At 38.9% G+C, this 576,716-nt stretch overlaps 1 protein-coding gene, 1 long non-coding RNA gene and 1 pseudogene across 3 annotated transcripts; all 3 read left to right on the plus strand.

The window, feature by feature from the left end:
• The first annotated feature begins 68,215 nt into the window (after positions 1–68,215).
• Positions 68,216–331,734, plus strand: LOC149138033 (plant cysteine oxidase 3-like). Its single transcript, XM_089448154.1, has 5 exons — positions 68,216–68,622; positions 213,730–213,896; positions 330,478–330,634; positions 330,787–330,990; positions 331,133–331,734. Exons 1-5 carry the CDS (start codon positions 68,409–68,411, stop codon positions 331,246–331,248), a joined length of 858 nt encoding a protein of 285 aa, XP_089304280.1. The 5' UTR covers positions 68,216–68,408; the 3' UTR covers positions 331,249–331,734.
• Positions 331,735–494,038: 162,304 nt separating this feature from the next.
• Positions 494,039–497,663, plus strand: LOC149138034 (naringenin-chalcone synthase-like; annotated as a pseudogene). The gene is made up of 3 exons (XR_016265251.1): positions 494,039–494,438; positions 495,899–496,526; positions 497,225–497,663. The product of XR_016265251.1 is annotated as a naringenin-chalcone synthase-like (transcript).
• A 9,553-nt stretch (positions 497,664–507,216) lies between these two features.
• Positions 507,217–507,710, plus strand: LOC149138035 (uncharacterized). Its single transcript, XR_016264133.1, has 3 exons — positions 507,217–507,382; positions 507,531–507,597; positions 507,662–507,710. It is a non-coding gene; the product is annotated as an uncharacterized LOC149138035 (long non-coding RNA).
• Positions 507,711–576,716: the final 69,006 nt, after the last annotated feature.

Consider the following 576,716-nt stretch of genomic DNA (forward strand, 5'->3'; position numbering starts at 1 on the left):
AGGCCCGATCCCCTCCACATCTTGGCTGAGGCTTCTTTGAAGGAGCATGGTGTTAAATAACTCACTTCCAGCACAAAATTCTAAAAATTTTGAGCATTTTTGGTCATTTGTGTTTTTTTTTTTGGCAAAAAACAGGTTTTCTCCAGTGGCGCGCGACCTTTTCGTTGGGAAACTCCTTTTTGGGAAAACTCAGCATTTTTAGATTTGTCATGCGAAGATACACTTGCTCAGCCATTGCCAAGAAATTTCACCAAGTTTTGGGCCTCCAGAAAGTCAAAAAACAAGCAAAAAATGACTTTCTGCCACCTTTTTGACACACAGGAAGCAGTCTTGGGAGATTGCAATTTTGGAGGGGCAAATGACCACCAAATTCAGAAATTCCACCTGGGTTGGAAAGTAGACATCTAGACCTTTCCAACAAGCCCACTTTTGCCTCATTTGGACACCTGGAAGTACCTCAAAATCAGCTCCAAAGTAGCGCGACCCGTTCAGGAAGAGGGCGCGACCTGTTGGGCAGTTTTCACAGGAATTCATCTACAGCTCAGGAATTCGCCCAGCTTTGACCATTTTTGACTTGTGATGGGATTTTTCACCCTCTTTGATGTAATTAATGTATTTTCATGTTGACATGACACTTATTTACCTATTCTAGAAGATTCATTCATGAAATAGCAAACATTTAATGAATGAATTGGTTTCCTAGCTTATAGAGGCAAGTTGTTTTGACTGCCTAGATTTTAGTGCTCAGTTTAGAATTGGTTGAAACAGCTCCTAGGATAGTGAGCTCGACCCCTAGAGGCAAGGAAAGATGTTAGATTGCCTATATTATGTACTTTCTTGGTCATTTTCATGGTTGGACTCTTGAGGGAGAAGCTACTATTGTATTATTCATTGTATCTCTGCAGTTTTGGCAAAGGAAGAAAGACCAGGGTTTTGCAGTCTTTTTTGGGATTCCTGTGGTTACATGTATTGATGGTGTGTATCTCTTTGCACTTGTAAATTTGTTATGTGATTCATCATCTCACTTTTCCTTCTGCAAATTAGGCGAATGAAGTGTTAAAGTAGAATTCATGATTGTCATGCTCTGCTTTTAAGTTTGCTTAATATTTATGTTTTCATCTGTCTAAAGAGAACTCTTGAAGGTTTCTTGCTCTCTTTAGCTCCTCACCGGTCATTTCTATCCATCCATTTAATTTAAAGGCATCAATACAGTCTCCTACCTTGCCCCAAAGAACCCCCTGCGAAAACTGTGTCCAATCCCCGCACCCAAAATTGCCTTTCCCCGATTTTCCACCAAAATCTTAAAACTTCCCAATTCAAACCTTTTATCAGTTTACTAGCCTAAAATCAGTGTTTCCTTATTGGTTATCTCGCCCGTTGAAGATCTTTATCGAGATAGACCGGAGAGAGCCCTCTCCTGCCCCGTAGGGCTAGCTACGAGGCTAAGTGGTTTGATGTTGCCTTGGAGTTTGCCTTTCTCAGCCTGAGGCGAAATTTCAAGCGCTAACAGGGGCCAAAGTGAAATTTTGAAATTTTGGCTAAGTATGGCGAAACCATGTGATAAGGAGGAAAAAGGGAATATCATGTGCAACAAATGATAGTGGACACTGCACATAGAATAGAAGTGGATATGCATATCATGAAGATGTGCTCCAATAGAAATGAAGACCATGACATAACAAAATGATGCATATGTCAACATCATACTCTCCAACAATATAAGTCAGTTAGTTATGGTTAAACGATGGTTGTGATTCGACATATTATGGGCAACCAATTGGTTGTGATTTAGCATGAGAGTAGAAAACTCATTAGGGTGAATTGGATAGGCGAGCTAGATGAAGATTCTAAGGAGTGTGATGTTGGAGATTGAGTTATATAAAGAGCCATTATTACTTCTAGACAGTATTGTTGTCAGAGTAATGATGGTTCTCTATGTACGTTTTTTTTTGGCTTGATCATGTTTCTTTGAATGCTTATGCTCCTTGATACCTTCTTGAATACTCATTCTGCTAATTGTACTAAGGTTTGGTTGGATAATATAGCATGAACCATGATGACCTGATTTATTCCATTTGAGAATATGATACCCCCTTGTAGTTTATATCACTAGCCTTTGTTGTTAATATGAAGTATTCATAGGTTCTGTGCCAATTTTTCATAGTTATGTAGTATATGAATTTTGTGTAAATAATTGGATGAATGAATGAATTACAAAGCTTTTCGTGAATGTCTTGTGTTGATAATTTGAAGTCGAGGCATAATATTAATATTGATGTTGGTGTATGAATGAAGCTATGTTCCCTTGTTTTGTGTTAGAATAGTTTTTGTGCTTGTATATTTATCTCATGTTGAATGGTTACGTCGTTGATGGTGTAATGTTTTACACTTGACCAACGTGCATCGTAGTTTATTGGGAATGTTTCGACTCACACTATAAAGGTTTTTTATTGTAATTATTTTCAAATAGATATATCTACAATGTATGGTGAATACCATAGTTTGAGTTGAGATGTTTGGAACCAAAGTCATCTATGTTTCCCCTTTTACATTGCACAACCTTCAAATATTCTTGCGAACCCATCAACATACATGTGGTGAGACCTCACGTACTCGAATGTGTTGAAAAGTGTCGATGTCTGGGGGGGTTTTGTTAACTTAACTCTGAACCCTGGGTCACCCCCATGCGCCTACAATGTATATTACAAAGAGATGTATTAATGAATTGTAGCTTTTATATTGATATGGATAAGAATTTACGTATTGCATCATAGGAAGTTCTAATATTTTATTACTCGAGTAGAATTTAGAATATTTCTAATCATATGATTGAATATCTTCCTTGTGTTTATAGTACTTAATAAACCTATAAAAGGCCAAATACTTTGAAACATGGAATAAAGAAATGCCACATATTTGTATATGTTTTTGCTTTTACTATTTAATAATTTAGTCGTTACTTATTCGATAATTCCCACTCACTCTTATATAGCTAAATTTTCCTTTAGTGCACTAACACTAAAAATATTTTGTCTTAATTGAAATAAAACTACTCAATAAAATTATAAAACATAGATTTTAAATGTTAATATCATATAGATATTAGATATGTTATTGAATTGGGATTATCTCAAGTGGTTGGGGGGAATGATTATTATCCTTCCCATTGAGATTCAAATCCCCACTAGTAAGTAACATGATGGGTTTTGCTACCTTAATGATTATTGTTATAATGGATTCAAGTCTAGGAAAAACACTCTTAAGTGAGTGTAATTGTCAGGTTGTGTGGTACTAGCAATCTCACTCTTCCTTTCAGGTGAGAGGGAGATATTAAATATATTCAATTTTTATTATTAATATTTAAAATTAAAAAAAAAAACACCATATAAATCATTAAATCTATATTAACATTTTTAATTAGTTTATTTTTATACAATACACTAATCAAAATATAACCAATAAAATTTAAAATCCACTTATTTTATTATTTTTATAAATTTATTATTTTAAAATTATACCTAATATTTAAATATTAAAAATGATTAACATTTTCTTAAATTTATTAAATCTACAAAATTCTAAAATATAAATTTCATTTTGCCCAACATTTTTTCATATTTATTAAATCTATAAAAATTATAATCATTAAATTTCATTTTGCTTACATACAAGTTGAGATAAGTATCTTGTGAAAAGCAACCAACTCTTAATTCCCACGAAAGAAACACCCCTTTATGATGAACCACTCATTCTCACAATAACAAACATCCAATTTATCATTACTCTTATAACTAGACATAAATAGGAGCATTGACAAAATATGATAAAGCATCTCCAAAAATGGATGAATGTAATTATCACTTTCACCTTTGGTTTGTTATACTGCGTAATATATTATATTTACGCCAAAGGTATTTATTATGAGGTCTTCCATCGTGCTACTGTAACAAATTCGTAGTCCTTCCTCGTGGACATACTCATCTCTTATTTTATTTTGGATATTTACGCCACCACCGATTGTGGAGATTGACATGTCCTCTACCATGATGCACTGAACCTTAAATTTGGATTTACAACTGCAACCTGGAAAAACTTCAACTCTATCAGGATTTAGAGCTCTACAGGGAGAATAACCAAACAATCCCACCTACAAGAAGCAACTATGGCAAGCTTCTCCTCTTTAGTAACCTCAACTAAAAACTCTCCTCAGACGCTTTCACATTTGAATTCATGCTAACCTCTTCATCAACTCTATGCACTTTTTTCTTCCAGATATGGGATTTTTTCTCTGCTCATGCACTTTTTTCTTCCAGATATGGGATTTTTTCCCTTAGACAATCGAAGTTTTTCACTTCCCCATCCATTTGGTTTTACAATTGGAAAAAGAAACACTAATGGGTGCTCTAGAGAATGAATATCTAATTGTTTGAGTGAAAATTGAGCTTGCCCAATTGACAATAATTTATATTAATCACATATTAAACATTTTCTAGAAAACTATATTAAGTTTCAAAGGCACATAAGCCATTAAGAATTGTAACTCTCTAAACTCGGTACAAAAATTTGCCAAATCTCAGCATGCCTGATCACTGTTTGAGACTTTTAACACAAATAAGAGAGTTTCTTATGTTCAAAAGATCTTCCCATATCTCTGATTTTAATGGACCTGCCACAACCAATTGTGTAGTTTGAGATGTCCTATACCATGCACTGAACCTTAAATTTGGATTTCTCACCACAAAATTTCTATTGAATGTGAAATAGGATGTGAATGTGTCCATAGTTGAAAAAGTTGGTAGTTGGGAAGAATATTTTACATCCAAGTGCCCAAAACAAGTCACACATCCTCCATATTTCATTGCCACATCCATAGATGACAAAGCTTGGCAAAGATTTGTCATTCAAAAGTTTCCTATGGGATTTCTACACAGTAATATGCTCACTACAATAGCAACACCCTACTATAGCACAAACGCTAGCTCGTGAAATTTTTAGAAACATAAATTGTTTGCACAATCCATTTTGATACATTTGTAATGCAGATGACGACCACGTCGCCCGATGGGAAATAATTTAAAGACGTTTGACACACTCCTTTCCAGCACGTCTTTAATGCAGATGGCATGTGGCCTGATGGGAAATACTTTAAAGAACCATGAAATTGGTCCCAAAATCCATGGCGTAACTCGGATATGGATGTTGGTTATATTGGTTAAATTTTCAAGTTCATCATTGTCATGGATTGTTGGTCAAATTTTCAGGTCATGGATTCTCAGCCCTTTTGGGAAACATTTTGAGAGTCTTTGAATTGAATTAGAGTTTTTAAATGTTGGTCACACCGACTCCTGAAATTTGAACTTCTAAAGAGATTTTTTTTTAACATATTAGACGGTAAATGATGTTTTTAAAACATATTTGACCGTAAATGAAAATTTATGCAAACCTTAAGAGTGGGCTCTATTTGTGGCCATACAATCTTTCCAAATATTTTATTCCTTCGGTGTATCTTTGCACCTTTAGGCGCAATTGCTACTTTAGATCTTTGAGTTATTCCACGGAAGGTGTTTTATAAGGGGAAGGTTGCCCTCACCCTTTCGTCGTCTGTCCATACCCAATTAAAAGAAGGGCACTTATTGAGTTTTTTTTTCACTCCATCGCTTTTGTTTATGTCAACTATGTATGTATCTGCCATGACACACATTGAACGTAGAAAATTCTTTCAATAGAAATCACATAAGAGATTTTTTTTTGGTGGATGTGTTTCGAACCAACAAGTGTGGTTCATCATCTGGTCCTGATGATGAACCACACTTGTTGGTTCAAAACTTGCTGGCCAAAAAAAAAAAAAAAATTCTCTTATGTGATTTTTACTGAAAGACTTTTCTTAATTCATTATCGATCACAAAAGCCAGAATTCAGAAAACACATTGAATGTGTTGAAATAGTTTGGAATGCGCCTTCAACCTCTACCAACAATCTGTAGTGAATGGGTTTGTCAATTATGGTAATCACGTGATTTTTATGGAGTCGTTAGGGCAGAAACGAACACATCCTCTTCCTTCCCCAAGCCCATTGTTTGTTGTCTGTGTTGAGGATTTTGTCGCCATCACAATAGCTTGAGATGAATGGAATGGATCCCTGCGGAGAACCATCTAACCTGGTTGGGAAAAGAGAATCCTGCTCATGGATATATGGTGTATTTAAACCCTTGCATATCGATACCTTTAATCCATAGCCTAGAAGTGTTGTTCAAATGTGTTTTGTTTCCCAATCATTGTTGTTGGGATATAACTCACCTCCATGAAAGCTCATGATTGATACAGTCTAGTAATAACATATTACATCCCATTCATAAATTCGTGATAAAAGAATTGAGCAGCAATACGAAGCAATACTAGTGCAAACAACAATAAATCCAACCAGAGCCCTTGCACATTCTACTCAAACACTTCTCACCTCTCATTTATATGTTGCTTGTGGAAATAATAAATGTTAATGATCCCATTATTCCCAACATATGAATCAACATGCCCACACCCATTATAGACCCTGTGTTGGCAGACACAGTTGGCCCCTCTTGGGTAAACAAAGAAATACCCATTATAGATCCTGTGTTGGCAGACGCAGATGGCCCCTCTTAGGTAAACAAAGAAATCGCTCCACCAGTAATCATAGTTGTAGTGGGATGAAGAGTTGCTGAAGTGGTGGGTGACTTAGCTGTGAGTGTGGGATTACTTACCACCATAGTTGGAGACGAAGGGGACATTGTAGGAGGACTCGAAACTAAACCACAAAAAAAAGGAAAAAAAAAAATTAAACTTTCAATTAATACTCCTTTAAAGAAAGAAAGAAAGAAAATTATTTTAATGTCCATGAGGCTAAAGATAGCCTGTGGGACATATTTCTTCTTCATCTGCTTGATGTATTCGGCCCTTTTTCTATGAAGCCTCACAATAAATGCTCTCAGCTTCTTGACAAACCCCTCGCTAAATAGATTATCCTAAGAGCTAGCTGCCAACATATCTGCATAAATCTTATTGTCTTTGAAGGACTCACATTCTAAAATGAAATGATTTTTTGTTTCCACTTTTTCGGAAGAACAAAAGATGCATACTCTTTCCTACCACACTTCTTTTGGCCTTTTCCAGAGCCCTGTTTCACAACGGAGTTGATGAGAATTAGTACTTAACTAATCAATAAGGATTTTGGCTCTCCAAGAGATATTGGCCTCTATGTATGCTCTTGGTTGATTACTATGAGTGGGATTAAACACTTCAATATAGTACTTTTTCTTTCTTCCTAGCTCCTTATCCCAAGTATGCTTGTGGAACTTATCCATAACAAAAGATTTTATCTCTTTGTTGTTTATGGGACATGTGCTCAAGCAAATACCCCATTTACTAAACCATTTGTTATTTTGCTGCATCCAAGTCTTTTTTCTTTTGCACAATATGTCATTAAAGATAACCTTATGCCATCTACCCTCTTCCATTTGCTCATTTTTTTTAAATAACTTATGACTCGCACCATAGAAATTACTTCAATAGTAGCAATCCTTGTTTCACTTAACAATATAGCATAAGGAACTGCACTTTTAATCTTGAATTTGTCTGTAATCAAACGCTTCTGAATTTTCTCAATTTGTTTCCACTGCATGTCGGATGTACTGCTGGCCCATAGTTCATAACCATAGAGAATCACTGGAATCATTAGAATCCCAAAATGAGTTTGAGTGGTTTTCCAATCCCATAACTCCGCCTCTCTACACCTATTTTGAAAAGCATAAAATGCTTTCCAACCCCCCAAAGTTCTTTTCTTTCTACAACTATCCCAACTTAGATTTTTGTTGAAGTCAATTCTAAGGTATTTGTAATCTGCAACTTCTTCCATAATGTTGTCTTCAAAGTAGAACTTACGTTGGTTATGTTTTCTTTTTTTAGAGAAAACCACTACTTTCATTTTGTTGATATTGACTTGCATCCTCACACTTCTACAAAAATGCTCAAGGGATAGTAAGCGATCTTGCAAACCAAGAACCAATTTATCAATCAGAATAAGGTCATCTGCATACAAAAGAAGCCTCATAACAAACTTGCCCAAATAGATACCGTCACCCCCTTGCAAATTTAACCACTCCTCAAGCTTGTCGATATATAAACCAAAAAGGGTAGGAGATAGTAGGCAACCTTGCTTGACCCTGATATCGCTTCTAAAACTTTCAAAAATGCCTGCTGAAGTTCTAATTTTGACTTTCACCTCTTCATACATCCTATGCACAACTGCTCTCAAATGTTAAGGAACCCCAAGTTCCTTCATTCTGTGCCAAAGCTTATTCATAGGAACAGTTTCAAACACTTTTATGAAATCAACAAAGCAACAAAAGACTTCTTCCTTTTTCTCCCAAAATTTTTCAATGATTTGCCTTAAAGTTATACAATGATCAATTGTGGAATGTTTAGGTCTAAAACCTGCTTTCCCTTTAACACACTTCTCTCTTTCTTCTTCCTTCTTGCTAATTTTATTTTCTAGCATGCTTCCAAATAGCTTTGCAAATAAAGGGTTTATCATTATGGTCCTATAATTGGAGGGATTATTGACGTCACCGCTCTTGAGAAGAGGTAGTTCCAGACTAGTTGTCCAATCTATGGGGAGCCCCTGTTGTATGATGTTGTTAAAAAATTTTGTAATGTGAGGTGCAAGAATCTTTGAGCCCCACTTTATATATTCTTCTTGAATTTCATCTAAGTCTTTTAGTTTTCCAACACCCAGATTCTTGATACCCATCTCTACCTCTTGCACCGTGAAGAGTTCAATATCAGTGTCGACCAAGGAGGGTCAACCTTGGGATCCTGCTCATAGAGTTGTCTTGCATAGTCAAACCATTTAGAAGCTGTAATACTATTTCCAATTTGTATCTTTCTCAGTTGGAGGTCCTTCCAAAATAATTTGGGATTATTTTTTGCAAGGAAGTTTAGTTCTTCCCTCCTTGAAACCATGAAATCGGCCTTTTTCTTGCTTAATAACAGCTTGTAAGCTTTGAGCTTTATGCTATCCTTGTTTGACTCTTTCCACATTCTCCTTGCCTTTTTGCATTCCTCGTCAAACCAAGCATTAACCAAAAAGCATTTTGTTTAAGACTTTTTAATTTTGCTCTTTTGCACTCTGCAAGTGCGCATTGAATCAAATGTGTTAATTCATGACTACGAAGGCTATGAATTATGATTTTCTCCTTCTCAAAGAGCCTCTCTAGCGTTATTTTGAAGGTATTACAATTTTCTGGAGTCAAAATAATTCTGCTCTTTGGGAGATTTTGTTGGACATGCTGAATTTTTTACTCTAATTGTTTCTTTCCAGTCCAAGAGAAACTTAAATAAATTGGCTTGTGATCTGATTTTAATTCCCAAATTTGATCTCCAATCATAACTTCCTCCATTTTCTCACACAAACCATGCGAGAAAATTACATAATCTACTACACTTGTGCCATTGTAAGTATTTCAAGTGAAATTATTAGACTTTGCCCATCTAGTCAAGCCACTACAAATGACTAAATCAAAGGCCCCACATAGAGTAAGAAATTGATTACCAAAGAGATTGTTGCCCTTGTCCTATGAAATTCTTTCCCACTGATGATTACTCTCTTCTGTAAGCCAAATAGGGCCACAGTGTTCTTTACAACAAAGAATGCTAGCTTGCTCACTTGCAATCCTAAAATTGAAAACACCCACTATAAGGACTTCACCTAGCTGAGAATATGTTGCAATATCTGATTTTAAGGTTGTAAAGGGATATTTATGGTCAAGCCGTCTACCTTTGTAGATTTTTGAAACTTGCAGTGCAAAATAACATGTTGCAATTCTGATGTGGTTTCCATTTTTTGATATCTTAAACCAAATGAATTTTTTATTTGAGTCTTATTTTTCTAACTGAATGAGATGACCTTCTTTCTCCCTCACTAAAACCATGATACCCCCGTGCACTTTGCCATTCCCTATTGTCTTGTTCCACACTACCATCTTCCAGTATCCTTCAAACAGAGGTGTCTTGCACCCTTCATGCTCATGTGTTTCTATGACGCAAATTATGTCTCTATCTTTCGCAATAGGCCCTAACCCAGGTGCTCGTCTCCATGGGTAACCTTTGCAGTTCCAACAAACTAAGCTTAAGGAAGCCTGGGTATGACTTGATTGCTATTTATTTTGACATGCAAGACTGACATATAGTCTTTGTCCCTGCTTTCCCATACTGACCTTGCTTCTTGATTTCCTGTTGAAGAGCTTGTTGCCTCTTCTTTAGTACCATCTTGCTGCTCTGTTTTGGAAGGATGTCCAAATCGTGCTATCACAACTTTACCTTTATAAATCCATGCTCTCTTGCCTTCATCTCTTGCTGCCCTAACCTTTAACATTTCCTCCCTCCTCTCCTCCTGTTTTCTTACAGTTAAATATTCTTCTAGAAAAAAACAAGAACCCCTCAAGAGATGCTTTTGCTTAGAATGATATATTTATCATGCAAGCTAGGCATGATGACTTTTATGTGCCTAGATCTCTCACTGTTAAACTTACACACCCTCCATGTTTGGCATATTTGTCCTTGCCATAGAAACTTGTCTTTCAAGAAGTCTCTTGCAAGGTCAAGAGTACATTCATTTTTCCCATAGTCTTTCACCTCTTTAAGAATTATATTTGTTGTTCTATTTTGTCTTTCCTTGCCTTCTCTATCTTGCATGTTGTCAACCCGAATGTTTGTTTATCCTTCCTTATTAGTAGAATCGCTAATAACTTGAGCCCAAGTTTTGGAAACTTCAGTGGAATCTCCTTTCCTTTGTTCTCTTTCTTTCTCTTCATGGTTGTCTATTTGCGTAATCATTTTCCCTTTATCTTGGGATGATTTCGTATTCACTGCCTCTGTACTTTCAACTACATATTTCTTTATGTTTTGCACATCCGCCTTCATGTGTTACCCTTTTGTCTTCCTTGTCAGGAGAGCTTTCTGTAGCAATGCCACTTGTTCTTTCAAAACTTTATTGCTTTCTTCTAAATCCTTGTTCTCAACTGTTATTATATGAATTTTATGATCTCTTTCTTGCTCTTTAGCTTCTAAAACCTCCAACCTTTGTTTTGCATTTAACAATTATTTCACATAAAGATCAGATGACTAGGAAAAAAGAAACAAAGAAAGTTAAACAAACAACAATTACAATATCTAGCAACTTAATACCACTATCATGATTCAATCTAGTGCTATTGTAAGTAAACATTTCGATGATGATAAGGTAACCAATAATTTATATCTAGTCGAAGTAATCAAAGAAACTATTTTAAAATTTGCATGCCCTTCAAAATTATTCTTTAATTTTCCACTCAAAATGATTGAATGCAAAAACAAATATTACATTTAACATAATTTGGTTGTTTATTTTAGACAATTTTATAATTTTAAGATTAGGATTAAAAATCCTTAGCCTTCTAGCACGCCATTAATGAAGTTATTCGAACACAATATTACTTACCTTTAACATCGCAATAACTTGACCTAATCTCTTTGACAATTTAAACTAAAGTAACAGTGAGACATCACCATTTGTAAAAAGGGTCTGTTTGGTAGGAATTTTTTAAAAGGAAGTACAAGAATAAGAGCTAAGAAAGAGTATTGAATATGTCTAGGATAGTTTCAAAAATGCATGTAGATTTCAAGGATCTAAATAGCCATTTCATCACCTGAAATAGTTGTGTATAAGAAAAATGATATTAAAGAAGCCATCAAGAGCATTTTCATGGGCTATTAAGTTCATCCATTTAAGGTGAACAAATTATGAAAATAATGCATAACATACTTGTTATCACTACGACAACGACTCTCCAATTTTTTTGCCTCATTCAATTTTGGAGCCTACTTATGTTGTTATAAGCTATTGCTCTAAGCTATTGTGTGTCGTCTTGTCATATGTTCATGTTTTCCTAGTGTCGACTATCCTTTCAACATCTCTAAGGGTTGCATTCTCTTCTAGGTCAAAATTTCCTAAGTGTTGCTTTCTTATCTTTGGAAGTTTTCATGTCACCTTTCTAAAGATAAAAAAAACACCAACTTTCTTTGACTTACCCAAAGTTAATCACTTAACCTTCACACCACACAAAATCAAGAAAGTGCACCTTTCTTCCTTAGTGAGAGTGCACTTTCTAAAGTTAGTGGTTACACATGCACTATTGGAGAAAATTGCGCCCTCTTGAACCATAACACACTTCTTTCTCACAAATTAGTGCACTTGTTGTCCACAGTGAGTGCACACTCCCTATCAACAACAAGTGTTAACTCCTTGTCCTTCGAAATTGTGCACTCCTTGTCATCAGCAGGTGCACATTTCCTGTCTCACATACATGCGCACTTTCTTGATTGCATGCAGAGCACACTACTAAAATAGGGATCCTCTCCCACTTCACTCATCTAACTCACTGATTAAGCGAAAAGTGGTGACAATGCATTGAAACCCTAATCTTAAATTGCATGACTTTTCCCTTTATAAGAAGCCCAGTTCATTGTTCATCCTCACAATCACTCTTCACTTTGAGCTGAGCACATTATCTCATCGTAAGAAATTTTTTCTCACTCTTGGTCACAAGTGCACTGATTCTTGGTAAGTTTTGCAAAGTGTTGCTTTTGTCATTTTTAGTGGCGCCTTTGTTTCCTTAGTGGTATTTTGATCTAATTTTTGCATATTAAGTGCCATTTTTATCCATTCTTTCTTTTACAAGTGTCGTCTTATTGTCGCAAGTGAGGTTTCTATTAACTCTTTTCATTCCATGACCTTCTACCTTCCAACGATGATTGTGATAGGATATATGAACACTTACAAACTTGTTCCTCTCACTCTTATTGTGTTATTGACTTGTTACTAATCGTCACTTAACATTTTTTCACTTCTCTCTTTGTGAATAACGTACTTGCAAGCAACATGCATCCATTGTAAATCCAAATTTGCCCCCAGTTGAGAAAGGCTTCTCTTCTAGAGCGCATAGTGCACATCTAGGCTAAAAGTGAGGCATCTCTGCACACTATAACTATGACCTGTGCCCTTGCTGAGCCTCCCTAGCACATTACGTACTTCTAGTCAGTAGTGTGCCTCACCCTCACTCACTGCAATTGAAACCTATTCCTAGAGAAGCTCCCCCCCCGCCAACCCCCCTTCACAAGTGTGCATGATGTAGTTCTAAGCTACAGTCTTGCTTTCCTAGTGCACTCTAATCCCAAAGTGTGCCTTCTCTTCCTTGCCTTGTCACAATGTGCACTTCCAGTGGCTAGTAAATCCACTTGCTTCATCTTTACAAGCATGTACTCCCCACTTTCCCAATCCTTCTTAGTCATTGTCTTTTGCATATTTTTGCATGCAATAGTTAGAGGATTTATAGGAACTAATATTTTTTTGCCATGAGTGATCTTCCACTTGCAGGAGCTACAGATAAAGAATATATTAGTCATTCATATTCTGCAGAGACAATGCCTCCCACCACTCGACAATCTACATCAAAAGAAGCTTCGAAAAATAGCACTAAGGAGGTAGTGGAATGTTCCAAGCCATCTGTTCCAATCTTATTAGATAAATAATGCTTCATTGATAAATCTATCAATGTCTCATGGAAGGATATAAAATATGCCTTCATGAAAAATGAGTTCGTGAAGAATTTAGAAGACAAAGAAGTATACATAAACATCAAGAGGTATAAAATAGTAGCATGCATATTTCTAGTTCTACCCTGTGTAGAAGTTATTGAGTGGATCTTGCTACATATGGATAACAAGAATCTGGTTTTCAACAATGAAACAGGAAAGGAGATTTCCATCTATTGTCAACATTATTTACATTCCTATTATAAGATGGTAACTCATAGGAAATATTTGAATACACAATTCTACGCAACATAGGTGAACTTGAATACCAAGGAGATTCTCAAGTCATGGTGGCAAGAGCTTGCAAAGTTTTGCCAAAAGCCAAGTGTCATTTATAGAACTAAATCCTTCAGAAAATTATATCAGTATCTTATGGCGATGTGTTTCACATTGCATGGGTGGAAATATGCAAAATATTTTGAAGAGAGATGGATTTATTTGCTCAACCTGTTTGTTTCTAGAGGAAATATATTTAAATGAGATAACATCCTTTCTCATGAACTGCAAATCAATATACAATAGGCTAAGGCAACTTTACAAGACAAACAATCACCAAAATTCTATATGTTTGCTTATCTACTAGAAGGAATTTGTGCTCGCTATGAGTTCACATGAATAAAATGGAATTGGACCCCTCAAGAGAAGTTGTCTGTCTATTTTCATTATAGGCTATTGTCAAAATTCAATTTAAGAGGAGTATATATGAGACTGGTCGAGCACTTCTTTGAATTTTTATATCAGATGATCTTTGAGACAGAACCAAATTGCATGACATATTAGGTGAAGGAGGTACTCTATGATATTTCAGATTGGTTCACTTCACCACAAGGCACATACATTAGATTTATTGGGTGCCAGACTTCCCCTCATATCATGCCAATATATGTGACCAATAAGGTGGTCTTGCAGGAGGTTTCCTATGAGTTGAACAATGGATTGTTTGCACAACTCCAAAGAAAGAAGAAGTTTCCTTAGAGCTCTTTTCCTTTATGAATTGGATTATGTGAGTTTAAGAGCATTAAGGTGGTTGAGATGAGATTGAAGAACTCAGGCACCTTCATTTTGGAGTAATGATCTTTCATAGATATGATTCCGTAAACGTTTGTAGACAACATTATGACAAGATACGTTACACCTGGTTGTATGTACCTATGATAGTTTCCGAAGATGAGAAGATCAAGAATTGGTACAATGCATTGAGGAAGAATCGACTAGGAGATGAGGCAAGTCCCTCCCATGTTTCACAGGTACCAGATACAAATATGAAGGAGATCTAGCAAGAAGTGACTTCCCAAGTTGACATTGCAATATCAAAGAAGAAGCAAAATGTAACATACCTCCTTGAGGTGTAACATGCCTTCTTGGAAATTTTTCATTTTTTGTTCTATTTTTTTTTTTGGTATATATATCCATCCATATATATTGACACTGCATTATCAAAGAAGAGGCAAAATGTAACATACCTCCTTGAGGTGTAACATGCCTCGGAAAATTTTCATTTTTTTTTTTGGGTATATATATCCATCCACACACACACATACATACATACATACATATATATATATATATATATATATATATATATATATATATATATATATATCTATATATATATATTGAGTGTATTAAATGGCTTAATTCCCTCCTTTGGGCAAGTCCCCTTCTATACCTAGGGTGCTCATTTGGTACCACCATTCCTTGAGGGACTAGGTACGTTACCAATTCTAGGTCTGTGGAGACCGAGCTAATGGGTAAATTTCATGGTACTAACAAACCATGTTGGTAAGAGGAGATTATTTTGATATGAGAAGGTTCTAGTCATTATCCCTGCAATTAATTTGATAAGATCTCATTGAGACTGCCACCATTTTGTGGTGATGGCTCTAAGAGCAGAATCCTTTTTGTGATAGTCTAGCTTTAGAAGCTCGATTAGGGTGGTAGTGGAGTTAGTTTGTTTGTAAGTTTCTAACATCCACATTGTGGCTTGACTAATGATCAATCCACTTCCTTTATCGGAAGAGAGTATGCCTCAGATTTTACTTTAAATACATTACTGATATAAGCTTTGCATTGATGTAGACCTTGTTAGCCAATTGCCTTATGTCATTCTTAGGAACTGCATACACAATATTAGTGCACCATATTTTGGACTTCACGAGATTTTTCTGGTCTTTATACTATTTAATGTAATAGCCAGTCGTCACCTTTGGGCTCCAGTGCACCCCGTGCAAATTCCTCCCGTCATAATTAAATTGTTGGGCTACTTCTACCTTTAACCGTATCCAAAATCTAGAATCCCATGCACCCAAGGGGTTGCAGATAACTCACACATATATCAAATTCATTTCGAGGTGTAGTTACAACCTTCATAATTGGATTAGGATAGTAACAAGGTTTGAAATTCATATAACCAAACAAGTGTTGCAGGCAGATCATATGTACTTCAGATTCACTCATTATCATTGTGTAAACATAATGCATCCCATGGATAAGAAAATATAAACATTTAGATGTAATTGAGGGCACAAATAAGTAGAGATTAACTGGAGGATAGGATCGGTGGTGCAATACATGTTACATTATTTTATTTCTACTCAATTAGGCCTCTCATATGTCCATTTCAGACATACAATTCAGAATATTCAGATACCACTATTAAGCTTAATGTGCTTATATTAGCGTTTCAAAGACCCATGAGCATTAATCATAACTTGTAATGACCAATTCCTCGTGTACTCATTGTATCAGGGAAAGTGTCTCTCGATCCATTCCCCACGAAAGTTAGCCATAATAATAAATTTTTCGCTCATTTCAACAAGGGAATTGTCTCGAATATAAAGCTATTAAATGTGACTCATATCCCATGGGCATTGGTCACAATGACCAATTTCTTATGTGCTCGTTGCATGAGGTGAGAGGTGAAGAAGTGGCATTGAATATAGTGAAATAAAATCACATGGTATCAATTGTCACCTATGAGACTTATACCTAGTAACTGGGATTTAACAGCAGGGTCATGCCACCCTTCTAAAGCTTCTTGGCCCAAGGCACACTTAACCATGTAATAATTTTTTTTGTCAACTGAACTCAAGCCTACTTGGTATTTTGTCCCAATCCCACTTGCAAAAATGGTAGCAAGTGTTGTGCATTAGGAATATTCATTCAGAGCTCTGTCCTCTTTATTTAAGTTAATATTTATTTATTGCTCAACATCGGTGGGTGGAAATAACAACAATATCCAGTAGTTATTGGCAAGTGTATTCAGTTTGAAAGTCATTCCATCAATTAGTTATGCATTGAATGGTATTGTGTACATGCTAAGAGTGGTGGAAAGATGGTCCTTATCTAAAATAGAAGGGTTGGTTCTTAAAGGTCTTACACAATCTATGTAACAACAATTCAACCCCCATATGACATCATACCCAACCAACCTTAAACATTGTTTCCTGTCCAATGCTAAAGTAACTATAATGCCCAAGTCATGTGATGTCAACATATGGAGTAGTATACTATTAGTCTGCAGCAATATTCCATGACAAACAACTTGCCCCAAATATAATAGAGGGACAACATCTGTTAGAATTTTGGGCCATCATACCTAGTACAGGGCCATGCAATTTGATAATTATAGGAATTGTGTAATGTCTTTGTTATCCTTGTAAGAAGGTTAAGTATATTTACCATCCACCCCTACTCGAAACTAACTTCTTTATTCAATTGTAGACCCACAAATGACAGTTGCACAAGGGAGGCTTGGTAATGCAAGGAACCTCTAGGAACACATTTCTGCTAAGCTGCAGACGTATCATAAGACGACATAGCTAATACAGGGAAATACCAGAAACTGGGCTATAACATACCACAATTATTGGTGTATATCAATTTGTGCATAAAACAAGCAGTGTAGCTTTAGATGGTTTGGAAGCAATAAGTTATGTCAGGAGCAACTAGGGAAGCTTCACCCTAACATTGTGAAGTCTTTAAAAGTGATAGACACATAGAGATCTAGTCTCAAGGAGGTTTGCATGTTATTTGTTAAGGCATGTGCACCATCCAACATTTGTAACATACCACATCTAGTTTGATCAGACATTCTTGATTAACAGGAGTGCCTATACAACAATGTAATCTTGTGTCCTAGAACAATTAGGTATATTGGGAACAACACGAGAGCACATGGGGCAACCCAATTAATAAAAAAACTCACCAAGGTGTGACTTGGACTGGGCGTTGGGATTAGGTTCATGATTTTCCTTCCAAACGTTGGTCGGTTGCTAATAATGCGGCTGCCACCCCCTAGCGATATGTGAAACTTGTCCCCATGTCCAGACCTCCAGGGGTATAATAGGTCTAATTCGATCTCCCCCCTTCTGGAAAAACGTACTCCATTGCAAGTTGGTCCATGGAATCGAGAGGCAGCCACCTCCACCCACCAACCAGTGAGGGGTTTCAGAGGTGAGAATCTCCACCCTCATTCAGTTCAGGGACTCCAAAAGTAATCCACCTCCACCCAACAACCAGTGAGGGGATCGAGAGGTGAGAACCTCCCCCCTCACTTAGTTCAGGGACTCCAAAAGTAATCCACCTCCACCCAACGGCTAGTAAGGGAATCCAGAGTTGAGAACCTCCACCCTCACTCAGTTATGGGATTCCAGAGGCTTACCTCCACATTGTATTTGCTGCTTAAGTAGCTCCACCCATTGTAGGGAATCTAGAGTCTAATGCAGTTTGAGTACCTATCGAGGAGACTAGTCCAGGGTACCTAAAGGTCTACAATCTCCACCCACTATTCATTAAGGGATATCAAAGGCAAGAGTGTCCACCCACTTCTACAACAATGACCAAAACTACTTTCTAATGCTCTTACTATGATGCATCTACACATATTGTGATCAAAGACCAACTATTCCATGAGGTTTAAGTCTCATGCTTGGTTTGAACTCTCTTGCAACTTTAACAATCGTTTCCAGGATAATGTTAAAGTCTCAGGCATTTTATATGCGTGTAGTAAGTCAAGATATTACACAAGTTCGGAAGTACACAAAGCATCGTATAAATTAGGGCATAAGCATTGCAAATGGTTATAATAAATCCGGTATTAACAAGTTTAGTAATTTTAGCTCAACCAATTATCAATTCAATGAAATCCTTATCTTGTTAGCTGTAGGAATTGAAAATTCCACAAGAATCATGAAACACAATAAGCTAAGAGAAACAAATCACACCCTTTTCATAACGAAAACATTTCAATAAGAGGATAAAGGAATAGCGTGATGAAGCTAGGCGACCATAATCTAGGAATCGAGAGCATATCGTGGTTACAGTAAGGATGGAGTGACATCTAGAGTACAAACTATGGCCGCAACTATTGGGCAGAAGGGTGAGATGATTGCATAATTAAGTAGCCTGTGCATTTAAACTTTTGTTGTAAACTACACATTCCATCACATGCCTTCTATTGTAGCATGTTTTACCTTTTGTTATGAACCCCTTCCCTTCTTCTATATGACCTTCTACCTCTCTCACTGCCCACCTTTACTTATGGTTCTTCATGCCTCCTTCTCACGATTCCCTTAGTGCTGTACAAGCCAGAGGTGTCCCCCTATCCTCACTTAGCGCTGTCACTATTGATGAGTTTGCAGGCCGGTAAATTTTTTGCTATTTTTCATTGCTCCCTTCCCTTGCTTGCCATTTTCCATTTTCTCCAGGCTCATTCTTGGCTTGGTAATATGTGAAGGAAAATATCCTCCACCAATTGCTAATAATCTTGTAATATCTATCGGTGGTTGGAGAATCCTTAACTGCAGAGTGAACCTCATGCTTGAGAGTGTATCAAAGTTTATTTGGTCTCTCTTGTTGAATTAATGAACTATATTTGGTTGGTGTTGAATCATACGTGTTGTATCCAGTCCAAACAATAAAATTAGGCTTATAACCTTAATGTGTAGCTCATACTAAGAATTGTTTATTAATAAAAAACGTCACACTCTATCGTTGTTCCTTTTCCCTAACCGGTGTCTTGAATTGGGTTAGTTTAGTTGTTATGAATATTTTCAGGGTCATGTATACCAAAATAACTAATAAGGTGTTCATAATAGCCATACGAATGTAACCTTCCATGTGTATACTAGAATAATAAATCTATTTATAATATCCATATAAATACAAGGTGACCAAGACCTCATTCACACTATATACATGCATGAACCAAAACCAAGATCATTAGCACAATGTCTATCTACTTGGCGAGATAATCTGGGTCAATGCACAAAATCATGATTCAGTGGTAGAGGGCAACAAAAATTCCAAGGCTGGTCCACTTTGTAAAGGTTCAATAGAGGTGGAATAACAAAAGAAGCAAAGGGAGGAGGATAAGAAAAGGTTAGGAGAAGAGAAGCAACAAGAAGAATAGCACAAAAGGGAGGAGGAGCACAGGAAAAAGGAGGAACAAGAGAAGAAGAAGCAAGATGACTTGCTGAAGAAGAAAGAAAAGATGAATAAGAGAAAATCAGAGGAGCTACATAAGAAACAACAAGAGGAAACATTGAAGAAGCAAAAAGCAAACGAAGAAGAACAACAAAAGTGGCTACAGGAAGAGGAGATGAGGAATAAACAACAACAAGAAGCTACACAGGAAAAGGAGGAAGAATTAATGGCCCGTGACATAGAAGCAGAGCTAGAAGAGGAGGAAGACATTGAGCCAATCATAGATGAGCCAAGTATTAAGTTAGGACCTCCTCTCACTAGTGGCAATCTTCCATTCACCAAGATGGGAATTGTTCCTCCACTTGACGACAGGGTTAGGGATTCATCCCAAATCATAATCATGATATGTTTTCCTAATTCTTTATATCTTTCAATCCCCGTGGAATTTTTACTTAACTTGTCACATTTAAAGTTTGATGGAAAGGGTCAAATAATCTCCTTGATTATGTGGTTGAATTTGTTCAATTTTGTTCTTCAACTAGAGTTTATTCTGAGGATATCCTTGCTAGTTTGTTCACTCTTACATTGGAAATTCGTGCCAAGTAGTTGTGTTATTCTTTACCTACTACTTCTATCCATTATTTTCTACAACTCATTAATTAGTTTCATCAAGTTTTTCATAGGTATGAATATCAAGATGTTTATAATCAATAATCATATTAATCATCTTAGGATGAAATCAAATGTATAGAAGGGTTTTCCGGTATATTTCTTCATATTTGTTATGAATTTCCAGATGAAGATGTGGATTAGGAATCTTTGGATGAGAAATTTAGATTTTTGGTTAGGATTTCAAGAAAGTATTTTCAATCAGATCTTCTGAATGGTCTTTCCAAGAAGGAATCTCAATATTTCAAGGAGGAATCTATTGTTCCCTTTGTTCCTTGTCCTTCTCCTTTCCTGGTACCTTCTTGGGTTCCCCCTGCTAAAACTATTGAAGTCAAAAAATCTAAAAACCAAATCCACGAATCTGATACAACAGTTGACCCCTCAATCAGTCTGAGTAATAAGATTGTTCCTAATGTTAATTTAGAACCTAATTTAAATGAAAGGATTGTGTGTACCAGAGATACCATTAAATTTCCACCTTTTGTTGACCCCATGTGTCTTGAATCATACACTCATTTTGGTGATAAAAAAAATGGGGCCATGTTTTTTAAGTTGAAGAGTTCATTAATGAAGAATTTTTTTTTTTGTTTTCTCTTTCTCAAGATGATGACGCTTCTCATTCCATTAATCATTTTTATTGTAATCTTTGTAACCAACATGTCAATCTCGAATGCTTTAATCATGTTGTATCCTTAGACGAACATTACCATGATCATCCTATTTCTACGGAATTTAATGATGATGATTGTCCAAGTTTTATGGATGGTCCTTTGTTTTCACATGAATACTTAGATTTGATTAACTTTCAATTGGATTCTCATATGATCATTGAAGAGTTTATTACAGGAATATTTATCCCCACCCGCCATGCCTTCTATCAGGATATGTGTAGTGAATCGACTAGTTCTTCAGAATTAGATCTCAAATTGACACAAGGAGATAGGTTTCCAAGATGATGACATGCTAATCATTGAAATTTTTTGTGATAATCTTGAAAGTTTTCCTAATAATGGTCAAGCATTTCATGAATCTTTTAATTCGAACAAATTTTATTCAGTTCATAATGATTTTACTAACACAAATAATGGAATTTGTCCTTATCTAGGTACATAACTGACCATACTTTCTAAACCTAAGTGTTCATCATTCGGAAGTTTGAAATCTTTTAGGAATTCAAGGCACTTAAGTCTACACTGATGGTTATGTCAGGGCCTCGTTACCCCAATGAGACTTTTGAACTTGGTCAAATCATGTTTTTCTTACAAATTTATATTATCATCATTGTCTCGTGGGATGCTCACTCACTCTTGAAGGATTATTGATATCTTCACTTTAATTTCTCTGATCCTCAAGATATAATTTTTTATCATGCACTTAAATCCCCATTGAGAATTTTTTCTTCATGCAAACCTTTGGTCCCAAATCTTGAAATGAAGGATGAGTGGAATGATTGCTTGATCACCCTTCACTCTTACTCATCATCAGGCTTGATCTGCACACCACCCTTGATAAATTTTAATCTATATGTGATTCATTGTCTGATCAAGATCCATTTGCAATGTCAACGCTTGATCTTTTACATGATACTGATGTATTCCTAGTCAATTTATCTTTGCAAAGTGTCCAAGTTGGTTGTTTTTATGATCCCATTGTAGATTGATAGAACTTGACGATTTCAATGAATTGCAAAAAGAATTTTCAGAGTTGAGCCAAACTATGTATTGATGCGAGTCTGAGAGGTGTTCCCGAGGTGTTTCCTTTTACCATCCATCTTACCATCAGATAGAGCAAACATCTACCTCGCATCGTTATGCTTGTACTATGCACCTTCATATTCATGTGCAGATGTTTGTGTTGCTTATCTCTCTTACTGCACATTATGTTACTTTGTTCTTACTCATTGTTATCTTTCATCTTAAGGATTAGGAAAACTTTTGTGTTTGCATTGGAAGTTTCATTTCACTTAGCCTTGATTTTTTGGATTTTATTTTAGGATAGGTCTAATCGCATTGTTTTCTTTTCATTTTCTTTGTTCATGTTGTTTCTTTTCCATTGTTTCAACATGATGTCTTTCATTTTTAATAAGAATATGCATGAAAGTTGATTTTTTCAGCTCTGAGATAATGTTGCTAAATTGTGAAAAGGAAAATTGTAGTAATGTGACACTCTTCGCTAGCATGATACTTTTCTTCTTCGTTTCGGCTTATACATCTTTTAAGGTCGATGACATATGAATGGAAAATATGATCCAACCAACTAGAAATCCATATGCAAAACCATGATGCCCGCATCTATTTTAGGATCTTCATTCCTAGACTCGGTTTGGTAATTAAATTGTGTTTTTATTGCTGGCCCAATCATGTAGAGAAATGAAAGGGGAAAACCAAAAGCGAGCCAAACATTTTCAGAGGTATATAACTATGTCTGAAGTAACAACCCCTCATGCTCGCAATAAGTTAGGATCCCTCTTTCACCTCTATAAAATAATAAGTGACTAAACACATTTGAACTTATAAAGAAAAATAGAGGGTGAATGAAGAGAAAGGATTCTTGCGCAAATGAGTGGAGCAAGCAACTTCGTCAGAGTATTGAACAAGATCATTAGCAGCGAAGCGATGCTTGTGTTCATGTAGTGACTTTGTGGGAGTACTGAACATGCCTGTTGGAAGTGAAGCAACACCAAAGATGAAAACTAAGACTATGATTATCTTAAACCCTCGACTACATATCACCCTTCTCCTGGATCGAAACAATTATGACCTTACAGTCTTTGTGAGTGTGTTTAACTAAGTAAGGGGATAGAGGAGAGTATATATATAATTGGTTTAAATGAGGAAGCCAAGGTAAACCATTTGGTGAATCATGACTTTATGAAGGACCAAGACTTCATGAATAAAATAATACCTAAACAGAGAACTTGGAGTTCTTCTAGTGTGTCGCCAAGTGTTTTTGCTGCGACAACGAACCTTCAAAAAAATTTCCTCGTTCAATTTTAGAACATAATTATTTTTTCATGAGTTTTTGCTCTAAGTTATCTTGTGTCAACTTTTCATTTGTTCATGTTTTCCTAGTGTCAACTTTTTTATATGTGATTTACGCCGAAGCTCTTCTTATATCTAAGTGTTGCTTTCTCTTCTAGGTCAAATTTTCCTAAGTGTCGCTTTCTTATCTTTGGTCTTTGGAAGTTGTTGTGTCGACTTTTCAAAGATAAAAAAAAAAACACTAGCTTTCTTTGACTTAGTTAAACTTCATCACTTAACATGCACACCACACAAAATCAAGAAAGCATAGCTTTCTTCCTTAGTGAGAGTGCATTTTCCAAAGTTAGTGGTTACACATGCAATATTGGAGAAAATTGTGCCCCCCTTGAGCCACAACACACTAAGTTGTCACAGTTGAGCACACTTCTTATCCCCAATGAGTGCGCACTCCTTGTCAACAACAAGTGCACACTCCTTGTCCTTAGCAACTGCACACTCCTTGTCATCAACAGGTGCACACTTCCTGTCTCACACACATGTGCACTTCCTTGAATGCATGGAGAGGGCACTCCTAAAAAATAGGGATCCTCTTCCTTTTCACTCACCTAACTTAGTGATTAAGCAACAAGTGGTGAGCATGCATTGAAACCCTAATCTTAACTTGCATTAAGTTTTCCTTTATAAGAAGCCCAATTCATTGTTCATACTCAAAATCACTCTTCACTTTTAGCTGAGCACATTCTCTCATTGCGTTAATTTTTTTCTCACTCTTGGTCACAGGTGCGCCGATTCTTGGTAAGTTTTGCAAAGTATCACTTGTGCCTAATTTTGTCGATTTTACTGGCACTTTTGTTTCCTTAGTCGCATTTTGGTCTACTTTTTGCATATTAACTATTGTTTTTATCCATTCTTGCTACTAAAAGTGTCATCTTGCTATCACAACTGGCGTTTCTATTAACTCTTCGCATTCTGACCTTTTAACTTCCATTCATGATTACGACAGGATATATGAACATTTTCAAACCTATTTCTCTCACTTTTATTGTGCTATTGACTTGTTATTGATCATCACTTAACATTTATTCACTTCTCTCTTTGAGCATAGCGCGTTTGAAGGCAACAAGCATCCACTACAAATTCAAACTGTGCCAAGTTGAGAAAGTCTTCCCTTCTAGAGTGCATAGCTCACTTCTAAGCCACAGTGAGGCATCTCTGCCCACTGCAAATGTGACATGTGCCCTTATTAAGCTTCCCTAGTGCACTTCCCAGAGAATCCCCTCTCTCTCAAAAGTATGCACAATGAATTTCTAAGCTCCAGACTTGCTTTCTTAGTGCACTATTATCCTAACTTGCACCCTCTCTTCCTTGCCTTGGCACAGTGTGCACTTCCAATGGCTAGTAAATCCACATTGTCTCATCTTTACAAGCTTGTGCTCTCAACTTGCCCAATACTTCTCAGTCATTGACTATTGCATAGTTTTGCATGCAACAGATATAGGATTTCCAGGAACTAATATTTGTTCGCCATGAGTGATATTCCAATTGCAAGTGCTACATATAAGTAATAAATTAGTCTTTCATCTCCTGTAGAGACAATGCCTCCTACCACTTGACAGGCTACATCAAAAGAAGCTTTAGAAAATAGCACTGAGGATGTAGTGGAATGTTTCAAGCCAATTGTTCCAATCTTCTCAAACACAAAATGCTTCATTAATAAATCTATCAAAGTCTCATGGAAGGATATAAAAGATTCTTTCATGCAAAAGGAGTTCAGAGAGAATCTGGAAGATAGGGAATTATACATAAAAATTAATAGGTCCATAATACATAGAGTAGCATGTAGATTTCCAATGCTGCCCCGTGCAAAATCTATTAAGTAGATCTTATGTTATGCAACCAACTCACAAATAGATAGATCAACGACTTAAAAATTATCCTCTTCAAGGGGGAAACCTCCTTTACATTACATAAATGAATAATTATTGGATTATCCAAATGACAAAACCTCCTTTCTATATATAGGAGTCTAATGGGTCACAATATAATCATAGACGACATAACAATAATAATGTAAGGGCACAACAATAACAATAGTGGTCTTCTATGAGGCACAATAATAACAATATGGTGACTACATGGGCACAACAATAACAATAAGGGGGCTGCATTGACAATAACAATGAGGGAATACACTAGTATTATATGGACCTAACATGCCCCTCTCATTCAAAAAATTGTTGTCCTCAATGCTTGAGTAGTTATCGATGCTTCTATATAAAATTCTCATCCTCCAATGTGGAATCTTTAGCGGGTAAGTTCTTCCACTTTATGAGATATTTTGAAATTGATCGATTTCGTAGTTGTCGAGTTCTTGTTTCCGTGACTGCTTCAGGTTCCAATATGATTTTTCCTTCCTCGTCAAGTTCTAGCAATATTGTTTGAACTAGGATCTTGTTACCTATAACCTTCATTAAGCATGAAACATGGAAAATTGGATGCACTCGAGAAGATGCAGGAGGCTCCAATGTGTATGCCATAGTACCAATATTTTGCAACACCTTGTAAGGACCATAATACTTTGGTCATAATTTATTATCCTTCTTAGCTTGCTTGAGGGACAATTGTTTGTATGGTTGTAACTGTAAAAATACCCATTCTCTTACATCAAAATTTCTTTCGCTACGATGTTCATTTTATTCTGCGCCAAAGTGAGGTTATCCTTTAAGAGTTGGAGAACTTGTTGTTGATGTTCAATGTGATCTTCCACTGCTTGAACCTTAGATTTTTCTCTTAAAGATGATGTGATGGACGGTGGATGATATCCATAAAGTGCCATAAATGGGGTCATTTTTACTATAGTATGGAAAAAAATAATTTCATCCAAAAATTTCCATTGAAAATTGGTTCTTTGTCGCTTACAATAATCTTTGGGTTTCCATGTAGCTTTTGAATTGTTTCCATAAATGAAGTAGCAATTGTGCTGTCTTTAAATGGATGAGATAATGCACAAAAGTGTGCATACTTGGTAAGTCTATCAACTACCACTATGATGACACTCTTTCCTTTAGAATTGGGTAAACTTGTGATAAAATCCATTGAAACGTCCTCCCAACATTGACTTCAAATGGATAAAGGTTGTAACAGACCTGAGGTCTTAATTGTCTCAACTTTATTTTGTTGGCAAACCAAACATTCCACCACAAATTTTTGAATATTAGATTTAAGGTCATCCCAAAAAAAATCCTTCTTAACCCTGTGGTAAGTTTTTAAAATTCCTTAGTGCCTTCCTGAGGGAGAGGTGTGCAATTCCATAAGAATCTTTTGTTTGAGTTGGGAATTATTACAAAGTTATAAGTGATCTTTGTACCATAATGAATCATTTTTCTAGCTAAATGTATCAGATGTACTGGGATCTTGCTGCAACTTTTGAATGAGTGCCCACACTTCTTCGTCATTCTTCCATTCATCCATGGGTTCGGTTATCCAATCTAGTTGGATAATAGAAATGGCACAAAGTAATGCTTCCACATCCTCGTCCTTTCTTGAGGGTGCATCTGCAACAACATTTTGCTTCCCTTTTTTGTAGATGATTTCAAAGTCATAACCCAACATATTTGTGACCCATTTTTGTTGCTCTTCTAAAGATAATATTTGTTCTAAAAAGTATTTAAGACTATCATGATCCGCTTTTACCTTGAAGTATCTTCCCATTAAGTAAGGTCCCCATTTATTAAATGCATGTCGTATTGCCAACATTTCCTTCTCATAAATAGCTTTGTGTAAATACTTCCTTTGATTGGACGACTTTCAAAAGAAATGGATCTTCCTTCTTGCATTAAAACAACACTAATTCCATTTCCTGAGGCATCACATTCCACAATAAATGTTTTTGTGAAGTCTGGCGTAGCTGAGACCGATGCTTGGCACATTGCCTCTTTAAGATGTTCAAAGGCCTTAATTGCTTCTAGAGTCCAAAAAAATGCATCTTTCTTCAATAATGTTGTTAGAGGTGCTGCTATTATCCAATAATTCCTAACAAACTTGCGATAATATCTAGTCAACCCGAGAAATCCTCTCAGATGCTTTATGGATGTGGGTATTTTCCATTCCTTAATGGATTTATTTTTGTTAGGGTCTACCTTAACACCCTCATGACATATAATATGACCCAGATATTCCACCTCCTGTACTCCAAAGAAACATTTGGAGGTTTTTGCATATAATTGTCTCTCCTCCAATAGTTCGAGCAACCTGTCAACATGATCAACATGATCCTTCCAAGACTTGTTGTAGATTAGTATATCATCAAAAAATACTAACACAAATTTTCTAAGGAAGGGTTTGAAAATGGAATTCATCAAACCTTGAAATGTAGAAGGTGCATTAGAAAGGCCAAATGACATGACAAAAAATTCATAATGACCCTCATGAGTTCAAAATGTTGTTTTCAGAATGTCTTCATTATTCATTCTTATTTGATGATATCCTAAACGAAGATCCAAATTGGTGAAGTAAATTTCTCCATGTAGTTCATGTAGAGCTGTAACTAGGGTCTCTTACACCGCTAATTATTCCACATTAATAAGTCAATTCGGGAACGTTTTGTTATTGCAAGAAGTAGCTCAATCCGAGGCTATTTGTCCGAGTAATGCTTAGTAGTACAGTGGGTTGAGAAGATCAAAGGAAAACAGATGTTAAGCTGTAACGAAACCAAAAGATAGAATCACACAAAACAGTTGATCAGTCAAGGGTACGGAATCGATAACCCTTCCCTCTAGAAACTGATTAAAGAAGAGGAATTAGAGCATGGACTTATAGGTCTGGGAGCTAAGCAGCGTCTTGCTGAGGCTCACTACAGCCGTAGGCCTTCTCTCACACCAAAACAACAAAGGCAGGTAAATAAGTCAGCGGAAAGTAACATGGAACAGCAAAATGGAAATGGGACAGCAATAAATGGAACAGCAGTAAAATGGAACAGCAATAATCAAATGGAACAGCAATCCGTAAGGATTTATGAAACAACAACCATCACCTGTATGTACATGTTCTACATTAATATAGCAATCTGAGAGTATTGAATGATACGACTATGTTTCTAAACAGAATGACGCTACTCTCAAATCCCACAAATATTGTTTAACATAAATCCAATGACAGTAACATTCCTACCAGTACTCTGTTACAGAAATGGCTGAATAAAGATACAATTCGACCCTGTGTAAATCCAATTATACAGTGCAGAGTCTTTATATAGAGAAATCATTCATTCATTAAACGTAACAGAGCATAGCGCATCATATAAAGAATTCATCAGACTGCTAAGTAATAAAGATAAACAAACCACACACAAATCACCGTATAATGATACAAAAGCAAGTGTCCTTCGGAGCCGGGCCCTTAGCTGCCAATGGTACACTGCCTTAGATTACTCCAGACGCAGAGACAGAATAAACACCAAGTATTTTATATTAATCGCATTCACAAGAGTATAACAAAATCAGGTCTCAGTGAGACGCAATGATTAAAGTTCGTTCTGGAACTGTAAAATTACAAAACAGTCGTCCCTTGCTTAATGATGTTGTGCCATTATATAAAAGAAATGACGGAGATATCTAGATAATCAGAGATAAGTAAAGCAGCGATCCCTCAGGATGGGATTCGCTAATCGTTCAACCCTTCTTGCGTTCGTTGAGCCGGTATCCCGCATTCTTTTCCTGGACTATTCAATTCCGATTTTGCTTGATCGTGTCCGCATCCGGTTCCCTACTGGACGAACAGCAGTTATTTTTCCTCTGCTTCTCGCTTTTGGGCGGGAACTCCTTACTCGCATGTCTTTCTGCATAGAAAACGTCAATTATTAGCACTTGAGCTTCCTTCGTCTATTTTTGCACATTTTATCAAAATCCTTTATCTTCTTTGAATTCCTAATGCAGAAAAGGTTACAATTGTTATTGAAAAACCACTAGATTGCTTGTCAAAAGCATACCTTCCAGGTGCTCCACACACCCCCCTGCTTACCCTGTTTCATGGCCTCATGAAAACATTGTAGTTGACATGCAAGGCGGTGAGAGAATAGGCCGGAGAAGGGATCTCGTGAGGAGGCCGACAACCGTGATGAGCAACTAGATTATCAAAGAATTGATCTATTTGATCTGCAGGCATCTCATACAAGGCCTGATATCCGGGTGCAGGGTGCCAAATAATTGGACTGCGAAATCGATACCCTAACCAGGATGGCCCTGCTTGCAGAATCCGTTCCCCATAAAGGTTCAATCGGCTGGCAGCCAGCTCAAAATTCTCATATTTGAATGGTTCCCTGAGCTGGATGCTTGGACTAGAGGTCCGGTATCGAAATTTTGCAGCATCGAGGGCAAGATCTTTAATAGTCAGGAAATATTCCAGACCATTTCGGATCAAGTCTTCGTGCATGGGTCCTATTATCTCAATGACACCTGGGATCCTCATAAGACTCCTATGCTCTCTCCATAGCGTCACTGGGTCTCTAGGTTCAGCTCGTATCCACAAGTCTAGGCTATTTTCTTGTCTCTGAAAGGTGTTATAAGCTCTGAGCCATTTCATCTGATTAACCCCAAATGAGATGAAGGCTTGGAATTGTATATCGCCAACAAAAGGGCCAGGATTTAAATCAGTTTCCTGGTCTAGCACAAGGTTGTGCAAGTAAAACTCGCACAATAACCTTTGAACCTTAACCCCATAATGCTTGCAACAGTCTATAAAGTCATTAACAGTGTTGATGTGGATAGGTGCTCCTGCCCTAACGGCTTTTATTTTCAATCTCAAATATCTTTCAAGCAAAAATAAAGCATAATTTTTAGCAGGGGCCCTACAAGTCAAAACGTCATTATATAAGGAACACACAGTGTCCATCTGCTTAACAACACTATCTAATCGACGAGTTACCTTAGCAACCTTTTCTTGTTCCTTCTGCCACCCCTCAAAGGCTTGGCTTTCGGATTAACTAATACTCCGAAGTTGCTGTTGTAATTCTTCATATTTCTCCCGGGGGATTGCTTGTTCTCTGAGTTGTTCAGCTTCTTGTTGGGCTTGCTTCATCATCCTGTGCAAGTTTCTTGTTTTTGGATCCTTGTTCCATTGAGCCGTAGAGGCCGGGAATTTTGCCTGCAACTTTTTATTGCGTTGTTTAGAGTTCAGAACCCGAATAACCCCTGAGGGTGGTGCCTCTGTTTGGGTCTCCTTATTCTCTTTCTCCTTCTTGACACGAATGAAAGGCTGCTGAGGTTCCCCTGCCATTGGAACATCTTGCTGCTCTTCTCCCTTAATTGGAATGTCAGTTTGTTCTCCAGGGTCAGATGGAACAACAGTCTATTCCTCTATGTTATTTGGAACAACACCCTGTTCCTCATCAACATTTGGAACAGCAGACTGTTCCTCGGCAGTAGGTCTCCTGATGGGGTTTCGACCAACAAAACGGGTTCTTGTCCTCGGGGTTTTTGCTGTAGTGGCCCTCCTCCTTTTCCTTGAGGTCCTTTGTATTCTCAAATCGGCTTTCAGAATTCGAATTTGCTGCCGGAGCCTGGCTATAGTGCCCAACAACCTCTGCTGTTTCTTTCTTAATTTCTTAATCTCCTTTGCCTCGGCAGAGGGTTTGACCCTTAAGCCCGCTCCTTCTTCATCTGGGATATCTTCCGGCGTCCTGGGGACAGACTGTCCCTGATTGTTGTCTTCAATTTCATTATCATAACCAGGCGGGTTTTCTTCTCCTGCCTTTTCTGCATGTGCTTCCTCGGGTAGTTCTTCTTCTGCGGGACTGTCAGGGACGCCTGCTGTGCTGGAGGGCTGGCCATATTCCCCCATATTGGCCAGAACTGCTGCCAATTCCTCCTCACCTACAGGGTCCTGCAACGGGCTACCCCCTGGCTGTGCTATTTCTTCTTCTTGATTGCCCTGCTCGGTAACCCCTTCTTCCTCAGAGTGCTCATTTTCTTGATTGTTCTGTTCGGTGGCCCTTTCTTCCTCAGAGTGCTCATCTTCTTGGTTGCTCTGTTCGATACCCATTTCTTCCCCTTCTGGCTGGCCAGTCCTAGGCCCTGATTGCTCCACATTTCCTTCGGAAGGTCCTCCTTCTAGTTCTGGAGGTTCGTCCGCAATTTCAATTGGCTGGGCCGTTGTTTCCTGAATTCTTTCCAACCTTCCTCGTATCCGGGCCAGCCGAGCTGACTTCCTTGGTCTCTCAGGTAGGTCGGGTGTGCCAGCAGGTTCTCTGGGTTCCTCTGGTCGTTCTGGCGTATCGGAAGGTTGTTTCCGTTTTGAAGCGGCATGTCTTTCTGTTGCTAACTTCTTGCGTTTCTCTAATCGTTCCGGCGTACTAGAGGACTGTTCAGGTTTTGGGGGTGGTGCAGCCGATCCTCCTTCGACTATTGCGATTAGTTCCTCCCAAGTGCTTTGCTGTTGAGTGAGACTGTGGCTCACTATCAACCGAATCAGCCCATGGTGGCTAACGACTGCATCTATGTGTTGGGCCTTCTTCAGGCTTTGGGCCGCGTCATGTAGTAGCGAATTTAAAAGTGCAGGGAGATTTACAGAACATTTTCCTTTTAAAACAGCTAAAAGTTTCAGGTGACGAGGTCTTACCACGTCTTTTCTCCCTTCGCAGGTGATATAACTTTGTACTATCTTCGCTAGCTCGGTCCAGGGTTCCCCTAATGTTGCCGGCAGAACTCCTTTCCCTTTGACTGTCAGGCTTTGGCCTTCGTCCTGAAAAATTTCCATAGCTTTTTGTAATCTTTCCTTCTTCGGCGTCCATATGGGTCCAACAGCTGGTAATCCTGAAACTTCTGCGATGATATCCTCTGTAACCGCTATCCGCTTTCCTCCTACTATGGAGTAATTTTCCTGCAAATTCTGCAGGAATTCCAACGCCACGGCTTCATTTGATTCTTGCAGGCGGCTGAAGTAATTCAACCATCCTTGGTTTTCCAGGATTTCGCGAGCAGCAGCGGAAACTGTCAGCTTGTGAGGTTCGCTTTGGACCGTCTTTCCGCCCATGATTCTACTCAGAAATGGAACAGCAACTGCTTGCGGTGTTTGCGACGCAGAGAGGGTGATCACCGAGCATGGAACTAAAAAAAAAAAAAAAAAAAATCGTGGATGGCAATTTCCGTAGAATGGAAGCATCATACCGTTAAACCATGTCATTCCTTCGTACATTGTCTCGCTCGAATGGTGTGCAGCCACGTAATCATGGAGTAATGAGATTACCTTCCCCCCCCCGCGATCTGATAGGCTGTCCCCAGCCGTCAAAGAGAGGAGCAGCAGCCAATTCGGAGGTCCAATCATAGAGTACAGCATATGAAATTATGCCATGTTTTAGAAAAACAACGAAATGCCGAAACCGAGGCAAAAAGGTAGATCGCGTTTTGCATAAGAGCTTGCGTGATATATTGAGGAGCTAGGGGATGGGACGTCTGTCAAGCATACGAAGTCTTCAGTGGTCACCGTCAGTTCCGTTGCCATGATTGGTGGTAATAAATATTCATGCGATATATACATTAGGTGTGACATATGATCTTTGCAAAGGATAAGAGACAGAAAAATTTAATATCATACCTGTTGGTGTAATTATTACGACTTCTATGCCATTAACAGAGCTCTGCTGCCAACAGGTGTTCATAACCTTGGCAGAGTTGTTTATTTCACCCTCCGGAACCATAATCCTTTGTGTATATTCTGAAGAGTGCTTTGTCAAAATGCAGGCCATTATGCTGGCTTGGTAACCAGATAGCCATAATGCCATTCACAAGGTAGGCGCGAAACGTGGTTAGGCCGGCTCGCGATGAGACCCCCTGTTCCAAGGTTTGCTTGTTAATTTACCTTCGGACCATATCCCTGGTGTGGTGGCCGTTATGGGAATGCCACTTCGCTTCCGTCCTTATGATCATGGTAGGCCGGCTCTTAATGAGACCTCCTATCCTGCATTTGACAATTTTCATATTTTGTTTTTGTTTTCTTTTGCAGAGCACCTTCTCTTGTTTATTTTCACATAAGGGTGGTTCCGCACTCCTTAAGAGCGAGGAATGGAGGAAAAAGTCTTACGATCCCAACAGATAGATATAAATCGTTCGTTCTTATTCCTAAGTAATGATCAAGAAAGATTTTTAGGGGAATCGTCATGATAAAGATCACCAACCAGGGTACCGGTAAATGACAATGACAGCGAAGATGAAAAGTTCACGTTCCTCCTCTTGTCCTGTTATACATACTGGCTTCATAGTGATAGCGATTTATGATGTGCTGATTTCGGTATATCATGGTTTTATGTTCACCGCATAAGTTCATTGCTGTATCTACAAGATTGAAGAGAATATGGAGGCAAAGCATCTTCCATAAGGGTGAAAACATGTCGATGGCATTCCTGAGAGAAGAATTCATTCGTAGGATACCATCTCTTTGAGGGGAACAACGGAAAATCGCAAATGCTGTCCCCTTTTGAGAAAGGAACAGCGAAGATACTCAAATGCTGTTTCTTTTGAAAAGGAACAACAGACACACTCAAGTGCTGTTCCTTTTCGCAAAGGAACAGCAAAGACACACAAGGGCTGTTCCTTCTGAAAAGGAACAACAAAATCACACAAGTGCTGTTCCTTTTTGCAAAGGAACAGCAAAAGACACAAGTGCTGTTCCTTTTCGCAAAGGAACAGCGAAAACATGCAAGTGTTGTTCCTTTTCGCAAAGGAACAGCAAAAACACACAAGTGCTGTTCCTTTTCGCAAAGGAACAACAAAAACACACAAGTGTTGTTCCTTTTCACAAAGGAACAACAAAAAACACGCAAGTGTTGTTCCTTTTCGCAAAGGAACAGCAAAAAACACGCAAGTGCTGTTCCTTTTCGCAAAGGAACAGCAAAAACACACAAGTGTTGTTCCTTTTCGCAAAGGAACAGCAAAAACACAAGTGCTGTTCCTTTTCGCAAAGGAACAGCAAAAACACACAAGTGCTGTTCCTTTTCGCAAAGGAACAGCAAAAACACAAGTGTTGTTCCTTTTTGCAAAGGAACAGTAAAAACACAAGTGCTGTTCCTTTTCGCAAAGGAACAGCAAAAACACACAAGTGCTGTTCCTTTTCGCAAAGGAACAGCAAAAAACACAAGTGCTGTTCCTTTTTGCAAAGGAACAGCAAAAACACAAGTGCTGTTCCTTTTCAAAGGAACAGCAAAAACACTTGGAATACAAGCAAAAAAATCAAGAAACATATATACAAGATATTATGTACAAGTTATAAAAATGAATTTCTTAAATTATAGGTGAGGAAGATTTCGCTTCCTCTCCTAAGATTTCCATATCAGTATCTTGTCGTAGCTGCTGACAGAAGGATTCCCGAGTGAGTGGCTTTCGATAAAGGCGAACTCGATGGCCATTTACTTTGAATGCATATCCAGAACCGTCAATTGTGATCAGGGTAAGGGTCCCATTGTCATGTACCTTCTGGATTTCGTATGGTCCTAACCATCGAGTCTGTAGTTTCCCCGGGAAGTCCTGAAACCGAGAGTCGTATAACAGAGCCCAGTCTCCTTCATGAAAGACTTTATTCTTGATAAGTGCATCATGCCATTTAGCTCGCTGTTGTTGAATTAATGCTGTATTCTGTAATGCAGAGAGCCTGATTTCGTCCAATTCATTAATCTGCTGTAATCGATTGATTTGTGCCTCACTCAAATCTAGGCCGACTTCCTGTGCCGTTCGTAGCGTTCAGATTTCGAATTCTATGGGGAAAATTGGCTGCTTTCCAAACACTAATTGATAAGGTGAATAGCCTGTAGTACTTCTCCATGTGGTTCTGTAGGCCCACAGTGCCTCAGGTAGTCGAGTGGCCCAATCACGCCTATGCGATGCAATGGTCTTTGTTAAAATTGATTCTATTACCTTATTACTACTCTCTACTTGCCCATTTGCCTGCGGATGGTATGGGGTAGTGATCTTATGTTGGACATGGTAATTGTTAAGTGTTGCAGCTAATTTATTTCCAACAAATTGTGGTCCACCATCGGTGATTAGTTCCCTCGGAAGTCCATAACGTACAAACAAATGGAACAAGAATTGTATCACAGAGTCTTCTGTAGCCCTAGGTAATGATTCGGCCTCGACCCATTTAGTAACATAGTCTGTCGCCACCAGAATGTATGTCCTCTGATTTGATGATGGATTGATGGGCCCAACAAAGTCCAGAGCCCATCGTTCAAATGGCTCAATGACCAATTGTGGTCTCAGAGGCATTTCATCGGCTTGGCCAGGTTTTCCTGCTCGTTGGCAGCTGTCACAGGCTTGTGCAATTTTTTTCGCATCCTTGAAAATTGTAGGCCAATAGTATCCCGTCTGCAATACTTTATGTGCTGTTCTTTTTTCAGCGAAATGTCCCCCGCATGGCCCGTCGTGGCAAGCTTTTAGAATGTCGAAGATTTCGTCTTCTCGAATACACCTTCTGATTTGCATGTCTGCCCCTGTATGGAACAAATGGCCTCCAATCCATGAAAACCGAGTGCTCTTCTGAACAATCTGCTTGCGTTCCTGAGGGGTTAAGTGTTTTGGTAGCTTACCGACTGCAAGGTAATTGGCGACATCAGCATACCAGGGTGTTCGAACAGCAACAGCAAACAGGTGCTCGTCAGGAAATTGATCTTCCACTGTTGTTGTTTCAATTGCTTTCGGTATTCGTGAGAGGAAATCAGCTACAGGGTTCTCCTTGCCAAGTCGATCCTTAATTGTAATGTCGAACTCCTGCAATAAGATCAACCATCTCATTATTCTAGCTTTCGTAACAGGTTTATTTGCCAAATATTTGATAGCGGAATGATCTGTATATAACACAACGGGATAGCCTGTGATATAATGTCTAAATTTGTTAACAGCATGTATTACAGCCACGAATTCCTTTTCAGTAATAGTATAATTGAGTTCGGCAGAGGATAAATTTTTGCTGATATAGTAGATAGCGTATGGTCTCTTATCCTCTTCTTGCCCTAGGACTGCACCAATTGCTGTGTCCGAGGCATCAGATGAGATTTGAAATGGCAAATTCCAGTTGGGTCCTCGAAGGACTGGGGCTGTTGATAGAAGCTTCTTCAATTCCTTAAAAGCCTGGTCGCATTTTTCTGTCCACAAGAAATCAACATTGCCAGTTAAAGCATATAGAGGTGCAGCAATACGTGAGTAATGTTCTATAAATCGTCTGTAATACCCAGAAAAGCCAAGAAAACTGCGTACCTCCGTTTGAGTAGTGGGGGTAGGAATAAGCAAAAGAATCTGGATTTTAGCCGGGTCTACCTGGATGCCGGCTGCTGAGATATAGTGCCCTAGAATGAGCCCTTCTGTCATCATCATGTAACACTTTTCGTGACTCAGACAAAGTCTGGTAGCGATACAACGTTGTAGGACTTTTTCCAGGGTATCTAGAGCTGGGTCAAAATCATCTCCATATGGTGTAAATTCGTCCATATACACTTCAAGTCCGTCGTTTATAAGATCTGCGAAGATACTAAGGACAGCCCGTTGGAATCTAGCAGGGGCATTACATAGGCCGAAGGGCAAGACTCGATAGGCAAACGTTCCCCAAGGGCAAGTAAAGGTAGTTTTATCCTGGTCTTCAGGGGCGATTTGGATTTGGTTATATCCGCTGAAGCCGTCCAGGAAAGAAAAGAATTTCTTTCCTGCCAAAGTGTCCAATACTTGATCTATAAATGGGAGAGGGAAGTGATCCTTCTGCGTGGCCTTATTTAACTCCCTGTAATCTACGCAAATCCTCCATTTTCCATTTTTCTTGGGTACCACCACCAGGGGAGAGACCCACTTACTGTCGGAGATGGGATAAATAAAATTAACATCTAGAAGTTTCTGAAGTTCGGCTTTTACTACCTCTTTTAGATGGGGGTTCAGTCTTCTTTGCGGCTGACGAACAGGTTTTGCATCTTTTTCTATGTAGATGTGGTGGGTGCATAATTGGGGATCGATCCTTTTCATGTCAGGGTAATCCCACGCAAATGCTCCTTGATATTTTCGTAACAGATTTACAAGTTTTGCTTCTTGGTCTGGTGTAAGGTTGGCGTTGATATTTAGGGCCTTACCAGGTTCAATTTCCACTACTTTACTATTGGCAACAACAGTCACTGGTATTGTTTGGTCATGTGCGTCTTTCAAAGGGTCTTCCTCTAGCTCACTATCAAATGCTGCCTCTATCATAAAACACTGTGTGTGAGATCTAGATTCAGTTTGACTAATGAAGTTATTGATGGCATCATCTTCTATTTGATCTTTAAAATCTAAAGCCTTCTGTACAGTCAATGGGGATCTGATATTGTTAGTAAGGTATGACACAGGATACTGATTGGTTTTGATCATTGACAGGCTTGGCTGTGCTGGAGGATATAGAACTAGATTTTTAACATCTGGTCCTTTAGTTATAGTCATGTTTCCCTGCCGGCAACCAATGTAGGCATCAGCAGTAGCAAGCCAAGGTCTTCCTAATATTAGCGGATGTCCATCCAGTCGGGTTTTTGGGTTAATTATCAGGAAATCAGTTGGATATTCCCAGGAGTCTACAGAAACCATGACATCGTATAGAGTGCCTTCTGGTCGAACTACAGATCGATCTGCCAATTCCAACAAAGTAGAAGTAGGTTCTACTGATGTGATGCCAAGTTTTTGGCAGGTAGAGGTTGTCAAAATATTGATTGCAGCTCCTAGATCAACTAAAGCGTTAGTCAGGGTTTGGCCATAGATTTGGACAGTCACAATTGGATTTCCGGGATCTTCGTATTTGATAGGTGCCTCTTTTCCCGATAATAAATCAGATAAAGTGCCGACTACTTGGACTCTTGGGTTAGTGGTTGTATTCCTCCTTGATTTTTTTATGCACAGTTCTTTTATAGTTTTTGCGTATATGGGAATATCTTGAATGGCTTGGAGGAATGGAATTTTTATGTACAGGTTTTGTAACTCTCCCAGAATGTCAAAGTCTGGTTGTTGTACTGGTCGTGGTATGACTAATCGTTCCGGGAAAGGAGGAGAGGATGTATTTGTTTGTTGATGGGTCTGTTCTTTATTTACACCCTCTTGTTGTGGTGGTTGTTCAATTGGTAATTGATCTTCAATGTGAACTGTTTTGTCTCCCTCTGTTTCTATGATACGTCCAGATCGTAACTGAAGGTCATTGCACTCCCTTAGGTCAAGTCCAGTTTCTGATGTTTCTATAATTTGGAGGGATTGGACTGGTCTATTATTAGGATTGGGATTGGGTTGGGCTGGGAGTTGCGGCCTTAGATTAGACTGGGGGTTCTGTTGTAAGGCTGACAGAGTCGGTTGAGGGAGTGGAATAGTTCCTGTTGACTGATATGTCGATCTTGGCCAATTTGTCTGCCAGGGCGAACTTTGTGAAGTAGGGGGAATCCATTGCGGAGGGTATGAGTTATTCTGCCAATATGGTGGGGTGTAAGGAAAATTTGGCCATCCGAATTGGCTTGTCTGATTCATCCATGGGTTTGGAGAAGGAAACGGCTGTGACGACCAATTCGGGACTGGGGGTGTAGATTGGTTTTGCCACATACCATATTGCTGAGCATTATACTGCGGAGGCTGAAAAGAAGAGGTCGGGTCAGAAAACATACCAGATTGCCTAGGTTGCCATTGGCGACGTTGGTTAACAAAGTATGCTGGTTTTGATTCTTCTTCTGCTTCCTTGTATACTGCCTTCAATCCAGGAAGTGAGGGGCAGCTCTCAGTAAGGTGGTCTTTCGTACAGATAGCACATGTTTGAACTGTATCTAGCGGACATTCCTTGTGGCTGTGTTTTCTTCTGCATCGGGGGCAGAAAATTGCCAGATTTTGCTCCGCCTCCATTTGCTTTTGTTTAGCCTGCACAATATCAAGCTGAGTAGTTAATGTCCCCAGAATATCAGTTTTAAAATTTTCTAATAAATTCCCTAGTTCTACACGTGTTACCCCTTCTGTTGATATTTTGTTGTCTTTAACAAACCTATCATATTCTGTTGATTTTATCCTTGTGCTGCCTCTTGAACTCCTGATGCATAAATTAATGATATCAGCAAAATTCTCTTGGTAAATATCCCCTTTTCCCATGATATTCAATGTTTCAATCCACTGCTCTTTCATTCCCCTAATCAATGCAGTTTTCAACACATTATCGGGCAGAGGTAGTGATGCATAGGGGGATCTCTGTAAATTATACTGGAAACGTTCTACGTATTCTTCCAAAGTTTCATTTGGTCTGGCCGTCATTTGGAAAATTTCATCTTTTAGCTCTCTCGACCTACAATAATCCTGATATTTTTTAAGAAAGGATTCTTTCATTTGCTCCCAGTTGTTTATGACTCCACCACCTAAACCCATGAACCATCTCAGAGCTGCTCCTTTTAAAGTGGAGGGGAACAGCTTTAATTTCTGGGGATCAGTGGTGTAATCGTACCCTCTACATAGCACATCGAATTCAAATAAAAATGCATCGGGGTCTTCTGATGTAAGTCCATGAAACGTCGGGATGTGTTGAAGAGGTATTGCTTTCATGGGTGCATTTGCAGCAGAATCTACTATAGGATATTGCAATGTAGAAGTTTGAGCATTTGGCTGATTCTGTGCCATTGGATCAAATATGTGCCAATATCCTTCCAGAATTTCTAGGAGGGTATTCCTAGGTTGAGAAGGGACGGCCTTGGCAGGAACTGTTTTAATGACACTTCCCTTATCTAGGATTTCTGTCTGAGGGAATGGGGTGCCTTCAAGGTTAACTTTGGCCGCGCTCCCCCTGTCTGGGCTGTTTAACAATTGGATTATCCTAGAAGGAGACCTTGGTTCCTCTATTTCCCCTGTTTCCCCTTCTCCTTCACAAAGATTGCTTAAATTCCCTTCTTGCAGCCGTTCTGACACAGAATTTTCAATTTCTTGGAAGTCCTGTTCATCAGTCCGACTGTGCACCTCAGCGTAGGCTCCAGATGGTGATTCTGTAGCCTGAAGGGAGCTAGTAGGCTGCTTAGAATGAGTCTTTCTGAGGCCTACTGACGGCTGAGATTCAGTTTTCTTATAGATTTCGTCTATGAAGGTTGTTCGGCCAAGGGTCACCGGTCCTTTGGCTTTTTCAGGTTTGACTGGAGATTTGATATTTTTTTCTAGCTTTTTCTGCTTAGTCATGCACTCTAAAAACTACTAAATCCTATTCAACCAGCAATTCTGCTAAGAGAGCGGACGGTGGAGCAGGGCTTTTACATGCTCCGTACGCAGGTTCTTACCTTCCGTTTTTAAAATCCAACTCCCCCCTAGCAGCTTTTGTGCACTACTCTGTAAAGGGCAAATGGCTATACTCCTTCCCCGGCAACGGCGCCAAAATGTAGAGCTGTAACTAGGGTCTCTCACACCGCTAATTATTCCACATTAATAAGTCAATCCGGGAACGTTTTGTTATTGCAAGAAGTAGCTCAATCCGAGGCTATTTGTCCGAGTAATGCTTAGTAGTACAGTGGGTTGAGAAGATCAAAGGAAAACAGATGCTAAGCTGTAACGAAACCAAAAGATAGAATCACACAAAACAGTTGATCAGTCAAGGGTACGGAATCGATAACCCTTCCCTCTAGAAACTGATTAAAGAAGAGGAATTAGAGCATGGACTTATAGGTCTGGGAGCTAAGCAGCGTCTTGCTGAGGCTCACTACAGCCGTAGGCCTTCTCTCACACCAAAACAACAAAGGCAGGTAAATAAGTCAGCGGAAAGTAACACGGAACAGCAAAATGGAAATGGGACAACAATAAATGGAACAGCAGTAAAATGGAACAACAATAATCAAATGGAACAGCAATCCGTAAGGATTTATGAAACAACAACCATCACCTGTATGTACATGTTCTACATTAATATAGCAATCTGAGAGTATTGAATGATACGACTATGTTTCTAAACAGAATGACGCTACTCTCAAATCCCACAAATATTGTTTAACATAAATCCAATGACAGCAACATTCCTACCAGTACTCTGTTACAGAAATGGCTGAATAAAGATACAATTCGACCCTGTGTAAATCCAATTATACAGTGCAGAGTCTTTATATAGAGAAATCATTCATTCATTAAACATAACAGAGCATAGCGCATCATATAAAGAATTCATCAGACTGCTAAGTAATAAAGATAAACAAACCACACACAAATCACCATATAATGATACAAAAGCAAGTGTCCTTCGGAGCCGGGCCCTTAGCTGCCAATGGTACACTGCCTTAGATTACTCCAGACGCAGAGACGGAATAAACACCAAGTCTTTTATATTAATCGCATTCACAAGAGTATAACAAAATCAGGTCTCAGTGAGACGCAATGATTAAAGTTTGTTCTGGAACTGTAAAATTACAAAACAGTCATCCTTTGCTTAATGATGCTGTGCCATTATATAAAAGAAATGACGGAGATATCTAGATAATCAGAGATAAGTAAAGCAGCGATCCCTCAGGATCGAAGATCCTGAGGGATTCGCTAATCGTTCAACCCTTCTTGCGTTCGCTGAGCCGGTATCCCGCATTCTTTTCCTGGACTATTCAATTCCGATTTTGCTTGATCGTGTCCACATCCGGTTCCCTACTGGAGGAACAACAGTTATTTTTCCTCTGCTTCTCGCTTTTGGGCGGGAACTCCTTACTCGCATGTCTTTCTGCATAGAAAACGTCAATTATTAGCACTTGAGCTTCCTTCGTCTATTTTTGCACATTTTATCAAAATCCTTTATCTTCTTTGAATTCCTAATGCAGAAAAGGTTACAATTGTTATTGAAAAACCACTAGATTGCTTGTCAAAAGCATACCTTCCAGGTGCTCCACAGTTCATCCAATAATTCATCGATGACAGGAATGGGAAATTTATCTTTAATAGTGAGCTTGTTGAGCACCCTATAATCTGGACACATGCACCATGATCCATCCTTCTTGTACACCAATATTACTGGAGCTGAGAAGGAACTTTGACTAGGTTGAATTATACCAGCCTCTAGCAATTTTGCAACCATACGTTCAATTTCACTCTTTTGGACATAAGGATATCTGTAAGGCCCGATGTTTGGAGGAACACTTCCTGGAATCAAATGAATAGCATTATCATGATCACAGATAGGTGGGAGGCCTTTGAGAGTCTTAAATATCTTAGAATGATTGTCCAAGACTTTTTGGAGATCCGAAAAAATATATGATTTTTATGTTTGAACCTTTATTGAACATAATTGTGCAATTACGCCCTGTTGTTATTTCTTTAGAAGCTTTGTCATGCCATTAGAGCTGATTATATTTCATGGTTTCCCTATGATACACCTTAATTCAACTTCCTTTCCTTCCCAAAAAGAATGCAAGAAAAGTATTTGAAAATTAAAAGCTATCGTACCCAAAGATTGTAACCATTAGACTCCTAGTACAACATGTGCACCACCCATTGGAATGGAAAGCATTCGACTATTCAATGCATATTCTCCCATGGATAGCTTGATATTATGGCACTTTCCAGAGCAATTTATTGTTCCTCCATTTGCAACCACCACGTGACACCCTGGTGCTGGATATAGGAATCAACTCAATTCCTTAGATATCTTACAATGAATAAAATTATGGGTACTACCCAAATCAATCAACACTATTACCTTTTTCTTCTTGATATGTCATTCTATATTGAGAGTTTGAGGAGTGGTAATTCATGTCAATGCATTACAAGATATGGTCGGATTCATTTATTCTTTCTTTGGGGTTGGTTCGTGGTGTATATCCTTGTATTTTGACATTTCTTATTCCTCTTCTTCCTCCTCTTCACAATCTATGTAAAATAATTTATTCTCAACACACTTATGACCTTTAGTGTATTTGCTATCAAAATTATAATAAAGCCCTTTGCTCTTTTTTCTTCCAATTGTTGTGGTGTCAACCTTGTAGGTTGTGGAAGACTAAGAGCAAAAACACTTCCATATTTATAGTTGTGAGTGGTAGACTTCCTTGTTGCCATAATTTTTCTTTCAGCTTTTCTTGCCATCCTGAATGCCTTCTCCAATGAATCAAGTTCCCAAAAGCGAACCTCATGTTGGATGTTTTTTTTTAAGTCCCCATGAATACATTAATCCCATGATCCTCTGGAATATCGGTTACCCTAATATTCAACTTTTGTAAGTCTTCAATGTGCTTCGCCATTGAACCCTTTTGTTTGAGATTTATCAATTGGCTAAAGAAGGTATTTATCTTTGTATCTTCATAATATGCTATCATTTTCTCTGTAAAAATTAACTAGGTGACAAGTGGTTTATGAGAACAATTCCATCTATACCATACAAACCGATTGGGTTCTAAATGAGTTCTAAATATAAAGATGCAATATGTACCTTTTGTGAGGGTTGCACATCTTGTAGATCAAAATATTTTTCCATCTGTAGTATCCAAGTTACTAGATCCTTTCCATAAAACTTCCTCATGTCTATCTTCGAAATGTGGTGGTTCTTAAACCCCACATTGGAGTCTCTCAAATCATAATTCATATTCTTTTTTTTCTTCATCATGATTTTCATGGATTGCCTTGTCACCATTGGGAAGCCTTTCTTCTATTAACTTTGCCAAACCTTCCTTCAACCCCTCTATATTGACATTCATAATTGCTTCCATGTCTAATTTTAACCCATCATTCAAAACTCCCATGTCCATTTTCATACCATCTATATTAACTCTCGTGTCCCTTTTTATACCATATATCTTAAAATTCATCACGACTTCTGATTCATTTTTTGTTACTTTTTGCGAGAGAAAAATTTGTTGCACTTGGTCTCGTAAATTTGCTATATAATGCTGCATTTCTTCCTCTTCTTCATGCGTCATAGAAGATATTTCTAGTTTCCTACTAGGTGTGTCCATTGTTTTGTTTCGAGGAATTTTGGAATCAAATAATGGTATCTATGCTTCAATATGCCCCTTGAATCACTTCAAACTTATTTTTCAAACAAAAGTTATGCAAAAAATACACACCTTTTTCTTGCGTTTTGGGAGCTCGATACTGAAGATGTCGTATCTTTGTAATTGTGAATCTCCAAGACCTAAAATTTCTTCCTGTGGTATATCTTTGAGTCCTCTTTCCAACCCCACAATTATGATCGAGATTGGACTCTTCAAGAAAGAGTTATGCCAAATATCCCACGATGGCCTGATTATGGAGTGGTTCAGTACAAAGATGTTGTACGAGATGTGTGTCAATTTTTCAACCTTAGGCCCTGAAATTGCTACACAAAAAACTACAGCCTGTTCACTTTCAACTACTTCTTACAAAATTCAAATCTGATGACTGAAACAAAAGTTATGATGATTTTCCCTAGTAGCCTGTTTGAGATAGAATTCTGGAGCCCGCAAAAACCCTAATTTCCTCAGAACATATCTCTGAAAATATAGCGAACCAAGGCTAAATTTTTTACACGAAGTTCTTTGAGATTCTAGCTCCATGTGGTAGAAATTTCATCTTTTGAAGCCTTGTAGAAAAAAAATATAGCGAAAATTCCAAGATGACCTATTTGAAGAAGCAAAACCCTAGAATCCAAAGCTCTGATACCAAAGGTTATGCAATCAACTCACAAATAGATAGATCAATGACTTAAAAATTATCCTCTTTGATGGGGAAACCTCCTTTAAATTACATAAATGAACAATTCTTAGATGATTCAAATGACAAAATCTCCTTTCTATATAGGAGTCTAAGGGGTCACAATATAATCAGACCAACATAACAATAATAATGTAAGGGCACAACAATAACAATATTGGGATTCTATGGGGCACAATAATAACAATATGGGGATTACATGGGAACAAAAACAACAATAAGGGGGCTACACTGACAATAACAATGAGGGAATACACTAGTATTAGAGGGACCTAACATCTTGCTACATATGGATAACAAGAATATGGTTCTCGACAGCGAAAGTGGAAAGAATATTACCACTTATCATCCACATGATTTACATTCCTATTATAAGATGGTAACTCCCAGGAAATATTTGAATACACAGTTATACGTAACTTGGGCCAACTTGAATACTAGGGAGATTCTCAAGTCATGGTGGCAAGAACCTGCAGATTTTCACCAAAATCTAAGTGCGGTTTATAGATTGCATGGGCGGAAGAACGCAAAATATTTTGAAGAGAGATGGATTTTTTTCCGAACTCGGTTGTTTGTAGAGGCAAGATATTTAACTGGGCTGGAATCCTCTCTCATGAAGTGTAAATCAATATACAGCAGGCCAAGACAACCTTACAAGCCAAACAGTCATCGGAATTTTATATTTTCGCTTATCTGTTGGATGGAATCTATGCTTACTATGAGTTCACATGAATGAAATGGAATTGGACCCCTCAAGAGAAGTTGCCTGCCTATTTTCATTATAGACTACTTTTTAGAAGTCAGTTTCAGAGGAGTATATATGAGATTGGTTGAGCACTTAGTTGTAGTTTTATATTAGATGATCTTTGGGACAGAACCCTCGTGCATGACAAATTAGGTGAAGGAGGTACTCTATGAGATTGCAGATTGGTTCGCTTCACCACAGGGCACATACATCAAATTTTTTGGGTGTCATATTTCACCTCATCTCATGCCAAGATATGTGACCAATAATCTGGTCTTCCAAGAGGCTGCCTATCATTTGAAAAAAGGTTTGTCTGCACAACTCCAAAGGAAGAAGAAGTTTCCTTGGCCCTCTTTTCCTTTATGGATTGGATCATATGAGCTTAAGAGCCTTAAGGTGGTTGAAGCTAAGATTGAAGAACTCAGGCACCTTCATTTTGGAGTAATGAGTCGTATGTACCTATGACAGTTCCCAAAGATGAGAAGATCAAGAACTAGTACAATGCATTGAGGAAGAATCAACTAGGATATGAGGCAGGGCCCTCCCATGTTTGATAAGTACCAGATATACAGATGAAGGAGATCCAACAGGAAGTGACTTCCTAAGCTGACATTGCATTATCAATAAAGAGGCAAAAGCACGATCCAGTAACAGAGGGTAGCAGAAAGTTCATGTTTGGTCCACTTTGCAAAGGTGCAATAGAGGTGGAACAACAAAAGAAGAAAAGGGAGGAGGAGAAGAAAAGGCCAGGAGAAGAGAAGCAACAAGAAGAAGAGAGAAAAAGGGAGGAGGAGAGCAAGAAAAAGAGGAATAAGAGAAGAAGAAGCAAGATGACTAGCTAAAAAAGAAAGAAGAGATGAAGAAGATAAAAAACATAGGAGTTACATAAGAAATAAGAAGAGGAAATCTTAAAGAATCAAAATGCAGAGGAAGAAAGGAAGAACAACAACAAAAGCGGCTACAAGAAGAGGAGGGGAGGAATAAACACGAAGAAGAAACTTCATAGGAAATCAAGAAGAACTGATAGCCCATGACATAGAAGCATAGCTAGAAGAGGAGGAAGACATTGATAGAATCACAGATGAGCCAAGTATTCAATCAAGACCTCCACTCTTTGGTATCCATCTCCCATTCAACGAGATGGGAATTATTCATCCACATGACGTCAGGGTTATGGATATATCCAACTTTGCCTTAAATCAATTGAAAAAGAGGATTATATAGGAGAGGCGAAGGTACTACCCTGATGAACATGTTCATCTTGTTCCCATAGACACATAAAGGGTCATAACATCCAACACTAGGAGGAATCCTCAAGAAGTCATCGCAAAAATGTGGCTTTTGCGTCAACAACATAGGATAATAGAAAGTATCTTCTGAGTGAGAATGAACAACTGCGAAAGGAGTTGACTGTCGTAAAACAGCAGTCTGATCATCTTGTCACAAAAAATAAAAGGTTGACTTCTACCAATACCAACACAGTAGCGTTGCGGTGAAATATAATTGAATAATTAAAGTTATGTAAGACACTATGATGTAACTCTATAATGAGATGAACTTCTTACATGATGTGATGGCATCCCTAGTTTATATATATATATATAAAAACTCAAGAAATCCTGAAGGTTTTGAAGGTTGCAGGCACAAATGTTGATCTCATGCAGGACTGGGGCACCAAGTATTTGAATATTCCTGAATGGTTAGTCAAGAAGGACAGATTAACAATTGAGGTGGATAGATCAGATTTGAGGCAACATACTCGAAACTACAGCCATCTTGGTGAACATGTGGCCAACACTATAGTTGCTTATGCCCGACTGCACAACAATTTAGAGTCCCTGGCATGAAACCATAAGATACCTTCTCTGGGCCCACTTGGAGAAATAAAGGGTCAGGATGTCTTCATGCAGGAGTTGAAAGAGTTTGTTGAACAAATCAGGCAAGCAACAAATCAAGAAAGCTTGGGGGTAACCAAATGTACCATTCTACAATATGCAATTGGACTAGCCAAAGTTCATATAAAGTTATTCATGTTGTGGAGCAATATATAATAAAACTCCAAATGTATTATTTCAGATTCCTTGGAGGTAAATATGCAGTACAATGCAGATCTACCAGCAAGAGTCAAAGTTATTGTTGCAGAGTTCAAAGCATGGCACTCCTACATTACTAGTGAGCTCCACTCTCAAGCAATTGATTTGTATTTTTCTCCTACATGAGGAATTTTGTCTTATTGTAATTTTTTCCTATATAGCCACCATTTTTAATGTAATTTGTCTTTTATGAGAATAAGAAATTCAATGTAAAAGAAGTCCAAGAGACACATGTGGAATATGAAGAGCCACATAGAAGTCCATAGGTTGTAGAAGTCAAAGAGACATGAGGAAACACAAAAGTCAATTTCATTTATTATAAATAAGCCCTCATAACTCAAGAAAAGGGCTTGGATTTTGAGAGAATTGGCATTGGCTTCTCTAGTGATGCATAGGAGTGAAGATAATTCTTCCAAGAAGCAAGTGGTAGCTCCATGTTCTACTATTGGGGCTAGTGTTTCATCAATGTAACAATGTACTTGGTTCTTTCATTTAATTATCAAAATATCCTTGAGCCAACATCATTTCATGCATGTATCGTTAATGTTGTATGACTATTCTTTAAATGTTTGTGGTATATGTTTATTTTATGAATACTAAAGAGAATGAACTATTTCGTTAACTTTAGATATGAATCTTGTTGAATGGGTGTTGTCATGTGTTTCACTATCGTTGTTTTCTTGTCAACTATTTTGCAGGTTAATTAATGATTCTTTTCAATTGCTCTCATGTCTCTCTCTTAGCATAATACTACTACTTTTCTATTAGAGGCTCGTCTCTTATCTCCCTTTCATGAAAGCTCCCTTTACACTTTACAGTCGATGTCTCATAAAGCTTACATACTTGCTACTCCCAAGTTGCGTATGATCTCTTATGTGTGTTTGGCAGCCAAGGAATACCTCTAAGATCTCTACAAATGGTGGCTAAACCTAATATCTAGATGGGGATCCTACTCCAAATGGTGTGAGGTCTAATTGGAACTTAACATTGAAGAGACCCCCTGTATGTTGGCAGTATCCAGCACCGTCAACATTCTAGCACTAGAAGGAGGGTCAGAGGACAAGTTGTTCTTGTAAAGTCTGTTTGAACCTCTAATATTAAATGGATTCATCCCAAATCATAATCCTGATATGTTTTCCTAATTCTTTATATCTTTCAATCCACGTGGAATTTTTACATAACTTGTCACATTTAAAGTTTGATGGAAAGGGTCAAACAATCTCCTTGATTATGTGGTCGAATTTGTTCAATTTTGTTTTTCAACCAAAGTTTATGCTGAGGATATCATTGCTAGTTTGTTCACTCTTACATTGGAAATTCGTGCCAGGTAGTTGTGTTAAAGTAAGAATTTATATTTAATTATATAAAAAAAATTTATATAAACGTTTTTATATTTTAATATAATACTAAGGTTTTGTTAAGGGTATTAGGTGTGGGTTTTTTTTAGTTTTTAAGGATAAATAGAAATGGAATAATTATGGAGTCTAGACATAGTTTTTAACAATTAAGTTTAATGGTGAGTTTCATTCCAAAACATCTCACTAATTCTATCTTTTCCAATTTAATTTCTAATTATAATAGATTACTCTAATAATTCTATATGTCATCTTACTTTAGGAACATTTCTTTTAAGATAATCAAAATGAGTTTCATGATAGAGATATATCCTTTGATCTCACTTGCAACAAGCTATTTATCTATCTTTAATAAAAGCATAGTACTAAGAAATGGTTAATGCACTTCGAGAGGACTTATGGCTTTAATAGATCTTTTCAAAGTTTGTATTCCAAAAGCAACATCAAACCATGCTCTAGTGAAACAATTAGAACACTATCAAACATTCCAAATACCTAATTCAACATCATCTCAACAAACACATTAAGCTCTAAATGTGCTTCATTAGAAATCTCAATCATGATGTCCTTAAAGTGCTCTTTTTCCTAACAAATGATCAAGTTTCAAACAATTTACCCATTGACCGCTATTAATTTAGCATTGACCAAGCTTGAAGGTCTTATTGTAGCCTTTACACAATATAATGCCATGTGGATAACTCCCTAACATGTTTTATCCCATAATTTCTGGATATTGTTGTGATATTGATGCATGATTTAAGCTTTGCAAGAAAAACGTCCAAAATTAAATTTTCTAAAAATTGTTCATACTTAGGTAAATAACATATTTGCCATCAATTACTTCTCACAAAAAAATGATAAGAATAAGATGTAAATCAATATACTTACCAAGATTTACTTCACAATTATTTATGTAGGAGTAATATTGTAAATGCGTAGACATCTCAATTTATTAATGCATGTTAAAGTAAGACTATAGGATTCAATTTGCCTATTAACCACTATTAATTTAGCATTGACCAATGCAAGTTATTATGTTCTATTCAAATTTTTCTAGATCATAATTTCAAAAAGCTTCTCTACAACATTTGTTTTAAATGAATTGTTAATTTTTCATTTAATATATTTACATATAATCAAAATTTAATGTGTTTCTCTTCAGTGTTCCAATGAACTATTAATTTTGCATTCAATACATTTACATATAATCAAAATTTAATGTGTTCTTTTTTGGGTGTTCCCTTCCCATGCTTTGGCAGTATGCTAGTTTAAATTTATATAATGTTAGAGACACTTGTTTTGAATTGGAAAGACTTTGGAGTTTTGATATTGTGACATTCAAAGACTTTCTTTTTACCAGGGAGAGGATATCTCCAATTCGTTTCTCGATCCCATAGGCAATATGAGGCGGAGGTCAAGAGGTAAAGACAATTCTATATAATTGTTAAGTGTTTTATAAGAATAATTTCAAATGAATGGCTTGTGAGGGTTGAAAATGTTCTTATTGATTTGGAATATGGTTCAATTTAAAAAAAAAAATGTAAAAAAATTGGGATGTTTATTTTTGAAATTATGGAAGGTGATCTTTAAGAGATTATGAATATAGAATATAACGTTTTAGAAATTGTAATTATATTATTATAGTTTTATTTTAAGTATGGGTTTAATATGTGTTTAGAGGGATCAAATCTTTTTAGGTGCAAATCTTTTTTAGAGGGTAAAGTTTGGAAAACAAATTGCATCCCTCTCATTCCTTGATAGATTCCAAGGAATTTGTAGTGGTTGTCTCTCTATATATACAATGCTTAATTTTTCATTGTTTAAATTGTACTTTTGAATGTTATATAGAGTATATAACTTAAATTTACAAGTCCAAAAAATATTTGTTGGATTTTGGAAAATTTGACAAAAAAACCCTAAAAGGGGATCAAAATGTACAATCGTGAAACTAATTCAAACTTTTTAACCATAAAAACTTAAGTTTCCAATTACTTTATATGATATATACATAAAAAAAAATTAAACAATTATATATATGTGACATTAGAATATTTTACATAACATGTGCATTGAAGCATTTTATCTATAGACTAGATTGTGCACATTAAAATGGTTTTTTTGTTATCACTATATTTTTAAGTATATGACTACTTAATTTGACATATTAGTTTTATATTAATAATTGAATGAATTACATATCTTCCTTTTATTATTCTTATTGAGAAGTACTTGATATTATTCTAACTTATAGACAAATAGATTTTTTCACCGAAATCTAGTAAAACAATTTCAAGAAAGAATGTGATTTTTTGTTGTTTAAAATGCATTTTTGAATGCATAGAGGCACTTGAATTCTACATATTAAACAACTTAAACTGAAGCTTTTAAAATTCTCTGTCGGATTTTGATTAAAATTAACCAGAAAATTTGTTGTGAAAAAAGGTCATTCTGTCTATAAGTTACTTTTTAATGTTTAATTACTTCTTCTTCTTTTTTTAACTTTGAATATCTTATTATATACAACATTAAAATATTTTCTTTTAAGATTTTATTTCTATATAAAGATGTTTATTAAGTGGATATCGACATAAGTTAGTTAACATAGATCTTCAAATAATGTATTTAAATCTTAAGTTGAAATATTTTTTAAAAAATATTAAGTTTAAACATCTTACTTGTACCATTTTTTTACGTCTAATTACTTTATCTTTTTTTTTCTTTTTCTTTTTCTTTTTTAAAGTTGATTGAAATTATGTTACATCATGTAGATATCCAAATATTTTATTTAAACAAATAGAGCGACCATAGTGAGATTGAGATTATTGATGTTTTATAATGCTTTTAGTTAAAACTGACTAAACATGCATATTCATTTTTTATTTTTTATTATAGTGGATAAAATATTCAAATTATCGAAAATTGTATTGAATACAAGTAAAGCCATGAAAATTAATATATTATTAAATTTGTTATTTTTTAAAAATACTAAAAATATTTTTTTATAATATAACATTTTTTTTTAATATTTTAAAAAATTATTGTTGTGAGAGGTGTTTCCACCCTAGATGTTGTAGTGTAATGTATTGTAAATATTTTGGGTAGTTAAGGTAAACTTTACTTGATCAAGCTTCATGTGGTTTTTGAGATCTCATGCTATAGACCCATGGAATTCATATGGAATATAACATATTTAAAGGGGGGAATTAAACTAGCCTAGTTCCATTTTACTTTTGGATCTACCAAACGCCCATAGGGATATCTCTTTAGGATCAAATCTCTTTTCACTCGGTTTGATCCCTCTCAACCTTTGGTAAATTTAGAGTTAAGATGGATCTAGGCTAATTATAGTGTTGTTAAGATAAAAAATGTATTTGTAAATATTTTGTTATATAAATAGTTTAATATAAATTTGAGCGAGGCAAACCAAGAATTTTGATATTTTGTTGGCTTATAAAGGGTGAAGCCTTAGGCTAATCTTATTTCGACTGTAGAGACTTGTTTTCTATATTTGTAAAAGGAGAGCATTGCATTGCGACCAACTCGGTCCAACCTCTCATTGATGTAAAATATTTTCTGTAATATAAAGAAGCATTTACATGATATATTTTGGCACGTTCTTGTTGGTTTTTTGTTGTAAGGCACTGTTGCATGAAGTTTAAGTTTATGTTGCTTTTAACTTGTTGCACATAACGCTTAAGTTAATAAGAAGTTGTATACTTGTGTAAGAAAGAAATAAATAAATTTTAACGTCCACGAGACTAGATATAGTCTATGGGACCACTAGCTTCCCTGCTTTTTGCATTTTGCAATTCAATCCTCTTATTATTCAAATTAATGATGAGCTGACCCAACCTTCTAACAGTCCTCTCACTGAAAAGACAATCCATGGAAGCGATGTTAACATACTGATGTAACTATCTTTGATATATTTGAAAGCATCACATTCCAAAATGAAATGTTTTTCAGATTCCACTACTCCAAAAGTGAAAAAAGTACACACCCGCTCTTCCCAAGCTTCTTTAGTACTTTTCCACTGACCTGTTTCGCACCGTAGTTGATGCGAGTGAGTTCTTAATTGAGTAGTAAGAATCTTTGCTCTCCATGGAATGCTAGCTCCAATGTACTTTTTTTGTTGGAGATCACACATGGGGTTGAATTCTTGAACATAGTACTTCTTCTTTCTACCCAACTCTTTTCCCCATATATGTTTACGAGACTTCTCCATAACATAGCTCTTTAAATCCTTGTTATTTGTGGGACATGCATTGAGGTAAATATTCCAATTTTGCATCCATTTGTTGTTTTGTCTAATCCATGATTTCTTGCTTTCACTCATTCTTTCATTGAAGATAACTTTAGGCCATCTACCTTCTCCCATTTGCACAATTCTATGAAGATACCTTATGAGACGCACCATAGCAGTTGCTTCGATGGAAGTTGCTCATGTTTCACTCAGCATTATCTCATAAGAAATCAAACTTTTTATTTTAAACTTGCTCATGATCACACGTTTTTGAATTTTCTCAATTTGCTTCCATTTTGAGATAGGGATGTTGCTAGCCCACAATTCACACCCATGTAATATCACTGGACAAACTAGGAGCCCAAAAAACACTTTAATTATTTTCCAATCCCATAAATTTGCCTCTCTGCATCTATTTTGAAGAGCATATAATGCTTTCCACCCTCCTAAAATTCTCTTCTTTTTGCATTGCTCCCAACTAAGCTTGTTCTTGAAATCAATCCTGAGGTACTTGTATTCATTTACTTCTTCAAAAATGTTGCCTTCAAAGAAGAACATATGATGGCTCTGCTTCTTTTTATTGGAGCAAATCATTATTTTGGTCTTGCTGACACTGACTTGCATCCCCACTGCTTTACAAAAACGCTCAAGGGCATGAAGGTGCATCTGCAATCCCTGGGTTGCTTTAGCAACAATACAAGGTCATCAGCATATAAAAGAAGTTTTATCACAAACTCCCCCAACCGAACACCATCCCCATTTTGCAGATTTAGCCACTCTTCCAATTTATCAATATATAAACCAAAAAGAGTAGGGAATAAAGGGCAGCCTTGAATGACTCCGATGTCACTTCTAAAGCTTTCTGAAATGCTTGCTAAAGCTCTAATTTTGACTTTCACCTCTTCATAAAGTCTACGGACAACAATTCTATAATGCAAAGGAATTTCAAGTTCATCCATTCTACTCCACAACTTATCTCTAGGGACCATGTCAAATGCCTTTTTAAAGTCAACAAAGTAGCAAAATACTTCTTCTTTGCCCTCCCAAACCTTTTCAAGAATGTGTCTCAACGTGACACCATGATCTACTACAGAATGCTTCGACCTAAAACTTGCTTGCCCTTTTGCCCTCTTTTCTTTGACTTCCACCCACTTACTGATTCTATTCTGATTTTGTAAGTAAATGAAACAATTTCTTCCGCAAGGCTAAGTAGCTACCACACATTAAGACTTGTACAAGCTTGTAGGCGTAATCCGAGATTACATAGTTGTAAGTAGGTCTCACCTTTACAATGAAACTCGTCAGTGGCACAAGTCTTGGTGACTCGACGGGCTTAAACTCGTGTGTCGGTCATGGGAGATTGAATTACATGTAATGTTTTATTGGCACTATAGAAAGTTTTTTATGTTGTTATTGATATTGGAGTGGTAAAAATATACTAAAAGAGGAGGATAAATTATAATATATGAGAAAGTTTTTTAGAATGTAGTGATATAGAAGGTTTTTAGGTAATATAAGTAAAAAATATATATATAACAAGGACTACATAGTAGCTAGTACTTGTCACTTAGTTTAAATATATCTTAATTAAAGTAAAAAAATAATAAAAACAAAAATTTCATCACAAAAATAAAATAACTAATAAAGTATTGTATTGTTGAATTCCATCACCAAAAATTAAGAAATATGATTAACTAATATTGTTTATATTGACATATATTTATTTTACATATGTGTGTGTTTGTGTTTTATTTTTTATTAGTATATATAATTTTTTATAATTAAATTTGTTAAAATATGTTTTTAATATAATAATAAGTCATTTTAAACTGAAAATATAGACAAAAAAAAATTTAATGGAAATAATAATAATAATAATAATAAGAAATAAAAAGGAAATAAAACTAAAAACTAGTAACAGATAGAAATGGAAGTTACTAAACAACCCATAGTAAAACCTCAACCAACCATCTTACAAATAAATAAATTTAAATAATAATAATAACTAACAAAATTTTGGTCAATTTCCTTTCCTTAATATAATTTATAATATAATATTTTATTATTTATGACAATTATTCTCCATTTTTAATCTATAAAATTCCCCCAATTTTAATTTCACCTCTTATATATTGGCCATTAAATTTATATTATGTATTTACAATTATAGTTATATTTTATTATTAAATGTTGAACTAATCTCTCCCTTAACTTTCTTATATTCTTTAACCTGGACCTAATTAACTCTAATTATTTATATTCAACTAAAATCTCCCTTAATGTTCTTTTGTTAATTAAAATAATTTTTTTTTTAACAAATAGTTCTGGAACTGGATGCATCTCGGCTATTTATTCTTATGGACAGAGCGATTTTTTCACCTTGGTTCTTATGATGAACCAATGAATATCCATGATGTGATTATTAAAGCCAACTCCAAAAAAACCAAATAGATTACAAATGTTTGAGATCTAAAAAAAATGAATTTCCAATATTAAACTATGGATAAGTGGCAAAAAATTCTAGTCAAAGACAAACTAATATGCAATCAAAGCAAAATTAAATATGTAATATTGAATGTGTAATACCATATCTACCACAAGTATAATAAAATTAATGGGTTATAATAAATGAAAAAATTTAATGAAACAAAATAAATTATTATTTAAAAAAAATTGCCTATTTCAATTTTTTTTTTTATTTCAATTATTTTTTCATATTTTATATTAATGTAATTTTTTTTAATTAATTGATATATTTAATTTTATTAAATAACACAATTTAATTATTAAATATTTTGGATTTTATCTTTTAGCAATTTAAATATATCTATCAAAATAACTTTTAACAAATTTAAGTATCATCTTCTTAAAAAAGAAGATAAGGAATTATAGTGCATTGTTTCACCTTGTATTAATTGTTTATATAATGCTTTACGATTGCACTTGACGTTATAGGGGTAATTATAGATATAGTCCTTGATGCTCTCAAAGCTATAGGGATTATGTGTCATATACCTATGGGGTGTATTGTCTTGCATGTGGATTAGGGTATATGTAGATGTGACATATTGATGGAAGCAACATTATCATGTTCAACATAAACTTTGATGTCAATTATAATTTCATTTTGGCATTATAGTGTTCGTATACATGTGCCCCTAATGCATAAATCCCCTAAATATTCAACATATGTAGGTTTATATTTATTTAGCTTAACCCCTAAATATTCAACATATGTAGGTTTATATTTATTTAGCTTAACATTTATAGTATCCCATATTCCATGAAACACAACCCTCGAATATTGTATACTTACCCATATGCATGCTTGTTTTTACATTCCCAAGTATATATGGTTAAAAAAAATAAAAATACAATGCAGGTATTATGCTAGTGACTTTTTCTTTTCTTTTCTTTGAGATATGACAATTCTATGGGATAGATACATTCACGATTTGTAATAAGTTAGAGTCAATCTAAATTAAGATGAAGATATCTTACTTTGGAATGGATGCACAGAGGAGGGTAGGATCACTGCTAAAGATGCATATAGACGTATTGCTATGACATTGACTAGTTCTACATTTGTGTGGTGGCATGTGAAACTCTCGAAGTGGAAGTTTTCGCTGAAATTGAAGGTGTTTGGGTGGCTATGTATGAGAAACAAAATACTTACATGGGATAACCTTTGTAAAAGAGGCTTTAGTGGCCCAAGTAGATGTGCATTATGCAAGAGGAAGGAGGAGAACATATCACATCTTTTTCTACAGTGCCCATTTGCTTTGGCTATTTAGCAAGTTGTTTTGAAGGACTCAAAACATTCTTCCTCTTGGAATGGGGAGAGTTTGGAGATGTGTAACGTTCCGTGTAAAGAATATATAGGGTTCTGATAAAGAATAACCAAAAAATGCCATAGCAAAAAACACACAAATTACATAATGCATCATGAAACCCATGGAGTTCTTGTTGAAGATAGTTGACCCTTCAGAGCTATTATTGTCAATCAAAAAAGCTATCATATCTCACAGCCGAAAATTTTAGCGACCATCTTAAAGACAAGAAGGCTTGAAAAAATGTGTCCTGTTAGAGAACCAGGCTTGAAAGAAATGGTCGTTGGGGCAAACCATCCACAAGACACGAAGGGTTTTATTATTCATTGAAGAGGAGGCCTGCTGTGTAGAGTTAGAGTGTTGAGGCATGTGTCTTTTTCCATCATGAGATGCGTTGCTCTTCTATGTAAGAGTTGGACATGTTGCTCTTTTGTGTAACAACTAGATACATTGCTCTATCAGGTGACATTTGGATGAATGTTATGGTTATGTAGGGTCAAGGAAATTACGATCAGATATAGGGTTACAAGAGTGTAAAGTAACCGCAAAACATTTTGGCTTATTAAAAAAAAATATAATATTTTTCTTTTGCATAATTATTAACTTCTTTTGCATATTTCAATGATATTTTTTTCCTTACGAGGAATGCCAGTGGATGTCATTTATGAAGTTCCATGTATAAAACTCAACGTTGCAAATCTTCTGAGCATGCAAATTGATATGGTCTTACGATAACCAATCCAATATTGTGGGGTTTAATGATAACATAATGGTTTAGTTTTGACATTATGTTAAATGGCAAAACTTAGTCCATAAATTATACCTTATTTCTTCATTGTCACATGGGGTATTAGAACCAATGATAACTAACACTCAAATCTATACACACAATTTTGTAGTTTCGAAGGAATGATTCTTCCATAATGGGATACATTTACAACACCAGCGCGCATACCTCATAAAGAAATGTACTTTGTTATCATTATTAACTAGATAGATAAATATTTCAGCTTTAATGATTTATTGATGTTTTAATCTGGAGTAATTGTATATTAAATCTAAAGACAAACTATTTTTTTCAATAATCACCGTACAATAATTTAATTACATACTTCAAAAACTTTACCAAAAAATAATGCTATGAAAAGTCTGATCACAAACGTTGGGTCTATAATACTTAGTTCCTAAGTAGACCTAAAAATTTAACTCTCCCATATAAATGCTTTTAATGAGATGAATAATGTTGATCATGAAGTAAGACCAAGAAAATAGAAAACTCCTTCCCAAATCCTTTTAATTAAAATAAAGTGTAATGTCAAAATATATTATATATTTTTTTAATCATTCCTTAAAGATTTCAAAATTTTAAACTAAACTACTATAATTATAAAATAATTTTGATATTATAAAAACAATTTAAAAAAAATCAAATTATTACCTAATTAAATAATAAAGAAAATAAACATTTTTTATTTAATCACCTCTACCAATTCATTAATATGTATTTTTTCTTTAAATTTAAATAAAAAACTATATCAACTTTTTAGCTTATATTACTTACATGATTACATTCATTTCAAAATTAATAAATTAATCACTTACATAATAAACATTGATATATCAAAAAAAAAAAATAAACAATGCATCTTACCTAAACATGAATACAACTGATCACCTTTTTTTTTTGACATAAATTACACATCAAAAAACAATGCCTTAACCTTTCCTTATATCGCCTACATGATTATATTCATATCAAAATCAATAAATAATTCTCGTATGCTGATAACATAATGGTATGAATAATTAATTAAAATAAACAATCCCCTCGATCTCAATAACTGTAAAATTGAAAACACTCATTATTTGATTAGTGGGAGTTGAAACTCAAGAATCATTGAAATGAAATGATATTTTAAAATCTACGAGACTAAAAATAGTTTATATAAACATTAGTTTCATGTCTTTCGTTTTTTATAATTCAATTTTTTCTTATTCAAATTAATAACGAACTAATCCAACCTTCCAACAATCCCTAACCAAACAAAAATGTATATCTTTATTCACTATGCTTTTTTCCTTTCCTTCCTATCTATGTTTTTTTTTTTTTTTAAATCAAATACCCACGTAAATCCTCATCCTCCATAGGGGTGGTTAAGTTTCTTTCACTTTTCACTTTACTTTTACTTTTGAAATATTATTATTCCGAGTTATACATGGCTTCCACCCACTACTTATTCTATACTTCACCTCGATTTTGTTCGAATTTATATTTATTTGGATTTTACCTCTCAAACACCTACACCTCCCGTTCTTTAGGACTTTATAACTTCCCATGACCCACGGCATTTCAATTTCAATTAAAATGGATATATGAAATGAATTTTAATGTGCATTAGATTAGATATTAGATAGAAAGGTGATGCTCAGAAATCTCAATCAAAATGAAAAAATGAAATGAAATTTTAACATTCATCAAATTAGATATAGTTTATGGGACCAAATTTGCATGTTGTTGCTATTCATGTTTTGGAAATTGAGCGAATTGTCCTTTTCAATTTTTGAATAATGATTATATTGAAAATATTTGATGCTTGTTTGAGAGATAAGAAATCAATAAAATTTATTAAAAAAAACCACATGTTAATAGAACATAATACTTTATAACTCACTATCCAAAAAAACACTCTACTTTCCTTTTACAAAATATATATTTTTAAATTCTATATAACATTAATGTAATTTAATATATATTTTTATTTTATTTTTAATTAAATTATAGTTTTTGTTTTTAAACTAATAATTAAACGTAATTTTAAATGTTTAAATATTGATTTTTTTATATTAATTAATTTTAATTATTACTTATAGATTTTTAATACTTTTGATAAATCATATTTAACTTAATATTAATTAATGATATAATGGTTATTAGTTATAGGTTAATTAAATATTTATTTATTAATACAAGGTTAATTCCAGTGATGTTGTTGGCAATTTGGAAGTCGTCTGAATTCGACTTCCTTTGTTGGAAATGCCACTTTTTTTTGTTACTTGAATTTTGAAACAATTAGACATTAGCTGGTGTAAAAAATAGAAAGGCTAATAATCACTGCCATCTTCGAAGACTATGTATTCACTAATGCAATGAGATACTCGAGTTGTTAGGTGTGGAACATCCAATGTTTTTTGGACTGGTTCGTGGGATTAGTGACATTGGATTGGTTCATGGGAGTAGTGGAGCATACTAAATTCATGATTAAGTTGATCCACTTTTAAATATACACCATCTGAAGAAAATCCATGGCATGGGTAGAAATGAAAGTCGTCATCCTCACTAAATTTGTTGTCGCTACACGTTTATGGCACTTGGTTGATTCTTTAGTTTCCACTTTGCAATAAGGCTAGCATTATTTGTTAAAGCTGAATTCATTAAATCCACTTTATCTCAATGCAATACATGCTACACCAAGTTTGGAGTCGTACATTTTATAGATCCTTTTTTTTTTATCAGATAATCTTTATATAATAATTATTCTATTAGAAATCTAAGTATTTATGTTTTAGTGATTTAGGTTTTCAACACTATTTTTCCAAATCCTCTATTCCTTCTGCATGTCTTTGCACGCTACTCATTATGGATTATTAGAGGGTTCCTAATGGTGTAGTTTTAATAAATAATAAAAAATGAATTTGTAATGAGTAAAGGTTATCTACACTATTAATTTAAATTTAACAATTGAAGAATTTTTTTATTAAGTAAAAACAAATAAACAATGATTTTAGAGATGAATATTTTATGTATAAATAAATAAGAATTTTAGATTAAGCATGATGTCTCAGTCTGTCTTTTAGTTTTTTTTTTGTAAGCTTGGCAGGATTACATCTTCAACATGTCTAATATGTCACCCCGATTGAGGCGCATATGCTTGGATGTTGTGCTTATTAAATTTATTATTTAGAGTCATATTAGATCTGTTATTTAACGTTTTTATTATTATTTTAATGATTTGTATATTAAAGATTTTGTAATTATATTTTTAATTTTAATTTTACATTAAATTTACATAGAGACATAAAATAATTAAAAGAGGATATCTAATTTCGTGTAAAAATAATATTATCTCGCTAGGGAGTACGTTTGGAGGTGGGCAGCTTATTATCAAGAATGAGCCTAAAGAGGGCACACATGCATGCATTATCATTTGAAGATTTTTGTTGGGCGATATTGGGACCTAATGTTAGGCCCTGTCCAAGAAGATACTACGCGAGCTCAAGGAGAAGCTTCTATGCATAGAACTCCTCTCTCAAATACAAAGGTACTGGTAGAATGGGTGATTGAATCCCAAACACAAGGCAAACCAAGGGTTGTTTCAACTAATACATTCAAACTATCGACCTTCATTGGCAGATGGAATTCTTATTGGGACCCACGATAGTGGCTCGGCAACAACACCCAGAGGGTGTCCTTTATTTAGAGCACCTTCATCACCTTTTGAGACACTTGGATTGCAGATTTGACATAATAGAGCAACACCTTGGCATGCTCCCTGTCATGCCCCCAAGTTGGGTAGACATGCGACTAGGTTGTAACGGGCGCCCGTGTTGACCAACTCGAGTGGAGAACACGACTTGGAGGTGAATTTCGGTTTTATGCGACTGAGTGTACGATGGGCGGTGTAATGAGATTTTGCGATGAGGAAGTACGACAATGAGCGCGTTGATTAAAGGCGTTGGGTGGGCATGCACCCATAGCAAGTGGGCGACATGAGTGGGATTGGGGAAGTTGGAGGAGTCGTGTGACAATCAGTGGGCGACACAGGCGAGTTGGGCGACCGACTCGGGCGACCCTAGCAACCTGTGACAGTGAAGTGCAACGTGTTGGCCAAACTACACGACGAGTAGGCTGACTTTATATGGAGATGAACTTGAGTTATATGTTGATGGGTCGACGTTATGGAGGTGAAGGAATCGACATGACATTGGAGGGTCGACCCCTTGAAAGGTCGTGTCCCTTGGCGGTTGGTGTTATGATAAAACACATATATATTGTGGATGAGTTGTGATGTGAAGGCATCAAGCAACGAGCTTGGTGAGATCGCAGAAGCATAGTGAGAAGGGAGCCGAGCGAGTGACTTGGCGAAGAGAATCGACAGAGAGTTGAGTTTGGGTTGCAGGTGGGTCTGCTACAGGCTGTGCAGGTTAGGCGCCCACACGACGGGCATGTGAGTGGGGACTAAGCTGCAGACGTTGCGAAGGGTTCGTGCAGAGGCTGTATTGCAGACAAGGACCCGTGACTCAAGTTGTGCGGAGGACTGCCAGGTGGGCAGACTGCAGACCCATGACACACGACAATGTGACAGAACTATGCGACGAGAGCAGGTTGGGTTGTGTTGAATTACCGGGCGTGCAGACATGAACCCGTGTGGAGTTGCGATGGAAGGTTTGGGCACGAAAGGGCGTGACATTGTGTGCGACTGGGCAGCCAAACAACAGAAGTGTTAGTGCAACAGTCAAACTGCATAATTGTATTGTGATAAGGAAACTTGGGGTTTCCTCATAATTCGTGTGGGCAAGAGGCAACCGGGTAGCTACAAGATTGTGACACGAAACTTGGTATATTTGCGTAGGCTAAGGAAGTTGGTAGCACATGGTTGTCATAAACTTGTAATTATAAGATATTGTACATTACAGTTGTATATTATATTGGGCAGACTTTACGAGAGTTGCCCCTCCCATGTATAAGTGTGTTATACTTGTATGGTTGATGATTTCGGCTGCATAATAATGATGAAGAATTGTAATTGAAATAAATGTTATTCAGTTGCATTGTTAACACTTTAAGAATTGGAAATTTGGTTAAGTGTTGGAGTTAGGCATAGTCCATACACTCTAGTATTGGTGAAAATAAGAAGTGTAATGATGCCGCACTCGCTATATGTTGGTTGAAAGAATACCACAGGTATAGGGCTGTGACAGATGGTATCAAAGCCCTCTTTCTGCAGGGCTTTGTTAATTGAAGTAGAGATATGACGACAGGTTTGCAATTGGTATTGAAGCTTGAGCACTTAGGTGTGACATAGTTCAACAGGGGTGAAGCATTGTGCTTACGCTAAGTTGAACGAAAAGACATGGCGAGTTGGGAAGAATGCCATGGGAGGCTCTTGCTGACCTTATACAGGTTGAGGCGTATGAAACAAGAGAACCCATGGATTAAAGAAGAACTTGAAGTCTTGGAAGAGAACATTGAGAGGGAGCTTTTTCGACTTGGTTGGACAGTGGAGCAGGATGTAGCTGCAGATTGCGATGAAGAAGAAGAAGTCGTGATATATAAGGAAGATGATGTTACAGAGGTGTCAGTGATGGAGGAAGAAATTCGTGTAATGACACTTGACCGGTGGACCAGGATTGTACATATTGCAGACATTGATGGAAGAAGACACTCACATGGAGGAGCCTTATGATGAAGTAAGTATTGCTATTACTTGTGTTTCATTGGAGCATTTGGAGGATGGGCCATATGTAGGGAAGGGAAAAGACAGTTTGTCGATGTAATGGACAACCTTACCATGGATGACTACGATGAGACCTTGTGCATTGGAGAAGCAAGGAACATTGATTGTTGCAGGACTTGTTGGGGCAATTTGTGACCTTATGGCAGAAGGTGAAAATGCCCGTGATAAGGGAGGAACATGATGATAATCACGGAGGATGAGTCATGCTTAGCCATATGGAGAATTGGCTAAGTGCCCGACATGACTCATGGACAGATTGGAAGGAGGGCACATTAGAGTTATGATGATATGATACTTGGGTGGACTTCTTCATGGATGAGACCAAAAGGCAGTCTTGGTGGTCCTTTAGGAGGGATGCAACGATGATGGAAGGAACTTGTGATGTGATATGATATGATATGATATGTGGTTTGAGTGATCGAGGGCACTAAACCTGGTTGAGGACAAGGATGTGATGACCAATGTTGTGATGAGTCTACTTAGATAGACAATATGGGTAGCTAGAGTCATGGACATCGAGTTGGATAGATGGAGCATGGCAGACTTCGTGCAGGGACATTATGCAGGAGCACTTATAGAGATGTCACTTATGGGCATCCAAGGAGAAGTGCCAAGGTAGGGATGTTGTGCGGATGGACTTGTTGATGCGACATGGAGACATTTTACAGATGAGTTGATGGAGATGTTGTGCACTTTTGTACAACAAGGTCATGGACTAATGGTTTTGTGGGCAACCTATGAGAGTATTCATACCACATAGAGGGCAGAGGCATCTTGCAGTGACAATAGAGACCAAGACATGTATGCTTGCCGAAATGTTGGATGGAGATGGTTCATGGGAGCTCATGATGACTTGAGAGAGTTGCAGCTGATGGAGACTTCATGTTATGGTGGTCTTGGAGTATCTGATTCGTTGAGGAGTTGATGTCATAGGAGTACCTGATTGAGATGCAGTATGGGATGCATACTTATGGCCACATTTATGGGGCGTGTTAATGGGGAGTGACTTGATGGATGCGATAGAGACAGGACACTTTGGAGTTGATGGAGTTGCAGCGATGGGGAATGCCTTGGTGGTAGCACTTGGGCATGGGTTGAATTGATACTTAACCACTTTAATGGTGGCTGATTGGTCTATGACCATAGGTAGAACATAGATGACGAGGCAGGTGTATACTTGCCCCTTTGACAGGTTTGAGGGATGGCATATTACAGATGAGATGGAGTTTGCTTCATGGACTTGGATATGGCACATTAAGAGTTGGATTGATGGGAGGAGCTCTTAACCAATTTGAGGAGAGGAGCCTCTCACATATGGATGATGATGCTTGGATAGATGCGATTGATTGATATACAACACATCGACACCAACATCATGGACAACATGTTGCAGATGAGATGGAGGCTACTTCATGGACCTGGGCATGGATTACTTGCATTTTGATAGAGATGGGATGGATTATTTATCGAGTTGATGTTGTGACAAGATGCTGAAGGAAACAACCGATGATGGCATGAGGAGGTGCATTCTCATGGTTTGAGTGTGATAGTTGGATTAGCTACCCAACTAGTTCGAGTCATGGGGTTTGAAAGTGTACTGAGATGTGTTCGATTTGTGTTGGAGTATCATGGCAGCCGTTCACATGATGACGACACATGATGAATTGACACGATATATGTTGCAGTGATAGCATGTAGCTTGAGTTGGAGGGGCCAACCTTCCACAACAGGGCATCACGTGGAGTTTGCGACATACATGGTTGATGATCATGGATTGAGGAGACTTTCTCGTTCATGGAGTCATGAGCCTTGATGGTTTGTGCGATGATGGAGCAGAGGTGGGAAACATGGACATTTTGGAGATGTTGGAGCTAGCGACACTTTGCGATGATATGATGGAGTTGTCGAGGACGATAACCTTATTTAGAGTGGGGGAGGATGTCAGGTCCCCGCGTCATGTAGACATGCGACTGGTTATAACAGGCACTTCCATGAGCGATAGGTGCCCGTGTTGATCAACTAAGGTGGAAAACGTGACTTGGAGGTGACTTTCGGTTTTATGCAACCGAGTGTATGATTAACGGTGGGATGAGATTGTGCGATGAGGACGTGCGATGGTGAGTGCACCAGTTAAAAGTGTCGGGCAAGTTGGAGGAGTCATGCGACGACTGGTGGGCGACAGGGCGACCCGCGACAGTGAAGTGTGACGTGTTGGCCGAACTATGCGACGAGTAAGCCGACTTGAGTTATATGTTGATGGGTCGACGTTATGGAGGTGAAGGAATCGATGCAACATTGGAGGGCTAACCCTTGAAAAGCCATGTCCCTTGGAAGTTGGCGTTATGATAGAACACACACATGCGTGCGCACACACACACACACATATTGCAGACGAGTTGTGATGAGAAGGCATCAAGCAACGAGCTTAGTGTGATCGCAGAAGCATAGCAAGAATGGAGCCGAGCGAGTGACTTGACAAAGAGAACCAACAAACAGTTGAGTTTGGGTTGCAGGTGGGTCTGGTGCAGGCCATGCACCCACACGACAGGAAAGTGCTTGAGGACTAAGATGTAGGCGCTGTATTGTGTACACGAACCCGTGACTCGGGTTGTGCAAAGGATTGTCGGGCGGGCAAACTGCAGACCGGTGACACATGACAGTGTGACAAAACTCTGTGACAGGAGCGGGTTGGGTTGTGTTGAACCGTTGGGCGTGCCGACACGAACCTGTGTGGAGTTGCGATGTGCAGACGATGTGACGAAAGGTTTGGGCACGTCAGGGTGCGACAATGCGTGCGACCGGGTAGTCAAACGACAAAAGTGCTGGTGAGACAGTTGAACTGCATAATTGTATTGTGACAAGGAGACTTGGGTTTCCTCATAATTCGTGTGGGCAAGAGGCAGCGGGGTAGCTACAAGATTGTGACACGACACTTGGTATATTTGTGCAGGCCAAAGAAGTTGGTAGCACATGGCTGTTGTAAACTTGTAATTATAATATATTGTACATTACAGTTCTATATTATATTTGGAAGACTTTACGGGAGTTGCCCCTCCCAAGTATAAGTGTGTTATACTTGTATGGTTTATGATTTCCGCTGCATAATAATGACGATAAATTGTAATTGAAGTAAATATTATTCCGCTGCATTGTTAACACTTGAAGAATTGGAAAATTGGCTAAGTGTTGGAGTTAGGCGTAGTCCATACACTCTAGTATTGTTGAAAAGCAAGAGTGTAGTGGTGCCAAACCCACTATATGTTGGTTGAAAGATTACCACAAGTATAGGGCCGTGACACCCCCTATGGTAGGAATACCTCCTGAAGGCTCAAAGGAACACATACAAATTGTAGTCCCAGATTCAAATCCCTTAGCGTAAACTCATGTTGATGTTCTAAGCATCTTATAATAAAAATACTTCTAGGCAACGTGTCTTAGACCAAAATTACATTTGTATTTCCAATTTTGTAATCTATTGTAATCTCATTGCTTTGTACCTTGTGCATACAAGGATCACAATTGTTCTGGACCATTTATGTTAGTGTATCTTTTTTCTTAAATTTAACCTCTTGCTACATTCCTTAAAAGATATATAAAAACACAAATTTTTATTGTATTTCATTGTCCATATATGTTGCTTCAATCAAGGAAAATTTTAAGGATGAAAGCTTATTTTAAAGTTTAGAAACCTCAACGAATCTTACTAGTCTCTAATATGCATATTGTAAAATGTTTGGTGATATTTTTGTAGAAATATTTATATTTCCAATAATTTTAATTAGTCTATATAAAATTTTAATGATGGTTAATGTAAAATAATTTTGTATTGTAAAATTTTGACAAATCATTTTTAGAAAAAAATAAAAATTAGCAATTTTAAAAAAAAAAACATGAAAAATTAACGAACCAACAAAATATTAACCTCTAAAATTTTCCTTCACCTCAATATTGCCTTCCGCCCCTCATCCTATCCTTCTCACCGAGTAGTCATACTTGTTGCTTGGAATCGATTAAAACGCTATGGATTGGAGCTTACCACAGTTAACTAAAACTCGATCTAACACAGTTCTACGTCACTGCCATTGAAATGCTCGAGAGCGACTTACGTAGGAACTCACGAAACTGGGCGGTTTCCATTAAAAAGTTGGAAATTAAAGAAAATTTATTTGCCGTAATATATTTGTGTGGCCGGCATGTGGAGAGCATAGAGCAATCAATTTCTAAATGAGGGAAGCCTGTACTCTCTCGAATGGGCTTCCAAGTGTCCTGCTTTTCTTCCAGGCAGCTGAGTTCGTTTTTTGATTTTTCACATATTTGTAGTGAAAATATAGAAGGAACGCGAAGTGCAGAGGGGATGACAACAAACGCAGTGCAGACGCTCTTCGAGCTTTGCAGGAAGACCTTCTCGCCTGCTGGACCTTCTCCTTCACCGCAGGCCATACAAAAACTGCGCTCTCTTCTAGGTTTCACAACCTGTGCTTCATTATTTCCTTTTTGCTTCCAATGTTATGTTTCGCAAGCGAATATTAGGAATTTCGTCAAACAAAACCCAAATGGTAGTTTATCTTTAATTCTCTGAAAAAAAGCTCAATTGGTCGGACACCTTTTGAGTTTGAATGCTGTTACAGAAATAATGTCCAGCCCAATAACAAATGCTTAATACAGAGTATATTGGATTGTATGACCTTGTTCTCCGTGTACTTGTGTGTGCAGTGAGGGGCTGCACTGCAAAGAGCAGATATCTTTTTGCTTACGTGTTAGGTTTGAGGAGTAGCTATCCTGCCGAAATCAACTGGAACTTTTACCTCGCCCTGTCTCTTTAAAACTGATTTTATGTAGGCTGGGTAAAACTGCATTTAGAGTGGAATCCGGTGGACAGCTTAACGCTACAACCACCTTACCTGACCCATGAACTTCGTTGGTTTCTGATCATATTTTAAAAAGTCTCGAGAATGGTTCCTTCAGACTTTAATGTGTCAAGTACCCACCATCTGCACAGGGACACGCGTCGCACTTAATGGTGTGTGACTGGCCAACCCAGTGGCCATGATGGCTTTCACTATTTGAATGGTTCCCTTGCAGAGATGCGCTGGCTCACGCGGGGTAAAGTTGTCTCCCGACTAATCGAACCTAAGTGGACGCAATAAAAATGAAAATGTCCTGCTTTCATCGACCCAGCAAGCCCTGGTCGACAGAAATTACATTTTTACAAATGCAGGCAATAAGGATTATAGATAAGATAATAAAATTTTATTAATGCCCCATAAGAGATCACAAAAATAGGTCAATCAGACTAAGAAAAATACATCTAAGATAATTTTATTAATGTGCAACAAATAACCATAAATGTAGATAAATGGGACTCAAACAAGTACATCGGTGGAAGTGCGGAAGCAACTCTTAGATCAATGCTGAAAGCTAAAAAAAACAAAGATCAAGTGTCTAGCTAAAAGAAGAAATGTTTAGCTAATGAAGAATAGAGTGCAGAGTGCCTATGCAACAAATTTTTTATAAAAATTGAGGAACTCCCCATGTTGGTCCTAAGAGAGGATGTCAAGGCCCACTAGAGCTAGTTGTCAAGAACGAGTGAGATTGAACCGCAGGTTCGTCATTGCAGTCATTGATAACTATGTGTGACTACCTAGGTTCTTACTGTATGAAAAAATCCTAATCATAAATGTGAAACCCCAAGGGCAACTCGGAAGGGCTACCTGTTGTCACCATAGTGGTTCTTTCCAGTATTTTATGTTGGTTCTTTTCCAATACAAGTGGAGAATCCCTAAGGCAATCCAAGTCCACACAAATGGTATTAAATGAAGTTGCATGAGGGCTTATGGTAAATCTGGTTCTAATGAAATTATAATAATTAATTTCCAGATTTACACAATACAATTTTAAGTCTAGTTCAAGATTATGATTTAGGGCTAATTCACAGTTGACAATATGAAATAAAGCATTTTGTTGTTGTTAATTTTCAGATTGCAAACCATAAATGAAAGGTTCATTTTCATGATTTTTTAAGTGATTGAAAGGGGAGGACAAGTGTCTAATTCCCATATTAGGCAAATGGACATTTTAGAGAACTGTTTTAACAAAGTTTTGGGGTCTAGGTGAGCTTCAAATTTCATGCTACAGCAGCCTTAAATTGGCTGGAAATTACTACATAAATTTTAAAGGAAGGGGTGTCTAAGAGATCCACCTTCCAAAAGAGGTTTCAAGGATGTTCTTTCATTAGGAACCAACTAATGCAACAACTCAAATGATATTAGATGCAAATATATTCATTTCCATAACAAAATAATAAAGAAACTAGGGAAAAGGAACTACTACTCCTAGTTCACATCCAGTGTTGCAAATATGCTCTTCCTTGCCCTTTTGAACTTTCTTTGCCAAATAAAAATCAGCAACGATGATCCAACAATAACACACCAATATAGTCAACTCACATTAGCAAGATTGAACCATTTATTCCACAAAACTCTTCATGAAAATCTAGAGCAAAATAACCTCTGAGATTTACAAGCACTTTCAAAGTTTCAACAACCATTACAAATGGAGGAGCCTCTACTATATAAATTTTAGTGTCAACAACCTCCTCAATAGAATACTAATATCATGTCAAAAGACAGAAACCCTAGATGTAACTTAGGAATGCATAAACTAACATTATCCACCAATTAACAAGGAGTGGACAAGTCAAACAACAATAAAATAATGGTGGCCATGCTGTGATGTCCTCTTCAAATTAATTGCCTAAGGAATGACGTAGTAGCCTATCTAACCCCATAGGCTATAGTCATTTCAAAAGGGGGAATTATTATTTGATGTTACTTAGGTAACATTAGATAATAAAAATTAATTTGGGGAAAATGGAGGGAAACTTGGAAGTCACTCAAATTTGAATTTAGGAGGTAAAAGCTGCAAAGAGAAACTATATAAGGAAGTGAGGAGAATCATTATGACCATGATGGATTGCCGTTCTTCTTGATTTTGAGCTGAGTGCTCTTGGAGGGTTCTATGACCCTTGTCTCTGATTGGTTTCGGTGGTGAAAGATTCCACCCTAGCCAATCCCTGCATCTTTTCTTGCTACAGGTGATCGAATTCTGGCTGGAACCTAATTTTCTGAGGCAACAAGGGCTAGTAAAGAGCAGCGGATTGGGTTCTCTGAGGTAGCACAGGACATCATACTGTTTGAGGTTGGTTTCTAGTCTACAACGAACTAACATAAGGCGAACTTGAGGGTAGCAAATGGCCTAAGAGGCGGGGCCTAAGTAGCAGACAAAAGGGATTGTAGCAGTAAATTGAGCAACAATGGTTAATCTAAAGTTAGGGCAATTTGTGTTTCAAGCTATTGATGGATAGAGCAGGGATGGCTACCATTTTGTAAGCCTAGAAACTACGTTTTTGTTGATATCCCTACTGGGAAACTGTGGATTTTTGTAAGTTTGCTATTTGCTTGTTGAATTGGCCCTATTTTATAGTGGTTGCTTATGGAATCAATTTTTCTTTTTAATACTACTTATGCATTCAATAAAAGATCATCATTGTTTTATAGATTGATGAAGTATTGCAACACTGTTATAAAATACAATTTTGTCATGTGTTTATTGAAACCCTAACTCATAATTTTATCCAAAGGTAATCTCTCTAAGAGGGATATTACACATGCCATATGTACAAATCTCAATAAAATGATCTCTAAGATGTTGAGAAATCAAAGATCTTGTAGATTAGGGTTGATTTAACTATCAAGATAATTACTTGTGAATTTGTTGGCTTCTTTATTAGATTTTTATGTTTTTTTCTTTCATCAAGGAATTACCAAAAGTACAAAAACATGAAGATCACAAGAGACAAGACCACAAAGATATAGGCTCCAAGCCAGGGCAAAAACACCATAAGGGGGAAAACCCAAGAAAATTCTCTTCTTATAGAATTAGATCAAAGTGAGATATCCAAAACCCGAATACCAAGACAAAGATTGCCACACAGACCCAGGTCAACCCTCCTTCAATGCCTCTCCACCAAGTCAAAGTCAACAAAGTCAATTTTGGTCAAACATATGAAATTTGGCCATCTCTTGAAATTTCAGCTCCTGCTTTTTCGGTCCCTGAAATCTTGGCCCTTGAAATTTTGGGCCTACAATACCTCAGAAAAATTCACAAAACTAGGGCAAAAAATTCTTCATCTTCTCTCGTTTGAATTTGCTGGTTTATTCTTCTTTTCTTGGCACAAAGGTCTATGTACATGATGAGTTAATGAATGGTCTTCAAAGTGGTCGAGTTGCCCTCTATATGTACACATCTAGGAGGTCGATTAGGTGGCTCTTGGAGCTTAGGCCAACTTGTTCTTGGAGGGCGGACTTGGTCTTGTGGTGACACTTTTGACTCTTTTGCTTCAAAAATAAATATTTTTCTTTTTCATACAATAAGTCCAAATGGGACTTTTGTTGTAAAATGTAACTAGGTTCGGTCTTCATAATGACATCTAATTATGATCTTTTTAAATGATGAAAATAAGTAAATAAAATTATTTTTGTAATGCCTTGCTTCATGGGTTTTATGAGCAAGAGGTTTATTTTAGATGGCTCCCATTGAGAGCCTTAGGATTTGTCAGAGTCAATGTCATGTATAAAGATATGTCAAATATATCCTAGTAAAATAGCCCTCCAAATACAAGCACAATCCTCCTTTTCCTATGTCGGCCTGAAGATAAATGAAGGAACTCATGTTGGCTCACATTATGGAGACACACCGGTTCATAAACTCATGTCAGCTTAATATATGGGACAAACCACTATAAATAGGTGGGCATGGTCTCCGCATTATGGAGGCACAAAAGTTCGGATTCCTCTGAAGTTTTCAGTGATGAACTACAGTGAACAGTTAAAATATTTTCAGATGAAGAGAGTAGTGATGAGTTTGGTCACCAAGCAGTTTGGATCTTTGTTTTGGGTGGATTGAAACAATGATAAATTCAGACTTCTATTACATTCAACAAGTAAGTTCGGATCTCTGTTTCAGATGGATAGATACAACAAAGAAAGTTCAAATGTCTCTCTCTGTATTTCAGATGGACAGTAACATATGGAATGACAGTTTGGGATGACAAAGCGTTGAAGGGAAATCAGATCCCTCTAAAGTTCGGATCACAGTGACAGTGGATATAATTTAAGTTAAGAAGTTCGGATGTATGAAATGGATATAATCACAATATAGATGTTACCTTGCAGTACCTCTGTCCCGGTGTTACATCAAATGCAGTAAGGTAACATTAATGATATAACAGTTCGTTGTTGGTAATACTATTATGATAAGGTATTATCTTTGTGATAAGAGCTCGTAAAGGAAACAATGTTGTCAAGGCAGTGATGAAGATCTTGGTATCAAAGGCAATGATGAAGATCTCAGTGGAAGAGGAATCAAGAAGAGGCTTGACAAGAGAATGCGTGTCTTGGTCTTGGAGTGGTTAATAGGTCAAGGGTCTTGGTTTTGGTATTCGTGAATTGGAATCTCTATAAGAAGAATTGGTGCGGGTTTTCCTCTCAAAGAGTGAGAGGTTTTGGCCCTGGCTCATAGCCTACATTCTGTGTCTCTTGTCTATTTATGTTTATGCATTGGTAGCTGTTTGATGAAGAAGAACACTAACAACTTAAACAAAGAGAAGATCCTAATCTAATGAAGTATAAATATTCACAAACATAACTAATAACTAATGGAAGAGAAATCACCTAACTAATAACGCTCTAGATTTCTCAACATGGTATCAAAGCTAAGGTGTCAAAGTCAAGAAAAAGGGCAGGCAATCAAAGAGACACTTAAGGATTGAGTTTGAAGAATATCAAAGTAAAGTCGAGATCTACTTTGGAGAATCAAACCCTAGATCATAAAAGAAGCTTTACTTCAGAAGAAGTCTTGGGATTATCAATCAAAGCCAAAGCCTTATTCCTACTCAATGCAAATAGATCTACACATCAAAGAAGTCTACACCAACAAAAGTGTTGGATCCTATAGTCATCATCAAAAGACCACAAAGACCCTCGTCAAGTTATCTACAAAGCAAGGTAGGTTGAAGTACTCTAAAGACGAAGATCACATCATCTTGAAGAAAGTCTACACTCTAGAAGCATTTCTGATTTGCACTCATTCACTACCAAAGGAGTCGAAGTATGTTGAAGGCGAGGAGGCATTATTATCATCTTCAAAAGCAAGAAGGCAAGCTCCCTATCATTGCAGCAAGGAGCCCCTCCTTATCCTTGAAGAAGATCATCTGAGGAAGCATCAAAACATTCTCATCAATTACCATCAACAAAGGAAGCTAAGTCTAAAGGTGTTGACATCATAAAAGGAGCAATCTTCTTTATTGAAGAAGGGATTTTCCTTTGGAAAAAGATCATCCAAAAGAAGCATTACTACATCCTCTTCAACAATCATCAAAGTGATCAAATTGAAGATTTCATCTTCACTTGTTAAATAAGTATCTTTCATTCAATAATCAAATTTGGTAAAATGACTTTGTTTTGCAAGGAGATCTATAAGCTAGTTGGGTCATTGAAATTCCTTGCATGGAAAAAGGAGGATAGACATAGTCCTCGAAGAAAGTGAAGTCATTAAACATATCAATGGAAAGGTTTCCTCTAAATACATGGAAAGGGATCAAAGGGCTCAAGAGATTTTTATGAAATCAGTCAAAGATCCCTCATCCCTATATAGCAGGATTGGAGATATCTAAGAAATATATGATAAACTGGTAGAACTATTCTTTGAAGATGCGATAAAGAAGGTCACATCACTTAGATCTGATCTACACAAATTGAAGGTATTAAAGGATAAAGGGTTATCTTCGTAAGATCTTAATTGCAAGATCTGGGAGAGATAATCATCATTCTAAATGCACTAACTGATGAAGAAGGAAGGAAAAGTCTGGAAATTTTGGTCCTCATAACTAAGATGCAATGCTGCAGGCATTATAGGAAAGATTGTCCTAAGCTCAAGTAGGGCAATAATAACAAAGATAGAGAAGAAGTCCATTTCATCGAAGAAGTGGAGGAAGTTGAAAGAATGAAGTCCAAGGAAGAGGAAAAGCATTAGAAGTAAGAGCTTGTGACATCACTATAGGAAACATGAAGGATGTCTGATAGTCAACTATGAAGGATATAGCTCTTGGTGACCTCATTGAAAGATCAAAGGCAGAAGTCATTTGGGACAAGTCTCATCATACATCAGTCAAAAGGAAACACTTGTTGGATAAAGAAATGGGAGATCCTCAAGATTCTCTGATGAAACCCTCATCGGAGGGTTCACCGATCTAGAAAGGAAGTAAGCGTTTCATTAGGAACACCAACTTGTGGAATTCATGGGATGATGGTATGATGACATATGAAGCAGATCAAGGGATTGAAGCTCTTTAGGCAAGCTGCTAAAAGAAACCTAGATGGCCTAAAGGTAAATGAGGTATGTATGCTTGTATTCAATACTATAAAGTCATGTTGTATGGTTGCAGGTAACATGGATCACTACTCGATTTGAGGAGCATGATCAAAGGAAAGGAATCTCCTCCTATGAAAGGTTGCCAGAAGGCACGAGTCACAGTAGATGAAATCAACATAATATGTCCTCATATGAAGTATGAGGTAGTTGACTACAACTGAGAAACTCTGAATGGAAGCTCCTGGGAATGAAATGTATGAAGAAAGGAAGGAAGAGATGATGAGATATGCAACCATGGTAAAGACAATCAACATTCGAAAGACCAAGAAGATTTGACTAGGAAAATTCCCGGAAAGATACGAAGACTTTGATGGAAGTCTGAAAAATATGAGGACCCTTGGCAATGTATATCTTTGGGAGATATGTCAACATGTATGTAGGATGCTGATGCACATTGGAAGATGTCATGATGAAAGCCCAACACAAAGGTAATTTTGATTTAAGTGTTCATTTCTTATTTTTGAAAAAATATCTGGATGGGTTTATGCAGCTCAGCCAAGGGAAGCAGCATGACATGAAGCAAGTCCAGATGAAGACTAATGGATCAATTTCTGATGAAAGGAATAATGACATGACTGATCCATGGATGAAGGTGATGGATGGTCTATGCCCTATGTAGAGGCTACAAAAGACAAAGACTCCTTGACAAAGAAATTCATGACATCGAAGGAAGGATCTCTTCAAGCCGTTGGTTGAGGAGTTGCTGTAGGTCCCTAATTAAGAGGGAGTCTGAAATTCCTGAGCCAAGATGGAGCTTAGGTACATTCATTTTGTAGAAATGAGTACATTCCTTTATTAGAATTGATATGTCCTCCCTAATTGAGAGGGAGAGATAGACACATCATTCTGGTCTTCACCTTGGAAGACAGAATGGAGGATTAGGTAATCATCTGGCATTCGATGCTCTTTGAGGATGAGGTAGGGCATCCGAGATAAGAGTAGTCGTAGTGGACTGATATTCTTTGAGGACTAGCTACCCAAGATAAGAATACTCCAAAGAAGGTCATACTTTGTGAACACCCATGTGGAGTATGTACCTTGAGAGACAATGATTATGGTTATTCATTGATCTCGCCAACATTGTGCTCTGATCATGTGGACAGAGCTGTTAGTCAAGGCCTTGCTATGTGACAGTGTTGGTTGATATGATGCTAGACATACAGGTTACCAATCCAAATCTTCTTATGAGAAATTCTTCAGATTGAGAATGACCAAGTACCATTATGAATACCTCCCTAGTTAAGAGGGAGTGTTGTAAAATGTAACTAGGTTCGGTCTTCATAATGACATGTAATTATGATCTTTGTAAATGATGAAAAGAAGTAAATAAAATTATTTTTGTAATGCCTTGCTTCATGGGTTTCATGAGCAAGAGGTTTATTTTAGATGGCTCCCATTGAGAGCCTTAGGATTTGTCAAAGAGTCAATGTCATGTATAAAGATATGTCAAATGTATCCTAGTAAAATAGCCCTCCAAAGACAAGCACAATCCTCCTCTTCCTATGTCGGCCTCAAGATAAATGAAGGAACTCATGTCGGCTCACATTATGGAGACACACCGGTTCATAAACTCATGTCGGCTTAATATATGGGACAAACCACTATAAATAGGTGGGCAGGGTCTCCGCATTATGGAGGCACAAAAGTTCGGATTCCTCTGAAGTTTTCAGTGATGAACTACAATCAACAGTTCAGATATTTTCGGATGAAGAGAGCAGTGATGAGTTCGTCACCAAGCAATTCGGATCTCTGTTTTGGGTGGATTGCAATAATGATAAATTCAGACTTCTATTATAGTCAACAAGTAAGTTTGGATCTCTGTTTCGGATGGATAGATGCAACAAAGAAAGTTTGGATGTCTCTCTCTATATTTCGGATGGACAGTAACATATGGAATGACAGTTTGGGATGACAAAGTGTTGAAGGGAAATCAGATCCCTCTAAAGCTCGGATCATAGTGATAGTGGATATAATCTAAGTTAAGAAGTTCAGATGTATGAAGTGGATATAATCACAGTATAGATGCTACCTTGCAGTACCTCTGTCTCGGTGTTACATCAAGTGCAGTAAGGTATCATTAATGACATAACAGTTCGTTGTTGGTAATACTATTATGATAAGGTATTATCTCTGTGATAAGGGCTCGTAAAGGAAACAGTGTTGTCAAGGCAGTGATGAAGATCTTAGTATCAAAGGCAATGATGAAGATCTCGGTGGAAGAGGAGTCAAGAAGAGGATTGACAAGAGAATGTGTGTCTTGGTCTTGGAGTGGCTAATAGGTCAAGCGTCTTGGTATTCGTCAATTGGAATCTTTATATGAAGAATTGGTGCGGGTTTTCCTCTCAAAGAGTGAGAGGTTTTGGCCCTGGATCATAGCGTACATTCTATGTCTCTTGTCTATTTATGTTTATGCATTGGTAGTTGTTTGATGAAGAAAACACCAACAACTTAAGCAAAGAGGAGATCCTAATCTAATGAAGTAAAAATACTCACAAGCAGTTACTAATGGAAGAGAAATCACCTAACTAATAATGCCCTAGATTTCTCAACAACTTTGACTCATGACAAATTTCTTTTGACTCAATAAACCCTAGAAGCATGAAGAACATGCTTGACTAATGAAATAATAATAATAATTTATTTTTCTTTTGCTTTTACAAGAAATATATATTGACACAAGTACAATGATAATTATGAATGCCGAACCTAGTTACATTTTCCAATACTCTCTCTTAACTAGGGAGGTATTCATAATTACACAACAGGATACAAGGATACTCTCAAATTGAAATATTCTCATAAGAAGAGTTCAGATTGATAAGCATCATCATCATAACCAACATTGTCAATTACAAAATAGCAAGGCCTTGACTGACAAGCTCTAACTCTCCACTAGATTAGAGCACAATGTTGGGAGGCATACATTTGGACACCACCATCACCGCCTCTCAAGGCACATACCCCATCCGGATGTTCACCAGGTATGTCCTTACAGGACTATTCTTATCTTGGATTCCCAATCCTTAAAGAATATTGGTCCTCCTTAGGACTACTCTTTATCTTGGATACTTTGCACTATACTCAAAGAGTATCGATCCTTGGGACTACTCCTATCTTGGATTCCCAATCCTCAAGAAGTATATGTCCCAAATGCTTATCTTATCCTCCATTCTCCCTACAAGTGCCTGGTACCACTCAATCTATTAGGGGTCCTAGGAGGGGTTCCAAAGGGGCAACTACTAGACAAAGTGGAAACAATGGGACAAGGACCCACTGTCACCTCAGTTAATGTTCCCTTCTCTTTATAGACTTTCACTGATGGGAGGAGTCCCGGTATGGAAGAAATCACTTGAATGATAGGATCAATGGCAAGGTATAACGTGATTTCCTAGGCCCATTCAAAGGAGAGGCTCAATTAATGGTTCAAATACCTAAAGAAAAGCTGAAAGGCACCCTAAGAAAGACCTATGAAGGATGACCTCAAGCCTAGGAATATTAAAAAATGATGAATGCCTCAAATCGAAACTTCCAAAATCCCTCACTTGTGATTGATGTGTTTATACAAGGGTTCAAAGTGAGGCAAGGATGGCTCATTCACTGGAAAGATTCCATTAAAGTGCGAGCTTCGAGGGAAGCTAGGGTGACTTTCCATGAAAAACCCCTTGAGAGAAATACTATAAGAGACCAAGGGTTGAGAGATATATTGTGGTAAAGGCTCATCCAATGATCACCTATAGTTAAGAGAAAAGGTTTTGAATGACGAACTACAAAGTGCAATCCTTCAAGAAATCCCAAAGTCAAAACAACTTCAAGGGTTCCCTCTTGGTGTGATAGCTAGGGCATCAATTTATTTGAAATTCCACAACCATAATTCGTTCAAAACTAGAGGATGCCGAGAGGAGACATAAATGAAGAAACTTGTTGGGACGGAATCCTAAAATTCATCCTCCCTAAAATTTTGCACCAAGTCCTAGAAAATCTCCTTACCCTTAGGGGATGAAAAAAGAGAGGTAAAAGAATGATATTTCGTTAAGTTAATGCGATCACCAATGATCTAGGACCAGTGCCTGGCTATTGGGAAGATTGGAGTAAAAATGATCAAGATTTAGGAACTTCGCTCTTCAAGGAGGCCTAGAGAAGCAACTATGCTCTTTGTGGATGCAATTTCACAACAACTTTAGACTTTTATACTTCGATATGAAATATTTGATGTAGTTTCAAGGTAAAAGTTGCAAATCTACCCCTAGGAAAATTTGTTCTTCTTGCCAAGATGAATAACATATGCAACGAGGCAAGATTACAAGTGTTTTATAAATTCGCATTAATTTTTAGGGCACAAGTAAAATCATGACATAACATTCCATAAATTAGACATGAAACATTATGAATTTTGCATGAAAAGAGCACTTACATGACAAAAAGAGTATATCCACCATAAAATTGTCAAATAGAAGCTCCAAGAGAGATAGCGAAAATATTCCACACATCAAAATGCACTTAATCATCCAAATCATTACACAAATTGCACGTCCGAAATCTTTAGAAAGATATATCCCAAATCCAAGTGACGATGGGAGCTCAAATGACCTATCTCAAATTCATATGATCCTCCAAGGGATTCAAATGGCTAAATTAGGCCTAATAAAGCCCTCACGATAAAAATAATTTGCAAAATAACATCCTTTTGGTGACAAGCCCACCAAATAGCTCCATAATATGAAAAATAAGTCTCTTAAGAGGGCCGAAATGATAGACAAGTAGCTAGGAGGGTCGTTGGGAGGCCAAATGGAGTCCAACATGTGCCAAAATGAATAGAAGGGCTCCAAAAATAGCGATGAAGGGGGTGACCTCCTTGATCTCCATGCAAATGACCTGTGGTTCCCCTAATTGGCTATGGGGGGCACAAAATCATCCTCACGGGTCTCCAACTGAATCGAACAAACATGTATCGCATCTATAAGGGCTGGAACAATGATGCAAACCCTCCCTTTGTCTTCCATGGTGAGGGACAACCCCGTCTGTGCCCTGGATCAACTACCAAGTGTGTGTTGCAAAAGTGTAGCCAGGTGGGCAAGGTGGTCCAGGTGCATCATCATCATCAAATAAGTGGCACATGAGCGAACAATGAATGGTGTTGAGGGATCCTATGGCATGGCTATTTTCTCTTTTGTTATAGTGGAGGCCCATGACTCTCAACGCACACCCTATAAATGCCAATATGACCCTCTGGAGGGCTTGGACCCCGTATAGGGAGACCAAACCCCTAGATGAAGACCCACTTGTAATCCCGCATAAGCTACAATGCGTCTCCTCACCTTCCATTACAACAAATCATTAGTGTAATTGAGCAAATGAGCTTTACAAGTCATGCAACCAAATGGGCACTTCATAGTGGCATGCCCTTCCATTACGGGCACTTCATAGTGGCATGCCCTTCCATAATGGGCTTTAGAGTGTACAGGTGTCTCCAAGTTCAAGAAGGAGGTTAATCAAGGACCCTATTAAGCTGTTTCAACCTCTAATACAGGAGGGAGCAATCGTGGTACATGAGTTACCCGACCTTTGTTTTTCCACCCTTCTTCATATGCCTTTTGCCTTTTATTGTTTTTTCTTTTATAACTGCTTGGGGCTCTAGGGAATGAGATAATGACGTGTAATATATAGTAGTGATTACCCCCTAAAGGTTGGGTAGTTCTTTGCCTACCAGGGGTTGGGACAATCATGGTTTCCTTAATGATGCAGGGGTGCAATATGACAAGCCCTAGGAACCAGGGTGATGACCATGTTGATAGGGGTAGAGCTCATGTTGGCTTTTGTCCATGTGCTAAATTTGTATGTACTGACCATCTTTTGTATTTTATGGTACATTTCTTGTTGAGAGTGGCCAAATTATGCTTTTTACTTTCTTTTTAGTTGCGTTAGCATTTGAGGCATAGTTCCAGGCCCGACCCAAAGTATGGACAAGGGGAGGGGGAGGGTAACTCCTTGTGGACCCAATGGACAAATGTGGACCCAGATGGGAAATATGTGAAAAGGGGTTATAATGAGTGGAGAGGAGTGACGTATGTGGTGTCAGGAAGCGGGACCACGCAACCAAAATCGGGTTTCCCATGTAGTTCCACTTCTAAAGCTAGTAGCCAATAACGATGATCCCACGGGATTAGGATACAAGGTTAACCGCAAAATTGGACAAGGGGACAATAGTACAAACCAAGCCCATTCTTTCCGCCGAATCTCCCGCACTAATCCATGCCCAAAAGTGTCCATGATAAGTAAGCAAAAAAAACCAAACTCCATAATGAAAGCCATACCTTTGGGGTTGGAAGGCCCACCTTCATACATACGATCATGACAGATGGTTTAGGGTGCATAATGGCTGGCTTAGGTGGCGGAGATGGTGGCACATCGAGCTATCTAGGGGCTGCAAGGGGATGTTGGCTGCCAGCTGAAGACAATCTAGGAGAAAAATTTCTCCAATGGGTGTCACCCACAGGTGGTGGGTAACATTTGGCTCCAACTGGGACACGATCTCTAGGTAGAGTGCACGAATGTATTTGAACGAGGAGGTCATGAGAACACCAACAATCTCTTGGGATTGTAGACCTGTTACCTGCACATCAATGACCAAGCACACATGACAACATGTTTTTGTGGTTATGATCGTCCATGCTTGTATTAGGCCTAATCTAAATGCACTTAATCTAGCATGATAAAAGGATATGATGTTAGTTCTAATGCAAAAATCAATATGCAATGCATCCTACCCTAACATGCATATTATCTCAGACAAAGATTGAGTGTAATCATAGAGCCAGTGCAACCAACATATCATTAGATCAATATAAACTTGCTTGCTTATATGATTACTTAGGCAATAGATCCAAAAGCCAACATAGGAACAATCACATGGAGGATGATGCGGGTGGGAGGCAGGAAAATACAATGTCCATACATGGAGTATCACAGGGGAAGAAAGAAAAAAGGGATGTAATCTACTCCACGAGATTCTTTCTTCCAACCAAAAGATAGAGATGTCAACAACCAAGCTCATAAACCTTCGATGGATGGTAACCTTAGGCATATCATCTCCATCATGGTCCTTATCATTTGTATCGTGCTTTATGGCCACCATAGGGTCATGATTGGACGGAAAGGGAGGCTGATGACATGGGGAGACACAACAAGCGAGTTGCTTATGATGATCATATTCAAGCGAGAAAAAGTATTCTTTATTACTAGAGGGGTTGCGGAAAGGGTCCAGATGCAACTCAACTACAACCCAGGATTGTGAAGAGAGACAAGGGTCATATTAATATCCTGATCATCAGTGTCATAGATAGGGACATTGTCGAAACAATTCCCATGAACCTCCCATTTCCCTTCTTCAATATGCCAATAATCACTGATATCAATGTTTGGAGCGGTAACAGGATCACCTTCTCCAAGGTCTTTAAAGAGTGGATTATCAAAAATAGTATCCTCAGAAAAGGTAGGGTTAACCTCAACTTCACTTTCCATAGACTCATCCTCCCTATCACACGTGTTTTGAAAATTATCTTTATCCTCTTTTTTGTCATGTGGACCCAGGGAGGACCCTCCTTCTTGCTCATCATCTAGATTCCCAAGGTCATCATGATGCTCAATGAAGGCTTCCTCTTGAATGTTTAGTGAAGGGCATACTTGAAAATATCTAAGAAAGCCATCAAAAAATTCCTCAATAGATGAGATGCTCCTAGGTTCGTGATTATGCAACCATGGAGGGATCTCATGAACAACAGTATAAGGACATCTTGGTGGACCACTTTCATCTTTGAAGTATGCGCAATAAATCTTTCTACATGATCAATTGCAGAGAGTGAATTGCGATCAAACATGGGCACCCCTCGTACCATCCTCCCTGTGACATGATTAGGGTGGCCAAGGATGCTAGTGATGTCCAAAGTGGGAAAATCATCAAAGAAAGACATCCTATAGAGATACACATGTAAATTATGTAGGAGTTTCCAGGTTGAATTTAGTGATGCTCAGAGAAATGCTTGCTCCACCTTACAAACATTTTGACCTTAAAGTTCAATGAAGAATTAGGGCTTCGTTCTTCCATTGGAGTCGCCGAGAGTGATATATCAATGATGTCGTAAGGGAAACAAGGCACACGTCTCTTGTCCACGATAACGATGCCAAATTTTTTACCGCTCAATCTAGAAGGGGTCCCAAAAGGGCAACTACTAGACCAAGTGGCAACAATGGGATAAGGACCCACTGTCACCTTAGTCAATGTCCCTTGCTCTTTATGGACTTTTACTGATGGGAGGGGTTCCAGTATGGCGGAAATCACTTGAATGATAGGATCAATAGCAAGATATAACGTGATTTCCTAGGCCCATTCAAGGGAGAGGCTCAATTAATGGTTCAAATACCTAAAGAAAAACTGAAAGGCTCCCTAAGAAAGATGTATGAAGGATGACCTTGGGCTTGGGAATATTAAAAATGATGAATGCCTCAGATTAAAACTTCCAAAATCCCTCACTTGTGATTGATGTGTTAATACTAGGGTTCAAAGTGAGGCAAGGATGGCTCATTCAATGGAAAAATTCAATTAAAGTGTGAGCTTTGGGAGAAGCTAGGATGACTTTCCACGAAAAATCCCTTGAGAGAAATACTATAAGAGACCAAGGGTTGAGAGATATATTGTGGTAAAGGCTCATCCAATTATCACATATAGTTAAGAGAAAATGTTTTGAATGATGAACTGCAATTATCAAGAAATCCCCAAGTCAAAGCAACGTCAAGGGTTCCCTCGTGGTGTGATAGCTAGGGCATCAATTTATTTGAAATTCCACTGCTGGAATTCGTTCAAAACTGGAGGATGCCTAGAGGAGACATAAGTAAAGAAACTTGTTTAGACGGAATCCTAAAATTCTTCCTCCCTAAAATTTCGCACAAAGTCCTAGAAAATCTCCTTATCCTTGGGAGACGAAAAAAAGAGGTGAAAGAATGGTATTTCGTTAAGTTAATGTGATCATCAAGGATCTAGGACTAGTGCCTGGCTATTGGGAAGATTGGAGTCAAAATGATCAAGATTTAGGAACTTCGCTCTTCAAGGAGGCCTAAAGAAGCAGCTACGTTTTTTGTGGATGCAACTTCACAACAACTTTAGACTTTTATACTTCGATATGCAATATTTGATGGAGTTTCAAGGTAAAAGTTGCACAACCTACCCCCAGGAAAATTCGTTCTTCTTGCCAAGATGAATAAAATATGCAATAAGCCATAAATTCGTTCTTCGGTCTTCTGTTCTCACGCGTCTTCTGTATCACATAATTACTGCGTCTTCTGTTCTCACGTGTCTTTTGTATCACCGCCCACGACAGCCAAATTACTGCGAGGAATCTGCTGAACAATCAGGAAGCAAAGAATCCAGAAATAGTATTGACATCCTCGAATGTCAGATCTCTGCACAACGAGTAATCGTGGGTGCTTCTATCTAGGAAATGCATGTCGTGCTCTGAACCTCTGGTGCTGCTGAAATCGTGCTATAATAAAAGTTCTGGCTTTGTCAGATCGTGAGGTTACAATTTACTTGGTGCTATAATAAAAGTTCGACCTTATTTCTTTGCGGCTGGGTTCTAGATCTAATCTTCTACGGCTAGATCTAGATCTAATCTTCTGCCTTATTTCTCTGCGGCTAGGCTCTAGATCTAATCTTCTGCGGCTAGATCTAGATCTAATCTTCTGCCTTATTTCTCTGCGGCTGGGTTCTACGGGCAAGTAAAATATGGCTCCCAGCTTCGCGAAAATAGCTGCTAGCTCAGTTCTGTTCGCTTCTGGAGGGCAAGCTCCTGCCCATATTGTCAGTGAAGCCCCAGCTCCCACTGTCTAGGTGGTCCAGGCCTCACTCAATGAGGCTTTGAAGTTTTCTGAAAGTGCCCTAATCTGCCAGTTCATTGGTTTTTGGCCACGGCTGATAGCTCTCCACAATTGGATCTCAGAGGTATGGAAGGCTGTCATTTCTGATGAAAGTAATATCTACCCCTGTGCTAGGGGTTTCTTTATAGTAAATTTTGAAAATCCTAAAAGAAGACAATGTATTTTAGATTCCGGCCCTTGGTTTTGGGAAAACTCAGGCCTATTCATGAAGCCATGGAACCCATCATTCGATCCCTCAACAGCAGTCATAACCTCAACACCAGTTTGGGTGAGATTGCCAAGCCTACCCTTGCATCTCTAGAATCTCTCCTCGCTAAAAGCCATTGGAAATGCAATTGGGAAATTTTACTGCAGGTGCCCAGAAACAGAGGAATATGCTAGAACCACCTATGCATGCATCTGTGTGGAAATGGACTTCAGTGCCGGATTCCCAGCTGAAATAAACCTAACAAGTAAAGACTGTGTGGAACCAGAAACTCGATTATGAAAGTGTCCTCTTCCGATGTCGATCCTGCTTTGAGACAGGCCATCTAGCCAAAAATTGCCCAAAAGCCTCCCAGAAAAATTCTGCTAGAAAAAACCACCACAGATCTACATGGTGGGAAGGAGCACAAAAAGAACACTACATTGTCATCAAAGAAGAATACTCTAGAGAAAACTCTGAATCACAAGAAATCGGGCAAGAAAGAAACAACTCTCAAGACAAGCAAGGAGAAAGCCCCGCCCAACAACAAAAAAGTGAACTCGACAACCCTTCAAGCATCAACAGATATGAGGATTCGAATACCGCACAAAATAAATCTTCATTTAACAACAAAGCAGATCTCCTAGACCAAACTTCTTCTCCGACTATCTTCAAAAGGACGAACACAATAGATTGCGAAGCTAAGACACCAATGTCCAAAGAACCAGAAGAGCTGAAGGAGATGCAAGATAAAGGAAGTTGGAAGACCGTAGAGAAAACAAAGAAAGCTACAACACCAATCTCGCCAAGAAAGACGAGGAGCCAGACAATTAAAAACTAAGAAAATTATAGGTCCGATAGACCAATTTGGTCTCAGTGGACGTTAACCACTATCATCATCACCACAAGTGTTTCATAAATTCACATTAATTTTTAGGGCACAAGTGAAATCATGACATAAAATTCCATACATTAGACATAAAACATTATGAAATTTGCATGAAAAGAGCACTTGCATGATAAAAAGAGTATATCCATCCATAAACTTGCCAAATAGAAGCTCCAAGAGAGATATTGAAAATATTCCACACATCAAAATGCATTTAATCATCCAAATCATTCCACAAATTGCAAGTCCGAAATCTTTAGAAAGATATATCCAAAATCCAAGTGATGATGAGAGTTCAAATGAACTTCTCTCATATTTATATGATCCTCTAAGGGATTCAAATGGGTAAATTAGGCCTAATAATGCCCCTACAATAAAAATAATGTGCAAAAGAACATTCTTTTGGTGACAAGTCTACCAAATAGCTCCATAATATGAAAAATAAGCCTCTTAAGAGGGCCAAGATGATAGACAAGTAACTAGGAGGGTTGTCGGGAGGTCAAATGGAGTCCAACATTTGCTAAAATGAATAAAAGGGCTCCAAAAACAGTGATGAAGGGGGTGGCTCCCTTCATCTCCAAGCAAATGCCCTGTGGCGCCCCTAATTGGCTATGGGAGGCGCAAAATCATCTTCATGGGTTTCCAATTGAATTGAACAAACATGTATCCCATTTGCAAGGGCTGGAACAATGATGCAAGCCCTCCCTTTGTCTCCCATGGTGAGACACAACCCCATCTGGGCCCTGGATCAACTACCAAGTGTGTGGTGCAAGAGTGTAGCTGGCTGGGCAAGGTGGTCCAGGTGCATCATCATCATCAAATAAGTGGGACACGAGCGAGCAATGAATGGTGTTGAGGGATCCCATGGCATGGCTATCTGCTCTTTGCTATAGTGGAGGCCAGTGGCTCTCAATGCATACCCTATAAATGCCAATATGACCCTTTGGAGGGCTTGGACCCCGTATAGGGAGACCAAACCCCAAGATGAGGACCCACTTGCAATCATGCATAAGATCCAATTTGTTTCCTCACATTCCAGTACAACAAATCATTAGTGTAATTGAACAAATGAGCTTACAAGTCACGGAACCAAGTGGGCACTTCATAGTGTCTTGCCCTTCCATAATGGCATTTAGAGTGTACAAATGTCTCCAAGTTCAAGAAGGAGGTTAATCAAGGACCCTATTAAGTGGTTTCAACCTTGGTACGCTTAAACATTTATGCAAGCATGAATCATATGTGTAGACGTGTATTTGTAGTGAGTAGTAATTGTATTATCTATATAAATATGAATGGTGCTTACAAATCTTTGCGGCTGTATGCCTATATAGGCATTGACTGGCCATGAAGATAGAATGACACAACTTTTGACCCATGTCTCTTCACAACTAATGAGACATTAACTAATTAAATTAATTAATTATTATTAATATTTTCTATTTTAATATTTATTATTTAATTGATATTGTGAATATTTTTATTCATCACATTGCCAACCCCTTTAGAGATGCTTTGTCCTCAAAGCACAACTAAAAAGGTTTTCTCTAGTTGAACATTGTTGCGATGGAATGAAATCCTTTTGTTGATTGGTGCATTCTTCACAAGTGCTTGTACCTTCCTTGGAGCTGGGACTGTTAACACCATTTAATTTATAATGTTGTCCTTGCCAGTTAAACTCCATGAATTGTTCTTCAAGGTTTGTAGTATAGCTCCCTAGTTGTATTAACCATTCTGCACCTAGAACTACATCCATTTCTTTGAGTGGTAGGGAAAATAGATCTGTTTGTAGCTTCAGTTCTTGTATTTGGATTGAAACTTTTTGACATTCTCCTATTTCCTTGATTTTCTTTCCAGTAGTGACAAACATGGTCAGGTCCTTGATTGGGCATATACAAAGACCAAGTTGTTTAGCAAGATCAATGTTTATACAATTGTGAGTACTACTAGAATCTATAAGTATATTGACATTTTTGTCTTTTATGAGTCCTTTGAGCCTTAGGGTTTTAGGACATAGACTCTTCCTCATGTTTGTTGATGGAGTAGTAAGTTTAATGTTCCTTTTTGGGAATTGGCTCTTCTTTCGAAGATGTGGTGGAACGTATTTTGTAGTTGCTTGTTGTTCTTGATCTCCGAAAGAGTTACTATTTTCATCAAGGTTTTTCCAGTCACATGAAATTGCAGCTAATGACAGTCCCTTAGAATCTGAATCTTCACTGTGTGTGACAACGATTCCTTCATCATGTTCTTGTACTTCAATTTGCTTCCCATCTACTATTTTATAGTAGCGTAGGGATGCGTCTTCACATTTATGGCCTGGCATCCAATTTTCTCCACATTTGCGACAACTATTTTTATTTTTTATTTTCTTTTTCTGGCTCATTACTTGAAGTGTCTGATTCTTTCTCGACTTCATAAGTATACAGTTTCTTGTTAAGGCACCTGTGTCTTGATGTCCATTTATCTCCACAATACCTACATTTGTTAGTTTCTTTTTTTCCTGAGTGTTGTTGTTGGTCTTCGTTTTCCCTGAATGATGACATTCTGAGCTTATATTTTCTCTCAATAATTATTGCTGCATGTCTAGCATCTTCAATGGTTTGGGGTTTATATAATTTTAATTCTTCTCGAATATAATCCTTAAGGCCACAACAATACATTTTTAACAACTCTTCGTCTGAGAATCCCCTTTGCCTTATAACTAATACTTCCCATTCGTGAGTGTATTTGCTTATTGATCCTTGTTTGAGGTGAATGAATCTTTCGTAAACATCATTCTCTTCTTCGTCATGAAACCTTTTTAGTAGGGTGTTTATAAAATTTTGTCAATTGAACGAGCAAGTTGCACATTTGTTAGACCACCATAGGAACCAATCATACGCTTCTGCTTCGAGGTAGTTGGATGCGGTCATGACCTTCTCTTGCTCACCTATTGGCGGGTTTGCTCCGAAAATGGTGTCCATTTTATTTACCCATACAATGGTGCCTTTATGGTTCTTACCATCGTACTTAGGTAATTCCCTTTTAATTTTAAGGTAGTCTTTGTCAGGAAACTTTGTATGGTACTGACTTCCTTCGAACTGTATTTGCGGTACTCATGGCTTTTCGTGCATTGATGGAAATTCATGACTTGGAAAAGTTCCGCCTTCCGGAGTCTTGGGACTTTGCGTAGTCGAGGGGTTAAAAGGTGGATTGGCTCCTCCCATAAATTGGCTCATCATGCTCTTTATTGCTATGATATCCTCTGCCATTTGGTCTTGATTCTTCCCGAAATCATCTTGCTTCCTCTCGATATCGTCAAGGCGCTTGCGCATTCTGTCGAGTTCTTCTTGATTTTTTTTTTGATTTGTCGTCATTTTTACTGCTTCCCATTTTGTTCTTCTTCTTCCTTGTAGACCCATTTTTTTTAATATATATATATATATATATATATATATATTTATTTTAAGTAACTTTAATTAATTAAATAATTTTAATTAATTAAATTAATTTGTAATATAGTTATAATGTTAATAAACTATAGTTATAGTCGTGCTCTAGTTAACATTTATTCCGACCACATGAAATGTGAATACAACCACACCTTTTCACAATCCTCGAGCCACGATGTTCAACAAACGTCAACTCTTTTGTTGACCTCAACTCTAAAGGAGTGACAGGTCCATGGTACATGTGATATAATGATGGAACAGAGTGGGGCATCAGGGGAAGGCTCCAATCCACATGCCATGGTACAAGGGTGTAGCTATGATGAGGGAGGCCCACACTTGGGTGTATAGATGTAGGTGTTGTATCTCTGAGATGATAATGGTCAGCTATCATGCCAGGGCCTCTATGATGTTTGTTTTAATTTGGAGGACAAATGTATGAAACATATTTAAAAACAGTGATGCCTGACCTTTTGAATAGTATTAATATTTAAATAGTGGGCTGCTATTAAAATTCACACAGTGATATAGCTTGCATGGTGGTGAGCAAAAATAGAGAGATGGTATGACTATCACAGTCTTCAAATTGAAAATTAAATAATCATAAGAAAGAAAACCTTTAAACTATGTTCAGAAGGTTTAACAAAATATGCTTAAGCTTACAAAAGATGCTGATGATTTTATGATTTAGAGGGAATTAATAAAACAAACAGTTTATATAATTCATTCTCTTTATAGATGATCACTTCAGAAGCTTATAGGAATAATTGAAACACAATTACTCCTACCTGGTTATCTTTGTAAAACATAAGAATATGAAGAAAACACTGTGAAATAAAACTGGAAAAACTTACAGTAAAAACGAAACTGTATGAATCAGAATTCAGAATCCATTTGCTTTTGTATTAATGATTCAGAAAAGTCAAGTACATTCAATGTTTAGAAATGCTTCTTCAAGGGTGCAACCCTTAATAACTCGTGAAAGAGAGTTATTTATACAATCTTAGAACTGAGAAAATATCTTAAACTATTTTACAAAAATAGATAAATACAAAATCAGGAATATAAACTGATAGTCGATCTGTCACTATTTTGGTGCTGAGCTGTTGATGACTGTTGCTTGAAAAACTGAGAACTGTTGAGCTAGTGATGATTGTTCCTGAAAATACTAAATACTGTTTAATCACCCTTTAGTCAAGTAAATGAGTTAATTCTTCCCAGCGTTTCTTATCTGGGATAGATAACTTAGTTACCCTTCTATAAACTTCATCCATCTCTGTATATTTAGTAAAAGTGGGTTTTACTGGAAATATATGCCTGATTTCATTAGAATGAAAAAGGAATCTCTAAGTGCATTCAGCACAACCTTTGGTGTTGTTGCACCTCTTATGTTTGAAACTGAAGTTGCATTGGTACCCACCTCTGTAAGCTTTCGAACATAATATTCAATGGGCATTAATTTGTCATTTATCACAAGCATAGAGAGCAAACCCTTGTTGGTTAAGGGTTCTAACCTACTGAAAAATCTTTGAACTATAGTATTCACACTGCTGCACTTTTCCTCTAACTGAAGGATGAGGTTTTTCTTGGTAATGATCTTCTTTACTTCTAGTATAGTTGCTGTCCTGTCATTTATACCCAATTCTTCAAGCTCATAGTTGTCTTTAGAATTTAGGAACTTGATTATTTCAGAAGCAATTTCTGGCATGTCGTCAAGCTCTTTAGAAATAATTTCAACAGCTTCCTGAGCTTTCTCCAACAGGTCTTTTTGATAAAAGATTACCTTGATATAGGGCCAGATATCCTTGATTGATTCAGTAATTTCTTCCCATAGAATTTCCTTTGCCAAACTTAGTTTGTTTCAAAGGTAGGACTCTTTGATTTCCTTCTGCAAAACTTCAATTTGACTTCTTGTCCTCTGCAACTCAGCTGCATGTGAACTGTCTGCAATTGCCTTCATATGTTTTAATTCCTTCAGTTCATCCTGCAACTTCTTCATTTCAACTGTCTGAATGGACAGATTTTGAACAACTTCTACAAGTTGTTCAGCTCCTTCTGCTGTACCTGTAGTTGATGTTGTGCCTAAAGTAGAAACTTTGGTTATTGAGACTGCTGAAAGAGGAACAACATCCATTGGAATTTGAGCCTTTTTGACAACTTCTTCTTTCTCTTTAACCAATTTTTCCATTTGCTCTTCCATCTATTTTATTTGCAAATTCTGTTCCATGATGAGCTTCATCATGTTAGATTTTTGAGTCTCGGTTTCTTCAATCTCCTTGGTCATTGGATCCTCAGAAGTTGGAAGTTTGAGCTACTTCTTTAACGCTGAGAGCTCAACATTTTTCTTCTTAATAAGTTCTTCTGCAGCATTTATATTTGAGGGATCATATCCCATCTTATGCACCAGATCTTCCAAGGATTTGATCTTGGTTTCCTTTGCCAGTGAGGAAACTTTTTCCAACTTGAGCTGTGACTATGTATTGGCCAAGATGACCTGCAACTTTGATAAACTCATGGCAGTATGAGTTAAAGTGGAAGAAATCATCTGACCAGTTTGTTTGTGCATCTCAATTTGATCAATTGGATGCACATCTTTTACATTAAACTCAAATGAGGATTGCTTCTGATAATGTGCATGAGTCTTGGGCTGTGGAATTTGAGCTTGCAGGAAAGCCATCTGCATTTTTCCCTTCTCAGAGTCAAAGACTGAAAGAAGTCTGGCTTGAGAGCTGGAGGAATGTTTCCAGAATTGGGTATAGGTGTTCAACTTCAATTCTTCATTCTTCTTTTTAATCTCACTGAAAACATGAAAGATGTCCTCCTCCTTGTCCTTCTGAATGCTTCCACTGGTCTGAATTACCTGCTGTTCATGAGAAGTAGTGGAATGAGTTGGGGACTGGGTAGACTATCCACCAGACTGTGTATAGAGCACAATCTCTCCAAGTCCATCAAATGTTGTTCATAGAGATCCTAAGTCTTTTCTTTCTATGCACAATCCTAAAGCCCTGGCTTGATGCTTCAGTTGTAGGGGATGACTGTTCTTCCCTTCCTCTTTTAGCTGTCTTTTCCTGTGCAAGTGGAGTTTGCACATTTGAAGTAGAAATTGCCTGCTCTTCAGCTTCTTGAAGGGTGTTCTCTTTCCATTCCAACTGATTTTTATACTGCTCTATTTCAGGTTTGGTTGTGTGGTGATATGCAATAAACTTATTTTCAACCCTGAGTTTAGAAATCACTCCCATTGGGTCATAAGACCAAGTGAAACTGAGACCAAACTTCATTTCCTTTAATAACCTATCTGCTTCTTCTCTTGCTGCTCTAGTGTTGTAGATGAATGGACCAACCTGAGCTTTTAGCTTGAATTGTGATTTCTTCTTTGCTGCCACAAAGTGTACTTCATCTGCATTTAACCTCTGCCTAATATATTCCAGTGCAAAGATTCTGATGGGGAGGTACTTGGGAAGTTTGTAGGGTGGAAGCTCACAACCATAAACCCTGATTTCTATATAGTTTTGGTAAAGATACCAATCTCCTTGTTGTGGCTTGATCAACTAGTTGCAACACTTTCACAATTTCATCACTGATTCTTGGCACTGGAGTGCTGCTCATAAGACTAATAGCTGGATGAATAAACAATTCTATGAACTGTTTATATGTAAATTCTTCTTTCTCCTTCATTCCCATTGAAGTCCAAAAGATCACTGATTGCTGGTTGCCTTCCTCATCTAGCTTCTGTAAGGTGAATGGAAACTTGTCTCCCTGAAAATATATAAAAAGGTATACAAGTACTGAAGCATACTTGAATACTTCTTCAGTGTTAAACTGGACAAATTGCTCATGTATGGTTTCAACTAGGAATTGGCTAAAGTTTTAGAGAACAGTGGGTTTGGAATTAGCAGAAAAGATTGACAAGAAATCTAGGATGGCTTCATTAACATATTGATCAGAATTGTAACCAAGCAGATAGGACAAAATAGTGGTGATTTGCTTGGTTCTATTAGGGAACATGGATGAATCATAGGGAGGGTTTCTTTTAGGTAGAGGACTATCTATAGCTAGGAAAAGTTCAAGAGTCTGGGATCTTTTAGTAAAATCTAGCTTTTGATAAGCTTCTATTAGGCTTTCATGAGAAAAATGATGGGCTGGTGTAATAGTTGGGGCTTGCAACATCTTTTCAATGGACTCAGCATTGATGAAACAGAGGATTTCTCCTGTGGGTGAAATGATTTCTCTTTGAGTGGGATCATAGGACTCATGGCATTTCCTGACAAATTCAGGTGCTCTGTGTATCTGAGGGAAAATGTAGTGGGGAAGGTGGGAGTCCCACAATCCTATTTCATTTGTCTGATCAATTAATTGATCCTCCATCCAGCAGTAAATTTCATATAAATCAAATTGAGAGGAAGACTCAATGATTTTACAATCTCTGTCGACCAGGGGAGTATGATGGAAGTCAATTTGCAGATGAATAAGAGGATTTGGGATCTCTGCAATTTCTTTTCCCTTAGGAGGCATATCAAATGAATTGCAGACTGAAAGTGAAGGAAATGGAAAAAATCAGTCTGAAACTGAGTGATAACAGTAAAAGCAGTATGACTGAAAAGAGACAAGTGGACCTGGATGCCGGCTTTCTTCTAAACAGGACAAAGTAACTGCTTAAGTGTTGAATCGTCGTTGAGCTGTAAGGAGGAAATCTTCAGTGATCAATTTAGTTACAAAAATGCACTGTGTAACAGTTTTCATGAAGGAAAAGGGCTTGTAATGGAAAAAATGGAGCGGGACTGTTTAATGGGCGGCTAAATCTTCATTAATTATCCAACGGGATTAATAAACGGGTCTATTGGGCATAAATTCGCGAAAGTGCGAATTAAATGAATAACGGATAGGCGGTAGCTAATTGGATGGAGGAAGTGACATGGAGCGGACGTGGACAATGATGTTGGAGCGGCGGTAAATGTTTTGAAACTAGCTCATAAACCGTGTTCAGGAGTAACTTCCGGTGGTAAGTTGTTTTGGGATTTTAAGTCTCGAAAGACTAGGACGGGGAAAAGCAGTTTCAGAGGGCGGTTTCAGAAACTGGCCACTTCGGACCCCCCCCCGCCGATAAAGTTCAGACGGCAAATGAGGGCTGAGGAGCGATGTGGGCCATCGGATCTTGGTGGAGTGTGCGGGATGTAAGGTAAGATGAAAGGATTTAACATCGTAAAGCAAAAAGTGATGGTGGGGTTAAGCTCTATGGCAGATGTGACAATTTGGTGTTGTGGGTGAATGAATGAATGAAGTTAGGATATTCGAAGATTACATTGGTACCTAGGATTATGGTTGATTAAAGCCCATACCACATGCACATCTTTGCAATTCTAACTTAGGATACAATCCTTTCATGCTCAAATTGTATTCCATTTGTCTACCTACCCTTATCTTTCCTAACATTTTCTCACTTAGTTCTCCGAGTGCATTTAGATTAGCAACTCAATATTTTCCTTTTAATGACTAATCTACTTCTATCCCTTATTTCCTCCATTGGCTCAAATTAAACTGTTGAGCCAATTTTATTTGCTACCTATTGACAAACAATTTAAATCAAATCCAATTATGATTAAATTGTACAATTGGATTGTATGAAGTAGTGTGGCATTTAAACAATCTGCACACAACCTTTATTTGCAAAAATAAAATTGACTAAGAGTAGTGGCATTTGGATTTGCAACACTTTCAGAGTTTTTTATTTTTGCCTTCATTTTTAGGGCATCCATTCTAACATTTTATTTGATATGGACTTATTCATCAAATATCCCTAACATTTTTTATTTAATATTCTTTTTGTCCATATCCTAACTTAACATTTTTTTTGAAATATATTTTCATTTTTTGACTAATGATACTAACTTACCAAAACCAAAAATTGCTACAACATCAGCTCCAACTGGGGACTGCTTTCTCATGTAGAATGTAGAGAATTTGCAGATCCATGTGCCTTCTCCTCGGGCTATGGAGTCTTTGCTGTAAAAATCACACTGACAGCTTGAAAAGTAAAATAAACCGGAGTTTTTACAATGATATCTACTTCAACTTCTCAGTACTGAATGTAATGCTTGAGAAACCTTCCATTAACAGGATAAGTGGAATATAGTCCCTCAATATTTTGTAGCACAAAAGTGTTGTTTCCCTTTACTTCAGCAATAGCTAAAGGTCCAAACCACAGGTTATCAAACTTGCCAGTTTTCCCGTATCTTCTCTTATGGAATCCCATTTTAGAACTAGATCACCCTCCTTGAAGTCCCTTTCCTTGGCTCTTCTGTCAAACAGGCTCTTCATCTTATTTGATACGTTTTCAATTTATATTGAACTTCATCTTTGTTTTCATTTAGTTCAATAATCTAATTTATTCTCCTTGAAAAATCATTAGGTTCATCAGTTGAATCCTGCAGGAATTTTAAAATAGGGAAGGCCAATTTGGTAGGGAAGATTGCATCTTTTCCATAGACTAACTGAAAAGGAGATTTTCCAGTAAATCTTTTTGGAGTAATCCTGTTTGCCCACACTGCATAAATTAGATGAGAGTCCCAACTCTTTTTATGATCTGCTAAAGTCTTTTTGATCACCTTTATGAGGCTTTTATTTGAGGATTCTACAAGACCATTACCTTGAGGGTAATCTGGAGTTGAATGATGTAACAAAATCTGATATTTCTGGCAAAACTCAATCATTTTAACATTGGAAAATGCCACTGCATTATCAATAACAATTTGTGTTGGGCAACCAAACTTAGATAATATGTTTTCTTCAATGAATTTGATTACTACTGAATCAGTAGCATTTCTTACTGGAATTGCTTCCACCCATTTAGTGAAGTAGTTTGTTGCAGTGAGGATCCATCTATGCTGATTACTTGAAGTAGGATGAATCTCTCCAATAAAATCTAGTCCCCGTTGGAGAAAAGGTGTTGAGACTATTGTTGGGATCAGTGGAAGAGCTGCTAGTTTTTGCTTATCAACAAACATCTGACAGGGGACACAACTTCTGACCTTTGCTCCTACTTGTAAGAACAATGTGGGCCAATAAAATCATGCCCTTAATATCTTATATGCTGTTGCTCTCCAAGCATAATGTCCTCCACAAAATCCTGTGTGAAACTGATCAATGATTCCTTCAGTCTCTGCTTTTGTTAAACATAATAACAAAATATTTAGTGGGTCTTTCCAGTATAGATTTGCATTTATGATACAGTATTTGACTGCCTTCAATTTGAGAGCTTTACATTGACTTTTGGAGAATGATGCTGGACACTCAAAATGGATCAAGAAATTTACAATATCCTGATACCAATTTGATAAGAGAAATTTGTCATCAATGTGTAAAGGGATGATCTGATCTGAAGGTAAAGGTTCTTGTGGATTCTTTTCTTCAGGATGAAGGGAAGGTTCTTGTGGATTCTCCTCATTCAAATTTTGGGAAGGTTCTTGTGGATTCTCCCCTTCTGCAAGAACAAAAGGTTCTTGTGGATTCTTCTCTTGTATTTCCAAAACAGAATTGATGCCAAACACTTTACAGTTGGATTCAGCTAGAAGCTTAGCTAATCCTTGACCCTTGACTAGCTTTGTGGTTTTGATATTTAGATCAAACTCGAGTATTTGAGTGATCCATCTACCTCTCTTCCCATCTGTGTCTGGTTGTGTTAAAACAATTTTTACAGCACTGTTAGGAACATAAGCAGTAATAGGTGAATGTAGGACATACATCTTGAATGATTTTAGAGCTTGTATAAGGGCATAGGCTTGCTTCTCAATTATGTCATACTTAAGCTCGACATCTCTCATAACCTTACTGAAAAAGGCTATAGGTTGGTCATGGGAATCTTCATTCTTTTGTAATAAAACAACAACAAGGGTTGTTTCAGAGGCAAAGGAAAATATATTGAATGGCTTGGTATAATCAGGACTAGCCAAGGTTGGGGCTTCAAAGATAGCTTTCTTGATTTGGTCAAATGCATACCTGGAAGAGACAGTCCATTTAACTTCATGATCCTTTCGGAGCATATCAGTTATGTCTTTCACAATTTCAGCATAATTTGGGATGAACCTCCTTAAAAAATTAATCTTGCCTAGAAAAGCTTGGATCTCCTTCTTATTTCTAGGTAATGACAATGTTTTTATTGCAGAAACACGTTTGGGATCAATCACCACTTTTTTTGAGATTATATGGTCTAGCAGTTTTCCTTCTTTGATAGCAAACAAAGACTTTTTAGGATTTAGGGATATTCCAAATTTTTTACACCTGTCAAAAACCTTCATCAAGTGCTTTAGATGTTTCTGACCAGAATTAGAAAAAACAGTTATGTCATCAAGATAAATGACTACAAATTTGTTTACCTATCCCACAAAAGCTATGTCCATAGCTCTTTGAAAAGTTGCTCCAGCATTGGACAAGCCAAAGGGCATTCTAGAGTACATAAATGTACCCCAGGGTGTAGTAAAAGTTGTCTTCTCTCTGTCTGTTGGATCAACATTTATCTGATTGTAACCTGAAAAACCATCAAGCATGGAAAGTCTTTGTGCTCCTGAAACCATCTGAAGTAACTGATCCATTTTGGGTAAAGGGTAATTATCCTTTAATGATGCTTTATTCAAATTCCTAAAGTCCACACAAAGTCTGATTTCCCCATTCTTCTTTCTGACAGGAACTAAATTAGCAACCCAATTAGAGTATCTAAGAGGGAGAATAATTTGGGCATCTAGCATTTTCTTAATTTCCTTTTCTACAGTTGGTAGAAGTGCTGGATTAATCCTCCTAAGTTTTTGTTGACAAGGTTTTGTTTCTGGTTTTAAAGGAATCTTATGCTGTATCATAAGTTTTTAGATCAGCATAGGTCCATGCAAAAACATCCTTGTATTTTTCAAATAACTTAAGCTATTGAGCTTTAATTCCGGGATCTAAGGATGCACAGATTTTGAGGCTCCTAATGTCATCATTTGTTCCAATGTTTACCTCCTCTATGTCATCTTGTGGAGAGATTGACTGCGGGTTTATAAGGACATCATTTTGATCAAATAATTTCTCTAAAGGAATGAGACCTTTGGGAATAAAATTGTTAGACAACTGAATGATATCATGATTAGCAATTTTTGAGTTGAAATCTGAATTATCATTTTCATTTGAATTCTCAATTGTTTTTGTTCTATTTTCATCAATTTGTAGAACTGAAAATTCATCTATAACCTGCAGAAAAGATTTTAACTGTTCATCATCTTCAAATATCTGCCAATATTTTAGGTTATTCGGGATGGATGGCCTGTATTTGATAGAGCACATTAGTTTGATCAGGGATTTTAAATGAACTAGCAGAAACAACTAGGGAATCCCTTGGGATATAAGTCAAATTAAAAGCATTGAAGAAATTTTCAACTGAATCCCAAACCTCATTTCGATAAAGATCTAAGCCTAGGATGTTTTGTTTGGCAAAGATTTCTAACTTGTTTAACAATGAGTTCTGAGTCAGTAAAAACACTCAGGTTTGTACTTTTAAGCTCTTGGCTAACTGCAGTCCTAAAAGGAAAGCCTCATATTCAGCTACATTATTTGTAACTTCAAAATCAAGTTTGTATGATTGTGTAATGTTTTATTTTTCCAGTGAGATTAATACTACCCCATCTCCTGCTCCATCCTTTGTACAAGAACCATCAAAGAATAGCTTCCAGACATCAGTCTGATTTGGTACACAACTTTCGATTACATTTTCAATTTTTGCTTGAGTTTCATGTGTTTGGTTTGAAGAAAGTTGGAAACAACCAAAGTCTTGATCAATTGCATAAATGGGATGGTTTCTTGGTTGATCTGTTTGCAAACAGTGTGAACAAATCTTACCTCTCTGTACAACCTAAGTTTCTCTCCACCATAAACTGGTATAGTGGCATAAGACATGTCCATCTGAAGAGTTCCCCCTAATTTGGCACAACAAGACCTTGAAAGGAGCATTCCAAATTTGGGAGGGATATCTGTGACAACTATATCTAACACTACACTTTTTACTGGGATTTGGGCGAGAGTGACTACTAAATCCTTAATCAATCCTAGACAAGGCACCCTTTTGGAATCAAAGGTGTACAAATCATGATAGGATCTAGTTATGTCAAGATTTAAATGATCCATGATAGTTTTTGGCATAAGATTATGTGATGCTCCAGAATCAAGCATACAATTGTATAACATAGAATCATTTGTTTTAAGAGTCACATAGAAAGGGGGTACTATTTCATCTACCATATCTGAGCTAGGACCAAAGACAACTGCTGGTTTTTCATCTTGAAGACTAATGATATCACTTTCAGCATCAACCGAGGTGTTTTGTATCCATTTGGAGACTTGATTTTTATATCCAGGGTTTTTGGAAAGTTCTGAAAGTGGTATAGGGATTTTAACTCTTTCTAACTCCTTTTCAACATTAAATGCAGTTAAAACAGTTTTTTCAATTTGAGTAGTATCAGTTGACTGATTTAATGGTCGAATAATAGTTGTTTGAGTTTCAATAGCTTTGGTACGAGGTTCAATTGTTGGAGGTTCCTTAGAGGTCTTCCAGGACCAGGTCTAGGCCTAAGATCATATCTTTTGTTTAGTTTTGCAATTAGGAATTCAGAGAAGGCATGGTATTTGGAAGCCTATGAGGAGTCTTGATCTTGTTGAACCTGCTTTTGTTGTGAGAGAGGAATAATAGCAGTCTGACCAAAAGAGGTATCCATATTATTAATATCTTTAGTGATAGTCATAGTATTGTCATCAGGCTATTGATCATCTATCAATAAAGGAGTTGGAACCTGTTGATCATTACTAGGCCTTTGAAGAATTTGTAATGGTGGATTTCTTTTGTATTGACCTTGATTTTGATTTTGGGGTCGAGTGACTGTTTGTTGAACTGTTCTAGGTTGAGTCTCAATCTTGGAAATTCTATTAGATAGATTTCTAAGAAGTGAAGTTATCTCATCTATTTTAGAGTCTTCAGTTTTAGTCTTAGAGGAAGTAGAGGCCTCTTGACTTGATTTAAGTTTTCTTTGGGCTTTTTCCTCTTTAGCTTTTAAAGTGGCTGAGGCAGACCTATTTGCTTCCACCTCTATAGCATTAGTTTGCATGTCTTCAAGAGTCCTTGAAGTTCTTTCTCTTAACATCACAGCAAAGTCATCTTCAAAAGCTTTTGAAAACCTAGATTTAGCTGCTGCTACAGGTGGTTTGCAATCAGGGGGCATCTTATGATAAAGTTTGTTGAACCTTTTGATAAAATCAGAGACAGGTTCACCAAAGTTTCTTTTAAGTTCTTCAAACTTAGTCAAAAAGTAAAGAGCATCTTTCTTCACTCCCCATTTATTTTTGAATATATTTGTTAGTTCTTCCCAGTTTCTAATGGAATTTGCAGGTAACTGCCTAAACCAAGTTCTCACATTTCCCTCAAGAGACTGAACAAACAACCTCATGTAAACATTTTCTTGTTCTATGTTCATATTATCTGCAAAGTCTAGAAATGCTTGAAGATGATCCTCAGCTGAGGGACCAGTTTCTCCATTATATCTAGGAAGGTGCTTTAAATATCCATTAGGGAAAGCATCAAGGACTGGAGGTAAAACTAAAGCTGCATATCTTGCCTATACAATGGGTTGAAATGCCATAGTAGAAGATGATGAATGAGATGTTTGTGAAGATGATGATAAGGAAGAGGGAGATGGTGAAAGAGGGGGAGAATTACTATGTGGGGGTGAAGAAGGAGGAGATAAAGAAGGTGGAGACTTCCTGAATGATTTTAAAGGAGTTTTAATAACCAACTTGTGGACCTGAGAATGAATATCCTCTTCAGTTTCAAAGAGTGGATTTGAATATATAGCAAAGGTCCCTTCACTTCAGAGGTGGAATGAAATGAATAAGTTATGGGGGATATAAAGTTTGTAGGTTTGTATTCAGGTAGATGAACACCCAGGTCAGACTCAGATTTAGGTGATCCCAGTGGAAGTGGGGGTTTTGGATGAGATTCAAGTGAATGAATAAGGAAAGCTGATTTGAAATCAACTCCCCTATCTAGGAGTTCAACAACCCTAGGTGATAGGTGAGTGTACTCTAGATTGGATGGAATGTTACTATAGGGATCAAATTGTAATATATCTTCAGATTGCAAGGCTGAAGTAGAAGAAGATGGTTGATGTCTTCTTCTAGAACTGGCCTTTCTCACAAGTCTTTCTGGATCTGACAGAGGACTAACTGTGTCAGATTCAAAATGGGATCTAGTGTGCTTAAAAGGTGCCATTTTGGTATAGTGGAGTCGCCAGATGAAGGATTTTGACCTATCTAGACCTTTAATTACCTTAAAGGAATAGGAATAATATTGTTGACCCAAGAAAACTTAATGAAATTCGAATCCGACAATGACACCAGATTGATGTTGTATCTCTGAGACGATAATGGTCAGCTATCATGCCAGGGCATCTAAGATGTTTGTTTTAATTTGGAGGACCAATGTATGAAACAGATTTAAAACAGTGATGCCTAACCTTTTGAGTAGTATTAATATTTAGACAGATGGCTGCTATTAAAATTCACACAGTGATATAGCTTGCATGGTGGTGAGCAGAAATAGAGAGATGGTATGACTATCACAGTCTTCAAATTGAAAATTAAAGAATCATGAGAAAGAAAACCTTTAAACTATGTTCAGAAGGTTTAACAAAATATGCTTAAGTTTACAAAAGATGCTGATGATTTTATGATTTAGAGGGAATTAATAAAACAAACAGTTTATATAATTCATTCTCTTTATAGATGATCACTTCAGAAGCTTATAGGAATAATTGAAACACAATTACTCCTACCTGGTTATCTTTGTAAAACATAAGAATATGAAGAAAACACTGTGAAATAAAACTGGAAAAACTTACAGTAAAAACGAAACTGTATGAATCAGAATTCAGAATCCATTTGCTTTTGTATTAATGATTCGGAAAAGTCAAGTACATCCAATGTTTAGAAATGATTCTTCAAGGGTGCAACCCTTAATAACTCGTGAAAGAGAGTTATTTATACAATCTTAGAACTGAGAAAATATCTTAAACTATTTTACAAAAATAGATAAATAAAAAATCAGGAATATAAACTGATAGTCGATCTGTCACTATTTTGGTGCTGAGCTGTTGATGACTGTTGCTTGAAAAACTGAGAACTGTTGAGCTGGTGATGACTGTTCTTGAAAATACTAAACACTGTTTGATCACCCTTTAGTCAAGTAAATCAGTTAATTCTTCCCAGTGTTTCTTATCTGGGATAGATAACTTAGTTACCCTTCTATAAACTTCATCCATCTCTGTATATTTAGTAAAAGTGGGTTTTACTGGAAATATATGTCTGATTTCATTCAGAATGAAAAAGGAATCTCTAAGTGCATTCAGCACAACCCTTGGTGTTGCTGCACCTCTTATGTTTGAAACTGAAGCTGCATTGGTACCCACCTCTGTAAGCTTTTGAACATAATCTTCAATGGGCATTAATTTGTCATTTATCACAAGCATAGAGGGCAAACCCTTGCTGGTCAAGGGTTCTAACCTACTGAAAAATCTTTGAACTATAGTATTCACACTGCTGCACTTTTCCTCCAACTGAAGGATGAGGTTTTTCTTGGTAATGATCTTCTTTACTTCCAGTATAGTTGTTGTCCTGTCATTTATACCCAATTCTTCAAGCTCATAACTGTCTTTAGAATTCAGGAACTTGATTATTTCAGAAGCAATTTCTGGCATGTCCTCAAGCTCTTTAGAAATAATTTCAACAACTTCCTGAGCTTTCTCCAACAGGTCTTTTTGATCAAAGATTATCTTGATATAGGGCCAGATATCCTTGATTGATTCAGTAATTTCTTCCCATAGAATTTCCTTTGCCAAACCTAGTTTGTTTCCAAGGTAGGACTCTTTGATTTCCTTCTGCAAAACTTCAATTTGACTTTTTGTCCTCTGCAACTCAGCTGCATGTGAACTGTTTGCAACTGCCTTCATATGTTTTAATTCCTTCAGTTCATCCCGTGACTTCTTCATTTCAACTGTTTGAATGGACAGATTTTGAACAACTTCTGCAAGTTGTTCAACTCCTTCTGCTGTACATGTAGTTGATGTTGTGCTTGAAGTAGAAACTCTGGTTATTGAGACCGCTGAAAGAGGAACTACATCCATTGGAATTTGAGCCTTCTTGACAGCTTCTTCTTTCTCTTTAACCAATTTTTCCATTTGCTCCTCTATCTGTTTTATTTGCAGATTTTGTTCCATGATGAGCTTCATCATGTCAGATTTTTGAGTCTCGGTTTCTTCAATCTCCTTGGTCATTGGATCCTCAAAAGCTGGCAGTTTGAGCTGCTTCCTTAATGCTGAGAGCTCAACATTTTTCTTCTTAATAAGTTCTTTTGCAACATTTATGTTTGAGGGATCATATCCCATCTTCAACACCAGATCTTCCAAGGATTTGATCTTGGTGTCCTTTGCCAGTGAGGAAACTTTTTCCAACTTGAGCTGTGACTGTGTGTTGGCCAAGGGGATTTGCAACTTTGACAAACTCATGGCAGTATGAGTTAAAGTGGAAGAAATCATCTGACCAGTTTGTTTGTGCATCTCACTTTGATCAATTGGATGCACATCTTTTACATTAAACTCAAATGAGGATTTTTTTTGATAATGTGCATGAGCCCTGGGATGTGGAATTTGAGCTTGTAGGAAAGCTATCTGCATTTTTCCCTTCTCAGAGTCAAATACTGAAAGAAGTCTGGCTTGAGAGCTGGAGGAATGTTTCTAGAATTGGGTATAGGTGTTCAACTTCAATTCTTCATTCTTCTTTTTAATCTCACTAAAAACATGAAAGATGTCCTCCTCCTTGTCCTTCTGAATGCTTCCACTATTCTGAATTACCCGCTGTTCACGAGAAGTAGTGGAATGAGTTGGGGACTGGGTAGATTGTCCACTGGATTGTGTATAGAGCACAATCTCTCCAAGTCCATCAAATGTTGTTCATAGAGATCCTAGGTCTCTTCTTTCTATGCACAATCCTAAAGCCCTGGCTTGATGCTTCAGTTGTAGGGGATGACTGTTCTTCCCTTCCTCTTTTAGCTGTCTTTTCCTGTGCAAGTGGAGTTTGCACATTTGAAGTAGAAACTGCCTGCTCTTCAGCTTCTTGAAGGGTGTTCTCTTTCCATTCCAACTAATTTTTATATTGCTCTATTTCAGGTCTGGTTGTGTGGTGATATGCAGTAAACTTATTTTCAACCCTGAGTTTAGAAATCACTCCCATTTGGTCATAAGACCAAGTGAAACTGAGACCAAACTTCATTTCCTTTAATAACATGTCTGCTTCTTCTCCTGCTGCTCTAGTGTTGTAGATGAATGGACCGACCTGAGCTTTTAGCTTGAATTGTGATTTCTTCTTTTGCTGCCACAAAGTGTACTTCATCTGCATTTAACTTTTGCCTAATATATTTCAGTGCAAAGATTCTGATGGGGAGGTACTTGGGAAGTTTGTAGGGTGGAAGCTCACAACCATAAACCCTGATGTCTGTATAGTTTTGGTAAAGATCCCAATCCCTTGTTGTGGCTTGATCAACTAGCTGCAACAATTTCACAATTTCACCACTGATTCTTGGCATTGGAGTGCTGCTCATAAGACTAATAGCTAGATAAATAAACAATTCTATGAACTGTTTATATGTAAATTCTTCTTTCTCCTTCATTCCCATTGAAGTCCAAAAGATCATTGATTGCTGGTTGCCTTCCTCATCTAGCTTCTGTAAGGTGAATGGAAACTTGTCTCCCTGAAAATATATAAAAAGGTATACAAGTACTGAAGCATACTTGAATACTTCTTCAGTGTTAAACTGGACAAATTGCTCATGTATGGTTTCAGCTAGGAATTGGCTAAAGTTATAGAGAACAGTGGGTTTGGAATCAGCATAAAAGATTGACAAGAAACCTAGGATGGCTTCATTAACATATTGATTAGAATTGTAACCAAGCAGATAGGACAAAATAGTGGTGATTTGCTTGGTTCTGTCAGGGAACATGGATGAATCATAGGGAGGGTTTCTTTTAGGCAGAGGACTATCTATAGCTAGGAAAAGTTCAAGAGTCTGGGATCTTTTAGTAAAATCTAGCTTTTGATAAGCTTCTATCAGGCTTTCATGAGAAAAAGGATGGGTTGGTGTAATAGTTGGGGCTTGCAACATCTTTTCAATGGACTCAGCATTGATGAAACAGAGGATTTCTCCTGTGGGTGAAATGATTGCTCTTTGAGTGGGATCATAGGACTCATGGCATTTCCTGACAAATTCAGGTGCTCTGTGTATTTGAGGGAAAATGTAGTGGGGAAGGTGGGAGTCCCACAGTCCTATTTCATCTGTCTGATCAATTAATTGATCCTCCATCCAGCAGTAAATTTCATATAAATCAAATTGAGAGGAAGACTCAATGATTTTACAATCTCTGTCGACCAGGGGAGTATGATGGAAGTCAACTTGTGTATGAATAAAAGGATTTGGGATTTCTGCAATTTCTTTTCCCTTAGGAGGCATCTTATCAAATGAATTGTAGACTGAAAGTGATGGAAATGGAAAAAATCGTTTGAAACTGAGTGATAATAGTAAAAACAGTATGATTGAAAAGAGACAAGTGGACCTGGATGTCGGCTTTCTTCTAAATAAGACAAAGTAACTACTTAAGTGTTGAACCGTTGTTGAGCTGTAAGGAGGAAATCTTCAGTGATCAATTTAGTTACAGAAATGCACTGTGTAACAGTTTTCATGAAGGAAAAGGGCTTATAATGGAAAAAATGGAGCGGGACTGTTTAATGAATGGCTAAATCTTCATTAATTATCCTACGGGATTAATAAACGGGTCTATGGGGCATAAATTCACGGGAGTGCGAATTAGATGAATAACGGATAGGCGACAACTGATTGGACGGAGGAAGTGACATGGAGCGGACATGGATAGTGACGTTGGAGCGGCGGTAAATGTTATGAAATCAGCTCATAAACCGCGTTCGGGAGCAACTTCAGGGGGTAAGTTGTTTCAGGATTTTAAGTCCTGAAAGTCTAGGACAGGGAAAAACAGTTTTGGAGGGCGGTTTCAGAAACTGGCCACTTCGGACCCCCCCTGCCGATAAAGTTCAGACGAAAAATGAGGGCCGAGGAGTGATGTGGGCGATAGGATCCGGGGGAGTGTGCAGGATGTAAGGTAAGATGAAAAGGATTTAACATCGTAAAACGGAAAGTGATGGTGGGGTCAAGATCTATGGCAGATGTAACAATTTGGTGTTGTGGGCGAATGAATGAAGGAAGTTAGGATATTCGAAGATTACATTGGTACTTAGGATTATGGTTAATTAAAGCCCATAGCACATGCACATCTTTGCAATGTTATAACTTAGGATACAATCCTTTCATGCTCAAATTGTATTCCATTTGTCTACCTACCCTTATCTTTCCTAACATTTTCTCACTTAGTTCTCGAGTGCATTTAGATTAGCAACTCAATATTTTCCTTTTAATGACTAATCTACTTCTATCCCTTATTTCCTCCATTGGCTCAGATTAAACTGTTGAGCCAATTTTATTTGCTACCTATTGACAAACAATTTAAATCAAATCCAATCATGATTAAATTGTACAATTGGATTGTATGAACTAGTGTGGCATTTAAACAATCTGCACACAACCTTTATTTGCAAAAATAAAATTGACTAAGAGTAGTGGCATTTGGATTTGCAACACTTTCAGAGTTTATTATTTTTGCTTTTCTTTCTAGCCTAACATTTTATTTTTGCCTTCATTTTTTAGGGCATCTATTCTAACATTTTATTTGATATGGACTTATTCATCAAATATCCCTAACATTTTTTATTTAATATTCTTTTTGTCCATATCCTAACTTAACATTTTTTTTGAAATATATTTTCATTTTTTGACTAATTGATACTAACTTACCAAAACCAAAAAATGCTACAACAGTAAGAGGGAGCAATCATGGTATATGAGTTACCCCGACCTTTGTTTTTCCACCCTTCTTCATTGGCCTTTTTCCTTTTATTGTTTTTTCTTTTATAACTGCTTGGGGCTCTAGGGAATGAGAGCATGATGTGTAAGATATAACAGTGATTACCCCCTTAAGGTTGGGCAGTTCATAGCCCACCAGGGGTTGGGACAATCATGGGTTTCTTAATGATGTAGGGGGCCAATATGATAGGTCCTAGGAACCAGGGTGATGGCCATGATGATAGGGGTAGAGCCCATGTTGGCTTTTGCCCACGTGCTAAATTTGTATGTCCGATCATCTTTTCTATTTTATGGGACATTTCTTATTGAGAGTGGCCAGATTATGCTTTTTATCTTCTTTTTAGTTGCATCAACCTCCGGGGCATAGTTCCAGGCTTGACCCAAAGTGTGGACAAGGGGAGGGGGAGGGTAACCCAATGTGGACCCAAATGGGAAATATGTGAAAAGGGGTTATAATGAGAGCAGGGGAGTGATGTATGTGGTGTTGTGAAGCGGGCGGGAGTCAGGACCATTCAACCAAAATCAAGATTTCCCATGTAGTGCCACTCCTAAAGCTAGTAGCCAATAAAGGTGTTCTCGTGGGACTAAGATACAAGGTTAACCACCAAATTGGACAAGGGGACAAGAGGACAAACCAAGCCCAGTCTTTCCGCCGAATCTCCTTGCACTAATTCATGTCCATAAGTGTCCATGATCAATAAGCAAAAATACCCAACTTCATAATGAAAACCATACCTTCGGGGTTGAAAGACCCAGCTTCAAACATACGATCATGACAGATGGTCGAGGGTGCATAATGGCTAGCTCAGGTGGCGGACATGGTGGCACATCGAGCTATCTGGGGGTTGCAAGAGGCTGCTGGTTACCGACTGAAGACAATCTAGGAGAAACAATTCTCCTATGGTTGTTACCCACAGGTGGGGGGTAACAATGCTTTCACTAGACTTACAATTGTTAGTCCTGGCCTAGTGCATGACAAATGAAGAATACAGTGTCCACCATCACTGCCTCTCAACCAGGGAGGAGATCCTTACTACCTCTCACCTGGTAGACATAACCAAAAGCTTCTGCTTGTCTCATTCATCAACTACTTATTCTTCCGTGGAGATCTTAGTAGTAGTTTGCAGGGCTTCTCGGCTCCTAACAACATCGCATCATATCGAACATTGACCTTCCTGAATCTTGACAATCTTCTTGCAACTTTGTCATCAAATGGTTCATCTATCCTCTGCAAGGAGCCACACTTCATCACAGGAGCACATGCCTTCATCCTTACATAACAAAATTCTGCCCTCATGCTCTTCCAAGCCATCATCAGTGCTGTCCACTCAATCCATGTCCTCTTAAATAAAATCAAACAACTGCTATTACAATATCATCAAACAAGTTATCTCAACTGCTATCTTTCTAGCCTCTTCACATAATTCTGCAATATGTCCTTTCAGGAAGCCAAACCATATCCCATCATTATCAGAGTTGCCAAATCACAATAGCCTCTAGTCAAGGTGTGGGATTCTTCATGTCAATTTCTTGCTGCTTGCTTCCTCTGAAGTCGACGTTACTTTCTTCTCATTGCCTAGCTTTTCATTCTTCTAGCAGTATTACTACCTGATAATCAAACCAATCAGATTTCCCTCTTTCTAGCTGAGGTGGGTGGACTTCTTGCCACCTAATTGACTTTTCCTTCTTCCTTCTTCCTTCTTCCTTCTTAATCTTCATGCTTTGTCACGTTCTCTCAACTCTTCCATCTGCTGATTAAGCTTAGATAGATCTTGACTTGATCTGCAACCTTTATTAGAAAAATATGAAAGAACAAAAAGACAAAGTACAAAGATAAAATAGCAATAGTAGTAATCAAAGGAATGTAGGGTACTTATCTTTTGAAAAGGTTTAGCTCCCTCTAAATCTTGGACCTGTTCACCAACCTTGTCTCCATATCACCATGATGTCATTCCTGTCAAACTAAGTTTCCCTTTTTACAACGGAAACAATCAGTTAGGGTTTCTATTCCTAGGGTTTTCTAATTCAGACTTTTTCTAGGGTTTACAAACCTAGATTCTCCATAGTCATCAAGACCTGCCATTCAAGAACTGCAACACTCTACAGGCATGCTGTTAGCTTCAAAATCCTAATAATACTATTAACATGCCTTTTATCCATCTAGTCTTCACATGCATGTCAGCAACCTTTTGTATGTCACGGTCTTTAATATTTATGCAGACCCTTTTATTATCTATCAAATAATCATTGCCATGACCTAGACTTCGTATGCATATCAACAATTTTTTATATGTCCATTTTTCTAACACATTTATATCTATGTTAGCCTACTCATGATCTCAAAGAATCAACATTATATATGCTATAGTTGGCATAGGTCATTGCAAAGATTATATGTACCTCTAATACCTGTCCATCCTTGTAGTCTTTCGAGTATGGTACTATATTGAATCTTCTTTAGACTGTTTGCAAAATTGGTCTTCTCATCTAATTTACTTCTGCAACCAGGTCTTCATATTGATCTCAGTCCTTGAATATGAACTAAACAGATGTCCTTGGGCTGCTTGCAATGTCCTTCATCTTCCAAGCTTTAATGTAGGTCGGCTTCTTGGTGTATTTCATTCTTCTATTATGTATAGGAAAGGAGATTGTGACTGCTTCATATACATGTACCACAAAGATGGGCTTCATGTATTTCAGAATTTCTTGTCACTGTCCTTGCTTGCACTGTATCATGCTTCCACAGGGATATTGCTTTAAATTTTGTTATCTTATTCTTCATTGTTGTAGGCTTGATGCTTGATTGGCCTTCAATACTTGGATATTATAGTCCCACAAAGAATTTTTGTATACCATAGTGATGAAACTTTAACTCGGATGTTACTTCAGAGAAGCACTGTACCTTAGAGATATACCACGTCTTTTCCTTCAAACTTCATACTCAGTCATATATTCTAATTAACCTTTCGAGTAGCCTTTTTTGTGTGTTGATGTACCTCAATTTGAAAGATGGTTTTTCTCCATAAGTGAATGGATGCACTTTCATGTGGTTCCAAAAAAAAAATTTGGATGCCTACTTTTGATTTGTCCCAGAGATCTTGGATTTGTTGCTTTCCATATTCAGATTAGTCCCTTTTTCCTTTAAATCGAATGTTAGAGATAAAGCTTGTCATGCTTGGGCGAGGACTATTAGACATTAAGTACAACTTCTGTTTTTCGTCTTTTAGGTTTATGCTTATAAACTTGCATATAATCATAGTGCCACAGAACCTTTTGTATTAAGAAGTGCCTGAATATTAAGAGTTTGGATGCTATTTTTTTTGTATGGTGATAATGTCTCAGAATATCGTAAGTCTTGGTCTCAAGGAACTTGTATTTATGCCACAGAGAAATGTTGCCATTATCAGTTCGGATATAGGTATACCTTCCAATCTTTGTCATGCTATTTCCATGCTTCGTATTACTATTGCATGCCATAGAAACCTTTGTCACGGAAATATATATATTGCCACAGAGATTTGCATCACATGTCCACAGGAACTTCTTGCATTTGTATGGATTCGTATCACTTGGCCTTGAGTCTTTAGATGATATACACTTTAGATAGAATTCGGATGTTATCACAGAAAATTTGGATCAGTGGAGTTGCTACTGAAATTCATATGCCACAGAGCTCTGACATTCAGACTATCTTTTAGGTCTCTTGAAGGTATACGAACCATGTCTAGAATTTTGTCTTATTACCCTCCTTGTAGTTTTATTTCAATCCTTAGTGATTTGGTCTTCCACAATGCTTGGATAAAGAGCATACTACAAATCTTCACAATCCTTTTTCTTGAGCTTGGATTCCAAACAGAGAATGGATGATGAGCCACAAATATATGTTTCGGACCTGGATCTTCCTGAGGTAGTCTTAGCACAAATATGTAGCTTGAATGGATTGACCCTTTTTGACGAACAGAGATCACTGCTTCAAGAGTGTCTTCAAACAAAGTGCCAACAATTTGTGATCTTCAGACTGTCCCTCCTTCACCTTAGCTCTGTGTTGACGGTGCTGGACCCGCCAACATGTCAAGGGGATCTCCCTGGTAAGAAGTCCCAATTAGACCTCAGACCGTTTGGTGTAGGAGTCCCAGCAGTGGGTCGTAAGGTAATGCCTTGATTGCGATGTCGCACAGAGGCAAGTAAGATAACTCTGTCAGTAGCAAGGGTGTGACTGATGCAGTGAGTCAAGGAATGAGTATGAGAGGTTCCAACACTTCAAAGGGAGAGGAAGGTGAAGGTGAGTTCCAGGTTGAAAGGGATCAATCCCAACTTGGCTAGGAACACACAACACAAAGGACATGCACAACTTCCGGCAGAGCAATCGACACAGATGTGGCAGTCACAACATACAAGGTAAGATAACACGAACAACACTCACGGATCAGTCCGAGACGAGTGTGATGGTTGATATAACAAGGTTCAGAGAAAGGTCTGTCTGATGTCTGACAGAGCAGTCGACACAAACGGTGACAACATTAACAACATATGCAACACATTAACAACAAGATTCATATAATTGCATACAAATCAGTTCATATACAAGTACGTAAGTTAAACAACATATATCATTAAGGCAACTGGAACAGTCCAACTACAATAACAACATATGCATGAAAATGTGCTGGCTCTTATTATTAAATAAGTGTAAGTCACAATCATACAATACACCATGTAAACTTGCTAGCCCCATCAGTGGAACGTTACAGCCACATCCGCCTGCTCCTCCAAAGAGATGTACTAGCTCCGTGCAGTGGAGAAGCCAAGGCGCATTACAATACTGTCCAAGCCTTCTTCAAGATAATCTTAGTAGAAGCTTTACTAACCAAAAGCCCATACAATGAGTTATGAGGGACTATTTATAGCAAAGGGTAGGGTGACCCTTGACATTCCCCTTTGTGACAGTTTAGCTACCCTCATGACTCTTCACCTACTCTATAACTGTTACATCCAACTGTTGACACTTGACTTACACTTGACATGACTCAAAATTACAGTGCACATGTACTCATGTGAGACAACATGGCTTGAGCAAGCCTTGCAAGACATCACTGACATTCGTTCCGCTGTGATGAGACCAACTCTTTGACATGCTTGTGATGGTAAAGGTGGTGAGCCGATGCTAAGCTTGGTCGTCTGTGATGATTTGCGTGCACCTCATGGTGACATCTTGCTGAAGCCAACTCTTGCCTCTGTTGCAACCAGTGCATTGGTTTAGCCCCTTCATCCAACTTGTCTGCTAACATGCACATGGTCTTCTTGGGTATGGTTGAACCGACAACACACTGATGCAAAGTGTCCGTGCTGATCTCCAATTGTGTGTTGGTGGTCATGTGCATCAACTTGCCGAAGTACATGTTTAGCCCCAGTTGGACTTGCTTCTTGTCTTCGCCTTGGTGAGTGTGTTGAATGGTTGGATTGCATGCGTGCGCTCAATGACATGCATGCTGCTGGATCCCTTGCATGCTATCGACAACATTGCTCACCATGTTTGCTTTGTGTCAACTATTGGGATAGATCCTTAATTCGTACTGGCGCAGTTTCATCCGCGAGTGCATGTTGCGCCCATTGCTGTTCCTGTTCCTGCTGCAACTCATTGGACTGTCTGTGTAGCTTTGTGTTATAACTGAGTTGCTGCTTCAACACATGCAACTCCTTCTTTGTTCCATCTTTTGCCTTCGCGCGATCTTCATGCCGCGCCGTTACTTCATAGCCCGAGTCTCCAAAGTTGCTTTCATTATCAGTGGATCTGCTTGATATTGCAACTTTGCTCTGCCTCTATGTTGTCAACAACCTTCCTCTTGCATTTGCTGCGTTCGCTGTATTCGCTGCATTCGGTATGCTGCCTTCAGTTGCTGTTCATGATGCTGCTCACTGTGATGCTGCTGCTTGATGTCCTTGTCCATGAACAACTTGATGTCTTTGTGAGTAGGTAAGCCCATGGACACTTGATTGACTGCATCCCCAAGTGTGCTCTTAATGGTGTCTTCGTTTTTGCTCTCCTGGAAACCATTGTACCTGTACCGCTGAGAGGCAGATGAACACCTGCCATACCTGGAGACATGGCAACACTCATAGCAAGCAATCTGTTAGTCGAAAACCAAAATGAACATGAGAACTGACTTGCAACATACCTGGGTGAATGATCATGAAGGTTGCGCAATTTCGGTCGGGAGGTCGGGAGACCGACTGCCAAGACTGCACAAGGCACAGTTCGGGCTGCTGAGAGACTTACTAATTGACTGATTGTTGGAACTGCACAATGCACAGTTCCAGTTGGGCAGTTCGCTGCTAGGATTGCGCAATGCGCGATTCTAGCTGGGAAAGACTGCTGGCCCAGGGACAAATTTATGCAAATTTTTGGGCCAAGCAGCCACTGACTTCCAGAAATGTGCAATTCAGTCCAGGAGGCCAGTGCTGGGCAAGAATGCACAAATCTGGAGAGGAAGGTGAGCTTCCCTTTCCAGATTGCGCAATGCAGCCTTGGTGAAGGCAGAGACCGGGCCAAGGTTGGCCTGACTTGCCGACGGGCAACTGAAAGCAAGTAAGTCAATGAAATGCATGGCGACACTAAGTGATAGCAGAAGTGATAAACAGTGCATGCAAAACATGAATGGAAGATTCAACAAACAGATCAACATGCATGTGGGTGAGGCCATTCGCCGGTTGGGCGAATGTACGGGCAAAACAGTTCCATGCATGTGACAATAGTGAGATAGCAACGAAAATTTAAACAGAGCTAAGACAAGCTAGAAGACATGTAAACGACAACAAACGCTCAAAGAAATCAAGCAAACAATACTCATACAAGCGAAAACTCAAAAAGCGACAGAAATGCAACATAAGGCATGGGAAGCAAGCTTACCCTAAAACAACTGAGCTGAATGTGCCGACTGCTCCTAGATGTGATGTGGGATGTCAGAGCTACAAGGTTGATGCGAGGAATGAGCTCTGCAGCGTCCGGTTGATGAGTTTTGATAACATCGAGGTTGTGACGCGCATGCCACAAATCTAGGGGAAGCGACACTTGGAGGGAGGTTTTTGAATTGTTCCTTGCGTGTAACTTCCAACTGCTAAACATAGATCCTTGAAACAAGGGATGCCTTTGCATGCTGCCTTGGGAGAAGCAACCTATGCATGCAAGTCTGTTTTGCTCGGTCCTGGAGGGAACTGGTCAACTCAGCTGCACATGCAAGCGACTGCTCGACTGCTAGAGAAAAATGCGCATTTTTGACTGTAAGCTAGGCTGACTGCCCAAGGGGATTGCGTAATTTCTAGGCAGAGTAGCTGACTGCTGCCCAGATTTGCGCAAATCCTGGGCTGAACAGCCTGTTGATGGAAAAAATTGCACAAATCTTGCTGGGAGGGTTGGTTGGCAGGATTGCGCAATCCTAGAGCCCAGCAGGCTGTCAGAGAGAATTGCGCAATTCCTGGAGGGAAGGCTAGTTGCCCTCCAGAAATGCGCAAATTTCACTAGGAAGCTGCTCAGCCTACAGTTGGACCAAGTCTGGGTGAGAAGCCTATGAAGGGAAAAGATCAAACTGTGATCGATAGGCTGCCTTTGAGCAAGAAAGACACTGAAGCTTGAGGACTTGACGAAGCAAGGCAAGCTGCTGTGAAGGTTAGTAGGGAAGCTCCAAAACAGGTTAAGGCAAAATTTTGGAGGGTGGTTGTAGCCGCTACAACACTCTGATATCATGTTGAGAAATCAAAGATCTTGTAGATTAGGGTTGATTTCTTTGTCATGATAATTAATTGTGAATTTGTTGGCTTCTTTATTATATTTTTATGTTTTTCTTCTTTCATCAAGCAATTACCAAAAGTACAAAAACATGAAGATCACAAGAGACAAGAACACAAAGATATAGGCTCCAAGCCAGGGCAAAAACCCCACAGGGGAAAACCCAAGAAAATTCTCTTCTTATATGTAGAAAATCCATGAAATTCTGCAACTGCTAATATGAACAATCTGAAAACTAGCTTTTTTTCATATAGACACAGAATTTCTCTACTTATTTTGCAGCGGAATAGGAACAAAAATAAATACACAATCACACAATTCAACAACGCAATTTTTCTGGGAACCCAACGTGGAAAATCCTTTGCTTTCTTAAGAGTTTTATTTATAGAAGAATGAGCAATAGATCTCTTACAAAACACGCTTGCTTCAATAGAGAATACAATTATCTCCGTGCTTGAACTAAGCTTGAAAAGATCCTTGCAAGACCCCTGATCTACTCCTCGATTTCCTTCTAATTCCTTGCAGATAGGCTGTTCCTAATTCTTGCACAATTCCCAAGTAAATTTGATCTGAATTTGAAACTACTTGAAGATGCTTAGCAAGGTATTCAATTCAGTAATTATACTTGTGCAAATGATGTACATGTCTTGCAGTTAAAAACAAATGAGTTTTGATGTTGTTTATAACCCTTTTATGTGTAGTAGAATTAATTCATTTCTTTGTTTAACATACTAAAACAGATTTGTTCTGAAAGAAAACTCAACCACAGATGCAATAGCATATGATGAAGCAGTTCACCCCTCCTGGGCTACATCTGCTGGGTCCAAGGCTCCCAAATGGGCATGTCCTTGATTTGATTAAAAGCTCAAAATGATTGTACAATTGAATACAAGCCTTAACAGGCGAAATGGACTGTAAAAATGGATTCAGAACGCTCAAATCAGTCAGGAATGACTACTGGTTCTCATCCAATGGGTACCTGCAACCCAATACAGCTCTCACAATGCTGGGCCCTGGTGGCTCCTAGAACTTCCACGGAGCAAAAACACCTGCAAACGACCTCTGATTGCTCTCTAACCTGTCCCAATGGCTCTGGAATCATCTGATAAGTCAAAAAAAAAAAAAAAATTTCGCCTCAAAAGGCCTTTCCTAGCCAAAGTTATGGCACATTTACTCAGATTGCCAGTTTCCCCTGATTTAACTGCAGTTAACTTTAGTTGTCTTGCAGTTAGGGCCTCCAAAAATCCCGCTATCTCCGCCTTGACTGCCGATTAACTGCTAGTGAAACCTGCTGCATGTGACCGGTTCTGGAGGGCGTGGTTGGTGGCATCGGATTTCGTGCCTAACCGTTGGGTTGAATAGTTTGGTTGGGCGGTTCCATAACCACCGCCGCATATGTGACCGATGCCATTACTGTTAACAGTAACCGCCAACTGTCGGGGTCTTCACCACGGTTCTGAGCCCTGGGTTCCATGGAGAGGGGGTTGGCCCCCCTTTTAGGCTTGCCCTTAAACATATTCAACCTTTATAATAATGTTGGCCCGTAAACCAAACAAGTTCTGCCCGCCTGGCGTAGTGGTAAACCGTTGCGCTCGTGGCCGGTAGGTCAGGGGTTCAATCCATCGATCCGCCACCCAAACTTTTATATGCCCAACATCGTCCATCTTGGGGCCACATGGTGGCCTCCGGGCTTGCCATGTGGCACCTCTCATTGGTTGCCCAGATGGAATATTCCAAGAATATTTTGGGAATATTCTAAAGAATATTCCCTTGAAATATCTTAAGGAATATTCTATTTAAAATTTTTTCCAAAAAATTCAAAATTAAGGGTTATTGGGCGATTTTCAAATTGACATAACTTTTGCATACGGAGACCATTTTTTGAACCGTTTGCGGCGCCGGAATCAGGAGGAGAGACCTATCCGGTCGTTTAGGTTCGAACCAGTTCTGAGGACTTCCATTTTTGAGCATTTTTCGACACTTGGGACATGAGCCCCTAATCAAAATTCCTCTCTCCAATAATGCGCACAAGCTTCTTGCACCTTTCTCTCACAAGCTCCGCACATAAACATGTACAACCTTCTCACAAACCCGTGAGCTCTATTGTCTTGTCTCACCAACTCATGCTCACAAGACAATGAATCAAATTGTGCATTCATTCGTCCTTTTAAAGCAATTCGTATGGATAAGTTTAGAGAGTTTCTAATTAAGGAGTTTGCTTTTGTGATTGATTGAGTTAGCATGAGTTAACTACTCATGCAACTCGTCCTATCTCAAATCAAGTACTTGAGACTCAAACACATGTTATTTTCATTAATTAATTCAAAGTAGAAGACTGATAACTTGACTGTCTACTTTAACGCATCAATTAACTGCTTCTAAACTTGTCCCGATTTTTAGGAACGATTCCTAAATTTTAGGAATTTGTTCTAAATTATAGGAAACTCGAGCATGCCAAGGCGAAACTCGTTGTGGTTCCTTTGATTACGGCATAAATCAAGGAACCCTTTCTCGCTATTATTTTCAACACTCCCTCTTAGCGAGGAAGGTGTTCCTAGAAGAACCTTGCCCACCTAGATATGTCTCTAGCACTACCAAGTTTTTCGTTGCTGAGTTGCTCCCTCTGCACTAAAAGACTTCCCTGCTTTCTTTCTTCTGTGAAACCTGCTTTGAAGACCTATTCTTTTCCACCATGCTCTGCGATTCTACCACTTTAGTCATAAGTGCCATGTACCCTGTGTACCTCTGTGTCTGCTTCTTGATGCTGGGAGACTCAACTCTCTTATGATCTCCCCTAACCAAATCCTCTGCCCATTTGGCTCGAACTCTCCCTATATTGGAAGTCTCTGACTGAGTGGCTGCCTTCACTTGCCCTGGGCCATGCCCCTCATCATCCATCTGGTCAACCCCACTGCCAACTAGCTTACGCTGAAATCGAGATACTAGCTGAGGCTCCATCTTGAGAGCTCTATCTTGCTCTCGCTCAACCACCACTTCTCTACTGTGAGTTCTTCCTGCCTTGCTGCTCAAGGCTGCATCTGTCTCTACCTGCAACTTGTAGAGATTCTTCACCCTCACACCTATTTTCTTCTTACATCTAGAAGCTAAGTGCTGGAGGTACGCCTTACCTCTGCTAAAGATGATATCATATCCCTTGTCCTCAAGGGTAGCTACCGAAATAAGATTCTGCCTCAATCTTGGAACATAGTGAACATCTCTGAGATGAAGAGGATTCCTCACTCCCTTTGAAAGTTGTCAATACTAACTCCTCTAGCTACATACTGACCATCATCTCGTAGCCCAATCTGAAACTACATGTCCTTCTCCTTCAGGTGGCTAAAACTCTTCTTGTTCCTAGTCATGTGGAAGGATGCTCTTGAATCAATGTACCATATACTGCTATTTGTTGAGCTTTACATGCAAGCAATCAATGAGGAATCTTTCTCAAACTGGGCAAAAAATGCATCTACCTCTGCTGATGTAGCTAGATGATCCTTTCTAGACTCCTTCCAATTGGAACACTTAGAAGCATAGTGCCTAAATTCATGGCAATGGAAGCACTTGATCTCGCTTAGATCCTTCTTCTTGCCCTTCTGACTAGACTCGTCCTCTCCTTGGCCCTTCTTGCCCTTGGCCTTGCTTGCTAGGGCAAGGTTCTCCTCGTCCACTGTCATCACTGATCTCCCTTCTATGGTTCCTCGTTGGATCTCTTCCTGTAGTTAGTCAGTGCAAAACCTTTCCCGATTTGGAAAATTTTCTTTCCCACTAACAACATCCTAGAACCCTTTCCAAGACTTGTGAAGTCCATGTAAGGCAAAACTCACAAGGTCATGATCAGATACAACCACGCCCACACTACCTAGTTCATCTCATACCTGAGTGAACCTTGACAAATATGTGACGATGGGGCTCATCCTTGCTCATCTGGATACTCCTCAACTTCTCCTTAATAGCAAGATTCCTAGTATCACTGGTACTCTGATATAGCTTCAAGATGGTATCGTACATCTCAAAATGTTAAGTTTAGGCAACAATGGTATGTCCTATGCTTTAGAGAAATTTTACTTCAATTTCTTTAGTAGCCCAATATCAATATCCTCATTAGCAATCACATCAACATGATAGTAAAATGCAGATAGAACATAAACATAAACAGTAGAAGACAAGCCAAGACAAGAGGACAAAAGATGTGGCACCAACCAGGGACAAACCCCAATGTGGGGAAACCCTTGATCAATTCTTCTTTTAGTCTTCAATAGTTCAGCAGAGAGAGATAGTACAATTTACAAATTTGAAATTTAGTAACAACAGTGAAAGTGCCCTAACCAGAAAAGTCAACGCTGGTCAACGGGGCAGATTTCTTCCTCAATTCAGCTTGGTCAAACCCAGTGAATTTCAGCCTTCAACAACAAGTCTAATAAGCCCAAAATAGTTTGTAAAAGTCTAGTCAAAATTGGTCAACAAAAGTCAACCTGTGGCCAGCCCTAGTGCAGTGAACGCAGTGGTCAAACAACCTCGGTTTTCGTACCTAGAATTGCGGCCTGCCCAAACATAAATTCCTTAGCCAAATCTACAGTCAAGGAAGGTCAATGTTGGTGAACGCAGCCCAAGAAAACAACCTCTGAAATTCGGTCAAACTGGTCAACGCCTAAAACAAAAAATCGTCCTGCTTTCCTTCACACGTGTGAGAGAGAAGGCTGCCTAGAAAATGTGTAACCAATCAGATGAGGAGAGAGAGAGATGTGTGAGGATGAGTGTGTCCAAATGAGGCTAAGGCATCATGTATTTATAGCAAACGTTGAGCATGAATAGACGTGACTGTTGGGCTTCTCAGCCTACATAAGTTTGTTGCCCGACCTTGACAATTTGTCCATAATCAAAATAAATTCGTAACTTCATTTGTACATGTCGGAATCGGATGATCTTTAGATCAATCCTACACCTCTCGAAGAGAGGAATCCAAGAAAAATATCAGCGGTCATAAATAAGATGACCCATGTGGAGTTTGGCCCTAGTTTCCAGTTTTAACACAAACGCTGTCTTCTTCTCATGGATACGAGGCACTATATGATCTCTAACCCCTTCTAGAATAATCCTTCTTGCCTTGATATCATTCTTATTATGTTGGGCCAATTGTTGGGGGTCTTGAGGTGGTGCTATCGCCTTCTTGATGAATTCTCCCACCCCATTATCTTCTAGCACTATTGTGATCCTCCCTTTCCATGGAACGAAGTTCGATGCTCCCTCTAAACAGTGATTTGCTCTCAACCCTTGGTACGCCATCCTGCTTACCCTAGAGAGCTCTCCAACACCTGCCCACTAACAACCTTGTAGTCCTTCACAAGAGGCTGTACTTAGGGCTTGGAGGTTGCCCACTTCACTGCTCCTTTAGTCCTTCAAAGTCTGCAAATTCTTGGGCTTCAATATATCTGCCACTGCTAGCACTCTTGTTGTCCTTCACAAGACCTGCTCTTTGGCCACAATTAGGCACCTACTAACAACCCTCCACCTGTACTTAAGATGCCACCAAGACTGTCCCAAATCTGGACTCAAACACTTAGCAAAAACATCAACCTTGGAAGAATACAAACATACCTTTGGTTTGGACGATTACTTCTGTCCCCAAATCAACTCGGCCTGTGCATCTAAGTTTGAAGCTTTGACCCTCTGGTTAGGGCTAGTGACTATCCACGTTAACTCTTTTAAACTATGCCCAAAACTCCCTTAGGAACCTACGGTTATCCTCCTTCTACAAGCCTTCTATATGCATTGGACTATAGGATTGTTCTGTCACCTATTCAGGGCTTTTGACCCCTCAAAAACATAGGCTATGGGGCTCGACCCACCTTCTAGAGTACATAGGAAAATCTCGGCCTGTGTAGCTGAGAAATCCACAAAAAAACGCACAAATATGCCCTCCTCTACTTGACTTGCTCTTCTACCAAACTCGGCTCCTAGACAGTCACAAGAACAAACCAACCAGGACTTGTTCTCACCTTCACTAGGCTCCAAAGGTCTGCAACCTAATCAGATATATTCCTCCTCGGTGGGGAGTTGCTCTTGGATGTGCTATCTTTATTATGATCCATGCTCTGATACCATGTAAAAAATCCAGGAAATTCTGATTTGCTAATATGAACAATCAGGAATATGGGTTCTTTTCATATAAACACTTAATTTCTCTACTAAACTTTGCAGTGGAATAGGAATAGAAATAAATCGCAGTCACATAGTAGCAAAACACAATAATTTTTCTAGGGAACTCAACTTGGAAAACCCTCTACTTGCTTGATAATTTTATTGATAGAAGAATGAGCAATAATTCTCTTAAAAAACACTCTTGCTTCAATAGAGAATACAATGATCTCCCTGCTTGAACTAAGCTTGAAACAATCCTTGCAAGACCCCTAATCTGCTCCTCGTTTCCTTCTAATTCCTTGCAGATACGCTGCTCCTACATTCTTGTGCAATTCCCAAGGAAATTCTTCTCTCCAAAAATGCGCACAAGCTTATCTTGGTGCACCTTTCTCTCACAATCTTCACACATAAACCTGTGCAACCTTCTCACAAACCCATGAGTTCTATTGTCTTGTCTCACCAACTCGTGCTCACAAGACAATGAATCAATTTGTGCCTTCATTCGTCCTTTTAAAGCAATTCGAATGGCTAAATTTAGTGAGTTTCTAATTAAGAAGTTTGATTTTGTGATTTATTGAGTTAGCATGAGTTAACTACTCATGCAACTCGTCCTATCTCAAATCAAGGACTTGAGACTCAAACACACGTTCTTTTCCTTACTTAACTCGCACTATAAGACTAATAACTCAGCCTTTCACTTTAACACATCAGTTAACTACTTCTAAATTCGTCTTGATTTTTAGGAATGATTCCTAAATTTTAGGAAATCGTCCTAGATTATAGGAAACTTGAGCATGCCAAGGAGAAACTCGTTGTGGTTCCTTTGATTAAGGTGCAAATCAAGAAACCCTTTCTCGCTATTATTTTCAACATTATAGAATCAAATCAAAGTAAAAATTTCCAAGACTCAAAAACCAAGACAAACACTACCACACAGACCCAAATCAGCGCTCCTTCAAAGCTTCTCCACAAAGTCGAAGTCAACAAAGTCAATTTTGGTAAAAAATCACATATTTTCCTTAGCCAAGAAAGATTTCGCTGGGTTTCTGCCAAACTTCAAGTCCCAGGTAATAGTGCATTAATCCAAGATCCTTCATGTCGAATTCCGCTGCTAGTTCCTTCTTGCATTGACGAATAAGATGCTCCACACCTATTATTAATAGGTCATCCACATATAGCAATATGATCACTGGTTCATTCTTTACTACCTTGATGTAGAGATTTAGATCTGCAGTACTTTTGATGAAACCAAGCCTTATTAAATAGGCATCCATATGAGCATACCATGCTCTAGGGGCTTGTTTTAAGCCATATAGAGCTTTCTGTAATTTGCACATATGGGATTCTTTCCCATGGCCTTCAAATACTTGCTATTGTTCAATGTAAAGTTCTTCATCAATTGTGCCCATTGAGAAAAGCGGTCTTCATGTCCATTTGATGTATGTTCCATCCTATAAAAGTTGCAATAGAGATAAGAGTTCTAATTGTTGTGTATCTGGCTGTAGGAGCAAAAGTTTCATCATAGTCAACTCCCTCTTGTTGAGAGAATCCTCTAGCCACAAATCTTGCCTTATATTTGTCGATGCTCCCATCAGCTACATGCTTAATCTTATAAACCCACTTGGAAGTTACAACAAATTTATTCTTTGGTCTAGGAACGATTTCCCAAACATCATTCTTCATTATTGATTGATATTCTTCCATCATTGCATTCTTCCATACTTGTTGTTCAACAACCTTTTCATAAGTAGAAGGTTTTGATTCAATGAGTTTGGTCATAAATGCTGCATAGCTAGAGTACCTTTTGGGTCTCTTGCTTTCTCTGAATGTTCCTTTTGGGGTTGCATGTCCTTCAGCTTCTTGTAAGGTTGTTCTAAGCCAAACAGGTCTCTTTTTGGTTTCTGGAATGATGATTGGTTCTACAAGGTCACATGGTCCTTTAGTTCTTCATGAAGATGACCTAAGGGTTCTGGAGAATTGATTTGTCTTGGACTATCTTCATTAGGAAAGACAAGTCCTTCTTCTTCATCAGAGTCAATGGGGATATCTTTGGACTTCTTGTATGCAATGCTTTCATCAAATGTGACATCTCTGCTTACTTCAATACGACATTGTTCTTTGATGTAGATTTTGTATGCTTTAGATGAGTTGCTATAGCCAACAAAAATTCCTTTCATGCCTGCAGGATCCAACTTCTTTCTCTTGTCCTTGGGAATATGAATGTAGACTGGACATCCAAAGATTTTGAGGTGATCAACATTAGGCTTCTTTCCAGTAAAAGCTTCTTCTGGAGTTATGTCACCAAGAATTCTGTGAGGGATTCTATTTTTAATGTCTACTGCTGTCATGGAGGTTTCTCCCCGTAGGAATTGGGAAGATTTTGATCATGTATCATGGCTCTTACACATTCTTCGATAGATCGATTCTTCCTTTCATCTACTCTATTTTGTTGAGGATTATGAGGAAGTATCAACTCCCTCTTAATGCCAACTTCTTTGCAAAAGGCTATAAGTACTTTAGATGTATTATCACCTCCATTATAAGATCTCAATGTCTTGATCCTCTTTTCTGTCATATTCTCAACTTCGGCTTTGAATTCTTGGAACTTGTCGAACACTTCATCTTTAGACTTCAAGAAATATATCCAAGTATTTCTGTAATAGTCATCAATAAATGTTACATAGTATAGATGACCACCAAATGATTTTTCAGACATTGGGCCACACACATCAGAGTGGATTGTGAAAATTTGGATGCCCAAATTCCTACTGTAGCAACTGATTACGTTTCTCCTATATGTTAATTACTGAACAAAATTATTTATTGTTCCTAGAGTAAACACTTAAATGAATACACTGCAGCCTTCACCATTTAAATCCTTGACATGGGATTCCTTCCCATGGACTTCAAATCCTTGCGGTTGTTCAATGTAAACTTCTTCATCAATTGTGCCTGTTGTCGCACAAAGTGTCTAGGCACCACAATAACGCTCAAAGTAAGCGCTGTCACTCTAATTGTTACTCACTCCGTTTAGACTCTGTCCTAGACAAGTCAAGGGGGGTGGTCCCTAAGGTGAATGAATGAGAAAAGCCTGTGGAACACAGGCTCTAGGAGACTTAAAGATGGACAACTTGACGAATGTAAATGAATCTTGATTAACTCAGATGAATAGATTAAACGCTAAGACACGACCACAAGATAGAAATGATTATAGACCAGTGCCTTTATGTTCAATTAACCGTAGATTAAGTAAAAACAAGTTATCCAGAACAATTTTCCAATATGTGACGAATATGAATAATCAATGTAAATGCCCAAAACTGCAATATGCAAAAGATTCTAGATTTAAAACAATTTTCATTAATGACCTAGATCTAGAATTAATTAACTTCCTCCTATCGCCAATATAACTTTTGAAACATTAATCACACTTGACAATAGAAAAATATTACCACATAATAACACCAAGGAAATTTATGTAATCAATTCAATTGTTCCTTAGGAAATTAATTTGATGTGGTAAATGAAGAAATTAAATTTTTAATATGACGAAGTAAATCAAAAGGATCAATAAGATGAAATTTTAATGGGCCATATGCCACATTAAAATTTTTAATGTGAAAGCGCAAATCCTCCTTTAATTTAATTCCTTAGTTACCGAATTTAAAATTTATTTAAATTTTTTAAATGTTTTAGATTTAAAAAAAAAAATGTAGATTTTTTATTTTTTAGAAATGTTTAGATTTTTTTAAATGTTTTAATTTTTTAATGTTTTTAATGGAAATAAAAAAAGAAAATTAAAATCACGAATTAAAATAAAAAGTGAAAACATAAAATCAAATCATAAAAAAAAGAATCCAAAAACTTTAAATAAAACTTGAAACTTTAAAAAGAAAAATATATACACTAACCCTAACTCCTAACGAAAATACAAATGAAATTAAAAAAAGAACTAACTAAACGAACCTAACGCATACATAAGAATAAAAAAAAGTCGAATGTTTTTGTTGTGTTATGCAGGTTGGAATGGCGGCTAGCAGCTCAAAGCTTCGATCGCAATGTTGGAGAGGGAAGGAGATGTGTAGGTCGAAGGGAAAGGTTGGATACGATTGGGAGGAGGATAAGGCAGGAGCTGGGCAGGTTGGAGCAATGAGGGGAGTGTGATGCAGGTTGCAGGGGCCGCAAAACATCGATGAGGGGAAGATGCGGCCAGAAGAGGAGATAAAATATGCAGCAACGAGGGATCACATAGGAAAAAATCGATGGCTCGAGGGTTTGATGCAGCGGGAATGGAGGACGCTTTTCGAGCAAGGAGGGATGGATTTGCAAATGGAGAAGAGAATAGGAGGACGCAATAAAGAGAGACAACGGACAGGGGTTTGAGGGCTGAGAGGGTAGGATTGCGTGGAAGGGAGATTAAGGATGAGGGTTTTGAGGGCTGCGGATTTGCAGGCAGAGAAATGAAAATCGTAGGTGAGGAATTGCCGCAGAGATAAGGTAACACTTGGAGCTGCAAAACGCAGATACATGGCGGCAAGAGGAAGAGCAATGAGCAGGGAGAATGCAGCAAAGAAACCCAAAATTTTCCAGAAACCTCAAAACATAAAAAAAAATTGAAATTTTGCAGGGACCCAAAAACCAGGCAGCAAACCAATCAGCAAAAATGATAACCCAGAAACTCTTTGAGAAATTTCCAGAAATCTTAATTAAAATGTTGAATCCACTTGCTTCAGATGTAACCCTGAAACCCTCAAGAAAATTTCCAGATCTAAAACTCTTGGACTGCAAAACGCTGAATAATATCCTGCAAAATCATGTTGATGAACCTAGAGATCCAGATCTTACGCTCTAGGGCCTAGATCTGGACTCTACACAGATTTCTTCCTTAGATCTGTAGCTGCAAGACAACAAGAAACACCCAAACGATATATACAATGATAAAACTAAAACCCAGAAAACCCAAGTCAGAAAACCAAAAATAATTTATAGATCTATGTACAAGAATGGTAGATCTATCAGATCTGAGGAGTATGAGTCCAACTCCGCTCCTAGATCTGATAGTCTAAGGCTCTCAACAACCAGATTTATCAATTTCCCACATAAAAATTAAATTTTTTAAATTTTAAAGGAGGTGCTTAGCTCAAAACCCTTCGTGCATCACCAATAAAAAATCTTATGATAAGCTCGAAGCTAATTGGGCTGGGCTGCTCAGAGAACACAGATCAGGAGTTGGCTTGTCCAACTGAAAACTCCCGCTAATGCCCAAGGATCTAAAAATCAAGATTTTCCCGCAAAACTCAATCCAACCATCAAAATAGAGCGAGAAAATGATAATAAAATTTATATAAATAGAGATACCTGCTATTACATTCAAAATTTAAATTATCATTTAAACCCCAGCGACTGAGCAAGATACATGTACTCAAATCACTCTTCAGAAGCTATCGTCAATGGCTAAAAAAAAATTTATGCATGAAAACAACACATCTTACAGTGTTTCCATGAAGAGTAACACCAACGAAATTTAACCTCAAAGTCTTTCTTTATTATCCGAAAAAATTACATGAGCTTTTCTCTTAACACACGACTCAAAGGTTGGATGAATTGACTGACAAATGACTTCCTATCTAAAGATAAATCCTCTAATGGCTTGTTTGAGTGATCCTCGTCAAAGCAATCTCGACCATTGATGAAGTTTAAAATTTCTTTTAAGCTCATCCGTCGAAATATTTAAATATTTGGGGAAATTCGGGGAAATTCGAATTTTTCAATTAAATGCATTTTAATTAACTCAAAAATTAAATTTTTGAGTTAATTTCTCCAAAATTTTGACTTTGACTTAACCCTAGGGATCAAAGGTTTAAAATTTATCAAAATAATTAATTTACATTAGTCCCGGCATTTCTTATAATTTAATTTTTAAGGACAAACGAATCTTGCCTTTGGATAATTTAAATTTACCTAGGACCTAGAATTAATTAAATTTCTAGCTTAGGTTTTAATTAATTTTTGGTTAGAAAATTTAATTAAATAACCTATGAGGGGATAAATTATTTTTCCAATCCTCGAGATTTTACATCATGATTTTCACATTTTTTACATCTCAAGGGGGAAACCCCATTTGTAAAAGACTCTCACAAACTACCCATTTCTGCGACACAAATAAAATCCAGCGGACCAAAGCAATTTGTAATAAAATAACCACCAAATAGTTAGGATTATTCCCAAATCACTTTTACATAGACTCGATCTAGAACACTAGGACTTGCCTAAGATCCTAGTGACAAAATCCATTTCGGCTTTGGGTAAGACTGAAGGAAAATTTGCTGATCATTCGAGAATGGATTGGTGAGACAAAATACTAGTGTTGTGAACATCGCGATCGAGATTAAATCGACGAGGGGAAAAAATTGGAAAAAATTTTAAAAATTGGGAAAAAATCAGCAAAACATCGGCAACATTAAAAAATTATTAAAAAATCAAATTTTTTCAATTTTTAAAGTATTTAAAGCATCCATGATTTTTTGACGATTTTTATGATTTTTTGGGGATTTTTACGATTTTTATTGCGATTTTTTCATTTTGGAAAAAATCTTGGCGATTTTTTCAAAATGAAAAAATTGCTAATTAAATCGGACGATTAAATCGCCATGCCGAAAAAATCACAATTTAATCGCGATTTTCGCAACACTGCAAAAAACCTCCCAGAATGTAGATCGTCATTAGAAAAGTAGGTTTACCTAGGTCGTTACATACACGACACAGATCTGCTGAGATTATTTACATCACATACATGTAGAATGGGTTTACATTATCACATCTTGGTCAGGCTGTTGATGACGATTGGACAACACAGACATATCGATCAGGCACTACCCCTTTTGCGAAAAAAGGGTGTGTACTGCTATGGGTCGTTGACACGTAGTGGTCAACATCTGGCTCTACTTGGGGACACGCTGCTGCACCGGAGGAATGTGAGAATCCAGAATCTGCATCCATGCAACACACAATATAACATAAGTAGTGTCTATCCAAAGCCATCATATAACATTAAGCACAAGAAAGATATAAGATCTTCATTTATTAACTAGTCTAACAACATAAAAAACATAAATCTACCTACAAAATGAAATACTGAAATAACAGGGTATAAGGCTAGAAATACAATACAAAGATGCCCCATGGCATCAAATGTGTTCAATATAGTGCATACTGAGCATTTGCCTACTTTCAGGCAAATCTGTTGGCTGTTTCTTAGATGTGACATGTCCAATCTTGCATATGGTAGGACTTTTTCGTATCTGAAAATCAAGCTGCTTGCGACCATTAGATGGATCAAACCGCTTTCTCATTCTCTTTCTCTTGCGCTTTTTCTTTGTGGCATGTTGTGATGTTGATGATGATGTGGTCGGTGCACAACTTTCTTCTTGATCCGAAAAACACTCACATGGAGAATTTGGAATGTTCAAGACTTTTGTGACCTGCGCTTCTTTATGAACCTGATCTGTTATGACTAGTGGATCAACCATGTAAGCATCAACCTGATTCTTATCAGTTCCCATTTTATCCGAGTCACCTTCAATTAGCCGCTTTTCAATGGAACAAATGACCTCCTCATAACAAGATGGAGCTTGCTGCAGCAAATAGGAGGCTTATGATCTGTTGACGTTATCTTGTTTCTTTCATCCTTTGACCGATGTTGAAATTTTTGTGCCTGTATTGTTACGTCATCCATCTGGTTAGAGTGTTCAACCTTCATAGCACTAACCTCCTTGGCATGGTTTTCCTCTATGGTCAATATCCTATTCTGAAGACATATCTGACTAGCGTCCATATCTTTTATTACTTTGTCATTATCTGCTTTTATGGTCATCAAGCTATTTTGCATAGAGCTCATTTATTTGTCATGATTAGCTTTCATGGTTTCCATTTCCTTAGCATGTTTTTCTCTCATGATGGGTAAATAGTTTTGCATGGAAGTCCTTTCTTTGTCATGACCTTCTTCCATGGCCTCCATCATTGTGTTATGATTTACTTGAATAGTACTCATTTCTTTCTCATGATAACTCTGCATGTCGGTCCTCATAGCCTTCATATTCTGAGCACACTTTTCTACTACGGTGGCTACGTGATAGGAGTGTTTAATTTTCATGATTTCCATCTCCTTATCACGTTTTTTCAGTTGAGTGTACAAAGTTCTCATATCCTTGGCATAATAAGCTATCAATTTTTCTTGATTAAGCTCCATATTTTTTACCAGCTGCGTTTGACTGAACTGCATATCTTTAACCAATTGCTTTAGTTCTTCTATAAGATGCTTATCATTTTCCCTTTCATTGTCAACATTGATTTGACAACTTGTTCTTGTTTTTCCACTATCATGGATTTATCTTGCAATGGTACAAGGGGATGGCACATTTTGATATGGAGAATTGTCTTGAAATATTTCATTAACAGTTGGATCCTTTACAAGATTATTTCCATCCTGTTGCATAGTACCAAGGGCACAAGGCGAGCCACCTTGATCTCCATGTCTATCTTTAAAAGCATTGATGATGTCTTGTAAAGAAGCGAAAGAATCTTCAGGACAATAATGAAACCAATTCAAAGCATCACCCTCTAAAGAAAAGGGCAAATAGACGCATCTTGACATCTTCATGTTTATATTGGGAAGAACGACAATATCTTATTATTATTTGAGTAACCCTGGCTGAATCACCACCCGAGAACAAAGGTAATTTATGAATGGCCTCTTCCGACATATCATGGAGAAAGCTAGTAAAATGACACGGGGCAAACAAGTCATCCTTGATGACTTGCTTAAAGGGATAAGGATGGACCAAATAGATGCGAGAGAGAGACCCTTGCTCAAGAAAATCAAGAGATCCACAAGAAGTGAGCTTCTAGTAGAAATTCTTGTAAGAAATGAAAGAAGTGGAGTCACCACTTGAACATGAATCTAGCTCTAGGATCCAAAAGACAAAAACAATTGGATATAAGGGAGGTCTTCTTGTCTGAGAAATAATGGATGAATAAGTTGAATCGCAACCCAAACAAGAAATGAACTGAAATGTCCAGGTGCTAAATGTGTAGATGAAACAATTAATGAGATGACGAAAGATAAGGCAATGAAAAGATCAAATGACGCCAAGAAACGTTGTGTTGATGGGATAAGAAATGATGAAAGATTAGATGATTAGAAAAATGTCGTGAGGACCAAGGACAGAAAAACTCTATCCCTGGCAACGGCGCCAAAAAATATTGGTGTTGTCGGCTAAAATGAATGATAGAAATATGAAAGATGAATGTCGTAAAGCCAAGGCCCAATAAATTGGTCCCTGGAAACGGCGCCAAAAATGTTGAGCCGCTTAACGGGTTAATGAATGGCGGAAAATACGAGATGATTAAAACGATATCGAGGAAACCAATGACAGAAAAACTCTATCCCCGGCAACGGTGCCAAAAAATATTGGCGTTGTTGGCTAAAAGGAATGATAGAAAGATGAAAGATGAATGTCGTAAAGCCAAGGCCCAATAAATTGGTCCCTGGCAATGGCGCCAAAAAATGTTGTCGCACAAAGTGTCTAGGCACCGCGACAACGCTTAGAGTAAGGGATGTCACTCTAATCGTTACTCACTCCGTTTAGACTCTCTCCTAGACAAGTCAAGGTGGGTGGTCCCTAAGGCGAATGAATGAGAAAAGCTTGTGGAACACAGGGTCTAGGAGACTTAAAGATGGACAACTTGACGAATGCAAATGAATCTTGATTAACTCCGATGAATAGATTGAACGCTAAGGCACGACCACAAGATAGAAATGATTATAGACTAGTGCCTTTATGTTCAATTAACCGTAGATTAAGTAAAAACAAGTTATCCAGGACAATTTTCCAATATGTGACGAATATGAATAATCAATGTAAACACCCAAAACTGCAATATGCAAGAGATTCTAGATTTAAAACAATTTTCGTTAATGACCTAGATCTAGAATTAATTAACTTCCTCCTATCGCCAAAATAACTTTTGAAACATTAATCGCACTTGACAATAGAAAAATATTACCACAGAATAACACCAAGGAAATTTATGTAATCAATTCAATTATTCCATAGGAAAATAATTTGATATGGTAAATGAAGAAATTGAATTTGTAATATGACAAAGTAAATCAAAAGGATCAATAAGATGAAATTTTAATGGGCCATAGGCCACATTAAAATTTTTAATGTGAAAGCGCAAATCCTCTTTTAATTTAATTCCTTAGTTACCGAATTTAAAATTTATTTAGATTTTTTAAATGTTTTAGATTTTAAAAAAAATTTAGATCTTTTAATTTTTAGAATTTTTTTTAAATGTTTTAGATTTTTTAATGGAAATAAAAATAAAAAAATTAAAATCACAAGTTAAAATAAAAAGTGAAAAAATAAAATAAAATCATAAAAAAAAGAATCCAAAAACTTTAAATGAAACTTGAAAACTTTAAAAGGAAAAATATATACGCTAACCCTAACTCTTAATGAAAATACAAATGAAATAAAAAAAAAAAACTAAACTAACCTAACGCATACATAAGAATAAAAAAAAATCGAATGTTTTTGTTGTGTTATGCAGGTTGGAATGGCGGCTAGTAGCTCGAAGCTTCGATTGCAGTGTTGGAGAGGGAAGGAGATGCGCAGGTCGAAGGGAAGGCTGGATACGACTGCGAGGAGGATAAGGCAGGAGCTGGGCAGGTTGGAGCAACGAGGGGAGTGTGATGCAGGTTGCAGGGGCCGCAAAACATCGATGAGGGAAAGATGCGGCCAGAAGAGGAGATAAAATACGCAGCAGCGAGGGATCACGTAGGAAAAAAATGCTGGATCGAGGGTTTGATGCAGTGGGAATGGAGGACGCTTTTCGAGCAAGGAGGGACGAATTTGCGGATGGAGAAGAGAATAGGAGGACACAACAAAGAGAGACAACGGACAGGGGTTTGAGGGCTGAGAGGGTAGGACTGCATGGAAGGGAGATTAAGGATGAGGGTTTTGAGGGCTATTGATTTGCAGGCAGAGAAATGAAAATCGTAGGTGAGGAACTGCCCCAGAGATAAGGTAACACTTGGAGCTACAAAACGCAGATATATGGCAGTAAGAGGAAGAGCGATGAGCAAGGAGAATGCAGCAAAGAAACCCAAAATTTTCTAGAAACCTCAAAACATAAAAAACATAATTTGAAATTTTGCAGGGACCCAAAAAACTAGGCAGCAAACCAATCAACAAAAATGATAACACAAAATCTTTGAGAAATTTCCGGAAATCTTAATTAAAATGTTGAATCCACTTGCTTTAGATGTAACCCTGAAACCCTTAAGAAAATTTCCAGATCTAAAACTCTTGGAGTGCAAAAGGCTGAATAATATCTTGCAAAATGATATTTATGAACCTAGAGATCCAGATCTTACCCTCCAGGGCCTAGATCTGGACTCTACACAGATTTTTTCCTCAAATCTGTTGCTCAAGACAACAAGAAACACGCAAACGATATATACAATGATAAAACTAAAACCCAGAAAACCCAAGTCAGAAAACCAAAAATAATTTATAGATCTATGTACAAGAATGGTAGTCTATCAGATCTGAGGAGTATGAGTCCAACTCCGCTCTCAGATCTGATAGTCCAAGGCTCTCAACAGCTAGATTTATCAATTTCCCACATAAAAATTAAATTTTTTAAATTTTAAAGGAGGTGCTTAGCTCAAAACCCTTCGTGCATCACCAATTTTTTTTTTTTATGACAAGCTCGGAGCGAATTTGGCTGGGCTCCTCAGAAAACAAAGATTAGGAGTTGGCTGGTCCAACTGAAAACTTCTCCTAACGCCCGAGAATCTAAAAATCAAGATTTTCCAGCAAAACTCAATACAGCCATCAAAATAGAGCGAGAAATGATAATGAAATTTAGATAAATAGAGATACTTGCTATTACATTTAAAATCTAAATTATCATTTAAACCCCAGCGACTGAGCAAGATACCTGTACTCAAATCACTATTCAGAAGCTATCATCAATGGCTAAAAAAAATTATGCATGAAAACAACATATCTTACAGTATTTCCATGAAGAGTAACACCAGCGAAATTTAACCCCAAAGTCTTTCTTTATTATTTGAAAAAAATTACACGACCTTTTCGCTTAACACACGACTCAAAGGTTGGATGAATTGATTGACGAATGACTTCCTATTTAAAGATAAATCCTCTAACGATTAGTTCGTGTCATCCTCGTCAAAGCAATCTCGACTGTTGATGAAGATTAAAATTTCTTTTAATCTCATCTGTCGAAATATTTAATATTTGGGAAATTTGGGAAATTCGAATTTTTCAGTTAAATGCATTTTAAAGGAGTCGTCTATTGAGGTGGAGGAAATGCCTGGATGACCAAAAGTGGCCGGAATTCGGGCAAAAAAATTTCAAAAAATCTTGTAGAGGCAGTGTTTGAATCGTGTTTTTGATGGTGGAAATGGATTCAGCCCGGACGGCTAAAAGTGGCCAGAATCCGGGCAAAAAAATTTCAAAAAATCTTGTAGAGGCATTGTTTGAATCGTGTTTTTGATGGTGGAAATGGATTCGACACCATCAAAAACGTTTAGGACATCTAAAATTTTGAAGTTTAAACAACTATAACTTGGATTTACAAAAATCTTTGCCGGAATTTCTCTAAATATGACTGGAATTTCCATAACTTTCCGGGCAATTCCTCCGGCTAGTTAGACTACGATCATTTTAATTAGCTCAAAAATTAAATTTTTGAGTTAATTTCCCCAAAATTTTGACTTTGACTTAACCTTAGGGATCAAAGGTTTAAAATTGATCAAAATAATCAATTTGCCTTAGTCCCGAGACCTCTTAAAATTTAATTTTTAAGGACCGATGAATTTTGTCTTTCGAGAATTTAAATTGACCTAAATCTTAGAAATAATTAAATTTCTGGTGTAGGATTTTAATTAATTTTTGGCCATAAAATATAATTAATTAACCTATGAGGGGATAAATTATTATTCCAAACCTCATGACATTTTACATCATTATTTTCACATTTTTTACATCTCAAGGGGGAAAACCCATTTGTAAAAGACTCTCACAAACTACCCATTTCTGTGATACAAATATAATCAAGTGGACCAAACAATTTGTAATAAAATAACTTAACCAAATAGTTAGGATTATTCCCAAATCACTTTTACACAGACTCGATATAGAACACTAGGACTCGCCTAAGAGCTTGTTGTGGCCAACAACAACCCCCCTTCTTATTTAGTTTTATTACTAATACTAAATAAGTGGGGACCCTTATCTAAAAAATAAAAAATAAATTAGAACTTGTATTCCCTTTTTGAATAAATCTTACTATCATAAACTTAGGAGGACACCCGCAAAAAATCCAAAAGGACTTAAGTTTTATGATAAGTTCAAACAAAATCGTTCTCTCAATAATAAAGCGTCGCATCGCAAAAAGGTAATGGATGACACCATATAAGCAAACTCCTAAGATTGTGAAATCGTGATGCGAGATCGCACACCGAAGAAGCTCATGCGCATTGCAGTTTTCATATGCCTCAAGCATCACTTAAGGAAAAATACCTCAACCCGGCGATATGCGATATCGCATCTCGCAGAAACATGTGGTGATAAATGATTGTTAAACACAACGAATTAGCGATATTGCGAAGCAAATCGCAAAATCGCTTTATTGCAGATCTGCAGGGCTCATCGTTCAAAAAGTTTTTCGTAATCCGATGCCAAGTTATGCGCATTAATGTTAATTTAATGAGTTAGTTGATGATCATTAATGAAATAAGGTTTAGATTTGATCGAAAGGTCATTTCACGTAGGGTGGTATATTTTATATGATTTCAGCATTTAAAGCTTTTTCGTCACCTTATTTCTTATCATTACCCTTTCCTTGTTTGTAAATTGCAGAAAGGTATACGTAGCAGTGTTCAGAGTATAATGGGAAAAAAGGGAAAAGCTCCGATTTCTGAAGACAAAGAAATGACGCCCTTATACACAAACACCACCTGTAACAGAGACGCCGACATCGCTACTTGGGAAGGCATGTACAGTCTACTCGAGGAAGAAATCTCAGAGTAATGGAGGTAATAGCAACTGCAGACTCACGCGGGTCGTCTGAGGCGTCAATTACAGAACTTGCATGTTTGTTCTTGCACCGGATAGCGGTGAGACCCAAGATTCTTCCATACACAGACATGATCAAATGGGTATTGGATAGTGCTGAAATAACAGACAAACAATTTAAGACTCAGAGCCAAGAACTCATTGGGTCATTCACTTTACAAAATTTAAGGTTTATATATCATCTAACAAAAACGCGCAATAGGCGAAAACTGGCACCAGGGAAGCCTAGATCGAGAAACGAAGGCAGTTTCCGATGCGTGATAAACCCTTGAGAAGGAAAGCCTCTGAGCACTCAGTCGCCTGAAAGCCCGAAAAATTATAGGAAAAAGTGCTAAAGGCTAAAAGCAAAACCCGAGCTCTAAAAACCAGTGGTATTTATCAGGAATATCCTTAAGTGGTATGTAAATTGCTGATCATTTGATTTAGCATCTACGCACCAGCTGAAGACAAAGGCTTAAGAAAGAGCAGAGTCTATCAAGAAGTTAACCAAGTTGAATTGAGATTCTTACTGGCAGTACTTGGTTAAACCACACAGTCAATGCATGACTCTTAAATGCCCCACTAACTCTACCGAAAAGATAGCGCCAGCACTTGCCGATTCTGTTTTCGCAGGGCAACTAAAATCAGAGGTCGGCCAACCAACTCTCCTCAAACTGATGCTGAATGCTTGCGACCACAGAGAACAGATACATAGATAGTTAATTTCTAGATTCAGTTTTAGTTTTAGTTTTGATTTATTTTTGCCTTAAATGAGGACGGTCATTTAAACCTCCTCCTATATTTTTGTAATAGACTATTTTTAGATTTAGCTAGTAGTATTTCAACCCTTCTCATGCATTTAGAGAAGGGTCCTGAAATTTGTCAAAAACGTTTCCTCAGAACATGCACTTCTGCACCCTCGGAGGAGGTTTTGATGAATGAATGGAACAAGATTTATTGATATCTATGTTTAATATCTGCTACTGAAATGCACTTTTGTACTCTTAGTAGATGTTGAATTAAGAAGAGATAAATCATTATTGCTGAAGCTCATGAGTAGAACTTGTTATCAATGGTACTTTTATCTCTTAACGATTTTTGCTTATGTGTTAAAGTGATATTTATGTTCAATTATTTATATGTGAATGCTTGAATGTTTGAGTTATCATTTGACACTTTTGTACGGTGATGGCTATTCTATTTATGCTTAATATATGAATGACTTATTATGCAATATGCTTATCACAATTGTTTCGGCTAACTTTTTATATGAAACGATTCATTTTTATTGAATCATTTTCTCATAGCAATTGAATGATCTTTATTACCAATTGCTGTTAGAAATTATTTTAGATCGCATAATTGAAAGATTAAATCCCGGGTTAGTTTTAGAATTAGATATTTCTATTCATTAGAATATAATTGCATGTTGTTAAATTAGATTTAGAATAAAAGCATTTTACTTAGGAATTATTATAAATGAAATATCAATTCTCAACACACACACAAATTGGGAAATTGGTCCCATTATCCCTAGTCGGACCGACCATCTCAAACGGAAAAGGAGCTGCTTTCAAGGTCCGGACCGGGTGGGTATCCCCCTTGTTGTAGACCCGATTTTCGGGGCTTCAACATATTTGGCGCTAGAAGGAGGGCCCGAACTGTGAATGGCTAGTAAATCTAAATCTAAATACCATTCTGAGAGTAAATCGCCCTCAACATCTCCCCCGACTTCTCCATCGCATTTAGAATCTTTAAATCTTGAGCGAGAAGTTGATAGAATAACAACCACTGCCACAAACCCGAACATTTCAGAGAAATCTACTATTGAACCTCCTGAAGTTGAATCTTTGATCCATAAACTTCAAAGATTTTCTATATCACCCCAAAAATCTGAAATATCTCAAGGTAATGTGACTTCGCAATATAACCCTTCTCATCCTCTCACCAGATTGCAGAGTGAAAAGTTTGGTATTGAACCCACTGAATTACCTCTACCTAAAAGGAAAAGAGCAAGGAAGTCACCTAAAGGGTCTGATAGTGAGACTTTTCGTCATCACCATCCATCTCGACCTCTCCACTGCGAAGTCAACCATCCACCCCCCACTTCAAATTGTTGTCCACCAGACTACTGGAACTTCAACATTTGCTTCACAATCATCTGGAACTGTAATATCCTCATCTTCCCAACCGCAAGGAACATCTTCTGCGCTTTCCTCTGTTAGTAGTTCAACGATGGCCCAAAACCCATGGAATAACCCAGGGGCAGTCTTAATGCCTGCACCCTTGAGTCAATTACCGGCCCATCCTGAAAAATGGTTGCCTAAGTTTAATCCTGAAACAGGCATGCTAGCAAAAGAACACATAAACAACTTTATGTTATCTATAAATCTCAATGGAGTTACTAATGAAGATGCTGTTGTCCGGCTCTTTCCTTACACTTTGCAAGGAGCAGCCGGATCTTGGTATTTTTCATTACCATTAGGATCCATCACTAGTTGGGATATTTTTCAAGAGCAATTCTTGACTAAGTTCGGTGATGATAGGTCTACTGCGACATTGATCAATGATTTGTCGAATCTTAAAACTGAATCAAGGGAACCTATCAAAGATTTTAACTCGCGTTTCAATAAACTTTTGAATAAAATTCCTACCGCTTCCAAGCCTAGCGAAGAAGTTCGAAGTGAATGGTACATATCTGCTCTACCATCAAACATAGCGATCTTTGTTGATAGGACTGCCAAAACAACTTTGGCTGATAATATGAAGGAAGCAATAGCGGTAGAAAAACGTATCATAGCCTTAGAAAAGAAAAACGCTGTCGATGAACGAAAATCTAAGAAGGTCACTTTTAAAGAAGATCCAAAGAAAAAACAATCAAAAGACCCATTTGATTTAGAAGGATTGCAGAAAGTTTTGAAAACCATGTCTAACGAAATGGTTGACATTAAGAAACAAGTAGCAGAGACTTATTCTAAAAATCCTTACAAGCCTTATAGAAAAAATCCTTCAACCAATTCAAAGCCTCCCAATGCTATTACAAATGCAGAATCAGGAGAAGAAGAAGAGGAAGTTTCTAACGAAGAACCTACTGATGAAGAAGAAGTTGTAGAAGTACAAGGAATGTGGGACTTCATTCTCCCAGACGAAGAGGATCAAGAGGCATCACCAGTCAGTACCAGAAGTAGAAATCAACTCGATCCTCCACAACCAACTCCTAAACAGAAGAGCGCAAGCTCGATATCTAAAGATAAAGTCGCAGGTAAGAAATCATCACCCAAAGTGACTCAAACAAGCCCAATCCAATCCGATTCACCAACTCCATCTAAAACATTGATTCTTTCTGATAAGATGGAGTATAATATCATATAAGACATGAAGAAGACTAGGGCTAACATTACTTTTCATGAACTGAGCAAATTAAAACATCAACAAAAGCTGCTTTTGAAAGAGTTACACGCAATACCTATTGCACCTCCGCCTGCCGCTGTAATTTTGCAAGCTTCTCATGAGATGGGAAGACCTCCAACTAATGTGACTAATAAAGTTGATCCAAACGATATCGCTTTAATTGGAGGAAGGTCAAGATCTCACACTCCCCCATTTCTTCTTACTTATGAAGTTTTCAACAAAAACTTGCATAATTGTTTGGTAGATACATGAGCTTCATCTAATATCTTACTTATGTGCAAAGTTGAACGTTCAACCTAAAAAATCTGCAGTACGCATAGTTCAGCTGGACCGGTCGCAGGTTGAAGTGATCGGTGAACTAAATCAAGTTACCATAAGGCTGTCATCTAATCCAAAGGTATGTCAAGTTATTGATATTTTAGTCGCAGACATTTCAGAATTTTATGGCTTAATTCTTAGTAGGGATTGGTCTGAAAAGCTTTACGGATACTTTGCAACCTATTGGTCACATATGTGGCTCCTTTACAATGGTAAACCAAATCAGATAAAGGTTGAGCGAGAAAGACATCAAAAATACATAGTGACGGAATTGGAAGGAGAAAATGAACCTGTAGCATACAACAAAAATATAATTGGCAACTATTCTGTTGACTCTTTCTTAGGAAATTTTAATGCTCATACTTTGCCTTACTTAAAACATTCTGTTTTGTCTCAAGTAGAAAACTTTTCTCAAACAGATAGTTCTAAATGTATTAATTTTATAGATAGTCCTGTAAATAAATCTTTATTTTGGAAGTTTTTTTTTGATGGTTCTAAGTCTAACGATGGAGTAGGAGCAGGATGTGTATTAGTTAGTCTAGAGGGAAACAAAACTATGCTAACTTGTAGACTTGAGTTCGATTGCACCAATAACACTGCAGAATACGAGGCTTTAATCCAAGGATTATGCAAGGTAATCGGATTAGATATCAAGTATCTACAAGTCTTCGGAGATTCTGAAATTGTTATTAGACAGGTACAAAATACTATACATTGTCTATCAGGTCATTTAAAGCATTATCAATCTTTAGTGCAAGGTCTGACTGAACATTTTATAGCATTCAATGTTCACCAATTCCCAGACTCCAAAATGCTAGTGCTGACCTCTTGGCAAACGTAGCTTCCAAGCTCATTCCCTCAAAAGACTATACCCCAGACAGATTCTCAATCTAATTGATCTTTAGACCCTCGATTCCTGACGATGTTACATACTGGAGAATTTTCAACGATGATCCTGTTATTGTAAGCTTCCTCACATCAGAGGGATCTTACACTAATCAGATAATTGATGAGGACCAACATGACAAATAGTTGCAACAAGAAAGCACTAATAATGCTATGCCAAAATCAGTAGTCAAGTTGGAAGACCTATATGATTTGAAAGACCGATTCAAGAGATCTACCAATTCAAAACTTCAGAGTTCAACTCTGAACTATGAATTAGTAAATCTAGGAACTGATACCAAGCCGCAGAATATCAACCTAGGTCTTGGCCTAGCCCCTGAAGAAAGATTAGTTTATGTTCGTCTCTTGAAACAATACAAAAGTGTCTTTGCCTGGAACTACGATGACCTTAAGACTTACGACACTTCTATCATTCAGCATACTATCCCAATGATAACCAATGAAAAACCTGTCCAACAAAAGTTGAGGAAGATCCATCCTAATCTGGAAAGCCAGATTAAGTCTGAGCTCAATAAATTATTGAAAGCCAAAATTATTTTTCCCGTTCGACATTCTAGATGGGTTTCCAACTTGGTTCCCGTCAGAAAGAAAAATGGAGACATTAGAATTTGTATTGACTTTCGAAACCTTAACAAAGCCTGCCAAAAGGATAATTTTCCCCTGCCTCCTATGGAGCAAATATTGCAAGCAGTTGTAGGATCAGAATTAATGTCCTTTTTAGATGGTTTCTCCGGCTACAACCAAATTTTGGTCCATCCTGATGATCAACTAAAGACCACATTTAGAACCAAATGGGGTACTTACGCATATCAAAAGATGCCTTTTGGTCTGATCAACGCTGGCGCCACATTTCAAAGGGCCATGGACATCACATTTAAGGGATTAGTAAACAAATCAGTAGTAATCTACTTGGATGATATAACTGTATATTCTAAAAAACGTGGTAATCATCTCAGAGACTTAAAGCAGATCTTCCAACGTTGCCAAATGTATGGGATTTCACTTAATCCAAAAAAGTCCTTTTTTGCGTTAAGTGAAGGAAAACTTCTTGGATTTATAGTGTCAAAATCTGGAATCCATATTGATCCCGATAGAATTAAGGAGATTTTTGAGATACCCTTGCCTCACAACAAGAAAGCCATGCAATCCTTCCTTGGCCAAATTAATTTTGTTAAGAGATTTGTTCCTGACTTCTCAAGGATTGTATCTCCCTTACAAGCAATGATTAAAAAGAATTCAATCTTCAAATGAGGCCAAGAGGAATATGAAGCATTCAATTTGATTAAGCAAGCGATTGTAAACGCCCCATCCTTAGCAACTCCAAATTTTCCGATCCTTTCATTTTGTATACATTTGCCTCTGATAGATCATATGCTGCGATACTCACTCCAGCAAATGAAGACAAGGCAGAAGCCCCAATTGCCTTTTTCAGTTCAAATCTACAAAGGGCTAAATTAAATTATTCTGACGTCGAGAAACAAGCTTATGCTGTTTTCAAAGCGATCAAGCACTTCAGACCCTTCCTGCTTAAAACCCATACAAAACTCATAGTACCGTTCCCAGTGGTAAGAAATCTTTGAGTACAGAAAGACGTGGGTGAGAAAAGAGCAAATTGGGTTACTGCCTTACAAGAATACGACACTGAAATTAAACCAGCAAATATTGTAAAAGGTCAAGGCTTTTGCAAAATGTTGGCTGGAGCATCGCTTATTTCTGAAATACCATCTTCAGAAGTACAAATGTATGAGGTAAGCCTAAACGATATTGAATCATTATATGCTGATATCATATTTTATCTAAAGAACGAATATGCTCCTTCAAACCTGGATTATACAAAGAAAAGAGCCCTAAGATTGAAGGCTAAGCAATATCAACTCGCAAACGATGCACTTTTTAGGATGAATTATGAATCTGATGTCTTGAGAAATTGAAGCTGAAAAAGTGTTGCAGGAACTCCATGATGTATCGGCAGGTGGACATTATGCTGGAGACGCTACAGCACATAAGATCTTGCATGCAGGGTACTATTGGCCTACACTATTTAAAGATGCACATAACTATGTAAGGAAATGTCAAGTTTGTCAAACTGCTGCTGGAAGACAAAAGAAACCGTCATTGCCTTTGCAACCAGTCAATATCGATCAACCCTTTGATCAATGGGGATTGGATATAATAGGTGAGATCGTTTCTCACTCTTCTAAACAACATAGGTATATCCTTACAGCTACAGATTATTTTACTAAATGGGTAGAAGCAGTTCCTTTCAAGACAGCTAATGCTGAACACATCATTGATTTCATAGATCAATTCATAATCACCAGGTTTGGTTTACTCTCTACTTTAATGTTTGATAATGCATCATATTTTTCTAGCAATGCTATGACTGAATTTGCACTCAAAAGAGGTTTTAAGCTTAAATACTCTGCCAATTATTACCCACAGGGGAATGGGTTAGCCGAATCAACGAATAAAAACTTGATCAGAATCATTAAGCGAACTATCGATCAAAATCATAAGAATTGGCATAAATCTTTGATGTATGCTCTATGGGCAGATCGAATAACGCAGAAAGCCTCCATTGGCACTTCTCCCTTTAATTTAGTTTATGGGAAAGAAGTGGTTCTCCCTACTCACCTAGCAATTCCTTCTTTGGCCTTAGTTCAATTTATTGACGAAACACCAACTTCATCCTTACAGCTAAGACAATTGCAAATTCTTAAGCTAGAAGAGCAACGAGAATAGGCTAAAATAACTCAAGTTCATCATCAAGCATTAGTAAAGGCTTCTTTTGATTCAAACATGGTATCCAGAAAGGACTTTCAAATTGGAGATTTAGTTTTAAAATGGCATAAGGCTCACAAAGAAAAAGGCAAACATACAAAATTCCAATGAATGTGGCTTTGCCCATTTCAAATTGCGGAAATCATAGGTCCATCCACTTTTATGTTGTAGGATTTAGCAAGAAAAAAAGAATCTTTACCTGTTAACGGGCAGATCCTCAAAAAATACTTTCCATAGAAGATCACTTCTTCTATTTTTTGTAAATTAGTTTTTCCTTTTATTTTGATAATAAAACCAATTGTAAATGGTTACACTTGGAATTCACGAAAAAGACTAATATTTTTTTTAGATTTTGTTTTTTCACTTGTATAAATAGAACTGATTTGGAAAATTGGTCATTATTATTGAAAGCTACAATCAAAGGCTATAAGCTTGGAATTGATACTAGTTTCAACCTTGTGAATTTTGATAAAAAGCAACCTTTAGTGGGAATTTTTTTATATCAGTCAATGAAAAGCATCAATAACAAAAAAACAAAGATTCTCTGTAGAAAAGCTCTTTCCAAAAACTCTACCATTGTTGTTCAGAGCTATTCTTAAGGAACCAATGACTTCCTCCCCACCTAGAGAATTACGAGCTTCAAGGAATAATCGAGTGATACACTTTAAACTTGAAGACTAAGAGGTCTCATCACGAGCCAACTTATCATGATCATAGATATTATAGCTTCCTGACTTTGCCAAAACTGCATACCACAACAGGGCAATGACTCAAGATTGTTGCAATCAAAAGACAAGGGGTCTCATCACAAGCCAACTTGTTCAACAAAGTTATAAATCAAGTGAGTGGTACTGTCATAATTTTGCTACCAAACCAAGACATTGTTCTTTAAGAATTAAAAGAAAATAAAAGCAATAAGTGTGGATATGGATTTCCCTTTGAAATTTCTCCAAGTAGGATACAAGATCATTGCTGGGTAACAGGTAACCCTGTTGAGGGTATAAACGCCTGCTGGCAGCAGAGGCTCTACCTACGACAAATGAGCATATTTAAAATTGATTTACAAAGGAGACTTTGTTTTTATCTTTACAAACCAAGTAGTGGCTGATGTAAATGCGATGACTAGCTTTAGGAAGTAAATAATCAAAGTTAACATAGAAGAAACAAACTAGCATTAACAACTGAAAGCATGATGTACTTTATCTTTCTATAATAAAGTTTGATTTTCCAAAAATCTTCTGTTTTGGAAGTTTATAAAATTCAAAAGAAAATCAGAGATAACTGGTTCTTCCAAGTGGATCGCCAATTGTTGTGGCCAGCAACAACCCCCCTTCTTATTTAGTTTTATTACTAATACTAAATAAGTGGGGACCCTTATCTAAAAAATAAAAAATAAATTAGAACTTGTATTCCCTTTTTGAATAAATCTTACTATCATAAACTTAGGAGAACACCCGCAAAAAATTCAAAAGGACTTAAGTTTTATGATAAGTTCAAACAAAATCGTTCTCTCAATAATAAAGCGTCGCATCGCAAAAAGGTAATGGATGACACCATATAAGCAAACTCCTAAGATTGCGAAATCGTGCACCGAAGAAGCTCATCGCGCGTCACAGTTTTCATATGCCTCAAGCATCACTTAAGGAAAAATACCTCAACCCGGCAATATGCGATATCGCATCTCGCAGAAACATGTGGTGATAAATGATTGTTAAACACAACGGATTAGCGATATTGCGAAGCAAATCGCAAAATCGCTTTATCGCAGATCTGCAGGGCTCATCGTTCAAAAAGTTTTTCGTAATCCGATGCCAAGTTATGCGCATTAATGTTAATTTAATGAGTTAGTTGATGATCATTAATGAGATAAGGTTTAGATCTGATCGAAAGGTCATTTCACGTAGGGTGGTATATTTTATATGATTTTAGCATTTAAAGCTTTCCCATCACCTTATTTCTTATCATTACCCTTTCCTTGTTTGTAAATTGTAGGAGTGGAAAGCAGAAAGGTATATGTAGCAGTGTTCAGAGTATAATGGGAAAGAAGGGAAAAGCTCTGATTTCTGAAGACAAAGAAATGATGCCCTTATACATAGACACCACCTGTAACAGAGACGCCGACATCACTACTTGGGAAGGCATGTACAGTCTACTCGAGGAAGAAAATCCCAGAGTAATGGAGGTTACAGCAACTGCAGACTCACGCGGGTCGTCTGAGGCGTCAATTACAAAACTTGCATGTTCGTTCTTGCACTGGATAGCGGCGAGACCCAAGATTCTTCCATACACAGACATGATCAAATGGGTACTGGATAGTGCTGATATAATAGACAGACAATTTAAGACTCAGAGCCAAGAACTCATTGGGTCATTCACTTTACAAAATTTAAGGTTTATATATCATCTAACAAAAACGCGCAAGAGGCGAAAACTGGCACCAGGGAAGCCCGGATCGAGAAACGGAGGCAGTTTCCGATGCGTGATTAGCGTAATCGCACATCACTAAGCAAAACCCCTTGAGAAGGAAAGCCTCTGAGCACTCAGTCGCCTGAAAGCTCGGAAAATTATAGGAAAAAGTGCTAAAGGCTAAAAGCAAAACCCGAGCTCTAAAAACCAGTGGTTTTTATCAGGAATATCCTTAAGTGGTATGTAAATTGCTGATCATTTGATTTAGTATCTACACACCAACTGGAGACAAAAGGCTGAAGAAAGAGCAGAGTCTATCAAGAAGTTAACCAAGTTGAATTGGTATTCTTACTGGCAGTACTTGGTTAAACCACACAGTCAATGCATGACTCTCAAATGCTTCACTAACTTTGCCGAAAAGATAGCGCCAACACTTGCCGATTCTGTTTTCGCAGGGCAACTAAAATCGGAGGTCGGCCAACCAACTCTCCTCAAACCGATGCTGAATGCTTGCGACCACAGAGAACAGATACATAGATAGTTAATTTCCAGATTCAGTTTTAGTTTTATTTTTGATTTATTTTTGCCTTAAATGAGGACGGTCATTTAAACCTCCTATATTTTTGTAATAGACTATTTTTAGATTTAGCTAGTAGTATTTCAACCCTTCTCATGCATTTAGAGAAGGGTCCTGAAATTTGTCAAAAGCATTTCCTCAGAACATGCACTTCTGCACCCTCGAAGGAGGTTTTGATGAATGAATGGAACAAGATTTATTGATATCTGTGTTTAATATCTGCTACTGAAATGCACTTTTGTACTCTTAGTAGATGTTGAATTAAGAAGAGATAAATCATTATTGCTGAAGCTCATGAGTAGAACTTGTTATCAATGGTACTTTTATCTCTTAACAATTTCTGCTTATGTGTTAAAGTGATATTTATGTTCAGTTATTTATATGTGAATGCTTGAATGTTTGAGTTATCATTTGGCACTTTTGTACGGTGATGGCTATTCTATTTATGCTTAATATATGAATGACTTATTATGCGATATGCTTCTCACAATTGTTTCGGCTAACTTTTTATACGAAACGGTTCATTTTTATTGAATCATTTTCTCATAGCAATTGAATGATCTTTATTACCAATTGCTGTTAGAAATTATTTTAGATCGCATAATTGAAAGATTAAATCTCGGGTTAGTTTTAGAATTAGATATTTCTATTCATTAGAATATAATTGCATGTTGTTAAATTAGATTTAGAATAAAAGCATTTTACTTAGGAATTATAATAAAGGAAATATCAATTCTCAACACACACAAATTGGGAAACTGGTCCCATTATCCCTAGTCAGACCCACCATCCCAAACGGAAAAGGAGCTGCTTTCGAGGTCTGGACCGGGTGGGTATCCCCCTTGTTGTAGACCCGATTTTCGGGGCTTCAACAGAGCCCAGTGACAAATCCATTCCAGCTTTGGGGTAGGACTGCAGGAAAACTTTGTTGATCATTCGAGAATGGATCGGTGAGACAAAAAACCTTCCAGAATGCAGATCGTCACCAGAAAAGTAGGTTTACGTAGGTCGTTACATACATGACACGGATGTACTGAGATTATTTACATCACATACATGTAGTAACATCTTGGTCAGGCTGATGATGATCGCTGGACGGCACAGACACATCGATCAGACGCTATCCCTTTTGCCAAAAAAGGGGGTGTACTGCTATAGGTCGACACGTAGTTGTCAACAGTGCCCATTGAGAAAAGCTGTCTTCATGTCCATTTGATGTATGTTCCATCCTATAAAAGTTGCAATAGAGATAAGAGTTCTAATTGTTGTGTTTCTGGCTGTAGGAGCAACAGTGTCATCATAGTTAACTCCCTCTTGTTGAGAGAATCCTCTAGCCACAATTCTGGCCTTATATTTGTTGATGCATCCATAAGCTACGTGCTTAATCTTATAAACCCACTTGGAAGTTACAACTAATTTATTCTTTGGTCTAGGAACTATTTCCCAAACATCATTCTTCATTATTGATTGATATTCTTCCATCATTGCATTCTTCCATACTTGTTGTTCAACAACCTTTTCATAAGTAGAAGGTTATGATTCAATGAGTTTGGTTATAAGTGCTGCATAGCCAGAGTACCTTTTGAGTCTCTTGCTTTCTCTGAATGTTCCTTTTGGGGCTGCATGTCCTTCATCTTCTTGTAGGTTGTTCTAGGCCAAACAAGTCTCTTTTTGGTTTATGGAATGATGATTGGTTCTACAGGTTCGCATGGTCCTTCTAGTTCTTCATGAAGATCACCTGAGGGTTCTGGAGAATTGATTTGTCTTGGATTATCTTCATTAGGAAAGACATGTCCTTGTTCTTCATCAGAGTCAATGGGGATATGTTTGGACTTCTTTTATGCAATGCTTTCATCAAATATGACATCCCTGCTTATTTCAATACGACATTGTTTTTTGATGTAGATTCTGTATACTTTAGATGAGTTGCTATAACCAACAAAAATTCCTTTCATGCCTGCAGGATCCAACTTTTTTTCTCTTGTCCTTGGGAAAATGAATGTATACTAGACATCCAAAAATTTTGAGGTGATCAACATTGGGCTTCTTTCCAGTAAAAGCTTCTTCTGGAGTTATGTCACCAAGAATTCTGTGAGGGATTCTATTTTGAATGTCTATTGCTGCTATGGAGGTTTCTCCCCATAGAAATTGGGATTGATCATGTATCATGGCTCTTACAAATTCTTTGATAGATCAATTCTTCCTTTCAGCTACTCCATTCCGTTGAGGATTATGGGGAACTATCAACTCCCTCTTAATCCCAGCTTCTTTGCAAAATGCTATAAGTACTTTAGATGTTTTATCACATCCATTATAAGATCTCAAGGTCTTGATCTTCTTTTCTGTCATATTCTCAACTTCGGCTTTGAACTCTTGGAACTTGTCGAACACTTCATCTTTAGACTTCAAGAAATATTTCCAAGTCTTTTTGGAATAGTCATCAATAAATGTTACATAATATAGATGACCACCAAGTGATTTTTTAGACATTGGGCCACACACATCAGAGTGGATTGTGAAAATTTGGATGCCGAAATTCCTATTGCAACAACTGATTACGTTTCTCCTTTTTGTTAATTACAAAACAAAATTATTTATTGTTTCCTAGAGTAAACACTGAAACGAATACATTGCAGCCTTCACTATTTAATAAAATACGGAATCAGAAACTGAACAAGAAAGAGATACAAAACACCCACACAGTTATTTTTGGACAAATATCCCCGGAAAAACCCAATGCGGGAAAACCGGTGCAGCAGCTCTGAGGGTTTTATTATTTTGCAGTAGTAATTTCTGAATACAATCTCTGGATGCCTTCCCGACAATCCAGTTAGAGAGAATATCACCAACAGGGAGATAAGTGAGATTATCTCACACTATCACTGGAAATCCTGGTTGATCCAGCCACTAAATGAACTGCCCCTGGCTGCCTCTGTGCAGTCACTACGTCAGCCCAACATCACACCCTCTGGGGATAGCATCACCCCTTCAGCTGATCGATTTGCTGCCCAGGAACTTCGATTTGCACCTCCCGGTCTCACACCCCGGCTTCCGGCTTCTGCAATTGATTCCTTCAACAAATTTTCGGATTCCCTCTTGGCTTCTGCGTTGCCTCTGCGTGGCCCTGCGTCAGCCTCTCTGGCTCTGTGCTGCCTCTGCTGGATCTCTCTCTCTCTTCTCTGTTGAGTATTCTCTGACCGGGAAAGATTTCCCTTCGGATACTATCCCTGCCCCTCACTACAAAAGATCACTATCGAAAATCTCTTCGGCAGCTGCTCTGCTTCAGAAAATCGAACTTCTGATCTCCCCTCTGTGTGTTCTCCAAGTGCCCCTCAAGCCTCTTCTTATATCTTCCGTTGGACAACCAACAACCCAGATTAACTTCTAATCAATGGCTTAGATAATTTTGGCTTGATCTTCGCCTTCTTCTGGAAGTTACACCCACAATTTAGATTAATACCCATTAATTAATTTAATTTCCTAAGTTTAGACTTAGGGTCCCATTAAAAATAATTAATTATTTTAATAAAATTGTCTTCGGGTGGAATTTCCCAAAATGATTTTGGGGTATTGGAGAATGCATGTGTCTAAGCCTCCCTGCAAATTTTGAGACTTAGAGCACATCCGATGCTACCAGAAATCAATGTTCCCTCTTAGCAAGGAATGTGCTCTAGCAATGCTCACTATTGAAGCATCGCTCTGTTCTGTAATATCTCCTTCTGCACTGCTGATGTCTGACATCCTATCCACCAACTCCTGCGCAAATACTGCATCTATACTACTGTCGACCCTGCCATTGTCAACATCGCATCCGTACTGTTGCTGACCCTGCCACTGTCAACATTGCATTGGTACTGCAAATCCCTCTCAATTCTGCATCCGTGCTACTGTTGGCACTGCCACTACCAACTGCGTTTGCACTATAACCTGCTCCAACTACTGCTGCTACTACATCAACAACGGAAAAGCATCCCAAATTACTGAACAAGTGTTCAGTATGATGCATTTCGATGCTGGAGTTTTGAATGTTGCTAGTCTCTACGCTGACCCTCTGAAGCCTCTGCGCTGCTGTTGACCTCTGCTTTGTGCCAACTGCACTGCAGCCAACTCTGCTCTGCGCTGCTCAGTCTCTGGCACTTCTAGCCATTGCAACTATATCTCGGACACTCCTCTGCACTAACTGACACTGATCTGTCCTGCTACTACTGATCTGGGCTCCCGTAGCAAGGAATTGATTTGGGAGGTGGGCTCCTCAAGGATCCTCCTCCTCAAGGAACTACATCTCTAAATCACCCCACCTCCCTCCTGGAGATGCCTAGGCTGTCATGGCGAACTCCTCTTCCTTGATCTTCGTAGAAGCAACCTTCGGATCATGCTTCTCATTTTTGTCCTTCTTTCTGAGAGGACACTGTGTTGCGTAGTGACCGAATTCACCACCCCTGAAGCATTTGATCTTCGAAACATCTTTCTTCTTCTTCCGTTGCTCCTGTTGCTCGTTGGATGCAAAAGTTGCATTCTCTTCCTCCTCCTTAGGCTTCGACCCACTGTTGTTGCTTTTGTCAAGTTTACTCTTGACCAAGTCTCTTCTCAGCTCCTCTTGCTTAAGAGCTACCCACATTTCATCTCAGTTTGGCGAAGTCCCCCTGCCTAGGATGCTCTGGACCAAAGAATTGCCACTCTTCAGATATTGAATTTAGGGCTAGTCTTACCATCTCGGAACCTTGAGGTGTTGACCCCACATCTGCCAGCTCATCTCGGGTTTCCTAAAGCTTAGTGAGGAATGGATCAATGCGTTCCCCCTTCTGCATTTGTAGAGATCTCATCGTCTACTCTAAGTACATCTTCCGGTGCTCGGAAGATCCTTGATATAGCCTCGACAATGCATCCCACATCTCCTTGGCAGTGTCTTTGCCAGCAATGTGATAGACTATATGATCCTTCACTTCATCGAGGATCATTCTTTTGGTCTTCGCCATTTCTCCCTTGTACTTCTTGAGCGGATCTGGATCCGTGGGTTCAACCACCACGCTGTCGATGTAGACTTTGAGAAAATGCTCACCCAGAAGGCATGACATCCTTACCTTCCAGATCACATAGTTGGATGCACCATCCAACCGATCCTAATCTCTCAATCCACTGGCTGCCATCTCTACCAATCGAAATGTTGAATGACCTTCTCCCTGCTGCTGCTACTTAGCAAATGAGAATTTGAATTCCCTGGTTAGGAATTCTCTGAGGAAGAAATTCCCTCAATTGTCTCTCTTCTTCCTTTTGATGTCTTTCTGCCCAACCATTGCTTGCAGAAAGCTGCGTCACACTAGAAACCCCTCTTCGTTGAAGCTTTTGCTGCACTGCTCCCTCTGCTGCTGACAGATCTCGATTTGGAAATCCTACCTCTCTGTCGACTCACTTAGAGAGATTTACCACGAAAATCTTTGCCCTCCTGGCCTGATTGCACAAACCCTCTGGGGATTCGAATTTCTGCCTCTACAGGAATTTCGAACTCCTTCCTTCTTCAACATTGGGCTCTTCTGGCAACGCTCTCTTGTTTCACCTGCAACTTTGGTACCATGTGAAAATTTGGATGCCCAAATTCCTACTGTAGCAACAGGTTACGTTTTTTCTATTTGTTAATTACTGAACAAAATTATTTACTGTTTTCTACAGTAAACACTGAAACGAATACATTGCAGCCTTCACCATTTAAATAAAATACGGAAACAAGAAACTAAACAAGAAAGAAATACAACACATCTACACAGTTATTTTTGGACAAATGTCCCTGGAAAAACCCAATGCGGGAAAACCGATGCAACAACTCTGAGGGTTTTATTATTATGCAGTGGTAATTTCTGAATACAATCTCTGGATGCCTTCCCGGCAATCCAGTTACTGAGAATATCATTGATAGAGAGATAAGTGAGATTACCTCATACTATCACTGGAAATCCTGGTTGATCTAGCCACTGAATGAACTGCCCTTGGCTGCCTCTGTGCAGTCACTGCGTTAGCCCAACGTCACACCCTCTGGGGACAGCGTCACCCCTTCAGCTGATCGATTTGCTGCCTAGGAACTTCGATTTGCACCTCTTTGTCTCACACCCCGACTTTGGCTTCTGCAATCGATTCCTTAAGCAAATTTTCGGATTCCCTCTTGGTTTCTGCGTTGCCTTTGTGTGGCCCTGCGTGGCTCTGCGTCAGCCTCTCTGGCTTTACGTTGCCTCTGCTAGATCTCTCTCTCTCTCTTCTCTATTGAGTATTCTCCGACCGGGAAAGATTTCCCTTCGAATACTATCCCTGCCCCTCACTGCAAAAGATCACTATCGAAAATCTCTCCGGCAACTGCTCTGCTTCAAAAAATCAAACTTTTGATCTCGCCTCTATGTGTTCTCCAAGTGCCCCTCAAGCCTCTTCTTATATCTTTTGTTAGACAACCAACGACCCATATTAACTTCTAATCAATTGCTTAGATCATTTTGGCTTGATCCTCGTCTTCTCCTAGAAGTTACACCCACAATTTAGATTAATACCCATTAATTAATTTAATTTCCTAAGTTTAGACTTAGGGTCCCATTAAAAATAATTAATTATTTTATTAAAACTGTTTCCGGGTGGAATTTCCCAAAACAATTTTTGGGTATTGTTGAATGCATGTGTCTAAGCCTCCCTGCAAATTTTGAGACTTAGAGCATGTCCGATGCTACCAGAACTCAACATGGATTAGGTCCAATATTTCCTTGGATCTTGAGTCACTGCTAGGAAATGGCTTTTTTCACATTTTTTCTAAGAGCACACCCTTTACAAACTCCTTCATGTTCTTCTTTTAATTGGGGCATACCTGTAACCATTTGACTCAAGGATGGCAATATCTTGTAATGGAGATGGCCATATCTTCTATGCCACAATTCACATGGATTGATGTCAATGTGTACTAAAGCTTGAGGAGGAGGAGTTAGAAGTCTATACAACCTCCCCTCATGAATCCCAATAATTCTAGCACTATCTATACTAGATCCCTTAGCCCAAACAACCACCTTGCCATCAATAAATGCTATTATGTCTCCTTATCTTCTAAACAAGAAATAGAAAGTAAATTCTTTTTCAAACCTGGAACATAGAGGATGTTGTTGAGATGAATGTTCCCACCAGATTCCTGCTTGATGGAGGTAGATCCAATCAATGTTGCGAAAATCGCGATCGGGATTAAATCGACGAGGGGAAAAATTCGGAAAAAATCGTAAAAATCGAGAAAAGATCGGAAAATACAAAAATATTCATTTTTTTTAATATCTAAAGCATCTACAACATAAAATAAATACATTGACACATAAATATGATAAAAGAACTAATATATAAGATGTGTAATATCATTTCTAGTGCTACATCACACATAACAGTGAATCATGTCCTGAATAGTAAGTCCTGACTCCTGACTCCCAACTCAGCGTCAAAATATCAATAAAAAATATAATAATGTATCTCATATCATGAGTCATAATGTCATATACAATGAAATTAACCAAATAACTAATACTACTGATTTCCTCTGCCTCTCTTGCGAGAAAATGCAACATCTTTCCCTTTCCCTCTAGATGTAGATGCCGGTGGAGTTGGCAGTGGACTCTGTTGTGCTCTAGAAGCTGAAGAACTAGGAGCTACAAGAGGTAGGCCACATCCTCTACTGGTGGCAGGGGTAGCCTGGGTAGGTGGTGTCACCTCCTCCCTGTTGCTCCTCCTGCACCTCCTCCTCCTCCACGCCTTCCACTATCTCTTGCTCTAACCAATCTATTTCCTGCTCTAACCAATCATCAACAGACTCCATGAGAGGCCTCTCGGTCTCAATCCTCTATGCAGCAGTGGTGTCAATCCCATCCAATGAAATGGCCTCCATATTAGGTATCCTCTCAAGTTGTCTCACCCACAATCGAAGATTGTAGTAGACGTAGACCATGTCATTAAGTCGTTGGGACTCCAACCTGTACAAAGATCATAAAATAATAATTGTAAAAAAATATTATTTAATGAATTCAAAAAATTATTTGGAAATTTGGAATATTTTAAGTTTTAAGTTTAACTTGTTGTGCTTCTTGTTGTGTATTTTTTCAAATACACTCTAATTGCGCTCGCATCTTGAGGAGCTACATGTTGGCTGAGGATTCGAATGGCAAGCTTTTGCAAATGGGGTACTCTGGCACCATAATGAGTCCACCATGCATGTACAACAAAATTACAAATAAGATAAACATAAGAAAAAAAATAAAATTTGAAAGTTGAAGCAAATTATGAAGTTATGAACTTGAAGAGACAATGAATTTTGAAACAAATTAAAAAATACCTGGCATTTTAGTCTTCCTATCAACCACAACCATCTCAAAGCTAAATGTGCCACTTGCCATCCTGGATATCTCCATTTCTTTGGAGATTTTTGCACATTCTGCTGGAGATCGCACCATCCTTTGAACACAGGGTAAGAATCCATCCATGATCTCAGCATCAAATAAGAATTCACATGAGTAAAAAAATGCGGGGTTCAGGTAGATTCCTGCAGCATCAATGGGACGATGGAGTGTGTTGTTCCATCGTTCATCAATCACTTCCCATAGGAGGAGTTGTTTTTGAAACCCCTCATCTCCCTTATCATCATAGTAGGCCTGAATGGATTGTTTGGCCCTGTCTATGGTCTCATACAAATAGCCCATTGCGGGTTTGTCACCATCAACTAATTGAAGAACCTTTACCAAAGGTTCAATAAAGCTGCACACCTCCTGCACTCCCGCCTAGAAGTCTTTCTGGTATGAAACTAATCTGCATATGGCCTCTCCCTCTGGTTTGCGGCGAAATGTCAAAGCACGTCACTCATCTTAAAGAAACATTCTCTTCGCATCCCGCATAGAATTCAAGAGGGATTGAAGAGATATGAAACTGGAGGCAAACTGTGTAATGGCGGGGCGCACCAAATCCTTATTGTTGGTGAATTTTCTCATCAAGCTAAGCACAGATGCATGATTATATATAAATTTTGTAATGCTTTTTGATAGAGTCAACAATATCTTTGACAAAAGAAATTTTTCCTATGTCCTCCAACATCAAATCAATAAAATTTGCAGCACAAGGTGTCCAAAATAAAGTAGGATGCCTCTCCATAAGCATCTTGCTAGCAACAACATAATTTACAGCTTTGTCTGTTATGACTTGTGTCAGGCCAGGAGGTAACTCCTCAAATGAGATTATATTATTCATTTACGCTGTTCATAGTTATATACATGAGGGAGTGATTGTTGAGTTTCATCTCCTAATGACTCTCAATTTTCTCTTATTATTTATTTACACTATTTACAGTTTTTCACCCAATCCGTATGATTAGGTTTCAACATTTCCCCCCTTAATCTGAAGGGTTGTTGCTGAGTCCAAGCATCATTCTGAATCTTTTAAGCTTAGAGAAAGATTCTTCGGCGAAAATCACATGGAATCTCATTTGTCGACGCGTTTCGAACCAACTAGTGTGGTTCATCGTCAGGACAAGTTGGTTCGAAACGCGTCGACAAATGAGATTCCATGTGATTTTCGCCGAAGAATCTTTCTCTAACTTGATATGGATCACAGAAGCCTAAACTCTATTATCTTTTAAGCTTTTCTCTTCCAAGCGCTTTGGTGAAGATGTCTGCAATTTGCTCATTAGTGGAACAATGGTGAAGATGGATTGTTTTGGCCTCAACATGATGTCGAATCAGATGATATTTTGTATTGATGTGCTTCGTTCGATGATGGAACTTTGGGTTCTTGGCCAACTTTATTGCCGAGTATTGTCAATCATGAGTGGAGTCAAATGTACTTGTTTTACCTGCAAATCTCCCAGAATTTTTCTAAGCCACACAATTTTTTTTGTTGTTTCAGCTGCTGCCACATATTCTACCTATATTGTGGAATCTGCTGGAACTAATTGTTTGTGTGATCTCCAGGAGACAGCTCCTGATCCAAGACTCATAGCATAACCAGAAGTAGATACCCCAGTTTCTTTGTCTCCATCGAAGTCTGAATCGGAGTATCCAATCAAGTTAAAGTCGCCTGCCTGTGTATACTTGAGTCCAAAGTCTTGAGTTCCCTTCAAGTACTTTAGAACCCTTTTTGTAGCAGACCAATGTCCCTCACAAGGCTTTTGCATAAACTTGGAGAGGATTCTAACAACAAACGAAATGTTTGGTCTGGTAGTAGTCAGGTAGTTGAGACTTCCTACAAGCTATCTATACTTTGTTGCATCTTCAAATTCTTTTCCTTCAATGGACGTGAGCTTTAATTTTGTTTCATTGGAGTAGTCAGAGGATTGCATTCAGCCATGCCAAACCTGTTCAATAGATCTCTAATGTACTTCTTTTGAGAAAGGAATATGGACTTCGGATGTTGAGTTACTTCAATACCAAGATAGTAATGAACATAGCCCAAACCAGTCATTTCAAAACCTTTCTTCAATTCCTTCTTTATGGATGCAATTTACCTCTCATTGTTCTTTGTCATCAAAAGATCATTTACATATACCACAAGATATACAACTGTTTTGCCAACTTTCTTGACAAACAAAGTTGCATCATCAAGATCATAATGTTTGAAATTGAGTTTTAGAAGATGCTTAGTTAGTTTTTCATACCAAGCTCGCGGTGCTTGTTTGAGGCCATACAAGGATTTCACAAGTTTGCATACTTTATGTTCATGTCCTTTCACAGCAAATCCTTAAGGTTGGGACATAAAAACATTCTCTTTTAGATCTTCATTCAAGAAAGCAATTTTTACATCCATTTGATGGACTTTCCAACAGAATCCAACCGTTTTGAGCTGCTAGGGCAAAGAGTGTCCGGATGGTAGCCCATTTCGCCGTGGGGGCAAAAGTCTCCTCATAATAGACCCCTTCCTTCTGTGCAAAACCTTTTGCCACAAGCTTGGCTTTGTGCTTGTCAAGTGAGCCATCAGCTTTATACTTGTTCTTGTAGACCCACTGGCAGCGAATTGGTTTGGTTCCCAATGGAGGATCAACCAGCTTCCAAGTGCCATTCTTTATCAAGGCATCATACTCCTTTTGCATTGCTTCTTTCCATTTATCATGAGAAGCAACTTATTTGAAGGAAGTTGGTTCAAAAGCTGTAGACAAATTCAATTCACAATCGTAAGAAACATCCATATCAACAGGTGAATCAGAGTCATCTACATCACCTCCATTTTGCCGGGTTGAATTTCTAGTTACTGTCTTTCCAACCTCATTAGGATGAACACTTTCAAGTGTCTTTGTCAGCCACTTTGGGGACCTTTTTGAGATGGTCCAGGCTTCTCAGTTGATTGAATTGGGACTGAATCAAGATTGAGTTTCCCATTTCTGTCAATCACATCACTCAAAGTATCATCTGTTGTTGGAGTTTCATGCGGGGGAGAGAGTGCTTCAGAAGAAGATTCCACAGGTTGATCTAGTATAGGAATCCCCCCTTCAAGATGTGGAATCTGATTATCAAATTCTTGAAATGATTTTGCATTTGCGAATCTATCCAAGCAATCAAGTTGCCGCTCAACAACATTGTCAGCTTTGGATGATTCAAGAAAGATTACATCTCTAGATACAACAAACTTTTTATTGACTTCATCATAAAGACAGTATGCTTTGGAGGTGTTTGAATACCCCAAGAAGATACACTTACGACTCCTTGCACCAAGTTTGTTTCTATGTACCTTTGGTATCAAGGCATAACATGTGGAACCAAAGACCCTGAGATGCTTTACCGAAGGAATGTTCCCATACCACATTTCATAAGGAGTCTTGTTTCTAATAGCATTAGATGGACATCTATTCTTTACATATACAACTCATAGACCTGCATCAGCAGAAAACATCAATTTTACATTCTTGAAAAACATCATGGAGCTGCACCATATTTAATATTCTCCTATTCATTCTTTCAGCTACTCCGTTCTGTTGGGGATTATAAGGCACAATTGTTTGATGTTTGATCCCATGTTGGCGAAGATAGTTTTCAAATTCATTTGAAAAGCATCAAATTTGTTCTTCAATAAATAAACCCAACACATTCTGGTGTAGTCATCAATAAATGTAATCATATATTTATTTCCATTTGCAGAAGGAACAGGGATTGGACCACATAAATATGAATGAATGAGTTCAAGTTTTCTATGTGCTCTGGAATGTGAATTATGAAAAGACTGTTTGCTATGCTTTCCTAGAATGCAAGCATCACATTGCTTAAGTTTCCTAGGAATTGTAGCAAACCAGTAACACCATTTTTCTTCAACAAGCGGACACTGTCATAGTTTAAGTGTCCAAATCTAGCATGCCATACTAAACTTGATGGAAATGTACTTTCTTTATAATGAGAATTGTATGAGAAATTTTGTGCACGAGCAAAGGTACCCTGCAGTTTGAGAAGCCTTTCTTCTTCTATCCCTGTCATGACAAGTGAGTGGTCTGATGGTTTTCTCACCTCAACCTTGCCATCAAACATGTGAATGGAGTGTCCTTGCTGGCGGATATGGACCAAGAACAACAAGTTTCTCCTCAGCTGTGGGAGATATAAAACATGATGCAGAAGAAAGTTGGAAGACCAGGCAATTTAAGGTTGATTGTGCCAAGTCCTGATGGCTTGCGTTTTGATTTGTCTGCAAAGTATACTGCTCCATCAACATTTCCAGTAAATTCTTCAAAAAATCCTCTTCTAAAGGTCATGTGGCAAGTTGCTCTTGAATCAAACAACCAATCATTTTTCCAAGAAGCAAGTGAAGCATTAAATAAATCTTCATTTACTCCAATATTACAACGTGCCACAACAGTGAGTGGATTCAGGTGCTTTACCTTTCTCTTTGTCATTAGTTTTACCTTTGGGTTGGTTTCTTTCCTGCTCAATTCTGTCCCAAGGCAACTTGCATGTGGATGCATCACGTGATCCATCTCTTTTGCAACGTATGCAATGCAAATCGGACTTTTCTCCTTGAGAGTGTCTGCCCCCTTGCCTCTGAAATTTCTTCCTCCTCTTCCTCTTCGACCACCTCTTACTCTGGAAGAATTTTGAGCAAGATTCTTCTCTCTATGTGCAAGACACACAGTCTCTTCAGAAGACTGAGGAGTTGTCTTCTTCCCAAAAGCTTTCTCTCTTTCAACAAATTTTTTCACAAGGGAGTCAAAGGTGATTTCTTTGAGGTTTCCATTTGCTTGCAATGACTCAAGATAATTTGAGTAAGTGGGATAAAGTGCCTTGACAAAAGCTATTAGAGGAATGTCCACTTCAACATTAGTGATTTTGATATCATGCATAATAGATTTTACTTCTGATACAAGAGAAAGAGGATCATCATTTTGTAATTCAACACTGAACAATTTAATCATGAGTTGAACAACTTCAAGTGCAGAGTGTGAGTCATAGAGTTCCTTCAGTTTTTGTAAGGCTTCGAGAGCATTTGAAAATGGCGAAATATGGCAACTCACCTCTTCATTTATTGATGCTGCAATCAAGGCATAAGCCTTCTTGTTTTTATTTTCCCAAATGGCAAATTCCTTGTCTGAGGAGGGCTGTTCTGGTTTTTTGTCTCCGTCTCCAACACACACTCCTTTCCACAGTTCATTAAAAATGAGAGTGTGTTTGATTTTCCGTGACCATTCTGGATAGTTCTCCTTGCCGATGAGAACCACTCCCACAATAGATATCAATGAATGCATTTTAAAAAGTCTGTGTGCTATAAAAAAAATATAGTTCTGCTGCCAATATGTTGTAAGAAATAGCAATTCCAGTGGTAGTTTTGTAAAAAAATACAATTATGATATTGTTAAATTGGCAACTAGGGCCAAACTTCATGTGGGTCAGCTTATTTATGGCAGCTGATATTTTTATTGGATCCCTCTCGTCGAGAGGTGTAGGATTGATCCAAAGATCATCCGATTCCGATAAGTATTTATGGAGATATGAATTTATTTTGATTATGGATTTATTATCTAGCCGACCAGCATCTTATGTAGGCTTAGAAGCCCAACTGACATGTCTATTCAACCTCTATGCTTTTAGTATAAATAAGAGAGGATTTGGAGTCATTAGGGACACACATTCTTCATGTGATCTCCTCTCCACGTCTTGGGTTTTTGGAGAAGGAGAGACACTAATGAAGGATGCCCTAATTCAATGCTAGAAATAGAGACACTTAGCCGCAGATCAAGGAAGACATTATTACGTTGTTCATGGAGATCTCTACACCGTTAATAATGAGGCACTGCAAGCTGTTCATGCTGGAGACTATTACGCTGTTAATAGCACATATGCAAACAATGAGGATATATATACACACAACTTTCATGATGCCCTGGCAGATATGGAGCAACTACGTACAACAATCTCTAATCCGTTGGCAATGGAGACCTAGACGCACAGCAAATACTCTATACGCTGTCATGCACATACGTAAGATCAGGAAGACTTACACGCTGGAGACTTACACACTGTTAAGGTAAACATAGTCATGATTCCATATACATTGGGCATTATATATACGCTGTTCAATACACTGTGTATGAGTTCATATATACGGTGGCAATGAATATGTATATGAAGCAAATAGCAATACAGTCATACACATAGCATTTGAACGTGGCAAACAACAATATAGTGATACGCATAGCATCTGAATGGAGCAAATGACAATATAGTCATACGCTGTCAAGTCATTGCAGTCACTGGAACTCATACACGTATACGCAGTCATATAAGAACTCGTTCTTATACACTCGCAGTCCAGTTCACGCTAAAGATACACACAGTGCAGTTCACGCAAGGATTCTTGTTATACGCTGGTCATAGAAACTCCAATACGCTGGTATGAGGGACGCTTATACGCAGAACGCAGTCCATGTTTAAGATTGCCCTTATATATGAGGGTAAATACGCAACAAGTCAAAGAGATCTGGCCGCAGTTAGAAGGGAGGCCTGTAGCTGCCAAAAGGAATATCTTACGCAGTATGAAGGTGTCACTGTTACACAAGGTGGCATACCTGTAGCAGCACAATGAACAGCATGATAGATCTATTCTCTCGGCTCAATGAAGACTATGTTAGAAGTCTCAAGTCCTGGCATAACTCTGATAATGAAATAGATTTCAATGATGGTCAGAGATCCTTGGCATACGACAGTCTCATCATGTTTCAAAGAACAGTGACAAGGATCACGTTAATCATATATATGTATAGCAGCATGATGATGGATAGGATCATGAGCATGGGCAGCATGATCATGGACAGCTTGATGTTGAGAACAACTTAGTAATACTTGGATGTAGCACTACATAATGAATAGGCAGCATCAAGAAGCAACACAACACATGGGCAGCATGATGTATGAGGTCATGGACAACATGATGTGTGGGCAGCACAATGATCATGAGCAGCATGATGATACCGCATGATGGTGCTACACAGTCAGGTGCAGCAAATGGACGAGATGTAGAACGATGATAGGTGAAGGAGTCACCTTGGAGAATCAGTTGAAGCAGAATGTCTTCAACTGATCTCATCGTTATAAGAAATGATCTATGCTAGATCTAGATAAGTCAAAGTGTTGACTTCTGTTGTAAATGTACTATCTCTCTCTCTCTCTCTTTCTTTGCTAAACTTTGAAGAACATAAAAGAAGAATTGATAAAGGGTTTCCCCACACATTGTGGGGTTTGTCCATGGCTCGTGCCACATTCTGTGTCCTCTTGTCTTGGCTTGTATTTTGCGATTTATATTCATGTTCTATCTGCAGTCTACTTTATGCTGATGTGATTGCTAATATTGAAGAAGAAATTAAATAAATTGCTCTAGCATAGAACATACCTAAATTTAACATGGTATCAGAGCTGAGGTGAAGACAATGCCCAAGCAAGAATGAAAGAGCAACCACCAAAGACAGTTGGGACTAGACAAAAAGATCAATGGGTTCTTCACAATCCACTTAGGGTGAAGTCGAAGCAGAGCATATTATTAGAATGGCGTAGCAGAACTTCTGATGGCATACCTAAAGATCACTTCATTGGGAAGTTCGGATCTAAGGGTGGATGGAAAGGTAGATGTCTTGGTTATGAGTTCGGCCCTTATGCGAAGGAGTGTCTGAATGACAAAGATGCAGGGCATCAAAGACACGGCCGACTCTTCAAGGAAGTAAGGAACCCTGGTAAGAAGAATCAAATATTGTTTCTGATAAAGAAGTGTTATCTTGTATTGGCCCTCTCCTTCAGATTCTTTGGGAATCTGGCATATTGATTGTAGTGCTTCAAGGCACTTCATCGAATAGAAGGGTGCACTCTCTAATTTGGTAGAGATGGAAACAATCGTGGGATTACACTTGGAGCCGATGCCACCTATCCTGAAAAGAGAATGGAAGTCAAAGGTCTTATGGTGGCATTCATCAATGGAAAGGTACGTGTTTGAAAATTGAATTTTCGAAGATGTTTTTAAGTTCAAGGTTGTATCAAGTTGCAAGAAGTCCACTGGGGGCCATGTCCATTGACTCAGCGTCGGAGGTCTGTGAGTCAAATGATGACAGAGATGCTTGAATTCAAAGAGCATGAAGGTACATGTTTGAGTTGTACCGAAGGAAAATCTTACAAGGGGACCTTTCCCCCTCATGTAGCAGGTCCACAGGTTTGGAACAACCTGTGGAGTTTGAGATTGATGAACTGGAATCTCACATATGCTGGTGGAAGAAAGCCCTCTATGGCTTGAAGCAAGACACCCCGAGCATGTCTAATGAAGCTGAGATTCACTAGGAGTGAAATCTATCCAAACCATCCGAAGGTTGTGGATGACAGACCTCTCATATCGACACCTATGTCTGATAGGTGCAGACCCTCTCATTTGTAGAAGACAGAGGGAGTTGGATTCCGAATGTGGAAAGATAAACTGCTAGCCTGTGACTACCTCGAAGATCTTAACTTTCAGAGGTTATATGGTAGTGATGTCGGACTTGATTTGGGAATGCCTCTGAGTTTCATAAACTCATTCGCATTGATGTTCTTGGTGAACCTCCGTCCGAACATATGTTTTGTAGTTAGCATGGTGAGCTCATATTTGGTTGAGCCTCACTGGATTGGTGCCAAGAATCCTCTGAGATATCTTCAGGGCACAATCTCTCATGGATTGAGATACACTGCCGGAAAGATGAAATTGCATTATTATTCGAATGCTGAATGGGCAGGCAGTGTGGAGGATCACTAGAGCACTTTTCAGTGCTGGTTCTCTTTGGATTCTGCTTCGATGCAGGAAGCAGAAGTCGGTCGCTATAAGCACCGCCAAGACCGAATACATGGCTACGAGTATGATCTCGTATGAAGCTGCATGGTTGCGGAAGCTCTTAAGTGAGCTGTTTTTCTCTGTGACAACTAGAGGTGGGATTCAATTATTGAGGAATCCCGTATTCGACAATTGCTCCAGCAGACAGACATCAGATACTGCCTTATCTGGGATATGGAAAGTCGATGAGCAAGGAGGCTCCATCGCATTGAGATGATGTACAGGTCGCTAAAGGCCCGGGGGAAAGATCAAATTGTGATTTTCCCCAAACGACTTGGAGTCGTCAAGAGACCTTTGTAAAAGGGTCCTGCATGTTGCATACATTGAGCTCTGGGAGCTCTGGGAGGCTTGCGGTTCTTACTGGAGCAACATACGACCACAGGGTGACTCAGCCTCCCCTGGTGGTGCGCATTGGAACAAGATGATTCGCTCTCTTGTGGGACAAGATGATTCGCTCTCTTGTGGAACAAGATGATTCACTCTCCTGTGTAGCAGGATTGATGTGTTCTCCTGTGAGGCCTGGATTGATGTGTTCTCCATGGCGATTGTAGCAGAATTGATGTGTTCTCCATGGTGGCTTGGATTGATGTGTTCTCCATGGCGATTGTAGTAGGATTGATGTGCTCTCCTGTGAGGACAGGATTGATTAGTTCTCCTGTTGAGGCATCATACCGATGCAGTCTGGGACTCATGGGAAGTACCTCTCATCTGATCAATGAGCAGGGAAATGAAGTTAGGGACCATAGTAGTACCGATGGACGCATCATTGTATCTACTGTACTCCCTACGCTAGGATGACCTCCATTGATCTGGGATCAATGATACTGGTCTGGGACCAGTGGTAGGAGTTGTACCATACTATGACACTGACTTTTGGTCAGTTGAGACTGGTCTGGGACCAGTGGTTTATACTTTGAGACTGACTTCGTGTCAGTGCAGCACTGGTCTGGGACCAGTGAGAGTGGTACATACTATGACGCTGACTTCGGGTCGGTTGAGACTGGTCTGGGACCAATGGTACACTCTCTGAGACTGCGATACTGGTCTGGGACTAGTGAGAGTGGTACATACTATGACGTTGACTTCGGGTCGGTTGAGACTGGTCTAGGACTAGTGGTACACTCTCTGAGACTGCGATATTGGTCTGGGACCAGTGGTAAGAGTTGTACCATACTATGACACTGACTTCGGGTCGGTTGAGACTGGTCTGGGACCAGTGGTACATACTCTGAGACTGACTTCGTGTCAGTGCAGTATTGGTCTGGGACCAGTGAGAGTGGTACATACTATGACGTTGACTTCGGGTCGGTTGAGACTGGTCTGGGACCAGTGGTACACTCTCTGAGACTGCGATACTGGTCTGGGACTAGTGAGAGTGGTACATACTATGACGCTGACTTCGGGTCGGTTGAGATTGGTTTGGGACTAGTGGTACACTCTCTAAGACTGCGATACTGGTCTGGGGCCAGTGGTAGGAGTTGTACCATACTATGACACTGACTTCGGGTCGGTTGAGGCTGGTCTGGGACCAATGGTACATACTCTGAGACTGACTTCGTGTCAGTGCAGTACTGGTCTGGGACCAGTGAGAGTGGTACATACTATGACGCTGACTTCGGGTCGGTTGAGACTGGTCTGGGACCAGTGGTACACTCTCTGAGACTGCGATACTGGTCTGGGACTAGTGGTAGGAGTGGTACTTACTATGAAGCTGACTTCGGGTCGGTTGAGACTGGTCTAGGACCAGTGGTACGCACTCTGAGACTGACTTCGGGTCAGTAGAGAATGGTATGAGACATTCTCGATCAATTCTTCTTCTTCATAGTTCAGCAGAGCAGAGTCAGTAGAGCTGAGCAGAGCCAGCAGAACTGAGCAGAGCAAAGCAGAGCCAACAGAGTTGAGCAGAGCCAGCAGAGCTGAGCAGAGCAAGCAGAGCTGAGCAGAGCTGGGCAGAGCAGTGCAGGGCACTGATGGCAGAGATAGTACAGTCGGACTTATGGATCAACGGATGGAGTTCTCCCTAGTTGAGAGGGAGTGTTAAATTGGAAACTAGGGCCAAACTCCATGTGGGTCAGCTTATTTATGGTAGCTGATATTTTTATTGGATCCCTCTCGTCGAGAGGTGTAGGATTGATCCAAAGATCATTCGATTCCGATAAGTATTTATGGAGATATGAATTTATTTTGATTATGGATTTATTATCTAGCTGACCAGCATATTATGTAGGCTTAGAAGCCCAACTGACGTGTCTATTCAACCTCTACGCTTTTAGTATAAATAAGAGAGGATTTGGAGTCATTAGGGACACACATTCTTCATGTGATCTCCTCTCCACGTCTTGGGTTTTTGGAGAAGGAGAGACACTAATGAAGGATGCCCTAATTCAATGTTGGAAATAGAGACACTTAGCCGCAGATCAAGGAAGACATTATTACGCTGTTCATGGAGATCTCTACACCGTTAATAATGAGGCACTGCAAGTTGTTCATGCTAGAGACTATTACGCTGTTAATAGCACATATGCAAACAATGAGGATATGTATACGCACAACTTTCATGATGCCCTAGCTCTCACACAGATATGGAGCAACTACATACAACAATCTCTAATCAGTTGGCAACGGAGACCTAGACGCACAGCAAATACTCTATACGCTGTCATGCACATACGTAAGATCAGGAAGACTTACACGCTGTTAAGGTAAACGTAGTCATGATTCCATATACGTTGGGCATTATATATATGCTGTTCAATACACTGTGTATGAGTTCATATATACGCTGGCAATGAATATGTATATGAAGCAAATAGCAATACAGTCATACGCATAGCATCTGAACGGAGCAAATGACAATACAATCATACGCTGTCATGTCATCGCGGTCACTGGAACTCATACACGTATACGCAGTCATATAAGAACTTGTTCTTATACACTCGCAGTCCTATTCATGCTAAAGATACACGCAGTCCAGTTCACGCAAGGATACTTGTTATATGTTGGTCATAGAAACTCCAATACGCTGGTATGAGGGACGCTTATACGCAAAACGTAGTCCATGTTTAAGATTGCCCTTATATATGAGGGTAAATACGCAACAAGTCAAAGAGATCTAGCTGCAATTAGAAGGGAGGCCTGTAGCTGCCAAAAGGAATATCTTACGCAGTATGAAGGTGTCACTGTTACACAAGGTGGCATACCTGTAGCAGCACAATGAACAACATGATAGATCTATTCTCTCAGCTCAATGAATACTATGTTAGAAGTCTCAAGTCCTGGCATAACTCTGATAATGAAATAGATTTCAATGATGGTCAGAGATCCTTGGCATACGACAGTCTCATCATGTTTCAAAGAACAGTGACAAGGATCACGTTAATCATATATATGTATAGCAGCATGATGATGGATAGGATCATGAGCATGGGCAGCATGATCATGGACAGCTTGATGTTGAGAACAGCTCAGTAATACTTGGATGCAACACTACATAATGAATAGGCAGCATCAAGAAGCAGCACAACACATGGGCAACATGATGTATGAGGTCATGGACAACATGATGTGTGGGCAGCACAATGATCATGAGCAGCATGATGATACAACATGATGGTGCTACACGGTCAGGTGCAGCAAATGGACGAGATGCAAAACGATGATAGGTGAAGGAGTCACCTTGGAGAATCAGTTGAAGCAGAATGTCTTCAACTGATCTCATCGTTATAAGAAATGATCTATGCTAGATCTAGATAAGTCAAAGTGTTGACTTCTGTTGTAAATGTACTATCTCTCTCTCTCTTTCTCTGCTGAACTTTGAAGAACATAAAAGAAGAATTGATAAAGGGTTTCCCCACACATTGTGGGGTTTGTCCTTGGCTCACGCCACATCCTGTGTCCTCTTGTCTTGGCTTGTCTTCTGCGATTTATATTCATGTTCTATCTGCAGTTTACTTTACGCTGATGTGATTGCTAATATTGAAAAAGAAATTAAATAAATTGCTCTAGCATAGAACATACCTAAATTTAACAGATATAAATATGTATCGGAGGGAGTATACTCAAGAATTTATCCCAAGATGTGATCACTGCGTAGACTACCCTAACACCAGCTTTTTTTTTTCTTTTACTACGCACAAGTTTCGATTATTCTCACACCAAAAGATCTTACCCTCACCTCGGTGCACTTCAAGTGGACCCAAAATATTAGGTTTGAGGCTTCCAGTCCTAATTTCGGCCACAATGTCTGCCAATTTGAAGTTGCTGTGCTCTGTACTGAAGGAATTCCCTATCCTATCCTGCGTGAACCTCAGAAGCTCAACAACGATGCGAAATGGCTTTACTGTGGGGAGATATTAGTGAGAGGGCTATGAAAACCACAGTGGGATAGCGTTTAAAAATAGCGCAGTGTTCCAAACAAAACAGTATGGTGGTATGGAAAAACTGAATGGCATTATATAATGAAACCGATATTAAAAAAGAAACACAATTATATATTAAAACTGGTATATAGTAAACCTGTGGGTATCAAAGTCACAATAGTAAACTAGGTATGGGGAGGAGGCATGGTAATACAACGTATGCAGCGTTTTGATATGGAGGAGGGTCATTATATGGAGGCAGTGTACTACAACGTATGCAAAGTATACTAGAACGGAAAGCGTTGTATAACATTTCAGTGGTTTGTGGTCAATGAAATAGAAACCATCGAAGACAACCTCTATTAAAACAGTCCCAGTAACACAGTAATGTAGTAATAATACCATCCATCGCAATAATCATAAAGAATTCGGCATACCATTCCAGCACCTCCAAGAAGCATCTCTAAGTAGCAACCGCAGCATACTTCCGCACCTTCAGCAACACAATCATTCAATGCATATAAAATAATTCGTACCAGTAGTCTCCAAATATTGATATAATGGAGGGTCGTTTGGTCTTCTACCAAACTCAGAGCGTACTCAGTCCAGCACCACGCTCCAGGGAATAATAGACTGCAAATTCAACGCAGGGATATGTCAGTCTGCAAAAAATGTAGAAAAGAGGCAGAATGAGTTACAATAGCAGGAAGCCAAAAATAGCGTTGGCTCTGATACCATGTCAGGCCAGGAGGTAACTCCTCAAATGAGATTATATTATTCATTTAGGCTGTTCATAGTTATATACATGAGGGAGTGACTGTTGAGTTTCATCTCCCGATGACTCTCCATTTTCTCTTATTATTTATTTACACTATTTACAGTTGTTCACTCAATCCCTATGATTAGGTGTCAACAACTTGGACAACATGTTCTGCACCCACCTCCAAAATAAACACATCCAGCAAATCACATAATAATTTTGCATCTTTGATATGTGAAGATGCATCAACAGATTTCATAAACATTGTCCCCTTGGGACAATTAACCAAGAAGTTTATAAGGGTTCTCCCCTTTTGGTCGGTCCAACCATATGACATCACAGTGCATCTTGTTTGTGACCATGATGCCCTAAACTCCTCCAATATTTTGGTGCAGTCAACCTTTTCATCTTGAAGAATGCGGCCTCTAAAGTCATCATAAGAAGGGATTTTGTACCCTGGGCCAACAATTGCAATAGCATCAACAACAGGCTGGAAAAATGGATTATTCCTTGCAACGCTGAAAGGAATATCACTCCAAAGGAGAAACTTGCCCAACAACTTGTCAGCGTGTTCTTTCTCCTTTTTTTTAAGTATTGAAGTGATAGATGGTTGTGAACCAAGCATGGTTCTAGGAACAAAAAACGATGAGGTAGCTATAGGGTTGGTTGTAGATATTGATGCTGAAGTAGAACCAGTGCCACTTTCATATTCACCTCCTAACACTATTCCTGCGAGTTGCTTCCTCAGATCTGACTTGGACAGTTTGGCTTGCTCTAATTCTTCCAATGATCTAAGGGCTCTTCGGATGATTTCCGCATTTGTATTGGAGCAAGGCCCTACCTCATGTCCAGGGATTTGTGCAAGGTGATATTTCAATCTATAAACCCCCCCGTCATATGATGCCCACACAACTTGCAAGACAAGTTTGATCTATCAAACCCTCCATCAGGTTCACCAAATTCCTACAAAGGGTCCAATTTCCTTAGCATGTTTGTAACTTGGTTGAACTCTTGACTTTTAATGTAAGATGAAGTTTGAAGTTGAACCTATGGCACAATAAGAATTGCAAGTTAAAAAAAGAAAATTACATACATGACACAACACATTGAATTTTTGACAAAAAAAAAAACCTCAACTCAATCCAACAATAATAGAAAAAATGCACATTCAAACCCAATAAAATTGATGAAAAAAATAGAGCACAAGAAAAGATTAAACTAATAAATTTAATAATCGAGTTTTTGCATTTTTGACCAAAATGAACCCTCTCCACTCTATGCAACAAAAATGAAAAAAAACACCATCAAATCCACTCAAAAATCATTGATAATCAATGTGTTATAGAAACCCAAGCAAAAACAAGAAAAAAACCAAAAACAAAATGGCCAAATTTGGTGCCCATGCCTGGAAACCACGGTTTGTCGAAGAAATTTGGTCCAAACACGAAGTTCTCTTGTTTGGAATGCTAAAATCTCCCGTTTTTCTCCTCCTCTACCCTAGTAGACGCCTTCCTCTCCTCCTCAGCTCTCAAACAAGTCCGCTGTCTGCTAAAAATGAGAAATAAAACTCATCAAATCGCTTATAAAACGCGCTGTCCCGGAGGCCCACGATTTATTCCACTCGAATCACGATTCTTTGGTAAAAATCATGATTTTTTTCGAAAAAAGCTTTATAAAAATCGGGCGATTATATCGGCTGACTAAAAAAATCGCGATTAAATCACGATGTTCGCAACACTGGATCCAATGCCTTGAACTGGATAGTTATTTTGTCTCCAAGTTCGACCTTTGAGACGAGTTTCCTTTTGATAGAGTGTTGAGATGTCCACGTTCACCTGTCATATTCTTTGAAGCTCTACTATCAATTACCCATGTGTTGTCATCTTCAATTGAACCTTTGAGAGTAGAGTAGACTTCCATCCTTGACTTCCTTGGATAGTTTTGAAACAAAAGTGGTGATATATCTTTTGATGGATTCAAAGAGAATCTATTATGAATTAAATATTCATATATATATAGGGTTAAATTAAATAATTAAAGTATTAAAATATTAATAAATTAATATCTTAGACATAGATTTACACTAAGCTACTTAATTAAGTTTGAAGAGGCATTAGTCAAAAGACATGCCTCTCTGCATTGGCATGGCGAATCAACTCCTATATAAGGAGAATTGCCATGGCCATGTAAAGACATTCATTCATTTTTTTTAATAAAAATATTTAATATACATAAATCATATTATGTTTCAAGTTAATTGAAATCTAAGAATGGAGCGTACAAAAATCCTTGTAGTAGTGGTATTAAAGCCGCAATCCTCTGGTGGCAACCAAGCTCCCTACGGGGTGACGTCCCTGCCGACCCTTCACCTTCATTTTCTTCTCCCCGACGTTCGACACCACGTCCTCTCTAATCGTTGCTCCGCTGCTCCCCACGCTGCTCACCTCTGCGGTAGTCGCTGGTCTTCCGCTCCTCGTCACGTTGCATCCACCATGCAACCATCCTCCGCGTCCGCCATGCAGCAATCCCAACACCATTCCAGATCTGTTCGCCATTCTTCTTGCCGTCGTTGACAATGCTGCTCGTTGTCCATCCGCGATAATCAACTCACCGGTGTAATCCCTGCCGACCCACACGATGACAACTTTCTGCTGTCCGTCAAGCGCTGTGGCACCGCTCCGTTCTCCACTCACGGTTCTTCATCACTCGGTTAACGCAGAAGGTCAACGGCTACGTCACTGCACCGTGACGGTTCATTCCCGCATCTATTACTCATAGCCGATAATACGACTAGTTGGGGTAATAAAATAATTAAATTAATTTTATAAATTAAATTAATTTGATTATATATTAATTTTTTTTTTGGTTCTACAAGGAAGAAAAAGAACAAAATGGGAAGTAATAGTAATGATGATAGTTCAAAAAAAAGTTCAAGAAGAACTCGAAACTCAAAACGACATGGCACAGAATATCCGAGCCATAAAAGACATGGTGAGCCAATCTAATAAATGAGCTAATCCACCCTCGACCATGCAAAGTCCCCGGACCCCAAAAGAAGAAAATTCTCCAAACCTTGGATTTTTGAGGCACGAGTAGCCGAGAATACCGCAACTACACTTCAAAGGAAGCCAATATTATATTGAGTCTTTTGAAAGGAACCATCTTAAAATAAAAAACGAATTACCTAAGTATGATGGTAAGGACCATAAAGGCGCTATAGTATGGGTAAATAAGATGGACGCCATTTTTTTAGCAAACCCACCACTCAGTGAGCAAGAAAGGGTCATGACTGCATCCAACTACCTAGAAGCAGAAGCGTATGATTGGTTTCTGTGGTGGTCTTCTAAATGTATAGGTTGCTCGTTCAATTGGCAAAACTTTAAAAATGCCTCGCTGAAAAGATTTCATGACGAGGAAGAGGATGATGTATACGAGAGATTCGTTCACCTCAAATAGAGATGAATGACAAGTGAATACACTCACGAATGGGAAGTGTTGGCGGTAAGGCAAAGAGGATTTTCAGATGAAGAACTATTAAAAATGTATCGTTATGGCTATAAAGATTATATTCACGAAGAATAAAAATTACGTAATGTTGATTTGGGGTAGCATTGGATGTGTTCTAAGCTTCACATTTTGCAGGGAGGCTTGTACACAGGTATTCCAAAGAACCCAGAAAGCGTTTTGAGAAATTCCACCTAGAAGTGATTTTATTAAAATAATTAATATTTTTAATGGGGTTCCTAAGTCTAAACTTGGGAAAATTAAAATATTAATGGGTATTAATCTAATTGGGGGTGAAACTTCTAGAAAAATCCATGGATCAAGTCAAAACGATCTGAGCCTTTGATTATGTTTTAATCTAGGCCGTTGGTTGTCCAATAGGAAGATATAAGGGGCTTGAGGGTCATTTGGAAAACACACAGAGAGATAGAGAAAATCGATTTTCTAAAGTGAAGTTCTCAGGAGGAAAAATCGATTGAGGAGATCTCTAGCAGTAGAGGGGCAGGGATAGTTGGGGTGGAGGATCTTCTTTAGAACCTCGAACACTCAGCAGAGAGGCAGAGATACACCAGTGGAGGTAGCGCAGACCCAGGGAGGACTGACGCTGGGCTAGGAGGTCCCACCTAGTGCTTGACGTAGTGCGAGAAGAGCCAGCGCAGAGGAAGCATTGTCCTCCTGCAGAAATCTGAAACTTTCCGGGAGTAGCCGGATCAGCTGGGAAGGTTGACGTCAGAGCCTCCAGGAGGCAGTGAGACCCAATGCAAAGCTGACACAGATCCTCAAAGAGCTTCGCGCAGGCCCACGCAGTTACTGCGAAGGGGTAACACAATTGTAGCCGGGGATAGTCAGTTTAGTTGTCGAATCAGAGGGATTTGCCGGGTGAAGTGAGGTAATCTCACTAAGTTTTCTGCAATGTCTTTTTCTTTGTAATTGGATTGCCAGAAGGGCATCCAGAGTTGTATTCAGAACTACTGCTTAATAATAATAAACCCTCAGAGTTGCTGCACCGGTTTTCCCGCATTGGGTTTTTCCGGGACTATTTGTTTGAAAATAACTGTGTCCTATGTGTTGCATTGTTCTTCCTTGCTCGGTATTTTGTTTCCGCATATATATAAATTAAGTGACGGCTGCAGATGTATTTACTTCAAAATTTATAGTAGAAGACAGTAAATAACTTGCATGATTTAATCAAGTAGGAGAAGTAACATCAATTTGCTGCAGTAGGGATTCCAGCTTAGGAATTTTCACACATAAACCCAAAACCATTGAAGACGCCAAACACGCAGCTATAATTATCGAACAAAAATATAAACTCCATAAGGCACCATGTGCCAGTATTGAGAAATCAAACAGCTATTCCAAAGGGAAATCTAGGAAACCTTCGTCAGAAAACTCTGGAAAGTACGTCCCACCACCAATGCGCAATGGAGGAAGACAAAAATCTAATGTTGAAAGGAAAAAGGATGGCAAGTGCTGGACATGCAGAGACAAGTATTACTCAGGACACAAATGCGTAATGCAAAACTTTACAATTGCGAATCAGAACAAGAAGAAGAATCTTTAGAAGACAACTCTAACGAAGAAAACAACGAAGAAAGTGCAAATCCTAATCCAAAATCAGAAGAGGATATGCAATGAATTTCTCTGGCAGCCATCACAGGGATAGCTCAGCCACAGACACTAAAGCTTAAAGGTCACATCAAGAAGCAAAACGTTATCGTTCTAATAGACGCAGGGAGTACACACAAATTCGTAGATGTCAATGTTGCAAAAAGACTAAACATTTTTACCTACCCTGTAGCAGATTTAAAAGTTATGGTAGCAGATGGGAAACGAATAGATGGACTAGGCAAGTGCCATAAAGTTAAATTGCAACTAAGTGAATACGAAATGGAGGCCACTTTTTATACAACGCCCCTAGGGGGAGTAGATGTCGTTTAAGGGATACAAAGGTTACAAACACTAGGCACATGTTCAGCTAATCACCAAAAGCAGTGCATTAAATTCAAATGGGATGGAAGGAATTATAAGCTGTTTGGGTTCCAAGCTCCATCCACTCAAGCCATCTCTGCTCAATAGATGAAAAAACTTATTCACAAGGGAGCCCCAATATTTGTTGCACAATGTCAGCAGTTGGAGTTATTATCGATAGAAGGGACTCACTAGCCCTAAAAAAATTTCATCATTGATCTAGAAATACGAGAAAGTTTTTCAAGATTTGCAATGAAATTACCCCTGAAAGACAAATTGAACACATCATTGAAGTCAAACCAGACTCTACACCAGTAAATGTTAAACCATATTGTTATCCCCATCATCACAAAACAAAAATAGAACAATTGATACAAGACCTGTTGAAGCATGGGATCATTACAAAAAGTAGAAGTCCATACGCTGCACTTGTAATATTGGTCAAAAAGAAAGATGGGTCCTTTCGATTATGTATAGATTACAGAGGGTTAAACAAAATTGCTATCAAACATAAGTTTCCGATTCCGTTCATTGATGAAATGCTAGATGAACTACATGGTGCAGAATATTTCTCAAAATTAGATCTAAGATCAGGGTACTACCAAATACGGGTAAGACTAGAAGACGTCGAAAAGACAACATTCAGAACTCACGAAGGGCACTATGAGTTCAAGGTTATGCCTTTTGGATTAACAAATGCGCCAGCCACTTTCCAAGCTACCATGAATGAACTCTTCCACCCATACTTGCGGAAGTTCATGTTAGTCTTTTTTGACGATATCCTCGTTTATAGTAAGACATGGAAGGAACACCTCAAGCATTTAGAAGCAGTACTATTTGTATTAGAGAAGAATCAATTCTATGCCAAGTTATCGAAATGTACCTTTGGGCAAAAAGAAGTTGAATACCTAGGACACGTTATATCCAGAGAGGGAGTCAAAGTGGACCCCAACAAAGTTAAAGCAATCAGAGAATGGCCCAAACCCAAGAACGTATCCAAGCTAAGAGGATTTCTAGGACTAACCGGGTATTACAAAAGATTTATAAAAAACCACGCACATTTGACAGCGCCCCTGACCAATTTGTTAAAGAAGAATGCTTTTCAGTGGAATGACCAAGCAGACAAGTGTTTCGAGAACCTAAAGGAAGTAATGTCAACCACACCAGTGCTAGCGACTCTTGACTTCTCCAAACCATTTGTAGTCGAATGTGATGCTTTGGGATTTGGAATTGGAGCTGTATTAATGCAGGACAACCACCCTATAGCATTCGAGAGCACGAAACTTAATAAACGAGAAGGCTTGAAATCAACATACCAAAAAGAGATGCTTGCCATCATACATGCTTTAACAAAATGGTGCCAATACTTGCTTGGAAGTAAATTTTCAATCTGAACCGACCACAATAGTCTACAATTCTTACTTCAACAAAAGACATTGTCAACAAAACAGCAAAAGTGGATGGAGAAGTTATCAGCCTTCGACCTAGAGATATTACACAAGAAAGGGAAGGAAAATGGGATAGCTGATGCACTCTCCCGTAAGGATGAAGACAACACAACATGCGCCGCCATGGTGGTCATTCCTGAATGGCTAGACGAAATAAGAGCTGAATATGCCAAAGATGAAGATTGTAATTCTATGATTGAAAATATCCATCAATATACCAACTTTGAGTGGAAGAATGACATAATATGGTACAAAGGAAGAATTTACCTAACACCAACATCCAAATTTAAGACGAAAGTTCTAAAGGAATCGCAAAGTTCTCCTATCGCCGGACATGTCGGTTTTTTCAAAACTTACTACAACATACAACAATCATTCTATTAGAAGGGTATGAGAAAGGAAATCCAAAAATATGTTGCGTAATGTGATGTTTGTCAAAGGAATAAGAGTGAGAATATCCTAACCCCTGGGTTACTACACCCACTACACATCCCAAATAAAAAATGGGAGGAGATTTCGATGGACTTCATAGAAGGACTACTTACATCTGACGGTAAGGACAAGATATTTGTTGTAGTCGGTAGACTCACTAAATATGGCCATTTTATGGCCATCAAAAAAACTGACACAACTAAGCAAATTGCGGATATGTTTTGTAAAAGCATCTACAAACTTCATGGGTTTCCCAAAGTCATAGTAAGTGATAGAGATGCAAGGTTCAAAGGTAATTTTTGGAAGGAATTCTGCCACCAGGCAGGAATATCCCTCAACATGAGTTCAACTTATCACCCCCAGATAGATGGTCAAACTGAGGTCGTAAATAAATGCTTAGAAACATATCTTCGTTGCTTCGTCGTTGACAAACAAAATAAATGGACTTAGTGGCTACACCTGGCAGAATGGTGGTATAACACCACCTACCATACATCGGCTAAAATGACACCTTTCCAAGCTCTCTATGGTTATGAGCCACCGAGATGGAAAGACTTTGCACTACTTAACTCAAGGGTTCCAGCAGTCAGAAACCACGTAGAAGAAAACCAAAGTATCATTAATCTATTAAAAGAAAATCTAACCTTGGCACGTAACAGAATGAAACAACAAGTTGACCAACATCGCATTGAAAGAGAGTTTGAAGAAGGAGATTGGGTCTTTGTTAGACTTCAACCCTATAAGCAATTGTCATTAAAACAACAAGGAAAGAATAAGCTATCACCTAAATATTATGGTCCATATCAAATAATCTAAAAAATAAGTAGCGTGGCTTATGGACTGAAGTTACCCGACAACTGTCGAATCCATAACACCTTTCATGTATCAAGTCTCAAGAGAGTACTAGGGCAAAACCAAATAGCTCAAACAGAAATACCAAAGACTGATGAAGAAGGAAGAATCGTCCAAGAACCTGAAGGTATACTCGCTACCTGAGAGAAGGTATTAGGGTCCAAGACGATTGAGGAGTACCTTGTTAAATGGAAGAAATTACCAAAAGAAGACTTATCTTGGGAGTTAGAACGTTTTCTTCAGGAACACCTAAACCTTCCTATGCTTTGAGGACAAAGCAATTTTAAGGGAGAGGCAATGTTATGAATTATGTATAGGGTTAAATTAAATAATTAAAGTATTAAAATATTAATAAATTAATATCTTAGACATAGATTAACACTAAGCTACTTAATTAAGTTTGAAGAGGCATTAGTCAAAAGACATGCCTCTCTACGTTGGCATGGCCAATCAACTCCTATATAAGGAGAACCGCCATGGCCATGTAAAGGCATTCATTCATTCATTCATTTTTTTTAATAAAAATATTTAATATACACATAAATCATATTATGTTTCAAGTTAATTGAAATCTAAGAACAAAGCGTACAAAAATCCTTGCAGCGGAATCCTTAGAGCCTTGAGACCTTATTTCATGTACTTGGCCATTGGAAGAGAGAGAGAGCTGCTACAAAGATGTCTTCAATCAAGAGTGCCAACAATTTGTGATCTTCAAGCTTCCTTCCTTCACCTTAGCTCTGATACCATGTTGAGAAACCAAGTGTAGTGTAGTTTAATGCTTGATTCCTCTTCTTGATAATTACTTGTGAATATTAAATGTCTTCTTATTACTTATGTTTTCTTCATCAAGCAATTATACAAATGTTCAAAACATAAAGATCACAATGAGACAAAGGACACCAGAAATTAGGCCAAAGGCTAGGGCAAAACCCACAAGGGGAAAACCCAACAATCCTTCTCTTATAGAATCAGATCAAAATGAGAGATATCCAAGACCAAGACCAAGACCAAACTGCCACAAAGATACCGAGATCAAGAATGATCTCCTATCTATCGGTGAAGTCACTGGTGATCGGGAACTCTCTCTTATTGCACTTGGGGACCTTACAAGAGATTGGGATGTGTTCAACACTACCATTCTCAACAATGACAGGATTCCGGGATTTGATGAACTATTGGCCAGATGCACTCAAGAAGAAATAAGGATGATGGAAAGAGACAAGCCCTCAAATGGAAACCATCCTACCACCTTCTCCTCTCCTTCTAAGAGAAGGAACAATGCTGGTCCAAGGAATCAAGGACAAGGGTTCAAGCCGAGATTCAAAGAAGGAAGGAAAGGAAGGTGCTTCAATTGTAACAGGTTTGGCCACTTCGCTAGAGAGTGTCCTCACAAGAAGGATACTCCAAGATATGATGACAACAATAACAACAACAACTTCAAGGGCAATGGAAATCAAAGGAACAACATGTTCAATAACAAAGGAAAGAGGAATGCTCCTGCTACTTGAAATGGAGGTGGTCATCCTCCCAAGAAGTCGAGAAATTCTAGGTATGATGAAGTTAATGTTGTAAAGCAAAAATAATTTTATCCTATTTCTGCACTCTCCACTGCCTCTCCTCCAGATACATTGGACCTTGGTTGATTGATAGTAGTGCTTCAAGGCACTTCATTGGGTACAAATAGGTTCTCTCTAACATGGTTGAAAAGAAGACAAATATGGAGATTATACTTGGGGATAATGCCACTTATCTCGTGAAAGGAATTGGGATCGTTACTCTTCACTTAAATCAAGGTCAAACCCTTCACCTACAAGAAGTGCTATATGTACCTGACTTGAAAAAGAACTTGGTTTCTATTTCTGCGATGGAAGACAAAGGTTTTAAGGTGTCATTCATTGATGAGAAGGTTCATCTTTGGCAAAGGAATCTAAGAGATGCATTCACTCTAGGATTCAGGGTTGAAAGTCTTTATCAGGTTTGAGGAAGTCTGTTGGGAGCAATGATTTGTGACACCTCTCTTCAATCCGAATTATGGCACCAAAGATTTGCTCACCTTCATTTCAAAGCCTTACCCAATGTAAGGAAGATGGTCACAGGGATGCCTGAGTTCAACTTAAACCATGGTGGTGTTTGTAAGGGATGTGAAGCTGGAAAACATACAAGGGGACCATTCCCCTCAAGTGAGACTCAAACCACTGATATTCTTCAATTGGTCCATTATGATCTATTAGGTATGTTGCCTGTGACATCTTTGGGTGGATATTTGTATTGTGCTATTTTTGTGGACGACTTCTCTCGCAAGACATGGATTTATTTCTTAAAGAAGAATGAAGTATTCAAATGGTTCCTCTCCTTCAAAGCCTTGGTTGAGAATCAAACAGGGAAGAAGATCAAAATTCTGAGGACCGATAATGGGACCGAATATGAGTCTAATGAATTCAAAGACTATTGTAGAGAAGCTGGCATTAAGAGGGAGACTACAACCACTTATACTCCTGAACAAAATGGTGTTGCCGAAAGGAAGAATCGTACTATCATTGAAGCTACCCGGGCTATGCTTCATGATCAAGGTCTTCCGAAGTTCTTATGGGGAGAAGTTGCCAACACCGCTGTGTATGTCCAAAACCGATGCCCACATCAAGCTTTGGACTTCAAGACACCCAAAGAAGTATTCATCGGTAAGAAACCTGATGTTTTTCACTTAAGAATTTTTGGTTGTCCCGTGTACTTTCATGTGTTGAAAGAGAAAAGGAACAAACTAGATGCATCTAAGAAGAAAGGAACATTTGTGGGCTACAATGAAACTTCGAAGGCATATAAAATCTATGTGCCTGGTCAAAGGGAAGTGGAATTAAGTCATGATGTCACTTTCCATGAAGATTTTGCTCTTAGAAATATTCGAGATCTTCCTATTCCAAGGAAGGACAATGATGATGCTGATGCAGAAAAGTAGGATGAACCTTTGTCCGATGAACCGATGCCTGATGTTGAAGGTCCGATGGATCCCATTGATCCACCTCCTAGTGAGCCCTCTACTACAAGGAAGAGGCCTTTGTGGCTCAAAGATACTCTTGAAGATGTCGAGAAACACATTGCATCGAGGGGGACATTTCGTGAAAGCAAGAAGCCGAATAGGTACCAAGGGTACTTAGTTGCCATGAGTACCATTGTACAATCTGAGCCTTGTACATTCGAAGAAGCTATGAAGCAACAGGTTTGGAAGGATGCGATGAACGAAGAGTATGAGTTGATCATGAAGAATGATGTCTGGGATGTGGTTCCTAAACCCAAGGATAAGTCTGTGGTCACTTCGAAATGGCTCTACAAGATCAAACATGGAGTTGATGGGAGTGCTGAGAAATTCAAAGCCAAATTTGTAGCCCAAGGCATCTCTCAAAAGGAAGGAGTAGACTACGATGAGATATTTGCACCAGTTGCCCGATATACCACCATCCGTTCAATCATAGCCCTTGCTGCCTCGCAAGGATGGAACCTTCATTAGATGGATGTCAAAATTGCCTTCTTGCATGGTTTGCTTAAGGAGGAAGTATATGTGGAACAACTCGAGGGGTTTGAGGTTCAAGATCGTGAGACACATATATGCAGGTTGAAGAAAGCTCTCTATGGGTTGAAGCAAGCCCCTAGGGCTTGGTATGAGAGGATCGATAGCGATCTTATCAAGCTGGGATTTACAAGAAGCAATGATGACCTGAACCTATACGTTAAGGTTGAAAAGGATAGACCTCTCATTCTGGTCCTTTATGTGGACGATCTCTTTTTGACAGGTGATGACCCTCTCATTCATCAATGCAAGAGGGAGTTGGCTTTCGAGTTCAAGATGAAGGACCTAGGACTGATGCATTATTTCCTAGGGTTGGAGGTCTGGCAAAATGCAGGTGAGATTTTTCTTTCTCAAGGAAAATATATTGTGAAGCTACTTGGGAGATGTGGGATGGTGGATTGTAAGTCTGTTACTACTCCGATGGAACTTGTTGATTTGAGGTAGCATCGGATGTGCTCTAGCCATGAAAATTGGTGGAGAGGTTAAAGCACATGAGATCTCCAAGACCCAGAAATTGTTTGGGGAAATTTCACCCTGTTAGAGAGATATTAAAATAATTAATATTTTTAATGGGTTCCTAAGTCTAAACTTAGGAAAATAAAAATATTAATGGGTATCAATATAACACTGGGTGAGAAGGTTCTAAATGACATGGATCAAGCCAAATCTAATTTTAGCCGTTGATTAGGGACTTAATTTCGGCCGTTGAAGACTCAACAGAAAAAGTATAAGAGGAGGCTTGAGGGTTAGTTGGAGACACACCAAGATTGATCAGTCAGTTCGATTTTCTGGAGCGGGGTTTGCTGAGAGAAATTGAACAAGTGATCTGAGTTGCAGCGAGGGGCAGTGAGTGCATAACAGAGAGGTAGAGATAGTGCCGAAGGACCAGCGCAGAGGTAGAGGAGGCTACGCAGAGCCAACAGGAGCCACGCAGAGGGCCAGAGGGATTGCGCAGAGGCTACCAGGACCTGCGTGAGTGACGCAAAGGGCCAGAGAGCCTGCGCAGAGCATTAGAAGGTTGACGCAGAGGGTTCCAAGCTGACGCAGAGGCCAGGAGGGCTGGCGCAGAGCCTCAAAGAGGCGTTGGAGAGTTTTTTGTGGAGCAGACTTGCCGAATATCTACTTCCGAAGAGAGGTATTACTGCTAGATTGATTTCTCTGTCAGGAGAGCCAGTTTGGCACCCAGTTGTACTCAAGAAAGTTGCTTAATAATAAAACCCTCAGAACTGTTGCACTGGTTTTCCCAAGTTGGGTTTTTCCGGCAACAATTGTCCAAAAATAACGGTGTCCCTTGTGTGTTTGTCTATTTTTTCCAGTTGATGATTTGTAGATGGTTGAGACTGCATTTGTGTTTATTTGAGTATTTATATTGTTAAATAACTTGTTCAGTAATTAAATAAGTAGGTGAAATAAACCAGATAGTGCAGGAAAATTTCTAACGGGTTTAGAATTTCAACATGGTATTAGAGTGTTGCAGATCACAAGAGGGTGAAGGCACCAGCTAAATCAGAAAATTTGCAGCAGAAATCGCTGTCCCGAGAGACAGAAGCTGTTCCTAAGTAGAAAGCAGCAAAGAAGGAGTGACACAGAGGGCCTGCATCATTAGTTCGAGCCAGAGAGAGGGCCAGCGCAGAAGCAGTGAGAGGCAGAAGAGGCTCACGAAGAGCCACGTCATCTTGCTTAGCGAGGTAGGAGTGACATAGTTGGCCAGAGGAGCAATTCAGCCTTGTCGGGATTGTGTAGAGTTAAGTGGCTCAGTTTCTTTAGCTGCTAGGGCCTAGGAGTTGTGTGCAGATTGTGGATTGTGAAGCTGGTGTGGTGCTGTTGCTGTCGAAGCAGAATAGTACCTAACGGGACAGAACCAAGGCAGAGGGAGTCGCTACCTAGGCGGATTTCTAGCCAAGGAATCTAGATCAGTGTTGCAGGGGATTAGAGAGGAGCGGTTTGATAGTTGGCAGGAGGATTTCTAGAGGGAAATCAAGACTCAGAAGGAGTTGAGAAGAGGGTTTCCAGGAGGGAAATCGAGACGTAGAGGGAGTCTAAGAGAGAACTTCCAGGGAGAAAGTAGAGACTCAGAGGGAGTCGAAGAGAAGAGCAAAGATGGCAATGAACGGCTTGAGGGATCATGACAGGTTGGACGAAGCATACAACTTTGTCATTCTGTTCTAGATAGACATCGCATCAAGGCCTTCGCCTTGAGAATCGTGGCTATCCCAGTCGACCCAGCTGATAACAAAAGGTATGAGGATGCAATGGCCAAGGCAAAATGCATAATCCTTGATGGGGTCAAGAAGCATATTGTCGAGAAGAATATGGCAAAGGAGATGTAGGATACCTTGATGACATTGTATTAGGGCACTTCCATGCAGAGGAGGATGCTACTGGAGAATCAGTTGCGGTCGTATCAAATGCAGAAGGGGGAGGAGATAGATCTATTGTTTAGCAGGTTGCAGGAGATTCAGGACCAACTTACTTCCATAGGGGCCACGCCGGATTAGGAGTTCATGGTGAGGACTGCCCTGAACGCAGTCTCCAAGGAGTGGGAGACATTCGTCCAAAGCATTTTGGGTAGAGCGAATCTTCCAGGTTGGGAAGAGATATGGGCAACTCTTTGCCAAGAAGAGATTAGACGGCTGACCAAGATGGGAAGTAGCAACAAAGGAGGTCGAATCAAGAAAGAGGAGGAAGAGGATGAGGTTCTGGCATCTGCGGGATGGCAAGGGAAGAGGAAGAAGAAGGACATCTCCAAGATTAAGTGTTTCCATTGTGGGGAGCTGGGTCATTATGCAACTCAGTGTCCTAGGAAGAATACTAAGGGAGAGGCTTCTAACTCCAAGGCAGCTCCGGCTAAGGTAGAGAAAGAAGTCGAGACAGATGACCACTGTGCCATGAGTGCTCATGCACCTCTAGAGAAGAGGTGGGGAGACATCGAGCTGTAGTCAGGAGGACTACAGAAGATGTGGGGCAGGATCCTTGAGGTACCCAAACTCTTAGATCATATCTGGCTACGGGAGCCCCGAGAGACAGTAACAGGATGACGGATATTGGTAGAAGCAAGATGCAGATGGCGCGGCATAACAGTGCTAGAGTGCAGGTATCTGTAGCAGCACAATGAGGGTTGCAGCAGTGTGAGAGGCACAAAGGAGGTTGCAACAGTGCAGAAAGGCACAAAGGTGTTTGCAGCAGTGCGAGAGGCACAGAGTTGTTGCAACAGTGCAGAGGCAGCAGAGGGAGCACAGGATAGCAGCAGAGGGAGCTTCAGCATCAGGAGGGATTCTAGCCTAACAAGGATGTCAGTAGTTGGGTAGATCAATTACTTACTTCTCAGTAATTGAGTTGCAATGCTACAGTAGCAGTGGTAGTGCTATGGGCAGCAAGATGAGAGAGAGCTGCGGTGCAGATGCAGTGTTGGGAGGAAGGACTAGTAGTAGCATAGATGCAGAGGGAGCTGCAGTACAGATGTAGTAGTGGTAGTGGCAGAGCCATGGGAAGCAATACAGGAGGCAACAGTGCAGAGGATGTTGGGCAGCAGGCCAAGCATTAGCACAGGTACTGGTGCTTGATGATCAGGGTGATGTTCAGTGGTGGAGCATTAGTAGAGCACATTCCTCGCTAAGGGGGAGTGTTGATTTTGGGTAGCAGTGGATGTGCTCTAGCCATGAAAATTGGTGGAGAGGCTAAAGCAGATGAGATCTCCAAGACCCAGAAATGGTTTGGGGAAATTCCACCTGGTTAGAGATATTAAAATAATTAATATTTTTAATGGGTTCCTAAGTCTAAACCTAGGAAAATAAAAATATTAATGGGTATTAATATAAAATTGGGTGAGAAGATTCCAAATGACATGGATCAAGCCAAATCTAATCTTAGCCGTTGATTAGGGACTTAATCTCGGCTGTTGAAGACTCAACAAAAAAAGGTATAAGAGGAGGCTTGAGGGTTAGTTGGAGACACATTAAGATTGATCAGTGAGTTTGATTTTCTGGAGCGGGGTTTGCTGAGAGAAATCAAACAAGTGATCTGAGTTGCAGCGAGGGGCAGTGTGTGCATAACAGAGAGGCAGAGATAGTGCCAAAGGATCAATGCAGAGGCAGAGGAGGCTACTCAGAGTTAGCAGGAGCCACGCAGAGGGCCAGAGTGATTGCGCAGAGGCTACCAGGGCCTGCGTGCATGACGCAGAGGGCCATAGAGCCTGCGCAAAGCATCAGAAGGCTGAAGTAGAGGGTTCAGGGCTGACGTAGAGCCTCAGAGAGGCGTTGGAGAGTTTTGCGTGTAGCAGACTTGCCGAATATCTGCTTTTGAAGAGAGGTATTATTGCCAGATTGATTTCTCTGTCGGGTGAGCTAGTTTGGCACCTAGTTGTACTCAAGAAAGTTGCTTAATAATAAAACCCTTAGAAATGCTGCATCGGTTTTCCCAAGTTGGGTTTTTCTGGGGACAATTGTTCAAAAATAACGGTGTGCCTTGTGTGTTTGTCTATTTCTTCTAGTTGATGATCTGTAGACGGTTGAGACTGCTTTTGTGTTTATTTCAGTATTTATATGATGGTTAAATAACTTGTTTAATAATTAAACAAGTAGGTGAAATAAACCAGATAGTGCAGGAAAATTTCTAACGGGTTAGAAATTTCAACAGAACTCAACTTTAAGAAGCTATGTGAACGTGCTACTGGGCCCGAATTGGCAAACCCTACCGAGTATCGTGAACTTGTTGGAGCACTGATGTTCTTGGTCAAGTCCCGTCCTGACATATGCTTCGTTGTGAACATGTTGAGTCAATATATGGTCGAGCCTCATCACATTCATTAGATTGCTGCCAAGAATCTCTTGAGATATCTCTGAGGCACAATCCACTATGGATAGAGATATATTGCCGGGGATTTGGGACTTCATGGATAAACAGAGGTAACTGGGCTAATAGTGTGGTGGATCATAAGAGTATGTCTGGGTGTTGCTTCTCTTTGGGGTTTGATTCTATATCTTCGATTAGTAGGAATCAGAAATCGGTTGGACTAATCACCATCGAGGCTGAATACATTGTTGCGAGTATGGCTTGTTTTGAAGCAGTTTGGTTGAGGGAGCTCTTCAGTGAGCTATTTGAGCATGTGCTACATACCACCGTGATCGTCTGCGACAACCAGAATGGGATTCGTCTATCAGAGAATCCATGTTCCATGACTGCTCCAAGCACATTGATATCAGGTACCAATTTATCTGGGATATGGTACAACGGGGAGCAGTTAGGCTCCAACACATCATGATAGATGAGTAGGTTGTTGACGAAGCCTCTCGGGAAGGTCAAATTTCGAGAGAGACTTGGAGTCGTGGAACAACCCTCTTATGAGGGTCCTGTTTGAGTTGAACACAGAGTTGTGGGAGCTGCTGGGGGCATGGGGTATTTCTTGGAGCTAGCTATGAGCGACCATAGGGTGAGTGGTTCACCTTCCCGTAGTGGGCTGGATACAAGGTGAGTGGTTCACCTTCCCCTGTGATTGGCATATGCATAGGGTGAGTGGTTCACCTTCTCCTATGGCATATGAGCAGGATGAGTGGTTCACCTTCTCCTACTAATGCCTCGACACACATCCTACCCATAGAGTCCGAGACTCATGGGAAGTACCTCTCATTTAGCCAATGAGTTGGGAAAAGTTGGTCCGGGACCATAGCACTAGCGATGGACGCATCATGTACTGCCCTACTCCCCATGACTAGGATGCTTGGTGTTCAACAACTGGATCTGGGATCAAGGACTGAATTTAGTCAGTGGAGAGTGGTATGATACACTCTCGATCACTTCTTCTTTATTATTTCTTCACGGTTCAGCAGAGAAAAGCGGTGATGGCATGATGATTCAGGATGACAGGTTGGCATGATGATGGATTGACAGGTGGAATTCTCCCTAGTTAAGAGGGAGTGTTAAAATTGGCAACTAGGGCCAACATTCACCTTAGGACAACTCATATGTTGGAGATGATTATTGCATTGGATTCCTCTTTTGGAGAGGTACAATTTTGATATAAAGATCATTTCATTTTGACAAGCAGCAATGGAATTATGAATTTATTCTTCTTATGGACAAATTTGTCAAGGTCGGCCTCCGTCAAATGTAGGCTCATGAAGACCAATAGATGGTCTCCTCACCGTCAACGAATTTGTATAAATAGGAGTGACCCTTCCCTCATTTGGACATTCACTCATCACACATCACATCATCTCTCTCTTCTCTTATTTGGTTCATACAGCTATTGGAGGCAGCTTCTCTTCTCTGCTATGTTTCTGACAAGGATTGAGGTCCTCTTTGTCCAGTGTAAGAGGAAGCTTGAAAGTATGGCACAAGCCTAGTGAATCTCCGCTGAGGTTGTGGCATAATGGACTGTGAGTCCATGGATATTTGTTTGAAGAAAAAAATTGAAGAAGCTGTGAGAATTTGTTGATTTGGAGAATCCCTTTGATTGGCTCATTGAACCATGCGATGCTTGAAATCGCTGACTCTATTTGAACTTGATATATTCTTGGTGCTGTATTGGTCTGAATGACATGGATGGTCCTGCTGCATGTAGCACGATTGAAGCTGGAAATATAGCTGAGTTGTGAAGTTGGTTAAGAAGCCACTTATTTTCTGTTGGTTGTTGATGTTTGCTTCTATGAGAAGCCTCTTATTCTCTGATGGATTCGACTATGGCACACTTTTTTGCCGATAAGCAGGGTGTTGATACTTGCTTTTGTAAGAAGCCACTTGTTATCTGTTGGATTGTCTGCTTTTGTGAGAAACCCCTAGCTGAAGATGAATGAATGGTTGGATGTTGTTGGAATGTTTGATAAAGTGCTGAAGTCTGCCATGGCTACCTTTTCGGTTATTGAGCTGATTGCTGGTGATCATGTGATTAGGCTGAGAGTGTTACACATTTGGGTGTTGCTTTAGCTTTTGATCTGCCATGATTTCCTAAATGAGAAAATGCAGAGATCTGTCGCTCTTAGTACAACTGAGGCAGAGTATATTGCAACTAGTATGGCTAGCTATGAGGTAGTGTGGTTGCGAAAGCTCCTTGTAGAGTTGTTTGATCATGTGCTATATTTGATCTTCATACACCATGACTATCAAAGCAGGATTGATTTTCAGAGAATCCAGTGTTCCATGACAGGTTGAGACACATTGAGATTAGGTACCACTACATCAGTGATATGGTACAAAGAGTAGTGAGGCTCCAACACATCTTGATAGATAAGCAAGTTGCAAAGATTCTCACCAAGCCTTTGCCGTAAGTGAAGTTCTAATTCTTCGGAGAGCAACTTCGACCGTAGGAGAATGTATCCCTCCTTGAGAGGGAACACTGTTGATCGAGAACACTGAACATATGCTCTCCCCTAGTCTTTTGACTAGCGATGGACTTGGTGAGGGGGGATGAGCAGTGAGGCTCATGGGTGTGAGGGTACTCCTTAGAGCCATGGACTTCGCTGAGTACATGCCCCAATATGCATCCTACTTGCAAGTAACCTTCGTGTCTTTATTGACCAAGGGCCATGGACTTGGTTAAGCTTGTTGGGATTGCCACCCCTGTGGCCAGTGTGTGAGGAGACATAGGTGCGTGTGATCTTTACCAGAGTCGGATGTGACTGCCATGGACTTGGTTAAGGTAAATTGATCTTTCTAAGTATTGGATGTAGGTGTTCTACCACTTGGTCGTTGAGGATCAAGTTTGGTGAGGGTCAGTCAGTGGACATAGGTTGCATGTGATCTTCACCAAGATCATTTATGACTGCCATGAACTTGGTTGTGGTAAATTGATCTCCCTTATTGCCATTGTGGATCATTCTTCCTAGATGAGATGAGATGAGATGATGATGCAACTATCAACTGTCCTTATATGATGAGACATGTACATCTGAGATGAGATCTATGATATACTCTTTTAGGTCATGGAGCTTGAGTTGGAGATTAATAGGGTGTGTGTGATCTTTACCAAGGCCGAATGTGATTTCCATGGACTTGGTTGTGGTAAATTGATCTCCCCTATCATTTGTTGAGGATCGAGAGGTCATTGTTCAATTGAGATGAGATCTATGGAGTAGCCAGAAGTATACCTCCCTAGAAGAAAGGGAGCATTGAAATCAGATTGTGATGCTATGTGCTTTCCTTATGATGGAAAAGAATGAAAATACCTCCTTGGCTAAGAGGGAGTGTTGAAAATTGTAGCCATGGTTAACATTTCCATTAATGAAAATAAAAGAAAGAAAATGAAAAAGAAATTTAAAAATGTAAATTTAAATTTATGTGTTCCCTCCTAAATCTATAAGTCGGCCTCAAATTGTCTTAGGTTGGTTGGGCCCTAAAAGGCACCCATTTGACCCCACAAAAGTCTATATAAAGGAGCCTTTCCTCCTCAATTTTGATCATCGAATTTGTTTTGTGCATATCCGATCCAATGAATTTCAGGAAGGGATAAGGAGGTCGAAAATATGAGGAAGGACTATGGGACTTGGCTTGGCATATCTATTGTTCTTGGGTATTGGTTTGGCTATTGTATTGATGCTACTTCAGATGTACCATGAACTCTCTCTCTTTCTCTCTCATAAGGAAGAATTTTTTGCGTTTTCCCCTTGTTGGTTTTTCCTTGGCCTCGGGCCTAATTTTGGGGCCTCTTGTCTCAGGGTTTCTTGGTTATTTCTTTTGTTATTTACTATTGCTCTTTCATGCTTATGAATCAATTTTCTTATAGCTGATTAATGATGCAAAATGACTATGCTAATAATGATTGTTTGAAGTTGTGATTTGTGAGTTAATTGCTCTAATAATTCCCTAGTAAAATTCAATAAAAACAATTTTCCTTGATGAAGAAGAAAAATACTCTTCCATCTCTGTGACTCTGGATGGCTTTGACTCGCTGTGTCTCTGTTTGTTGGCTATCAAAGTCCATGCGAACTACCACCGATTCTCTCTGCCGCCTGCTACATTCACTGCTCGCTGCATGATCCATCTTGCTTCTCGGTTGAGTGCTACACTGAGCGACTCTTTTTACTTATTGTCACCATGCCCACGAGTCCCTCCTTTGTGTCTGTGATCTGACCCGATTGCTTTGCTGGCCACCACATTTCTCTTCTCATCTCACTCACCTCATCAGTAGTTGCGGTTCAATGCTCTTGCTCTACTGACAATGATACCTATTGATATCGCAACCTTGCCTCTACACCCAACCACGGTCCATTCCTTGCTACACCAACTTGTGCGTAGCTAGATCTACTGTTGCTAGCCAGTCTTCTTGGATATCAACGATTGGGGCCTCAAAGTTTGCCCACTCTATTGCACTTCTGCTTCCTGGGACTGGCTGCAAGATCCGCTAGTGGCTTGTCAGCCACAACTTGCAGCAATTGGGCTTGCTCACGAGTTGCCATCCATGTGTTGACTCGCCATCCGCTTGCCTTCGTTGAAGCCATCTCCTTGTCCTTTGCCATGCTCGTTGACGTGCTCTGGCTGACAGCTCAGCTCCAAGCTTCCCACACTACTCTTCTACCAACTGACTTCTTCATGTGCTGTGACAACCTGGTCCTCAGCACATTCAACATGGCTCTCTCGCATTCTTGTAGGCTCGTGACTTCTCCATACAATGACTACTAGAATTCGATTCGTTGGCGGCTATAGCCTGCAAACCACTCACGTTTTTACTGTGACCGTGCTTTGACATCATGGATCTATTGTGAATAAGTCTAGTCGTTTCCCCCCACATGCGCAACCGAACAACGATTCTAATGCCCTTGCCTTTCACCTATTGGCTTGTTGTGGTTCTCTGCCAGTTCTGACGCTCCATTGGTGTTAAAATTGGCAACTAGGGCCAAACTCCATGGGGGTCATCTTATTAATGGTAGCTGATATTTTTCTTGGATCCCTCTCATCGAGAGGTGTAGGATTGATCTAAAGATCATCCGATTCCGATAAGTATTCATGGAGATATGAATTTATTTGTGTTATGGGACAATTCGTCAAGGTCGGCCAGCAACCAAATGAACCCCACTTGTGCTCAACGTTTTAGTATAAATAGAGGTGGCGTTCAAGTCATTTCTACACACTCACTTGGGATCTCTTCCTCTCTACTTGTCTTTGGGTTTTAGTAGGAGGAGAGATCCTAAGGGATAATGTTGCCCTAATGGAGCAAGGCTCTATGCTGCCCTAATGAAGAAGCCCTAACACAGTTAATCAAAGAAAGCTCTACGCAGTCATAGGAGGAGTCACCTCTACGCAGTCAAGAAGGGTTCTACCTTGTCTTAATAGAGATGAGATGCCCTAGCTGCTGTAGGTGCCTATGTGTACATGATGCAATACATGGACAACAGTACATGAAACAATAGATGGGACAGCTAGTACATGGAGCAGCAAGGTACAACATGTCTAGATGGGACAACTAGTACATAGAGCAACAAGGTACAACATGTCTAAATGGGACAGCTAGTACATGGTGCAGCAAAGTGCAGTATGGTACATGGGACAGCAGTGGCAGCATAAGGTGCAACATGATGATGTGTACAGCATGGTCATGAGGTCCAACAATGTGGTGATGGGTGCAGCATGGTGCAGCACGGTGAGGTGCAGCATGATGACGAGACGCTGCACAATGATAGGTGAAGGAGTCACCTTGGAGAATCAGTTGAAGCAGCATGTCTTCAACTGATCTCATGTACAGATGATCTATTCTCTTATCTAGAAACTCTAAGTGTTGACTTCTGTTGTAAATGTACTATCTCTCTCTCTCTCTTCGCTGAACTATTGAAGAACATATAAGAGGAATTGATCAAGGGTTTCCCTACATTGGGGTTTGTCCCTGGCTAGCGCCACATCTTGTGTCCTCTTGTCTTGGCTTGTCTTCTGCGATTTACGTTTATGTTCTATTTGTAGTTTACTTTAATGCTGATGTGATTGCTAATCTGGAAAATATATTGAGCTAACTGTGAAAATTGAAATAAATTGTTCTAAGCATAAAACATACCTAAACTTAACAATTGGTCTACTCCTACAATAGAGTTTGTTGACCACACTTAGGCTTGTCTTGCGGTTGGATGCATTGTTGACAAATTTGTTAGCCACTCATGGCCTAATTTATTTATTTATTTTAGTTTTAATCTTTATCCATCGATTTACTTGGGCAACTTATAGTTTGATCTGTATGAACCTTAAAAAAATTGCCTCATATGATTGTGACCAAACTTGCCCTCGACAATCTTGTATGACCCTGACACCTTTAGATTGGTTTTCAGAGTTTACAACTCTGATACCATGTTAGTTTATAAACCCAACACCTGAAATTTAATTCCTAGCATAAAACTCACTGAATAAACACACAACTAGGTTCCTAACAAATTTAGTGAAAGCAAGTATAATGATCTCAATCACAATGATACAAACATTTTTTTGCCAACAAGTTTTTCATCATCAAATCCAAAATTACGTGGGCTCCTGTTGTGGGATAATGGCCCACCTGAGAAAATATAGAATATAATCTGATCCAACATATCTGCCCTAGATTGGTTCTTGATATCTCTTGTAGATCTAGATCTCCAACCTCTTTGCACTCCCTCAGACCCAACACATCGCTGACTAAGATTTCACTCTCCATATTGTGCTACTGTTGTGTGTTTCTACCTCTCCCTAGCCTTGCTTTTATAAGTTTACATTGAGCCAAAACCCTAACCCTAACCCTAATCTTAAAGTGATTGACGACCGAGATTAGATATCGCCTCACTTAAGATCAACGATTAAAACTTCTCACTAAATACTTTACTTTTGCTAAGTTTCTATTAGTTGAATAAGCCAACATATTAATATGTGCATTTTCCTATGTTGCTAGGAAACGTGGGTTCGGGGACGGGGACGCCATTTTTTGAAATAGGGTCCGTGGGTTCGTCAGGGGTATATTATAATTTATATATATATAATATTTATATATTATATTTTATAAATTATAATATATATGAATTTGTATATTTTTCAACTTTAAACAAGAAAACTAAAATATTTATGATTTAAACTTTAAAGATTTAAACATGCATATCATTGAACATTCAACATTCACAATGAAATTTCAAAATTTATAGTTTGATATCAAGTGCAGATTGGTGTATACATATTAATAAGAATCATGATATATGTCCATTTTCATACTACATTCAAAATTTTCCTTAATGCATCTCCAAACAAGAACTAGGAAACTTTAAAATACTAAAATAAAAATAGCTAATAGTGAACAATGGCTTCCTCAAGCCATGTCATCAACATCACTCAGATCTTTAGTTAGCATGCTATCCAGGTAGGAATCACTCTCATCTTGAGGCTCCTGCTCATCCATAGCAACTGGAGGTAGCTCAATAAGGCCATTTGGTTGTATCTTCTCATCCACATACATAGCATCATCTGTGTATTGGTCCCATCTCTTGAAAGGACCCTCCTTATACCCAGGTTCTTTTTGAGATTAGAGACGAAGTGTGCTATGAATGTACACTAAGTTCTTTGCCTTCTTTGAGCCCAACTTAGTTCTCTTTACTGAATGGATAAAGGCATAAGTACTCTAATTTCTCTCGCAAGGTGAAGAATTAAGTACTTGGAATATTAGGGAAGCCCATTAAATTAATTAAAATTAAAAAATAAAAACTAAAATGAACCCCAAAGAACCCGATTTTGGGTTTCCAAGTACCCATCATCAGGGTTCTCTGTACCCGTCAAGACAAATGAATTCAATTTTTTAAATGGACAACCTGGTTCTTATGGGTTCTTCTCAGAAGCACCTGTACTCGAATTCGTTACTTGGGGGCGAGAACCCGGGACAGGTTCGAGAAGCCCACCCCTGGTTCGCGAACTCGTGCAACATAGGCTTTTTCCTAAGTTAGACCTAGGCTAAGTCACATCAGCAACTTGCTCACACTAGAGCAAGTGTTCTAAGGATAATGTGGGTGAGTTTTGCAAGCCTAGACATAAGGTTTGTGCAGAAGTACCTGCTCGAGCTACAAAAATCAACACGTCCTCAACACAAGCACCATGTAGAAGATATCAATGCCAAATAAGATAGCCACCTCATCAATCTATGTGCCACATCTAGCACCAAGTTCGAGGTCAAGCAACCACCTAGCTTTTCAAATGTAATAAACCAAAAGGTCTAGGATACATCTAAGAGGCTGTGGTTTCACCATGTGCCCCACATCACATGAAGGCACCCCTAGCATGGTGTAAGCACTTTCAGAGCAACCCAAAATTAACAAAAACTAAGTGGTTCATGATATATCAAGTTACTTAAATGCTCAAAGCAATTATGCATCTTAAAAGCCATCCTAGATCATGAAAGAGGGTCAGGACTCATAAGACCTTCCAAGAATTAGTTAAGCACACACACACACTCATACACCTTGCATCTTGATTGAGCCTAGGAATGTTTTCAGAAGTATTCATCCTTTCATATTATTCTTGGAGATATGTAAGTATGGTCATTCTCTAGCAATGGCTTTACCCTACTTAAATATTATTCATCATCCTGTTGAAAATGGAAACAAGAAAATCCTGATTTAATTTTCCCTTGAATTAAATTAGGAGAAAATTGTAATTCCACATCATGAGGCAGCAAGAATGAGTTAACTAAGTTAATTTCACTTAGTTAGCTCAGTTAATTCGAGTTGGGGGCCTAACTTGAGTCATATAGAGTGGTTCCTAAATTTTAGGAGCCTATGTTGAGTTTAATTTGAGTTGTAATAGTTAGAGAGTGGTTCCTAAATTTTAGGAGCCTATGTTGAGTTTAATTTGAGTTGTAATAGTTTAATTTAGTTAAACTGAGTTAATTTCAGTTAAACTAGTTCCAACCGTTGGAGGAACTAGTAGGAGGTCTAGCAGTGGGGTGCAACTTCATGTGTTCAACTAGTTAACTGATAAATCAACCATAATTAGCTCATGCATGGATGAAATTCAAGTTACCCAGTTGAGATTGGAGTTCAAGGGCAATTTACTATCAGTTGTATAATTTTCCGAGTTGTATAGGTGGCGCATGTAGTCAGAGAAAAGCCTATAGAGATTGCGCAATTCAGGATGAGGATTTCCCTAATTAATAGGGGGCTAATTCCTTGAGAAATAACGCAAGGAAATAGGAGCTTGGCAAGAAACAAAATTGGCTAAGTATTGGCCAAAGTCAGCTTGTGAGGCAGAGAGAGTGTGAAAATTCGAGAATCCCACCCGAATCTACTACTGCAGCAACTGATTAAACTTCTCCTATTTGTTAATTACTAAAACAAATTATTTACTGCTTCCTACAACAAATATCGAAGCTAATACAACTACAACCTTCACTTAATTAATTAATTTGCCCAAAACAAGAACAAAACAATAGAGAAAGATACACACAAGTGACACAGTGTTTTTTGGACAAATGTCCCCGGAAAAACCCAATGCGGGAAAACCGGTGCAACAGATTTGAGGGTTTTTATTATTATGTAAAAGTATTCTGAATACAACTCTGGATGCCCTCCCGACAATCCAGTTATAGAGAAAATCACTTGGCAAGAAAGACTAGTGAGATTACCTCACACAACACTGCTGATCCCGACTGATCCGGCACCTGAAATACGAGTTCCCCGACTACTTCTGCGCTGCCCCTGCGTGGACCCTATGTCAGCCTCTAAGTCACTGCGTCAGCCTCTAAGTCATTGCGTCAGCCCAACTGAGAATCGATCTGCCTTCAGGAGCCTTTTCCAGCCATCCTGGCTTAGAAACGTCAGCGCCTTCAGCGAATTTGGACCTCTGCACTGGAGGCTGTTGTGCTTCTCTGCAAGGGGCCTGCGTGAGCCCTTCCTGGCTCTTCGTCACACTCTCTTCCCTCTGTGCTGCCTCCTTTGTGTGTCTTTCTGCCTCTCTGCTAAGTATTCTTGGTTCCGGAGAAGATCCTCCAACCAAAACTCTCTGCCCCTGTCTGCAACAACTCACTATCGAAATTCACCCGACAGTTGCTCTACTTCAGAAAATCGAACTTTTGAACTCTCTGTCTTTCCAAATGACCCTAAAGCCTCCTTAAATAATCTCCTCATTGACAATCAATAGCCCATATTAAAAGCTAATCAATGGCTTAAGATCATTTCTGCTTGATCCTTGTCTTCTTCTAGAAGTTACACCCACAATTTATATTAATACCCTTTAATTATTTTATTTTTCGAAGTTTAGACTTAGGGTCCCATTAAAAATAATTAATTACTTTAATAACACTATTTTTGAGTGGAATTTCCCAAAACGCTTTTTGGGTTCTTTGGAATACATGTGCCCAAGCCTCCTGCAAAATTTGAGACTTAGAGCACATCCGATGTTACCAGAAATCAATAGAGAGATTATACTTGTGCAAAGATTGTTTAGGCTTGAACAAGTATTGTATTTCTTCTCTATTTTATGATCTAATGCAATACAGATAGGAAGGGGTTTTAAGCAGCAAGATTTCCCCTTAGATAAATCTATGAGCATATGTGATTGAACCTTGTCTCATGTTTATGTTGTGATTTCTCGATCGATTAATTGTTTCCGCTGATAGGTAGAGTAGATTCAAGTCTTTTGTTTTAGAATATTACATAAGCAGTTTGAATTTACAAGGAATTTCTACATGGTATTAGAGCTAGAATCACAGTAGACAAGAGAATTCAAAGTTTGTGTAGGAGGTTCGAATTACAAGATCAATGTTGTAGGCCTTCTCTAAGACTGAGAAGATGACTTCCACCGAACTCAGGCTCAAATATGCTTTGGAAGGAACCACAAATTCTGTGGCATGGAAGATCCGTATGGAGGTGGTATTAGATGATAATGGGCTACTAGATTAAATCAAGACAAATGTAGTTAAACCCCCAGCAATTGATGCCTAAGATCTCGCTCATTGGAAGAAGGATGTAGATAAAGCGAGGAGGATCATATTGGAGGGAGTTTGAGATCATATTGTCTCGAATCTCCATGGGAAAGAAACTCCATTTTCTATGTGGAAAACACTGGCCGACTTGTTTGAGAATAATAATGCCCAGATGAAGCTGGCATTGAAGGACAAGCTTTGCAGCATTCAGATGCAAAAGAATGACACAATTCCGTAGTACCTGAGCAAGTTTACATAGTGTCGTGATGAACTTGGTGGGATCAATGTGATTGTCCTTGAAGAAGATTTGGTAGCTCTAGCTCTATTGGGTCTTCCCAAGAGCTGGTACAGTTATCAGGATTCCGTGAATGGTAGAGACAAATTACCAAGTTGGGAGTGGTTATGGTCCGATCTATTGTAGGAAGAAATAAGGCGAGACAACCTAGATGAGACCTCATCCAAAGAAGAGGAAGAGGACCTTGCATTAGTCAACAAAGGAAAAAAACCAAGGGAAAGAAGTCCCAAGGCGAGAAGGGCAAGAAGAAAGACTTGTCCAACATCAAGTTCTTTCACTGTCATGAATTCAGGGACTATGCTACAAAATTGTTGAATTTTCTAAGTCTATCCATTAGAAAATTAATTTGTATTTTGCTGGTTTATTTCTTCCACTTGTAAATTCTAAACAAGTTATTTAAAACATTTAAATACCAAAATAAACACAATACAGTCACAACATCTACAGATCATTAGCTGAAAAAAAACAAACACACAAGTGACACCGTTATTTTTGGACAAATGTCCCTGGAAAAACCCAATGCGAGAAAACCGGTGCATCTATTTTGAGGGTTTATTATTATGCGGTATTTCCTTGAGTACAACTGGGTGCCTAACCGGCTCACCCGACAGAGAAAAATACACGGTAGCAATACCTCTCTATTCGGAAACAGGTATTTAGAAAACCTGTCCCAGAAAACCCTCTCCGGCGACTCTAAAACTCAGCGCTGGCCCTTCTGGCCTCTGCGTCAGCCTCTTGATGCACTATGTTAGCCCCAGGAGCCTCTACGTCAGGCATCTGAGGCACTGCGCAGCCTTTGGGACCCTCTGCGTCACTCCCTCTGCGTTCTGCGTGGATGACTGTTGACACCTAATCCTTGTGATTGGGTGAATATATGTAAATAGATAAATAAGAAATATGAACAGTTATCGGGAGATGAACTGAATAGTCTCTCCCTCATGTATATAATGAAGACCTACCTGATGGAATAATACACGAATCATTTTTGCCTTATGGAGTTACTGCCTGGCCTGACATGGTATCAGAGCCAGCTCCTTTTTTTAGCTTTTATGCCCTTTGTAACTCCCTATTTTGCTCCTCTACTCCTCTGCTCTCCATTCAAAATAGCCTTCCATACAAAGCGCTGTCTCTCCATTCAAGAACGCTGCTGCCACAGTCACCTGAATGCTGCTGCCACAGTCACCAGAACGCTGCTCCACGCAGGTTATCAGGTTCCTCTACTGAATATTCCAAAACCAATTTTAGTTCCAATGCTGAGACGGTTTCGATTTCTCTGTCATTTTTCTCTGTCACGGCATCTTCCACCTTTTTCCATTGATGTCCGATGAACCTTCTCCTGTAAACTCTGGAAACTCTGTGTTAATTCTTTGAAAGAAAATTTCTGAAATGTATGAAGACGATTGTTGCCCTGAGTAATGAGTTGAAGCTGCCATAACAATCGTGCATAGTCGTGGGGGTGAAGATCATTTTATTTTATTGAATGAATGCTGGTCGAAACTCCTGCTTTGGTTCGTATGTGCTGAAGAGAGCAGCGTATGATGGAATGCTTCTTCTTTGAAATGGAACGGTTCGTTCAAATCACTGTGTGAATCCTGCGTTAATGTTATGTTGGGAAATTTTAAATGATATGCTGCATGAATCCTTGAAAGCCATATGATAGCTGCAATCCTTTTATACATGGTCGTCGTGTGCTGGTGTTCCTTTCTTTCTTGAAGGTCGTTCTGTGAGTGAAGTGGGTATGTTGTATGGTATTCGATATATATTGCAGCCAAACATATTCGATATATATTGTGCATTGAATATTTTTAAAAGGGTCCATATGGTAGCTGCAATCTTCCACCTTTTTCTGTTGCCTTTTCATGTAAAACAATTCAAGAACGTTGCAGAAAAATGATGAGGATGAAATTTGAAAATTTTCTGAGAATGCATAGCTGATCTATGTTTTATATTTTCATGAAAGACAAAGACTGTACATGGAGAAAATGCCCTTTTGAAATGTAAAAAAAAAATTACCACCAGAAGTACAATTTTACTGTATATTGGCAGAAGTATTTTTTCTATCAGAAGAAGTTTTTTTTACAGAATGCATTCAATCATATCCATGGTGGGAATAGTTCTCACTAGCAAGGAGAACTATCTTGAATGGTCCCGGATGATAAAACACACCCTCATTTTCAATGAGTTGTGGAAAGGAGTGTGTGTCGGAGACGAAGACAATGAACCAGTACAACCTACCTTAGACAAAGAACTCGTCATTTGGGAAAACAAGAACAACAAAGCTTATGCATTAATCGCAACATCTGTAAATGAAGAGGTGAGTCGCCATATTTCGTCATATTCAATTGCCTTTGAAGCCTTACAAAAGCTGAAAGAACTCTATGACTCACATTCTGCACTTGAAGTTGTTCAACTCATGATTAAACTCTTCACTCTTGAACTGCAAAATAATGATCCTCTTGCTCTTGCATCTGAAGTAAAGTCTATAATGCATGATATCAAATCCACTAAGGTTGAATTGGATATTCCTCTTATTGCTTTTCTCAAGGCACTTTATCTTACTTACTCCGATTATCTTGAGTCATTGCAAGCAAATGGAAATCTCAAAGATATAACCTTTGACTCTCTTGTGAAAAAGTTTGCTGAAAGAGAGAAAGCTTTTGGAAAGAAGACAACCCCTGAATCTTCTGAAGAGGCTGTGTGCCTTGCTCATAAAGAAAAGCATCCTGCTCAAGATTCTACAAGAGGAAGAGGTGGTCGAAGAGGAAGAGGAAGATATTTCAGAGGCGGGGGGGCAGACATTCTCAAGGAGAAAAGGCAGATTTGCACTGCATACGCTGCAAAAGAAATGGATCACATGATGCCTCTACATGCAAGCTACCATGGGACAAAATTGAGTAGAAAAGGAACCAACAGAGAGGTAAAACTGATGATACAGACAAAGGTAAAGCACCTGAATCCGCTCACTATGTTGTGGCACAATGTAACATTGGAGTAAATGAAGATTTATTTAATGCTTCACTTGCTTCTTGGAAAAATGATTGGTTGCTTGATTCAGGAGCAACCTGCCACATGACTCATAGAAAAGATTTTTTTGAAGATTTCATTGATAATGTTGATGGAGCAGTATACTTTGCAGAACAATAAAAAATCAAGCCATCAGGGCTTGGCACAATCAGGTTTAAACTGCCTGGTCTTCCAGACTTTCTTCTGCATCATGTTTTATATCTCCCACAGCTCAAGAGAAACTTGCTGTCCTTGGTCCACATCCGCCAGCAAGGTCACTCCATTCATATGTTTGATGGCAAGCTTGAGGTAAGAAAAGCATCTGACCACTCACTTGTCATGAGGGAATAGAAGAAGAAAGGCTTCTCAAGCTGCAAGGGACCTCTGCTCATACACAACATTTCTCATACAATTCTCATCATGAAGAAGGTACACTTCCATCAAGTTTATTATGGCATGCTAGATTTGGACATTTGAACTATGACAGTTTCCGCTTATTGAAGAAAAATGGTGTTGCTGGTTTGCCTACAATTTCTAGGAAACTTAAGCAATGTGATGCTTGCATTCTAGGAAAGCATAGCAAACAGTGTTTTCATGATTCACATTCAAGAGCACATAGAAAACTTGAACTCATTCATTCAGATTTATGTGGTCCAATGCCTGTTCCTTCTGCAAATGGAAATAAATGTATCATGACATTTATTGATGACTACACCAGAATGTGTTGGTTTATTTATTGAAGAACAAATCTGATGCTTTTCAAACATTCAAGAATTTTCATAAATGGATAGAAAATGATGCACAATCTCATATTGGGTCTATTCGCACTGATAATGGAAAAGAATACACATCAAATGAATTTGAAAACTATCTTCGCCAACATGGGATCAAACATCAAACAACTGTGCCTTATAATCCCCAACAGAATGGTGTAGCTGAAAGAATGAATAGGACAATCTTAAATATGGTACGATCCATGCTCTTCTTCAAAAATGTAAAGATAATGTTTTGGGCTAATGCTGTTCTATGTGCTGCATATATAAAGAATAGATGTCCATCTAATGCTATAAGAAACAAGACTCCATATGAAATGTGGTATGGACATGTTCCTTCGGTAAAGCATCTCAGGGTCTTTGGTTCCACCTGTTATGCCTTGATACCAAAGGTTCATAGAAACAAACTTGGTGCTAGAAGTCGTAAGTGTATCTTTTTGGGGTATTCAAATACCTCCAAAGCATACCGCCTCTATGATGAAGTAAAGAAGAAGTTTGTTGTATTTAGAGATGTAATTTTTCTTGAATCATCCAAAACTGACAATGTTGTTGAGCGGCAACTTGATCGCTTGGATAGATTCGCAAAAGCAAAATCATTTCAAGAATTTGATAATTAGATTCCACATCTTGAAGGGGGGATTCCTATACTAGATCAACATGTGGAATCTTCTTCTGAAGAACACTCTCCCCCGCATGAAACTCCAATAATGGATGATGCTTTAAGTGATGTGATTGATAGAATTGGGAGACTCAATCTTGATTCAGTCCCAACTCAATCAACGGAGCAGCCTGGACCATCTGAAAAAGGTCCCCCAAAGTGGCTGACAAAGACACTTGAAAGTGTTCATCCTGATGAGGTTGGAAAGACAGGAACTAGAAATTCAAACCGGCAAAATGGAGGTGATGTGGATGATTCTAATTCATATGTTGATATGGATGTTTCTTATGATTGTGAATTGAACTTGTCTACAGATTTTGAACCAACTTCCTTCAAAGAAGCTGCTTCTCATGATGAATGGAAAGAAGCAATGCAAAAGGAGTATGATGCCCTCATAAAGAACGACACTTGGAAGCTGGTTGATCCTCCATTAGGAACCAAACCAATTGGCTGCAAGTGGGTCTACAAGAACAAGTATAAAGCTGATGGCTCACTTGAAAAGCACAAAGCTAGGCTTGTGGCAAAAGGTTTTGCACAGAAGGAAGGGGTCGATTATGAGGAGACTTTTGCCCCCACAGCAAAATGGGCTACCATCCAGACACTCTTTGCACTAGCAGCTCAGAACGGTTGGAAAGTCCACCAAATGGATGTAAAAACTGCTTTCTTAAATGGAGATCTAAAAGAGAATGTTTTTATGTCCCAGCCTGAAGGATTTGCTGTGAAAGGACATGAACATAAAGTATGCAAACTGGTGAAGTCCTTGTATGGCCTCAAACAAGCACCGCGAGCCTGGTATGAAAAACTAACTGAGCATCTTCTGAAACTCAATTTCAAACATTATGATCTTGATGATGCAACTTTATTTGTCAAGAAAGTTGGCAAAACAGTTGTATATCTTGTGGTATATGTAGATGATCTTTTGATGACAGGGAACAATGAAAGCTACATTGCATCCATAAAGAAGGAATTGGGGAAAAGTTTTGAAATGACTGATTTGGGCTATATTCATTACTATCTTGGCATTGAAGTAACCCAACATCCGAAGTCCATATTTCTTTCTCAAAAGAAATACATTGGAGATCTGTTGAACAGGTTTGGCATGACAGAATGCAATCCTCTTATTACTCCAATGGAACAAAACTTAAAGCTCACATCTATTGAAGGAAAAGAATTTGAGGATGCAACAAAGTATAGACAGTTTGTAGGAAGTCTCAACTACCTAACTACTACCAGACCAAACATTTTGTTTGCTGTTGGAATCCTCTCCAGGTTTATGCAAAAGCCTTGTGAGGGACATTGGTCTGCTGCAAAAAGAGTTCTAAGGTACTTGAAGGGAACTCAAGACTTTGGAATCAAGTATACACAGATGGATGACTTCAGCTTGATTGGATACTCTGATTCAGACTTCGATGGAGACAAAGAAACTGGGGTATCTACTTCAGGATATGCTATGATTCTTGGATGAGGAGCTGTCTCCTGGAGATCATGCAAACAATCAGTTCTAGCAGCTTCCACAACAAAAGCAGAATACGTGGCAGCAGCTGAAGCAACAAAAGAAATTGTGTGGCTTAGAAAATTCTTGAAGATTTGCAGGTAAAACAAGTACAATCAATTCCACTCATGATTGACAATACCTCTGGAATAAAGTTGGCCAAGAACCCAAAGTTCCATGATCGAACGAAGCACATCAATACTAAATATCATCTGATTCGACATCATGTTGAGGCCAAAACAATCCATCTCCGTCATTGTTCCACAAATGAGAAAATTGTAGACATCTTCACCAAAGCGCTTGGAAGAGAAAAGCTTGAACGATTCAGAATGATGCTTGGATTCACCAACATCCCTTTAGATTAAGGGGGGGAATGTTGACACCTAATCCTTGTGATTGGGTGAGTATATGTAAATAGATAAATAAGAAATATGAACAGTCATCGGGAGATGAACTGAACGGCCTCTCCCTCATGTATATAATGAAGACCTACTTGATGGAATAATACACAAATCATTTTTGCCTTATGGAGTTACTGCCTGGCCTGACATGACGCAGTCCCTCTAGGCTTTGCACTATCTGTATTGGGCTCTGCATGGCTTGCTTTGACTGCTGCTCTCGCTCTCTGCTTCTGCACTAGTCTCTTGGCTTTGTCTCTGCCTCTCTGCCCAATACTCACTGTCCCTCGCTGCTGATCACTATTCACTTTTGCTTAGCAACCTCGCTCTAGCAAAATGAATGACTGATCTCTCTGGTGTATTCTCCAACTGACCCTCAAGCCTCTTCTTATACTTTTCTCGTTGGTCCTTCAACAACTGAGATTAAATCTCTAATCAACGACTAAGATTAGATTTGGCTTGATCCATGACTTTTGGAACCTTCTAACCCAGTTTTATATTAACACCCATTAATATTTTATTTTTCGTAAGTTTAGACTTAGGAACTTGATTAAAAATATTAATTATTTTAATATCTCCCAAACCAGGTACAATTTGTCCAAACCATTTCTGGGTCTTGGAGATCTCATGTGCTTTAGCCTCTCCACCAATTTTCATGGCTAGAGCACATCCGATGCTACCCCAAATCAACACTCCCTCTTAGCGAGGATTGTGCTCTAGTAATACTCCTCACTGAGCATCACTCTGATTATCCGGCATTGGTACCTGTGCTGATGCTAGGCCTCCCCGCCCAACATCCTCTGCACTGCTGCATCCTGTACTGCTGCCCATGGCCCTGCCATTGCCACTGCTGCATTCGTACGACAGCTCCCTTTGCATCTGTGCTGCTGCTGGTCCATCCTCCCAACACTACATCTGCACTGCATCCCCCTCTCATCATGCTGCATCATGCTACTGTAAACTGCTATTGCACTGCAACTCAGTTACTGAGAAGTAAGTAACTGGTCCACCCAACTTCTGACATCCCTGTGAGGCTAGAAACACTCTCGACGTTGAAGCTTTGTCTACTGCTAACAAGTGCTCCCTCTAGTGACCTCTGCGTTGCTGCAACAACTCCCTGCATCTTGCACCGTTGCACACCTCTCTGTGCCATCTTGCATTGGTGCAACACTCTCGTGCCTCTCGCACTGTTGCAACCTGCTAGCCTCACGCTGCCCGAGGACTCCTGCATTGTAGCACTCTCTGCCGCTCCATCCGCATCCGTTTCTACCCACATCCGCCAGTCCTGCTACTCTCTCCTCGGGGCTCCTGTAGCAAGGTATAATCCAAGAGGTTGGGTACCTCAAGGATCTTGCCCCTCATCGCCTATAGTCCTCTTGACTACAGCTCGATGTCTCCCCACTTCTTCTCTAGTGGCACATGAGCACTCATGGCACAATTGTCATCCTCCTCGAATTCTTTCTCCGCCTTCGCTAGCGCTGCCTTAGAGTCAGAAGCCTCTCCCTTACTCTTCTTCCTCAGACACTGGTTTGCATAGTGACCCAGTTCCCCACAATGGAAGCACTTGACTTTGGAGAGGTCCCTCTTCTTCCTCTTCTCCTGCTTTCCCGTAGATGTCAGAGCTGCATCCTGTTCCTCTTCCTTCTTGATCCAGACTCCTTTGCTGTTACTTCCCATCTTGGTCAACCGTCTGATCTCCTCTTGGCGAAGAGCCGCCCACAATTCTTCCCAATTTGGAAGACTCACCCTGCCCAGTATGCTCTCGACAAATGTCTCCCACTCCTCGGGGACTGCATTTAGTGCAGTCCTCACCATCAACTCTTGATCCAGTGTAGCCCCTATGGAAGTCAGTTGGTCTTGGATCTCCTACAATCGACCGAGGAAGAGATCTATCTGCTCTCCCTTCTGCATCTTGTATGACCTTAGCTGATTCTCCAGTAACATCTTCCTCTGCACGGAAGTATGCTGGTACGACGTCTTCAAGGTGTCCCACATCTCCTTTGTCGTTTCCTTCTCGGCAATATGTTGGACCACATGATCTTTGAACCCATCAAGGAAGATGCATTTTGCCTTGGCCATTGTCTCCTCATACCTTTCATTAGCTACCGGGTCAACTGGGATAGCCATTGCTCTCAAGACGAAGCCCTTGATGCGATGCCTGTTTAGAATGGAAGGATCGTGGCCTTCCAGACCACAAAGTTGGATGCTCCGTCTAGCCTATCCTGATCCCTCAACCCATTCACGGCCATCTCTCTGCTCTTCTCTATCGACTCCTCCGAGTCTCTCTACTTCCTGTCTGGAAGTTCTCGGTTCGACTCCTGCTGAGTCTCTCTACTTCCCGTCTGGAAGTTCTCTTTTGGACTCCCTCTGAGTCCCGATTTCCCTCCTGGAAATCCTTCTGCCAACCGTCAAGTTGCCCCTCTCCAATCGTCTGTGCAACTGCAACACTGATCTGGATTCCTTGGCTAGAAATCCGCCTCGACAACAACTCCCTCTACCTTGTTTTGCCCTGTTAGGTACTGTTCTGACCACAATACCCCACTAGCTTCACTCTCGCAAACTGCCCACAGCTTCCTATGCCCCAACAACTGAAGGACTGAGCCTCTAGGCTCTGCGCAATCCCGACACTGGCAAAAATAGCTCCCTCAGCCACTGCGTCAACCCTCTTGGTCTTTGCGTGAGCCTCTTTCTGCCCTCCTTAGCCTCTGCGGCTGGCCTCTCTCTGGCTCGGACTGATGACGCAGTCCCTCTGCGTCAACCCTTCCTCTGTCGCTTTCTGCAAGGATCAGCTTTGTCACTCGGGACAGTTGAATCTGCTGCAAATGCTCTGCTCAGCTGATGCCTTCAGCTTTCTTGTGATCTGCAACCACGCTCTGATACCATGTTGAATTTTCTAAGTCTATTTGTTAGAAAATTAATCTGTATTTTGCTGGTTTATTTCTTCTACTTGTAAATTCTGAACAAGTTATTTAAAACATGTAAATACTGAAATAAACACAATATAGTCTCAACATCTACATATCATCAACTGAAAGAAAACAAACACACAAGTGACACTGTTATTTTTGGACAAATGTCCCCGAAAAAACCCAATGTAGGAAAACCGGTGCAACTATTCTGAGGGTTTATTATTATGCAGTATTTCCTTGAGTACAACTAGGTGCCTAACCAACTCACCCGACAGAGAAAAATACACAGTAGTAATACCTCTCTATTCGGAAACAAGTATTCAGAAAACCTGTCCCATGAAACCCTCTCCGGCGACTTTCAAGCTTAGTGCTGGCCCTTATGGCCTCTGCGTCAGCCTCCTGCTGCATTGCGTCAGGCCTCTGAGGCATTGCGTAGCCTCTGGGACCCTCTGCGTCACTCCCTCTGCCTTCTGCGTGGATGACGTAGTCCCTCTGGGCTTTGCGCTATCTCAGTTGGGCTCTGCGTGCCCTGCTCTGGCTGTTGCTCTTGCTCTCTGCTTCTGCGCTGGTCTCTTGGCACTATCTTTGCCTCTGCCTCACTGCTCCTCGCTGCTGATCATCGATTCACTTTTGCTTAGCAACCTCGCTCTAGCAAAATGAATCACTGATCACTTTGGTGTATTCTCCAACTGACCCTCAAGCTTCTTCTTATACTTTTCTCGTTGGTCCTTCAACGACCAAGATTAAATCTCTAATCAACGACTAAGATTAGATTTGGCTTGATCCATGACTTTTGGAGCCTTTTAACCCAGTTTTATATTAATACCCATTAATCTTTTATTTTTCCTAAGTTTAGATTTAGGAACTCCATTAAAAATATTAATTATTTTAATATCTCCCAAACCGGGTACAATCTATCCAAACCATTTCTGGGTCTTGGAGATCTCATGTGCTTTAGCCTCTCCACAAATTTTCATGGCTAGAGCACATCTGATGCTACTACAAATCAACATAAATGTCCATAGAAGAAGGCAAGCAAGAAGGAGCCTGCAGTAGCTGCTGCAGGTGAAGCTCTAGCTTCATAATTCAAGTTTGTTTTTACTCTCATTGCATGCATGGCAAGCATAGTAATGGGAAGCATGTGGTATCTCGACAACGGTGCCTCGTTCCATATGACGGGGAATAGAGATCTCTTCAGTGACTTGGAGGAGAAAGACCTCAAGTAGAACATTGAGTTTGGAGACGACGGGAGGTATACGCGACCAATATTGGTACAGTTACTTTTTAGAGGGAGTCTGGCTCCCCTCTTAGACTCAAGGATGTGATGTTTGTTCCGGGTCTAAAGAAGAATCTTGTTTTCGTCGTGGTATTGGAAGACTGTGGCTACACTGTGATATTTAGCAAAGGAAAGGTTTTCCTTAGACACATTGCCACAGGATAGGTGAAGCAGATCAGTGTGTGAGTCAAGAACTTGTATGCACTTGAGGTCAAAGATGCATGCAAAGCCTTGAGGAGCAAGGCAAAGGTTAGAGACTTGGTGGTTGAGAGGGAACATGATTTACCTCTCAAAATGGAGCCTCAGAAGCAGCCTCAACAAGTTGTGGAGCAGCCACAATTGGAGAAGCAGAGAGGAGACAGAGTGGAAACATCCACTCAAGCAGAGACCTCCAATAGGGGGAAATTTCGAGCCAAGTGGGTAGAAGGATCTCATGCAACCTTACTTCTAGGTGTGAGGTGGGGCGATATGAAACTTTAGTCCAAGAGTTTCAGAAATTTGGGCTGGGTCCATTAAGTTGTTTTTGTCTCATGGATCATTACCTTGATACGGGGGCCGACAATATTCGGTAGCAGGTGGATCAATGTAAGTCAGACATTGAGGAGTGCAGAGCAGAGTTGACAACAGAGCAGGAGGCTCAGTAGCAGAGTTACCATCAACACATATTTCCCAGTAGGCAGTTGCAGATTGATTCAGTGATTATTTTTTATTTATTTGTTATTCTCAGTTGCAGATGTTGCAGTAACAGCAACAATAGTGGCAAGTGTTGCATGCAATACATTCCAAAGGTGTTGGATCGGGGTAGATGTGAATCCCTTTTTTGTTGAGAAGGAGTGTTGAAAATGGCAACAAGAAAATCCTGATTTAATTTTCCCTTGAATTAAATTAGGAGAAAATTGTAATTCCACATCACAAGACAACAAGAATGAGTTAACTAAGTTAATTTCACTTAGTTGGCTCAGTTAATTCGAGTTGAGGGCCTAACTTGAGTCATGTAGAGTGGTTCTTAAATTTTAGGAGCCTAGGTTGAGTTTAATTTGAGTTCCTAAATTTTAGGAGCCTAGGTTGAGTTTAATTTGAGTTGTAATAGTTTAATTCAGTTAAAACTGAGTTAATGTTTGTTAAATTAGTTTCAACTGTTGGAGGAACGAGTAGGAGGTCTAGCAGTGGGGTGCAATTGTTGGAAATACTGAGAGGGGTAGTGAATCATTATTCCTTAGCAGTTAGCACTTTTAAATCTTTTCAGAGCATTAGTTAATCTTCAATTATTATTAATGTTTATGCAGTAATCACAGTAAATAAAAGAACACAGTAGGCACAAGAATTTTAGGTGGAAAACCCCCTCCAGGTCAAAAAACATTGAACACTTTTCTAGTAAATTCTTTAATCTTCAACCCCAACTGAAATGAAAGCAACAACTTCCTAGAATTCTAGAAAAACATTATTCTCCAGCTCCCATTGGAAGGATGCCCCAACGCCCTGGTTTCTTCAGTAATCAACTGAATGGATGCCCTAACACCCTAGCGAGCCACAACTCGCCCTAGCACCACCCTACCACCCTAAAGTGTTCACAGGCCCCAACCTGTAGGCGACTTCATACACCTACCTAGAACCTCCCTGCCACCCTATAATGACTGAAATAAGACAAGACTGTGGATTCCCAAACCAGGGACAACAATCCACGATACAATAAGATGTACAATGATTTTTGTGTACTTGACCAAATACCCAATCACTCTATGACCTACAACCCAACCATGACATCATCTCAACAGTGACTCCTATACTTGCCAACACTGCCTCTTCGACTCTAGGCAGAATGACTCTTTTACAATTTCACAATGATGACTCTTTTACAATGATGACTCTTTTATAATTGACTCTTCTACAACTTTACAATAATGACTCTTGGCCTGAACAATAGTCTTCAAGGATGTCCCGCTGCAATGCTTCCTTTGATTTGATACTTCTGCTCTTGAATTCTTGCTTGATGTTGTACTTGAATATTCCTCTACTTGCATGCAAAATTTGCCCAACGAAACCAATCCCAAAACAAAACAAAATACCCTTCAACTTATCTCTGCCTGCAAAACACATGTAAGTGCATAATAATGAATAAATACAAATTAAAAATTACAATGTGTACCTGAAGTGTTCTTGTCACTTTTGTTGTTGACTTGCTGCAGCAGTAGACAAAGACTCCCACTCTTGATATAGCCCTGGACTCTATGCAAGACTATATCCAAAACTGACTTAAAGATAGATACAATAGAAATTGATGACAGACCCTAGACTTGTGATGGACCAAGTTCTAAGTACAACAACAGAGACCATTCTATCAACTAAGTAACATGAACTTACAACATCATATAGATTTAGCAAACTTGGTGTAGCATCAAGAATATGTAGCATCAAATGTATAGTATCAAGAATAGGACATTCGAAATGTGGTATCAAAACTAACTGTGACATATAGAGACATAGAGTTATAGCCAAGACCTTGCATATACTTACGCTGTCCTGTAAAAACATATGTCAGAGATGATACTCATATTTCAAATGTAAACACTAATCATACATACCTTGCTGTAGGAGACTTACCCTTGACTGTTGATGTGTGGTGCTTACTACAGTGATCCTTGAATGCATGCTTTTTCTTGCCTTCTAGGAGCTCGATATTGAATCTGTTGTATCTATGTAATTTCGGATCTCCAGGGTCTGAAATTTCGTCTTGTGGTAGCCCTCTGAGGCCTCTTTCCAATCCCACAGGTCTGATGAAGTTTGGATTCTTCAAGAAAGAGTTATGCCCAATCTCCCACGATGACATGATTACAGACTGGTTCAGTAGAGCGAACTTGTACTAAGTGCCACGTGTCACTGTTGCGACCTTGGGCCCTGAAAATGCTAATCAACAAACTACAATGCGTCCTCTTTCTGTGACTATTTACGAAATTTGAATCCAATGCTCAGAGAGAAAGTTATGACGATTTTTCCAACGTCACCTGTTTGACATGGAATTTGGGAGCCTACAAAATCCCTAACTTCCTCAGATCATATCTCCAAAAATATAGCGAACCAAGCTCTGAAATTTGGTCACGAGGTTCATCACGATTTCGGCTCAATTGGGTTTTAATTTCAGCTTCTGAATCTTTGTAGAAAAAAAGTTATAGCTAAAATGCCACGATGACCTGTTTGAAGCCACAAAATCCCTACTAGAGGAGGATATGAGGGTCACTATTTATATGAATGTCTTGAGTTGAGAGGATCCTCAACAAGTGAAAGTTGAAGGGATTTTAGGAGAAAAAAATAATTATTAATTATTGACTATTTAATGACCACAACCAATTATGAGTGTCATGCCACAACCCCATGGGGTTTAGCCCACTAACTGGGGTTACTAACTTCAAACATGAATATCTCTTAAACTGCGAAGAATTACATAGCGTGCCATATATCAACGGAAACATATCGACGAGTAGAATCCATATAGAAGATCCTTGACTTAGAATAGAGTATTTTGTCAAGTCAAAATGCCCATGCAAGATCAGAATAACCCCTGGTGCTGCTTGGGTTGACATCAATGACAACCACTGATCAACAACAACTTCATGTGTTCAACCAGTTAACTGATAAATCAACCATAATTAACTCATGCATGCATGAAATTCGAGTTACCCAGTTGAGATTGGAGTTCAAGGGAAGTGTACTATCAATTGTATAATTTTCTGAGTTGTACAGGTGGTGCATGTAGTTAGAGAAGGGCCTATAGAGATTGCGCAATTCAAGATGGGGATTTCCCTAATTAATAGGGGCTAATTCCTTGAGAAACAACGCAAGGAAATAGGAGCTTGGCAAGCAACAAAATTGGCTAAGTATTGGCCTTAGTTAGCTTGTAAGGCAGAGAGATAAATTATACTTGTGTAGAGATTGTTTGGGCTTGAACAAACATTGTATTTCTTCTCTATTTTCTGATCTAATGCAATACAAATAGGAAGGGGTTTTGAGCAACAAGCTTTCCCCTTAGATAAATCTTTGAGCATATGTGATTAAATCTTGTCTCATGTTTATGTTGTGATTTCTTGATCGATTAATTGTTTCCACTGATGAGTAGAGTAGGTTCAAGTCTTTTGTTTTAGAATATTACATAAGCAGTTTGAATCTACAAGGAATTTCTACACATCCCTTGGTATTTCTAGTCTTTATATTTAGGAAGAAAAATTCTCTGGATTGTTGATTTGGGGTAGCATCGGATGTGCTCTAGCCACGAAATTTGGTGTAGAGGCTAAGGCACATGAGATCTCCAATACCCATAAAGGGTTTGGGCAAATTCTAAACAGTTTGGGAGATATTAAAATAATTAATATTTTTAATGGAGTCTATAACTCTAAACTTAGGGAAATTAAAATATTAATGTGAATTAATATAAAACTATGTTAGAATTGTCCAAAAGTCACGGATCAAGCCAGATCTAATCTTAGCCATTGATTAGGGACTTAATCTCGGCCGTTGATTTGTCAACGAGAAAAATATAAGAGGCTTGAGGGTCACTTGGAGAATACACCAAGAGATCAAGATTTCGACTTTCTGGGGCTGGGTTTGCTGAGAAAGTTGAGAGAGTGATCTAGAGTTGCAACTAAGGGGCAGTGAATGCAGAAGCAAAGATAGTGCCGGGAGGATTAGCGCAGCAGCTGGGAAAGTTGACGCAGAGGGCAAAAGCCGAAATTGTCGGGAACAGCCAGAACTGCTGGAAACTGCTGGAATTGCCGGGAAAGCTGACGCAGAGGGTAGAAGCCGGAACTGCCGGAACAGTCGGGAAAGCTGACGTAGAGGGCAGAAGCCGAAACTGTCGAGAATAGCCGGAACTATCGGGAACTGCCAGAATTGCTAGGAAAGCTGACGCAGAGGGCAAAAGTCGGAACTACCGGGAACGCTGACGCAGAGGGTAGAAGAGGCTGACGGTGGGGTTTTTCGTGGGGCAGATTGGAGCTAAGGAGCTGCCGGAGTGTTTATCCAGGGTTTCAGCAGGAGCATTTGTCTTCGTAGGAGAGGTACTATTACCGAGATTTTTTCTCTGTTGAGTGAGCCGGATTTGGCACCCAGATTGTATTTTGAAACTGCTTAATAAATCAAACCCTCAGATAGCTGCACCGGTTTTCCCGCATTGGGTTTTTTCCGGGGACATTAGTCCAAAAATAACGGTGTCATTTGTGTGCTTGTTTCTGTTTCCTTCAGTTGATGATCTGTAATGTGTTGATCATGTACTTATGTTTATTTTCAGTATTTACATGGTAAATAACTTGTTAATTAATCAGAACAAGTAGGAAGGAATAAATCAGAAAGTACATGGAGGGTTTCTAACTATTAGACTTAGAAACTTCAACATGGATGTGTAACCATCTTTCATACACCGTATCCTACTTTCTGATTATTACAATTGCTATCATCAAATACCTTTATGCTTTTTCTGCTGTCTTACTTCTGTGATGAGCTGTTTGCTTTCTATAATCTATCAGAAGAGTGTTTTTTCACATTAACATGCAATCCATTATATTTTCTCTCTGATTTTGGAAATAGATTCAACTTAATTTAGGCTCTACTTTTGACAGGTTTTGACATGCACTTGATCTTGATTTGGATTTGTAAAAGATTGACTTTTTAATTTTTTTACTAAATAGTAATTACCACTTTCAGTATGATCAGCGGATATGAAATCGTAGTCATGTTTTGATTGGGACCCCTTTTTTCTTTCTATTTTCAAGGATATCATCTCCTGCTGTGATGGTCATAATGATCTATGAAATAATTTTCTCTATCCACGTTGTCTATTCCAGTATACCATATTTCTTCTCTGTATGTTTTAGTTACATTGCAGGTCTGTGCCTCCAGTTTTTGTTTTGTTCTTAGCCATGCATTTGTTTCTTCTTTCAAACATAATTACTTGGCATGTTTGTAATTGACCTAGATCGCTACCCTGTTAAAAGGAGGGAGTTCCAACAATAATGTGACTAGATGACTGTGATTTTGTTATTTCCTATTATGCTTATTGTGATGCATTGGTATTTAACTAAAATTTTCTGGCTAAATTTTCTTTTGGCATTTTAATCAATACTTTGTGATACTTAATAGTTTATCAGATCTGATTAAGTTATATGGATGCTCTTTTGGTATAATTACAGAAGATGAATCCTTTATTGGTGTTTTACATGGTTATGATTTACATTTTTTCCATCTCAATTGGTGGAAGCAATGCCAATTATCTGGCATCATGAATTATGGTTGAAATGTAATTATTTTTTGCAGATACTTTTAGGCCTACTGATGTGGGGCTTAATGAGGATACATTGGAACAAGATCGTGGGTATGGTTTTTTTGGACAAAATATGCAAAGAATTCGACACTCAGCTATGGTGGCTCGTTGGTCACAACCTGTTACATACTTGCACATTTATGAATGTGATAGCTTTACTGTGAGTGGCAAAACTTATTTCCATGCTTCTATAACTAGGCAGCTTATTAAGCCTTATTTAGATAGCAAAAATAATTCATAATTATTATAAAATCTATTTTTATACTTGCATAGAAAAGAAAACTAAATTGTCACGTTCAAAATAAAGTGCTTTACATGAACATTTCTCGAAATTCCATATTTTCAACTTTCCCTACCATAGCACATGCTGTGTCTTTCCAACGAGTTTTATTGGAAAAGTACAATGGGTGTCTGGTGAATATCTCTGAAATAATTAGTAGTTTTGGATATTGTTGGTTATCTTTCCAGGACATCAGGGCAATGCAAGATAAAGGGTCCTTAGGTTTCGTTAATGTGCACAGAAATGGAATCAAGTAATTTGAAAGACAACAATATGTTGCTTTATTAATGGTGTCATTAACAAGGTTATAGAATTGCCGCAACTTGAAGGCTTGAAATACTTTGAGCAAAGACATGATTTGGACTCGGGAATGACTTGACAAATCCAAAATGAAGTGTGATCTTGGTGACTCAACAAATATCCACAAAAAACTCAAGATTAACTTGACAAAATTGAAAAGTACACTGGAAGTAAGAACAGAATGGGGACTTTCCATTCTATCAAATATCAAATATCCGTTCTATCAAAGCAGTATAAATAGAAGGAGAATTTGACCTATTTGGCATCCATCCATCAACAAGTTCGATCTGCAGTGAAGGAAGAGAAAAAGAAGTGCGAAGTCAAGGACAAGAAGGTCAAATCAAAGGAAGAACAAAAAAGTTTTAGGGCATCTTCTCTCTCACACATGCGAGATTTCTAGGGTTTTTGGGCAAGTGTTGGGGGCCGAAATTTCTGCAGTGACTGCAGGTCCGAAATTCTGAGTTGCAGGGGGTCGAAATTTCAGATTGAAGTAGTTTTGAAGGAGTTGACTCTTGTTGACTTTGGCAGAGTTTGTCTACTTGGAAGGAGGGCTGACTTGGTGATTGGAGGAGGTCTTTGTCTTGGTCAAAAGGTCTTGGATTGTCTCACTTTGACTTGGTTTTATTATAGAAGAAGAGTTTGACTGGGTTTTCCCCTAGGAGAGGGGTTTTTCCCTGGCTAAGTGCCTACATCTTATGTCTCTTGTTCTTGTGATCTTCATGCATTTTTGATTTGGTAATTGCTTGATGAAAGATAACATAATAAAGAAGTAAAGAAGCCAACACAAATCACAAGTAATTATCAAGAAAAGAGGAATCAAAACCCAAATAACTACATGCATTGATTTCTCAACACATGTTGCCTCAAAATCTAGTAGGCCTCTTGAGACTCCTCACAAGGAAAGGGCTAGACCCTTGATGCAACAATGAGGTGGACTGCCACTGTCACCTCAACAGTCTGCCTCCTATCCTTTAGTGGAATTTCACCAAATGGGAGGCTTCCTTGTCCTCACCTAAAGGATATTCTAAGTTAATTGGCTCAAGGTGATATGTATGAAATGCTAAGTAAGGTACTTCTTGAATGGACAAAGGCACGGTTCTTTATGTATAGGAACTAAGTATCATAAACAAAACCTTTCCAAAGATACTTGATACATAGGGCTTCAAAGCCTAGTCCAACAAAGGAGTATCTAGGCATGCAAGCATGCAAAAAAGGTTTCCTTAATGATGAACTCAATAAGAGATGGCAAACCTTCAAAATAAGTCCCAAGTTGAGGCCTAAATTAATATTAGGGTTTTGTAGGGCACAAATTTCCTAGGCTTGATGATTTCAGCCCTATTAGGGCAAATTTCACCATGGAAAGAGCTAGATTTTGAGTTTAGAGGGTCAATCAAGGTGAGACCTTGCTACTAAAGCATCAACATCCTCCTTCAAGAGGCCCTAGTTGAATTCGACCCTATGCCCTAGCTCTAGCAGCTTGCCTTCAGGCATAAAGGGCTTACGAAAATAAAAAGGAAGAAAAGATAAAAGATTTTATGAATTTTGACCAACACAAGGATTCTCAGTGCCTTTCCCTACTCAGGTGATGGAGTCTTTAGGACTAAATTTAAGGGATATCAAGACTATGCTTGGAGTGATAGAAAAAGCCCTAGTTTTCAGTTGCAAACCCTAGCTATCTTCTTATGAGGGGAGAAGTTAAGTAGAAGAAAGCTCTCTAGGAGGTTTTTTATGGTATTCAAGGAAAATAAATTTTAACATGCAATGATCAAGCAATATTTTCGAATAAAAATATGTATTTAGACATGGTACAATAGAAAAACCCTAGCAAGCATTCATCACACGAAAAATCATTAAAAAGTTGCAATTATACTCATAATTTTCGCAAGAAATTTACCTTCTTTCAATCCCAGAAAGACATCTCCAATACATAAACTAGTCTCCAACAGAAATAGTTCCAAAAAGACCACTTCTCCACAAGTAGCGAGGAGCAAAAAGGCTAAGTTGAGCTCTCTAAGGAGGCTGAAATCCACAAGTGATGATGACAAATGGAATGGAGTGATCCTCCTTTTATATGAGATCTCTGTCTATCACATCCATTAATCCAACTAAAAGCTCTAAAAGAAGTTTGATTTTGAGTAAAAGTGAAGTGGGTTACAAGACAACCCAGTAGCTCAATAAAACAAATTAGCCACTAATTTCCCACACCTTTGAGTTGAAATCCCTCTCTAAGCTTGACGTAGTTCCCTATTACGGCTAATGAGGATTGCAAAATATGGACTAGATGCATCTCTAGTCCTCATGACCAACTATCAACTGAGGAAGAATCCTCAAATCAAGCCTCAAAACATTTCATGTGTCCAAAAGCCAGCTCTACTGCGTCATCTCCATGGGTGCCATCAAGACAATGTGGTGCAATCTCTCTCCAGCATTGGGGCTCCATGAGGTAGTACAAGCCCTCCCTAATTGTTGAAAAGTGTAACTAGGTTCGGTCTTCATAATGACATATGTAATTATGATTTTATGTAATTGATGTAAAGAAGAAAAATAAAATTATTTTTGTAATACTTGAATCATGGGTTTCATGATCAAGGAATTTTATTTTTAGTTAAAGCTCCCATTGTGAGCTATTAGGTTTGGTCATCAAGTCATAAAATTCATAGAGTCAATGTCAAAGTTTGAAGACCCATTTTGGGCATGTAATCCATTGTAAAAGAATTATTATTAGCCCTCCAAGACCTTGTCACAAGCTCTTCTTCATGTCGGCCTAAGGATGCTTCCAGAATGACAAGTCAGCTTACCTATATCACAAGTCGGCTTATATTGATGGATGAAACACTATATATAGGCAGCTCGACCTCCATTTGAGGACAAGAAATCTGGTCAAGCAATTCTGAAGAAGAAGTGTGAAGACATCAAGAAAGAAGCCTCATCATCAAGCGAAGAAGAAAGGAAGTCAACTGAGTTAATTTCTGATCTATTTTAGGGCTCATCTCTTCCACATGTGCGAGACTAAAGTATGTTTACTGCAGAAAAATGCCGAGGTATTACAGTCATATTGAGAGGACATTTTTGGGAGAAAACAAGGAAAATCCCAAACAGAATTGCCAAGGAAGAGGTCTCCTTCTAGAGTGAGGAAAATCAAGAGTCAAGATTGGTCAATTTCATGTGCTAAGGTTTCTGAATTAGGGCTGAAAGTTGCAGATCTGTTCCAAGGGACCAGAATTCTAAAGGATAATCGAGAATGAGGAAGAAGCAAGGAGTTTGACTATCGTTGATTCAAGGAAGAAGAAACTCATCAAGGAAACCTTGTGACTTGGTCTTGGAGAGGTTAAATAGGTCAAAGGTTTTGGTCTTGGTATTCGTCAGTTGAAGTCTCTATAAGAAGAAGAATTCGTTTGGGTTTTCCTCTCAAGTTGGAGAGGTTTTGGCCCTGGCTGTTCGCTTACTTTCTGGGTCTCTTGTCTCTTTATTGTTTATGCATTGGTAGCTGTTCGATGAAGAACACAATAATAATCTACGTAAAGAGAAGATCCTAATCGAAAGACATGAAAAGCATTCACAAGCAATTATCATTAGAAGAGAAATATCATAATACCATTGCCCTAGATTTCTCAACATGGTATCAGAGCTAAGGTGACAAAGTCAAGGAAGGGCATCTTATCAAGGGACACTCAAGGATCAAATCTTGAGAAAGACATCAAAGCAAATCTAAGAAGATCATCTTGGAGTCAAGATCTACAAAGAAGTATCAAAACCCTAGATTGAAGAAGAAGTCTACACCAACAGAAGTCTTGGGATCCCCAAGTCATCAAAAGGACCACAAAGACCCTACTCAAGATAAAGGGACTTATAAATCAAGTTTCTTACTAGAGAAGCAAGATCAAGGACGTTGTCATCATCTTCAGAAGTTCTAAGGCAATCTCCTCTCGTTGAAGCAAGGACCTTACCATTGTAGAAGATCATCCAAGAAGCATCAAGAATTCATCATTGATCATCATCAACAAGGACATCACCATCAAAGGATATAAAGTGATCTCCCTCTTTGTAGGGTCAAGGATCATTCTTGAAGATAACTATCATCGTCAAGGATAAGCTCTTTATTAACTATACCATCATCAAATTTCAAGGAGGTAACAAGTGGAAGAAACATCTTCACAAGTAAGTATAATTGTGTCTGAATCTGTCAAAATGTCTTTTTGCAAGGAAAGCAACAAATTGGTTGCGGCTTCAAATTATCTTGCATGGAAGAAGATGACATATCTGAATCTCATTGAAAATGAGGTGATGGATCATGTCAAAGACTCTATCACTAAACCATCGAAGGAAGATGCTCAAGCACTTGCAAAGTTTATGAAAGGAGAAGTGAGGGCTCAAAGGATTCTCATAGAATCCATTAAGGATCCCCTCATTCCATATGTATCTAAACTCGACCCCTCAAAAGAAATATATGACAAATTGGTAGAGTTTTTTTCTCTAAGCATTACAGGAGAAGTTATCTCTCTAAGGCAAGAACTCTACAAGCTAAGGATATCAAAAGAAGAAGGGATAGCCTCATAGTTTGTGAGGATATCTGAAATAAGGGATCAACTTCAAGGTCTGGGAGAAATAATGTCTGACAAGGAGATGACCATTGTAGTACTAAATGCACTACCAGAGGGATGGGGTAACTTTACTTCAAGTATTTATGAGAAGAAAGAAGATACTCCATTCCAGGATCTATGGTCTCTATGCAAAAATGAAGAAACCAGATTGAAGGCAAAAACTGATGTAGGATCCAGTGAGCAAAATCAAGCATATGCTGCTATGGCAAAGAGAAGAGGAAAGTATGGGAAATTTGGTCCTCAGAAAAAGAAGAAGAACCTGGCTAAGGTTCAATGCTATTGATGTCAAGAATATGGGCATTACAAAAGAGATTGTCCTAAGCTCAAGAAGGACAATAACAAAAGAGGTAGAGAAGAAGCCCATATTCGAAGTGTTGATTTTGGGTAGCATAGAATGTGCTCTAGCTCCGAAATTTTGTAGAGGGGCTAGAATACATAAGATCTCCAAGACCCAGAAATCATTAGGAGAAATTCCACCCGGATTGTGAGTTATTAAAATAATTAATATTTTTAATGGGTTCCTAAGTCTAAACTTATGAAAATAAAAATATTAATGGGTATTAATAAAAATATGGGTGAGAAGTTTCTAAGAGACGAGGATCAAGTCTGTTTTAATCTTAGCCATTGAGTAGGGACTTAATCTTGGCCGTTGATTCATTAACAGGAAAAGTATAAGAGGAGGCTTGAGGTTCAGTTGGAGATACACCAAGTGATCAGTCAGTTCGATTTTTTTGGGGCGAGGTTTGCCGAGAAAATCAAATAGGTGATCTAAGTTGCAGTGAGAGGGGAAGAAGTAGAGATTTGGATCAGAAAGAGTTTCGAGCCAAAGAGTACTAGGCAAAGAGGCAGCAGTAGCATCAAAGAGGCAGCGCAGAGGTCTACGCAGCCCATGAAGGGGCTCATGCAGGCCAAGAGGGTCTCTTGCAGTGGCAGTGCAGGATATTCGTTAGAAGTTCGAGATTTTGATGGAGAAGCGAGGTTCTAAGCCGAGAGGGCTGAACAACAGTCTTCCTCGAGCAAATCGATCCAGCAGAAGGGGTGAGATAGTCTCCTAGAGGCAAATACGTTGGCCCAAGCAGTGATTGCCCTAGGATTTCACAGTGTTTTCCGTGTTGATTTAGGGTAGCGTCGGATGTGCTCTAGCCATGAAAATTGGTGGAGAGGCTAAAGCACATGAGATCTCCAATACCCAGAAATGGTTTGGGTAGATTCTTCCCGGTTTAGGAGATATTAAAATAATTAATATTTTTAATGGAGTTCCTAGGTCTAAACTTAGGAAAAATAAAATATTAATGGGTATTAATATGAAACTGGGTTAGAAGGTCCCAAATGACATGGATCAAGCCAAATCTAATCTTAGCCGTTGATTAGAGATGTAATCTCTGCTGTTGAAGGACCAACAGGAAAATTATAAGAGGAGGCTTGATGGTCAGTTGGAGAACACACCAGAGTGATCAGTATTTCGATTTTCTAGAGCGGGGTTTGCTAAGAAAAGTCGAATCAGTGATCAATTTGTAGTGAGGGGTAGTGAGTACTGGACAAAGAGGCAGAGATAGTGTCGAGAGACTAGCGCAGAAGAATAGAGAGGCAGACGCAGAGCCAGAGGGAGCCACGTAGAGCTAGAAGAGACTGTGCAGAGGCCAGAAGGGCCTGCATCATCCACGCAGAGGGTAGCAGGAGTGATGCAGAGGGCCGTAGAGGCTGCGCAGTGCCTCAGAGGGCTGACGTAGAGGGTTCTGGGCTGACGCTGAGGCCAGGTGGGTTGACGCTGAGCTTCAGAGGTTGCTGGAGAGTGTTTTGTGGGGCAAATTTTTTGAATATTTGCTTTCAAATAGAGAGGTATTACTGCCGTATTATTTTCTGTCGGGTGAGCTGGTTTGGCACCCAATTGTACTCAGATAGACTGCATAATAAAATAACCCTCAGAATTGCTGCACTGGTTTTCCCAAGTTGGGTTTTTCCGGGGACGAGTTGTCCAAAAATAACAGTGTCACTTATGTGTTTTCTATTTCTTTCAGTTGTTGATCTGTAGATGGTTGTGACTGTATTGTGTTTATTTCGATATTTATATGATTAAATAACTTGTTCGTAATTAACAAGTAGGAGAAATAAACCAGAGAATACAGATAAAATTTCTAACGAGTAATACTTAGGAATTTCAACATGCCGGAGTCAGGCCACTTAGTGGATCAATTATGACTTAGAGAACGAGGTAAACCCTCGTATGTATTTCTTGCTGCCGATATTTCTCTGAAAGGTTAGCAGGTGTGAGAGGCAACCTGTTGTACTTAGATTCTGCTTGCTTAATAATACAAACCCTCTATTTGCTGCACCAATTTTCCCGCATTGGGTTTTTTGCGGGGACGTGTTGTCCAAAAATAATGGTGTCCCTTGTGTGTTTGTCTCATATATTTTTAGTTTATGATTTGTATGTCAGTGTAGTCTGCAATAGTGTTTTTCATCATTATTTATAAATTAAATAACTTGTTGAATGTGATAGCAAGTAGGAGATGATAAACCAATGATTGCAGTAGGATTTTTGATGTGTAGATTCATAAATTTTCACATGGTACCAGAGCATTGCAGATCATTGGACATTGAAGCCATCAACCGGGAGATCTAACGAAACTGCTGCAAAGAAGTAGCTGTCCCGAGTGACAGCGTTGTTTCAGAGCCAGAGGAGTAGCTGAAGGAGTGACGCAGAGGCTCACGCAGTGCCTGCGTCAGCATTCTGAGCCAGTGGAGGGTGACGCAGTACCCAAGAGGAGCTCATGCAGTGACTGCGTCAACTCTCTGGGCCAGCGCAAAGCCTGAGAGGCTCAGGTCAGTCAGTTGCCGGGGTAGGAGAAGCAGTGCAGATTCGATCTGTGGTGCTGGTGGGACGTTGTTGCTGTTGGTGTAGAACAATGTCTGAGGAGACAAAGCCGAGGTAGAGGGAGTCACTACCTTAGCAGATTTCTTGCCAAAGAAATCTAGATCCGGGTTGCTGAGCAGCAACAAAGGAGGATTGGAGAGGAGTGATTCAACATTTGGCAGGAAGATTTCCGTGAAGGAAATCAGGACTCAGAGGGAGTTTGGAAAGAACTTGTTCCTTTTGGGTGCAGGAATTACACTTAAGTAAACTCCTCAACACTTAAATTGTCAACCCGGGGGATCCGTAAACTTAGAGACGAAGCACAGGCAATGCCAAAGATGGTATGAATGTCTCCAATATCAATCCCTACTTTCTTTAAAGGAAAGGTTGCAGAATCAAACTATAGAGGAAAAGTCAACTTGAATCGCCAGAAATAATCTAAGACTGGAACAAAAGAAAATGCATTTGCAAAAGAGATTTAGAAGAAAAGGGAAATCACTCTAGCTGATTATTGACTAACTACTGAGTGTGTGTTTCTTTCAGCAAAGACACTTTAGCAGTCTTCAATAGATGGGCCCTTCAAACTTGCTTGTATAAATATTTCCTTCTCGCAAGAATCTATCTTCCACTAGTGCAGGAACAGTAATTTATGTCGAGGGTGTAATGATGTCTGTACTAAAAGTGCTTTTTCTTTCGTGTAAGGTCTAGACTTTCTCAAGTCCAGAGAACTCAGTCTAAGCAACAAGAAACTAGTTCTTGTGCTAGACCAAAGCTTCTTACACTTAAACTTTTCATCCTTGAAATCAATGCTTAACTACTGCAAGTGTTAGAAAGCCAAATTGCATAAAAGGGTGACTGTTTCTAAGTTTATCAAATTGCAGAAAGAAAGAAACAATCCTTGTAATCTATCTTGTTATGAAATATCAGTGAAAGCAAGAAAGCTGTTAGAAGTAACTTAAAAAGAATTACTGCATCACACAATCTTGCACTGGTGCAGGAATGGTCCTTCTGCTTTAAACCAGGCAGAAAACTAAATCAAACAGATTTGCAGAAAGTGAATAGCACACCAACGTGCACTGGTGCAGGTAATTTCTCCTGCTCAGACCAGGCGGGGAAAACTAGTTGAAATCAGATGCAAGAAAAGGAAATTTAATTACTTCATGTGGTAGATTTGCTCTCACTCAAACAAGAATTTAAAGGCTATAAAGTAAATCACACTTACAGTTTAAAACATAAATTAAAAGGAACAGAAAAGAGGGAGAATGTGCTGGGTTGGCTGGGCCCTAGCCAACCAGCGCGTTTCCCTTTTAATTAAAAACGCTGCTCAGCACTTGCTCAATATATCAGCATTCGAAACATGAAAGATACAATGTAGAATAGTAAGGCGGAGCTCTCTCTCTTCTTATTAAGTCATAAAGCAAATACATACATGATTACAATCCAGCCCAGATTGGGCGATAACAAAAGACAGGCCTATTACCGCCTTCCTAGTTCTATCTCTGTTCTATACACTTACTTAATCATTCCTTTTTCTAACTTGTCCTATCTACATTGCTTCTTATATAGATCCTCGGTCGAAGGCCAAGAGGATCATTCATCTCGTTACATGCTGTTTGCAGAATTTCGTTACAACAGATTGCATAATTGTTTACAAAATAAGCTTGTGGCCTTCAAAATTAGGCGTTTTAACAAAACAGGCCGTGGCTATCTTCAGCTATCCGTTTCTCCCAAATCCGACCTCAGCTACTCTAGATTGCCTTGCTGTCATAGCTGGGACTCGGCTGCCTTCAGATGTGTTCGGCGGTCATGGCTAAGGCGGTGCAAAAATAGGCAGCAATCAAGGGGGGTCTAGATTTGCTGCCAAGATTCACGTCGCGGGCACTGGTGCGAGATCTGATAATCGTGGTGCTGGCACTAGTGCGAGATCCATTCTGCACTAAAATCAGCGGTCAAGGTAAGCATTAACTATTAAGTAACATAGGAGATATCGATGAGTTACAAAAGTAATTACAAGTGAGAAATCACATAATAATAATTAATAAATGCTAAGTTTGAATTAAAAATGTAAAATATAAAGTAAATGTGAAATGTGTCATCGTTCTTGCACTAGTGCAAGATGAGGGCGTAAATGATAGGTAAAACAGGGGTAAATGGTTATGGTTTTAGGATGGAAAGATGGTCAAAAAGGGTACAATTTAGGGGACTAACATTCCTTAGAGGATTTCTAACGCCAAAGAAATCTAGATTCGAGTCTTGCTGGGGCAACAGTAAGAGAGGGAGAAGAGAACCTGTTCTACACTTGCTTGAGCAGAGATAGCAGTCAATGGACTGAGGGATTAGGACAAATTGGATGGAGAATCCAACTTTGTCATCTAGAAGGCCAGGATCTTGGCAGTCTTGGACAAGAATTGCCTCAAGGATTATGCCTTGAAAATGGTGGCTGTACCGTTCGATGCTGATCCTCTCAAGAAATATGAGGAGGCTCAAGCGAAGGCAAAGTGCATGAGCCTGGACGGTGTCAAGGATCATGTGATCCCACATATTGCTAAAAAGGAAACAACAAGGGAAATGTGGGAGGCCTTGACCACCTTGTATGAGGGAACTTCCGTCCAACGAAATATGTTGCTTGAGAACCAGCTGAGACAGTATTAGATGAAGAAGGGAGAAGAAATCAATCCCTTCCTTCTCAAGTTGCAAGGGATTCGAGACCAGCTGACTTCCGTGGGGTCTACACTAGATCCTAAGTTCATGGTCAGGACTGCCTTGAATGTAGTCATTGAAGACTGGGAGACCTTAGTTCAGAGCATCTTGGGTAGGGATTCTCTCCCCAGTTGGGAGGAGATGTGGGTAGCGCTTCGATAGGAAGAGATGAGGTGGTTAACCAAGGCAGGAGGTAGCGGTAAAGGAGTCAGAGTCAAGAAGGAGGAAGAGGAGGATGCAACTCTCGCATCAGCGGGACAACCAGGGAAGCAAAAGAGGAAAAAGAAAGACATAACCAAAGTCAGATGCTTCAGGTGTGGGGAATTGGGACATTTCGCCACTCAGTGCCCTCGGAAGAAGGGCAAGGAAGAGAAGTCTGACTCGAAGGCTGCTCCAGTGAAAGCTGACAAGGAGGATGATGACGAGGATTGTGCCATGAGTGCTCATGCACCTCTGGAGAAGAGGTGGGGCGACATCAAGTTGTAGTCGGGAGGACTACACGAAGGGCATGATCCTGAGGTGGCTAAACTCTTGGATCACATACGGCTATGAGAGACCTTAATGACTGTAGCAGATTGATGGGAGTCAATTGGTGCGAGGGATGATGGAGCAACAGTGGCAGAGCTAGAGTGCTAGAGTCTGAAGCAGCGCAGTGGAGGTTGCAGCAGTGCGGGAGGCACATAACAGATTGCAGTAGCACAATAGCAACAGAGGGTTCACACAGATTAGCAGTAGAGGTAGCTTCAGCATCACGGGGTATCTAGACTAACTAGCATATCAGCTTTTGGGTGACTTATTTCAGTGGCTTACTTCTCAGCAACTGAGTTGCAGTGTAGCAGTTAGCAGTGGTAGTGCTATGGGCAACATGATGCAACATATTGAGAGGGAGCTGTAGTACAAATATAGCAGTGATAGTGGCAGCAACACAGGATGCAACAGTGCAGTGGCTGAAGGGAAACAGGACAAGCATCAGCAGCACAGAGGACCGATGCTGTGGATCAGTATGATGCTTCTATTGAGAAGTATTGCTAGAGCACATTCCTCGCTAAGAGGGAGTGTTAATTTTGGGTAGCATTGAATGTGCTCTAGCTTCGAAATTTTGTGGAGGGGCTAGAATACATAAGATCTCCAAGACCCAGAAATCATTTGGAGAAATTCCACTTGAATTGTGAGTTATTAAAATAATTAATATTTTTAATGGGTTCCTAAGTCTAAACTTAGGAAAATAAAAATATTAATGGGTATTAATAAAAATATGGGTGAGAAGCTTTTAAGAGGCGAGGATCAAGTCTGTTTTAATCTTAGCCGTTGATTAGGGACTTAATATTGGTCGTTGATTCATCAATAGGAAAAGTATAAGAGGAGGCTTGAGGGTCAGTTGGAGATACACCAAGTGATCAGTCAGTTCGATTTTTCTGGGGCGAGGTTTGCTGAGAAAATCGAATAGGTGATCTAAGTTGTAATGAGAGGGGAAAAAAGTAGAGATTTGGATCGGAAAGGAGTTTTGAACCAAAGAGTACCAGATAGAGAGGTAGCGCAAAGGTTTACGTAGCCCAGGAAGGGGCTCACGTAGTGCTGACACAGGCCAAGAGGGTCTCTTGCAGTGGCAGTGCAGGATATTCGTCAGAAGGTCGAGATTTTGTCGGAGAAGCGAGGTTTTAAGCTGGGAGTGCTAAACAACAGTCTTCCTCCAGCAAATCGATCCAGCAGAAGGGGTGACGCAGTCATCTAGAGGCAAGACGCTAGCCCAAGCAGTGATTGCGTTGGGATTTCACAGTGATTGCCGGAGTCAGGCCACTTAGTGGATCAGTTGTGACTTGGAGAACAAAGTAAAACCTCGTATGTATTTCTTGCTACCAATATTTCTCTGAAAGGTTAGCCAGTGTGAGAGGCAACCTGTTGTACTTAGATTCTACTTGCCTAATAATACAAACCCTTTATCTGCTGCACCTATTTCCCGCATTGGGTTTTTCCGGGGACGCGTTGTCCAAAAATAACGGTGTCCCATTTGTGTTTGTCTCTTATATTTTCAATTTATGATCTGTATGTCAGTGTAGTCTGCAGTAATGTTTTTCATCACTGTTTGTAAATTAAATAAATTGTTGTATGTAATAACAAGTAGGAGATGATAAACCAATTTTTGCAGTAGGATTTCTGATGTGTAGGTTCAGAAATTTTCACAAGTGGAGAAAGCTGAAAAGAAGAAGTCCAAGAAAGAGGAAGTAAGAGATCTCTACTATGATTGAGATAGTCTTCCTCACCTAGTTCTTTTCAAGTTCTTGTTTTCAAGTTTTATGTTGTAAGATATGGTTATCATGAATCACTAAGGAAAATGATAGGATGCATCATGGCATCATAGAAGCATTAAAAGCAAGAGCTCGTGAAATCATCATAGAGAAGCATGAAAGTTTGCTGAAGTCTATGGCAGTCACCTATGGAAGGATATAGCTCTTGGTAACCTCATTAAAAGCATAAGTAACACTTATGGGAAAAGAAGAAAAAGGTCATCTAGCACAAAGCTCATCATACATCAGTCAAAAGGGAACATTTGCTAGATGAGGATACTCAAGATCCTCTATTGGAATCTTCATTGGAAGGTTCACCAATCAAAAGGAAGCAAGGGTTTCATCAAGAATTCCATCTTGTGGGAATTCATGGGATGATGGTATGATGACAAAAGAGGTGAAGTAGATCAAGGAAGCTGCTGGAAGGAAGTCTAAGATGACCTAAAGGAAAATGAGGTATGTATGCTTGTATTCAATATTGTAGAGTCATGTCATATGGTTGCAGGTAACATGGACAAATGCTCTATCTCGAGAACATGATCAAAAGAAAGGATCTCCTCTTTTGAAACGATGCAGGAAGGCATGAGTCACACATTGTTTAGATGAAATCAACATAATATGTTCTCATATGAAATATGATATGGTTGACAAAACTGGAGGAACTGTGACTGAAAGTTCCTAGAAGGAAATGTGTGAAGAAAGAAAGGAAGAGATCATGAAATATGCAACTATGGAAAAGGCAATCAACATCTAAGGGCTGAGAGATTTGACTAGGATATCTCCATGAAAGATATTAAGACTTTAATGAACTTTAAAAAAGAAAGAGGCCCTTGGCAGTATATATCTTTTAGAGATGTGTCAATGTGTATGCAGGATGCTGATGCGAACTAGAAGATGTCATGATAAAAGACCATCATGAAGGTAACTTTGATTGAATGTTCATTCCTTATTTTTGAATGATATCTGGATAGGCTTATGTAGAGATATCAAGGGAAGAGCTATAGATATCTTCCACCACTGATGTCCACTTAGTAGGATGAAAGATCCTTAAGGAAACATGGCATGCAAAAGGCAACATGGCTTGAAGGATAGCCAGATATGAACTGATGGATCACTTTCCGATGAAAGGAATAATGCCATGACTGACTCATGGATGAAAGTGATGGATGGTCTGTGCCTTATGAAGAAGTCCCAAAACATGAAGATTCCTAAATAAAGAAAAATAAGTTCATGACATCGTGAGGAGGAGTTCTTCAAGCAGCTGGTTGTCCCATCATCTCCACCTAAAGAGGTGCTGTAGGTCCCTAATTAAGAGGGAGCCCGAAAGGAAGTTTCTAACTTGGTAGAAACTTGGAAGCAAATTCCTAAGCCAAGAGGGAGCTTAGGTACATTCCTTCACTGGAATAGGTATATTGTCCCTAATTAAGAGTGAGAGATAGACACATCATTCTTGTTTTCACTTGGGAAGACAAAATGGAGGATTGGGTAAACATCTAGCATCCGATGCTCTTTGAGGATGCGTTAGGGCATCCAAGATAAGAGTAGTCATAGAGGATCGATATTCTTTGAGGACTAGGAATCTAAGATAAGAATAGTCCTGGTGGAACATACTCTAAAAGAACTCGGGTGGGGTATGTTCCGATTGAGACAATGATGGTGTTTATACATCATTGGTCTCTCCAGCATTGAGCTCTGACCTTGTGGAGAGATAGAGCTATTAGTCAAGGCCTTGCTATGTGACAATGCTGGTTGATATGATTCTATACAGATGGGTTACCAATCTGACTCTTCTTATGAGAATTCTTCAGATTGAGAATGTCCAAGTACCTTGTATGGATTATGAATACCTCCCTAGTTAAGAGGGAGTGTTGAAAAGTGTAACTAGGTTCGGTCTTCATAATGACATATGTAATTATGATTTTATGTAATTGATGTAAAGAAAAATGAAATTATTTTTGTAATACTTGAATCATGGGTTTCATGATCAAGGAATTTTATTTTTAGTTAAAGCTGCTATTGTGAGATATTAGGTTTGGTCATAAAGTCATAAAATTCATAGAGTCAATGTCAAAGTTTTAAGACCCATTTTAGGCATGTAATCTATTGTAAAAGAATTATTATTAGCCCTCCAAAACCTTGTCACAAGCTCTTCTTCATGTTGGCCTAAAAATGCTTCCAGAATGACAAGTCAGCTTATATTGATGTGGATGAAACACTATATATGGGCAGCTCGACCTTTATTTGAGGACAAGAAATTCGATCAAGCAATTCTGATGAAGTGCGAAGACATCAAGAAAGAAGCCTCATCATCAAGCGAAGGAGAAAGGAAGTCAACCAAGTTAATTTTTGATCTGTTTTAGGGATCATCTCTTCCACACGTGCGAGACTACAATGTTGTTTACTGCAGAAAAGGCCAAGGTATTACAATCATATTGAGAGGGTAGTTTTGGGAGAAAACAAGGAAGATCCTAAGTTGAATTGCCAAGGAAGAAGTCTCCTTCTAGAGCGAGGAAAATCAAGAGTCAAGATTGGTCAATCTCATGTGCTAGGGTTTCTGAATTAGGGCCAAAAGTTGCAGATCTGTTCCAAGGGACCGAAATTCTGAAGGATAGCCGAGAAGGAGGAAGAAGCAAGGAGTTTGACTATCGTTGACTCAAGGAAGAAGAAACTCATCAAGGAAACCTTGTGACTTGGTCTTGGAGAGGTTAAATAGGTCAAGGGTCTTGGTCTTGGTATTTGTCAATTGAAGTCTCTATAAGAAGAAGAATTCGTTTGGGTTTTCCTCTCAAGTTGGAGAGGTTTTGGCCCTGGCTGATTGCCTACATTCTGTGTTTCTTGTCTCTTATTGTTTATGCATTGGTAGATGTCAATGGAGAAGAACACAATAATAATCTAAGTAAAGAGAAGATTCTAATCAAAAGACATAAAAATCATTCACAAGCAGTTATCATTAGAAGAGAAATATCATAATACCATTGTGCTAGATTTATCAACACTAATCACCCTAGGGGATGATCATCATCATTTGGTCTTCGGATCAGGGCATGCCCATCAAACAATGTTAAGGGCATCCTGGGGGCATGTTGGGTCCACTGGTTATATCATCAAGAATCTCCAATGTTAAGAGAGTTCATTTTTTTTTGCGTCTGAGGGTGCTCTAGGGTGGCAATCAATTGTCAAGGTCATCAAAATGGCCAACGCTTTACTGTGGAAGGGCAATGCTGCATCTACAAGATCATCATGCTCTTCGAAAATGTAGTATGAATTGGGCGTCATGTGGAGTAGGCATGGAATGAGTGTGCCATCAGGGCCTCTGCTGCTCAGTGTAGAACCACTTGGCATAACCATCTCAAACTTAAGTGAAAGCAACAACTCATTAAAGACAATGACCGTATATGCATCATAGTGGATCATATTTAATTGTTATGGGCATGGCATGACTTCAAATTGAGATCACCTTCAAATATCTAACTAGACCAAGTCCCATAAAAGTGTTCCCTACCTTTTTAGAGATGGCTAGGTAATCAACCCTATTAGGTGCGGGAGGTAACATTTCCAAGGTCAACCCTTCAATTTGTAGGTGTTAGTGACAATAGATGGCAACTAAGGGGAAATACTTCATGGTTAAATGCCATGGCCATGGAACCAACTAGTGTAGGTCCACATTTTGAGTGTATAGATGTAATGGAAGGAGCAGTCATGGAGGCATGAGTTATCCTTTTCCTCGCATGCTTTTTCCACCCCTCTGGTGCACCTTTTACTTCTTTTTGATAATGCTTTGATATGGAGCGTAGCTTAGGTGTCCAAGCTTACTTTGTATGATATAGCATTTATTTACCCCTTAAGGATGAGTTGGTTTCTCACTCATCAGGGTTGGGACATGTGAGGGTTCCTTATGATGAGATGGAGCATCTAGTGCTTAGGAATCGGGTACTAACGCGGGGAGTAGAGCTCATGCTAGGATTTTGCCCATGTGCTAATCATGTCTCGGCCATCTTTTGCATTTTAACCTTTCATTTCTTTCTATTGTCAACCTTTAGGGAAAAGTTTTTTTCAGCCCTACTCAAGGATTTGGATAAATGGGTGCCAAATCCCAATGAACCAAAGGCAGTTAACCCAAATGATGGATGTGATATCATGGTAACGATGAAAAGTGGTAACTATGGAAAGGTTATGGACACAATAATTCAATCCAAGTTTCCCAAGTAGTGGCCCTCCTATAAACCTAAGGCCTTAGACGAGGTCCCATTGGATTAAGGCTAACGACTAACCCCCTTTGTAAGGGGAGAGAACAAGTTTACAATCAAGATCAGTCAAATATCTAGATGACCTCTTTGTCCATCTTAAAATGCCCAAAACGTTAAGTGAAAACACTTGATTGAGAAATGGTGAAAGTACTTGCCAAGTGGTCGCCCATCATCATTCAAGACGAATTCTGGATGGTGAGAGTTGTATGACCCAAGCAAATGGTGAAGGGATGTGACATATCATCATAACTAAGCAATTTGTAGGGCTGCTGGTTGGCGGGATGCCAAGATAGGAGAAAAAATTTCTTCTATAGGGTTACCCAGTAACAGTCCTCATCTCTAAAAGGCAACTTCTTTGCCTCAACAATCCAATCTGAAGTTGGATCCACCTTGTCTAGTTGTATGGTTTTGGCATTCCTAGTAATAAATTCCTTTGAATTATTTGTTATGGAGACAAAAATTGTAGTGCAGAAACACTAACTCATTCTTTTTTGCCAACCAAGAGCACTTTTGTTAAGATTAGGTATGTTCTATGCTAGAGCAATTTATTTAAATTTTCACAGTTAGCAATCACATTAGCATTACGATAAACTGCAGATAGAACATAAATATAAAACGCAGAAGACAAGCCAAGACAAGAGGACACAGGATGTGGCGCAAGCTAGGGACAAACCCCACAGTGTGTGGGGAAACCCTTTGATCAAATCTTCTTTTATCTTCAAAGTTCAGCAGAGAAAGAGAGAGAGAGAGAGAGATAGTACAATTACGACAGAAGTCAACACTTTGACTTGTCTAGATCTAAGCATAGATCATTTCGTATAATGACGAGATCATTTGAAGACATTCTGCTTCAACTGATTCTCAAGGTGACTCCTTCACCTATCATTGTGCTGCATTTGATCCTCTAGCTGCACCACTGCACCATGCTGCACTAATCATCATCATACTGCCCATGATCATGATCTCATGTTGCCCTTTATGTCCATGATCTCATACATCATCAAGCTGCCCATGCTTCATGCATCATGTCGCCCATATATCATGCTGCCCATGATCTACATCATGCTTCATTATGTTACTCATGCTAATGATCTCATCTCTGCTCTGATGAGTGATTACACACCATGATTGTTCCTAGAGGCTGAGATGATCTTTGAACCTTGAGATCATAACTGCATCTTACTGTACTGTAAGATTATGATCCTTGTCTCTTACCTTCTTCAGAGGTGATCACTACAGCATATAGAAACATCATCTAATACTTCAGGCTGTTGTATGAGATCTTCTTTATCCAACTAAAATTGAGATCATTGTTCAACGTTTATGGCTGTTGCGATCTTAGCCCATCAAGACTAGATGTGCCCAGATCACATACATCCAGCTTTTTTGCTTTCTTCATACTAAGAATATCACCTTCAGATATTATATATGCTGAGACTTATTGTGGTGACATCATACAGGGTTTCATTTGTTGCTTCATGTATCGAGATTGTGACTGCACTTAAAACAACCAGGTGCAGTCAAACCTTACTGCAGCTTGCCCTAACATGGGAAGATCTTCAGAGGTATTGTCCCTTCTTGTTAGCAGATCTTTGCACCCATATTCTCATGAAATTTCAGAGATGAAACCCGAGTTCTGTTCCTCTCTTTGTAGCCCATACATGAGTCCAAAATATGCGAAGTTCTGTGTCTCCTTTTGACAGCGAGAACAGGTCTCCTCGCTGTGCTATGAAGTCTGCGTTGTAGGAGTTTCCATTGGCCAGCGTATATGTCTCCTTGTTCTGTGTATATGTCTCCTCATGCTGACTGCGTATTGTCTCCTTATGCTGCGTATATGTCTCCTTGTTCTGTGTATATGTCTCCTCATGCTGATTGTGTATTGTCTCCTTATGCTGCGTATATGTCTCCTCATGCTGACAACGTTGAGACTTCTTCCATTGGCTGCGGTTATGTGACTCCATGATCTGTGTGATAGGTCTTCATGACTGCGTGGATATAGTCACCATCTGCTGTGTGGATAGATGTCCCTTCTTGTTAGCGTATTAGAGTCTCAACAATTGCATCGAATATGTATATATATCATTTACAGCGTATCTATACTTCTCATATGCGTTGTGGCTTCATGAACTGCGTATTAGGCTATAGATCAACCCTTTTGACTGCGTGTTTATCATTAAGATCATAGCTAGGTCCTGCGGCTAGGTCTCAATGAACAACGTATATATTGAACAATGTATTGATTGTGTGGTTCCATATGCTTTAACTGCGTTCTAGGTCTATCCCATTGTCTGCGTGAACAGGACTGCCTTTAGGCTGCTACAGGCAGCGTATGAAGGCTTCTTGGATAGCGTATCAATGTCACCCTTGACCGCATTTAGGGATGCTCCATTACTGCGGCCAGATCTCCTCTAACTGTGGCTCCATGCCTTGACTGCGTTTCCCTTTTATGACAGCGTATAACTGCATCTAGGCCATCACTTAACTGTTTCCATTGTTGTGCGTATAATTTCTCCATTAACGGATTAGGGCATCGTACTGTAGCTAGGGCATCATCTTGCAGCTGGGGCTCCTTTTAGGCCAGCGTATTCTTTTGGTTCTCTCCTTCTCCAAAAACCCAGACGTGGAGAGGAGATCACCTCAAGAATACGTGTGTGCAAATGATATCAAATCCTCATCTATTTATACCAAAATGAGGATAATGAATAGACACGTCGGTTGGGCTTCTAGAGCCTACATAAGAGCTGGTCGGCTTGACTATAATTACATAAACAAAATAAATTCATATCTCCATAAATACTTATCGGAATCGGATGATATTTGGATCAATCCTACACCTCTCGACGAGAGGGATCCAATAAAAATATCAGCTACTAGAAATAAGCTAACCCACATGGAGTTTGGCCCTAGTTGCCAATTTAACACTCCCTCTCAACTAGGGAGAACTCCATCCGCTGATCCATATGTACGACTGTACTATCTCTACCATCAGTGCCCTGCATTGTTCTGCCCAACTCTGCTCAGCTCTGCTGGCTCTGCTCTATTCTACTCAGCTCTGCTGGCTCTCCTAGCTCTGCTTTGCTCAGCGCTGCTGGCTCTGCTAGCTCTGCTCTGCTCAGCGTTGCTGGCTCTGCTAGCTCTGCTTTGCTCAACGCTGCTGGCTCTGCTAGCTCTGCTCTGCTCAACTCTGCTGAACTATGAAGAAGAAGAATTGATCGAGAATGAGTCATATCATTCTCCACTAACTCGAAGTTAGTCTCAGAGTGCGTACCACTGGTCCCAGACCAGTCTCAACCGACCCGAAGTCAGCGTCATAGTATGTACGACTCTCACTGGTCCCAGACCAGTACTGCACTGACACGAAGTCAGTGTCGGAGTATGTACCACTGGTCCCAGACCAGTCTCAGCCGACCCGAAGTCAGCGTCATAGTATGTACAACTCCTACCACTGGTCCCAGACCAGTATCATTGATCCCAGATCAATGGAGGACATCCTAGCGTAGGGAGTACGGTAGATACAACGATGCGTCCATCGGTACTACTATGGTCCCTAACTTCATTTCCCTGCTCATTGATCAGATGAGAGGTACTTCCCATGAGTCCCAGACTGCATGGGTAGGATGCCTCGACAGGAGAACTTAATCAATCCTGTCCTCACAGGAGAACACATCAATCCTGCTACAATCGCCATGGAGAACACATCAATCCAGGCCGCCATGGAGAACACATCAATCCAGGCCTCACAGGAGAACTAATCATCCTGCTACACAGGAGAACGAATCATCCTGTTCCACAAGAGAGCGAATCATCTTGTTCCAGTGCGCACCACTAGGGGAGGGTGAGTCACCCTGTGGTCGTATGTTGCTCTAGTAGAACTGCAAGCCCCCCAGAGCTCCCAGAGCTCAATGTATGCAACATCCAAGACCCTTTTACAAAGGTCTCTCGACGACTCCAAGTCGTTCGGGAAAATCACAAATTTGATCTTTCCTCAGGGCTCTGTCCTGTACATCATCTCAGTGCGATGGAGCCTCCTTGATCATCGACTTACCATATCCCAGATAAGGCAGAATTTGATGTCTATCTGCTGGAGCAATTGACGAATACGGGATTCCTCAATAATCGAATCCCATCTCTGGTTGTCACATAATATCATAGTGGTATTCATCATGTGTACAAACAACTCACTGAAGAGCTTTAACAACCAGACTGCCTCACAGAAGGTCATACTACCAGCAATGTATTGGTGGTGCTCAGATTCACCGACTTCTGCTTCCTGCTTATCCAGGATATCGAGGCAGATTCCAAAGAGAAACAGCAGTGAGAAGTGCTCTAGTGATCCTCCATACTGCCTGCCTACTCATAATTCGAATAATCATGTGGTTTCATATTTCCGGCAGTGTATCTCAATTCATGAGAGATTGTGCCCTGAAGATATCTTAGAAGATTCTTGGCACCAATCTAGTGAGGCTCAACCAAATATGAGCTCACCATGCTAACTGCAACACAGATGTCCGGACGGAGGTTCTCCAAGAACATCAACGCGAATGAGTTTATGAAACTCAGAGGCATTTCCCAAATCTGGTCCGACATCATTACCATATAACTTCTGAAAGTTAAGATCCTCGAGGCAGTCACAAGCTTGCAGCTTATCTTCTCACATTCAGAATCCAACTCCCTCTGTCTTCTATAAATGAGAGGGTCTGCACCTGTCAGACATAGGTGCCGGTACGAGAGGTTTATCATCCACAACCTTCGAGTAATGGTTTGGATCGGTTTCACTCCTAGTGAATCTCAGCTGCATTAGACAGCTATCAATCCTCTCATACTATGCCCGAGGTGTTTTCCTTCAAGCCATAGAGGGCTTTCTTCCACCTGTATACATGAGATTCCTTGATCATGATTCTCAAACTCCTCGGGTTGTTCCAAACCTGTGAACCTGCTGCATGAGGGGAATGGTCCCCTTATAATATTTTCCTTCGGTACTTTTCAGATATGTACCTTCATGCTTCTTTTTGAATTCAGGCATCCTAGTCACCATCTGACTCACAGACCTCCGGTGCTGAGTCAATGGACATGGTCCCCAGTGGACTTCCTGCAACTTGATACAACCCTGAACTCGAAAACATCTTTAAAAGATCTATGTTCAAACACGTACCTTTCCATCGATAAGTGCCACCCTGTAACCTTTGACTCCCATTTCCGAGATGGACATCAAGTTCGATCAGGTACATAAAAGAGATTTTGGGGTTCCTTGCTTTCGTGGAAGAGTCAACCATTTCCTTGATGACCTGTATTACCAGTCATTCTTTTGATCATTGAAGATGTCCCAGGAATGATTGTTATCTTCATCAAGAGATGTGTCTCTGCCATTCGAACACTCCTTTTCATAATGGCCGAACTTATTTCAACAAGGCATCCGCCTTTCCTTCCACCCTTAGATCCGAACTTCCCAATGAAGTGATCTTAAGATGAACCATCAGAATCTTCTGCTGCGCCATTCTGATAACATTCCCTGCTTTGACTTCACCCTAGGTGAATTATGAGGAACCCATTGATCCTTCTGTCTTGTCCCAACTGTCTTCGGTGATTGCTCTTTCACTCCTGCTTGGGCATTGTCTTCACCTCAGCGCTGATACCATGTTAAGATTAGGTATGTTCTATGCTAGAGCAATTTATTTAAATTTTCACAGTTAGCAATCACATCAGCATTACGATAAACTGTAGATAGAACATAAATATAAAACGCAGAAGACAAGCCAAGACAAGAGGACACAGGATGTGGCGCAAGCCAGGGACAAACCCCACAGTGTGTGGGGAAACCCTTTGATCAAATCTTCTTTTATCTTCAAAGTTCAGCAGAGAAAGAGAGAGAGAGAGAGAGAGATAGTACAATTACGACAGAAGTCAACACTTTGACTTGTCTAGATCTAAGCATAGATCATTTCGTATAATGACGAGATCAGTTGAAGACATTCTGCTTCAACTGATTCTCAAGGTGACTCCTTCACCTATCATTGTGCTGCATTTGATCCTCTAGCTGCACCACTGCACCATGCTGCACTAATCATCATCATACTGCCCATGATCATGATCTCATGTTGCCCTTTATGTCCATGATCTCATACATCATCAAGCTGCCCATGCTTCATGCATCATGTCGCCCATATATCATGCTGCCCATGATGCTTCATTATGTTACTCATGCTAATGATCTCATCTCTGCTTTGATGAGTGATTACACACCATGATTGTTCCTAGAGGCTGAGATGATCTTTGAACCTTGAGATCATAACTGCATCTTACTGTACTGTAAGATTATGATCCTTGTTTCTTACCTTCTTCAGAGGTGATCACTACAGCGTATAGAAACATCATCTAATACTTCAGGCTGCTGTATGAGATCTTCTTTATCCAACTAAAACTGAGATCATTGTTCAACGTTTATGGCTGTTGCGATCTTAGCCCATCAAGACTAGATGTGCCCAGATCACATACATCCAGCTTTTCTGCTTTCTTCATACTAAGAATATCACCTTCAGATATTATATATGTTGAGACTTATTGTGGTGACATCATACAGGGTTTCATTTGTTGCTTCATGTATCGAGATTGTGACTGCACTTAAAACAACCAGGTGCAGTCAAACCTTACTGCGGCTTGCCCTAACATGGGAAGATCTTTAGAGGTATTGTCCCTTCTTGTTAGCAGATCTTTGCAACCATATTCTCATGAAATTTTAGAGATGAAACCCGAGTTCTGTTCCTCTCTTTGTAGCCCATACATGAGTCCAAAATATGCGAAGTTCTGTGTCTCCTTTTGACAGCGAGAACAGGTCTCCTCGCTGTGCTATGAAGTCTGCGTTGTAGGAGTTTCCATTGGCCAGCGTATATGTCTCCTTGTTCTGTGTATATGTCTCCTCATGCTGACTGCGTATTGTCTCCTTATGCTGCGTATATGTCTCCTTGTTCTGTGTATATGTCTCCTCATGCTGACTGCGTATTGTCTCCTTATGCTGCGTATATGTCTCCTCATGCTGACAGCGTTGAGACTTCTTCCATTGGCTGCGGTTATGTGACTCCATGATCTGTGTGATAGGTCTTCATGACTGCGTGGATATAGTCACCATCTGCTGTGTGGATAGATGTCCCTTCTTGTTAGCGTATTAGAGTCTCAACAGCTGCATCGAATATGTATATATATCATTTACAGCGTATCTATACTTCTCATATGCGTTGCGGCTTCATGAACTGCGTATTAGGCTATAGATCAACCCTTTTGACTGCGTGTTTATCATTAAGATCATAGCTAGGTCCTGCGGCTAGGTCTCAATGAACAACGTATATATTGAACAGCGTATTGATCGTGTGGTTCCATATGCTTTAACTGCGGTCTAGGTCTATCCCATTGTCTGCGTGAACAGGACTGCCTTTAGGCTGCTACAGGCAGCGTATGAAGGCTTCTTGGATAGCGTATCAATGTCACCCTTGACCGCATTTAGGGATGCTCCATTACTGCGGCCAGATCTCCTCTAACTGTGGCTCCATGCCTTGACTGCGTTTCCCTTTTATGACAGCGTATAACTGCATCTAGGCCATCACTTAACTGTTTCCATTGTTGTGCGTATAATTTCTCCATTAACGGATTAGGGCATCGTACTGTAGCTAGGGCATCATCTTGTAGCTGGGGCTCCTTTTAGGCCAGCGTATTCTTTTGGTTCTCTCCTTCTCCAAAAACCCAGACGTGGAGAGGAGATCACCTCAAGAATACGTGTGTGCAAATGATATCAAATCCTCATCTATTTATACCAAAATGAGGATGATGAATAGACACGTCGGTTGGGCTTCTAGAGCCTACATAAGAGCTGGTCGGCTTGACTATAATTACATAAACAAAATAAATTCATATCTCCATAAATACTTATCGGAATCGGATGATCTTTGGATCAATCCTACACCTCTCGACGAGAGGGATCCAATAAAAATATCAGCTGCCAGAAATAAGCTAACCCACATGGAGTTTGGCCCTAGTTTCCAATTTAACAACTTTTTAGAGTGCATGTGCTGAAACATGTTTTAATTTTATTTGCATCTAGAAGCATTGCAAGTTTGCCTTATCACTTTGATATCAAGTTTTCGGAGCTTGGATGCATGGCTGCCAATGTCCTCCCACCATATACCTAATATATGCTATGTGGCAGTGTTAAATTGCAAATACTCAATAGCGGAAATATGCAGAGAGAGAAAAGAGATTCAATATATTATTTGGTGGAAAACACATTATATAATCATGGATCTCATGTGTGGGAGAGATGCATTATGTAACCTCCTTGACTCAACCATAAATGATATGTGACTTGATTAACATTCAAATCACCTACTTTGTGAACTCTGCATAACATAAAGTTCCTATACACAACTTAAAGTCCTAAGTTATGTAATATTACATGAGTATGACCATTATAAAATATGCGTTAATCCTATCCCTAAATGGTTATGTTAAATGCAATTATTTGTCCCAAATCATAACACACTTCCCTGGGCCAAGTATTTGTTAGATGTCCATAACGTGCCTCTGAGTAGTGCCATGAATCAACAACTGAGTATGGTTCACAACTCCATATCCTGATATATTCTCTATGCATTGTGCAGTGTTTTAAGATTCGGCCTGCTCAGAACCGATTTGGCCGAGTTGGTCCAAGTCAAGGCCTCACCAGGTCGACTCGGCCAGTGAACCGGTTCGGCCGATCGGGTTATTACTGAGCCGACTTGGTAATAACCCGGCCGGCTTGGTCGGGTTGGATGACAGCGGCTTGTGAATTAAAAAACAATGATGACAACGGCACTTTGGGACTTTCTTGGAGTGTTCCCGGCTGGGTTGGATGACAACGGCTCGTGAATTAAAAAACAACGATGACAACGACACTTTGGGACTTTCTTGGAGTGAGGAACACTCTTGTACCCTTGTATTAGTTCCTTGATGACTTACAATCTATTTTGGAGGATAACGCCATTTCTAGCCTCCTTGGTTATGTGTTTTTGTTTTGATCTCTACATCATCATCATGTATGTATTGGACAGTGCACTAGGTGCCATTTTGATATAATGGATATATTCATGAGCCTACTTTGATCATATGTTGTCTTCTATCTATATTCTAGTGCTGTGTGTTTGGAAACATGAATGAAAATCTTTAAAATTATGTTTTTTTATAAAAAAATAAATATTTAATGTATTTTTTTCAACGACCGAGTCATTGAAATCGAGCTGACCGAGTCGATATCGAGTTGGAGTCGACCCTCGGTCGAGTCGGAGTCGACCCTCGGTCGAGTCGGAGTCGGAGTCGGAGTTTTAAAACATTGGCGCTGTGTACCTCTCTCAACTGTACAACAAAACCAGATTTTGATGTTGCGACGGCCCTCGAACATGAGAGATAATGCTGACTGCAAGACATGTATGAAGCATGGCTGATCTTGAGCACGCTAAGACACCAACCATTTGATTATCCCTGGAATCAGTAGTGGAATTGGAGTCAGTGTTGGCTGAAAGTTTCAGCCTACCTACCATCAATGCAGAATCTGATATTGCATCCAAGGAATGCATGTTTTCTATACCTTTGTTAACACTATATACTAATGCTGAAAACACAAGTCTTCAGGGCTTTTGATGATCTGTAAAGAGTCTGACTCAAACTTGCCCCGTGCACCTCTTGTAGCTCATTATGCTAATCCACCAACCAAACAGAATGGTTGCCTTCGATATGCCTCATTTCACTAGAGGACCACTTTTGCCTTTACTCTTCCTTAGTGCTTTCTTCCATTCATCCTCTTCATCAAGCTGGTGTTCTAAAGAATCCACCAAACAACAAATAAGGAAAAATAAACCTGCTATATAGTCTGCTTACCTCGTCTTTTCAGTTTCCTGCATGGCGGTTCTTATTTGGGTTGAGGAAGATCATCTTCTTTTACATCCTACAAAGTAGAATTGTACTGCTTTGGTACCTGCTTTCCTGTCTTGTCCTCCAAATTAAAACTGTTTTGGAGCAATTTTGCTATCCTCATCAACATATTGACCCCCGATGATTGTGCTTCACCAAGCAACTATTCGTCTTGTAATTTGGTTGTTTTTAACTTTTAAGCCTCAAATAACTGGCCTATATTGGATTTTCAGATCTGATTTAGGCTGAAAAATACCAATTTTCTAATAAACAATGACATCTCTGTTGATGGCCACCTTGTTAATAGCAATATCTAACAATATACATGCCTTAGATTGTTCATAGTATCAAATAAACGTCAATTTACTGCAATTTCCATCTAAATTTGACCTCATCTCATTTGGATTAAACCATATGCTACAGAACCAAAAACAAAAACTTTCAAGTGACCAACTTGTGGCTTTCTTCCAGATCATTCTTTGTCTGTTGCAACATCGAGCGCCACTTTTATAGGAATCCTATTAAGCAGGTGTGTTGCAGTGTGTATTGCTTCCACCCAATAAACTCTTTGGAACTACACCACATTGCAACAGAATCTAGCTGTCTCAAGTTTCAACTACCCTTGAGTGTTCACATGATTCTGGTCATTGAAACATGCGAAAGAAGATCATTTTTCTTGATCTTACCACCTGATGTAATCTGCACATTATCTTGAACTTCAAGAACCAAAAGTACTATCTATGACCTGGACTCGCCCTTCACAAACTCAAGAAACCAGCCACTTTTGTTAATCATATATTTTAACTTTTGATGCTCTAGTTTCAAAATAAAAATCAACTTTTGACTTCCCTCCTTTATGCAAGGTAAAGAATGCATAAAGTGTGAGGTACTATTTTACACAATACACATATATGATAGTTGCTGTTACCAGAATATGACATCTATCCTAACAATTATGCCAGAATCCATGATTTACCTTAAATTTATCATTAACCAGACATTCAATTTGCAGAGGAATACCTGGAAATTAGCTTGAAGACAATTCCAATTTGCTCCCGCTCCCGTTACCAAAAAACCAAAACCACCCAGCCAAGCTTAACACAACCTCTGTACTCAGCTCCAAAATACCTCCCAATTGGAGTATTTCGGTCCCCCATGCCCAAAAGCTTCAAGAATAATGAAAAAAACCAGCTCTGATTCAAATCTCTAACTATCATTCCCTGTGCTTCTCTTCCAGCCAAAATAATCCTCCCCAGTAGCTCTGCGTACTTGGGATAAATACCCTTCCTGGGCAGTCACCGCCCCCTTCCACTGCCCTTCAACAGATTTTTATTGACATTCATAGCTTTACGTGTAATCAGGAGGTGAGGTTACGTATGTTATATGGCTGTCTGTCATGTTTAAATTTAATAACTTTAATTTTAATAAAATTTAATTATAATATTAATAAATGAAATAATTATGCAGATATATATATATATATATATATATATATATATATATATATATAGGTTTGTTGTATGAATTTAGAAATTTTAACTTATATATATATGCATACAACAAACCTATATATATATATACACATATATTAACAATAATTATTTTACAACTTTAATTCTATAGTGATCAATATTTACAATTTTACATTAGAACGATTGGAATTGTAAATTTTATTTAACAACCTTCTAAGTACGAAATATTTATATGTACATTTTGAGTGTCGGATTTTTAGGTAATATCTCTCTTTTCAATAATTTAGGTATTGATCCCCTTTTATTCATTTAAACATTTTTCCTAATTATTTACTAAGTATACTAGTGCAAGGCATGCAATGTGTACATATGTAGCTATTATATGCATACATCATATGCATGCTAATACTCTTTTGCTTATAGATTGAAATGGGTCATTACATAAAACTCTTCATCTTCATGTTCTGCTATGTACCCCTGTATTTTTGCCATGTCGCCCTTTGTTGTGTTTAATGTCCTACAACTTTTCCCTACATTTTTTTTAGATGGCCAACCTCACCATAGCGATAGCATGTTGAGCTTTTAAATTCATATTTATCTACATTTGCACCTATACTTGTATAAGCTTTTCCTCTACCTTTTTTCCTCCTCCTCGCTACTTCTTGCCTTTGCCTTTGAACTTTGCTATAAAAGCGCTTTTGGTTGTATTTCCATTGCTTCTGAATTTTTTTTTCCACCTATTCTTTTGTGATAGTTAACTTGCCAACTTCTTAAAAGTAGCATTAGTAGATTTAGAAGTTACCTCTGTTGATAGTAGCATTGGACAGATACTTCCACACATGTCAAAGTGTCTAGATGTGTGGAAGTCATTCAAAGGACTTTTGTTGATTTGGGCTAGCATCGGATGTGTTCTAGCCATGAAAATTGGTGGAGAGGCTAAAGCACATGAGATCTCCAAGACCCAGAAATGGTTTGGGTAGATTCTAACCGGTTTGGGAGATATTAAAATAATTAATATTTTTAATGCAGTTGCTAAGTCTAAACTTAGGAAAAATAAAATATTAACGGGTATTAATATAAAACTGGGTTAGAAGGATTCAAAAGTCATGGGTCAATCCAAATCTAATCTTAGCCATTGATTAGAGATTTAATCTCAACCGTTGATGGACCAACGATAAAAGTATAAGAGGAGGCTTGAGGGTCAGTTGGAGAACACACCAGAGTGATCAATCATTTTATTCTCTAGAGCAGGGTTTGCTAAGAGAGATAGAATTAGTGATCAGCAGCGAGGGGCAGTGAATACATAGCAGAGAGGCAGAGTTGGTACCAGAGAGACAGTGCAGAGCCTGGAGAGGTTGACGCGGAGGCAGCTGGGTGCTACACAAAGGCAACTGGGTGCTACGTAGAGGCAGCTAGGAGCTGCGCAGAGCCAAGAGAGGCCAGCATGTGATACACAGAGCGTCTAGGGGCTGACGCAGAAGCTCCAAAAGCTGACGCAGAGGCTAGCAGAGCTGACACAAGGCCAAGAGGCAGCGCTGGAAAGATTTCGTGGGATAGACTGGGTGCTGGTGAGGCAGGTAGGGTGACATAGTCCCTATCAGAGTGACGCAGAGCAATGGGAGCTGCAATTGTTGCTGTGGGATTGTTCATCCGATGATTAATCAACCAGAATATCTGTCTCCGAGGAGAGGTACTACTGCCGAGGGCATTCTCTGTTGGGTGAGCCATTTCTGGCACCTTAGTTGTATTTTGAAAACTGCATAATAATAAAACCCTCTGAATAGCTGCACTGATTTTCCCGCATTGGGTTTTTCCGGGGACATTGGTCCAAAAATAACGGTGTCACTTGTGTGCTTGTTTTCTTTCAGTTGATGATCTGTAGATGTTGATACTGTACTTGTGTTTATTTTCAGTATTTACATGGTAAATAACTTGTTAAGTAATTAAACAAGTAGGAAGAAATAAACCAGATAGTACAGGAATAATTTCTAATGGGTTAGACTTAGAAATTCCAACATGGTATAAGAGCGTGATTGCAGATTGTAGGATAATTGAAGGCATCAGCTAGCAGAGCAGTAGCAGCAGATTCAATTGTCCCGAGTGACAGAACTGATCCGTGCAGAAGGCGACAGATGAGGGAGTGACGCAGAGAGATTGCGTCATCATTCTGGGCCAGAGAAAGGCAGCACAGAGGCTAAGGGAGGCAGAATTAGGCTCACGCAAAGCCACAAAGAGGCTAGGAGGGTTGATGCATTTGGCTAGGGGAGCTGATTTGCCGGTGCTAGGATTGCGCAGAGCCAAGTGGCTCAATCCTTCAGTTGCTGGGTTATAGGAGGCTGCAGGTAATTTGCGGAGCAAAGCTGGTGGGGTACTATGGTCAGAACAATACCTAACAAGGCAAGACCAAGGAGGAGGGAGTTGTTGCCGAGGCAGATTTCTAGCCAAGGAATCCGGATCAGTGGTGCAGTTGCACAAACAGTTGGAGTGGGGCAACTTGACGTTGGCATAGGGATTTCTAGAAGGGAAATCGAGACTTAGAGGGAGTCGAACCGAGAACTTCTAGACGGAAGTTGAGAGACTCAGCAGGAGTCGAACAAAGGACTTCCAGGAGGGAAGTAGAGAGACTCGAAGGAGTTGAAAGAAGAGCAACATAATGGCCATGAATGGACTGAGAGATCAGGGTAGATTGGATGGAGCATCCAACTTTGTGGTCTGGAAGGCCAGGATCTTGTCCATTCTAGACAAATATCACATCAAGGACTTCGCCTTGAAAACAATAGTGACCTAGTTGACCCAGCTGAAAATGAAAAGTACGAGGAGGCAATGGCCAGGGCGAAGTGCATCATCCTTGATGGGGTCAAGGATCATGTGGTGCCGCATATTGTCGAAAAGGATATGGCAAATGAGATGTGGGAGGCCTTGAAGAAATTGTACTAGCATACTTCCGTGCAAAGGAAGATGTTACTTGAAAATCAACTGCAGTCATACCAGATGCAGAAGGGAGAGCAGATAGATGTCTTCCTTGGATGATTGAAGGAGATCCGTGACTAGTTAACTTCCATAAGTCCCACGCCAGATCAGGGATTGATGGTAAGGACTGCAATGAACATAGTCTCAGAGGATTAGGAGGTATTTGTCCAGAGCATACTGGGTAGGACGAGCCTTCCGGATTGGGAGGAATTGTGGGCGGCTCTTCGTCAAGAAGAGATCAGACAGGTGACCAAGGCAGGGAATAGCGGCAAAGGGGTCAGAATCAAGAAGGAGGAAGAAGAGGATGCGACTCTAGCATCTGTGGGAAAGCAGGAGAAGAGAAAGAAGAAGGACCTCTCCAAGGTCAAGTGCTTCCATTGTGGGGAACTGGGTCATTTTGCGAACTAGTGTCCTAGGAAGAAGAGCAAGGGAGAGGCTTCTGAGACCAAGGCAGCACCAGGGAGGGTAGAGAAGGAAGTCGAGGAGGATGACGATTGTGCCATGAGTGCTCATGTGCCACTTGAGAAGAAGTGGGGAGACATCGAGTTGTAGTCAGACGGATTGCAGGCGATGAGGGGCAGGATCCTTGAGGTACCCAACCTCTTGGATTATACCTTGCTACGGGAGCCCCGAAGAGGAGTAGTAGGATTGGCGGATGTTGGTAGAGACAGATGCAGATGGAGCGACAGTGAGTGCTACGGTGCAGGAGTCTCGAGACAACGCGAGGCTAGCAGGATGCAACAGTGCGAGAGGCACGGGTGTGTTGCACCAGTGCAGTATGGCACAGAGAGGTGCAACGGTGCAAGATGCAGGGAGTTGTTACAGCAGCGCAGAGATCAGTAGAGGGAGCACTTATTAGCGGCAGAGGGAGCTTCAGCCTTGGGAGTGTCTCTAGCCTGACAGAGATGTCAGAGTTGGGAGATCAGTTACTTACTTCTTAGTAACTGAGTTGCAGTGCAGTAGTTAGCAGTGGCGGTGCTATGGGCAGAACGATGCAACATGATGAGAGGGGATGCAGTGCAAATGCAGTGCTGGGAGAATGGACCAACAACAACACAGATGCAGAGGGAGCTGCCGTACAGATGCAGCAGTGGCAGGGCCATGGGCAGCAGTATAAGATGCAATAGTGTAGAGGATGTTGGGTGGGGAGGCTTAGCATCAAGCATAGAGACCGATGCTGGATAATCAGGGTGATGCTCAGTGTGGAGTATTACTAGAGCACAGTCCTCGCTAAGAGGGAGTGTTGATTTGGGGTAGCATTGGATGTGCTCTAGCCATGAAGATTGGTAGAGAGGCTAAAGCACATGAGATCTCCAAGACCCAGAAATGGTTTGGGCAGATTCTAACAGGTTTGGGAGATATTAAAATAATTAATCTTTTTAATGGAGTTATTAAGTCTAAACTTAGGAAATATAAAATATTAATGGGTATTAATATAAAACTGGGTTAGAAGGTTCCAAAAGTCATGGATCAAGCCAAATCTAATCTTAGCCGTTGATTAGAGATTTAATCTCGGCCGTTGATGGACCAACGAGTAAAGTATAAGAGGAGGCTTGAGGGTCAGTTGGAGAACACACTAGAGTAATCAGTCATTCTATTCCCTAGAGCAGGGTTTGCAGAGATAGAATCAGTGATCAACAGTGAAGGGCAGTGAATACATAGCAGAGAGGTAGAGTTGGTACCAAAGAGATAGCGCAAAGCCAAGAGAGGTTGACGCAGAGGCAGTTGGGTGCTACGTAGAGGCAGTTGGGTGCTACATAGAGGCAGCTAGGAGCTGCACAGAGCCAGGAGAGGCTAGCGTGTGAGACGCAGAGCGTCTAGGGGCTGACACAAAAGCTCCAAAAGTTGACGCAGGGCCAAGAGGCAGCGCTGGAAGGATTTCGTGGGACAGATTGGGTGTTGGTGAGCCGAGTAGGGTGATGTAGTCCGTATTAGAGTGATGCATTGCAGTGGGAGTTGCAATTGTTGATATGGGATTGTTCATTTGGTGATTAATCAGCTAGAATATCTGTCTCCGAGGAGAGGTACCACTGCCGAGGGCATTCTCTGTTGGGTGAGCCATTTCTGGCTCCTTAGTTGTATTCTAGAAACTGCATAATAATAAAACCCTCTAAATAGCTGCACTGATTTTCCCGCATTGGATTTTTCCGCGGACATTGGTCCAAAAGTAACGGTGTCACTTGTGTGTTTGTTTTCTTTTAGTTGATGATCTGTAGATGTTGATACTGTGCTTATGTTTATTTTCAGTATTTACATGGTAAATAACTTGTTAAGTAATTAAACAAGTAGGAAGAAATAAACCAGATAGTACAGGAAGAATTTCTAACAGGTTAGACTTAGAAATTTCAACAACTTTTAACTTTTGCAAATTACTTTAATTAAAGGAATTATTAAAGTAATTGACTTTTATAAGAAAATCAAGTTAATTTAATGGAATGGAAAGATTATTTGCATTAGTGAAATAGAATTGGTCTCAAGTGAAGTTGAGATCTAATCTCCCTCGTCAATCACTTTGGAGATTATGGTTGTGTCTTTAGTCAATACTCAAACTTATAAAAGGAAGGATGGGCTAAGGGAGAAGTCAAATCTTTTGAGCACAAGACATAGTGAGATAGTGGAATCTCAGTGATTGGGTGGAGAAGGACTTAATTCAAGTATGTAAGGTCCAAGGAAGAGAGCAAGAGCCAATAAGGGAGAGGGATCCAGAGTCTAGATCAACCATTAAGGTCGAAGGATGGATTTCTCTGGTTGGATCAGCTGGATAATTTCCAGGTTTTTGTTGTTTGTATTCTTTCCTCAGAGGGCCATTTTCTCTATATCGGAGCTCTTGCATGTTGAAGATAATTTATTAATGAAACACCATATTTTAAGGGAAGAAATTTATGTTTCCATGTGTATGAGACTGGTGTTGTGATTTTGCTTCTGCTGGTGAATTTTATTTACTAGTTAAAATCCCGATAATGCATTTTATTTTGTAATCTGCGATTTCATTTAATTAATTGCAAGGAAATTATTAGAAAATAATTTGTCAGCTGTTGGGGTTAAGTAAAATTAACATCTGTAGGTAGTCCTTTTAGTGTGATAGCCATCAAGTCCTTCTCACCTACCTCTCTACCCATGGCCAACAATTGAGTGTAGATTGAAAGACCAAGAAAGATATGTAGAAACATATAATTGAGATCTAGCAAGGAAATTACTAGAAAATAATTTGTCAGCTGTTGGGGTTAAGTAAAATTAACATCTGTAGGTAGTCCTTTTAGTGTGATAGCCATCAAGTCCTTCTCACCTACCTCTCTACCCATGGCCAACAATTGAGTGTAGATTGAAAGACCAGGAAAGATATGTAGAAACATATAACTGAGATCTAGCCTATTTAAACTCCTATGAGCAACATCAAACCGGTTAAAGTAGATATATGAAAATAAGAGACAAGACAAGAGAACTCACATGGTAAAACCCAAAGGTGGGGAAACATCCATGGAAGCGAGACCTTCTATTCTTAGACAACTCTCTTAATTACAACAAGTATAGCACACTCATTTATGGATTCAAATGGAATCCATACAACTCTCCAACATACCCTATTGAGCCTCCTTTATCTCTATTATATAGGTTAGAGGGATAGAAGAACATATCCCATGATATGTGTGGGATAAATTTACTTTATAAATTAGTGAGTTAATAAAGAATAATATTTCCAATACTCTAATAGTGCCTCATTGTATATGTTGTTACCCATCAAAATGGGTAACCCTATAGGAGAAAACTTTTCTCCTACATTTGACAACCAACTGGACAACTAGCCAGCTAGCAACCCTTGACAACCACTATTTGACGATGATATGCCATGTGCCTCCACCATTTGCATCAACCATATACCTCTCCCCATCTGGCATTACCATTTGGATGAAGGTGGGCTGCTATTCAAAAGGTACTTTGATCAGTTTGCAATCGAGTGCTTATGCTAGTTTCTTTTGGGCATTTAGTATGGATAAAGAGGTGATTTGGAAGATTGACAAATCTTGACTATAAATCTATTCTCTCACCTTACCAGGGGGGTTAATCTTTAGCCCTTGTCTAGTGGCACCTCCTTTAAGGCCTTATGGTTATAGGAGGGGAACTACTTGGAAAATTTGGATTGAGATAGTGTGTTCATTATCCCCTACACCATACTTGACACTTTCCATCACACATTACAAGCCCCATATCTCACATCCATTCTATGAGTCTAACTTGTCATTGGTTCTTTGGGATTTGGCACTCATATGTTCACACTCCTTGTGTAGGGTTGGAAAACTAATGCCCTAGAGGTTGATGCAACTAAAAGAATGGAAAAGCATATCATGGCCACAATAAACGAAAAAGAAGAAAATCAAAACTCAAAAGATGGATAGGGAGATAAGTTAGCGTGTGGGAAGAAAACCTAACATGAGTTCTACCCTCTTCATTAGCCATCACCTAGTTCATGAGCACATGATGCTCCTTCAAATCAAAAGGAACTCTTGTGTGTCCCAACCATGATGAGTGATGAACTGACTCATCTTAAGGGACAATAAAAATGCTACATCACATAGAGCAAGCTCTAACCCTTGAGCTATATGCGGTAATACAAAGCATTATCAAGAAGTAAAAGGTGCGAGAGAGAGGTGGAAAAAGTAGGTCGACCAGGGTAACTCATGCCTCCATGATTACTCCCTCTACATTCATACTCAGGATGTGGACACCCTATCAGCTGGTCCCTTTGACGATGGCACTTGCTCATGAAGCGTTTTCCCCTTCATTATCACACATTTACACTAACACCTATTTGATTGAGGGGTTGAATTTGGAAATGTCACTTCCCCTTGAGGGTTGGAAGCACCTAATAGTGTCGACCATTAGCCACCTCTATCAAGGTAGGGAACACATTTACGAGACTTGGCTTAGTTAGATATCAGAAGGTGATCATTTTTGAAGTATTAATATGCCCTTAACATTCAAGTTTGGTCCACTTAGAGGCATACATTATCTTAGTCTTTGATGGATGGTTGCTTTCACTTGAGTTCATGTTGCTTTTGTTAGGTGGTCCAAAGGTGCCCAAGCCTTTTCAGAGAGATATATGGCTTAGTAGATGCAACGTTGAGAGAGTTGAGCTTCCTAATAGCATGAGCAGATGTTACATGTCCCGAAGCACCTTCAAGACCCAGGATGTTGGCCTACTTTGACCTAGCATGAAGGATGCTTCATGATGACACCACTAGACCTAGAGTGCTTGTTGCCGCAAAATCAAGCAGGAGTTGTAGAGGGGTACCCTACAAGGCAAACACTAGACCAAGTGACAACAATAAGGTAGTATCCCACTGTCACCACAGCTACTACCCCTTGCTCTTTATGGATTTTCACCAATGGGAGGAGTCCCAGTATATAGGTCACTTAAGAGATGTTCTATGCTTAAAGGTATAAGGTGACTAAAAGGCTTCTAAGGGAGACTCAACTTAAGGACGAGGTTCAAGCGATGAAGAAGAGGCAATGCACTTCCCTCAAATAAGCCAAACTAAAACACGATAAACCTAGGGTTTTGAGTAATAGCATGGAAAAAGGAATGTCCCAAGGTCAAGGTGTAAAGAAAAGGTTTCCAACAATGAGTATTAGCACAACAAAGGGACATGAAACCTTCAACAAGTCTTAAAGTTGAAGCTTAACCAAAATAGGGTTTTATCCTAGGGAAAACAACTAGGGCAAGATAAATTATGGATGGAAATGGAGAGAATGGCCACCAAGAGGAGTGATTTTGAGGCAACCACTTCCACCCTTGTTGAATCCCTCCAAGTCCAAATTTTTTCCTTCTAAGTAAATTCGCACAAAGCCCTAATTGGGTCACTTAGCCTTAAGAGGGTCGAATTAGAGAAAAGAGAGAAATTTAATTCATGGATAAAGTTGACTTGATCACCAACAAGACATGGCCAATGCCTAGTGCTAGGGTTAATGGAGTCTATGGCTTCTTAAGAATGGCTAAAACTTGCAAAGGACTAAGGATGTCTTGATGCCATAACAACAAAACCCTAACTATTACCTTTGTGAGGGATTAAATTTCACTTGGGAGAGCTAATGTATGATTCACCAACGGGATTGTCACTCAAATTTCACATATCATACAATGAGTAATGCATGCGATAATGAGAGCTAGCTTCCATACAATTGATATTCAATAAATTAAGGCACAATAGAAAAACCCTAGATCATTAATTTATTCCATACATTAGACATAAAATCAGAAATTTTCAACAATAAAGCACTTACAAGACAACAATATACATGTGCATTCCAATCATTGATCCAAGGCAACTTCTCTGATAATAGGAATATATCTGCAACACAAAAAAAGCTCCATAATCACATCTCTCCAAAGGTACAAGAAGAACGAAATTCTCCAAGAGAGGTCATTATCACAAGTGATGATGATCAATAACAATGATCCTTTTCTCTATTTATATGAGGAGGATGAGTTCTAATTATTAGCCTAAAAGCCCTTAATGACAAGTAAAATCATAGAATTCCTTGGGTTACAAGCCAAACCACCAGCTTTTAACGTAAATGTTAAGAAAATCCCACATGTATAAGTCGTGAGGCTTCTAAAGCTGACGTCATTCATGAAAGAGGCTCCAAATGCCATGTGTTAGTGCTACAAAGTGCCAAGTGTGATGTAGTAGCATCTAAAAGTTATGATTTGAAGGTTAGCCCTCAAATTTCCATCAATGGCTCTAAATGGTCCCCAAAATCGAGCTGGGGCACCACAAAGGGGTCTGTATGGGTCTCCAACTACTGAGAGTGTCCATCTCTGCTCGAACATTGAGAGCTTTCCAGGTGCTACTAGCCTTCTCAACTCTCCAAAAGTGAGACCATCCTCATTTGGGCCCTAAATCAGTTGCCATCCCTCATATGGTGCTAAGGTCGACCTGGGAGCATGCTGGGTCTAGGTGTATCATCCTGAAGAATCATCAAATGTAGTGCAAAGTGGCAAAACATCTTGGGTGTTGGAGGTGCCCAAGGTCATATGTGATGTGCCTTTGCTGCTTGGAGGCCCAAGGTTCTCAATGCCTAACCTATGAGTGCCAAAATACTTCTCTAATGGCCTGGGTACCTGTGGGTAACGTGCCTAGGACATGGGTTGCTGAACTGCCTGCCAGTCACAACATAAAGTCTAGTGAAAGCAACTATTCATTAGGGACTATAATTGTTATTGCTTCTAAGTGAACCAAGCTTGAATGTAATGGGCTATTTAACACTTCAAATAAGGGTTCCCTTCCAAAAATTAAAAGCAGGGCTTTGAGTTCGCAATGGTGTTTCCTCCCTAGGTAGGAGTGGCTAAAGGACAACCCTATTAGGTGTTTGTAGCCGTCAAGGGGAAGTAACATTTCCTTAGTCCACCCTTCAAGTGATAGGTGTTAGTGAATAATAATGATGGTGCAGAGGGGAGAAGGCTTCACGGCCAAGTGCCATGGTCAAAGGGAGAAACGTGATAGGAATCCACATTCTGAGTGTATAGATGTGAGGAGGGAGACATCGCGGATGCTTGAGATACCAACTCGACCTTTGTTTTTACACCTTTCTTATGCGCTTTTTGCTTTTGTTGGATTTTCTTTGTATTACTATTTGTAGCTCAAAGGGTTATAACTTGCTTTGAATGACATTGCAGTTGTATTACCGCTTAAGGATGAGTCATTTCATTGCTTATCGGGGTTGGGACATGCAAGGGTTCCTTTTTTGGATGTAATGGGGCAACATATGCTCGGTAACTGGGTGATGGCCATAATGAGTGAGGTAAAGCTCATGTTAGGCTTTTTCCCACGTGCTAATGTGTACGTTCTGGTCATCTTTTGCATTTTGATATTCTTTCTTTTTATTTTATTTTTTTGGCCATGATATGCTCTTTTCTTTTACTTTTAGTTGCATCAACCTCCCAGGGAAACATTTCAGGCCCTACCTAGGTATTTGGATGTATGGGTGCCAAATCCCAGAGAACCAATGGTTAATTGAACCTAAAGAATGGATGTGAGATAAGGGCTTGTAATATATATGTAAAATGGTTTGTATGGAATAGGGATATATGGAACTATGCTACCTCAATCATGGTTTCCCGAATTGTGCCACTCCTTTATCCATTGGGCCATTAGGGGAGATCCCATTGGACTAGGATCGAAGATTAACCCCCCGTTTAAGGTGAGGGAACAAGATCATGGTCAAAACCATTCCTTCTTCCATGTCACCCCATAATCCATATCAAATGCCCAAAGACAAACAAGCATAAGCCCATGATTGCAAAATGAGTAAAGTACCTTTTGATCGGAAGCCCACCTTCGTCGATCTTCTCTTGCAGATGGATGAGAAGTATATGGCTTATGCAAGTGGTGGAGATATAATGGCATGTCATCAGCGAGTGGTGGCTGTTAGGGGCTACATGGCTTGTCGATTGAATGTGAAGAACAGGAGAAAAGTATTGTCCTATAGGGTTAACCATTTTCGAGGGTAACATTTGGCGCCAACTCGGAGACATGAGCTCACCATAGAGCGCATGATTCATATGCTCGAATGGGGAGTTCATGAGAACTTAAGCAATCCCTGGGTTCGTAGACTTGTAACCTGCACATTGCAATAAATTTGTTTGGGAGCATGTGTGTCAGGCCAAGAGGTAACTCCTCAAATGAGAATATGTCTATTCATTTGTGCTGTTCATAGTTATATACATGAGGGAGTGACTCTTGAGTTTCATCTCCTGATGACTCTTTATTTTCCCTTATTTATTATCTACACTATTTACAATTATTCACCCAATCCCTATGATTAGGTGTCAATATTCCCCCCCTTAATCTGAAGGGATGTTGGTGAATCCAAGCATCGTTCTGAATCTCTCAAGCTTTTCTCTTCCAAGCACTTTGGTGAAGATGTCTGCAATCTGCTCATTAATGGAACAATGGCGAAGATGGATTGTTTTGGCCTCAACATGATGTCGAATCAGATGATATTTTGTATTGATGTGCTTCGTTCGATCATGGAACTTTGGGTTCTTGGCCAACTTTATTGCAGAGGTGTTGTCAATCATGAGTGGAGTCGAATGTACTTATTTTACTTGTAAATCTTCCAGAATTTTCCTGAGCCACACAATTTCTTTTGTTGCCTCAGCTGTTGCCACATATTCTGCCTCTGTTGTGGAATCTGTTGGAACTGATTGTTTGCGTGATCTCCAGGAGACAACTCCTGATCCAAGACTCATAGCATAAGCAGAAGTAGATACCCCAATTTTTTTTCTCCATCGAAGTCTGAATCAGAGTATCCAATCAAGCTGAAGTCGCCCACCTGTGTATACTTGAGTCCAAAGTCTTGAGTTCCCTTAAAGTACTTTAGAACTCTTTTTGCAGCAGACCAATGTCCCTCACAAGGCTTTTGCATAAACCTGGAGAGGATTCCAACAGCAAATGAAATGTCTGTTCTGGTAGTAGTCAGGTAGTTGAGACTTCCTACAAGCTGTCTATACCTTGTTACATCCTCAAATTCTTTTCTTTCAATGGATGTGAGCTTTAAGTTTTGTTCCTTTGGAGTAGTTAGAGGATTGTATTCAGTCATGCCAAACCTGTTCAACTGATCTCCATTGTACTTCTTTTGAGAAAGGAATTAGACTTCGGACATTGAGTTACTTCAATACCAAGATAGTAATGAACATAGCCCAAATCAGTGATTTCAAAACCTTTCCTCAATTCCTTCTTTATGGATGCAATGTAGCTCTCATTGTTCCCTGTCATCAAAAGATCATCTACATATACCACAAGATATACAACCGTTTTGCCAACTTTCTTGACAAACAAAGTTGCATCATCAAGATCATAATGTTTGAAATTGAGTTTCAGAAGATGCTCAGTTAATTTTTCATACCAGGATCTTGCTTGAGGCCATACAAGGATTTCACAACTTTGCATACTTTATGTTCATGTCCTTTCACAACAAATCCTTCAGGCTGGGACATAAAAACATTCTCTTTTAGATCTCCATTCAAGAAAGCAATTTTTACATCCATTTGATGAACTTTCCAACCGTTCTGAGCTGCTAGGGCAAAGAGTGTCTGGATGGTAGCCCATTTTGCTGTGGGGGCAAAAGTCTCCTCATAATCGACCCCTTCCTTCTGTGCAAAACCTTTTGCCACAAGCCTGGCTTTGTACTTGTCAAGTGAGCCATCAACTTTATACTTGTTCTTGTAGACCCACTTGCAGCCAATTGGTTTGGTTCCCAATGGAGGATCAACTAGCTTCCAAGTGCCATTCTTTATTAAGGCATCATACTCCTTTTGCATCGCTTCTTTCCATTCATCATGAGAAATGGCTTCTTTGAAGGAAGTTGGTTCAAAATCTGTAGACAAATTCAATTCACAATCATAAGAAACATCCATATCAACAGGTGAATCAGAGTCATCTACATCACCTCCATTTTGCCGGGTTGAATTTCTTGTTCCTGTCTTTCCAACCTCATCAGGATGAACACTTTCAAGTGTCTTTGTCAACCACTTTGGGGGACCTTTCTGAGATGGTCCAGGCTGCTCGGTTGATTGAGTTGGGACTGAATCAAGATTGAGTCTCCCAATTGTATCAATCACATCACTCAGAGTATCGACAGTGGTTGGAGTTTCATGCGGGGGAGAGAGTGTTCCAGAAGAAGATTCCACAGGTTGATCCAGTATAGGAATCCCCCCTTCAAGATGTGGAATTTGGTTATCAAATTCTTGAAATGATTTTGCATTTGCGAATCTATCCAAGCGATCAAGTTGTTGCTCAACAACATTGTCAGCTTTGGATGATTCAAGAAAGATTACATCTCTAGATACAACAAACTTTTTATTGACTTCATCATAGAGATGGTATGCTTTGGAGGTGTTTGAATACCCCAAGAAGATACACTTACGACTCCTTGCACCAAGTTTGTTTCTATTTACCTTTGGTATCAAGGCATAACAGGTGGAACCAAAGACCCTGAGATGCTTTACCGAAGGAATGTGCCCATACCACATGTCATAAAGAGTCTTCTTTCTAATAGAATTAGATGGACATCTTTTCTTTACATATACAACACATAGAACTGCATCAGCCTAAAACATCAATTTTACATTCTTGAAAAACATCATGGAGCACACCATATTTAAGATTGCCCTATTCATTCTTTCAGCTACTTCATTCTATTGGGGATTATATGGGACGATTGTTTGATGTTTGATCCCATGTTGGTGAAGATAGTTTTCAAATTCATTTGAAGTGTATTCTTTTCCATTATCAGTGCGAATAGAGCCAATATGAGATTGTGCATCATTTTCAATCCATGTATGAAAGTTCTTGATTGTTTGAAAAGCATCATATTTGTTCTTCAATAAATAAACCCAACACATTCTGGTGTATTCATCAATAAATGTCATCATATATTTATTTCCATTTGCAGAAGGAACAGGCATTGGACCACATAAATCTGAATGAATGAGTTTAAGTTTTCTATGTGCTCTGGAATGTGAATCATGAAAAAACTGTTTGCTATGCTTTCCTAGAATGCAAGCATCACATTGCTTAAGTTTCCTAGGAATTGTAGGCAAACCAGTAACACAATTTTTCTTCAACAAGCGGACGCTGTCATAGTTCAAGTGTCCAAATCTAGCATGCCATAATAAACTTGATGGAGATGTAACTTCCATCATAATGAGAATTGTATGAGAAATTTTGTACATGAGCAGAGGTACCTTGCAGCTTGAGAAGCCTTTCTTCTTCTATCCCCGTCATGACAAGTGAGTGATCTGATGCTTTTCTCACCTCAACCTTGCCATCAAACATATGAATCGAGTGTCCTTGCTGGCGGATGTGGACCAAGGACATCAAGTTTCTCCTCAGCTGTGGGAGATATAAAACATCATGCAGAAGAAAGTTTGGAAGACCAGGCAATTTGAGCCTGATTGTGCCTAGCCCTGATGGCTTGAGTTTTGATTTGTTTGCAAAGCATACTGCTCCATCAACATTGTCAGTGAATTCTTCAAAAAAGTCTCTTCTGAAAGTCATGTGGCAAGTTGCTCCTCAATCAAGCAACCAATCATTTTTCCAAGAAGCAAGTGAAGCATTAAATAAGTTTTCATTTAGTCCAATATTAAAATGTGCCACAACATAGTGAGCAGATTCAGGTGTTTTACCTTTCTCTTTGTCATTAGTTTTACCTTTAGGTTGATTTCTTTCCTGCTCAATTCTGTCCCAAGGAAACTTGCATGAGGATGCATCATGTGATCCATCTCTATTGCAACATATGCAATGCAAATCTGACTTTCCTACTTGAGATTGTCTGCCCCCCCTGCCTCTGAAATTTCTTCTTCCTCTTCCTCTTTGACCACCTCTTCCTTTGGAAGAATCTTGAGCAAGATTCTTCTCTCTATGTGCAAGACACACAACCTCTTTAGAAGAGTGAGGCGTTGTCTTCTTCCCAAAAGCTTTCTCTCTCTTAGCAAATTTATTCACAAGGGAATCAAAGGTAATTTCTTTGAGGTTTCCATTTGCTTGCAATGACTCAAGATAATTTGAGTAAGTGGGATAAAGTGACTTGACAAAAGCTATCAGAGGAATGTCCAGTTCAACATTAGTGATTTTGATATCATGCATAATAGATTTTACTTATGATGTAAGGGCAAGAGGATCATCATTTTGTAATTCAAGGCTGAACATTTTAATCATGAGTTGAACAACTTCAAGTGCAGAGTGTGAGTCATATAGTTATTTCAGTTTTTGTAAGGCTTCGAAAGCATTTGAAAATGGCGAAGTATGGCGACTCACCTCTTCATTTACAGATGCTGCAATCAAGGCATAGGCCTTGCTGTTCTTATTTTCCCAAATGGAAAATTCCTTGTCTGAGGTAGGCTGTTGTGGTTCTTTGTCACCTTCTCCAACACACACTCCTTTCGACAGCTCATTAAAAATGAGAATGTGTTTGATTTTCCACGACCATTCAGGATAATTCTCATTCCCATTGAAAACCACTCCCACAATAGATATCAATGAATGCATTTTAAAATCTGTGTATAGTAAAAAATACTTCTGCTGCCAATGTATAAACTTTGCACTTTTGGTGGTAAAAAATGCATTTCTGGTGTAAAAATTACAATTTCATATGTATAGAGTAGAGGTATTATTGGGGAAGGGTATATTTGGGAGAGGGAGTATATGGGGGAGGGAGTATATGGGGGAGGGTGTTTATGGGAAGGTGTATATGGAGGAGGGTCAACGTATATGGAGCAATTCAGTGAACCATGTATTAAAAAGGCCAACACATGTATTAAAAGGCGGTGTATTAAAAACACATCGATGTATTAAAATGGGAGTGGGAGTGGTGTATTAAAAAACACAACAGTGTATTAAAAAATGCAGCAGTTTATTAACACGGAAACAGTGGGAGGAGGAGTATTACCAGGTCAAGAATGTGGAGAAGCAGAGGCATACCACACGTGGTCTTCACTTCGCCGGAGTAAAGAACTAGCACCACAACCTCGATTTGCAGCTCATTGTTCTCAGGTATATCCCCATTCTTGTCGAAATTTATCTGTCTCGCCTTGTCTTGGACACCCACCCCAGTCGGGAGCCCCTCACCAGGAGAAAGGTATCAGGAGAAAGGTATCATATAGCCTGTGACAGAGGGAGTTCCGAGGGAGTGACTGGACCGAGGAAGACACAACAATTTGGGAGCTGACTGTATGCAGTGCGTATGCCAAGGGTGGAGGCATAATGATTTGGGAGCTGACTGTGTATGGACGAGCAACGCTATATGGCAGCATTCAAAATCGGGAAGGGAGGAGGCGTACAGTGTGGTATGCGGATTATGAACCAGGATTCTGATTGAGGCTAGCAGAATGGTATGGGAAGGGTTGCGTATTAAACCGGAGGAGTGGCTGTCGCATGATATGAGCCAATAGTGCTGTGGGAATTCGCACCATGAGCCAACAGTGGACTGTGCATTTGCTGCGTAGTGGTTGCAATGTACAATGTAAAAAAACCGGAACTATATGGACCTGGAGTAAAATAATGTAACCACTGAGATATACCAGACAACGCCTCCAGCTTCAATGCACCAGCATTCAATCCTTCACAATATTTCACGCAGAAATTTGGTACACGGGGGTTATGGATGGTAGGAAAATGTAGGACAAATTTCTGAAGGTAGAAGGGAGTTACAAGGGCAGACTGGAATGCCAAAAATGGAGCTGGCTCTGATACCATGTCAGGCCAGGAGGTAACTCCTCAAATGAGAATATGTCTATTCATTTGGGCTGTTCATAGTTATATACATGAGAGAGTGACTCTTGAGTTTCATGTCTCGACGACTCTTTATTTTCCCTTATTTATTATTTACACTATTTACAATTATTCACCCAATCCCTATGATTAGGTGTCAACAATGTGCACTGGGCATAGGGTATCACCCATGTTTTATATGAATAAATTTGTATAGAAAAATAAAATATATTCTAAATGCAATCTAATCTACATGAAACATGATATGAGAATGCTCACAAAATATGCAATGCTAGCATTCAATGCATGACCTAAGTATAGTCATATAAACAATGCAACCAACATATCATTAGATCAACATAATACCCCTTGCCCTTAGGATGAAGCATGAGATAGAACAAGAAAACATCATAATCATTCATATGGCATTGACATGCTAAATCACAAGGGTGGGAGGTGGGAAAATATGATGACCATGTATCATAAAAATGAGCTACAAATGAAGAGGGAAAAGAAGAATCAGGCCTGCACTATTTGATCCTTTCTCGTAACCTGAAAATAGAGAAATCAATGATCAATCTCAAGAATTTTCACTCAAGAGCTATCTCAGACATACAATTGTCACTGATGACCCTAGGGGTATGCTGCAAATGGCCGGAGGAGAGATATGGTTGTGGGACAAGATTTTGACACCTAGGCTGCTCGTCACAACAATCAAATTTAAGAGGGTCAACTAGTGTTGGTTTATCATGTTCAAAATTTATGTGCCTTGAATATGATCGAGGAACAACCACAGGAAGATCTAAGGAAGGCTCAAATACATTAATAATCACATCTTTCTGATTATAAGCAGTGTAAGACAAAATGAGGTCATTGTCAACATCGTCATCAGTATCATAAATCGAACCCTTACCTAAATGATGACCATTGATATCCCACTTCCCTTCTTCTATATGCAAGAAATCACGAATGTTCACCTCTAGGGAATTAATGGTATCACGCTTTTGAAGGTCTTGAGGAAGTAGATCATCAAAATAACATCCATGACAAGGGTGGGGCTTGCCTCGACTTCTCTTGCCAAAGAACATTTTTCATCATGATCCTCACTATGCTCCCTTTCAAAGCCATCTTCAAGATCACTTTCAATGTGTTCATCTCGATGCTCTAGAAAGGAGTCTTCACTTTGCTCATGGTGTTCTTCTTCATCACAACCCTACTTTATTTTATTAACAAAAGGATCAAGGTGATCAGGGTGATATGTTCTTCAACATGGTAATGGTCTTCTTCAATTTCCTCAACATAATTGAGGAGGTGCTCTTTTTGGAGAACTACGGTCAAATCTTGAAGAACAACTTCAAAATGACACATTGGTCCCCAGTACTTAAGAAATTCTTCAATGAATACCTCAATGGAAGGGTTACTTGTTGGAAAATGGCCGCTCAATGACGAATTTCCTTAAATAAAAACTCATTTCGACAATTCTAGAGTGACTTTCCAAAATTAGAAAGTCATGTCTAGCATCTCAAGTATGACTTTCGAAAAATAGTAAATCAACTTGCATAAATAGGTAATCAACTGTAGTTGATGGATAATTACTTCTTATCAGTAAACAATCCTAATAGTTCAATCTCAACTTAATCATCGATATTTTTATTATTATTATTATAAATTTTATTATCCTTTATGTTACTATGATATTATTATTAAAAGGAATTACAAGTCACCTTACCTTCATGTCTCAATCACTTAGCACCTCTCTCTCCTTGATGACTCTCATGGCTCTACGTTATTCTCTCTATCTTAATGGATATGGTACACTCTCTCTTATACTCTCATTAAAGACATGGCATATTATTCTTACACTCATTAAAGGCATGTCATAAAAGATTCCTCTTATGTTGTCTTTAATGCGCATATGTTACACTCTCTCCTTTATGTCATGTGTTCAGCTCCTTATTGGCATAAGTTACTATGGCATGCTTCATCTCGTTAATGATAAAGTTACCAAGGCGTGCGTTGCCTCTTGCCTAAATGGTATACGTTACTCGTCCTCAAGGCATGCATGTTACTCCTTTATGACAAGAATACATTGCTCGTCCTATATATGTATTCATATCATCTCTTCTCCTCATTACTCGTGCATTGTGAAAGAAGAATCTGAACTTGAGAAAGAGTTGGAGAGACTTGAAGAAGATTGTGAGAGAGAGACTTGGAGAGTAAGAGTAGAACTTGGTGAGTCAAGGATCAATTCAGTATTTCAGTGTTGATTCAGTTGAAGGAAAGGTTGATTTAGTGTTTGCATCTGTTGCTTCTACCAATGATCCTTATGCCGTAGTTTGTTCAGACTTGGGTGTACTTACTCATTCTCTTGATCTCTCATTGTACTTTGTATCTCTATTGAACAATTGATATCTAATAGGAGACGAATCTGGTTGGGTTTTTCCCTTGTGCGTTTTGCCCTGGTCATTTGACCTAAATTCTCTGTGTCTCTTTTTTTTCTTGGCTGTCTTATATTGTGCATTTGGTTTGTTCTATGTACAATTGCTTAACTAATATTGCAGCATAAAGAAGTTTTGGAATAAGTGATTTTTACAATATAGAACATCGTAGTTTCAACAATGCTTTTAGGTCTACAAGAATGCCTAGGCTAGTTTCTTTGATTATCCCCAAAGGAATTGATGAAGAACCTCATCAGAGCATCCTCATGAACCATGTTCATCTTTGAAGTATGCTTGATAAATTTGACAACATGATCCACAACTGAAGAAGGATCACCATCGTATTTAGGACATTTGTCATTGAAATAACATCCCATTGATTTGGATATCTTGGAATTTCCTTGATATCCTAACATGCCTTGAGTATTGCATGATAATCAAATGGGAGTCACCAAGGCGAATTGAAAATGCCTTGAAAGATGCTTGCTTCACCCCGTTGGAAATACTGAGAGGGGGGTGAATCAATATTTAAACAATTACTAGTTAATTTTTAATCTTCAAAGCATTAAATTCACACTAGCATTAGATCAAACATAAATCAGTTTCAGATCACATGAACAATTAAAAACACCATTCAACAATGCATGACATCAAGATCATACACACGAGATTTTTGGGTGGAAACCCTTTTGGGAGAAAAACCACTAAACATTTCTTAATATAGGCCTTTAAAGATTACATCAATAGGAAGCTCCAACTTCCATTATTTTCCAGCTACAACTAAAAGGAGTCTCCAATCCCCTAATTTATTAGCTCCAACTGAAAGGACGCTCCAACACCCTGGTTTACCAACTCCAATTGGAAGCATGCTCCAACACCCTGGTTTATCAACTCCAACTGGAAGGATGCTCCAATGCCCTGGTTTACCAACACCAACTAGAAGGATGCTCCAACGCCTTGGTTTTATCAACTCCGACTAAAAGGATGCTCCAACACCCTGCACAGGCTCCAACTTGTCTTAGCACCACCCTGCCACCCTGAAGTGTTCTTAGGCTCCAACCTAAAGGAGACTCTAATCTCTGCGTTGCACCACCCTGTCACCCTGCTCAACAAACTACTACTTGTCCTGAAGGCTCCGACCTTCAATTCACCATAGTGGACCACGATTTCATCTCATTTTCAAATAGGATCCACCTATGCTCAAAATCAACAACACATCAAAAACAATCTGTTGACTCTGTCAATCTGCCACACTGGCACATGGTCATCAACAACAATACCAACTCTCTCTACTGCTCAATATGTATATCCAATGGAAAACCCTAACACATAGAGATGGATCCACAACAAGTCTTTGATGTGAAATCACTATATTGCAAAGTCACTGCTTTGATCAGATGTCACTAAACTGCCTCTGCTTCTGTCCAATAGTTAATTCTTGTTATCACAAGACTTGTCACAATACTGTTGCCAATGCCAATGCTAATGATATCACTGCTAACTCTTGCAAACTTGCATAATCCAATGTGCCACAAGTCTGCCCTGTGCCCAACCTCAAGCTGTGTCAATTTTTGCCTTAGGAAACACAAAACCATAAAAGCCAAGCCAATTCCTTCCCTACAATCTAAGCTTCAGCTCAAGAATTTTCCTAATGGCATCAACATATATGAAAACCCTAGGAGCTGCTTCAAAAACAACAATCAACCTTTTCTGACAATGATGACATCTGTAGTAAAACGAGGTGTTAAACCTGGTACATGTATCTACATTGTCAATTTAGATCAATGGTCAACATCATTCAAAGGATCCTCATACACACAAATTTGGTTGAAGGCACAACAATCCTTAGCCTTGCCCAACACAATCTTATGTCTTTGTCAAACCCTAGCAGTAAATCAATTAAATTGATAAACCCTGGTACCGACATACATGCATACATCAGATAATCTTTGGCATCTATGAACCCATCTGTAAATTACAAGCTTAGCCAATAGAATGCTCATAACAAGACATGGCAATACATAAGGGCTACAACATAATACAAAACTCTGTCCTGTTAGCTATTCATGGCATAACCTAACTCGATGAAACAATACTAGCACCAGTAATGACTTCTCAAGGGCACAACAACACTATCTATCATTTGCTTAGCTGTTAAATTTAGTTAACAATGGTATGTTCTATGCTTAGCACAATTACTTCAATGTTCCTTAGGCAGTCCAATAGCAATTTCCAATTTAGATTTCCAGTAGCAATCACATTAATCATTAATCACATTAACAGTAAAAGTAGATAGAACATAAAATAATATGCAGAAGACAAGCCAAGACAAGAGGACACCAGGGAAAAACCCCAAGATGGGGAAAACCCTTTGATCGATTCTTCTTATTATTATATCAAAATGTTCAGCAGAGAGAGAGAGTACAAACGTCAAATTGACTTGCCCAATTCAAAGTCAAAACAACCTTGTCAATTTCTGCAGTCAACTGCAGTCAAACTTTAGCCCTAACTAGAAAGTCAATACTGGTCAAAGCAACAATAGAATGTCCTCAAAACAACTCAGTCTTCCCCAGTCAAACTCGGCCTGATCAAGAGGTCAAAGTCAGCCCAAAACAGTGACAAAGTCAACAGTCAAACTCGGTCAAACTGCTGTCCTGAAATCTATGGTCAACCTGCAATTTGGTCTGCAGTCAAAGTGCTAAGAAAACCTCGATTTCTGTGCCAAAAGCTGTGGCCTGTTGAGACAGAAATATCCCCAAAATATCAAAGTCAAATGATGCCTAGAAGGTGTTGGTCAACGCTGGTCAAACTACAGTCAACTTTGTAATTTCGACCCTGTAATTCAGCTTTTGAAATTTGTCCTTCTTGATCCACACATGTCAGAGAGAAGATTGCCCAATGTAGTAAAAACCAATGCGAGAAGGAGAGAGAATGTGAGTGAAGAAGATGCTAAATGAGGTGAAAGGTCACTTGTATTTGTACAAGTCGTTGAGGGTGAAGTGACACATCCATTGGGCTTTCTGAGCCTACATGATGATGTGGCCGACCTTGACAATTTGCACATGTGTGGGCATAAATTCAAAATCACGCTTCTGCTTTTCCAAATGAGATGATATCAATTTTGGTCCTCTCGAAAAGAGGAATTTAATGCAATCATCATCTCCACCAAATGAGCTTTCCTAAGGTGGAATTTGGCCCTGGTTGTCAAATTTAACATTAACCTTATAGAAGCAGCATATACGAGTGTCAGCAAGCAAACCTTGGCAATACAAAGATGGGTTCAGTGGCAATAAGTCAATTTATTGATGAATGGTTTGCAATAGTGCCCTAGGGATGCTTCATCATGAGTAATCAACTCTGCTATAAAATGATCATACTGCTGTCTTTGTTCATAGAAGGTTACTGCTATAGTTTTAACCCTTCAGCTTGTGAACAACACCAACCCTTAAATTTTAATTCAAAGATGCTTTACACAGTGCTTAACATTCCCTCTTTTTGCTGCCAACCTTGGCTCTAGATCAGCCCTTTAAACAATCCTTAAACAACTTCAAATACTTGGGCTTAATGTGGCCTCACTGTAAAACTTAGAGCAGACTCCAACCACATCTTAACAAACCAAAAATCATCAAACTATACTTTAAGAACTGACCTCAGAATTAACGTATGCAGGCTTGTAATGCTTCTCTAGGTACACCTCCAACAATGGTCAAACGAGTCGTGAAAGTGTCATAAGAGGGCTGAAATTATGTCACAGGTAGGCTTGGTTCCTGACTCGACAATTTGTCTTAGGCAGACTAATAGATAGCCCGTGTAACGACCTTAAGGATGGAGATAGAATCCCATAGGTTAGATGAGATTGGCCACAAATATTGTCTTGAACTTGTCTTCAATCAGTGAAATATACCTTTGAAAAGGGGGTCGGGATTTGTGAAAATTCCTAGATCTAACAATCTCAGGAATCCTACTGCAACCAACTAAATCTACTTCACCTAGATTGTAAATTACGTTACAAGCTTATTTCAGATTTCTTCATGAAACATTGAAGTAAATTACTGAAGCAGCCTACACCAATTTAAATATGATTCTGAAACATAGAAATTGAGCAAGGAAAATAGAAACACATAGGACACAATTATTTTTGGACAATAGTCCCCGGAAAAACCCAATGTGGGAAAACCGATGCAGCAGCTCTGAGGGTTTATTATTATTAAGCAATAGCAAATTCTGAATACATCATTGAATACCTCACAAGGTTATTTAGTTATGAAGAGAAATATTGGCAGAAGCTTTGTGAGTTTACCTCACACAATCACTGAGAAAAAGTCTCGGCTGTTCCCGCTGCTAGATGAGGTACCCTAGCAGGCTCTGCGTTGCCTCTACATTGTCCCAGCGTCAACCCTCTGAGGCACAGCGTCACCCAACTGGGGAATCGATTAGTAGCCTAGAGTCACTGCTCTCAGCCTCCTGGTCTGACACCCCGACTTTCGGTCGCTGAAACTAACCCTCTGCTTTGACTTTCAACTTTCTCTCTCTCCCTCTGCATTGCTTCTGCGTGGCCCTTCTGGCCCTCCGTCAGCCTCTGTGTGAAGGCTACTGGATCACTCACTGCCTCTCTCTGATGACGACTCTGGCTTAGAATATCACTTTCTCTTCGGAAGCTATCCCTGCCCTTCAACTACAAGAGATCTCCTCAATCGATTTTTCCTCCCGAGAACTTCTCACTCCAGAAAATCGATTTTCTCAATCTCTTTGTGTGTTTTCCAAATGACCCTTAAACCCCTTCTTATATCTTCATGTTGGACAACCAACGACCTAGATTAAATCATAATCAAAGGCTCAGATCGTTTTGGCTTGATCCGTGTCTTTTTCTAGAAGTTTCACCCCTGATTAGATTAATATGCATTAATATTTTAAATTTCCTAAGTTTAGACTTAGGAACCCCATTAAAAATATTAATTATTTTAATAAAATCACTTCTGGATGGAATTTCCCAAAACGTTTTCTGGGTTCTTTGGAATACATGTGCCCAAGCCTCCCTGCAAAATTTGAGGCTTAGAGCACATTCGATGCTACCCCAAATCAATAGGATTGTCGTAAAAAATACTGCCACAGAGGTCCAAAATTAGGCCTTAGTGAAGGTGCTTTAGATAGCTCAGATTAGGGCTCAGGTAGCAATGAATTTAATGCCACGAATATGCCTTAGAAATGTCAACAAAAAAAGGTTATTCGAGCTGCTAACAAACTTGCAAATATGCTTCTCAAAATTCAGTGTGACTTCACTTCCTCAGGGCCGAATTGAGGGTTATATGCCTTTGCTTTAATGTTTAGTAGATTCGACTTAAAACCATAATAAGGAGCCTCAAAACTACTAGTTTTCTTCATAAGTGGATGCTTGCAAGAGTCTCAAAGGAGGGCTAAGAAGACTATCCAGTATGTTGCCACAGGGGTCCACAAATTAGCCATTAGATTCCCGAAATGCCTTAGACGTCCTTCCAAAACTTCCTCAGAAGAACAATGAAAAACCACTGAAATTTCATCTGTTTAGGACCGAAATAAAGGTTCAAAACTTGCGCCAGATGTAGCTTCAGATGGGTGCGAATGGACTCAAAGAATCCACCTAGATCAGTCTCAGGAAGAGGGCCGAATGGCCTCAGAGATGCTCAAAACCCCAACGAAAACCATAATCTGAAAGGCAAAATTATTAAGCTTAAAACCATTAAGAACTTCGACCTTTTGCTTCATATTTGCTTGACTACTCAAGGCCGTAGACCACTTCAGAGATGTATCAATTTGTTCTTGCAAGATGGATTGAATGAGGGCCATACGAGTTGTATTTATACTTGTTGAAGATGTTTCTAGAGGGGGCCAACTGACTTGACAAAGGAGGGAGCCGACCATAATTTAAAATTTCAAATTTGGAGCCAAAAATAATCCTTCTTGGAGGCCGACTTGACTTGGAGGTTGAATTTAACTTAGGAGACCCAAAATAATTTCAATTAAATTGATCTTGACCATTTAGTATGCAAAATGATTAGGATAGGTCCATCGATGATTTTTTAATTAAATTTAAAACAAGGATGCCACAATCAAACCAATCTAAATGTTGCATGCCACATCATCTTTGGGGCATCTTGACCACAAGAAGGGGATCCAACTTTGATCTAGCATATCTCCTCAACCACGAGGAGTTATGGGGCGTGCCACATATTGTTGGAATCACCATGACGAGAAGAATCAAATGCTGATGGTCTTGCCTGCAAAATTGTTGATTCTCATAACAAAATTCCTCATCAAATGCGAGGCATCATGGCTTCTTAGGGCTTCTTGTCATTTGGAGTTTCCAATCAATGAAAACTGGACGAATATTAAGAGCGTTCAAAGACAGACGTTGGCATCAATGATAACACCATTCAACACACCCTACAAGCATTGAAGCTTTGAAGCTCAATGAAAAACTGGGGCTTCGTTCTTCCAATGGAGTTGCCAAAAGAGGATCTATCTTATTGTTAGAGATTTTTCCCCTACAAAGAAATGAAGCTTAATCTTCAGATTATAGGGAGATAGACTTACTTCCTCCTTAACAATGATGCCTAAAATGTCGCTGCAAAATCTAGTAGGCCTTGCAGAGGGGGACCCTACAATGAAAGCACTAAACCAAGTGACAACAATAAGGTAGTAGCCCACTGTCACCACAACTACTACCCCTTGCTTTTTATGGATTTTCACCAATGGGAGGAGTCCTGATATATAGGTCACTTAAGAAATGTTTTGTGCTTAAAGGTATAAGGTGACTAAAAGGCTTTTAAGGGTGGAGTCAACTTTAGGATGAGGCTCAAATGATGAAGAAGAGGCAATACTATTCCCTTAGATAAGCCAGACTAGGGCACGATAGATCTAGGGTTTTGAGTAATAACGTGGAAAAAGGAATGTCCCAAGGTCAACGTGTAAAGAAAAGGTTTGCAACAATGAGTATTAGCACAACAAAGGCACATGAAACCTTCAACAAGCTCTCAAGTTGAAACTTAACCAAACTAGGGTTTTATCCTTGGGAAAACAACTAGGGCAAGATAAATTATGGATGGAAATGGACAGTGGCCACAAAGAGGAGTGATTTTGAGGCAACCAATTCCACCCTCCTTGTTGAATCCCTTCAAGTCCAAAAGTTTTCCTTCCAAGCAAATTTTCACTAAGCCCTAATTAGGTCGCTTAGTCTTAAGAGGGTCGAATTAGAGAAAAGAGAGAGAAATTCAATTTGTGGATAATGTTGATTTGGTCACCAACAAGACATGGCTAATGCCTAGTCCTAGGGTTGATGAATTCTGTGGATTCTTAAGAAGGGCTAAAACTTGCGAAGGAGTAAGGATCTCTTGATGCCCTAGAACAAAACCCTAATTATTACCTTTATGAAGATCAAACTTCACTTTGGAGAACAAATGTAAGATTCACCAAGGGGATTGTCATTCACATATCTTACAATGGGTAATGCATGAAATAATGAGAGCTAGCTTCCATTCAATTGATATTCAATAAATTAGGGCATAATAGAAAACCCCTAGATCATTGATTTATTCCATATATTAGATATAAAATCAGAAATTTTCAACAATAAAGCACTTACAAGACAATATGCATGTATAATCCAATCACTGGTCCAAGTCAACTTCTCTAAAGACAAGAATATAGCTCCAATACAAAAAATGCTCCATAGATCACATCTCTCCAAAGGGAGAAGAAGGCCATAATTCTCCATGAGAGGCCGAATTGTCATAAGTGGTGATGATCAATAACAATGATCCTCTCCTCTATTTGTATGAGGAGGATGAGTTCTAATTATTAGCCTACGATCCCCTAGTTACAAGTAAAATCACAAAAATGCATTGGGTTAAGCCAACCCACCATCTTTTGACATAAATGCTAAGAAAAGCCCACATGTGTGAGCCATGAGGCTTCTAAAGTTGAAGTCATCCATGAAAGAGGCTCCAAATGCCATGCCTTGGTGCTACAAGGTGCTAAGTGTGATGTAGTAGTATCTAAAAATCATTAGGGTTGGCTCTAAAATTTCCATCAATGGCTCTAAGTAGTCTCCAAAATCAAGCTAGGGCAACACAAAGTGGTCTCCATGGGTCTCCAACTAGTTATAGTGTCCATCTCTGCTCCAACATTGAGGGATTTTTATGTGCTACTAGCCCTCCCAAGTCTCTAAAGGTGAGGTTGTCCTCATCTGGGCCCTAAATCAACTGCCATCCCTCATATGGTGCTAAGGCCGGCTTGGTGGCTTGCTGGGTCCAGGTGTATCATGATTCATCCTAATGAATCATCAAATGTAGTGCAAAGGGGCAAATCGTCTTGGGTGCAGGAGGTGCTCGAGGTCATATGTGATGTGCTACTATTGGTTGGATGCCCAAGGCTCTCAACACCTAACTTGTGAGTGCCAAAATACTACTCTAATGGCTTAGGTACTTGTGGGTAAGGTGCCTAGGACATGGGCTGCTGAACCACCTGGCAATCACAACATAATGTTTAGTGAAAGCAACCAGTCATCAGGGACAATAATCATTATTACATCTAAGTGCTTAGTGAACCAAGTTTGAATGTAATGAGCTATTTAACACTTCAAATAAGGATTCCCTTCCAAAATCAAGGACCTTGAGCTTGCAATCATGTTTCCTGCCCACATAGGAGTGGTTAAAGGACAACCCTTTTAGGTGTTTCTATCCCCTAAGGGGAAGTAACATTTCCTCAGTCCACCCTTCAAGTGGTAGGTGTTAGTGAATAATAATGATGGTGCGGAGGGGAGAAGACTTCAAGGCCAAGCGCCATGGTCAAAGGGACTAGCGTGGTAGGAATCCACATCCTGAGTGTATAGATGTGAGGAGGGAGCAATCGTGTATGCATGAGCCACCAATTCGGCCTTTGTTTTTACACACCTATTGTGTGCCTTTTATTTTTGCTTGATTTTTCTTTGTATTACTGTTCATAGCTCAAAGGGTTAGAACTTGCTTTGAATGATATTGCAATTGTATTACCCCTTAAGCATGAGTCATTTCATTTCTCATTGGGGTTGGGACATGCAAGGTTACATTTTTATGATGTAATGGAGCAACATGTGCTTAGGAACTAAGTGATGGCCATAATGAGTGAGGTAGAGCTCATGCTAGGCTTTTGCCCACGTGCTAATTTGTATGTTCTGGCCATTTTTTGCATTTTGATCTTCTTTCTTTTTATTTTATTTTTTGGCCATGATATGCTCTTTTATTTTACTTATAGCTGCATCAACCTCCTAGGGCAAAGTTTCTGGCATTACCCAGGTATGTGGATGTATGGGTGCCAAATCCTAGTGAACCAATGGTCAGTGGAACCTGAAGAATGGATGTGAGATAAGGGCTTGTAATGTATGATGGAAAGTGGTAAGTATGGAATAAGGATAGATAGAACTAGGCTACCTCAATCAAGGTTTCCTGAGTAGTGCCCCTCCTTTACCCATTGGGCCATTAGGGGAGGTTCCACTAGATTAAGATCGAAGATTAACCATCCATTTAAGGTGAGGGAACAAGATCACAGTGAAAACCACTGCTTCCATGTCATCCCATAATCCATATCAAATGCGCAAATACAAACAAGCATAAGCACCCGTTTGCAAAATGAATAAAGTGCCTTTTAATCGGAAGCCCACCTTTGTCCATTTGCTTTTGCAGATGGGTGAGAAGTATATGGCTAATGCAGGTGGCTGAGATATAATGGCATGTCATCAACTAGTGGTCGCTGTCAAGGGATGCATGGCTGGCTGACTGGATGTGAAGAATGGGAGAAAAGTATTGTCCTATAGGGTTAACCATTTTGGGGGGTAACATTTGACTCCAACTCATAGACATAAGCTCGCTATAGAGTGCATGAGCGATATGCTCGAATGGGTATTTCATGAGAACTTCAACAATCCGTGGGCTCGAAGACCTGTGACCTGCACATTGTAATAAACTTGTTTGCTAGCATGTGTAGTAGACATAGGGTATCGCCCATGTTTTATATGAAAGTATAAATTCATACAGAAGAATAAAATCTATTCTAAATGCAATCTTATCTACATGAAACATGATATGAATGATTTTAGAATGTTCACACAATATGCAATGCAACTACATTGATATGCAATGCTAGCATTCAATGCATGACCTAAGTATAGTCATATAAACAATGCAACTGACATATCATTCGATCAACATAATACCCCTTGCCCTTATGATGAAGCATGAGATAGAACAAGAAAGCATCACAATCATTCATATCACATTCACATGTTAAATCACAAGGGTGGGAGGTGGGAAAATAAAATGACCATGTATCATAAAAATGAGCTACAAATGAAGAGGGAAAAGAGGAATCGGGCTTGCACCATTTGATCCTTTCTCGCAGCCTTAAAATAGAGAAATCAATGATCAAGCTCAAGAATTTTCGCTCAAGAGCTATCTCAGGCATACAATTGTCACTAATGACCCTAGGGGCATGTTGCGAATGGCAGGAGGAGAGAGATGGTTGTGGGACAAGATTTCGACACCTAGTCTGCTTGTCACAACAATCAAATTCAAGAGGGTCAACCAATGTTGGTTTATCATGTTCAAAATTTATGCACCTTGAATATGTTTGGGGAACAACCACAAGAAGATCCAAGGATGGCTGAAATACATTAATAATCACGTCTTCCTGATTATAAGCAGAGTAAGGCAAGACAAGGTCATTTTCAATATCGTCATTAGTGTCATAAATTAGATCCTTACCAAAATGATGGCCATTGATATCCCACTCCCCTTCTTCTATATGCAAGAAATCATGAATTTTCACCTCTAGGGAATTAATGGGATCACCCTTTTCAAGGTCTTGAGGAAGTAGATCATCACAAATAACATCTGTGAAAATGGTGGGGTTGGCCTCAACTTGTCTCGCCAAAGAAGAATCTTCATCATGATCCTCACTATTCTCCCTTTCGAAACCATCTTCAAGATCACTTTCAATATGTTCACCTCGATGATCCAAAAATGACTCTTCACTTTGCTCATGGTATTCTTCTTCATCACAACCTTGCTTTTTTTGATTAACAGAAGGATCAAGGTGATCAGGAGTGACATGTTCTTTGGGATGACAATGGGCTTCTTCAACTTCTTCGACATAATTTAGGAGGTGCTCTTTTTGGAGAGCTATGGCCAAATCTTGAAGAACAACTTCAAAATGACGCATCGGTCCCCAATACTTAAGGAATACTTGGATAAGCACTTTGGCCGAATTATGTCCCAAAATGACCTTTTGTGATGAACACTTTATAGAGGCGAGGGACATACTCGTTATCCAACTCTCATACACCTATCCTCATTGGGTGCACTCTATTTATATCGCTTTAGGCCAATTTTGAGTGAGGCTTACATAGACTTGGAGTTGAGATGGGCCAGTTGACTATACGGAAAGAGAGGATTTTCGCGCTGTTCCATCTTCATGAAGTTGAGACAAAGGAGCACTTCATATTTTGTTGCCCCATCTACTATGGGATTTGTCAATAGAGGAAATTTCAGCCTAAAAGTGGCATCCTAAGGAAAAATAATAAAATAATAGTTAAAATAATAAAATAAGAATTTTGAATTTTGGAGGGAAAAGAAGAAAATTACTTTTTTTAATTGTATTTTTGGCTTATCTCCTTATAGGTTTACTCAAATTTCAAGTGTAGACACTCGTTGGATGCGGAATTAAATTCCACATCTAACAAGTACTCATTATGCATACTTTTGAGAAGACCCACATTGATAAAAATTGAAGATACATTTTTTTAATGTATCTTCATTTTTTATCAATGTGGGTCTTCTCAAATATATGCATAATGGGTACTCGTTGGATGTGGATTTTAATTCTGCATCCAAGAACACGTTTTTTTTTTAATGTATCTTCAATTTTTATCAATGTGGGTCTTCTCAAAAGTACGCATAATGGGTACTCGTTGGATGTGAAATTTAATTCTGCATCCAACAAGTGTTTACACTTGAAATTTGAGTAAACTTGTAAGGAGATAAGCCAAAAATACAATTAAAAAAGTAGTTTTTCTTCTTCTCCCTCCAAAATATTTACATGTACCTCTTTTTAAATTTATAGAATTTTGATTGGTTTACATATTATGGCATGGTAATTACATGAAAATTTCATGGTCACTTTTACGCTGCAATTTCCTCTAATGGGGAGATTCGATTGTTTGTTTACGAGGATCCAAACCTTGTCCATTTTCTTTTTGTACTTATACCAGAAATATCTAGCCCTTTACATGTAGGAGGCCCTCAAATTTTGTGCCCTTATTCTCCATCCTCTTCTTAAATTTGGATCACACTTAAGATATTATTTCCTTCTTTAAATTGGTGCTTCCATCAACTAGGAGCACCAAGCAACAAATTGATAATAGTATTACTTTTGAATCTAGATTGGTGCAAACACAAGGGACCATTCCCACTCCTAGAGATATCAGATATATTTCCAAGTTAGATCTCATACCAGTAGATAAACGAGATCACCTAGACATCAACAATGGGATACTTCTAAATAGCAACATAGTAGAAGGTCTAGGTCCTACCCAGATCTCCCTCGGGGCATTATTATATCTTGAGTTGTCTTCATTTGACTTTGAATGTTAGGAGAGAGATAGATCCAGGGTTACATGATTGAGCTCTTGGATCCTTTCTCTTTGTACATCTCCCTCGCTTTTCAACCGTTCACACTTGGAGTCGGGGGTTTTCCATGTTTTAGCATAGACCTCATGATTCACTTCTTGTTCTTTATATATGAGACATTTTGGTACTCTTGATTTGTATCGACATCATTTTACTCAACAATGCCATTGACCTACCTCTTTATTGGAGGCCTATTAGGCTTTAGTTGAGAGAGTACAAACCCCTCTTTTGACACATTATTAGATGCAAATGGATTGCTCCCTAACACATCATCCTTGTAGAGTTTGGTGCTTCCACTTCTAGGTTGAGACTTTTTTCCGCCTAGTTTCACTTTTGCACCACATTTAGAGTTTCGTTGATACAATGACGAGTTGATATTGGTATCCATACGTTGCTTATTGCTCATCAAAATCCATTTCCTTATCTCACCCTCATGGTCGCACCAAGTGTTGGTTTGCTAGGGCGTCAACCTCCTAGAGTTCATTGGTATTTTGAAGGATTGGGTTCTTCCTTTTAGAATACTCCATGGATGCACTTGACCACTTTCTACCTACTAGATAGGAGTTGAGAAGGATCCTTTGGGATGACATACAAAAAAATTGTTTAGGTCACTTGGATAAACCCTTAGAGCAGTTTATGTTCGAAAATGGCCTTCTATGCTAAACACTTTATAGAGGTGAGAAGCGGTCTCATTATCAAACCCCCATACACCTCTTGTTATTGGGCACACTCTATTCGTCCTCCTAGGCATACTCTCTTTATATCCCCTTAGGCTGCTTTTGAGTGTGCTCACAAACTTCAAGTTGAGATGGACCACTTGACTGTATGGGTAGAGAGGATTTTCCAGTTGTGTCATCTTCGTGAGGTTGAGAAGAGGAGCACTTCATATTCTGGTGCCACATCTATTCAAATTTGTGGGAGATTCCATTGTTTGTTTAGGGGTATCCAAACACTATCTAGTTTCTTTCGGTACTAAGAGCAAAGATGTCTATCCCTTTACATGTAGGAGGCCCTCAGACTTCGTGCCTACATTTTTGAGCCTCCTCCTAGACCATATTCCACTTAGCAAGTTACTTTCTTCTTCCAATGCTTCTATTAGCTAGGTGTTGAAATTCTATAGCATGTGCATTAGAATACAATTCTCTGATTTGATAATTACTTCCTAATGATTTTCAAACTGTATTTCTCATGCCACTAATATCATTCAATAGTTACACAAAAAATCTCAACTGTAAATGCAATGGAAACAATAAAGATCATAGAAAGACAATAATGCACAGTAGACAATATTTTTACCTTGGGAAACCCAACCCTGGGAGAAAACCCAACAACCTTTTCTCGAGGAGAATTGTCTTTTGAACAAGGTTTACGAATCAAAAATTTGTGTAGAAATCTATGCCAATATTACAAGTCAAAATACCGGTCAAACCTGGTCAAGCAGCTGCTAAATCAATCAAAATTCAACTTGGTCAACGTTGGTCAAACTTCAGATTGCGGTCAAATTTGCATGTGTGGCCTGTGGTCAACCTGCATGTGTGGCCCAATGATCAATGATCTATGGTCAAATTTGGTCAAACCTCTTATGGTCAAACTTAGTCAACTATCATCAGCACAGGTCAAAACCCTCATATGTGCGACTGTGTGGACTGGTCAAACTCAGTCAACTCCTGACACGTGTGGCCTCTAAGAGAGAGAAAATGATAGATAACATATTTCTCCTTAGCTGAACTTCTCCTCGACTAGAAAAGATGTAATGAACTTCTTATGTTGATGATTTGTTTCCTCACAAGCTTGTCTATTTATATAGAGCTCTAATGTTGAGTGGAGACCCATAAAGAGGCACCTCATCACAAGAAACCCCTTCACTTATGGAGCCTACATTACAACTCAACATTAGACTAGAATTGTTTATTCCACTAATGGGTAAAAATCCCATTAGATAAACAAATCAAACCTGCTCTATAAAAAATAGATCACTCCATCTTGGAGAAAGCAAAGTGAGTACCGTGGGCCATTCTCCTTAGCAAAATCAACATGTCACCATGGGAGAAAGATTGCCCTTGAGCCATTCACCCCTAGCTAAATTAGCATGGCCCCATGGGTGAATGTATCATTCCCCCCTAGTTAAATCAGCATGACCCCATGGGAGAATGTCTTCCCGATGCTGCAAAAACATCAACACTAGGGGTACCAAGTGACAAAGTGATAATAGCATTACTTCTATCTCTAAATTAGTGTAGACATGAGGGACCAACCCCCCTCCCAAGAGACCTAAGTGACATTGTTGGGTAGGAGATCAACTAGACATTAGTGATAGGCTACTTTTGTTGAAGAATGTAACTAGTGTCGGCCTTCATAATTGTATTTGAGTCATAATGTTTTATATTTATCAAAAGAAAGAAAAAGAAATTTTATTATTAAATAAATTGACTTATTAAAGCACGCATTTCATGCTTGGGTCAATTGTTTTTAGGTCATAGCCTCCATTGCAGGATTCTAGGGTTTATGTCAAGTGTCCTTGTCCATGTCATATTGTAAAGATCCCTGCTTGGGATTTATTTGTCAAAGAAGAAATTTATTTTATTGTATTTTAGGTCTTCTAGGCCTCCTCTACCAAGTTGGCCTCAACAAGGAAATTCGACCTCACAAGAAGCCTATATATTGGAGCAACTTGACCTCATTTGTCACTCATCTCACATGTTCAAATTGCAATAGCTGGGAGCAGAAAAAGTGCAAAGTTCGAGATGGAAGCTGGAATCGAAGTTTTTGGGTCTCTCTTTCATGTGCAACAAAATTATGAAGCTACATCGAAGTTGGGAAACTACATCGAAGCTGTGAAGTTGCATCGAAGTTGTGAAACTGCATCGAAGCTATGAAGTTGCATCAAGGTCGAAGTTGTGAAGCTGCGTTGAATTTGTGAAGTTGCATCAAGGTCGAAGGTGTTGAAGAAAGTGTAACTAGGTTTGGTCTTCATAATGACATGATCTTTGTATTTGATGTAATTAATTATTTTTGTAATCTTGCTACATGGGTTTCATGAGCAAGAACTGTCACTAGGTGAAAGACTTCTTCTTGATTTCTTTAGGATTTATTGTTATGTCAAAGAGTCATGTCATGAATGGAGAAGCTCTTTAAGAGCCTATGTAAAATGTATTGGTGTCAAGTTAGCCTTCCAAGACCAAGAAGAATCCTCCAAGAGCAAGCTCACTGAAATCTGCGAGCAAAACAACAAAGGAATATAATGTTGGCTCCAAAATGAATCAAATAAATAAATATAAGTCACGTCGACTCCAAAATGAATCAAATAAATAAATATAAGTCATGTCGGCTTAGAAAAATAGACATTTCGGTTCATAAACATATGTCGGCTCACTACTATAAATACCCACGAAGGGTCAGCGAAAAAGAGATAAGAGAAATTTCGGATGCCTCTGAAATTTCGCTCAAAGGAGCCGTAGTCAAGGAGAAAGAAGCCGCAGTCAGAGAAGAAGATCCACATTAAGGTAAGGTAGGTCTAAGGGTTTAGTTGCCTCCTCGGATGGGTATAAGGAGTAGTAGAACCCAGTCCTTTATCTTCTTGGCATACCTGTGACTGGAAGGAGAAGCCCTCGGATGTGTAAGATTGTGGATAGAGACACAACACCATCATGAGATCTGGGCTAGATATACTTTTGTGATTACAACCTCGACATCTTTATACAGATCTCTGTAGATATATCTCAACAACAGAACTAATGCTCTCGGCATACCTGTGATGTCCTCAGATGGATAAGAGCAGATCAAGCAACGTGTGAACTGGGCATTCAAGTGAAGTAATGATTCTCAGCATGAGGACGCAGTCACTATGTCCCTTGGCCTTTTCACATACTGTGATATACCTGTTCCAGCCTGTTGTCGCATAGATTGTCTAGGCAGCGTGACATCGCTCAGATCGGGCGCTGTCACCTTGATCCCCGATCTCTCTGTTTAAGCCATCTCCCTAAGCTAAGGGGGGTAGACCTTATGGGATAAAGGAAGACCAACTGGGAACCAGCTGGGTTGGGAGACACAGCGAAGCAAACAAGCACTTGATTGATTTCAAAACTTGATTAGATCTTTAAATGCTTAGTACCAGTGCCTTATGGAGTCAATGATCAAGTAATTAATTATCAACCGCTGCTTTAAGAAATGATTAATGATTGCTTGAAAAATTTGTAAAATATCTGATATGTAATGAACATAATATAATTCAAGCAATAACGAAAGATTTTCTATAGAAGCACAATATCTTAGCAATTAAATTTTCAAAAATATAGAATACTTTGAATGACCACAAAATGCTAACCAGTTCATAAAATGAATCACCACTTTCAGATAGCTAATCTTCAGATAAAATCTAAGCACATTTAGCTATGTCAAATACCACGAAAAAAAAATTTCTTTCAATTTTTTTTTTTTTTTTTTTTTTTTTAATTTTTTAATTTTTTATAAAAAATCTAAACAAAAATAAATCAAAACCCTAAGATTAACTTTTATGCCTTTTTTAGGATTTTTATATATTTTTAATTATTATTTTTATGTTTTTTTGGACCAAAAAATAAAATAAAATTAAACTTAAAATATATCTAATGTTAAAACTAAAGCCTAACTTAAGAAAAATCAAACAAAACAAATAAGATAAATCTAATCAAAGAAAAATCGAAAATATCTAAACTAAGACAAAAATTTGATTCTAAAATCTAAATATACTAACCCTAAGCTAAACCACTTATGATCTCATTATATCGAAGTGCAACAATGATATCAATATAGTGAGAGATGCATTAGCAAATGATTTCAGTGATCCTGTTATGAAGGCATTCAATGGTGCAACAATGAGGATGATCTCAGCAGCGACATAAAGGAGGACTGGTATCTTGGTCTTGGAGAGGCAGAGTGTGTCAAGGGTCATGGTCTTGGTATTCGTCAATGGAATCTCTATAAGAAGAATTTACGCATGGGTTTTCCTCTCCAAGTGGGAGAGGTTTTGGCCCTGGCAGAAAGCCAAACATTTGTGTTCTTGTCTCTTTTGTTCTTTTGGTAGTAGTTTGATGAAGTAAACACATACACTAATAATGAATGAAATATCAAGCTAAGATAAATTGTTTAAATACTTCACTTATTGTTATCTTGTAACGAAGAATCAACCTAATTATGCATGCCCTAGATTCTTCAATAGAAGGTGTGAAGCTGCTAGGTTGGAGCTACTGAAGTTGCTAGATTGAAACTACAGTCCTAAAGCTGGGTTGAAGCTCTGAAGCTGGGGGTCAAAATTCTAGGTTGAAGTTGCATATGAGAAGCTGACACTTGGTAAGTTTGGAAGATATCATCTATTAGAAAGAAGAGCTTCCTTGGTGGAGGAGGAAGGTCTTTTGGTCTAGGGTCTTGGTCTATCTCATTTTGAATTACTGAAGGAAGAGTTCTTGATGTTGATTTGTGGTAGCATCGGATGTGCTCTAGCCACGAAATTTGGTGGAAAGGTTGGGGCACATGAGATCTCCAATACTTAGAAAGAGTTTGGGCAGATTCTAAATAGTTAGGGACATATTAAAATAATTAATATTTTTAATGGAGTAGACTTAGGGAAATTAAAATATTAATGTGGATTAATATAAAACCGTGTTAGAATGGTCCAAAAGACATGGATCAAGCCAACTCTAATCTTAACCGTTGATTAGGGACTTAATCTCGACCATTGATATGTCAACAAGAAAAGTATAAGAGGAGGCTTGAGGGTCACTTGGAGAGTACATTAGATGATCAGTGATTCTATTCTCTAGACCGGGGTTTGCTAAGAGAGATAGAATCAGTGATCGGAGTTGCAGCTGAGGGGCATTGAGTACAGAGAGACAGAGAGGCATAGATAGTGTCGGGAGATCAGCGTAATAGCCAGAGAGAGTGACGCAATAGCAGCCAGGGCCACGTAGAGGCAGCCAGGAGCTGCACAGTGGTTCAGAGAGGCCAGCGTTGTTGACGCAGAGGGCCAGAAGGCTGACACATGCCCATTCAAGGTGATGTAGGGTCAGCGCTGGGCAGAGAGAGGCTGACGCAGTCCAAAAAGGCAAACACTGGGGTTTCTGGGGCAGATTGGAGCTGAGGAGCTGCTGGAAGGTTAATCTGGGGTTTCAGCAGGGACATTTGTCTTAGACTGAGAGGTACTACTGCCAAGGAAATTTTCTATTGGGTAAGTTGGATTTGGCACCCAGATTGTACCCTGAAATTGCTTAATAAGAAAACCCTCAGATCGCTGCACCAATTTTCCCGCATTGGGTTTTTCCAGGGATATTGGTCCAAAAATAACAGTGTCATTTTGTGTGCTTGTTTTTGTTTCCTTCAGTTGATGATCTGTAATATGTTGAGAATGCAATAGTGTTTATTTTCAATATTTACATTGTAAATAACTTGTTAAGTAACAGAGCAAGTAGATAGGAATAAATCAGTAAAGTGCATGGAGGGTTTCTAACTGGTAGACTTAGAAACTTTAACATGGTATCAGAGCGTGGTTGCAGATCACAGGAGAACTAAGGACATTAGCCGAGCGGAGCAATAACAGCAGAAAATAGCTACCCAAGTGACAAAAGTAGTTTTTAGCAGAGCAACAACAAGGGAAGGGTGACGCAGTGCCTGCGTCATCAAGGGTGAGCTAGGAAGAGGTAGCGCAGAGGCTAAGGGAGGCAAAGGGAGACTCACGTAGAGCCATGCAGAAGCTAGGAGGGTTGACACAGTTGGCTGAGGAGGCCGGGTTGCTGGTGCCGGGATTGCGCAGACCCTATGAGCTCTCACCTTCAGGTTGCTAGGGTTTAGGAGGCTGTGGGAAAGTTGCAGAGTGGAGTTGGTGAGGTACTGTAGTCAGAACAGTACCTGATAGGGCAAGGCCAAGAGGAGGAGTTGCTACCGAGGGTTTCTAGTCGAGAAATCCGGATCAGTGGTGCAGTTGCACAGACGATCAGAGTAGGGGGCATCTTGACATCGGTAGAAGGATTTCTAGGAGGGAAATCAAGACTCAGAGGGAGTCACATCGAGAACTTCCAGGAGGGAAGTAGAAGAGCATCATGGCATTACACGGAGTAAGAGACTAGGATAGGATGGACGGAGCATCAAGCTTCGCAGTCTGGAAGGCTAGAATCTTATCCGTACTTGACAGAAATCATGTCAAGCACTTCGCCTTGAAGACGATAGCTATCCCAGTTGACCCAGCTGAGAACGACAAGTACGAGGAGGCAATGGCAAGGGCCAAGAGCATCATCCTTGATGGGGTCAAGGACCATGTAGTACCACACATTGCCGAGAAGGAAACGACAAATGAGATGTGGGAGGCCCTAAAGAAATTGTACCAGCATACTTTTGTGCAGAGAAGAATGTTACTAGAAAATCAGTTGAGGTCATATTAGATGAAGAAGGGAGAACTGATTGACACCTTCCTCGAAGGACTGAATGAGATCTGAGATCAGTTGACTGCCATAGAAGCCACACCAGATCAGGAATTGATGGTGAGGACAACCTTGAATGCAGTCTCAGAAGACTGGGAGGTATTTGTCCAGAGTATACTGGGCAGAGGGACACTTCCACCTTGGGATGAGATGTGGGCGGCTCTTCGCCAAGAAGAGATCAGACGACAGTCAAAGGTGGGAAGCAGCAGTAAGGGGATCAGAGTCAAAAAGGAAGAGGAGGAAGATGTTGCCCTAGCATCTGAGGGAAAGCAAGAAAAGTGGAAGAAGAAGGATCTCTCCAAGATCAAGTGCTTCCACTGTGGGGAGCTGGGTCATTATGTGACCCAGTGTCCAAGGAAGAAGAGTAAGGGAGAGTCTTCCGAGACTAAGGTAGCGCCAGCAAGGGCAGAGAAGGAAGTGGAGACAGACGATGACTGTGCCATGAGTGCACACGCACCACTTGAGCGGAAGTGGGGAGACATCGAGTTGTAGTCAGGCGGACTACAGGCAATGAGGGGCAGGATCCTCGAGGTACCTGTTATGTTCCTATAGCAATAGGTGTTATAATTTATGATTGACTTAGTTTATCTCTGTAATATGTACATACCTCTGCTTTCTGCAAATGTTTTCCATATTAAAAAAATAAAAATCAAAAGAATTAAAAATTTAAAGAGGGTATATCCTAAAAGAAAATAAAAGGATAAAAGAATAAAAATAAAAGGTCAAAAAAGATGAAAAATGAACCCCAAGAAAAAGAAAAAGACCATGAAAGTGTGCAAGTCCAAATGCCACTACTATTTACTTTGGTGAAAAATAAAAGATTGTGTGCAGCTTGTCACTTATGCCACAATCCATGAATGGTCAAATAGTGTAAACTTGGCTATTTCATGTTTTCAATTTCTATGTCTATAGATAGAGAATAAAATCTGACCAAACAGTGTAATCTTGGCAGATAATTAGATTAGGTAGAGTGAATAAAAGGAGCTCAACTGTTTAATCTGAGCCCTTGGATGTAATAAGGTTAGATTTAGATAGATTTCCATTGTAAAAGAAAAGAAAAGTTTGATAAGGGTTTGCTAGTTTAAGTGCACCCTAATAAAGAGTAGAAAAAATGGTAGGATGTGTAGATGGGTAAGTAGAGGAATGGTTGCAGAATTGTGCATGATGAATAGTTAAAACTCATATCATTTACTTTCATCATCATGTTGCTTTAAAAGTATGGGTAACAAAGAAACATTTACACAAAGTCAAGTGTTTAATTTCCTCATTCATTTTACCCCTATTTCACTAATTTCCCACAAGTAACAGTCAAAGTGCCCAAAGCCTTAAAGTTAAAGGGGCTCAGAGCATTTCTCTGACTTTTGGAGGGACCGGACCCTCGGCCCAATGACTTATAAGGTCTAAAGTGCTAAAACCCCATCATCAACATTAACCCCCTTCATCATTCACTCATTTCCCCTAAAAACCCCTTTTCCTAGAGTAAAATCACTATTTGCTTAGGAAAAACAATTATCCTCATACAAAACTCCTCACAAAAAACCCACAAAATGCACCTAAGCCTAAGTTATAATGTTTAAATGCGAAAATGTGAATATATTTCGATACATTTTACTTAGTGCATTCTTATCTCCATTTCCATTTCATATTAACATTAATTTATTATAGTTAACTCCCGGAAAATACACCCTGTCCCCGTATATATTATTAAAATCCCTTATGTTAATATCCCGCCCCGGTTTGAAATATAAACCTTAATAATGAAATAATTAGATAGATTAATTAATCGATAGATTAATTAATCTATCTGCGATCAATTAAGACCTATAACCCTCCGCTGCATTAAAAAGGAATTAATTAATCAATCTGTGATTAATTAAGAGCCTTCCTCCAATCACATCACCCCTGACGTCATTAATCTCCCTAATCCGCATTTATTATCCCATCGGGCCCCTCCATTAATTCTCGATCAAATCCCTTCCCCGACCACCGTACGATCTGACCCCTTCAGATCTAATGGCTGACGCTCATATCGGGCAGCCTCTGATGCCGAACTTTACCCGCCCGATGTGAGCGGTTTTACTGTTCACCCTGCCGCTATGTGTCACCCGATGAATGGCATCAGGCGGACCTCTCCCAATACTGCCATACCCTCATAAGCGGTGCGATAGATTCCGCTTACCGCCTCCGCTTACCACCTTCGCTAAACGACAAAACATCACTTCCGTCAATTAGCGCCAACTGTCACTTTCTAGCGCCAACTGTCACTTTTCCATTATACGCGCCAAAAGCATTGACTTTGCCAATAAACCCAAAAATACTCATTATTTTTGTTTTACCAAGAAAAGAACCTTTTGTTCTCCATGCACACTCAGAGTACGTTCGAGCCGTCACCCTGCTTCCAACCGTCAACCTCCAGAAGCCGCTGAACTCCAGATTGCCATTGCAGACCATGCGCTCCATGCAAATAGTGCACTAGAGCCATTTTTCCCTCCATGCAACCATAACCAGGTATTTACCCCGTTTCAACTGAGAAACCTTGTTTTCCATACTGAACCTGAACTAAATTGCTGTAAAAATTAAGTAATTTAGTGAAATTAAGTTGTTTGACAGTCTTGACACTCTCTGAGACGACCCATTTTTCCATAATTCCCTAAAAATTCTCTACCCTCGTCCTTGAATCCACAAGAACCAAGGATGGACGTCCTAGTCGCCTTAAATGTCATGCCAGTTACCACTCCCCACAGAGATTTAGACCATCTTCCCCTGGCCGACAAAGATTTCTAGATAAAAGACCTCACCTTTGACGAAACCCCTCTGAAATTGCATTGCAAATACCGAGATATCTACTTGAACCATGTAGATAAGATAGGCCTCTGGGAATCAAACCTGCCTAAGTATCAATTCCCCAGTGTTCATGTCTTCCCAGAAATTGTTCACTACTGCCATGCAAACTATGACCCTAACATGAGAGCTGTGATGTCCCCAGACCAGAAAGTCCTATTCACTATCACTCCTGAATCCATAAATGAAATGTTACAGTTACAACCTGGTCAAGACCTCACCCCCCTGTCCATTGCTGATTTGCTTGAAAGATTCTCCAAGCTGTCTAGTTCCAGAAGTACCCAAATCCTCCAAACTTTCATTTTTGAAGAAAAACACATGCCAAAGGACCCCCCTCCTTACATATCATGCTTCTTTTTTGACCTAGGTAGAGATATCATAACAATGCTATCATGCATTTTAGGTTCTACCACTAATGAATATGTAGATGAGACTATTTTTGCTGGCATGTCTATTTTCACCCCCGGTCAACCTCCTGCAGTCAAGTTTGATTATGCTAAATTCATCGCAGATAAAATGCATGATCAGTTTATGAGACTTGAAAATGAAAGGGTATTCAAGTATTCATCAGTCCTGTATCATTTGTTTCTCTACTACCAAACTGATAAGTTTCCGTTCCCTGTCCAAAAGCTTGATACTAAAGGGAATCCTAGATCTGTCATCTTCTGGGCTACTCTATTCCACAAGTCTTGTTATTCTCACCATCCATACACAGATTTTATTGACCTATTTGTACATCTAGTGACTACAATGTTGTTAGGAAGTCCCCTTCCCAGAATTAGTGCAGACATTAAGAGGGTTCTCCAGCTATCCAAACAATACAAAGTAGGGGATTGGTACTAGTACGAAAACCATACTGAAATCAGAATTTATGGGTGTGAGCTTCCTCCTTACAAGGTACCTAGATATCTCCCCATGCGATTATTTGCTCTGGAGTACTACAGGCAAATGATCAATTCTAATGAGATTCACTTTGTCAAAACCAAGAAGAAGGCCCAACTAAGAATAAAGGATCATTTAGGCCCATTTATTTGCAATAACAGAGAAGCAGGAAAGGAGGCAGATAAAATCCTCCAAAGATTGAAATTCAAACAAAGTTTCATATGGGCCTATGACCCCCACGACTTCATTTGTAATAGAAGGTAGAAACATAAGCTATCTCCTTATATCCACCATAGGATCCCAGAAATTGAACAATATGCCAATCAATCAGAATGGGTGGAAGGCACTCTGATAGATCAAGATAGCACACAAGTTGAAGTTGACAATGTAATGGTGGACTTAGAAAGAAGGTTTGATGAAGATTCGTTTGTACAGGTGTTTGGAGAAACTTCATCACGAAAGCAGTCACAGGAACACAACACACAACCATTAGAGCAACAAGGAACCTCAGAGCAGGCAGAAGATTCAGAACAACAAGAAGAGTCAAAGCAGCCTGAAATCTCAGAGGAGCTTGCTCAACCTGAACAAATCATGAGCAACCCTCCTATTTTGCAGACTCCTCTAAATGAGGAGAAAAATTTAAAAAGAAGCTGAGATGAAACCACTCCTTCTACTATGCCTATTGATCAAACTTTTGTTAAAAGGCAAAGGTTAAACCCATATGCAGAAGAAGAGTATACTGAGGAGACCACGGGCAATGCAGTGGCAGAAAGGACAGATAGTATGTAGACTATTCCAACTGGTGGGACACCATCTACTTCACATATATAGGCATTGGAAAGACAGCAAAGCATAGAGGTGTCTTCTTTTAGGGCTCCCTCTGAATAGAGCCTGGACATTAAAGGAAAGTATAAAGAAATTAAAGTGAGGAATGAGAAACTAAAAGCTCAAACCTATGCTCACTACCTCAAAATGGCTCCAACTAACCAGACCAGGCTTATGTCAACTTTTGACATAAAGGAAGGAAAAATGCAGATGAGCTTCCTCAAGCCTACTGTACAACAACCAAGATCCATGGCTAATTATTTAAAGACTGATTTTGAAGTTTTGGCAAAGGATATCCATCCTATTGACCAAATAGAACTGCACAAACAAACTGGTGAGATGGTCTATTCTACATTGACTAATAAGGCCATCACAACACATCAATTGCAAAATTCATTGCACAATACCACTACACAGCTGCAACTGGAAAAGGCCTCCTCTCAGGCTAAAGACACCAGGATAAAAACTCTAGAAGACTTGGTGATAGAATTGGGACATGATCCCAAAGATGTCAAAGCAGTTGAACAATTGATTAAAAAGAAAAATGATGATATAGCTGCACTAAAGAAGCAGCTTAAGATCCCTCCTCTCCACCATCCTCAAACTGCAGAAGTCATAGAGAAACAAAAGGAGGAAGAACTTATGGACCTAGTCCTTAAGTTAAATGATCAGTTAAAAGAAACTGAGAAGGAATTGGAGAATGCTATACAGTCTAAGCAGAGTGAGCTGGCCACCACTCCTCAGACTGTCATACCCACAGTTTCTACAGCAGTACCCTCCACTCTGGCAGCTTCTTTGGCACCAACACTTCCACCAGTGACAACATTTCCAGTAGCAGAGACTATTCCAACTACAGGTACATCAACCAGTGCAGGGACAATAGCAGAAAAAACAGATGAAGTGATCAAAGCCATGGAACAAATGAGTATCCAGGCTACAGAACTAAAAAAGCTCAAGGAACAAATGTCAAGTTTGGAAACAAACTATGAGCTAGCACAGATTCAAAACAAAGAAGAAGAAAGGAAAAACAAAAGGATGGAGGAAAGAATCAGAGTCCTGGAGAAGGACTTGACATTAGAAAAACCATTGGGAGACATGAGAAATATATTGTGGGCCAATATCATTGATTCCATCAATGATATTTGGCCTTCTATCTAGGTAATTTTTGAACAGACTGAATTAATAAAAATAGTTGTAGAAGCTATACAGAAAACTAAAGAAGAACTGGGAGATAAGCCTAAAGAGGCAAATCAGTTAATTGATTTCTTGAACAGCAGGAACAGGTACCAACTGGATGAGTTAGAGATTGAAGATAGAACAACTACTATTATTGAAATAAAGAAAGTTCTTACTAAAAGGAACTTAATGCTTAACTTAGAGAAAAGGTGTCAGAGTATTCAGGCAGATATAGATAGCTTCATGTTGAAGTATGGCATTTTGAGAGAGAAAGGCCTTCCTAGTCCACTGGTTATACATGATAAGTTAATGACACAGGAAGATTATATTGAAAGGCTAAATAAACAGGCCAGGAGTCAAGCAAGTTCTTCAGGAGTAAAAGCATTACCTACAGGAAAGGTACTTTATGATGGCCTGGAGAATCTATTTTACATAGAACATGAAGTAAAACATCTGTTCACCAGCAAGCCCAATTTTGCTAAGTACATAGAAGCTGATGAAGTTTACAGGAAGATCAGGATAAAATTACCAGATAACAAATGGTGGACCAGTTTGACTGATTTACTATAAAGTTACTTTAGTAAATCTGTGAAGTAAAAAATATTTACCATGGTAATTTTGGTAATACAGGATGAAAAGAGTATTAGCACAGGTAAAGAGTATCAGTAGGTGAAGATAAGAGTGAAATCCAACACATAACTACCAAGGCAACTGCAAGAGGCAAATCCGAGTTCCAGTATCCAGCACATTCATAAATAAAGGGACAGCAAACAATCTGTTTTCCATCTGTCTCTATCTTCGTGTGGAAGATAACTTTTGTTTCCTAGAAAAAATCTCATATAGTTATGAGATATTTTGTATTAGTTTTTGTATAAATACTTCACAAAATGAAGTAATTAGGGTGGATTAAAAAGCATTTCTGTAGACTTTTGTTTTGAGCTAAAGGAGCTGTTGTAATCAAGGCTGGACTGGTTTACTGGATTAAATAAAGCTGAGGACATTTCACTCGATTCATGTGCACTGTGGGAAACAAATAAGTATCATTTCTCTGAGTTTGAATATTGTTTTCCTTTATGTTATGAAATATCATATGTGTTTTCTTATAATTCTTAAAAGCAAACGAGGAATAATATCATCAGAATTAGCTTAAGTGCTCTCTGTTTTAACTGTTTGCTTATTTAATGTTTTCTACTAAATTGCTTAAGTCCGGGAATTCTTAGTTGCTCCCTCACTTCTGTAATTCATTCCTTCTATTGGCCCCTAGTACAGGATTCTTAATTGCCCTTGCTACTTGCCAAACCTCCCTTCTTCATCTTGACCCTTGTTAAAGATTCTTCATTGCCTTTAGCCCTGGTTAAGATTTCCATCCATTAAGATTTTCAGATTTGTCCCTGCTGTGCTAGCTTGCCTTGTGAACTCTTACCTCAGTGATTAATCAAATCCTGTTAGACTTTTCCTACTTGACTCCGTCCACACGCGCGTTTCGTACTCGTTTCCGTACGGAAATGCCTCCTTGCCCTACGTTTCCTGCAAAATTCCTTGATTATGAATCCCATGACTCGAGCATTACAAAATAATTTTATTTTTCTTCTTTACATCAATTACATAAAATCATGATTACACATGTCATTATGAAGATCGAACCTAGTTACATATTTCAACAATAAGAAAGATTATAATAATAATCACAAGTAATTATCAATAAGAGAAAACCTTTCCACCTTTATGATTTTCTAACATGGTATCAGAGATAAGGTGAAAAAGAAAGAAAAAGACAGGTCGAAGATCTATTAAGGAAAAGGAGATCGAAGAAAGGCCATTAAGGAAAATGATCATATAAGAGACAAGCCTACTATCTACAGGAACCATGACAAACTCAACGAAGTGAGAAAACATTTAGAAGTAGCCTCCAACTATAGGGCCTGGAAAAAGAGGATAAACCTCATTCTTGAAAAGAACGAAGTTTTGGATCTCGTTAAGGAAAAGTCAAGAAGCCTACTAATGAATCAAGTGATGCAGAGAAAGCAAAGTTTAAAGAAATTGGAATCGTGGCTATGAACCTAATAGTGGATGGAGTTAAGGATAACCTAATTCCATACATATCCAACATAAATTCCGCTCAAGAGATGTATGAGGATCTCTTCAAGATATTCACAATCAAGAACATTGGTTAAATAACAAGCCTCAAGAATGAACTAAGAATTGTTAAGATGACAAATGATGATATTGTTTCATAATATTTTATAATGATATCCAAAATCAGAGATGAACTCCAAGCAATAGATGAAGTTATCCCAGAAAAGCAGTGTTGATAATATCGCCGAGATATCGGCGATATTCGGAAATATCGCGATATTTTCGGCGAGCCGAAATATCGCCGACCAAATATCGCGATATTTTAGGGTTTTGAAAATATCGCGAGATTTACGATATAACGCCGATATCTCGGAAAATATCGCGCGACGACCGAAAATATCGCCGGTGACACTGAAATCATTCCGCGCGGCCTATATAATTCGATTTTTGGTTTTTTTCAAGTCATTTTGTTTTTCTGAGCGCTGGAGAAGGAATGTGGTTGCTGCCAAGGAGGGTTTGAAGCCATTATTGCCAATTTGCCACCAACAACGAAGATTTCTCTAAGCTGCAAGTGCCAAGAACAGTAAGACAATCTCGATTCTCATTCTTCCGGTTCCCTACAATCATTTTGCTTGGTTTTTGTTTTGCATTTCAAATTGCAAGGGTTTGCAAAACATAGTGATTCTCAGAACAAACATATATTCCAAGAATCCAAACATTAAATGGGGGCCGTTTGGAATTATCCAAAACATCAAACAGGTCTTCTTGAAACAAATGTGGCACGTTATAATCTTTCAATAAATCTGGTGCAACTTCACCGAACTCAGAACTGCACAAGAGAAATGGTGTATTAGCATTGAGCAATACCACACATATTTATAGAAAATAACTTCATATTGATATCACTGTCAAGGTAATACAATATTACAAATACAAAAGTGGTCACCTACAGCAGTGGTATCACCTACAGCAGGTCTAATAATGCATTATGCACCTACAGCAGTGGTATAACAGTTATATATTTTTCCCATGCTTGGCATAATTCTGAAAGAAATTGTTCTCATTCCGTGCCAATTTGCTATGTGTTTCATTTGCCATTTGGATACCTCACGTTACAACATGTTCATACTCTTTTGTTCAAGAGTATTCAACAGTCAACTTGTATTACACTTCTATGACTAGGCCTGGTTATACTATAACTATAATTATTAATTAATAATTAATTATTATTAATTACGTAACAGTGATATACAGTCACCTCATTTCCTTGGCATATCATTTGCATTGTTAGAACTTAGGCTCTTTCATTGCTTGGAAGTTGGCATCTTTGGTTAAAGTGGCAATTATTGCATGATACAAGCTCACTGCCCTCTTAACTTTTAAGTCTGCTCTTTTTTCATGCCCATTGCAAAATTGCAAATTTGCAAATAATGTAGCAAAAAAAGTTAAAACTGTTTTGTAAAATGATGTGGTTATTTGTAATTTGAAAATTTCGTATTACTTATTAAGTTACTAATTCCAAATTTTTTTTGGTGCTCTAGGTTTCCTTTTGAGTTAGCCCACTACAAAATACAAATATGCCAAAAGCCTTGGACCCATTTTGGGAGTATGGGAGCCCTGATGGTGGGACAAATCGTGCATATCTTACATGCAAATTGTGTGGGGACAAGATGACAGGTGGGATTACACGACTGAAATACCATCTTGCTAGACTCAGTGGACATGATGTTGGGGTTTGTACAGTTTCTAGTCTGGAGCTTATACAAAAAGCTCTTGAGGCAATTGAAGAAAAGGACAAAAAGAAGGAAGAGGCGGAAAGAAACAAAGCTGAACGTGCAGGTAGATCTTTCGGGATATCTTCTCCTGATTTTGGTGTTGAGGGTAGTGGGCCTAGTGGCCCTAGTGGGAGGGGCTCCACAACTGGCACACCATCACATGCTACTGCTAGTGTGAGTGCGAGGTCATCATTTTTTGTTCCACGAACAGGAGCTGGAGCACAACCTGGCATAAAATCGCTTGTTAAAAAAAAGGAGAAGCAAGAAGCAGATAGAGTCATGGGGAGGTGTATTTTTTGGAGCGACTTACCTCTCAGCATCACAAAAACCAATCCATTTTGGCAGCCAATGTGTGATGCTATTGCTGTTGTGAGCCCAGGGTACAAAAGTGCCACATATGAGGAGTTGCGGGGGCCAATTCTTCAAGCAGAAAAACAGGACATCAACTCTAGATTGGCTGAGTTGAAAAAGACACGGGAAGTCACTGGATGCATAGTGATGTCTGATGGTTGGACAGATAGGAAGGGTAGGACCCTTCTAAATTTCTTGGTACATTATCCTAAAGGTACCATGTTTATTAAATCGTTGGATGCATCAGAACATATCAAAGATGCAGCAACGATATGTGAGTTGTTAGATGGGTTCATTCGGGAGATTGGTGTGCAGAATGTGGTGCAAGTCATAACAGACAATGCAGCTAATTATGTGTCTACCGGCAGAATGCTTATGGAGAGGCATCCCACATTGTTCTGGACTCCATGTGCAATGCATTGTCTTGATTTGTTGCTTGAGGATATGGGGAAACTCTCCTTCATCAAGGAGGCAGTTGATATGGCTAGGAGCATCCCCAAGTTTATTTATAACCATGCTTTTGTTCTTAGCCTTATGAGGAGGTTCACTAGAAACAAGGAGTTGCGGCGTCCTGCCATCACACGTTTTGCCACAACCTTTATTACTCTTCAGTCTTTGCTTCGATGTCAGTTCGAGTTGAAGCAAATGTTTGTGTCTGATGATTGGCGTAATTGTAGATACAACAGGAGACCTGATGGGAAAGCCATTGCAAAAATGGTGTACTCTGAGACATTTTGGCGTGGAGTAGAAGAAGCATGTGTAGTTAGCGAACCTATAGTAAAGGTTCTTAGATTGGTGGATGGAGAGAAGCCTGCAATGCCTTATTTGTATGAGGGCATGGATAGGGCCAAGGAGGCCATTTGTTCCTATTATGCAAACAAGGGTTCTGCTGGCCTTGATAGGCAGATGATGTTATGGGATGTGATCGATAGTCGGTGGACACGGATGCTTCATCGACCCATTCATGCAGCAGCACTCTTCCTCAACCCCGCATTTTCATACAAATGCAGCTTTGATTTTGATGGCGAGGTGATGGAAGGGCTCCATTCCTGTATTCAGAGGATGGTACCTGATCCTGAGCTTCGTAGCAAAATCAATCGCGAGATACAGTGTTATCAAGATTGTGTTGGCCTATTTGGCTTTGATGATGCCATTAGGGAAAGGGCCCTCTTCATGCCACGTAAGTGACAAGTCATCACTCATTAGAAATTAGAAATTTGAATTTAATTATGTTTTAACTTTTAAGTTTTTGAATTTTTTATTTCATTATTTTGTTGTAGATATTTGGTGGCGAAGCTATGGTGCAAGGGCACCAAATTTGCAAAAATTGGCTATACGAATCTTGAGTCAAACATGTAGCTCTTCAGGGTGTGAGCGCAATTGGAGTGTATTTGAGAAAATACACGCCAAAAAGCGCAACAGGTATAACTTTGAACTCAAGCCTTCAGTTGAGCAATTACACTTATTGTAATTTTTAATTTTTAATTTATGACCTTCAAGTGTCAAGAGTCAAGAGTCAAGACTCATTACTTTTTTTGACACTCTTACAGGTTGGAGTTCGCACGCCCCAACGATTTGGTGTATGTGCATTACAACAACCAACTTCGAGTGAGGCAAATAGAATCACCAATGGATCCAGATGCCATTTCCTTATACAATATTGATGTATTGTCTCCGTGGAGGGTGGAGTCTGAGGAGCCCATATTGGAGGAGTCACCTTCATGGTTAGAGCCAGTGGCAGATGATCCATTAGAGCAGGGGCAGCAAGAGGAGGACTCGGAGTCAGAGGAGCTGTAGCACTTAGAGGAGGAGCAGGAGGAGGAGGACACTGCGGGAGCATCAGCAACAACACCATCTGCTATAGATATAGGAGAGCATAGCTCCATGCCTAGCGCTCATTATTTGACATTAGGTGCAGAGGCAGGGTCAGGGCCTTCTACTACTAGGGGCAGGCCTGGCAAACAGCCCATCATGTTTTCCCGTAAAAGGGGGAGAGGGCAGTAGATAGATAGCTGCTAGTATTATTTGTTATGCTACATGTAACTCGTGATGATGAGATACTTTTATATATGTGATGTTATTTTGTATTGGTTCTCCACATTTGAGTCCTTGAATGGACAATTATCAGGGATCAGCAGGATTTGGTATCGCCTTTGATATATCATTTCTATTTGACATCATATATATCAGTGTTTTCTTCATATTTATGTGCCAATGTGTTTATTTCATGTTGTTATTGCTTTATATGTTTAAAAATCTGAAAAAAATGAATATATTATGCATTTTTTATGCTTGCCGATATTTGTCGATATTTTGCCGATATTTTCGCCGATAAGATATTTTCTGGACCCTCGCCGATATTTTCCCGATACCGATATTATCAACACTGCAGAAAAGGAGCTCGTAATCACTGCCCTTCTAGGACTACCAAAATCTTGGAGTGCTTTTGCATCAGGACTTAACAGTCGGAAGGATACTCCAACATTTGAACAAATGTGGAACGCATGTAGTCAAGAAGAAGCCAGAATATTGTTAGTAAATAATAAGGAGGATGAAGCAAACACCTCGAATGCGTATTCTTCCCATCAAAGAAGAAGGGAACCTTCAAGAAGTTCAAAGGACCAAAGAAGAAAGTGGACCTATCCAAGATTGAATGTTACAACTGTCACAAAATGGGTCACTACAAAAGCCATTGTCCAGAGAATCCAAGAAATAAGAAGAGAGAGGGAACATGCAAATGTTGTTAATGAAGATCCACTTAAGAAGAACAAGACCGAAGTTTTTGTTCTGATTTCTAGAGTTTATGCGTCTAACATGTTCTGTTAGAACATTTTCATTTTTATAAGGTTATAGGTATCCCTCAAAAGGATTGGGTTAAGAGGGACCCTCCACCATTTTACCAAATGATAAGTATTCTATTCATGGTTTCATCTTTTTGTTGAAATATGAAACTAGGTTCGGTCTTCATAATGACATATATAATCGTGATTTTATGTATTTAATGAAAATAGAAAAATAAATTTATTATTTGTGTTCTTGAGGCATGGGTTTCATGTTAAATGGAAATTTATTTTTAGGTCAAGCAACCATTGAGTGCTTCTAGGTTTGTCATAAAATCACTTGAGTCATTGTCATGCATTGAAGACCCATTTCGGCATGTTGCATATTGTAAAGAAAAAATTATTGAGTCAAAATAGAGTCAAAAGACCCTCCAAGATCTCGTCATGGCACAAAGATCAAGTCGGCCTACATGAAGGGACAAGTGAGACTGAAGATAGCAATTCGTACCCCCCCTCACAAGCCTATAAATAAGAAGGAATTCAACCTCATTTGGACACTCACTCAAGCAAGCTCGATGTCCACAAGATGAAAGCTGGAAAAGGATGAAGAAGGAGAAGAAGAACAAGTTTGAAGTTTTGGGCCTCTCTCTCTCTCTCTCTCTCTCTCTCTCTCTCTTGTTAGGGTTTCTACAATCACTGGGCAAGACAAAATTATGAAGCTGCAAGGTCGAAGCTATGAAGCTACATCGAAGTTGTGAAGCTGCAGGTCGAAACTGTGAAGCTGCAATGTTGAAGTTATGAAGTTGCTTCTAGGTCGAAACTGTGAAGTTGCTTCTAGGTCGAAGCTGTGAAGCTGCTTCTAGGTCAAAGCTGTGTAGCTACTAGGTCAAAGTTGCATCAAGGTCGAAGTTGCAAAAATTGTTGCTGGGGTCGAAGTTGTTGGAGAAGTTGTGGAAGGTCGAAGTTTGTTGCTGGAAGCCGTTCAAGAAGGAAAAAGTTGACTTGGTCTTGGAGGGTCTTGGTCAAGGGTTATAGGTCTTGGAATTCGTCAATTGAAGTTCTATAAGAAGAGAAGAATTTTGATGGGTTTTCCTCTCAGTTGGAGAGGTTTTGGCCCTGGCTGATCGCCTACATCTTGTGTCCTATTGTCTCACTGTTCTTTATGATTTGGTAGCTGTTTGATGATAAATAACACTAATAATAATAAAGGAAAGAAGAAGTTAATCAAGTAAAGTAAAAATACATCACAAGCAATTATCAAAGTAAGAGAAATCACCTAATCTAGCTGCCCTAGATTTCTCAACATGGTATCAGAGCTAAGGTGACTTCATCAAGGAAGGGCAGCACAAAGAAGGATACTCAAGGGCTGAAGTATGAATAAATCATCTTGGAAACATCAAGAGCATCAATCATCAAGAAGAGTTCGATCAAGGAAGAGAAAGGAATCTAATACCCAACAAAGGAAGAATAAAGAAGAATCTGATCTGTTTTGGGTTAATTCTCCTCCACTCATGCGAAGGTTAGGGCAACATTTGTAGTAGTGAAAGCCGAAAATTGCAACCACTCAATGGAGCCAAAGTTTGGGTCAAAGAAGGACTATTTAGCAAGCCGAATTGTTAAGAGGAGTCAAGGTCAAGCGAAGTCAAAAGGAGGCAAATCTATCCATATTCCAGCCACACGTGTGACCTAGGGTTTTTGTAGAAAAGGCTGAAATTGCAGACCTCCTACAACAAGCCAAAATTCTGAAGAAGGGCCAAAAATTTGAGGTTGTGAAACAAGTTTGACTAGTGTTGACTTGAAGGAAGAAAAACAGGAAAAAGCATTGCCATCATCAAGGAATCAATGTGATCTCCCTTTAAGCCAAGGATCACTTTTGAAGAAAGACATCTTCACCAAGAAGACATCTTCTATTATCTACATCATCATCAAAATCAAGAAGGCATCAAGTTGAATATTTCATCATCTAGGAGTATCTTCAATTTACAAGTAAGTATTTTTATTTTTATATCTATATTGGAATATGTCAAAATGACTTCATATTGCAAGGAGAGCAACAAATTGGTTCGGTTTGTTAGTTTTTTAACATCAGATGTGTTTTAGCCAGGAAATTCGGTGGAGAGGCTAGAATACATGAGATCTCCAAAACCCATAAATTGTTTCTGGAAATTCTGCCTAGAAGTGTCTCAATTTGATTATTAACCACTTTTTAAATATTTCCTAAGTCTAAACTTGGGTAATATGGTTAATTAATCAGTATTAATTGAGTTAAGGTGAGAATCATCTAGAAACTCAAACAGATCGATCCAAAGATGATCCTAGCCATTGATTACTTTTTAATCATGGCCGTTGGGGCTCCAACAATGGATTATAAGAGGAGGTCGATGTGGTGATGGAGGATACACCAATGTAGATACTCAGTTGCCGAGACAGTTCGATTTTCTCAGTAGCAATAGCTCAGCAGAGAAGATTGAGCCAGAGGGTGAGTAATAGGTGGAAGAGGAGGGTAAAAACATTTCGGGAGGAAGGTTTCCAATCCCCAGAAGAGGCAAAGGAAGGAAGGCCGAAATTCTCATGGGGTCAACATAAGCTCTGTATAGAGGGTGATGCTGGAGGCTCAATGCAGAGGCTAGGGAGGTAATTTCGGAGGCAAAAAATTAGCTACGGGGTGAGAGAAAATTCTCACAATAATTTTGCTAGTATTTTCCCCAAAATAGATTGCTAGCTGGGTGTCTATATTATTGTACTCAGAGTTGTTGCTGAAGAATAATAATCAAACCCTCATCTACTGCACCGGTTTTCCTGCATTGGGTTTTTTAGGGGACAATTGTCTAAAAAATAACTGTGTCAAGATTCTTTTGTGCACTAGAATTTCTCAGTTTTCAGTATATTATTTTCTGCAGTATTTTTATGGTGAAAATTGGAGTTGTGATTTTATTCGTTTTTTGCCATATCAAATAAACTGCATAATTATATTTTCAGTTAGAAGAATAATTTCCAGTTGGTGCAATAGTTAAAAAATTCACATGGTATCAGAGGAGAGTTGATCATTCGGAGAGCTCAGAGGCGAAAAGAAGGAATTTCATTGCTCAGTGTGGGCAATAGGCTGAAATTCCCAAGGGCAGTGGAGTCTTTTTCCAGGAGGCCGAATTGCTTAAGGAAGACTGATTTTTCTGAGGGGTAGAAGAATTTGATCCTTCCAGATTGAGTGATTCTAGAGGCAGAGGGAGCAGCTCAAATTTTTTCGTTGGGCAGATCTCTAGTTGGACGTAGATGGTTTTTGCAGCAGTTTGTTAGAGGAGAGCCAACGTCGTGGTGGAAAAGAGGAATAGCACACTATAAATTCTTTAGCATAACCATAGACAAAAATAACGTTCAAGAGACTTCAGATTTGTCTTCCAGATTGGAGGACAAATTTGCTTGCTTATCAGAATCAACTTCACAAGGTATCTGGTATATAGATAGTGGAGAATCAGCGCACATGACAAGGGTTAGAGAATATTTCTCTAGCTACAAGGAGCAGCATATGGACTTCAAGATTACTATGGGAAACATAACAAAATGTACTCTAGTAGGGAGAGGTACCATAGATTTTCAGAGGGAGTCAGGAGCAAGCACCAACGCTACAAATGTATTGCATGTGCTAGGATTGAGTATGAACCTGATTTCAATATCCTAGTTATAGGATAAGGGGTATGGTATTCACTTCGTAGGGAAGAAAGTGTATGTCAAACAACCAATCTGGAAAAAGGTAAGACATATTGGAATTCGAAGTAACAGATTGTACTAGTTACAGATTGATTCTCCAATGGCACTAATAGGTAGTGATAGTAGCAATGTGAAGGAGTTGAATGAGTTATGGCATGGGAGAATGGGAAATCTGCACCATGGAGTACTCAGGATGCTCATAGAAATAGTAACAGGGGTTCCAATACTTGGCACGCAACACAATGATGTGTGCAAAAGATGCGTACTTGGGAAGTATGCTAAGGCAACATTTCCAAGAAGTGACAATAGAGCTGATGGCGTGTTAGGACTCATTCATTCAGATATTTGTGGCCCACTAGAGCTCTTAGTGGTGCTGAATATTTCGTCACCTTTATTGATGACCATTCCAAGAAAACCTGGATCTACTTCTTGAAGACCAAAGATGAGGCCTTCGATCGTTTCAGAGAGTTTAAAGCTTTCGTGGAGAATGCGATAGGGAAGAAGATCAAGGTGCTTCTCTCAGATAATGGTGGAGAATATATTGATGAAGACTTCATAGATTTCTGTGCGAAGGAATGCATCAAGAGAGAATGGACAACTCCATATAATCCACAACAGAATGGTGTAGCAGAGCGGAAAAACATAACCATTGTTGGAGTTGCAAAGGCTATGTTATATGACCAAGATCCACCCAGATTTATATGGGCAAAGCCATGTAACACGATAATATATATTCAGAACAAGATTCCTCATAAAACATTGGGGAAGAAAACGCTAGAAGGAGTCTTCACAGGGAAGAAGCCAGAAGTTAGCCACTTCAGAATTTTTGGCAGCATTGCTTATTGCCACGTGCCAAATGATAAACGTACCAAACTGGATCAGACTACAGAGAAGGGGTTCTTTGTTGGGTACAACGAAACCTCAAAGGCATACAAAATCTACATTCCTAGCAATAGGAAGATTGTAGTAAGGCGAGACGTGAAGTTCATGGAGGACTGAGCTTTCAAGAGATCTCGTGAGATGCCTGCAGGTGATCAAAATCAGTGAATAGAAGCTCCTTTGGTCCAGCAGCAGGGGCAGCTAGTGGGACAGGCAGGAGGACAGTCACAAGGATCGAGTATTGTGACCAGTACTAGTATTTCCTCAGGTGCAGGAAATCTGGGGAGTTCTCAGCAAATGGAGTAGTAGAGGCAAGATGAGGAGGAGCTGGCTGAACCTCCCACGACTAGTTATCGAACCAGCAGAGAGGTTCGTCAGACATTGAGAGATGCAGAGGAGTTTATTGGAACTCCTAAGGTGAACAAAAGACAACGCAGACAACTTGACAAGTACCAAGCATTGGTAGCTCAGGTTGCAGAACCTTCTTGCATTCATGAGGTCGCACAGCATCAGGTATGGGTACATGCCATGGTAGAAGAGTATAGCTCTATCATGACAAATGATGTTTGGGTAGAAGTTAATCTGGGCCGTTGGTTGTCCAACAGAAAGATATAAGAAGAGGCTTGAGGGGCACTTGGAGAATTCACAAAGAGAAGATCAGAAGTTCGATTTTCTGAAGAAAAGTAGCTGCTAGAGAGATTTTCGATAGTGATCTTTTGTAGAGAGGGGTAGGGATAGTATTCGAAGGGAGATCTTTCCTGATCGGAGAATACTCAATAGAGAAGGTAGAGAGAGATCCAACAAAGGCAGCGCAAAGCTAGAGAGGCTGACGCAGAGGCAACATAGGATGACGTAGAGGCAGCGCAAAAGCCTTGAGGGAGTCTGAAATTTGCTAGAGGGTTCGATTTCTGTAGCTGGAAGCTGGGGTGTGAGACTGAGGGAGCAGAAGTCAAAATATCAGAGGCAAATCGATCAGCCGGGAAGAGTGACGCAGGTCCCAGACAGTGTGACGCTGGCCTGATGCAAACACTGTGTAGAGGCAAGCAGGGGCTGTTCATTCTAGGGCTGGATTAGCCAGGACTTCCAGTGATAGTGTGAGGTAATCTCACAAATCTCTCTGTCAGTGATATTCTCTGTAACTAGATTGTCGGGACAACATCCAAAGATTGTATTCAGAAATTACTACTGCATAATAATAAAACCCTCAGCTGCTACACCGGTTTTCCCGCATTGGGTTTTTTCCGGGGACATTTGTCCAAAAATAACTGTGTAGATGTGTTGTATCTCTTACCTATTCAGTTTCTTGTTTCCGCTTATAATTTAAATGGTGTAGACTGCAGTGTATTAGTTTCGATGTATGAAACAATAAGTAACTTGATTCAAAAATTAACAAGTAGGAGAAACTTAATCAGTTGCTGCAGTAGAAATTTGGGCATCCAAATTTTCACAATTTGCTATCATGAGCTATATGGCCATAGTTATGGCATTTGAAACATTCAATGTTTGGCTCATCTGGCATGTACTTTCTGTTGAAAAATCATTGTGGAACCTGTCTCGTGATCCTGCAAACTTGCTTCTTGGGTTTTGTGGATAATGATTGTACTTGTCAAAAACTTCACAATCCCTAGCCATATGTCCATAGTTAGTACATGAAAAATAATAACCATTAAATGAACGAGTGTACCTGGATGAGTTATCTTGTTTGAATTCATTCTTCTTCAGAGGCGGTGGTCTTTGATAATTGTACTTGTCAACAACTTCACAATCCCTAGCCATATGTCCATAGTTAGTACATGAAAAACAATAACCATTAAATGAATGAGCATACCTAGATGATCTTCTATATTTGTTCTTCTTTGGAGGCGGTGGTGTAGTCTTTCGTTGTCCTTTGTCCTTGACTAATTCACCATCATTCTTTGAAGCTACAATATTCTCAGTCTTTTCCTCATCCTGATTTTGCAAAGATTTAGAGCTTGTGCCTTCGTCACATGGAGCTTTACTTGCTTCTTCTGCCTTTATCTTCAATTGGGCCAATTCTTGATCTTTCCTGTCAATAACCTACAAATGTTCCTTTTGCCAATCCTTGAACTTGTTGACTTCATTAAGGGTTGCGTCAAGTTCTTGCTTTTGAGCAAGGTCTTCTTGAAACTGACTTTTCAAGATTTGTCTTCTTCTTTCTGCTTCTTCTATTTGTAGCTTTAGAAGAGTGACCTTTTCTGCTTCTTTATTGAGAACTTGTATCTGTTCCTTCTACTTTTCATTTTTCTTTTTGAGCCTTTCATTTTTCTTTGGAATTGTATTTTCTTGATTTATCATTAGAGACGTCTTTAGAAACAATAGAATCCCATACATCATATCCAATAGCTTTCAAATATATTTCCATCTTATCTTTCCACAGTACAAAACCCAATTCATTGATCAGAGGAATTGGACCAACTTGTTTCTCGTCGTCAGCTGTTATAGGTTCTAAAAGGATTTCAATACCAGGAACTTCTTGTTGCTTATTCGAATGTTTGGCAGCTTGCTTCTTTGATTTTCCCATCTCCTCTCTCCGAGATCTACCTTCTAACTGTTAAGCTGCTACAAAAGGAACCTGCTTTAATACCATTTGTTGGAAATACTGATAGGTGTGAAAATTTGGAAGCCCAAATTTCTATTGCAACAACCAGTGTGGAAAAAGTCCGATAAAATCGGGATTTATTCCCCAAAACGCGATTTTTTCAAGAAAAGGATTAAATCGGCCGATTTTTTGCCGACTTTTTAAGAAACGAAAAAATCGGGATTAAATCGAAAAAGTCGGGATTAAATCGGGACTTTTTCCAAAAAATCGTGGTAGTTTCTTTAATGATTTTTTTTTCTTTGAAAAAATCAGGATTTTATTGAAAAAATCGGGATTTTATTGAAAAAGTCGGGATTTTATTGAAAAAGTCCGGATTTTTTTAAAAATGAATATTTTTGTATTTTTTTAATTTTGCCGACTTTTTGCCGACTTTTTCGAAAAACTCCCGACTTTGCCGAGTTTTTCAACTTTTGGACCCTTGCCGAATTAATCCCGACTTCGACTTTTTCCACATTGGCAACAACTGATTAAGTTCCTTCTATTTGTTAATTACTGAACAAAATTATTTACTGCTTCCTACAGCAAAAACCGAAACTAATACACTGCAGCCTTCACCAATTAAAATTATATGCGGTAACAAGAAACTGAGCAAGAAAGAAATACACAACACATTACACCATTATTTTTGGAAAAATGTTCCTGAGAAAACCAATGTGGGAAAACCGATGCAGTAGCTGAGGCTTTGTATTATTAAGTAGTGGTTTTTTGAATACAATTCGTTGGATGCCCAACTGGCTATTTGATACAGAGAGAAACTGGCCAAAAAGAGTAGTGAGATGATCTCACCCTGTCACTGGAAGAACCGAGACTGATCTGCGCTGGAGGTGAGCCTCTACGTTGCCTCTGCGCAGTATTATGTCAAGCCTACAAGGTCATTGTGTCACTTTAGCTGGGATTGCGCTACACCTCCTTCTAATCCTCTGCTGGCTGAAAATGTCGGCTCTTAGGCCTCTCAGCCTCAAACCTCGGCTTCGACACTAGATCCTGACTATTCCTCAGCAGAATTTCGATCTTCCTCTGAAGCCCTGCACTGCCACAGTGTAGCTCTGCTTGGCCCAACGTCAGCCTCTTTGGATGTCTCTTTGCCCTCTCTTCCTTGTACTCTCCAGTCCAGGAAAACTCCCTTCGGAAACTATCCCTGCCCTTCACTGCAAGCAATCTCCTCAATCGATTCTCTAGCAACTGCTGCGCTGCCCTCTCTGAGAAATTCGATCTCTTGATCTCTCTCAAATGTATTTTCTAAATGCCCATCAAGCCTCTTCTTATAATCCTTCAGTTGAGAACCAATGACCCAAACTAGATTCTAATCAATGGCTTAGATCATTTTGGCTTGATCCTCATCTTCTTCTAGAAGTTTCACCCACAGTTTGATTATACCCTTCAATTATTTTAATTTCCTAAGTTTAGACTTAGGCACCCAATAAAAATAATTAATTATTTTAATAAAATTGTTTTTGGGTGGAATTTCCCAAAATGGTTTCTGGGTATTATGGAATACATGTGTCCAAGCCCCCTTGCAAATTTTGAGGCTTAGAGCACATCCGGTGCTACTAGAAATTAACACTCCCTCTTAGTGAGGAATGTGCTCTAGTAATGCAACCTGCTGAAGCATCACCCTTCTCTGTAATATCTCCATTTGTGTTGCTGATGTCTAACATCACTGCCTGCCAACTACTGCGCAAATGCTACATCTATACTGCTGCTGACCCTGCCATTGCCAACACTGCATCTATATTGCAACCCTCATAAATTCTGCATATGTGTTGCTGCTGGCATTGCCACTGCCAATATTGCATCTGCACTGCAACCTTCTCCATTTACTGCTGCTACTGCATCAACAACGGAAAAGCATCCAAAATTACTGAACAGGGCTTCAGCATGATGCATCTATTGTTGGAGTTCTGACTGCTGCTAGTCTCTGCGCTGATCCTTTAAAGCCTTTGCAGTTGCACTGACCCTCTGAAGCCTCTGCGTTGTTGCTGACTCTATTATGTGCCAACTGCACTACTGCCAACTCTACTCTGCGCTGCTCAGTATCTGGCGTTCCTAGCCACTGCAACTATCACTTTGACATTCCCCTGCACCGACACTGGTCCATCCAGCTACTTCTGATCTGGGCTCCTGTAGCAAGGTATTGATCCAAGAGGTGGACTCTGCAAGGATCCTGCCCATCTGCAATTTTTTCGAACTACAGTTCTAGATCACCCCACCTCTCCCCTGGAGGTATCTGGGCAATCATGGCAAACTCCTCCTTAATCTTTGTGGATGTTGCCTTCGGATCATGCTTCTCGTCCTTGCCCTTCTTCTTGAGAGGACACTGTGTAGCGTAGTGACCAAGTTCACCACATCGGAAGCACTTGATCTTCGAAACATCTTTCTTCTTCTTTCGTTGCTCCTGCTGCCCCTTAGATGCAAGAGCTGCATTTTCTTCCTCCTCCTTTGGCTTCGTCCCATTGTTGCTGTTGCTACTATGAAGTTTGCACTTGACTAAGTCTCTCCTCATCTCTTCCTGCTGAAGAGCGGCCCACATTCCTTCCCAATCTGGAAATCTTTCTTTGCCCAGGATACTTTGGACAAGCACTTGCCACTCTTCTGATACTGAATTCAGGGCCAACCTCACCATCTTGGTAGGATGAGGTGTTGATCCCACAACTGCCAACGAGTCTCGGATTTCCTGAAGCTTCGTTAGGAACGGATCAATGCATTCCCCCTTCTGCATCTGCGTGGATCTCATCTTCTGCTCCAAGTACATCTTCTGTTGCTCGGAAGATCCTTCATATAACGTGGCCAATGCTTCCCACATCTGCCGGGCAGTATCCTTGCTGGCAATGTGACATACTACGTGATCTCTCACTCTGTCGAGGATCAATCGTTTGGCCTTTGCCATTTCAACCTTGTACTTCTTGAGCGGATTTGGATTTGCGGGTACAACTACCACACTGTCGACATTGGTCTTGAGATCGTGCTCATCTAGAAGGCATGAAATCCTTGCCTTCCAGATCACGTAGTTGGATGCACCCTCCAACTGATCTTGATCTCGCAACCCATGAGCTGCCATCTCTACCAATGAAATGTTGAATTGCCTCCTCTCCCCTCTGCGTTGCTGCTAGGATGGCCTACGCACTCCCTGATGGAGTTAGTATATCTATTGCTCCCTGCTGCTGGTTAGCAATTAAGAATTCAGATTTCTTGGTTGGAAGTCCTCCGAGGAAGAATTCCCTCAACAATGTCTCTCTTCTTCCTTCTGATGTTTTTCTGCCCCAACAACTGCTGTAGAAAACTGCATCACACCAGTAACCTCCTATGCGCTGAAGCTTCTGCGCTGCTCTCTCTGACATTGGCAAACTTTTATCTTGAAGTCTTACCTCTCTATTGACTCACTCAGAGAGAGACCTTCGTTGAAAATTTTGCCCTCCTAGCTTGGACCGCACAATCCCTCTGGGGATTCGATTTGTCGCCTATGCAGCACTTTGACTTCCCTCCTTTTCTTCAGTGCTGGGCTTTTCCGTCTTTGCTATCTTGCTTCACTTGCAGCTCTGATACCATGTGAAAATTTGGAAGCCCAAATTTCTACTGTAGCAATTGATTAAGTTCCTTATATTTGTTAATTACTGAACAAAATGTTTTACTGCTTCCTACAACAAATACTGAAACTAATACACTGCAGCCTTCACCAATTAAAATTATACGCGGAAACAAGAAACTGAGCAAGAAAGAAATACATAACACATTACACCATTATTTTTGGACTAATGTCCCCGGAAAAACCCAATGCGGGAAAATCGGTGCAGTAGTTGAGGGTTTGTATTATTAAGCAGTAGTTTTCTAAATACAATTTGTTGGATGCCCAACTGGCTATCCGATATAGAGAGAAACTGGACAAAAAGAGTAGTGAGATGATCTCACCATGTCACTGGAAGAACCGACACTAATCTATGTTGGAGGTGAGCCTCTGCGCAGTACTGCGTCAAGCCTACACAATCACTGCATCACTGTCGCTGGGAGTGTGCTGCACCTCCTTTTGATCCTTTGCTGGTCGGAAAATTCAGCTTTCAGGCCTCCTGGTCTCACACCCTGGCTCCAACACTAGATCTTGACTGTTCCTTAGTAGATTTCAATCTCCCTTTGAAGCTCTGCGCTGCCACAACGTAGCTCTGCATGGTCCAGCGTCAACCTCTTTGAACGTCTCTCTGCCCTCTCTGCCTTGTACTCTCCGGTCCAGGAAAACTTCCCCCGGAAACTATCCCTGCCCCTCACTGCAAGAAATATCCTCAATCGATTCTCTAACAACTGCTGCACTGCCCTCTCTGAGAAATTCGATCTCTTGATCTCTCTCTGATGTATTTTCCAAATGCCCAACAAACCTCCTCTTATAATTTTTCAGTTGAGAACCAACGACCTAGATTATATTCTAATCAATGGCTCAGATCATTTTTTCTTGATCCTCGTCTTCTTCTAGAAGTTTCACCCACAGTTTGATTAATACCTTTTAATTATTTTAATTTCCTAAGTTTAGACTTAGGCACCCATTAAAAATAATTAATTATTTTAATGAAACTGTTTTTGGGTGGAATTTCCCAAAATGATTTCTGGATATTGTGGAATACATGTGTCCAAGTCTCCCTGCAAATTTTGAGGCTTAGAGCACATCCGATGCTACCATAAATCAACAATAGGGGTGTGAATCAATATTTCTTAGCAATTAACACTTTATTAATTTTTTCCAGAGCATTAGTTATTCTTCAACATTATTATTATTCTTTACTAGATATAAAATGTAGTAGACAACACCATACAACAAAACATAAAGATAAAACAATAGACAAGATTTTGTTGGAAAACACCCTTCTGTTCAAAAACCACCAAATGCTTCTTAGTAATTGTCTTCTTCTTCTCTTTAAAAGAAAAATTAATTACATCAAGTTCTTAGCCACAGCTAAAGGAGGCTACAACCCCTTGATTTATAGGCTAGAACCTGTAGGACGCTACTACACCCTAATATCCTGTTGCAACTGGAAGGGCGCTCCTACGCCCTGTGAGTTAGGCCACAACCTGACGAGTTCCCCAACACTTTGTTTACCAGCTGCTGTCGGAAGGATGCTTCATCGCCCTGTAATTTATCAACCCTAATTGCGAGGACGCCACAACGCCCTGTGTAGGCTATGACTTGCCCTAAGGCTAGAACTTGAAGGTGACTCCAATCACCCTAAAGAGCCGGCGGACCACGTTTCACAATTTTCAGACTCGACCCCCCTTGTGCTCGGTATGTATAACACTGTCAAGTCCTGGTAACCTCACTGCTCAACACTGCTCAAACTGACGACTACTCTATCATAATGACAAACCAAACCACTGCACAAACTGCTTATCAAACCCTAGCTGCCACGTCAACTGACCACTGCACAATTCACTGTCACTACTGCTGCTATACAAAACCCAAAGCTGCCAATTGTCACAACTGAGAAATATTACAATCATCACTGTCAATAGCCCACTATCACATATCCAATGCACTGTCAAGAGAATCTCTGTCACATCAAGTGTTAGGGTTCTTATCACATCAACCCAACATCATCAAGAAACTGTCATGTACAATGAACACTACCAAGTACCAAAAGACACCGTCAAATGCCAAGTATACTTTCATGTAGATCACTGTCATACAAAGTCACTGTAAGATGTTATTGTTAAGCCAAGATTTGCTGCTATAAAAGGGATGACAATCACTGTCTTCACCAAGTCATCAAGGTTACTTTTATCATCGGAAGAATGTCCATAAAAGCTATTGTCATCATCAATGGAATGCCATCAAAAGTGCAGACCTCAAAGACTTCCAATATATCACTGTCATGTCATAATCTTGTCAAGGTCAGATCATAAAGTATGCTGTCATGTCGTAGGGTCATACTGTCAACAAGGTTACCTTTTATTCTGTCATGTACTGTACGGTGAGAGCTAAGTCATTCTTTCACTATCTAGTCATAGATAAGGTTACTAATACTATCTTCAAGTTGCTGTTACTGTCAACAATGCACAATAAATGTCACTATCATTCAAGTCAAGGCATCACATCATAACAAGGGCCACTTATCATCAATGTTACGAAGAGTCACTTGTATCAACAAAGTCTCACTATCATTCTTGTATTCATCACTGCTGTTGATTATTTGAATTCACAATTCTCTACTTCACTGTTCTGCTATGTCAATTATTGTTTGTCTCATAAGGGCACTACTTCATGTTATACATGTCAAAATGGCATATATAGTAAGGTTACAAGCGTTATATGTCACACAGTAAGATGACAACCATACAACACGGTTACTACCTTCACTATTAGATAGACTGCTATCACTCAACAAGAACAATACTCAGAATTTTATGTAATGACAAAACAACCTGCAAGTTTTCCTTATCGTGATGCTTGAGTACTTAGCAGGGGAAACCTCAGAGAAATTCAAACTCGGTTTCCTTCTAGAGTAGAATTAAGTGACCTTAAAGTCCTGTAGTGGCTTTTGCTACTCAGAGAAGTGACAACAAGATTATTTGTTGTAAGAGGAGCCCTAATGAGGGCCGAATGCACAATGATTACAATCTGAAATTAAGATAGAGAAATTGGGACAGAACTAAGGCCGGGGTGAGGTTTTAGAGCCAGAAATAGGTGCAATTCAAGGGCAGAGACAAGGTTAATGGATCAATGAATCCCAAACAAAACATAGGGAACAAAGCCCTAGACCTAACAAAAAAATCCCTTCAATTTTGCCACCAGCGAGGGTCCCTTACAAAAACAAAAAGAGCAAAAAGGCAAATAATTATTTCAGACTTCAACAACTGACAGTCCCTTCACAGTTTTATGACCAAGGCTGCAAGTGATGACCGCAAAAATGTCAATGAGATGCTACAAGAATAAGCCACATTCCTTGGATGATGAGTGCCCTAAAAGGCCCTGTTACCCACCACCTGTGGGTGACACCCATAGGAGAAATTTTCTCCTAGCTTGTCTTCAGCCGGTAGCCAGCAGCCCCTTGCAGCCCCCAGGTAGCTCGATGTGCCACCATCTCCGTCACCTGAGTCAGCCATTACGCACCCTCGCCCATCTGTCATGATCGTGTGTTTGAAGGTGGGCCTTCCTGTTGAAGGAAATGTAACTAGGTTCCATCTTCATAAATGTACTTTTGATATTTGTACTTATTCAAGAAAAGAAATATTATTTTTATAATATATGTCAATGAGTTTCTTGCTCATTGAAATAGGTCGAGCACATGTTAAGTGCTATACGTAAGTCAACGAGTCAAAAGAAAATGAGTGGAGACCTTAAGGGCATGTTACTCCATGTATATGTTTGTGTAAGAGTCAAAGAATAACCCTCCAAGCAAAGTCAAGCCTCCTCCAAAGCAAAGACACCTCCAAAGCAGCAATCCGAGCTATATATGTCAAGTCGGCTAGCAGTCTTCTAGTCGGCCTAAAAGGAGGGACAGTCCTCTATATATAGAGGCTGTCCACTCCACTATAACGTCAAGCCATCATCTCTGAAATTAGCGAAGGTAGGAAGCCAAGTACAGGGTAATAAGAAGACAAGAAAAGGGTCTCCAAGGCAGCGAAGAAAGAAGGAAGAAAACCGAAGTGTTAAAGGGCCAGTTACAGCCACACATGCGAGGAAAGAAGAGCTGTCTCTGCGGTTATGACAGCAGTAACCTACATTCAACCATATCTCATTGTTTAGGGTTGAAACTAGGCCTACAAGGCCTCTCACTCAAGCGTGGAAGAAGGCTATACAAGCGAAGGGACAAGAAGAAGTTTAACATAGTTTTTGTGAGAAGATTCCCCAACACATGCGAGTAACTAGGGCTGCATTACTGCTGCTCTAAGTCTGCAATATTTGTGGAAGAGAAGAAGGCTTGGTTGGGAGGCAACAGAAGGATATTCGATCAACTAATAAAACATTAATAAAATAAACAACAGAAATATACACAAACCAGACATGGTGGAAAAGGCCTCTGCCTTCCTCACATTGTCATTATTAAAATAATGTTTATGATACATATAAATACAAGAGATATTTGTCTCAAGATAGTGCGTCTATCTTGGACACTTTGGTTGAGCAAATATCTCAACCATACACTAATCTAGGAGCCTATCTAGTTGGAGAGAATCTCTCAACCAACTAGGCCTAACCTGACTCCTAATTATGAGGAACAAACTCAATCTAGAAAAGTAGGAATAAATCCCAACTTTCATGGTTTAATTAATTTAATGTTTTTGGACTTATTATTGTTTTTAATGTGAGAGTGAGGCTAACATTCCCCCCCTCAATGATAAGTCCAAAGTAAGAACCCGGCACCATCTCCAAGTCCTCATGTTGAAATTGTTGATCTTCAAAAACACCGCCTGAAAAACCGCCAAAGCTTGATGCTGAAAAAAACTCTAATCTGAAGAGAACATGAATCAACTGCAAGTCTGATTCATCTCTGAATTTTGCTTGATGACTCCATCACGTGCCAAGCTGCAAAAGGATCCATCTGTCCTTTGCTTTCAATCAACATCCTTTGTCTGCTGACAAAATGTTGATGACGCCAACTGGCAAATTTGCTTTGTCCATTGACAAAATATTGAGAACGCCCACTGGCGAATTTGCTGATGTCAAAACTGTTCACTGTTGCTTTTGTTGTTGAATGCCCACTGACGAATTTGTTGATGTGAAACTGCCCACTGACTACTTGATGTTGATGATGGCAAAAATTTTTGATCGCCCACTGGCGAATTTGTTAATGATGCCCACTGGATGCTTTGTCGATGCCCATTGGATGATGAGGATGCCCACTGGCTGATTTGATGAATACTTCCCACTGACTTCTTTTTCTAATGTTGTCGAGACTTTCAGTCTGACAACCACCTTCAATTCCACTATCATTTCCCCCCTTTGTCCACTGGAAGGAGAGACAATCATTTGCACTTGATTTTTGAACTCCCCCCTTCAGGTGTAGGAGAGTTTCACCATCTTCATTTTACTGTAGAATTGGTTTTCATGTGAGACTGAATCCTTCGGTAACACATAGACAATTGTTTGACTGTAGATGACCACTTCCAAGGATCAATCCATGCATAATTGATATTCACTCTGGGTGGTTGATTTCGCTTGCAACATCTTTTGGATGAATGATTTTTCTTGCCACAATGGTGACAAGGATAGAGGTCAAAGCATTTACTCTCCATATGTCCATTTCGTTTACAATGGTTACACTTAACCATATTCTGATCACTCTCTAGAAAACCAACACTTACAAACTGAACTGGCTTTGAGAAATCTGGAACAAACAAAGTGTTTTCTTTGTTGTATCCTAGGCCATGTCGATCTTTATTGAAGGAGATTTCTTCCCAAGGTCTGATCACAATCTTGGAAAGACTATCCTTCTGTTGTTCTTCATACTTGCTGCTGCTACTAACATCATGTCCTTGATTTATTAAATCTGTTGCATCAATCATGAACAATTCATCGGTTTGACATGCTGCATTAAATTGATCACTTTGATCTTTGGTACTACTTTTTGCATCATTTAGTAGTACAACTGGTTGGATGAGATCACTTGTGTCACAACTTATATCAACCTGTTTGATTAGTTCATCCGTGTCGCAACATATATCAACTTGCTTGATTAGATCATTTGTGTCGCAACCTTCATCAATATGCTGAATAAGTTCGCTTGTATCACAACTTTCATTTGCTGTTGTGATGAGGTCTTTTGTGTCACGACTTGCATCTGTCTTCTCTACACATTGTGCATCTAGTAAATCTTGCTTTTCACTTCACTTAATTTGAAGTGCATGAATGAGTTTTTCTTTCACTTCAAGCTCAATTTGAAATTCTTTTGCTGCTTCTAATGTATTGGTCATTTGATTGATTAAGGTTTGACTTTGCTTCAACTTCCATTCCAGTATTTCAACTTTGTTTTGTAACTCATGATTGCAATCTTGCAAATCTTTAATCTCCAGTTCTGCACTTTGAAGACGTTTTCCTCCTTTACCCATTATGACTTTTGACATGCTCACTTGTACTGGCTCACTTGCTTGCTTGATTTTTCTTGATGCTTGCTTGTAACACTTGCGGGATTTGAAGATCTCGCTCGCTTGAATTCTTGAACTTGTGTGCCTGATTTAGTTTATCAATGGAATGGTTGAACTCACGCTCGCTTGAATTTTGTACTAGGATGAGGGTGTCGGATACCACCGAAAATGCACCCAATGTTTACAATGACAAGTTCAAATGATATTGACTCACTTGAAGAGAATTGACTCACTTAATTGACTCAGTTGAGGAGAATTGACTCACTTTACCTCCTATAAATTCACAATTTGGGTGTCGGTTTCGACCGAGAATGCACCTTTACAATTCAACTCAATTTTATTTGAATTTGTTTACAAGTTAACTTACAAATTATGATTTTGCAAGTTACACAATGACCAATTGTCATTGAATGTTGATGTAGTCTTTTGAAATGCATGAGTTTGTAGTTGCATTAACTTGATTGCCTTGCGTGAATTTGCTTGTTGATGTAGAATGCTGATGTTGCCAACTTTGATTATGTGTTGTAGTTGCACAAATGCATGTGATTGTTTGTGCTTGATTGAATGCTTGTTGCAACTTCTTAATTTCAGGTGCTTTGATTAATGTGCTTGTTTCATTCACTTGCTTTAGACTCCTTGTGTGTGTTAGATAAGATAATTGTAGTGTCAAAACTAGACACAAAACATGCACAATCAATCACTACACAAGGTGTACCTAAGATCCCCTTATTCAATTTCAGGTGGATCTAGGACACATCAACACCACAAAAAATATGTCTTTATTAAATATTTGAGGTACATCATCTTTCACCTTAACAACATCGTCATGGAATATTCTCAAAGTTCCAGGACTTCTTGAAAGAAAAATTTCTTCAAAACTGACTCAACCTCCTAGAAGTAAAAGTATTACTTCAAAATACAATAATTAGCTTCCCTTTTTTTTTAAATATTCACTTATCACTCCAAATTTACAAAAGACAACTTATCACTCCAAAAATGTTGTACAAATTAAAAAGCATACCCTATTCCTCCATTAAAATCTTTCCAAATCTTAAATTTATTCACATTCCAAATCTTCTAAAGTATACTTTTCACTGTCTCCCACTAAAAAGTGCGTTCCACATTATGTGACATTGTCTTTTCATTTACTTGGAAGTATAATGTCTTAAGTAATCACATGATGTAAAAGCAAAAATGAAGAAATAGACTGACACCTATCTTACCCACTTATGATTTGAAACCACCTGAAATTCCATTTTAATTTGCTGCCATGAAAATTTAACTTCATATCCTCTATGCATTCCTCCACGTTGGTTAACGCATTTCTGGTCTCCGCACAATATTCTATGCAGGTTCCTCCCAATTCATCTTAGGGAGCGCACTATGGCTCGTATGACTGTAGGTAGCGGCCTGTTTCTTTCTGAGATCGATTTTTCCCATCGATTCAGTGAGAGAAATACACATCTGTCTCTATATACTGAGCATTATTCGAGAAATCTATTCCAATATTTGACTCGGGTAAACATCGGTATCAAAAGCGCCACAAAGCAGCTAGTTTTCCGTACGGGGGACCACGTAGTTCTGGAATAACAATGAGCTTTGCATATTACCAAAGTTGTCACATCACTCCAAGTTGTCACGTCACTATAGTTTTAGCGGAAGCACAAATTATCTGCAATACTTGGCAGATTCTAGGCAGAGATCAAGGGAACGTTGATGATGAAGGTTATTAAACAAAAATTAACACACATAAAAAAATACCAGAGACATAAAAAAACCACACACTTAACAAATTCTGTCAATTCAACATCGCTCAATTTTGGAGGCTCAACACTGGAGAGCAGGGCTTGATGGATTCTTCCATGCAACTAGTTCCATGCTGAAAACAGGTTCCATGTTGTCGGTTTTCTCTCACACTTGCACAGTTATGGGTTTTGAAGCATCACAAAAAGAATAACATCGTGTCGTTGGATTTCTGCTATCGCATGCATATGGAGGCACTACCGCTATCGCTCCAAAGGCAATCACCTTTATGATGTAGTGTACATGGAGTGAATTAGGCGCATTGAAAGTGAATAGACACCTTTAAAATTTATTGATCTCTGTTTTTTCTGATCTGGTAATGCCAACGTTATGGGTACATAATTACAGAACACACATACTTCACGCTATTCCAAGCACTGAATATACAACAATCAGCGTGCTTCCTTTTTCCAACAATCACATCACCACGGATTCGTCAACAACTTGTCACAGATTCTTCCACGCAAGTTGCTCCCTCAACACTAGTCCATGTATGTAGGTGGCTTCTCTCAGCCTCGACTCTAGTTATACACTAGTACTGGAGTGTTTATATGCCATAACATTTCAAAGCATAGATCTTTACTTTGGTCCAGTACGCATAGATCAATCTCCACATGCACAGACAAAGTACAACTTTTGTGATTCATCGCTGATTCATATGATAGCTTCCATAGAATGGTCGATTTAAATCGCCACTATACTACAAGGCTGGAACACTTAATCATACAACCAGAGTTAAAACAATGACTCAATCGGTGCTTCCATTTGAAAACTGTTGTAGAGATCCTCTAACATAGGTCCTAGTACCATGGCTCTGATACCACATGAAGGATATTCAATCAACTAATAAAACATTAATAAAATAAACCCTAGAAATATACACAAACCAGACATGGCGGGAATGGCCTCAGCCTTCCTCATATTCTCATTATTAAAATAATGTTTATGATACATATAAATACAAGAGGATATTTGTCTCAAGATAGTGCGTCTATCTTGGACACTTTGATTGAGCAAATATCTCAACCATACACTAATCTAAGAGCCTAACTAGTTGGAGAGAATCTCTCAACCAACTATGCCTAACCTAACTCCTAATTATGAGGAACAAACCCAATCTAGAAAAGTAGGAATAAATCCTAACTTTCATGATTTAATTAATTTAATATTTTTGGACTTAGTATTGTTTTTAATGTGAGAGTGAGGCTAACAGCAACAAGGTCATCTCCTTAAGTTAGAAAGGCTCCATCACAAGCGAAGGAAGAAAAAGTCAAAGAACATTCTAGAGTGTGCAATAGAAGGTCTCCGCAGTTGCCGAAGAAGAGCCAAAGGAAGAAAGACAAAGTGCTGGAAGAAGGAGGACGAAGTGCTGCAAGAAGAAGTAATCTTGAAAGGGCTTGACTTGTGCTTGGAGGATATTTTTGTCAAGGGTCTAGGGTTTGGCATTGATCAATAAGAAGCTTCAATAAGAGAAACTTACTAAAGGGTTTTCCTCTCAAGAGAAGAGAGGTTTTGGCCTTGGCAGAGAGCCAACATCTTGTGTTCTTGTTCTTATGTTTTTGGTAGTAGTTTGATGAAGTACACACACATGCATTAATAATAAGAAGAAGATTAAGCTAACAAGAAAAAGTAAAAAGACACCACAGATTGTTATCAAGTCAAGAAGAATTACACTACACCTAATTGCCCTAGATTCTTCAACACTTCCAACCCCGAAGGTATGGCTTTCATTATGTAGTTGGATATTTTTGCTTACTTATCATGGACACTTCTGGGCAGGGATTAGTGGGGGAATTTGACGAAAAGAATGGGCTTGGTTTGTACTCTTGTCCCCTTGACCAAATTGGTGGTTAACCTTGTATCTTAGTCCAGTGAGATCTCCTTTATTGGATACTAGCTTTAGGAGTGTCAATACATGGGAAACCCCAATTTTGGTTGCGTGATCTCGCTTCCTGACATCACTTACATCACCCCTTTTCACATATTTCCCATCTGGGTCCAGATTTGTCCATTGGGTCCACAAGGAGTTTTAGCCTCCCCCTCCCCTTGTCCACACTTTGGGTCGGGCCTAGAATGATGCCTTAGAGGTTGATGCAGCTAAAAAGAAAGTAAAAAACATGATTTGGTCATTCTCAATAGGAAATGTACCATAAAATGCAAAAGATGGCCGAGATGTACAAATTTAGCACGTGGGTAAAAGCCAACATGAGCTCTACCCCTATCATTGTGGCCATCACCCTGGTTCCTAGGGCCCCTCATATTGGGCCCATGCATCTTTAGGGAACCCATGATTGTCCCAACCCCTGGTGGTCAATGAATTTCCCTACCTTAAGGGGGTATTCATTGCTATATCATTCACATCATGCTCTTATACCTTGGAGTCCTGCACAATTATAGAAGAAAAAAATCACTAAAAGGCAAAAGGCATATGAAGAAGGGTGGAAAAACAAAGGCCAGGGTAACTCATGTACCACAGTTGCTCCCTCCTACATCTATACACCCAAATGTGGGCCTCCCTCATCTGAGCTACCCTTGTACCGTGGCATGTGGCTTGGAGCCTTCCCCTGATGCTCCATTCCGTTCCATCATTATATCACATGACACCTACCATATGATGGATGTAACATGGACCTGTCACTCCCTTAGAGGTTGAAACCACTTAATAGGGTCCTTGATTAATCTCCTCCTTGAATTTGGAGACACTTGTACACTCTAAAGCCCATTATGGAAGGGCATGCCACTATGAAGTGCCCACTTAGTTCCATGACTTGTAAGTTCATTTGCTCAATTGCACCAATAAATTGTTGTACTGGATGACAAGGAGACACATTGGATCTTATGTAGGATTGCAGATGGGTCTCAATCTTGGGGTTTGGTCTCCCTATACGGGGTCCAATCCCTCCAGAGTGTCTTAATGACATTTGTAGGGTGATGTGTTGAGATCCATGGGCCTCCACCATAGCAGAGAGCATATAGCCATTCCATGGGATCCTCAACATTACTTATTGTGTGCTCATGTACCACTTGTTTGATGATGATGATGCACCTGAACCACCTTGCCCAATCGGCAACACACTTGCACCACATATGTAGTATACCTAGGGGGGATAATATGTGGTACAAAGGGAGGTACCCAAGGGAATAATGTAATAATGTAATAATGGGAGGTACGTATTGTAATGATAAGCGACTCGTCTCGCCGTGACCTTATCTTGGATTCTCAATACTTTTGTCGCTCCATCCCCTGCAAGGACAGAGAACCTGTTGTTATCCCAGCCGTGTTCGCGACTAGGGTCTCTCAGGGAAATAGTAGAACTACTTTTGGACGAATGGTCTCATACTAGAAAGGAGAAAACCACAAAACCTAGCAAAGATTTTATTTTTATTGGAAAGAAGGAAACCAAGAAACCTAAAGGGTTATTTTCTGCTGGTATCTCCTTATTGTAGGTTCATGGATTGATTCAGAAGGAGAAGATCGTTGTGTCTATAAATCTTAGTTGCAAGCAAAATCTTCTAAGTGTTAATTTGGCAAAAAGATTGCAAGTTCCAACAAAACACATTGAAACCGCACAGATTGATAATGAGGATGTTCAAGTTTATAAAGATTTAAAGATTTCTATGGGCAAGTATGTATTGCATTCTGATTTTTATGCTTCCGATTTGGCTAATGAGGACGTTGTTTTGGGATACCCTTGGATGGAATCGGTGGGTACTATAAATATTAATGTGCAGAAGAAATTCCTGAAGCTCTGGTATAAAAAGAAGAAAATTACATTATAGGATATTTCCATCAATAAACAGGTAGAGTCCAAGGAGGCTGAAGCAGAAGATGTTCCAGGGACTGACATATTAGATGATGAGCCATTGATGGTCAACAACCAAACACAAACATCAAACTAGGTACCAGAAAAACAGGTAGAGTCCAAGGAGGCTGAAGCAGAAAATGTTACATCGGATGAGGACTCAGTGGTTGAAGTAATATTGGAAGATAAGAAACAACAGCAGGCACCACAACATGTACCAAATACCAATCAAGCTCCATTAGGTGGTGAATTAAAGAAAGATACACCGTTGGTTAACACTTCAGCATATCACCACCCACATCACCCCGCAAGAAAACAACCAACAAGATGGCAAAGAATTAACCACAGGGACAACAACCCCTGCATGACAGATAGAGAGGGGCGACGATCCACCTACTATGCATCAACACAGAAGAGCCGCCAGGGTCAACCTCCATCTCAAGCGAGCGAGGCACCAGCTAGATCGAGAGCTCACCTTTCTCTAGGATGGCTAGATGCACGTGCATGGTACCAGTGGACTACTCTTTTGAGTAGATCTTATTATTTGTGTTCTTCCCATGTTTCGGGGATGAAACATGTTAAGGGGGGTGGAATGTAGTATACCTAGGGGGATAATATGGGGTACAAAGGGAGGTACCCAAGGGAATAATGTAATAATGGGATGGGCCATAGTAATAAATAAGGTGGTTAACCCGTATCATGTAAGGGACCACAAGTAGTTAGCAATAATGTAATAAGCCCATGGTATTAGATAGATGGTATTGAGGGAACCATGGTAATGACCCATGGTATTGTATGTATGAGGCCTATATAGAGGCTAGGGACTCCCCATTGAGAGATGTCAAGGATTATTGTATGAACAGGCATATGGCTTGTGGAGTGTTCTCCTTCCTTAAGGAGTGAATGTATGGTGTTGCCCTACCTTAAGGGTTTGATCAATAAAGTGAAGCATTTCTATATTCAGATCTTGTTATTTCTTGGGTTTATTTGCATTGTCTTATATTTTCATATCAGATCTATAACAACATACTTTGCAATTGATCCAGGGCTAAGATGGGGTTTTGTCTCACCATGGAAGATAAGGGAGGGTTTTCTTAATTGTTCCAACTTCCAACCCTTGCAGATGGGATACATGCTCGTTCGATCCAGTTGGAGACCCATAAGGATGCATTTTGTGTCCCCACAGTCACTTGGGGGCACCACAGGTCATTTGCTTGGAGATCAAGAGGCAATCCCCTTCATCACTATTATTGGAGACCTTCTACTCATTTTGGCACATGAGGGACCAAGGTTACTTGGGAGGAGCGAGAGTGGGAGCGGGAGCGGGGAGCGACGTTTTCAAAAGCTCTCGGTTTGGGAGCAAATTTTTATATAATATATATTTTTTATATATTTTGATGCATATATGTCAACAAAAGCATGTAGAATGATGAATTAGATATAAAAAGCATAAAAACATAGATTGAACCATATAACTTCAATCATATAGAAGTTATAACCTTCATCAACCATGTCCACAAGTTGGTAACATACAACATATCGAGTCTCATGATTCATCAATCTTAAAATTTCAAGCTTTCAAAATTCAATACATAACATTTATCATCATTGATCGCCAAAATTATATAAAAATTCTAACATGAAATGGAATGTTATAGAATGAAATGAAATGAAACAACTTTCAACTTTCACGAAGCATCATATTCATAATTCATTAGTAATGAGTTATAATTGCCAACTTCAAACTTAAAACTTAAATTGTCATATATTTGAAAGAATAACTTCGGCGTAAATCACATGTAGATAGACATGTAAATTATTATTTATTAATTTAATAATAATATTAAATTAATAAATAATAATTTGACCTGGGTCCTAAGGTCAAAATTAGCCGTTAGTCAATTTAGCTGTTGGAGACTCTGCTCAGACTATTTAACATGCTAAGCTGGATCTGTTTCTTCAACTTGTCCTGACGATGAACCACACTAGTTGGTTCGAAACGCATCGACAAATGTCTATCTACATGTGATTTACGCCGAAGTTATTCTTTCAAATATTATGGATCACAGAAGCCTCAATTCAACTATTGTCATATATTGTTTACAAAAAATGTCATAATAAATATGAAAGAGTCAATAATTATAAAAACTACTAGAAACTAGAAAAGACAAGTTAATCTATTATCTATTGCTAATGCTAGGGCCTCTTGCCGCCACAAGATATGTATAATTTTTAAGTCTTGTTGGAAAATCAAGATCTTTGTCATTAATATCACTCTCTAAGCATTAATACCCAGAGGTATCTTTGTCATTACCACTGGCTTTGTATAGGGATCTTTTTCATTACTATCACCCTCTAAGCATTAACATAAGATAGAAAAAACATAGCATGTCAACTCAAGATTCTGTTTGAGTGATGGGTACATTTTTAGTAGGGTCATGATAGAGGAGTTCGACAACCAATGTCACTAACATCAAGGTACATAAAGGGATTGGTGCTCTTAATTAAATATGAGTTCCATACCCTAATACATGAAAAAAATCCATTGGAAACATTGCAATCACCCCAATTCTGAAATCCTGAAAAACTGATAAGTCTTTTGGATTTTAATGAGATCTACAATTCTACTTTCTCCATATGAAATCCAATGAGGCCGGAACCACTCTCAAACATCCCGAGTCATTTCAGGGTAATGTTAAAAATTTAAGTATTTAACATTACCATGAAGTGCATATCAGTACTAGGGCTATAGGCTTGATCATTAGGCTTCCCCACTCAAAAATTATTGTTTCTTTGAAAAAAAATTGCATTTGGAATGTTTTTGCCATTTTTTTTTCAAAAAAGGCTAGGGAGCGAAAATTTCGCTCCTTGCGAGAGTGATTTTGGGAGCCGCTCCCCGCAACCTTGTGAGGGACTTAATTTGGCCTTCCAAAGGCCCTCCTAGCTACTTGTCTTTCATTTCGACCCTCTTGAGAGGCTAATTATTCTTATTATGGAGCTATTTGGTGGGCTTGTCATCAAAAGTTAATTTTATTTGCACATTATTTTATTCTAGGGTCATTATTAGGCTAATTAGACATAATTCGAACCCCTAAGGCTCATATAAATACATGAGAGCCTCTGTGTATCACTCATCATCACTGTAAACTCAGCCAAGATAGTGGAGATTGTGACCCTTTTTGAAAGTGTGATATCAATGAATGAGTAGCTCCAATACATAGTAACTTAACCCTTTATTTATATTGTAACTCGACCCTTAGATTCAGAGTGACACGACCAGCAAAGTATGAAGATTCTCAAGCTAGCACAATGGGTGATTCGACCCCTCTTACAACAATAGTGCTCAACTCTTTGAATGATAACTCGAATCACTTCAAGGACAAGCAAACTCGATCTCAAATGGTACTCAAACTTGGGAACTTCTACCAACAAGAGATAGTGCACTTTGACTCCCAAAGATAAGTCTTAGATTTGGCTCTCTTCCTTTAACGATTTCCTCTTGCAAATAAATATGTAGAGAACCCAAAATGAGAAGTTAAAATCCATTGATAAAACCTCTTTGCCTCAATATCTTCTGCAAATCATCTTTTTCTTTGAATCCTAATGGTGAAATTTGTGTGATCCACTCTCAAGACCAACTAGGGTGTCTAGTTTCAACACCGAAGTTAGCAATGACGACTAGGGTTTCCAAAACCCTAAGCTTCTCTCCAAAAACTCTCTAAGAGCTCCTTTTCTCAAAATGCAAGTGATAGAATGATGAAAGACTCCTCACTTTTTTCTTTTTAAAATTGAGTGGCCACTTTTGTCGCCATTTTACTCTTTTAATTTTTTTGTTAAGTCACTTTAGGAGACTTTCACTTTATAAAATTAAAGTGAATTTTCATTAGCCTAGGATATGTCCCATTTTTCACCTCTTGGGGAATTATAAAGTTTTCCTAGGAGAATCATGTTCCCTTATTAAGGCTTTTCTCCGCTTTAGCCTACAAGAACTTATTAGGCTAGTGGAACCTGTCTTATTTCTCCTAAGTGGTCAGGGACATTGTAGTCCTCCCTGCTCGAGTTTTCTTGCCCTCAAGCAACTTAACTTTGGATGTTTGAGCACTTGTTCGCCTTCCGATGTGGCATCCTCAATAGGAAGATCCTTCCATTTAACCAGGTACTCTCTCACAGTTCTGTTCCTCAACTTTCGCTCCTTTGTTTCTAGAATTTGCTTCGGAACTAGGATTAACTCTTCTTCCTCATTGAATGGAGGGAGCTCAGTGGAGGTGACTACCTGCTTCCCCAAGGATTTCTTGAGGCACAATACATGAAAGACGACGTGAATTTTACATCTTCCAGAAAGTGCAAGTTCATAGGCCGCTTCTCCAACTCGCCTTATGATTCTGTATGGCCCATAGAACCTGAGTTTCAGCTTTTCTGCCCCCTTTGTTTTGAGCGATGATTGCCAATGGGGTTGAAGACGAAGGTATACCATGTTCCCTACCTCAAAACTACGCTCCACCTTGTGTCCATCTGCATACACTTTTTGCTGGTTCTGAGCCATTTGCAAGTTGTCCTTAAGGACTCGTAAGATATCTTGGCTCTCCCGAATCTAGTCTTTAGCCAAAGGAGCATGGCTATCCCCAAATATTCAGTCTGCAAATGTTGGGGCCTCATATCTGTATAGTGCCTTGAAGGGTATCATACCAATGGACATGTGGAAAGTGGTGTTGTGGCATTGTTCCCCAAGATTCAACCACTTAACCCATGCCTTTTGTTGGCCAAATATATAATTTCGAAGATAGCCCTCTAGCCACTTGTTGACTATCTCTGTGTAACCATTAGTCTGTGGGTGATAACCAGTACTTGGCGCCAACTCAGTCCCCACAAGTCTGAATAATTCTTGCCAAAAGATGCCCATAAATCTATTGCCTCCATCGCTCACTATGGTTTTCGATAACCCATTCAATCGGAAGACCTCTTTGAAGAATAGTTCGACCACTTGTGATGCTGAATATTTCAATGGTATGGAAAAGAAGTGTGCGAACTTCGTGAGCTGATCCACCACTACATATATGCAGTCCTTTCCTTGTACCAGAGGTAGCCTAGTAATAAACTTCATGGAGATACTCTCCCACTTTTGCTCAGGGATAGTATGTTCAAGTTTGTTTTGTTGGCAGATGCTACATTCTTTTACAAACTTCAACACATCCATCTTGAGGCCCTTCAAAGTGAACCTATCCCATGATTTTCCGGTAGCTTTTTAGATACCCCAGGTGTCCTGCCAAAGGTGAGGTATGAGCTGCCTGCATAATTTTCTCCTTCAACTGTGATTCTGGTACAAGATAGATCCAGTCCTTATAGTAGATGATGTCATCCACAACCCGATATCTATCATCTTGTATCAACCCCTCTAGAATCTCACATGTGAATTTGTTTTTGGAATATTCTACAAACAACAACGACCTCCAATCATTTGTTATCTCCATGAGTGACAGAGTGGATGGCATCCTTGAGAGGGAATTTGCTGCTGCATTGTGTTTTCCCTTGACATACTCAATCTCGAAGTCATAAGCCTGTAATTTACTAATCCACTTTTCTTGTCTCTCACTTAACTCCTTCTGCTCCATGAGGAATCTCAGGCTGTTATGATATGTTTACTTTGAACTTGTTCCCCACAAGATACTGTTGGAATTTGGCCAATGCATGCATGATGGCCAACATTTCCTTGTCATAAATTGAGTAATGCTGCTCATAATCTTTGAGTTTGTGGCTCTTGAACGCTATGGGGTTGTGATCTTGCATCAAAATTGCTCCTATTCCGGTCCCCGAAGTGTCACACTCCAACACGAAAGGCTAGGTGAAATCTGGTAATGCAAGCACAGGGCACAAACTCATCACCTGCTTCATCTTCTCAAATGTTTCCTGTGCTTTCTTGGTCCAACTGAAAGTCACCTTTTTGGTAAGGTCTGTAAGGGGCACTATCAACTGTGAGAACCCCTTAACAAACTTTCTATAGTACGTGCAGAGGCCAAGGAAGCTTTTCAATTCAGTTATATTTTTTAGGGTAGGCCATTCGATGATTGCCCGGATTTTCTCCTGATGGACCTGAACCCCATCATTCCCAATCACATGCCCTAAGTAGAGCATCTCTGTCATGCCAAACTCACACTTGGAATCCTTTGCATATAGTTCTTGCTCTTCCAGAATCCCCAATACCTCGTCCAAGTGCATCAGATGGTCCTCCCAAGTCTTGTTGTAGACCAATATATCATCAAAGAAAACCAACAAGTACTTCCACAACTGTTTATTAAGCACATGGTTCATGCATGATTGGAAAGTTGCGGGGGTGTTAGTAAACCCAAATAGCATAACCAGGAACTCATAGTGCCCATAATGGCTCCTGAAAGTTGTCTTCGGGATGTCCTGCTCCCAAACTCGAATTTGATGGTAGCTTGAACGAATGTCAATTTTCAAAAAATATTTGGCTCCCCTCAGTTCATCCATCAACTCGTCTATCCTGGGTATAGGATACTAGTTCTTGATTGTTCTCTTATTCAGAGCTTGGTAGTCAATGCACATCCGCAAGGTATCGTCCTTCTTCTTGGCCATGATCACTGAAGAAGCGAAAGGACTGGAACTAGGTCGAATGTGACCAAACCTCAACAACTCCGTAATGGCCTTCTCAATCTTGTCTTTGTAAACCTCGGGATGTTTTTGGACTGATAATGACTACATGTACACCCTCCTCCAATTCTATAACATGCCCAAAACCCTTGTCTAGTGGTCAACCTGGAGTAATGTCAGAAAAAACTTTCTAGTGTTTATGGAGCAATCCTTGAATGTCATTGGGATGCTGTCTTGGCTGATCTGACTGTCTGTTGTCTGTAATAAAGCACTCAACCACCCATTCATTGTCAACTCGCCTCAACACTGCTTCCATGCTGTTAGATGATACTATCCTCGGTAGATACTGATGCATGGCCCTCAAAACTACCTTTCTGCTATCCACCAGATCTTTGAATTCCATCTCCATGTTCTGCTAATCTGTAGTATACTTCCCAATGTAGTAGAGTCATTGAACTCCTAACACCACATTGGTGTCCAACACATCCATCACAAAGAAGTTATCAGTCACAATGTAGTTCCCCATGGTTAGATGTAGCTTGGGGATGTATCTAGTGCAGTGCATTTGATGGCCACTAGGTATGGCTACCACAAAGCCATCGAACTCCTGTGTAGGAATCCCTCTCTGTTCAACCATGGCTACATCTATGAAGTTGTGGGAAATTGGGGACCCCCACCATCGACAATACCGACACCTTGTGTCCTGCCAAAACCCCTTAGACTCTGAAAATATGATACCTAGGGAATCTTGACATGGATGCAATAATAGGGGCTTTGCCCTTTGCATGTGAAGTCTAACCCCCAACTGTCTAATGTATCTTCCCTTGCACCTATTCTTGCATCGACTCCTCATCTCCATCATCACTATCACTCTCAAAGTACACCTCAATATAGTGGGCCTTGCTCACTTTATCCTTTCCTGCCTATGAAGTTGTGGGAAATTGGGGACCCCCACCATCGACAATACCGACACCTTGTGTCCTGCCAAAACCCCTTAGACTCTGAAAATATGATACCTAGGGAATCTTGACATGGATGCAATAATAGGGGCTTTGCCCTTTGCATGTGAAGTCTAACCCCCAACTGTCTAATGTATCTTCCCTTGCACCTATTCTTGCATCGACTCCTCATCTCCATCATCACTATCACTCTCAGAGTACACCTCAATATAGTGGGCCTTGCTCACTTTATCCTTTCCTGCGCACCCGTGCCTTGGTGCCCAAGGCTCCTCAAAATTGAACCAAAGCTTCTTTCTCAGCTCCTTTCGGGTTTTTTCATCCATCTTTGGTTTCTCGGTGCCCTCCCTTTGAAAAGGCTTGACTTCTTTGCCTTTCTGGGGAAAGGAAGGCTTAGGAGGGAATCTTCTCTTGAAAACGACATCCTGCATGTCTCTGGTCTTGTTAATTTCTGCACAAAGTATGGCGGGTTCAAAGCCTTTGACCTAACCACGTAGGGACTCAGACAACCCCTCCACAAATAGCATTACCAACCTAGCCTCCAAGATATCTGTGACCATAACTTCTAGTCTGAAACTCTAAAATGTAGGCCTTCAGACTGCCTATTTGTTTGAGCTGGGCCAACTCTCTGAAATGAAGCTCCGGGTTCTTCCTGTCAAACTGCTCAATGAGCCTCTGAGTGTACTCAGTATATGTTGTGACACTGTTGTGACCCATTGTCACCAATCCATGGTACCACCATTCACGGGCTTTGCCATTTTAGTGTAATGTGTCCAAGCTTAATGGCCTCTTCCTCTGTCATCTGATGCAACTGGAAATATGTGTCCAGTTTCTGTACCCATGACCAAGTTGAGCATTTGGATGACCCATCAAAGCAAGGGATGATCACCTTCCCCAATGTCTTTTGTAGCTCGTTATTCTGCCTCAAAGCCTTTTGAATTGTTTTAGGCTTTCTTTTTAACTGAAGGTGGCAGAAATCAGTGAAACTCATGACAGCTTGGAACTCATGTCCGAATGCCCTATACTCCAAATAATCTGCATAAGGGATCCCCTGACTTGTCTGCTCTGTTTGGTCCTTTGTTGTCTCATGTATGAACTGCAGCATGTTGGGTCTGGGTGTTCTGCTATATGAGCGTGAGTGGCTTTGTGTGTAGCACGAGCATGACCACCCTTTGCACTATTAGACCCTTCCCCATTTACTGATTCCTTTCTGGTGGAAGCCCCTTTGTTTGCTATCCGGTTCATCAAATCCACCATCTCCTTTTGGCCCTTAGCCAAATCATTTAGTGCACTATGCAGACTGTTAAATGCTTGATTTTCCTTGTCACCCATGTTCTTCTAGTTCAAGTGTCTCTTCTACCCCCTTCCCCTTGCTAGGGGTCTCTTCTTCCTCTCTTCTTTTTCCCGGAAACCCTTCCTCCTTAGAAATGGGAGTAGGCTCTCTGACTTTGTACTGTCTTTTATAAGTGATGTATGGGTGATCTCCAACACTCATTAAATAACTGATAATCTGCCCTTAGACCCCACAACTGTCCAAGAACATGCTCTGATACCACTGTAATATTCTTTCTTGGAATTGACCCAAAAATACCAGTGTTTTCTGAGTTTTAGTGTGTTTTCTCAATGAGAGGTTTCGTCAAACATATTGAGAACATACTGCTGTAGATGCATTTACTTCAGAACTAATTTCAAATAACATTTACAACATTCATTTCACACCAAGAAAATGCCTCAAAGCAATTGAGGCTATTTAATATTGACGCCAGAAATAGTCATACTTCTGGTATAGGTAATTTAACAATAAATCTGAACCAAACAGTTATTCTACTAACTGGAAATAACAATACTCAACAATAATCGAAGTAGAGGAACCTGGTTTAGAAGACCACAAGAGTTTACAAATATCAGTCCTTTCCTGACAGCTCCAATGAAGGTCTTTGATCCAGAAATCAGCCCAGAACAGTGGCTCAACCCAACTCCCTTTAATAACCCACAAACTCTGCAAAATATGTACCACGCATTTCCTGAGGCTGAACAGAACTCGTGCTAGTGATGGGTGACTTGATAATGCAAGGTCTTGGCCCTCTCTTTACAGTTTATGATACCAGCAATTGGTGGTGGCACTCAACCCCTCTTTCAACAATAAAAATCAGCCTCTACAGGCCCATACACAGTCACACATACCAGATGTATATGCTCAGCAATTGAAGGAGAATTCGGCCCCTTTCCAACACGGTAAACTCAGCCAGGACAGTGAAGATTGTGGCCCTTTTTGACAGTGTGATCTCAACGTATGAGTAGCTTTAATACACAATAACTCAACCCTCTATTTATGCTGTAACTTGACCCTTAGACTCAGAGTGACACGACCATCAGAATAGGAAGATTCTCAAGCTGCCACAGTGGGTGATTCGACCCCTCTTACAATAGTAGTGCTCAACCCTTTGAATGATAACTCGACTTACCTCAAGGACAAGCAAATTCGATCTCAAATGGCACTCAAACTTGGAACATCAGCTGGCAAGAGATGGTACACTTTGACTCCCAAAGATAAGTTTCAGATTTGCCTCCCTTCCTTCAACGATTTCCTCCTGCAAATAAATATGTAGAAAACCCAAAATGAGAAGATAAAATTAACTGATAAAACCTCTTTTCCTTAATATCTTCTAATCAATTTCTACTTTGAATCCTAATGGTGAAATCTATGTGATCGCACTCTCAAGACCAACTAGGGTTTCTAGTTTCAACACCGAAGCTAACAATGCTGGCTGGGGTTTCCAAAACCCTAAGCTTCTCTCCGAAAACTTTACAAGAGCTCATTTTCTGAAAATGCAAGTGATAGAGTAAGAAGAGACTTCTCACTTTTCTCTTTTTTTATAATTGAGTGGCCACTTTTGACACTATTTTACCCTTTTAATTTTTTTATTAAGTCACTTTAGAAGACTTTCACTTTATAAAATTAAAGTGATCTTTCATTAGCATAGCATATATCCCCCTTTTCACCCCTTAGGCAATTATAAAGTTTTCCTAGGCGAATCATGTTCCCTTATTAAAATTTTTCTTAGCTTTAGCCTACGGGAACTTATTAGGCTAGCAAAACCCGTCTTATTTCTCCTAAGCAGTGGGGGACATTAAGTACACTTCCCTAGATGATGAAATCATGCCCCTAGCCTTCTGACATTTCCTTCATGTGGTTTGGAGTGATGACATGGGCTTCGTTGATGATGTGTTGATGAAGAGGGTTTTGCTTGATGATTGGACACCTTGTTGAGGAGGAGATGGTCTTTTGAGTGAGGAGCATTTTTTCGACCCATCCATGGCACATTTTGATCGAGATATTCACTTTTATAAGATGATGTCATCCTTGGAGATGTGTGGGTTAAAAAGAGGGTTATTTTTTGTTGAGATAGCTATCTTTTAGGTCAGTTTGTGGCCTACTGAACTTATAATCTAATCACATATTTTATTATTTTTAGGAATTCTAGTCAATTTTATTCCTAAATACTTGGTTGCCATCCCATAAATAAAGGGATGTCAATTTTGAGAGAATCATTGTAAGACACTCACTCACAAATTAGAGTGCGCACTAGTAGCCTCTTTTTCTCTTGGATGCAATGGAGCATTAATGTAGCAAATTGTCTTGGGGAGGATATTGTGATTGGAAGGAATTCTCTTGGATGATAAATGTGATCCTATGGCTATTTAGTGCAAATTTATTATAAGTATCTTCTTCCATTTTGTAATTGTTGTAGAATTAGGGTTTCACTGAAATTTTCACCATATGTGTTGAATCTTTTATGGCTCTAACATCTCGTATTGCAAAATTATCTAATTTCAATCAAGGAACCTTGGTATTTATCTCCAATTGATTGAAAGTCACTAGGGTTTGATGAAGGGAAACCTCTTTGTTACATTTTCTCTTTCGTAACTCATTCCAATTGGTCTTCGTCCATAGACCTTGCCTTTTGACTCCATTAGCCCAAGATTGAGAAAATGCACTAGTCCATTAGTGTGTCAAACCTATAAAACTTAAAACCCTAAATTTTATTTTATTTTTTTATATTTTCTAGGGTAAATTAGGGTTAGGTTAAGCCAAAATTTGCATTTAATAGCATAGAATACCTTAGACCTCATAGTCCTAGGGTTATATTTTTCATATACCAAATTGGAAAAGCAAAAATATAATTTTTATGCTTTTTTCAGCCATCTTTTAGGGCTGACATCTAAGATTTGATAACTGTTTTATACATTTCAGCCATCGAAGAATTGCTGCAACCTATATCCTTGTTTACTCATTTTATAGCCTTTGTTTATCTATTGTTTATCATCATTTATAGGCTGTTTGGTTATCGCTGTCATAAATTTTGCATATTCTAACTTGTGCTTCTTAAAAACCCTAATTTATAACAACAATTAATAATTAAAAGGTAGCATGTGTTGGGGATCTTTTTGAGCCTCTTCAGGACTGTTCAAACCCTCTAGATTTAGCCATAGCTCCATTGAACTCTTTACCTTGAATTATCTCTCGTCTCACATGGAGCCCTACTTTATTGAATATTATCTTTGGGTGTTTTCTTTAGTGGAACCCTTGGAGGGTATTTTGTCTGGGAGTTCTGGGGTTATCTATTCTCCAAGATCTGCTGGAGAAACATCCCTTGTGGAGATAGTATCCATCCACAAAATAGCAGGGGAGTAGTTATTAAAGTGATAATGGTGGCAGATCCCATTGTTGCTCTTAATCTAGGGTGCTTTGTGAGGCTTTGCACTAAGGTGCTAGATTTTGCTGTAATAGGCCTCATGCAAAATGAGCAGCAACAGTTGGCAAGAAAATTTTATTCAATGTATGAGCATTGGCTTTTTTTGATTTTGTTTTTATCTATTTAACAGCTAAGATAACCTATCTAAAGTTTATGTGCAAGATTGAATGCTGAAGGTACTTTAGGTATTTATGACATGTAGGAAGGCATGTAGAAATAGATATTTTTACGTGTAATTTTCTGGGTAAAATGTCTTGGAATTTTCAAGATAAGATCTAAATTTCCAAAGATTACAGCCTGGAGATTTGAATGGTTTTGCGAAAACTAAACTGAGTTTTTTTTATCGTTGTGTAGATTGGTATATTTTGCTTGCCAACATCGGCTGTTATCCCACTCCACGATCACCCTGGAATGACTGTCTTGAGCAAGCTCCTTTATGGCTCATTGCATGTTAAGTCCTATGATTGGGTTGACCCATTTAACATACCAAAAGCCACTGATAAATCACAGCGTAAGCCCCTTCACGAGTGACTGATTTTATAATTGTTTGCAATCTTATCAACCTGATTCTAAAATATGTTTGTTTTAGACCCAAAATATTGTTGCATTTGTAATGTTATCCAGAGGACCAACCATAAGCAAGATACTTGTTCTTTGCTGCAGTAAGATTAGCCAAACTGAAGGCAGACACTGTTATCTCAGCTCCCTGTGAGACATCTGTGTTATATCCGACAACTGGAGGCAATTTACATTCTTTCACAGCAGTGACATCTTGTGCAATACTTGATGTCCTTGCACCACCTTACTCGGACAAAGCTGGCAGGGTTTGCACATACTATCGTGATTACCCATATGCAGCTTTTCCTGGTAAGTCAATCAGCATTGCTTTGCTGAAAAGTTGGAACGTTTACATTAAAAGTTTCTTTTATATCCTGGAATCTTCTTCAGCCCGGTAAACATCTGGCATCTGTGGATGGTAGCCTTTAATGAGATGTATAACTTTTGCCAGGAAATTTTATCAAGAAGACTGATGAAGATCAAGGTTATGCATGGCTGGAGGTAGATTATCCTAGTGACTTTTTTGTTAGAGGTGGACAATATATGGGCCCTAAAGTTGAGGTTTGATGGCCTTTGTAAAAATCGACTGCTGCTGAGATATCCAGTGTTCTTAGAGTGTCAGAGAAGTGGATGGCATGTTTAACTAAAATCACTCGTAATTCTGCAAGTTGCTATTTATAGGCTGGATCAGTTTAGCTTGATAAAAGTGAATGCTTTTATCAAGAATCAAGAATTTATTAGCTGATGTTGATAACTGTTTTTATTCACTTTGATTTTATGATTGTATTGCTATTGTTTGATAAGGTTGTTTGAAGTTTCACGTGTGATCTGCTTGTAATAGCATGCCCCAAAGTTTTATGTGAGAACAGTCACTACAGCTGAGGGCCTCACAAAACCTTAAGACAGAATAGGTGCTATTATGATGTCATGTGATCATCAGTCTATTTCTACTAACACTTCTGTATAGAGTTTGTATAGATGAATATTTTCCGTAAAGGCTGTTATGAGCTATATTCTATCTCAATAAAGTTTTATCAACAGAATTGCTGTTAAGACACTTCTAATGTCTATTTTATTTTTGATTTCAGTGTATGCAAATTGAGGAGGAAATTTTCAAGTATTGAAGAAGTGCTTTCTCTTTTGTTTATTCTGATTATTACTATCTTCTTAACAGGTTGGTGTTTTAGAGAGCATGGTTTGAATTTTGGCTTGTGATTTGATGTACGACATGTGTTGACTAGAATAATCAGAAAGGACTGTCTGAAGCAATAAGAAAATGGGAACCCAAGAAGCACTAGTCCAACCAAGTGGAATGGATTAACAGCCTCTTCTCCTAACATCCAAGTTCAAAAAATAACTTTGGAGTGGATTGATTTACTTGAGGCTTCAAGTACTGTTGTTAAAGTACTTGTATAAAGAGAAGTGTAACACGTCTGAAGCTTTCCGAGTTTCTAGAATGGATTTAATACCCAAACCAAAAGTCTTTTAACTGATCTGATATTGTGAGCAGTATTTAATATGGCGCTTGAGGGTAAGTATCTTTTAGGATTCATAACTCATGCTGAATTTCAGCTTGTTATCAAAGTCTAAAATTGCCATTATTTTTGGTATAATAGTAATAAAGATACAACTTTGATCTTTGGACGAGATTCTACTTTCCCTCATCGTTTGAACCATCCCATTTTAACCATGTTTTGGGTTGTAATGGTCCTATATATAATTCCTTGATTGCAGTGAATAAAGACGCATATTTGAGAAGTTCACTGTTTGGTGGTCCTTTCAAACCAGTGTTGATAATATCGCCGAGATATCGATGATTTTCGAAAATATTGCGATATTTTCAGTGAGCTGAAATATCGCCAAGAAAATATTGCGATATTTTCAGCGAGCCGAAATATCGCCAAGAAAATATTGCGATATTTCTTCTCCCAAAAATATCGCGATATTTCCGAGAAATCGCTGATATCTCGGCAAAATATCGCGCGACGATAGGAAAAATCACCATGCACGCTAGGCCACAAATAGAAAAGGGAATTTGCTCATTTCATTTCCTCATTTTGGTTTCTGAGTCTTGGAGAAGGAAGGGGAAGAGCTTTGTGGTGGTTGTCAAGGAGGGATTGAGGATCAAACAACCATTATCACCACCAACTAAGAATTTTTTGTGGATCAAAGATTGAAGAACAATGAGACAAACTTCATTTCTTCCATTAACATGTATGTTCTTAAAAACCCCTATGTTAATGATTTTTTTCATAGATTTAGGGTTATGCTTGCTTGCCTTTTTGCCTACCAACATTTTGTTTTGTTTTTTAATCCATTTGCTATGATTTTCATGCCCATGAGCCAATGCAAGGGTTTTCTCCATATTTGGACAGCAAGCTTCATTTCTTTTTTTAACTTTCTTATGCACCCTCTTATTGCCATTTTTCATTGAATTCACATTGCAAATAATGTAGTAAAAAAAATATTTTTTAAAATGAGGTGGCTATTACTTGGTATTTTTTGTGTATGGGTGTTTAATCATTAATGCCAATTTTTTGTTTTTTTGGTGCCCTAGGTTTGAATTAGTTCACTACAAATATGCCAAAAGCCTTGGACCCATTTGAGGAGTATGGGGAGCTTGATGGTGGGATAAATTAGACATATCTATCATGCAAATTGTGTGGGACTAGGATGATAGGAGGGGTTATGCGATTGAAATACCATCTAGCTAGACTCCCTGGACATGATGTTGGGCTTTGTACTGTTTCTAGTGCAGAGCTTATACAAAAATCTCTTGAAGCAATTGATGAAAAAAACAGAAAGAAGGAAGAGGCAGAAAGAAACAAGGATGAATTTGCAGGTAGATCTTTCGGGATATCTTCTTTTGATTTTGACGTTAAGGGTAATGGGAGGGGCTCCATAGTGTCACCTGCTACTACTAGTGCTAATGTTACTGGGAGTAGGAGGTTATCATTTTTTGTTCCATGAACAGGTTATGGAGCACAACTTTCCATAAAATCAATTGTTAAAAAAACGGAGAAGCAAGAAGCAGATAGAGTTATGGGGAGGTGTCTTTTCTGGAGAGACTTACCTCTCACCATCACCAACACTAATCCATTTTGGCAGCCAATGTAATGCTATTGCTGTTGTGGGCCTAGGGTACAAAAGTGCTACATATGAGGAGTTGTGGGGGCCAATCCTTCAAGCAGAAAAGTAGGACATCAACTCTAGATTGGCGGAGTTGAAACAAACATGGGAAGTATCTAGATGCACAGTGATGTCTGATGGTTGGACAGATAGGAAGGGTAGGACCCTTTTAACTTTCTTGGTACATTGTCCTTAAGGTGCCATGTTTATTAAATCAGTGGATGTATCAACACATATAAAGCATGCAACAATGATATGTGAGTTGTTAGATGGGTTCATCCGAGAGATTGGTGTGCAAAATGTGGTGCAATTCATAACAGATAATGCGACTAATTATGTGTGCTGCCAGGATGCTTATGGAGAGGCACCACGCATTATTCTGGACTCTGTGTGCAACACATTGTATTGATTTGCTGCTTGAGGATATGGAGAAACTCTCCATCAAGGAGGTGATTGATATGGCTAGGAGTGTCCCCAAGTTTCTTTATAACCATGCTTTTGTTCTTAGACTCAGTAGGAGATAAACTAGAAATAAGGAGTTGCGGCGTCTTGCAATCACACGTTTTGCCACCAACTTTATTACTCTTCAGTCTTTGCTTCGATGCCAGTTTGAGTTGAAGCGAATGTTTGTTTTTGATGAGTGGCGTGATTGTAGATACAACAAGAGACAAGACGGGGGAGCCATGGAAAAAATGGTGTACACTGACACATTTTGGCAAGGAGTAGAAGAAGTGTGCTTAGTTAGTGAACCTATAGTAAAGGTTTTGAGATTGGTAGATGGAGACAAGCTTGCAATGACTTATTTGTATGAGGCCATGGATAGAGCCAAGGAGGCCATTCGTTCTTATTATGCAAACAAGGGTTCTGCTGGGCTTGATAGACATATGATGTTATGGGATGTGATTGATAGCCGGTGGATAGGGATGTTTCATCGACCCATTCATACAGCAACACTCTTCCTCAACCCCACATTTTCATACAAATGCGCCTTTGATTTTGATGGTGAGGTGATGAAAGGGCTCCATTCCTGTATTCAGAGGATGGTACATGATCTCAAGCTTCGTAGCAAAATCAATCGCGAGATACAAATTTATCAGGATTGTGTTGGCCTATTTGGCTTTGATGATGCTATTAGGGAAAGGACCCTCTCCATGCCACGTAAGTGACAAGTCATCACTCATTAGAATTTACTTATTTATAGTTCTAAATTTTTAAAATTCAATTATGTAACTTTTATTTGAAAGTTTAATTATGTTTTAAGTTTTTGACTTTTATTTCTTTATTTTGTTGTAGATATTTGGTGGCGAAGCTATGGTGCAAGGACACCAAATTTGCAGAAATTGGTCATAGGAATCTTGAGTAAAACTTGTAGCTCTTCAAAGTGTGAGCATAATTGGAGTGTATTTGAGAAAATTCACTCAAAAAAGCGCAATATGTATAACTTTGAGCTTCAACATTTAGTTGAGAAATTACATTTATTGTAATTTAAAATTTTTAATTTATGACCTCCAAGTGTCAAGAGTCAAGAGTTAAGGCTCATTATTTTTTTTGACACTCTTATTGGTTGGAGTTCTCACGACTCAATGATTTAGTGTATGTGCATTACAGTATCTGACTTCAAGTGAAGCAAATAGAAGCACCAATGGATCCAGATGCCATTTCCTTAGACAATATTGATGTATTATCTCAGTGGAGGGTGGAGTTTGAGGTGCCCATCTTGGAGGAGTCATCTTCATGGTTAGTGCCAGAGGATCCATTAGAACAGGGGCAACAAGAGGAGGATGACTCAGGGGAGGAGCAACACGAGGAGGAGGAGGAGGAGGAGGAGGAGACTATGGGTGCATCAACATCAACACCATCTGCTATAGATATAGGAGAGCACAAATCCATACCCACCACTCATTATTTGACATTAGGTGCAGGGGCAGAGCCTTCTACTGCTAGGGGCAAGCTTGGCAAAGAACCCATCACGTTTTCTCGTAAAAGGGGGAGAGGGCATTAATTTCAGATAGATAGTTGCTAATTTTATTTGTTTTGCTACATATAACTCATGATGATGTGATACTTTTATATGTGTGATGTTATTTTGTATTGGTTCTTCACATTTGAGCCCTTGATTGCATAATTATCAGGGATCAACAGGATTTGGTATCACCTTTGATGTATCATTTTTATTTTACATCATATATGTTAGTGCTTTTTTCATATTTATGTGCCAATGTGTTTATTTCATGTTGTTTTTGCTTTATATGTTTAAAAATATGAAAAAAATGAATACATTATGCATTTTTTATGCTTGCCGATATATGTCGATATTGCTAATAAGATGGTTTTTGGACTCTGGCCGATATTTTTCCAATACTGATATTTTCAACACTATTTCAAACCATACTCAGGATAAAAATCCATGGAAGTTAGCTCAAAACCACCAATTAGGTCCATATATAGCAATCCATCATTATCCAACCCCTCTTGTATCCTTATTCTTCTTCATTGTAAGAGGCTTTAGAGGGCCTATCTATCCTGCATCTGAATTACTTCTGGTCATGACTGTATATTTTTAGTTTCTATGAAGGGATAAGTCATTTGGGTTCTAGGCCCTCTACAAGCACTAGACATTTGTCCAACCAACTGCATCAAATATAGACCTAAGTTGTTATGATTAGAAGAGAGAAAAGAAGTCTAACCAATTGCTTCAAATATCAACCTAAGGTGTTAATATTACGAGAGAGAGAGGAGGATCAAATGGAGCGACTGATGAAACCTAAACCAACATGAACCATAAGCACATCAATAAATAGAAGAGAAGATGAACCCATGAACCAGAAAAACACAATCGGTGGTTCCTATATGCTAAAGAATCAATCACTATGAGTTAATCAATCACCATTGCATGGGGTCTCATACATCACTTGGGTTTTGGCTTGTTGTGACCTTAAAATTAGATTATTTTAATATGGTGAGATGATATACGGGAGAGTTTGAATTTTGTATTTATACACAGCTCAAATGAGATGTCTCTTAAAGAGGGGGTTATTGGGTCCACAAAACCAGGGCATATACTCCAAAGTGTGACTAGGTCAATTTAATTAAATATATAAAAATCACAATAAAGAGGGCGCTTAGCAATAAATAGCTACACATTAAGATTACCATCATTCTAACATGAGGATGTGAAAGGGTTCAATATTTAAGGAGGGGTGTTGTTGCCATGAATAATTGCAAAATTATGTGATTTTGCCATCTTTGATTTCCTAGAGGATGTGCTTGTGTAATGCTCTGCTTAAGTGCACTTTGGTACTATTTCATATGGATGATTATGCTAGGAGGTAGGCTTGCCTAATGAGATCTTTTCTCATCAATTCTTTGAGTGTTTTTGTCTTTGAACTTCAGAGAAATTTAAATGATCTTTGGAATTTAAGTTGATCTTATTCAGATATTTGGCTTTCAGAATATAAAAAGTGCTAAATAGTAGCTAATACTTGCTGCTTAATTTAAATATAACTAAATGGAAGTAAAAAACAATATAGAACTAAAATTGCATATATCCCATCTTGAAACAACAAAACAATTTCATTTAGGCAAAAAATGTAATAGTCTTTGATGCATTTATTATTTCTTATCTTTGTCATTTTATGCTAACTCGATGTTAGTAAATGAAATATTTTAATAAAGTTTGCTTAAGACTAGTAAATGAATATAGTCTTAATAATTTTCGATATAGCTACATTATGAACTTGGTCTGTTTCTCAAGTTACCACTTTTAATATTCCCTCAAATTCGATAGATCTAATGAAACATAGATTTCTGGATCCAAAATGCTTAGCTGAATGAAATTCAATCATACAACAACAATGCTCAACATCTTATTTCGTCTAACCTAATTTAAGCTAATTGTGTTTGGACACTTCTTCCGCATATTGTGACCAACTTGACAGAGACGGGTCCCTTACATGTGGCTAAGGAGGTAGCGTTACATGCATGAGCGGGTGGTAACATTATATTAAGTTATCACTACTCTACATGCAATGCAATTTAAATATATACGCTTTGATGTATTAAAATTATACATTACATTAGAAAATATATTTTTCATTCTAAATTATAAATGAGTATTAAACACAAATATAAACAATTTTAATTACTATAATGGCATCATTGTATATTTTTTTGAAAGTCATTTAAGCAAAGTCGAAAGTGAATTTGTTATTGTTTTATTTTACGCGCGAGTTTGTTATTAACTTGCACCTGTGATGTATCACATTTTATACGTAATCATTACTAGAATTGCGCTGAACACTCTACAAGTGAAAACCAAAGGTGTTCGACCATTAAATATTCTTAAATATGATGGTTTTGTTCCCAGCGGACAATATGGAAACAAGTACAAGTGTCCTTGCTACATAGATATTAAGTCCACAATTGACAAGTCCAATTGTTTATGACCTTGGCACTCCATATTGGTTAATCATTACAGAATAAGACCTAAACTAATGACATTGCCGATAATTTTTTTAATATAATAATAAAAAAATAACAAATTTCAATCACCAATGTTAAACTATAAAGAAGCTACAGAAATTTTTCGTCAAACACAAAGTAATACCCGGTCAAAGGAAAAATCTAATGCATAATATCATGCCTGCAACAGGTATAATAACAACTCATTTATGTTTAAAATTGAATTTTGGTTTTGGATAATGATTTCGTTCAATAGCTTATAAGCAACACATTTTCCAAATGCTTGGGCAAACATGGCCTTTATCCAATTACTCCTTAATTTGTCTCTTGATCTACTTGGTAGGGAACAACAAAATCGGGTAAAGTACCTCGTTCTATTGGACAATTCCTTATTACATGTCTTAAATTCCTTTAATTATTTGGTCATTTGGGGACATGATGCAATTGCCATTTTTAACAATTTATTTTGTTCAAGAAAAATATATTATAATTTTCGAAAAATCATTATCAATATTTTGACTAGATTTAATTGTCTTCCTAGGGTGCTTGCATTGTTTGTAATTGTTATTAGTTGTTGAGATGATAAACTACTTCAAGATATTTATTTTCATAAATTGTGTACTCACATTGATAATACCCTTTAATGAAGGAGGAAGATAACTAAGGTGCAAAGATGTCCAACCCTATGTTATTGAAATCGTTCAATGAAATGCACAATAAACTACAACCTTTTTTCATGTTATATAACCATAATTCTGATTCTTTAATAACATCAATAATATCATCATCACAAATACACAACAATTAATGCATTGCCAAAAGATTAAATAAGGAAATTTAAAGGGGAAAACCACCTTTAATGAATAATCATCCTTTTTTTGATTCAATCTTAACCTTGTTTTTCCACTGTCCTTCCGTCATTACAAATTGGGTTAGCTACCACATTAAAGACCATGACAATGTTGTAAACTTCACCTCTAGAGTGTTCTTCCTATTCTTCATTGTGTCATAAACTTCACATCTAGAGTGTCCCAATTTATCTTCATTTTTGTCATGTATTTATCTTTCTTGTCGTAATTGTGCTTGTTGCCGCTTGAATCTACACTTCGGATAGTGTGGAGAAGTTTTTTAAGTTCACTTGGTGTGGCCTTATGGGCAAGTTTCAAGTTGAGATGCTGTCGCTCAAATCTCAACTCCTCCATTTAGGCTAACTGTTAGCGAAACCAAGGGGGGTGGACTCTATTAAAATAACTAAGGCTTGACTAATCTATGTCAAACAAGTCAAGTTCCAAGAGTTGATTACAATGAGCAAGACATATTGATCCACCAATATACAAATGATAGCATAAGCATTCAAAACATGTAAATCAACTCATGAACATAACAACCATCCACAAGTAATAAGCCCCAAGGGTTAGCTTAGTTGGTCGAGTTCCCGTTGCTAAGTACCTTGCTAGTTGGGAGGTCATGAGGTCAAATCTCCTCGACGCCCTTGGGGTTATGCCTTGCTTATTTGGTTGGGGGGTAGATCCCTTCAAGTTGATTTCCCTGGATTTTTCCCGTGGATGTAGCGGCCACCCAATGCCCGCGAACCACCCTTAAAAAAAACCATCCACAAGTAATGAGATATATTAATGACAATAAGAGTGGAAAACTTGAAAGCAAATAATCTAAATAATGACTAGTGCCAAGTAAAGAGTTTTGTAGAAAGTAAATGTTCAAAGTAAATATTGCGATTTGCTTGAAAGAAAGTACTTGGAAATGAAAAACCCAAAAGTAAAAAAAAAGAATATATATATATATATATATATATATATATATATATATATATATATATATATATAATGCATGAATGAAGAATATGATTTGGTTACAATTGATGGTACCATATATATGCCTAGGTGGGTACCGCTTCATGAACAATATGCCTTTTGAGAAATGCTTTCTCAGTATACTAATCATTATTAACTAATAAATTATTAATTGTTTATATTCATAACATTGTCTTTCTCTTCATAAAAGCTTTGTCCTCAAAGCTTATTGTTAACAAGGTGTGTCATCTATTTTTGTTTTGTAATCTATTCGTATCTTTTAGAGTTCTTCAAGTTGCCATCTTCAATGATACAAGATGATAGGATCCTCAGAGTGATAAATAAAATTGTCGAACTAAGAAGGGATCTAACCATCATAAACCGATATTCTGTGGAATCATGTGGTTATTGAAAACTTGAGATGAATTATTATGACAAGACTGGATTATGTAGACATCAATATTCTTTGGAACATAAGTTTGTTGTTTCTGTTCTGAGTTATATAAATATGGAGATTGGTTGAGATGTTTGCGCTTGTGATTCTGAAGTTGATAAGGAGTTCTTGTGATTTGATTTTCTGGCCTCTGAAGTTTTGGTGTTTGAAATCAATTTGCAAAGAGTCCCACCCGTGTTATCATGTGTAGGGCAATGTGTAGGGCAATTTCCCTATTTACTTTCAGGTACTTTTGTTGTTGAGTTGGTTGCATAATTTTCACTTGGAATATTCATTGTCTGAACTACAACATTTAAATATGTTTTAACTTCAATTGATTTGTCCTTTTCTCGAGTTGTGATATTCACTGGATTGATATTTGTTCGTTTTTTTCCAACTTGAACATATAAATATTTTGACTCTTCCTTTTTGATAAATTGTTGTACTTTGTTGTCCAACAACTTCTTGTCTTTCTTAAGCTTCTTAATTTGCATTAGTAATTTCTCGCCGTGGCCTTTGAGGCGATCTTCGTTTTTGTCTACTATATTCTTTTCAACTTTCTTCTGGATATTTTCCATTGACTTTTGACTTTCTCGCAGGATTACTTTTGAGATATCTTTTATGTCTTCTGGTATTATTTAATTTGGTTTCAGTGTAATGTCCTGTAGAGTTATTTTTTTCTTCTTATTTAAATTGAACGACCTTAGTGATTCCACCCAGGGTGAACCCAAAATTATGTCACACGATTGCCCCATAGGGATTGAACAAAAAATTGTGATATAAATGTATAGTCCCTAATGTTTAATTCTAAATCGGTTATGCTATCTTCTTTTGTGCTCCAGAGGTCTAATTTTTTGATTATATTTGACTCAGGAATCACCAACTGGTTAGTGAGTTTAGGGTTTATATAATTTTTATCCTTGATGGGAAAGATAGAAATAGTAACATTTTTTTCTGCCATAATCCCTTTAATTTTAAATATCACTAAAACATGGTTATATGAAGTTTAAATCTTTCTTCATTTCCGAATTAGACTCCATTCCTTTCTCATCAACGACTAACACCATTTTGTATGATTGATAAATTTTATAAAACAATATTTTAACCAAACTTTTTTTATATATTCTTCCTATGAAAAACAAATTCTCCAAAATATAATAAAATTCCTTTTTTATTTGATGGACTTTGAACACTTTTATGGGTCTTTTTTTCAAATACCTTCAAAATGTTAAAGAGTAGTTTTTTTTTAATAAGCCCCTCCGCAAGTCTCAATCTTTATTTATTATAATAACACTTTTTAAATATGCCTTTGACTTAAAAAAAATTATATTTCCTTTTAATGTTAAAGACCTCTTTTTTTTTTGAATTATTTAGCATATGCAAAGTGGCTTATGAAACTACTTTTCTCAACCTTTTAATATTGTGTAATTATATTTATCCTTTTTAATGAATTTTAGCTTGAATGGTTCGTTGTAGATAGGATCACGGCTATTGGTGTGATCGGCACGTCATCCGCTGATTAACTTCTTTACATGACAACCACGCTATCATAGAAGAACTTTTATTTTTACATATTCCACTACGAAAGGAATTGTTTTTAGTGTGATTTTTTGAAGTTTTTTTGGTGAGTTTTTCTAGTCTAATTTCTTTAAAATTTGGCAGGAATTTATTGAGATCACTAGTTTGATGGGTAACCTGTACACAATCCAAGTGGCCTAGAAAATTTTCACAGCGCTGAATCTATATATACAGTAAAAAAATCAATTTAAATAACACAAATCAAAATTTTATTTCAATTTTGTCCACCAAATTCTAACACCGGAAAGTCCAAAAAAACACACTAAAAACAACTCCACTATACCTTACGGATTATATGAAGTAGCAATGGCAACAATAATTTTAGTCAACAGTTGGATGTACGATGACAGATCATCATAAATGCAGGGACAACGACTAACTAAAGGCGAACAATATTTCCAATGTTATAAGTTTTAATGCACCTTAACACTGACAAACATATAAAATTTCTAGTGGTTTCAAGAATGACCAACTATTTACTAGGTCGACTGACATTTCCTCAGTTAGCACACCCATCTCAATGGCCTCTCTTGTTGTCTCCGGCAAAGTATGTCTCTATTTCCGGTCTGTTGAAAACATATACATCATGTGGCCATGAGCATTGCCAATCCATGGCGCACATTCCAGCAAATTTGAAATTTAAATTTTATTTTTCCCCCTCAGTAAATGCTCAGCTAGAGTCAGAGGCTAGCTTATTCACAATGCGCTCTGCTATCTCAGCACAGAAGCCAACCGCCTCCCTGATCCAAAGGGATCCGAGAGAACTCTCTAAGTCTTCATGAAACTTTTAAAAATCATTCCCAAGGCCCAAAATCCTTTAAAGGATAAAAAATATCGCAAAAGGGATGCCCTTAGCATGGCAGAGAAAACCTTCAAAATGAAGAAAAACACTATCAGGAGGCCCAAAACCCGTGAAATCAATGAAAAAAACAGAGTAATTGAAGGCGGAACAAGTGATGCACAGTAGCCGTCTGATCTGGCCGATCAACGGTCCAGATCGGATCGGTAATCGCAATCGGCGGTAACCTTCAGCAGAGATCGGCGCTTAACACATATATATGGCGACGACGAATGGCAGAGTTAATATGGACCGTCGATCAAGCGCGCAGATCGACGGCCCATATTACATCGCCGGATCACTATCGGAGGATGTAGCGGAGCACTTACATCGACATAAGGAACAATGTAAACTTTGAAACGGGAACTATAAACTTAAAACGGGAACTCTGGCCAAAAAACCCCGAAAAAACATCAAAAACAGTGCTAAAAACGAAAAGTGTTGATGCTGGAATAACACCTTTTTTTTTCCAAGCTAAATTTTCAACATGTTTTAAAAATGACGGTGAAAACCAATTTTTGGTGCAAAAATTGTCTAAAAAACGCCCTCAAAACGAAGTGTTGATGTTCGAATAACATTTTTTTTTCTCAATGGTAAATTTTGTGCAAAAAACACCCTCAAAACGAAAAGTGTTGACGCTGGGATAACAATTTTTTTTTTCAAGGGTGAAATTTCAACATTTCAAAATAATAGCATAAAATATTTTATCATGACCCCGAAAAACATTAAAATTTCAAAAAATAAAAATAAAAATAAAAATAAAAATAAAAATAAAAATTAAAATTAAAACAATGAAAAAACACAAAACAAAAAAATAAAAAATAAAAATAACAAAACATAAATAAAAATATATAGTAAAAACAAAACATCATTAATTAAATTTTCAATCCACATGAAATAATTGTCTCTAAAAAACAAATATAAAAATATATATAAAAAAGACAAAAACAAAAAATAAAAAATGTTAAAAAAAAATTATATCATAAACCATAAAAGAATTTGGAAAAAAAAAACAATTATAAAAAAATATATATATATAAAATTAAGTAAGTAAATATTGAGAAATAAAATATATATATATATATATATATATATTAACAAAAACTAGGAAAAAAAATAGAAACAAACTAGTTTAAAGAAAAAAAATAGAAAAATAACTAAAAAAGTTTAAAAAATTAGTGAAATTAATATTTAAAAAAAAAAACAAAAAATGTAAAAAAAATATAATCTCACAAACCATAAAGAATTTGTAAAAAAGAAACAAAATTAAAATATATATATATATATAAGTAGAAATAGAGAAATTAAAAAAAAAACATTAGAAAAAACTAGGAAAAAAAATAAAAATAAAAATAAAAACAAACTAGTTTAAAAAAAAAGAAAAGAAAATTAACGAAAAAAATAAAAAAACTAGTAAAATTAATATTAAAAAAAAAAAATTAAATTAAATTATAAAAAAAATAAACAAAAAAAATGGTTATTTTTTATTAAAAAAAACAAAAATACAATTATCTTTTATTAAATATACCTATTTTATTTAAAACTAAATAATTTTTTTTTTAACAATCTTGTCTTTTATTAAAAATAAAAATAAAAATTTAAACAATTTTTATTATTATTATTTTTAATTTAAAAATTCAAATTATTAAAACTACATTTTATATTTTCAAAAAAAAATAAAAAAATTAAACATACATTTTATGTTTAAAAAAAAATAAAAAAAATTTAAATTTAAATTTTTTTTTAAACCATTTTTTTTTAATTAAAAAAAAAAATTATAATGTTTTTTTAAACTTATCTCAAAATATAAATCATAAAAAAAATAATTTTTTTAAAACCAATTTTAATTTTTTAATTTAAAATTTAAAACAAAATTTAAATTTATTTTTTATTTATTAAAACAAATTTTTTAAAACATATTAAATTTTTTATGATTTAAAACATATTTAAAAAACATATTTAAAAAAAACATATTTAAAAAAAAAAAACTCCGCCCTCCCCCGCCCACCCCTCCCTCCCCCCGCCCCCCCGGCCTCCTCCACCCGCACAGGGCCACCCCCGGGCCGCCCCGCCCTGCCCGACAGGCGGCGGGTCGATTCCGGGAATTGACCCGCCGCTCGTCGGTCGGGGCGGGGCGGGGTGCCGCTGCGCGCGGCAACGCCAAAAATAATTGTGACAATGGTGGTTTGAATCGCCAAAAATCCCGAGAAATGGTGGTTTGACGTTCGGTAACGTGGTGCATTTCTTATGCGCAGTGGAAGTTGCAATATCCTGCAAAAATCACATGTAACAATTTTTGTAATTCATACACGTAGATACAAGATTCATGCGTCACCTTCTCCATACAAGATTCATCTAATCGTTTGTTTAAACGCCTTCGTTAACCTCGGTGTGGCTTGAAGAACGTAATATAGTGATGTTTGGTTGAAGCACTAATTTTTGTGGTTGCAAAAATATACTAATGAGTTGATTGCTTTTTCGTCGTTCTAATTATGTATTATATGTACAGAGCAGTGTGTATATCATCAACTCATATTTACCTGGTCAAATTGTTATGCCCAACTCGTTGTTTTGTTTTTCAATACATATACCACATTTATTAAATATACTACAAAAGCCTAATACGTGGGCTTTAATGGAATGCAACACAAAATTTCATTATTATATATTGATTTTAAAATATAATGTTTAGTTTTTTAAAGCTATATATATAATACTCACCTCACCTTATGTTATATTTACAATGTAAATTATTATTATATATAACTATAATGAGTATACTAAATTATCAATATCTTTATAGATATTATAAAATATATATTGAAAGTTTATCAATATCTTTATAGATATTATAAAATATATATTGAAAGTAAGGGGGCGGGGCATGGGGTGGGGTTTTTCATTTTTTATTTTTTTTTAAATATGTTGTAAATATGTTTTAAATCATAAAAAATTTAATATGTTTTAAAAATTTTGTTTTAATAAATAAAAAATAAATTTAAATTTTGTTTTAAATTTTAAATTAAAAAATTAAAATTGGTTGTTTTTTTTTTTTTTTTTTTTTTTTTTTTTTTTTTTTTTTTTTAATGATTTATATTTTGACATAAGTTTAAAAAAACATTATAATTTTTTTTTTTTAATTAAAAAAAGATGGTTTAAAAAAAATGTAAATTTAAATTTTTTTATTTTTTTTAAACATAAAATGTATGTTTAAATTTTTTTATTTTTTTTGAAAATATAAAATGTAGTTTTAATAATTTGAATTTTTAAATTAAAAAATAATAATAATAAAAATTGTTTAAATTTTTTTTTTTTTTTTAATAAAAGACAAGATTGTTTAAAAAAAAAAAAAATTATTTATTTAATTTTAAATAAAATAGGTATATTTAATAAAAGATAATTGTATTTTTGTTTTTTTTAATAAAAAATACCCATTTTTTTGGTTTATTTTTTTTATAATTTAATTTTATTTTTGTTTTTTTAATATTAATTTTACTAGTTTTTTTATTTTTTTCGTTAATTTTCTATTTTTTTTTTTTAAACTAGTTTGTTTTTATTTTTATTTTTTTCGTAATTTTTTCTAATGTTTTTTTTTAATTTCTCTATTTCTACTATATATATATATATATATATATATATATTAATTTTGTTTCTTTTTTCCAAATTCTTTATGATTTGTGAGATTTTTTTTTTTTTTACATTTTTTGTTTTTTTTTTTTTAAATATTAATTTCACTAGTTTTTAAAACTTTTTTCGTTATTTTTCTATTTTTTTCTTTAAACTAGTTTGTTTCTATTTTTTTTCCTAGTTTTTGTTAATATATATATATATATATATATATTTTATTTCTCAATATTTACTTACTTAATTTTATATATATATATATATTTTTATAATTGATTTTTTTTTTTTTTTTTCCAAATTCTTTTATGGTTTATGATATAAATTTTTTTTAACATTTTTTATTTTTTGTTTTTGTCTTTTTTATATATATTTTTATATTTGTTTTTTAGAGACAATTATTTCATGTGGATTGAAAATTTAATTAATGATGTATAAATATGTAGAATATCTAAAATGTAAAATATCGACTTTCTTTTTTAAATATGCAAATCATTAAAAGCTCCACTACAAAAATAAAAATAAAAAAAAATAAAAACTAGAAAATATGAAGAAGAAGATCACTTCCAAAATTATTAAATTTACGAAATAATTATTTACATTTCATACATTAGAAAATTTAAAGTCAAAAAATAGGTCTTTTAAAAAAAGGGTTACGAAATAATTATTTACATTTCACACACTAGAAAATTTAAAGTCAAAAAATAGGTCTTTTAAAAAAAGTGTGTGATGCAGAATACTCACTTTTTAAAATCAGCATGAAAATCACTACCATTCTAAAACTTAATGCACATGAAAAAAATTAAAGTTCCAAAAACCATGTTCTAAAAAAAACATGTGTATTCTGCATCACCACTTTTGAAAATCGGGTCATTTTTTGCTATCTCTACGAAACGGGTAACAGTATTAGTTCCCGTTGCAAAGTTTACATTGTTAAGGGTTATTGCGATGAGCAATTGCGATATATCGCATCGCTGCGTCGCATCGGCACTGTGTAGAGGAGCGGTTACAATCGGCGAGGGTCGTGCAATATGCGATATCGCTTCGAAACATGAAGCAGGGCCGATATCAATACACCATGCGACAACCGGATGCGATAGCATTATAAAGGAAATTTGATATAATTTCAAGTCTGTAACAGAGCCAGTTTTAATGTAGTTTCACGATTTTCATTGTATTCTCAAAACACAAAGGGACAAAGCCATTCTAATATGCGATAGCGACCTGTGGGCGGACCCGATAGGGAATGAATCATATTTAAAGGACTTTGAAGTCCGGTGTATTGAGTTTTGGCGGATTTTCTCTGTTAAAATGTATTTTCACTGTAAAAATAGAGCGCGACCGTTACAGGGGTTTCAGAGGCCCGAGGCACTCTAGCACTGCAGAATGGGTGGCCACCTCCTCTCCATGCGTTAAGCAATGATTGTATAACGCTGGCAGAGGGATTCAAAGCGTTCAGAGGCCAGGGAGACTAAGAGTCGAGGATATGAAACGAACAGGCAGCACGGTTGGCTTTAAAAGCCACAGACAGAGAGCAAACAGGGAGGCAGTGTTGCAAGAAAGTGCGAGATAGAGTTAGCATAGAGATTGAGAGCTGTGAGGGAGTCTGTGTACTCAGAGGAAGATTGAGGGATTCAAGTGAAGCTCTTGTAATTAAATCTGTTGTGTGTGAGGCTCAAATTGAGCTCACTATTGTAAAAACTCTGTTTGAAGACTTAATAGAGAGGCCACCACTAAAGGCTAGACCAAGAGATGTAGCCTAGGAGGATTGGGTGAACACCTTACTAAATCTGCTGTGTTTTTATGTGTTTGTCTATTATAGTCTTTCACTGCTTCAAAGTCTATGTATTTCGCAATCTGATCGATCCATTGCACAAAATAACATAGGCACATCCATGCACATAAGTCTGTAATACCTTATTATTGTCTTAGATCTCATTATCAGATCAAGTGGTATCAAAGCTTTAGGTTACTAAGGTTAGACAAGCTTGTGTTGGACTGTTGTGAATTCTCACTAGATCAAAGCTTAAATTAGGAGAAGGAGAGTTGGTTGAAACTAACCCAGAAATTGGTAGAGTCCATCCTAGGAGGAAAATGGCTGAAGAAACCCCCTTGGAATCAGACTCTTAGTTCATGGACAGCTTCATGACCATGAGAGCCATGGTAGAGGAAATGTACCAAGAATTTAAAAAAGGTCGAAGTGAAGATTCTTCTACTTCCAAACAAGACAAAGGAACAGAAGAATCTCTTATAGATGGCCATTCTGAAAGTAAAGGGAAAGGAAAAGAGGTTCCTCTACCCACACCTCTTGACAGCCCTGAAAATAAAAAGAGAAAACATCTTTGATTAAATTAGATGTTAAATTTGATTTGCCAATATATGATGGAGAGTTAAATGCAAAGAAGCTAGATAACTGGATCAGACAAATTGATGTATATTGCAGGGTGCAGAATATTGATTCAGATAGGAATAAAATTCAGTTGGCCAGCCTATGCCTTGGTATGGTGGGAAGGCAGGACACAAGCTCACTTGAAGAAGCACGGTAAAATTCTTTCTGTCTGTAGTGAATTTGTTTCTGCAATTAAAAAACAATTCTATCCACTAGCTTATATGCAATAAACTATGATGAGTTGGCAAACTCTTCGCCAATTAAAAGGGAAAAGTGTACAAAGCTACACACAAGAATTTAGAAAAGGAGCTTTGATTCTAAGCATTTCTTTAGGCTCACCTGAAACTTTGCTGAAGTATATAGGTAGTTTACATAGTTATTTGAGACATACCATTCTCATGTTTAACTCTGCTAGCATAGATGAGGTATTTGTTCAAGCTATCCATTTAGAGGCTAGAGGCAAGAATGTGAACCCAGAGATTGGGGGATCATCAAAATCCACTGCAAGCGAGAACAAGGAAAAGAGGAAACATAAATGGAAAGAGAGGAAGGCAAATACTGTACAAAAGGCTAAACCTTCATGCACTCACTGCGAGAAGGATGGACATGATGATGAACATCGCTGATCTTTGCATCCGGAGCTGAAACCCAAGAAGTTCGATGGCAAGAAGAAGAAGGTTGCTGATGTTATACAAAAAGATTTGGGGTCAGACTCAGATGATGAAACAACAATTGCAGCCACAGGCATAAAAGGTAAAAATTCTAAAGCATCTACTAGTAATTTTGCACAAACTATTGATAATGAAGAAAATGAGAGAAGAATACATGAGCTTTTTCATATTAGAGTTATTTCCAAGTATCAAAAGATTGATACTTTATTTGATAGTGGCTCACAAGTAAACTTAATCTCTGAAGCAATTGTAAAGAAATTGAGACTGCTAACCACACCTCACAAGAAGCCATATCCATTAGGTTGGGTATGTGATAAAACAAAAATACAAGTGACTAGACAATGTAAACTTAGGTTTTCTTTTGGGTCAACATTTGTGGATGAGGTTGAGTTAGATATTATTCCCTTGGATATATGTGGAATTGTTTTAGGAAGTCCTTACTTGTATGATAGAAAAGCCATATTCTATAGAGCTGAAAATAAGTATCAACTTGTTAAAGATGGAATCGAATATATTGTAAGAGCTCATAAACTCAAAAATAATTATACTCTCGTAAACTCAGGGCAGATGAAAAGAATTGTAAATTCATGCAAGCAATTTTTACTAATGGTTGTAAACGAAAAGAAACCTGATAAAACCAATGTATTTGAAGGTTGTGATGCTAAACAACAAGCTAATTTAGAAAAAGTTGTTTCAGAATATGATATCTTATTTCAAGAACCTAAAGGTCTGCCACCCAAAAGGGAAATTGTACATGATATTAATTTGTAGCAAGATGCTCCATTGCCTAACATCAGAATGTACCGGTTATCTGCTTTAGAGAATGCAGAAATCAAGAAGCAGGTACAGAAGCTGCTCGAGAAAGGGTTCATAAGACCAAGCACATTTCCATGCGGATCCCCAATAGTGTTGGTGAGAAAGAAGGACGGCTCGTGGAGGATGTGCATTGATTACCAAGCACTGAATAAAATAACAATCAAGAATCGTTATCCCCTTCCTTGCATTGATGATCTATTGGATCAGCTGAAAGACGCTGTTTAATTTTCCAAGTTGGACCTACGTAGTGGTTACCATCAGCTCAGAGTAGCAGAGCAAGATGTATGGAACACTGCTTTCAAAACAAAGCAAGGGCTGTATGAATGGCTAGTTATGCCTTTTGGCTTAACTAATGCCCCTGCCACTTTCATGAGAGTAATGAATGGTGTACTCAGGCTTTTTATTGATGATTTTGTAATTGTATATTTAGATGACATTTTTGTATACAACAAAACATGGAAAGAACATTTGAAGCATGTAAAACAGACTCTAGATGTTTTGAAAAAGGAAAATCTTTATGTTAAATTATCAAAGTATGAATTTGGTAAAACATCTTTGAATTATTTGGGTCATATTGTAGGGGGTGGTGAACTGAAGATAGATCCCTCTAAAGTTGCAGTCATTGTAAACTGGCCTAAGCCCAAGTCTGTTACAGAAGTTAGAAGCTTCTTAGGGGCAACACAATATTAGAGAAAGTTTATTGCTAACTTTTCCTTAATTGCAACTCCCTTACATGTTTTGACAGGATTGAACAAGGTGTTTCAGTGGAGAGGCAAACAGCAGAAAGCCTTCGACACCTTGAAAGAAAAAATTAGTACAACACCAGAACTAGCATTGCCAAATCTTCAACAACCATTTGAGATCGAAACAGATGCCAGTGATTATGCCATGGGAGCAGTGTTAATACAACATGGTAAACCCATATGCTACCATTATGAGACTTTAATTCTGCAGTAGTTAATTATCCTACATATGATAAAGAATTGTATGCATTAGTTCAGAGTGTGAAAATGTGAAAACATTACTTAATGGGCAAAGAAACAGTTATACATACTGATCATCAGCCACTTCAATATTTGCACTCATAAATTAAATTGCAACAATCAAGACACTATAGGTGGATGGGTTTCCTACAACAGTTTCATTTAGTCATCAGATATAAAAAGGGCATACACAATAAAGTTGCAGATATGTTGTACAGACCAATCATAAATGCATCTACTATACTTAAGCATAACTTAGTAATGCACGAAAGCTATATTGAACAATATGCTCAAGATATAGACTTCAAAGATGTATATGTAGCTTTAAGTAATGGCAAAAAGGTAGAAGAATTGGATTACTATATTAAGGACAGACTCTTGTATCATTTGGGAAAGCTATGCATTCTACAAACATAGAGAATTAATATAATTAGGGAAGCACATACTTCTCTGATATCAGGTCATTTTGGGGTAAGTAAAACAATTGCACAGCTACAAAGATACTACTATTGGCCAAGAATGCTTGAAACAGTGTCTAGATATGTAGAGGTTGTACCATGTGTGCTAAAAGTAAGCCCAGCAATAGAAAACTTAGGCTTGTACACTCCACTACCAGTCCCATCCCGTCCTTGGGGAAGTGTTTCCATGGACTTTGTTGGGGGATTGCGAAAATATAGAAAGGGACATGACTATTTGTATGTTATTGTGGACAGGTTTAGCAAAATGTGTATTTTAATACCTTGTAATAAGCAGATTACAGCTGAACAAACAACAAAATTGTTCTTTCAGCATGTCTAGGTGCATTTTTGGTTACCCACTTCCATAGTATCTGATCGAGACTCCCGATTTGTTGGGGAGTTTTGGTCAAGTCTGTGGGAATTAATGGACACTAGACTAAAGAAAGGCACAACCTTTCATCCACAAACAGATGGCCAAACAGAGGTAGTCAACAAGACAGTGATCCAGTTGCTCAAGGGTTATTGCAGCAGGCATCCCAAGCTTTGGGATGAACACTTATGTTATGTGCAACATGCTTACAAACGTGCTAAACATTCTTCTACACAGAGATCTCCTTTTGAGACCTGTTTTGGTTTTACACCAAGGACTCCCTTGGATTTTGTCTTTGAAAAAGACATAGCAGTTGCTGGACATAGTGATGTGGACAAAGCAACCACATTCATTGAACAGATTCAAGAAATTCACTAGGCAGTGCAGGAACAACTGGAAAAGAGCTAAGCCAAATACAAGGCAAGGCATGATAAACATCGGGTGGAGCACAACTTCCAGGTTGGTGACCAAGTCTGGTTGTATATCAGCAAAGATAGAATGTGAGGTGAAGGAAAGAAGTTGAAGCCAATAAGGTATGGGCCTTTTAAGGTACTTGAGAAATTTGGTGAGAATGATTTCTACCTTGATCTGCCAGCATACATGCACATCTATTCAGTAGTAAATGCAGAAAATTTAAGACTGTTTGAACCTTCTTTAATTGAAGATCCTGAAGAGCAAAGTCAATTGCCTTCCATTGATGGTATGTTGCCTGAATACCTCAATGAGCTGCAGGAAGATACAGTTTTGGAAAGGAAGGTGAGGACACTGCGCAGAGGAGATGTTGAGTACCTAAGGATTGGACTCAAAGGTTCAAAACACAGTAGTGCAAAATGGATAGAGATTGGACAAGTGAGGCAGCTGTATCTTCACTTGGTTGATGCTTGAAAACCAACTTTTGATGGTCCAAAAGCCTTTTTCAGTGGGAAGGCGTGATCCAAAGGGATTTGAGAGAACTCTCTAAGTCTTCATGAAACTTTAAAAAATCATTCCCAAGGCCCAAAATCCTTTAAAGGATTGAAAATATCGCAAAAGGGATGCCCTTAGCATGGCAGAGAAAACCTTCAGAATGAAGAAAAACACTATCGGGAGGCCCAAAACCCATGAAATCAATGAAAAAACAGAGTAATTGAAGGCGGAACAAGTGATGCACAGTAGCCGTCCAATTTGGCCGATCAACGGTCTAAATCGGATCGGTAATCGCAATCGGCGGTAACCTTTAGCAGAGATCGATGCTTAACACATATATGTGGCGACGACGAATGGTAGAATTAATATGGACCGTCGATCAAGCGCGCAAATCGACAGCCCATATTACATCGCCGGATAGCGCTATCGGAGGATGTAGCGGAGCACTTACAACGGCACAAGGGTTATTGCGATGAGCGATTGCGATATATCGCATCGTCGCATCGCATCAGAACTGTGTAGAGGAGCGGTTACAATCGGTGGGGGTCATGTGCGATATGCGATATCGCGTCAGAACATGAAGCATGGCCGATATTAATACACCATGCGACAACCGGATGCGATAGCATTATAAAAGAAATTTGATATAATTTCAAGTCCGTAACAGAGCCAATTTTAATGTATTTTTGCGATTTTCGTTGTATTCCCAAAACACAAAGGGACAGAGCCATTCCGATATGCGATAGCGACCTGTGGGCAGACCCGACAGGGAATGAATCATATTTAAAGGACTTTGAAGTCCGGTATATTGAGTTTTGGTAGATTTTCTCTGTTAAAATGTATTTTCAATGTAAAAACAGAGTGCGACCATTATAGGTGCTTCAGAGGCCCGAGGCACTCTAGCGCTACAAAATGGGTGGCCACCTCCTCTCCATGCATTAAGCAATGATTGTATAACACTGGCAGAGGGATTCAAAGTGTTCAGAGGCCGGGGAGACTAAGAGCTGATGATATGAAATGAACAGGGAGCGCGGTTGGCTTTAAAAGCCACAAACAAATAGCAAATAGGGAGGCAGTGTTGCAAGCAAATGCGAGACAGAGTTAGCATAGAGATTGAGCGCTGTGAGGGAGTCTGTGTACTCAAGAGGAAGCTTGAGGGATTCAAGTGAAGCTCTTGTAATTAAATCTGTTGTGTGTGAGGCTCAGATTGAGCTCACTATTGTAAAAACTCTGTTTGAAGACTTAATAGAGAGGCCACCACTGAACGCTGGACCAGGAGATGTAGCCTAGGAGGATTGGGTGAACTCCTTATTAAATTTGCTGTGTTTTTATGTGTTTGTCTATTATAGTCTTTAACTGCTTCAAAGTTTATGTATTTCGTAATCTGGCTGATCCATTGCACAAAATAACATAGGCACATCCATGCACATAAGTTTGTAATACCTTTTTATTGTCTTAGATCTGATTATCAAATCACTCCCCTTTGAAGAGGTTGAAGGGAACTGTGGGCAAAGGCTCGTCCTCATCCTGCACTCCGCTTCACACCTTCGAAGTAGGGGGCTTTCGCTGAATAAAATAAATGGCCCAATTTCAAGCATGGTCGTGAGCTGTTTGATTATATTTGGCGTAGCGAAAACCGGAGTAAGAACAGATCAGGTATTAAACGAGTCATTCGGTCATTTATGTGATTGTCTGTGGGTAGAAAATGAGCACAAATATTTTCAATTTCTCATTCTTTTAATTTTGGTAATCTGTTTCCAATCTTAGTAACGTAAATATTTTGAATGGCAGTGTGTTATTTGTAATTAGTGTTTTTTGCGAAATACATACATATCTGCAGCACTAAACACCTCACTGATCAGAAATTATATTTTTTTCGGGGTAAGATATGTTTCGCTGGTTGGATTTTTTCTCGTCCGTGACTTTATGCATTCCAATAAAAGTTTAAACGGTTAACATAGTTTATGAATCTACAATCAACATGAAGACATTTTTATATGCACACATGGCATTTAGAACTCACAAGGATACTGGTTGTCTTCTGGTTTCCTTGCTATGAGAACGCTAAGCTCTGAATGCGCACATATTACCTATGTTTTTTTTAATGTTATTTTAAATATTGAGAAAATCTGATGCAATTCTCTGTTTTTATTTTTTATTTTATTGAAAATGTGATTTAATTTTTTTTAGATGGGGTAAGAAATTTTTGAAATAAATAGTAAATATATTATTTGGCTTTGGTGGAAGTAAATGAATTTTAAATTAAATATACTAATTGAATTTTAATTTCAACGTATCAATTGATAAACTACATAAAATATTTAATAAAAAGAAAATAATTGTAATTCTTTTTGGTCTATATATTGATAAATTGGAAGAGTGGTTAAATCTGCAAGGTGGAGATGGTGTTCAGTTGGGGGAGTTTGTGATAAAGCTTATTTTATATGTTGATGGTATTGTATTGATTTCTAAATAGGCTCATGGATTGCAAATGCCCTTATATGCCCTTGAACATTTTTGTAGAGCAGTGGAGATGCAAGTCAATACTAGCGAGCCCAAAATAATGTTTTTCTCTAATAAAAGGAAGCATAGCCATCGTATTTTCTTCTTTGAAGACAACATTCTTGAAGAAGTAAATGAGTACAAGTACCTTGGGATTGATTTCAACAAAAAACTCAATTGAGAGGACTGCACAAAGAAGAGAATTTTAGGAGGGTGGAAAGCATTATATGCTCTTCAAAACGGATGTAGAGAGACAAAGTTACGGGATTGGAAAACGATTAAAGTTCTTTTTGGACTCTTATTTTGTTCAGTGATGCTATATGGGTGTGAATTATGAGCTAGCAACACTCCCATTTCAAAATGGAAACAAATTGAAAAAATCCAAAAACGCTTGATCATGAGCAAGTTCAAAATAAAAAGTTTAGTACCTTATGAGATAATGTTGAGTGAAATAGGAGAAACTCCCATTGAAGCAATTGCTATGGTGCTGTTCATAAGATATCTAAAAATAATTGAGCAAATGAGAGTATGTAGATGGCCTAATATTATCTTCAATGAAGGCACGAGTGAAAGAAAGAAAACATGGATGAAACAAAACTACACACATTGGATGCAAAAATGGAATATCTACCTCAATGCATGTCCCACAAATAGCATTGAGCTAAAGGATTTTGTTATGGAGAAGTTTCGTAAAAAGGTATAGGGAAAAGACTTGGGTAGAAAGAATATTACATTGAGGAATTCAACCCTGCGTGTGATCTACAACAAAAAGAGTTCATTGGAGCTAGCATTTCGTGGAGGGCAAAGGTTGTTATTGCACAATTAAGGACCAACTCACATAAACTTCGGTGTGAAACATGACGGTGGAAAATGCCTAAAGAAGCTTGAGAAGAACGAGTGTGTACATTTTGCATATCTGGGGCTGTGGAATCGGAAAAACATTTCATTTTGGAATGTGATGCATTTAAAGGCATCAAAGAAAGTTATGAGAACATCATGATGTTAGCGTCAGTTTCTTGACATTGTCTTTTTAGCGAGGGGATTGTTGAAAGGTGGGGCTGTGGAATCGAAAAACATTTCATTTTGGAATGTGATGCATTCAAAACATTTCATTTTGGAATGTGATGCATTCAAAGACTTCATAGAAAGTTATGAGAACATGATGATGTTAGCATCAGTTTCTTGACATTTCTTGACATTGTCTTTTTAGCGAGGGGATTGTTGGAAGGTGGGGTTGTGGAGTTGGAAAAACATTTCATTTTGGAATGTGATGCATTCAAAGACCTCAGAGAAAGTTATGAGAACATGTTAACATCAGTTTCTCGACATTGTCTTTTAGTGAGGGGATTGTCGGAAGGTTGGGCTAGCTCATCATCAATTTGAATTGGAAAAAGATTGAATTGCAAAAAGAGAAAAACAAGGAACTAATGGTCTCATAGACTATTTTTAGTGTGGTAAACCTTAAAATATCATTTCATTTTATTTCTAACGAAAAAACAATTTAACTTAAAAACAAATAAAAAAATAAAACAATTAAAAAAAATCAAATTAAAAAAAAAAAATTTATTTTGAAATTTATTTTTTATTATTTTAAAAAAATTCTATATCTAATAGCTATTTTTTTAATAATTTTATATTCTTAATTTATATTTTATTAATAATCATTATGGTGATAAAAAATAGAATAAATAATATTTATAAATTTTTAATTTTATTTCTAATTTTCATAAAAAATTCTTTAAGGAATAAAGATTTATACCTAAACTTATATAAATAAAAACATATTTCGACTTGCAAATAAAAAAAATATTCCCTACTTTAATAACGGTTAATAGTCAGATAATTTAGAAGATATTTAAAAAAATAGCCTTTTCAAATAATAAAATTTATATTTAATTTTTTTTAAATGATATTAAAGAATTTATATTTGAAAAATATTGCAATTAAAAAATGAGTAAATATGGATAAAATGTGAAAAAACCTATTGAATTATTTATTTATTAGTATTATTATCCATTTATCATATTTTGCATGGAAAATTCACTGGTTAAAACTGTAGTTTACTATGTAATTTATATTGGATATAATATTTGTTTTTATAGGATTTTATAAAAACTTTAAATTAAACAACTTTTTGTTTGTTTGTTTAAAAAGAAGGTAATTAATCTTAACCTAATTTAATTGTTAATTTGCATTGAGGATTATTTATCATAAGAAGTGAATACATGTTGCTTTATTATTATTATTCATAGAAAATTATATGTGAATTACAATTTTTGCATTTAATTTGAAAATTTTATTTATTTTGAAATTTATTTTAGACATATACTACTTGTAATGAAGATGCCTTCTGACCCGGATGCGGGTGCCACGCAGAGGAAAGAAGGTGCGCCACATGGTCAGCATGGGCGGGTTCAAGCTCAAGCAAGTCATTAAATGCTCTACGCCGCCCTGGTTGGCAAGCGTGAGAGCAAGGAAGCGAGAGGACAGCCATTTACGGCAGCAGCTGCGCTCCATTAACTGTGGCAGAGACGAGTTATGGCTCTCCAGAACCGAGGCGAACCAACGCAGCATAAGGTTGGCGAGAATTGGGAATGTTTTGTGTCGGAACAAGTTCGAATTGTGGAGGTGGGTTTCTGGGCGTCAAGGCTCAGAGCACAAGCTCGAGAACACCCTCTGGATTCAGGAACTGGTGAAAGGGCATCGAAAGGGATTGAAGGCAGTCTTGCGCCCTCATCGATCCTCAAAGAAATCATGCCGCCGAGACAGAGGCTCACCAGCAGGCGCGGTACAGGACGAGGCGGAACTTCACGCCCCCCGGCTGCCAATCCGTCTCCAAATTGTTGTCGCTGTATGTGCCACCGGGTGGAGGAAGCAAATCCCATCCAGTCGCAGCAATTTATGGATGCCAGGACGCAGGATTCAAGAGCTCCCCCGCTACCTGCGTTTGGTACAACAATTTTTTCCTTCAGCAATGCCCAAGGCAATTCCAACATTCAAGCTCACGTCTCAGTTTTATTCATGGAAGAAGCGAAAAAAGAAGTTGGGGAGCAACCCAGTGCCCAAACTCATCCTGCAGAGAGCTCCCGAGCTGCTGAGGAAAAGGCAGGGGAACAATCCGAGCCAGGGGTTGCTCCACCAGCATCACAACCAGCATCCGCGAAAGGCAAAGCCAAGTACGACTGGGGACCCCCACCAGAAGGCGAGTACTGGATTTATCCGGAAGATTCGGATGAATAGATGCTGGCTCGACCAAGCTTCAGTCCTCAGACCGTGCTCAGGTTTTTTTGTGAACTGTTACTCTTATCACCAATGTTTACTGTATGTCGTGAACACTTATGTTTGGCTTGAAAATTATGTAGTTCAGTGCCTGTCCACTCCCCTGAGGGGAATTCTGCTGAAAATTTTCCTTTTCTCTCTTTTGCCCCTGCGTGGGATAGCCATTTTTGCTTCTGTTGGTCTTCAAAGCTCTACAGCCTCTGCGTGGGCTTCAGGTTTCAGTCTTGGTTTCTATGATATCGCCCCTGCGTGGGTGATCAGTCAAAAGGAGAATGCCCCTGCGCGGGTAGTTGTTTTAGTGAATATCCATCATCCAGAGTGCCATCCCAGGCCTCTGTCGACCTGTAATCCTGGATGTAATTGTTCGCTGCTGTTTCTGTAAATAATAGAATTAGTATAGTTTTAACGACAAAAAAAAAATGAAGATGCCTTCTGCATTGAGATGCAACAAAATTGCCAACTTGTAAATCTCATAGGATACAAAACCACATCATCATCAATTCATATTCACAATAAATGCTAAAGAAACCAAAGTGAAAATATTTCATAATACAAAATTCAAATAGATTTTTTTTAGTTAATTATATATATAAAATAACATTTAAAAACACATCGTACCTATTTTAGTGACCATAAATAGTTATGTGAGGCATTATACAAATTAATATATATACAACTAAACATTGAAATTTAATTTACATTGAAATGTTATGTTTATCATTGTGCAAAACTAGGGCATGGACATCTCAAGAGGGAATTAAAGTGTTATTTATACATGTCTCAATAGTGGATTAAAGTGGATTAAAGTGTTATGTTTAGAAACCTAAACATTGAAATAGAGTAATTTCAATTCATGGGTTTTTTTTAACAATAATGAGACTATTTGTATTAAGGCAAAAGTCGTGCCTAAATCACATTTGTAAATTGGGTGTTACAATTCATAGATTCCTCCAGCTTTAGAAGTAGCTAAGCTCAAATGTATCAAAATTATCCCCTAAAGAGGAATATAGCTAACTTTAATAAAACCTAGGTCTTTGGAGATAAAAGCCTTCCAGAAAGAACACATCAAAAAATGAAATTTACAATACATGTTGGCTACTTGAGATTATAATATTTGATGATAATGTAATTTCTTAGATTGACTAGTTAATTTAGATCCAGAAAAACATTTACATTCGACCCCATTAAAAAGATTTTGAGGTCTAAAATGGGTCTCCTAAGGGATATTATAAAATAATAAAATAAGGTTGGATTACATTATGTTTCTTTTCTATTTTTGTAAGGGAAGAGTCAAGATGGGAGCTCTGCATTGGTAGGTGAATGGTGGGAAAACCAATTATTTTAAAGGTCTGAAGTTGCATGGCAGCTTCTGGAGGGGGGATCTCTGCCCCATCCTACCATAACATTATTATTGAGAAGGGGAAAGGCATCAATGGGGAGACTAGAAAGTTTTATAATAAGTCAGGAGGGACTAGTATAGGTACCAATCAGGAAGAAACATAAAATACAGAGTCAAACAACACAAATCCTGATGCAAGGAAAGGAAAAGTTGCAAAGGAAGACCTTCTTCCTGCACAGTCAGGCCAAAACAGGGGATGTAGACCTAAGTCAAAAATGATGCCAAAGGTGGGTTTAATGGATCTGCAAACCCAAGCTCACAGGGACCACATGAAGACATATGCATTAATATGCAAGTTTATAGGGATCTGACCCAATGAGAAACTTCTACGCACCTGGATTAATTACGTTTGGAAGCCCAATGGGGAGTTTGATCTTCACTTAGGATCAAAAGGCTTTTTCAGGATTGTATTTTCTAACCTTGAAGACATGGATAGGATCTTTGTGGGGGGGGGCTTACTTTCTGTCATCGACCGGACTATATATGTGACCCTGGAAGGAGAAATTCACCCTAGAACAAGAAACTTTTACCTCTGTTCTAGTGTGGATCAAGCTATATTTTCTACCCCTAGATTATTGGCTCCTGAAAACCATTGAAGCCATAGGTAACTTACTGGGGCATTTTCTGAAACTTTCAAAGGCAACCCAACAGGGAAAATACACAACGTATGCTAGGATATTTGTGGAAACTTAGGAGCCCTTCCAAAGGATCTAACAATCGAATTCCAGGACGAGATATGGACTCCGAGTATTGACTACGAGCATATCTCGTTCAGATGGTGACAATGCCATGAACACGAACACCTCTTCAGACAATTCCCTCTTAATTCCAAGATAGAGAAAACAAAAACATGTCTAGAAAGAGATGTGGAAGGCTTCACAAAATTGGGCACTAGGGGGAAAGCAGGGAAGAAACAATAACAGAGAAGCTCAGAAAGAAAGACATAATCTAATAATCGCGACGAAGTTCTGGTTAAGGAATCACATTAGGAGGAAACAAAGACTCATCATGAGCAAGAAGCTCAGGAAAAGGAACCAAAAAAAAGAAGTCTCCCCAAAAATGAAGAAAGTATGAAAGCACCTGCTCAACCCCTCGTATTGGAAGTAGATCTAAATCCATCTCAACAACCAGATGCAGACTTCGATATGACTCCAAGTAAGGTAGGGATAAAAGACCTAGATCTGAACGAAATAGTGGAGCACAAAGGACTGGATCTACCTACTTTCGATCGACTCTACTACACAAAAAATTTGAAATACATAAAAAACTTGATTGCAATGACGTTTTTTTCCTGTATTTCACATTTTTCGTGTAGTAGGGTCCATTGAAAGTATGCAACATTAGTATTCCTTGGATGCAAACTTAAATTCCACATCTAACGAGTGCTCCCGCTCGAAAAATCATAGGGAAATAAGTTGAAAATACGAGTTGAAAAAGTAGTGCTTTTTTTTACCCCAAAAATGGTGAAACATCCCTCCCCCTCCTTCAATTCATGAAATTTTATTTGATTATTTTCTATTAGATTTTTTTTTGTAAGTTCAATTTTTTATTTCTTCAAAATATCATCAAAACAAAGTACAACATCCATCCAGTCATAGCTTAACCATTGTCCTCGATAGGTGGTTTCAATCTTCCTCATCAGAAACCAGATATGTTTAACCACCTACGTGAAAAGAAAGTATCCAAACATTTTTAACTTATAAAACAACCCATTCTAGAGATGATAGTTAGCATTATTGTGACTTTCTTCTATTCAAATGTGGCCTTGTAGTTGTTGAAACACATCTTTAAAGTGCTCATCTTATATGTATGCCTCTTTCTATGCATCACGAAGAAGGCATGCATTTTTTATGAGTGATTACCTATGTGCATGTACTAGAAGGCCAACTTAGTGTGCATTAGCTCTCTCATGAAGAATAATATTTATATGTTATTCATTCATTCTTTGAAACAATTCAAATTCATTCATTCTCTTTAGTCTCAAGCTTGCAATTATTGTTTCTTCTTTGCAACTAGATTTTTGTGTGCATGTTATCCAACAATTTTATATGGTATTAGAGCACAAGAGAAACTCGTAAGATGAAGCACATATTTTTCTTTGCATGAGACAAAGTATTTTAGCACTGGTAGAGAATGGATAAGCCCCCATCAATGATCCTCACATCATTCAATTATTTTGAATGGAAACCAAAACTTTCCTTCTACTTGTTTTCACTGCAACCAACACCCTTCAAAATTTTACCTACATCCAAATTTTGGAGCCTCCTTAGGATCTTGCGATATGTTGTTTTAAGTTGTTCATAGTCACTTCATGACTGGTCATGTTGTCTAAGTGCTCAAGTCTTCCTCTAAGATTTTAAGTGTCGAAGCCACTTGCTTTCATATGCCTAACTTGCAACATAACACACTCCTTCCTAGCAAGCCTAGCAGTCAATGTATACCCCTCGAATTTAGTGCTTGTGCAGTTCTTGATGATAATGCTTGTGCAACCTTTAGAAACAAACATTGCGTAGTTGATAGATATAGTGACTGTGTAGTGCCTAATGGTAGTAACTACGTATCTCCTTATGATAGTGACTGTGACACCCTTGGTGGTAGTGACATATAACATAACATAAATAAAATATTAATAGTAATTTTATTTTATTCATAATTATCCAATTACAAAAACATAATTATGTATTGACATATATTTGTCAATGCTTTATTTTCATCTCATATTTTTATAATAGAATTATATGTACTATAAATGTTTATCCTTGGATTTTTGTGATTAACAACATGCTTAAATTGGTATTTCCATACTCTTGTAAAATATGCATATGTACTCAATTTATCTTATAGTTAAGCACTTTTAACATATTCTATATTTAACATTTACATTTCTTTCCTTGTGTTATTTTACAATATATTTGTCTTGTCGCAATCTAGCATGCACTCTCCATGATTTAGAATGAAATCAAACTTTTGCCACATTATAGTGTTTACAAATGTGAGGTTTCTTTGATAAATTTGGTTTATCCACTCAAGTTGAATGCCTTACAACAATCACTCACATAGAGAAATCAAACATCAACACACTAGTGTTTACAAGGCTAAAAACCTTAATGACGGGAAAACTCCATCTTAGTATCCAAAGCATTCACTTTAAGAAGTATTAGCACAAAAACAAAATGATTTACATAGGAATTGTTCGTAGTTTACTATCAACAAATAAATCTTTGTACTTTTTCAATAGAGTTTGTTGACCAATTGAGTGTTAATTCATAGATAAGTTTCAATAATAGCTAATCGTATATTAACATTCATATCAATTTATCTCTACAACATAATCATGACTACTACATTATACAATCATTGAAGAGAATTAAAAAAATAAAATCGTAACAATATTTCTTAAGGATAGCTTAAAATAGGATTGAAGGATTGTCCAAGGTGACACAATATAAGAAGGAATGGGACATTAGAGATTATCTCAATGCCTTGACCATCGCACAATGTGTTTTCCTTCAATATGGCAGTGTTATGTCTTCTTTAATTCCCTCTTGTCAATGATGTCACACCCACCCAACCTCCCTATTACAATCTCTCGTGGTATAGTTAGATAAAGTATAACTGGCCCAATATTTCTTTGCATTCTTGACTATATGAATTAGTGTTATAGCCATTGCCTATTAGGTAACCATGATATTGTAAAATGCAGTGCTATTGGGACATGACCTAGTCCATATTCATTCGAGTTATCTCATGTTCATTAGGTTATTTTTTAAAGCATAAATGACTCCTTAGTTCCCTATAGGGATGAGGTAACCATCCTAAAAATATCTATGGAATAAACAATCACACAATTGAAATATTTCTCCTAGGTATGAGGTAATATTCAGATAAGTTAAGAGCGTTAACGATCATGTTTGCCACAAAATGAGGAAAGTACAACAAATTAGAACTACAATGGGAGCTTTGAACAATGAATTACATGTAAAGAAAGATATATAGCCTACAAATTATCCTCTAGCCTCATTATATTTGATTCCATGTCCTTTGAGAGTCCATGAGTAGTTGAAAGGCTAACCATGAATAAAGTTACATTCATAAAATCTATGAAATTTTCCCTAGAGTTTCCAAGGCACTGCAAACTACCTACACTCAACCAAAAGCTTCTATTAGATAGGCCCAAGGATAAGGAGAAGTGGTGTAAATGGTGCTTTCAAAAGACAAGAAGATGGAAAGCATTATGTAATATATTATTGTAGATTATCATCTATGCTCATGCAAAAATACCCATGCTCATAGATAAAGGATTGATATTAGGGATCCCTCACCCATGTTTTATTTCTTAAACCATATGTTAGAAAGAGAATCATAGGATTTTGGATTAGTTCCTTTGTATTAACCTGAGCATGTCTTGTGTACTAGATTGATTCACAGTTGTGTATTTTCTATTGTGCAAAGTGCTAGTGTTGTGGTATTTCAGCGTGTTTATGATCGCAATTTTAGACATAGACCTGTAGTTGAAGTGCCATGGAAAAGTCAACATGGTTTTAGAGCTAATTTGATGGGACAGTGGATCAAAGTGTGCACAATGAAGCAACTTAGGGAGAGCTGAGATATTTTCTAGAACATGGAGCAAAGGGTTCAATTGAGGACATGGACATGTGGTCTTGACTGGCTAGGTTGTGAAAATTTCAATTTTGAAATCCTATTGCAGTAACTGGAAATTATTAATAATTTATTTTCTACGACAAATACCAAATAATTCACACTGCAACCTTCACAAATAAAAATTGCAGAAAATATTAGCGCTAAAAACTGAGAAAATTCTAGCACACACACATAAAAATGATCACAGTTATTCTTAGAAAGATTTCCTTGGAAAAGCCCAACTTGGGAAAACCAGTGCAACAACTGAGGGTTTTTATTATTATGCAGCAGTGAGAAATTCTGAGTACAATATGGATGTCAAAAATTGACAATCCTACTGAGAAAAATACTGGAAAAAATCTAGTGAGGAATTTTCCTCACTCCATAGAGAAATTCAGGCTCTCACTGCAATTCCAAGTGATCTGTCCAAAATGATATATGCAACCCTACATCACCCTTGCGCAGTCTCTTCCCACACTCAGCCTAAATTAACTTATCCTCAAGCCATCTAGTCTTCTTTTGATTGCGAAAACGTCTCTCTTGGCCTCTGGAATGACTTTCCAACCTCTAGAACTAAAACTCAATTTTCCCCAACAAAATCGAATTGCCTCTCTGCCTCTCTGCAATGTACTCGCCGGATCTGGAAAAATTCCTTCGGCCTCATTGTCCCTGCCCGTTATTGTCTCTGCTTCCTTCTCTGGCTTTCTAGCAATTGTTGTTGCTCTCTGGAAATCGAACTACCAAGGAAATTGAACTCCACAAGTTTGTTCTCCATTTACACATTGATGTATTATAATATTCTGTTGGACCTCCAACGACCAAGATTAAAACTTAATCAAGGGCCCAAATTATTTCCTAGTCGATCCGTGTGAGTTTCTAGATGATTCACACCTTATTTCAATTAATTAATCCCTTTCCCTAAGTTAGACTTAGAAAATTTTAAAAATGGGCCAATAATATAATTGACGCAATTCTAGGTGGAATTTCCAGGAACAATTTTTTGGCTATGGAGATCTCATGTGTTTTAGCCTCTCCACCAAGTTTCGAGCCTAGAACACCTCCGATGCTACAAAAACAAACACTCCCTCTTAGTGAGGAAGGTGTTCTAGTGCTGCACCACTGCTGCTAAAACACCCGGTCTTTGTATCACCCTTTGTCATGTTGTTGAAGTCTGCCCACTGTGACTGCCTGCCACTACCCACCAATCACTGTGCAACTCTAATGTTGCCTCCTTGCTGCTACTAGCATCGTTGTACTGCTGCCAACTCTGAATTTTAATTGCATTTCCCTCCCATTTGTTGCTACTGCAACTGTAACCATTGCAACTGAGAAACATCGAAAATATTCTAAATGCGTAGCTTGAACAAATACCTCATCTATACTAGTGGGATTAAACATGAGGATAGTGTGCCTCATGTAGCTATGTAGACCACCTATGTACTTCAACAGAGTCTCAGGTGAGTCTAATGAAATTCCTAGAATCAAAGCTCTTTTCCTAAATTTTTGGGTGTAACCTTGTACACTTTTCCCTTTCAATTGGCGAAGAGTTTACCAGCTCATCATGGCTTGCTGCATGTAAGCTGGTGGATAAAACTGCTTTTTGATTGCAGAAACAAATTCACTCCAGATAGAAAGAATCTTACATGTTTCTTCATGTCAGCCTGTGTCTTGTCTTCCCACCATACCAAGGCAGTGGCTTCAAGGCGTAGCCTGGCCAGCTGAATCTTACTCTTGTCTGAGTCGATACTCTGCACTCTGCAATAAACATCAATTTGTTTGATCCAATTATCCAGCTTCTCTGCATTCAACTCTCCATCATATATTGGTAAATCAAATTTAACATCTAATTTAATCAAAGATGTCTTCTTTTTATGTTCAGGGCTATTAGGAGGTGTGAGAAAGTTTTATTCTTTCCCTTTGCCTTTTGAGTGGTCATGGAGGAGAGGCTCTTCTTCTCCTTTATCTTGTTTGGAGCCTGATGAATATTCATCTTTATGTTTCCTAAAGTACCTATATATTTCCTCTACCATGGACCTCATGGCCGGGAAACTATCTATAAATTGGGGGTCTAGTCCCAAGGGACTTTCTTCTGACATTTTCTTCTGAGGATAGACTCTTCCAATTTCCAGGTTAGTTTCAACTAACTCTCCTTCTCCTAATATAAGCTTTGATATAGTTAGCATTCAAAAACAAAATCCAGCACAAGCTTGTCTAACCTTAACAACCTAGCGCTCTGATACCACTTGATCTGAAATCACCTGTAAATGACCTTAGAGAAAGAATGAAGGTATTACAGACTCAAGTGCTGGGGTGTGCCTATGTTATTTTATGCAACAGATTGATAAGATTGCAAAATACATAGACAATGAAACAGTAAGAGAACACAGTAAGCAAATACATAAACACAACAAATTTAATAAGGAGTTCACCCAATCCTCCTAGGCTACGTCTCCTAGTCCAGCCTTCAGTGGTGGCCTTTCTATTGTGTCTTAAAGCAGAGTTTTTAAAATAAGGAGCCCAATTTGAGTCTCACTTAACAGATGATGATTAGTAGTATTGTACTTGGATTCCCCAAGTCTCTAGAGTACACAAATTCCCCTTACTGAATTTCAACCTCAACTGGTCTTAGTGGTATGAGTCCAATTTGGTACTCAATACCTGATAGGTATACACAGAAGAGTTGCTTGAACCTCTCAAGCCTTCTCTGGAGTTCACAGAATCTCAGACTCTCTCTGTCTCTGTCTGCTCGATGCTACCTTTGCTCTGCAGGTCAACTCGACTTCTCTGTTCTCTGCAATTCACTTCTCTCTTGCCTCTCGGCTTTCTACTTCTCTTTCTCTGCCTCCTTTACTCTTTGTCTATTCGTGGCTTAAAGCCAATCTGCTCCCTAACTGTTCGTTTCCGCTTCCCGGCTCTCTGGATCTCCTGCCTCTGTCCACTTGAATTCCCTTGCTCTATGTCATCATCAATGTGTAACGCTTCACAGAGAGGTGGCCACTTCTTTTCTCACGAACTGAGTGTTAGTTCTCTTTGAACGGTTGTTATTTCCGTTGCTCCAAGATTGCTCGCGAAACTGATTTCTCTGCCAAATCATTGGTCATGCCGGACCTCAAATCTTATATGACTCAGCTTATTTCCTCGTCGAATCTAGTCATCCATTGAGTCATTTCTCTGCCGTTGATATGGAGCCTCCAAATCCTATGGTCTCTGTCCATATCGGGCGGGTAAGTAGCATGACCTTTACTCGTCCGATATGAGCGGTTTTCTCTCTCATCCACCAGATGCGTGTCACCCAGTGTATGGCATCAAGCGGGACTCGGTCGAACTTGCTTACCACTTGAGGCCCTTCCGATATCCTGCCGATTTTAGTGCGGGACCCGCCTTCTGACGGAATCGGCGATTTACGTACGGTTTTATGCTTTTCCTCGTGACCGAGTGCTTGGGGGCTTTCCTTCACTGAGGGGGATGCCCTGCGATACGTGATTAGCATCGCGTATTAGAAACTGCTTCTGTTTTTGGATTTGACCTCCCATTTGTCAATTTGTGCTAGTGCGCAGTCACCATGGGCCAACGGTCTATGCGCTTTGATTGAGGGTCCTCGTTGTTCCGTGCTGACCACAAATTGCCATTGTTGAGATGTTATTTCTGATAAGTTCGATATCCATAAGATTTTGAAGCTTGACATAATTTGGAACAGTCATGAAAACTTAGAGAATGTTTAGGATCCAATTCGAATCAGAAAGATTGAATAATCAAATGAAAAATAGAAAAAAGCAACTTGAACCATCAAAATAATCTAACACTAGAACAAGGAAGAATGCATTTGCAAGAGGGAATTAAGAATAAAGGGCAATCACTCTAGCTAATTATTGTTTAACTATTGTGCCTGTGTTTCTTTAGCAGAGACACTTAGCAGTCACATCAGATGGACCCTTAAACCTGCTCCTTTAGAGATTTCCTTCTTGCACTAATCTGTCTTGTACTATAGCAGTCTGCTTGCACTAGTGCAGGAACAGAGATTTATGTAGAAGGTATAAATGGTGTCTTTACTAAAGTCATTTTACTTCCTGCAAGGGCTTGAACTTTTCCAGGTTCAAAGCACTCAGATCCCGTGGCAAGAAACTAGTTCTTGCACTGGATCAGAGCTTCTTGCACTTAACATTTAATTCTTAAAATGAGTGCTTAATTATTGCAAGTGCTATTATACTGTTAAATCAAATTGCACACATAAAAAGTGAATGTTTCTGATCTTGACAGAGTGCAGGAATAAAGAAACAATCCATATACATTTATCTTGTCATAAGCATTTAATGAAAGAAAGAAGATTGCGGGAAGTAGACTAGGAAGGCTTGCTGCATCACACCAACATGCACTGGTGCAGGTTCATTTCTCCTACTTGGACCAGGCAGGGAAAACCAACCAAACAGAATTGCAAAAAAGGAAATATCACACCAATGTGCACTGGTGCAGGGTTATTTCTCCTGCTTGGACCAGGTGGGGAAAACCAATCTAAAATCAAGTGCAGGAAAAGGAAATTTAGCTACTTCACACAACGGATCTGCTTTCACTCAGACAAGAATGCATGTGCTTGAAATTAAATCACACTTGACAATATAAACACCAATTACAGGGAAACGGGAAATGGGGTAAACGTGCTGGGTTGGCTGGGCCCTAGCCAACCAGCGTGTTTCCCCTTTAAATAAAAACGCTGCTCAGTACTTTAATCAATTCATCAGCTCAAATACAGAAATGTGATTTGTAAAACATGAGGTGGAGCTCCCTTTTATTAATTCACTGAGGCAAGTACATACGTTAATACATCATCCAGCCCAGATTTGGGCGATAACAAAATATAGCAACCTGTTACCGCCTCTCTGGCTATGTCTCTGTTCTATCCAAAAACTCCCTTAGTCCTATTTACATTCTACATTATATATATCTTTGGCCAAAGGCCAAAATAGATCGTTCCACTGATTACATAATCAAACGCAGAATTTAGCTTTTTAGCCTTTAAACTTAGATAGTTAGCAAAACTGGTTGTAGCCAATCTCTAGCTTTCGTTCTTCATAGATTCAATCTCGGTTGCCTTTGGATCAATCTTGCTGTCGTGGTTGAATCTACTCAAAACGAGGTGATTCGATCCCGGCTGCCTTTGGATCGATCTTACTGTCATTGTTGAAGCTGCTCAAAATGAGGCGGTGATCAAGGAGGTTCAGATCTGCTGCAAGGATTTGTTGTGCTAGCAATGGTGCAAGATCCAATCCTGCACTAAGATTAGTGGTCACGGTAAGTACTATAACTACCAAATAAACATTGGAGATATCGATAAGTTACAAAGAGTGAGTAAAAGTAAGAAATCATGTAATAAATGATTAATTAATGCTAATTTAAGTTAAAAATATGAAAAATAAAGTTTATACGAAATATGTCACTGTTATAGGACAAATTGACCTCCTAATCAACTTAGAGGAGAAAGACAAGATGACTGAAAGAATGACCACAGTTGTAAGCCTAGAATCCACACTAACGCTCTCTGTACACTGACAACCTGGTTTATAAAGCTTGTTTACAAGCATAAAGGAGCATTAGTCAACCTGCTAACTCTTGTTGTTAGACCAGGGGGAGCATTAGTGAACTTTAGTGATGCTCAAGTGGTTATGCCAACGAATCTACCATTAAATATCTAGATATTATTTCCCTAAATTTGTGCAAGAAAAGCAGGGAAACTCCAAAAATCAAGATATTTGGAGAAATTCTATTCTGGAAACAGAGGCAAATGGGCAAAAGCTGGTAAACAAGGTAGGTTCATGGTTTTTGCCCAAATGAACTACAAGTGGAGTTGGGCAGCCCTAAATTGATTGCTATATAAGCAACGAGAGGGCCGTTGCAAAAGGGTCAGAGCATTTAGAAGGATAGTACATGGTGTTGTTGTGATATAGTCATATTCTTGAAGGAGGTAGCTGAAAGAAGGAGAGAGAGAGAGAGGAAGAAGGGATAAGGAAGGCTGATACAACATGGTTGTTGTAATCACTCTTCTATTCTGAGTATATAACTGCAGTTGTGTTCCCTACTCGAAGTTTCGGTGATATTGTGCATTTATTTGTTCATTCTAATGCTTGTTGTGTTGAGTAGATAAGTTACACATTTATACATGTTTGTTACAGATTCTTATAGTAATTGTCAGAAGTATATGCTGTGATTGGTTTGCTTCGTTCTTTTGTGCAGGAATCATCTTGGAGCTGGTCAGGAGGAGTTCTTCTTACCGCACGAAGATCCCCAAGCGAATCTAGAAAGAACCAAAGGTGATCCTTTCTCCATATCTTGTCAATATATGTCAGATAGATGAACATGTGTGTAACAGGTACCTTTTGTAGATAACCTTACGGTCTGTCTGAAGTCCCAGGAAGACTTTTGAGGGTATTTTTCATCCCGTGCATTTTACCCCATAGCAAAATTGGCGGCTCCGATAGGGACTATACATTTAGTTCCCAGTTATCCAGACTCCTCTCAAATCTCTTCTCTCTTCTATGAGCTTCCCGCTTCTTCATATCCTTCTCTGATCCACCATCTAACTTGTTGCATCCTACAAAGTTGCTTTCTCTTCAGAAACTGATCCCAAAAGCCCACTTTTTGAGCTCTTTCCCTCACTAATGCAGGTTGTTGGTCTACACAGAGCTTTATAAAGCTCTTTGACTATGCATAGGGTGCGTTAGTGGCCAAACTAAAGCTATGTTTACACACAGACAGAGCGTTAGTCTCCCATTTCTAGGTTTTTTAAGAGATTTTGTGGACCAAAAGGGGGGGACACTTGTCCCAAGGGCTAAATTAAGATCTGCAACAGTATCATGCTAACAAATTTGGTGTCTTAAAATTTATTTTTTAAGAAAATGCTTTAGTTTTTCTCTCATAAAAGAAATTTTTGTTGAAAGAAAAGCTAATAAACTGTATATCTCCTTCTGTCAAATCAGTTGTAGGATGCTTTGTTTTGGTTCAATAGTTGTTAGGGAATATTGAGAAAAGGAACTTTCGATTATGCAAAGTGTCGAATGACTTTAGATGCACTGACGAATACATGAATATGTGAAATAATACATGTGTAGTGTTAGCGCTTGAAATTTCACCTCAGGCTGAAAAAGGTAAACTCCAAGGCAACATCAAACCACTTAGCCTCGTAGCTAGCCCTACGGGGCAGGAGAGGGCTCTCTCCGGTCTATCTCGACAAAGATCTTCAACGGGCAGAGATAACCAATAAAGAACACTGATTTTAGGCTAGTAAACTGATAAAAGGTTTGATTTGAGATTTTTAGGATTTTGGTGGAAAATCAGGGAAAGGCAATTTTGGGTGCGGGGATTGGACACAGTTTTTGCAGGGGGTTCTTTGGGGCAAGGTAGGAGACTGTATTGATTCCTTTGAAAGAGTCAGATGGGCAAGAATGACTGGTGAGGAGCTAAGGAGAGCAAGTAAACACCTTGAGTTCTCCTTAAACAGATGAAAACATTGATATTAAGCAAACCTAAAAGCAGAGCATGGCAATCATGAATTCTACTTTAACACTTCATTTGCCTAATTTGCAGAAGGAAAAGTAAGAAGATGATTCACATAACAAAATTACAAGTACAAAGAGAAACACACCATCAATACATGTAACCACAGGAATCCCAAAAAGGACTGCAAAACCCTGGTCTTTCTTCCTTTGCCAAAATTGCAGAGATACAATGAGTAATACAATAGAAGCTTTCTCCCTCAAGAGTCCAACCATGAAAATGACCAAGAAAGTACATAATATAGGCAATCTAACATCTTTCCTTGCCTCTAGGGGTCGAGCTCACTATCCTAGGAGCTGTTTCAACCAATTCTAAACTGAGCACTACAATCTAGGCAGTCAAAACAACTTGCCTCTATAAGCTAGGAAACCAATTCATTCATTAAATTTTTGCCTATTTCATGAATGAATCTTCTAGAAGAGATAAATAAGTGTCAAAGTATCATAAAATTACATCATTTACAACAAGGAGGATCAAAATCCACTCCAAAAAGTCAAATCCAGTCAAAACTGCGTTTTACTGAGCTGTAGGTGCATTTCTATGAAAATTGCCCAATGCGTAGCGCCCTGATTCTGAACGCGTAGCGCGCCTTTGGAGCAACTTTTGAGGCACTTCCAGGTGTCCAAATGAGGAAAAAGTGGGCTTGTTGGAAAGGTCGGGATGTCTACTTTCCAACCCAAGTGGAATTTCTGAATTTGGTATCCATTTGCCCCTCCAAAATTTCAATCTCCCAAGACTGCTTCCTGTGTGTCAAAAAAGTGGCAGAAAGTCATTTTTTGCATGTTTTTTGACCTTCTGGAGGCCCAAAACTTGATGAAATTTCTTGGCAATTGCTGAGCAAGTGTATTTTTGCATGACAAATCCAAAAATGCTGAGTTTTCCTGAAATGGAGTTGCCCATCTTAAGGGTCGCGCGCGGCGCGCTACGCGTTGGTGAGGAAAACCTGTTTTTAGCCCAAAAAATTCACAAGTGACCAAAAATGCTCAAAATTTTCTGAAATTTGTGCTGGAGTTGAGTCATTTAGCATCATGCTCCTTCAAGGAAGCCTCAGCCAAGATGTGGAGGGGATCGGGCCTTTTTCTTCGTTTTAGTGCTTTGGCCAACCGTCCTTGGAGCACCTTCATTCTCGCCTTGCATACGTGCATTCGGGCCCAATAGTGGTTCTTCATGTTCCGGAGCAGGTCCTTATCTTTGTTAGCCTTGGCCAGCAACCTCTCCAAATGAGCATTGACCCGGAGAAGCATAGCCTCTCGCTCAATGGGTACCAAATCACCGGGTCTCTTACGAGCCAAGTTGCGGTCTTCATGGATCCTCCGCAACTCATCAAGAGTGTGCTCATCTCCTAATTGCTTGTTGTGCTGCTCCAAATATGTAATCGTCCATTGTTGCATCTCTAATTTTTCTTGCAACAAGCAATTTTCATCCTCCTTTTGCTGAATGATCTTGTGAAGCTCCGTGCTAGGAGAACGGGTGTCAAGATCAATGATGTCGATATCTGGATCACCTGACAATCCCTCCTCAATCATGGGCTGCTTGCCCCTCTCTGATACCTGTGCTGCTGTCGGAAGCGAGGCCCCTTTCACCTGATGTGGAGATAACACTCGCGGTGCTGATGAAGATGGCGAGACCCCTTCCACCTGGTGTGGAGAAAATACTCGCCGAGCTGATGCAAATAAGGCCTTGTGGCCTTTCTGATATGTGACCAATGGAGGGGAGCTGACATGTCTGGGCTCAGGGATGTCATACTGCTGTGATGGTCCTCCCTCCTCATGAACAACCTCAGGGGGTGGTGGTGTTGTGAAGAAATCTCGAGAGATGAAATCCTCCCATGGGATACCCTGCTGGGCCAACTGATGTATGACCACAAGCTTGATCAAACCATAATGATAGATGCTCCTGTGTTGCTGTGCTGGGCTCTTTCTCTGCATCAAGGGCACCATCCTCTCAATATTCCGGCACATGAAAAATGGTATGTTCATCATCCGTACCCGTGTGAAATGCATCAACAAGCGGATATGGTACGAATACAAACGTGAAAATCTGCCCTCACAGGTGAAATAGCGAATGATGAGCCTCATCAAGGGAGCATACTCATCCCTCAAAAATCTGAAAGGAAATACACCAGTCATGTGCCTCATGTACACAGGTTTAATGTAGGGCTCATACTGAAATCTGTCCAACAGTTTGCGCTTGTTCCACTCTTCTCCAACATTGGGTATCCCTGTTGCTTGAGCAACAATCTCAGGTGACAATGTAAAATCCACCCCTGCAAGATTCACATGCCCGTCATGCAAATGCAAAACAAACAAGCGGACCAATTCCCTATGGTGCTGAATTTGAGAAATCCTCTCGCAAAATTCATAACATGATTGATGGCGGAAACATGTGACTGCAAGTGGACAAGCCTGTAAATAGGTCAAAGAGGTGGAATCCTCTCTCACATGGTGACCACCCTTACCACCCCTGTGAAGCCTCCTTTGTACCTCAACCTCTGGTGTTGACTCACGGTCATCACTTTGCTCATAGTCGGTTTCGGTTTCTGACATGGTTTCAAGAGCAAAGTGGCTGAAATGTACTGCTGCTTCTGCTCAAAAACCTGCTGTTTTAACTGTTGAAATGCTGCTTCAAGGGGACAAATAACACAAGGGAGATGTTAGGGAAGGGAGACTTTTGAGGGAACTGAGGGAAAATATAAGTAAAAAGGGATTTAGGGAAGGAATCATGACATATACAACATCATACAATTATAATTTGCAGGGGTTTTACGGGAAGTAGGGTTTAGGGTTATGTTATTGAATTTTAAGGATAGGGGTAGGGTTTTAGGGCTTTTGGTATTTTTTTTTAGGGAGATTAGGTGAAAATGACAAGGGAGATGGTAATGGGATGTGGGGAAAAAAATGGGGGTGAAAAGGGATGACCTTGAGCAGCAAAAGCAAAACCCTAGTCTTACTTGCACTTTGACATTTGTAAGCAAAATACACATGAACTTCTCGTTTCAAAATGATGACATTTAAATGCTCATTCAAGCTTTAGCAAGCAATATACTTTGATGTTTGGAGGCCTACCTGCAACCTTGAAGAGATTTGGGGTCGATTTGAGGTTTGAAGGCAATTTTTCTGTGTGTAAACCCCAACGCGTAGCGCGCGCCCAACGCATAGCGCCTGTGTCTTTTTCCCACTGCGATGACTGCCCCGACGCGTAGCACCTGCCCAACGCGTAGAGCGCAGGTCTTGATGCGTAGCGCGCGGGCTCTCACAGCAATTTCACCCAGTTTTTTCACTAAGTCGCCTTTCACACTTGCTCTTGGAGTCTTGGAGGCAAATAATGATAAAATGAAGGGAGGGGGGCTTTTATAAACTTGATTTGAATTAATTTCCCCTCAAACCCACTTTCTAATGTTTATAACATGACACTTTTCAAAATTTAAATGCTGCTGACTTATGGTTTCCTTTTTGTCCTGAAATTGGTTGAAATGATGCTTTTTCTTGAAAATTTTTGCAGAGGTAGCTTCTGAGGAGTCTTGGCAAAGGGGACCAGGGCCGCATGCTGACTTCCAAAGAGTTTGAATTTTTACCAATTTTACAAAAAATGAGAAAATGACCTTGTCTTCAAAAACAGGGTTTTTGAATTCAAGGTAAAAATTAGCTGTACAATATGAAATCTTCTGAAGTGGTGCTTTGCTGGACATCCCTCTGGCCTGCTGGGCATTTATTGACCTCAAAAACATGACCTCAAAGACAAATTGGACTAAACCCTAGACTTAGGACCTTGACTTCAAGACAAGACAAATGACCCTGTAAAGAATTTTATTGACTAAAACAACTTGAACCAGCAGTGCCAAGAGGGGAATAAAAGACACAAGCTCCTCCATCAGGGTTATGACATGCCTACTGGAATGCAATAAGAGGACACTGATGAGACACCTACTAATGAAATGCAAAGAGTTTTGATCGCTGATGGAGGGCTACTAGACCGACTCTAACATGTAGAATAAGACTTGTTTGCATAAGAAATTGAAATTTTTTTTAAAGCATTGTTCTGCACGGTTTATTGAGTTGAGAGTCTCATCATATTCATACGTCAACACCCCCTCCGAAGACAAATAAGAAAGTACACTAAAATCAATCAGATACTCTTTTTTAGAGAAAACTAACATTAGATAGATTAGGACCTTGTGATAAGAGAGTGAGTCAACTACCCAAGGTTGAAAATAAAACTAGTGTCGTTAAAGAGTGAAAAATCCTTCTGCACTCATGTTATCAGGACCACTCCACTCACAATGGAGCTAAATACGAGACAACATCGGATTGTAATCGAAGGTAGCCCACCTTCTTTTACAACTCCTTTGGGCATTCTGTGTAACAGGGGTCCCTTCGGGGATTTCGGAACTAAGTCGGGGACTCAGGTATCTTGCCCACACAGCGTGCTGTCTACGACTATGTCCCCCCTGGTAATGTCTGCGATTTGAGGTATCTCTCGTGGCCAATACTTCTAGGTACTTACCTAAGGTGACTGGGACGGGCTGTCTCGGTACCTCAAATGGACAGACCTACTTTGTCTTCATTTTTTGGGAGGGTGCTCGTCTTCACGAGAGTACTTGGCCCCTCAATTTGAGGTTCAGGCGAAGCTCAAAAGTAACCATAACTGTACATTTGGCCATCCCTCTCTGTTACTCATTAAGAGAGTGGGTTTCATCTCCAATAATCGGTGTTTATCAGACGAGGTAATTTCACTTTGTTTGCTGATTATCATTTTTAGTGTATTTTTTTCTTTTTAGGTACCTGAGTGCTATCGTTTTTTAGACTTAAAGAATATCACCTTAAAATTTATTTGATAAAATTTACCAGTCTTGTGGCTACATCCAACCCTCACCATCAATCCAGACGATTGTTAGAACTTCCTCCACTCACTGTGGAGGATCTATTGAGATCCACTGACTCAGATTCCTCATCTTCGAGGAATCAGTCTCCTAAATTGCACACGGGATCGTTTTGGACGACTAACGATTCTAGTTTGCCAGAGGATTTCTTCATGGAAGGATTTCTTCCTCATTTTAACACTCCGCTTACAAATCTATCGGATCCTATTATTGCTCCTGTCGTACCAGTACTTCACTCTTCACTGGGAGGAACTCTCCCATCTATTCAGTCGACACCTCAAGGGTTGTGGAATTATAGAGACACTGTGAGTCCTCTACCACTTCCCCAGTCAACGGTCATCACAACACCGACAATGTGGAACCCCACAATCCCGTTTGTCCCAGGTACTGCAACTCACATAACACCCTCTATCAGCAAAACCCAGCAGATGCCAGGTTCCACTCCTATGGTGCGCCAAAGCATACCTTCGACTAGTGCTACATATAGTACTCTATATAACACTCAATGTGGAACTATGGGCACAATTCCAGTTTACCAACACCAAGGTCGGCCACCATGTATGGTTCTAACCCCAAATTCAAATATCTGGGGTGGTTCCCAATATGCACATGCCGGCGGGAAATCTCACAGTCCCCCCGCCATTCTCAGGCATGCATGGACAGTCGCTGATTGACATGAGTTTTCCCTCTGTCAATCAAATCCATATGGTTAGTTCAGTGTCGATTGGGAATCCACAAGGGATCCCCACCCAATCCATGGGGGCACCCTACTCACAAACTCAGATGAGTCAAGGGGGCACCGCTTATACTGGGGGCAACTTCATACCCCAGTATCAAAATCCTCATGGTAATCCACTTTACAACACCGTACCACAAAGCAACTGCTACACCACGCAGCCCATGTACACCATGGGGAACCAAATGATGGGAGCAGCGCAAAGCTCCTCAATTCATCCGTCATCACAATGGTCGAGTTGGGGGCACCCAACAATTTGATTTTTTTGGCAACATTGGATATCCCCAACTTATACAAGTTGACTAACGACCCCATCTACCATAACCTACAATGGCCGCTGATCCCGCATAAAATACTGACGAATATTCCTAAGTTCGACAGAAAACAGGGGGAGGATCGAGGCACTCACATCACCACCTACCATCTATGGTGTGTTTCTAACTCCATGGTGGATGACAGTGTCCAGTTGCGTCTTTTTCCCTGCACCCTCACTGGCAATGCTGTAAAGTGGTATATTGAGTTACCACGTGCGTCAGTGAATACCTTTGACGCTTTAGTGATGGAGTTCCTAAAGCACTTTCAGTTACCTATCCGTTATGAGACAGGGACAGAGCTCCTTACTTTGTTTCGTCAAGATACCACCACCCACATCTCTGATCATATCCATGAATGGAGACATAGGCGGAGGTTAGTCAAAGCTCCCATCCCTGACTTTCTCTTAACAGACTGGTTCTGTAAGTCATTGCTCCCGCAAATCGCTAGAGATGTCGCTCTAGGTGGTGCGGTCACAGAGGACCAATCCATACGTCGTGCCCAACACTTGGATTTAATCTATTCACAGTCTGACACTCTCTATGACATTATCCTCTATTCTCCCAGTAACCCCAACCTCCCACTGCTCAGCGCCGTAGAGCGCATGCCGAAGGGATCGTCGGCGCAACCTCCACGGGTGCTGTAAAACAACTCAGTGGGTCCATTGCCAATTTGGTAGTGGACCCCTCTACCAAAATGACTGCTCTTCCTACCACTGCGATTAACTCTGTGCAGTCTACACAAAAATCCAGTAGCAAGAACAAGAAGAAACAAAACAAGACCGCTCCTTCTGAGGAGCAGTCATCTAAGCAACCCAACCTGAAATAGAAGGTCACTACACCTACTGATGCGGAAAAGGATAAAGGCACCAACTATTCGTGCAAACTCTATCTTGAAGATCACATAGCCTGGCGTTGTTCGCATCTTCAAGAATGCATGGATTACCTTACCAAGAAAGATTCTGGTAAGACACCTGCGGTCCTTAGAAATCCTTTTCCTAATCAACAACAACAACATCTCGTTGCCAACCAACTGCCACCCACGTCAGGGGGCAGTGATGGTTCGCAACAACCTTCAGCTGGTGAAGGAAGTTCTACTGTTTACACATTTGAAATGGTAGAACTAACCACAAGAGCCAAATCTTATGAAGCTCCTATTGCTTCGATAGCAGAATCATCTGCAGGTCAAAACCCATCGTCGCCCAATGATTTGCGAATCGAAAGGCCGGTTGAGGACTTTGTAATTCGACCCCCTAAGGGGGCACTTCAATGCACAATGCACAACACATCTGCATGTGCCACCCAACACTACAACATTGTAGAGGATTTGGCGCAAGCGCCATCGGCCATGTCGGCACTCGAAGTATTACAAACATGCCCCAGCCAAAGGAAAGCTTTGTTTTCGGCTATCGAGGGTATTGACCCTATGGATTCCATGCTTGCCATTTTCGACATGGAAAAGTGTAAACCTCCCCTTTCCCACCAGCTTGAATTTCAGGTTCATATCACTTCAAAAGGTAAAGGTATACACCGAACTGTCATAGACGAAGGTGCTTCAACCTGTGTCATGTCAGCTTCATGTTGGCTCTCCTTGGGTTCTCCAACCCTCTCCCCACCATTGAACTCCCTTAAAGCTTTCGATGGCCACACCTTTGTCCCAAAAGCATACTTAGCGAGTTTTTCCATCACTTTGGCTGAAAAAACAGTAACGATGGATGTAGAAGTCGTAGACCAAAAACTCAACTATAATCTGTTGTTGGGTCACAGTTGGACATATGCCATGACGACCATCGTATCTACTGTCTTTCGCATCATCCAATTTCCATTGGATGGAAAGATTGTTACAGTAGATCAATTGTCTTTTTGCACCCCTGATTATTCACCATTACCAAGTGGCTCTGTACCCCTAGTAGGAGGTGGAACTGATAGTTACGTTTGTTTAGGTACCAGTCTACTGAAGGCTTCTTCCCTCATGGGTTGTTTCCCTCTTCAGCCGCCGAAGGTTCTGTTAGAGTCGGTCTGTTCAGCCCTCCATCAGAGATCATTTCTCTTATTTCGTTTCATTTTTAGGTGTCTTGCTCGATTCACTCAGTTGCATTCCGCTAGGGGCATGCCATAATCTGAAGGAAGGGTCTTGTCATTCATTACCCCTCATGCCTTGCCCTGCTGGCTCAGGTCTGTTCATCAAAATCAAGTTTTAAAGTCACTTACAGTCCTTTTTTAGTCTCCTGATCAGCAAGAGTCATTTCAGTCACTAGGTCTACGGTTACTTGATTTGGTCTTCAAAAATGTCCACCAATGCCAGCAGACCCATGAGGGAGGTTCTTAATAAGTTTTCATTTCAAATATTTTCATTGTCATATTGCTGGACTAGGACTTTTCTTCAAAACTCAGTTTTGAAAAAAATTTGTCATTTCGTTTTGTAATAAATTGCCATGTAATTTTCAAAAGTTTTCCAGTTGTTGAATTCTCCAGGCGCAGCCCTGGTCTTCCATTGTCAATACATGCCACTATCCCTGCAAAAATAGCCAAAAGATTCATCATTCAAGTCAGAAAATCAAAGAGGAAACAAAAGAATAGGGTTTGTAATAGAGTGAAAAAAGTGCCAAAAGCTAAAACATTACAAAAATGGGTCTTTACAAATCAAATGACTTTATAAAGAAATTTCTATGTGTATCAATGTCATTTGCATCCAAGAGATCAATGAAAGTCCAAGTTTAGTGGTGAGAGGGTGAAACTGTAATTTTCAAAGCCAAAATTGTGTTTAGAGTGCGCGCGGCGCACTGGGCAGAAGGCGCGGCGCACTGGGCAGAAGGCGCGGCGCACTGGGAGCAAACGCGCAGTGCATTTTTACACGGGCGTGGCGCACTGGGAAGGCGCAGCGCATTGGGCGTTTTGCGTGGCACATACACTTAAAGGCCCGAAACTACTCACAATTCCTCCAAATCGCCAAGAACTCGCACGGATTTTCCAGGTAGAGCCTCCATCTTGGTGTTTCATCCAATTTTGTGATAGGCTATGGTGGTTTATGGATGATAATGGTTAAAACAAAAATATCAAACCCTACCTCTTAAATTGCCTCAAGGAAACTTGCTGTTAGGGTTTCAAAATCATTGTTTTGTCACCAAATTCAATCCCTCATCCTATTGGTCCCTTGTTTTCATCATTTCCTAAGTTTCCCTATCCCCCTAAGCTCATTAATTACTTCTCCCAAATTACCAAACCCAAAACTTCAAACCCTAACCCTATACAAAAATCCCTATACATAAATTCCCAAACTCTCCCATATTTCCCTAATTGATTTTATCCCAACAGTCCCTAATCCCTCACTATTTTCCTCCCTCCTAACAGTCCCTTGTTTCACTATTTTCCCCTTGGTGGCAGAGGTTAAGCACATCACTAAAGGGCAGTCCAACACAGTTTCATTCACTAGCATCTATTTCTCCAAGGCACAACAGTTATGTCATCCGGTCATTCATCTGATTATGAAGTGGAGACCCAAAGTGACTCACCCATGGAGGAACATGCTCCCCGGAGACCTCATAAGGGTGGCAGACATATCAGAGAAGAACCAACCACCCTTACTGAATTACAGGCCTCCCTCTGGCCATCTATTGTTTTCAACATCAGTCATGTTATGAGTTTTGTGAGAAGGTTGCTAATGTTCAATTTCATCATGAGTTGGCTCGTCTGTTTGTACTGCATTTACATGGAGATCAGGTTACTTTGGCTGGTGTCACCTTCACACTTACACCAGAATCTATCTCACTAGCAACCGGCATACCAAACATTGGAGAACCATGGAACAAGAGGTAGAAGATTGACCGACAGCATTATGAGCCATATATTAAACCCGATTTCTTGAGGCAGCTCAAAAGAGTGTTTCCATTCCGATATCTTAAAGATGAATATGCTCCACTAATGAAATTAATCATGAAGTATTTCAGCTGTGAGGGATGGTTCTCTCGTTTATATGCTTATCACATCAGGTTGCTCATGCATTTCACCCAGGTACGGATGATGAACATTCCTTATTTCATATGCCGGAACATAGAGAGGATGACCACCCTTGTGCAGCACAAAACCCCTCAGCAGCAACTTAACAGTGTTTATCATTTTGCTCTCATCAAGATTGTGGTGGTTCATCAGCTTGGATTACAGGGCATCACTTGGGATGATTTCATCTCCCGTGATTTCTTCAGAGCTTCACAGGGGCCTTCAGAGGCTGGGCATGAGACAGGTGGACCTTCTCATCAGCATGAAGGCCATGATCCACACACTGCTACTATACCGGTTTTCATTACTTATCAGAAGGGTACCAGGCAGTTGTTTGCGGCAGCAAAGCGAGTGTTATCTCCACCCGGTGTGGAAGGGGCCTCGCTTCCGACATCAGCACCACAGGTACAGGACAAAGGCAAGAGGCCAATGCAGGATGAGGGGCCTTCAGGTGAACGAGAGACCGACTTCATTCTCATTCAGGATGATGATACAGACATGGGCTCACAAAGTGCCAACCTTAGAGATATCATCCAGGAGCAGCAGACAGAGATCAAAGCCTTGTCCCTCGACTTGGAGAGGGCTAAGTGGAATATAAAATACTTGGAGCAAAGGAATAAGTAGCTTGAATATCAGCAGGTGATTATGGAATTACAAAACATCAGGGAGAATCATCAAGCTGCCCAAAGGAGGAGGATTGAATTCACTTCATTGGAGCAAGAGATTAATGATGATCGGGAGTCTTGGCTCGAAAGAGTCAACATCCACTTATAGATACTGTTGGACAAGGCTGATAGGGACAAAGCATTGCTGAGACACATGGCTTTCCACTACATGGCACAGAACAAGGTTTGCAAGGCACGAATAAGGAATCTAAAGGCAAAATTAAAGAAGGCAATAAGGAAGCAAAAGAGGCAAAAGGAGCATGATCATCTTTAGATATTGGCCGAAGCCTCTTTAGCCCAACATGACACTTGATAGAGAAGGTCCAGCCCAAATTTCAAGAAATTTGGAGCAATTTTTGGCATTTTGAAATTTTTTGCACTAAAAAACAGGTTTTGTCTCCCTATGCGCCGCGCCACGTGGTGCTCGCTTTTGATAGAGGGCTCCAAATCCAAAAATCTTTTCATTTCTGGATTTTTCATGATAAATTATGGTTGCTTGTGCATGGTCAAGAAATTTGGGCAGGTTTTGAGTCCTCAAGAGGCCAAAAACACTCAAAAAATGACCTCACTGCCCCTATTTTGACACACAGGAAGCAGTCCTGGGATATTGAAGTTTTGGAGGGGCAAGTGACATCCAAATTTAGAAATTCCACTTGGGTTGGAAAGTAGACAGGCAGGGCTTTCCAACAAGCTATCTTGGGCTCAATTGGGACTTTGGGAAGGGCCTAAAATTCAGCTCCAAAGTGGCATAATGCATAGAAAATCAGGCGCGGTGCATAGAGGATTTTTGCCTATTTTTCACTATTCAGCTTAGAAATTCGCCCAGTTTTGACCAGTTTTGCTTTTTGATGTTACTCTTGATTTTTCATGATGTAATTTGATAACCATGATGTAATATTGGCACATTTTACTTTTTCTAGAGGATTCATTCACTAAAAAGTGAAAATTAAATGAATGAATCAGCTTCCTAGCATATAGGGGTAAGTTGTTTGATTGCCTAGATTTCAGTTCCTTATTTAGAATTGGTTCAAACAACTCCTAGAATGATGAGCTCGACCCCTAGAGGCATGGGAAGGAGTTAGGCTTGTCTATATCATGTAATTTCTCTGTCATTTTCAGGGTTGGATACTTGGGATTGCTTGGCACTTCATTGTACATTTCATTTATGCAATTTTGGCAAAGGAAAGACCAGGGTTTTGCAGCACTTGTCGGGATCCATGTGGCTCTGTGTTTTGATGGTGCTTTCTCTAAGTAATTGTAAGTTTACTGATGTTTATTTGTATCATTTTCCCTTCTCTTTTCTTCTGAATTAAACAAATGAGTGATTGAGGTAGAATTCATTGGACTGTTGTGCTCTGCCTTGAAATTTTGTTTAATTTTACATGTTTTCATCTGTTTGAGGAGGAATCTTGAGACTTTCTTGCCCTCCTTAGCCCCTCACCGGTCTGATCCATCCATTCATTCAATCCAAAGCATCAAAACGATTGCCTTCCTTGCCCTAATCAGAACTCTGCAAAAACTAGGCCTCATCCCCGGACCCAAATTTGCCTGTTCCTTTTTCCAACAAAAACCCTCAAAAACTCAAAACAAATCCTTGCACTTCATACCTAGCCTAATATCAGTTGTTAAATCAGTCATCTCAAGCCCCATCAATTATCTTTCGTTGAGATTGACCCGGAGAGAGCCCTCTCCTATCCTCGTAGGGCTAGCTACGAGGTTGAGCATGGTTTGATGTGGACCTAGAACCTTGCCCTTTTAGCCTGAGGCAAATCTAGACTCTAGCAGGTTCCACAATCGGTCAACATGCTTTCATCTTTTCCTCATGAACAAACCGATCCATGGATCCTACCGGCTCCTTCAGACATTGACACTTACAGAGAACAAATGCCGCTGTCACCAGCTGAATTGGCCTACGAAGCCATTCAAATTGCATCCGAATCTCCGGTCACTTTGGTTTCGGCCAACGGTACCACTGCCCCTCCCATAATCGCTCCTTCTTTTGATCCACTCAATCAAGTCCTATCAGTGGACGAAGCTATTAGAGAGATCACGAGGCTAGAAGAGCGAACTTGGGAGGATTCACACCATAATGTTTCAATATCTGATTCAGACATGATGCCTCTTCAAATCCTGTCACTTGACGCATATGAAATCTTTTCCTCACCGTATACGACTATCCAACTTTTGGACTCGGAAGGAAACAGGGGTAATATTTCACAAACTTTGCACCCCGATATTTCTGTCATGATAGGCATCGTGGACAACATACAGAGTGGAGCCAATCACAATCTTGAGGAAATTGTGAGCTTCACCTACCCGTTTAGGGACTTCCGTGATGTTTTTCCTTGGTCTTATGAGGAAATGCATGACATAGACCCTTCTATTGTCAAGCATGAGATCAAGGAAGGTCGAGCGTTCTTTTTATGGTATTTTTCTTGCTCGTTAATCCGAAAAACCTTGAGTCTTCTTCTTTGGGCTCGTTAAACTACTACAAAGACGAATAGAGCACTGTTAGGGATATTTTATTGCTCTTTAAAAAATACAAACATCCCCGAATTTTCATCGTTAAGCTCATTAAAATCTATCTAACTATGGTAGAGCACTGTTAAGGATATTTTATTGCTCTTTAAAAAATATAAACATCCCTGAGCTTTTGTCCTTGCGCTCATTAAATCTATGCAAAAATAAATAAAGCGCTTTTGGAGACATTTTATTGCTCTTTAAAAAATATAAACACCTCTGATTTTTTGTAGTAGATCTCGTTAAACATATATACCACAACCCATAAAGCACTTTTAGGGATATTTTATCACTCTTTAAACAATATAAAATTCCCTGAGTTTTTCATCATTTGCACTTGTTAAATATATGCAAATAATGCTCTGAGCACCTCTTTTTTGATCTTGTTCCAGCTCATAAATTGAAAAAGACCAACGGAGCATCCTTTTTAGGCACTTTTTTCTCGCTCTTTAAACTAAAAAAATCCCGAGCTATGTCTTGCTGCTCGTTAAACATGCTAAAGATGACCCAAGCATTCTTTCAGGTATTTTTTTCAAGCTCGTTAAAAAATGAAAAATCCCGAGTTTTTGTTACTGAGCTCGTTAAAGTGTCACGACAAAACACGAGTTTAGTCCGCTGCCTCGTACTCGTAACAAAATGAGGTCAACATCTATTGGAAAAAGGTTTCTCTTTATCTGGGTCCAGTAGATTAAATACAAAAAAGTAACCGATACGGGTATACTATTAACCTTTTGTCGCACCCGTTTAACAACTATGACAAAGGGACCACCATGGAGTCTCTCTTTACAATCTTTTCAGACTCTCTAAAGATGAAAAGATCACTAAGTTGTCTAGTCTGGACTCTTTAAATACACAGACAAGATATAAAGTCGTTCTTTTTACGATACTTTTCAGACTCTTAAAAGATGAAAAAATCGACAAGTTTGCTTGTCTAGACTCATTAAACTAATCAGATAGGGCAAAGAGTCATTCTTTTTGTGATCCTTTTCAGACTCTCTAAACATGAAAAGATCGATGAGTTTACCCGTCTAGACTCATTAAAAATCAGACGAGGAAAGTGGAAATACAACCGTATCCTGAAGCGTGGTTTGGCAGCAAAAGTTCCCTTGAACATGGCACTCCCTCAGATAAACTGTCATTTTGATAGCCTCTCAATATGAACCCTACCAACCTATGAGTTTTTAGCCTATATACCCTAATGCCATTGCATCTCCGTATCTTAAACACTCTGTAGTGTTCATGAGTCTAGTGTTGTCTGGTTAAAACTATTGTCATGCCTTCTATTGTTCAAGGGTCCCTACTTGTTTCCTCGATCAACTGACCCTACATATCCTTTCATCATGCCCTCCATTGTTTAGACCCAAAAGCTCAAAAGATTCTTCAAAAAACAAAATCATCCTTGTCCAGTTTCGTGTCGACTGATGTAGGACACATCATTGCCTACCTTTCGACAGGTTCCTTCCTATCGACTTCAACACTCTATCTAGGAAGATAACCCAGAAACACATTCAGTGCCTTGGTGCTTGTAGACATTAGTGGCAGGTTACCTTGTGCTTGATCACGGGTTTTCATCATTGGCTCCTGGTTAAGCGATTCTACGAGTGTTCGACGACAAAAAATCTTTCACACTCGCTAGTTTGCACTGTGCATCTTGGAGACCATCACCATTATCAGTGGCCTTCCTCGCATCTGTTAACAGTCTCCATTATTGGCTGGTAATCATATGATTTCGTGCATGTTCGACGTCAACTCATTTTATCACATGTACCGATCTATGCTGTTCGGTGAAGCAGGAATCAAGACCTTAGGTAGAGGCTTGCATCATTCAGCCTTGTTTCCTCTCCCAAGCTGCGATATTATTCTTTGAAGACAACCATTTCAGGATAATCTATTATGACACTGGATCCACCCTATTCCATATTGGCAGCTAGCATTGTTATATCTCTGAGGAGAAAGTTACTATGACATAGCTACTGAGCATGGGAATGCCTGACTTAGGACATGATTTTAGCAGTTCATATATATGTACTTTTGTTGTATCAGGTTTTCCTTATCACCCGAAACTTCTCTCTCTCTCTCTACAAATATTTTGACGGGAAACTACAGTATTTTCATAAAGTATTTCGGCCATCGTCTCTACCTCTGATCTCATACTTTAGGGGGCATCTGTTATAGGACAAATTGACCTCCTAATCAACTCAGAGGAGAAAGACAAGATGACTGAAAGAATGACCACAGTTGCAGGCCCAGAATCCACACTAACGCTCTTTGTACACTGACAACCTCCTTTATAAATCTTGTTTACAAGCATAAAGGAACGTTAGTCAACCTGCTAACTCTTGTTGTTAGACTAGGGGGATTGTTAGTGAACTTTAGTGATGCTCAAGTGGTTATGCCAACGAATCTGCCATTAAATATCTAGATATTATTTCCCTAAATTTGTGCAAGAAAAGCAAGGAAACTCCAAAAATCAAGATATTTGGAGGAATTCTATTACGGAAACAGAGGCAAATGGGAAAACGCTGGTAAATGAGGCAGGTTCATGGTTTTTACCCAAATGAACTATAGGTGGAGTTGGGCAACCCTAAATCGATTGCTATATAAGCAACAAGAGAGTCATTGCAAAAGGGTCAGAGCATTTAGAAGGATAGTACATGGTGCTGTTGTGATATAGTCATATTCTTGAAGGAGCTAGCTAAAAGAAGGAGAGAGAGAGAGGAAGAAGGGATAAGGAAGGCCGATACAACAGGGTTGTTGTAATCACTCTTCTAATCTAAATATAGGACTGCGGTTGTGTTCCCTACTCGAAGTGTCAGTGATATTGTGCATTTATTTGTTCATTCTAATGCTTGTTGTGTTGAGTAGATAAGTTACACATTTATACATGTTTGTTACGGATTCTTACATTAATTGTTAGAAGTATATGCTGTGATTGGTTTGCTTCGTTCTTTTGTGCAGGAATCGTCTTGGAGCCGGTCAGGAGGAGTTCTTCTTACCGCACAGAGATCCCCAAGTGAATCTAGAAAGAACCAAAGGTGATCCTTTCTCCATATCCTGTCAATATATGTTAGATAGATGAACATGTGTGTAACAGGTACCTTTTGCAGATAACCTTACAGTCTATCGGAAGTCCCGGGAAGACTTTCGAGGGTAGTTTTCATCCGTGCATTTTACCCCATAGTAGTCACTGTGCTTGGACTGGTGCAAGATGAGGGTGTATAAGAGAGGTAAAACAGCGGTAAATGGTTATGATTTAGGAAGGGGACAATGGAAAAAAGAGATCAAATTAGGGGGCTAACATCCTCCCATCCCTAAATTGTTGTGTGTCCTCACACAACTCTTTACCTTTGCAAAAAAACTTCAAAACTTTGAGCATTCCAGCTCAATCCTGCTCTGGCATACTAACATCAGCCTGCAATGTTTCAGACTTCTTCTTTCTGATGTTCTTTAGTTTCTTTGTCACCTTTTTAAGTCACTTGAAACATTGCACAGCTCGGTACTTCCAAACTCTAACTTCTCTTTTCTTTTTCTGGATCTCCGCAGTCAATTCTCCTTTACTTTGTTCTTTATCCTCCTGTGCTTTAGCTATGAGCTGTTCTAAGTTCTGCACTTGAAGCTCTAGTTCAACTACTCAAGCAACAAGAGCTACCAAATATTTTTCTTTTTCTGTCTCAACAGGGGTTGTGTCTTCCTCAGGGACCTCAGTATCCCTCATGGTTACATCAGGAAATTCTTCTTCTTCTAGTTCTGCATCTTCTGGTTCTTCTTCTTCTGCTTCTTCTTCTTGTGTTTCTTCTTCTTGTTGACAAGGAAATGATGCCATCGCTTCCTTTCTAGTTTCTGGATTTTAAACCATTGCTCACTAGTATTTTCCAAGCATGTCGCTGTTGGTATAAACTCTTTCGTAACTTCAAATTTTAGAGGTCCAATTTTTACTCAGTCATTTTTGAAACTTCTGGAAAACTGTAAGGCCACTTCACTATTGTGCCCATCAAACTTTTGCAAGAACTGAAGAAAGCCCGAGTCTCGCAATAGTGCAAGACTATTGCGATACTCAGCAAACTATTCTACCCTACTGAGAGACGAGGGTTTGCTTCGAACAGGCAGCATCACTGCTTAACGGTTATGAACAGTCGAGAATTTACATGCAACACCGGAAAATTGGTTCTTTATAGATAGGCATCCAACTGTTTACCATCCCTTCCATCTTATCACCCATTCATTCCACTGAAATAGCCGTGGATGCACAACATCTTTGAGATCAGGCCGGATTGGTACTTGCGGCAGCATTTTAATGGCTAGGTGAGGTAATCATTACGAGTGAAGGACATCTAGGATTATGGCAGAAAGGGGCAATTATATCCAAGAAACAGTTAAACACTTCCGCATTCCTTCATAATTCAAAAAAAGAACTTAGCATTCATTAAAGAATGATCATGATTCCTAACTTAAAAACATCTTGTACTTTAAATAATTTTCTCCTAGTTAATATGATAGCAAAAGTATTCATTGACTAAGTGAAAGGACTTCTTATAAATTTCCATGATGACCACTTTCCTATGATGTATACTATGAAAAGAACAAATTGTACTATGTTTCTGACAGGGTTCATGCTTGCACCGCTTAAACTATGCTATTCTACTGGTACCATTTTGCTTTCATAATTATATAGGACAACTTGCTTGTACTAGTGCAAGCATAATATCTGAAAAAAGGAACAGGGAATTTAAATAAAATATAGGTTGGAATTCCAACATGGGTTCCTCAACTTATACTGGAAATTTGCTTCACCCTTACTTGATGCTTCAGAACATATCCTTTTGCTCTTTGTGCGTGAGATCTTGCAATGAATTCATGAGGGAACAAAGAAGTGGGAAAAGTGAAATTTTAGAATGAGAAGGAATTATGTTAGAGGGATTCTAGGAATAGTACCACAAGAGGGGATAAACAAAAGTGGGATAGGGAAAAAAATTCAAGGGTAAAGTGGGGTTTTTTACGAAACGGACAGGGTAAATTCAGAAGAATATGGGAAGGTTAATCATTCTAGGATTGAAGAAGAAAATTGAGGGAATATTACGAAAGTGGAATATGAAGAAAGGAGAAAATTTTTCTGGAAGGTCTGCCTGCACTGGTGCAAGAAAAATAACTGCAGCAAAAATTAAGTGTTACTTGAATAAAAATATCCATTCTAATTACCCCAATTGTATAAAGGTTGGTTCTGCTAAACCTTCTTTTACTTGGTGGTCGCTAGCATATCTAAAGATCAAGCAACATTTTCTTTTTATTAGAAATTTTTGATCTTCCTGCCAGCAAGCTGGTTTTCAGGTTGATCCTTCTGCAATCATGTCAACGAACTGATTTTCATAATTACAAGAAAATGTTTTTTTTTCTTTACTTAAAAATAAGAAATAAAAAATTGTATTATATATATATATATATATATATATATATATATATATATATATATATATATATTTAAGAAGAAGAATTCATGTTTTCAAAAGGTTGGTATTACCATTCACCACTACCATCCTGAATTGCTATTGGACTTGCTGTGTAAAATCTTTCCTGGCAAGTGGCTGAAAATACTTCTTTAACCTGTGTCCATTTACCAAGAATACTGAATTTTGTCCATCAATAGTTTTAACTTCTACTGCTCCATTCTCGAATACTCAGATCACTTCATAAGGTCCATTTACTTGGCCATTTGCTTGCGGGTGATACGGCGTGGATTTCCTGTGCCAGATCTTGTATTGCTCCATCACACCCTGTACCACATTAGAAATAAACTGCAAACCATTGTTAGAAACAATTTCTTTAGGCACGCCAAATCTAGTAAAGATTTTAGTAAAAAGAAAATCAACAACAACTTTTTCTGTAGCAAAGGAAATAGCTTTAGCTTCTACCCATGTTGTAACAAAATCTGTACAAACCAAAATATGCTTTTTACTTAATGACGTTGGATTTATTGGCCTTATAAAATCAATAGCCCATTTTTCAAACGGCTCAATCATAACTTGGGGGCATAAATTCATTTCATTGGTTTGGTTAGGCTGGCCCATTCGTTGATAGCTATCACATCACTTGACATACTATTTGGCATCCTTAAACAAGGAAGGCCAAAATTAACCAGTGCGCAATACTTTATATGCAGTCCGCTTATTAGCGAAGTGGCCTCCACAAGGTTCATCATGAAAAGATTTCAATATGTCAAACACTTCCTCCTCTCTTACAAACCTACGGATAATCAGATCTGGACCAGTGTAAAATAAATCTCCTTGAATCCAGGAGTATGCAACACTTTTCTAAATAATATTCCGCTTTTCACGAGCAGACAAGTGGAGTGGTGTTTTCCTAGTAACCAAGTAATTAACAATGTCAGCAAACCATGGAGAATCTGTTGACATAGCAAAAAGATGTTCATCCGGAAAATCATCATTAACTGGAGTTGCTTCACCAGGATTATCTAATCTAGAAAGAAAATCTGCTACAACATTAGATTTTCCTGGTCTATCAACAATAGTAATATTAAATTCCTGCAACAATAGTAACCACCTAGTCACTCTACCGCTATTCAATGGTTTGTTCATCAAATATTTAATCGCGGAATGATCAGTATGTACAAATACTTCATATCCTATAATATAGTGCCTGAACTTATTAATTGCAAAAATTACAGCTAAAAACTCTTTCTCTGTAACTGTATAATTTAATTCAGCAGAAGACAAATTCTTACTAATATAATAAATAGAATATGATTGTTTATTTTCCTCTTGTCCTAAAGTTGAGCCAATAGCCAAATTTGAAGCATCAGAGGAAATGTGAAAAGGCAAGGACCAGTTAGGACCTCTCAAAACTAGTGCATGTACTAACTTTTCCTTCAATGTTTCAAAAGACCGTTGGCAAGTTGTGGTCCAAGAAAATTCACTATCCTTAGCTAGAAGTCAAAAAAGAGGGACAGCTATCTTAGAAAAAATTTCAATGAATCTCCTATAGTAACTAGCATGTCCTAAAAAACCTCTTACTTCCCTTTGAGTTTTAGGTGCAGGAAGATGTAGAATGATTTCAATCTTTGCTAGATCAACCTGGATACCTTTACCAAAAATCAAATGGCGAAGTACCACTCCCGCTTTGCACATTAATCTACATTTCTTGTCACTCAAGGCAAGATGGGATCCCTAACAACGAAGAAGTACTTTCTCCAAATTTTTGAGAGCTTCCTGAAAAGAATCACCAAACACAAAAAAGTCATCCATATAAATTTCTACAAATTCTAGATCAGCAAAAATGGCCAGGACTGCCCTTTGAAAGGTAGTGAGGGGCATTACATAAACCAAAGGGAAGCACTTTATAAGTAAATGTATCCCATGGACATGTAAAAGTAGTTTTACCCTCATCTTTGGGTGCAATCTATATCCGGTTATAACCACTGAAGCCATCCAAAAAGGAAAAATATTTCTTTCCTGCAAGGGTATCAAGCACCTAGTCAATGAAAGGAAGAGGGAAATAATCTTTGAAAGTGGCTTTGTTTAATTCTCAATAATCAATACAAATACACCATCTTCCATCTTTCTTAGGGACTAGCACTAATGGAGAGACCCACTGACTGTCGGAAATGGGATAGATAAAACCGGCATCCAAGAGTTTATGTACTTCTTCCTTCACAATATCTCTTAGAGTTGGATTCATTTGCCTTTGGGGTTGTCGGACAGGCCGTGTTCCTTCCTGAATATAGATATGATTTGTACAAATTTTAGGAGGGATACCCTTCATATCTTCATAGCCCCATGCAAAGGCACTAAGATGGTTTTGCAACAAATTCAAACGTTGCTCCTGCTAAGATGAGTCCAAATCTGAAGTAATATGCAAGGATTTACTAGGGCTAATCTCAACAAGAGTAGTACCAGGCTCAGTAGTACTAGGCTCAGCAGTACTCAAGGGGGTGGTCAAATGCAGTGGTACAGAAGAATGAGAATCATGATTATCTTGAAAATATAGGCTGAAAATCTGGCTCAATGGCTCAAAATTAGGCATAGTGTCTAGATTATTCAAGAAATATTGAATCTCATCTTCTTGTGAAGACCCAGTATAATGATGGATAAGGGAAATGGGCCGAGTCTCCTCATCACTGCTTTGATCCAACCATAAAGTATCTCGAAGGTCCTGAATGGATCTGGCAGGATGGTATAAGGTAACTTTCTTCCTAGAATCTCCATGCGAAATATACATATCACTGGAACGACATCCAATATATGCATCGGCTGTAGTAAGCCATGGTCGACCCAAGATCAAGGGATGTCCTCTTGTTGGGTTCTTTGGCTGAAGCACAATGAAATCAGCAGGATATTCCCAAGAATCTAATGAGATGATCACATCATCTAATACTCCTTCTGGCTTAATTTTAGATCTATCTGCTAATTCAAGCACAGTGGGAGTAGGGCGAAGATGAGATAACTGAAGTTTATCCATGGTTTGCTTAGTCATGACATTAATGGCTGCCCCCAAGTCTATAAGAACATTAGAGACAAGGAAAATATGAATTGAGACAACAGGGTTTCCAGGATCAGTATATTTTTCCATAGACACACATCCTGTCATCAACTTTGTTGCCCTACCAACAAATTGAACGGTTTGGGGTTCCAATCTCTTCCTCCCTGGTTTCTTGAGACAGAGTTCCTTAATAATCTTGGTACAGATTGGGATCTCTTTGATGGTTTGAAGCAAAGGTATCTTAATGAAAATATTTTGAAGCTCTGATGCCAAGCTAGTCTTAGAAATAGGCTCACTTCTTTCCATTACTAGCCTCTTTGGGAAGGGAGGCTGGTTGGAAGAAGATGGCAAGGATTCAGAGGGTAAGGGCTGCTTAGTTACAGTGTTTGGAGAATGGTTAAGAGTTTCCTCTTCTCCTTTCTCTTCAACAATCACTCTAGGTTGCTTTTGGTTTTCTAATGTTACATTCCTTCCTGATCTTAATTGAATATCATGAACCCCAACTGGAATAGACTGGTACTCGAATGGTAAAGGTGGGTTTGTTACATACATCATTTGCACTGCTTTATTATTTTTAGGATTGGGCATAGATTGAGCAAGCAACTGAGGAGGTAAAAAAGGTGGAGGTAAAGGCAACGGTGGAGTAGACTGACTCAGAAGTTGAGGCATTGAATAAGGTGTATTCGTATATGGATATGACTGCATGGGTGGCTGGTAGGAATATGGAAAATGAGTTGGCCCTCTCCAACCTTGTTGCCATGGTTGAGAAGGTTGCCCATGCTGATATTGATTCCTATACTGCCACTGCTGATTAGTAAGGATAAGAATATGCATGTGAATTATAACCAAAATAGTGTGGAGAAAATTCAGGAGCCATACTTGCACCTACCTGAGGCCAATTCCTTCTTGCTCCCATAGCATACAAGTATTCAGCTTTAGGCTGTCCCCCTGTAAATACAACTTTAAGTCCTGGTATAGAGGGACATTTTTCTGTGACATGGTCTTCTGCACAAATAGCCCACTTATTAGTTTCGTTCAAATTAAGAGGACACTCTTTAGGAGGATGCTTGTCTCTACATTTAGGATAGAAAATACATAATGATTCTTGTTCCTTCATGAGTTTTTGCCGAAATTTTAAAGAGTCCAAATGTTTGGTAACAGTATTCATTATATCAATTTTCATGTTTTCCATTTTATTTTCTAGTCCAATAATCATAACATCAATAGATTTAGTTTTTCTATTTCTATTTCGAGTTCCTCTACCAAATCTATACTGATTTCTTGAAAATTTCCTGCATAATTCACAAATTTGTTCAAAAGTTTGCTGAGAAATATCACCTTCTCCTAATAGATTTAAATTATTTCTAGCATTATCAATAAGTCCTCTTAAGAAAAAGGTTCTAATAGTACTAGAATCAAGCTTAAGTTTCGACCTTTTTAAAATATACAGAAATCTTTCTAGGTAATCTTCAAGAGTTTCGTCATCGTCCTGTATGATTGTAAAAATTTCATCCTGCATGTCCTATGTTTTGCAATATTCTTGCTATTTAGACAAAAATACTCTCTTCATCTGATCCCAAGAGGCTATAGTGTTTCCTCCTAACCCCATAAACCAGCGTAGATCTGATTCCTTGAGAGTAACAGGAAATAATCTTAACTTCTAAGCGTTAGTTGAATAATCATAACTTCTACACAGAATATCAAACTAGAATAGAAAAGAGTCAGGATCTTCATGAACTTTACCATGGAAATGAGGGAGAGCTGATGGTGGAATATTCTTCATTTGCACCATAGTATCAGGGTCCACAATTGGAAATACAAAAGTGGATTGTTCCCTACTTACCTGGTTTTCACCAGTCCCTTCCACATGATCTTCATGGTCTGCCATTGTTTCCTTTTTACTTGAATTGCCCTCAACAGGCTGAACCACACCTGAGCTGTTGTCACTAGAATCTAGGTGGACTGTTCCTACGTGATGGGTTTGAATTGGATTGGGATTCCTTCTTACAGAAGGAGACCCAATACGAGAATTGTTTTCAGAATTCTTTCGGCCCTTAGTGGGCTTCGAACCCTTACCTTTTCTAGGCATTCATTTCAAAAAAGAAAGAGAAATAACAAACAAATTCTAATAAAAATGCTATCAGAAATCAATTAACACTAGTAAAATTCCTTCAAAGAATCTTTTCCAAACAATACTGCAGGAAAATTTACCTTTATTGTATAATCAAAAAATTCTTACCAAATCATATCGCCTGCCCGGCAACGGCACCAAAATGTTGGGTGCAAGAATTACACTTAAGCAAACTCCTCAGCACTTAATTTGTCAACCCAGGGGATCCGTAAACTTAGAGATGAAGCACAAGCAATGCCAGAGATGGTATGAATCTTTCTAATATAAATCCCTTCTTTCTTTAAAGGAAAGATTGCATAATCAAATTAAAAAGAGAAAAAGGCAACTTGAACCATCAAAATAATCTAAGAGTGGAACAAGGAAGAATTCATTTGCAAGAGGGAATTAAAGATAAAGGGAAATCACTCTAGCTAATTATTGTTTAACTATTGAGTGTGTGTTTTTCTTTAGCAGAGACACTTGGCAGTCGCATCAGATGGGCCCTTAAACCTGATCCTTTAGAGATTTCCTTATTGCACTAATTTGTCTTGTACTAGTGCAGGAACAGAGATTTATGCAAAAGGTATAAATGGTGTCTTTACTAATGTTGACACCTAATCCTTGTGATTGGGTGAATTTATGTAAATAAATAAATTAGAAATATCAACAGTCATTGGGAGATGAACTGAATAGTCTCTCCCTCATGTATATAATAAAGACCTACCTGATGGAATAATACAGTCGAATCATTTTTGCCTTATGGAGTTACTGCCTGGCCTGACATGGTATCAGAGCTAGCTCCTTTTTAGCTTTTATGTCCCTTGTAACTCCCAATCTGCTCTCCATATAGCTGAGCTGCTCCTCCATATAATTAGTTGCTCCTGACATGGTAGCTGCCTCCTCCATACTATCCACATTGTCCAGCGTTGTCCATGCTGTCCTGACTGTCCATAAATGTTTCATAAAAGAACTGTTGTCCTAACATGGTAATTTTAGCACTGGCCTAGAGAATCCTCTAAATCGCTGAGTCGAATGCCCTTGAGATCAATTGGATGACTTGCAATCATGGTATTTATGCTGGTATGGCTACGCGTTGAAGTTTATGGCCATAAGTTGAACGCTATTGTATTAACACTGTTTTAATATGGTATTCACACTATTATGATAACACTGTTCTAATATGGTATTCACGCTGTTCTGTTATGGTATTCACACTGATAACTTCCGATTTGCATAGTGATTTCCTACATTGCATATGAGACCAGCATGTGAATGACTGTATTTAACTGTGAGAAACATTGAGTAATGGTTTTCCATTGAAAGTTGCCTGGAGACTTGTGCAATGTGTGTAACAGTGCTCAGACCTGCGTTGAAGTCAACGTGTGGTTCATTTGACATGGTTGAAGTTTCTTCCGTTTATGATGGCATCGTCAAGGTTTCTGTTCCTTGCCCTTCCGAATGGTCTTGTGCAGTTGTCAATGCCTAGCGGCGACCGCGGTTCGAATACCATTGCATCGCATCTTCTACAGAGGAGCTATTTCACATAATAATGTGCTAAGGCCCAGGAGGGATACAAAGTAATCTTTTTTTACTCGGAATTTTGTGAGATTTCACATTATAATTATGCATTGTAGTTTACCTCGACATATTGTTGCCTGTTTTGGTACGCTGCTGGCATATACGCTGCCTGATTTTTTGTGATACATCATTTTAATACATGAGTTGAACTGTACGCTGCTCCATGCATTGACTATTTTGGACGCTGGCTATATATATATTAAAAAAAGTATGTTGTATTTAAGTTGCATTACAATCTTGGTGTATTACAATCTTGAACGCTGCCCAGTCTGAGTTCTGTAGTGTTTTGGAGAAACGTGGCACGGAATTGGTAAAGAACGACAAGGAGTCGCTGCAGTTCCAACTGAATGATAGTGAAAGATATGTGGTGATGGCATTAGGGCTTATGTTGTTTGTTTTATGATGACATGCCATGGTATAATATGTGAAATATATATTGCATGATTGCAGTTGATTTCATTTTTTGGAAAGTCATAGCAAATTATTATTAGTTTTTTGCTACGAATACTGTAATTATTTTTGGGCTCAGTTCAAATTTTTATGATGGAGAATTTTGTTGAAAAAGTGAAGGGTTTGGAAAAGAAGACAACTCTTCTTGCACACAGAGAGAATAATCTTGCTCAAGATTCTTCCAAAGAAAGAGGTGGAAGAGATTTCAGAGGTAGGGGGGGTAGAGACTCTCAAGGAGAAATGGCAGATTTGCACTGCATTCGCTGCAAAAGAAATGGATCACATGATGCCTCTACATGAAAGCTGCCATGGGACGAAATTGAGCAGAAAAGAAACCAACAGAAAGGTAAAACTGATGATACAGACAAAGGTAAAGCACTTGAATCCGCTCACTATGTTTTGGCACAATGTAACATTGGAGTAAATGAATATTTATTTAATGCTTCACTTGCTTCTTGGAAAAATGACTGGTTGCTTGATTCAGGAGCAACCTGCCACATGACTCATAAAAAAGATTTTTTTGAAGATTTCACTGACAATGTTGATGGAGCAGTATACTTTGCAGATCAATCAAAAATCAAGCCATCAGAGCTTGGCACAATCAGGCTTAAACTGCCTAGTATTCCAGACTTTCTTCTGCATCATGTTCTATATCTCCCACAGCTCAAGAGAAAATTTTTGTCCTTGGTCCACATCCGCCAGCAAGGTCACTCCATTCATATGTTTGATGGCAAGCTTGAGGTAAGAAAAGCGTCTGATCACTTACTTGTCATGAGGGGAATAGAAGAAGAAAGGCTTCTCAACCTGCAAGGAACCTCTGCTCATGCACAACATTTCTCATACAATTCTCATCATGAAGAAGGTACACTTCCATCAAGTTTATTATGGCATGCTAGATTTGGACATTTGAACTATGACAGTCTCCGCTTATTGAAGAAAAATGGTGTTACTGGTTTGCCTACAATTCCTAGGAAACTTAAGCAATGTGATGCTTGAATTCTAGGAAAGCATAGCAAACAGTATTTTCATGATTCACATTCAAGAGCACATAGAAAACTTCAACTCATTCATTCAGATTTATGTGGTCCAATGCCTGTTCCTTTTGCAAATGGAAATAAATATATCATGAAATTTATTGATGACTACACCAGAATGTGTTGGGTTTATTTATTGAAGAATAAATCTGATGCTTTTCAAACATTCAAGAATTTTCATAAATGGATTGAAAATGATGCACAATCTCATATTGGGTCTATTCGCACAGATAATGGAAAAGAATACACATCAAATGAATTTGAAAACTATCTTCACCAACATGGGATCAAACATCAAACAACTGTGCCTTATAATCCCCAACAAAACGGTGCAGCTGAAAGAATGAATAGGACAATATTAAATATGGTACGATCCATGCTCTTCTTCAAAAATGTAAAGATAATGTTTTGGGCTGATGTTGTTCTATGTGTTGCATATATAAAGAATAGATGTCCATCTAATGCTATAAGAAACAAGACTCCATATGAAATGTGGTATGGACATGTTCCTTCGGTAAAGCATCTCAGGGTCTTTGGTTCCACCTGTTATGCCTTGATACCAAAGGTACATAGAAACAAACTTGGTGCTAGAAGTCGTAAGTGTATCTTCCTGGGGTATTCAAACACCTCCAAAGCATACCGTCTCTATGATGAAGTAAATAAGAAGTTTGTTGTATCTAGAGATGTAATTTTTCTTGAATCATCCAAAACTGACAATGTTGTTGAGCAGAAACTTGATCGCTTGGATAGATTCGCAAAAGCAAAATCATTTCATGAATTTGATAATCAGATTCCACATCTTGAAGGGGGGATTCCTATACTAGATCAACATGTGGAATTTTCTTCTGAAGAACACTCTCCCTGCATGAAACTCTAACAACGGATGATGCTTTAAGTGATTTGATTTATAGAATTGGGAGACTCAATCTTGATTCAGTCCCAACTCAATCAACGGAGCAGCTTGGACCATCTATAAAAGGTTCCCCAAAGTGGGTGACAAAGACACTTGAAAGTGTTCATCTTGATGAAGTTGGAAAGACAGGAACCAAAAATTCAAACCGGCAAAATGGAGGTGATGTAGATGACTCTAATTCACCTATTGATATGGATGTTTCTTATGATTGTGAATTGAACTTGTCTACAGATTTTGAACCAACTTCCTTCAAAGAAGCTACTTCTCATGATGAATGGAAAGAAGCGATGCAAAAGGAGTATGATTCCCTCATAAAGAACGACACTTGGAAGTTGGTTGATCCTCCATTAGGAACCAAACCAATTGGTTGCAAGTGGGTCTACAAGAACAAGTATAAAGCTGATGGCTCACTTGACAAGCACAAAGCTAGGCTTGTGGAAAAATGTTTTGCACAGAAGGAAGGGGTCGATTATGAGGATACTTTTGCCCCCACAGCAAAATGGGCTACCATCCGGACACTCTTTGCACTAGCAGCTCAGGACAATTGGAAAGTCCATCAAATGGATGTAAAAACTGCTTTCTTGAATGGAGATCTAAAAGAGAATGTTTTTATGTCCCAGCTTGAAGGATTTACTGTGAAAGGACAAGAACATAAAGTATGCAAACTTGTGAATTCCTTGTATGGCCTCAAACAAGCACTGCGAGCCTAGTATGAAAAACTAACTTAGCATCTTCTGAAACTCAATTTGAAACATTTTGATCTTGATGATGCAACTTTATTTGTCAAGAAAGTTGGCAAAATAGTTGTATATCTTGTGGTATATGTAGATTACCTTTTGATGACAGGGAACAATGAAAGCTACATTGCATCCATAAAGAAGGAATTGGGGAAAAGTTTTGAAATGATTGATTTGGGCTATGTTCATTACTATCTTGGCATTGAAGTAACCCAACATCCAAAGTCCATATTTCTTTCTCAAAAGAAATACATTGGAGATCTGTTGAACAGGTTTGGCATGACAGAGTGCAATCCTCTTACTACTCCAATGGAACAAAACTTAAAGCTCACATCTATTGAAGGAAAATAATTTGAGGATGCAACAAAGTATAGACAACTTGTAGGAAGTCTCAACTACCTAACTACTACCAGACCAGACATTTCATTTGATGTTGGAATCCTCTCCAAGTTTATGCAAAAGCCTTGTGAGGGACATTGGTCTACTGCAAAAAGAGTTCTAAGGTACTTGAAGGGAACTCAAGACTTTGGAATCAAGTATACACAGGTGGACGACTTCAGTTTGATTGGATACTCTGATTCAGGCTTCGATGGAGACAAAGAAATTGGGGTATCAACTTCAAGATATGCTATGAGTCTTGGATCAGGAGCTGTCTCCTAGAGATCACGCAAACAATAAGTTCGAGCAGATTCCACAACAGAAGCAGAATACGTGGCAGTAGCTGAAGCAACAAAAGAAATTGTGTGGCTCAGGAAAATTCTTGAAGATTTGCAGGTAAACCAAGTACAATAAACTCCACTCATGATTGACAATACCTCTGCAATAAAGTTTGTCAAGAACCAAAAATTCCATGATCGAATGAAGCACATCAATACTAAATATCATCTGATTCAAAATCGTGTTGAGGCCAAAACAATCCATCTCTGTCATTGTTCCACAAATGAGAAAATTGCAGACATCTTCACCAAAGTGCTTGGAAGAGAAAAGCTTGAATGATTCAGAATGATGCTTGGACTCACCAACATCCCTTCAGAGTTAAGGGGGGGAATGTTGACACCTAATCCTTGTGATTGGGTGAATTTATGTAAATAAATAAATTAGAAATATGAACAGTCATTGGGAGATGAACTGAACAGTCTCTCCCTCATGTATATAATTGAGACCTACAGTCGAATCATTTTTTCCTTATGGAGTTACTGCCTGGCCTAATAACTAAAGGCATTTACTTCTTGCAAGGGCTTGAACTTTTCTAGGTTCAAAGCACTCAGATCCTGTGGTAAGAAACTAGTTCTTGCACCGGATCAGAGCTTCTTGCACTTAGCATTTAATTCTTAAAATGAGTGCTTAATTATTGCAAGTGCTATTATACTGTTAAATCAAATTGCACACATAAAAAGTGAATGTTTCTGATCTTGACAGAGTGCAGGAATAAAGAAACAATCCATATACATTTATCCTGTCATAAGCATTTAATGAAAGAAAGAAGATTGCGGGAAGTAGACTAAGAAGGCTTGCTGCATCATGCTAACGTGCACTAGTGCAAGTTCATTTCTCCTACTTGGACCAAGCGGGGAAAACCAACCAAACAGAATTGTAAAAAAGGAAATATCACACCAACGTGCACTGGTGCAGGTTTATTTCTCTTGCTTGGACCAGGCGGGGAAAACCAATCTGAAATCAAGTGCAGGAAAAGGAAATTTAGCTACTTCACACAACGGATCCGCTTTCACTCAAACAAGAATGCATGTGCTTGAAATTAAATCACACTTTGACAATATAAACACCAATTATAGGGAAACAGGAAATGGGGTAAATGTGTTGGGTTGGCTAGGCCCTAGCCAACCAGCACATTTCCCCTTTAAATAAAAACATTGCTTAGTACTTTAATCAATTCATCAGCTCAATTACAGAAATGTGATTTCTAAAACATGAGGCGGAGCTCCCTTTTATTAATTCACTGAGGCAAGTACATACGTTAATACATCATCCAGCCCAGATTTAGGCGATAACAAAACATAGCAACCTGTTATCGCCTCTCTGGTTGTGTCTTTGTTCTATCCAAAAACTCACTTAGTCCTATTTACAGTCTACATTATATAGATCTTTGGCCAAAGGCCAAAATAGATCGTTCAACTGATTACATAACCAAACGTAGAAATTAGCTTTTCGGCCTTTAAACTTAGAAAGTTACCAAAACTGGTCGTAGCCAATCTCCAGCTTTAGTTCTTCACAAATTCGATCTCGGCTGCCTTTAGATCGATCTTTCTATCGTGGTTGAAGCTACTCAAAATGAGGCGGTGATCAAGGAGGTTCGGATCTACTACAAGGATTTGTTGCGTTGGCAACGATGCAAGATTTGATCATGCACTAGGATCAACTATCACGGTAAGTACTATAACTACCAAATAAACATTGGAGATATTGATAAGTTACAAAGGGTGATTAAAAGTAAGAAATCATGTAATAAATGATTAATTAATGCTAAGTTAATTTAAAAATATGAAAAATAAAGTTTATACGAAATATGTCATTGTGCTTGGACTGGTGCAAGATGAGGGTGCATAAGAGAGGTAAAATAGTGGTAAATGGTTATGATTTAGGAAGGGGAAAATGGCAAAAAGAGAGAAAATTAGGGGGCTAACACTTACAACTATGTGATCAAATGGGAGCGTCCTCCCTGGATGTTAGGAGGACATGATGATCCTTTTTCATACCTATCCATGTTGAAGCAGGAGAAGAAGGCTAAAGCAAAGCAATGCCAACCTCAAGAAGATCCAGAACCAAGCAAACAACATAACCAGGTCCCTCGTTAGGCAACATTTGCTTCTATATTTCTAAAGTTTACATAGTTGTCTCAGTTTTCTTAGTAATACTAGAAGGCAACATTTTTTTATAGCCTCTATTCATTTTTGTATGGCCTATGTCTTTGAACTATCTTCTGCATTTTTTGAAGGACCATCTGGTTTCCCCTTCACGGCCAAATGGTCCCTCTCTAGCTCTTTTCAAACTAGATTTAGCACATTGCAGATATCTCTTTGTTTGAACACTAGCCTCTACAACTCACCTTAGCATGTACTCTATGTAAAGCATTTTTTATAATATTAAGTTCTTTGCTTGATTATATATATATATTTAATAGTGAAAATAGAAGTTGATCCAAGATATAAAATTTATAGAAATGTAGCATATATAGAGTTATGTACTCTACTCTTTAAAAAAAAAAAAAAAAACTAATAATTTTTTAGAAAAAAAGTATGCTCACAGAAAATTTGTATTTTGATTAAAACTATTATTTTTAAATCTGAAATTGTTCCTGATCAGCATGCGATCTAGGAAAAGGAACATTGTGGGATTCATGTGGTTGTAATGGTAAGAGTGGACATTAAGGTAGTGGGATTGTGTGGTCACCCCGACACATGCAGATACATGCATCGTACAAGAGGTGGTAATTTCACTCAACGAGGACAGAATGAAAGGAGGTTAATGCAAGAGGAGGTGAATTGCATTGGGTCCATAAGTATTTTGAGAGATCTAGTCATGGTTTCTCAAGTCGCCAAGCAGAGGTCAAGGGAGCGGGTCATTGTTACAATGTGGGGAGCACAAAGGCTTTTCTTACTGGCCTGGGTATGCACATATGGGTGTTTCGACCTCAACTCTCAAGGGTATGTTCTGGAAGGTTTTCTATTTTACATTATGATTCTTGTTATATGTCTCTACAAGCAGAATTTTTCGTCAAATCATTGTGGTCACTTTGTCAGAATCTGGGATTTATTGTGTCGTAGGGTCGATAGATGGTCTTGGACCACCTCTATAATACTTCAATTTGAAGGTTGGTTGTGTCAAATTTTCTCTCATGTCACTGTTGTCAGCTCAGTTATGGGAATTTTATGTTTAGCTAGAAATTGGGGCTCGGGGAAACGATGGGACCATAAAGTTTCCATTCTTGGTCATTCTGGGTGGGGGCGAGTTTTGTCCAGTCCTATGTTATTTTGGGTTGAGGGTTTTATATATGCTAGTAACCACAATTACAGTCTAAGATGGGGAAGAGGTTCTCCTTATATCCATACTTGGATTACTAGTGGAAGCCTTCTAAAGGGTAATAGGGCTCAAGGGAAATGTCTTTCTTTGCTGACCTACAAAAGTTATGGGGAAAAAAACCCATCACAAAGGGATGGGTCGGGATGTATTGATCCTGGTTCATCATTTTATGGAACAACTTTGGATTTGGTCTATTAAATTTTTGTTTCTTCGTGGATGTTTGGTAGATATTGCAGGTACATGTTATTTTAGGCTCTCCAAGTGCATGGTTGATTTTCTGCAGTTGATGAAGACTACTGGTCATGTCCAAGTGTGGACCAAACACCAAGGGCTAGGCTCCATTGAACTCTTGAGGAAAGTTCACAATAGGAGGAGAAGAAAAGATATGGCACGATCCAACCACAGAACCAGTTCGGGTGCTAGCAGAGGGAGAGAGTGAGGAATGGATGATCCAGGTGGATGTTAGTGGCCACCCACCTATCCCATTTGGACCCCCACAACTGTCCCTTTCATTTTTTCAGTTTCTATGATTATAGCACAATTTACTATTTTTAGCAGTTTTTCGGGTCCTGAACTTCCGGAGCCGTTTTGAGGCACTAAACGACGTTTTTTGGGAAATCTGGGAGAAACACAGGTCTCTTTCCAAAATTATAGTTCTCGAATAGATCTTTCTAACGAGCTATTGTACGTGTCAAACGGAGATCGGGTGCCAAAGTTACGACCACGGGAAATTGATGTACCAATTTACCCAAACGGGGCCCACAATTTGGCATTTCATCTTCTAGGGTTAGGTTTTGGGATGTGAAGGGTTTTCCATTGTTTCTCAACAATAAATAGGCCTTCGAGCTTTATTGTAACACAGTTCAGAGGCATGTAGCCGCCACATATCTTCTCAGAGATAAGCTACCATCGCCCTAGCTGGTTTATTTCCATTTCTAGTTGTAAGCATATTTCAGTATTTTCCATTAATGAAATGAAGTATTATTTCCACTACATATCTATGTTTATGGTTATGTCTGTAATTTGTTGCATTCCTATTTAAATCTGAATCAGTGGTATCAGAGCGGTCTATTTTTTTCTCTGTTTTTCTTTGCATGTCGCCAACGAGGTCAGGATATGAGTTAGGGCTTGAACTGGTCGAACCTTTGCAAGACCAGCCGCGCAAATCCCGATGGCCTCCCATGGCGGATGAAAAGAAAGACGAGGGGGCAGGAGATCTGTTGGGTCCCTATAATACTAGTGATTACCCCATTAATATTGTAGTTGCATCCCTTATTAATATTGTTGTGCCCCTATTATCCCCATATTGTTATTATTGTGCTCCATAGAATCCCTCTATTGTTATTTTTGTGGCTTTATATTATTATTGTTAGGTCGGCTGAGTTATATTGTGACTCCTTAGACTCCTATATATAGAAAGGAGGTTTTGTCATTTGAATCATCAAAGAATTTCTCATTTATGTAATGTAAAGGAGGTTTGCCCCTCAAAGAGGCTGAATTCTAAGGCGTTGATCTATCTTTTCTATCTTTTCTTGAGCTGGTTTCATAACATTTGGTATCAGAGCCTTGGATTCTAGGGTTTGGCTGCTCCAAATAGGTCATCGTGGCATTTTCGCTATAACTTTTTTTCTGCGATGTTTCAGAAGCTAAAAAAAAATCCCATTTGAGAAGACATCGTGCTGAACCTCGGGTCCGAATTTCAGAGCTTTTCGCGCTACATTTTCGGAGATATGATCTGAGGAACTTGGTCTTTTTTCAGACTCCTGAATTACATTCCAAACAGGTGACCTGGGGAAAATCGTCATAACTTTCTCTCTGAGCATCGGATTGAAATTTCGTAAGAAGTTACAGAAAGAGGACGGACTGTAGTCACTTGTACTCGTGGCACATCGTACAAGTTCGCTCTACTGAACTAGTCTATAATCAAGTCACTGTGGGAGATTTCGCATAACTCTTCCTTGGAGAATCCAATTTGGGTAAGACTGGTGGCATTGGAAAGAGGACACAGAGGGCTACTGCAGGTTGCAATTTCAGAACTGGATAATCAGAAATTACAGAGATACATCAGAGGCAATATCGAGCTCCTACAAAGTGAAAAAATGTGTGTAGATTTTTTAAATTTTTGCTTAAGCTTGGTTTAAAAATTTATTTTGAAGGAATTCAAAGGGCATAGTAGATCATTATTATTGGTAACTGATGCCCCGAGGAAAGAAAATGCAAAGACCTAGTAAGCAACCTGAAAACTCTAGCAAGACTCATGAAGAAGAGGAAGAAATGCTATATGATATATCAAAATTACAAGAACAAGTGCAACAAATGTTACTCTCACAAAAGCTAACAGAAGCTAAGATAAATGGCATGGAAGCTAAGATGAATGGCATGGAAACTAAGATGGACAACTTGAATATAGATTTGAACACAAATTTGAAGATAGGCATGGCAGGTTTGAAGACAGATTTGACAAATTTTCTACAAGAAATACTTACTAATGGTGAAAAGGTAGTAAAGGAAACTCATGATGCGAACAAAAGAAATATTAATCATGATTTCTTAGACTCTAATGTGGGATTGAAGACCCACCATATTCCAAAAATCGATATGAGGAAGTTTGATGGCAAGGATCCCGCAACATGGATATTACAAATGGAGCAATTTTTCGATCTCAGTAATGTGCAAAACACACAAAAGGTACGTATTGCAACTTTATATTTGGAACCAAATCAGTTTGTATGGTATCAATGGCTTTGCTCTCGTAAACAAATTATCACTTGGGCAATTTTTATGGAAGAATTGATAACACATTATGAGGATACAAAAAGCAACACTTTTTTTAGCCAATTGATAAGTCTCAAACAAAAGGGTTCAATAATGGAGCACATTGAGGAGTTCCAAAAATTGAACATAAGGGTAAAAATATTCCAGAGGAGCATAGGATTGATGTGTTCATAGGGACTTTAAAGGATAATATCCAACATGATGTTCGCCTTTGGAACCTGATTCATTAGAGAAGGCATTCAGGTTAGCAAGAAAAATGGAAAGCAAAATTATGGCAACCAGGAAGCATACCACTCACAACTATAAAGATGAAAGTGTGGTTGCCCCTAGTCTTCCACAACCTATAAGGTTGACACCACAACAACTGGAAGAAAAAAGAGAAAAAGGGTTTTTTTATAGTTGTGATAGAAAATACACTAAAGGTCATAAGTGTGCTGAGAAGAAATTATTCTACATAGATTGCGAAGAGGAAGAAGAAAAGGAGCAAGAAAGGTCAAAAGAAGAGGATATACTCCAGGAAAAAAGCCTAGATAAAGAATAAATGAGTCCGACCATATCTTGTAATGCATTGGCGGGAATTACCACTCCTCAAACCATCAAGTTAGAAGGACAAATCAAGAAGAAAAAGGTAATAGTGTTGATTGATTCAGGAAGTACCCACAATTTTATTCATTGTAAGATAGCAAAAGGATTGAATTGCTTCTTATATCCAACACCAGAGTGTCAAGTGATGGTTGCAAATGGAGGAACAATAAATTTCTCTGGAAAGTGCCATAATATTAAGCTATTGATGGGAGAATATGTACTGACTAGCCCAATGCTTTCCATTCCAATGGGAGGTGTTGATGTTGACTAGGAGTCCAATGGCTACAATCCTTGGGTACAATAGCTTTTAATTTTCAAGAACTTTTCATGAAATTTTTCGTGGAAGGAAATGAAGTTGAATTAATGGGTATTGCAAGGAAACCGGGAAAGATAATTAGCTCTAATGGTATGACAAAGCTTCTAAAAAAGGAACAAAGGGGTGTAATTGCACAATTATGTTCGCTAGATGTTTCCACATTGCAATCATCTATTTCTCCAGATCTCCAAAAATTCTTGGACAATCATTCTAAGGTATTTGAGACTCCCAAAGGTCTCCCACCTATTCGTGATCATGATCATGCTATTCATTTGATTCCAGGAAGTGTTCCTCCAAACATTAGGCCGTACAGATATCCCTATGCCCAAAAGAGTGAAATTGAATGTATGGTTGCAGAAATGCTAGAGGCTAGTATAATTCAACCGAGTCAAAGTTCTTTCTCTACTCCAGTAGTATTAGTGCACAAGAAGGATGGATCATGGCGCATGTGTTCGGATTATAGGGAGCTCAACAAGCTCACTATTAAAGATAAGTTTCCCATTCCTGTCATTGATGAATTACTGGATGAATTGCATGGATCAATTTACTTCACCAAGTTGGATCTTCGTTCAGGATATCATCAAATCAGAATGAAGACTGAAGACATTCTGAAAACAACATTTAGAACTCATGAGGGTCATTATGAATTTTTGGTCATGCCTTTTGGCCTTACCAATGCACCTTCAACATTTCAAGGTTTGATGAATTCCATTTTCAAACCATTCCTTAGAAAATTTGTGTTAGTATTTTTTGATGATATACTAATCTACAGCAAGTCTTGGAAGGATCATGTTGAACATGTTGACAGGGTGCTACAACTATTGGAGGAGAAACAATTATATGCAAAAAGATCCAAATGTTTCTTTGGAGTACAAGAGGTGGAATATCTGGGTCATATTGTATCTCATGAAGGAGTTAAGGTAGACCCTAGCAAAATTAAAGCCATTAAGGAATGGAAAATCCCCACATCCATAAAGCATCTGCGAGGATTTCTCGGGTTGACAGGGTATTATCGCAAGTTTGTTAAGAATTATGGGAGAATAGCAGCACCTCTAACAACATTATTGAAGAAAGATGCATTTTCATGGACTCCAGAAGCAACAAAGGCCTTCGAACATCTTAAAGAGGCAATGTGCCAAGCACCGGTCTTAGCTACATCGGACTTCACAAAAAACTTTATTGTGGAATGTGATGCTTCAGGAAATGGAATTGGTGTTGTTTTAATGCAAGATGAAAGACCCATTGCTTTTGAAAGTCGTCCAATCAAGGGAAAGTTTTTACACAAAGCTATTTATGAGAAGGAAATGTTGGCAATACTCCATGCACTTAAGAAATGGCGACCCTACCTAATGGGAAGACACTTCAAGGTAAAAACGGATCATGATAGCCTTAAATACTTTTTAGAACAAAGATTATCCTCTGAAGAGCAACAAAAGTGGGTCACAAAGATGTTGGGTTATGACTTTGAAATCATCTACAAAAAAGGGAAGCAAAATGTGGTGGCAGATGCACTCTCAAGAAAGGATGAGGATGTGGAAGCATTGTTGTGCGCCATTTCTATTATCCAACCAGATTGGATAAACGAAGCAAGGGAGGAATGGAAGAATGACGAAGAAGTGTGGGCACTTATTCGAAAGTTACAACAAGATTCCAGTACGTCTGATACATTTAGCTGGCAAAATGATTCTTTATGGTACAAAGATCACTTATACCTCTGTAAGAATTCCCAACTAAAACAAAAGATTCTTATGGAATTGCACACTTCTCCCTTAGGAGGGCACTCAGGATTTTTAAAAACTTACCACAGGGTTAAGAAGGAATTTTTTTGGGATGGCCTTAAATCAGATATTCAAAAATTTGTGGCGGAATGTTTGGTTTGCCAACAAAATAAAGTTGAAACAATTAAGACACCGGGTCTATTACAACCTTTATCCATTCCAAGCCAACGTTGGGAGGAGGTTTCAATGGATTTTATCACAGGTTTACCCAAGTCTGAGGGAAAGAGTGTCATCATGGTGGTAGTTGACAGACTTACCAAGTATGCACACTTTTGTGCATTATCACATCCATTTAAAGCCAGTACAGTTTCTACTGCATTTATGGAAACAATTCAAAAGCTACATGGAAACCCAAAGATTATTGTAAGTGACAGAGATCCCATTTTCACTGGAAATTTTTGGACAGAATTATTTTCTTGTCTTGGTACTCAGTTAGCTCATAGCTCATCTTATCATCCTCAATCTGATGGGCAAACTGAGATAGTAAACAAATGTTTGGAAGGATATCTTCGTTGCTTTGTATCTGATAAACAGACACAATGGGTCAAATGGTTGCCTCTGGCTGAATGGTGGTATAACACTTCCTTCCATACAGCAACAAAAATGACCCCATTTATGGCACTTTATGGATATCAGCCACCATCCATCACATCATATTTAAGAGAAAATTCTAAGGTTCAAGCAGTGGAACATCACATCGAACATCAACAACAAGTCCTCCAACTCTTAAAGGATAACCTCGTGTTGGCACAGAATAGAATGAAACAACAGGCAGATCAACATCGCAGCGAAAGAAGTTTTGATGTAGGTGATTGGGTATTCCTACGGCTACAACCATATAAGCAAATGTCCCTCAAGCAAGCTAAGAAGGATAATAAATTATCACCAAAGTATTATGGTCTGTACAAGGTGTTGCAAAAGATTGGTACTATGGCATACAAATTGGAGCTTCCTGCAGCTTCTCGATTGCACCCAGTTTTCCATGTTTCATGTTTAAAGAAGGTTATAGGCGACAAGCTCCCAGTTCAAACAATATTTCCAAAACTTGACGAGGAAGGAAAAATTATATTGGAACCGGAAGCAGTCACAGAAACAAGAATTCGACAACTACGAAATCGATCAATTTCGGAGTATCTTATCAAGTGGAAGAACTTATCCGCTGAAGATTCCACATGGGAGGATGAGAATTTTATACAGAAGCATCCAAAACTACTCAAGCGTTGAGGACAACACTTTTTTGAAGGAGAGGGGCATGTTGGGTCCCTATAATACTAGTGATTAGCCCATTACTATTGTAGTTGCATCCCTTATTAATATTGTTGTGCCCCTATTATCCCCATATTGTTATTACTGTGCCCCATAGAATCCCTCTATTGTTATTTTTGTGGCTTTATATTATTATTGTTAGGTCGGTTAGGTTATATTGTGACTCCTTAGACTCCTATATATAGAAAGGAGGTTTTGTCATTTGAATCATCAAAGAATTGTTCATTTATGTAATGTAAATGAGGTTGCCCCCTCGAAGAGGCTGAATTATAAGGCGTTGATCTATCTTTTCTATCTTTTCTTGAGTTGGTTTCATAACAAGATCCTATCAAAATTTTGCTCGAAGAAGCCCTTGAGTGGCAAAGGAATGCGATGATGGATAGCTTTGCGTAGATCCTTCAGCGGCTACCCAGAGGCGACGCATCGGCTTCCAACAGCTACTCTGGAAACGCCACACCATTTAAGGTACAAGTTAATTTTGAAATCCCTATCTTTGAGGGTAAAACAGACGCAGATGCCGTAGATAAATGGTTAAATCTGCTAGATGGGTATTTTTCTGTTCATGAATTTTCGAGTCAGGAAAAGATTGTTTTCACTCTTCTCAAAGCAGCCCACCGCGTCAAGGACTAGTGGGAAACCTACTGCGAGTAGAAGAATGAAAGCATAGGCTCACTATTTTCAGCCGCACCCACTTGGGATTCATTCCGGGATGCCATCAAGGAGCAGTACTACCCTATCAAAAGCTACGAGGACAAATACATAAAGTGGACCACGCTGCGGTAGGGAAGGGACCAAGATGTGCCAGAGTTCACCAACATTTTTCATACCCTTCACACACAGTTGGGTATCAAAGATTCTGATCTGCATCTGGTACTCAAATACCGCGACTGCCTACATAGATACATCCAGGAAGAGATGGAGTTCCTGAACATCTCCTCGCTCGGCATGGCATACTGATACACTGTCAAAATCGAGCAAAAGTTCAAACAAAAGAAGCGAGACTTTGGATCTGCAAATTCGAAGACCAGAGGAGAAAGCCAAGGCGGGGTGACCTAAGACAACCTGTCGAAGCCGCAAGAAAAGAACAACACCACGAAGTCGAATAAGGACACAGGAAAGTGCTGTGAGTTCCACAAGAGCCCCACTCACAACACAAGTGAGTGTCAGACCAAGCACTTGCTGGTGGCCGATTTGAAGGCTTCTGAATCAGATGCATGTTCCAACCCTGAGCCAGAACCCAACAAGGGGAATGGCAAAGGGAAGCAGATCATTGATGCAGATCCCAGTGCCACTGTTGCAACCGCCAAGATCTAGAAAAATGAGCCCGAAGATCCAGAGGAGGGGGAAGGTCTTCTCCACTCATAGATGTGGGTGAAGGGTTCGCCGCTGCAATTCATTGTCGATAGTGGCAGCCAAAACAACCTCATTTCAGCAGAGGTTGTGAAGCGGTTGGGCCTACCGACTACACCACACCCGCAACCGTACAGTATCGGGTGGCTTCACGAAGGACGATATCTCAAAGTTTTCCAGCAGTGTCGCCTTCCCTACAGCATCAAGCCTTTCATAGACGAGGTATTGTGTGATGTTACACCTCCGGATGTTTGTGATGTATTATTAGGCCAGCCATACTTGTGGAGGCGATATGTTGTGTATAAGTCAAAGCCTCGTGCTGTCATTATTTCTTTGGATAATTCATTATATAGGATACTGGAGGTAGCCCCACCTACCACCAGCTCTTTGATCACTACCAAGAAAGGCAGCAAGCTCATCTCCCAGACTAGGAAATTCATTTTCTGTCTAGTTCGCTCCCAAAGTAAGGGGAAGGTCGTTACCACATCCATGACCCTTGCAAAAGGTTCCTCCACACAGCAGCAGCAGCAAAGGGAAATGGTCATGACAGAACACAGGAACAACTTCTCCTCACCCACAAGGGTACCACACAAGTTTAAGGTGGGAAACAAAGTCTCGTTGCATCAACAGAAAGAACGCCTGACAAGAGCCCATTAGAAGCTCAGACCACTCCGACATGGTCCTTACAGCATTACCAAGGCTATGGGAAACAATGCTTTGGAGCACAACATTCCTCCATTCCTTCTCTTACAATGAGTGTTCAATGTGGACCATCATCGACCATGCTTCCCACCATTACTGGACACATCCGAGATTGCAGAACAACTCACCAGGGACCAAGTTCAACAGATGGAGGAACTCAACGCAATGGGGACCATTGCTTCGTAAGGGGGGAGGAATGATCCAGGTGGATGTTGGTGGCCACCCACCTATCCTATTTGGACCCCCACAACTGTCCCTTTCATTTTTTCAGTTTCCATGATTGTAGCACAATTTACTATTTTTAGCAGTTTTTCGAGTCCTAAACTTTCGGAGCCGTTTTGAGGCCCTAAACGACGTTTTTTGGAAAATCTGCGAGAAACATGGGTCCATGGACCCATGTCGCTCTTCCCAAAATTATAGTTCTCGGATAGATATTTCTAACGAGCTATTGTATGCGTCAAATGGAGATCGGGTGCCAAAGTTACGACCCCAAGAAATTGATGTACCAATTTACCTAAACAGGGCCCACAATTTGGCATTTCATCTTCTAGGGTTAGGTTTTGGGATGTGAAGGGTTTTCCATTTTTTCTCAACAATAAATAGGCCTTTGAGCCTCATTGTAACACAGTTCAGAGGCATGTATCTGCCACATCTCTTCTCAGAGATAAGCTACCATTGCCCTAGCTGGTTTATTTCCATTTCGGGTTGTAAGCATATTTCAGTATTTTCCATTAATGAAATGAAGTATTATTTCTGCTCCACATCTGTGTTTATGGTTATCTCTGTAATTTTTTGCGTTCCTGTTTAAATCCGGATCAATGGCCCACTCTGGTTCCAATAGAGGCAAGGGTCGTAGACGAACTTCTAGTATGAGACGCAATGCTTCCAATGCTTACCGAATTGGTACTCACTCTTGTCCCATTATTCCAGACCCGGGTGTTGTATCTATGAGATGATAATGGTCAGATATCATGCCAGGGAATCTTAGATATTTGTTTTGAGAGGTTTTGTTTTAATTTTGGAGGACCAATGTATGAAACAGATATAAAACAGTCATACCTAACCTTTTGAATAGCATTAATATTTAAACAGAGGGTTGTTATTAAAATCCACACAGTGATATAACTTGTTTAGTGATGAGCAGAAGCTGAAAGATGATATGACTATTACAAGTTTCAAATAGAAAATTAAATAATCATAAGTAAGAAAACCTTAATACAATGTTCAAAAACTTTAACAGAATATGCCTAAGATTACTAAAGATGTTGACGATTTAATGATTCAAAGGGAATTAATTAAACAAACAGTTTATATAATTCATTCTCTTTAAAGGTGATCACTTCATAAGCTTATAGGAGTAAATTGAAACACAATTATTCCTACCTTTTTATCTTTGTAAAACTTAAGAATATGAAGAAAGAACACAAATGAATGAAAACTGAAAAACTTACAGGGAACACAAAACTGTATGAATCAAAACCCAGAATCCTTTGCCTTTGTATTAATGATTCAGAAAAATCCAAGTACATTTAATGCTTACAAATGTTTCTTTCAAGGGTGCAACCCTTAATAAATCATGGAAGAGAGTTATTTATACAATCTTAGAACTGAGAAAATATCTTAAAATACTTTACAAAAATAGATAAATACAAAATCAGGAATATAAACTAATAGTCGATCTGTCACTATTTTGGTGCTGAGCTGTTGATGACTGTTGCTGGAAAAACTGAGAACTGTTGAACTGGTGATGACTGTTCCTGAAAATACTGAATGTTGTTTGATCACCCTTTTAGTCAAGTAAATCAGTTAATTCTTCCCAGCATTTCTTATCTGGGATAGATAACTTAGTTACCCTTCTATAAACTTCATCCATCTCTGTATATTTAGTAAAAGTGGGTTTTAATAGAAACATATATTTGATTTCATTTAGAACCTAGCTTGATGCTTCAATTGTAGGGGATGATTGTTCTTCCCTTCGTTGATTGGTTGTCTTTTCCTGTGCAAGTGGAGTCTGCAAATTTGAAGTAGAGACTACCTGTTCTTATACTTCTTGAAGGGTGTTCTCCTTCCATTCTATCTGATTTTTGTATTTCTTTATTTTAGGCCTGACTATATGGTGGTATGCAATGAATTTATTTCCAACCCTGAGTTTTGAAATTACTCCCATTGGGTCATAAGACCAAGTGAAGCTAAGACCAAACTTCATTTCCTTCAACAACCTGTCTGCTTCTTCTCCTGCTTCTCTAGTGTTGCAGATGAAAGGACCAACCTGAGCCTTTAGCTTGAATTGTGATTTCTTATTCGCAGCTACAAAATGTCCTTCATCTGCATTTAACCTCTACCTAGTATATTCCAATTCAAATATTCTGATATGGAGGAACTTAGGAAGTTTGTAGGGTGGAAGCTCACAGCCATAGACTCTGATTTCTGTATAGTTTTGGTAAAGATACCAATCTCATGTGGTGGCTTGATCAACCAACTACAATACTTTGACAATTTCCTCATTGATTCTTGGCACTGGAGTGCTGCTCATAAGACTAATAGCTAGATGAATAAACAATTTTATGAACTGTTTATATGTAAATCCTTCCTTCTCCTTCATTCCCATTGAAGTCCAAAAGATCGCTGATTGTTGGTTGCCTTCCTCATCTAGCTTATGTAAGGTGAATGGAAACTTGTCTCCCTGAATATATAGAAAAAGGTATACAAGAACTGAAGCATACTTGAATACTTCTTCAGTGTTAAACTGGACAAATTTTTCATGTATGGCTTCAGCTAGGAATTGGCTGAAGTTATAAATAACAGTGGGTTTGGAATCAGCAGAAAAGATAGACAAGAAACCTAAGATGGCTTCATTAACATATTGATCAGAATTGTAACCAAGCAGATAAGACAGAATGGTGGTGATTTGCTTGGTTCTGTCTGGGAACATGGATGAATCATAGGGGGGTTTTTTTTAGGCAAAGGGCTATCTACAGCTAGGAAAAGTTCAAGAGTTTGAGATCTTTTAGTAAAATCTAGCTTTTGATAGGCTTCTATCAGGCTTTCATGAGAAAAAGGATGGGTTGGTGCCATAGTTGGGGCCTGCAACATCTTTTCAATGGACTCAGCATTGATGAAACAGAGGATTTCTCCTGTGGGTGAAATGATTTCTCTTTGATTGGGATCATAGGATTCATGGCATTTCCTAACAAATTCAGGTGCTCTGTGTATCTGAGGGAAAATGTAATGAGGAAGGTGGGAATCCCAAAGTCCTATTTCATCTATCTAATCAACTAATTGATCTTCCATCCAGCAGTAAATTTCATATAAATCAAATTGAGAGGATGACTCGGTGCTTTTACAATCTTTGTCGACCAGGGGAGTATGATGGAAGTCAACTTGTGGATGAATGACATGATTTGGGATTTCAGTAATTTCTTTTCCCTTAGGAGGCATCTTGTTAAGTGAATTACAAGCTGAAAGTGACAGGAAGGGAAGAAATCGGTCTGAACACACAGTGATAACAGAAAAACAGTATAACTAAAAGTAGATAGGTGGACCTAGTTGTCGGCTTGGTTCTGAATAGAATAACGAATTCAGTTGAATGATGAGTCTATCATTTAGGCTGCAAACACGAAATCTCCAGTGATGAATTGAGTTTCAAAAATATACAATGTAACAGTTTTCATGAAGGAACGGGTTTTATAATGAAAAAAATGGAGTGGGGTTGTTTAATGAACGGCTAAATCTTTATTAATTATCCAACGGGACTGATAAACGGGTCTATGGGGCATAATTTCACGGGAGTTGCAAATTAAATGAATAATGGATACGCGGCAACTGATTGGACGAATGAAGTGACATGGAGCGGATGTGGACAGTGAAGTAGGAGCGATGGTAAACGGTTAAATGTAAACCGCATTCAGGAGTGAGTTAGAGCGATAAGTTGTATCAGGATTTTAAGTCCCAAAAGACTAGGACAGGGAAAAACAATTTTGGAGGGTGGTTTCCAAAACTGCCCATTTCGGATACCCCCCCATCGATAAAGTTCGGACGGCAATTGAGGGCCGAGGAGCGATGTGGGCCATCAGATCTTGGGGAGTGTGCGGGATGTAAGATAATATGAATGGGTTTTAACAACGGAGGCGGAAAGTGATGGTGGGGTCAATTTATATTGCGGATGTGACAATTGTGGGTTGTGGGTGAATTAATGGATGGAGTTAGAATATTTGCATAATTACATTGATAATTAGGATTTCTGATAATTAAATACCATACCATATGCACATGTTTGCAATGTTATAACTTAGGATAAAATCCTTTCATGCTCCAATTGTATTCCATTTGTCTACCTACCCTTATCTTTCCTGACATTTTCTCACTTAGTTCTCCAAGTGCATTTAGACTAGCAACTCAATATTTTCCTTTTAATGACTAATCTACTTCTATCCCTTATTTCCTCCATTGGCTCAGATTAAACTGTTGAGTCAATTTTAATTGCTACCTATTGACAAACATTTTAAATCAAATCCAATCATGATTAAATTGTACAATTGGATTGTATGAACTAGTGTGGCATTTAAACAATCTGCACACAACCTTTATTTGCAAAAATAAAATTGACTAAGAGTGGCATTTGGATTTTCAACACTTTCAGAATTTATTATTTTTCTTTTATTTCTAGCCTAACATTTTATTTTTGTCTTCATTTTTTAGAGCATCTATTCTAACATTTTATTTGATATGGACTTATTTATCAAATATTCCTAACATTTTTTATTTAATATTATTTTTGTCCATATCCTAACATAACATTTTTTGAAATATATTTTCATTTTTTGACTAATTGATACTAACTTACCAAAACCAAAAAATGCTACAACATCGGCTCCAACTGGGGACTGCTTTCTCCTGTAGAATGCAGAGAACCTACAGATCCATGTGCCTTCTCCTCGGGCTATGGAGTCTTTGCTGTGAAAACTCACACTGACAATTTGAAAAATAAAATAAATCAAACTTTTTACAATGGTAGTAATGAAATCTACTTCAACTTCTCAGTATTGAATATAATGTTTGAGAAACCTTCCATTAACAGGATAAGTGGAATACAGTCCCTCAAGATTTTGTAGCACAAAAGTATTGTTTCCGTTTACTTCAACAATAGCTAAAGGTCCAAACCATAGGTTGTCAAACTTGCCATGTTTTCACTTGTCTTCTCTTCTAGAATCCCATCTTAGAACTAGATCACCCTCCTTGAAGTCCCTTTCCCTTGCTCTTCTATCAAACAAGCTCTTCATCTTATTCTAATACTTTTTCAATTTGTATTGAACTTCATCTATGTTTTCATTTAGTTCAATAATTTGGTTTACTCTCCTTGAAAAATCATCAAGTTCATCAGTTGAATCTTGCAGAAACTTTAAAATAGGGAAGGCCAAGTTGGTAGGGAAAGCATCTTTCCCATAGACTAACTCAAAAGGATATTTTCCAGTAGACTTCTTTGGATTAATCTTGTTTTCCCAAACTGCATAAATTAGATGAGAGTCCCAGCTTTTTTTATGATCTATTAAAGTCTTTTTGATCACCTTTACCAAAATTTTATTTGAGGATTCCGCAAAACCATTACCTTGAGGATAATATGGAGTTGAATGATGTAACAAAATCTGATATTTCTGGAAAAATTCAATCATTTTAACACTGGAAAATGTTGTGGAATATTCAGTAACAATATGGGTTGGGAAACCAAATCTAGACAAAATATTTTCTTTAATGAATTTGATTACTACTGAATCAGTAGAATTTCTTACTGGAATTGCTTCCACCCATTTTGTAAAGTAGTCTGTTGCAGTGAGGATCCATCTATGTTGATTGCTTGAAGTGGGATGAATTTCTCCAATAAAATCTAGTCCCCATTGGAGAAAAGGTGTTGAGACTATTGTTGGGATCAGTGGAAGAGTTGCTAGTTTTTGCTTACTAGCAAACATCTGACAAGGGACACAACTTCTGACCTTTGCTCCTACTTGTAAGAACAATGTGGACCAATAAAATCCTGCACTTAATATCTTATATGATGTTGCTCTCCAAGCATAATTTCCTCCACAAAATCCTGTATGAAACTGATCAATGATTGCTTCAGTTTATGATTCTGCTAAACATAATAACAAGATATTTACTGGGACCTTCTAGTATAGATTTGCATTTATGATATAGTATTTGACTGCTTTCAACTTGAGAGATTTACATTGACTTTTGGAAAATGATGCTGGACATTCAAAATGGATCAAGAAATTTACAATATCTTGATACCAATTTGAAGAAAGAAATTTTGTTGGGTTGTGTTATATTATTTCCACGACTAGCCCACGTAGTTAACCCGGGGGTTAGAAGGGGGGTGGAGCCCCCCCTTCGTTGCAATGATTGCGTAGTGGGGAGAGTCACAAGGGGTTTGAGGGGTGCAGGTAACCCCACTCTATGGGGTGCGGGGCAGCGCCCCGAAATATTTTGGTTTTGGACCCTATGTTAGATTGGGCGGACCTACCTATGGTTTTGTGCATGATTTTCGCACATGGTTTTGGACGCTATGGTTTTTGGTATACGCTATTGGATGCTTCGACAGGTATAAATATGTATTGTAGCATTGAAAAGAACATAATGAAAAATCAAGCTGGTAGTACTAGTTTTGTGATCCAGGGGAAAATCTCTGTTTAATGTGTTTTATGTGTTATGCTCTCGCATTGTTTACTTTTTGTGTTTTAGAATTCGTATGCAGGTAATTTCTGTACGGGGTTAAAACATACATTTGGTATTGGAGTTGTTTTGGCTTCAAGGGGATGCCTTTGTTGCTGAGGGGTTTCGCTCGGGCCTGTGGTAGACCTCGTTCAGTGGGAGATCTACAGGATCAATTTTGGTGTTGAAAGAAGATGGCAAGTAGTGGAAAGATAGAGATCGAGAAATTTAATGGTCAGAGTTTTGAGTTGTGGAAACTCAATATGGAGGATCTGTTGGTGGATAAAGATCAGTGGATCACGGTAGATCCGAATACTAAACCAACAGGAGTGTCTGATGAAGAATGGAAGAAGTTGGATCAGAAGGCAAAGAGCACAACACGATTGTGTGTCTCAGATTCAATATTGCTGAATGTATCAGGGGAAGCTATGGCGAAGGCTTTGTGGGACAAGTTAGGGAATTTGTACCAATATAAGTCTCTGGTGAATAAATTGTTCCTATTGAAAATGTTGTATAACCTGAGGATGAAAGATGGAGACTCAGTGGCAGAGCATCTGAATGCATTTAATACTATGGTAAGTCAGTTATCGTCTATTGATATCAAAATTTCAGATGAAGATAAGTGCATTAGTTTGTTGCGTTCTCTACCAGATTCATGGGATAGTCTGGTTATTGCAATAGGTAGCAATGCAACTGCCTTGCAGTTTGATGAAATAGTCTCATCCTTACTAACGGAGGATATAAGACGAAAAAATATTGAGAGCCAGAATGGTGATTCCTTGTCTGTACGAGGACGGTCCCAGAACAAAAACAAAAATAAGTCATCGAGTTGTGGATCTAAATCTAGAGGGAGATCTAAATCTCCAAGAAAACCTGTAAAGGTGGTGTGTTGGAAATACGGAAAGGAAGGGCACTACAAAAGGGACTGTAAATCTAAAGCTCCTGATAAAGGAAAGGGATATGATGATGCTCCCTTTGCAGAGGAAAAAACCACCTCAGATGAAGGTGGGGATGTGTACTTGGCTTCTTCAAGTACACATGTAGATCATGAGGCATGGTTGATTGACTCAGGTGCATCCTTTCACTTCACTCCCCATAGAAAGTAGTTCTGCGAGTATGAGAAATACGATGGTGGTGACGTCTTCTTAGGGGATGATAGGAAGGCCAGAATGGTCGCAGAAAATTAAAGTTGACGTTGCAAGGTGGAAGGGTTAGAACACTTCCCGGTGTTCTCCATATTCCTGCATTGGCCAGAAATCTGATTTCTGTAAGCAAGTTGGATGATGCAGGTGTAAAAACAGTGTTTGATAAGGATACCTGCAAGATGGTTCGATGATCACTGGTATTGATGCAGGGAGTTCGGATTGGAACTCTATACAAGATGCAAGGTAACACTATTGTTGATGGGTGCAACATTTATGTGGTTCTTGAAAGTGGAGCAGAAAATCTAGTGGTCTTGGGAGAGAAGACCATGCTGTGGCATCAAAGGCTTGGACATATTGGAGAGAAGGGCCTTCCAATACTTCATGGTAAAGGTATGTTAGAAGGTATGAGTAATAGCTCTCTGGATTTTGATTTCTGTAAAAATTGTGTATATGGGAAGTAGAATCGGGTGAGTTTCCCCTTTGGTGGTAAGAGGGAAAAACAAATATTAGAGCTTGTGCACAGTGATGTGTCTGGACCTATGAAGGTTCCATCACTAGGTAAGTCTGTGTACTATGTATAATTTATATATGACTTCTCAAAGAATACATGGATATATTTCCTTAAGAAGAAATCTGAAGTCTTTGACAGGTTTAAAGAACTTAAGGCTCTGGTGGAAAACCAGACAGAGAAGAAGATAAAGGTGTTGAGGATAGATTACAATGGAGAATTTTGCAGTAAGGAATTTAAAGAATTTTGTAAGAAGGGTGGTATAGCACGGCAAAAGACTACTCCATATACATCTCAGCAAAATGGAGTTGCAGAAAGAATGAATAAGACATTGACGGAAAGGGCAAGAAGCTTGCTCAGTGGTGCCGGGTTAGGACAAGAATTCTGGGCAGAGGTGGTGGAGACAACATGTTACCTGGTCAATAGATCACCTTCATCAGCGTTGGAGGATAACACTCCACAAGAGGTATGGACTGGTAAGAAACCCTCTCTTTCACATCTGAGGGTATTTGGATGTGATGCATATGTACATGTTCCAAAGGAGAAACAAACCAAGTTGGATGGTAAATCTGAAAAGTGCATCTTTATTGGGTGTAAGGATGGTTTAAAGCTTTGGAACCCAGTAACAAGGAAGGTTGTGTACAGCCGAGATGTGGTGTTTAGAGAGGTGAAAGATGTTATTAAACATGAAGTACAACCAAAGGAACCTGAGAAGATAGAGTTTGATCTTAAGGAGGAAGAATCAGACTCTACAGCAAAGGAGAAATCAAAAGATGAAGAGCCACAAACTCTGGGTGTGAGAAGATCAGTTCGAGAAAGAAGGCAGTCGGAAAGGTATAGTCCATCTGCTTTTTGTTCAATTTTTTCTTTATCTGTTACTGATGATGATCCCAGAACTGTAAAGGAAGCAGTAGATTTAGAGGATGGAAAACTCTAGAAAGAGGCCATGGATGATGAAATGGCATCTTTGCACAAAAATGAGGCTTGGGATTTGGTGGAGTTTCCAGCTGGAAGGAAACCTATTGCCAAAAAATGGGTCTTCAAGAAGAGGAAAAATGCAGAAGGAAAGGTGGAGAAATACAAAGCTCAGTTGGTAGCAAAAGGTTATTCCCAAGTGTCGGGAATTGATTTTGGTGATATTTTTTCTCCTGTTGCCAAGGTAGCTTCTATTAGATTACTTTTATCTGTTGTTGCTGCTTTTGATTTTGAGGTAGAACAGATGGATGTGAAGACAACATTTCTTCATGAGGATCTGGAAGAGGAGATCTACATGAAGCAACCTGAAGGATTTGCGGTGAAGGGTAAGAAAGAATTGGTGTGCAAGTTAAACAAGTCTTTGTATGGGTTAAAACAATCACCAAGGATGTGGTATCAGAAATTTGATACATTTATACGGGGATTTGGCTTCACCAGAAGAAAAGCAGATCACTGTGTGTATTTTAAATTAATTGGTGACTGTGTTATTTATCTGGTCTTGTATGTTGGTTGGAAATGACAAAGAAACTATCCAAGATTTGAAGACCCAATTGTCCTCCAAATTCGACATGAAAGATCTTGGTGCTACAAACTATATTTTGGGCATGGAAATTAAAAGAGATCAGGCAAAGAGGAAGCTATGGTTAAACCAGAGGAAGTTTGTCGAGACAATATTGCAGAGGTTTAACATGTAGGATAGTAAACCGGTGAAGGTTCCTATTCCTAAAGGTGTAAAGTTATTTGCTGAACAGTGTCCCAAGACACAAGAAGAGGAAGAGGATATGTCCCGTGTTCCATATGCAAGTGCAATCGGTAGGCTAATGTACGTGATGGTCTGTACTAGACCAAACATTGCACATGCAGTGGGAGTATTGAGAAGGTTTATGTCAAAACCAGGGAAGGAGCATTGGACAACAGTGAAGCGAGTTTTCAGGTATTTTTGTGGCACTAGTGATTATGGTTTGTGCTACCAAGGAAGACCAGGATTGGACAGAGTTTTAGATATCCGTGGCTTTGTTGATGCGGACTGGGCTGGAGATCTGGATCCAAGAAGATCTACAAGTGGGTAAGTGTTTAACCTATTTGGAGGTGCAGTCAGTTGGATGAGTAAGAAACAATCTGTAGTGGCACTACCAACTACAGAGGTAGAATACATGGCAACCACTCATGCAAGCAAGGAAGCAGTTTGGTTGCAGAGATTGTGTTCAAGTATGGGGTTAGTACAAGGAGCTATAAGGATAGACTGTGATAGCCAAAGTGCAATTTTCTTGTCAAAGAACCCTACTTACCATTCAAAGACAAAGAACATTGATGTTCAGTATCACTTTGTGAGGGATATGATAGAAGACAAAAAGGTGTTGCTAGTAAAGGTGGACACTTTGAAGAATACTGCAGATGCATTGACAAAATCTGTGAGCTCTGAGAAGTTCTCTTGGTGTAGAGAAAAAATGGGCATTGCAGGGCTGGATAAATGATTAAGATCTCTTTTGACCCCCTGTGGAAAGAAAACAACAAGTGGGAGAATCTTGGGTTGTGTTATATTCTTTCCATGACTAGCCCACGTAGTTAACCGGGGGGTTAGAAGGGGGGCGGAACCCCCCCTTCGTTGTGCCGATTGCGTAGCGGGGGCAGTCACGGGGGGTTTGAGGGGTGCAGGTAACCACACTCTATGGGGTCCAGGGCAGCACCCTAGAAAATTTTGGTTTTGGACCCTATGTTAGGTTGTGCAGACCTACCTATGGTTTTATGCATGATTTCCGCACTTGGTTTTGGATGCGATGGTTTTCGGTCCATAGTTTTGGACGCGATGGTTTTTGATCCATGGTATTGGATGCTTTGGCATGTATAAATATGTATTGTAACATTGAAAGGAACATAATGAAAAATCAAGCTGGTAGTCCCGGTTTTGGAATCTAGGGGAAAATCTCTATGTATATGTGTTTTATGTGTTATACTCTCGCATTGTTTATTTTCTGTGTTTTAGAATTTGTATGCAGGTAATTTCTATATGGGGTTAAAACATACAAATTTCTCATTAATGTGTAGAGAAATGGTCTGATCTGAAGGTAAAGGTTCTTGTGAATTATTTTATTTAGGATGGTGATGAGATTCTTGTCGATTCTCTTCATTCAAATTTTGGGAACGTTCTTGTGGATTCTCCCCTTGCATTTCCAAAACAGAGTTGACGCCCAACACTTTACAGTTGGATTCAGCTAGAAGCTTAGCTAATCCTTGAACCTTAACTAGCTTTGTGGTTTTGATAGTTAGATCAAACTCCAGTATTTGAGTGATCCATCTACCTCTCTTCCCATCTGTGTTTGGTTGTGTTAAAACAATTTTTACAACACTTTTAGGAACATAAGCAGTAATAGGTGAATGTAGGACATACATCCCGAATGATTTTAGAGCTTGTATAAGGGCATAGGCTTGCTTCTTAATTATGTCATACTTAAGCTCGAAATCTCTCATAACCTTACTGAAAAAGGCTATAGGTTGAACATGGGAATCTTCATTCTTTTGTAATAAAACAACAACAAGGGTTGTTTTAGAGGCAAAGGAAAATATACTTAATGGCTTGGTATAATCAGGACTAGCCAAGGTTGGGGCTTCAAAGATAACCTTCTTGATTTGGTCAAATGCATACCTAGAAGAGACAAGCCATTTAACTTCATGATCCTTTCGGAGCATATCAATTATGTCTTTCACAATTTTAGCATAATTTGGGATGAACCTCCTTAAAAAATTAATCTTACCTAGAAAAGCCTGGATCTCCTGTTGGCATTAGTGTTGTCCTTGATGGCAACTCACACAGATGGTAGATCATAGTGCAGCAGATCAGTAGCAAAGAATTGATGATCAGACTACAAAGAATGTAGAAAGAAGAGTATATACGCAGGTTCACTATATATCAAGTAGGGTATACACGCAGGTTCACTATATACCAAGTCGCGTATACGCAGGTTCGCTATATACCAAGTAGGGTATACAAGCAGGTTCACTATATACCAAGTCACGTATACGTAGGTTCACTATATACCAAGTAGGGTATACACGCAGTTTTATGCACGGAAAAGCGCGTACATGTCGGAAAGCTTACTTTTGGTCCGTGGTAGTTAGTCCTCGGTATTTGAACCTATGGTTTTGGACCACGGTATCTTGACAAGTGTGTTGATCCCAAGTATTGGGCTCTTGGTATTGATTTATTATGGTTTTGGACCATGGTATTGAGCAAGGCCTAAGACTATAAAAGGAGAAGAAGATCATTAGGCAAGTGTATCAAGAAAGTCTTGAATATCTGATGAAGTAGGAGATCCAGTATGCAGGTTATGGGTTGATGATGCATTGCTTGATCTGAGCTAAGGTGGGATCTCACCGGTTGATGGAGAACAAGATCTAAGGAGAGATCGGGATCAAATGGTTTGAAATGAACTATCTTTATATGGTTGATCATGCTTATTCTAGATCTGCATACTGATGCATGTAATATAAATGTTATAGTATGATTGATGTCTGGTACAGCTGCAAAGTTATAAGAAAATAATTTTAGATCTGTACGCGGGTTGGCCTTGGAAAAAGTGCGTATGTACGCAGGTTTGATTCATCTTAGTAGCGTATATCATTTGAGTTATGATGTCTGAAGTTACAGGTGGTTCTGACTATTGATGAGTTCTGATGTCTGTTTAATGGTGTCAGTATTTTGCATATCTTGGTTGGATGAGTGTGTATTGATGGATGAGAACTAATATGGATCAAGATCATAATGACTCATATTTATGTGATCCAATGGACTAGATCTGGGTGCTAACACATATATTATCCTTGTATATGTCATGATCTGGTCATGTTTGAAGTCAGGAAGTGCAGCAGAGTTATGAATAAGTGATTAATGACATATACGCTGGTTCATCTTGATGAAGTTGCGTATACACGCAGGTTCGGAACTTCCAAGTTGCGTATGCACTCTGATGCATGATTTTGATGGTACAGTTGGTTCTGATTGTTATTGCAGAGTTCTGCTCTGCGTTCTGGTAACTGTATTGTTGACAGGGCTTCAGTGTTTCATTGTTTCAGAGATTGATGATGCGAGTATTGATTGTTTTGTGCTTCAATGATATTTATGGGTCCAGTATGAAAATTTGATGAAACATGGCCTTCAGATTATGTGTTGTTCTTCAGGAGTATCCAGTTTGAAAATTTATGAAACATGGTACCCGGAAGAGAGAAGATTGTAGGCCAGCGCGTACGTACAAGTATCTTAGCTAGTACAAGAGCAAAGGGGGTTGTAGCTCCCTTCCAGGAGAGTCTGGAGAACGAGAGAAGGTTGTAGCCTTCCGCAGGTTGTAGCCTGCGTGCTGGTAAAGGACTGCACCAGTACATTGTAAAAGAAGTTTCTTAATAAAGGAAGATAGAAACGAATTGCAGCAGGTGGTTTTCACCCACATTGGGTTTCCACCTTATATCATGGTGTTCATGTGTGCTTCTTGTGTGTGATGATCTGTTCTGTTTTACTGCACCTGCTTACTGTTCATATGGTTAATGAAGTTCTGATACACTAACTAAAGATCAACATTTAATGGATTAACTGAATCATAAGTATTTTGGATATACGCTGGTTGCTTTAGACACAGTTGCGTATACACGCGGTTTCCCTTGAATGAAGTAGCGTATATGTATCTAAGTATGGAAATGAAAAAGTTTTATTGATCTGATAATACTGATTCACCCCCCCCCCCCCCTCACAGTATTATTTCCAACAATTGGTATCAGAGACGGTCCTTTGGTAGAAGCTTGATCGCTTGAAGGAGATCCATGGAACTATGGGAAAGAAGCTTAAGAAGAAAGCACATAAGAAGAATAAGACATCTCAGAAGAACTATGACAGTGGGAGAATCGATTGGGGATTAGGTATAAGAAGCTCTTCAGGTTCAGAATCAGATTCAGAATCATTTCAAAATGAAGATGAACTATCAGGTATGAATTTGCTATCCTCTGATGTTCCAGCTATCTATCCATTTGGAAAAGATGAAAGTGATAGTGAAGCAACTGAATTTGCTTTTATGGGTGAGCAAGAAAAGTATCAAATATAGGCAGTATTTAGAAGGCTTACAGACAAAATTAAAGATCAACAAGATCTATTGAACAAAAGGGAATGTGCTTTCAAAGAAGAAGTTACCAAACTAAAAGCTCAATCAGAGGAAGGAAACAAGGTAAGAAAGTTACTCAAGGACAAGGAAAATCAATGTCAAAAGTTGCAGGGTGAAGTGACAACATTAAGGGATGAAGTCAATGAAAGAAGCACAACCATCAAGAAACTCAGAGATAGATCCAGTTACTATGAAAGTCTTGAAGCCACGATCCGCTCGCTAAAGGAAGATCTTGAAGAATCAAAGAAGCAGAATAAAGATCTACTCCAAGCTATTGAAAAACAGGTAAACGAAGATATCAGCTTAAAATCTCAACTGGAATGTGCCTTTAGAATTCGTCAAATGCAGCAAGATCTGAATGAAGAACAAGAAAAGGAGATCCTCAAACTAAGGCATCAGTTGGAAGAAGGAAGGAAAGTTGAAGAAGACATGAAGAAGCAATGTCTAGAAAAGGAGGAACAACTTCAAGTTGAGGTAAATATCTTGAAAGGTAAATTAGAAGAAAAGGATAAACTGTTGAGATTTCAAGATAGTACTAAAGCCTTGGATGATATTCTTAGTAGTCAAAGGTCTCCTGCTATCAAGACTGGTCTTGGTTTTCATGAATCTGTTGAAGGTGAATCTAGTTCACAAGGTGAGGCAAGGAACTCTAAAGAGAAATCTAAAATGATCAACAAGGAGATGAAAGGTCAACCCCATCAACAATCTAGGAAAGAGACTCCTCAAAGAAAATCTTTTACTCCTCCTATGAATAATGTTGAATGTTATGTATGTCATAATCTTGGACATGTTGCAGCTAGATGTGGAAGAAGAAGGGTTCAAGACCATCATGTAGAAATATCATCACATTCAAGGTACTTTAATGGATATTGCTTTGCTTGCAATGTGTTTGGTCACAAAGCTGTTGATTGCTACAGGAGAAATATGAAACATGTAAGGTGTTATAACAAGCTTGGACATATAGCAAAGGAATGCAGGAACAAAGCACGGACATCACACCAAAAGGAGAAAACAACATCACACTTGAAGATATGGAAGAAGAAGGAAGTACAGTCAGAAAGATGTGGCACAGCACAATGTACTCAGATACAGCACAGCACAGACATAACAGACTCAAAGGGAACTAAAAGTATAAAACTTCAGTGTCCTTAATCTCATACGCAAGTTCCATAAAAGGAAGTCGCGTATATACGCGAGTTGGATGCTACACAGTCTCGTATATGATTATCTGAAGAAATGCAGTAGGGACAGGTTCAGGAAAAGGATTTGTTATGTTTCAGTCCATTATTTTCTCTGTTTGATAATGTTTACAGTATGCTGAGGATGTGTGGAATTGTCTTGATACTTGTAAGATGTTTAGAAGGGTTTGATCCTAACTTGATGATGATGATGTCTTGATGCTTATTACTGATATATGCATGATCAGATCTAACAGTAAACAGATGGCTCAGGTTGAGGGGGAGCATATGCCCTTAATAATGCATTGTTGGCATTATGGTTAATAGTCCTTGGTGATGATGCTTATATGGCTAAATGATATATCTTGCTATGATGTGGTTATGAGTTGTCCATGATAAAATCTCATATGATTCTTGGGGTTACATAGTTGATGTTCAGATCAAATTTATGGTTGATTCTTTGATGATGCATATATGGTGCTTACATGGTGGTCTTCATAAGGATAAGGAGAAGTACAAAGCTTGAATACACATATTCCTCACTTGATGATGAGTCACTCATATGTTGCTGTCATCATATGCATAAAGATCATACAGTTATGATGCAGGCACTCTTGTGGATAAGGATTGTTGCGGTTGATGATATCAAGAAGTTCTGTCAAATGAGCTTGAGCTCAAGATACTTAGTACTGATACATGGATGACTACTCAAAGTTGCCTTGTTGGAGACATGATGATGAGTTCTTATCTATATGATGATAGATTGATACTTACATATGTTGATTGATGTAGATGTTCCCAAGTAATGATACTTGGATCATGTACTGGCTATGGTGGTTTCACATATAATGTAAATGATTTCATGGTGATGTTTAAAAGGAGGAGTTGACATCTATGTTCAGACATACCTTGTTACAAGACATTTACAGGTTGCCGATCTGGAATTGGTTGTACGCGAGTTTCACAAGGAGTATCCGCGTATATACGCTAGTTTCTATGGATACAGTCGCGTATATGCTGGTTTGAATAAAATCAGTAGGCCAGACTCAGAATGAGAAGATTCTGATATGGGTCTGACAGAGACCATCTGGCACAGGTTCAGGGGGAGCAGATAATCTTCTAATAATGCATTGTTGGCATTACCTTAGAAGCTCTTGGTTCTAGTACTCAAGCTATTTTTGATTCAGGTGGATCAGCTGCAGAAAGAAGATCAGAAGGAGATCATGAGTGCTGATATATACAGTGATTGACAGATGCTGCTGATAGTAGTTATTGATGATTTGCATAGTCTTGATATTTCATCTCTATGGCATATATCTATTTTGTGGTATCTCTTTCATGGTGTCAAGGTCATGTAACGGCCTATATTGGTTTCCCCACTATGCCTGGGATGAAGATGAAATGTAATTGGTTTTCATATGTAAACTTCTGATGTATCCCCACTTGGTTGGGAGGTTGATCCCCACTTGGTTGGGTGAAGGATGTATGTATGAGTCTTTGGTGCTAGGAAGGTCACTTATGATGTATAGAGACATGTTCTTTCTTGTAGAACATCTTTTTGCAGACCTTGCTTATAGTCAGGGGGAGCATGTTTAGTACAGCAGAGCAAAGTCTTCAGCATGTACTCAGAGGGAGCATGGACAGATTGGTACACCTTGGCATATACAAAGGGGGAGCTCATTCAGAGATTTCAGCAAGTACTCAGGGGGAGCATGGACAGCGGAATGTTCAGCAAAGGAAGAGAATATCTTGGTCCGCCCTTTGCCCTTGATGTCAAAGGGGGAGAGTGATTTGGTGTTGTTGCCATCAAGTCCAAAGGGGGAGATTGTTGGCATTTTTATGCATGTGTTGTACTTGATGGCAACCCACTCATAGAAGAACATCTCACTTATGTATAACTGGATGAATCTTCAGAAGAGATATCAGTTGTGACTGATGCAGGACAGCTCAAAGGAATAAGAAGATCAAGTTCTAAGTATGACAAGTTAGCTTTGCCATCAAGTCCAAAGGGGGAGATTGTTGGCATTAGTGTTGTCCTTGATGGCAACTCACACAGATGGTAGATCATAGTGCAGCAGATCAGTAGCAAAGAATTGATGATCAGACTACAAAGAATGTAGAAAGAAGAGTATATACGCAGGTTCACTATATACCAAGTAGGGTATACACGCAGGTTCACTATATACCAAGTCGCGTATACGCAGGTTCGCTATATACCAAGTAGGGTATACAAGCAGGTTCACTATATACCAAGTCGCGTATACGCAGGTTCGCTATATACCAAGTAGGGTATACACGCAGTTTTATGCACGGAAAAGCGCGTACATGTCGGAAAGCTTACTTTTGGTCCGTGGTAGTTAGTCCTCGGTATTTGAACCTATGGTTTTGGACCATGGTATCTCGACAAGTGTGTTGATCCCAAGTATTGGGCTCTTGGTATTGATTTATTATGGTTTTGGACCGTGGTATTGAGCAAGGCCTAAGACTATAAAAGGAGAAGAAGATCATTAGGCAAGTGTATCAAGAAAGTCTTGAATATCTGATGAAGTATGAGATCCAGTATGCAGGTTATGGGTTGATGATGCATTGCTTGATCTGAGCTAAGGTGGGATCTCACCGGTTGATGGAGAACAAGATCTAAGGAGAGATCGGGATCAAATGGTTTGAAATGAACTATCTTTATATGGTTGATTATGCTTATTCTAGATCTGCATACTGACGCATGTAATATAAATGTTATAGTATGATTGATGTCTGGTACAGCTGCAAAGTTATAAGAAAATAATTTTAGATCTGTACGCGGGTTGGCCTTGGAAAAAGCGTGTATGTATGCAGGTTTGATTCATCTTAGTAGCGTATATCATTTGAGCTATGATGTCTGAAGTTACAGGTGGTTCTGACTATTGATGAGTTCTGATGTCTGTTTAATGGTGTCAGTATTCTGCATATCTTGGTTGGATGAGTGTGTATTGATGGATGAGAACTAATATGTATCAAGATCATAATGACTCATATTTATGTGATCCGATGGACTAGATCTGGGTGCTAACACATATATTATCCTTGTATATGTCATGATCTGGTCATGTTTGAAGTCAGGAAGTGCAACAGAGTTATGAATAAGTGATTAATGACATATACGCTGGTTCATCTTGATGAAGTTGCGTATACACGCAGGTTCGGAACTTCCAAGTTGCGTATGCACTCTGATGCATGATTTTGATGGTACAGTTGGTTCTGATTGTTATTGCAGAGTTCTGCTCTGCGTTCTGGTAACTGTATTGTTGACAGGGCTTCAGTGTTACATTGTTTCAGAGATTGATGATGCGAGTATTGATTGTTTTGTGCTTCAATGATATTTATGGGTCCAGTATGAAAATTTGATGAAACGTGGCCTTCAGATTATGTGTTGTGCTTCAGGAGTATCCAGTTTGAAAATTTATGAAACGTGGTACCCGGAAGAGAGAAGATTGTAGGCCAACGCCTACGTACTAGTATCTTAGCTAGTACAAGAGCAAAGGGGGTTGTAGCTCCCTTCCAGGAGAGTCTGGAGAACGAGAGAAGGTTGTAGCCTTCCGCAGGTTGTAGCCTGCGTGCTGGTAAAGGACTGCACCAGTACATTGTAAAAGAAGATTCTTAATAAAGGAAGATAGAAATGAATTGCAGCAGGTGGTTTTCACCCACATTGGGTTTCCACCTTATATCATGGTGTTCATGTGTGCTTCTTGTGTGTGATGATCTGTTATGTTTTACTGCACCTGCTTACTGATCATATGGTTAATGAAGTTCTGATACACTAACTAAAGATCAACATTTAATGGATTAACTGAATCATAAGTATTTTGGATATACGCTGGTTGCTTTAGACACAGTTGCGTATACACGCGGTTTCCTTTGAATGAAGTAGCGTATATGTATCTAAGTATGGAAATGAAAAAGTTTTATTGATCTGATAATACTGATTCACCCCCCCCCCCTCTCAGTATTATTTCCAACAATTGGTATCAGAGCAGGTCCTTTGGTAGAAGCTTGATCGCTTGAAGGAGATCCGTGGAACTATGGAAAGAAGCTTAAGAAGAAAGCACCTAAGAAGAAGAAGACATCTCAGAAGAACTATGACAGTGGGAGAATCGATTGGGGATTAGGTATAAGAAGCTCTTCAGGTTCAGAATCAGATTCAGAATCATTTCAGAATGAAGATGAACTATCAGGTATGAATTTTCTATCCTCTGATGTTCCAGCTATCTATCCATTTGGAAAAGATGAAAGTGATAGTGAAGCAACTGAATTTGCTTTTATGGGTGAGCAAGAAAAGTATCAAATAGAGGCAGTATTTAGAAGGCTTACAGACAAAATTAAAGATCAACAAGATCTATTGAACAAAAGGGAATGTGCTTTCAAAGAAGAAGTTACCAAACTAAAAGCTCAATCAGAGGAAGGAAACAAGGTAAGAAAGTTACTCAAGGACAAGGAAAATCAATGTCAAAAGTTGCAGGGTGAAGTGACAACATTAAGGGATGAAGTCAATGAAAGAAGCACAACCATCAAGAAACTCAGAGATAGATCCAGTTACTATGAAAGTCTTGAAGCCATGATCCGCTCGCTAAAAGAAGATCTTGAAGAATCAAAGAAGCAGAATAAAGATCTACTCCAAGCTATTGAAAAACAGGTAAACGAAGATATCAACTTAAAATCTCAACTGGAATGTGCCTTTAGAATTCGTCAAATGCAGCAAGATCTGAATGAAGAACAAGAAATGGAGATCCTCAAACTAAGGCATCAATTGGAAGAAGGAAGGAAAGCTGAAGAAGACATGAAGAAGCAATGTCTAGAAAAGGAGGAACAACTTCAAGTTGAGGTAAATATCTTAAAAGGTAAATTAGAAGAAAAGGATAAACCGTTGAGATTTCAAGATAGTACTAAAGCCTTGGATGATATTCTTAGTATTCAAAGGTCTCCTGCTATCAAGACTGGTCTTGGTTTTCATGAATCTGTTGAAGGTGAATCTAGTTCACAAGGTGAGGCAAGGAACTCTAAAGATAAATCTAAAATGATCAACAAGGAGATGAAAGGTCAACCCCATCAACAATCTAGGAAAGAGACTCCTCAAAGAAAATCTTTTACTCCTCCTATGAATAATGTTGAATGTTATGTATGTCATAATCTTGGACATGTTGCAGCTAGATGTGGAAGAAGAAGGGTTCAAGACCATCATGTAGAAATATCATCACATTCAAGGTACTTTAATGGATATTGCTTTGCTTCCAATGTGTTTGGTCACAAAGCTGCTGATTGCTACAGGAGAAATATGAAACATGTAAGGTGTTATAACAAGCTTGGACATATAGCAAAGGAATCCAGGAACAAAGCACGGACATCACACCAAAAGGAGAAAACAACATCACACTTGAAGATATGGAAGAAGAAGGAAGTACAGTCAGAAAGATGTGGCACAGCACAATGTACTCAGATACAGCACAACACAGACATAACAGACTCAGAGGGAGCTGAAAGTATAAAACTTCAGTGTCCTGAATCTCATACGCAAGTTCCATAAAGGGAAGTCACGTATATACACGAGTTGGATGCTGCACAGTCGCGTATATGATTATCTGAAGAAATGCAGTAGGGACAGGTTCAGGAAAAGGATTTGTTATGTTTCAGTCCATTATTTTCTCTGTTTGATAATGTTTACAGTCTGCTGAGGATGTGTGGAAATGTCTTGATACTTGTAAGATGTTTAGAAGGGTTTGATCCTAACTTGATGATGATGATGTCTTGATGCTTATTACTGATATATGCATGATCAGATCTAACAGTAAACAGATGGCTCAGGTTGACGGGGAGCATATGCCCTTAATAATGCATTGTTGGCATTATGGTTAATAGTCCTTGGTGATGATGCTTATATGGCTAAATGATATATCTTGCTATGATGTGGTTATGAGTTGTCCATGATAAAATCTCATATGATTCTTGGGGTTACATAGTTGATGTTCAGATCAAATTTATGGTTGATTCTTTGATGATGCATATACGGTGCTTACATGGTGGTCTTCATAAGGATAAGGAGAAGTACAAAGCTTGAATACACATCTTCCTCACTTGATGATGAGTCACTCATATGCTGCTGTCATCATATGCATAAAGATCATACAGTTATGATGCAGGCACTCTTGTGGATAAGGATTGTTGCTGTTGATGATATCAAGAAGTTCTGTCAAATGAGCTTGAGCTCAAGATACTTAGTATTGATACATGGATGACTACTCAAAGTTTCCTTGTTGGAGACATGATGATGAGTTCTTATCTATATGATGATAGATTGATACTTACATATGTTGATTGATGTAGATGTTCCCAAGTAATGATACTTGGATCATGTACTGGCTATGGTGGTTTCACATATAATGTGAATGATTTCATGATGATGTTTAAAAGGAGGAGTTGACATCTATGTTCAAACATACCTTGTTACAAGACATTTACAGGTTGCCGATCTGGAATTGGTTGTACGCGAGTTTCACAAGGAGTATCCGCGTATATACGCTAGTTTCTGTGGATACAGTCGCGTATATGCTGGTTTGAATAAAATCAGTAGGCCAGACTCAGAATGAGAAGATTCTGATATGGGTCTGACAGAGACCATCTGGCACAGGTTCAGGGGGAGCAGATAATCTTCTAATAATGCATTGTTGGCATTACCTTAGAAGCTCTTGGTTCTAGTACTCAAGCTGTTTCTGATTCAGGTGGATCAGCTGCAGAAAGAAGATCAGAAGGAGATCATGAGTGCTGATATATACAGTGATTGACAGATGCTGCTGATAGTAGTTATTGATGATTTGCATAGTCTTGATATTTCATCTCTATGTCATATATCTCTTTTGTGGTATCTCTTTCATGGTGTCAAGGTCATGTAACGGCCTATATTGGTTTCCCCACTATGCCTGGGATGAAGATGAAATGTAATTGGTTTTCATATGTAAACTTCTGATGTATCCCCACTTGTTTGGGAGGTTGATCCCCACTTGGTTGGGTGAAGGATGTATGTATGAGTCTTTGGTGCTAGGAAGGTCACTTATGATGTATAGAGACATGTTCTTTCTTGTAGAACATCTTTTTGCAGACCTTGCTTATAGTCAGGGGGAGCATGTTCAGCACAGCAGAGCAGAGTCTTCAGCATGTACTCAGAGGGAGCATGGACAGATTGGTACACCTTGGCATATACAAAGGGGGAGCTCATTCAGAGATTTCAGCAAGTACTCAGGGGGAGCATGGACAGCGGAATGTTCAGCAAAGGAAGAGAATATCTTGGTCCGCCCTTTGCCCTTGATGTCAAAGGGGGAGAGTGATTTGGTGTTGTTGCCATCAAGTCCAAAGGGGGAGATTGTTGGCATTTTGATGCATGTGTTGTACTTGATGGCAACCCACTCATAGAAGAACATTTCACTTATGTATAACTGGATGAATCTTCAGAAGAGATATCAGTTGTGACTGATGCAGGACAGCTCAAAGGAATAAGAAGATCAAGTTCTAAGTATGACAAGTTAGCTTTGCCATCAAGTCCAAAGGGGGAGATTGTTGGCATCAGTGTTGTCCTTGATGGCAACTCACATAGATGGTAGATCATAGTGCAGTAGATCAGTAGCAAAGAATTGATGATCAGACTACAAAGAATGTAGAAAGAAGAGTATATACGCAGGTTCACTATATATCAAGTAGGGTATACACGCAGGTTCACTATATACCAAGTCGCGTATACGCAGGTTCGCTATATACCAAGTAGGTTATACAAGCAGGTTCACTATATACCAAGTCGCGTATACGCAGGTTCGCTATATACCAAGTAGGGTATACACGCAGTTTTATGCACGGAAAAGCGCGTACATGTCGGAAAGCTTACTTTTGGTCCGTGGTAGTTAGTCCTCGGTATTTGAACCTATGGTTTTGGACCACGGTATCTCGACAAGTGTGTTGATCCCAAGTATTGGGCTCTTGGTATTGATTTATTGTGGTTTTGGACCGTGGTATTGAGCAAGGCCTAAGACTATAAAAGGAGAAGAAGATCATTAGGCAATTGTATCAAGAAAGTCTTGAATATCTGATGAAGTAGGAGATCCAGTATGCAGGTTATGGGTTGATGATGCATTGCTTGATCTGAGCTAAGGTGGGATCTCACCAGTTGATGGAGAACAAGATCTAAGGAGAGATCAGGATCAAATGGTTTGAAATGAACTATCTTTATATGGTTGATCATGCTTATTCTAGATCTGCATACTGACGCATGTAATATAAATGTTATAGTATGATTGATGTCTGGTACAGCTGCAAAGTTATAAGAAAATAATTTTAGATCTGTACGCGGGTTAGCCTTGGAAAAAGCGCGTATGTACGCAGGTTTGATTCATCTTAGTAGCGTATATCATTTGAGCTATGATGTCTGAAGTTATAGGTGGTTCTGACTATTGATGAGTTCTGATGTCTGTTTAATGGTGTCAGTATTCTGCATATCTTGGTTGGATGAGTGTGTATTGATGGATGAGAACTAATATGGATCAAGATCATAATGACTCATATTTATGTGATCCGATGGACTAGATCTGGGTGCTAACACATATATTATCCTTGTATATGTCATGATCTGGTCATGTTTGAAGTCAGGAAGTGCAGCAGAGTTATGAATAAGTGATTAATGACATATACGCTGGTTCATCTTGATGAAGTTGCATATACACGCAGGTTCGGAACTTCCAAGTTGCGTATGCACTCTGATGCATGATTTTGATGGTACAGTTGGTTCTGATTGTTATTGCAGAGTTCTGCTCTGCGTTCTGGTAACTGTATTGTTGACAAGGCTTCAGTGTTTCAGAGATTGATGATGCGAGTATTGATTGTTTTGTGCTTCAATGATATTTATGGGTCCAGTATGAAAATTTGATGAAACGTGGCCTTCAGATTATGTGTTGTGCTTCAGGAGTATCCAGTTTGAAAATTTATGAAACGTGGTACCCGGAAGAGAGAAGATTGTAGGCCAGCGCCTACGTACTAGTATCTTAGCTAGTACAAGAGCAAAGGGGGTTGTAGCTCCCTTCCAGGAGAGTCTGGAGAACGAGAGAAGGTTGTAGACTTCCGCAGGTTGTAGCCTGCGTGCTGGTAAAGGACTGCACCAGTATATTGTAAAAGAAGTTTCTTAATAAAGGAAGATAGAAACGAATTGTAGCAGGTGGTTTTCACCCACATTGGGTTTCCACCTTATATCATGGTGTTCATGTGTGCTTCTTGTGTGTGATGATTTGTTCTGTTTTACTACACCTGCTTACTGTTCATATGGTTAATGAAGTTCTGATACACTAACTAAAGATCAACATTTAATGGATTAACTGAATCATAAGTATTTTGGATATACGCTGGTTGCTTTAGACAGAGTTGCGTATACACGCGGTTTCCTTTGAATGAAGTAGCGTATATGTATCTAAGTATGGAAATGAAAAAGTTTTATTGATCTGATAATACTGATTCACCCCCCCCCTCTCAGTATTATTTCCAACAATTGGTATCAGAGCCGGTCCTTTGGTAGAAGCTTGATCGCTTGAAGGAGATCCGTGGAACTATGGGAAAGAAGCTTAAGAAGAAAGCACCTAAGAAGAAGAAGACATCTCAGAAGAACTATGACAGTGGGAGAATCGATTGGGGATTAGGTATAAGAAGCTCTTCAGATTCAGAATCAGATTCAGAATCAGATTCAGAATCATTTCAGAATGAAGATGAACTATCAGGTATGAATTTGCTATCCTCTGATGTTCCAGCTATCTATCCATTTGGAAAAGATGAAAGTGATAGTGAAGCAACTGAATTTGCTTTTATGGGTGAGCAAGAAAAGTATCAAATAAAGGCAGTATTTAGAAGGCTTACAGACAAAATTAAAGATCAACAAGATCTATTGAACAAAAGGGAATGTGCTTTCAAAGAAGAAGTTACCAAACTAAAAGCTCAATCAGAGGAAGGAAACAAGGTAAGAAAGTTACTCAAGGACAAGGAAAATCAATGTCAAAAGTTGCAGGGTGAAGTGACAACATTAAGGGATGAAGTCAATGAAAGAAGCACAACCATCAAGAAACTCAGAGATAGATCTAGTTACTATGAAAGTCTTGAAGCCACGATCTGCTCGCTAAAAGAAGATCTTGAAGAATCAAAGAAGCAGAATAAAGATCTACTCCAAGTTATTGAAAAACAGGTAAACGAAGATATCAGCTTAAAATCTCAACTGGAATGTGCCTTTAGAATTCGTCAAATGCAGCAAGATCTGAATGAAGAACAAGAAAAGGAGATCCTCAAACTAAGGCATCAGTTGGAAGAAGGAAGGAAAGATAAAGAAGACATGAAGAAGCAATGTCTAGAAAAGGAGGAACAACTTCAAGTTGAGGTAAATATCTTGAAAGGTAAATTAGAAGAAAAGGATAAACTGTTGAGATTTCAAGATAGTACTAAAGCCTTGGATGATATTCTTAGTAGTCAAAGGTCTCCTGCTATCAAGACTGGTCTTGGTTTTCATGAATCTGTTGAAGGTGAATCTAGTTCACAAGGTGAGGCAAGGAACTCTAAAGAGAAATCTAAAATGATCAACAAGGAGATGAAAGGTCAACCCCATCAACAATCTAGGAAAGAGACTCCTCAAAGAAAATCTTTTACTCCTCCTATGAATAATGTTGAATGTCATGTATGTCATAATCTTGGACATGTTGCAGCTAGATGTGGAAGAAGAAGGGTTCAAGACCATCATGTAGAAATATCATCACATTCAAGGTACTTTAATGGATATTGCTTTGCTTGCAATGTGTTTGGTCACAAAGCTGCTGATTGCTACAGGAGAAATATGAAACATGTAAGGTGTTATAACAAGTTTGGACATATAGCAAAGGAATGCAGGAACAAAGCACAGACATCACACCAAAAGGAGAAAACAACATCACACTTGAAGATATGGAAGAAGAAGGAAGTACAGTCAAAAAGATGTGGCACAACACAATGTACTCAGATACAGCACAACACAGACATAACAGACTCAGAGGGAACTGAAAGTATAAAACTTCAGTGTCCTGAATCTCATACGCAAGTTCCATAAAAGGAAGTCGCGTATATACGCGAGTTGGATGCTGCACAGTCGCGTATATGATTATCTGAAGAAATGCAGTAGGGACAGGTTCAGGAAAAGGATTTGTTATGTTTCAGTCCATTATTTTCTCTGTTTGATAATGTTTACAGTCTACTGAGGATGTGTGGAAATGTCTTGATACTTGTAAGATGTTTAGAATGGTTTGATCCTAACTTGATGATGATGATGTCTTGATGCTTATTACTGATATATGCATGATCAGATCTAACAGTAAACAGATGGCTCAGGTTGAGGGGGAGCATATGCCCTTAATAATGCATTGTTGGCATTATGGTTAATAGTCCTTGGTGATGATGCTTATAATGCTAAATGATATATCTTGCTATGATGTGGTTATGAGTTGTCCATGATAAAATCTCATATGATTCTTGGGGTTACATAGTTGATGTTCAGATCAAATTTATGGTTGATTCTTTGATGATGCATATATGGTGCTTACATGGTGGTCTTCATAACGATAAGGAGAAGTACAAAGCTTGAATACACATCTTCCTCACTTGATGATGAGTCACTCATATGCTGCTGTCATCATATGCATAAAGATCATACATTTATGATGCAGGCACTCTTGTGGATAAGGATTGTTGCTGTTGATGATATCAAGAAGTTTTGTCAAATGAGCTTGAGCTCAAGATACTTAGTACTGATACATGGATGACTACTCAAAGTTGCCTTGTTGGAGACATGATGATGAGTTCTTATCTATATGATGATAGATTGATACTTACATATGTTGATTGATGTAGATGTTCCCAAGTAATGATACTTGGATCATGTACTGGCTATGGTGGTTTCACATATAATGTGAATGATTTCATGATGATGTTTAAAAGGAGGAGTTGACATCTATGTTCAGACATACCTTGTTACAAGACATTTACAGGTTACCGATCTGGAATTGGTTGTACGCGAGTTTCACAAGGAGTATCCGCGTATATACGCTAGTTTCTGTGGATACAGTCGCGTATATGCTGGTTTGAATAAAATCAGTAAGCCAGACTCATAATGAGAAGATTCTGATATGGGTCTGACAGAGACCATCTGGCACAGGTTCAGGGGGAGCAGATAATCTTCTAATAATGCATTGTTGGCATTACCTTAGAAGCTCTTGGTTCTAGTACTCAAGCTATTTCTGATTCAGGTGGATTAGCTGCAGAAAGAAGATCAGAAGGAGATCATGAGTGCTGATATATATAGTGATTGACAGATGCTGCTGATAGTAGTTATTGATGATTTGCATAGTCTTGATATTTCATCTCTATGTCATATATCTCTTTTGTGGTATCTCTTTCATGGTGTCAAGGTCATGTAACGGCCTATATTGGTTTCCCCACTATGCCTGGGATGAAGATGAAATGTAATTGGTTTTCATATGTAAACTTCTGATGTATCCCCACTTGGTTGGGAGGTTGATCCCCACTTGGTTGGGTGAAGGATGTATGTATGAGTCTTTGGTGCTAGGAAGGTCACTTATGATGTATAGAGACATGTTCTTTCTTGTAGAACATCTTTTTGCAGACCTTGCTTATAGTCAGGGGGAGCATGTTCAGCACAGCAGAGCAGAGTCTTCAGCATGTACTCAGAGGGAGCATGGACAGATTGGTACACCTTGGCATATACAAAGGGGGAGCTCATTCAGAGATTTCAGCAAGTACTCAGGGGGAGCATGGACAGCGGAATGTTCAGCAAAGGAAGAGAATATCTTGGTCCGCCCTTTGCCCTTGATGTCAAAGGGGGAGAGTGATTTGGTGTTGTTGCCATCAAGTCCAAAGGGGGAGATTGTTGGCATTTTGATGCATGTGTTGTACTTGATGGCAACCCACTCATAGAAGAACATCTCACTTATGTATAACTGGATGAATCTTCAGAAGAGATATCAGTTGTGACTGATGCAGGACAGCTCAAAGGAATAAGAAGATCAAGTTCTAAGTATGACAAGTTAGCTTTGCCATCAAGTCCAAAGGGGGAGATTGTTGGCATTAGTGTTGTCCTTGATGGCAACTCACACAGATGGTAGATCATAGTGCAGCAGATCAGTAGCAAAAAATTGATGATCAGACTACAAAGAATGTAGAAAGAAGAGTATATACGCAGGTTCACTATATATCAAGTAGGGTATACACGCAGGTTCACTATATACCAAGTCGCGTATACGCAGGTTCGCTATATACCAAGTAGGGTATACAAGCAAGTTCACTATATACCAAGTTGCGTATACGCAGGTTCGCTGTATACCAAGTAGGGTATACACACAGTTTTATGCACGGAAAAGCGCGTACATGTCGGAAAGCTTACTTTTGGTCCGTGGTAGTTAGTCCTCGGTATTTGAACCTATGGTTTTGGACCATGGTATCTCGACAAGTGTGTTGATCCCAAGTATTGGGCTCTTGGTATTGATTTATTGTGGTTTTGGACCGTGGTATTGAGCAAGGCCTAAGACTATAAAAGGAGAAGAAGATCATTAGGCAAGTGTATCAAGAAAGTCTTGAATATCTGATGAAGTAGGAGATCCAGTATGCAGGTTATGGGTTGATGATGCATTGCTTGATTTGAGCTATGATGGGATCTCACCGGTTGATGGAGAACAAGATCTAAGGAGAGATCGGGATCAAATGGTTTGAAATGGACTATCTTTATATGGTTGATCATGCTTATTCTAGATCTACATACTGACGCATGTAATATAAATGTTGTTGTATGATTGATGTCTGGTACAGCTGCAAAGTTATAAGAAAATAATTTTAGATCTGTACGCGGGTTGGCCTTGGAAAAAGCACGTATGTACGCAGGTTTGATTCATATTAGTAGCGTATATCATTTGAGCTATGATGTCTGAAGTTACAGGTGGTTCTGACTATTGATGAGTTCTGATGTCTGTTTAATGGTGTCAGTATTCTGCATATCTTGGTTGGATGAGTGTGTATTGATGGATGAGAACTAATATGGATCAAGATCATAATGACTCATATTTATGTGATCCGATGGACTAGATCTGGGTGCTAACACATATATTATCCTTGTATATGTCATGATCTGGTCATGTTTGAAGTCAGGAAGTGCAGCAGAGTTATGAATAAGTGATTAATGACATATACGCTGGTTCATCTTGATGAAGTTGCGTATACACGCAGGTTCGGAACTTCCAAGTTGCGTATGCACTCTGATGCATGATTTTGATGGTACAGTTGGTTCTGATTGTTATTGCAGAGTTTTGCTCTGCGTTCTGGTAACTGTATTGTTGACAGGGCTTCAGTGTTTCAGTGTTTCGGAGATTGATGATGCGAGTATTGATTATTTTGTGCTTCAATGATATTTATGGGTCCAGTATGAAAATTTGATGAAACGTGGCCTTCAGATTATGTGTTGTGCTTCAGGAGTATCCAGTTTGAAAATTTATGAAACGTGGTACCCGGAAGAGAGAAGATTGTATGCCAGCACCTACGTACTAGTATCTTAGCTAGTACAAGAGTAAAGGGGGTTGTAGCTCCCTTCCAGGAGAGTCTAGAGAACGAGAGAAGGTTGTAGCCTTCCGCAGGTTGTAGTCTGCGTGCTGGTAAAGGACTGCACCAGTACATTGTAAAAGAAGTTTCTTAATAAAGGAAGATGGAAACGAATTGCAGCAGGTGGTTTTCACCCACATTGGGTTTCCACCTTATATCATGGCGTTCATGTGTGCTTCTTGTGTGTGATGATCTGTTCTGTTTTACTGCACCTGCTTACTATTCATATGGTTAATGAAGTTCTGATACACTAACTAAAGATCAACATTTAATGGATTAACTGAATCATAAGTATTTTGGATATACGCTGGTTGCTTTAGACACAGTTGCGTATACACGCGGTTTCCTTTGAATGAAGTAGCGTATATGTATCTAAGTATGGAAATGAAAAAGTTTTATTGATCTGATAATACTGATTCACCCCCCCCCCCTCTCAGTATTATTTCCAACATCTCCTTCTTATTTCTAGGTAATGACAATGTTTTTATTGCAGAAACACGTTTGGGATCAATCACCACTCCTTCTTTTGAGATTATATGGCCTAGAAGCTTTCCTTCTTTGATAGCAAACAAAGACTTTTTAGGATTGAGGGATATTCTGAATTTCCTACACCTGTCAAAAACCTTCATCAAGTGCTTTAGATGTTTTTTATCAGAATTAGAAAAAACAGTTATGTCATCAAGATAAATGACTACAAATTTGTTTACCTGTCCCACAAAAGCTATGTCCATAGCTCTTTGAAAAGTTGCTCCAGCATTGGACAAGCCAAAGGGAATTCTAGAATACATAAATGTACCCCAGGGTGTAGTAAAAGTTGTCTTCTCTCTATCTGTTGGGTCAACATTTATTTGATTGTAACCTGAAAAACCATCAAGCATGGAAAGTCTTTGTGCTCCTGAAACCATCTGAAGTAACTGATCCATTTTGGGTAAAGGGTAATTATCTTTTAATGATGCTTTATTCAAATTCCTAAATTCCACACAAAGTCTGATTTCCCCATTCTTCTTTCTAACAGGAACTAAATTAGCAACCGAATTAGAGTATCTAAGAGGGAGAATAATTTGGGCATCTAGCATTATCTTAATTTCCTTTTCAACAGTTGGTAGAAGTGCTGGATTAATCCTCCTAAGTTTTTGTTGACAAGGTTTTGCTTCTAGTTTTAAAGGAATCTTATGTTGTATCAGTGATGTATCATAAGTTTTTAGATCAGCATAGTTGCATGCAAAAACATCCTTGTATTTTTCAAATAACTTAAGGTATTGAGCTTTAATTCTGAGATCTAAGGATGCACAGATTTTGAAGCTCCTAATGTCATCATTTGTTCCAATGTTTACTTCCTCTATGTCATCTTGTGGAGAGATTGACTGTGGGTTTCTAAGGACATCATTTTGATCAAACAATTTCTCTAAAGGAATGAAACCTTTGGGAATAAAATTGTTAGACAACTGAATGATATCATGATTAGCAATTTTTGAGTTGAAATCTGAATTATCATTTTCATTTGAATTCTCAATTGTTTCTATTCTATTTTCATCAATTTGTAGAACTGAAAATTCATCTATAACCTGCAGAAAAGATTTTAACTATTCATCATCTTCAAATATCTGCCAGTATTTTAGGTTATTTGGGATGGATGGCCTGTATTTGACTTGTATTTTATAGACACATTAGTTTGATCGGGGATTTTAAATGAACTAGCAGAAACAGCTAGGGAATCTTCATGAATATTCTGATCCCTTGGGATATAAGTCAAATTAAAAGCATTGAAGAAATTTTCAATTGAATCCCAAACCTCATTTCAATAAGATCTAAGCCTAGGATGTTTTACTTGGCAAAGATTTCTAACTTGTTTAATGATTAGCTCCGAGTTAGTAAAAACGCTCAGGTTTTGTGTTTTTAATCTCTTGGCTAACTATAGTGCTAAAAGGAAAGCCTCATATTCAGCCACGTTATTTGTAACTTCAAAATCAAGTTTGCATGATTGTGTAATGTTTTATTTTTTCCGGTGAGATTAGTACTACCCCAGCTCCTGCTCCATCCTTTATACAAGAACCATCAAACAATAGCTTCCAGGCATCAGTCTGATTTTCTATAGGTCTTTCAATTACATCTTCAATTTTTGCTTGAGTTTCATGTGTTTGGTTTGAAGAAAGTTGGAAACAAGCAAAATATTGATCAATTGCATAAATGGGATGGTTTCTTGGTTGATTTGTTTTGCAAACAGTGTGCACAAATCTTACCTCTCTATACAGCCTTAGTTGCTCTCCACCATAAACTGGAATAGTGGCATAAGACATGTCCATCTGAAGAGTTCCCCCTAATTTGGCATAGAAAGACCTTGAAAGGAGCATTCCAAATTTGGGAGGGATATCTGTGACAACTATATCTAACACTACACTTTTTCAAGGAATTTAGACTTCTGTGATCCATAACGTTTGTTTAGAAACTTTTTGGCGAAATCACATAATTGATCATTTGTCGACGCGTTTCGAACCAACTAGTGTGGTTCATCGTCAGGACAAGTTGAAGATACAGATCCAGTATAGCGAGTTAAATAGTCCAAGCAGAGACTCCAACGGCTAAAAAGACTAACGGCTATTTTTCAACTTAAGGACCCAGTCAAACCCCCTTTAACTAAATTAATATTAATATTCTTTATAATTATTATTATACTTCTAGAGCTAAGTAAACTGGGTAAAAATTTTAACCAGATCAGAGGTTATTAATCTATTTATATATTTAAATTATTATATACATACATATATATATATATATATATATATATATATATATAATTATATATAATAATATTTTTCCATACCTAATATAATACTATATTTAATATTTAGTTTTTAAATTATTTATATAAATTATTAGAAAACTATAATTTTTACTAAAAATTGAATTAGATCAATGGTTAGTTATCAAAACTAAAATAAACATATAAGTATATATATAAATTAATATATTACCATACCTAACATTCTAATAATATTATATTTAATTTTTAAATATATATATATATATATATATATGTTTTTAATTATATAAATAAATATATCAATTTAAAATTCTTTAATATCTAATCATTCTAATAAATTTTTATTTAAGGTTTAGATATTAAAATATTATATCAATTTATATCAATTATCAGCCAAACCTATATAATAATTACCTTACAATCTAAGGATAGTTCAATTATTCTTAATCATATATTATGCTAAATATTCCCAGGTTGCCAAATTTAATAATCTTCGAATATAAAGGGAAAAAGAAGGGACTAAATCAAGACCATAAGGGCGATAATTAAAAGAAGAACAAATCAAATCAAGAGAAAATCAAGCAAATAAACCACAAACCCAAAGGAAACAATTCTTAAGGAAAGGAAACAAGAAACACTGAGACCATACCAAGAAGGGACCGCGGAGGCTAGGAAGATAGGGCTGGGACCCAGCAGCTGCTGATCTTCCAGCCATCATCCCTATTAAGATTATTCGGCCTTTTTTCAATCTCCAGGGCCTCCCTAAACTTGCGATGGTGAAACTGAGCAACTCTAGCAATGACTTGAGCCTCTTCGATACATACATGATGCATCGTCTTCTCGGCATGCTCTGCCAAGGCTGAGGATTTGGTCCTACCATGCCTCAGGTCGGCTGAATGCTCGCTAATCCTTTGATTGATAGAGCGTCCTGTCTCACCAATATATGGAATCCCACAAGAACAAGGGATGACATAGACGCCCTTCATGTCTTTAGGGTCAATAGGATCTTTTACAGACCTGAGGGAGCTACAGATAGTATTAAGAGGTCTAAAAGTTGCGATTTGGGCGAGAGTGACTACTAAATCCTTAATTAATCCTAGACAAGGCACCCTTTTGGAATCAAAGGTGTACAAATCATGATAGGATCTAGTTATGTCGAGATTTAAATAATCCATGATAGTTTTTTGCATGAGATTATGTGATGCTCCAGAATCAAGCATACAATTGTATAACATATAATCATTTGTTTTAAGAGTCACATAGAAAGGGGGTACTATTTCATCTACCATATCCAAGATAGGACCAAAGACAACTGCTGGTTTTTCATCTTGAAGACTAATGATATCACTTTCAGCATCAACCGAGGTGTTTTGTATCCATTTGGAGACTTTATTTTTATATCCAGGGTTTTTTGAAAGTTATGAAAGTGGTGGGATTTTAACTCTTTCTAACTCCTTTTCAAAATTAAATGCAATTCAAACAATTTTTTAAATTTGAGTAGTATCAGTTGACTGATTTAATGGTCAAATAATAGTTGTTTGAGTTTCAACAGCTTTGGTATGAGTTTCAATTATTGGAGGTTCCTTAGGAGGTCTTCCAGGACCAGGTCTAGGCCTAAGATCATATATTTTGTTTAGTTCTGCAATTAGGAATTCAAAGAAGGAATGGTATTTGGAAGCCTATGAGGAGTGTTGGTCTTGTTGAACCTGCTTTTGTTGTCAGAGAGGAATAATAGCGATCTGAGCAAAAGAGGTATCCATATTGTTAATATCTTTAGTGATAGCCATTGTATTGTCATCAGGTTGTTGGTCATCTATCAGTAAAGGAGTTGGAACCTATTGATCATTACTAGGCCTCTAAAGAACTTGTAATGGTGGATTTCTTTTGTATTGACCTTGATTGTGATTTTGGGGTCAAGTGACCATTTGTTGAACTATTCTAGGTTGAGTCTCAATCTTGGAAATTCTATTAGATATATTTCTAAGAAGTGAAGTTATCTCATCTATTTTAGAATCTTCAGTTTTAGTCTTAGAGGAAGTAGAGGCTTCTTGACTTGATTTAAGTTTTCTTTGGGCCTTTTCCTCTTTAGATTTTAAAGTGGCTGAGGCAGACCTATTTGCTTCCACCTCTATAGAATTAGTTTTCATGTCTTCAAGAGTCCTTGAAGTTCTTTCTCTTAACATCACAGCAAAATCATCTTCAAAAGCTTTTGAAAACATAGATTTAGCTACCACTACAGGTGGTTTGCAATCAAGGGGCATCTTATGATAAAGCTTGTTGAACCTTTTGATAAAATCATAGACAGGTTCACCAAAGTTTCTTTGAAGTTCTTCAAACTCAGTCACAAATTAAAGAGCATATTTTTTCACCCCCCATTGATTTTTGAATATGTTTGTTAATTCTTCGTAGTTTCTAATGGAATTTGCAGGTAACTGCCTAAACTAAGTCCTCACATTTCCCTCAAGAGACTGAACAAACAACCTCATGTAAACATTTTCTTGTTCTATGTTCATATTATCTGCAAAGTCTAGAAATGCTTGAAGATGATCCTCAGCTGAGGGACCAGTTTCTCCATTATATCTAGGAAGGTGCTTTAAATATCCATTAGGGAAAGCATCAAGGGCTGGAGGTAAAACTAAAGTTTCATATCTTTCCTATACAATGGGTTGGAATGCCATAGTAGAAGATGATGTATGAGATGTTTGTGAAGATGATGATAGGGAAGAGGAAGATGGTGATAGAAGGGGTGAATTACTATGTGGGGGTGAAGAAGGAGGAGATAAAGAAGGTGGAGACTTCCTGAATGATTTTAAAGGAGTTTTAATAACCAACTTGTGGACTTGAGAATGAATATCCTCTTCAGTTTCAAAGAGTGGATTTGAATATATAGCAAAGGTCCCTTTAGGTTGTTTAGAAGTAGAAGATTTTGGTTGTTCAGAGGTGGAATGAAATGAATAAGTTGTGGGGGATATAAAGTCTGTAGGTTTGTATTCAGGTAAATGAACACCCAGGTCAGACTCAGATTTAGGTGATCCCGGTGGAAGTGGGGGTTCTGGATGAGATTCAAGTGAATGAATAAGGAAAGCTAATTTGAAATCAACTCCCCTATCCAAGAGTTCAACAACCCTTGGTGATAAGTGAGTGTACTCTGGATTGGATGGAATGTTACTATAGGGATCAAATTGTAATATATCTTCAGACTGCAAGGCTGAAGTAGAAGAATATGGTTGATGTCTTCTTCTAGAATTAGCCTTTCTCACAAGTCTTTCTGGATCTGACAGAGGACTAACTGTGTCAGATTCAGAATGGGATCTAGTGTGCTTAAAAGGTGCCAGTTTGGTACAGTGGAGTTGCTAGGTGAAGGATTTTGACCTATCTAGACCTTTAATCACCTTAAAGGAATAGGAATAATGTCATTGACCCGGGAAAACTTAATGAAATTCGAGTCCCCGGCAATGGTGCCAGATTGGTGTTGTATCTCTGAGATGATAATGGCCAGCTGTCATGCCATGGCATCTAAGATATTTGTTTTGGGAGGTTTTGTTTTAATTTTTGAGGACCAATGTATGAAACATATATAAAACAGTCATACCTAATCTTTTTAATAGTATTAATATTTAAATAGAGGGCTGCTATTAAAATCCACACAGTGATATAACTTGTTTAGTGATGAGCAGAAACTGAAAGATGATATGACTATTACAAGTTTCAAATAGAAAATTAAATAATCATAAGTAAGAAAACCTTCAAACAATGTTCAAAAAGTTTAACAGAATATGCCTAAGATTTCTAAAGATGTTGATGATTTAATGATTCAGAGGGAATTAATTAAACAAACAGTTTATATAATTCATTCTCTTTAAAGGTGATCACTTCAGAAGCTTATAGCAGTAAATTGAAACACAATTATTCCTACTTGTTTATCTTTGTAAAACTTAAGAATATGAAGAAAGAACACAAATGAATGAAAACTGGAAAACTTATAGGGAACACAAAATTGTATGAATCGAAACTCAGAATCCTTTGCCTTTGTATTAATGATTCAGAAAAAGCCAAGTACATTTAATGCTTACAAATGTTTCTTTCAAGGGTGCAACCCTTAATAACTCGTGGAAGAGAGTTATTTATACAATCTTAGAACTGAGAAAATATCTTAAACTATTTTACAAAAATAGATAAATACAAAATCATGAATATAAATTAATAGTCAATCTGCCACTATTTTGGTGTTGAGCTGTTGATGACTATTGCTGGAAAAACTGAGAACTGTTGAACTGATGATGATTGTTCCTGATAATACTGAATGTTGTTTGATAACCCTTTTATTCAAGTAAATTAGTTAACTCTTCCCAGTGTTTCTTATATGGGATAGATAATTTAGTTACCCTTCTATAAATTTCATCCATCTCTGTATATTTAGTAAAAGTGGGTTTTACTGTAAATGTATGTCTAATTTCATTTAGAACCTCTCTTGATGCTTCAGTTGTAGGGGATGACTTTTCTTCCCTTCCTCGCTTGGTTGTCTTTTCCTGTGCAAGTGGAGTTTGCACATTTGAATTAGAGACTGCCTGTTCTTCTGCTTCTTGAAGGGTGTTCTCCTTCCATTCTATCTTATTTTTGCACTGCTTTATTTCGGGCCTAGCTGTATGGTGGTATGCATTGAATTTATTTTCAACCTTGAGTTTTAAAATTACTCCCATTGGGTCATAAGACCAAGTGAAGCTGAGACCAAACTTCATTTCCTTCAACAACATGTCTGCTTCTTCTCCTGCTGCTCCAGTGTTGCAGATGAAAGGACCAACCTGAGCCTTTAGCTTGAATTGTGATTTCTTCTTCGCAGCTACAAAATGTACTTCATTTGTATTTAACCTTTGCCTAATATATTCCAATGCAAAGATTCTGATAGGGAGGAACTTAGGAAGTTTGTAGGGTGGAAGCTCACAACCATAGACTCTGATTTCTGTATAGTTTTGGTAAAGAAACCAATCTTGTGTGGTGGCTTGATCAATCATCTGCAATACTTTGGCAATTTCCTCACTGATTCTTGGCACTAGAGTACTACTCATAATACTAATAGATGGATGAATAAACAATTCTATGAACTATTTATATGTAAATTCTTCCTTCTCCTTCATTCCCATTGAAATCCAAAAGATAACTAATTTTTGGTTGCATTCCTCATCTAGCTTCTATAAGGTGAATGCAAACTTGTCTCCATAAAAATATATAAAAAGATATACAAGCATTGAAGGATACCTGAATACTTCGTTAGTGTTAAAATGGACAAATTGTTCATGTATGGCTTCAGCTAGGAATTGGTTGAAGTTATAAATAATAGTGGGTTTGGAATCAAAAAAGATAGATAAGAAACGTAAAATGGCTTCATTAACATATTGATCAAAATTGTAACCAAGCATATAAGACAGAATGGTGGTGATTTTCTTGGTTCTGTTTGGGAACGTGGATGAATCGTAGGGGGGATTTATTTTAGGCAAAGGGATATCTATGTCTAGGAAAAGTTCAAGAGTTTGAGATCTTTTAGTAAAATCTAGCTTTTGATAGGCTTCTATCAGGCTTTCATGAGAAAAAGGATGGGTTGGTACCATAGTTGGGGCATGCAACATCTTTTCAATGGACTCAACATGATGAAACAAAGGATTTCTCCCGTGGGTGAAATGATTGCTCTTTGATTGGGATCATAGGATTCATGGCATTTCCTAACAAATTTAGGTGCTCTGTGTATCTGAGGGAAAATGTAATGAGGAAGGTGGGAGTTCCAAAGTCCTATTTCATCTGTCTGATCAACTAAGTGATCTTTCATTAAACAGTAAATTTCATATAAATCAAATTGAGAGGAAGACTCAATGATTTTACAATCTTTGTCGACCAGGGGAGTATGATGGAAGTCAACTTGTGGATGAATGAGAGGATTTGGGATTTCAGCAATTTCTTTTCCCTTAGGAGGCATCTTGTTAAGTGAATTACAGGTTGAAAGTGACAAGAATGGAAGAAATCGGTTTGAAACACAGTGATAACAGAAAAACAATATAACTGAAAGTAGATAGGTGGACCTCATTGTCGGCTTGGTTCTGAACAGAATGACGAATTTGGTTGAATGATGAGTCTGTCGTTTAGGCTGCAAGCACGAAATCTTCAGTGATGAATTGAGTTTTAGAAATATACTATGTAACGGTTTTCATGAAGGAACAGAGTTTATAATGAACAAAATGGAGCGGGGTTGTTTAATGAACGGCTAAATCCTTATTAATTATCCAACAGGACTGACAAACAGGTCTATGGGGCATAAATTCGATGGATATGCGAACTAGATGAATAACGAATAGGCGACAGCTGATTGGACGGAGGAAGTGGCATGGAGCGGACATGGACAATCACGTAGGAGTTGTTGGGTTGTGTTATATTCTTTCCATGACTAGCCCACATAATTAATTGGGGGGTTAGAGGGGGGGCGGAGCTCCCCCTTTATTGCACTGATTGCGTAGCAGGAGTGTCACAGGGGGTTTGAGGGGTGCAGGTAACCCCCCTCTTTGGGGTCCAGAGCAACACCCAGAAAATCTTGTTTTTTGGACCCTATATAAGGTTGGGCGGACCTACTTATGGTTTTGTGCATGATTTTCGCACATGTTTTTTGGACGCGATGGTTTTGGTCCATGGTTTTGGACGTGATGGTTTTTCATTCCATGGTATTGGATGCTTTGGCATGTATAAATATGTATTATAACATTGAAAGGAACATAATGAAAAATCAAGCTCGTAGTCCCGGTTTTGGGATCCAGGGGAAAATCTCTGTGTATATGTGTTTTATGTGTTATGCTCTCGCATTGTTTATTTTCTACGTTTTAAAATTCGTATGCTGGTAATTTTTGTACAGGGTTAAAATCTACATTTGGTATCGGGGATGTTTTGGCTTCAAGGGGACACCTTTGTTGCTGAGGGGTTTCGATCGAGCCTATGGTAGACCCTGTTCAGTGGGAGATCTACGGGATTGATCTTGGTTATGAAAGAAGATGCCAAGCAGTGGAAAGGTAGAGATCGAGAAATTTAATGGTCAGAGTTTTGAGTTATGGAAACTCAAGACGGAGGATCTGTTGGTGGATAAAGATCAGTGGATCACGGTAGATCTAGGTACTAAACCAACGAGAGTGTCCGATGAAGAATGGAAGAATTTGGATCGGAAGGCAAAGAGCATAATACAATTGTGTGTCTTAGATTCAATATTTCTGAACGTATCAGGGGAAGCTACGGCAAAGGCTTTGTGGGACAAGTTAGGGACTTTGTACCAATCTAAGTCTCTGGTGAATAAATTGTTCCTACTGAAAAGCTGTATAACCTGAGGATGAAAGATGGAGACTCAGTGACAGAGCATCTGAATGCATTTAATACTATGGTAAGTCAGTTATTATCTGTTGATATTAAAATTTCAAATGAAGATAAGTGCATCAGTTTGTTGTGTTCTCTACCAGATTTGTGGGATAGTCTGGTTATTGCAATAGGTAGCAATGCAACTACCTTGCAGTTTGATGAAATAGTCTCATCCTTGTTGACGGAGGAAATGAGATGGAAAAATATGGAGAGCTAGAATGGTGATGCCTTGTCTGTACGAGGATGGTCCTATAACATAAACAAAAACAAGTCATCGAGTGGGAGGTATAAATCTAGAGGGAGATCTAAATCTCCAAGAAAACCTGCAAAGGTGGTGTGCTGGAAATGCGGAAAGGAAGGGCACTACAAAAGGGACTGTAAATCTAAAGCTCCTGATAAAGGAAAGGGATCTGATGATGCTCCTTCTATAGAGGCGAAAACCACCTCGGATGAAGGTGGGGATGTGTACTTGGCTTCTTCAAGTACACATGTAGATCATGAGGCATGGTTGATTGACTTAGGTGCATCCTTTCACTTCACTCCCCATATAGAGTGGTTCTGTGAGTATGAGAAATATGATGGTGGTGATGTCTTCTTAGGGGATGACAGGAAGGCTAGAATCGTTGGTCGTGGAAAAGAAAAGTTGAAGTTGCAAGGTGGAAGGGTTAGAACACTTCTGGGTGTTCTGCATATTCCTACATTGGCCAGAAATCTGATTTTTGTAAGAAAGCTAGATGATGCAGGTGTAAAAACAGTGTTCGAGAAGGATACCTACAAGATGGTTTCGGGGGCACTAGTATTGACGCAGGGAGTTCGAATTGGAACTCTGTACAAGCTGCAAGGTAGCACTATTGTTGCTGGATGCAATAGTTCTGTGGTTCCTAAAAGTGGAGCAAAAAATCTAGTGGTCTCGGGAGAGAAGACCATGCTATGGCATCAAAGGCTTGGACATATTGGAGAGAAAGGCCTTCAAATACTTCATTGTAAAGGTATGGTATAAGGTATGAGTAATAGCTCTCTGGATTTTTATTTCTACGAAAATTGTGTATATGGGAAGAAGAATCAAGTGAGTTTCCCCTCTGGTGGTAAAAGGGTAAAACATATATTAGAACTTATGCACAGTGATGTGTTTGGACCTGTGAAGGTTCCATCACTGGGTAATTCTATGTACTATGTATCATTTATAGATGACTTCTCAAGGAATACATGGATATATTTCCTTAAGAAGAAATCTAAATTCTTTGACAGGTTTAAAGAATTTAAGGCTCTGGTGGAAAACTAGATAGAGAAGAAGATAAAGGTGTTGAGGACAGATAACGGTGGAGAGTTTTGCAGCAAGGAATTTAAAGAATTCTGTAAGAAGTGTGGTATAGCACGACATAAGACTACTCCATACACACCTGAGCAAAATGGAGTTGCAGAAAGAATGAACAAGACGTTGATGGAAAGGGAAAGAAGCATGCTCAGTGGTGTCGGGTTAGGACAGGAATTATGGGCAAAGGCGGTGGAGACAACATGTTACCTGGTCAACAAATCACCTTCATCAGCGTTGGAGGATAAGACTCCACAAGAGGTATGGACTGGTAAGAAACCCTCTCTTTCACATATGAAGGTATTTGGATGTGATACATATGTACATGTTCCAAAGGAGAAAAGAACCAAGTTGGATAGTAAATCTGAAAAGTGCATCTTTATTGGGTATAAGGATGGTTTAAAGGGTTATAAGCTTTGGAACCCAGTAACAAGGAACTTTGTGTACAACCGAGATGTGGTGCTCAAAGAGGTGAAAGATGTTATTAAACATGAAGTCCAACCAAAGGAACCTGAGAAGATAGAGTTTGAGCTTAAGGAGGAAGAATCTGACTCTACAGAAGAGGAGGAATCAGAAGATGAAGAGCCACAAACTCCGGGTGTGAGAAGATCAGTTCGAGAAAGAAGGAAGCCAGAAAGGTATAGTTCATCTGCTTTCTGTTCAAATTTTTCTTTAGTTGTTACTGATGATGATCCCAGAACTGTGAAGGAAGCAGTAGATTCAGAGGATGGAAAACTCTGGAAAGAGGCCAAAGTTGATGAAATGGCATCTTTGCAGAAAAATTAGGCTTTGGATCTGGTGGAGTTGCCGGCTGGAAGTAAACCCATTGGTAGAAAATGGGTGTTCAAGAAGAAGACAAATGCAGAAGGAAAGGTGGAGAAATACAAAGCTCGGTTGCTAGCAAAAGGTTATTCCCAGGTGCCAGGAATTGATTTTGGTGATATTTTTTCTCCTGTTGCCAAGGTAGCTTCTATTAGATTACTTTTATATGTTGTTGCTGCTTTTGATTTTGAGGTATAACAGATGGATGTGAAGACAACATTTCTTCACGGGGATCTGGAAGAGGAGATATACAAGAAGCAACCTAAAGGTTTTGCAGTGAAGGGTAAGAAAGAAATGGTATGAAAGTTAAAGAAGTCTCTGTATGGGTTAAAACAGTCACCAAGGATGTGGTATCAGAAATTTGATACATTTATATAGGTACTTGGCTTCACTAGAAGAAAATCAAATCACTGTGTGTATTTTAAATTAATTGGTGGCCATGTTATTTATCTGGTCTTGTATGTGGATGATATCTTGTTGGTTGGAAATGAAAAAGAAATTATCTGGGATTTGAAGACCCAATTGTCCTCCAATTTCGACATGAAAGATCTTGGTGCTGCAAACTATATTTTGGGCATGGAAATTAAAAGAGACCAGGACAAGAAGAAGCTCTGGTTAAACCAGAGGAAGTATGTTGAGACAATACTGCAGAGGTTTAATATGCAGGATAGTAAATCGGTGAAGGTTCCTATTCCTGTAGGTGTGAGTTTATCTACTAAACAATGTCCCAAGACACAAGAAGAGGAAGAGGACATGTCCCGTGTTCCAAATGCAAGTGCAGTCAATAGCCTAATGTATGCAATGGTATGTACTAGACCATACATTGCACATGCAGTGGGAGTATTGAGCAGGTTTATGTCAAAACCAGGGAAGGAGCACTGGACAACAGTGAAGTGGGTTTTTAGGTATTTGTTTGGCACTAGTGATTATGGTTTGTGCTACCAAGGAAGGCTAGGATTGGACAGAGTGTTGGATATTCGTGGCTTTGTTGATGCATACTGGGCTTTAGATCATGTGTTTAACCTATTTGGAGGTGCAATCAGTTGGATGAGTAAGAAACAATCTGTAGTGGCACTATCAGCTATAGATGTAGAATACATGGCAGCCACTCCTGCAAACAAGGAAGCAGTTTGGTTGCAGAGATTGTGTTCAAGTATGGGGTTAGCACAAGGAGCTATAAGGATAGACTGTGACAGCCAAAGTGCAATTTACTTGGCAAAGAACCCTGCATATCATTCAAAGACAAATCACATTGATGTTCAGTATCACTTTGTGAGGGATATGATAGAAGGAAAAAAGGTGTTGCTGGTAAAGGTGGACACTTTCAAGAATACTGCAGATGCATTGAAAAAATTTGTGAGCTCTGAGAAGTGCTCTTGGTGTAGAGAAACAATGGGCATTGCAGGGCTGGATAAATGACTAAGCTCTCTTGTGACCCCCTGTGGAAAGAAAACAACAAGTGGGAGGATGTTGGGTTGTGTTATATTCTTTCCACGACTAGCCCACATAGTTAACTAGGGGGTTAGAGGGGGGGTAGAGCCCCCACTTCATTGTGCTGATTACGTAGCCGGGGGGTCACAGGGGGTTTGAGGGGTGTTTTTCGGACCCTATATTAGGTTGCGTCAACCTACCTATGGTTTTGTGCATGATTTTTGCACATGTCTTTTGGATGCAATGGTTTTAAGTCCATGGTTTTGGACGCGATGGTTTTTCGGTCCATGGTATTAGATGCTTCAGCATGTATAAATATGTATTGTAAAATTGAAAGGAACATAATGAAAAATGAAGCTGGTAGTCTCGGTTTTGGGATCCAGGGGATAATCTCTGTGTATATGTGTTTTATGTGTTATGCTCTCACATTGTTTATTTTCTGTGTTTCAGAATTCGTATGCAGGTAATTTCTATATGGGTTTAAAACCTAGAGGAGTGGCGATAAACAATCAAATGTAAACAACATTCGGGAGCAAGTTAGAGCGGTAAGTTGTTTCGAGATTTTAAGTCCCGAAAGACTAGAACGAGGAAAAATATTTTTGGAGGGTGGTTTCCAAAACTGCCCCACCCCCCTCCCCACTAATAAATTTCGGACGGTAATTGAGGGACGAGGAGCGATGTGGGCCATCGGATCTTGGGGGATTGTGTAGGATGTAAGATAAGATTAATGGGTTTTAACAACGGAGGTGGAAAGTGATGGTGGGGTCAAAATTTATGGCGGATGTGACAATTGTGGATTGTGGGCGAACGAATGGATGGAGTTATAATATTTTCATAATTACATTGATAATTAGGATTTATATTTAATTAAAACCCATACCATATGCACATCTTTGAAATGTTATAAGTTAGGATAAAATCCTTTCATGCTCCAATTGTATTCCCTTTGTCTAACTACCCTTATCTTTCTGTTGGGAGCGGGATCCCCCAAGGGAGGTTTTGGGGCCAAAAGCGTATGTATGAGTCCAATTTTGTAATAAAATTGTAAAGTCTCCACATGTTGTGGTCGCGGAGCACGAAGGTGTCATGTGCCATAAAGGGTATTTTTCCCTTAGTTTTGTAAAGTAAAGTCGGCTGTAAGAGATCTACCCATGGTCTGCGGACCATGGGATTGTATAAAAAGAGCTAAGCTCTAAGTAGTTTGAGAGACATACAATGTAAGAGAGTCATAGCTTTAAAGTAAGAAGTCTAAGTCTTGGGTTGTAGCATAGGTAGAGGCTCTGTAGCTAAGCGTAATTACTATTCTCTGTTGATGTGGTGTTAACTATAATTATTTGATAAGATAAGCAAGTCACTTAGAGTAATTGGAGAATCTGCACAACACGCTGCCATAGCAACGCGAAAGTACCCAAGCAATAGGCTAGGGTTGCGCGAAGGTTGATCATACCTTTCACGGAGGTATTGAAGGAAAAAATAAAGGGCTCGTCTTGCAAGCCCTAGAGTGAAGCGACCTACGCGAAGGCAGGGATAGAGGGAATCAAATGACATCACAACAATCTCAGGGTGCAGAAACTTGTTTCCAGCATCCCCCCATATTGCTTTGGGTGAGACTTCAGTCTGTGCTCCGCACACTGATGTCGAAAGGGCCAGTAGTGTAGGGATTTGTTTGGCTAATTAACGTTGAACCTGGGTCAGGCCCCCCTCAAGCCAACAAATGGTTTCGTTGCCGAGACCAGAATCTGCATAAGAGATGTGCGATGTCGTATCATTGGAATTCAACTAAGAAGGAGATCGGAGACTGCTTGGATAGCAATATCCACGAATTTGCGGCACAAGAGAACAGAAACCCACGACTAACAAAGGAATAGTGGTTGGATAGATACATGTATACGGAGATCGATGAGATATTTTTCTGCGTCTCCCCCATTGAGCTATACAAGTGGATCCCAAAGCTAGCAGACAACCAAGGAAGGTTGAAACTTGACGTTCCTATTGTTTGGACCCCTGAGCTAATACAAAAATTGGAAGAATCGGAGGACAAGATCGCCTGTGCTTTCGATCATTGGCTCAGTCGTGTCATAGGAGGATTTGTGACTAAATTCACGGTCGACACCTCTGTCAGCTAAAATGAGGCAGAGAGATGCTTTTTCAAAGGATCACGAGGTAAGTACGTGAAATCTTTGAATACCTGGATTAAAATGCTATTATGCGAAAAACGGGTTATGCAACTACCTTGATGTTCGGAACTACGTGAAGCGGAAAAACTTATAGGAACGAAGGAAAAAAGGGTCCGAAGTATAGTCCATTGATTTCACCTCTATGAGGTGATGAGGAAGAGATAGTGAAGGTTTCTCCACAAAGTGCTATTCAGTTAATAAGACAAGGATTCCCACGAATACCACCTCCACCCACACCACCTCCAACCTCACCACCATCGCCTCCAACTTCACCCGTACCACCTCCACCTCCACCACAGTTCAGTATGGCAAATACAGTGAAGCTGCCTTTGTTCAAAGGCTTGGGAAATGAGGACCCGAACCAATTCTGGTTCGTTGTGAGGGCTGTATGGGAAGCTCAAGGTGTTACAGATGATCATATAAAGAAGGCAACATTGGTTAGTGCTCTGCAAGATCGTGCGCTAACCTAGTATATTAAGTATTCTAATGATAAGCCAAATGTTGGAATCGCAGACATCTAGACAGAACTAAATAGAGAATTTAGTACGCCTAAATCTAAGGTGCGGTTGATTGTGGGATTCAAAGAAATCATGATGTAATGAGGCGAGATGCCTTGGGAACTATATTGTGGGATTCCGCGAAGTCAACATGAATTTGATAGACGGACAACATCGCGAGTGGTTTGTGGCTTCGCTACTGCCACACTTAAGGGTCACGTTGTCACAATAGAAGATAACCACTCAGGCGAAGGCCTTGGAGATTGCTATGAGACTACATGAAACTTTGATGAAAGATCCAAATCTGGGGGTCCAGCAAATCCATGTGCAGCTGAAAAATCTATGCCTTGAGATGAAAAGTCTAAAGCAGGATAGGACGGTTCGACCAGAGGTGCGCGAGGAGGTATGGTGCTTGAAATGCAAGAGCTAGGGGCATGACAAGGACCATTTCTTGGTCTTTGCGAACTATATTGCAAGAGGGGGACCGATGCCTTTAAGGCTAGAGGCTCAAGCAGGACCTATCGCGGGGCCTACATTATGGTGCGTTATCTATCAAGTAGTAGGAAAACATGCCACGGATAACTGTCATTTGCTGCAGAAGTTTGTACAAGAACTGAAACAACTGTTCTGCATCTTTTGTAGGTAGGTAGGGCATGATGAGCATAATTGTAGGAGTTATGAGTTGATGATGCATAGAACACCTGCCTATAGGGTTCAAGCCGAAACGCGCCCCCTGACCAAAGCGCAGGGATGGTGCACATAAGATTTCAGGGGCGCAGACAAGGCCGAGGCAGAGGAAGACTTGGTAGAGGTTGAGGATAGTTGATTTGGTACAATTGCAGAGGACCAGGACACTATTCCCATGATTGTACCAACCCAATGTGTCTATCGTGCAAGTATTGCACGTTGTTTGATCATGAAATGGATGAATATCCTACGTTAATAGCTAGGATACATGACAAAGGGGCGATACCACCTCCGTTGACTCAAAACCTGCAGACGATGAGGTATGAGTTGTGTGAAGAGGATCCAAATGTCAATATAGTGCTTAGAAGTCGAATCGCAACAGGAGATGACTAGAGGAAACAACCAGAAGATAGTACATGGGCCCTCAAAGCTCCGGCAAAGGAGGCTAAGTTTGATTTGGAGCACGCACGTGAAACCTTCATGGAAGCTAAGAAGAGCTTTGTTAAGGCCTCCACCTCATGAAGCAACGATAAGCCTGAGCAGGAGATGGACCCCTCTATGCTCACAACTTTCCTAGAGACCTGTATGAAGTTACTGTGTGATATTAAGGTTGTGAAAGGGTTACAAGAGCTCATCAATAGATGCGTTGGAATTGCGTCGGGTGAGCCGTGCATAGTATGAAAGATTGGCAAGCATAAAACAAGAACAAGACGTGAGATGAGACTGGCCATGCAGATAGGAGAGTATGAAATGGATCAGGTTATTTTGGACCTGGGGTCAGATGTGAATGTCCTACCGAAGAAGACTTGGGAGTAGATGGGGAGACTTGCACTACAATGGTCTCCGATTTAGCTAAGGATGGCCAATCAGTAGAAGATCATCCCTATGGGACGGCTATAGGGGTGACTGTGGATATTGAGGGAGCGAGCGTGCTAGCTGATTTTGAAGTAATAGAGATAGTGGATGACATCAATCCCTATCCTGCTCTCCTAGGAATTGACTTGGCCATTGATATGAATGGGGTAATCAATCTAAAGAAGCGGAAGATGATCTTTAAGAAGAAATTGCTACGCTTTATAGTACCTCTAGATCCTACTGAGGGATCATGTTCTACTGAACTAGTTTGCGATTATGCGAGTGGTGACGATTTGGACTGTATCTATAAGATAACAGCGCAAGACCAAGATTGGGTGAATCCCACCACGGATGGAAGAATTACATGGGATCGCAAGAGTTCCTGCGCTTCGGACTCTGATGAAGAGTCAGAGTGATGGTAGAACCAGTTACATGAAGTGACTATGCTAAACTGCAACATGATGACCCAATCACTATGTTGTGTGTCCTCAGAGGTAAGAAATCTACGTACTTGTGATGGTCTGAATGAGGTAGATATCATTTTGGATGCATTTGAAAGGGCAGTACTAAAAAAAGCACCGCTTCCAGGCATTGCACTGGGCACTTCACGCTATGCCCACAAGATGGTGGGGTATGCATAAGGGAAGCTTTGATGATTTGCGCGAATGCATGAGGATGATGAGAACACGATTCGGGAAGCTTAAGATGCAAATGACAGACAAGTATGATGGGAAAGATGATCTACGCGTGCATTTGGCTAAATGGACCTAGGCTTATGGAGAAAAGCCCCAACCTAAATGGGTGCACTTATTCTATTACACCCTCAATATTGTCCCGATGAACTGGTATGTAGAAACAGAGCTCTGCCATGGGACAGGAGAATGGGATGTCCTACGCGAGGGATTCATGATGACATCCAGTTTTGAGGACGAGTTTGGCATTATTGATGAAGCGCTACAAGAGGTGAAAGCAGCAATCTTTAGGATACCGCGGGATCCTTTAGACCTGATTCAGCTTGAATGGGCTACTCAGCTAAGTCATGCTCTAGAATGTTATAATGTAACTACTAAAGAAGAAGACGAGGATCCGTGGAAGATTAACATTCCGAAAACAGAAGGTCACCACGAGGTTAAAGGACTGTAGATTGTGAACCCTGATATAACTACGCCGTTGAAAACGAAACAAGTAAAAATTGGTATGGAGGTAGAACCCAAACTCATGAAGATTAGAGACTACTGGGACGATGCGATGGTGGATAATGTCACTGAATTGCTCCGTGAATACCAGGATTTATTCCATACCAAGTTCATGGATCTGAATGGGATAATCGGGGACCTAGGTATGATCGCGAAGCTAGTTAAGCAAAGACCTTACCATCTCAATCTGAAATATAAGGAGAAGGTCCGCTTAGAGCTATAAAAGATGCTCGTGACAGGCATCATTGAGCCTGTGGAAGAATCTGATTGGATAAGTCCAATGGTGGTATAGGAAAAGAAGTAGAAGGATGAAATAAGGATATGCATGGATCTCAGAAAGCTGAATGATGCTTGTGTACGTGATCCTCTCCTGACTCCGTTCACTGATGGAGAGTTGGACAATGTAGGTGGCCAGGAAGCATATTCCTTCATTGATGGGTTCTCTGGGTACCACCAGATCAAAATCACACCGGAGGATAGGAGCAAGACAACCTTCACAACTGAGTGGGGTTGTTTTCAGTACACCGTAATGCCGTTTGGATTGAAGAATGCACTTGCGATCTTCTCGCGCGTAGTTGTTTCTGCATTCAAGGAGTTTATTCATAAGTTCCTAGAGGTATATTTTGATGACTAGACCGTGTTTGGGTTGGTTAAATGCCATGTAGCAAGCTTGCGCCTGAAGCTGGATACCTGTCGAAGATACCAAATTGTGCTCAATCTCAACAAGTGTTTGTTTTGTGTTGCTTTTGGGAACCTATTGGGGCATGTGGTTTGCAGATAGGGACTAATGGTAGACCCTGCATAGATCATGGTGATACTGAACTTGGAAGCACCGAGGAGTGTGAAATAGTTGCGCGCTACCCTAGGACATACAGGATATTACAGAAAGTTTATCAAAGGCTATGCCCAGATCACTGCGCCTATGGAGAAATTTTTGAAGAAGGATGTCACATTTTGTTGGAACGATGACTATAAGAAGAGCTTGGATATATTGAAAGAAAATATGGTCACCACGCTGATTCTAGTCTTCCCAGATTGGAAGAAGGAGTTTCATGTACATGTTGACGTGTCATGTATAGCGTTGGGAACAATACTGACACAGGCTGGTAGAGAAGGCTTGTGTCATCCTATCACGTTCGCAAGCCGAAGATTATCCAAAGCAGAGAAGAACTATTCCACCACTGAACACGAAGGGTTAGCTATGGTATATGCGCTCCAGAAGTTTAGGCACTACTTGTTGGGAGGCCATTTTAAGATGTATACAGATCACTCCACGCTGAAGTACCTAGTCAATAAGCCTGTGTTGGGGGTGAGAATCTGCAAATGGCTCTTATTGTTCAAGGAGTATGATTTTGAAGTTATTGTGAAGCTTGGATGACTGAACGCGGGACTAGACCATCTGTGGCGCATCGAAACAGGGGAAGAGCCCATTAATTTGGAGGGATTGCTTGACGCACAACTATGTGTAGTGCGCATCGCGGATGGTCATTTTAAGGATATAATACATTTCCTAACAACAGGTACTGCACTGGAAGGATACACTGTCTAGCAGGAGAAGGAATTAGTGGTGCGTGCGGAAGATTTCTCTATCATTGCTGGGCATCTGTACAAGATGGGGACTGATGAGATATTACGATGGTATGTACCTGAGTTCAAAAGAAGCATCATCCTCGAGGACACTCATGGGGGCGCCGGAGGAGAACATTATGCAGGGAGAGCAACCACGTAGAAGATTCTACGCGCAGGGTTGTGGTGGCCAACCCTCCATCAGGACTCAAAAGCGTATTGCATGGCATGCGATGTCTGTCAAAGTACGGGCAGGCCATCGCAGAGGGATGAGATGCCTTTGAATCCTTAGATGACATTGCAACCCTTTGAGAAATGGGCGATAGAATTTGTGGGCCCCATTTAGCCCCAAGGAAAGATGGGAGCGAGGTACATTATCACCGCGACGGAGTATTTGACTTGTTGGGTAGAGGCATAGCCTGTGAAGGATTGCACGGGCACGACTACTACGAAGTTCCTATTTGAGCATGTACTGAAACGATTTGGTTGTCCAAAGATCTTGATGAGTGATTGTGGTATCCACTTCCTGAATGAGACAATCAGCACGCTGAGAGAGGAATTTCAGGTATACCACCAAAAGAGCACACCTTATCACCCACAGGCTAACAAGACAGTGGAAGTGTTCAGAAAAGTGCTTGAAAACGTGCTGACCAAGGTTTGCAATACTCAGTGAAGTGATTGGGACCTACGCATACCTACAGTACTATGGGCTTATCGAACAACATGCAAGAAGTTGACTAGACAAACCCCTTTTAGGCTTGTTTATGGATTTGAAGTAGTAATGCCTATGGAATACATCGTGCCTAATTTGCGCATAGCAGCGCTCACAGGTATGATAGATCGCGAGGCCCTAGAGGAAAGGCTCGCATAGCTGGATGAACGTGAGCAAGAGATATTTTTAGCTGGATTTCACTAACAGGTCCACAAGCAGCGCGAAAAGGCATGGCATGATCAACACATTAAGCTGCACACATTTAAGGTAAATGACCTGGTTTTGTTATTTGATAGTAAGTTTGATAAATTTCCAGGGAAGTTAAAAATGCACTGGTTAGGGCCTTATGTCATTAAGGAAATTACAGATGGAGGAGCGATACAGCTGCTCAAATTGAATGGAGAAACCTTACCCAGAAAGGTGAATCGCAGTTGCTTGAAGCCATACACCAGCGGTCCAGCCATGTGACTAAATGAAGGTAGCATAGTCTTAGTGCTCTAGGAAGCTGAAAGGAGGCGTGGGACTAAAAACTACACTGCCCGGGTTAGGGAGCTGCATGATTGGAGGATGGTCCGAAGCAAGGAAGTGTCACAGGGTTCACGGCAACGCGGATGGAGCTATGCTACCCAAGGAGAAATCACACAGGTCGGTTGGAAAGTGACCGTTAAAGTCATTGTTCATGATTTGACGGCAGAAGTGAGGCCAAATGGAGTGGGCGGCCGACATTTAAGACGAAATTTATGGCTCATATCCTTGAAAATCTGTTGCCAATCCAGCATTAATGAATCGAATTTGGGGGGAATGGTCGGATTTGAATTCAAAATGCCCTATAAATTACAAGTGGTTGTCCAGCAAGAAACACTTGGCATTTTGAGAATTGAGTTGTTGAGTTCTTAGGCGCATATGAATCGCGAGCAATACGAGCTTCTGATAACTACTGAGGTATTTGAGACTTTGCTGACGGAAACACAAGAATTCTTGCATAAGATCATGTCCACACCCCCACAGATTATAAATACCAAACAAGTAGTAGAGGAGCCGGCACAGGAAATGGAAAGAGAGGCAGAAGTAGCTGCTCTGGAAGTGGTCGAAGTATTGGCAGAGGTCCCTAAATCACCAAGAACGTTGAGACTGAAGCCAACCCCAACTAAGGAGACTGTGAAGGAAAAGAAGGGCAAGTAGCCTACCATACCAGTGCATGCATCACCAAGGAGAAACCCACCAAAGCCCACTTCACAGGAGAAAGTCATTAAACCTAGAACTAGAGGAGGAAGATATCGAAGACATCCCGATGGACGATGAGGATGTGGGAATGGAAGTGGAGGAGGTTGAAGCCCAGGGTGCGGACCCTATTACGTGGTTTCTAGAGTATGTCCCTCTGCACAAGCCCAAGTCCAAGGTCCCAAAGGACATTGATGAGAGTAATACTCCCTTGCAAACCCCTCTATTGTTGGACGAAATTGTTTTCGACAGTCCGCACTTGGCACGAGTGCCCATGCTGAAGCTTGAAGACTGGGACTTCGCAGACCATGAGAAGTTCCCATACATGGCGATTGAGCAACTGATGCGACACATCATTAACATGAATATGGGAATGACCGCATTAGATCCGTGGAGGTGGCTCAAGGCGGTAGAAAAGGCAAGGTTTCTCAACCTACTCTAGGTGTCGCACTATTACCACACCCCAATGATAGTTTTGGTCATCAAGCAGCTGTTGTGCTTGGTGCATGATGGATTTCTGTGACTGGAGGAGACAATACCCATCAGATATAGGTTGATTCACCGAATAACATGCCTGTCGTATACAGGTGAGAATCCAGCGATGATCTTTAGTGGCAAGGCTGGCACACAGGCTCTCGCAGAGTCAATGAAGGAGAAATTTAAGCTAGTGAAGAAGCTGCGCAGGTACGCTATCTCTAGCATCTGTGACCTCGTTGTGAAGGTAGTCACACAAATCCTAGTAGGGATGGTAATGAGGAAGTGCCACGCCGATGAGGTGCCAGCACATGTCGTTATGCTCGCATAGCAATGCGTTGAAGGAGTCCAGTTTAGCTAGTCGGACTACCTTCGCAGAGAGTTCCTGACAAACTGCCGCGAAGCACAAGAGCTCAGCAATACATTCCACTACATGTGGCTCTTGCTATCGATGGTGCTAGCAGCATGGGGGCTACCAGAGAACATCCACTTCCCTTCAGTCGTGCCAGACCTCCTTGAAGCAGCGAAGTATGCCTCGTTGTGGGCAACCAAGGACGCGCAGCGAATCTGGGACATCAAGATCTTTTGGATCTTGATGGAAGTGAATATCAGGATGGCCATCAATCGCAAGCCATGATTTTCGCCCATGGTGTACAGCAATCTGCAGGGATATGCCAAGTTCAAAGTTGATTTCCATTGAGTCTCCATCAGGGCACGGAAGGACCCTGCGCAGAAGTGGTACGACTTGCTATATCTAGCCACAGATGATGCCATCGATGTGGTGCTTGACCAATGGCCGGCGGAGTGGCGCACTACCACAAACTTGTTGGTCGGCGGGAGCAAGTCCACCACACAAAAGAAGAAGGAGGAGGCCAAGCTGAAGATGGCGCAATTGGTCGAAAAGAGGAAAAAGGAGGCCACTAATAAGTCCCAGGCAAAGTAGGCAGGAAAGCTGACAGGTGGGACAAAGCGTGGCTCTGAAAAAGGTGCAAGGTCGCCTTCACCTAAAACAGAAGAGGAAGAAATAGAACAACACGGCATGGACCCTCAAGAGACATCCGCTCGCATTAAGTGCCCAAGAGAGCTGTAAAAGGGAGGGTCCAGGAAGAAATCAAATGTGACCAAGACCTCGCTAGATCCTATCACACTGACAGACGGCGACTTACATGATATCGATGACGCACGAAGGCTTCCAGTGCAATAGTGTTGCCGGATGCAGCACTGACCACAGAAAATGAGGCTAATAGGCCCATTGTCAGCGCTCTGAAGGGAGTTCGGCTGAACCTGGCAGCACTTCCTCGTGAAGCACTCCACCTCTTGTAGGATGGAGTAATTGCAGAGCTGAGGTCCCGTGAGCACCGCGCCCTCCAGGTGATCAGTGAACATCGGATCAACAACGAACAGATGTCCCTACAGAGAAATGTTGCCATTGTCATAGAGACAGAGGTGACCAATCAAAGCAAGAGGATTATGCAGGTCATTGAGGAGGCATGTCGAATGGTCTTAGAGTTGGCCATTCCGGAGGAGGAGCCAGTCGAGTTCCGCATCCGCAAGTTGGCCACAAGGGTGCGCGACACTCGAATTGAGATGGCATGGGTTCAGCTGGAGTTGAACCTACAAATTAGTGAGCTAGAGTTGAGGGCCCAACCTTCAACACTGCCAGAAATAAAGGAATAGCGAGCAACCACTGTCACAGAGGTACTGGCGGCGGTGGAGAGTGCAGTAGCAGACTGCACACAGTTGTTCGCGCAGTCATTTGAGGTCTTGACAAGCTTGTAGGAGGAACCAAATATACAAAGGCTAGAGACAGAAGCGCACGAGCTACAACAATGCTACAATTAATTTAAGGGCACAGCAGGAACTGTTGCGCTGACATAGAGACTCGCCAAGCTGCAAGAGGCCAAGCCGCTAAAGGAACAGGTGGACGCAGCACTGCACAAGGAAGTAGTGCTGAAGGCAAGACTAAAGCCCTGGCTGGAGGAAGCTTACGCAGTCACAGGAAATATTGGAGGCAAGCTTGTGGCTCTGCAAGCGATGCACCAAAAGCTTCAGGCTGACAGCATAGGAGCAGTGATCGAGCAGACAGTGGAAGATGCGAAGCAGGTGACAGCTCAGTGCATGGCCGAGGTTGCGGTCATACGGGTCGAGCTGGACGGGCTTCATGCAAAGATCTCCATTCCTACCAAGTGACTTGAGGGTGAGTCATGATGTTTGTTTTGGGGGCTTGTTGGGAGCGAGGTGAGTCATGATGAGTCCAATTTTGTAGTAAACTTGTAAATTCTCCGCAAAATTGTGGTCACGGAGCGCGAAGGTGTCATGTGTCATAAAGGGTATTCTGCCCTTAGTTTTGTAAAGTAAAGTCAGTTGTAAGAGATCTACCCATGATCCGCGGACCATGGGATTGTATAAAAAGAGCTAAGCTCTAAGTAGTTTGAGAGACATACAATGTAAGAGATTCATAGCTTTGAAGTAAGAAGTCTAAGTCTTGGGTTGTAGCGTAGGTAGAGGCTCTGCAGCTGTGTGCGCAGAGGCCTAGGGTAGAAGTCCACAGTTGAGTGCGTAGACCCCTGCAGCTGTGTACGTAGGGCGAACAAAGTTTTTAAGCACTTGGAAGATATCAATAAAGAAAAATATTCGGCAATTCCTGTGTCTTTGTTCTGTTAATGCATCTTGATATGTTATGTATGAACTTCATTTATTATGCTTATGTGATGCACGAATGAATGCAATTATGTTGAATTATTGAACGCAATTACGATTATCTGTTTACGTGGTGTTAACTATAATTATTTGATAAGATAAGCAAGTCACTTAGAGTAATTGGGGAATCTGCATGACACGCTGCCATAGTAGCGTGAAAGTACCCAAGCAACAGGCTAGGGTTGCACAAAGGTCGATCATACCCTTTCGCGGAGGTATTGAAGGATAGAATAAAGGGCTCGTCTTGCAAGCCCTAGAGCGAAGCGACCTGCACGAAGGCAGGGATAGAGGGAATCAAACGACATCACAACCATCTCACGGTGCGGAAACTTGGTTCCAGCATCCCCCCATACTGCTTCAAGTGAGACTTCAGTCCACACTCCACGAGCTAATGCTGAAAGGGCTAGTAGGGTAGGGATTTGTTTCACTAATTAACGTTGAACCTGGGTCAGGCCCCCCTCAAGTGAACACTTTCCTAACCTTTTCTCACTTAGTTCTCCAAGTTCATTTAGACTAGCAACTCAATATTTTCCTTTTAATGACTATCTACTTCTATCCCTTATTTCCTCCATTGGTTCAGATTAAACTGTTGAGTCAATTTTAATTGCTACCTATTGACAAACAATTTAAATCAAATCCAATCATGATTAAACTGTACAATTGGATTGTATGAACTACTGTGGCATTTAAACAATATGCACACAACCTTTATTTGCAAAAATAAAATTGACTAAGAGTAGTGGCATTTGGATTTGCAACGCTTTTTGAATTTATTATTTTTCTTTTATTTCTAGCCTAACATTTTATTTTTGCCTTCATTTTTTAGAGCATCTATTCTAACATTTTATTTGATATGGACCTATTTACCAAATATTCCTAACATTTTTTTATTTAATATTCTTTTTGTCCATATCCTAACTTAACATTTTTTAAATATATTTTCATTTTTTGACTAATTGATACTAACTTACCAAAACCAAAAAATGCTACAACACCGGGTAATACTCACTCTTGGACATTATTCCAAACCTGGGTAATACTCGAGGTGGCCGCACCTTTATTTTGCAAACCTTTCATGTTTACTGGTTGATGAAAACATTGTTGGAAAAGGCCTTGATGCTTCCATTATCAGACATCCCAGGAATCATAGAGGAGTTGCAGGAAATCCACAGGGAATTATAGTTGATCCGGTGCCAAATTCAATAGCAAAATGCCTAGCTGGCCCGCATAGAAAGACACATTCCATGCTTGCTACTGTCAAAACAACCAAAAACCAGTGCCAAGGACCCTACCCGAGATTCTTTTGATTGAAAAGACTCCCCTAGATGCATAATATAGCCTTTTATGTTCTCTGAAGTAGGATGATAGGAGAGGTTATCATGATAGTTTTGTTTATGTAGCTTTGAAAGACTCACTTAGACAATTTAAATTTCGCACTGGTTATAACTCAACCAGATAGTCAATAGACCTGGTTTCCTATTGGATAGGATGAGACCATCTGGGTATGGATGTTGATGATGTATTTGCGTACTGAATTTTGAAGGAATAAAAAAACACCACTTCCATTTACTAAAAACAATTTGAAATTGAAATTTGGCCATTAATAATTTGTGTAAAAAAAATTTCATGGAAAAGAGGATTTAGGACCATCGATATCACCATTCAAAAACATAATTCAAGTTCTCATCACCGAATTTCTTGAGATTATTTTGCATCAAATTGCTGTGAAGTACTTTTACTGTGATCTCATGCTGAGAACATGTTTGTTTGGTGTAATTTTTTTTAATATAAGCCCTTTGCTTCTACAACGGTGCGGCAACCACAACGGTCTTTGACTGATTTGTAAGTGTTGTAGTTGTGTCTATGGAACGTAGGTGGAGATTCTTACACCCATTAATTGTCCTTAATATATTTCGGCTTTTCATTTCATCCCTGTAAAATCTTATAATTACTCTTATAATTACAATGGAATTATAAGGGTTTTATAGAGCAGATTCAATACCATAGATTTTAAGAAATAGTTGAAAGATCGTCATTTTTATTTTAATGGTAGATTTTGAAAATATTATAAATTTTGAAATGAAGTCAAATAGATATTCCATATTTATTTTTTCTAAATATTTCCAAAAACCTAATTAAGTTTAACGATTTGATAATTCAACAATTAAATTATCATAGAGGAGGACTTTTCTATGATCTCTCATTTCTCGCAGAGTACTATCACAGAGGATGGATGGTACATGGATAATGGTGCAACAAAGCATATGACAGGGTCACAGGAGATTTTTGAGACTCTACCTAGATGGGACTCGAAGTTTCACATGGTTTTGGGCAACAAGAGTCAGTTGGAGATTCAAGGATTGGGTGTTGTGCCATTTAGGATGGAGATAGGACGTATGATGTGGGTCTAGGATGTACTATTTGTACAAGGACTCAGATATAGCATGATTTTTGTCTCAATGATCGAGAGGAAAGGGTTTGAGGTCTTGTTCCAAGATGGGAAGGCAAGACTCAGGCTTAGAGGCTCTAAGTCCGATGGGATTGTACTCGGAGTTAGAGAGCATGGTCTCTACAGGTTGACGGCCAAGCCTGTGGATCATGGAAAGAAGCAGGTGGAGCAGGTACAAGTTCCAGAGAAGCAAGAGCAGGTGTAGGTGCAGATGCAGGCTTCAAAGGAGAAGGTACAGGTTCCCAAGAAGAAGGTACACTTTCCCGAGAAGGTCCAGGTTCCAAAGACTCAGAGGGAGTCTAGTTTGAGAGGGAGCTTGCAGATTCAGAGGGAGACTCTGCAACCTAAGAAGAGCGCGTGGTCATTGGTGAGAAAGGGTGCTCCTACAACTGGAAAGAAGGAATCATGGAAAGAGCGTAAGACATTACAGGATAAGAAGAAGAAGAAGGTTGCTTCGAGTAGTGACATCAACACTTTCCAGAAGGGCGTAGTTCACTGTACAGGGATTGTTGTGATTTTGAGCGACGAGAGTTGGGAAAGTGTTGCGAGCAGTGATCATGATGACGAAATACTTCATAGTCTTGGAAGTACCTCCCTCGCTAAGAGGGAGTGTTGATTTGTGTAGCTTGGGAGGTACTCCAAGCCCTAGGGTTCAGGGTTTGGAGAGAAAAGCACCACAAAGGAAGCCTGTGGGCTTGGAACCCAAGTGGGGGGTTTTTCACCCATCGTGATTTGGGCCAAAACCGTGATTGTTGTATGACATGTGATGGATGAGGATGATAGTGCTCGATGATACGATTCCAACACATTGAGAATCGTTCGAATCTGAGTTGTCGTTAGAGAGAAATGAATTTTTGAAGTTGACAAGGTAATTATTGGTTACCAAGTCATGTAGGATTGGTCTAAAAGAGAGCCAATAGATGTGTCAATTCAAGCAAATTTGTTGAGCCTTAAAGTCTATAAATTAAGGATGATTTAAGGCTATTTGAAATATCAAAGTGTGACAATACATCACCAAGAGGAGCTCTGAAAGTTCATGGAGGAAGCCGCAACAAAAGGAGCCAAGGGACATCGTGGAGGAGCCAAGGACAACGTGGGTATTTTCTATGGTAATACCGAAGTGTTGTAGGTGACAGTGTGGAGGTCTTAGGGTTGTTTTGAGGCATGATAAGGGTTGTCTTAGGTGCGGATTGTTGGGCAGATAAGGCCGCAGATTTGGAGGGAAAAACAGAGTTGTTTGGAGGTTGTTTGGTGGATTTTTGGAGGGGGTCGAAGGCTACAGTAACTGATCTACTAGGCCGCAGGTCATAGCTAGCAGCAAGGCTAATTCTTGGTGCTTCGTTTGGGGTTAAACAAGGCCAAAAGAGTAGCGTAGGTGTGGGTTTTTAGGTATTTGTCTGGCACTAGTGATTATGGTTTGTGCTACCAAGGAAGGCTAGGATTGGACAGAGTGTTGGATATTTGTGGCTTTGTTGATGCATACTAGGCTTTAGATCTAGATCAGGGAAGATCTACAAGTGGGTATGTGTTTATCCTATTTGGAGGTGCAATCAGTTGGATGAGTAAGAAACAATCTGTAGTGGCACTATCAACTATAGATGTAGAATACATGGCAGTCACTCATGCAAACAAGGAAGCAGTTTGGTTGCAGAGATTGTGTTCACGTATGGGGTTAGTACAAGGAACTATAAGGATAGACTGTGACAGCCAAAGTGTAATTTTCTTGGCAAAGAACCCTGCATATCATTCAAGTACAAATCACATTGATGTTAAGTATCACTTTGTGAGGGATATGATAGAAGGAAAAAAAGGTGTTGCTGGTAAAGGTGGACACTTTCAAGAATACTGCAGATGCATTGAAAAAATTTGTGAGCTCTGAGAAGTTCTCTTGGTGTAGAGAAACAATGGGCATTGCAGGGCTGGATAAATGACTAAGCTCTCTTGTGACCCCCTGTGGAAAGAAAACAACAAGTGGGAGAATGTTGGTTTGTGTTATATTCTTTCCACGACTAGCCCACATAGTTAACTAAGGGGTTAGAGGGGGGGCAGAGCCCCCCCTTCATTGTGCTGATTGCGTAGCCGGGGGGTCACAGGGGGTTTGAGGGGTGTTTTTCGGACCCTATATTAGGTTGGGTCAACCTACCTATGGTTTTGTGCATGACTTTTGCACATGTCTTTTGGATGCAATGGTTTTCAGTCCATGGTTTTGGACGCGATGGTTTTTCAATCCATGGTATTGGATGCTTCGGCATGTATAAATATGTATTGTAACATTGAAAGGAACATAATGAAAAATGAAGCTGGTAGTCTTGGTTTTGGGATCCAGGGGAAAATCTCTGTGTATATGTGTTTTATGTGTTATGCTCTCGCATTGTTTATTTTCTGTGTTTCAGAATTCGTATGCAGGTAATTTCTATATGGGTTTAAAACCTAAAGGAGTGGTGATAAGCATTCAAATGTAAACAACATTCGGGAGCAAGTTAGAGTGAGAAGTTGTTTCGGGATTTTAAGTCCTGAAAGACTAGAACGAGGAAAAATATTTTTGGAGGGTGGTTTCCAAAACTGCCCCACCCCCCTCCCCACTAATAAATTTCGGATGGTAATTGAGGGCCGAGGAGCGATGTGGGCCATCGGATCTTGGGGGAGTGTGTAGGATGTAAGATAAGATGAATGGGTTTTAACAACGGAGGTGGAAAGTGATGGTGGGGTCAAAATTTATGGCGGATGTGACAATTGTGGGTTGTGGGGGAATGAATGGATGGAGCTATAATATTTTCATAATTACATTGATAATTAGGATTTCTAGTTAATTAAAACCCATACCATATGCACATCTTTGAAATGTTATAAGTTAGGATAAAATCCTTTCATGCTCCAATTGTATTCCATTTGTCTAACTACCCTTATCTTTCTGTTGGGAGCGGGATCCCCCAAGGGAGGTTTTGCGGCCAAAAGCCCATGTATGAGTCCAATTTTGTAATAAAATTGTAAAGTCTCCACATGTTGTGGTCGCGGAGCGCGAAGGTGTCATGTGCCATAAAGGGTAGTCTGCCCTTAGTTTTGTAAAGTAAAGTCAGCTGTAAGAGATCTACCCATGGTCTGCGGACCATGGGATTGTATAAAAAGAGCTAAGCTCTAAGTAGTTTGAGAGACATACAATGTAAGAGAGTCATAGCTTTAAAGTAAGAAGTCTAAGTCTTGGGTTGTAGCGTAGGTAGAGGCTCTGTAGCGAAGTGCACAAAGGCTTAGGTAGAAGTCCGCAGCTGACTGCATGGACCCCTACAGCTGTGTGTGCGGGGTAGACAGAGTTTGTAAGCACTTGGAAGATATAAATAAAGAGAAATATTCGACAATTCCTGTGTCTTTGTTCTATTAATGCATCTTGATATGTTATGTATGAACTTCCTTTATTATGCTTATGTGATGCGCGAATGAATGCAATTACGTTGAATAATTGAACGCAATTACGATTATCTATTTACGTGGTGTTAACTATAATTATTTGATAAGATAAGCAAGTCACTTAGAGTAATTGGAGAATCTACACAGCACGCTGCCATAGCAACGCGAAAGTACCCAAGCAATAGGCTAGGGTTGCACGAAGGTTGATCATACCCTTTCACGGAGGTATTGAAGGACAAAATAAAGGACTTGTCTTGCAAGCCCTAGAGCGAAGCGACCTACGTGAAGGCAGGGATAGAGGGAATCAAATGACATCACAACCATCTCAGGGTGTATAAAATTGGTTCCAGCATCCCCTCATATTGCTTCGGGTGAGACATCAGTCTGCGCCTCGCACACTGATGTCGAAAGGGCCAGTAGTGTAGGGATTTGTTTGGCTAATTAACGTTGAACCTGGGTCAGGCCCCCCTCAAGCCAACAAATGGTTTCATTGCTGAGACCAGAATCTGCATAAGAGATGTGTGATGTCGTATCACTGGAATTCAACTAAGAAGGAGATTGGAGACTACTTGGATAGCAATATCCATGAATTTGCGGCACAAAAGAACAGAAACCCGCGACTAACAAAGGAATAGTGGTTGGATAGATACATGTATATAGAGATCCATGAGATATTTTTCTGCGTCTCCCCCATTGAGCTATATAAGTGGTTCACGAAGCTAGCAGACAACCAAGGAAGGTGGAAACTTGACGGTCCTATTGTTTGGACCCCTGAGCTAATACAAAAATTGGAAGCATCGGAGGACAAGATCGCCTGTGCTTTCGATCATTGGCTCGGTCGTGTCATAGGAGGATTTGTGACTAAATTCGCGGTTGACACCTCTGTCAGCTAAAACGAGGCAGAGAGATGCTTTTTCAAAGGATCACGAGGTAAGTACGTGAAATCTTTGAATACCTGGATTAAAATGCTATTATGCGAAAAACGGGTTATGCAACTACCTTGATGTTCGGAACTACGTGAAGCGGAAAAACTTATAGGAACGAAGGAAAAAAGGGTCCTGATTATAGTCCATTGATTACACCTCTACGAGGTGACGAGGAAGAGATAGTGAAGTTTTCTCCACAAAGTGCTATTAAGTTAATAAGACAAGGATTCCCACGAATACCACCTCCACCCACACCACCTCCAACCTCACCACCATCGTCTCCAACTTCACCTGTGCCACCTCCACGTCCACCACAGTTCAGTATGGCAAATACAGTGAAGCTGCCTTTGTTCAAAGGCTTGGGAAATGAGGACCTGAACCAATTCTGGTTCGTTGTGAGGACTGTATGGGAAGCTCAAGGTGTTACAGATGATCATATAAAGAAGGCAACACTGGTTAGTGCTCTACAAGATCGCGCGCTAACCTAGTATACTAAGTATTCTAATGATAAGCCAAATGCTGGAGTCGCAGACATCCAGACAGAACTAAATAGAGAATTTAGTATGCCTAAATTTGAGGTGCGGTTGATTGTGGGATTCAAAGAAATCGTGATGCAACGAGGCGAGATGCCTTGGGAACTATATTGTGGGATTCCGCGAAGTCAACATGAATTTGACAGACGGACAACATTACGAGTGGTTTGTGGCTTCGCTACTGCCACACTTAAGGGTCGCGTTGTCACAGTGGAAGATAACCACTCAGGCGAAGGCCTTGGAGATTGCTATGACACTACATGAAACTTTGATGAAAGATCCAAATCTGGGGGTCCAGAAAATCCATGCGCAGCTGAAAAATCTATGCCTTGAGATGAAAAGTCTAAAGCAGGATAGGACGGTTCAACCAGAGGTGCGCGAGGAGGTATGGTGCTTGAAATGCAAGAGCTAGGGGCATGACAAGGACCATTTCTTGGTCTTTGCGAACTATATTGCAAGAGGTGGACCGATGCCTTTAAGTCTAGAGGCTCAAGCAGGACCTATCGCGGGGCCTGCATTATGGTGTGTTATCTATTAGGTAGTAGGAAAACATGCCACGGATAACTGTCATTTGCTGCAGAAGTTTGTACAGGAACTGAAACAACTATTCTGCAACTTTTGTAGGTAGGTAGGGCATGATGAGCATAATTGTAGGAGTTATGAGTTGATGATGCATAGAACACCCGCCTATAGGGTTCAAGCCAAAACACGGCCCCCTGACCAAAGCACAGGGATGGCGCAGATAGGATTTCAGGGGCCCGGACAAGGCCGAGGCAGAGGAAGACTTGGTAGAGGTTGAGGATAGTTGATTTGGTACAATTGTGGAGGACCAGGACACTATTCCCACGATTGTACCAACCCAATGTGGCTATCGTGCAAGTATTGCACGCTGGTTTATCATGAAATGGATGAATATCCTACGTTAATAGCTAGGATACATGACAAAGGGGCGATACCACCTCCGTTGACTCAAAACCTACAAACGATTAGGTATGAGTTGTGTGAAGAGGATCCAAATGTCAATATAGTGCTCAGAAGTCGAATCGCAACAGGAGATGACAAGAGGAAACAACTAGAAGATAGTACATGGGCCCTCAAAGCTCCGGCAAAGGAGGCTAAGTTCGATTTGGAGCGCGCACGTGAAACCTTCATGGAAGCTAAGAAGAGCTTTGCTAAGGCCTCCACCTCAGGAAGCAAGGATAAGCCTGAGCAGGAGATGGACCCCTCTATGCTCACAACTTTCCTAGAGACCTGTATGAAGTTACTGTGTGATAGTAAGGTTGTGAAAGGGTTACAAGAGCTCATCAATAGATGCGTTGGAACTGCGTCGGGTGAGCCGTGCGTAGTACGAAAGATTGGCAAGCATAAAACAAGAACAAGACGGGAGATGAGACTGACCGCGCAGATAGGAGAGTATGAAATGGATCAGGTTATTTTGGACCTGGGGTCAGATGTGAATGTCCTACCGAAGAAGACTTGGGAGCGGATGGGGAGACTTGCACTACAATGTTCTCCAATTCAGCTAAGGATGGCCAATCAGTAGAAGATCATCCCTATGGGACGGCTATAGGAGGTGACTGTGGATATTGAGGGAGCGAGCGTGCTAGCTGATTTTGAAGTAATAGAGATAGTGGATGACATCAATCCCTATCCTTCTCTCCTAGGAATTGACTAGGCCATTGATATGAATGGGGTAATCAATATAAAGAAGCGGAAGATGATCTTTAAGAAGAAATTGATACGCTTTATAGTACCTCTAGATCCTACTGAGGGATCGTGTTCTACTGAACCAATCTGCGATTATGTGAGTGGTGACGATTTGGACTGTGTCTATAAGATAACAGCGCGAGACCAAGATTGTGTGAATCCCACCGCGGATGGACGAATTACATGGGATCGTGAGAGTTCCTGCGCTTCAGACTCTGATGAAGAGTCAGAGTGATGGTAGAACCGGTTACATGAAGTGACTATGCTAAACTGCAACATGATGACCCAATCGCTACGCTGTGTGTCCTCAGAGGTAAGAAATCTAAGTACTTGTGATGGTCTGAATGAGGTAGATATATTTTTGGATGCATTTGAAAGGGCGGTACCAGAAAAGCACCGCTTCCAAGCATTGTACTCGGCACTGCACGCTATGCCCACAAGATGGTGGGGTATGCATAAGGGAAGATTTGATGATTTGCGCGAATGCAGGAGGATGATGAGAACACGATTTGGGAAGCTTAAGATGCAAATGACAGACAAGTATGATGGGCAAGATGATCTGCGCGTGCATTTGGCTAAATTGACCTAGGCTTATGGAGAAAAGCCCCAACCTAAATGGGTGCACTTGTTCTATTACACCCTGGATATTGTCCCGATGAATTGGTATGTAGAAACAGAGCTCTGCCATGGGACAGGAGAATGGGATGTCCTACGCGAGGGATTCATGATGACATTCAGTTTTGATGACGAGTTTGGCATTATTGATGAAGCGCTACAAGAGGTGAAAGTAGCAATCTTTAGGATGCCGCGGGATCCTAAAGACCTAATTAAGCCTGAATGGGCTATTCAGCTAAGTCATGCTCTAGAATGTTATAATGTAACTACTAAAGAAGAGGACGAGGATCCGTGGAAGATTAACATTCCGAAAACAGAAGGTCACCACGAGGTTAAAGGACCGTAGATTGAGAACCCTGATATAACTACGCCATTGAAAACGAAACAAGTAAACATTGGTATGGAGGTAGAACCCAAATTCGCGAAGATTGGAGACTACTAGGACGATGCGATGGTGGATAAGGTCACTGAATTGCTCCGTGAATACCAGGATTTATTCCCTACCAAGTTCATGGATCTGAAGGGGATAATCGGGGACCTAGGTATGATGAAGATCACATTAAAGCCTAATGCGAAGCCAGTTAAGCAAAGACCTTACCATCTCAATCTGAAATATAAGGAGAAGGTCCGCTTAGAGCTAGAAAAGATGCTCGTGACAGGCATCATTGAGCCTGTGGAAGAATCTGATTGGGTAAGTCCAATGGTGGTACAGGAAAAGAAGTAGAAGGATGAAATAAGGATATGCATGGATCTCAGAAAGTTGAATGACGCTTGTGTACATGATCCTTTCCTGACTCCATTCATTGATGAAGAGTTGGATAATGTAGGTGGCCAGGAAGCATATTCCTTCACTGATGGGTTCTCTGGGTACCACCAGATCAAAATTGCACCGGAGGATAGGAGGAAGACAACCTTCGCAACTGAGTGGGGTTGTTTTTAGTACATCGTAATGCCGTTTGGATTGAAGAATGCACTTGCGATCTTCTCGCGCGTAGTTGTTTCTGCATTCAAGGAGTTTATTCATAAGCTCCTAGAGGTATATTTTGATGACTAGACCGTGTTTGGGTTAGTTAAATGCCATGTAGCAAGCTTGCGCCTGAAGCTGGATACCTATCGAAGATACCAAATCGCGCTCAATCTCAAGAAGTGCTTGTTTTGTGTTGCTTTTGGGAACCTATTGGGGCATGTGGTTTGCAGATAGGGACTGATGGTAGACCCCGCGTAGATTATGGGGATACTGAACTTGGAAGCGCCGAGGAGTGTGAAACAGTTACGCGCTACCCTAGGACATACAGGATATTACAGAAAGTTTATCAAAGGCTATGCCCAGATCACTGTGCCTATGGAGAAATTGTTGAAGAAGGATGTCAAATTTTGTTGGAACGATGACTATAAGAAGAGGTTGGATATATTGAAAGAAAATATGGCCACCACGCTGATTCTAGTCTTCCCGGATTGGAAGAAGGAATTTCATGTACATGTTGACGTGTCATGTATAGCGTTGGGAACAATACTGACACAGGCTGGCGGAGAAGGCTTGTGTCATTCTATCACGTTCGCAAGCCGAAGATTATCCAAAGCAGAGAAGAACTATTCCACCATCGAACGCGAAGGGTTAGCTATGGTATATGCGCTCAAGAAGTTTAGGCACTACTTGTTTGGAGGCCATTTTAAGATGTATACAGATCACTCCATGCTAAAGTACCTAGTCAATAAGCCTATGTTGGGGGGGGAGAATCTGCAAATGGCTCTTATTGTTCAAGGAGTATGATTTTGAAGTTATTGTGAAGCTTGGACGACTGAACGTGGGACCAGGCCATCTGTGGCGCATCGAAACATGGGAAGAGCCCATTAATTTGGAGGGATTGCCTGACACACAGCTATTTGTAGTGCGCATCGTGGATGGTCATTTTGAGGATATAATACATTTCCTAACAACATGTACTGCACTGGAAGGATACACTTTCTAGCAGAAGAAGGAATTAGTGGTGCGTGCAGAAGATTTCTCTGTCATTGTTGGGCATCTGTACAAGATGGGGACTGATGAGATATTGTGATAGTATGTACCTGAGTTCAAAAGAAGCATCATCCTCGTGGACACTCATGGGGGCGCCGGAGGAGAACATTATGCAGGGAGAGCAACCACGTAGAAGATTCTACGCGCAGGGTTGTGGTGGCCAACCCTCCATCAGGACTCAAAAGCATATTGCATGGCATGCGATGTCTGTCAAAGAACGGGCATGCCATCGCAGAGGGATGAGATGCCTTTGAATCCTTAGATGACATTGCAATCCTTTGAGAAATGGGCAATAGAATTTGTGGGCCCCATTCAGCCCCAAGGAAAGACCGTAGCGACGTACATTATCACCACGATGGAGTATTTGACTTGTTGGGTAGAGGCACAGCCTGTGAAGGATTTCACAGGCACGACTACCGCGAAGTTCCTATTTGAGCATGTACTGAAGCGATTTGGTTGTCCAAAGATCTTGATGAGTGATTGTGGTATGCACTTCCTGAATGAGAAAATCAGCGTGCTGACAGAGGAATTTCAGGTATACCACCAAAAGAGCACACCTTATCACCCACAGGCTAACAGGATGGTGGAAGCGTTCAACAAAGTGCTTGAAAACGTGCTGACCAAGGTTTTCAATGCTCAGTGAAGTGATTGGGACCTATGCATACCTACAGTATTGTGGGCTTATGGAACAACATGCAAGAAGTTGACTAGACAAACCCCTTTTAGGCTTGTTTATGGCTTTGAAGCAGTAATGCCTATGGAATACATCGTGCCTAGTCTGCGCATAGCAGCGCTCACAGGTATGATAGATCGCGGGGCCCTAGAGGAAAGGCTCGTATAGCTGGATGAACTTGAGGAAGAGATATTTTTAGCTGGATTTCACTAACAGGTCCAAAAGCAGCGCGAAAAGGCATGGCATGATCAACACATTAAGCTGCACACATTAAGGTAAATGACCTGGTTTTGTTATTTGATAGTATGTTTGATAAATTTCCAGGGAAGTTAAAAATGCACTGGTTAGGACCTTATGTCATTAAGGAAATTACAGATGGAGGAGCGATACAGCTAGTCAAATTGAATGGAGAAACCTTACCCAGAAAGGTGAATCGCAGTCGCTTGAAGCCATACATCGGCGGTCTAGCCATGTGACTAAGTGAAGGTAGCATAGTCTTAGTGCTCCGAGAAGCTGAAAGGAGGCGTGGGACTATAAACTACACTGCTCGGGTTAGGGAGCTGCATGATTGGAGGATGGTCCGAAGCAAGGAAGTGTCACAAGGTTCGCTGCAACGCGGAGGGAGTTGTGCTACCCAAGGAGAAATCACACAGGTCGGTTGGAAAGTGACCGTTAAAGTCATTGTTCATGATTTGACGGCAGAAGTGAGGCCAAATGGAGTGGGCGACCGGCATTTAAGATGAAATTTATGGCTCATATCCTTGAAAATCTGCTGCCAATCTAGCATTAATGAATCGAATTTGGGGGGAATGTTCGGATTTGAATTCAAAATGCCCTATAAATTACAAGTGGTTGTCCAACAAGAAACACTTGGCATTTTGAGAATTGAGTTGTTGAGTTCTTAGGCGCATATGAATCGCGAGCAATACAAGCTTCTGATAACTACTAAGGTATTTGAGACTTTTCCGACGGAAACACAAGAATTCTTGCATGATCATGTCCACACTCCCACATATTATAAATACCAAACAAGTAGTAGAGGAGCCGGCACAGGAAATGGAAAGAGAGGCAGAAGTAGCTGCTCTGGAAGTGGTCAAAATATTGGCAGAGGTCCCTAAATCACCAAGAATGTCGAGATTGAAGCCAACCCCAACTAAGGAGACTGTGAAGGAAAAGAAGGGCAAGTAGCCTACCATACTGGTGCATGCATCGCCAAGGAGAAACCCACCAAAGCCCACTTCACAGGAGAAAGGCTATAAACCTAGAACTAGAGGAGGAAGATATCGAAGACATCCCGATGGACGATGAGGATGTGGGAATGGAAGTGGAGGAGGTTGAAGCCCAGGGTGCGGACCCTATTACGTGGTTTCCAGAGTATGTCCCTCCACACAAGCCTAAGTCCAAGGTCCCAAAGGACATTGATGAGAGTAAGACTCCCCTGCAAACCCCTCTATTGTTGGACGAAATTGTTTTCGACAGTCCGCGCTTGGCACGAGTGCCCATACTGAAGCTTGAAGACTGGGACTTGGCGGACCACGAGAAGTTCCCACACCTGGCGACTGAGCAACTGATGCGCCACATCATTGACATGAATATGGGAATGACCGCATTAGATCCGTGGAGGTGGCTCAAGGTAGTAGAAAAGGCAAGGTTTCTCAACCTACTCTAGTTGTCGCACTATTACCGCACCCCGATGATAGTTTTGGTCATCAAGCAGCTGTTGTGCTTGGTGCATGATGGATTTATGTGACTGGAGGAGCCAATACCCATCACATATAGGTTGATTCACCGAATAACATGCCTACCATATACAGGTGAGAATCCAGCGATGATCTTTAGTGGCAAGCCTGGCACACAGGCTCTCGCAAAGTCAATGAAGGAGAAATTTAAGCTAGTGAAGAAGCTGCGTGGGTACGCTATCTCTAACATCTGTGACCTCGTTGTGAAGGCAGCCACACAAATCCTCGCAGGGATGGTAATGAGGAAGTGCCACACCGATGAGGTGCCAGCACCTATCGTCATGCTCGCATAGCAATGCATTGAAGGAGTCCAGTTTAGCTAGTCAGACTACCTTCGCAGAGAGTTCTTGACAAACTGCCGCGAAGCACAAGAGCTCAGTAATACATTCCACTACATGTGGCTCTTGCTATCGATGGTGCTAGCAGCATGGGGGCTACCAGAGAACATCCACTTCCCTTCAGTCGCACCAGACCTCCTTGAAGCAGCGAAGTACGCCTTGTTGTGGGCAACCAAGGACGCGCATTGAATCTGGGACAGCAAGATCTTTTGGATCTTGATGGAAGTGAATATCGGGATGGCCATCAATCGCAAGCCATGATTTTCGCCCATGGTGTACACCAATCTACAAGGCTACGCCAAGTTCAAAGTTGATTTCCATTGAGTCTCCATCAGGGCACGGAAGGACCCTGCGTAGAAGTGGTACGACTTGCTATATCTGGACAGAGATGATGCCATCGATGTGGTGCTTGACCAATGGCCGTCGGAGTGGCGCACTACCACAAAAGAAGAAGGAGGAGGCCAAGCTGAAGATGGCACAATTGGTCAAAAAGAGAAAAAAGGAGGCCACTAATAAGTCCCAGGCAAAGTAGGCAGGAATGTTGATAGGTGGGACAAAGCGTGGCTCTGAAAAAGGTGCAAGGTCGCCTTCACCTGAAACAGAAGAGGAAGAAATAGAACAACACGGTGTGGACCCTCAAGAGACATCCGCTCGCATTAAGTGCCCAAGAGATCTGGGAAAGGGAGGGTCCAGGAAGAAATCAAAGGCGGCCAAGACCTCGCTAGACCCTATCACACTGACAGACGACGACTTACATGATATCAGTGACGCACGAAGGCTTCCAGTGCAATAGTGCTACTGGATGCAGCACTGACCACAGAAAATGAGGCTAACAGGCCCACTGTCAGCGCCATGAAGGGAGTTGGGCTAAACCTGGCAGTGCTTCCTCGTGAAGCAATCCACCTCTTGTAGGATGGAGTAATTGCAGAGTTGAGGGCCCGTGAGCACCACGCCCTCCAGGTGATCAGTGAACATCAGATCAACAACGAACAGATGTCCCTACAGAGAAATGTTTCCATTTTCATAGAGACAGAGGTGACCAATCAGAGCAAGAGGATTATGCAGGTCGTTGAGGATTCATGTCGAATGGTCTTAGAGTTGGCCATTCTGAAGGAGGAGCCAGTCGAGTTCTGCATCTGCAAGTTGGCCACAAGGGTGCGCGACACTCGAATTGAGATGGCATGGGTTCAACTGGAGTTGAACCTACAAATTAGCGAGCTACAGTTGAGGGCCTAGCCTTCAACACTGCCAGAAATAAAGGAATAGCGAGCAACCACTGTCACAGAGGTAGTGGCGGCAGTGGAAAGTGCCATAGCAGACTGCACACAGTTGTTCGCGCAGTCATTTGAGGTCTTGAAAAGCTTGTAGGAGGAACCAAATATACAGAGGCTAGAGACAGAAGCGCACGAGCTACAACAATGCTACGATTAATTTAAGGGCACAACACGAACTGTTGCGCTGACATAGAGACTCGCCAAGCTACAAGAGGCCAAGCAGCTGAAGGAACAGGTGGACGCAGCACTGCACAAGGAAGTAGTGCTGAAGGCGAGACTAAAGCCCTGGCTGGAGGAAGCTTACGCAGTCACAGGAAATATTGAAGGCAAGCTTGCGGCTCTGCAAGCGATGCAACAAAAGCTTCAGGCTGATAGCGTAGGAGCAGTGATCGAGCAGACAGTGGAAGATGCGAAGCAGGTGACAGCTCAGTGCATGGCCAAGGTTGCGGTCATACGGGTCGAGCTGGACGGGCTTCATGCAAAGATCTCCATGCCTACCGAGTGACTTGAGGGTGAGTCACGATGTTTGTGTTGGGGGCTTGTTTGGAGCGGGATCCCCCAAGGGCTGTTTTGGGGCCAAAATCCCATGTATGAGTCCAATTTTGTAGTAAACTTGTAAATTCTCCGCAAAATTGTGGTCGCGGAGCGCAAAGGTGTCATGTGTCATAAAGGGTATTCTACCCTTAGTTTTGTAAAGTAAAGTCGGCTGTAGGAGATCTACCCATGGTCAATTGTATAAAAAGAGCTAAGCTCTAAGTAGTTTGAGAGACATACAATGTAAGAGATTCGTAGCTTTGAAGTAAGAAGTCTAAGTCTTGGGTTGTAGCGTAGGTAGAGGCTTTGCAGCTGTGTGTGCGGAGGCCTAGGGTAGAAGTCCATAGTTGAGTGCGCAGACCCCTGCAACTGTGTGTGTAGGGCGAACAAAGTTTGTAAGCACTTGGAAGATATCAATAAAGAGAAATATTCGGCAATTCCTGTGTCTTTGTTCTGTTAATGCATCTTGATATGTTATGTATGAACTTCCTTTATTATGCTTATGTGATGCACGAATGAATGCAATTACGTTGAATAATTGAACGCAATTACGATTATCTGTTTACGTGGTGTTAACTATAATTATTTGATAAGATAAGCAAGTCACTTAGAGTAATTGGGGAATCTGCATGGCACGCTGCCATAGCAGCGTGAAAGTACCTAAGCAGCAGGCTAGGGCTGCACGAAGGTCGATCATACCCTTTCGCGGAGGTATTGAAGGATAGAATAAAGGGCTTGTCTTGCAAGCCCTAGAGCGAAGCGACCTGCGCGAAGGCAGGGATAGAGGGAATCAAACGACATCACAACCATCTCAGGGTGCGGAAACTTGGTTCCAGCATCCCCCCATACTGCTTCGAGTGAGACTTCAGTCCACACTCCACGAGCTAATGCCGAAAGGGCTAGTAGGGTAGGGATTTGTTTGGCTATTTAACGTTGAACCTGGGTCAGGCCCCCCTCAAGCGAACACTTTCCTAACCTTTTCTCACTTAGTTCTCCAAGTGCATTTAGACTAGCAACTCAATATTTTCTTTTTAATGACTAATCTACTTCTATCCCTTATTTCCTCCATTGGTTCAGATTAAACTGTTGAGTCAATTTTAATTGCTACCTATTGACAAACAATTTAAATCAAATCCAATCATGATTAAACTATACAATTGGATTGTATGAACTAGTGTGGCATTTAAACAATCTGCACACAACCTTTATTTGCAAAAATAAAATTGACTAAGAGTAGTGGCATTTGGATTTGCAACGCTTTTAATTATTATTTTTCTTTTATTTCTAGCCTAACATTTTATTTTTACCTTCATTTTTAGAGCATCTATTCTAACATTTTATTTGATATGGACCTATTTACCAAATATTCCTAACATTTTTTTATTTAATATTCTTTTTGTCCATATCCTAACTTAACATTTTTTTAAATATATTTTCATTTTTTGACTAATTGATACTAACTTACCAAAACCAAAAAATGCTACAACACCGGGTAATACTCACTCTTGGACATTATTCCAAACCTGGGTAATACTCACTCTTGGAAATTATTCCAAACCCAAGTAATACTCACTCTTGGACATTAGTCCAAACCTGGGTAATACTCGAGGTGGTCGCACCTTTATTTTGCAAACCTTTCATGTTTACTGGTTGATGAAAACATTGTTGGAAAAGGCCTTGATGCTTCCATTGTCAGACATCCCAGGAATCATAGAGGAGTTGCAGGGAATCCACAGGGAATTATAGTTGATCCGATGCCAAATTCAATAGCAAAATTCCTAGCTGGCCCACATAGAAAGACACATTCCATGCTTGCTACTATCAAAACAACCAAAAACCAGTGCCAGGGACCCTACCCGAGCAGATTCTTTTGATGAAAAGACTCCCCTAGATGCATAATATAGCCTTTTATGTTCTCTGAAGTAGGATGATAGGCGAGGTTATCATGATAGTATTGTTTATGTAGCTTTGAAAGACTCACTTAGAAAATTTAAATTTTGCACTGGTTATAACTCAACCAGATAGTCAATAGACCTGGTTTCCTATTGGATAGGATGAGACCATCTGGGTATGGATTTTGATGATGTATTTGCGTACTGAATTTTGAAGGAATAAAAAAACACCACTTCCATTTACTAAAAACAAATTGAAATTGAATGTTGGCCATTAATAATTTGTGTAAAAAAATTGTCATGGAAAAGAGGATTTAGGACCATCGATATCACCATTCAAAAACATAATTCAAGTTCTCATCACCGAATTTCTTGAGATTATTTTGCATCAAATTGCTGTGAAGTACTTTTATTGTGATCTCATGCTGAGAACATGTTTGTTTGGTGTAATTTTTTTTAATATAAGCCCTTTGCTTCTACAACGGCGCAGCGACCACAAAGGTCTTTGACTGATTTGTAAGTGTTGTAGTTGTGTCTATGGAACGTAGGTGGAGATTCTTACACCCATTAATTGTCCTTAATATATTTCGGATTTTCATTTCATCCCTGTAAAATCTTATAATTACTCTTATAATTACAAGGGAATTATAAGGGTTTTATAGAGCAGATTCAATACCATAGATTTTAAGAAATAGTTGAAAGATCGTCATTTTTATTTTAATGGTAGATTTTGAAAATATTATAAATTTTGAATTGAAGTCAAATAGATATTCCATATTTTATTTTTTCTAAATATTTCCAAAAACCTAATTAAGTTTAACTATTTGATAATTCAACAATTAAGTTATCACAGAGGAGTACTTTTCTATGAACTCTCATTTCTCGCAGAGTACTATCACAAAGGATGGATGGTACATGGATAGTGGTGCGACAAAGCATATGACAGTGTCACAGGAGGTTTTTGAGACGCTACCTAGATGGGACTCGAAGTTGCACATGGTTTTGGGCAACAAGAGTCAGTTGGAGATTCAAGGATTGGGTGTTGTGCCATTTAGGCTGGAGATAGGACATATGATGTGGGTCCAGGATGTACTATTTGTACCAGGACTCAGATATAGCATGATTTTTGTCTCGATGATCGAGAGGAAAGGGTTTGAGGTCTTGTTCCAAGATGGGAAGGCAAGACTCAGGCTTAGAGGCTCTAAGTCCGATGGGATTGTACTCGGAGTTAGAGAGCATGGTCTCTACAGGTTGACGGCCAAGCCTGTGGATCATGGAAAGAAGCAGGTGGAGCAGGTACAAGTTCCAGAGAAGCAAGAGCAGGTGTACATGCAGATGCAGGCTTCAAAGGAGAAGGTACAGGTTCCCAAGAAGAAGGTACACTTTCTCGAGAAGGTCCAAGTTCCAGAGACTCAGAGGGAGTCTAGTTCAAGAGGGAGCTTGCAGATTCAGAGGGAGACTCTGCAACCTAAGAAGAGCGCGTGGTCAGTGGTGAGAAAGGGTGCTCCTACAACTGGAAAGAAGGAATCATGGAAAGAGTGTAAGACATTACAGGATAAGAAGAAGAAGAAAGTTGCTTCCAGTAGTGACATCAACACTTTCGAGAAGGGCGTAGTTCACCGTACAGGGATTGTTGTGATTTTGAGCGACGAGAGTTGGGAAAGTGTTGTGAGCAGTGATCATGATGACGAAATACTTCGTAGTCTTGGAAGTACCTCCCTCGCTAAGAGGGAGTGTTGATTTGTGTAGCTTGGGAGGTACTCCAAGCCCTAGGGTTCAGGGTTTGGAGAGAAAAGCACCACAAGGGAAGCTTGTGGGCTTGGAACCCAAGTGTGGGGTTTTGCACCCATCGTGATTTGGGCCAAAACCGTGATGGAGGTATGACATGTGATGGATGAGGATGATAGTGCTCGACGATACGATTCCAACACATTGAGAATCGTTCGAATCTGAGTTGTCGTTAGAGAGAAATGAATTTTTGAAGTTGACAAGGTAATTATTGGTTACCAAGTCATGTAGGCTTGGTGTAAAAGAGAGCCAATAGATGTGTCACTTCAAGCAAATTCGTTGAGCCTTAAAGTCTATAAATTAAGGATGATTTAAGGCTATTTGAAGTATCGAAGTGTGACAATACATCACCAAGAGGAGCTCTGAAAGTTCATGGAGGAAGCCGCAGCAAAAGGAGCCAAGGGACATCGTGGAGGAGCCAAGGACAACGTGGATATTTTCTGTGGTAATACCGAAGTGTTGTAGGTGACAGTGTGGAGGTCTTAGGGTTGTTTTGAGGCATGATAAGGATTGTCTTGGGTGCGGATTGTTGGGCAGATAAGGCCGCAGATTTGGAGGGAAAAACAGAGTTGTTTGGAGGTTGTTTGGTCGATTTTTGGAGGGGGTCGAAGGCTACGGTAGCTGATCTACTAGGCTGCAGGTCATAGCTAGCAGCAAGGCTACTTCTTGGTGCTTCGTTTGGGGTTAAACAAGGCCAAAAGAGTAGCGTAGGTGTGGAGGACTTATTCCTTGAACAATTTAGAGGGTTGTTTTGTTGACTACATGGAGATGAAGGGATGAAGATTGATGTCCTAACCAGTGATGCAGTGACAACAATGTAGCAATGTGAACAACAGTGTTTTGGGAGTTGTATTGGGTCAAGGTGTGACCGGTTTGGATCATGGTTTGAGCATCTTGTTGAAGCCAAGTGTATGACCTTCTGAGGTGGCGAAGCATCATACTAGGAGCAGATTCAGTAGTGACGAGATTGGGTGTCATAGAGTTGGTTGGAGGGCAACGAGTTGGCTACCCAAAGTAGCCCTAGAGAAGCAGAAAAGAAGGACATTGTTGGTGTGTGATTGGGTGAAGTTTGCAACCTAAAGAGCAGCACTTTGATGGATGAAAGTGGCTGCTAGATTAGCATATTGGAGCTCGAGAATTAGGCCTACCCAGAGAGCAGTTTATGAGCCTGTGTTTATTGCAGCAGACGTGACTTGCAGTAGTGATAGGAGGCATCCCTCTTGGAGTCTTGATGTGTAGATGCCTTAATGGACTAAGGCACTAGTGAGAAGTACAAAAGCGAAGGACCGGCAGGACGAGATATGACATAGAAGTTGCAATGAAATTTGTCATTGTATCTTGTACACCATAGACTGTTGTATTATTCAGATTTGGTTTAATATAACGAAGATTGGGATTGTACATATTGTACAATTTTGTTTAAAACTGTATATATCATGCATATGTGATTTACTGCTTTATATTTCTGTCGTGCAAAGTAGTTTATGGTTGAGATTCTTGGTTTGGTAACATCAATGATTTTAAGACTCTAACCTAGACCCAAGGTCGTGAAATTCAACATCGTGCTTGCAGTGTGGGGAGCACGAAGGCTTTTTTCCCTGGCCTAGGTATGCACATATGGGTGGCTCGACCTCAAATCTCAAGGGTATGTTTTGGAAGGTTTTCTAATTTAGTTTATGATTCTGGTTATATGTCTCTACAAGCAAAATGTTTCGTTGAATCATTGTGGTCATCCTGCTAGAATCTGGTATTTATTGTCTCATAGGGTCGACAGATGGCCTTGGACCACCTCTGCCATAAAATTTGAAGGTTGGTTGTGTCAAATTTGCTCTCATGTCGTTGTTGTCAGCTCAGTTCTTGGAATTATATGTTTAGCTAGAAATTGGGGCTCGAGGAGTTTCCATTCTCGACCATTCTAGGTGGGGGCAAGTTTTGTCTAGCCCTCTGTTATTTTGGGTTGAGGGTTTTATATATGCTACTAACCACAATTACAGTCTAAGATAGGGAAGAGGTTCTCCTTATATCCATACTTGGATTACTAGTGGAAGCCTTATAAAGGGTAATAGGGCTCAGGGGAAATGCCTTTTTTTGCAGACATACAGACATTATGGGGAAAAAACCCACCGCAGAGGGATGGGTCGAGAGGTCTTGATCCCGGTTCATCATTATGTGGAATGACTTTCGATTTGGTCTATTAAATTTTTGTTTCTTCATGGATGTTCGGTAGATATCACAGGTACATCTTATTTTAGGCTCTCCAAGCGCATGGTTGATTGTCTCTAGTTGAGGAAGCCTACTGGTTGTGTCCAAATGTGGACCAAAGACCAAGGGCTAGGCTCCATTGAACTCTTAAGGAAAGTTCACAACAAAAGGAGAAGAAAAGATATGGTGTGCTCCAACTACAGAACTAATTCGAGTGCTGGCAGAGGGAGAGGGTGAGGCATGGACCACTCTGGTTCCAATAGAGTCAAGGGTCCTAGGCAAACTTCTAGTATGAGCCGCGATGCTGCCAATGCTTACCGAACTGGCACTCGCTCTTGGGCCAAAGAGAATATTAGTGATTGGGAAACTGAAATTCGAATAGATTTGGACCCAAGTGAGTAGGACCTGTTGGCAAAGTGGGGGGGCATTATTTTAGACGTGGGTAATACTCGGGGTCATTGCACCTTATTTTTACAAACCTTGCATGTTTACTGGTTGATGAAAACATTATTGGCGAAGGCCTTGATGCTTTCACTGTTAGGCATCCCAGAAATCATAGAGGAGTTGTAGGCAATCCACAAGGAATTACAGTTGATCCAGTGCCAAATTCAACAGCAAAATGCCTGGTTGGCCCGCATAGAGAGACACATTCCATGCTTTCCACTATTAGAACAACCAGGAACCAGTGTCAAGGACCTTATCCTGGTAGATTCTTTTGATGAATAGCCTCCCCTAGATGCATAATATAGCCTTTTTTGTTCTTTAGAGTAGGATGATAGACTCTAGAAGTTATCAAGATAATTTTGTTTATGTAGCTTTAAAAGATTCACTAAGGCAATGTAAATTTTGGACTGGTTATAACTCAACCAGATGGTCAACAAACCTAGTTTCCTATTAGGCGAGTTGAGACCATCTAAATTTGAATGCCATAATGTATTTACCTCCTCTTAATTTTTGAAGAAATATAAAAACACCACCTTCATTTACAAAAAAAAATGAAATTTGTCATGGAAAAAAGGATTTAGGACCACCGATATCACTATTGAAAAACATACTTCAAGTTCTCATCACCGAATTTCTTGAGATTATCTTGCATCAAATTGCTGTGAAGTACTTTTACTGTGATCTCATGCTGAGAACATGTTTGTTTGGTGTTATTTTTTTTAATATAAGCCCTATGCTCCTACAACGGCGCAGCAAACGGTCTTTGACTGATTTGTATTGTAAGCGTTATAGTTGTGTCTATGGAACGTAGGTGGAGCAACGATTCCCATTCTCACATCCATTAATTGCCCTTCATATATTTCGGCTTTATAGAGCAGATTTAATAGATTTTAAGAAATAGTTGAAAGATAATAATTTTTATTTTAATTGTAAATTTTGAATTGAAGTTAAATAATTGAGTTTGTTCTGTTCATTAAATTTCAAAATATTTTTAAATTCTATAATCAAGTTAAGTTTTGCTCTGGTGTTATTTTTTCTAAATATTTCTAAAATCTAATTAAATCTTGAAATATTTCCAAATTCCATAATCAAGTTAAGTTTGGACATTGTAATATTCCATACTTTATTTTGTCCAAATATTTTCAAAATCCAATTAAGTTTAACAATTGTATTAATTTTACAATTAAATTTGCTTTGTTCAGAAATATTTTCCAATTCTACCATTCAAATTTTTCAAATAATACTTTATACTTTTTTTTCAGTGGGGGAGAGAATCCCCGCTGAAAAATCAACATACAACATATATGGCCGAAGCCAGCAGATTTCATCATACAACATTATCGCCGAAGCGAGCAGAATTACCTCATCACCAAAACACAAATGTGCTGCAGCATCGCGCAGCTCCGGCAAGAATTCAAGGTGGCTGGGGTGAGAAAGCCAACCAACCCAACCACCACATCATGCACTCACTTGCAAATAATACTCTATACTTTATCTTCTCCAAATATTTCTAAAATCTACAATCTAATTAAATCCATTGTTATATCACTCCATACCAATAAGGCCCCTCATACTTAGATATTACAGCCGCTCTTCCTCCACCAAATTGGTCATGAGTGTATTCCAGTTGAATTAAATACTTCCATGGAAGGATTCACAATCTCGGCATGTCTGGTATCCTCACGCTCATGCAGCTGCAACCTTGATCTGGCATTATGGATTTATTAGGCGTTTTCTTTCTATATATATATGACTTCTCAAGATGATCTGTTCATCTGTTGTTTTCAGTTCTGACTTCTTGCTGCGTAGTTAATCGAAGTGGAGCGACAATGCCCATGTCTGAGAACGGTGGGAATGTTAAGGGCAACCATGAACTAGCTGGGTTCAGGAAGGAACAGAGAGCCGAGGGACCTGCAAGTGTTTTAGCCATTGGGACTGCTAATCCTCCAGGAATATTTTTTCAGAGCTCATATCCGGATTTTTATTTTGATATTACCAATTCCAGCCATAAGACTGAGCTCAAAGAAAAGTTCAAGCGCATGTGTAAGATCCATTACATGATGTCTGAATTTGTTCCCATTCTCATCATCGTTGTCTGTTATTTAGATTCATTTTCATAAGTTCCTCAAACTTAATGTTGTTGTTTGATTTGCTTAGTAAAGGATTCCATGCATCTTATTCTTTCATTTTTCATTGAACTCCTTGGTATCCAAACCAAAGTGTAAGCATACTTCTTTGCTCTTTTTCCTGTGATCAGTTGCCTACCTGCTGCTGTGAACTTAAAACTGAATTAACTTAGTAAAGCATTCCATACATTTTATTCTTTCATTTGTCAGTGAACTCCTTGGTATGCCAGCCAAAGTTTAAGTATACCTCTTTGATCTTTTTCCTGTGATCAGCTGCCTACCTGCTTCTGTGAACTTAAAATTGAATTAACATATAAAATATTTTTTCCTGGAGAAAACCTTGTATTATGTCCGTATTCGGTTATATTGCATTTTTCATGAGAAATATTTTTATATTTTATATAAAGAATATACCATTTTTTTGTACATTGAAATTGTTCAGATAACCAGACTCAGAATCATTACAAAAACTATCTATTATAAATTCAACAATACAACATATAAGACATGGGCAGAAGATAACAATTTTTTCTCAAACACCCAAACTAAACCGAAATGACAAATCCTAGCCAAAATATAAATATACCTCTTTGTTCTTTTCCTGTAATCAGCTGCCTACCTGCTACTGTGAACTTAAACTGAATTAACATATAAAATATCTTTCTCCAAAGAAATTTAAGTGTGTTTTATTTTAGATCTCAGTTGCGACTATATATTTTCTCACCTTCATTTGTATCAAATCTCAACAGCCAATTATCCATTCCCACCTGTTTTGAGCCATTTCAAAGAATGCTTCCTCAGAAATCTATTAAATAGGTCAGCCTGTTTCACTCTGTAACTCAGATTCTGAATTTGGCTACCTAACACTATGGTAATTATTTTGTCTGTTAAATGGGAAATCATTAGTAATTACCATCACCTGCAAAATCTAATCATAAATGATGTTACAAATTTGCACTTGGGATCCTTAAAACTGAGCCTTTAAACAGATCAGAAATTGCTATCTACTTTCCTCATTCATCATTTATTTAAAGAGTTCGTAATCTATTTGTTATAAGTTTTGAAAACTTTTTAAGTATATTTTTTAGACATATTTTCTAGTTATATTTATTTAAAATGTTACAGAAATTTATTAAAATCACAAGTTTAAATCATAAACTCTTTACGATCCAAATGTCGCGGACATTTTTCAAATTTTTCAAATGCTAATCGAAAACGTCTTTTTAAATAATAAGATAAAGAAATGTTTCCATCCGCTTATAATAGATATACAATGCCACTATAAAAGATATACAATGCCACTAGATTAGATTTAGTTAAGACATGGAAGTACTTTGGTGTTCATAATTTGAGCAGTTAATATTGGTTTTGTCGCAGGCGAGAAGTCTGGAATAAGGAAAAGGCACATGTATCTGACAGAAGAAATACTGAAAGCTAATCCAAACATCACAGCCCACTCGGCCCCATCCTTGGACGCCAGGCAAGACATGGTGGTGGTCGAAGTCCCCAAGCTTGGCAAAGAAGCAGCCAGCAAGGCGATCAAAGAGTGGGGACAGCCCAAGTCCAAGATCACCCATCTCCTCTTCTGCACAACCAGTGGTGTCGACATGCCGGGCGCGGATTATGCCTTGACAAAGCTATTAGGCCTTCGGCAGACTGTAAAACGAGTGATGCTATATCAGCAGGGCTGCTTTGCAGGCGGGACGGTGCTGAGAATAGCCAAGGATCTCGCAGAGAACAACAGAGGATCTCGAATCCTGGTTGTCTGCAGCGAAATAACGGCGGTGACATTCAGAGGGCCGAACGAAAGCCACCTGGACAGCCTCGTGGGGCAGGCCCTCTTTGCCGATGGGGCAGCTGCAGTCATTGTGGGCGCGGACCCTATCAAGGGTTCGGAGAACGCATTGTTCGAGATTTGGTGGACGGGGGAAAACATATTGCCAGACAGTGAAGGAGCCATAGATGGGCACCTCAGAGAAGTGGGTCTTACATTTCACCTTCTCAAGTAAGGCACTGATTTAACATCAGAAACACTTCAAAACCCAGGAAGTAAATAGAATTTTACATCCATCCCCTCTTTAACCATCTTTTGGGTTGAGTGACTTCACCAAAATTTGACATTTACAATGCAGATTTTCACAGTTAGAATTGGAATTTACTAAAATTTGACATTTAAAATGCAGACTTTCACCGTTAGAATTAGATTTTATATCGGAGACAAATTTTCTGGAAAAACTGTGGAAAAACTGCAATGTCCGCAGGTGAACTTGAAACTGCAATTTTCAGAGATGTAAGCTTGAATGGGTGAAATGTTGACCAAAAAAATTGGACATTACAGTTTCTCCATACAATTTTTCCAGAAATTTTGTCTCTAACAAAATTGAATACGGTCATGGAAGCATTTCAAGATTGAGTTAATACCTGAGTAGAAATGGGTTTATCTGACTGTGAGATTTGGTTCACATAACTGAACTTAACTGATTGCAAGTTTTGAGAATATTTCAGTATTTAACCAACAGATGTAAAGGGATTGTTCGACCTGGTTATCCAGTTTTGAAATATTTTTGGAATCTGTATGTGCATCTGATTCTGAAATATTCCTTAAATATCTATCCAATTCTAAAATTTACCTAAAATCTACCATCAAAATAAGAATGATTATTTCACATTAATAATCTTCTTTCATTTCTGCTTCTCTTTCAGGGATGTTCCAGGGCTAATTTCAAAGAATATTGAGAAGATCCTGAAAGAAGCTTTTGATCAATTCGGCGTCTCGGATTGGGACGATTTGTTCTGGATTGCGCATCCAGGGGGACCTGCAATTTTGGATCAAATCGAGGCCAAACTCCAGTTGGGTTCGAGCAAATTAGAGTGCACTCGCAGCGTGTTGGCTGAGTATGGCAACATGTCCAGCGCTTGCGTGCTTTTCATTATGGATAACATGCGCCGGAAGTCTGAGGAGAGTGGGAGGAATACCACTGGAGAGGGATTGGAATGGGGAGTTTTGTTTGGGTTTGGCCCAGGATTGACAGTGGAGACTGTTGTGTTACGAAGTTTGCCAATATTAACTTCCTAGACACTCACATTGTTAAGAAGCCTGTGAGGAAGTCTGTCTGGACTCTCTCCAGAGAACTCTTAGGAATAAAATGGTGAAAAGGCATGCTTGATTTAAATGAAATTTGTTAACAAAATTTAGAAATATATAAAAAAATACATATCCATATGTTTTCTATTACAGGCAGTTTAACTAGTTACAAATATTGTTGGTTTCCTATTCTTTGATTTTCATAATAGATGACAGTGAACAGATATACGCTACTCTCAAAATTTTATTCTTAATATTTATTTTATTTATATAATGTCAAAATACCAGAGTATTAATATTTATTTTATTTAACTAATGATTAAGAGTATGTATTTTTTTGAGAGGTCGTAAGTTCAAAATTAAAGGGGTAGAGTATGTATACCCCATAGATTTAACAGTCAAATAGTTAGACGGAGGTAAGTCCATTACCCTACAAATCAGAGGATTTCATACATTAATTTGGTATCTGACTTAACCGACCTTAAAATTAGATAATAATAATAATAATAATAACTATATAATGTCATTGAAATTCTAAAATATTAACATTTACTTCATTTAACATTAAATCATTTTTTTTGTTTATCGAATAGTTTTTCATTTTATTTTACAATTTTAAAAATATAATATATATTTTTAATTAGTTAATAAGTATTAAATTAATATTATTTCTCAATTTTAAAATTTCCAACATAAAATAAAGATAATAAATGAATTAATTTGATTCAATTTCCCCAAATAACATATTCAACCTATATAAAATAATATACGGTTGTAATTGTTTTAAAAGTTATTATTAAATAATCTTAAACCTTGAAAATATATAGTATTCTTGCATACATGTAAGTGTTTGGATATAAACCCAACCACAATGCTTAAATGCTATATATGTAGAGATATACATAGATGAATCTAAATATTATATATAATCAATATAATATTAAACATGTTGTTGTGAGTGCATATTGTTTGTCATATTTTTTCCTTAACAATAATGTTAAAAATATAATATAGGAATGTTTAGGCTGAGGTTGTGTTTTGATAATAGAATTATTACTTATAAATGGTTTAGTTTAGATTAAAACAATTGTTTAGATTAGATTAAAACTCATATCCTTGAGAAATAAGAAAAAATGAGATTATGGACCAAAATCCAAAAATATTTGCATAATTTTAAGTGTGATAGTGGGCCTAGGTTATATTACTCCTAGGAAATACCTATTTACCTTTCCTAGGAAATACCTATTTACCTTGATCGAAAAGAAAAAGTATATTTAAAGATGACTTATAAATTATTTTACATAACCAAATTTCGTTTACACATAATAATATAGTTACAGTTCAATCTTGAAATTTTACCAATAAAATTTAAACCAATAACTTACGAATATTATAAATTTTTCCTTTATTTAATTATATTTTCAGTAGAAAACATTATCTATTTCTCATTTTCTTTATATTTATTTCTATTTTCAAATGTTTAGTAGTAAACGTTTTTTAACCTTTAAACATTAAATATTCCATGTATTATATTTTAAGAGACTAAACGTTTTTTAACCTTTAAACATTAAATATTCCATGTATTATATTTTAAGAGACTAGTTTTTATCATGTACTTTTTTAATGTAAAAATTTTATTGTTAAACTTTCTTTAATAAAAAATTTAAAACTTTATAAATATAAAAGCATATTAATTTTTGCTTTATGAATAAAAAGAAATTAAAAATGAAATGGTAGTAATTAGTATAGAGTGAAAATTGATTCAGAATATGGTAGTTTTTGGTAAAGATCTTATTATAATGGATTAAAATTTATTCATCATGTAATATTTTTTTAGAAATAAATTATGACATGATTTCAATTGAAAAATTGCAATTATTTTTATAGTTTTATTCAAATGAAAATTGTACTTATGATTTTATTATGTTTTAAATGGTTTTGGAGGTTTTAAATTGATTTAAAAATAAAAATAAAACTGAATAATATCATAATTTTTTTATACCAAATTTTCTTTAAAATGCATAAATATTAGTTATTTATGTATAAATGTTAGTTATTTATGTAGGAATATTGGAATGTTTAATAAAACATGGAAATTTTAATAATTGTATGTTGTTATTTTATTATATATGTTATGGAGGCATAACTTTGATATGAATAATGTTGGGGAAGTGTATCAATTATTCTGTATAAGAGTAATATGTTTATCAATGTTGTGCTTACATATGGTTATAAGTATGGATGATAATTATCTTAGAGTCTTGTGTTAGGTGATTATAAGCCTCTCATATCATGTTACGATGTTAAGGGGTCTTTATACACCAATGCCAATTGGCATTCCATCTAAGATAAGTAGCATGTGTTAAGAGATCAATTAATGACCTCATTAGCATTTTATATGTATTCATTGTGATTCTTTAACCTTAATGAGTGATATATTAGTCACCGTCTTGACTAATAATTAAAATCTCTATGTTCATGTATTTGTTTTGATCCTCTCTTATATTTCCAATAGTATTGCATTTTGGGTATATATTGTGGGGATCTCTTGTAAGTTATTCCTTTCTATTGTTACATTTTGTGTATGCTATTAAGCTCTCATTTATGACTAACAATTGGTATCAAATCTAGATCGGCATTTAGGTAATGCCTCCACTATTGAACGAAGGAAACTCAAAATCCTAGATTGTTGTGCTATAGGAGATGGCATTTGGAAGCTATTGTGTTTCATTGTGCGTGCTCATGAAGGTGGTTGTATTCCTAGTGGAAGATTTATATTTATTCATGAGAATGGAGAAGTTTCATATGAAGAGAGAATTAGAGAATCTCATTATGAAGGATAATAGTATAATATGAAGTAGAATGTCAAGGCCATTATTGATGGGGCCAGCCCACGTGGTCCCACGCTATCCCAACTTACGTGGACCTACACTAAGAATCTGGCTCGGTATATGGTGATTGCAAATTGATTTTGGTTTTAATTGACAATCAATCCACGGTACTTGGTATTGTTTCTCCTTATGACACCTGCCCTCCTCGAATTTGACAAACCCTAATTCACTTTTTACTGTCGGTTCGCGCCTCTCCCGTCATTCTTACCTTTGTTACTTGGTCTCGGTGGTCTCGGACTGGTTTTGGCTCCACCTCTGGTTATCTCTGTCTGTGGTGAAACCCTGTTGAGTTTCCGCCGGTCTTATGGTGAAATAATGCTGCTTAGCTCTGTCTGGTCATTACTGTGAGAGTCTGTATATTCGGCTTCAAGTTTTTGTTGGTAAGTTACTGTGACTCCACCGTGCATTCAATTCGTTTTTATGACTGTGAGAACATTTCTGGGTTTGCTCTTGTGAATACTGTCGGTTCTGGTCTTCTTAGCAAATTTGTGGTGAATGCCTGTAATGAATGATGTCTGGTCCGCTCAGTTGACAGATGCACAGGCCGATGGTCTCTCAGCTTGGTTCTTCTCCGACGCTCGGCTCTGTAAACAAGGTATGACTCCGTTTCATGCTATTTTCCTTTTTCCTCTGTTTGTGTTGGAACTAACGTTCCGCAGCCCCTCCGTGGACAGGGTCAATGCTTCGGTTCTGTAGGCCTTTGGTTCCGGCTCACTGTAAGGTATGGTGACTTCACCTCAACCATACGCAGGTTTTCTTATACTTACAGTATCATAGTTTCATTCTTATGTGCAAGGGTTTTGTCTGGTTATAAACCCTGACCCTCCACCTTATATTTCGCTTGCAGGTGTGGCCGGTTCCCGTGTCTTCGCAAGGGCTCTTATCGATTCCACCCGGGTAGCTCTGCTCTTGTTTCACTTTCTTGCAATGGCTCTTGGTCTTTGTCGTGTTTGCTATCGCTTGTTGTGTGACCTGTTAGTTGGTCTGTCGAGTCTGGGCTTGTTGGGTTTTCTCAAACCCTCAGCCGTAACGTAGGAGAGTTTTATTTGTGGGTCGTTTGCAACTTGTTCGGTGAACCCTCGACGTACAGCATATGTAATTCTTTTGTTATGTAGAAATACAATGTAATATTCAGTGATATATAAACTTGGCTACAGTTGGTTCTGGTGGCTTACCCGTTGCTGTTGTGGTCTAGTTTGTCCCTCTGTATTTGCTGGTTCCTTCCCGCCTTGTGCTCACTGTTGTCTCGGCCAGTTAATCGATTCTTGGATACTGTAAAACACTGTTATTGTATTTACCTGAAATGAAATAATTATACAGCACTTATACATGTAGATTATTTGTTACTGAGGACATAAATATTTGAACAATTTGTTTACTCGTGCACTGAATTAGATGAAGGAAAAAAATATGTATATCTATTATTCTCATTCAAATGCTCCGCTGCTGAACCCCTCTGTGTTATCTTGCTTGTCTTTTTGTACAATAGTTTCAGGCAGTTTGATAACTGCTGGTAGTTATTCTATTACAGTTTATTTTGCAGTTACTGTAGGCATGATTTTCTTGACTATTCATTAGTTTACTTTGTCTGCCTTTACACCATAAGGGTTAGTTGTCTTTAATCACCTATTGACACTAATCTATTCTTAACTTGTCTAACTAGGCCCTATTACAACATTTTAAATATAATGAACAGAAATTTAAAACAACAGAAGTCAATACTGTAGTTGACCATGAAAGAAATAAAACAAAAAAAACATAGGAACTCGGACAGGCTTGCTGTCCACTCAATGAACTGTTTATCCTTCCCAATCTTCTTCAGAAACTGTGTTCGCCCTCTCTCGGTCTTCACCCTGTTGACCAGATGCTCCTGCATCAGGCTGCCGGGGTAAAAGAGAGATCTCATGGCTCCGTTCCATGAGTTCCTCCACCGAGTAGCCAGCCTTCCGAATCTGTGTCTCGTCGAGCCAGGAGCTGTCCTCCATTGGACGGTCCTTCCACTTGACGAGGTAACGCAGATACTCCTTCCTGCGCGTCTTCTTGGCTACCTGTGTGCTGAGGATTCCTTCGATTTCATGGGTCCGGACCGAAGGCATCTGTTTCTTCCAAAGACTGCTCTCGAACTGGGTGTCCCGTTGTGGCTGTACCATTCTATCATCTTCTGCCTGGGCATGATATGGGAACAGGTCTGCCACGTTGAATATGGGTGATATACCTATATCAGGTGGCAACTGAATTTCATATGCATTCGCTGAAAATTTCCGCAGAATTTTGCATGGGCCGATTTTCTTGAATTTCAGCTTGTTATATGTACCCTTAGGAAACTGTTCCCGGCGCAGATGCGCAAGGACTTCGTCTCCAATCTCAAAATGTACCTCTCGCCGCTTAATGTCTGCATGTTGCTTGTATTTCTGCGTGCTGTCCTGTAATCTCAGTTTGACCTTTTCATGCAGTTCGCTCATTGCTTCGGCAAAATCTTCTCCGTCTGCACTTCTCCTTTCTAGCTGTCCCAAATCCCGTAGTTCATGTACTCCTCGCAAATGCATACCATACAAGATTTGAAATGGGCTAAAACCGGTGCTCCGATTGGGCGAATCGTTATAAGCGAATTCTGCTTGGGTAAGAGCTCGATCCCATAATCGCGAGTTTTCTCCTGTCAAACTTCGTAACAAGTTGCCCAAACTCCTGTTCACCACCTCTGTCTGTCCATCAGTATGTCGGTGATACGCAGAACTGAAATTTAACTGTGTGCCCAGCTTTTTCCACAGGGTGCGCCAAAAGTGTCCTGTGAACTTCACATCCCTGTCTGAAACTATAGTTCTAGGTAAGCCATGTAATCGAACTACTTCTGTAAAGAAGAGGTGTGCCACATTTGTGGCGTCGCTAGTCTTCCGGCAAGGAATGAAATGAGCCATTTTTTAGAACCTATCCACCACCACCATCACTGAATCATATCCCCGCTGCGTTCTAGGCAATCCTAGGACAAAGTCAATGCTGACCGAATCCCACGGCCTGCTTGGAACAGGTAGGGGTGTGTACAGCCCAGTGTTCTAGCTGTGTCCTTTCGCCAGTTGGCAGATTTTACACCTGGTTACATATCTCTGTACGTCCCGGCTCATTTTTGGCCAGTAATAAAAATGCCCGAGCTGCTCCAATGTTTTATCGATGCCAAAATGTCCCGCTAGTCCACCACTGTGTTTCTCTCTTACTAAGTTTTCCCTCATCGAACAGTCTGGAACACATAGCTGTCCTCCTCGAAACAATAATCCTTCCTGTAGACTGAAATCTAGCCATGGGCTTGTGTTCCTTAATACAGGATTCTGGCATGCTTCAAAAGCTTCTTTGAAATCCGCGTCCATCTGGTACAAATCCTTCAAGTACTCAAATCCCATCACCTGTATGCCACTTTCTTGTAAGAGCAGGGCTCTTCTGCTTAAAGCATCCGCCACTTTGTTGGCTTGCCCACTTATGTGCTTCAACACAAAAGTAAAACTCTGCAAGTACTCCACCCACTTGGCATGTTTATGGTTCAGTTTGTGCTGCTGTGTTATATACTGTAATGCTGAATTATCAGAGAACAAGACGAACTCATTGCCTAGTAAGTAGTGCCTCCAATGCTTCAAGGCTTGAACCACTGCATAGAACTCTTTGTCATATGACGAATACTTCTGCCGACTCTCATTTAGTTTCTCACTAAAAAACGCCACTGGTCTGTCTTCTTGACTGAGCACAGCGCCAATAGCTGTCCCGCTTGCATCACAACGAACCTGAAAAGGTTTGCTGAAATCGGGCAGTCTCAAGATCGGCCTCTCCGTTATTTTCCGCTTCAGAAGTTGGAAACTGTTTTCTGCCGCCTTAGTCCAACAAAAAGGTTGGCTGGCCTTTTTGATGGTTTCTAGCATTGGTGCGCAGATTTCACTAAAATTCTTAATGAACTTTCGATAAAAACTTGCTAAACCGTGAAAACTACGTACCTCAAATAAATTCTTAGGTGACGGCCAACTTAGGATCGCTGCAATCTTTTCTGGGTCCATCTTTAACTCGTTCTCTGCAACTACAAATCCCAGATAAATTAACTCCTTCTGCAAGAAAGTGCATTTCTTCAAATTTATCAGCAGTTTGTTCTGCTGCAGCTTCTCGAATACCCTTTGAATATGCTGAAGGTGCTCTCTTTTCGTCCTGCTGAAAATTAAAATATCGTCCAGATAGACTATCACGAATTTTCCAATAAATTCTTTTAGCATTTCGTTCATTAGTCTCATAAAAGTACTCGGAGCGTTACTCAACCCAAATGGCATGACCAGCCATTCGTACAGTCCTTCGTTGGTCTTGAAGGCTGTCTTCCATTCGTCTCCCTCTCTGATTTTGATCTGATGGTACCCACTCTTCAGATCTATTTTGGTAAAGTAAGCTGCCCCACTAAGACAGTCCATCATGTCATCCATTCTAGGCAAGGGAAACCTGTATCGAATGGTAATTTTGTTTATAGCTCGCGAATCTGTGCACATTTGCCATTCTCCACCTTTCTTGGGTGCAAGGACTGTAGGTACTGCACAGGGGCTCAGACTTTCTCTGATCAGTCCCTTATCTAACAACTCCTGCACTTGTTTGCGTACTTCCTCATTATCTTTTGGACTCATCCTGTATGCTGCCTTGTTCGGCAAGCTTGCTCCTGGTATAAAATCAATGTGGTGGCTGATGCTCCTTTTGGGAGGTAATTTATCAGGTAGCTCATCAGCCGCAATGTCTTGAAATTCTTCTAACAGCTCTTGTACTTCTTTGGGCAATTCTGATTTTTCTAAGTTCAGTAACACTGGCTTCATCCTCCTCACCACTGCAAAATTAATTTCATTTTCCTCAACCTGCTTTATAAACTGTTTTCCTCCAATTAACAGCGCTTTTGTTCCGCTTGATTCTGCTGAATCTTCCTCTTTGATGGGTACAAGTGTGTGTTTGACCCCATCCTTCGTAAACTTATAACAATTAGTTTTCCCATCGTGTGTCACCTTCCTGTCATACTGCCATGGTCTTCCGAGCAGTATGTGGCACACGTCCATTGGCATAATATCGCAGACCACTGTATCGTGGTACTTGCCAATGTGAAACTCTACCTCGCATTGTTCATCAACCAACAGCTGGTGGCCTTTCTGTAGCCACGACACCTTGTAAGGTGTGGGGTGCTTCAGCCGCTTCAACCCCAGTTTTTCCACCATCTCAGTGGCAACCAAGTTATCCGTACTCCCGCTGTCTATTATCACTTTGCAGCACTTTCCATGCGATTTACAGACTGTCCGGAACAGTGCTTTCCGCTGCGTTGGTTCAGCCACCTCCTTGGTTGGCTTTAACAGCACTTTATTCAAAATCAAAGCTTCTCCTGTTTCTGCCATGTCTTCCACCTCCCGGGGTTGTGCTTCAGCTTCTTCAGGCTGTGCCATCAGCGTTCCCCTCTGACCGGCCTGTTCAACTTCTGGACACTCAAAGGATCTGTGCCCCCACTTGTGGCACCTGTAGCACTGGACACCAGTCCCTCTTCCGCGGCCATTTCCTCGTCCTCTCTGATATGACCGACCTCCTCTGGTGCTGTCTCCTTTTTCTGCTGTCCCTGAAGTTTTTGAACTGCTGCCTTCTTCGCTGTTCGCAACATTCCTTCCTCTGCCGTAGGACTGTCCCCGTCCTCTGCCATTTCCTCTCCCTCTCCTGCTGTTCTGTTTTCTGTTAATTTTTTCCTCAGCCTTTACAGCGCTCTGAAAGGCTTCTTCAATATTCCGGGGAGAAAGAATACTGATTTCATCTAATATCTCCATCCTCAATCCATTTACGTACCTTGCTGTCTTTTCTGGGTTATCATCAGTATAACCAGCACGTAAATTTACTCGGTAAAACTCTTCCGTGTACTCTTTGACAGTCATTCCCCTCTGCTTTAAACTCTGCACCCGCCGATATAATTCCACCTGGTAGTCTTTTGGCAGAAATCTGCCCTTCAATTTCGCTATCATCCTTGACCATTGTCGTATCGGCGTCTTATTCATTCGTTTTCTGTCCGCTTGGACACTGTCCCACCACAAGAGTGCGTGTCCCTTTAACTTAGTGGCAGCGAACTTAACTCTTTTATCCTCTCTAACTTCTTCGTTTTCAAAATATTTATCCAGTTCGCTTATCCAGTCCAATAGGACTTCTGCGGACAGACTGCCATCGTAATTAGAAATTTCTGTTTTGGGTTTGCTGCTGGCCAATAAAACCTGACGCAGCAGTTTCACTTCCGGAGCTTCTTCATCAGACCCGTCTGTAGCAGCTACCACTTCCTCCTCACTGGTATCTCCAAGTTCTGGGTCTCTTCGTCTACCCGCTTCCACTGCTTCCAAACGAGCTGTAAGAACTCTAATCTGTTCCCTCAATCCTTCATCTGCTCCCCTACGTGCACCTCTTCCACGTCCTCGTCTTGGTGCTTCCATCCTCTTCTATTTCAAAAAAAAAAACTGCTCTGATACCACTTGATGGGGCCAGCCCACGTGGTCCCACGCTATCCCAACTTATGTGGACCTACACTAAAAATCTGGCTCGGTATATGGTGATTGCAAATTGATTTTGGTTTTAATTGACAATCAATCCACGATACTTGGTATTGTTTCTCCTTATGACACCTGCCCTCCTCGAATTTGACAAACCCTAATTCACTTTTTACTGTCGGTTCGCGCCTCTCCCGTCATTCTTACCTTTGTTACTTGGTCTCGGTGGTCTCGGACTGGTTTTGGCTCCGCCTCTGGTTATCTCTGTCTGTGGTGAAACCCTGTTGAGTTTCCGCCGGTCTTATGGTGAAATAATGCTGCTTAGCTCTGTCTGGTCATTACTGTGAGAGTCTGTATATTCGGCTTCAAGTTTTTGTTGGTAAGTTACTGTGACTCCACCGTGCATTCAATTCGTTTTTATGACTGTGAGAACATTTCTGGGTTTGCTCTTGTGAATACTGTCGGTTCTGGTCTTCTTAGCAAATTTGTGGTGAATGCCTGTAATGAATGATGTCTGGTCCGCTCAGTTGACAGATGCACAGGTCGATGGTCTCTCAGCTTGGTTCTTCTCCGGCGCTCGGCTCTGTAAACAAGGTATGACTCCGTTTCATGCTATTTTCCTTTTTCCTCTGTTTGTGCTGGAACTAACGTTCCGCAGCCCCTCCGTGGACAGGGTCAATGCTTCGGTTCTGTAGGCCTTTGGTTCCAGCTCACTGTAAGGTATGGTGACTTCACCTCAACCATACGCAGGTTTTCTTATACTTACAGTATCATAGTTTCATTCTTATGTGCAAGGGTTTTGTCTGGTTATAAACCCTGACCCTCCACCTTATATTTCGCTTGCAGGGGTGGTCGGTTCCCGTGTCTTCGCAAGGGCTCTTATCGATTCCACCCGGGTAGCTCTGCTCTCGTTTCACTTTCTTGCAATGGCTCTTGGTCTTTGTCGTGTTTGCTATCGCTTGTTGTGTGACCTGTTAGTTGGTCTGTCGAGTCTGGGCTTGTTGGGTTTTCTCAAACCCTCAGCCGTAACGTAGGAGGGTTTTATTTGTGGGTCGTTTGCAACTTGTTCGGTGAACCCTCGATGTACAGCATATGTAATTCTTTTGTTATGTAGAAATACAATGTAATATTCAGCGATATATAAACTTGGCTACAGTTGGTTCTGGTGGCTTACCCGGTTGCTATTATGGTCTAGTTTGTCCCTCTGTATTTGCTGGTTCCTTCCCGCCTTGTGCTCACTGTTGTCTCGGCCAGTTAATCGATTCTTGGATACTGTAAAACACTGTTATTGTATTTACCTGAAATGAAATAATTATACAACACTTATACATGTAGATTATTTGTTACTGAGGACATAAATATTTGAACAGTTTGTTTACTCGTGCACTGAATTAGATGAAGGAAAAAAATATGTATATCTATTATTCTCATTCAAATGCTCCGCTGCTGAACCCCTCTGTGTTATCTTGCTTGTCTTTTTGTATAATAGTTTCAGGCAGTTTGATAACTGCTGGTAGTTATTCTATTACAATTTATTTTGCAGTTACTGTAGGCATGATTTTCTTGACTATTCATTAGTTTACTTTGTCTGCCTTTACACCATAAGGGTTAGTTGTCTTTAATCACCTATTGACACTAATCTATTCTTAACTTGTCTAACTAGGCCCTATTACAACATTTTAAATATAATGAACAAAAATTTAAAACAACAGAAGTCAATACTGTAGTTGACCATGAAAGAAATAAAACAAAAAAAACATAGGAACTCGGACAAGCTTGCTGTCCACTCAATGAACTGTTTATCCCTCCCAATCTTCTTCAGAAACTATGTTCGCCCTCTCTCGGTCTTCACCCTGTCGACCAGATGCTCCTGCATCAATTATCTTGATTGATCTTAACTTGTTTGATTCAATGAGATGAATGCATTAGGGGTAGGTTATACAAAGAATTTTTGTAATAGACTTGAGAAGTTGTATGAATCCAAGTCTTTGATGAACATGATATTCCCAAGGAAGATGTTGTATGTCCTTAATATGAAGGATGATTATAGTGTGATCAATTGCCTAAATGCTTTCAGTTCTCTTAAAAATCAACTAAAGGTGTTTAGAGATGAGGTGAAGGATGTGAGAAAGATGAGGTGAAGGATTTGAGCAATGCATTTTCTTTCTTTACAATCTACTCAATTCTAGGGTTAGCATTATTGTTTCCATTAGTGGGATTGGAGGATCTTGAGATACATGAGGTTGTTGGTCAAATTGGTCAAATGTTACAAGAAGAACAAGGAATATCTATGAATTCACTAGTGACAAGAGGATGTGCCAAGGAGAGGAAAAGTAAAAAGTTTGGTGGAAATATATCTAAATCAAGAGGAATATCTTCAAGTGCATGAAGTAGAGGAAGGAAGTGATAACAATTGATATGTTGGAGGTGCAAACAAAAGTGACATAAGAAAAGTGAAGTATTGTTGATTTTTCTAAGAATAAAGAATAATTCTCTACCTAGAGGGAAGTTTATGTATTGTTGCTATATGTTTGGAAGTGAGGATTCCAGAGGAGGTGTGGTTGTTCAATTCAAGAGATTCTTTCCATATGAAATCCACGTAGATAATGGTTCATGAATGCAAGATTTTCCTTGGTGATAATTTCAATCTTGAAATTATTGGTAAAGGTAATGTGAGAATCATGTACAAATTATGGAAGGATAAAGTAGATACCTAATGTGAGGCATGTCACTACTACATATAGGAAAAAATTCCGATGACATATTCAGATGGTATGGCCCATATTGTCACAAATTACAAGAAAAATTCTTTTTTTTTTCATTTTCTTTTGTAAAGTGCCCATGTTTATCGGTATTCTGAAGGCCGATGAACAAGGTGTCGATATTCTGATGATTTATCTATATGGTGTTTGTCTTCCGATGCAAACTATGTGAATGTTATTTTATTGTTTGTTTGACTATCCATCTTTGACTTTGACTAGTCAAAGGGCGTCGAGATTCCGACTATCAACAAAAATATCAATATCTCGCATGTAAGAGATGTTGTGATAGCTTTGCTATAACTACAATAATTTTGAAAGGTTATAAGGTCTTTTTCGTGAGAAAAAAACATATTTTTTTTTATTATATATTAATGGCATAGGGAATATATATATATATATATCATAAAAATATAATATTAGATCTAATTACACATCCACTCGGTTTTATAACATAATCATCACATAATTTTTTTGTGGCCAGGAAGAATGTTAAAAAACATTAGATGGGGAATGTCTAATCATCCAAGGGTCGATGATGGGAAATGTTATTGCCCTTGCACTCTTTGCGAGTGCGCACCTCCGCGAAGAATTTCATTTGCTACACCTGATAGACATTGTAGGAAGAATGAGCACATCGAAGGGGGTAACAAATATCATCCAGTGGTAAGCCATTTATGAATAACTATATATATATTTTTTATATTAACTGTATTTGTAAAAATAATTATTGTTATAATATTTGTTCTACGAACTAATTTCACGTGATTATTTGTAGTTATTATAAAGTCAAGGTGGCCCCCTAGGTACTGTGATACGAATGTGCTAAGTAGTAGTACTATAAATGATGTTCTACAAGTTGAGGAACACAGAGCGAATATTGAAGATCAAGATAATGATCCTGTGGAAGAAAATGACAATAATAACATAGTTCAAGATGATGGGACAAAGCAATTGATACAAGACTTGATGAGAAGATGATGTTATCTGTGATGAATGTGTGCTAAAGAAGGAAAGGACACCACTTTACAAAGGCTCAAGAGTAAATATTCTCTTTGCTACATTATTGTTGGTGAACTAACAGGTTTTGAATGGCTTGTCAAACACTTGTATGACACAGATCCTAAGGTATAATGTAATATGTTTCATCACATGAAAGGCTGATTTATTTCCTTGTTTTTAAAGGTTAATTAATGCGTAAAATAAGAATGCAATATTTATGATTAATATTCTTTACACTAACTAGTGATTTTTTATGTTGTACTAGATTTTTAGGTGAATTTTTGTTACCATCATCAAATAAGTTACCTTGCACATACCAAGATTTATATGCCATTATGAAAGAAATTGGAATGGAGTATCAAGCTATAGATGCATGTCCTAATGATCATATTATATGCTATGGGCAGCATGCATTGAAAACAAAATTCCCATAATGTTAAAGCAATAGATATAGAAGTAATCAACTGACAAAAAGAGTGCCTTAAAAGGTTCTTTGTCATATTCCCATAATTCCACGTTTGCAGCGATTGTTCAAGTGTGAAAGCATAGCACAATTTATGGATTACCATGCATGGAAGAGAAGTGGAGATGGTTTTCTTTGGATACCTGTAGATGGTTATGCATTTAGGGAAATTGGGGAAATGGGTTGTGTTTTAAAGACGAACCCCGTAATGTTAGGCTTTCATTGATAGTTGACAGTGTTAATACATTTGGAGAGCTTAGGTCTATTTACTCAATGTGGCCAATTTCTGTTATCAACAATAACCTTCCTCCTTGGGTGCCAATAAAGAGGGAGCACATTATGTTGACAATGATTCTTCTAGGTAATTTTTTACATTAAACTTTTGAATATTGTAACACTTTCATTTTTATGGTTTGTTTCATAATATGTTATTTATTTATTTACTTATATGTACTTATCATAATAGTAATTATGTGTAATTTCAAACAATTAGGTAAGTACCAAGTTAAAGATATTAATGTATATATCGAGCCTCTTATCAATGAGTTAATGAAGTTATGGGTTGGCATATGAAAACCAATAGGGCAGAGGAAATTTCAATTACGTGGAATACTTGTATGGACAATTCATGATGCCCCGAGACTAGTAATACATTTTTGTGGTATGTAACACTCCATTTCACTTTCATAGTATATAGTTATTTCAATTAGATCATATCATGCATGTTTTTTAAATAATCCCTTCGTTTATAATTGACATTAATCCATCTCTTGTAGGCCTTCAAACAAATAATAAATTTGCATGTCCAGTTTGTGGTCCTAAGATGAAATCTTGTCATTCAACAAGTTTAGAAAAGGAGGTGTTTGACTAGTATATGCACTTCCTCTCTAACAACCATAGGTATCGTTCTAATGAAAAGCATCTTTTTCTTTTTTTGTAAGCTTGGTGGGACTATATCTTCATCATGTCCAATATATCATCTCGATCGGGGCGGGGAATTGAACTGGTGACTTCAAATCAAGGAGTGCCTTAAAAGAGAACCCGATCACCATCCATCCAAAACCTTGGAGACTACTGAAAAACATCTTTTCAATGGGAAATAAGAGACTGGATTAAAACCACAAAGAATGACACCTCATCTCTAGAAGTTGGAATATAACATAAATTGTCATGAAGGACATGATGGGCTTCCACGAAGAATGAAAATTTATCCCACTCAATTCATGAGGCTTCCCTACTATGAGCACTTAAGAATAGCCTGTCTGTTTGATACAGTGCATATTGGGAAGAATGTGACAAAATTTTTATGGTGGATCATAGATGGTGGGAAGGATAAAGAAAAAATCGTCAAAATTTGTAATGACATTATGGAAGCCAATCATGCAATGAAAAATGGGATACAGTCAAATAGCTATGAAGACTAAAATAGTATTCCATGGTTATTAACACAGAAGAAAAGTGATGATCTAAAAGAGGTCATACGAAGAATTAAATTTCCCACGGGATTTTCTTCAAACACAAATAATATCTAAACAGAGAAAGGTGAATTTGGTGAGATAAAAACACATGACAGTTATACATTCATTAAGGTAATTATTTTGGTTATATATATTTCCATATTGATATATATACATCTTCATGATTTATTTTTTTCTACTTTGAATTAAACAAAAAATAGTTCATTTTTTTTTGTTATAGTATGTTCTACCTTTATCTCTCCTAGACAACTTCGACAACAACATCAAACAAGTTATGATGATTTAAAAGAATAATTGACATCTTTATTTAGATTCAATTTCCCCAAATAACATGTTAAGCCTATATAAAATATATTGTTATAATTTTTTTAAAAGTTATTATTAAATGATATTAAACCTTGAAAATATATATTATTCTTGCGTGTAAGCTTAAATGCTATATATGTCGATGCATAAATGAATCTGAATGTTAAATGCTATATATGCCGAGATATACATAGATGAATCTAAATGTTGTATATACTATCAAATATAGTATTCAATATGTTGTTGTGGGGTGCATATTGTCTGTCATATTTTTTTAAAATATAATATAATAATGTTTAGGTTGAAATTATGTTTTAATAATAGAAATATGACTTATACATTTGTTTAATTTAGTTTAAAGCACATATCTTTGAGATATAAGAAAATGAGTTTATGAACCAAAATACAAAGATATTTGCATGAATTCTAGGTGTGATATTCGACCACGGTTATATTACTCCTACGAAATACCTATTCACCATGATGGAAAGGAAAAATATCTATTACTCCTACTAAATACCTATTCACCATTATTGAAATACCTATTTAATAGGGAAAAAATATATTTAAGGATGGCCAATAAATTATTTTACATAGCCAAATTTCGTTTACACATAATAATATAGTTACACTTTAATCTTGAAATTGTATCAATAAAATTTAAACCAATAACTTACAAATATTATAATTTTTTCTTTTATTTAATTATATTTTGAAAAGAAAACATTACCTATTTCTCATTTTCTCTATATTTTTTATTTTTCTATTTTCAAATATTTAATAATAAACATTTTTAACTTTTAAACCATAAATATTCCATCTATTGTATTTTAAGAGACTAGTTTTTATCATATACTTTTTTAATATAAAAATTTTATTGTTAAACTTTCCTTAATAAAAAGTTAAAACTATATAAATTTAAAAGCATATTAATTTTTTATTTTGGAATAAAAAGAAATTAAAAATGAATTGTAGTAATTAGTATAGAGTGAAAATTGATTCAAAATACAATGGTTTTTGGGAAAGATCTTATTATAATGGGTAAAATTTATTCATAATCTAATATTTTTTAGAAATAAATTATGACATGATTTCAATTGAAAATTTGCGATTATTTTTATAATTTTATTTAAATGAAAATTTTACTTGTGATTTTATTATGTTCTAAATGATTTTAGAGGTTTTAAATTGATTTAAAAATAAAAATAAAAACTGAACAATATCATAATTTTTTTATCAAATTCTCTTTAAAATGCATAAATGTTAGTTATTTATGTATAGATGTTAGTTATGTATAAATGTTGGAATGTTTAATAAAACATGAAAAGTTTAATAATTTTATGTTTTTATTTTATTTTATATGTCATGAAGGCATAACTTTGATATGAATAATGTTGGGGAAGTGTATCAATTAATCCGTATTAGAGTAATATGTTTATCAATGTTGTACTTATATATGGTTATAAGTATGGATGATAATTATTTTAGAGTCTTGTGTTAGGTGATTATAAGCCTCTCATATCGTGTTACAATGTTAAGGGGTCTTTATACACCAATGCCAACTGGCATTCCATCTAAGATAAGTAGCATGTGTTAAGAGATCAATTAACAGCCCCATTAGTATTTTATATGTATTCATTGTGATTCTGTAAGCTGAGTGATTGATATATTAGCCACCTTCATGACTAATAATTAAAATCTCTATGTTCATGTATTCGTTTTGATCATCTCTTATCTTTCCAATAGTATTGCATTTTGGGTATATATTGTGGGGATCTCTTGTAAGTTATTCCTTTCTATTGTTACATTTTGTGTATACTATTAAGCTCTCCTTTTTTACTAACAATTGGTATCAAATCTAGATTGGAATTTAGGTAATGCCTCCACTATTAAATGAAGGAAACTCAAAATCCTAGATTGTTGTGCTATAGGAGATGGAATTGGGAAGCTATTGTGTTTCATTGTGCATGCTCATGAAGGTGGTTGTATTCCTAGTGGAAGATTTATATTTATGCATGAGAATTGAGAAGTTTCATATGAAGAGAGAACTAGAGGATCTCATTATGAAGGATAATAGTATAATATGAAGTATAATGTTAAGGCCATTAGCTTGATTGACCTTAACTTGTTTGATTCAATGTGATGAATGCGTTAGGTATAGATTATACAAAGAAGTTTTGTAATAGACTTGAGAAGTTGTATGAAACCGAGTATTTGATGAACATGATGTTCCCAAGGAAGATGTTGTATGTCCTTAATATGAAGGACGATTATAGTGTGATCAATTGCCTAAATGCTTTCAGTTCTCTTAAAAATCAACTAAAGGTGTCTAGAGATGAGGTGAAGGACGTGAGGAAGATGAGGTGAAGGATGTGAGCAATGCATTTACTTTCTTTACAATCTACTCAATTCTGGGGTTAGCATTATTGTTACGATTAGTGGGATTGGAGGATCTTGAGATACATGAGGTTTTTGGTCAAATGATACAAGAAGAAAAAGGAATATCTATGAATTCACTAGAGACAAGAGGATGTGCCAAGGAGTGGAAAAGTGAAAATTTTGGTGGAAATATATCTAAATTGAGAGTAATATATTCAAGTACTTGAAGTAGAGGAAGGAAGTGATAACAATTGATATGTTGGAGGTGCAAACAAAAGCGACACAAGAAAAGTGAAGTATTGTTGATCTTTCTAAGAATAAAGAATACTTTTCCACCTAGAGGGAAGTGTATGTATTGTTGCTATATGTTTGGAAGTGAGGATTCCAGAGGAGGTGTGGTTGCTAAATTCAAGAGATTCTTTCCATGTGAAATCCACGTAGAGAATGGTTCATGAATGCAAGGTTTTCCTTGGTGATAATTTAAATCTTGAAATTATTGGTAAATGTAATGTGAGAATCATGTACAAATTATGGAAGGATAAAGTAGATACCTAATGTGAGGCATGTCACTACTACATATAGGACAAAATTCCGACAACGTATTCAAATGGTATGGCCCATGTTGTTGCAAATTACAAGAAAAAAAAAAATCATTTTTTTTTGTAAAGTGCCCATGTTCATCGGTATTCTGAAGGCCAATGAACAAGGTATTAATATTCCGATGATTTATCTACATGGTGTTTGTCTTCTGATGCAAACGATGTGAGTGTTATGTGATTGTTTGTTTGACTGCCCATCTTTGACTTTGACTAGTCAACAGGCGTCGAAATTCCGACGACCAACAAAAATATAAATATCTCACATGTAAGATATGTTGCGACATCTTTGCTATAACTACAATAATTTTGAAAAGTTATAAGGCATTTTTCATGAGAAAAAAACATATTTTGTTTTATATATTAATGGCATGGGGAATTATCTATCTATCTATATATATATATATATATATATCAATTGCATTACAAAAATATAATATTAGATCTAGTTAGACATCCACTTAGTTTTATAACATAATCATCACATAATTTTTTGTGGCTGGGAAGAATGTTGAAAAACATTAGATGGGGAATGTCTAATAAGCCAAGGGTCGATGATGGGAAATGTTATTGCCCTTGCACTCTTTGCGGGTTCACGCCTCTGCGAAGAATTTCATATGCTACAACTGATAGACATTGTAGGAAGAATGGGCACATTAAAGGGGGGAACAAATATCATCTAGTGGTAAGCTATTTATGAATCATTATATATATTTTCTTTATATTAACCGTATTTGTAAAAAGAATTATTGTTATAATATTTGTTCTACGAACTAATTTCACGTGATTATTTGTAGTTATTATAAAGTCAAGGTGGCCCCCTAGGTACTGTGATATGAATGTGCTAAGTAGTAGTACTACAAATGATGTTCTACAAGTTGAGAACACAGAGCGAATATTGAAGATAAAGATAATGATCCTATGGAAGAAAATGACAATAATAACATAGTTCAAGATGATGGGACAAATCAATTGATCCCAGACTTGTTTGGTGATGAGAACGATGATGTTATTTGTGTTGAACATGTGTTAAAGAAGGAAATATCACCACTTTACAAAGGCTCAAGAGTAAATATTCTCTTTGCTACATTATTGTTGGTGAACTGAAGGGTTTTGAATGGCTTGTTAAACACTTCTATGACATAGATCCTAAGGTATAATGTAATATGTTTCATCACATGAAAGGCTGATTTATTTCCTTCTTTTTTAAGGTTAATTAATGCGTAAAATAAGAATGCAATATTTATGATTAATATTCTTTACACTAACTAGTGATTTTTTCTAGTGTACTAGATTTTTAGGTGAATTTTTGTTAGCATCATCAAATAAGTTACCTTGCATATACCGAGATTTATATGCCGTTATGAAAGAAATTGGAATGGAGTATCAAGCTATAGATGCATGTCCTAATGATCATATTATATATTATGGGAAACATGCATTGAAAACAAAATTCCCACAATGTTAAAGCAATAGATATTGAAGCAATCAACTAACAAAAAGAGTGTCTCAAAAGGTTCTTTGTCATATTCCCATAATTCCATGTTTGCAGTGATTGTTCAAGTGTGAAAGCATAGCACAATTTATGGATTACCATGCATGGAAGAGAAGTGGAGATGGTTTTCTTTGAATGCCTGCAGATGGTTATGCATTTAGGGAAATTGAGGAAAATGGTTGTGTTTTAAAGATGAACCTCATAATGTTAGGCTTTCATTGGTAGTTGACAGTGTTAATCCATTTGGAGAGCTCAGGTTTATTTACTCAATGTCGCCAATTTTTGTTATCAACAATAACCTTCTTCCTTGGATGCCAATAAAGAGGGAGCACATTATGTTGACAATGATTCTTCTGGGCATTTTTTTACATTAAACTTTTGAATATTGTAACATTTTCATTTTTATTGTTTGTTGTATAATATGTTATTTATTTATTTACTTATATGTACTTATCATAGTATTAATTATGTTTAATTTCAAACAATTAGGTAAGTACCAAGTTAAATATATTAATGTATATATCGAGCCTCTTATCGACGAGTTAATGAAGTTATGGGTTGTCATCATTATGTATGCCATATGTAAACCAATAGGGTAGAGAAAATTTCAATTCCGTGGAACACTTGTATGGACAATTCATGATTCCCCAAGACTAGTAACACATTTTTGTGGTATGTAACACTCCATTTCACTTTCATAGTATATGATTATTTCAATTAGATCATATCATGCATGTTTTTTAAATAATCCCTTCGTTTATAATTGACATTAATCCATCTCTTATAGGCCTTCAAACAAATAGTAAAGTTGCATGTCTAGTTTGTGGCCCTAAGATGAAATCTTGTCATTCAACAAGTTTAGGAAAGGAGGTGTTTGATTAGTACATGCACTTCCTCTCTAAGAACCATAGGTATCATTCTAATGAAAAACATATTTTTTCTTTTTTTGTAAGCTTGGTGGGACTATATCTTCATCATGTCCAATATATCACCTCGATCGGCATGGGGAATTGAACTGGTGACTTCAAATCAAGGAGTGCCTTAAAAGAGAACCAATCACCATCTATCCAAAACCTCGGGGACTACTGAAAAAACATCTTTTCAATGGGAAAGAAGAGACTGGATTAAAACCACAAAGAATGAAACCTCATCTATGGAAGATGGAATATAACATAAATTGTTGTGAAGGACATTATGGGCTTCCACGAAGAATGAAAATTTATCCCGCTCAATTCATGAGGCTTCCCTACTATGAGCACTTAAGAATAGCATGTTTGTTTGATACAATGCATATTGGGAAGAAAGTGACAAAATTTTTATGGTGGATCATAGATGGTGGGTGGGATAAAGAAAAAATACTCAAAATTTGTAATGACATTATGGAAGCCAAACATGCAATGAAAAGTGGGATATGATCAAATAGCTATGAAGACTAAAATAGTCTTCCATGGTTATTAATAGACAAGAAAAGCGATGATCTAAAAGAGGTCATACGAAGAATTAAATTTCCCACGGGCTTTTCTTCAAACATAAATAATATCTTAATAGAGAAAGGTGAATTTGGTGGGATAAAAACACATGATAGGTATACCTTCATTAAGGTAATTATTTTGGTATATATATTTCCATATTGGTATATATACATCTTCATGATTTTTTTTCTACTTTGGATTAAACAAAAAATGATTCGTTTTTATTGTTATAGTATGTTCTACCTCTATCTCTCCTAGACAACTTTGACAACAACATCAAACAAGTTATATATGATCTTGGAAAATACATGAGGTAAGTAGTGATTTATATGCCGATTGTTTTTTCAAATAGTTGTTCAATTTAATGACATGTGTTTTATTTGTAATGTAATATATTATGTTTTGTTGAAACGTGCTATTTGCTTAAATCATCTATAGATGGTTGTCATTGAAAGAAATACATAAAGATGATATAAAACATTGGAATAGAGAAATACCTCGGCTCATGTGTGAAATGCAAAAGTATCTACCTCCAAATTTGTTAAATGCACTAGAACACTCCCACATACACCATGTTGAGAAGATTGAATTGTGTGGACCTATACACACAAGGTCAATGTCGATGGTGGAGAGGCACTTAAAACCGTTGAAGGCTTTGGTTATACAAAGAACACGTCCTGAGGGTTCTATGGTGGGATATATGGAATATCAATCCATGATGTATATTAGCCAATATCTTCATATATTAGTAGAAAATATGCAAGTGGATCCCATTTTGGATATGAACTCCATCAAAAAAATTAAAGGGGAGCACCTATCGGGGAAAGGTAGAATGACGAAAGCGAGAGGTAATTAAATATTTAATGTGGAGATTTATAATACACACACACACATATATAACTTTTCATTTTTGTGTATATCATTATTATTTATTTTTTATTCTTTCATCAATTATTAATATTGACCATGGTAAGTAATATTTATTGGTGAATAGTGATTTTCTGATATAGTTGCTCGAGAGGGAGATGCACTAAATTTATACATCGAAAACAATCTTGATTGGATGAAGCCAACTATTGAAAGATGTGAACAATGTTATCATACATTATCATGGGGAGGGGTGTCTGCATTAGCTATAGAAGCTCATCATGTCCGAAATGCCAATTTTACACAAAGGGAAATTTATTTAGCAAATGGTTTGAAAGATAAACAAACAAGCATGCATTTTCACCCTACAATATTTTATTAAGTTATTCTATAAATATATTATTAATGTGAATGCAGGTGTGTTTTTTGCAAATACTTTCCAAGTTATATGAATATGTTTATTAATTGACAATGTCTTTTTATGTGTTCGGCATATTGCAGTTGAAACACCACAAGGCTATGTGCTACAATCACTGTAAATTTCGCATCAAAAAGTTGGATGAAAAGAGGAAAAGTTCTGATTTTGAGATAATTGCAGTCTTCTGAGTCACTAATGTTCCTCTAGAAGTTACACATGTCCACAATTCTCTAAAAATGAATACTATGGGTATTTGGATGACATAATTGAGTGTGACTTTGGTTCCTTCAAATTGGTTATGTTCGACGTGAAATGGTATAGGCTACGAATGAATGAACGTGATCCTGATAGAATTGTTATTCAACATGATAATGGATTTACCATGGTTAATACAAGGTCATTTGAGCCAGGATTGTATTGTTATGTTCTTCCAAGCCAATGTGAATAGGTCTTTTACTTAAAGGTTCCAAGTAGAGCGAGTTGGTCATATGTTGTTAGATATGATCCAAGAGGAAGGTCGGTAGAGTATAATGTAGTAGAAGAAGATGATAATGTTGAAGAGGATGATGATGTAGAGGAGCAGTTAGTTGATCATGTGTCAGATCATGAAGATGTCGAAGAATTTAAAGGAGATGTTCGACTAGACAATGTTCTCAATGAAGATGATATCGATGATGTACTGTCAGATGAAGAACTTGAAGAAGTTGAGCCAAATGTAGGATATGATGTTCATTGTGATGATATGGATGATGATATAATTATTGGAATGGTTTATCATTTCAACGTCATTTTTGAACTAGATGAGATAAATTTTGAGTTGGATAAAGAAGAATATTAATAATATGAAAATGGTGAAATGTACAAGGTATGGGTTTATATGTTTTGAGTTTATTTCTCTTTAATTTAACTTAATTTTTTGTTTACTTAGTAATTTATTTATATGTTTGATTCTTACTATGTTGCTTTCAAATAGTTTATAGTAGATAAATTGGGTAATGGCAATATTGAGAGTGATGTGAGGGGGGAGGGGCCATATGCACTTCCACCTTCACGTGGTTGCCATTTTTTAGTAGAGAATATTATATTATTCTTGAAACCAATAAATATTCCATCTATTGTATTTTAAGAGACTAGTTTTTATCATATACTTTTTTAATATAAAAATTTTATTGTTAAACTTTCCTTAATAAAAAAGTTAAAACTATATAAATTTAAAAGCATATTAATTTTTTATTTTGGAATAAAAAGAAATTAAAAATGAATTGTAGTAATCAGTATAGAGTGAAAATTGATTCAAAATACAGTGGTTTTTTGGAAAGATCTTATTATAATGGGTAAAATTTATTCATAATCTAATACTTTTTAGAAATAAATTACGACATGATTTCAATTGAAAATTTGCGATTATTTTTATAATTTTATTCAAATGAAAATTTTACTTGTGATTTTATTATGCTTTAAATTATTTTAGAGGTTTTAAATTGATTTAAAAATAAAAATAAAAACTGAACAATATCATAATTTTTTGTACCAAATTCTCTTTAAAATGCATAAATTTTAGTTATTTATGTAGGAATATTGGAATGTTTAATAAAACATGGAAAGTTTAATAAATTTATGTTGTTATTTTATTTTATATGTCATGAAGGCATAATTTTGATATGAATAATGTTGGGGAAGTGTATCAATTACTCCGTATCAAAGTAATATGTTTATCAATGTTGTACTTATATATGGTTATAAGTATGGATGATAATTATTTTAGAGTCTTGTGTTAGGTGATTATAAGCCTCTCATATCGTGTTACAATGTTAAGGGGTCTTTATACACCAATGCCAATTGGCATTCCATCTAAGATAAGTAGCATGTGTTAAGAGATCAATTAACGGCCCCATTAGCATTTTATGTGTATTCATTGTGATTATGTAAGCTTAGTGATTGATATATTAGCCACCTTCATGACTAATAATTAAAATCTCTATGTTCATGTATTCATTTTGATCATCTCTTATCTTTCCAATAGTATTGCATTTTAGGTATATATTGTGGGGATCTCTTGTAAGTTATTCCTTTCTATTGTTACATTTTGTGTATACTATTAAGCTCTCCTTTTTTACTAACAATTGGTATCAAATCTAGATTGGAATTTAGGTAATGCCTCCACCATTAAACGAAGGAAACTCAAAATCCTAGATTGTTGTGCTATAGGAGATGGAATTGGGAAGCTGTTGTGTTTCATTGTGCATGCTCATGAAGGTGGTTGTATTCCTAGTGGAAGATTTATATTTATGCATGAAAATTGAGAAGTTTCATATGAAGAGAGAACTAGAGGATCTCATTATGAAGGATAATAGTATAATATGAAGTAGAATGTTAAGGCCATTAGCTTGATTGATCTTAACTTGTTTTATTCAATGTGATGAATGCGTTAGGGATAGATTATACAAAGAAGTTTTGTAATAGACTTGAGAAGTTGTATGAAACCAAGTCTTTGATGAACATGATATTCCCAAGGAAGATGTTGTATGTCCTTAATATCAAGGATGATTATAGTGTGATCAATTGCCTAAATGCTTTCAGTTCTCTTAAAAAACAACTAAAGGTGTATAGAGATGAGGTGAAGGACGTGAGGAAGATGAGGTGAAGGGTGTGAGCAATGCATTTACTTTCTTTACAATCTACTCAATTTTGGGGTTAGCATTATTGTTACCATTAGTGGGATTGGAGGATCTTGAGATACATGAGGTTTTTGGTCAAATGTTACAAGAAGAAAAAGGAATATCTATGAATTCACTAGAGACAAGAGGATGTGCCAAGGAGAGGAAAAGTGAAAATTTTGGCGGAAATATATCTAAATTGAGAGGAATATTTTCGAGTACATGAAGTAGAGGAAGGAAGTGATAACAATTGATATGTTGGAGGTGCAAACAAAAGCGACACAAGAAAAGTGAAGTATTGTTGATCTTTCTAAGAATAAAGAATACTTTTCCACCTAGAGGGAAGTGTATGTATTGTTGCTATATGTTTGGAAGTGAGGATTCCAGAGGAGGTGTGGTTGCTAAATTCAAGAGATTCTTTCCATATGAAATCCACGTAGAGAATGGTTCATGAATGCAAGGTTTTCCTTGGTGATAATTTCAATCTTGAAATTATTGGTAAATGTAATGTGAGAATCATGTACAAATTATGGAAGGATAAAGTAGATACCTAATGTGAGGCATGTCACTACTACATATAGGACAAAATTCTGACAACTTATTCAGATGGTATGGCCCATGTTGTCACAAATTACAAGAAAAAATATTTTTTTTTCATTTTTTTTTGTAAAGTGCCCATGTTCATCTGTATTCTGAAGACCGATGAACAAGGTGTCAATATTCCGATGATTTATCTACATGGTGTTTGTCTTCTGACGCAAACGATGTGAATGTTATGTGATTGTTTGTTTGACTGCCCATCTTTGACTTTTACTAGTCAACAGGCGTCGAGATTCCGACGATCAACAAAAATATAAATATCTCACATGTAAGATATGTTGCGACATCTTTGCTATAACTACAATAATTTTGAAAGGTTATAAGTCCTTTTTCATGAGAAGAAAACATATTTTGTTTTATATAGTAATGGCATGGGGAATATATATATATATATATATATATATATATATATATATATATATATATATATATATATATCAATTGCATCACAAAAATATAATATTAGATCTAGTTAGACATCCACTCAGTTTTATAACATAATCATCACATAATTTTTTTGTGGCTGGGAAGAATGTTGAAAAACATTAGATGGGGAATGTCTAATAAGCCAAGGGTCGATGATGGGAAATTTTACTGCCCTTGCACTCTTTGCGGGTTCACACCTCTGCGAAGAATTTCATATGCTACAAATAATAAACATTGTAGGAAGAATGGGCACATCGAAGGGGGTAGCAAATATCATCCAGTGGTAAGCTATTTATGAATCATTATATATATATTCTTTATATTAACCGTATTTGTAAAAAGAATTATTGTTATAATATTTGTTCTACGAACTAATTTCATGTGATTATTTGTAGTTATTATAAAGTCAAGGTGGCCCCCTAGGTACTGTGATATGAATGTCCTAAGTAGTAGTACTACAAATGATGTTCTACAAGTTGAGGAACACAGAGTGAATATTGAAGATAAAGATAATGATCCTATGGAAGAAGATGACAATAATAACATAGTTCAAGATGATGGGACAAATCAATTGATCCAAGACTTGTTTGGTGATGAGAACAATGATGTTATTTGTGATGAACATGTGCTAAAGAAGGCAAGGACACCACTTTATGAAGGCTCAAAAGTAAATATTCTCTTTGCTACATTATTGTTAGTGAAATGAAAGGTTTTGAATGGCTTGTTAAACACTTCTATGACACAGATCCTAAGGTATAATGTAATATGTTTCATCACATGAAAGGCTGAATTATTTCATTCCTTTTTTAAGGTTAATTAATGTGTAAAATAAGAATGCAATATTTATGATTAATATTCTTTACACTAACTAGTGATTTTTTTTGGTGTACTAGATTTTTAGGTGAATTTTTGTTACCATCATCAAATAAGTTACCTTGCATATACCGAGATTTATATGCCATTATGAAAGAAATTGGAATGGAGTATCAAGCTATAGATGCATGTCCTAATGATCATATTATATATTATGGACAACATGCATTGAAAACAAAATTCCCACAATGTTAAAGCAATAGATATAGAACTAATCAACTAACAAAAAGAGTGCCTCAAAAGGTTCTTTGTCATATTCCCATAATTCCACGTTTGTAGCGATTGTTCAAGTGTGAAAGCATAGCACAATTTATGGATTACCATGCATGGAAGAGAAGTGGAGATGGTTTTCTTTGAATGCCTGTAGATGGTTATGCATTTAGGGAAATTGGGGAAAATGGTTGTGTCTTAAAGATGAACCTCGTAATGTTAGGCTTTCATTGGTAGTTGACAGTGTTAATCCATTTGGAAAGCTCAGGTCTATTTACTCAATGTCTCCAATTTCTGTTATCAATAATAACCTTCCTCCTTGGATGCCAATAAAGAGGGAGCACATTATGTTGACAATGATTCTTCTGGGTATTTTTTTACATTAAACTTTTGAATATTGTAACATTTTCATTTTTATTGTTTGTTGTATAATATGTTATTTATTTATTTACTTATATGTACTTATCACAGTATCAATTATGTTTAATTTCAAACAATTAGGTAAGTACCAAGTTAAATATATTAATGTATATATCGAGCCTCTTATCAACGAGTTAATGAAGTTATGGGTTGGCATCACTATGTATGACATATGTAAACCAATAGGGCAGAGGAAATTTCAATTCCATGGAATACTTGTATGGACAATTCATGATGCCCCAAGACTAACACATTTTTGTGGTATGTAACATTCCATTTCACTTTAATAGTATATAATTATTTCAATTAGATCATATCATGCATGTTTTTTAAATAATCCCTTCGTTTATAATTGACATTAATCCATCTCTTGTAGACCTTCAAACAAATAGTAAATTTGCATGTCTAGTTTGTGGTCCTAAGATGAAATCTTGTCATTCAACAAGTTTAGGAAAGGAGGCGTTTGATTAGTACATGCACTTCCTCTCTAAGAACCATAGGTATCGTTCTAATGAAAAACATATTTTTTTCTTTTTTTGTAAGCTTGGTGGGACTATATCTTCATCATGTCCAATATATCACCTCGATTAGTGTGGGGAATTGAACTGGTGACTTCAAATCAAGGAGTGCCTTAAAAGAGAACCAATCACGATCTATCCAAAACCTCGAGGACTACTGAAAAAACATCTTTTCAATGGGAAAGAAGAGAATGGATTAAAACCACAAAGAATGAAACGTCATCTATGGAAGTTGGAATATAACATAAATTGTTGTGAAGGACATGATGGGCTTCCACGAAGAATGAAAGTTTATCCCACTCAATTCATGAGGTTTCCCTACTATGAGCACTTAAGAATAGCTTGCTTGTTTGATACAATGCATATTAGGAAGAAAGTGACAAATTTTTTTATGGTGGATCATAGATGGTGGGTGGGATAAAGAAAAAATCCTCAAAATTTGTAATGACATTATGGAAGCCAAACACGCAATGAAAAGTGGGATACGATCAAATAGCTATGAAGACTAAAATAGTCTTCCATGGTTATTAACAGAGAAGAAAAACGATGATCTAAAAGAGGTCATACGAAGAATTAAATTTCCCACGGGCTTTTCTTCAAACATAAATAATATCTTTAAGAGAAAGGTGAATTTGGTGGGATAAAAACACATGATAGGTATACTTCATTAAGGTAATTATTTTGGTATATATATTTCCATATTGATATATATACATCTTCATGATTTTTTTTTTCTACTTTGGATTAAACAAAAAATGATTCTTTTTTATTGTTATAGTATGTTCTACCTCTATCTCTCCTAGACAACTTCAACAACAACATCAAACAAGTTATATATGATCTTGGAAAATACATGAGGTAAGTAGTGATTTATATGCCGATTGTTTTTTCAAATAGTTGTTCAATTTAATGACATGTGTTTTACTTGTAATGTAATATATTATGTTTTGTTGAAACATGTTATTTGCTTAAATCATCTATAGATGGTTGTCATTGAAAGAAATACATAAAGATGATATAAAGCATTGGAATAGAGAAATACCTTGGCTCATGTGTGAAATGAAAAAGTATCTACCTCCAAATTTGTTAAATGCACTAGAACACCAGCAGATACACCATGTTGAGAAGATTGAATTGTGTGGACCTATACACACAAGGTCAATGTCAACGGTGGAGAGGCACTTAAAACCGTTGAAAGTCTTGGTTATACAAAGAACACGTCCTGAGGGTTCTATGGTGGGATATATGGAATATCAATCCATGGTGTATATTAGCCAATATCTTCATCTATTAGTAGAAAATATGCATGTGGATCCCATTTGGGAGATGAAATCCATCAAAAAAATTGAAGGGGAGCACCTGTCGGGGAAAGGTAGAACGATGAAAGTGAGAGGTAATTAAATATTTAATGTGGAGATTTAAAATACACACACACACACACACATAACTTTTCATTTTTGTGTATATCATTCTTATTTATTTTTTATTCTTTCATCAATTATTAATATTGACCATGGTAACTAATATTTATTGGTGAATTATGATTTTCTGATATAGTTGCTCGAGAGTGGGATGCACTAAATTTATACATTGCAAACAATCTTGATTGGATGAAGCCATGGATTGAAAGATGTGAACAATGTTATCGTACATTATCATGGGGAGGGGTGTCTGCATTAGCTATAGAAACTCATCGTGTCTGAAATGCTAATTTTACACAAAGGGAAATTGATTTAGCAAATGGTTTGAAAGATAAACAAGCAAGCATGCATTTTCACCCTACAATATTTTATTAAGTTATTTTATAAATATATTATTAATGTGAATGCAGGTGTGTTTTTTTCAGATACTTTCCAAGTTATATGAATATGTTTATTAATTGACAATGTCTTTTTATGTGTTCAGTATATTGCAGTTGAAACACCATAAGGCTATGTGCTACAATCACCGTATATTTCGCATCAAAAAGTTGGATGAAAAGAGGAAAAGTTCTGATTTTGAGATAATTGCAGTCTTCTGAGTCACTAATGTTCCTCTAGAAGTGACACACGTCCACAATTCTCTAAAAATGAATACTATGGGTATTTGGATGACATAATTGAGTGTGACTTCGGTTCCTTCAAATTGGTTATGTTCGACGTGAAATGGTATAGGCTACGAATGAATGAACGCGATTTTGATAGAATTGTTATTCAACATGATAATGGATTTACCATGGTTAATACAAGGTCATTTGATCCACGATTGTATTGTTATGTTCTTCCAAGCCAATGTGAATAGGTCTTTTACTCAGAGGTTCCAGGTAGGGCGAGTTGGTCATATGTTGTTATATATGATCCAAGAGGAAGGTCGGTAGAGTATAATGTAGAAGAAGAAGATGATAATGTTGAAGAGGATGATGATGTAGAGGAGCAGTTAGTTGATCATGTGTCAGATCATGAAGACGTCGAAGAAGTTAAAGGAGATGTTCGACTAGACAATGCTCTCAATGAAGATGATATCGATGATGTACTGTAAGATGAAGAACTTGAAGAAGTTGAGCCAAATGTAGGATATGATATTCATCGTAATGATATGGATGATGATATAATTATTGGAAATGATGATTTTGATGATAATATTGAAATGGTTTATTGTTTCAACATCATTTTTGAACTAGGTGAGATAAATGTTGAGTTGGATGAAGAAGAATATTAATAATATGAAAATGGTGAAATGTACAAGGTATGTGTTTATATGTTTTGAGTTTATTTGTTCTCTTTAATTTAACTTAATTTTTTGTTTTCTTAGTAATTTATTTATATGTTTGATTCTTACTATGTTGCTTTCAAATAGTTTATAGTAGATAAATTGGGTATTGGGAATATTGAGAGTGATGTGAGGGGGGGGAGGGGCCATATGCACTTCCACCTTCACGTGGTTGGCCTTGTTTAGTAGAGAATATTATATTATTCTTGAAACCAAGAGAAGCTCATTATTTGCACCGATCTCAAGCTTGTTGTCACGACCAATATATGACATAATTTATTATATCTCTCTTACGCTCTTGCTTCCAATCTCAAAGTATATGAGTCCCCATGAATGAAAAAATTATGGCTAGGAACCAATTATTTGCACCTATCTCAATCTTATTATTACCAATTTTCGGCCTACCCCGGCTAAGGACCAATCCACCGCTTAAAATTTACTAATAATTAGTGGCCAAAATGATGCTCTAATTAATTGACCTCACACATAGTGACCTATGAATGGAGCCAACGTTGAATTTTTTTCAATTTGTGGCCATACACATTGAAATTTGACATGGCTATAGTAGTTGCATGCATTAATAGTGTCAGAGGGTTTCAAGACTCGAATAGGACTCACAAAAAGAATTTGGCAACAAAGCAACACCACCCAAATTTTTCCATTATGCTTCACCGTGAATAAGGAGAAACAAGTATTTTCGGAGATTTGTAAAATATGAAAGTGTTATTAGTTGATTGTATACTTATTGTTTTGTGTTCTCTCTTTTCTTTGCAATTTTCAGTGAACCATTTTCCAGAGGGTCGTAGAAGTAACCTGAGTTGGCCGTGTGACCTATGAATGGGGAAAAAGTTTATTTTTTGTCAATTTGTGCTTGTACACATTGAAATTAGGCATGGTTATGGTAGATGCATGCATTGACGATATGGGAGGGTTTCAAGACTCAAATACGACTCACATAAAGAATTCAATAATCAAATAACAAAATCATAACATAAATGTCGACGAGATGAAATTATTTATTACTATTTACCAATTGTGGGCCTACCCCGGCTAAGGACCAATCCACCGCTTAAAATTTACCAATAATTAGTGGAAATGATGCTCTAATTATTTGACCTCACACATAGTGACCTGTGAATGGGTCCAACATTGAAATTTTTTCAGTTTGTTCTAATACACGCGGAAATTTGACATGGCTATAGTAGATGCATGCATTGACAATATGGGAGGGTATCAAGACTTGTTAAAGGGAATTAGGCACATGTGGTTTTTTCAACAATTTCAGTATAGTGGCACAATAGGTACTCAAGTCACCTAAAGCAATGGATTCTTCATGTTCAACTTAACGGGTGGTGTTGAGAATTGTGTGATCTTCACATGGAGCCACAACCCTATAGATATTAATATTGTGTCATTAATTCACTTTGATAGGCATTCATTATAGCTAACTCCCTCATCTATTGTAATATTAAGTTATGGCTAAGTCAGCTAACCTAGTCAACTTTAATATGCAGGCTCACCAACCCTCTTGGGAAATGTGCCTAATTATATGGGCCCATAACAACTCTTAGGAGGACACCCTACTTTGAGTTGTGATCTCTTTAACTTATGGTAAGCACTCTTTTATGCCAAGGATTAAGTCCACAAAGACTATATTTTTGGCAATTCCACATTCTATGGCTTTGTCTTTCTCTCTCTAGTGTGTCTCTTACATAGTGCCAATGTAGTTGTTTAGTGTTGTTTTCTCTTTTATTTTTGCAAGGTTTTGGGTTGGTTGTTTAGTTCCATTTGATCCCCTCATTTTTTTTATATCAATGCACAACATTACAAGTCAAGTTTTTCACTTTCAGAACAAATCAAATAAAAATCTTAAATATTTTTGAAATCTATTAAATATTGCAAATGGTTCTATGCAAGTCATCATATCTACTACTTCATCAAAGATCATATATGTTGAACCCCAATGTAGAAATATTGAATTTTTTATTTAACCTATTCATTACCATGCTTACAATAAGCTTTTGTACAACTCAAATTTATTGAGTTTAGGTCCTTCCTTATAGTCATCTGACCTAAAAGTAACTCCTTTTAACTTCATCCATGTAGTGTGCCTCCTTTCTAATTCCCTTCGAGAGTTAGAAATATCATCAACATTATCAAATTAAATGTATTAAATAAATAGCTAATCCCATGCCCTAAAAATCAACTAGTTGTTACACCTCATTTGTAATGTCATCTTGGGTTATCATGTGACTTTGTGATTATTCTTTAACCTATGGTACATGTTAGTTTATTTGGTTCTTTTATGAGCTTAAAAATATTCTATTGTTAGTACTTTTTTAGTAGTGTGTTGATGAGCTTATTTCTCATTCTATTGTGAACAATGCACCTTAAAATTGATAAGAAACTAATAATTATAGTCCACTTCAAGAGGTAAATGTCCTTTTACAATGAATACAATGTATAAGATAATATGAGATGATCCTAAGACTAGGTATTTTTGGTATATATATATGAGACAAAGGGTACAATAAAATGTTCACATAATAATAGAAATTTAATAACTCTGTATTAGGGCTTAATAAGGGGTTATTGGATTAACATTGGCTTTATTTAGGGCTTAACATCATCCCCTCCCTTAGCAATTGTTATCCTCAACACTTGATTAAATGCAAATGTTTATGCATGAATAACTTGTATTCCCATGTGACCTCTTTCACATGTAGGCTCTTCCATTTCATGAGGTACTCAGCAAGTGCTCCATTTATCAGCTGCTTAACCCTTGTTTAAAGGATTGTTTCTAGTTCTAGTATGATTTTCCTTCTTCATTAATATCTAGTAAAATAGTTTGGAATGGTATCTTGTCATCGGTTTCCTTGTTTAACCAAGAAACATGGAATATTGGATGTACATGTGAAGATGGAGACAACTCCAATTTGGAACCCATACTTCCAATCCTCTGCAACACCTTATAGGGGCCATAATACCTTAGTGCTAATTTATTATCCTAGGATTTCCTTCATTAGTAAAATACACTAAAAAACACTAATTAATCTACTTTAAAACTTAGAAATTGAAAGAATAAGAATAAACTACCTATATATTCCATTGGCAGGCTCTAGAGTGTGGTATAACAGGCTCAAGCCAGGAAAAAAGGGATATGGTAAATGACGGAAAAAGTGACAAAAAGGGTGGTTGAGGATGTCATTTCTAGGGTTCAACAATTACATTTTCGCTAAAGTCAAACTAGAATTTTTTATTGTGCTCTCAATTGATATCAACTAAAGACTCACATTAGCACTCCTCTATAATGTAGGCTTCCAATTGTGTTTCCTTTTGGCTAGGAGTTCAACCTGATTCTCTTCCACTATGCTATATTATATATAAGATATAATATATTATATTATTTAATATATATTATATTATATTATATTATATTATAACATAACATATATAATATATAACATATTATATAATATATAACATATTATAGATAATATATAATATTGATTAAAAAAACCTCACTCAATCCTTCTATCACATCCATCCATTAATAAAGAAATCCTTCAAACAACGAACAATGATCTCAACAGTGAACTTGGCTAGTGAAAAACCCTCGCTACAAATCCCTAGGGAAAATTCTATCCAGTTTCATTTCCCTATGAACAATGAACAACGAACTTCAGGATCTATACAATAAACAGTGCGAACTTGAACCCGTGTTTTGTGAACAACTCAAACAATGCCAACCCAAACCCGTGCTTTGTGAACCATGGTGTGAACTCATGTTTTACGACTACTAAAAGAGATTTAGTGACATATACGGTCCATTAAAGTGCTCTGTCTTCGGGATTTGTCCCAAATTTGGGCTTCAAATGCAAGAAGTGGGTCAAGAAACATATTCTAGAAAGAATAGAGGTGTGACCAAGTGAAACGAGTAGAAAATAGAGCAGACAAAATATAAGGGGACCAAAAAGATAAGTGGGGCATAACTAGGAGGTAGGTGCTCTCATTTCCCTACTTTCGTTTGCGAGGGAATGTGTAGGGCAAGGCTTCTCTCCATTTTGTTTGTTTCCGAAATGGTAATTATGGGATGCCCATGGTAATTATCTGGGGTAATTATCCAGAGATCCATTGATGACTGGATAATTGAGTAGATATGATAACATTACTCAACTCCACCACACTGATGAACCCATCACCATTATGATCGAAAATGCCAAATTGACTCACAAATTGTTTTAATATCAATCTATGCACTTACAACATCTTCATCATCATCCTTCTGAAGGAAAAAAATAAAGAATAAGTTAGATAAAACCCCTCAAACTTGGTAGGTGTGCTCCTAGTACCAAATACGAATTTCTTATTCACCCTCTCTAGCCCATAGGGAAAACTTTGGAATATTCCCTATAGACCATGACCTAATATAATTGGAAACATGAATTTATTTACTATTTGTAAGATGTAACTAATGGTATTATTGTGAACAAAACAATTTCAGGGATTGGCAAAAAATTGGATTCCAATCCAAATGACATTAAGGAGATTTTTCAATATATATTTTATAGGAGAGTTATAGTTGAATATCTATTTTTCAATTAAATTAATTTATTTCATTAATTTATATATTAAAATTTTTAATTAAAAAATGATGTAAGATATTTAACCAACCTAGATCCATCTTAACTCAAGATCTACCAAGGGCCGAGAGGGATCAAATATCTTGAGGTGCAAGCCTCTTTTAGAATGAAAAGATATTTAATCCCTCTTGACCCTTGGTGACATTTGATAAGTTTGATGGTAACTAATCATAAGACAAGCTTTGTACACATAACTAATCATAAGAAAATCTTGGATAAGCAAGATCTTTTTACTCTAAAATAACATATTGTTTCTAGAGAGTCATTTGGCCCACACATGATCCAGGGGGATATTGGTGGCCACCTGCCAAGTCCACCTGGACCCCCACCATTGTTTCTCTCAACATTTTCAGTTTCCTTAATTGTAGCACAACTTACTATTTTTAGCAGTTTTTCGGGTCCTGTACTTCTGGAGCCGTTTTGAGTCCCTAAACGACGTTTTCTGGGAAATCTGGGGGCAACATGGGTCCATGGACCCATGTTGCCCTTCCCAAAGTGGTAGTGCTCGGATAGATCTTTCTAACGAGCTATTGTACGCGTCAAACGGAGATCATATGCCAAAGTTACGACCCTGGGAAGTTGATGTACCAATTTACCCAAACGGGGCCCACAGTTTCGCGTTTCATCTCCTAGGGTTAGGTTTTGGAATGTTAATGGTTTTCCATTGTTTCTCAACAATAAATAGGCCTTGGAGCCTCATTGTAACACAGTTCAGAGGCATGTAGCCACCACATCTCTTCTCAGAGATAAGCTACCATCGCCCTAGATAGTTTATTTCCATTTCTGGATGTAAGCATATTTCAGTATTTTCCATTAATGAAATGAATTATTATTTCCGCTGCATCTTTGTGTATATGGTTATCTCTGTAATTTTTTGCGTTCCTGTTTAAATCCGGATCAATGGTATCAGAGCGGTCTGTTTTTTCTTTGTTTTTCTTTGCATGTCCCCAACAAGGTCGGGATATAAGGAGTTAGGGCTTGAACTGGTCGAACCTTTGCAAGATCAGCCTCGCAAATCCCGACGGCCTCCCATGGCGGATGATAAGAAAGACGAGGGGGCAGGAGATCCCGTCAAAATCTTGCTCGAAGAAGCCCTCGAGCGACAACGGAACGCAATGATGGACAGCTTGGCCCAGATCCTTCAGCGGCTACCCAAAAGCGACGCATCGGCTTCCAGCAGCTACTCTGGAAACGCCACGCCCTTTAAGGTACCAGTTAATTTTGAAATCCCCATATTCGACGGTCAGATAGACGCAGATGCCGTAGATAAATGGTTAAATCTGCTAGAGGGTTATTTTTCTGTTCATGAATTTTCGAGTCGGGAAAAGATTGTTTTCGCTCTTCTCAAAGCAGCCCCCCACGTCAAGGACTGGTGGGAAACCTACTGCGAGCAGAAGGATGAAAGTACTGGCTCACTATTTTCAGCCGCACCCACCTGGAATTCATTGCAGGATGCCATCAAGGAGCAGTACTACCCTGTCGGAAGCTATGAGGATGAATACATAAAGTGGACCACGCTGCGGCAGGGAAGGGACAAAGACGTGCCGGAGTTCACCAATCTTTTCCATACCCTTCGCACAAAGTTGGGTATCAAGGATTCGGAGCAACATTTGATACTCAAATACTGCGGCTGCCTGCACAAGTACATCCAAGAAGAAATACAATTCTTGAACATCTCCTCGCTCGGCGCAGCATACCGATATGCCGTCAAGGTCGAGCAGAAGTTTAAACAAAAGAAGCGAGACTTTGGATCTGCGAATCCAAAGCAGGGGAAAGGTGCCCCTAAACCACAGAACAAAGGACAAAGCCAAGGCAGGACAGCCCAAGACAACCCACCAAAGCTGCAAGCAAAGAACAGCGCCGCGAAGCCGAAGAAGGACACTGGAAAATGGTGTGAGTTCCATAAGAGCTCCACTCACAACATAAGTGAGTGTCGGGCCAAGCAGTCACTGGTGGCTGAGCTAAAGGTTTCAGAATCAGATGCATGTTCTGACTCTGATTCAGAACCCGATAAGGGGAATGACAAAGGGAAGCAGATCATTGATGCGGATCCCAATGCCACTGTTGCTACCACCAAGATCCAGAAAAATGAACCCGAAGATCCAGAGGAGGAGGAGCGTCTCTTCCACTCCCAGATGTGGGTAAAGGGCTCCCCGATACAGTTCATTGTTGATAGCGGGAGTCAAAAGAACCTCATTTCGGCAGAGGTCGTGAAGCGGTTGGGCTTACCAATCACAGCACATCCACAACCATACACCATTGGGTGGCTTCACCAAGGACGAGATCTTCGCGTGAGCTAGCAGTGTCGCCTTCCATACAACATCAAGCCCTTCACAGATGAGGTATTGTGTGACATTGCTCCCCTTGAAGTTTGTGATGTATTATTAGGACAACCATACTTGTGGAAGCGACATGCTGTGTATGAATCAAGGCCCCGTCCTGTTATTATTACATTTGGAAATAAGTTGTACAGGATACCAGAGGTAGCACCACCTACCGCCATCTCTTTGATTACTACAAAACAATGCAGTAAGATCATTTCCAAAACCAGGAAATTTGTTTTCCTGATGATACGCCCTCAAGGAAAGAAGAAGACGGTGGCCGCGGCCTCTAGACGGGGTCCCTCTGCACGACAACTACAGATGGACAAGGTTGTGGAGGAGTACGAGGACATCTTCACCTCCCCTGTAGGGGTTCCTCTGCACTGTCAGGTCAAGCACTCCATCGATCTGACCTCAGGTGCGCCACTACCCAATGGACCAATTTATCAGCGCTCCGTTCTGGAGAACAATGAAATCAAGAGGCAGATTCAGGAGCTCCTGCAGAAAGGTCACATCCATCCGAGTTCGTCTCCTTGTGGGAGCCCGATCGTGTTGGTACAAAAGAAGGATGGGACGTGGAGACTCTGTATTGACTATCGGGCGCTGAACAAGATCACTGTCTATAATAGGTACCCGATCCCGCGGATTGATGACCTCCTGGACCAACTAAAGGGGGCGAAATATTTCAGCAAGATCGATCTGAAGTCAGGATATCACCAGGTACCAATCGAACCCTCTGATGTGTGGAAGACTGCCTTCAAATCCAAGGAGGGCCTTTTTGAATGGTTGGTTATGCCTTTCGGATTGACGAATGCTCCTGCAACCTTCATGAGGCTAATGGATGACATCTTGCGGCCATTCACCAACTCCTTTGTAGTAGTATACTTGGATGACATTCTGATCTTCAGCCAGAGTTGGGAAGAGCACCTCCACCACATCCGACAGGTTCTCCAAACACTGCGGCAACACAAGCTATGTGCCAATTTGGAGAAATGCACTTTTGGCATGACCCAGGTTCAGTATCTGGGATACATCATTGATGAACAGGGGGTGCATGTCGATCCAGCCAAGATCCAAGTCATTCGGGATTGGCCATCTCCAACCACTCTAACAGAGCTCCGCAGCTTTCTAGGTCTTGCCAACTTCTACCGCAGGTTTGTGTTGGGGTTTTCTCATATTACTTAGCCCTTGAGTCAAGTCACCAAGGGAGGGGCGAAAGAAAAATTCTTTTGGTCTGAATCTCAACAGAAGGCATTCATGGAGTTGAAGGATCGCCTCTGCATGGCACCAGTGCTCGTGTTACCAGAATTACAACAACCATTTGACGTCAAGATAGATGCCTCTGACTATGCTATTGGGGCAGTCCTTACTCAACATGGACATCCAGTGGCATATCACAGTGAAACACTTTCAGACACAGTCCGGAAGTACCCCACTTATGATAAAGAGATGTATTCCATTGTACAGGCCTGCCGAAAATGGAAGCATTACATTTTGGGGAAGGAAACGGTCATCCACACAGACCACCGACCCCTACAGTTCATACAGACCCAAGGGAAATTGCAGAATGATCGCCATCAGAAGTGGTCTACATACCTGCAACAGTTCCACTTGAATATCAAGTATAAGAAGGGCAGCACCAATAATGTTGCAGATTGCCTCAGTCGACCACCGATCATGGCGTTAACCACCGTGCTCAACTCTTGTGGGCACGAGACTTCTGATTGGCCACTTCTCTACAAAAGAAACCCAGAATTTGGCCACACATACCAGACACTCTTGGAGGGTCGGCATGTTCCAGATTTTCACCTCCAGGATGCCCTGTTATGCCACCTGGGTCACCTTTGTGTTCCTTCAAGCGAGCGTGCCAAGATGATTTGGGAAGCACACTACAGTCGGGCTGCTGGGCATTTCGGGGTCGAGAAAACAGTGGCAGTACTGCAAAATTATTTCTATTGGCCGAATCTTCGACAGGATGTTGGAAAGTACATCAGATCATGTACTGCCTATGCCATTGCTGAACCAACCATTAAGAAGCACGGCCTCTATACCCCGTTTCCTACCCCTAGTCGACCTTGGGAATCCATCTCCATGGATTACATGTCAGGCCTTCCTTCCACTAAGCATGGAAATGACTGTGTTTTTGTGGTCGTCGACAGGTTCTCGAAGATAGCCATTATGGCGGCCTGCAAGAAGAATATCACAGCAGAAGCCACTGCTAAACTCTTCTTTGAACGAGTGTGGGTGCACTTTGGGATCCCACAGTCTATCATCTCAGATCGGGACAGTCGGTTTCTCAGCACATTTTGGTCCAGTCTCTGGTCAATGCTGGACACCAAACTCACGAAGTCCACAGCCTTCCATCCTCAAACTGATGGCCAGACAGAGGTTGTCAATAGGATGATTGTGCACATTCTGCGCATGTATAACTCAAAGCATCCACGCACATGGGACGAGAGCCTCCCCTATGTTCAGCACAGCTACAACCGAGCTCTTCACAGCTCCACTGGCCATAGCCCTTTTCAGGTGGGTTTGGGATTCCAGCCACTATGCCCCATTGATGTGGCCATGTCACTTGCAGCTACTCACATAAATTCAACTCATGTCCAATCCGAAACAGATAAGGCCACCAGCTTCATTGAGCGTATCTAACATATTCGCCAGCAGGTCCATGACATTCTGGAGAAATCAAATGCCAAGTACAAGCAGCGACATGATCAAAATCGGGTGCCACACAAGTTTCAGGTGGGTGGCAAAGTCTGGTTGCATTTGCAAAAGGAACGCCTTACTGGAGCCTATCAGAAACTGAGACCACTCCGATATGGTCCTTACACCATTACTAAGGCTATGGGAGACAATGCATTTGAGCTCAGCATTCCCCCATTCCTTGGCCTGCACCCAGTGTTCAATGTGGACTGCCTTCGGCCATACTTTCCACCATTGCTAGACACATCCGACATTGCAGAACAGCTCACACCCACAGAATTAAATCCAGATTGCATGGAACAAGCTGCAACTGATCGGATCATGGACACACAGATCAAGAACACTCGCCAACAGAATATCCAACTATATCGAGTTGTCAAAGCAGGCCAACTCCTTCAGCAGGGCAAGTGGCTCACCAGGGAACAAGTTCAGCAAAAGTTTCCTCATCTCATGGAGGAACTCAACGCAATGGGGACCATTGCTTCCTAAGGGGGGAGGAATGATCCAGGGGGATATTGGTGGCCACCTGCCAAGTCCACTTGGACCCCCACCATTGTTTCTCTCAGCATTTTCAGTTTCCTTAATTGTAGCACAACTTACTATTTTTAGCAGTTTTTCGGGTCCTGAACTTCTGGAGCCGTTTTGAGGCCCTAAACGGCGTTTTTTTGGGAAATCTGGGGGCAACATGGGTCCATGTTGCCCTTCCCAAAGTGGTAGTGCTCGGATAGATCTTTCTAACGAGCTATTGTACGCGTCAAATGGAGATCGTATGCCAAAGTTACGACCCCGGGAAGTTGATGTACCAATTTACCCAAACGGGGCCCACAGTTTGGCGTTTCATCTCCTAGGGTTAGGTTTTGGAATGTTAAGGGATTTCCATTGTTTCTCAACAATAAATAGGCCTTGGAGCCTCATTGTAACACAGTTCAAAGGCATGTAGCCACCACATCTCTTCTCAGAGATAAGCTACCATCGCCCTAGCTAGTTTATTTCCATTTCTGGTTGTAAGCATATTTCAGTATTTTCCATTAATGAAATGAATTATTATTTCCACTGCATCTTTGTGTATATGGTTATCTCTGTAATTTGTTGCGTTCCGGTTTAAATCCGGATCAACACAGTTGTACATGGAAGGGCATTATATGGCCAACAAATTTGTATGATGGAAATCCAAGAGAAATGGTTCAAGGCCACAATAGTGTTTCTTTTCTTGCAAATATTTTCCATATCCAGTGTTTCCTTTAGTTGGCATCCTTTATTTTCTCTTAGTGGTATTTCTTCTTGGTTTATTCACTTCATCTCAATGTTAAATAGGGACACATTGGATGGATTGTAGGTACAACCAAATAGGTACCTATCATATCTATCTTTGTCAAGCGAGGGTCATTTAGGTAGAGTGGATGAAGGTCAAAGATCTAGTATGTCTAACAAACAAAGTTCAACTAGGGGTGAGAAGATCAGAAGAAGAAAAAAATTCATAGATACATGGAAATTTTTATTGCTTTAGGGGGTTGTGTTCATATGATGCTGAGAGCATAGATGACATTGAGGTGCCAACATCTAGTGAAAATATGGGTACTCAAGGACCTTCCTCAAGTAAACACATGTTTTTGTCTCAACGAGAGGATATATCGCATTGCTCCATTATTGCTACATGGTTTTGGGCTATTTTCCATGAACAACATAAAGGTTTTTTATGCTGGATTGATTGAATTGATGGAGTATATCGGACCCTGTTACGATTATAGATATTGGTTGCAACTGGTCTGATATATGTGAGGTACGTAGAGATATGGATTGACTGCAAATTATAAACAACTAAGAGACAGTGATAAAAATAAATGAGTGTCTATCTATATTGACGAAAGGCCAAAATCATCAAGGAATATTCCAGGGTTTATAAAAGGTACATAACCCAAGACAACAAATAAGCAATCCAATTGCATTTTTGAGGGACATGAAGGAAACCGTGTATTTGTATGCGTAATAAGATCAATAGTTGCAGGAGAAGAGTTTTTTATCAATTACAACTTGAATCAAATAAATGTATACATTGTCATTATGAGGTGGTATGTAATCTCTCATTAATGATTCTTATATGCTATGTTTATCATTCAAAAATCAAGAACGTGTAATTTTATATATATGATTGCATTTAAAAATGAAAATTTGATCATAAATATGTGTAGTTTATTATGATTCTCATCCTCACATTGACCATTACCCTTCTTCTAACCACAACCCTCTTGTTGAGTGTGATGCTTCGATCAAGTATGGTCCTTAAAAATGAGCACAAATGTTGGAATGAGCAATACCCTCATAATCAACCTAGGTCCCACAACCAAGCTAAAATACATGGCCATGTCATTAAGAGTGATCAAAGGTGAAGTTAAGAAGTTGAAGGGAAAGTAGGGGATCATTTATTTGGCCCCCACTCCATGTCACCCTTCTTCCTAGTTTAGCTTTGAGCAATATTCTTTTTTTATTTGAAGTCAAAACAAGTTTATCCTTATGATCTTGTAGGTCCTTTGCCATAAAATATTCAGCTTGAAAATTCCATAATTACTCACATGCATGTTATAGGACTAGTCCTTTATTCCTCATGTTTGTATACGTTTATATGTCCATCAATTAAATGTTTATGTTGTTATCTATTTTTTAGCATTTAAAAAAAATATTTCACGTCTCTAAGTATATTATTATGTGGCACGCTAATCCGCATGGAAAACCACCTTCACAGTCAAAAGCAAACAATTAACAATTTCGATCTATATTTAATGTGAAATTTTCATTATTTGTTCAAATAATTGAAATAATAACTTTTCTTTTGTTGAAATACGTGGTTCGAGTCCCATGTCAATGATGATGTTATTGATAAGGAAGAGTTGTGGTCATCCCCTAACCTTGAGGTCACAATATCAAAGTATATCAAGAAAGTGAAAAAACAAATTATGGAGTTGATTCGTAGTAGGGATGAAAGTCTTGTGACTATGGCTAGGATCCAGGAATTGAGAGAAGATCTTAAGACGTACAAGGTAATAACCATATTTTAAAGTGATTTTTTTTGTGTCATAAGTTCAATTATGAAAGTTTGTTTTTTAACTTTTACATTATCTAATTGAAAAATCATTTTCTTTCTTATGTAGCATTATTTGGAGACACTTTTTTGCCTGCATCAGTCAGCTGATCCTCAACTCGGTGTTGGTACTAGTGGAATTGCCGAGACACGACATGAGCATTCAACCAGCAGTAAGATCTTGCATACATCCACAAGGCAGTTATTCGCTTGGGCCACCTTTGAGTGGTCATACTCCAATAGTGACACTAGGTTCACACCATTAGTTGTGACCCATGAGAACAAGCCCTCTAAGTCAAAACAAATCTAGGCTCTGGATTAAGTGGTGACAAAGGTGACCCTAGTACTGATGACACTATGGGTTCATTTCCTGGAGCATCACATGTTAAGAGCATGGGGAAAATTGCATGCACATTTTTGGTGACGGACAAAGGACTTCTAATAAAACACTAAAAATAAATTCCTGATATTTTTTTTATGTTTTAACTGTTTCACGTTGTCTATATCAAACATAAGTCATCTATATTACTATTTTCAAACTAATGATTGTATCTTTTTTCATGTAGGTAACAACATGCTTTATAAAAAATGTGACGACAAAGCGTTAAATATTTTTGGCCCCACCATACATGGAAGGTGGAATTGCCAAAATTCCAACCTTAAAAAAGAGCTTATGGACTACCTTGAAGATCTATTCGGGGTAGATACCTTCAATAAAACTGAGGTCATCGCCACAATCGAAAAATATTTAAAATATGTATAAGACCAATATAGGGTTAACTTGGGAGATAACCCTAGGTATGAGCACCCTCCCATGATTCCTAAGATGGAATGGAAGGGCCTCATCAAGGATGCAGAGTGGAAGAAATTGAAAAAAGAAGGGAAAACACCACCTGGTGAAGCAAGGTATAAATTACATATTGAATTCAATACTTTTAATTTTCTTTAGTTTTGAATAAAATTGTGGTATATAACATACTTGAAACTTTTCATAGGCTTGCCAACACAACAAAGGTAACCAAGGAAAGGATTGAGAAGCATGGTCAGCACAAAATGGGTTAGGGTTGTTATTTGAAGCTATAGGCACTAATTGTAAGTACCCAAACATCTTAACAATGTTATCTGTTATATCACCTTCCAACTTTCTGGTAATTGCACTATCCAATAACAAAAATCAATACTCTTATGCAATGCAGGGTGAGGAATTTGAAACTGAAGCCATGGAGGAAGACCTCCGTATTGGTTTCAAGTTCAGATTTAAAGTCGTAGTCGATCACTGAAAAAACATGGGAAAACCCCAAGATCCAGTTTGAAGGATAGGGTAAATAAAAATCAATCCACATTAACCTTTCATTACTTATAAAATACAATCATGTTTGATATCATCCATAAATCTAATGTGTTGCTTTGCTTTAATTAGTAGGGGAGTAATAAAAATATACAATCCCGTGACTATTGAGAAGCAATCCTCTAATAGTGTGCACCAACCAGAATATTTTGGTGCTCCCGAAGAACCCCTTAATAGTGGGGAGAAACCCCAAGATATTGCATCGATAAATGAGGCCCATGATAGAAATAAGGTTGTTTATTAATCATATACTTAATAATTTCATACTTAAAAAGTATGTACTAATTTCTTTTACTTATTCATTTACGATTGTCTACTTATAAATTTTATGGTTTCAATGGCAGAGCATGTCACATAGGAGGATCCTCAACCAAAATAGGACTACAAGGCAATCATTGCAATGGTGTCGACTAGTGCAATAGGTAAATATTTATAGTGAAAAGGTATTTTTTATTATTAAAAAAATACTTCAATGATATTCAATAACTAGCCATAAAAATTTAATATATTTTGTAGGTATTACTCCCCGACAGTGTCCTCGACTCTGTGAGAACATCACAACCAGGTGTACAATGCGTCATAGGAGCCAATTAATGGATGAAAACTTAAGAATTATTTAGATCATAATAAGAAGAGGCAAAAAAATTTGATGATGTATAATGTTATAATGTATTGTATAAGGCAAATCATTGTATAATATTTTTGATGTATAGAATGACATATTGATGTATTAACATAATACTTGAATGAGTTCTTGCATACTTTTTTTGGACATATGAACACTTTGAATGATATATTTCATACTTTTTTGTACTTATTGTAGAAAAATATGAAATATAATTTTTTAGAAGTTGCTAGAGGATGAATGTGAAAAAATATGTTTCTTTATCAATTTTTTGTTTTGCTAGTGTGTATGCATGAATATTAATGTGTTGCTATCAACTTTTTTATAGTAGATAGATTGGGTATCGGGGAATGGGCAATGATGTAGGAAGGAGGGGGGGGGGAGTGGGCGGCCATAATGGCTTCCACCTTCACATGGTTGGCCTTGTTTAGTAGAGAATAATTTAGGAATTGGATAGTCTTGGAGCAAACCTCCCTCGTTCGACAAGACAAACATCAAATTCAGTGTTGAATTTGTTGTTGCTCCTTCAAATCAAGGAACATTTTCTCCAAGATTAGACTACTCCAATAAATTATTCTTGAAACCAAGAGGATCTCATTCAGGTATTCATGCACTTGAGTCTTTCTAATTTTTATTTAGTCATAAAAATGTTTCTTAATTTATTTTATTATTTTGTTGATTATTTATCTACCTTTAACACAATTTATGTGCATTGCAGGTATTCTTATTCCAGAAAGTTGTCATCCACAAATGTAACATGGCTGGAAAGCAAGTGGACAAATTGCTAGGTATTTGTTATCATCTTTGAATAACAAGATATGTGATTAAATGGGTGGTATTGAGATTAAATGGTAGATTAATTAGACTATCCTTCTTCAACTAAGGGTTATATCACTTAGACTAGAAGAAGTTAGATGCCTTGCCATGTTTAACCCACGTAGTTCATCTAATTAAAAACTATCATACATACATCCAATTGTAGCCTTAAAAAAAAATTTCAATACAAGACTTGACCAATTTGACAACTTAAGAAATATAAACTCAAGGAACAATGACATTCAAAACACATAAAACATCCACAATGCACAACACATGTATATGGGTTGCACCTAAGAGCTTCCTATTACCATCCAAAAACCTTGTGCAATCCATTAGGCCTTCCTCCTATAGGGCTTACTTCTATCTTATTGTTAGTTGGTTGACATATGTCTATCGCTCTACCTAATCCCTAATCTTGGAAAAATATCACATAAGACTTATATGACTCAACTCTTGTCTTCTTGCCTCCTATCTTATACCAAAGCATTCCATGTAGTTATAGGTATGCTCAAAATCCTTCCCAAACATCCCTGAAAACTAGGTCATCGGTGCTCATGTAGTTTTGTAGTTTAGCTACCCATATTACTGTGATAAATTTCATTTACAAGCGCATTGTAACTATCCCTTTGGTAGGATTTCTTGAACTCCTTGACATATTTGTATTTCCTAGTAAATCGTAAGAAATTAAATAATTCCTTTAGATAGAAATAATTCTTCACTTCCCAAGACAAAATTTTGACTATCTTTGAAAATACTCCCCATGAGGATGGACTACACACTTTATTTGCAGTTAGTTGTGTTACGTTGTTCCCTAGCTGCCATGCCAACAAGATTTAAATCAATTATAGGATTGGCTGTACAATATTTCTAATCAAAAAAAGTAATAGCTCTAGTTTGGCTTCTAGCACCACATTTCAACTGCTCCACAAAGCCTTATCATACTGATGTCTCCTACCATGTTTTCATAATCCAAAAAAACTGTCTTGCTTATTTATGAAACTTGAAAAGTGGTGCATGCTCTTGTCAAGTTGCAAACGCTTCATACTAGGCATCAATGTTAAAGCCTTTAAAAAATATTTGATTATTGTGAAATCCCTTTGGATTATTTCTCTTACATGAGGATGACAAACCTTAACCACTAAAGTGATAAGATTCTCTTATGGAGATAGTTTATTCTTTAATACTTCCTAATGAACTTGTGCATTGGTACCAAATGTCATTAGTTTATCCAAAAATCCTTCAAAGATTTCTTCAATTGGAAAATTGAAAGCCTTACTCAGAATGTTCCTTGTATCCAAAAAATTATGCACCATGGCCTTGAAATGTAGCTTGGTGGGTTCACTGCATATGTTTGGTAGAAATATATGTGGGTGAGTTCCTACCCATCATCCCCACTTAATAAAGGTTGCATTCTCAACTGTTCAAAAAAGGAGACCCAACCAAAGAGAGTGAATTTATATGTTTGGTTCTTCTACAGCTATCCCAATTACTATAGATGATGCAAACAACATCAGCAAATAAAGCACCCTAAATACTAATAGTAGAAACTCAATGGTCATATTTATAGAACTTTGAATCCTTGTCACAATAGTCATTTCCTCCATATAATGCCTTGTCATTCAATCTACCTTTCCAATAAATTCCAAACCCCCAAAACAAATATGGAAATATGATCAACCCTTGACCTCTATTGCTTATTACTTCTTTCCTTATGAAAATATAGGTTCCTTTTAGATTTTCGATTTTTCATATGGACTTCAATAAAAATCCTTTTAAAATCATTTGAAGTTGAACTTGGTTTGCTTGTCATCCTTAGACTATTATGCTCATCCTCATTGGAGTTTGATTCATTCAATGTGTTTCCTAAGGGTGAAACCTTCACATGGTTGGCCTTGTTTAGTAGAGAATAATTTAGGAATTGGATAGTCTTGGAGCAAACCTCCCTCGTTCGACAAGACAAACATCAAATTCAGTGTTGACTTTGTTGTCGCTCCTTCAAATCAAGGAACATTTTCTCCAAGATTAGACTAATCCAATAAATTATTCTTGAAACCAAGAGGATCTCATTTAGGTATTTATGCACTTGAGTCCTAATTTTTATTTAGTCATAAAAATTCTTCTTAATTTATTTTATTATTTTGTTGATTATTTATCTACATTTAACACAATTTATGTGCATTGCAGGTATTCTTATTCCTGAAAGTTGTCATCCACAAATGTAACATGGCTGGAAAGCAAGTGGACAAATTTCTAGGTATTTGTCATCTTTGAATAACAAGATATGTGATTAAATGGGTAGTCATATTGAGATTAAAAGGTAGATTAACTAGACTATATTTCTTCAACTAAGGGTTATATCACTTAGACTAGAAGAAGTTAGATGCCTTGCCATGTTTAACCCACGTAGTTCATCTAATTAAAAACTATCATACATACATCCAATTGTAGCCTTAAAAAAAAATTCAATACAAGACTTGACCAATTTGACAACTTAAGAAATATAAACTCAAGGAACAGTGACATTCAAAACACATAAAACATCCACAATGCACAACACATGTATATGGGTTGCACCTAAGAGCTTCCTAATACCATCCAAAAACCTTGTGCAATCCATTAGGCCTTCCTCCTATAGGGCTTACTTCTATCTTATTGTTAGTTGGTTGACATATGTCTATCGCTCTACCTAATCCCTAATCTTGGAAAAATATCACATAAGACTTATATGATGTTGAAAAGTGTGCAACAAGAAATGCTTGTTGAGAATGCAACAAGATGATGGAGCTTAGTGGAAAGGAGTCGCCTTCACTAAGTGGGCCCGTAGGAAAATTATGGCGCAAAGTCTATTTTTGGTTCACAGCAGGAGTGATCAGAGTCTTTTTTTAGACTGCTAGTCAAAAATAGAAAAGTCAAATATTATTGTCTCATAATAATATTTAGACTATAAACTTTATCTTATCCTCTTGGAGCACTTCAGTTTGAGCTACAGATGTGGCACATGCAGCTGATAGAAGGAAATACGTTTTTCTTATGTGTTAGTTGAGCTATTGCATGCAGGACATCAGTTAGAACTCATGTGGTTGAGTTCTGTGGAGTTGGATGCGCAGTTAATGGAGTTGTGTTCAGTTTGACTTAGTTGAACTAGTTGTATTTAGTCTAACTGATCAATAGACTAAGTGATGAGTTGTGTGAATTAGTTATTGATTAATTCACTAATTATTAACTCATAATGCAACTAAAGAATACATCAGTTAACTCAGTGCATGTACAGTTCAATGGAGACAAGTGTTAGAGGTTGAGATTCCTATCAGTTGTGCATGAGATTTTGCACATGCATGGATTGAGTAATTCCAATGACAATTGCACAGTATGGGGCCAATACCAAGTGAAATATAGCTTGTGCTCACGTGATTTACAGTGTGGGTGATTTTCGTAAGGTAAATAGGAGTTTGGATCAGCCATTCTCATTCATTCTCTTGCAGGATTGAGCAGTGGAGGCAAGCAAGCAGTGGAATAGATTTGGAGATCAGATCTAAGCTGTAATTGTGTGTAATAGGTGGAGATAGTGATGGATACTTGTGATAAGTATTGACAATTGTAATGTTACATGTTCTCAATCATTAATATACAGATAGTGTGGGGTTTTCAGCTGTAAGCTTTCGCCGGGTTACATACTGTGTTAATGTTTGCATGCTCTTGATGTTTTATTGTTATTGATGTTGCTATATTGATGATCAACGTAGAGGAGCTTATGTATTGTGTATGCATTCTGCAATAGTACATGATCAGGATAATCTCTGTTGAATATGTGTTTATTATTCAAAATTTCTACATGGTATCGGAGCTGTTGATCATCAGATCTAATATATTCAGAAAGTGTTTAAATTTTATTTCTTCAGGCAGAGTCTGTAATCGGGCCAGGTAGCCTCTGGATTCATCCTTCCTTTGGAAGGTGAGATATCCGGTGAATGCCCATATAGTCGATCTCTGTACAAGAAATACTTTGTTCTCATAAATTTTAGATCAGAAGCGGTTGAGTTTTGAGTTGGTGGAATGGCACTCAAGGATAAACTCAGAAACATTAGGTGTGAGAATGGAGACAGTATGCCCCAGTATCTCACGAAATTCACCGAATGCCGGGATGAGCTGGGAAGTGTGGGGGTAATTGTTGAGGATGTGGATATGGTGAGTCTAGCACTCCTTGGCCTTCCTAAGAGTTGGCATAGCTACCAGGACTCGGTGAATCGAAGGGAGAAATTGCCAGGATGGGAGAGACTTTGGTCGGATCTTGTGCAAGAGGAGATTAGACAGCGCACCAGAGACAGTTCTTCATCTATGCATGATGAGGAGAACTGTGCCTTAGCGAGTAAGGCGAAGAAGGGGAAGGGGAAGGTTTCTCTTTCCGAATCCAGTTCTTCCAATGATGGGAAGAAGGTTGACAAGTCGAAGGTGAGATGCTTTTGTTATCATGACTTGGGCCATTATGCTACTAATTTCCCAAAGAAAAAGTCTAAGAAGGGATCCGGGGAAGGATCTGAAGGTGAGGCACTTGCTTCACAATTTGAGTTGGATTTCACACTTTTCGCATGCATGGTTTCATCCATGATGGGAAGTGGTTGGTTTCTTGACAGTGGAGCTTCTTTCCACATGACCGGTGACAAAAGTTTGTTCAGTACTTTGGAGGAGAAAGATCTCTAGATACTCACAGGTATGGATAATGATGAGAAGTATAGTGTCTCAGGTGTAGGCAAGGTTATTTTTCAGAGGGAGCATGGAGCTCGCCTTACCTTAACCGATGTCAAGTATGTACCAGGACTGAAGAGAAACTTGGTGTCGATCGCGGTGCTGGAAGATAGAGGCTATGATGTAGTCTTCAGTAAGGGAAAGGTTTTCCTTAGACACATCATCACTAGACAAGTGAAGCAGATTGGTTCACGGGTCAAGAACCTGTATGCTCTTGAGGTTCAAGATGCATGCAAAGCCTTGAGCAGCGAGGAAACTGACGGATACTTGGTGGTTGAGATGGAGCGTATATTACCTCTTAACATGCAGAGCCAAAAGAAGTCTCAGACGATTGTGGAGGAGCCACGATTGGTGCAGCAGCTTCAGGAGATTTTGGAGCAGCCACAATAGGGGAAGCTGAGAGGAGATCGAGTAGAGACATCTACTCATGTAGAGACCTCCAGTAGGGGGAAACTTCGAGCCAAGTGGGTAGAGGGATCACATGCAGCCATACCTCCAGGTAGGAGGTGGGATGATGTGGATTGATCGTCCCAAGGAGGAGGGGCATGATCCTTGACGTACCCAACCTCTTGGATGAGACCTTGCTACAGGAGCCCCGATGTGGAGTAGCAGGAACTGATTGATTGGGTAGAGACAGATGCGGATGGAGCGGCAGAGAGAGCAACAGTGTAGGGAATCCCAGGACAGCGCATAGCATGCAGGCTGCAGCAATGCGAGAGGCACAAGTGTTTTGCACAGTGCTAGGTTCCACAGAGAGGTGTGCAATGGTGCGAGATGCATGGAGATGTTGCAGTAGCACAGATGTCAGAGAGGGAGCACTTGTCAGCAGCAGGTAGAGCTTCAGCGTTAGAGTATGTTCCTAGCCCAACAGAGTGGTCAGTTGGGAGTGTTTTTTGTTCCAAGTGTTGTTGGAGCAAAGTGGACCGGGCAGATGTGTTGCATGTAGAATAATCCAGAGTTACAGGATCTGGTTTGAGAGGAAGCCTTTCTTGTTGAGAGGGAGTGTTGAAAAGTGTGCAACAAGAAATGCTTGTTGAGAATGCAATAAGATGATGGAGCTTAGTAGAAAGGAGTCGCCTTCACTAAGTGGGCCCGCAGGCAAATTATGGCACAAAGTCTATTTTTGGATCACAGCAGGAGTGATCAAAGTCTTTTTTTAGACTGCTAGTCAAAAATAGAAAAGTCAAATATTATTGTCTCATAATAATATTTAGACTATAAACTGTATCTTATCCTCTTGGAGCACTTCAGTTTGAGCTACAGATGTGGCACATGCAGCTGACAGAAGGAAATACGTTTTTCTTATGTGTTAGTTGAGCTATTGCATGCAGGACATCAGTTAGAACTCATGTGGTTGAGTTCTGTGGAGTTGGATGAGTAGTTAATGGAGTTGTGTTCAGTTTGACTTAGTTGAACTAGTTGTATTTAGTCTAACTGATCAATAGACTAAGTGATGAGTTGTGTGAATTAGTTATTAATTAATTCACTAATTATTAACTCATAATGCAACTAAAGAATACATCAGTTAACTCAGTGCATGTACAGTTCAATGGAGATAGGTGTTAGAGGTTGAGATTGCTATCAGTTGTGCATGAGATTTTGCACATGCATGGATTGAGTAATGCCAATGACAATTGCACAGTATGGGGCCAATACCAAGTGAAATATAGCTTGTGCTCACGTGATTTACAGTGTTGGTGATTTTCATAAGGTAAATAGGAGTTTGGATCAGCCATTCTCATTCATTCTCTTGCAGGATTGAGCAGTGGAGGCAGGCAAGCAGTGGAATAGATTTGGATATCAGATCTGAGCTGTAATTGTGTGTAACAGGTGGAGATAGTGCTGGATACTTGTGAGAAGTATTGACTATTGTAATGTGTTGTGGCCACCAACAACCCCCCTCCTTATCTAGTGTTATTTCTAATACTAAATAAGTGGGGACCCTTAGTCAAAAAATTTAAAAAAATCAATTAGTGCTTATATTTCCTTTTGGATAAAACTTACCATCATGGACTTAGGAAAATACTTTTGAAAAATCTAAAAAGCTTAAGTTTCATGATGAAGAAAGTAAAGTCACTCCTTAAGAAATATCGCATCGCGCAAAGAATGATAGGGTACCTTCTTATGAGCCAAAATGATAAAAAATGCGAGATTGCGACACGAAACTCCATCGCATCGCATGCATTAATGAGCACTCACATTGGAAACCTCAAAAATCACCGATATGCGATGTCGCATATCGCAAAATCGCAATTCGCATAAAGCACATCAACAGTAACGATTAGACGATATTGCGATCTTGCGATATTGCGATCAAGCAACCTTGCGATAGAACAACACGATGATATTGCGATCAAGAAACCTTGCGATAGAATAGCATGATGATATTGCAGTGATGCGATGCAGCGATCTGCGATATTGCAAACCAAATCGCAAAATCTCTCCATCGCAGTTGGTTCTGGCTCATTATTCAAAAATCTTTTTCCATAAACCAAGAACCGGTTACGCGCTTTAATGATAATTAATGAGTTACATGCCAGTTGTTAATAAAATATGGTTTTGTGTTTTCCGAAGAGCCAGTTCACGTAAGGTGGCGTGTTTTTGCATATTCTTGGCATTTAAAGCTTTCCTGTCATTATTTATTATCATTACTCTCACCTCACTTATGAACTGCAGGAACGAAGAACAAAAGTTATACAAAGCAATGTGCAGGAAACTATGGGGAAAAAGGGCAAGGCTCCAATGTCCAAAGACAGAGAAATGGCGCCCTTATACACAGACACCGCATGCAACAGAGCTGCAAGTTCACAGAATTCTGCTGAACCATCCATTACAGATCTCTCATATACAGCCATGGTTAAATGGGTACTGAACGATGCTAATATCATAAACAGACAATTTAATGCTCAGGATCAAGAGCTCACGAAATCATTCTTTTTACAAATTTTTAGCTTTATACCCGATAAGAGAAAGAGGCGCAAAAGATGAAGAACTCATCAGAGAAGCCCGGATCAAGGAACGGAGGCAGTTTCCGATGTGCGATTAGCGCCTAGCGCTAATCACGCATCGCTGAGAGAATTGCTCGAGAAGGAAAGCTTTGAATTGCTCAGTCACATGCAAGCCCCGAAAATTGCAAGAAAGCAATGATAAAAACAAACTGGAAACAGAAAGCTAACGAAAAGGCAGAAGCAATCCAAGGGTTAACCAAGTTGAACTGGGATTATTACTGGGCACACATGGTAAGGCCACATAGTCAGTGGATGACTCTCAAGTATATCATCGATTTTGTTGAGAAGATGGTGCCAGCTCTTGCCAATTCTGTTTGCTTAGCTCAACTAAAAGCGGAAGACAGTCAGCCGACTCTACTCAAGAAAATACTGAATGCTTGCAACGTTAAGGAGCAAATGCAGAAATAGTTAGATATTAGATTTAATTTTAGAAATAGTTTTGCTTTATTTTTTCTTAGAAAAAGGACAGTCATTTTAACCACATCCTGAATTTTTGTAAATAAGTTATTTTTAGATTTAGTTAGTAGTATTTAAACCCTTCTCATGCATTTAGAGAAGGGTCCAGAAATTTATCAAAAACTTGTCCTCAAAACATGCACTTTTGCACCCTCCGAGGAGGTTTTGATGAATGAATGGAACAGGATTTGTTGATGTTTGCATTTAATATCTGCTACTGATGTTGCACTTTTGTACTCTTAGTGGATGTTAGAGCAAGAGGAGATAAATCATTGTCGCTTGAAGCTCATGAGTAGGACTAGTTATAAATGGTACTTTTATCTCTTAACCATTTCTGCTTATGTGTTAAAGTGATATACAGTTTTTAGTTGTTTATATATTACTGCATGAATGCCTGAGTTATCATTTGGCACTTTTGTACGGTGATAGCTATTTATTTATGCTTAATGTATGAATATCTCATTATGCGATATGTTTTTCACAACTATTTCGTCTAACTTTTTATACGAAGTGGTTCATCCTTATTGATTTCTTTTCTCATAATAGCTTAATGATCTTTATTACCAGTTGTTATTTGAAATCTTTTTAGATCGCATAATAGAAGAATTACACCCCGGGTTAGTATAGACTTAGATGTTGCTGCTTATTAGAATACAATAGCATAGCATTAGATTAAAGTTAGAATTATAATATCTTAATTAGGAAATGTTAGATCAGGAACATCAAATTCCACACACACACACTCATAAATATGGAAACTGGTCCCATATCCCCAGTCGGACCCGCTATACCAAACGGATAAGGAGCTGCCAACCAAGGTCCGGACCGGGCAGGTATCCCCCTTGTTGTAGACCCAATTTTGCGGGGCTTCAACATAATGTTACATGTTCTCAATCATTAATATACAGATAGTGTGGGGTTTTCAGCTGTAAGCTTCCCCCGGGTTACATACTGTGTTAATGTGTGCATGCTCTTGACGTTTTATTGTTATTGGTGCTACTATATTGATGATCAACGTAGAGGAGCTTATGTATTGTGTATGTATTCCGCAATAGTACATGATCAGGATAATCTCCATTGAATATGTGTTTATTATTCAAAATTTCTACATATGACTCAACTCTTGTTGTCTTGCCTCCTATCCTATACCAAAGCATTCCATGTAGTTCTAGGTATGCTCAAAATCCTTCCCAAACATCCCTAAAAACTAGGTCACCGTTGCTCATGTAGTTTTGTAGTTTAGCTACCCATATTACTGTGATGAATTTCATTTACAAGCGCATTATAACTATCCCTTTGGTAGGATTGCATGAACTCCTTGACATATTTGTATTTCCTTGTAAATCGAAAGAAATTAAATAATTCCTTTAGATAGAAATAATTCTTCACTTCCCAAGACAACATTTTGACTATCTTTGAAAATACTCCCCATGAGGATGGACTACACACTTTATTTGCAGTTAATTGTGTTACGTTGTTCCCTAGCTGCCATGCCAACAAGATTTAAATCAATTATAGGATTGGCTGTACAATATTTCTAATCAACAAAAGTAATAGCTCTAATTTGGCTTCTAGCACCACATTTCAACTGCTCCACAAAGCCTTATCATACTGATGTCTCCTATCATGTTTTCATAATCCAAAAAAATTGTCTTGCTTATTTATGAAACTTGAAAAGTGGTGCACGCTCTTGTCAAGTTGCAAACGCTTCATACTAGGCATCAATGTTAAAGCCTTTAAAAAATATTTGATTATTGTGAAATCCCTTTGGATTATTTCTCTTACATGAGGATGACAAACCTTAACCACTACAGTGATAAGATTCTCTTATGGAGATAGTTTATTCTTTAATACTTCCTAATGAACTTGTGCATTGGTACCAAATGTCATTAGTTTATCCAAAAATCCTTCAAATATTTCTTCAATTGGCAAATTGAAAGCCTTACTCACAATGTTCCTTGTATCCAAAAAATTATGCACCATGGCCTTGAATGTTAGCTTGGTGGTTTCACTGCATATGTTTGGTAGAAATATATGTGGGTGAGCTCCTACCCATCATCCCCACTTAATAAAGGTTTCATTCTCAAATGTTCAAAAAAGGAGACCCAACCAAAGAGAGTGAATTTATATGTTTGGTTCTTCTATAACTATCCCAATTACTATAGATGATGCAAACAACATCAGCAAATAAAGCACCCTAAATACTAATAGTAGAAACTCAATGGTCATATTTATAGAACTTTGAATCCTTGTCACAATAGTTATTTCCTCCATATAATGCCATGTCATTCAGTCTACCTTTCCAATAAATTCCAAACCCCCAAAACAAATATGGAAATATCATCAACCCTTGACCTCTATTGCCTATTACTTCTTTCCTTATGAAAATATAGGTTCCTTTTAGATTTTCGATTTTTCATATGGACTTCAATAAAAATCCTTTTAAAATCATTTGAAGTTGAACTTGGTTTGCCTGTCATCCTTAGACTATTATGCTCATCCTCATTGGAGTTTGATTCAGCCAATGTGTTTCCTAACGGTGAAACCTTTCATAGAAGATTCTTTTCATTTAAAAGGATATATTGAAAGTGGGATTCAGGTACCATAGAAACAACTAGAGGTAGGCACTTGGGAGGTTGAGATAGTGGAAGTTTTGAATAAAACTAGTTATTTTCTTCAAAAGAACTTGACTTCAAGATATAAGAATCTTCATTGTATCGAGGAATCTCTTTACTATATAAATGTTTTCTATGGGATGAGTCATTAAACTCAGTAGTTTCATTAATTGCATCTATACTATCTTCAACATGTTTTACTTTGATATCCTCAACGCTCAAGTTTAGTCTACTAAATCATAAAAACTAGTTGATGGTTGAGTGATTGTATGTGAGATCATTATTTCTCTTCTCCTACATGTGAATTCCTCTTCAATGTCACTAAAATCACTATCTTTCATGCTGAGAAGACGTTTTTTTTTTTTACCATCAATTGTTTCTCTCCCCACTTCTAATGCATTCAGACCATACAATAGATGTTGTATTGTCATAGGTAATTCTATTTGAAGGTTGTTAATAAGGATCCATCCTGCTCATACATTTTACATGCAATTCATATCCATTATTAGTCTCTCATCTTCCCTTCTCATTTAAGGTGACGTCTAATTGTAAAAAAAATTCCCTTCCATGGTGTTCATCACTGACTCATGTTTAATCTATTCGAAAAAACTAATAAACTTTGAAAAACATCTATTATGAGGCTATCTACATAAAGTTTGCAAATTTATTGAAGATGAAGCTAAATATTTGGGGCTTTCTCATACATTCACAAACATATATTTTATCACCATAATATAGGTTGATAATGATCTAGAAAATCAACTATTACATAAACTAAACTAGTGAAGACTACCACCTCAACTAGTAATGTAGATCCATCCAGTTCATTTGCAACATATAGCATTGAACTTGCACACTAGGTGTTGATGGAGTGGTCTCCATCATAATATCAAATTTTTTGTGCAATTCTTGTGTTATCTATATGACCAACCACCTCACAATTTGAAGGAACTATCATTTCTTGAAGTAGCCCAATGATTATTTCTATTATAAATATTCTCATTAATTGCAAGCAAACCTGAAACATTCTTAGAATATTTTTCATAAGAATCAGAAACATTCGATGTTATTAAAATCATTCAAACCCCACATTCACAAAAAATTTGTAGCAAAAGGGCACCCTGTGTATCCATTAATAGTATGCCTCTTATATTGTGATCCCATTGATGATATTTAATGAAGTTCCCAATCATAATTTTGACAAAAGTTATATATTTTTTGCATGGCATCAAACTAGATATGGTTATACTAGAGTTACCAAAATATTCCCTTATATTTTATTTTAAACCAAACCAAGGATATTGAGAGTTACCTCCAAAATTATGTTGGTATTTGAACCAATTTTTTTTACAAGTGAAGGTGGAACTCAAAACCTTACACTTCTAAGTAAAAAGAGACTCTTTAGTGCTTGTACAAATCTATAATGCCACAGACAAATTCCATCCAAGCTTCAATGGGATATTCATATGTTCTTGTACCCAAGGCATGGATAAGGAAGGATTTAGAAACACAGCCAAATAATAAGAAAATAGATGTCCCAATCTTTTTGATATTTTTTTCATACATGAGAATTGGAAACATGTATTCTCTGTCTTGGAAAAATATCCATGCACCCAACTCAAACGGAAAATCATGGTCAAACGAGGCTCCAAAATCAATTTTCAATTTTGTTGCTCTCTATCTTGGTCAAGGAAACTCATGTAGCATATAATCTTGGCATACAACTTATAACTAAAAAAACATTGAGAGAAATCCAAATATTGACATGGTCGCTTACTATATACACTTGCACCAATAATCCATTGTTATTAATTTTTCTCATTCCTTGCATTCACTTCTATAGTCACAAAGAACTGACCTATTTCACATTAAATAAAATAAAATAAAAATGTCATTATAGGGCTACTCATTATTGATAATTTAACTAGGATATACTTCTATGTAGTGCTCCTCCATAGGCATTAAAAATATATAGGGAATGTCTATGGTTGGCATTTCATGTGTTCATAACCTGAAGAAGGAAGAAAGTTTCAATGACATTGAGTTTAATAGAGATAGATATGTGGTAGCCAATACTACTAGTTGTGAAGCCATTTGGATTCACAAGTTGATTACTGAGATAGAGATGAGATGTTAGATCCTATTGTGGTATATATTGACAATCATGGTTGTATCAAACTTTTTGAGAATCTAATACTCCATCACAGCTCTAAGCACATTGAGATTAGGTATCATTCCTTGAGGACAAAGTTCAAAAAACCAAAACAATAGGCGCATCGAGAAAGAATGGAAGCAAAATGGTGTTAATTTGTTTAACAAAAACATCAAACAAGAGAACCTCTTGAGAAAAATAAAATGAGTCAAACACAGTAACATCACATTGATGGAATTGGAAACATAATACGATGGAAATTAGCATTAGATAAAGTAACGATGCTCCTACAAAACATGAAGGTGAAACATAATTTGTTTATTTTTCAATTTTGGATAGATGCAACTATTTACATACAATTTTGTACCTTTAAAAATGAATTTATGCAAATTTTTCATTTTTTATATGTGCTTATCATAATGAAAAATTATTTGAATTTAATATCTAGGCATGTTAAAATATCTACTCTTATTACTAGCATAGATCCATCTTAAGTTTAGATCTATCAAGCATCAAAATAGATCAAATCTTGAGGTGTAATTTTTTTTATCATTTAAAATAAATCTAGATTAAGATGAAGAGAAGGGTAATAATATTTAAAGTAAATATCATATTTACATTATTTTTGTGTAATATGTATCTCTCCTTTTCTTTCTCTATATCACAACTTTTATATTAAGTGTACATTTGAATATCAAACCCTTTTGCAATTATATTGTTCTTCGCTTCAGTTTATTCACTTTCTAAATAAATTTTTTGTTGAAGATCATGAATTTTAAAGGTGTTTGTACTTTAGCTCTTTATTTTATATCTTTGTATTGCATATGATTCAATTCCATTGCATTTTATTTTTTTATTATCCCTTTCTGAAATATTCCAAATCTACCATATAATTTCCTTCACATTTGGCCAGGAGCCAAACCTCTTTCTTGAAAATTCCTATATAGGATTTAAAAAATTCATTAAAACTTAGATCTAATAACCTGTTTCTTATCTCTTACAAGGAATTAGCCACACCAAAAACTTGGCAATCCAAAAGCTTGTTCGGGAGTGCAAAGACCTTCCACTCCCTTTCTTTCTCTACCTTCTAGGTCTAAAATAGTTGAGAGAAGTTCAATTGTGCTACATCAATCAGAAGGAATGCCAAGGCCATGTGATGGCATCCTTAACCTCCAATACAAACATCACCATTGGTTGGTATCAATGTTTTTCCTTATAGGCCCTCTTTGGCTTGTGGTTCTTATATAGGTGATTTGTTACAAACTATCACTAAAGTGACATTCCTTATGGTGCTATTTTGTTCCACATTAATATTAATTTACCCAAACCATATGCATGGATGTGGGTTTTTGGGTTGTGTATAAACCCCCACATGGATAACATTTGTGAGACAAAAGCTAGTTTATGATCCTTATGCACCAAAATCTTGTAAATCCAGAAGCTAGCTTAAGGCACAAGTTCTTGGGTTTAATGTGAAAGCATCTTTGCTCACTTTGGGACTAACAACACTGATAGTACCGATGGCATGCCTTGTGTTGGAATAAGGGATTGCTAAGAGGGGGAGGTCAATCAGTAATTAAGAAACTATTTTTTTTCTTATTAAGGTCTTAGTCCCTTCTTATATTCTTTAACTTGTGATAGCATTCATTCACAAATACAGCGAGCCACAAATATTTTAGACATGCATGTTTAAATAACAATCACATGAGCACACACATTTGACATAGTGTTTTTCACATGGAAACCCATAGGGAAAAAACATCCAATTTGTTGTTTGTTTATGATGTAAATTAAGCACCCACTTAATTTCACGTGTTTGTTTGTGAGCACCCACTCACAGGAGGAACCAACTCCCTTTAGTTAGCAAGAACCAACTTTCCAAGAGGCACAAACCTCTTTAGTTTGCGAGCGCCAACTTGTCCTTGCCACTGTTCTACTATTTTATACAATTTTCAAACTGAAAATAAAGGCATACAATTTTACAAGTAAAATACCAATAAATGGTTGTCTACATATTGAACTTCTACACTACTTACTTGCAGCATATCTCCTATTGCTGCTCTCAACAACACTTCCTCTAAGTTATGCCTTCACCGTCAAGGGCTCTTCACTAATTGCTCTTTAGGACTATCCTCGCCATTCTCCACACAACACTCTTGTTTCTCTTGGTGCACTATCAAACATGGTCCTCTCAAGTGCTTCAACCTCTCTGTCACTATGTGCTTCACTCACATCTCAATAATCTCACACCTCTGCTCAACTCTCTTCAACACATACAAAACAATACTGTATTCCCCATTAGCTCAATGGAAATTCTATGTTTTGTTCTTGTGTTGCACTGAGCTCAATGTTGTCTTTGTCGCCATCTATTGAAGAATCTAGGGCAATTAGGTGTAGTATGATTCTTCTTGACTTAATAACAATTTGTGAAGTCTTTTTACAATTTGTCTTGATATCTTAATCTTCTTCTCCTTATTATTAATGCATGTGTGTGTACTTCATCAAAATTCTACCAAAAACATAAGAACAAGAACACAAGATGTTGGCTCTCTGTGAGGACCAAAACCTCTCTTCTCTTGAGAGGAAAACCCTTCGGTAAATTTATTTTATTGAAGCGTCTTATTGATAAATGCCAAACCCTGGACCCTTGACAAGAATATCCTCCAAGAACAAGTCAAGTCCTTCCTCCTTTCTATACTTTGTCTTCCTGACACTTTGTCCTTATCCTTTCGACACTTTGTTACCCAACACTTCGTCCTTCTTTCAATTGTGGATAGACCTTGTTGCACTTGCTCTAGAAGAGACACCTTTTGATGAGTTCCTTTCCTTGTGATGATCCCTTCCTTCCTTGTGACCAAATGAGCTCATTATTCAAGGTGTAGTTACAGACTTGATATGACTGTCCTGCAACCCTAAATTCTCACACATGTGGGAGGTTTACTTGATAGTATAGGCTCTTTCATTCTTTGTTTGAGTGCCCTTCTCCTTCACTTGAGTAGGAGCCCTTATAGTCCTAGTTTACTAGCCCAAATGGTGAGATACGTTAACTGTGAGTTTCTATTGTTATGATCGCAGGAAACCCTCCTTGATCTCACACGTGTGACTGCAAATTGCCCTAGAAATAGTCCTTGTTCACTTCGGTTTGTCTCTCTCCTTCTTCGTTACACTATAGGCTCCTTCTATTTGACTTCTTTCACCCTTTAATCGACTCTCTTTTTCCGTTGATTTCATATATGTGTGCTTGACATTATGAGGGAGTGGACAACCTCTATATATAGAGGATTTTCCCTCCTTTAGGCCGACTTGAAGGCAGACTTGCTGACTGTAGGCCGACTTGAATTATTTGCTTTAGATGGCTTCTTTTTATCGTGCCATTGCTTGGAGGAGACTTGACCTTGCTTGGAGGTATATTCTTTAACTCTAATACATAAGTATACCTAGTGTAACATGTCATTAAGGTCTTCCATAATTTATTTTGACTCTTCGACTCACCTATAGCACTTTAACATGTGCTAGACCTATTTCAATGAGAAAGAAACTCATTGACATATATAATAAAAATAATATTTCTTTTCTTGAATAAATACAAATATCAAAAGTACATTTATAAAGACCGAACCTAGTTACATTTCATTCAACACTCTCTCTTAACTAGAGAGGTATTCATACAACATTACAAGGTATTTGGTTATGTTTCAATCTTGAAGAATTCACATAAGAGAAACCGGACTGGAAATCCATTTTTTATAGCATCTGCTGTAGTGGCAACAACCTCCCTCCAAAATTTTGGCCTGCACCAATTTCGAAGCCTCCCTTGAAGAGTTTCACTTGATGATTTCACACACTCGATTTCACTCCGTGAGCTTGTGTGAGTCTTTATATTCACCTTTCTTTTTCATTGCATCCAAGTCTCTGCATGTTGATGTCCAAGTCATGCTTGCGACCATGTTCTGGTTATGCTGAAAATCTTTGCTTCATAAGTGTCTGTTGTGTTCGCCATGAAAGCATGTCACACTCACACACAGAGTCACATTCACAGTCACGCAAGCGTTGTCTCAATCATGAACGATCAATCACGAGTGTTGCGCTTCTCGCTTGTACCGCCGGTCAGTCATGTTGAACATGTGTATCTGGATGGTTTGGTCGTTTCGTCATCAAGTCATGCGAGTGTGTGTTCGTATGATCACCTATGCATCTTTCGAATGTTCACACACTTAGTCATTTTTGCTGAAGTTCTAGCGACCAGACTCCTCACTAACAACTGGACCATCACCCTACTTTTGACTCGATCGACTGTCAACCAGAACAACATAGAAGCACCAAGCTAGTCCTTTCAAGTTGTGTTGCCCACAAACAACTCAATCAACTCTCATGCTAGCCACCTGGTAGTCACCCCGGACTGACTCCCCTAAAGATTTTCACAGAGGCCATTGAGCACACTAGTTCAACTGACTGAGAAAATTGTGCAAACAGGCTGAATAGACACCAAGTTCCCGTCCCTATCTCCTTTAGAAAATTGTGTAGTTTTCCCAGTCAGTCCTCTAGACAGTCGGCCGATTTTTCATCTCAGAAATTAAGCAGTGCTCATGAGCAGGCCTTCCGCTGCCCATTAGTCAGCTCAACTCAGAAATTGCGTAGAGTTGATCAGCAGGCCAACCTCTTGGCCTCTGTAAATTTTTCCCAGCCAGTAGCTCCTAGCAGCAGACTGCCTATTCCCTCCAGGAATTACGCAGTTTCTGCTGCCAGTGACTGAGAAACCGACTGCCAGTTCCCTCTAGGAATTGCACAGTTTTGGCTTCTAGTGACCCCAGCAGCCAACTGGCAGTTCCATCTAGGAATTACACAGTTCTAGCTGCCAGTGACCCAGCTGCCAACTCGCAATTCCCTCTGGGAATTGCATAGTTCTGACTACCAGTCTCCCGAGGAGTTCCCTAGAAAAACTGTGCAATCCCTGCCTGCTGACCCTTCATGCAGCTCGGCTCGTTCCTCTAGAAAATTGCACAAACTTGGTTTTCCAACCCCTGCTGACTGTTTTTTCTGGAAAATGCGTAAAGAATGCCTGCCTTGCCCTCCTGCAGCGCAGATTATCCCTCCAAAAATTTGTGCAATTTTGCCTCCCAGCCGAGCCAGACCTTGCAGACAGTCACTGTCGACTCAGATTGTCTATCTCCATCTCTCAGTGACTCTTGCGCAGTTTTCATCAGCATTTTCCTGGAGCCATCATCCTGCATCACAGCCTTGCTGCCTCTCCTAGTCACTTGCATTTGCAAGATCATGTGTCTTAGTAGACTAGGAGGTTTTGGATTTGATGTCGTCTAGTCATGAGTGACTGCAGGTACAAGTACACCAACAAACATGTCAAGAGGATGAACGGGATGAACAAAGGAAGCACATGCAGATGGACCAGTTCACCCACGGACGAATGAACGAGGCATGCAAAGCGGACGAACGCAACGAACATGCACCTTCATGAACACGTGAGCCTGTCAAGCCTTCTAGCATGAAAGCAAGGAACAACATGCTAAAGCTTCATCAAGAGAACGAAGGACCATCAAAGACTCCACCCACTTCGCCATGTGGAGGTGAAGCTATGATACACCATGAAGACATCCATCACTCAGCAACACTCTAGCTCGACATGCATTCCAGTAGCAGCACGAATGTACTAGCATTGTCATGTCAAGTCATGTTGAGTCAAGTCATGAGTCATGTTGCCCACATCTCCACTATGGGTGTGTTGTCAATCAGTGTGATGTAATGTGGAAGTACAAGAGACCCACTTGTTGAACATAGAGTCATGTAAGTCGAAAGATCATGGAATTCGAACGGTCATGAGGGTAGTCGAACAACCACAAGGGTCAGTTTTACCCTTGGCTATAAATACCCCCCTCATTTGTACATGAAAGGACTTTTCACCTCATCTCCTCCCACATAGCCAAGAGAGTCTATAATCTTTTCTTTGAGGAGTAAGTAGTGGCTCCAACACCCCGCTGACAAGGTTAGTGATGTATGGTGTAACGATGTGTCTTGGAACTTTCGCTTAATTTAGAAGCCTATCAACAGGCCAACACATTTTCACGCATGTATTGTATTTGTTTTAAGACTGATCTTTAACACTTGTAATGCATGTTTCTTTAACCTGTGTTCTACATATGAACGAATTCATTTGTTGTAATTCATAATCTATTAATGGAAATGTGTTGTAAATGCTGCTAATGTTGTCCCATCCATGTCGATTTCTCTGTCGAACATCAGACAGACCTTTCACATGAACCTTGCTATAACAACTGTTGCACTCATTCGGATTGATCCGTGAGTGTTGTACGTGTTATCTTACCTTGTATGTTGTGACTGTCGCATCCGAGTGGACTGCTCTACCGGAACTTGTGTATGTCCTTTGTGTTGTGTGTTCCTATCTGAGTTGGGACTAATCCCTTTCAACCTAGAAAGTTCACCTTCCTTTTTCCCCTCATAGTGAAAGAACCATTGACATAAGTACACTTACACTCACCAGGCACGTGAGCCTCACTTCTCGAAGACAAAGCGAACCACTCCCTTGTGCTAACAAGAAAGAGTTGAAGCAAATCCTTAAGATAATGGCAACTGGTCCATCACACCAGATGGGATTCCCACACCAAACAATGTCAGGTCTAGTTGGGACTCTATACTGGGGTGATCCCCTGAATGTTGGCGGGTCCAACACCGTCAACATTTTTGGCACTGGAAGGAGGACAGCCAGTTGTACATGGCTGAAATTCCCCTCACACTCGCTCATCAACCATCTAGTCAAAGGGAGTAACTCGCACTCCCTCTCTCACGACTCAGCAATTGGTTACTCCTCACCTCCTAGAATTGAACACTAGATTTCATATCAACACCTTTGCTCTGTCTGTCCCATCACTCTTCGGTTCGTGAAAGCAGTCGAACTTATCCCAAGTGTACAGTATCTTCCACATGCATCTAAGAAGCCAAAATCCACTCCCACAGGGGTTGTTGTATCATCGATGGAAGAATCAATCCTTGCTACTCTTGAAGGTTTGGAAGAAGCTATTGAAGTTGGAGAGGAACCTCCAATCTTCTTTGAAGACAAACAAGGCACTCTTGTGGTCTTGGGATCAAACTCTGGTATAGGAAGCAGAGGGGAAGGCAACAAAGGAGGTGAAGGTGGGGACGAACCAATAGACTCAAATCCGGAACCATCAGATTCCGAAGAAGAGGAAGAAGACGAAGAGGATGAAGAGGATGAAGAGATGTCTGACCCAAATCTTGAATGGATGATTGAGGGACCATTGGCTCTCTCGGTTGTTCTGCACAAGATTCCAAAGCGAGCAAAGAGAATGAACATCAATTTCAACCCTAACGGTGTGGTGAATGCAGAAGACCACTTAGACCACTTCTACCTACAACTGTAGACCCTTGAGGTACGTTATGATGACGTAGCATGTAGATTGTTTCCATGTACCTTGGATGGCCACGCAGTTGCTTAGTATCACAGCCTTCCACCCACCTCCATATAGAACTGGGGTTCTTTCAAACATATGTTCCTTGAAAATTTTGCTAATGATAAGACCCCAGCCATGCTATTCAAAGAATTGGGAAGCCTCAGGATGGAGGGAAAAGAGAAAGTGAAAGATTTCAATCAGAGATTTATGCACATTTTGAACAAGTTTGCAACAGACACCAAACCTCATGACTCCATCACTGTCGGCTATTACACGTATGCAGTGCCAACCACCATTGCACAATTCGTCAAGCAAGCTGCTAAGACAACACTTTTAGAAAGTTGCAAAGAGGCTATTGTTGTTGAGAAATACTTTTGCACCATTGTAGTCATCAAGGATGAATAATCGATGAAAGACTCCAAGGATGCAAGCATAAAGCCCCAAGCAACAGCGAGCAAGGGCAGAGACAAGAAAGCAACTGATATTGAGACCCTCACTCACCTTGTCACGAACTTGACCACCGAAGTGTCCAAACTCAAGAAACAGAACACAGACATATTCGCGAGCATTCATCTACCCAGACAGAGATAGGAAAGTAATTCATCGACCGACTCATTAAGCAACAAACAGTTCGGTTCGAAATTTGTGGAAGCCTATGCTCCAACTCGATCAATGCGTTGATCCTAAGTTCTGTTCCTTCCATGAAGAATTCCACCCTAAGAACTCTTGTTCATATTAGAAGCAAGTTGTTACCTCTGTCTGTACTCATACACTCGAGGCGAATGGCGACATATAGGAGCATCCGAAAGACACTGATGATAATGAAGAGGTTGCACCTAATGAAGCACCAAGTTCTGGGCATATGGTGAACGAATACCAGTACTCGCAGGTAGTCTCGAACACGAACGCCGAGAAGTAGCCCCAAAAGAAAAATGATCGTTACCATCTTAGGAGTAAAGGGGCTCCCCCTACACTTCAGGAGATGCAGCAGAAGGTGAGACAACTAATAAAGAAGGCAAACCCACCGACTGCCTCAAAGAAACAAACTCAAAGAAATTCCAGGAAGACAGGGGTGGATAAGAGTATGTCCATAGGCAGCAAGTTGCAGAACACTCCGTTGGACAACACGAACATTCGTTCCACCCAGACACCTCGGTGAATCTACCACCTCTAAATTACAACATAGTCGATGACATGAAGAAAACTTGAGCGAACACCATCTTTTTTGAAATAGCCAAAGTCCAGAGTCAGTGAGATATCCTGCTGTGTGCATTGGGACAAACAACAACAGACAGCACGACCTCCACCAGCAAGGGAGCAAGCACACCTCCCGGATCACTATCCACTGTGCTCAATACACTTTGGATGGAAGAAGAAAACTCAGGTTTCCCCCCATTCCTGATTTCATTCGAAGTTTTCATTTATAATGTCTACAACTGCTTGGTTGACTCTGGCACGACAACCAATCTCATGTCGCTCTCCATTGCTAAGAAGATCAATGCACGATGGAGCAAAACATCCGCCAAAATCATCCAACTCGATAGAACATCAGTACCTGACATTGGTGAACTACGAGAATTGATCATCTGACTATCCCATGGCAGTCGAGTCCACCAATGCATCAACATAGTTGTTGTGGACATACCAAAAGCATATGGCCTGCTACTCAGAAGAGACTGGTCGAGCAAGCTATAAGGATATTTTTCTACAGAATGGTCTCACATGTGGCTTCCATACAAGGGAAAATGCAACCAAATATGGGTGTTATCGGAGAGTTATGCGAAACACAATGTCACTCCCATTAATGGCGATAATGAACCATTGGCCTTCGTAGAACTCATGTTTGGAAACTTCTTCCTGGAAAAGACATTGGAGTGTTATCTTGCATGGCCAACCCCAACCTCATCAGGTAAGTAGTTGGGACTCATTCCTTGCCCAACTGATGATAATGAAACTTGTACAATTTATTTTTTTTTTTCTCTGATAGTAGCAGTAATAGCAACAATGGTAGTAGCAGCAGTACCAGCACGCCAAACGGTCCATGTACAGACAAGTTGTGGGCCATGAGTCTTGACAAATCAGGAACACATGATGGCTCAAGGACCGAGTGTATTTCAGTCATCCAAAACAATGAACCATGCATGATTTCAAGTTTTTTGAAGTTTGAAGTCACAAACTATGATGCTGAAGCACTCGTGCTGAACACACAAAGGACCAACACCATGAATGAACAGAGCAACCTAGGAACCCACCATGATCCGAAGATGGCCAATCTCAGTACAAGTTACACACCGCAGCAGCAACCAATTGTTGACCACTTGATCGAACAATACTGAGATGGGTCTGCACGAGTAGATGATGACCTAAGTACCCATTGCATGCGAGCAATCCAACATGAGATTCCAGGTAAAGGAGGAGACAAGCCATTGTAGCAAAGAACAGGTAACACATACATGTTGTTTGTCCTCATTTTACCAAAAAGATTGACTAACATTTTAAGTGTTTGGATTACTTGCAAAGTTCATCATGGTACTTGGTTTTCTAATTTAAATCCTGCACGTAAGAAATCTGGGAATATCTGCTTACGCATTGACTTCAGAAACTTAAATCCTTCCCGGAATAAAAACAACTACCCCGTGCCATCATCCGAGCCCATGTTGCACACAGTACCTGAAACAGTGGTGTTGTCTTCACTTGTAGGTCTTCTGGAATGCCACCAGGTTCAGGTAACAGAGCCCGGTGGACCAGCACTAGTCCACGAGAAACTTGGCTCACACATGTACCATTTGCAATCACTTGACGAGAGTATTGACAATCTTCCTGTCAATGACCAAGTCCTCAAACACTAGTTTCAGTAGGTTGGGTCGCGCCTGTGCCATGTACATAGTCTGCTTGCTGCTGGTTTTTTCATTTGGTTTGTTTTGCTTATTATCTTTGCTTTTGCTTTGTTTGATTCTACTTACTACTTTTGTTCACATTCATTTTGTTTGTTTGATATATTACTATTTTTGTTTTCGGAAATAAGTGTTGCCAACTACTACGTTATGGATTTTGAATAGAGTATGTGGCTAAAATTTGAAGAGACTTGTGACACTACAGCACTTGGCCCGTCTTGTGTCCATTTTCTTTATGCTTGGTTACAACCTTTGGCCAATGAAGTCCTGACGAAAAATACAAACCATCTGTAAGGGAAGCTTTGGTCCAACTATGAACCTTTGTCCACACTAGGAAGCCCCGTTTCTTTACTCAGTTTTTTGCTTTTTGTGTTTAAGCTAATCCAACTAGTAGAAATGTAGAAGGGGAAAAATCTAAACGAGCAAACCTATGTCAGAGGTCTTACATCCTTCTCTGAAGGAACAACCTCTTTTGCTCTCAATAACTTGGGATCCCTCTTCTGCCCCAAAAATAAATAAGTTGCTATGCACATTTCTCTTAAAAAATACAAAGGCAAAAGAAGAGAAAGGCTTCCTGCGCAGAGAGGTAATGCATGCAACTCCACCAAGTTACTGACCAAGCTTGCTAATAGTGGAGCAATTTTTGTGTTCCTGCGTGACTACGTCGGGGTACTATCCAGACCTGCTGGTAGCAGAGCAACACCAAAGATGAAAACTTATACTCTGAAAATATTCAACTCGTGCACTAAAGTACCCTTCTCAGATTCAAAACACTGAGACCTAAGCTGAACTTTTGATTGTGTTTGACTAAGTTGGCAAAGGGTGAACCATGTATGTCCATGGGGTAAGTGGGGAAACTGAAGTAACCTGCATAGCGATTCAATACTCCCTGAAAGACCAAGGCCTTGTGCTAGCAAAGAACCAAAACAGAGAAGTTGGAGTTCTACCAGTGTGTCGTCAAGTGTTGTAGTGGCTACAACCACCCTCCAAAATTTTGGCCTGCACAAATTTCAAAGTCTCCCCTGAAGATTTTCACTTGATGATTGCACACACTCGGGTTCATTCTGTGAGCTCGTATGAGTCTTTACATTTGAATTTCTTTTTCATTACATCAAAGTCTCTTCATGCTGATGTCCAAGTCATGCTTGCGACCATGTTCTGGTTATGATCAAAGTCTTTGCTTCGTATGTGTCTGTTGTGTTCACCATGAAAGAATATGTTGCACTCACACACGAACTCACAAGTGTCATCTCAATCATGAACGATCAATCATGAGTGTCGCACTTGTCGCTTGTACCATTGGTCAATCATGTTGAACATGTGTATCTGGATGGTTTGGTAAATTCATCATCAAGTCATGTGAGTGTGTGTTCGTATGATAACCTATGTAACTTTCGACTGTCCACACACTTAGTCATTTTTTCTAAAGTTCTGACAACCAGACTCCTCACTGACAGCCGGACCATCACCCTACTTTCGACTCAATTGACTGTCAACTAGAATTGCATAGAAGCACCAAGCTAGTCCTTTCAAGTTACGCTGCCCGCAAGCACCTCAATCAAATCTCATGTTGGCCACTCAAACAATCAGACCCAACAGTCACCCCGGGACTGAATCCCCTCAAAATTTGCGCAAAGGCCATTGACCTCATCTATTCAACTAACTGAGGAAATTGCACAGATAAGTTGGACAAACACCAAGTGCCCATCCTTGTCTCCTTTAGAAAATTACGTAGTTTTCCCAATCAGTCCTCCGGACAGTGGACTGACTATTCATATCAGCAATTGTGCAGTGCTCATGAGCAGGCCTTCTGCTGCCCATCAATCATCTCAGCTCAAAAATTTTGCAGAGATGATCAGTAGGTCAGCCTCCCGGCCTCAATATAGTTTTCCCAGCCAGCAGCTCCTAACAGCAGACTGCCTGTTCCCTCCAAGAATTATGCAATTTCTGCTACTAGTTCCCTCTGGGAATTACGTAGTTTTGGCTGCCAGTGACCCCAAAAACCAATTGGTAGTTCCCTCTAGGAATTATGCAATTCTAGCTGCCAGTGACCCAGCAGCCAACTGGCAGTTCTGACTACCAGTCTCCTGGGGAGTTCCCCACAAAAACTGCGCAATCCCTACCTGTTGACCCTTCATGCAACCCGGCCTGTTCCTCTGGAAAATTGTGAAGATTTGGTTGTCCAGCCCCTATTGACTGTTCATTTCAGAAAATGCGCAAATCATGCCTACCTTGCGCTCCTGCAACCCAAACTATCCCTCCCAAAATTTGCACACCTCCCAGCCAAGCCATACCTTGTAGACAGTCACTGTCGACTCAGATTATCTGTCTCCATCTCTCAGTGACTCTTGCATTTTTCATCAGCAATTGCCCAGATCCATCGTCCCACATCACAGCCCTGTTGCTTCTCCCAGTCACCTGCATTCGAATGATCATGTGTCATGGTAGACTAGGAGGTTTTGGATTTGATGTCATCTCGTCATGAGTGACTGCAGGTATAGGTACACCAACAAACATGTCAAGACGACGAACGGGATAAACGAAAGGAGCACATGCATATGGGAAGGTTCACCAACAGACGAACGAATGAAGCATGTGAAGCGGATAAACACGACGAACATGAACCTTCAAGAACACGTGAGCTTATCAAGACTTGCAACATGAAAGCAAGGAACAACATGCTAAAGCTTCATCAAGCGAACCAAGGACCATAAACGACTCCGTGCACTTTGCCATGTGGAGGTGAAGCTATGATACACCATGAAGACATCCAGCACTCAGAAGAACTGTAGCTCAACATGCATTCCAATAGCAACACGAATGTACCAGCATTGTCATGTCAAGTCATGTCGAGTCAAGTCATGAGTCATGTTGCCCACATCTCCACTAGGGGTTTGTTGTCAATCAATGTGATGTAAAATGAAAGTCCAAGATACCCACTTGTTGAACATAGAGTCATCTAAGTCGAAATTTCATGGAAGTCGAACGGTCATGAGGGTAGTCGAACAGCCACAAGAGTCAGTTTCACCCTTGGCTATAAATCCCCCCCGCCCCCCATTTGTACATCAAATGACTTTTCACCTCAGCTCCTCCCACATAGCCAAGAGATTTTGTAATCTTTTCTTTGAGGAGTAAGTAGTGGCTCCAACGCCCCACTGACAGGGTTAGTGATGTATGGTGTAACGATGTGTCTTGGAACTTTTTCTTAATTCAGAAGCTTGTCAACAGGCTAGCATGTTTTCACACATGTATTGTATTTGTTGTAAGACTGATCTTTAACACTTTTAATGCATGTTTCTTTAACCTATGTTCTACATCTGAACTGATTCATTTGTTGTAATGCATAATCTATTAATGGAAATGTGTTGTATATGCTGCTAATGTTGTCTCGTTCATGTTGATTGCTCTGCCAGACATAAGACAGACCTTTCACATGAACCTTGTTGTAACAACCGTTGCACTCGTTCGCACTGATCTGTGACTGTTTTACGTGTTATCTTACCTTGTATGTTGTGACTTCTGCATCTGAGTGGACTGCTCCGCTGGAAGCTGTGTATGTCCTTTGTGTTGTGTGTTCCTAGCTGAGTTGGGACTAATCCCTTTCAACTTGGAACTCACCTTCACCTTTTTCCCCTCACAGTGAAAGAACCATTGACACAAGTACACTTACACTCACTAGGCATGTGAAACTCACTTCTCGAAGATAAAGCGAACCAATCTCCTGTCCTGACAAGCAAGAGTTGAGGAAAATCCTTAAGATAATGGCAACCAATCCATCATACGAAGTGGGGCTCCCAAACCAAATGGTGTGAGTTCTAGTTGGGACTTCATACCGGGGTGATCCCCTGAATGTTGGCGAGTCCAGCACCGTCAACAGCATCATAGTAACCAACATTATTTCCACAGTAATTCCTTGACTAACAGCTCTATCTCACAATAGATCAAAGCACAATGTTGGTGAGACCAATGACTTATAGACACCTTAGTCATTGTCTCTCAAGGTACATACCCACCCGGGTGTTCACTGAGTATGACCTTCTAGGACTATTCTTATCTTGGGTTCCCAACCCTCAAAGAATATTTGTCCTCTTCCTTACTCTTGTCTTGGATGCCCTACACATCCTCAAAGAGTATCAGATGTCAGATGATTACCCAATCCTCCCATTCTTTCTTCTCAAGTGAAGACAAGAATGTTGTGTCTATCTCTTCTTATGAAAAGGTACTTGTCCAAGTTCCATTGTAATTGGGAACTTTTTATATCTCCCTCTTAGCTAGGGACTTTTCCATTCATCAATAACTTCTTCTTCTTGGGTCCTCCCACTACTTGATCTCCATCTTTCCTTTGATGTCATGAAGTCTTTGTTCAAACTTCTTCTTGGTAGGGCACCATCCATCGATCACTTTCCTTCCTGGTTTGTCATGTCATTGCTTCCCGTGGAAAGTGGCATTCTTGACATATATCAGGCTCTCTTTTCATTTGGCTACTCCTTTGTCATCTTGTCTATGCTTCAGACTACTCTTCAGATGGATGCTTCGTTGTACTTTCTTGTTCCCATGCTTTGCTCTAGTCGCCCTTCATGACTTCATCCTGATATTGCTTCAACATTAAATAGTGCTTTTGTTGGATGGCTTCTTCATCATGACATCTTTGAGAGTGGAATCAGTTATCTACACCTTTCATATCTCCAAGGCCTTCATAGGCGTCAAGGGTCCTTTGATCTTTTTCTTCCTTTGTCAGAGTTTTCATGCCTTCTTTCGGGAGATTTCTTCAAAGTATCTTGTCAGATAATGATTCTTTGTAACCATGGTGTTCTTCTCATGCTTGAATTGTTTATTCATTTATTTATTCTTGGATAGATTGATCAACCACCTTCTACTCCTTGTGCGAGCACTTCTTCATTGCTTGCTTCTTGGACTAGTCAACATTTCTTCTTGCTTCTTAGTCAACAATATTATACTCCTTATGTGAGTATTTCCTTTTGTTGACATTCATGGCATAGTAGTACATGCCTTCAATCATGTCATTGGTGAAAGAGATTCTTTCATACTTGATCATGTCATAGAATTATTCCCATGACTCAATAATATACATGACTTAACTTTTATGCATGCATGCCTTATCTTGATTCTCCTTTGATCATCTTAGATTCATTTGGTTGTCCTTGGTGTGACCCTTCTTGCTTCATCTTAGCTTGCATGCTGTTGACGATGTTGGACCCGCCAACATTCAGGGGATCACCATGGTATGAAGTCCCAACTAGACCTCACACCGTTTGGTGTGGGAGTCCCATCCGGTATGATGGCCCGGTTTCCATTGTCTTAAGGATCTACCTCAACTCTTGCTTGTTAGCATAAGAGAGTGGTTCACTTTGTCCTCAAGAAGTGAGGTTTGCATGCCTGGTGAGTGTAAGTGTACTTGTGTCAATGGTTCTTTCACTGTGAGGGGAAAAAGGTGAAGGTGAGCTCCAGGTTGAAAGGGATCAGTCCCAACTCAGCTAGGAACACACAACACAAAGAACATACACAACTTCCAGCAGAGCAGTCCACTCGGATGCGCCAGTCACAACATACAAGGTAAGATAACACGTACAAAACTCACGAATCAATCCGAGATGAGTGCAGCAATTGTTACATCAAGGTTCATGTGAAGGGTTTGTCTGATGTTCAGTAGAGCAGTTGACATGGAAGGGACAACATTAACAGCATATACAACACATTTCCATTAATAGATTATGCATTACAACAAATGAATCAGTTCAGATGTAGAACACATGGTTAAAGAAACATGCAGTACAAGTGTTAAAGATCAATCTTGCAACAAATACAATACATGTGTGAAAATGTGTTGGCCTGTTGACAGGCTTTTGAATTAAGTGAAAGTTCAAAGACACATCGTTACACCATACATCACTAACCCCGTTAGTGGGGCGTTGGAGCCACTACTTCTCAAAGAAAAGATTACAAACTCTCTTGGATATGTGGGAGGAACTGAGGTGAAAAGTAACTTCATGTACAAATGAGGGGGGTATTTATAGCCAAGGGTGAAACTAACCCTTGTGGCTGTTTAACTACCCTCATGATCGTTCGACTTCCATGAATTTCTGACTTACATGACTCTATGTTCAACTAGTGGGTCTCTTGGACTTCCACGTTACATCACATTGATTGACAACAAGCCCATAGTTGAAATGTGGGAAACATGACTCATGACTTGACTCAACATGACTTGACATGACAATGCTAGTACATTCGTGCTGCTACTGGAGTGCATGTCAAGCTAGAGTGCTGCTGAGTGATGGATGTCTTCATGGTGTACCATAGCTTCACCTCCGCCGCGAAGTGCGTAGTCTTTGATGGTCCTTGGTTCACTTGATGAAGCTCTAGCGTGTTTGATCTGAAAATGGGGCACTAAAGGCTTCTTGTCAAGCTTACAAGAACATCTCCCACTTCCAAAGCTTAAATATTCCCAAGATCTTATGATTAACCAATTGCAGAATTAATAATGCTTAAAAAATAGGTGTGTGCTTATGTTTGTTTTTGAACTGTTTATGTGCTTTGAGTTCTGTTACTTATGCTGATATTTAAATATATATGACAATAAATAATGTAGTAACAAAACAAACACACATAACAGCAATATTAATTTAGAGATCATCCAAAACTCTTGAGTTACGACTCCTTGAGCACTAGTCAACTCGACTAGGCTCTCTGGGATTATGGCATAAGTTCTTTTACAAGATCCACGCTCAAGTCCATTGGTTTACACAGAACACAATGGGCTTATAACTCCACCTTATCCTTGGCTATAAAGCTCTCAGGCTTTCTAGCTCTGGTTCTCGCTCTGGCTCTAGCTCTAGCTCTGGCTTTGGCTCTTGGCTCTGGCTCGTGGCTCTGGATCTGGCTCTGGCTCTGGCTCTTAGCTCTGGCTCTTCGGCTCTGGCTCTTCAGCTCTGGCTTCTCTAAGCTCTCCCTCTCGGCCTCTGCGTGCCTCTGTAATTCGCTTGACCTCCAAGCGACTCCAAAAACCCCCTCAGCTGCCTGCGCTTCCTGCTAACTCGTCAATTGAGCTCTCTGGCTTTCTTGAGGCATCCTTCCGGCTCTGCGGCTTCCCCAGCCATTTCTCTGCATGTCATCATTCCTTTGCGGCTCTTCAGCTTCTTCTGCTCCTTGTCTCTTTAACTGGCCATCTAGCTCTATGGCTCTGTGGCTCTCTCTGCGTTACAAATGCATCATTGTCTATAAAACACCCGCTTGCAGCGTGGCACAATGATCAGGGGCAATTACAAAGGAATCAGGGCCTTCCTTCAAGAAAAACCCGAAAATGGAACAAAATTCCAATACACAGAGATTTACCAGAAATACACTATTGGGTGCAAAATCCCGGACTTCAAATTCTATGAAATCACGCTCATATCCCTATCGGGTCAGCCCTTTTATGGCTATCACAAGCCCCTTTGTATTTCACACTGTTGATCTGCCTGATCTCTGATCCAACGACTGACATACATTTTAGGTGGCTTATGTTCACGGAGATTACCCACCCGAAAAGGTGGTTTTCTCTCTCCTACGCCACGCCACGTGTCGGCTAGTGTATGGGATCAGGCGAAGCCCATCCAATACCACTTACCGCTTGAGGCCCGCCCTAAATCTCGCTTAACACGGAACTCAAATAACACAAAGCCGCATCTATAAACCTCTCGAGTCCAGCTTTATCACTTCGGGTCATTTCCTTTGTATTTCGGTTTTATAACGGAAATGCGCTAATACACAGAAAAAGCCCAAAAACACTTTTATATCAGAACTCAAAATTTATAGGGCTACATTTATAAACCCTATTGGGTCTGCGCCCTAATCACTAATCGCAATCGCGCTATGTCAACGACCCTTTGTATCGAGGATCACTGATCTCCTGATCGCCGATTAAATCTGGACCATTGATCCCGCTCCTCGATCCGACGGTCGACATCGCACATCGCATGTCGCTATCGCAATGGCCCCGGGGGTCTTTCCATATGCCATGGACCACACCGACGTCGATCCACCGATCCGTCGATTGCCAATATCTCTGATCATCGCTATTGGCTCCAATCGCAAATCGCAATCGGCATATCGCAGTGCCTGGGGTCCCAATATCGCATGCGGGCCTATCTCTGATGCGATAAGTCGGAGGTCGCAATCGGGGGAGTCCTTCTACCTTTGCCTTAATTCCACCCCTTTGCACATTTGCGATGCAATTTCCTTAAGGAGCCTTTTAGGCCATTTTTAGAAGAAATGCCTCCTTTTTCAAAGGACAAAGGCAATCTTCTTTCTAAAATAACTTCTTCATCTGAAGTCCGTTTTAGCCCATTCAAGTTGCAGAAGATTCAGAATGAGAAGGTCTATGCAATGGGACTATTTCCAAGAGCATCCTTGGAATTTCATTTTCCTCTGTGAGGAACACTTCAAACTTAGAAGTCTATCCAAGATCCAGTTTGGATCACGCCTTCCCACTAAAAGAACTTTTGGTCTCCAAAAGACTGACATACTGATCTGAACAGTAAATGAGAGTAATAGCGCCCTCTTCTTTCAGCTCCATACACTTGCCTTGCATAGTGCCTCTGAACCAAAGCGTTTTACCACTCTCCTTCCTGGATGTGCTAGTCCTCTTGGGAAGAACTGTTTTCCTCCTTGACTTCATGCAGAACTCCTGCTGAGATGGTCATTGAAGGTAGTTTGAACTTCTATTCCTTGATCATGGATCCAAGGTGGCTCAAACAAATGTGACGTTACATCTGCTTCACAAAATTTTCATTTTTACCTGTTTGATAAGCTGTCAACAACAACTGTTAACAACAACAGAAATACATACAACAACTGGATGGCATAAACTCCTGCTTCAATAAAAGAACCAGATCTCACATCTTTTGAACACCTCCATGTCTTACATCTGCATACAAATGATGGACTAGATACCAAGCCCACAAAACATGCCTTTAAAACAAATGACCCTTCAAGTCAAGCATGTAGAAAAGATCTCAAGGATTCTTTTCAAAAGATGAAACACTTCATCATTATCTCCATCTTGGAGACCAAATCAACTTTTCTCAAGTCAATATTGCATTACATGCATGCCAAAGCAATCAACCCTTCAATTTAATTACACATACATGTTCAAATACAAGGAAATCATCAACATCCC

Source organism: Pinus tabuliformis, chromosome X, assembly GCF_031772625.1.
Source record: "Pinus tabuliformis cultivar Carrire ecotype Pingquan chromosome X, CPIR1, whole genome shotgun sequence".
NCBI classification, from domain to species: domain Eukaryota; kingdom Viridiplantae; phylum Streptophyta; class Pinopsida; order Pinales; family Pinaceae; genus Pinus; species Pinus tabuliformis.

What these genes read in the sequence shown, in the direction of transcription:
- LOC149138033 (XM_089448154.1), top strand. Translation starts at nt 68,409, where the DNA reads ATGGGCTTCCAAGTGTCCTGCTTTTCTTCCAGGCAGCTGAGTTCGTTT. An exon ending in AGCCACTGATAAATCACAGC is followed by an intron (nt 330,635 to 330,786) that starts GTAAGCCCCTTC and finishes TCTTTGCTGCAG; the next exon opens with TAAGATTAGCCAAACTGAAG. An exon ending in CCCATATGCAGCTTTTCCTG is followed by an intron (nt 330,991 to 331,132) that starts GTAAGTCAATCA and finishes AACTTTTGCCAG; the next exon opens with GAAATTTTATCAAGAAGACT.